The sequence below is a fragment of the Neofelis nebulosa genome, chromosome X (genome assembly GCF_028018385.1).
Source record: "Neofelis nebulosa isolate mNeoNeb1 chromosome X, mNeoNeb1.pri, whole genome shotgun sequence".
NCBI lineage: Eukaryota > Metazoa > Chordata > Mammalia > Carnivora > Felidae > Neofelis > Neofelis nebulosa.
The window spans coordinates 127,492,958-128,017,483 of NC_080800.1; the positions used below are offsets into that span (position 1 = coordinate 127,492,958).

A 524,526-nucleotide genomic window follows, 5' to 3' on the forward strand; every position below is an offset into this window, starting at 1 on the left:
CAGGTTGTCACTCGGCAAGGAGGAGCTGACGGCGTGGGTCGCGGGCAGGAAGCTGGCAGGGGCTGGCTGCAGGGAGGGGGGCATGCGCGAGAAGCTGTCCACAGAATCTGCTGGAGAAATCATTTCCTGGGTTAACGTTTGAGAACGGCTTTAGCACTCACTCACGACTCCTGCGACAGCCAAATAGAAGATGCGAATCACAGCTGGTGTTTGTACTGATGGAGGAGACCATTTCCCCGAGCTATAAACAATGTCTGGGGAAGAAGGCCAATGTTCCAAGAACGAAGTGTTGAATCAATTAAGAGTAAAAAAAGCCAAGCATTCTTGGCCTCAAAATCTGCGGTAACAGAGTCCACTCACAGCTTCTTTATAGCTCGCAGCCGTAGACCTGCGTTACTATTTATGCACTCCACAAATACGTATACGTGCACGTACGTTTATGCACAATAAATATGCATGTACTTACATATGCGCACGTGCATATATGTATGTGTGTGCATATAGATATACATGTCTATGTCCACAGAGAATATCTACTATTGCACCTACTATGTGCCCAGAACTGTTCTAACTCTGCCGAGACAAAGACCCTGCCCTCACTGGAATCTACAGTCCATTAGAGGAGACAGACAAATAAAACATAAATAATACCGTCAACGATGTGTAAGGAAGAGAAAAGAAAGAAATAGAGTGTGATGGCTGGTAAAGCCAGCATTTCTCAAGAAGCGCGACATTCAGGGGCGCCTGGGTGGCGCAGTCGGTTAAGCATCCGACTTCAGCCAGGTCACGATCTCGCGGTCCGTGAGTTCGAGCCCCGCGTCAGGCTCTGGGCCAATGGCTCGGAGCCTGGAGCCTGTTTCCGATTCTGTGTCTCCCTCTCTCTCTGCCCCTCCCCCGTTCATGCTCTGTCTCTCTCTGTCCCAAAAATAAATAGAAAAACGTTGAAAAAAAAATTAAAAAAAAAAAAAGAAGCGCGACATTCAGAAGCTTCCAGTGAAAAGGCTGCTTTTACTTCCCCTTTGAACCAAGTTGGCAGACGTCCTGGATTCCTGAGTCAGAGTGGCCCAGAACTGCCTGAGTTCAAGTCCAGGCTCCACTATCTGGCTGTTGAGACTTATGGTTAAGTTACCCGCTGGCTGCAAGTTTCCTTCTTTGCAAAGTGGAGATGCTAATAGTACACACGCCACAAAATCGGTCCGGGGATAAGAGGAGTTAAAACACAAAAGCATGTAACAGAGTTCCTGGCCAGAGTACTCACGATGTGTTGACTACCTATGATTGTCGCATGTGGAACCAAACACTTTATGCGAGAAGCCACGAGAAAGCCCTTCGGGCATGGTTCTCAGATGGAGAGGACTCTGCTCTTACGACCTTCTAAAAACTAAGGCGGGGGGCTACAGGGAATGATAAAGGCCATAGGGGGTGGTTTCTGGCTTCCTCCAACTTCATACCAGAACCTTCCATCTTCTGCCCAGTGCCTGACTCGTTCCTGTTTGTCTTTGGACACTAGGACACGTGTTATCTAGCTGTTTCCGGGTAACTCCTGAATGAGGAAAGACACGGAAGAGACGTGTAATGTGGCACATGAATACGGATCTGGCTTGGGCTGAAGGTAGGGACAAGGGTGGCGAAGAGTGAGTGGCGAGCCAGGCAGGGTTGGTCAGGGAGGCTCTGCTTGTGTGCTCACTGTTGGACGCCAGCCAGGAAGGATTCACTGCAGCTTTGCAAGTAAGCTTGCCGTCACTTCATTTCCTTTGGTTTGAGTGCTCTCGAGGCTCAGTAATGCAACCGAATGGCTAGCTGCACTTACTAAGCTTCCCAGGTTCCTGAAGAGAACAGGACTTTGTCCTCAGGAAGCACACCCTTCTGTGCCATCCAAGAGAGCCGGACGGGCTCTCCACCGCCACCTAGCGGTGTGAGGCATGTTTCAGCGGCAGGTGATAAACACACAGTAATGCTGTCAGCTGTGGAATCTAGGACTGAGGTTTTGTCTACCAGACTAACGTGCTAGAAGTCAGATTCAAGGTCGCACAGGTTGAGGATCAGGGCGTGGTGCAATGATGCCAGGGGCTCAACAGCAAAGTCCGTGAAGGTGAGTGGATTGTAACCCTAGATGCGGTACAGCCAGTATATTACATAGAAAGGACACTACGTGTGCGTGGATCCGTATGAGAGCGAGAGAGTAAGTGACAGAGAGAGCGAACAGGAGAAAGAACCCAGACGTAGCCCAGAGCAATGTCAGAGCTAACTTGCCCTGAGCTGACCTTGAGACAATTGGAGACAGGACAAATTCTTCCCTGCCTATGAGTTCTGTTCTAGCATCCAGTGCCGAACAACCCACTAGACAACAGAAAAGCTAGACTTCCACGAATGTTGGAAAAACAGTGGTATTTAATATTTCTGGGAAATCAGCAGCCGCAACAGCATGGGGAAACTCACAGCCCTACGGGACATCCTCACCCACATTCTACTTTTACTGCAAAAGCTACGGAGTGGCTTCAAGGCCACCAAAGTCACTTGTCATGCTCAGTGTGTGCACACTGGGGCCTGAAACCTAGAACCAGGTGAAAGGAAGCAGCTTCTAGAACCGTACTTTGTGGGAACAATTCTGATATCAAGGAGCCCGTGCGAATACCCTTGAGGAGGTGGGGTTGGCATGGTGATGTGTTTTCCCGCAGAAGTGCTCCAGGGTGCATCACATGCCCCAGGCCGCCCCCGGCTCACGGGAACCCCGGCCCTGCTCTCACCCGCACCATCCTCCAGTTGGCCGAAGTTGCAGACCTGACTGATGCTGTACACCCACACCAGCATTTCTACTTCGGTCTTAGCCACCAGATAGAATGTACGCAAAGCGGTCTTGACAATGAACACGAAGTTATTCTGAAATTCCTTCCGGACGAAGCCGGGGCCCACGTGCTTGCACACTGCACACTCGCTGAGGTCGATCACACGGATGGGCTTGCTCGAGTGCTTGGTCCTGTAGTACTCCAAGACGTCCGGGCTGCCGCTCATGCGGCCCCGCCGGAGGACGAACCAGCGCTTGCGCCAGGCCTGCAGGGAGGCAATTCGACAAGAAGTTACCGGACCCACGGCATGGGCTTCTCCAGCTCTGCCGAGAACCTGTTTCATGACAAGGACAGCAGAGAAGCAGATCAACCACCCTAACAGTGAAATGCAACGTCCACCCAGCTTTGCATTAAGTGGCTAGTACACCATGTACAAGCCCACTTTATTCAATGATTTTAAGGATGGCTCATCACTGGGGACTGCAGCAATGGCATTCGTGCCCACGGGTCAGAGGACCAGATCTATACAATCATCCCAACTGATGCAGCTGAGGAGTGTCACATCAATGCACATGTGTTCATGCTTACAAAAAAAAAAAAAAAAAAAAAACTTAGTAACGAATGAGAAGAAAGCCTTCTTAGCACTATCTATCTGAATCCCAAAGCCAAGATTGGACGCAAAAATCAGGTACAAATCGTGAGTGCCCACTGTTGTCGGTATTAGCTAACGTTATTTAACTTCTAGAGAATTGCTCAACAAGAAAAGAAAAATCATACACATTTGACAGGAGAGAGGATTACCATCATCTGAAGTTTCTGACCGTCTTTCTGTAACCCCCAACTGCTTTACCATAACTCATTGAAGCTCCAAAACTATCCTGTGGGAAAGGTAATTGCTTTCTCTGTGCGTACATTTTATGTCTGAGAACACTGAGGTTCAGAGTAACGAATGTGGAGTAAAACAGTCAAGAGGGGGAGTGTAGCCAGCATTCCGTCCTAAACCACAGTGTGTCCCAAACCAGGAATCGGGATGTCCTAGGGGGCATTGGAAAATAGGTGTGGTTTGCTTGTCGTCCAGGCAGGCGGGGGGAGGTGCAGGGCAGGAACCATGTGGCTTAAGCTTTCACAGCCTGCTGACAAGCACTGTGACAGCTGAAAGGAGAGAGCCAAGCATTGAGGTAAAATGATCACGCTTCACCTGATCCACACCCAAAAAAGAGAATGATGCTCCAGAGAAACCAGCACCGGGAGGTGGGAAGATGCTTTGCATGCCCCTGGAGCTCCTCAGTCCCCACTGTCCCCTGACCTGGAATGAGCTGCCTCCTTGGGTATGAGACCTAGGAAAAGACGTATTGGCAATTGACCATGGCCCTGCCATTCCAAGCAGTCTTCGCTGTTAACTTCCCCACCATCTCCTGAAGCCAGGGAGAAGGAAGTAAGGCCCTTCCTCAAAGTCGTCCATTTTCAGGGTGCCTGGGTGGCTCAGTCAGTTGAGCATCCGACTTCGGCTCAGGTCACGGTCTGATGGTTCGTGAGTTTGAGCCCCGCGTCGGGCTCTGTGCTGACAGCTCAGAGCCTGGAACCTGCTTCAGATTCTGTCTCCCTCTCTCTCTGCCCCTCCCTGCTCATGCTCTGTCTCAAAAATAAATAAAAACATTTAAAAAAATTTTTAAAAAGCCGTCCATTTTCTTACATTAGGGCACCCTGTGTTCTGCTGTGGAGAACCAGACACAGACCAGGGGAGCAGGCCGACAGGCCGACGGTGGGGCTGTTTTCCAGCGGAGACACTTGATGCTGCAGTTGGCAAGTGCAAGGGGCAGATTTATAGCTGTGGTTAGCTCCTCTGAGCGGTGGTGTGTGCGACAGCAGGAAGTGAGGGCTTCTGCCAGGAGGCATGGTGACCACTGGGACAGGAAGTCCTTTCTATCTCTAGCTTCTTGGGCCTGACACATTTATAAAGCCACCAGCTGAGACCAAGAGACCCCTGTAGAACGACAGGCCACCATCTGGGAGAGTTCTCAGCTCCCTCACTGCCTAGGGAACTGGAGACCCGAGGCAGCAGAGAACCCAATCAAGCGCCGATTGAAAGGGGAAAGGCCAGTCATCACAAGAGATCTACCGTTATGCCTCCGAAAACCCCTGTGAGGCTGCGGCAATGGGGCAGGCACTCCGCGCTGGGTTGGGACAAGGAGGGAACAGGCACTTGGCAGGTGCACCCGGCCTTGGTTTCGCCTCTCTGAGGCGAGGTTTGGCCACTCAGAAGAGGGACAGAGCAGTGCGATTAAGCCCTCATCGTCAAAGATTAGAAACATAACAGCACGTTTGTGTGCTCATGGGGATGATTCAGGAAAGACAGGAAAATGCATGATTCAATAAACTCCTGTCGCAGAAACATGGCATCAGATGAGGTAAAGCCACTGAACAGAAGTGCTCAAGTGTCACTGTGCAGTTCGGAACATGGGGGGATGGGAAATCGGGCAAACAGGGATGCAGGGCAGGCCCAGGGAAGGGTCCAGGGGACCAGGGAATGCCATGTGTACCCACTAAGGAAAGCTTTCACGGGGAGCCTGGGGCAGCCCGAACTTTCCAAAGGCTACTGTGGTAGGGAAATGTGAACAGGAACTTTGTTGTACTTCCCCAAACTGATTCTAAAAGAGGAAGTCAAACGGAGTGCAGAACCAAGTGTCAACTTAATTGTTCTTAGTTTTATGGGAACAGATTTCTCATCCTTTAAGAGCAGTTTGAGGGGGGGATAAAAGTAATAGCAAGAATCGCTGTGCATCCTGCCCGATGATGGAGACAGAGAATTGGGCGAGAGCCAGGGTGGGGAAGGGATCTCAAGCCGTGGCAGTGGCTGCACGGGCGGAGGGTCGGCTGGGAGCAGCATGAGCGCAAGAGGAGAATGACACGGTCATGTCTGAATGTCACTCATTTGTTCAACAGCCATCTCCCAGTGGCCCGCTCATATGCTGACACCGTGTGGGCACCGGGAAAACAGAGGGGACCGGGGCACAGGGCCGTGGGGGGCAGGGGAAGTGGGCAGAGGGATAAACAGACGATTGCAGTCTGGGAGGTCAGTCCTATGGTCACGGAAAGCCAAAATTCTCTGGGGATGCACAAAAGACACATGCGATTGCGGGGCCCAGGGAAGCTTCCAGGAGGAAGTGGTGGGGAAGCCAAGGCTGAAGAAGGGCCCAGGAAGCAGCTAGTGGAAAGGCTTCCGCTACAATTGCTTGCAAGTGTCTGGCCGCCGCTCGGGCTGCCGAGGTGTCCGCCGCAGAGACACCATCTCCAAGGGCATGTGGCCAGCCCGCCACTGCACCCGGAGCAGGTCCCCTGACCCCACCCAGGCGCCTTGAATGTACACATCTCGGCTGATTTGGATAGCTGACCGTTTGGGTCCCTTGTTTTTTCTCTCCACACGCTTGTGCGTCAAACTCCCCAGGAGCTGGCCCCTGAAACCCTACGCACCCCCCTTGACCCTAATAAAGGCAGACGCCAGGCCCCTGGGAGCACTGTCTCTACCGACGACGTCGAGCCATGGCCCCAGGTGTGTCGTGCACTTTCCAGGCGTGCACACGACAAAGGCCCTGAAAGCAGCCGGCCCACGCAAAAGTGAGGCTCTTTACAATAAAACAGCGTGGGGCGTTGGGCTGCCTCAGCCTGGATCATGAGTTCAAGCCCCATGTTGCATGTAGACATTTCTCAAAAATAAACTTAAAGACGGGTGCCTGGGTGGCTCAGCCAGTTGAGCATCCGAGTCTTGATTTGGCCTCAGGTCATGATCTCACGGTTTGTGATTTCCAGCCCCTCGTCGGGCTCCGTGCTGACAGTGCAGAGTTTGCTGGGGATTCTCTCTCTCTCTTTGCCCCTCCCCGTCTCCCCTTCTCTCTCTCTCTCCTCCTCAAAATAAATAAACTTTTTAAAAAAGATACAATGAAACAGTTCCAAGACATTAATCATGCAAACAGGTAAACAAAGGGAAAGAATCGATCACTATGCTGCCCTTCCTCGACAAGCCGTCCCACTGGGAAGATGAAGGCAAACACCTGTTTATAAATGCGTTCTGACCCAGAAAGGAAAATAAATGACAGAATTCGAATATCCCCATTTTGCCACCCCTGTGAATCAGCAGCTATAGGCATGAGGCACCAACACTTGCTGGCTCAGGAAGCGAAATGGCACGAGGGTGTGATCGACCACAAGCCGACCCGGGGGGGAGATCCGGCATCTCAAAGGCCCACGTTCCTCCACACATAAACAATAAGAAAAAGGGGGGCAGACTACCCAGGAGATGAAAACTTTATATCATAGAGCCTAGGGGACGCTCATCTGAGTGAATTGGTTTAAAATCCTTTTGGTTACAAGAGGGCTTCTACCGAGGGCTCAGCTAATAATAATAATAATTCACAAGCCACATACGTGTTTTATGTGGGTTGCTAGGTTTGTGCTTTCTTCTACGAGAGAGAGTGCACGGGGCAGGGGCAGGGGCAGGGGCAGGGGCAGAGAGAGAGGAGACAGAATCCCAAGCGGGCACCGCACTGTCAGCACAGAGCCCAACTTGGGGCTGGGACTCTAGAACCGGGAGATCATGAGCTGAGCTGAACCCAAGAGTCAGATGCCTAACCGGCTGAGTCCCCCAGCCACCCCCACTCAATAAACAGCTATTAAGTACCTACTGTGTGCCAGGCACTGTGCACAACAGGTGGAAGGATGCTGGAGGACTGGTGAACTCACAGAGGACGTGAGGGCTTGAGGGCTGCTGTCTCTTCTCACATAGGAGCTCTTTACCTTTTACAAGTGCAGGACCGCTAGCTTCCATGGCTGCCCTGAAGTCCGCCCCCTCCCCTTGGACCTCCTCCACTGCACACGTCCCAGAAGCAGCGCCATCATCAGTTTATAAGTTATTCATAATTCATGGGGTGGTTTCAATTGGCTAATTGTGTGCACAGTGATTTTGCTTTCCAGATCCTCTCGGTGCAGGACATGCTCATCTTCACAGAGAAATGGAGTACAAAAAAAGGGGTTCCTTTTGAATTCGGATGCTGCTTCTCACTTTCTGGGCGGCCTTGAGCACTTGACCGCTGCGAACCTCAGCATGTGTAAACGGAGCCAGTATGCCCTGGCCTGCCTCCCGTGTGCTGTGATTGCGGCGAAGCCATGACAAATGGACAGAGAAACGTTATCAATTTGAAAGTAACTTATAAAATGATGATGGGGCTGTGTGTTACCAGGGCACAAGGCACTGCTTGCCCTGGGGAAACTTTCTCCCCTGTGGAGTGCATACCCCACCCCCACCCCCACCCCCGCAACCCATGCACCAATGGTTCTGAGGGCTTTTCTAGCTCTGATAATCAAAAATCTGTTTCCCATGAGCCTTTCCTGCCACAGCCACCAAGCTGACTCATTACCACCCCATGCGTATCATCTCCAACAAGAAAAACCTGCAACATCCTGTAACCTTGTGGAAAAGTGTTTGTGCTCATTCCTCGAATCTGAGAAAGGTTAAAACTGAGCTCCTCCAGGAGGGTGTGTCTGGATCACAAGCCTGCTCATCTGTAGGGAAGTGTTAAAGGAATAATTGAATCTCATCTTTCTAAGACTAAAAGCTATGTGTTGTTCTCCTCTTAAACCAACCCAACTTCCTGACTTCATAATTTACAAACACCTCGTAGTTTGGTTCTTGGTAGACAGTGACCCGCCGGGTCAAAGAAAAGCCCAAGTGCCAGCGAGCCTGGGGTGGAATCTCAACTTCCCTAGGATGGGTTGAGTTAGATCCCCCCACCCCCCCATTCATATGCTGAAGTCCCAACCCCCAGGCCCTCAGAGTGTGACTGGATTTGGAGACAGAATCTTTAACAAGTTAAAATGACGCTATTAGTGTGGGAGCTAAGGGGAAAATGTGCACACATGCATAGAAGGAATATATCACAAAGAGGCAGAGAGGGAAGATGGCTATCAGCCAGCTAATCAGCCAGGAGAGAGGCCTCGGGATGGATCCTTCCTCCCGGCCCTGCCGACATCTTGATCCCAGACTTCTAGCTTCTTAAATCGTAAGACAATACATTTCTGTTGTTTAAGCCACCCAATCTGTGGCACTTTGTCACAGCAGCTCCAGCAAACAGATATGTTCCTCAACCATTGGTACACATTCAAATCACTCCACTTCCAGCCACACCAGTGTAGAACTGGCACTGAACTTACCCCCTACCCATAAAACCAACTAGACCAAGTAGATGCAACGAGTGCTTTTAGACACTGGACGACAGTCAGTGCAGGGCTGTGACCCGTATGAGAAAAGAAACGAAAGAGGTAAGCCCATGGACCATCCTGGCTTTCGGCTTCCAGGCCCATTTCTAGACCATGACAGTGAGGGGAGGGGGTCCTAAACAGAGCACAGCAGTCTTGCAGAGTTGAGAAGACAGAGATAAAAATTCTGGATGGTTGAGGTGGCTGAAATTTGCAGGGAACAGGGCCAGAGAGGAGGAAGCTAGGTAAGGAAAGAGTTCCAGAAGCCTACAGAGGAACCGCCCCACAAGACCCGTACTAATGACAGCACGTGTACAGCGAAACTCCATGAGGTGAACCGAAACACAAATCCAAAAACAACGACCAGGGACCCACGAACTGAACACCTACCAGGGCTGGGACATGTCTGACTTCTGACCAGTTAGAGTGGAAAAACCTGAAACACTCAGGAGAGACTCTGGAAAGGCCACAGCTTAGAGTTGGAATAGGCCAAACCAGCCCTGGAGTGGAGGCGCTCTAGACTTGCCCAAAGAAAGCTTAACAAGAAGCCTTTGAATGATCAAGACTAACAAACATGGCCTAATTATTCACAGAAGCTCAGGAAGAATGTGGTTGGCAGGGCACCTGGGTGGCTCAGTTGGTTAAGCATCCAATTTCAGCTCAGGTCATGATCTCGCGGTTCGTGGGTTCAAGCCCCGCGTCGGGCTCTGTGCTGACAGCTCAGAGCCTGGAGCCTGCTTCTAATTCTGTGTCTGCCTCTCTCTCTGCCCCTTCCCGGCTCACGCTCTGTCCCTCTCTCCCAAAAATTATAAATAAACGTTAAACAAATTTTTTTTTAAGATAAATAAAGTTTAAAAATATATACAATATTACTCTTGAGAGGGGCGCCTAGAGGGGCCTCAGTCAGTTAAGCGTCCAACTCTTGATTTCCACTCAGGTCATGATCTCATGGTTCATAGGACTGAGCCCCACGTGGGGCTCTGCACTGACAGCGGGAGCCTGCTTGGGATTATCTCTCTCCCTGTCTCTCCTCCACTTGCATGTTCTCTTTCTCTCTCCCTCAAAATAAATAATCAACTTAAAAATACTAGTCTTGAGAAAAATGACTATTTTTGTGGGTTCATAACAAACCTAATCACCAAGATTCACTCATGACACATTTATGCGGCAAGAGACTGGGATGTGATGGTGAACCAGGCAGATGTGATCTCTAAGCTGGATGAGAGGCAGTCACACAAGGCTTGGTACCAGACTTTTAAATCAAACACAGTAAATGCTCTATCCAGACACTGCAGCGGCCTGTTCAGGATTAAATTGGGGTGTGAAAGTGATCAGTTAAGCAAACCTAACATGAGCTTTTATCAGCTATTGAGACAGATTATCAAGGTTGGAGTTTACAAAGGAGACACCTTAGAAGTCTGAACATTTGATTTGTGCGCTTGGTTTTACTTGCAAAGTGAGATAAACCTGGCCAGGTTATAGCAATTTCACTTCTTGTGCTCCAGAATTCACTCCCATAAAATTGAAGTGGCCTGTCTGGATTATGTCCATTGTCAAAAAACACTGAAATGAACGGAGAAACATCCTGAAAGTCTCCAAGGCTGTAAAGAGACACCTCTGGTTTAAACTGCTTTTCTGGCCAGAGTGATTACTGTCCCTTTGTTTCGGCGGAATTGGCCCCCTGCCCCCTCTGCAGTGGTGAAATCCCAAAGCTATGAAATCATTTCCTCCACATACACACAGGATGGGTCCACAACCTGCCTTCGCAGCCAGGCTTCCCAAGTCAGGCTGAAGGAACAGGACCTCCATGTGGCTGCACTGGGAGCTAGGTTTCGACCCTTTGGTATTGCTGGTCCCTGAAGTACCTGCAGTGCATTGTTGATGTGGGCTTGTGGCGCAGCGGACAGACTAGCGCTGTGGCCGTGAAGGGGGAATGGGAAGGACCCCCATGTTGGAACAGATCTACATACTGACAGCGGTGGCGGTCACGCGAAACTACGGCTGATGAAAGTGCACTGACGCGCCCACAGGCGCGCGTGTGCATGTGCGACAGGGGAAGCCTGCAGCAGCTCTCGGATGTTCCCGATGTCATTTACTGGTTGTGTAAGATAGAGACACTAGGGGAACAACAGAAGGCCACCAGCCTCCTGGGGATCTAATGATGTTTCTAAATAAGCTTACAAAAACATCCTCAACCCAAAAGAAGTCAAGAGAGTACAGAAAGCTGGCAGAGGGGGTGTGCACAAAACATGCTTGCCTTGGGGCGCCTGGGTGGCGCAGTCGGTTAAGCGTCCGACTTCAGCCAGGTCACGATCTCGCGGTCCGTGAGTTTGAGCCCCGCGTCAGGCTCTGGGCTGATGGCTCGGAGCCTGGAGCCTGTTTCCGATTCTGTGTCTCCCTCTCTCTGCACCTCCCCTGTTCATGCTCTGTCTCTCTCTGTCCCAAAAATAAATTAAAAAAAAAAAACGTTGAAGAAAAAAAAAAAAAAAAACATGCTTGCCTTCACTCCACGTGTGTCCACACTTACAGTCACCGAACGGGAAGCGTGCTGGGGACAGAGAGAACTACGACGCAGGCTCTGCTTCTACAATGCTCACAGTGGTCTCGTGGGCCTAGTGCACTGATGGGATGTGCTGCGTGGATGAATTTGCAACCGCCGAGACGGTAGGAGCGACAGTCGGTGAAGCTGGAGCGGTGGCACCAGCCGGTGGAAGACGCGGAATTGCTAGTCCCGGCCCACCAAGGGCACGTGACCACAATGGAGGGAGGCCTCCACGTTGAATGGCAGGCTCTGGTTTACAAATGTGCAGACACCGTCACTGTGCAATGTGGTACCGACTGCTCAGAGTGCTCTGCGTGGGACAGCGGCACAGGAGCTGCCACCAGTGGCATTCCTTTCTCTTACCAGTTTATCCACTTTTACTCATAATCCTGTGAAGCGCTCAAAGCAGTGAATTTTTCCAGAACAGTGAATTTTTCCAAGTGTCTCGTTCATTAATGCAAGTTTCATCACTCCCCCTTCAGTGTCCAAGAACACTCTGTAACTTGGGAAGCCTGCGTGGCTCAGTCAGTGAAGCGTCCGACTTTGTCTCAGGTCATGATCTCTCAGTTCGTGAGTTCGAGTCCCATGTCTGGCTCTGTGCTGGCGGCGTGGAGCCTGGAGCCTGCTTTGGATTCTGTGTCCCCCTCTCTCCCTGCCCATCCCCTGCCGGCACTGTCTCTCTCTGCCTCTCAAAAATAAACAAACATTAAAAAAAAGTTTTAAACAACACTCTATAACTTAAGAAGTTGAACAAAAATTAGTTGAAATTCAAGAAAAGCAAAAACAGTAGGAGTTGGTCGGTGACCCGGGAAGCTATCTGAACATGTCACCGGGCAGGTTTTCCAGCTGGCTGATCCGGCCACTCCTGCAGCTTCCTGGGAGGCATCTGGAGGGAAACAGTGACACAGCAGTGCCCTGCAAGTCACGTGTCTGAGCCCTCTCAGCAAAGACTGTTTTATCCCACAAAACTATCAGAAGCATTTCCCCTGATTTAGCTGTCTTCCAAAGTGGAATATTTCTGTCCCTTTACATGCACTCTTCTCTAGAGATCAGAAGACGGGGAGGAAAAAAAAGCAAAGACAAATAAGACTGGCCCTTGTCTGATTTACGGACTGACTTTTCATTTCCTCTTACATCCTTCCTCATCACTGTTCCTCTACGAGCAGGTTCCCCCCACTGGCTTTTTCTTGTTGTTGTCTTGCCGTTGATGTGGGCTTCGTAAATGCTAGCTAACGAGTCAATCACCGCCGCCATTTGTACGGCCCCCAGGGATCTTGGATGCGGGGAGCAGTTGGTAACGACCTGAAGTTCCCCCATTCTCTTCCCAATGGCTTCGCCATGAAAATACTCAGGAAGTTTGGGGCGTGTTTATGGGTTGCAAAAGGTGAAAATCATCAAACAAACAGAATTCTGAATAATGTTCCACTTTCTCCCCGCCTTCTACTTCCTTGCCAAAGGGGACCGCAAAAGCCATGGGACCCAAGGGCAGCGGGTCGGGAATTTCCAGGAGCCCGTTACACTGCTCCTCTTTGTCCTGGCTCAGTGCCAGTAGCCCTGGGATTGCTGGTGACCCTTCAGCCTGATGGCCTGTAACCTTCTGTTCGCTGCCAGATACAGCTAAGACTTGTCCCAGGCATGGAACAACTTCCTGTGATTGTCCTGGAGATGGCCTGGCCCACAGGATCAGCTTCCATGGTTGTCAACAGACGCAGAAAAGTCCTGTGTCTCTGCAGCGTGGCGGGCCTTGGAAGGAGGAATCTTGAGGAGGGATGTTCGGCAGAGATAAGTGTGCCACATTACATGACATGCACTTGACCTTCCTCATGAATTGTCAACCTAAATGCCACTGAGTGTCCTGGCTAGTTTCTCATTATTTCTTACATGGTAGATTCTCAGAGGTCATTAAGACCAGCTAATCAAATCTGCAGGTGTTGTGAACCCAGGAAGGTCACCAATACATGAGGTATCAGGCTCAGGATCAACATGACGGCTTGGAACAATGGCTGAAAACCAACTCAGGAAGAAACAGCTGTTTGAAACTCTAGTAAGTTCTGTGATAGAGTAAGAGTCTGTGGTGGAATGGACAACTTGACAACTGACCTGGCTGATGAGGAAATATTTTAAGCAGGGTCCCTGCAACAGCATGAACACATAAGAATAAGATTTTATTTTCCTTTATTTTATTGTATTTATTTTTTGAGAGCGTGCGAGAGAGAGAGAGAATGTACATGCAAGAGCGGGGGAGGGGCAAAGGGAGACAGAGAGAATCCCAAGCAGGCTTGATGCTCAGCGCGGAGCCTGAAGTGGGGCTTGATCCCACGACTTGGGGATCGTGACCCGAGCCCAAACCAAGAGTCAGACACTCAACTGACTGAGCCACAAGGTGCCCAGAGAATAAGCTTTTAAAAATCACCATCATCCCCAAGCGTTGGGTAAAGATTAATGGTAATGGTTACACAACATCATGAATGTGTTTAATGCCACTGAACTTTACCCATGGTTAAAATAACCCATATTATAGATGTATATTTTACTCCAATAAAAAATGACAAAATATTATTCTCACAGTCATGGGTGTCTGTCCCCTAGGGACACTCCCACTGCTCAAGCTGAGTGCCGAGGCACGAGGGCTCCTGGGACTGTCTCCGAAGGAGTCCGCTAACAATGAGAAGATATTCCTAACAGAGCAACAGAAAGACCTCAAGACAGATTTTTCTCAAAATAGTAATAACAGTTTGCACCGATGTCAGCGGTTTGCATGGATTGGAGTGAATCACTTAATGTCCACATGGACCCTGTGGGGTACACACCCTCCATCCCTCTGAGGACACTGAGGTGCGTGAGCTACTCAGATCACCTACCTTGGGAGCCTGGGTCTCAAACGTGTGCTGCCGTGACATCAGAGGCTGCTGTGAACTGACCACAGCTATGTGGGTCACGTGTAGGTCACCGAGCTTAGAAGCCCCAAGAGCGAGCCGCAGAGAAAGGAATGAGGCAAGGGGAGTGCTCGCTTCAGACGAGCTCTACGAGCTCTACGTAGAGCAGATTAACTGGCAGAAGGATGTGTAAGGATGGCGCACCCGGATTCTGAAGCGCTCCAAAAAAATGAAAGGAATGAGGAGAATTCGGATTTGGATTGTGGGAGTACGTATTTGGATTACAAAGCCCAGGAGATGAGAAAATTCAGCACAGTTTTATAAAAATGAGCTCAGTCTAGGGGCGCCTGGGTGGCTCAATGGGGTAAGTGTCCAACTTTGGCCCAGGTCATGATCTCGCGGTTTGTCAGTTCGAGCCCTGAGTCGGGCTCTGTGCTGATAGCGCGGAGGCTAGAGCCTGCTTCGGGTTCTGTGTCTCCCTCTCTCTCTCTCTGATCCTCCCCCCGCTCATACCCTGTCTCTCAAAAAATGAATAAAAACATTAAAAAAATTTTTCTGACAGCGTGGAGCCAAGAGCCTGCTTCGGATTCTGTGTCTCCCTCTCTTTCTGCCCCTCCCCCACTCATGCTGTGTCCCTCTCAAAAATGAACAAGCATTAAATAACATTTTTTAAATGAGCTCAGTCTAGCAAGCCATCCTCCCGTTTCCTAAAATAGAGGAATTTGGGAAACCTGGTGTCTTGTGTTATTAGATATAAGATATCTGAGGTTCAGTGCAGAGAAAAATCTTCTTAAAATGCCACAACAGTGCCTGCAGCCTAGAGGCAGCTCAGCAAATCAGCGAATCTGTGTTTCATTGCACACATAGTTAAAAAAAAAAAAATTCTGCCTGGATTAAAGATTCATGTTTGAAAAGGAAACTATAACAGTATGGAAAACACAGAGGTGGACAGGGCGAGTGGGAGGGGAGGAGAGACGAGAGTGAACGGGAGGAGGGGGCTGTCGGGGCCCAGGCCGGCAGGGGTGGGGGCAGCAAGCAGTGAGCTGCAGCCCCACATAGACGCTGCAGGCTAGCTCCTCAGCTCTAAGCACCTGCTGGCTACAGGAAGCTGCCAAAACCACCTCCTGGGCTCTGGCCAGCACAGGCCGTGAATCTACTCCACCCAGGAGACCACAGGCCACCAGTGTTCACCGAAGCTCCTGTCTCAGCCAGGGACAAGCCAAGATGCCAGAGGGCACCAGCCTGGACGCTTAGCCCCAAGTGCCTGCAGAGAAAAAGAACCTTCTCAGTGCCAACTTGGTTTCGTGAGTTGTGTGGCTCAAGGCACATACATCTGCTACGTGGAAGAACCTGTTATTGCTTACAGTTAAGGCAACCCCCCTTGGGCCTCCCCGTCGCTGACCCAAATGTCCTTCCTTTCACCCAGGAACACATGTACAAGCCAGGGTTCAGAAATGTGTGTCGAGTGAATGATGGGGACCGGTCCAGACACCAACCGGTCTCACTTCCAATTCCACGTAGCGTGCACTGAGCTCAGGTGGGCCCTCGATGTAAGCAGTCCCTCTCCTCGCATGTCACTGTCCCGCTGCACTTGTGACTTCCAAGAGTCCAGAATGGACCAAGTTAAGGATTTTTCACTGCAATCCTTCAGAAATCATTTTTCTATTTTGTCAAAACTGTGCCCTCCAGAGGGGGTGGGGACATGTGTAATCGACCTAGGGTCCTTCCAGAAGGAGCTGGTTGGAGTTTCCTTTTCCAGTTTGGGTTCTTTTCATTTGTTTTGATGAGTTTCACAGCACGGAATTATGCAAACATGTACTCAGAAATATGTTTTCTTTCTGCCAGCTTTCTCTAAAGCTCTGGCAGTCACAGAGACCAAAGCAAAAGAGTATCTGGTTGTTGACATTTGTCTAATGAGGTTGGACGTTATTTCTTATGTGTCACATACCTTTGTAGACCTCCTTGTGTAAGCGGCTCTTCATTTTTCTTCTTTAATTTTTTTCAATATTTGGTTTTTTTGAGACAGAGAGCGCTAGACTGTGAGCAGAGGAGGGGCAGAGGGAGAGGGAGACACAGAATCCAAAGCAGGCTCCAGGCTCTGAGCTGTCAGCACACAGCTTGAGGCAGGGCTTGAAGTCATGGACCGTGAGATCATGACCCGAGGCAAAGTGGGACACTAAACCGACTGACCTACCCAGGTGCTCCTTCCTTTTTTATATTTTTTTAAGTTTTATTTTTTTTAATATTTCTTTATTTTTAAGGGAGACAGAGACACACAGAGCACGAGTCAGGGAAGGGCAGAGAGAGAGGGAGACACAGAATCCAAAACAGTCTCCAGGCTCTGAACTGTCAACACGGAGCCCAATGCGGGGCTTGAGCTCATCAACCTTGAGATCATGAACTAAGCCAACGCGGGATGCTTAACTGATTGAGCCACCCAAGCGCCCCAGTTTATATTGTTTTTGAAGTACCTACTGTGTAAAATAGTCCTTGACAACATTTAGGAAATGCTCGCTAAATATTTGTTGAAGGACTGAATGAATAAATGAAGTTTTATTTTCATATGATTGAAATTCTACAGCCTTCTCTTCCAGAAATTATGCCATTTTCTTCCATTTAAATACAATACAGCTGGAATTAGTTCCATATATCTATATTGTTTTTCATATAATTTATTGTCAAATTGGTTTACATACGACACCCAGAGCTCTCCTCAACAAGTGCCTTCCTCGATGCCCATCACCCATTTTCCCTCTCCCCGCCCCGCCCCACGCCCCCACCAACCCTGTTTGTTCTCTGTATTTAAGAGTGGTTTCCCTCCCTCCCTCCCTCTCTGTTTGTATCTATTTTTCCCCTTCCCTTTCCCCATGGACTTCTGTTAAGTTTCTCAAGATCCACATATGAGTGAAAACATAGAATATCTGTCTTTGACTGACTTATTTCACTTAGCATAACACTCTCCAGTTCCATCCATGTTGCTACAAAGGGCCATATTTCATTCTTTCTCATTGCCACGTAGTACTCCATTGTGTATAGAAACCACAATTTCTTTATCCATTCATCAGTTGATGGCTCTTTCCATAATTTGGCTGTTGTTGAAAGTGCTGCTGTAAACACTGGGGTACAGGTGCCCCTATGCATCAGCACTCCTGTACCCCCTTGGGTATCGTATGTCTATATTAAGTGGGATTGAGTTATAGTTTTCTTTCTTTGTACTGGAATCTCCTTACCTAACTTGGTAGCAGGGTTACTGAAGAACTATTTCTGTGCCTAAATAGTTTAAAAAGTATGCAAGTTACCTGTTCTCTAAAGTTCACAAGAACTCAAGTATCAAAATACTCTGAATCAAGCATATGTCTTAGAGGTAATTATCTGAACAGGATAACGTTTTAGGGTCTAAGACTTTGGCAAGGCAATGTTAGAATTCTCATTTGGGGTGAAAATTTGGGTGAGATTAAATGCCACTCAAATTTCAGTTTTAATTTCTAATTACACGGTTCTCATGGCCCAAGACCCCAAACCACTGAATTCTTGTCAGCACTGAGAGACAGCGGTGGGAACTGGCGGTGATGAACCAAAACAGCTACTGAAAAGGAGGCCTGGGAAGGGGTGACAAAGCAGCCCGCCTGTTGGGGGACCCAGACGGCGTGTTGCCTTTTCGTGAGCGACAGCGAGGTATTTCTCCCCATGGAAAGCAAGGCTTTGCTCGGCACTGTGGATACAGTACCCCAAAGAATGGCCCGGGAGCATGGCCCGTGGAAGAGCCACGAGGCCCGCGGAAGAGCCACGAGGCCCGCGGGCCAGACCGAAGACGCTCCGCTCGCCACGAAGACAGGGCATTCTCGGGCCCGCGGCACCAGCTAGCAAGGGAAGGGACCCTGACTTTGAGGTCCCTCACTGCGGGCGCTTGGGGAGAGGACCCCGAGCAAGTGTCCCTGGGCCCCCGTGCTCATGGGCTCACAGTGTGGGAAGGGAGACAGACAAGTCAACGGAGGCCTCAGCTCCCGAGACAGCAGACGTGGTGCCACCCTCGCCAGGGCCTCCCGACATGCTCTGGAGCCGGGGGACACAGGGTCTCTGGGCACATCCAGCCCAACACAAGCTGGGGGCCTTCTCCAAGCCACAATTAGAGACAAATATTTTTCTATACTTTCTGTTAATCTTTTATGTTTAATTATTACAGGACTATAATTATGACATGCCGAACGGGTCACAGAAACGACGTAGGTACAGAGTGACAGATTTACTTACAAAAAATCAAAAATGTCTACGTGGTGAAAAGGCCCCTTGAACAAAAGTCAAGGTAAGACAAGGCTTCGGCTCAGGTCATGATATCACGGTTCCTGAGATCAAGCCCCGTTATCGGGTTCCTCGCTGACAGCACAGAGCCTGCTTGGGATTCTCTCTCTTTCCCTCTCTCTCTGCCCCTACTCTGCTGTCTCTCTCTCTCTCTCTCTCTCTCTCTCTCAAAATAAATAAACATTTTTTTAAAAAGGAATATGGGGTGAGCTACAATAAACAAAACATATTCACAGAGGAAACAGATGGCCCGAAATCATATATCCAGACATTGCTAATTACAAATGTGCTACCTTTGCCCATCAGATTGCCAACAAATTTTCAAACGTGCACAACATGTGTATTTGTGGATGTCAGTGTCATTATTTATAATGGCCCCAAATCAGAAAGAAACTAAATAGCCATCAAAAGGTTGAATAAATTGTGGTATAATTATGCAAGTCCCACCCCCAACCCCCCTCCACTTCGTACTTTGGGAATCTCAGTGCTCTGCTTTGTTGTGATTCTTCGAGTTCCCATTTCATTAGTCCATTTACAAGTCGAAGTAAAATGAACGGTAAAGTTCATAATTGCAAAACAGAAGCAAATTTTCAAACAACTGAGCAGAGGCTGTTCACATCTTTCTATAACGTAGCCCTCAGGGCAGTTCGGGTCTCCCTGGACCTGCTTCTTCCACCGGCTTCCAAATCTCAGGCCAAAACGCCCTGCAATTCTGGACTCCTCTCTCTTTGTCACCAAGAACCAATATATCAGCATGCACCACCCCCTTGCAGAGCCCCTCCCTGTCACCTGGATCACTGCAGTCACCTCTCACCTCTTCTCCCTGCTTCTGCCCTTGTCCCTACAGTCTATCCTCAATACAGCCGCCAGGTCGATCCTGTCACAACGCGTGCGAAATCGTGTTGTTTCTGTGCTCATTGTCCTCCAGTGTCTTCCTCCCACACTCAGGGGACAAGCCAAAGGCCCTGCTTGAGTCCCCCACCCCTCCCATCACCTCTCTGACCTCATCTACTCTGTCTTCACTGCCCGGGCTCCAGCCCAGCTCACTGCACCTGGTAGGAGGAGTGCGCTATGCCAAGTCCTGGACAGTTCGAGTTTGGTCCCAGCACAGGCCGAGAGCTGTCCCTTAAGGCAAGAGCAATCCCCCAACAGGACTTGTAGATGATGGCTGTCAGAAGCTGAGGCCCACAGGGTCAAATAGTCATTGGCAATATGTATTTATGAAGTCTCCAAAGAAAATGAGAGAGAAAGAGAATATGTATTATGCTTTATATTCCTTAGTGAAGTCATCGCTTGAGGCATTAAGTATCAGCGACTGCTGCAATCACAAAAAGACAACTCGGTCGGAAAAGTGTGTGACTCTTGATCTCGAGCAATGTGAATTCAAGCCCCACATTGATGGTAGAGATTACTTAAGAGTAGGGGCGCCTGGGTGGCGCAGTCGGTTGAGTGTCTGACTTCAGCCAGGTCACGATCTCGCAGTTCGTGAGTTTGAGCCCCGCGTCAGGCTCTGGGCTGATGGACGGCTCGGAGCCTGGAGCCTGTTTCCGATTCTGTGTCTCCCTCTCTCTCTGCCCCTCCCCCGTTCATGCTATGTCTCTCTCTGTCCCAAAAAATAAATTAAAAAAACGTTGAAAAAAAATTAAAAAAAAAAAGTAAACAAACAGGTAAACTTAAAAAAAAGACACACACACTTGTTCTGAGATGGGGAACGGATTCATTACACTGGTCTCTCAGAAAATAACATGTCGGAGTGCTGACTATTACGACCTAGAGGCAGGTGCGTCTTACACATGGTGGTGGTGCAAACTGCCAGCTTCCAATTTGAAAAGAGCCAAATACCAGAATTGGGAGAATTTTCCCTTTGCTTCCCTGTCCTTTGCTTTCAACTCGACCTCATCCTCTTGTCCTTTACCACCACGCTTCTGCTGTCCACTTCTTCCTCAAGCACCTTAGGAATGTTCCGAGTCGGCGTCACCAGAGAGAGTAGGAAGCCCCAGTTTGGCGTTCTCCACTGCGGCTGGTTTCGGTGATGAAGCAGCTGTCCGTCTCCATCTGCCTTGTCCTGTGCCCCCGGTCCCTTCCTCATCTGTCCAGCGCTCCCCCTGCAACAGCCCAGCTCTCAGCTCCCCTGGCTTCACGGCACCTCCTCTCCTATCCCCCCAAAGTCCCGCCCCAAGCCCCTTTCCTTCTAACTCATCACGCTCTCTTTGAATGATCTCCTCCAACTCCCCGATTTCAACCACTTACTACCTGTGCCCCAGAGAGCATCCCTGAGCTCTGCACAGATCCACCCCATTTGTGCATGTCCCACAGTCACCTCCAACACCATGTGACCGACCCCGAGTGTGCCAGCCACGAGGACTCGCCCCCAAACTAGGATCTTCCCAGACTGACAGGAGGGACCAGTTGGAGAGAAACAAGATGAAATTTAACCATACTAAGTATCGGTCTGGTTCCTGGGCTTAAGGGAAACAGAACACTAGCTGTGGGGCTGTGACGTACCGCAATGGTGACTAGAGCCAATCATACTGTGTCACACGTTTAAAAGTCACTGAGAAAGTAAATCTTTTTTTTTTTTTTTTCAACGTTTTTTATTTATTTTTGGGACAGAGAGAGAGACAGAGCATGAACGGGGGAGGGGCAGAGAGAGAGGGAGACACAGAATCGGAAGCAGGCTCCAGGCTCCGAGCCATCAGCCCAGAGCCTGACGCGGGGCTCAAACTCACGGACCGCGAGATCGTGACCTGGCTGAAGTCGGACGCTTAACCGACTGCGCCACCCAGGCGCCCCTAGAAAGTAAATCTTAAAAACTTTCATCACAAGAAACAAATGCATGACCTCATCTGGTGACAGATGGGAACTAGACTCATTGTGGTGAGCATCTGGCCACAGGAAAACGTGGACCCGTGACGTGGTGCACCTGAAACAAATACAGTATGTGTGTGGACTGCACTTGGAGAAATAAGAACCGGGGAAAAGCAGAGCAGCAACGGCACAAGAACAGACCAGAGAGAAGACAGCCTCACAGAGCCACAGAGGAAGCTGGGGGTGAGTCAACAGCGTGGTGCGGCTGCCAGAACAAAGCTCGTGGCATCTCCAGCGGCCTTGTCCGGAGGCCGGCGTCCGGATGAGAAGTGATCATCCTGCCCCGACACCCTAGGTCTGCAGCCTCAGTCCTCCTGGCGCTTGGGAAGGGCTCCGTCGGAAGGTGTGCGAGCACAAAGGGCCGCGTAGACCGGCCACACGGAGAAGACACGTGTGCAGGGCTTCTGGGTGGTGGAGAATGACACGTGTTCTGTGAGCCGGATTCTCACAGTCACAGCTGTCACAGTTATTTGCAAAGCATGTTATGCAACCGGTTTCCTGTCATTGTATGTCTCCAGATAACACATGACTGGTGAAAGTGTGGCCAGCATTTAAGTGGGTGGCCATCAATATCCCCTCAGATCTAGTTCACAGTGACGGCTGTGTTGTCTCTGGGGTTGCCAATCACCCTTCTCAACATTATTCCCCCTCTCTCACGTACCTTTTTTCTGAAGTTTTCATGGATTTATTTTGAGGGGGGAGGGGAGGGACAGGGAGAGAGAGGGAGACAGAGAATCCGCAGCAGGCTCCAAACCGTCTCATATACCTTTTAGTTAAGCAGTCAACAAATTTCGTTGGTTATTTCTCTAAAATCGTTCTCATATTTTCCCCTTCGGCTGCATTCCTATTAGTACCCTTTCTTTTCCAGTCTCCCTTCCAGCTAGAGCACAGACTCTGATAAGTCTTTCCTGACAGTTTGGCGTCAACATTGACAGTTTTGGGCCACCTGAATAACCCTTGCATGACCTGAAATGAATTGCCTACTGAAGATCAGGGTTTTCTGGGGGTGGGGTGGGGAGAGGGAGCTCAGCGTTCAAAGCCACACAATCGCAATAAAGGGCACGACACACTCTAGGACTCCAAGACAGGCATTTACTTCCCAAGGCGCTGGACATCTTAAAGAAAAGGGATGCCAAACTCGATGACCTGAACTCTTGGCCCAAAACCTGGTTGAAAAACTAGGCTCTCTATGACAGGCCTAAAAGAATCTGTTCTGTCTTACACCCACGGGCTGAGACAACTCGAAACAAACCTCAGAGTTTACTACCACAAGATGCCAAATTATTCCACCAGGTCTTCTATGAGAAATCAAGAGCATGCTTAAGAAAGTCTGGGAAGGGGGGGCGCCTGGGTGGCTCGGTCGATTAAGCATCCGACTTTGGCTCAGGTCATGATCTCGCGGTCCGTGAGTTTGAGCCTTGCGTCAGGCTCTGTGCTGACCGCTCAGAGCCTGCAGCCTGTTTCAGATTTTGTGGCTCCCTCTCTCTCTCTGCCCCTCCCCTGTTCATGCTCTGTCTCTCTCTGTCTCAAAAATGAATAAACGTTAAAAAAAAAAAAAAAAAAAAAAAAAAAAAAAAGAAAGTCTGGGAAGGGGTTGGGGGTGGGGGGCGGGGGGTGGCGGGTGACTGGCTGGCTCGGTCGGTGAAGTGTGCGACTCTTGATCTCGGAGTTGTGTGTTCCAGCCCCACGTTGGGTGGAGACATTACTTACATATGTACATACACACATATACACACATACATACACACATATACACACATACATACATAGAAAGAGTGGGAACCTGACCATTGGAATAGAGACATCTGAGGGCATTTGGATGATTCTGAGTACCCTAATCTCCCAACCCCCAAAACACACTGGTGGTACCACCAAGGAGTCAGGATCCTCAGGAATGAAGGCTTAGGTCACCTCACCAGGTGGAGAAGCCCTGATCGGTTGAGCAAAAGGGGCACAGGAATCAAGGACTGTATTTACCATTCACATGCTCGGCTTTGCTATGACATTTCAGTAATTTTCTTCCTTCCTTTCCTCTTTCTTTTTCATACTATTTTATTTAGAATGTGTTGGTGACAATGCACTTCACAGTGTCATGCCTAGCTAACGGACACACAACAATACTAAAGGGAAGTGGCATCACCCACTCTCTGACATGACAGAGAAGTAACGGGCAGCTGGCAGCGGACTTCTCACCAGAACTAGTTCTGAGTTGTGGTTTGGGGTGTTTCTTCCTGGCTGTTTAACCTCAAAGCTGGTTCTCCAGCCCTTTCAACATTTCTGTGAGCTACCCAATATCGGCTTGATAAGATCCTTTTCTGCTTACATTAGTCAGCTCAGCTTCTGTTGCTTGCAAATTAAAACTCGCAGTGCTACAACATCTATATGGACAGTGTGGTCAGTCCGGCTTTCCCCATCTCTAACACACCAGAGTTGAAGGAAGGAATTAGTCGATAAAAAAAGGAGAAATTAAAGAGTCAGAAAAAGTAAAAAAAAGTAGAATAATCAAAACTAATAATCAAAAAAAGAACTAATAAAAATAAAAATCCATAAACTAGAAAAGCCGTGAGCTAACCTAACCAACAAGGAAAAAAGGGATAGAGCAGAAATTCACAATGACAAAGAAAAAATACCTCTGGAAAGGGTAAAAAAAAAAAAAACTTAAAAATTATAAGAACTATTTTGTAAAATTATATGAATTTGATAGCCAGACTGAAACAGATACTTTTCCAGGAAGATCAGAATTTACAAAACCGACTTGGGGAGATACAGACTAAACAGATCAATCCATAAAAGAAGTAGACAGTTGACAAAGATCTAAACACACCAAAAAAGCAGCAGATATAGTTTAGAGGGGAATTCTGCCAAAATTTTAAAGTGCTGTTAATTCCAACTCTACTTAAAATATTCTATGGAGCGCCTGGGTGGCGCAGTCGGTTAAGCGTCCGACTTCAGCCAGGTCACGATCTCGCGGTCTGTGAGTTTGAGCCCCGCGTCAGGCTCTGGGCTGATGGCTCGGAGCCTGGAGCCTGTTTCCAATTCTGTGTGTCTCCCTCTCTCTCTGCCCCTTCCCCGTTCATGCTCTGTCTCTCTCTGTCCCAAAAATAAATAAAAAACGTTGAAAAAAAAATTAAAAAAAAAAATATTCTAGAACATGGGGCGCCTGGTTGGCTCACTGTGTACGGCATGTGGCTCTTGATCCTGGAGTCGTGATTTCAAGCCCAACGATGGCTGTGGAGCCTACTTAAACAAATTCTAGGAGCGCCTGAGTGGCTCAGTGGGTTAAGCATCTAACTTCAGCTCAGGTCATGATCTCACGGTTCGGGAGTTTGAGCCTGGGCCGGGCTCTGTGCTGACAGCTCAGAGCCTGGAGCTTGCTTTGGATTCTAGGTCTCCCTCTCTCTCTGCCCCTCTCCCACTCATACTCTGTCTCTCTGTCTCTGTCTCTCTCCCAAAAATAAATACAGATAAAAAAATTTTTTTAATTCTAGAATATGACAAAATTCCAAATTTTTGTATGATCCAAGTATATAACATTTATGTCAAAAGCCAGTAAAGATTTTACAGAAATAAATAAAGCCAAATTTAAAGCCAAAGACCAATTTCACTTCTGAATATTTATACAAAAATTCAATAGAAAATAGAAAATAGATGCATAATCCAGCAACACAAAAAGAAAAACACCCTGTCCAGCTGGGGTTTATTCTAGAAATATAAGGATGGTTCAATATTACATAATCTATTAATAGAATTCATTGCTTTGGTAGATTTAATGAAAAAAATCATATAATCATCACTAGAAATGCTGGAAAACTTTTTAATAAAATTTAACAATGATTTTTTTTTAACAATGATTTTTGATGGGAAAAAAAACCCAGGAGTACAGGACTCAGTGGAAAGTGTGACTAGCATGAAAAAAACATTCTCCTAGCCTCAAAGCCATTACCTCAATAAAAAAAAAAACCCACAGCTTTATTGAAGCACAATTCACAAAGAACTGCACATAATCATTATGTACAGTTTGAGGAGTTTGAACTTATGCAAACATTCATGAAACCATCGCCTCCAAGTTTCTGTGTGTGTGTGTGTGTGTGTGTGTGTGTGTTAAAAACACTTGATATGGGGGCACCTGGGTGGCCCAGTAGATTGGGTGTCCGACTTCAGCTCAGATCATGGTCTCGCGATTCATGGGTTCGAGCCCCACATCGGGCTCTGTGCTGACAGCTCAGAGCCTGGGGGCCTGCTTCGGATTCTGGGTCTCCCTCTCTCTCTGCTCCTGCCCCACTCATGCTCAGTCTCACTCTCAATCCCTCCCTCTCAGGAGAACTGAAATCAGTGTCTCAAACATATATCTGCACTCCTGTGTTCATTACAGCATTGCTCACAATAACTAAGATATGAAAACAATCTAAGTATTCATTGCAGGATGAATAAATGAAGAAAATGTAGTAATATCTATGCAGTAAAATATCATTCAGCCTTAAAAAGTTCATTTTGAAATCGAACATAACCCCTTCCCCAAAAATAACTGGTTTTCTTTTGAAACTAAACAAGCTGATTCTAACACAGCCAGGAACACACTAAATAACAAACCTCTATAATGAAAACAGTATAATAATGGCGCACGGACAGACCAATGAAGAGAACAGAAAGGCCAGAAATAAACACAGGAGTTTCCTCCAGGATGAGGAAGGTCAGCGTCTCAAATCCGTGGGATACAGGTGACGTTTTTAATAAGTGATGTTGGGACAGCTGTATAGAAAATATCGACACATTTTACTAGATGGGATTTTTTTGCACACATATACACACAAATTACATAAGCAAAATCAAAATACAAATGACAAACCAGGGGAAATTATACATGGCTTTTCTCACAAAGGACTTGTCACCCCTGAAATTGGGACTAAAAGACCAACAGTGGAGGAAGAGCACACAGGTCTCAAGAAAATATTCAGCCTCCCTATGAACTAAAACCACACAGAAATGCAGGTTTTCACCGATCAGATGGCAAAAGTCCCACAGCTGGACAACACATTCTGTTGGCGAGGCACTATTTTACTTTGTCAGTAGGACTGCAAAATGGGACATTTGGTAATATTGACTAAATGTATAGTTTCACAGACCCAGCAATCCCAGCTCTGGGAATACTATCAACGTACCTGTACAAGTACAAAATGCCACATACACGTTTTCCTAGTCACGGCAATGGTTGCAATAAGAGTAAAAGCAAGCCAGGTGTGCAAAACAAGGAACTGGTTAAATAAATGTGCTATAGCCACATGACAGAATATTATACAGCGAACGCCAGGGCGCCTGGGCTGGCTCAGTCAGTGCAGCGTGTGACTCTTGATCTCAGGGTTATGAGTTTAAGCCCTACGTTGGGAGTAGACATTACTTAATAAATCAAACTTTTAAAAAATTGTTAAAAACAGTGAAGACTCCCGGTCACTGATGTGGAGAGAATTATAAAATAACATTTTTTGAGACCTGTTAAGATGTTAGCCGCTTTGAAACATACAATTTTGTTACTGACTAGCCACCATGTGTACATTTTATCTTCAGGACTTATTTATTGTATACCTGGAAATTTGTACCTTTTGACCAAGCTTTACCCATTTCACCCACCCCACCCCCAGCCTCTGTGTTTCTCTGTATCTCTGAGTTCAGGGGTTTTTGTTTTGTTTTTATATTCCACACATAAGTGAGCTCAAACAGTAGTTGTCTTTATTCTGACTTATTTCATTTAGCACAATGCCTTCAAGGTTGAGCCGTGTTGTTGCAAACAGCAGGATTTCCTTTTTTATGGCCGAATAATATTCCATTGCCTATATATACCACATTTTTTACCCATTCATCCACCAGTATCATTTAGGTTGCTTCCGTGTCTTGGCCATTGTAAATAATGTTGCAATGAACACGTGGGTGCAGATATGGTTTTGAGCTGGTGTTTTTGTTTCCTTTGGATATCTTCCCAGAGATAAAATTGCTGGATCGTAGGGTAGCTCTACTTTTAGTTTTTTAAGGAACCTCCATATGTTTTCCAAAGCGGCTGCACCAGTTTGCACTCCCACCAATAGTGCACGGGGGTTCCCCTTTCTCTGCATCCTCCCCAGCATTTGTTATCTCTTGTCTGTTTGGTACTAACCATCTTAAAATGTGTGAAGTGACTTCGCATTGTGGTTTTGATTTGAATTTCCTTGGTGATGAGTGATGTTGAGCATATTTTCATGTGGCCGTTGGCCATCTAGATGTCTTCTTAAGTCAACAGACTGAGATGCAGAATGGTATACAGAGTAAGCTACCCTTTGTGTAAAAAAAGGGGAAGAATGAAAAAACAAATAAATGATTTCCTTGTATTTATATAAAGAAATACTGGAAGGGGACGCCCAGGAGGCTCAATCGGTTAAGTGTCCAACTTTGGCTCAGGTCATGATCTTGCAATTCGTGGGTTCCAGCCCCGCGACATGCTCTCTGCTGTCAGCACAGAGCCTGCTTTGGATCCTCTGAACTCCTCTCTCTCTGCCCCACCCCCACTCTCTCTCAAAAATAGACATTAAAAAAAAATACTGGAAGGACGAAGGAGAAAAACTAATAAAAATGTTTACTTCAAGGTTAAGTGTGTTTTAAATATACTTTTCATTTTTGAAACACATAAACATATTATCTGTTCAATAACAGTTTAAAAGTGTAACGGAGACAGGAAGATCAACTGAACAAAACTGCCCCCAAACAGACCCAACTAAGTATCTAAGATTTACGTTGCATTTAAGATCACGTTATAGAAACAGAAGTATAAGTGGCTGTTACATATGTAAAATACACAACCTCACTGATCAAGAAATTCAATTAAGGGGCGTCTGGGTGGTTCAGTCGGTTAAGTGTCCCACTCTCAATTTCGGATCAGATCATGATCTCACGGTTCATGGGATTGAGCCCCACATTGGGCTCTGCACCGACAGTGTGGAGCCTGCTTGGGATTCTCTCTCCCTCTCTGCCCCTCCCCTGCTTGTGCTCCCTGTCTCTCTCTCTCAAAAAAACATTTTTTTTTAAAGAAATTCAATTTAAACAAAATGCCACTTATCAACTCTTGACTTTGCAAAGATGGAAACATTTCCTAACACGCTACATTTGAGGAGTCTCAAAGGGACTAGCACTTTCATGCCCGGTTGCTGGGTGTGACAAGTGGCATCGCCATTGAAGACAATAATCTGATATCTAGTGGCAGTTTATGTTTGCATACACTTTGACTCAGCAGCTCCACTTCTAAGAGTTTTTTTTTTTTCACAAGCATAATCGCACCTGACCACAAAGACTGATGTACACAGATATTTGCTGCAGCACTGTGAACAGTAGCAGGAGACTAAAACCCAGAAAAAGTCTACCACGGGTACGTCCCTGCAGTGAAATACGAAGCTGTTAAAAACAAGGAGAAATATCTACATGTGCTGAAAGGAAACAATCCCCAAAACATATTGTTAAGAAAGGGGGCTATAAACATGAATAAAATGCTACCATTTATGCAAAAAATATGCCTGAATACATATGGAATATACATCTGGAAGGAAGCAGCTGGAGGGAGAAACCAAGCGGCTGGGACAAAGCAGAAGGACGGAAACTGACTTTAATATGCTTTGATTTTCAATCATGTGCACATACTCCTTAAAACTGTACTCTCTGAGAACAAAGCATAAAGCTATGGATAGGGGCACCCAGCTGGCTCCGTCAGTGGGGCATGCCACTCTTGATCTCCGGGTTGTGAGTTCAAGCCCCACATTGGGTGGAGAGCTTACTTTAAAAAAGAAGCCAGAAGGTATTTACAGACGAAAGATGACACAACAAATGGTGTCGGGTCAGTTGATTAACTTTGTAAAATAAAATCATACCTTCAGCGTACATTAATATAGATATCAATTGAACTAGGGAAATTAAAAGTTAAATAAAAATGAAACCAGCCAAGGTAATGATGACCACGTAAATCTGAAACTTTCAACACATCTCCTAAATATAACACAGAGGCTGAGATCATCCAAACATCAAAAGCTAAGAACAGAAATGAATAAACACACCAAGAAGAAATACAGTAATAAAACAAGAGTTGATTAAATTCAGAAAAGAAATAGAAAGGGTTTCTGTTTCTACCTAGGATGTAGAAAGTCGCAAGGAAGGTCCCTTCCACCCTGACCAGAAAAACTGAATCAAACGGGAATCTTCATTTTGTTGAGGTCATCAGAGAGCGGAGGTCACCAAGCCCCAGGGTGGATGGGACTCCTGGCAGCGAGCCCCCTTGGTGATGACCCTAAATGCAGACACTTCCACTCGCTCTCAGAGCCTGCACCCTGGAAGACAGACCCAGGCACCCAGCCTTCCTCTTCAGTGTAACAACAAGAAACAGATTCCTACAATTCAAACAGATATTTGTCAACAGGATTCTCATCTCAGCTGAAGAAACTCACTGTTCAGTCTGCAACAGACTTTCTCACTCTTGGTGCTACTGACATTTGGGGCCAAATTCTTCGTGGTCATCATTGCCCTGTGCAGCCTCCCTGGCCTCTACCCTCTAGAAGCCAGTCACGCCCTCCCCACTAGTTCTAACAACAAAAATGTCTCCAGACACTGCCAAATGTCTCCTGGGGATAGGGTTGACATATTTATACTAAAATATAAATATACAAGTATATATGTATATATATATATATATATATGTGTGTGTGTATATACATATACATATATATATACACGTGTGTGTGTGTGTGTGTGTGTATATATATATATATATATATATATATATATATACTTGTTTTTATCATCTGAAATGCAAATTTAACTTTCTATTTTCTGCTAAAGATGGCATCCTTACCACAGGGGGAAAAAAGCTCGCCTCCGTTGAGAACTATTGATCTAGACCCTCAAATACTGACATGAGCAGACAACGAGGAATCACCAAGCATTTGAAGAATATGAAACTGAATTCAAAACGCTCTTCTTCAAATATGGCAAATATATCCTTCTGCCTCAGGGCCTTTGCACTTTCTGTTTCCTCTTTCTAGAAACCTGTTCCCCTAAATACCAGTATGGATGTGAGGGACAAAGCCAGGACGTAATACATATGCTAGACAAAATTCTCACAAGATATAAAGAAAAAATGCAAGAGCTAACGTGAAAACGAAACAGTCGCGGAAATTAAAAACATGACTACCGATCAATGGGCTGAACAGTAGAAAGTTTACAACTTGTCCATAAATCAACGAGGTACAAGCTTGAGCTGAGAGAGTCTCTCAGAAAGAACAGAAAGATAGGAAGTGTCAGAGCAAGGTTGGGACGTATCTGGAGAGTGCCTCTGAGGCATCAGCACTAACTGCGGCAGCACCCTCTTCATCAAGGCAGTTGGGGCGCCTGGGTGGCTCAGTCGGTTAAGCTTCTGACTTCAGCTCAGGTCATGCTCTGATGGCTCATGGGTTCAAGCCCCGTGTCGGGCTCTGTGCTGACAGCTCAGAGCCTGGCGCCTGCTTCGGATTCTGTGTGTGTCTCTCTCTCTCTGCCCTTCCCCTGCTCACATTCTGTCTCTGTCAAAAGTGACTAAACATTAAAGAAATAGTAATAAAAAAAAGAAGTCACAGCAATAGATGCATGGCTACAGGTACCCCTCCTTTAAGCCCCTAGGTTCTGGCCGTGCCAAACTTCACCTTTATGCCCGAGTTCTTTCAATAGCAACTACTTTCTGTAATTACTAATATCTGGATTACCTGTGACCTTGTAGCCTTCTATACCTGTGTAAACCATACCCTATATTGAATCATCTGTCAAATACCTAGCGTAGCTTCTGTTTTCCTGTCTGCAGCCTGACTGATGGTGTTCACTACCAGAAGTGGTCCGAGGAAATAAACCCTTACAATGACCTTGAACTACAAAGTAGAATTCAGAGCAAAGAATAGTACCGAGAATAAATAAGGTACTTTCATCATGATAGAGGGGTTAATTCGTCAGATAAAATAACAATCCTAAATGTGTATGCAAATCATAACAAAACTTCAAAATATGAGGCAAAACTGTTAAAACCTCAAAGAGAAATAGACAAAGCCACAATTATAGTGTGAGATTTCAACACCCCTTTCAATCATTGGTAAAACAAGAAGATAGAGAATTAACAAGGGTAGAGAGAGAACTCAGCAACACCATCAACCAACTTGACCTAATTGATGTTAATAGAATACTCCACCCAACAATAAAATGCACACTCTTTTCAAATGCACACAGAACATGTACCAAGATAAACCATATATTAAGTCTCAACAAATTTACAAGGACTGAAATCATATAAAGTATATTTTCTAACCACAATGAAATTATATATCAAAATGAGGAATATATTTACATATTAAACACACAGGTCACAGAAGAAAGAACAAGAGAAACTAGAAAATATCTTGAAGTGAATACAAATAAAAATGCAAAATAGCCTAATTTCTAGAATGCCACTAAAGTGGTGCCAAGGGGAAAATTCATAGCAGTGAATGTCTACTTTATTTTTTTAATATATTCTTGTTTTCTTTTCAATTTTAACATTTATTTATTCTTGAGAGAGAGAGAGAGAGAGAGAGACAGAGCATGAGTGGGGGAGGGACAGAGAGACAGGGAGACACAGAATTTGCAGCAGGCTCCAGGCTTTGAGTGGTCAGCACAGAGCCCAACACAGGGCTCGAACCCACAAACCGTGAGATCATGACCTGAGCCAAAGTCAGATGCTTAATCGACTGAGCCACCCAGGTGCCCCGTGAATGTCTACTTTAAAAAATGAGGTGCAGGCGCTGAGGAAAACAACATGGGTGTTTCCATGAAAAATTAGAAATAGAGCCCCCCTCCACACACACACACACACAAAACTACCACACAATCCAGCAACTCTACATGTGGGTATTTATCTGAAAAAAATGAAAACAGCAATTTGAAAAGATATATGAACCTGTGTGTTCATTGCAGCACTATGGAAACCTTAGAGTCCGTTGGTAAACAAATGGATGCAGCCCTAAAAAAAGATGACATCTTGCTATTTGCAACAACATGGAAGGACCAATTATGCTAAGTGAAACAGGTCAACAGAGAAAGACGAATACTCTATGATTCCACTTATACGTGGAATCTATAAACTAAAAGAAATAAGTAAACACACAAAAAAGCAGAGACTGAACCATAAATACAGAGCACAAACTGCTGGTTGCCAGAGAGGAGGGGATGGGCGGGAAGGGCCAAACGGGGGAAAGGGAGTGGGAGATCCAGGCTTCTAGTTCCGAAGCGAGGAAGTCAGGGACTAAAAGGCACAGCCTAGGGAAGACAGACAGTGGTACTGTGACAGCACTGTATGGCGACACATGGTAGCTGTGCTTGTGAGCACAGCGTAATGTATACACTTGTGGAGTCACTGTTGTACGCCTGAAATTAATGTAACATTTGCCAACTACAGTTCAACAACAACAACAGCAAAGAAAATAAGAAAGGTCTCAAATCCAACCTGAGGTTCTGCCTCAAGCGCGTTTCAGAAAGAGAGCTGGCTGTCGTGTGGCCACTGCTGAGGGAAAGAAGGCAAACACAAAAGAGCACACACTCCGTGGTTCCTTTTCTATGAAATGCTCACAAAGGCACATCTGTAGAGACAGATTGCAGATCTCTCACCGCCTGGGGCTGGAGATGGGAGTGAGGATTGACTGCAAACAGGTCCAGGAAATTCTCTGAGGGGATAGAAATTGTTCAGAGCTGGACTGGTTGCACAGTGGTTGCACAACGACACATTTACTAGAATTCATCCAGCCGCACACTTACAATGGGTGAATCCTATAGTGTGTGTGCGTGTGTGTGTGTGTGTGTGTGTACACCTCAATAAAGCTGCCTTTAAAAACCAGTGGAATGTGTGGCACTAAGGAAAGTGGGCCAGGCAAGACAGACTAGAATACTGCATCGAGCTAAACGCATTGACACGGGTGGGCTTACCAGAGCTTCTAGATCTAATGTGAGCGTTCTAATGGTCTGCCTGACTGAAACAGGGAGTAAATGGAGCCTACGATGGAATTGCCATGGTAGAGGTTCCTTTCTGTTATGTAAAAGGCACAGGGAGCAGGGAAGATGTAGTGGGGGCCCACACGTGGCGTCTTCTCTCAGCCATCTCCCATGTGTCTAGAAAGCATATTGTAGGAAAGTTGGGTGACCGATGGCGTCCTGACCCAGCTCAACCTCAGAGTGGGTGAGCTCACGGCTGTTTCTCCAGTTCCTCAATATGTAATCGGAACACACCTCCCTGACGGCTGATCAAACCCCCGCGGCAGCCTTCGGGTTGCGGAGCAAGGCCTCCCGTAGGAGGAAGGGCAAGGCCCACCGGCACCCGCCACACTCACACCACCACGGTCATTCAGGAGGAAGGCTGCGTGCTCAGAGGAACTGCAGACATGAGCCACCAACACACACTTCAAAGACACAGGGAGGTGACCCCTAGCACACCGCAGCTGACACGTGTCCCGCCTACCTCAGAATGAGCTATCGCACACCTACCCTACTGTCGGTGCCGATTCCAGCTGCCCTTGTACACACGTGCCCGCTGTACCCACCCTTGTACACACGTTCCCACTGCACCTGCCCCTGTACACGCATGCCTGCTGCAGCTGCCCTTGTACACATGTGCCCGCTGCTGCTGCCCCTGTACACACCTGCCCATTGCAGCTGTCCTTGTACACATGTTCCCACTGCAGCTGTCCTTGTACACGGTCTCCTCTCTCGGTCAAGTCGGCACGGCCCTGGTGTCTGGTATCCGGCTACTGCTCCGGCAAATGCTTTCGTCCCTACGCCAGCTCGCAGGGATCGGCACACACAGCTCATCTTTATCATGATGCCTCAAAGCTATGAGAAGTCTGCTACTCTCTGCCATAATCTGGTTCGTGGAGACTGTGACTTCCCTGAGGTCTCACAGATCATCACACTAGTGACATGTCCTAATATCTACCACATTAATGACATCACGCTGATCAGAGCTGCTGAGCGCACGGTAGAGACCACCTTTGCTTATGGATACCATGCATCCCAGATAATCTGAAGTTAATGCTGATGGTGTGGCACCTGCTTGGGATCCTCTCTCCCTCTCTCTCTCCCCTCCTCCACTCGCTCGCTTTCTCCCTCTCTCTCAAAATAAATAAAAAATGAACTTAAAAAAAGTTTAAAAGAGAGAAACTGAGAGGGAGGCAAACCATAAGACACTCTTAAATACAGAGAACAAACAGGGTTGCTGGAGGGGGAGGTGGGTGGGGGGGATGGGCTAACTGGGTGATGGACATTAGGAGGGCACCTGTTGGGATGAGCACTGGGTGTTGTATGTAAGTGATGAATCACTGGGTTCTACTCCTGAAACCAATACTACACTATGTGTTTACGAAGTTGAATTTAAATTAAAAAAATCAATCAATAAATAAATCACTGAATTAAATAGAAGAAACATCCTATAAAAAAGTGAGATGCATAACAACCATAGCACAAAGAATATAAAGTCAGAATGGGAAATATACTGTTATAAAGTCCTTACACTATTCATGAAATGGTATATTATTATTTAAATGAAGACTCCAATTAGTTAAGGATGTATATTTTACACCTTAGGACAACTAGTAAAAATTAAAAACTTATCACTGTCAAGTTAATCATTGAGATAAAAGTGAAAAATAAAAAGGGCTTAATTAACCCAAGAGAAGGTACAAACAAAAGACAAAAGAAACAAAGAATAGAACAAATGGAAAACAGCTAGTAAGATGGCAGATTTTATTCCTACAAGTTCTATGATCACATTTTATGTGAATAAACTAAATATACCGATTAAAATGAAGAGGGTACTATCGTATAAAGAAAGCAAGATCCAGCTATATGCTGTGTAAAAGGAACTCATGTTAAATATAAAGAGACAAGGGCACCCGGCTGGCTTAGTCAGTAGAGCATGCAATCTTGGTCTTGGGGTCATGAGTTCAAGCCCCACGTTGGATACAAAGATTACCTAAAAATAAGTAAGTGAATAAATAAGTAAAAGGAAGAAGATATAATATGCAAGCACATATCAAAATAAAGCAGGGGTACTTACATTTATATGAGAAAAAGTAGACTTCAAGAAAAGAAAGAAAAAGTATACTTTGGAAGAAGAAATGGCATCTAAGATAAAGAAAAACATTAAATAATGACAAACGGGTCTATTGTCCAAGAAAACATAATAATTCTAAATGTATTCAACTAACAACATAGCATCAAAATACATGAAGCTGGGGCGCCTGGGTGGCTCAGTCGGTTAAACGCCCGACTCTTGGTTTCAGCTCAGGTCATGATCTCCCAGTTCGTGGGGTCAAGCCCTGCGTCAGTTAACAGCATGGAGCCTGCTTGGGATTCTCTCTCCCTGTCTCTCTGCCTGTCTCCCACTCATTCTCTCTCTCTCTCTCTCTCTCTCTCTCGCTCTCGCTCTCGCTCTCTCTCTCAAAAATAAATAAAGTATTTTTTTTTGAGGGGAGGAGGCACAAGTGATCAAGGGGAGGGGTAGAGACAGAGAATCCCATGAAGGGCAGAGAAAGAGAGAGAGAGAGAGAAGCAGGGCTCACCCGAAGCGGGGCTCACCCAAAGCAGGGCTCGAGCTCACCTGAAGTGGGGCTCAGGTCACCCGCTGTGGGACTTGAACTCACAAACCATGATATCATGACTTGAGCCGAAGTCAGATGCTGAACAACTAAGCTACCCAGGCACCCCAAAGTTTTTTTTTTAATTTTTAAAAATGTTATTTTAGAGAGAGAATGGTTGAGCAGGGGAGAGAGAGACAGAGAGAGAGAGAGAATGAGAATCCCAAGCAGGCTCCACACTCAGCATGGAGCCCAACGCAGGGCTCTATCCCATGACCCTGGGATCATGACCTGAGCGGAAATTAAGAGTCAGAAGCTCAGCTGATTGAGTCACCCAGGCGTCCCGAATAAACACACTTGAAAAACCCAAAATACATGAAGCAAGAGCAAACAGAAGTGGAAGGAGAAATGGGCAAATCCATAATTACAGATAGAAACTTTCACACTCCTCTCTCAGTACTTGACAGTGAAAGTAAGTAGAAAAGCGGGAAGGGGGCGCCTGGGTGGCGCAGTCGGTTAAGCGTCCGACTTCAGCCAGGTCACGATCTCGCGGTCCGTGAGTTCGAGCCCCGCGTCGGGCTCTGGGCTGATGGCTCGGAGCCTGGAGCCTGTTTCCGATTCTGTGTCTCCCTCTCTCTCTGCCCCTCCCCCGTTCATGCTCTGTCTCTCTCTGTCCCAAAAATAAATAAAAAATAAAAAAAATAAAAAAAAAAGAAAAGCGGGAAGGATAGAGAAGAACTGAACAATATCCACCAACCTGACCTAATGAGCATTTAGAGAACACTCTGCCCAACAAGAGAACATGTGCTTTCTCCAAGTGCATGTGCAATACTCACCAAATAAAACTGTATTGTGGGCCATGATGTAAACAACAAATTTGAAAGACTAGAACTCATACGGAGTTTGTTCTTAGGTCATGATGGAATTTACTAGAAATTAATAACAGAAAGATACATAGAAAATCCTCCAATATTTGGAAATTAAACAAAGACTTCTAAACAACCCTTGGGTCAAGAGTTTTAAATAATATGTTTAAATAAATGAAAATGCAACATATCAAATTCTGTGAAATGCACCTGAAGCAGTGCTTAGAAGGAAATATATTAAACTCTTATATTAGAAAATAAGAAAGATCTCAAATTAGTAATTTAAGCTTCCACCTTAAGAAAATAGAAAAAAAGGGAGCGCTTGGGTGGCTCAGTCTATTGAGCATCTGACTTTTGATTTTGATCAGGTCATGATCCCAGGGTGGTGGGATTGGGCCCCATGTTGGCCTCAGTGCTGAGCATGAAGCCTACTTAAGATTCATTCTCTCTCTCTCTCTCCCCCCCTCTGTCCCTCTCCCCAGCTCAGCCTCTCTCTCTCTCTCATAAAAAATAAAAAAAAAATGAAACAAAGAAACAAAATTGAAAACAAAAATAAAACAAAGAAACAAAACATAAGCGTCCCACAAAGTAAAGTCCAAGCTCAGATGGTTTCACTGGTGAGTTTTACCAAAAAAATTAAGGAAAAAGGAATAGCAATACTATACAATATCTTTCAGAAAATTAGAAGTGTGGGGGTGGGGAACACTTCCCAAATCATTTTCTGAAGCCAGAATTGCTCTAATATCAAAGCCAGACAAAGACAACACAAAAAAGGAAACTTGCAGAACAATACCTCTCATGGACAAAGACACAAATCTCCTCAGCAAAATAGAAGCAAATTAAATCCAGCAATATATGAAGAGAATAATGTATTCCAACCAAGTGAAGTTTATCCCAGGAGTTCCAGGCTGGCTCAACATGCAAAAATCAATCATCAGAATAACTCACCCTAGTAACAGACAAAAAAAGAAAAGTATATTATTGTTTTTGTAGATGCAGAAAAGGGATTTAACAAAATCCAATTCGTAAAAAAAAAGTCTCAGCAAACTGGCAACACAAGGGAACTTCCCAACTTGGTCAGAGGCTTCTTGTAGTTGCCTACAGCTACCGTACTTGAAAGGTGAAGAAGACCAAGGGCTTTTCCCCCAGGATCAGGAAAAAGTCAAGGATGTCTGCTCTCATCATCTCTATGCAACACTGACAGTGCCACAGGTACTAACTGCAAACAAGACTACTGGAACTAAATAGGTGAGTTTAGCAAGGTCGATATGCAGAAATCAATTGACAAACTAATTCTGAAATGGATACGGAAAGGCAAAGGACCTAGAACAGCCAAATCAACTGTGACAAGAAAGAGTTGGAGAGCTAAAACTTCCTGATTTCAAAAATTATTATAAAACTACTGTCATCAAAATGGCATAGTATTCGCGCAAAGATGAAGAAACAAATCAATGTAACAGACTGGAGAACACAGAAATAGACCTACATAAACACAACTAATTGATTTTTCACAAAGTTGTGAAAAACTGTAGTTTATAAACTATAAAATTGTGTAACTTTCAGGAAAAAAAAAAAAACAGAACATTTTCAGGACCCAGGGCTAGCTGAAGAGTTGTTAGACACTAAAAGCACAATCCTTAACAGAAAAACCGATAAATGGAATGTGATCAAAAGTTTAAAATCCTTGTTCCACAAATATACTACAGAGAGAATGAGAAGACTAACTATAGATGGATAGAAAACATATGCAAATTATAGATCTCACAAAGACCTTGCATCCAGGGGTACTTGGGTTTTAGCACAGTTTACAAAACTAAATGTGATCACACAAGGGAAGTCCTCAGCTGAACGCATGCTACATACAAGCCATTCAATAAATGTGAATTATTATAATTCATTATCATTGTCATTACAACATTCTTTAAACTTGAGAATATACGGGGCACCTGGGTGGCTCAGTGGGTTAAGCATCCGAGTCTTGATTTGGGGTCAGGTCCTGATCTTATGGTTTGAGTTCCAGCCCCGCGTCCGGCTCTGTACTAACAGTGTGGAGCCTGCTTGGGATTCTCTCTCTCCCCCCTCCCTCTGTCCCTTACCTGCTTGTAGTGTCTCTCTCTCAAAATAAGTAAATAAACATTAAATTTAAAAAATAAAATAAAATTGAGAATATAAATTTCCATCAAAAGAAAAGCTGTTAAACTATGTTATATCTATTACGAGAAATATTATGGAGTGGTTTAAAGGATGAAGTAAATTTATATGTACTAATCTGGAAAGATGTCCAGAACTGTGAAAACAGTAAATTGCAGGTTAATTTGTATAGTATGATCTCATTTGTGCAAAAATAAAATGATACGTTCTGAAAAAAATGTTTATGGAATGATATTCACTGAACTGCTAACAATTGTTATCCCTACGGAGGGGAGCAGAATGAGGAGGGGTTCAGAGAGAGGTGGTCTTTCACTTTTTATTCTATTTATTCCTAGATTGTTTGAATTTTTACAAGAATATATTCCTATATTTTTGTAAGAAAAAAACATGAAAGAAGAGTCAATTATCTTTTAAAAGATCAGTGATAAAGGGGCGCCTGGGTGGCTCAGTCAGTTGGGCAGCCGACTTTGGCTCAGGTCATGATCTCGCAGTCTGTGAGTTCTATCCCCGTGTCGGGCTGTGTGCTGACAGCTCAGAGCCTGGAGCCTGCTTCAGATTCTGTGTCTCCCTCTCTCTGACCCTCCCCTGTTCATGCTCTGTCTCTCCCGGTCTCAAAAATAAATAAACGTTAAAAAAAATTAAAAAAAAAAGATCAGTGATAAAAATAGACTCAACTTGCATGTGTAATTTAACAAACATTAACGGAGTGTTACGCATTGGCCTTAGCGGGGCAAAGAACTGAGTCACTGCCCTGGCTGTGCCACTAAACCGTGTTACAAATGTTAGAGTGCGTACTTGTCAGAAACAGGGATCAGTCTTTTTTCTCTCTCTAGCCCTGCGACACGGGTCTTGATTCCAAGTTGGCGCTCGAGCGAGGTAAAGAATCACTATTCCTGACAAAATGGGAATTAAAGCTGGCCGGGAAGAATAGCTCCGTATGGCCCCGTGGAGTTGACACATGATCGCCATCTAGTGGCAACAAAGGATTCTTGCGGAAGCTAGGGATCAGCAGACATGGACTTTGAGGCGGCCTTTCAACAAAACAGCAGTCTATCTAAAAGAGAATGAGCCTCCGAAAAACTTCAGAAGCATCAGGTAAGGTTAGGGTTTATGTCGTGGAGTGTTGGGAAGATGACCTCTAGGTACTCTTGTGTCTTAGGTCTCCTGCTTCAGCGTCCCATCATCAGATGCCCCGCACACCTATAAACTGTGCAAAGTCCACGCTGGCCACACGTTGGTTACAGCCAAAAAGAATGAGCCAAGTTCGGTATGAGGTATATACACCCACGCTTTTCCGAAATTGATGAAACACTAATAACCTTTTGTAAGCCGGTCTGGTCAGGACACGCTGTAAAACAAGACTAGAAAAAAATCTTACACAAAGTTTGCCTTCGAGGTGTACTATCTTTGTGAATCATCACAAACCATCATGAGAGCGAGAGCTGCTCTGAAAATATCTAGTGAGCCTTTCAAATGTCACACGCCCGTGTGTCACACGCCAAAGGCTCTCAAGAAAAGGCACCTGTAGTTGGGTTTGTAAGTACGACTTTCTGACAAACCATCACCTGCCCATCCGCAGCTCAGGGAGTAGGTTTTCATGTCTCCTTCGAGTGCTAATGAGTTTTCAAAGTAGGTTCACTGTTAGGGAAACAGGTGAATGACTTGCAATCTGAGAAACAGTGGAGCCTGTGTTTATTGAATAGGGGACCGAAAAAGAATAATGAAAGGGCACCCTGGAAGTTAACCTGAAAATTCTGGGTATGTATAGATGCCTGATACCTATATGCTTAGTAACACCCCTTGTAAAATGTTGCTCCTTAGAAGGGCACCTAGGTGGCTCTGGTGGTAGGGCATGTGACTCTTGAACGTGGCATTGTAAGTTTGAGCCTAAGGTTGGGGGCACAGATTACTTTAGAAAAATCTTGACAAAATTACAAAGATATGAAACAAATGCGTAAATCTTAAAAACAATTTTTTAAACGTTGCTCTGCAGAACCAATAACAAATACTTTCACAAGACCGGTAAGAGTCCCCCTGTCTAGTTCAGTGTCAATGGGGAAAGTCGCCCGAAATAACTTTATGTTCAGATAAATGTCCTATCACCCACTGTGGAAGTATTCACGCATGATTAAATTATTTTATAATCCGTCGTCCTCCGGTGGCACACGGTAGGCGCCTCGTAAACGTGGGAAGAAAACCAAAGGTGACATGTGTGGCGGAGCCGGGGATGGCGGTGCGGGACCGCGTCATTTGGGGTGGGCCACCGCGTCCCTCCCACCGAGCTGGGCAGCGGCGGGGAAGCTGGGAGTGGCGGACGTGGTGCACCGGGAGGCCCCGATGGCTCGGGACGCGCAACCCCGCGGGCCGAGCCGCCGCTTCCTACCGGCCGAAGTAGGCGCGCCCGCCGTCAGGTCTCCGGGCCCAAAGTTTCCAGGACCTTGTCCCCGGGGCGCTGACGGAGCCCGTAACCTTTGGGCGGTGGGCGGCACGTGTCGCTGCCGACGCGACGGATAGGAAGGGGCGCCGTCCCTACCGCCCCGCGTTTTACACATCAGCCCAAGTCCGGGTTCCTGCCGCTCCTCGGAAAGCGCAGTGTCAGCGTAGAGAGCCGGGAGGTGACCCCGAGACACCCAGGAGCGCCACCGCGGAAGGCTCCAGAAGCGGGGCGTCCGCCGACGGCCCCGCGACAGCGCGCCCCGGAAGGCGCGCGGGGAGACCGCGGGGCCGCGTCCCGGCCTCCCCGCTCCCGGTCCCGCGGGTCCCCGGGCTCGACGTGCGAGCCGGCCCGGCCCGGGGGCCCCCCACTCACGTAGCGCTGCAGCTTCCTCTCGGGGGGCGACTTGACGAGCCAGCCCGTGCACACGGCGTCACCCGCGCTCATCGTGGCCGCCGCTGCCGCTTCCTCCAGCTGGGTCGCCGCGGCAGGAGGAAGTCGGGCCGGGGATGCCTGCAGGGCGGGCCCAGCGTCCCCGCCCGCCCCGGCGCCGCCCCGAGCCCCCGCCGCGACCCCCGCCCCCGGGGCGGGGGGAGGGGACGGCGCCACCGCCCGCGGCCCTGACGGCGCGACGGGCGGCCGACCGGGTCAGGGGTGGGGGGAGCCCCCTTGGAGCGAGCGCGCGGCCTCCCCCGGCCCCCACACCGGGGCGATGGCAGCCAGCGGCCCGGGCCCCGCACCTGCGGGGGTGGGGGGTGGGGAGCCGGCTCAGGGAGGAAGGAAAGCCGGGGCTCCCCACCCCTCCCCTCGACCTCCCCGCTGCCCTCGATCCGGCGCCGAGTCCAGGCTCTCGTGCGCCCCTCCCCCAAACATCATTGTATTCCGGCGAGGAGCTATTCACACGCCCTTCGGCAATAACGACAATGAACTAACATTGATTGAGAACCGCTGCACCGCCGGTAACTCTGCGGAGCTCTCGGCACGCACGACCTCAAGGCATGAGCACCAGCACCGGGACAAATGGGCCTGCCTCAGTGGTGCTTGCGACTAAAATGGGAAACAGGACAAAGCCCACGCAACTAAGGATCACCAGATAAGGTTCAGGACCGACGCACTTTGCCAACACAGACGCACCCACTCTTCGGCCTGCTACCTTACATGGGACACTTCCAGAGAGTAATGAGTCTCACATGGACGCGTTCATTTGTGCTTCTATTACCACTCAGGGATTCATGGAGGAAACAATGTGCTATGCGTGTTTCAAGCGAAACCTGGCTTAATTTAGGGGTGTACGTGCTTACAAACTCATTGGAAGTGTGGGAGCACGAGCGACCAGAGGCTACAAGGTCACCCACACACTATCACTTGTGCAAAACTGGACTCCAGCTACTGTTGGAACTCCCAGCTCTCAGAGCCCACTTAGCCCTCCCCTCCAGCGCAATCCCTGGAGTCCCTCCTGCTTTCCAAATTTCACACTCCTGTGTCATATTAAGCCAAACCCAACTGACATCCAGAAATCCAGATTCACAAAATAAACCTACTAAAACAACAAACTTGCTTCCACCAAAATAATGATGCTACCCTTCTACAAACTGAAAACCACTCCGTAAAACAGGACACCAAAAGTTCCACTGCTCGTTGTAGCCATCTCTAGGGTACAGCCATTCCTCTGCTAGCTCAGGCATTGCCCGACCTCGATGTCTTACAACCTGAAGAAAAACATTATAAGGCTAAGCTCTATCAGTCTTTCTTTCACATGCATAAAATATAGAAAGAAGATTCAAAAAGCTGCTATACACACACGCGCGCACACACAGTATAATCCTTATTTCTGTAACTGGTCTTGATGCCATAATTGATCTTTATACCTTACTTCTTCCACTATCCTCTCTGTCCTCCCTTTGTTCTCCAGGCAAGGACTCAGCTGCTCAGAATTCTTTACCTTGTGAGTGACCCAAACCTTTATCCCACTGAGTCTGAGTCCTCAGCCGTCCTCTCTAGAGAGGCTATAGTAGGACCCACCCCAGAGAACCCGTTGCATAGCCCACGCATAGTCCTTCCCGATCGCGTTAACAGCAACGCTTTCCACTTCATAACCAACAGTATCAACCCTCCAAGCTGGCTCAGTAGACCCACAGTTTGCCGATTGGCTCAGTAGCATAAAGAGCCCTAAATGGCCAGATGGTGACCTCAACTTGCAATTCAGTAGAACCAATCTGATGGCCCTAGTGCAAACATCCTTTCCTTGGGAACCAGTAGAGTTCAAAGCTGTGGGGATGTGAAGAAACCCCTGGAGAGATTAGGGGTGATAGTGAGAGAAGTCACCCCCACTTCCACCTCTTGATTCCTGAACCCAGACATTGTGGCTATGGAAACACAGCACCATAGACTGGACACCAGTTCAAAGTATATCCCTCATCCTGTAAGACACAACCTCCACCTGTCACCAGGTGGCCGGCTGATCTCCCCAGGGAATGCTACCTTATTGGGGGCTGTCCCGACTGTGGAAAGGTTGAGTACATGGCAGTGGCAGTGGCTGTGACCGTATCAAATGATGCCAGTCCCTGGGAGCCTCACCATCATTGCTGATTCCCTTAACCTTGCTCCCAACATGGGGCTTGAACTCATGACCCTGCGTTCTACCAACTGAGCCAGTCAGGAACCCTGGGTGTGGAACAATTAAGTGTATTATATGATTATATGTTGCCTACAGAATTCAAAGAGCCCCACCAAACGCTGTGTCTCCTTTTGAGGTAGCACGAGGTGTGGCAACTTGTTGAACACCCAGTGTGGTCCGGACCATCTCAAAATGTTACTGGGGGTCAGGCTTTTGAGTTTTCGTGGGGTTTATCTCCCGTCCTCGAGCATATGTGTGTCAACAACCTCTTGATCACTAGGTCCAGTAAGCATAATGTCTTCATTACAATGGACCAGCATGATGTTCACCATGATTGTTGCAATAACCAAATTCCATTCACTCTAGATGATGACAGAGAGCCAGAGGATACGTGTAGCCTTGAAGTAAGGCACTAAAGCTGTTCTTCTGTTCCTGCCAGATGAAGGCCAGCTGATTCTGATAGTCTCTGCTGACTGCAATAGAGATAAGAACGTTTGTGGGACAAATAGCCACTTACCAGGTACCAGGGACAGTGTTGATTTGCTCTAGAAAAACATCTTCTGGAATAGCAGCTTCAATTCAAGTCACAACCTGACTAACTTCACAATTACCCGCTACTCATCTCCAGGCTACCCCTGTAGATTCAATAAGGCTGTGATGTGGACAATCATTCCTGCACTGCTCTCCCTTCCAGATGGATCAAAAATTGTTTCTGCATGGCTACTCATCCTAAGTTTCTAGGGAGAAATGACCTGTTTGTACTACAACTTTTATTTTCCTTTCATTAAGTCCCTTCCTAGCTTCTTTGCCCTCCAGCCTGGGGAGAGGAAATCCATTTGAATAACAAGTGGTTTTTAACACCTGGATTCCCTATTTGGCTTCCCCATTTATTATCATTTTAAAATAGGTTTGGTTTGGCAGTTCATTAAAATCTGTAAATCTTATAACTAGAAGGATTTGTGAATATAAGTGTCCACTATCAGGAGTTTCTATTTCGATTATGTGACGATGAGCAGATACTCATGAATCTAACTCATTCTCTGTGAAAAGAGAAAATTTGAAAAGAAAATGCCTCTCCAATTTCTGGCTCAGGGACAGCCATGGGGGGATGACGGTACCTGCATGTGAAAGGCCAACAATGAGGGAAGAGGCTCTGGGCATTCCTATATCCCCACATCCCACCTACCCCTTGCTCAAATCATCTACGTAGCACAGGAACTAAAGGCTTGGAGTGCCATGGTACAATTTAAGGTGCAGAAGCTCCCCTTTTTCCTATATGGACATCTATGAAGTGCTTCTCTGAAAGTGAAGGCAATGTCATTTCCACCTGACATATGAAATTTGACTTTAATATTACCAATGAGAGTTTCTTTCATGTCTTATGGAAAAACTCCTGATGTCATATCCATTATTGTCATATTCAAAATAGTATGAAATTATTATCACAAGTCCAAATCAAACACTTCTCAACTCATTCTTTGAGGACAGTGTTACTCTGATACCAAAACCAGGAAAAAAAAGTAAAATGAAAAAGTAAAAGAAAACTACAGATGAATATGCCTTATGAATACAGACATCAAAATCCTTAGCACAGTACTAGCAAGTAGAATTCACAAATACATAAAAAGGATTATACACCATGACTAAGTGGGGTTTACCCTGGAGATGCAAGGCTCATTCAATATATGAATGTCAATCAGGGATGCCTGGCTGCCTCAGTCGGTGGACCATGTGACTCTTGATCTCAGCATCATGAGTTCCAGCTCCACATTGGGGGCAGAGTTTATTTTAAAAAAACAAAAAAGATGGGTCACCTCGGTGGCTCAGTCAGTTTAGCGTCTGACCCTTGGTTTTTGCTCAGGTAATGATCTCACGGTTTGTGAGTTCGAGCCCCACATCGGGCTCTGCGCTGACATTGCAGAGCCTGCTTGGGATTCTTTCTCTCCCTCTCTCTCTGCCCCTCCCCTGCTTATTCTCTCTGTATCTCTCAAAGTAAATAAATAAACTTAAAAAATTAAAAAGAAAAAAAAAGAAATCAATGCAGTCCACCATGTTAACAAGCCAAAGAAGAAAAGTCACATGCTTACAGCAACTGATGCAGAACAAGCATTTGACAAAACCCAACACCAATTCGTGACAAACACTGTCATCAAAATAGGAATAGGAGAAGGGCTTCTGCAACTTGTTGAAGGACGTCCATAGAAGATGTACGACTAACATGCTTAATGGTTAAAAACCAGACACTTTTGGGCCACCCAGGTGACTCAGTCGGTTAAGCATCTGACTTTGGCTCAGGTAATGATCTCACAGTTCGTGGGTTCGAGCCCCACGTTGTGCTCTGACAGCTTGGAGCCTGGAGTCTGCTTCAGATTCTGTGTCTCCCTCTCTCTCTGCCCCTCCCCTGCTCTCTCTCTCTCTCTCAAAAATAAATAAACATTAAAAAAATTAGAAACCAGACACTTTTCCCTGAAGATTGGGAACAAGGCAAGAATATCTGTTCTCATTATTCTTATTCAACATAGAATTAAAATTTCTAGAAACAAGGTGCACAGATTGAGAAGGAAGAAATAAAACTGTCTCAATTTGCAGATGATAGAATTATTTTCATAGAAAATCCCAAGGAATCTACAGAAAAAACTCCCATAACTACTAAGTGAGCTTTACAAGGTTTCAGGATATAAGATCAACACACAAATCTCTTTACACAATTTTGAGGCTTATTAGATAGTAGCTGCAGTAATCAAGGCTGTGTGGTATTGGTAGAGGAATAGACACATAGATCAGTGGAATGAGATAGTGAACCCAGAAACACACCCACAGAAATTCCCCCAGCTGGGTTTTCACAAAGGTGCAAAAGAAATTCAATGGAGGAAGGACGGTCTTTTCAACAAATGGCGCTGGAGAAGCTGGTCATCCAAAGGCAAAAAAAGAACTTCACCCAAAACCTCACACCTTATAAAAAAAATTAACTCAAAATGAATCACATATTTATATGTAACATGTAAGGCTATACAACTTCTAGAAGACAACATAGGAGAAACTATTCTTAGACACAATCCATAAAAGAAAAAAATGGTAAACTGGACTTCATCAAAATGAACACTTTTGCTCTCCAAAATACCTTGTGAAGAGTATAAAAAGACAAGCTACAGACTGGGAGAAAATGTTTGCAAAGCACATATCCGGCAAAGGACTCTTATCAAGAATACATAAAATGTTCAAAACTCAGTAATTAAAAAAAAAACCCAAACCACTACTAATCCAATTAGAAAATAGATGAAAGATACGAGGAGATATTTCACTGAGGGGGATATACAGACGGTGGCATACAAGCATATGGAAACATGTTCAATGTCATTAGCCATTAGGGCAATGCATATTCAACCCACGATGACATACGACCACATACGTACCTGAATGGCTAAAATTCTTAACAATCAGCAGAACCCCCACATTGATTCCTGACCCATGGGATGAAGCCATCATGAAAGAAAGGCCCAAGTGGAAACCTCTGGGGCTTTGCCTTTCTACCGAAGTGTAAGTCCAAAAAAATATCATATACTTAGGAGATAATGGCAGAAATTAGTTCAAAGACTTGAAACACGCAGGGAAGGAAATTCCTATCACATCCCCATTTAACTGTTTGGCTTGCACAGCAGTTGATGGTCTTGGTGAATGTGGCAGTCTTAAAGCAGGGGCTCCAAAACTCTTTGACACTCCTCTCATTGAGGGGTGGGGTTGATGCCACAAACAGTCACTGTGATAGTGTTATGCCTTACCTACTGCAACACCTGATTTTGGAGCCCTGAGCCACTAAGTGTGGGGTCTGACTACTGTGAGGCCACCAAGCTATAAGGAAGTCCAAGCTACTGGAGGCAACGTATAGCAGGTGCTCCTGTTCCAGCAGAGCCTGGCTTTCCAACTGAATTCCCACCATAACTGGAATAATAAAATGTTTGTTTAATGAGACTAAGTTTTGGGATGGTTTGTTATTCCGCTGACAGATTACGCTGAGGAATTCTGACAGGACACAGTGGAATGTCTTCTCTCCACTCCATAATGTCTGTGGCCTCTGCTGAGATGATTCAAGGGCTGGCAGTGACCAGATGGCTGGAGGCTATACTCTTCTGGAAGCTTCCTCACTCACATGCCTGTTACCTGTGTTAGGATGCCTATCCTGGCTATTTCATATGAGTGGCTATTTCATATTTCATTGTCTTTCTATGTCTGGCTTACTTCATTTAGCATGATTTGTTTTCTTTTTTTTTTAAGATTTTATGTTTAAGTAATCTCTACACTCAACGTGGGGCTCAAACTCACAACCCTGAGATCAAGAGTCACATGGTCTACCGATGGAACCAGCTAGGTGCCCCCAGCATGATGTTTTCAAGGTTCATCCGTGTTGTAGTATATATCAGTATTTCGTTCCTTTTTATGACTGACTAGTATTCCAATGTATGGATACACCACATTTTGTCTATCCATTCATCTGTAGATGGACGCTTGGGTTGTTTCCACCTTTAGGCTATTGTGGATTATGCCGCTGTGAATATACAAGCATCTGCTTAAACACCTGTTTTCAAGTTTCTTGGGCATATATACATAGGAATGGAATTGCTGAGTCACATGGCAGCTCAGTATTTAACTTTTTGAGGAGGTGCCAGACTGCTTTCCGGCAGCTGCGCCGCTAGATGGTGGAGCGCTGCTGCTCACACCGGACTCTGTGGCTTGGTAGGTCGAACAATGCCCGGTTCATGATATGCAGCTCAGGTCTCGAGATCACACGGTCCTTCAGTTTCAACCAAGAACTAAAGAAAGTCAGGAGCCTTTCCTCCCAGCAGATCAATACGTGTGAAGGTCCTGCCTTTATTTTTATTTTTATTTATTTATTTATTTTAATTCATATTTCATTTTTTATAATGGTTTTTTAAATGTTTATTTATTTTTGAGAGACAGAGCATGATCCAGGGAGGAGCAGAGAGAGAGAGAGAGGGAGACAGAGAATCTGAAGTGGGCTCTGTCCCGGTGCAAGGCTCAAACTCATGAACCGTGAGATCATGACCCGAGCTGAAGTCAGACGCTTAACCGACTGAGCCACCCAGGCGTCCCTAGTTGGTTTCTAATTAATCTTTATTAAACATGAGAACTAATGCCTCTTGGCCTACTGGGGATCAAATGACATTGGTGTTGCCAGGTCACATGCCACTCAACTGAGCTAACCAGCCACCTAGTCAGTCCTAGCTTTATTTTTGTCCCAAATTGCAGAGGCCTGAGCTGTGATTCTCTTATCAAGGCTTGGAAAAGGCTCTGGGTAGCACCCTAATGTGGTACGCCAGCTCCAGAAAGAGGCCCACTGAGCACCGTGCTTCTCTCTCAGTGGTGTGGGCTGGAGGTACAGCAACTTGTTTTTCTCTTTGGAGGGCCATCTCAATATGCCTCAGCCCACTGGATGCCCAGAAACTTCACGGAGGCGGTGGTCCCCTGCATTTTCGGGGGACTTATCTCTCACCCTGTGACAAAGTATTTGCTACTTCCTATGCATCAGGTCCAGTCAGCGTGGTATCATTCATGTAATGGACCAGCATGATGTCTTGGGGGACAGTGAGATGATCGAGTCAGTCCCTGGGGACTTAATTATAAGAATACACCAGAGAATTGAAGGGACAGCTCTAGAGGCTTCCTTTTGACTGTTCTTTCCATAATTGTCTTCCATCCTTGAGTCAAGAAGCCCCTGGCGGAATTTTTCCAGCTCCCGATTGTGTTTATTCCAATTACGTAGTCAGGAACTGGGAGAAAAGCCAAGGAGGACCCACAGGGAGAGGGACACAGACTGAGTCTCCATTTCTGACCAGTGGACTGCAATGGCATTCTATGTCCCCATGGAAAAGAAGGATGAAGGTGTGAAGTATACACTACGGGCCGCCTAGGTGGCTCAGTCGATTAAGTGTCCAACTCTTAACTTCGGCTCAGGTCATGCTCTCAGGGTTTGTGAGATCAAGCCTCACATCGGGTTCTGTGCTGACAGGGCAGATGGAGCCTCCTTGGGATTCACTCTTTCACTCTTTCTCTGTCCCTCCCCTGCTTGTATGCACACACACTCTCTCACAAAATAAATAAACTTTTTAAGAAGTATACACCAGTGTTAAGTGTACCTGGCCTCATCTTCACTTGAGGGCTCTGAGCTTGTGGACTGACTGGGTCTGGGGATCCGATGAGGGGCTATGAGTTTCCATAGGGGAAACTCCATAGGGGACAGAGCTGGACACAGGAAGAGAACGGGCAGTGGCTGTCACAGACACTTTAGCTCTTACTCTTAGTGAGATGCTGCATTGGTTTCCTGGGGCTGCCTAACAAAGGACCCCTAACTGGGCAGCTTTAACTAACATAAACTCATTCTTTTCCAGATCTCGAGGCTTGAAGTATGAAATCACTACAGTCTCTGCCTCCATCTTCACATGGTTTCTTCCCTTCTAAGGACACTTGCCACTGGATGTGGGGCCCACCTGGTAATCCAGGGTGATCTCATCTTGAGATCCTTAACTTAATTACATGTACAAAGACCCTTTTTCCAAATAAGGTCACATTCACAGGGTCCAGGGGTCAGAACATATCTTTTGGGGGGCCACTTCATCCACTACAGATGGGAAGTCATTGAGGGGTTTGAGCAGAGGAGAGACATGCCCTGACTTCCAGTTTAATGGCTCTTGCCAGCTGCCACATTGAGAAGACAGTATAGTTGGAGACAGTAGAAGCAGAGGGCCCTGCAGGAGGCCATTGGAAAAATACAGACCATACAGATGGCATGGACTACGGTGACAGCACTGAAGGTGGTAAAAAGCCATCAGACTCTGGATCTCTTTTGGAACCAAAGCTGAGAGGCTAACAGACTGGATGAAGAATGTTGGAGAAAGATGAAGCCTACATTTACTCGGCAAAATATTTGCCAATGAAGCATTATAGAATAGAGGGAGAAGTAATGAACTACTCATGGATTGATTGATACTGGGGACTTTGGTTATCTATAAAAAGTCAATTTAGATCATTATTATTATTATTATTACTGGGGCACACACCTAAATAAATTCCATGTAGTATAAAAAGTTAGGTGAGGAAAAACAAATCTATTTTTTAAGGCACAGTAAAATACAAGTGAAAAATTTCTGATTAAAAAAAATTTGGGGGGGCTCCTGGGTGGCTCAGTCAGTTAAGCGCCTGAATTCGGCTCAGGTCATGGTCTCACAGTTTGTGTGTTTGAGCCCTGTGTTGGGCTCTGTGCTGACGGCTCACAGCCTGGAGCCTGCTTCGGATTCTGGGTCTCCTCCTCTCTCTGCCCCTCCCATGCTCATGCTCATGCTGTCTCTCAATAATAAATAGGTGTTAAAAATTTTTTTTAAATTTAACATCTATTCATTTTTGAGAGACAGAGACAGAATGCAAGTAGGGCTGGGGCAGAGAGAGAGAGAGAGAGAAGAGAGAATCTGAAGCAGGCTCCAGGCTCTGAGCTGTCAGCACAGATCCCCGTGCAGGGCTCGAACTCAAGAGCAGTGAGATCATGACCTGAGCCGAAGTCAGCGCTTAACCAACTGAGCCTCCCAGACGCCCAAACATTTCTAATTTTTGTATGGCAGAGGAAAACTGGAAGCAAAGCAGCAAGTCGTTAGAAAAGGTAATGTCAAAGATTTCATTTACAATAGCAGTAAATAAATAAGTCAAAATCAGTCAAATCCACAGAGATTAGATTAAGAACCCCCTCTTGAGCACGCCTGGGTGGCTCAGTTGGTCCAACCTCAGACTCTTGATTTCGGCTCAGATTCTGATCTCACAGTTCGTGAGTTCTGCACTGTTAGTGCAGAGCCTGCTTGATTCTCTTTACCTCTGTCTCTGCCCATTCCCCGCTCTCTCTCTCTCTCTCTGAAAATAAGTAAACCTTTTATTTTTTTTACTTAAAAAATTTTTTTTATGTTTATTTTTATTTTTGAGAGAGACAGAGACAGAATGCGAGTGGGTTAGGGGCAGAGAGAGAGGGAGACCCAGAATCCGAAGCAGGCTCCAGGCTCTGAGCTGTCAGCACAGAGCCCAAGTGGGGCTTGAACTCACGAGCTGTGAGATCATGACCTGAGCCGAAGTCGGACACTCAACCGAGTGAGCCACCCAGGCACCCCAAGTAAACCTTTTAAAAATTCTTTAAAAAAGAACCCGTGCTTGACAGACAGAAGCGTGAGATGAACACCAAAGACAGACGGGAAGAGAGCTTGCACCAGGATTTGCTACTTCCTGGCTGCCAGATACTGCTGCCATTAAGGGATCTGTGACTACAGAGCCCTTGACATGGAGCCCCCTAGTGCACTTCCAATCGAGGTGTGCTGTAAGTGTAAAACACACACTGGAAAGACAGTACCAAAAAATGTAATATATTCCATTCATAATGTTGTGTATCGCTTATACGTTGAAATGAAAATATTTTGGATCATTGGGTTAAACAAAATTTGTTATTAAAATCAATTTCATCTTTTTCCTTTTCCTTTCTTTTTTCTTGCCATGTGGCTGTTGGAAAATTTAAAAGTCCACAAGCAGGTCGCACAGTATTCCTATTGGCCAGCGGCGCTCTAGCTGGATGGGAATTGCAAGCAGCAAAGAGCTTTCAACGTCTCTGTGCCTCAACGTCTTCGCTTTTTAATCGGGACTGATCCGATACCCAACCTTAAAGGGTCGGCGAAAGGAAGCAATTAGCTGTTGTTTAACAGAGTGCTCGCAGGACGCCCGAGTGCCTAGGCCCGTGTTAAACCCAACGAAAGTCAGCGATCCGGGCCCGGGACCGCGCCCACAGTTACGGACCACCGGGGCGGACTGCGCATGCGCCTCCAACCGGGGCAGCCCATGGCCGGGAGAGGCTCAAGGCGCACGCGCGGGCGCGCTACCGCGGCGGGGGCGGGAGGGCAACCCAACCAATGAAATTGTGCAGGCGGCCCGCGCGCGCCCCGGGCTGTGCTCCCAGAGCCCGCCCCCGCCCCCACCGCTCCGCGGCGCGGCGCGCACTGGGCGTCACAGAGGTGGGCGGGGCTTAGTGGCGCGGCCTGAGGGCGGCGGGAGTCTGTGCTTGCTTCCTCGGCGGTGTCCCACGCTGCTCGCACGCTGTGCGGGGCAACATGGCGGACACGGAAGGTAAAGGGTCATCTCCTCGTGGGTGGCCGGGCCGAGTACTGGCTCCGCCGAGCGGAGAGCCGGGGTGGGAGGGTGGCGGCGTCGGGGGCCGAGATCCCCGCCGGTTTGCCGCCGGTCCGGCCCCGTCGCCGCCGGGCCGGGCCTCCTGTTGGCCTTCCTCTTGGCCTTGGCTCTAAGGGTGACGGCCGGAGATGGAGAGGTGCTGGCAGTGACGTGGCTCTGCGAGGCCCGGGCCTCCCTTCGATGGCACGGCCGCCTGAGGGCCCGGGTCGTCGCCGAAAGACGTCGGCCTCTCCGGCGACCCCGCGGTGACGGGAGACCTGGCCGTACCTGCGCCGCCGCCAGCCCACACACCCGGGTCGGTCGGCGCCACGCGGAAGGGCGCTGGGAAGAGGCCCCGCAAAGAGAGGGGCCGAGGGGCTCGGACGTACGCGCAGCTCCAAGTGCAGAGAAAGTTGTACAGGCCGGGGGCCGGGGAGGGGGCGGTTGCGTGGTCACTCAGGGAACTTGGAGGCCCTTGGCCCGAGCGCTCCTGCGGCAGATCTAAGCCCCTCCACGGCCACGTGGTGAGCCGGAATGGAAGCCGGCATGTGCGACTGCCTGCGGTCGGTTACCCGGCCGTGCAGCCCACGCGTTTGGCTTTTACACACTAGGCTTTCCCCAGCAATTCTAGATCAAACATCCGATTTTTACTTGCTCTGATTTCACTATTTGAAGCTTTGTTGCCCTTATTTTGGGGAAAAACTCCCAAATCTCGTGTGTGTGTGTGTGTTTGTTTTAGTGTATATTGTGCCGAAGAAACATAAGAAGAAAAAGGAGCGGAAGTCGTTAGCAGAAGAAGATGTAGCAGTGAGTAGGAATATGTTTTCCTTTGCTTTGACAAAAAGGAAATGTTACGTAGGTAACACGTTACATAAAACAATTGTTTTTTGCAAGTTTCTAAGGAATGGGTTGGAATTGAGTGGTTGTTTTAGGAAATACACAACGCAGTCACCTGAATCTCCTGTCAAGTAGAGTTTGCTGACTGGTGTTGGTACACCAGCTGCTCTACCTGAAATGCTTTTTTATTCCACCCACAGACCCACTATTCCTCTTTCTCTCATAAGGACCTGACCCCATCTTGGTGGCACTTCACTTACTTTTCTGAGATCGTGGTTCATTTCCGAGATCCTGGTTTTTCTTTGGAGGTCCCAGTGAAGAGCAATAGAGACTACCTTGTTTTCTATTTAAAAGGCTTAAACTTATGTGATAGCAGTGGAATTCTTCCAAATCACTTGGGAAGTCTAATAGGGTGTGTTTCTGTCCCATGTAAGGAGATACAACACGCTGAGGAATTTCTTATCAAACCTGAATCCAAGGCAGCTCAGCTGGACACATCTCAATGGCCCCTGTTGCTCAAGGTATGTGGTTAAGATTATGCATCGGATCAATGCCTGGCTTTTACCTTATTAAAGTGTTAAAAGATTCGTTAAGAGTGATTAGCGCTAGCATCCTTGACCATGGCAATGGTAGATGACACAGTCTAAAGCAATGTTTTTCAGTGTGTCTGACATGAAGGCCAGGCTTTGTTTTGTTTTGTTTTTCATTTCCAGTGCACCCAACGCTTTACATGATACAGTTAAAATGTCACAATGTCAAACCACCATCGAAGTTTACAAATAATTAGTTCTTGTTTTCTGTATTTAACTCCACTTTACAGACTCATACTAGTTTGTGAGCCTCGCTTGGAGCAGGACTGCTTTAGTGCTTGAGAACATGAGCTTTGAAACCAGACCAATTTCAGTCAGACTTTGTGACCACACAAAGTCAGTGTGTGACTTTGAGCCAGTCATTTAACCTCTGAGGTGGTTTGCTCATGACATCTTTTATTGGGAAGGCAAGCTGAGGGCTGCAGGAGGTAATCCATGAAATGTGTTTTGCTGTAGTGCCTGGCACGTAACACGTTCTCTAGAAAATTGCTGACCATTGTGTTGGGTTTGAAATAGGCTGGCTCAGTGATGAGTTGAATTACAAGTTTCACAAACAACTTAGTGGGCACCATGTATGAGATTAGGAGAAAAAGCTAGGGTAGGGAAAGTTACTCAGATGCCTCTTGGCAAAGTGTTTTAATAAACCAATATATATTAGGTGAAAGAATGAGATTTGCTCATGTAATTCAACACTGTTCAGTTTCTGCTCGGCCAGATGGGTCTACCATTTATATCTGCTTTTCTGTTATAGGTTCTGCTATAGGGTATGCTAGTGAACTGGATAGGCCAAAGTCCCTAGTATCATGAAACTTAAAATCTAGGGGTGGGAGGTAGACGGTTAAAAAAAATAATTGCTATTTGTCGAAGCACCACGATGGAACTAAACTGGGTAACGTGAAAGGCGAGCTTCAGTTGAGGGGAGCTCTTTGAGACCTGCAGTTGAGCCCTGGAAAGGAGGAGAGTAAAAAGGAGCAGACCTGAGAACAGAGATGGGAGCATCTGGAGCAGGAATGAGCTGGTTGTGTTTGAGAAACGTGGTTGCCAGTCCTGGTAACGAAAAGTATTTCTAGAGGAGTGATTAACTTTGTCTAAATCCTCCTGCTGTGGGTAATTTTTCCAGTGTGTAAGGGGGCTTAACGCTGTGTCACACAATGAAAACCGAGGGGTAGAATCCAGGTTTCTGAACTTGCAAGTTAACCATATCATAGTTGATAGTGGTGCTGACTCTTGTCGTACACACGTTAATGGTTTAGTAAGTTTATTTTGTGTTGTATCCTTGCTTTCCAGAATTTCGATAAGCTAAATGTAAGGACAACACACTATACACCTCTTCCTTGTGGATCAAATCCTCTGAAGAGAGAGATTGGGGACTATATCAGGTAAGTGTGTTGGGAGCAAACACTGTTCAGACTTCTTTTCAAAAGGACCTTTTCAGGGGCGCCTGGCTGGCTCAGTTGATAGAGCATCCAACTCTTGGTCTTCAGGTCATGTGTTTGAACCCCACATGGCACATAGAGTTTATTTTTAAAAAGACCTTTTCACATCAGTTATTCAAGGAGATAGTGGCATTTTAGAATGGCCTAGAATTGCCTTAAATACATAACCTGTACTGATCGTGAACTTTTTTCCTCTTCAGATTTAGTTTTTATTAAAGGGCCAATGATGATGGTGCAGTGATTTCTTTTCCATTCTAGGACAGGTTTCATTAATCTTGATAAGCCCTCCAACCCCTCTTCCCATGAGGTGGTAGCGTGGATCCGACGAATACTTCGGGTGGAGAAGACAGGACACAGTGGTACTCTGGATCCCAAGGTGACTGGCTGTTTAATCGTGTGCATAGAACGAGCCACTCGCTTGGTGAAATCCCAACAGAGTGCAGGTATGTGCAAGAGGGAATAAAGAGGCAGCCTCTTTGATACTGGAAGGCTTTCTACATTTCCTTTCCTTCTATTTTTTGGCCCTTGGAAATTTTCATCAGGAGAATCTCTCATACTTGACCTTCCAAGGTTTCTTCTTCTTTTTTTTTTTTAAATGCTTATTTATTTTGAGAGGGAGAGAGAGCAAGCCTGTGTGAGCCAGGGAGGGGTAGAGAGAGAGAATCCCAAGCAGGCTCTGCACTTTCAGCACAGAGCCTGACAACGGGGCTTGATCTCACGAACTGTGAGATCATAACCTAAGCCAAAATCAAGAGTCGGACACTTAACCGACTTGGCTGCCCAGGTGCCTGAAAAAGGTTTTTTGCTAAGCAGGCTGTACACTGGATGCTCCAGCGGTCCCTGTCAGCGCACTGAAAGTTGAACTCCCAATGAGAGAGAGCATGTTCAGTCCTTTCCCAAGTCCAAACCATGAAATTTTGTCTTGATGCAAATTTTACAGAGTCAAATGGCCTGCTTTTCCTGTTATACAAAATGTGAATATGAGCATATTTTTAAAACTCCAGAAAACTCAGTGGCCACACCTGACTACTCTTTTGTCATTTTTCAGGCAAAGAGTATGTGGGAATTGTCCGGCTACACAATGCTATTGAAGGGGGGACTCAACTTTCTAGGGTAAGTCTGATTATAGGGAGGGCACATTTTGGCAACTTGGGTATCCAAGCCCGTAGACATCTGGAGACAGGTCGGTTTTCCTGACCGTCCTGTCTTGTGCCCTTCCCAGTGGGCTGCCCGAGCTGGCCTGGACAGGTAACTGCACATGGCAGGGTCACTTCTGGACTTGCCACTTCTGAGGAAAGGGCTCTGATTGGCACCAAGTCCTTTCTGTGTCTTTGAAGAAAGAAGCAAAAATGGAAAGGGCATCATAGGTCTTAAATGATTGAAAGATACTTTGTGTTTCAGTTGTGTCCTCAACCTGCCACAGTAGACCCTTGCTCTTATTCAAGAGTCTTTATTTTGATTTGTGCTTATTCTTAGGCCCTAGAAACTCTGACAGGTGCCTTATTCCAGCGACCCCCACTTATTGCTGCAGTAAAGAGGCAGCTCCGAGTGCGGACCATATACGAGAGCAAGATGATCGAGTATGATCCGGAAAGAAGATTAGGTGGGTCCTTAGGCCTTTGAGGAAGCCAACCATATGTGGACAGGACACCATATGTGGACAGGAATGCTTTTTTTTTTTTTTTTAAAGAGCGCGACTGGGGTAGAGGGACAGAGGGAGAGAGAATCTTAGGCTCTCTTAGGCTCCACGTTTGGCGTGGAGCCTGAGGGGCTTGATCCCACAACCCTGGGATCGAGACCTGAGCCTAAATCAAGAGTGGACACTCAACCAGCTGAGCCACACAGGCGCCCCAGGAATGTATTGTTGAGAATTAGATTCTCTCATTAAGAATAGATGCCCTTAGTATATGGTGTGGTCAAGGCCTGTTTCTATTGTTTTTAGTCTTGTTGGCTCAGATACAGAATAACTCTGGGTTTTTCAGTTAGCAATGTGTTTACTTTGGAAAATGTGCTACTTTTATGTGTGTGCATCTTAGGAATCTTCTGGGTGAGTTGTGAGGCCGGCACGTATATTCGGACACTGTGTGTGCACCTGGGTTTGTTGTTGGGAGTTGGCGGTCAGATGCAGGAACTTCGGCGGGTGCGTTCTGGAGTCATGAGTGAAAAGGTACAGCATTATGGGCTAGAAGTTTTGGAGCTGCTCCTTATCCTCCCGCCCCTGCTGCAATGCCACCTGCTTCACATCCTGGAAAAGGCAATTTCCAAAGTGTTGAGTTCAGTTCAGGGTGGCTTCCTTGTTCTGTTAATTAAACTTTGGAACACTGAAACCCGGGCTGTGGGAGATGATTGGATAGAAAGCATTACTCTATTCATTTTGATCCCACAGCCTACAAAACTGCCTAGATTTAAGTATGTCACCAGCTTACAGATGTGCGGAAGATACATGATTGGGAAGAGACTAAAGACTGAGTTTGGACTAAATTCATTCACATTTTGGAAGTTTGGGGTCTGTTGGACTATTTAAGATACGGTGACACTGAACAATTTTTGCGCATGGCTGCTTTTCAGGACCATATGGTGACGATGCACGACGTGCTTGATGCCCAGTGGCTGTATGACAACCACAAGGATGAGAGTTACCTGCGGCGGGTTGTTTACCCTTTAGAAAAGCTCTTGACATCTCACAAACGGCTGGTGATGAAAGACAGCGCGGTAAGTCCTGGGCTGCACCTCCGCAGTGTGATAAAACGACCCTGAAAGACAGCGCGGTAAGTCCTGGGCTGCACCTCCGCAGTGTGATAAAACGACCCTAGACAGGAGGTCTGGTCTGTGCTCTGTGGGAAGAGATGAAACATGATATGAGCTTACTGTTTTCCTTTAAGTAATTCCTACACCCAAGGTGGGGCTCGAACCTCACATCCCCAAGATCAAGAGTCACACGCTCCACCAGCTGAGCCGGCCAGGCACCCTGAGAGCACTTCTCTTAATGATATAATTAGTTATGTCAGGGACAAAGGATAGCAAAGTTAAGAGTATTTGATGCATTTAAAAAATGTTTATTGATTTTTGAGACCAAGCAAGAGAGAGCGTAAGCAGGGGCGGGGCAGAGAGAGAATCCCAAGCAGGCTCCATGCTATCAGCACAGAGCCCAACATGGGGCTCAAACTCACAAACCGTGAGATTGTGACTTGAGCCGAAATAAGAGTCAGATGCTTAACCAACTGAGCCACCCAGGAACCCGTCTGATGCATTTTTTGTATGTTATGGTTTGTAGGAGACAAAAATTACAGAGGTATACTAAGCCAGGCTATCATAGTTGGAAAAAGTTAATCACGTGAAATAGAACAGAAATGTGATAAATTCTCATTATGCTGGGATCAGATTGGTGCCGTCTGGGTGAATTTAGGGGGAGGAAGAATGCGGTCAGCAAGGTATCTAGGTAAGTGAAGGCAAGATGGCATAAGCCATTGATGCCCAGGAGAGGTGGCCTTTTTAACCTGCATGGGGTCGGGTCACAGGCCTTGGTAATCTTGCTTGCTGGTTACTTTGGGGGCCTGTTAATAGGCCAGATCTCCCAATAAAGCAAAAAGGTCTCCCATTTCTGTCAGGGTTTTCCTCAAGGATAAAAAATAGAGAAGAGTAATTAAGGAAAATGAAGGCTGGGTTTTGGTTTAAGATAAAGATACCTTTGAAGTCCTGTGGATGGATGAGGAGTAGGTATTTCAGTCCCCTTTAACGTCTGAGTCGGTGGGGATAAGGTGGCTAGCCCGTGGTGAGTGGTTGTTTCATACACCGGATTGCAGCCAGTGGCTGTCGATGCCATTAGCCCCATTTTGTAGGTGGGGGTACACTCGCAGGTCCACGCCGCGTGTTCTTTTCTGGTGTGGGTTCGGATGGAGGGCACTGGCTAGCGGAGCAGCTGGTGCTCTGACGTGCGATGCCATCCCTGCAGGTGAATGCAATCTGCTACGGGGCAAAGATCATGCTTCCGGGAGTTCTCCGATACGAGGACGGCATCGAAGTCAACCAGGAGATCGTGGTCATCACCACCAAAGGGGAAGCGATCTGCATGGGTAAGAGGAGAGCTTGCACTAGTTCCTGCCGCGCCATCACAGCCAGGCTTGCTAAGAGCGGACCCCACGTCCACCTCCTCAGGTTCACGTAATCACTGTGTTGTCTGGGGCCTGTAGAGGTAGTCCTAGCAGGGGATCGTCGTAGATGGGCCCAGATTTTGTCCAGCTGGCTGGTATTAGCAGCCACATCTCAGCAGCTTGGTTCCAGTGAGGATGGAGGAGATCGTCCAGGAAGAGAATGCATGTCTTTGGTAATTCATATGGAGAGTATAGTCCATTCGTTGTCTGTCTGTATCAGTTAACTTGTGAGTGTTTAGTTGGTGTTGTCGCTTAGAACTTCAAGTGTTCCATTCCGTGAAGGGTGTGTGCAAGCCGTTCCCTGTGTGTGGCCTGAGCCTGGAGCCTGAGGAGTGTATCTTTAGGGTGCCTTGTCGAGGTGTTCCCTTCCCCTCTTGGCTGCTCCCCGCAGAGCCCTGCTTACAACTGAGAAGGGAGTCTGATGACATGCTTTCCTCCTGGCACGAGTGAGGCGCGGTCAGTGAATACCTCAGATGTTTGGACTCCTGAGGATCTAGGAAGCATTGAGTTTTATGTGATTAGTGTGAATGTTTTTTAAACTGATAACATGCTTTCAGAGGCTTTCTTCCCATAATGGCAGATTGTCTCCATATGAACATCCTCAGCAAAGGAAGCCTCCATTAAGGCAGTAGAGCTTTGAGTTTTCAATGGGTTTATAAAACAGTGGAATTAGGGCTCATCGCCAACCACATTTTCCACTCCAGATCCCTCTTTCATCTCTTTCCCACACCTCCAGCTATTGCATTAATGACCACAGCAGTGATCTCTACCTGTGACCATGGTATAGTAGCCAAGATCAAGAGAGTGATCATGGAGAGAGATACTTATCCTCGGAAGTGGGGTTTAGGTCCAAAGGTAAGTGGGACTGCGTGTGTGTCCCACCGGGTTATGTTTTCATTTTTGTGTTGTTGAATATTCACCTGGATGGCTCTCGAGTGTGTCCCTACTACCACAACCTTGCCATGTGCTGGGCTCTGGCGAGTTGATGGTGAGTAGAAATGGGCCCATCTCAGACCTTCGAGATTTCCTAGTACAAAGGGGGAAGCAGATGGACGTCAGTCATACTGCACAATGAATGGTGAATTTCCGCCAAGTTGAAGTCTTATCAAGGGATGCAGAGGGGTGCCTGGCACTTTGGGAGTCCAAAATGAGGGGTTTGACCTGGTTGGGGGTCCTGGGTAAGAGATTTGCTGGAGCCGGGCCAGCTTAGAGGATGCAGTGTTAGGTGTCAGGTAGGGGAGAGTGGGGAAGCTGGAATAGCAGGTGCAAAGGCCTGGGGGTTGAGAATGAGGTGGGGGGGAGGTGCCACAAAACAACGCTTCAGAGGCTGTCAGTGATACAGTGGGCTTTGTGACTTGCGCCAAGTCCCACGTTTGCTTCCGTTGGAGAACGTGGGTTCTGAGTGTTGTGCGGAGGAGTGTGGAGCCCAAGTGAGACTGCGAGGGAGGAGCCTGATGTGAGCGGTCACAGTACCTGCTTCACAAGTTGACACTGTTCTGATGTTGAAACTCTGACGGTCTGCCAGGCAAGTCAGAAGAAGTTGATGATCAAGCAGGGCCTTCTGGATAAGCATGGCAAACCCACGGACAGCACACCTGTCACCTGGACGCAGGAGTACGTGGACTACAGGTGAGGGTGGGACGTCTCCGAGCCCCAGCTGGGCAGAGAGTGCAGGTGAGGAGGGCATAGGTGGTGAGGGTGGGAGGCCATGGAGCCTGGGGGGCAGGTGCAGTGAGGGGGCGGCCCAGACGGGTGCCTCGACTGCAGGTGAGCATGGGAAGGGAGGACAGGAGCTCCTGGAGTGCCTGGGTGCGGTGGGGGGGGGGGGGGGCAGATTCAGTTTGGGGGAAACTTGCTAAACGTGGGGTGGTGGCTCAGGAGGTCTGGGGGCCAGAGGTACTACCCTTGACTGCCCAGGCCGGTTAGGGGCCGGGGCCTCCGTGGCAGACGGTTAACCCCTTTGTAGTCTGGTTCGTGGGGCTCTAGAGGGAGTCATTCTGCAGCAGTGAGTGGGGATTTCTGGCCACTGTCAGTATTTGGATGGCGGCTTTCACTGCCTGAAAGCCGTTCAGTGCATTTGACCCATCGCTCCCTCTTTTTCAGTGACTCTGCCAAGAGAGAGGTGGCGGCCAAGGCAGCAAAAGCCCCGCAGGAAGTTGTTGAAGTGGTAAAAGCCCCAAAAGTAGTTGATGAAGTGGTGAAAGCTCCAAAGGTAAGTGACGTGCTGGGATCAGTTTGCAGTGTCCTTTGGAAGAGGGTTCTGTTCGGCCCGTGTCGAGGACTGCGGTCCCACCGTATGTTGCACCTCAGCGTGGCAGGCTTCCCACCCCTGGGGGTGCACGCAGCACACGATGCAGGTTGTGCGCCACACCTCGGGCTCCACAGGCTTGGAGGTCGGGCAGCGACACTGGAGCAGAGCACACGTATGTGTCCCTCCGGCCCCCACCCGGGGTCAAGCGCGGGCACAGCTCGTGTGGGAGCAGAGTCCGCTCTAGACGACAGCAGCTCGCCGTCGAAAATACGCGGCAGTGCCACAGCTCTCCAGTCTGAGGTTCCCGGGAAGGACTTCTGGCCCCACTGGGGGCCGTCAGCCTCACGCCCCTGGCTCACCCGCCTTCTCTGAGGGCACGCGGCCCACCAGTTCAGGCTCAGCTGCGCCCGTGGGTCCTGCTCTCTAGGGAGGAGACCGTGTTGGAGTCCTCGGTAAATGGGGGCTCTGTTTGTTGGATTTAGGCTCTTTTCTTAATGTTTGTTTATTTTTGAGAGAGAGACAAAGTGTGAGCAGGGGAGGAGCAGAGAGAGAGGGAGACACAGAATCCAAAGCAGGCTCCAGGCTCTGAGCTGTCAGCACAAAGCCTGACGTGGGGCTCGAACTCACGAACTGTGAGATGGTGACCTGAGCTGAAGTCGGACGCTCAACTGACTGAGCCACCCAGGCACCCCAAGATTTAGGCTCTTTTCTTACTGAACCTCTCTCAACTGTGTTTGCCCAAGACCTAACACGATTGTCCCCACCTTAGCGGAAGCGAGAGAGTGAAAGTGACGAGACGTCACCACAGCTGGTCAAGAAAGAAAAGAAGAAGAAGAAGGATAAGAAGGCCAAAGCTGGTGTAGACAGTGCGGACGATCCGGGAGATGGGGTGTGTAGAAACACGGCAGACACGAAAGGGGAGGGGGCGGCAGTCCCACGTTGCCCACAGTGCGCATGCCCTCCAGCAGCCCTGGGGGGCGCACAGAAACCGACCCCAGCGTTTACTTAGAAGTGTGCTGCTGGCCGGGCCGTCTGTGGAAGTCCGGCACTGGGGCGGCGCTGAAAGTTACGTGCAAAATGACCGTGGAATAGCCTCGCCGATCCCGAAAAGCCTTCTGGGGCTTTCGGGACTTCCCTAATTTGGTTCTGTTAACAGATGCTGTGAGGCTCTCTCTTTGTTCCAGGACAGTGACGCCAGCAAGAAGAAGAAGAAGAAGAAGAAAATCAAAGTGGAAGTGGTTTCTGAGTAGTGGAGACCACTTTAAGCCCGGTGTCCAGTTGGGAGGAGAAATTAAAAAGCCTTACTGAGAAAAGCTAATTCCTTTGGTTCTTGAGGGAATGGAACCCAGGTCCCAGAAAGGGTGGAGAGCCCCGGCACGTTTTCCTGCTACCTGAGAGCTCTGTGAGGTCACCTGGTGCGCCCATCCCATCCTGTCCTGTTTTAAGGATACGGGTGAAGGAGGCGGATTCTCTGCTGGGGAGAGTCGGAACCCTCTCCTTCAGACTCAGCGCAGCCCGGGCACCGTCTCAGCCGTTGCCCGGTGGCTGTGTTGACACCCTCGCTCTCTCCTGGTTTGCACCCCGTCCCCCGCCCTGGCTCATCGAAAGCGTCCGCACGTTGCTCAATGAAATGGTGTAGAGCAAGTAAAACCATAGAACCGAGCCACGCTGCTCACTGCAGAGATCAATTTTTCCTCCCGCGTCCTATGAGGACAGCGGTCTACTTGGCGTCACGGCCACCTGTGTCACCCCCATTTCCCCTGCCAGAGGCAGGCCAAACTTATCAGCTGTTTTCCAGTCCATCTCGGGCTTAGTGGTCTTCTGTGTACTTGTTCAGAGCCTGTGTGTACAGCCTCGTGCGCCTGGATCCATCTGCCTACGTGTTTTGTGACAGAAGCTAGAAACTGCTCTGTACTCTTAACCCTCCTTTACTTTCAAAGGATGCAATCACTCACTGCTGGGAGAAGGTTGGAATTTTTACTTATTAAACTTTACTTGTTTTTAAAAGTATTCTTGTTGGGTTTTCTGATTGTTGGGGATCTCAGATTCGGAGAAGAAAAAATATAAAATATTTTGATTAAAAATCCAGGGAACTATGTCCTGTTTGACATTTGCTGATCCCCTGGTTGCTTTTCTTGCCTTGCAATGTTCATCTCGGGGCCTATTATCTGGCATGGGACCAAATGCTCTGGAGTCTCCATTCGGGACATTGACTAGATAAAAAGAGGGACATCATCACAAATTTAGTGATCTCGCAAATGACAGGAGAAAGGTGTTAGTATCTACATAGTGGGTCTGGGAGGGGGGGGATCCTGAGCGTGGCCGGGGGCTGGGTTTCCCTCTGTGAGTGAGGTCGGAATGTGAGCCTGCCTCCAGCAAGTCGTGGTGGGAAAGCTCACTGTGCCCCCGCTTAGTGGGTTCTCTCGTGCAGGATGGGAGCGTCTCGTGTGCATTTCTACGTGGACGCACGTGTTTGTGACCCCAGCAGCTGCTGTGAGAACAAGGGAGTGGAGTTTTCCTTCTGGACACGGTAGTTTAATTTGGGAAGTAGTCGTGGGTGTTCTGAAAACCAGGTCTGGAGAGCGAAGCGGCTGAAAGGAGCGGCTGGTAGAACGGGCAACGTTCCCTCGGGAATCTTCACAGTACCTTAAACGTGAATGTGCGCATTCCCCCTGTGGAATACAAATGGGGCGATCACACCTTTGTTGCCAAACTTTTTTTAGATGCGCGCACGTGTGTATGCGCGCGTGCGTGTGCGTGGGTCCACGTGTAAGCACCGGGTCATGCCCTGCCCAGTGCACACACACACCGCTCCCGGGAAGTCATTTTGACCTCTAGGTTCCAGATTGTTCCATGCTGGAGGGGAGACTTAAGGACTCAGGAGAGGTAACTGGGACTGATGCTGCCCTCAGAAGCTTAAAGCAGGTGGTGCGGTTTCCCTCTCCAGAGACCCGTGTAGGCGGAAACGCAAGGAGACACAAGACATTGGCGTTTTAACACATTTTTATTGCTTTTGAGGGTTTACCTAGAGCAGGCATCCTCCTATTGCACAGCTGTTTCATTTTGGCATTTTAGAAAGTTGAGGCTGAGGTTACAGATGCTTCCAAGACCAATGAAGTGCCCGGGGTGATTCGAGGTGAAGGTGCACAGGCTTTAAGGGACAAGGTCCGTTGCTTTTCCTCTCTGTGTGCACCATCTTTGATTAGCAGTTGTGTTTTGACAGTATTTTCGGCCTCAGGTTTCCAGAGAGCCTTCTGAGGCCCTGATCACTGGGGATCCATCTAAGCGGGAGAGTCAGAGCCCAGCCAGGAGCCTGCACCAGTCTGACGCCCACTGGCGGAAGTAGGATAGGAGCAGAGTGCGGGAAGCTGACAAAACTAGGGGAGCGTCCCTGTTTGTCTGAAAGCAAGGAGAATGGACTTCACACCGCTAGAGAAGGGCGGACGGAAGCTCCCCCGTTCTGCAAGCTTAGTAAACCCAGGAGACGGGCACCCACTGTGGAGAACTGCACGCCCGCTCGAAGGCTTCTTGCAATTTCTTCAGGGTCTCATCGACGCCATTGTTGACCAGCGAGAGGTCAAAGTAGTGCGCGTACTGGCTGCGGATGGCCTCGGAGTCCTTCTGCAGCTGCTGCAGGGCTTCTGTCTGCAAAGGAAGAGAACCACGGATGAAGCGGTCCCAGAGGCCAGCGATGGCGTGTCGGCGTGCGTTGACTGCTGTGACCCCGCCTGGCTCAGAACCACCTGCTTAAACACTCAAACCCTGAAGGCCTTCCTTGGGAATGTTAACAGGATGTACAGAGGCGATCAATTAAGAACACAAGTCTCAGGGGATCTCAAAGCAACCGTGACTGGAGAATCACAGCTCTGAAGACCAGTAGCTCCATCGAGATGGCACGGACTTGAGCAGCACCCCCAGTCCACGCCTTTGAACACAGCCCTTCCCAGAACCACCACAGCTGCAATCCGGGCCTCGGTCTAGCGTCTGAAACCTGTGTCCACGAAAAGACAGCACTCCATACAAGTAAAAATGCGTAGCAATAAACACCAAAATACATGCCAAACTGGGAGAAAATATCTACAACCGACATCAGAGACGGCTAGTTGCCCTCACACAGAGTTCCTAGAAATCACGAAGGAAAAGGCCAATAAGCTCGGAAAAATGAGCCGTGGACACGAGCAGGCAGTTCACAGAGGAGTCGACACAAATAGCCCTCAGTAGTCTGGCGAGCTACTCAGCCACTGGCAGCAAAAGGTGGAAGTACAACGAGACTGCAGTTTTCCATTAGATGGGCCAGAAATGAACTTTGGATAATATGCGCCTGGCACATGGAAGCAAGCACTCTCGCGGGTAATCTGTCTCCAAATTCTCAATTCCCACTGCACGCATCCTCGGACCGGGCAGCCCTGCCGGGAATTTCTCCTATGCCTACATTTGCGCACATGTGGAATGCCACGTGTATGGGCCGCTGGCCGCGGTATAATTTGTAACGGTCCTTTTGAAAACAACCCAAGTGGCCTTCGAGAAGGAAATGGCGAGACTGAACAGTTGTGTCACATATGCTCAATGGGAGACCACACGCCTACTAAAAAGGCGGGAGAAGCTATCTACGCAGCGACACGGTGAGATCATCATGCCTGGCGAATAGGCCGGGGACAGTGAAGCGTATGGAGGATGATGCAGAGCGGGTAGGAGCCCCTCCTCTCTCCCCACAGCCGCACACACCCCAGGGTGGGTTCAGGGCCGCCTCTGGTACTCCTGCTTTGTCCCACTTGAGCTCCTGTCGCACCGGTGTGGGGGTCTGCCAGACTGTCCGTCTCTGCCCCTAGACCCTAAGCACTTCGGGAACAATGACTGGGTCTGATTCCTTTTGCCCCCTGACCTGGCCCGGCTGCCGGCCTAGCCGCTGGCCCGGTAAATCTAACGTGCCCGTGCCCTTTGGCTTCTTGGCCTTGCGGAAAGGATGGCAGTAGCCAGGAAGTACGTGGGGGATTTGTGATGAGCTGCGCTCTGGACCGATGTCCCAGTCTGGGCAGACCCAGACAGCGAACCTCCATCCCCCCTGCATAACCCCGTCCTTCCCACCTGGGCGCCCTGGTCGGTGGGTGCGATGAACACAATGAACGGTGACAGCTCTGCCGTGCGGACAATCTTCAGGGTCTGGAAAACGAGGAAGGAAGAAGAGAGGACCGGAGTCAGCCATCACGACGGGCAGCACCAAGCCCGTCATTCCTGGTACCGCTGCCCCGGCTCTAGATGAACACAACCCCATCCGTTCCTGCCGTGGCGTGCCTACCCACCTGGGGCTCGATGTCCAGGATGGCAATCTTGTCCTGCTTATGAATCTGATGCACGGTTTCAAATTTGGTGCCAAACATGTTGCCCTGGTAGCTGCCAAACTCCAGGAACTCGTTGGCAGAGATGTCTCTCGTCATCTCTTCGGTGGAGATGAAGTGGTATTCCTTCCCATCTTCCTCACTCTTCTTGGGCGGCCGTGTGGTATCTGCGCCAGAACACAAATCCCTCACCGTCCCCTAGGGGCGTGGGCCGGGGTGTCTGCCTCTGGTACGGAGGGCTTAGCAGAGGGGTGTGTCCCACAGGGTCCCACAGGGCTGACACTGGAGCAGGAGATGCCCCGTCTGCCCAGAATGCATGTGCCTTTCGAGAGGCGAAGCCCAATGTGGAAAATTTCTATCCCTTTCCCCATATGAAGGGTCATCTCTTCCACCGCCAACCCCAGGAGCATTAGAGCTCACAATTTGAGAAATGACAGCTGAAAATACTTTTTAAGCAGATCTGTGAGCCATGGGCAGCGTTCCATGTAAGGACATTTAAAGTTGCCTTTCTGGGGGCGCCTGGGCGGCTCAGTTATTTAAGCGTCCGACTTCGGCTCAGGTCATGATCTCGCGGTTCGTGGCTTCGAGATCTGCGTCGGGATCTGTGCTGACAGCTCAGAGCCTGGAGCCTGCCTCAGATTCTGTGTTTCCCTCTCTCTCTGCCCCTCCCCTGCTCACGCTGTCTCTGTCTCTCAAAAGTAAATAAAAGCCAAAAAAAATTTTAAGTTGCCTCTCTGTAGCTTGGAAAGAAGGGTACTTTCGTTTGGTTTAAACCGCTATCGTTAAATGTTGGCATGTTCTTAAGGCACGGCATTTACTACCACTCATATCAGTTGTCATCTAGGTACAATGTGCTCCAGATAGCACAGCTTGAAACTCCAGCATCACACACTTCCCGGCACACCTCTCCTGCAGCCCATCCGCATCCAGCCCCCTGCCCCTCCGTCTTGCGCGTCGCCCGCGCAGCTCTCTTCCTGGCTGCTCGATCCCAACCTGCACATGCCTCTCTTTCTTTCCATCTTACAAAACAGCAACTCTCCTTCACTGGTTATTTCTGCTTTCAGACACTCCCACTCAGTCCTGAACCCTGGGACACCTGCTGTCTTGTCTGCCCCTCGTGTGTCACTTATCTCTAAAGGCACAGTGTCGAAGCAAGGAGTGAAACAATACTAATACTAGATTCTGAATAGGGTTTTCTACCCTGATGAACAGTGCCTCCTCCTGGGAATACACATAATCAATCACACTATGCAGCTTCGCTTCTGGGAACAGAAGGTATCTGACTCCTGGCCTGATTCTCTTACTGAGGGCAGCTGCCGAGACCGGGCCTCTCCCGAGTGCTGCTGCTTTGATTCAGAAGACATTTCAGGAGAATGAGAGGCAGCCCAGATGTGAAGCAATAGTGGGCTAGCTAAGGAAATTACCGCGTAGCCACTCAACGGACTGCGGTTTAAGCTCATGAGAACATGTTTATAATATAAAGTAAAATGAAAAGAGTAATAGATGTGTTGTAAAGATTTTAAGTAAGCTCTACGCTTGACATGGGGCTCAAGCCCACAACCCCGAGGAGTATATGTTTTCAATAACATTACCTGCTTGATTCTTTTAAATACTCAGTGTGTAATAGTCAATATTTTCAATATTTAAAATGATTTTCTACCACTTCTGTGACGCAGGCAAACAGCACAGAAAAGAACAGGGGCATAGTTAGTTATCCAGAGCGATGACACATATATGCTTCTATCTTTCCAAATGGTGCTTTGTTTTTCTAATCAACATCTAAAATCACACGGGGGGCGCCTGGGTGGCGCAGTCGGTTAAGCGTCCGACTTCAGCCAGGTCACGATCTCGCGGTCCGTGAGTTCGAGCCCCGCGTCAGGCTCTGGGCTGATGGCTCGGAGCCTGGAGCCTGTTTCCGATTCTGTGTCTCCCTCTTTCTCTGCCCCTCCCCCGTTCATGCTCTGTCTCTCTCTGTCCCAAAAATAAATAAAAAACGTTGAAAAAAAAAAATTTTTTAAATCACACGGGACACAGAGAGTGGCACTCCTGCCCGGCCCGCAAGGCCCCCGGGGTACTCACATGGGGCGGGGTACGCAAACTTGTCCGGGTTCTGGCTGAGCAGGGCACTCTTAATGTGGCTGCGGCCAACCCCGCTGGCTCCTGCGGAGGGAGGACAGAAGCTTGGAGAAGACAGAATGTGGCCTGCTCTTTCCTCACGAAGCCTTCTGCTTCTTTCCCCCAAAACCAATGTGGGGCTAGGTTGAGGGATGAGACGTGGGTGAAGTGGGCTCAGGAGGGCTCGGGGCTCCAGGCCCTCGTGTCCCAGTCAGGGGAGGAGGCTCCGTTTCAGGGCTCGGGGTCAGGACTCAGAAGCTAACTGGTTGCCACAGAGGAGCCAACTAACACATGGGGTTTTCCATCCTTTTCGTAAAGACGTCGCTTTGCCGAGCTCTCCGAAATTAACGGAACCGCATTGAAGGCACTGTTTTCCCCGGCAGTTTCTCCAGAACCCTAATACAGATCGGCTAAGCAACTACTGTGTTAGCTCCAAAGACAGTGGGGCGAGCCACCCACGTAAAGCGAGCTGCTGAAAACCTTGTAAGGATTCGTTTCATTTGTAAAGCGAATCCACATGGGATATACCCGTAAGGCTTCAGAGAGCACAAGAGGCGGTGCTTTTCTCCCCCCTTTTCCTGCTCACTGCCTTTTTTTTTTTTGGAGTGGGGCTGCACTATGCAGTGCGGGTGGGACCACCAGGAGGGACATGCAGTGTCGCCAGCAGAGCATCGTGGGCGGGAGGACAGCGAGACGGTACCTATAAGCACCAGGGTCTTCCTCTTGAACGCGGGGAGCCGAACAACTTCCTCGTAGGAAACGACGTCCAACTGGTCAAAAACTAGAGACAGAGAAAAGCGGTGTTCACTTTCACAGCCGGGGAGAGCGGCGGGCCCGGCCGTGGGGCCAGTGACCCGGGACGCTGGCCTGGCTTCACCGACGTCGCACTCTGGTAGGTCACAGGCCGCAGGGGCCGTGATCGAAGTAGTGAGGCCCCGAGCTGCCCCAGTGCTCTTTGGGGCAAACCACACTTAGTGGCCCTGCAAGGGATGAGGGGGGCGCTAAGCCACTGTTCAAGCCAGGACACCGTCGGGAACAAGCACAGTGGCTGCTGGCAGAGAATGACGGCCAGGGTCACGGACGCCGTGCCTGTGGGTCTATTTGTTGGGTTTCCCAACTCGACATGACTCTGTCACTGAGTTCTCTGGACTCTAATATTCTTTCTTATTTTTTGGACCCCATTATTCTCCTATTTCCTCTCTCTTGTCCCTAGTTTGTTACCTCATGCCCCTGGGACATGCCACCTGGCTGCTCGAGATGGAAACCTGAGTCTCATCTTGACTCTCTGTCCCTCCCAGTTCTCCCATCCCCCATTCTTGAGTGCTGCCAGAGAGACCGGCTAATCCCATCCCCCACCCCGGGCTCAAAGCCCCGCACCAGCTCCACAGACACACCCCAGAGCGCGAACACAGTCCCTCCGTCTCCGTGCTTAGCCTGCGTTCCTGCCACCCACCCCCCCAACCCGTGCTCCGGCCACAGCTTCTACTCCTTCCATGTAGGCTCCTGACACATGAAGTGATTTCAGGCTGTGATTTGCTCACGTTCCTGTCTTTGTTTTGAACACTCCCAGCGGGAGTTGAATGGTAGATTATGATTCATTTGTTATCTACAATCTGCTTGAACCCATTGGTAATTTCAGTCTATTACCTACCACGGTAGGTAAAAAGCGAAGGCAAAATGAGTTCTCAGCAAAACGTGCTATTTTCTGGGGTTGCTCAGACCATGAGCGGGCCACGCTGATGGCACTGACTTGGTGAGAAAGGTCTGGATCATGAGCAGGTGTGAGCAGACCTCTAGCCTTCCTGTACATGTACCGGGAAGATGAGGGTTGTAATCAAGAAAGCCAGAAGACACGGCATGCTTTCTGTATAACATATGGTCTACTGTGCAGGACGCCAGCCCCCCTGTGCCGCCAGGAGCCCGCGGAGAGGATGCCGGGAAGCTTACTGGAGCTGTGCTTGGCCAGGTACTTGTCTTTGTACTTCTTCTTCTTCCCAAAGGGACTGCAGCTTGGGGCTTCACTCGGAGCCGACTGAGCCACGCTGGCCACTCGCCTGGCAGGAAAAAGTGATGAAGAAAGTCAATGGAACCTCAGTGTAAAAGGCCCAGGGCCATTCTCCCAGAGCAGGGCTTGGGGACCTCCTTCCCCTTCTTCATTAGACCTCCAGACCGAGGGCACCTGGCTGGCTCATTCGGTAGAGCACGCGACTCTTGATCCCGGGGTTGTGAATTCAAGCCCCACGTTGGGTGTGGAGATTCTTTAATAAAATCTTGAAAAACAAAGCAAACCTCCAGACCAATCTGCCAAAAACTTGGTGCTGGCCTTGACCTTTTCCTCTCTCACACCGCTCTGTGTGTCCCTCGTCCTCTCTGTCTCTCAGCCCTCACTTGTCTCTCCCTCCCAGCTTCCCCCATCTCTCTCTGTGTGTCATCTCTGTCTCCAATCTGTGTGTCTCTCACATCCACTCCCTGCCTCTTGTTCTCTGTCTCTGCCAGTTACCCCCTCAGCTGCCTCTCTGCTCCCTGCTCTCCCGCCCCACCCCCTCCTCCGTGGGCAGAAGGCTCTGGGTGTGTGCTGAGTAGGGTGTAGACCAGTAGGGAGGTAGTGAGGGAAAATGTGCATGAGCCAACCGGTACACTGCATTTTTAGTCTTGCACTTGAACCTGAGGGCCCCACGAGAAACAGGCGGAAGGTGCCTGGCTGGCCCGGCCAGGCTGCACTGAGGGGTGACGCGGCAGCAGAGGCGGGGGACCCTCCGTCCTGCACGCATTTGCAACACCAGGTATTTGGATGCCCACAAAAGAACTCTCCAGAGAGGCATGGGAGGCGAATGAGACCTGAGAAGCCATTCCCGTGTGAGTCTGCACGGCACCCAGCTCTGAGCCTCTGTTCTCTACGAACAGGGCCACTGTGCCCGCGGGACACAGCGTGTGCGGAGTGCCTAGCGTGCCGCGTGGGGCACCGTGAACTGGGTGCTGTCTTCAGAGAGGTGACCCGGAGCCTGGGGCCCGCGCCTGTCAGCAGACAGCACGCACCACCCAGCAACGGCTCACTTTCTCGGCTGCGGTGCTTTCTGAACACTGACGACCGCGCCGCAGTATGGAAACACACCGCACACTGTGCCCCCGTATCACGCAAGTGTAGGCGTAGAAATAAATACTCCAATACTTCCCTCCGATGTCACTTTTCAAAAGAAATACTTGTCGCACCCAGTAAACTGATGGCACGTGTCGTTACAGCACGGTCCCCCGTGTGAATACCACTGTGCCACTGAGTCCTCCTGAGGAGGACCTGCATGTTATCCCCACCGTGCTACCTCGGAGAATGGCCTAGAAGCCACAGCTGATGTATTTGGGCCTTTCGCCAATACCATGCAGGGTCAACACTGTATTTCATTTGCTGCTCTAATTGTGAAACGGCTAATAATTCGTGTGGCCAACTCCACCTGTATGAAAGCTCACCATTCCTGTAGCTCAGGGGAAGGGATCAATCCTGCTGACTCCTTGGAGGAACCTTCCACCCGCCCTTGCCACCAGTTACTGTCATCCTTGTTGATTATCTTGATGATGTCCCCGGTGACAAACTTCAGCCCCGCCTCCTTGCAAGGGATCAGGTGGTCCTTTTTGGGGTCATAGTCAAACTGCGCTCTCATGAACATCTGCAAAATGAGGCAAAGGGTCAGAACTGCAGGGACAACAGGGAGGCGACAACGGTGAGACACAGAAGCTGGTTATTGGTCTGAGTTGTCCATCCGTCTGTCTTAGAGTACAACGCAGCTACTATCTGAAATGCACATTTCCTCAGTCCATCAATTAACAATAGGAATGTGCCAAATGCTGATACCCCTTGTACCCACAATCCACTTCTATGCAGAGGTTGTCAGTTACGACGTGTGGAAAAGTCACCACAGCATTATTTACAAAAGTGAAATACTGGAAGCAAGCTAATTTTCCAAGAATGGGAAATTAGTTAAGTATGGCTACCTACTGTATATATTACCATGCAACTATAAAAATCAATTTGCAGGGACACCTGGGTGGCTCACTTGGATAAGCATCCGACTTCGGCTCAGGTCATGATCTCATGGTTCATGGGTTCAAGCCCTATGTTGTATTCTGTGCTGACAGCTCAGAGCCTGGAGCCTGCTTTGGATTCTGTGTCCCCCTCCCCTCTCTGCCCCTCCCCTGCTCACGCTCTGTCTCTCTCTCTCAAAAAGAAAATAAACATTAAAAAATTTTTAAAAAAAGAAAATCATGCCACAATAACATAAATGACCCGGGACAGAAACTTTACAAAACATCATATGCCAAGGCCCTATCTGAACACTTTCTCTCGACTACCGACGCTTTCCTTTGGCACCATTAACCACTGTGTTTAAAAACATTTGCCAATTTGCCTGTGAATAATCATACTGCATACAGTTTACTTTGTGTTTTTTTGATGACTGGTGACACTGGATATTTTCTCATGTGTTCAATAGCCATTTGTATTTTTCCTCGTCTGAATTACCTCTTCATCTGCTTTGCCCATTCTTCTCTTGGAATAAGGAGATGACCCTTTCCTTTCACATCGGTTACAACGAGCAACTCAGAAAGAAGGTCTGCTTGTTTGTAATGGATGTTAATTTAGTTCAGAGAGCAGCAGGCAGCTACAGTCGTGAAATCCTGAGAACTTAGAATCACATCACTTCAATCGAATCTCAAAGAACACAACAGAGAAAATGGTGTCACCTACCTGTAGTGCAGGAAGACGATTCTGCTGGTTGGGAATTACTTTTAATGAGATCATTCCTTTGGTTTCTTTCTATTAAAAAAAAAAAAGCAGGGAAATAAAACTGTAAGGAAACTAACTTGGATGATCTGCGATTTCAAAAACTCTCATTTCCCCTCTCAAAGTCCCAAAAAGTGTTTTTATTAACACACATTTTGACCACACACTTTGAAATTTTGTAGGACAATTCCTCCTTCAATACAGAAGTCTTGTGTGCCCCATAAACCAGTGTAACTTGGAGACGTACAGAGAATAATGAAGAAAAAACTAAGGATTTTCCCTCTTCCCTACACTCAACCCCAAAAGGTCCCCAGAAGAACCTAAAATGAACCTAAAATGAATCCTGGCACACATACACCCATGCCTTTCTCCACACGAAAGAAAACATTTCCAAATATTTACACACATATGTCCATATTCACATGCACGTATTTTTGTTTTTAACAACAACTGGGCATGTCAATTGCTGCCAATCTTTTTGTCACTGTAATCTGCTACAATAGACATCCTCGAACATATATCCTTCTAGATTTGCATTTTGATATTTAAAAAATTTTTTAATGCTTATTTATTTTTGCAAGAGAGTGGGGGAGGGGCAGAGAGAGAGAGGGAGACACAGAATTTGATGCGGGCTCCAGGCTCTGAGCTGACAGCACAGAGCCTGTTGTGGGGCCCAAACTCCCAAACCACGGGATCATGACCTGTGCCAAAGTCAGACGCTCAACCGAGCCATCCAAGTGCCCAAAGCATTTTGATTTTCATAGAATAAAATACCATGGTAGAAATACAGAATTAAGGGGTGAGAACATTTTAAAAGCTGTCCTCGTATTACTCTTCCAAAAGATTACAGCGACTTCACTCTCACCAGGAATATATGAGAGGCCCTTTCCCCCTATTCTTGCCAGAATTCTATGCTAACATTCTGCCAATCTGACAGGTGGAAAGGATTTCATGGTCACTTCATTCCGTAATTGTATTACCATAAATAAAGTTAAACCTCTTTTCAAAAGCTTTTTTTCTTATATCCTTTGTCTAGTTATCTGTTTGGTTGTGAGTCTTTTTATAGCGAAGTTTAGAAGCTGTGAGTCTTTTTATAACACAGAAGTTCTTACAGTGTTAGAATTAGTAACTTTCTACCTATCATAGGTGCAACAAATATTTTTCCAAGCCTACTGTTTCTGGGATCTTTCACCACATAGCACAAATTACCTTCTATGTAGTCAATTATATTTACACACATCAAAAGGAAGCACAAATTTTGAAGCTTTACGTGTCACCGCAGGCTCAGGAATCAGTGCACTCAGCCTTACTGAGAAGCACCATGAGGCCAAATCGCCGAGCAGCCTGCTTTGTGGAGGAGGTCCCGTGGGGAAACACATCAACCTTCTCATGCTGCCCATCGTGGGACACTCGGTTCTGCTTCCTCTGGGCGGGAAGGTGCCCCGGATGACATCGTATATGAGAGACAAGCGTGTGAATGGGCCCCACGGATCAGCGTTCCGGCAGGAAGCAGGTGGCCTGCCCCACAGGGTGCCGAAGACCGCTGAATGAAGGGGCTATTTACAGCCCCAGGATGGCAGTGGCATTCTTACCCCCCACGGGCCTGTGGGCACGTGCTTTCACCCTGTGTGTCTGCGTCAGGATCCAAATGAAGTCCACACCCTGCAAGTGGGTGATCCGTCTCTTTAGACTCTCTTCACCTACCTGTTCCTCCTCAGTCCGCTCATTTCTTAGCACTTGCCAAATGGTGCTGTTCTAACCATCACTTGGTGAACTAGCTGGAATACTGTCCCCTTATGGACTGTGAGTTACCCAGCGGTAGAGTTCATACAGGGAACAGAGGGACAAAGGCATCATTCTCTGTCCGTGTTTACCACGTTCCAGAGTAATGAACTGGTTCCCTCACATCCTCCAATTAGCTCATAATGTGTACATGTACACACACACACACACACACACACACACACACACACACAATTACAAGTAATCTAGTTACAGATACTTTTTATAACCCCCTTCGTCTTCCACATTCTTTTGTCAAGGTCCTGTCCAAGCTATTTCTGACTGTTTAATAATTTCTTTTTTTCTCCTAGCTTTGGACTGGTTTGCCTTTTTCCAGTTTCTTAAGGTGGAATCTGAGGCCACAGATTGTGAACTTTCTTGTTTTTTAAGAAAAGTGTTTTGTGATCCAAACTTCTACCCCAGTACAGCTCAATCAGCATTCTACAGAATCGGATATGCTGTGTTTTCATTTTTATTTGCTTCAAGGTACTTTCTAATTTCCCTTGTGATTTCTTCTGTGGCCTATGGGTTATTTAGAAGTGTCTTATTTAATGTCTAAGTATTTAGGGATTTCCAGATACCTGTTTTTGATTTCTAACTCAATTTCACTGTGGGCAGACACCGTATCTTCTATGTTTTATGGGTCGAGAGATCTCTTGTGAGTTCGAGCCCCGCGTCAGGCTCCGTGCCGACAGCTCGGAGCCCGGAGCCCGCTTCGGATTCTGTGTCTCCCTCTCTCTCTGCCCCTCCTCCACTCATGTGCGTACGATCTCAAAAATTAATAAAAACATTAAAAAATTAAAAAGAGAGAGACTGAGACCTGGGACAGATTCTGGATCAAGTATTGTGAAGTTCTGTCATTAGGATCTGGGTAAATTTGCTCCCTGTTACTTCATTCAGTCAGAAGCAGAAGTCCAAGGGAGGGCTTTTTAAAATTTTTGTTTTAATGTTTTTATTTATTTTCTTGAGACAGAGAGAGACAGAGCCTGAGCAGGGGACGGTCAGAGCGAGAGGGAGACACAGAATCGGAAGCAGGCTCCAGGCTCCGAGCTGTCAGCCCAGAGCCCGACGCGGGGCTCGAACTCACAAACCGTGAGATCGTGACCTGAGCTGAAGTCGGACGCTCAACCGACTGAGCCACCCAGGCGCCCCCCGATTTTTGTTTTTTTAAAGTAATGTGTGGGGCGCCTGGGTGGCTCAGTCAGTTAAGCGGCCGACTTCGGCTCAGGTCATGATCTCGCAGTCCGTGAGTTCGAGCCCTGCGTCGGGCTCTGTGCTGACAGCTCCGAGCCTGGAGCCTGCTTCGGATTCTGTGTCTCCCTCTCTCTGACCCTCCCCCGTTCATGCTTTGTCTCTCTCTCAAAAATAAATAAACGTTGGGGCGCCTGGGTGGCGCAGTCGGTTAAGCGTCCGACTTCAGCCAGGTCACGATCTCGCGGTCCGTGAGTTCGAGCCCCGCGTCAGGCTCTGGGCTGATGGCTCGGAGCCTGGAGCCTGTTTCCGATTCTGTGTCTCCCTCTCTCTCTGCCCCTCCCCCGTTCATGCTCTGTCTCTCTCTGTCCCAAAAAAAAAAAAAAAAAAAAAAAAAAGTTGAAAAAAAAAATAAATAAACGTTAAAAAAAAATTAAAAAAAAAAGTAATGTCTATGCCCAACGTGGGGCTCAAACTCACAACTCTAAAATCAAGAGTCACATGCTCTTCTCACTGGGCCAGCCAGATGCCCCTCAACTTTTCATTTATAATATCCCATCCACCGTTTATAACAAATCCATGATGGGGCGCCTGGGTGGCTGAGTCGGTTGGGCGTCCGACTTCAGCTCGGGTCGTGATCTCACGGTTTGTGGGTTTGAGCCCCGTGTCAGGCTCTGTACTGACAGCTCAGAGCCTGAAGTCTGCTGCGGATTCTGTGTCTCCCCTCTCTCTGCTCCTCTCCTTCTCATGCTCTCACTCTCTCTCTCAAAAATAAAAAACATTTAAAAGTTTTTTTTTTTTTTAAAGAAAACAAACCCATGAATAGGGATTCCTATCTTCATTTTACAGATGACTTAGGTTAATTTACCTGCTCAAAATCATGGCTAGAATAAAGTAGAGCAGGATTTCAGAGCTGCCATCAAAGACCAAAGCTTTCTGACACCCACTCCAGTGTTCTTTCTAGATAGACACTCGGGGTTATTTGCCTTGGTTTAGAAAGTTACTAAATGAAAGCAAAGAACTGTCATTTGTTGCACAGAATAAAGACTAGCGGTGGTACGAGTCCCCTCAAGGAGTACAAAGACTTGACAATAAACTCATGTACGCAGACACCAATGTGGTTCCACACTTCACAAAGACAACGGCAGAGACTATACCCACCATCGCCTTCTGCAGCTGATCTACTGAGTGATTAGTCACGTTTGTGCCATTGATTTCCAGGATCTCATCCCCGACGTGAAGGGAGCCTACAACGAAATGAAAAATCAGTCCACAAGGAATAAACATTAAAACAAGAGCTGTCAATATAACTCAAGATACCGCAGAAAAGAAACCATGACCTACAGCATTGTTCTACAACAGACTGTGTAAAACACTCAGGGTTGAGAATATTCAAGGATGCGGGAAGGGAATGGTTCTTTTGAGTCCCTTGAGGGACGTATCAAGGCGAGCACTCGACAGTTTAGTATGACCTCGTCCCCCCTGGTCAAGCCAAATAAAAGCACTTCATCCACAGCAAGTTTAATGTTTCTTTGTTGTTCTACCTAATGGTAAAGTTCATCAACAGTTAGATTCTATGTGAAGAGTAATTACCGATATTTGTGCCACCCTAGATACAAAACAAAAGTTCTAACTGAACAGAAAAAGGTAGGGTTCAAAGCGTGGGATGAATCAGGTGGCAAATACAGGTTATCATCCACTACTAAAAACAGGTCATATTTTAATGTTCTCTCACCAACCTCCCAAATAGCTTTGACTCAATGATGCATCTGAAAACTGACGGCACCTTCACATTAAGGAGACACAACGGTTACTTATGATTATTTGTCTAAATTCTATTTTCGCAGTGCAATGCAATGGGCTGCATGTAGTTAATCGGTCAAATATTGGGTGGAAAAGTACTGGCGTAAAGAGGTGTGCAAGAATGCTCAGAGGGAGAGACAGTGGCACTGGGCAATTCATACAAAGGTCTTATAACACAGTTAAAGAGCCAGTTATTAAGCCACAAAAAAATCTCCTGTCTCACACACACACGTACACACACACGCTCCCCACTGTAAAGGCTGTAAGCCTCCAGCCCCCCAGCACTGACTGGCATGTCGATGGTTCTCTGACTGAAGCACTGCCCAGGGCCCCCATGGTTACCTTGTCTGTGAATCATGCCACCGTGAAGAATCCTGGCCACTGTACAGGACTGCTTGTCATTCAGCTTCAGGGTGATTCCCTGCAAGGAGGACACAGGGGACAGCAAGCTTTATTTGCAGCTCTTTCTGAGCTTATCCGTAGGATGATTTAGGAGGATCTCTGCAGAGGAAGATCGTTCATCGTCCTCTTGTGGCCTGGGGGCTCAAGGGGTCGAGAGTAAGCAGTGGGCTAGAACAGGACAAGGGATTACCATGGGCTCTTCTGTGACCTTCTCGAACTGGATGAGTCGCACCTTCCTCACGTCCTGCCCCTTGGCCTGGGCAGGGCTGCCTGGGGCAGCGCAACCGTTGGTGTACATGTCCTCGGTCATGGCGCTCGCCTGATGCGATGCAGCCTGTCGGGTCAAAACAACAATGCGTCAAGTCAGCGGTGAAGGCCCACCATCACTCTGGAACTGCAACTCTACAATCCAAAGGGCTCCGCAAACCAATGGTTATTGCATAAGCTTGGTGTCCCTCACCTGGAGTGACTCGAGGCTATTTGTAAATGCTATCATCCGACTTAACAGACGTGCTCATCTGGTCGGCTGCAGACGCGTTAAGGTGTTTAATGTCCAGGGTGCTGCCCAGGACCCTGCTGGGGCTGTAATGAGGTGTAATACAATTCACAAAATTCTGATTTCTAAGGCACACCGCCACCGAGGCCGCGGGGAGGGCTGTGCACCTATGGTGTCTATAGCGAAGACCCGAGGTGGGATTCGTTCAAACAGCCTGATGCTTTGTGTCAGGCTGCAGTAAGGATGATTCGCGTTAGCATTAGCCTCTCACATATCATCTCTTTGGCCACAAACAGGAAGTTCTATCGGGACTAGGGAATTAGGCTTAGCCCTCGGCCTACGACGATACCGCTTAACCTGAGGGGTCCCTCTAAGTGAGGTTTGCCGCCACCCCTCCTGCCATCCCATGATGACACCTCCACTGTGCCCCCCGTCCCCCCATCTTGACAACAGCAAAGCCAGATGACTGGTGCCACCAGACAGTAAGGCACTCAGTGTGGCATCGGCAGGAGGACAGACAACGGACCAATGGAATGGAATAGAAAGTGCAGACATGTGGTCCGTGTCCGAACCTTTCAACACAGATGTGTGGCCACATGCCACGGGCACCAAAAGATGTGGACAGTGACGTCATCATAGCATTATTTTGTAAAAAAAAAAAAAATGCTGTACAATTTTTTGAACCATTTGACCATAATCTGAAGATATCATGCTCCTTAACCCATAAAGGTTTGTCTAAGAACAAAAACTTTCTGAAAAATGCAAATTTAGCATTGATACAATACTACACCTGGTCCTCAGTTTCTATTAAAATTTTATCAGCTGTCCCAATAATGTCTTTTATGGCTACATATATTCTTCCCCAGACCAGGAGCCAGAACCGTGCACCGCATTCAGTTTGCACAAGCTTTGGCGTCCCTTAACTTGGAAAAGCTCCTCAGTTTTTCTCGGTCTTTCGTGAACTTAACATTTTTTAAGAGGACAGGCCTATTGTCTTGTAGGCTCTCAGTTTTGGTTCTGCCCCGTGTTTTCTCATAATTGGGTTGAGGTCGTACATTTTTGGCAGGAATCCCACGGAAATGGTGGTGTTCCCTTCTCAGAGCGGCACTATTCTTAAAAGCCCGAATCTGGAAGGACCTCCCAAGTCCATTAACGGTAGGATGAATGGACGCACGTAGCCATTACTGATACCACACAGCAGCGAGTGTGCAACGTGGGTGAATCTCTCAGCCTCCTTTGCTGCTTCTGCCTCAGGTGTCTAATCTGCTAATGTTGAAGTGGCCCAGAACTTGCGGTAAGACATGTGGCAGTGGGGAAGGTCAAGTGGAAACCTCCGACGGTGCCCTCCACCCACCCCAGATGAAACAGTAAATCAAAAACAGCATGGCCAGCTAGAGGAGGAGGGACAGGCCTGAGCTTGGTTTACAAAAGGGCCAACTGACTATAGAGCAAAAACATGCCAGCTACACCTGGGGGACCCCTCAGAGATACTAAGGGAGATTTTCCCGAGATGGGGGTGGTGTGAGGGGCATGCCTCGTCATCCAGTTTGTGGGGTAGCAGAAGCGGAAATATCCCCCGGTGGGAGTGTCTCCATCGAGATGGAGACTCATTCACTCACTTCCTCTTGGGCCCAGGCCCCGGGGGGGAAAAGGGCTAGAAGATCAGAGGGGACAGGCTTGTGGATGGTATGTTAATTTAATCTTTATAATTTAATTTAAATTTATTTATTTTGAGAGAGAGAGAGAGACAGAGAGAGAGAGAGAGAGAGTGAGCGAGCACATGCAGGGTTAGGGCAGAGAGAGGGAGAGAGAGCATCCCAAGCAGGCTCTGCACTGTCAGCATGGGGCCCAACTTGGAGCTCGAACTCACGAACAGAACAGTGAGATCATGACCTGAGCCGAAGTCAAGAGTCAGACACTCAGCCCACTGAGCCACCCAGGTACCCCTGACATTTTAATTTTAATTTACCTCATCCTAAGAGGTCATCAGAAACTCCGATGAGATGGTGAGGCTTGAAGGAGTGTTATTTACTGGGGGGCCTCAAAAGACGGAAGTGCTGAGAAAGAGAAACTGCCTGTGTAGCAACTGAAACTTCAAAAAGCTCACACGACCTCTATGTCATATGACCCTTCAGCACCACTGCTGGGACGAGATCGGTGCATCCGGGGCGGCGTGGCCACAGACTCATCACCGCTATTCAAACAGAATTGGGGATGATAGGTTGGTATTTAGAAAACATATGGACTTATGACATGTGGGAGTGCAGAACTCTCCAGGCCATGGTTAACAACACAGTTAACAGTGCACATGGCACGTACGGTTAACAGTGCACACAGTACGTAGCAATGAAAAGGAGGTTCCAAGGTTAATCCTGAAGACATATTATTCACTAAAAAAACCAGAGAGATGAAAGGTATGCTATCATCAGCACAGTGAACACAATGAATATATTCATATGTGCTTATAAATGTACGAGCTGTGTTGGAGACAGACATAAACAACAGCAATTGCTGCAAATGTGACATACCTTTAACAGAATTACACACAAACTGGATTGGAGTCCCTGAGTCTTTTAACAAACAGCTGGGTAACTTGGGGCAAGTTTCTTGACCCCTTTGAGCTTTAGTTTCCTCACGTGCAAAATGAGGATTGTAACAGACTTGACACGCTGCTAAAGAAAATGGTCAGTGTTCAAAATTTTGTGCATCCCTCATTTCTGGTTTTTTTTTTTGAGAGAGAGAGAGAGAGAAAGAGAGAAAGAGAGAGACCACACGCAGGCAGGGGAAGGGCAAAGAGAGGGAGGAGAGAATCCCAAGCAGGTCCCACACCACCAGCATGAAGCCTGAGACAGGGCTCAATCCCACAGTCCATGAGATCGTGACCTGAGCCAAGATCCAGAGTCACATGCCACCCAGGCACCCCTGTGCTTCCCTTCATTTGTAATTAATTTCTACACAGGCAAATGAAAACCTACTGTTCCCAAAAGCTCTACAAAACATAGTGCTTTCTATTCTGGCAAGATCAAGTTTTCCTGAGTGACTGTGATTCAGGTTCATGTTGGCAGCCTGAGTATCTAGGACCCTGTGTAAATGAAAGCAAAGGGGGCAAGGGAGGAGGGAAGTCATCAGGGATGAGAGATTTCAGTAACTTTCTACAAGACAGGAAGCAGACAGGGAGATGTTCGCAGATTGAGCAGAGTCAGGACAGCAGGGCCCGGGGCATGCATGTCAGCAGGGCAGGCTTGGGAGGACTGCGCCTCCGGCAGGAGCACAGCAGGCCAGGCTCTAGGGTCCCCTGGGAGGATCGCGCCTCCAGCAGGAGCACAGCAGGCCGGGCTCTGGGTCCCCTACAGAGAATGACAGACGCGAGACTTCAAGTGACAAGAGCTCCCGAAGAGCAGCCAATGTGGCCTTCAGCGCCACTTCCGAAGCGGGAAGAAGGATGAAGGGCCAGGCCGGAGGACAGGTGTCCGTGTCTTGTCAGCCAGGGCCACGAGGTATGGCTGTCCCAGGCCACAGCAGAGCCGGCCCAGCGAGCCCAGCATCTGGCCTCCCAGATGAGGTCACGGACAAGTGGGACAGAGCTTCTGGGCCAGCGGTCAGCCATAAAGTCAACACTGTTTACGAACTTTCCCTCCTTAGAACCTGCTGAAAGGGAAGGCATGAGGCAGTCGTGGTGAAGGAGCACGTGGGGGGTGTGGACATCACAGCGGAAGGAGAGGGGGACGGAAATGAAGGGAAGGGGCCACTGACCTCATTGCCTCTGAAGCAAGGAGTCAAGAATGGTCTCCACTGTGAGTACGACAGTAAGTGAAGAAATGATGGTGGAATTTAAAGCAGAAATCACACCTGTACAGCTCTTTGTTTCTGACTACACGCTTCTGTTTAGTAAAAACCAAAGGACGCCAAGCTCTCTCCCCACACTCCGCCAGGCCTGGTGCCACTCAGCCTGCACCCACACCTGTGAGGCTGAGCCCGGCTGAGCGGCCGCACTTGGGCACACGTTCCCCGGGCCGCTCTCTGCTCGCAAGCCAGGGTCACCCGCCCACTCCCCTGCGCCTGAGGTGGTATGTGTGTTACACACAGCGGCTTCATGCACCTGATCCATTGAGGTTACAGTAAACCCAGTTCTGGGTGACTTTTTAAAAAAATATTTTAACTTTTTGATCCATTGAGGTTACAGTAAACCCAGTTCTGGGTGACTTTTTAAAAAAATATTTTAACTTTTTAAATTTATTTTGAGATTTGGCTCCGCAGAAGCACAGAGTTGGGTGTTTGCGAGGAGCGAGCAAGTTCCCTGGCAGGAACTGGTTCTCTTTGGGATTTTGGCTGGGGAATGGGCGGGGGATAAAGAAATTGTGGTTTATATACACAATGGAATACTACGTGGCAATGAGAAAACATGAAATATGGCCTTTTGTAGCAACGTGGATGGAACTGGAGAGTGTGATGCTAAGTGAAATAAGCCATACAGAGAAAGACAGATACCATATGGTTTCACTATTATGTGGATCCTGAGAAACGTAACAGAAACCCATGGGGGAGGGGAAGGAAAAAAAAAGAGGTTAGAGTGGGAGAGAGCCAAAGCATAAGAGACTGTTAAAAACTGAGAACAGGGGCGCCTGGGTGGCGCAGTCGGTTAAGCGTCCGACTTCAGCCAGGTCACGATCTCGCGGTCCGTGAGTTCGAGCCCCGCGTCGGGCTCTGGGCTGATGGCTCGGAGCCTGGAGCCTGTTTCCGATTCTGTGTCTCCCTCTCTCTCTGCCCCTCCCCCGTTCATGCTCTGTCTCTCTCTGTCCCAAAAATAAATAAAAAAACAAAAAACAAAACTGAGAACAAACTGAGGGTTGATGGGGGGTGGGAGGGAGGGCAGGGTGGGTGATGGGTATTGAGGAGGGCACCTTTTGGGATGAGCACTGGGTGTTGTATGGAAACCAATTTGACAGTAAATTTCATATATTAAAAAATAAAAAAAATTAAAAAAAAATAAAATAAAAATAAATTTATTTTGAGAGACAGAGACTGAGACAGAGAGGGAGTGCAAGTGGGGTAAGCACAGACGGAGAGGGAGAGAGAGAATCCCAAGCAGGCTCCACACTGTTAGCTCAGAGCCCGATGTGGGGCTCAAACTCATGAACCGTGAGATCATGAGCTGAGCCAAGATCAAGAGTTGGACGTTTAACTGAGCCACCCAGGTGTCCCAGGATGACTTTTTAAAAAATCACGTATGTGATACAAAGGCACAGGCCCTGGAACAGCTAAATCCAATTTTAAAAGTAAGAAAAAAGGAGTCCGTCTACACAGTTTCTTTCTTTTTTTTTAATGTTTGCTTATTTTTGAGAGAGAGACAGAGTACAAGCCGCAGAGGGGCAGAGAGAGAGAGAGAGAGAGAGAGAGAGAGAGAGAGAGAGAAAGAGAGAGAAAGAGAGATAGAGACAGAGACACAGAATCTGAAGTAGGTTCCGGGCTCTGAGCTGTCAGCACAGAGCCCGACTCGGGGCTCAAACTCATAAAATGTGAGATCATGACCTGAGTCGAAGTCAGATGCTTAACCAATGGAGCTACCCAGGTGCCCCTACACAGTTTCAAGATGTACATGGTTACAAGCAATGAAGACTGTGTGATATAGACACAGAGATCAACAGAACAGAACAGAGAACCCAGAAACAGACCCATGAAGATATGCCCAGGTGATTCTCACAAAGGCACAAAAACAACTCCATGGAGGAAAGGCAGTGTTTTCAACAAACGGTGTGGGAGCAATCAGACACACGGGGACAAAAACAGACACACCACACTGACCTTACACCTTACAGTGGCTCAGGGACTTGAATGTAAAGTAGAAAACTATAAAACTTTAAAGAAAACCATAGGAGACAATGGTCAGGATTTAGGACTAGCAGAGCTCTTACACCTGACACCAGGGTCAGGAACCATCCCCGGAAAAACTTCTGCTCCATGAGAACCTGTGTGAAGAGGATGAAAAGACAGCCTATGGAATAAGAGGCAACATTTACAAACCAAACATCTAAGAAAAGACTAGGATCTAGAGTATATAAAGAAGGCTCAATGCTCAAAACCACCTAATTGTATACCTGAAGCTAATATTACACTGTGCTAACTGGAATTCAAATAAAAAAGTTGAGGGGTGCCTGCATGGCTCAGTCAGTTGAGAGTCTGACTCTTGATGTCGGCTCAGGTCATGATTTCACGGTCATGGGTTTGAGCCCCACATTGGACTCTGGGCTGAGTGTGGAGCCTGCTTCTTTCTTTTTCTTTCTTTCTCTCTCTCTCTCTCTCTCTCTCCCCGCCTCGCTCCCTCCCTCCACCCCTCTCCCCTGCTTACGTTCTCTAAAAATAGAAAATAAAATTAATTAATTAAAAACTTGAAGGGGGCGCCTGGGTGGCGCAGTCGGTTAAGCGTCCGACTTCAGCCAGGTCACGATCTCGCGGTCCGTGAGTTCGAGCCCCGCGTCAGGCTCTGGGCTGATGGCTCGGAGCCTGGAGCCTGTTTCCGATTCTGTGTCTCCCTCTCTCTCTGCCCCTCCCCCGTTCATGCTCTGTCTCTCTCTGTCCCAAAAATAAATTAAAAACGTTGAAAAAAAAAAAAAATTAAAAACTTGAAGAAAAAAACCCTATAGAGAAGACTGATGGTTCCCAGAGGGGATGTGGGGGATGGGTGAGACAGGTGATGGGGATGAAGGAGGGCTTGTGAGGAGCACCGGCTGTCGTACGGAAGTGTAGGATCACTATATTGTATACCTGAAGCTAATATTGCACTGTATGGTAACTGGAATATTAAGAAAAACTAAAAAAACAATCTAATTAAAAAATGGTCAAAGCATCCCGTTCTGGAACATTCAAGATGTGGAAGAGAGGACACGGCGGGAGCCCCGGTGCGAAATTCCAGACTTCCCTGGGTCTTTCGGTAGCAGCCGTGATCAACTGTGCTGACCACACAGGAGCCAAAACTCCATGCATCATCTCTACGGAGGGGACCGAGGGACGCCCGACCAGACTCCCCGCCGCTGCCGCGGGGACACGGTGATGGCCACGGTGCAGAGAGGCAAACCCGAGCCGAGAAGAAGGTACATCCAGCAGTGCCAACGGGACCATGGAAGTCGTAGCGGAGAAATGACGGCGTGTTTCTGTCTTTCGGGGACGAGGCGGGCTCACGGCAAACCATGAAGGCAAGGGGAAAGCTTCCGCCACCACGGGCCTGGGGTGCGCACACCCGGGGCGCAGGACCGCACCCGATGCTGGCAGCACTGCACGAGGCCTGGGTGTAGTTGTTTAAAGCAATCACAAATTATTTGCTACCCTTTCCCCTAAAAGAGCCAAAGACAGGAAGAAATATTTCACTAAGGAAGATAAATAAGGAGGAACGGCAAGGGATGAACTAACATAAAACAGACGACACTAAATGCCTGTGAGGACGCAGAGAACGGAATCTCACATCCTTGCTGATGGGAGTGTAAAATCGCACGGCCATTTCACAAGAGAGTTAGGGACTTTCTTAAAAAACCCACAAGACATAATAAGATAAAATTTAAAAATTAAAAAAAAATGTTTTTAAATGAAACAACCACCTTACAATCCAGCCATGTCACCCCTAGAGAAATGTTCACACAAAACTTGTATGTGAAGCCTTATAACAACTTTATGCCTAATAGCCGAAACGTGGGAACAACCAGAATGGCCTATAATTGGGTAAGCCATTCAACAGATGACCGCGGCCCATCCGTACCACCAAACATGTCTCAGCAACAACAAGGAACAGAGGCACTCTGATGAGTGAAAAAAAAGCCAATCTCAAAAGGTTGCATATTCTATGAATCCATTTACATAACATTTTTTTGAGGGGGGGGTACAAGGGAATGAGGGGGAGAGAGGGGGAGAGAGAGAGAGGGGGAGAGAGAGAGAGAGAAGCGGGGCTCACCAGAAGCAGGGCACATGCTCACTGGAAGCAGGGCTTGAACTCATGAAGCATGAGATCACGACCTAAGCTAAAGTCAGATGCTTAATGACTGAGCCACCCAGGAGCTCTAAATAACATTTTTGAGATGGAAAATTATAGAGATGGAGAACAGATCAGTGGCTGCCAAGGTCAGGGCGACAGTAAGAATGAGGAGCAATGTGGTGACAGTAGCGGTCGGTTCTGCACCTTGATGGTGGAGGCGGTGGTTATACACATGCACACATGACAAAATGAGACAGAACTACACGCATACGTTGTACTGATGTCAACTGCGTGGTTTTCATACTGTACTACGATTGAACTCCCAGTAGATAGAACTGAACTTCTTTGGATAAAATAAGTAGCAAAGTGGCAGGCAAGCAGCGCCCATCTGCAACCAAAGAACTCTGAGAAAGCCTGGTACCGAAGAATGGGTACCGATGACAGGTCCTTGACAAGTATGCAGCGTACACGATCGGTCTTCGGATCCCCATTCGTGTTCTGGGACAGGAAAGTCAGAGGCCACGATACACGGTGATCAAACAGGTCCCCAAAGCACGGCCCATGGTGACCTGGGACGGTGTGGTTAAGCCTCTTCAAAGCTGAACAGCTGCTGCCACAGTCCACACAACAGGGTGAGACATTAAATATTTCAAGTAGGTGGATTCAGCAAATCAGAGGAGAAGCAGTGCCAAGTTGGAAGGAAGAATCCCTTTCACAAATTAATCGCCTGCGCTGTCTGTACATTTTCACCCTGCATGTTACAGGAGGGATGTGGGGGGTGAGGAACCGAAGGCCCTCTGACCACGGCCGCGGTGAAAACACGATGGGCTGCAATCTCACATGTCGGGCCTCCGAGTCCAAAATAGAATCCAGGACTTTCCTTGACCCTCATTTATTGATTTTTTACCACTATTACCCATGGGGCTGAAAACTAAACTCAGGCAATCATTCCACGGGTTTATCAGCAGCTACCGTTTATGCGCGTTGCTAAGCACAGTGGTTTACAGGTGGCCATAAAGTCAGGAAACACGGATCGTGTTCTTTTATTGTGTGCTGTAACGTAGGACCAATAAACTGCTTACGATGATTCACCTCAGTTTCCAGACTCCGCGGCCCCTGCAGAACGCTCTAAGCGATGACAGATTAGAAAGTCTTAGTCCAGAGAACACAAACTGACCTTTGAAAGGAGAAGAAGCCTACACGGTTGTGTACCTAGAACAGGCAGATAAACTGGCACTTACCTCATATTGTTCTTATTCAGCTATATTACAAAGATCGTTTTTGAACGCGTCAGCCTTTAAGTTAAGGACTCAGCAGAGCTTACCAGAGGCAGAACACATTCCAGTCAGAAAAGTCCAAGAGCTGCCATCCCAAAGGTTGGTCTTTCAAATGTGCTTATCCATCAAGATGTTCTTCGAGATGACTAAGAGTCACTCTCACACTCGCCCAGAAGTTGCAAACGATGACGAAGATAAGCGGAAATGTCGAACGTGCTAACTAAAGAACCAACTTGCAACAGTAAGGCTTCTAAAAGCAAAGCGCGATGTTCTCCACCACAGACTTGTCACTGAGCAGCCCTGTCCTTCTGAGATACACGCTACACTCCCCGGGGCCTGTCTTCCTTGGAACTTCCCTACACTACTCCTCAACCTCATGTCGCAAATTCCTCTGACCAGCCCTCATGTCTGTCTCCTCATGACAACTGTAGGAGCAACAACACACAGACAGACACTTATATTTGACGTCTGTACATGCACACACACACGCAGAGTGAAGGTGACTTCTTAATTCAATCTGCGAGGCTGAGACCCCATGAAGTACAGATCTCCACATGGTTAAGTCATGGTCTCTGCCCTTGGCAGCTCATGACTATAAGGACAAGTCGTTCGTTCATTCATTCATTCATTCATTCATGTATCCAACATAAATAATAAATGGAAAGATTTCCTCCATCAAGTTTAAGATGGTCTTAGACTGTATGTGCTCAAAAGACTCAAAACAAGGTTTCAACTTTCTTCAAAACTAGCTTCACCAAGTTTTGAAATGGAGCTTCACCCAGGCTTTCTGAATGGTGAGGAGGATGGCATCTATGGGGGATGAAGGGGAAGACGACAGGAAGTCCTAGGGGCAGACCAAGGAGCGGTCTGCTCTTCAGTGGGACGCAAAGACAGAGGAACCAGGACTCAGACACAAGTTCCGCCCAATGAGGCCGCGTTGCAGTCCTCCTGCTACACAACTGGCCAGACTGAACTCAGGAGAAAGGGAAGGAGGCTGCCTTTGCCTCAGGGTAATGGACGTGCCCAAGACTGACCGATGAAATTGCAGTCCTGTCCCACCGGGTCATCCACTCGTCTGCCATGGAGCAGGCTTGTGTCCTGGTCCCTGATTTGCTCCAACGTTTCTTGTTTCCACAGCTGGTAATACATTCCACTTTGAGACAGAGATTTGTCTGTCCCTTCTGTTTATTTTGTCTCCTCAAGCTGCAAGACAAGTACCACACAGGCAGGGGTCTTCATTTTACTCACTCTTGGGTCCCGGGCACCTAGAACTCTGCCTGGCTCTAATTTAGGGAGCTTGCTCAACACTCACTGATGACATGAATCACTCCCAAGGCAAGTCCTGCTTTTTTTTGGGCCACTACTACCCCCCTCCGTCACCACCACTGCCATGCGATTGCTAGGTGACGCGAGTCACGTTGAACAAATACTAAAGTCAAATGTGCTAGATTCCATTTTGCAGGGTTCACTTCAACCTTAAAAATCACCACCCTCCTCTCTGGTGCACATGGGAGGCCCCAGGGCTAGGGTGGGCATGGTGGGAGCGGCTCCGGTTAAAGACGACTGCTCGACCACTAGGATTCTGGAGAAATTGGGGCATAAACACCCACCCACGGCTCCACGTCTGGCCTTTGCTCTGCAGCCTTTTGGCCTTTCATTATCCAAACTGTGGGAGTGCTAACGCCCCGCTGCTCTGAAAGCCCCTTCGGAGGAAACATCTGCAGCGGGGTTCAAAGGGCACAGGCAGCTGGTCAAAGGAAGCTGGGATTTAAAAAGAGATGAAAAACAAACTTGGCACTTGGCGGGGGTGGAGGTCGGGGGGTGGCCAGTTGCGGGGGGGGAATAAAACTGGGACAACTAAAGCTGGTTTTTTCATCCAAACAATCGGATTAAGAGTGACAGTGAACGTAGGAGAGGACAAACATTTGTTCAGCCTACTGTTAGGCTCTTTGCCAACTGCTTTCACATGGAGACTTAGAAGGCCAGGCGAAGAAGGCAAGCCATCACCACAGGGCAGACTATGGTGGTGGAGGGGGGGGTGGTGCAAACACCTACTCCAGCCTGGGCAGGATCCGCTTCCAATTTGGGGCAGAAAAACAAACAGGATGGGCCTCTGGGTGGCTCAGTCAGTTAAGCGTCCACCTCTTGGTTTCAGTCCAGGTCATGAACTCACAGGTTCTTGAGTTCGAACCCTGCATCGGACTCTGCACTAACGGCGCAGAGACTGCTTGGGATTCCCTCTCTCTCTCTCTCTCTCTGCCCCTCCCCTACCCACAATTTCTCCATCTCTCAAAATAAATAAATAAACTTAAAAAGAGCCTGGAGACTGCTTCAGATCCTGTGTCTCCCTCTCTCTCTCTGCCCTTCACCTGCTCATGCTCTGTCTCTCACAAAAATAAACGTTTTGTAAAAATTAAAAAAAAAAAGAGAAACTGAGAAAATCAAGAGTGCTGTAAAGTATTAGACAGAAATCAGCACTTTTACCACAAATGACAAGAGCTGGAGAAGAACTGGGGAGAGAAAGGCCTAGAGCCAGGAGTTTCTGGCCAAGTACTATCTTAAAAATCATGCATTAACTAGGCACACTGTTTCTCAGGCACTAAATCATTTGAGAACACATACATCAATCAATCCAAAGGCCAAGTGTCTAAAGATCCTTTTCCAGTGTGCTTTATCTACCCAGTGTACTGTGTATAGAGGCAAAGGCTTCTTCCCTTGCAAGGAGGGTGACTTTTGAGCAAAGACCTACCTATGTTTTTGGTTCATGTATATTTCTTTATATAAAGGAAAAGGAAAAAGTGAACAATCAGAAGAGAAAATTCCATATTATGAAAGTTGTACCCTGGTTCCCTAATTCAGAGTTTTTCTTCCTGTTCCCTACCCTGGGGTGACTTCCCCTCCCCCCCCCCCCCAGCCACTGCTGGAGATGTGCTTACTCCTGCCTTCTTACACTCCACACCCAGGGCCCTCCTTTTCTTTTTTATTTAAAAAAATTTTCTTAACATTTATTTATTTTTTGAGAGACAGAGAATGAATGGGTAAGGGGCAGAGAGAGAGTGAGTCACAGAATCCAAACCAGGCTCCAGGCTCTGAGCTGTCAGCACACAGCCTGACACCGGGCTGGAACTCATGAATCGTGAGATCATGACCTGAGCCAAAGTCATACGCTTAATGGACAGCCACCCAGGCACCCCCAGGGTCCTCCTTTTTTAGGAGGTATGAGCAATTCACTACTTATGGGTAAAATGTCTGCATCCATGAAATGTCAACTGATTTTGTTTCCCTTTCCCCAGGGGACATTTTACAGTGTATCAAGACATTTTACAGTGTATCAAGGCATTTTTTGATTGTCACAACTAGGGGGGTGTATTACTTTTCACAACAGAGAATGATCAGACTCAAAGTGTTACTCAACAAGAACCTCAATGGCTTCACCCAAGCAGTTCCCCTCCGCCTGGAGCGCTGTTCACCAATTATATCCTAGATACCCCAAGACTCAAGGTCTGGCTGCTTCACAGTGCCCTACACCTGCCTGCCTCTGTGGCCTTCATCGTTGACTCCTCAGCCCCAGAACCAGGTCCACACACAGTAGGCGATCAACAAGACTACATCATAGCCAAGGACGACCAGTGTGGACTAATGCATCTGCTGCCTAAGAATCGACAGATTTTAGGGGCATCTGGCTTTGGCTCAGGACATGATCTCACGGCTCATGAGTTCAAGCCCTGTGTCGGGCTCTGTGCTATCAGCGCAGTGCCCACTTTGCATCCTCTGTCCCCCTCTATCTCTGCTCCCTCTCTGCTCGTGCGCTCTCTCTCAAAAATAAAGAAACATTAAAAAGAATAGATCTTAGTGGAAGCTCACCTGTAGCCTGACCTATTTTAGGTCATTTTTCATCACGGGAGACGCCCAAGCGAATGTTGAGGGATTTTCGACATACTACTTCATGGGAAAAGTGTTGTTTTTAGCAGGATGGAAGAGGAATTCTATGAGCAAATTTACATGCACTAATGAGCCCTGCTGTAAAGAATAAGGCCAGAGGTAGCTTATGAGTTTCTCCAAGGAAAGAAATGTACTTCAGTATGGGAGACAGGCCATTGTTCAAACCTATTGCAAAATTATTTTTTGGCAATACTTTTTCAATATTAAATGTGGCCTATGATCAGAAGTGCAACTTCAGGTTTTGAGTCTTGAGAACTTTTACAGAAAGCACTCTCCGTAAACGAGGCCTTCAGCAACATCATTTTGAGAATTCTGTTACAGCCCACAAGTCCTTCCCAGGTTTTCGTACTTCTTACCAGTATGGGGCCGTGCTGACTGCTACTGGACAGGCGGTTCTTAGGGACATGTAGGATGCCCCTGTGCAGTTCTAAGTGCTCGACATGCATCACGTCAGGTCACTGCCTCCACAACCCTCCACACAGGCGTGTCTGACAGAGGAGAAACCTAAGGCACAGAGAGCTTAGGCAGCTTGCCCAGGGATACACGGGCAATGTCCAATGTCCACACCTTGCCAGATATGGATGCTACTCCATTCAGCAAGCTAGCAAGTTTCTTCTGTCATCTTCTTCAAATCCTTTAATAACACCAAAACACAGTGGCTACCCAGTAGGCCCATACGCAGTACTTTGGGACCAACTGCCAGCTCCATAGAAACTGTTTACTCAAAGGGTGCGCCACAACATAACTCTTGTAGTGAAACTCTTTGTTTCAAAGAGCCACGCAATCTCTCAAGCCTGCTCGTAAGGAGCAGAGAGGTTTACACAAAGTCGGGTCACTTCGTTATATACGGGGCTCTTGTTGGGCTCAGTGACAGGAGCCTGATACAGTTGGATTCCATTTATAAGACTGTAAAGGATCACCAGGGAACTTTCTGGAGAAATGTAAGGGTTCTATATCAGGATTTTGGTGACGGTTACATGACCATAGGCATTTGTTAAATCTTACTGAACAGAGCAAATGCATTTATGAATTATATGTATGCTAATTATATACTTCAATACAGCTGCCAAGAGTAAATTTAATAAGGAGATTTTTATTAAAAAGTCAAGGCTCAGCCAAGTGAACCAATTATAGAGGAGAAGCAAAATCACACATCCAAGCCTACGGGGAGCCAGGTAGTTTTAGACCCCGATTCCCTCTTAGTGCATATTCTACTAGAGAACGGAAAGTCCAATTTTGTCTTGCCATTTGAAGAACAATAGTGTCTCACCCACTGGGTCATTCTAGCACTCACTGAAGCCTAGAATATTGCCATCATGACTGGAAACAACAGACAGGTGTGAACATGGCACTGATGCTTATCAACTGTTTCCTGGAGCTTCCAGTCCAGAGTCACGGCTCTCCTGTTTGCTTTACCTTGTGAACCTTCAGTATCATCATCTGTGGAAGTGGAAGGTTATGCGAAATCTCTAATGTCCACCTCTTCAGTCGTTTATTAATTCAGCAAACATTTCTGAGGACCTATTTATCAGGCATTTAAAATAAAAACCGTGAGCATGAAATAGCCCTGCCCTGAAAAATCTTGCTGTGGAGAACAGAGATTCACGCTGACTTCAGGCTGGGTCAGGGCAGAAACACAGCTGCTGCCTGGCTCTGGCTCACACTCTCGCTCTCGCTCTCTCTCTCTGCACATTCACTAGTGGTACCTGACCCCCAGTTCGTGCAGCAGGCCAGGCTAGGTGCGGGGTCACCGGGCCTATCTTCGGGGTGATGGCTCCAACTGCGAGCCAGCCGCAGCCTCCGGATGAGTGAGCGAGCATTCTGCTGGCTGCACCTCCGCCGGAGAGGACCTCCTTTTGGTGGGTGAAACCCACACTCGGAACTATATGACAGATAACACGGAAACCATCAACCTCTTCTGGGCATCTTTGAGGATAGAGGATAACGGCTCTTTACCACCCATCCTGGCTCTTTACCAGGAATCCGGAGGGCACAATGACGTCAGCCACTCCTGGATCCCCTGTCCACCCGAACATGCACACGGGCCACCCCGTCTGCACCGCAGCCCCAGGGGCCGTGCGCGAATGCGGAGGGACGGTGAGTGAGCGCTTTAGAGGCAGAGTTGGGTTTTACAACCTTCTCTGCGGACCCAGACACGCGAGCAGTTCAACACGCAGGCGGACCCACTCTTCTTGGATCTGTTCCCCAAAGTCTTTCTGTCACCCTGACTTCCGTCCACGGGGAAGTTTGCCTTGACCTTAACCAGCGCTGTGTACAGGCCGCGGCCTCTCCGAGTTTCCACCCAGAAAGGCTGCGGGGGTGGGGGGAAGACCCACCGCACCTGAAGCCCCCGAACGAACCCCGGTAGCCGCCGCGGGCTCGGCTCCGAGGCCGGCCGGCCGCCCGCGGCCGGAGCCGCGGACCGAGCAGGTCCCGCGGCGGGCGGCGCGGCCTGGAGCCGAGCCCCGTCCCCGCACCCCGCGCCCAGGACGCCGCGGGGCCCTCTCACCTCGGGCCGGCTGCGCTTCTGCAGCAAGTGCTCCAGGTAGAGGTCGGAGAGCGCGGTGCGCATGCCGCCCCCGCCCTCGCCCTCGCTCGCCTTGAGCGTCATCTTGCCGGAGACTCGACGCGAGGCCGCGAGCCGCGAGGCGGGCAGAGCCGGGAGTGCGAGCGCCAAGGCCTGCGGGGCGGCGGAGGCGGCGGAGGCGGCGCAGGCGGCGCGGCCCCGGCGGCGCGGCCCCGTCACCTCCCCGCGGGCGGCGCGCTGGAAGGGCGGGGACGGAGCACCGCCCCGCCCCTGCCCTGGCCCCGCCCCCGGCTAACCTCGAGGCTGAACCCAGAGGGGCTGTAAGGAACCCAGCAGACCGCGCCCTCCCGGCGGAGGGCCCACCGGCTCCGCCCACAGCCCTGGCCGAATCGGTGGGGACTGGAAGGAAGCCGTCGCTCCGACTCCGGGCTCTACCCAGAAATCTCTGCGGGCCCAGCGCGTTACGAAAATGCCTCTAAGGCTCCTGGGCTGCCGGTACCCTGTCATTTACATTGCTGGCTGCAGTTCGGTGATGGGAGGCCTGATTGCCCCGAACAGCAAACTGTTTTTACTTGTCTTACGCCACATCTTCTACTCTTAATGCCACAGAAATTTTGAGGGATCAGTGGAAGTAAAGGGAACCGACATTCCTTAGGAATCCTAGAACAGGATTCCTTAGCATCCTAATGCTTTGGTGGCGTTAAAGCAGCAGTCTAAATCATGGAAGGGTTTCTGAACAAAACATTGACTGGGCTTACCGGGCTCAGGGCTGTCTACATCCATAGATACCTTTACCTGACCCAAACCTGGTCCCCTTTTCCCGAGGCTAGTAACCTCACACTATTATAAGCAGTTCATTGCTCTATATAATCTTATGCGGACCTTCCAGTACCATATAGCCACGAGGAGAAAGTCCAACGGCTTTGATGGGGCTTTGAAAAGTCCAACGGCTTTGAAAGGGGCTTTGATGGCTCCCTTCTCCAAGATTACCCTAAAGGAAGTATAGAAAGCTGAGAGACACAGAGACAGAGACGGACAAGGAAAGAGGGTGCTATCGAAATTAAGAGTTTGATACTTGTGCAGGGATATACTAACTGAGCAACGCAATACATTACAGAACGCAGACACACCCTGCACGTGTACAACTGTGGTATACGATGCACTTGGCGTGTTAGGTAACTCAAGAAAGACTTTTATTAACTGAAGCTGGAAAATGGTTATTTATATTGAAAGAGATAAAATTAGAGCCTTCTTCCTGCAAAAACAATCTATTCCAGATGGATTAAGAACTTAAATGTCAAAAACACGCTTAAATGTCAAAAAGCTCTTGAAACAAAACATCAGCAAAGAACTCTTAGTTTGGGGGATAGGAAAAGATTTCTTAATGCGGACAAACGACTGACTATAAAACAGAATGCTGATAAGTTTGACTTTGTTAACAGTAAGAACTTTTACTTGTCAAAAAACAAACCAAAAAGCAAAAAAGACCACATGTGCATTGAGAGACCACATGTGCATTTTGAGTATAGGCAAATGACAAACAGTTCCTGTTATAAATACATAAAGGACTATAAATTAACAGTATTTAAAAAGGCAGTAGAGGGGCACCTGGCTGGCTCAGTCAGTAGAGCACATGACTCTTGATCTTGGGATTGTGAGATTCAGCCCCACGTTAGGGGTAGAGATTACTTAAAAATAAAGTCTTTAAAAGAGTAAAATAGGGGCGCCTGGGTGGCGCAGTCGGTTAAGCGTCCGACTTCAGCCAGGTCACGATCTCGCGGTCCGTGAGTTTGAGCCCCGCGTCAGGCTCTGGGCTGATGGCTCGGAGCCTGGAGCCTGTTTCCGATTCTGTGTCTCCCTCTCTCTGCACCTCCCCTGTTCATGCTCTGTCTCTCTCTGTCCCAAAAATAAATAAAAAACGTTGAAAAAAAATTAAAAAAAAAATAAATAAAAGAGTAAAATAATCCAGTAGACAAATGGGTAAAAAACAGGAAATAAACATCTCACATATGGAGAAATACATATGATCAATAAACATACAAACAGATGTTCAAGTTCGTTAGTGACCAGGGAGATAGAAGCAAGTCAAGACTTCACTGTATGCCCACTCAGTTATCAAAATTGGGAAAGTCTTACCATATCAAGTGTTAGAGCCGATATGAGTCCATATGAGTTCTTGAACATTGCTGCTGGGAGTCAAAACTGGTACCACTAGTGAGGAAAGCACTGTCTTACAATTGGACATGCGTCCGACCTCTTAGCCAGCAGTTGCACTCACCCTTCATCGATTCCCACTCTCCAGAGGGAGCAACCCTCCCCAGTTTGCTCTGGAACCGTCCAGACCTTCCTTTATGCACAGAGAATATATTCAGAACTAGAGTTGCCTCGTTCGTCTGGGTAGAGAAACCACAGTACACATGGCCTCACTTCTTCTGAGCCAAACCAAGCTTCCTTTTCCCCACCTCCCCATGAAGGAGGCCTCCTCTGAGGACTAGCCCAAGACGGAATAAAATTCACCCATTCAAAGTGAACAAGTCAGTGTTTTTTAGTAGAACCATCACCACTCTCTCATTCCAGAACATTTTCATCACGCTCAAAGGAAGCCTCAGCCCCATTAGCAGGCACTCCCCAGCCCCCTGGTCCTTGGCCCTTGGCGACCACTAATCTATTTTCTGCAGGACTACTAACTGTGCCTACCACAAGAGGCTAAACAAAAATTCTCCCTTGAGAATTTGTAAGTACAGTTTGCCCCTGCAGCTCACAGTAAAATACAAAAAATCACTACACACAAACAAGAAAAGGCCCCAGGGGGTGCGATCTGGCAGAAACTGCACATAACCAAATTGGTCCCAAACCTTCAGTATTTGAATTCAAGATTAGCTTAATGTTAGAAAATGTATTAATCAAGAAAAACAAAAGAAAATGTATTAATCCAAATTTACCATGTTAACATATTAATGGGAAAATCCTATTATCTATCTCAGCAGATGAAAAATATTCAATTGAAGTCAACATCTATTCTTGGTAGTAAAAAACAAACTTTTAACAAACTAGGCATAGATGGGAGCATCCTTAACCTGATCTTTAAAAGTTATTTGTAAGGCATGTGAGTGGCTCAGTCAGTTAAGTGTCTGACTCTTGATTTCAGCTCAGGTCATGATTTCATGGTTCCCCTAGCCTGCTTGGGGTTCTCTCTGCCCCTCCCGTACTTGAGCTCTCTCCCTCTCTCTGCCTCTCAAAATAAATAAAATAGCCATTTAAAAAATCTTCCATTGGGGCGCCTGGGTGGCTCAGTTGGTTGAGCGGCCGACTTCAGCTCAGGTCATGATCTCGCGGTCCGTGAGTTTGAGCCCCGCGTCGGGCTCTGTGCTGACAGCTCAGAGCCTGGAGCCTGTTTCAGATTCTGTGTCTCCCTCTCTCTGACCGTTCATGCTTTGTCTCTCTCTGTCTCAAAAATAAACGTTAAAAAAAAAAAAAAAACTTCCATTAAAAAAAGTTATTGGTAAAAAATCTACAAGAAATATACTTAGTGGTAAAAAGCTAAATGCATTTCCTTTAAGATTTTGTATTACAAGTCGTATCCAGCACAGTCAGGTAAAAATAAAAGTATAAAAGCTATAAAGATTGGAAAAGAAGAAACAAAATTGTCACCGTCTGCAGATATTTTATTGTCTTTGTAAAATATTTAAAAATCTATCAATAAATTATTAAAATTAATAAGTGGTATTAGTAAGGTTGCTGGCTACAGTCATTACACAGAAATCAATCACACTTCTATACACCAACAACACACAGAAAATATAATTTGCTCCGTGTCGGGCTCTGCGCTGACAGCGCAGAGCCTGCTTAGGATTCTCTCTCTCCCTCTCTCTACCCTTCTCCCACCTGCTCCCTATTTCTCCTCTCTCTCTAAATAAATACACATTCAAAAAAGAAAATATAGTTTTAAGAGATGCCGTTCAGTGTGACATGTAAAATGAAAAATACCTAGGAATAAATGTAACTCTGTGTATCGTGTAGCCAGAATGACAAGATTCTATTGGAATCCATTAAAGAAGAGCTACAAAATGGAGAGCTGAGTCATATTCACAGTTTGGAAGGTTCCGTCGGCCTATGGATCCAATGCAGTTCCAAGACCCTAACAGGTAGAGCCGTAGGGAAAGTGCAGACTAGCACTAGGTAGTACTGGCCATATCGGGATGCATATCATCAGAATGAAAACTGAGACTCGTTAGACGTGAAAACTAACACTTTATCCAAACTACCGCAGTCAGAAGAGCTTCAGAGAGGGTGACTCCTCCAGCAAAATTTAGTTAGAGTTTTGATGGAGGCTCAGGGTCGAAAAGTACCCCCGACCGAGTCAGCTGACTCAGAGAAAAGCCGGCCTCACAGGCTTTCCTGGGCGGCCGGTTCCGGTTCAGGGGTGCTCAGTGCTCAGAATCTGGGTCTGCTCCTTGGAATTTATTGCTTCTTGGAATTTATTGCAGGTATCTGCTTCTCTCAATTCCGAGAACTGCCTTTAGGCACCGAAATTCAGTTCAAGGTTCAAGAGTGGAAAAGTATAGCTTCTCACAATAGTAAAAAAATAAAATTGAACTCGGTCTCACACCCTACGAAAATTAATTGGAGTAGTTTAAGGACTTAAATGTGAAAGGCAAATGTGCAAAACTTTTGGAATGCAGGAGACTTCCTTTATGACATGGGGATAGAAAAGGATTTCTTAGAAGAAAGTGATGGGCGAATCCGTCTACCTTCAAGCAAATACATCCTCTTGAAAATACATCCTAGCAAGAGTGAAAATCGAATCTTCTAGCTGGGAGAAGGCATTTTCACTTCAATCACATTCAAAACAATGGTATACAGAATATATCAAGAATTCCTACAGATGGGTAAACAACACTACAAATGAGAAAAATGGGCAAAATTCACTAACAGGAATTTCATATGAAAGACGAATGATCCATAAAGACAGGGAAAGGGCTACAGCCTCATCGGTTATCAGGGAAATGCAGGCTAAGAGCACAAGAGGATCCAACCTCTCATCTACCCGGGTAGAAGACTCCTGATATTCCATGTGCTGAAGCATGTGGGATCATGGGAACATTATACTCCCACTAACGCTGGCAGGAAGTGTAAATCCGTGCAATCACTCTGGGAAGCTGGCATTGATGATGCAGCGTGCACTTACCCTTTGACCCAGCAAGTCAATCACAGGCTGTATTCCGTAGAGACACTCTTGTCCATGCGCACTATGAGACATGCTCTTCTAGAAGCTTTGTCGAGAAGAGAAAACGAACCCCAGAAACAGTAGAAATGTCCTTCTACAGTTGATGGGCTAAGTGAGTCCAGCTCTTCTCAGGCAATAGGCCATTCGACAGGACGGGTGCAAATCTTAGTCACGTCTATAAGCATCGACGTGGCAGAATCTCAGAACATAAAGCAAGTAAACAGAGAAACCCCCTGAAGAGTACATACAGTTTGAAAGCAGGTGAGACTGTGGGATTAGAAGACAGGACAGGGCTTGCCCTGGGGGCGAGGAGGGGCCAAGGGGGTGGGGAACGCCAAATCTGTTCACTTGGCCCTCTGGTCCCCTGTTAGCCTCTAGCACAGCCTTTTGGTTTGATCAGCAGCCTCTGTAACCGAGCTCACCTTGGCCTGCGGGGTGGCCTGTGGCTGACGGCTCCCTAGATCTCACCTCAGTATCAAGTCAAATACCACTTCAGTCTTTCTTTTCATGCGGGAAATTCCTAACTTGCAGCAGGTTTCCCTTCACTCGCTGGGGTCAGAAGCCTGGGAGGCCCCCTGGGAGCCTCCCTCTCTCCCGCACGTCATTTGACTTGGAATCAAATCCTGCCCGATTCTCCCCTCGCGACCTCTCCAGCATCTGACACTTTGCGCAACTCCGCTGCTCCCCACCCGGGTCCAAGTGAAGTCATCTCTCACCTGACTGGTCTCCCTGCTCCTGTCTTTGGCCCCCTATATTCTCAACGTGGCAGCTGACATGACGGTATAAGACGTCTATCAAATTATATCCCTTCTCTGCTCCAAACCTTCTGTTGGCCCCCCTATCACCCCAGGATCCTTCCAATGGCCCACAAGGACCTACTTTGCCCTCACTTGCTCTGGTTTCTTTGCTGCTTTCGAATGCAGAGGGGGTACTCTTGACCCAGCACGTGTACCCTCTTGCGCCTTGTGCCTGGAACACCTCTTGTTGGAGGTTCACCAATTTGCCGGAGTGATCTGGATCCTTCCACCAGCACAGGGCTCCACAAGAGCTGGGATTAGTGTCTGTTTTGTTACCTGCCCAGAACAGTGCCTGAGTCACAGTATGTGGTCAGTAAGTATCCACCGAATGAATGATTTCAAACTCAGAACAGCAAAGGGGAAAAGCAAATTAATAATTTGTAAAACTATTACCAGCATTACATTTATAATAGTATCATATTATAATATATATTATAATAGTAAACAAGTAGAAACACCCTAAATGGTTACATGACTTATGTCATATCCATGGCAAGGAGTACTATGCGACACTTAAAATTGTATAGACATATATTTACCGACACTATATGAAAAAAAACAGGTTGTGACTGTGTGCGCACACATCCATTTCTCAAAGAGTGCAGATCAATCCATAAAAACAAATCCCATGTTCAAATTTTTTTGGGAAATACCGCACATCATACCCTCTGGTGGAGAGTCATGTTAGCCTTTCAAAAGGCCTTTGGAAGTCCTGGAGCAAAGAAACACGCTTACGGGCACCTGGCTGGCTCAGTCGGTGGAGTGCGTCACTCTTGATCTCGGGGTTGTGAGTTCGAGCCTCATGTTGGCTGCATAGATTGCTTCAAAATAAAATCTTAAAAAAGCATACTTAAATATGTTTAATCTGGCACCTCTCAAACTTCGTTGGCCATTGATTGAGCCCTCCTATCTCATAACATTTATTAAAACAGAACTGTTGTGGGGCGCCTGGGTGGCTCAGTCGGTTAAGCATCCGACTTCAGCTCAGGTCACGATCTCGTGGTCCGCGAGTTCGAGCCCCGCGTAGGGCTCTGGGCTGACAGCTCAGAGCCTGGAGCCTGCTTCCGATTCTGTGTCTCCCTCTCTCTCGGCCCCTCCCCCGTTCATGCTGTGTCTCTCTCTGTCTCAAAAATAAATAAACGTTAAAAAAAAAAATAAAACAGAACTGTTGTTTCACAGGAAAGATTTTGGGAGGGGTGCCTGAGTGGCTCAGTCGGCTATACGTCTCTGGCTCTTGGTTTCAGCTCAGGTCATGATCTCACTGTATACATGGGTTACAGTCCCGTGTTGGGCTCTGTGCTGACAGTACAGAGCCTGCTTTGGATTCTCTCTCTCTCTCTTTCTGCCCCTCCTCTGCTTGCTTTCTCTCAAAAATAAATAAATAAACTTAAATTGTGTGACATGATGGATATCCTTCTTTAAAAAAAAAGGGCGGGGAGGGCTGGGTGGCTCAGTCGGTTAAGCGTCCGACTTCAGCTCAGGTCATGATCTCACAGTCTGTGGGTTCGAGCCCTGCATCGGGCTCTGTGCTGACAGCTCAGGGCCTGGAGCCTGCTTCGGATTCTGTGTCTCCCTCTCTCTCTCTGCCCCTCCCCTCTAGCAATCTGTCTCTCTGTCTCTCTCAAAAATAAATAATAAACATTAAGAAAATAATAAAATAAAAGATTTTGGAAAACTGGTAATACAAGCATAGAAAAAAGTTTGAAAGGGGATGTGGCAAGATGTTAACAATATTTATTTCTGGGTCACTGGCATTACGGGTACTTTTTCTTCTTATTTTAGGAAATTTTTTGTAATAAAATATGTATTCCTTTTATAATCAAAACAGCAATAAGGCTATTCCCATTTTTCAATTGCATGTTTTAAAGGAGAAAATAAAGGCAAAGATAAACATGGAAGACAATTTAGTTTTAACCAACAGGTACTTCCTTACTGTAAGCAAATAGCACACTCTGCACTCCCTCGGAATCCAGCAAGCCAAACACCACAGTTGTCCAACTGAATTTTCTAGTGCTTCATTGGACCGGTTCACCTACAAGAATACTGGGAAAAGAAGAGACACTGATGAACGAGGTTTGAATTCCTGGTCTGCACAGAGTTACTTTGTAATTACATTACCTTTTCCAAAATATGATTTTTAAAGTTTTTATTTATTTATTTTGAGAGAGAGAGAGAGACAGGGGGGAAAGGGTAGAGAGAGAAGGAGAGACAGAGAGAATCCCAAGTAGGCTTCACCCTGTCAGCGCAGAGCCCGATGTGGGGCTCAAACTTACAAACCTCGAGGTCATGACCTGAGCCCAAACCAAGAGTTGGAGGCTCAACCGACTAAGCTGCCGGACACCCCCCAGGATATGATTTTAGACAAAGCCTTCTTTTAATATGAACCACATGATTTAATTCAGACAAAATGCTTTGATGAATTGTTTAGTTGAGGTTGGAGGTAGATGTACAAGTATGGTCACGTGGCTTTTCTTCTTTTGGATGGATGTATGCACGAACTTCCACTGGGAAATCATTTTCACTCAAAAAGTAGAAACAGAACAGAGGTTCCACGTCTGGTTCTTTTTTTAAAAGATTGTGTTCTGAGGGAGTCTGGGGGCTCGGTTGGTTGAGTGTCCAACTCTTGATTTTGGCTTAGGTCATGATCCCAGGGTCATGGGATCGAGCCCCACATCAGGCTCTGGGCTGAGTGTGGAGCCTGCTTAAGACTCTCTCTCTCTCTCTCTCTCTCTCTCTGTCATGGGGTCCCAGGGTGGCTCAGTCAGTTAAGTGTCCAACTTCGGTTCTGGTCATGATCTCACGGTTTCTGAGTTTGAGCCCCATGTCGGGCTGTGGGCTGACAGCTCAGAGCCTAGAACCTGTTTGGGATTCTCTCTTTCTGATCCTTTGCTGCTCATGCGCGTACACACACTCTCTCTCTTTCAAAAAAAAAAAAATTAAAAAAAGGTTTTATTTGGGGCACCTGGGTGGCTCAGTTGGTTAAGCGTCTGACTGTGGCTCAGGTCATGATGTTACGGCTCGTGAGTTCGAGCCCCGCATGGGGCTCTGTGATGGCAGCTCAGAGCCTGGAGCCTGCTCCGATTCTGTGTCTCCGTCTCTCTGCCCTCCCCAACATGTGCTCTGTTTCTCTCTTTCTCAAAACTAAAAATAAAACATTAAAAAAAAAGATTATCTTTCTCCCTCTGCCCCTGTCCCCCTGCCCCCTGCTTGTTATGTCTCCCTTAAAAAAAAAAATAATGTTGGGGCGCCTGGGTGGCTCAGTCGGTTGAGCGGCCGACTTCGGCTCGGGTCACGATCTCGCGGTCCGTGAGTTCAAGCCCCGCGTCGGACTCTGTGCTGACAGCTCGGAGCCCGGAGCCTGCTTCGGATTCTGTGTCTCCCCCTCTCTGACCCTCCCCCGTTCATGCTCTGTCTCTCTCTGTCTCAAAAATAAATAAAACGTTTAAAAAAAATAATAATGTAATAACACAATAAAGATTTCCTTTTGGAGTCATCTCTATTGCCAAGGTGGGGCTGGAATTCACCAACCCAAGACGGAGACTTGCATGCTCTAATGACTGAGCCGGCCACGCACCCATCTTCTTTTGTTGTTAAAGTATCTTTTTTTTTTAATTTATTTTTTTATATATTTAAAAAAAATTTTTTTTAACACGTTTATTTATTTTTGAGACAGAGAGAGACAGAGCATGAATGGGGGAGGGTCAGAGAGAGAGGGAGACACAGAATCGGAAACAGGCTCCAGGCTCTGAGCTGTCAGCACAGAGCCCGACGCGGGTCTCGAACCCACGGACCGCGAGATCGTGACCTGAGCCGAAGTCGGACGCTCAGCCGACCTAGCCACCCAGGCACCCCTTAAAGTATCTTTTAAAAAACTTACTAATCAGGGGCGCCTGAGTGGCTCAGTCAGCTAAGCATCCGACTTTTGATTTCTGCTTCAGCCACGATCTCATGGTTCATGTGTTCGAGACCTGCACCGGGACTCTGTGATGTCACTGTGGAGCCTGCTTGAGATCCTCTCTCTCCCTGCCCTCTCCCCCTGCGCCAGTACTGTTGCTTTGTCTCTCTCTCAAAAATAAACATTTGAAAAAAGCTTACTAATCACAGGTGCCTGGATGGCTTCGTCGGTTGAGTGTCGGACTCTTGATTTCGGCTCCGGTCGTGATCTCACGGTTTTTGTGATTGAGCCCTGGGCCTCGGGCTGCGTGCTGACAACACGGAGCCTGCTTGAGATCCTCTCTCTCCCTCTCTCTCTGCCCCTCGCCCACTCACGCTGGCTTGCTCTCTCCCTCTCTCCCTCTCAAAGAAATAAGTATAAAAAAGTTTAAAAACCTTACTAATCAAGCAATACAATTTGTTGTGGAAAAGTCCGGGAAGTGCAGTTAGATGAAAAGAAACGTGAAAATCAGTAGCAGCTACAATAGGAAACTAATCACAGCCGCCCATTCGCCGGCACAAGGAGGTGACCCACGTCTAATACTTTGGTGACATCCCTGGAAGCTTTTTTCCCCCTGTACATGTAGTTTTTAATAACAAATTGGTTTCAGTTGTATATCCTCTGTCATAATCTGCTTTTTCCACTATAATATTTCCTGAATATGATTCCACGAGATTATCCTTAAGTTGTTTCTTTAACCAGGCAATGGACATTTAGTAAGGTTTTTAAACTTCTTTATGCTTATTTCCTTGAGACGGAGAGAGGGAGAGAGCAAGCCAGCGTGAGTGGGGGAGGGGCAGAGAGAGAGGGAGAGAGAGGATCTCAAGCAGGCTCCGTGTTGTCAGCACGCAGCCCGAGGCCCAGGGCTCAATCACAAAAACTTCCTTATACACGGTTCTCTGATTTCCTCAGGCAACAAAGCATCTAGTTTAAGCCTCTTTACAGCTGCAGCTAGTGGTGTATAGGTGAGTATAGAGGATAAAGAGGCAGAGAGAAACTCTTTCCAATCCTTACGGTGAAATATAGTTTTAAAAAATCAGTGTTGTTGAGATTCTACTATTCCTGGGGCTTCATGTGCCCTTTATGATCGTAGACTCAAATCTTCCTTTATTCCTGTAACATGAACACAAATTATACCTTGAGTGTCTTTTCCTGTTGTATTATTTTGCTTGTCTTCTACAAAGAAATTAATTATGTGTCCCCTGCATATATCGTTTTTTCCTTTAACCTTACTTTCTCTAAAGTATTTTATTTTTTATTAAAATTTTCTTAATCTTTATTTTTGAGAGAAAGAGAGAGACAGTGCAATCTTTATTTTTGAGAGAGTGAGAGAGAGAGAGAGAGTGTGAGTGGGGGAGGAACAGAGAGAGGGAGACACAGAATCTAAAGCAGGTTCCAGGCTCTCAGCTGTCAGCACAGAGCCCAAATACGGGGCTCGAACTCACGAACCATGAAATCATGACTTGAGCTGAAGCTAGACACTTAATGGAATGAGCCACTAAGGTGCCCTGTGACAGAGAGAGAGAGAGAGAGAGAAGAGAATCTTAAGCGGGCTCCACACTCAGCACACAGCCTGACGTGGGGCTCAAACTCACAAACCGCGAGTTCATGATCTGAGCCTAAGTTGGATGCTTGAGCGCCCAGGCACCCTTAAATAAGGTTTTTTAAATCAACTAAGTCTCTTTAATGGTGCTGGCTTTGTTTATCCTGTTTTCCCTCTCTCCTTTTATATTTTTTCATCAATGTCTTGTTTTGTTTTGCTATATCTTGCTTTCCCTCTTGTCCTCACTGTCCTCACTGGTGTCTTTCACTAGCCATTTGCTTGTTCCCAGCAAGGGCTTACTGGGTTTTCTCCTCAGGGTGAGCCATCTACTTCAAGAGATAGACAGAGTCCTGGCTTCCTTTACTTGGGAAATGCAGCCTTTCTCTGTGCTTGGGAAGAAGGAGCAGACCTGGTGAACACATTGCCGGCATCTTTTGCAGCCTGTGTTACCGGCCACCCGAAATCGATTTCATTTTCCCTTCCATACGTGCCATGCCCCCACCCTCTGGTGCGCACGGAAATACGCCACTCGGGTTCCTCCCCGAGAATGGCCTTGTTTCTCTGGCTGCTGAGACAGCTGTCAACACACAGCCTCTATAAAGTATCGACCACATCAGGCTAACGTGAGATGACTCTGTTGGGGTCACCTGAGGCTTCGTTGGGCTTGCGAGGCAGTTCGGCCTCTCCCTTCCGCCCCCTACCCTCCACAGGTGTTGATCCCTGCTAATGTCCTGCACGCCGAATTCCTGTCTCACTGCTTCCAGAACACCTGATTTGTGGCACCATGTTCCCCCAAGACCAAAATCTCATTCATCAGTGTGTCCAGCTCGAAGTGCAGAGTACCTGGGTGAAGCTTGGTTCTCTCAATTCTGGGTGCAGCTCTTTCTTCTTGGTTTAAGCGACTTATTAAGTTAAACAAGTTATCTGCTTCTGATCCGCACGACCCAAATACAATGAGGGAGCAGGAAGAGTCTAATCACCATGAACATGCCCGTTGGCAAAGGAATAATGGGCGCCACACAGGAGTCCTGGCTCAGCAGTAGCGCCGGAACCCTGCCGGGCAGACGCAGATGAGGCCCGGTCTGCTTTCCGGGAGAAGCTCCAGGGCCCACTGCCCACCTGCTGGGAGGCTCTCCCTACTAGTCATTGTGGCTGCATCTGAAGCAAGTGCCCGGGAGCCACCCTGGGAAACTCCCAAGCCTGTGTCCTTCTCATGCAAGGTCAGAAGCCCAAATACAATTTTAAGGCTCAAACAACAGACAGCTCATTTAGTTCTGGCTCATGGTTTCTTTGGCAATAAGCGCCTCTCGAAAACCTAGCTGACTTCTGTTTGGCTCCAGTTCTGTGTCCGTAACCATATCCAAGGTTGTTGTTTCCTAGATAGGGTTCTTGATCGTGAGATCTTTTCAGATTATCAGGAGCTTTAGGCGGGGATGCCACACCCTTAACCCGGTCTCTGCCCTCAGTCACTTTATTAGCTTGTGCACTTTGAACAGTCCTTTAGCAGGCAAAGCCTTTTTAATCCCATCTCATGTTTTCATAGGTTCCCCGCCTTGGACTCTGTCTCCCACCATAGCATTGACCCACCAGACAATTAATAAAATTTAGGTTTTCCTAGCTATGTTTATTTTGTTAACTATTTCACGAATCTCTCTGACTTCATATGATTTACATAGATAAATTTTGTGGCAGAGTTTCAGGCAATTGAACACATAGGTAATTAGATATTTTCCATGTATAATTCCTAAACCAAAGGGAAAGACATTTGGAGTTAATGAAGTTAGAAAAAAAAAAAAGATCAGCTATAAACACTGGTTATTCAATGTCACCTATAAGTCATTGGTAATGGATGGAGTGGGTTGGATGAAACAAGAATTACCTTCCTTAAAACTTTCCCTTAATTAGGGGCACCTGGGGTGGCTCAGTCGGCTGGGTGTCCGACTTCAGCTTAGGTCATGATCTCACGGCTGGTGAATTTGAGCCTGTGCTGACAGCTCAGAGCCTGGAGCCTGCTTCAGATTCTGTGTCTCCTTCTCTCTCTGCTCCTCCCCCACTCGTGCTCTCTCTCTCTCTCTCTCTCTCTCTCTCTCTCTCTCGAAAATAAATAAACATTAAAAAAAATTAAAAAAAACCTTTCCCTTAATTATAGTGGTACAGGCTGGTGGGGAACTTGATTGTTCCTGCCTCTCCCTCAAGCTCCCCTTCCCTCTCTTCATCCCAGAGCAGCTTACGTGAGGCAACAGAGGATCCCCATCATGGTTGCAGTGATCAGAAAAGCAAAAATGGCTGCTGAAGGTATGGAGTTCTTGATGTGATCCTGCAAGTAATTCCTGAAGTTGCTCAGCCAGGACCTGTGGTTTTCTGCAGAAAAAGCATAGACATTCACTGATGAGAGATCAAGTAAGGGATAACGCTGGGATTTGAACCCTGGTTCAAGTTCACATAGCTGTCCCAGATATCATGCTCTTATGGTTGCCCAGAGCCCATATAGTTAATGATTTTACTGTGGTGCCTCTCAGACATCCAAGGAATATACATTAAAAAAAAGGTATCCCATGGGGCGCCTGGGTGGCTCAGTTGGCAAAGCATTCCACTTTGGCTCAGGTCATGATCAAACTGGTTCGTGAGTTCGAGCCCCGCATCAGGCTCTTTGCTGCCAGCTCGGAACCTGGAGCCTGCTTCAGATTCTGTGTCTCCCTCTCTTTCTGCTCTTCCCCCACTCTCTCTCTCTCAAAAATAAGTAAAAATTTACAAAAAAATTAAAAAGGACCCTCAGAGGAACATCATCTTCGCCTCCTTGTACATGAGGGCACTTTGTGAAAAGATCTGAGCAGTATATGTGCTCATGTCTGAAGCTGGCCTTTGGAAGCAAGTCTTCCCTAGCCCCTCCCCGCCAAGCGACTTGAATGATCCCTTTGTCCTCAAGTAGCCTCTGACATATTTCACAGAAGGTTGACATCTCTGGCTTTGGCTGCCCAACTGTGAACTCCTAATCCGTGTCGTTCTGATGAGGGAACATAAGGCAAGCTGACAGGCCACGAACAGCACCCCCCACAACCAGGTGGGATATGTGTGATATTCCTCTGGCGCTCCTGGCTGCCCAAGAACGAAGGAAAGGGAAAAACAAACGGTTAACTGATAGAGATCATAGTCCTGCAGGCCCTAAGTCTCCATCACCCCTCCATAGTGATGGGGGAAACAAAGGCAGAAGGAAATGGCAGATAGAACCAAGTTTCCTTGTAACCTGCAGCCTGTTGGCAAATACTTGAGGCTGGCCGGTAAAACTTTTCTCCAGAACTCCCTACTGTGTTAATGCTGATGCTTTGCTGGAGGGAAAAACAACCTTCCCTTGGCAATAGCTAGGCCTCCACTATCCTGGGAGTCTTCTTTAGTGTGTGAAACTCTCACTGGAGACTTCCCCTGGACTTTACCTCACCCAACCCCATAGTATATAACTAGTCTCTCCTCATGGTCCCGGGGCAGCTCTTCCTGTCATGGGTTCTGTCCCTGTGCTTCAATAAAATCACCGTTTTGCACCAAAGACGTCTTCAAGAATTCTTTCTTGGCCGTCGGTTCAGGACCCCATGAACCCCACTGTTACCCCCCAAACCTCATCAATTCAGCAAAGGGTTTGGGGAACAATAGGTGGGTTAGTGCTTATTGATCTAAACTGAACCAAACCACAATAGTTTGCTTTCCTGTGCACATTATTTTTCAATACAAGATCAGCTTTTCCTAACCTGAGACATGAATCTTACGTCTTCCGGAGGTGATGGGAAGATTCATCCTCACGGCAAGCACACCCCTTGACCGTGGTTTCCATCCTGGTGCGTCTTGTGTTTCAGAGGCAGATAAAGGTGATGCGGGGGAAGCTACAGTCTCTAACAAGAGGCAGTTCACGGAACACAGCAGAAATCCTACATTCACCAGCTTCTGGGGTTCCATGGCTCTCCTGAGGCCCCTCGGCTGTACTCCTAGCTCATTTGGCCAGCAGGAGACGCCTTTTTCCTTGGCTCTTTCCAAGGCAGAAAGAGTCGTCTGAAAGGTTAGAAAATGGTGGTTTAGTTTGTATTACAAAAAGCTTCTCATCTGTCACGAACATAAGAATGTCCCGACTCACACTGTCGAATCCTGAACACGGTCAGTGTCCACGGCACAATGCGTCCTCCCTCCAAGAAAAACAAAACAACACAAAACGAAACTTTGCTCTGTCAGGTCAGGTACGTGGCGCTCCCTCCTGGTCTAGATCTCCCTTCAAGCTTCCCAGCTCCGTGAGTGCAAATGGTCTCAGCTGTTCGGGTCCAAACGTGTGGGTTGTCTTTGACTCTTCTTTTACACTTCCCCGCGCCCACTATCAGAAGAGCCTGGTCAGCTTTACCTGCTAAGTCTTTCCCTACTCCTGCCACTCTCATCACCTCCACTCCCACCCACGGTCATCTCTGTCTCCTTGCTTCCATCCATGCCTCCCCTCTGCTTCCTCACTTCTCCTTACTGGAGAAGCTAGGAGAGCTGAATCCTGCCTTCCCCAGCCATCCTTGCAGCTAGCAATGGTTAGGTGATACGGTTCTGGACAATGAAGCATAACAGAAATGGGTCAGGTGGCTTCTGGGAAGACTTTTTGCTGTCTCGAGAAAAGAGATGGCGTCACCATTTTCCCTTTGGAAATTTTGAGTCAGTTAAACCTGCACCTGTATCTGTTCACCTCTAGGCTGCTTCGTATGAGAAAAATAATCCCTATTTGAGCCATTCTAATTTGGGCTTTCTATTACTTAAGTCATTTATAACTAATACATTCATCTGTTGTTTGATAAGGTGTAGAGAGACCCACGTTTGGGGCACCTGGGTGGTTCGGTCGGTTAAGCGTCCAATTTCGGCTCAGGTCAAGATCTTACGGCTTGTGAGTTCCAGCCCCATGTCGGGCTCTGTGCTGACAACTTGGAGCTTGGAGCCTGCTTTGGATTCTGTGTCTCCCTCTCTCTCTGCCCCTCCCTCGTCTGTGCTCTGTCGCTCTATGTCTCTCAAAAAAGAAATAAACATTAAAAAGAAGAGAGGGAGAGAGACCCACGTCAGGTGGGAAGACACTTACCTGAAAATTGACTTAGTGCCAAGAAGTCAGTAAATTAGGTTCAGTGTTCAGAGTGCAGAAGAAGCTGGTCAGAGTTTTCTCCTAAGGTCTCTCTCTGAAGTTCCGAATGGAATTCTACTATCCTTTATGATATCATCTGTGCATTGGACCCTCCCCTAGTCTCTCTCTATTTGACAGCTAAACATAGGGCCATCTTTTTCTATGTACAAACATCTGTGTTGATACTAACACCCATCCTTACATAGCTGTTTCCTTTTAGTCTTGAAGAGTTCTAAGATATTTTGCCTGCCACATGGTATCTACTATACCTTACAATAGTATATATATATATATATATATATACACATGAGACCTTAATAAATGATAAAAGATGGTTTAACATGATGATTGCCTATTCATTTGGATGCACTGAAGGGAAAGCCCTACACAAAAATAAACAATTTCTGGATAGATCAAGGACTAAACAAAAGTAAAACCACATTCATATTAGAATAAAATATGGGTGGGTGTTTGTATAATCTTGGTGTGGAAAAAAACTACTCTAAGCATGTCATGAAACCCAAAGTCATGGGGCGCCTGGGTGGCTCAGTCGGTTGAGTATCTGACTCTTTTTTTTTTAGTGTTTATTTTTGAGAGAGAGGGAGAGCCAGAGTGTGAGTGGGGGAGGGGAAGAGAGAGAGGGAGACACAGAATCCGAAGTGGGCTCCAGGCTCTGAGCTGTCGGCAGACTCCCACACGGAGCTCGAACTCACAAACCACGTGCTCATGACCTGAGCCGAAGTCGGATGCTTAACCGACTGAGCCATCCAGGTGCCCCAAGTATCCAACTCTTGATTTCAGCTCAGGTGGTGATCCCATGGTCATAGGATCGAGCCCTATGTCAGGCTCCATGCCGAGTGTGGAGCCTGCTTAAGATTCACTCTCTCTCGGGCTGCCTGGTGGCTCAGTCGGTTGCGTGTTTGATCTCATGTTTTATGGATTTGAGCCCTGCAATGGGGACCGTGAGCAGAGCCTGCTTGTGATTCTGTCTCTCTCCCCCTCACTCTCTGCCCCTCCCCTACTTGTGTGCATGCTCTCTCTCTCAAAATAAATAAATAAGTTGAAAAAAAAGTCTCTCCCCCTCTGCCCCTCTCCCCCTGCTCGCATGTGCTCTCTCTCTCTCTCTCTCTCTCAAATAAAAAAACAAAACCAAAAAACCACCCTCCCAAACTAGAATTGGAAATACTGATGATAAATTTATTGCATAAAAGTGTAAAGCTTTCATTGAGCAAAATATTAAAAAGAAAGGTAAAGGATTAATGACAAATTAGGTAATACATTTCATAAAGTATATGGTAGATAATAGGTTAAGATCCTTAATATACAAAGTACTCTTACAAGTTAATTTTTTTTTTGAGAGAGAGGCAGAGTACAAGCGGGGGGAGGGACAGAGAGAGAGGGAGACAAAGAATCGGAAGCAGCCTCCAGGCTCCGAGCTGTGAGCACAGAGCCCGATGTGGGACTTTAAGTCACAAACTGAGAGATCATGACCTGAGCCGAAGTCAGACGCTCAACTGACTGAGCCACCCAGGCACCCCTCTTACAAGTTAATTTTTAAGAAAAGATGCTCACCTCTATAGATGAACCAGCATAAATGAGGTACTAGTCAGAGTTCTACCAGAAAAGCAATGGATAGATTGTGGTATATACTGTATAACAGGATAGGATACAGCAATTAAAACAAGAGACTGGGAAATATACACAATAAGGGTGGTTTTTCCAGTTTGGATAGTGCTCCCCTATCTCTTGGTTCACAAGGCAATTCTATCTACTCCTGGGTCATTACCCAAGAGAATTATCGTAGGGTAACTCCATGCTCAACCTGGGTAATGACAGATTGCTTTCCAGAAAAAGTATATCACAAAGAGCATAAGAGAGTTCCACCTGCTACACATCCATTTGTCAATTATACAAATATTTTCTCCCACTCTGTGAATGAACAGAAGATCTGAATCTAAGTGTATTCAAATTTATCAAACTTTCTTTCCTGGTCAGTGGCTTTGGGGTGCTGTTCCAGAAACATGACCCTGCTAGAAATTTTGTTTGCTGTTCACAGAGCTTTAGTTAATCTGAAACTGATTTTTTTGAGTATAGTGTGAGGAAGGGGTCAAATTTCATTTTTCAAAAAAAAAAAAAAGCTTTCACTTGTTTTTAAGTTTATTATTTATTTATTTATTTATTTTTAGTAATCGCTATACCCAACGTGGGGCTTGAACTCATGACCTTGAGATCGAGAGTCACATGCTCTCCTGACTGAGCCAGCCAGAGACCCCAAATTTCAGTTTTTCATATAGATTTCTGACTGACCCAGTACCACTGCTCTGCTGAGCTATTTTGTCGTAAGTCAATGCCCATCTATAATGTGTCTCTACTTCGGGATTCTAATATGTTCCACCACTCTATTGATCTGTCCTTGGGCTGACATCAAATTGTCTTAATTACTGTGGCGTTAAGATAATTGTTGTTGTGGCGCCTGGCTTGCTCACTGGCTGGAGCATGCAATTCTTTATTTAAAAAAAAAATTTTTTTTAACATTTATTTATTTTTGACAGAGAGAGAGAGAGACAGAGCATGAGCGGGAGAGGGGCAGAGAGAGAGGGAGACACAGAATCCGAAGCGGGCTCCAGGCTCCGAGCTGTCAGCACAGAGCCCGACGCGGAGCTCGAACTCACAGACTGTGAGATCATGACCTGAGCCGAAGTCAGACACTCAACCGACTGAGCCACCCAGGAACCCCTGAATTTAAAAATCTTAAAAAACAAAATAAATGTTGCTATTTGGTACCACGAATATTTTGGCCACTCTTGGACTTTTATATTTTCACATGCTTGATTCCACAGTGAGAAAATGTTGGAATTTAGATTGAGATTGTGTTGAATCTATAGATGCCTCTGTGAAGAATTGATGTCTTTATAACACTGAGTCTTCTAATCCCAATTACTTAGGTCTTTTAAGATGTCTCTTAATAAAATTTTTTAATAGTCCCAGTCTTCGTTCACACTCTGGATGGAAATCACACCCACAAGTTTCTAGGAGTGCTATGTCAATCATCAGCCTTTGATTAGACAGTCACGGAAGAAGGTTAGAAATAGTTCAAGTCAGTTTATAAACAATAAAGTTAAGTCTAAATCTGTATCTTGTCATCATAAAGCTGGTTTTCTATATAGCCTGTTTACTAAACGTTTCTCTAACGTTAAAAGATGGACTTGTTTTTTACATTTTTTTAAAGTTTTTATTATTTATTTATTTAAAAAAATTTTTTTTTAATGTTTATTTATTTTTGAGACAGAGAGAGAGACAGAGCATGAATGGGGGAGGATCAGAGAGAGGAGACACAGAATCTGAAGCAGGCTCCAGGCTCTGAGCTCTCAGCACAGAGCCCGACGCGGGGCTCGAACTCACGGAATGTGAGATCATGACCTGAGCCGAAGTCGGATGCTTAACCGACTGAGCCACCCAGGCGCCCCTTTATTTTTTATTTTTGAGAGGGCGTGTGCATGTGCACACACACACACACACACACACACACACACACACACACGAGTAGGGGAGGGGCAGAGAGAGAGAGGGACAGAAGATCCGAAGCAGGCTCTGAGCTGAAAGCAGAGAGCCCGATGCAGGCATCGAACTCACGAACAAACCTTGAGATCATGACCTGAGCGGAAGGCAGATGCTTAGCTGACTGAGCCACCCAAGTGCCCCAAAGATAGACTTGCTGTAATATGCATCTTCCAAAGATTGTCGACTTATAACCTTGAGATTATGTTTGACAAAATGTTTGTGACAGAAAGTTGTATTTGTTCACTTAAAGTTACAAGCTACATTTGTCCTAGGAGTGAATTGGCGTCCCGATATTCTGATAATTAACTTGCTATGATCTCTGTGATTTTTCAAATCACTCAAACAGCATTATCAAATAGTGTGGATTTTCTGGTGCTCCCGAGGGTGTCTGTTTTGCTGATCGACCTCATTGCCCCTACGATATAACATCGGCCCCAGGCTATGGTTTGTTTTTTCTTTCTGCTTGGCACTAAGAGACTGATCTGAAGATTTGCATTTGTTTGATGATGATGTTGATGATGATTTCATCCCAAAGAAATTTGTTCGTATTGTTTTATTTGACCACATCCAATCTGATCTTTCCTTCAGGAACTTTCCATTTTTATTGTGGTAAGAACACTTAACCGTAGCTTACCCTGTTAAATTGTTTTAATGTCTATTTATTTATTTTTGAGAGAGAAAGATAGAGAGGGCTAGTAGCGGAGGGGCAGAGAGTGAGAGAATCCCTAGCAGGCTCTGCCCTGTCAGCACAGAGCCCAGCGTGGGGCTCGATCCCACAAACCGTGAGATCATGACCTGAGCTGAAATCGAGAGTCAGATGCTTAACTGACTGAGCCACCCAGGTGCCCCTCCCCTGTTAAATTTTGAAGTGCACAGTCCAGTATTGCTACCCGTAGGCACGATATCGTCCAGGGGAGCTCTAGAACTTACTTGTCTTGTATGACTGAAACTCTATAGCCATTGAATAGCAACTCCCATTTCTCTTTTGTCTCTATATAAAGTCTTCTTCTGGATCAAGGTTCCATTTCTCATTTTTAAAATTTTAGTTTACCTCTCATAAACGATATCACTTTCTACTCTGAGTTCAACTTAATCTAGTTTTCTAACTTACTAATTAGGTTTTCTAAAGTGTCCTTCCTGTTCTTCGGTGCCTCCGTCTGTTTTTTAATATCTTGTTCACATTTTTATTTGCAGTGTAAGAACACAACTCTCAGAGGCGCTTGTTTGTATGTGTCACGGTTTTATTTAAGTGGTTATTGAGGAAACAGGAAGACCAGAGGGCTCCAGGAGCAGTTGTGGAACAGAGACGCATTCGGTCAATAGGAAAAGACTGTCAAAACAAGGTCATTAAGTTAGACAGGAGAGTGGTTAACCTTTTACAGCAAATACAGCCATATCACCTTTAGGGTTAACTTTTCTACCAGGCTATAAAGAAAAACAATTTATTGATTTCTGTAGATTGACCTCTAACCCTACAGTCTTACAGAATTAGAACCACTGGTGCCTTCGGCTGTTGCAGTTTGTGATTATGCTGGGACAGCTATGCTACATTCCCCAAAAGGTCAGGTCGGGGTCAAGCAGGACTCTTAGACAATGCTCTAGCTTAAACAAAAAGCATCAGTTTTCTTGCTTTTTCTGAGATTGTAATACATTTTCCCCTAATACTCCTGTTTTTAAATGCTCTGGATTGCAAACTTTGGAGGCTTCCTCCGACTGCTCTGTGGCTTATCCTCGCCTCTAGCGCCCTCTGCCGTGTGGGAAATGTTTGCGTGGTCGCAGGGAAGGGCGTAAGCAGGTGGAAGGAAGGCGTAGTAAGGAGCCCTTCATGGCCTTATCTATGAGGCATAGGCCAAGGTGGGGCTTCCTGTGGTGCGGTGGGGTGATCGAGCATTTTGTCCCTGCTTTCCCCAGCTCGGTGTCATCCGGCTCCTTGAACTTTCAACTATGTAAGTGGGATTCTAGTTTTCCGTCATGGTATAGAATTTTCCGTTACATTTTTGTTGTGCTTCCGCAGGAAATGAGCTGAGGGAGGGAGTCCAATGAGTGTGTGATTAGAATATAACGTTGTATCTGTTATCCCAGATGGGCACATATTTTCCTTGTTTCTTTGTGGGAATATTAAAATATGCCCTTTAGAAACCTGTTATGATTATTACCTTTCTTGGTCACCACAAATTTCAAGGGAACATTGTCATTGTACTTCAAAGTTCCCGATACCTCTGTGATCCTAACGTATTATCTTTTTCTTGTTGTTGATTAGAATTAAGACCAAATAGCTTTATTTGTACATCCTTCTGAGATGAAATTGAACTCTTGAAAGCCATTCGCCCCTTTAAACTTCTGATCACATCTTTGGACGATCTTGTCAGAAAACCGCACATATGCATTCATACATAATGTTGTCTATGATGTCATGGAATCTGGGGGTTCCTGAATCCCACCTGTGAGTCCCAGTTTAAAAACACTAGTTTTCGAGGTAAGAGTGTGCCACTTAGCAATGCCCCAAGATGACCAACTAGGAGAATTCCATCTATAAGTATATCAGACATTCATGTAGTAGTTCTTACATAATCTACATTTTGCGGGTTGTCAGAATGGCTTGCCTTTTGGCTTCAAGGCTGTGGTGACACGGATTTGCTCCATGCTTGACCAGGATCATAAACAAGTGAGAGTTTTATTTTAAATGTATGAAGCCCAATCCGAAATGCTTACGTCATGACTATGTTCTGCAAACTTTAAACACACTGTTCTTTGACAAAGGAGGAAGAGGAGGGTTTGTGAGAGATCTGACCTGGCGGGAGGAGAGCGCTTTCCAGATGAGTTTCCTCATTTCCTCCTGGCATCGGAAGGAAAAAGCAATCTGGGAGCAGTTGCAGCAAATGGAGGAGAGTTAAACTGAATGCAATCCTCCCAGGAAATGCGGGATGCACGACAATTAATTTGGGAGGCTTCGGAGCAGTGTCCCCTAGGGCTGTATGGTTTAAACACATAGAAAAGTCTCGGCCCACAGGCAGGGCAGGGCAGGGAATGACCCGGAGACCAGGCTGGGAGGCAGAAGGCAATTTGGAGAGGGTGTGGGCCTGGAGGCAGGGCCTGGAGGTGTACCCTCAGTACACCTGCTGGGCCTCACAGCCCAGAACCTCCAGCCTCAGGGCGATCTGGTGTGCCCAGCTCTGGGGGTGAATTCTAAGGTAGCGAGTCAGTAGTGGGGGGTCTAGAGAGTTCACCACGGGTGTGAAGGAGTCTTGATTTCCCTGAAAAACCTGAAAGAAGAAAGATGGCATTTGTTAGTTGTCTGACGGGAAAAACACTACCTGCTAACCCCCCTTCCGCTTCTTCTCTTCTTCTCGCCTGCGCCATCGAGTCCACTGGCCTCCTACTGTGTCAGTCGGAATCCCTCCCTCATCCCCAGAGTGGCCTGCACCTCTGGCAATGCCCAGCACAACACGCACGCTCCATGCGGCTCTTTGCGCTCGATTGAGTAGCCCTTCTTCTGGCAGTCCTGGATTGAACCCCGGGAAGCGAATGGATGACTGCATCCCACGCATCTGGGCCTGGGAAAGTGGGTCGGACTTCTAGAATTAAGAGCACCTGGCATGCCTGCCGTGGCAGCCTTTGCTCCGGCTATGCCTTATATCTGGAATGTTCTCACCCACTCGCCAAAACCTCAGTGAAATGGAAAGTTCTGTCTGAGGTGACACACAGCGTCTGCATGTTGAACCCTGTGGGGGCGGGAGTCAGGCTGCTGCCAGGTGAGGGCACAGGAAACACCCCATACAGGTAGCCACTGCCGGAGCCCTGAGTCTCAGCTGGTTGACTTCGTCCAGAGCCCTCAGTGTCCCCGTGTGTCTGGCTACGGGCTTACCCACCGTTTTCCTCGGTTTTCGCCACCAAACGCCAGCCAGCCCCACGAGAGTCAGAGACCCTGCTCATTCGTGTATCTTCCACACACAGGACATGTAGCATAACGTACACACGTGGCAGATATCCTACAAACATCTGTTAGAGCTGGTGTGTTTGATGAGACTTTTCAGAAACATTAAAGTCCCTCTTCTGGGATTCTTCAACAGATGTTTATGTTCTATTTGGAGGCTTGTACATCTTCCGTTACACTTACTCCTTGTTATCTCCCCTCAAGTTTTTATTGTGAAATGGTAGCAACCCCAAGAAATTGAAAGAATAATGTGATGGACACTTAAGTCCTCCACCTAGATTCACCGGTTGTTAACATCATGCGATTTTACTGTATCTATTTCTCTACACACACACACACACACACACACACCACCACCACCACCACCACCACACACAATTTTCTGAACTACTTGAAAGGAAGTCGTAAACATCATGGCATTTTACTCCCAAATATTTCAGCATGTCAAACTTAAAACTAAGGTTGTTTACAACCACAGAATAATATTATCCTATCCACCGAATGTAATACTGATATAATATAGCCTAATATTTTAAAATGTCCAGTTATCATATGATATCCTTTATATAATTTTTCCAACCCAGAATCTAATAAAAATCACACTTTGCATTTATTTATTCTATCTCTTCAAATCTCCTTTAATCGAGAACAGACTCCTAGTCTCTGATCTTTTTTGTCCTTCATAACATCGACACTTAAATTTTTTTTTTAACGTTTATTCATTTTTGAGACAGAGACAGACAGAGCATGAACGGGGGAGGGGCAGAGAGAGAGGGAGACACAGAATTGGAAGCAGGCTCCAGGCTCCGAGCCATCAGCCCAGAGCCCGATGCGGGGCGTGAACTCACAGACTGTGAGATCATGACCTGAGCTGAAGTCGGACGCTTAACCGACTGAGCCACCCAGGCGCCCCAACATCGACATTTTAAAAAAAAGTTTATTTATTTTTGAGACAGAGAGCAAGAGAGAGAGAGAGAGAGAGAGAATTCCAAGCAGGCTCCACACCTTTAATGCAGAGCCCAGTGAGGGGCTCGATCCCACAACTGTGAGATGGAGACCTGAGCCGAAATCAACAGTTGGATGCTTCACCAACTGAGCTACCCAAGTGTCCTGACACTGACATTTTGAAAAGCGTAAGACCATTGTATTGTGGATTGTTCCACATTCTAAATTATGTGACTGTTTTCTCATTATGACATGTTGGTTAAACACTTTTAGTGAGAAAACTGAGTGCATGATGTGTCCTTTCCACTACATCCATCAGGGGACACATAATGCTAATTTGTCCCATCAATTGATGATGAAAAGTTTGATCACTTGGTCAAGGTGATATCCACCAGATCTCTCTGTTACCAAGGTGATCGTTTCCCTTTCCTAACAAACAATCTGTGGGATGATACTTTGAAACCATGTAGATACTCTATTTCCCATCAAGCTTTCAGCCAATGGTTTCAGCATTCATTAAAGTTCCTTATCAATATTAAATAGTATATTGTCGGGGCTCCTGGGTGGCTCAGTTGGTTAAGTGTCTGACTTCAGTTCAGGTCATGATCTCACGGTTCATGAGTTCAAGCCCCACATCGGGTTCTGTGCTGATGGTGCAGAGCCTGCTTGGGATTCTGTCTTTCCTTCTCTACCCCTCCCCACTTGTGTGCTCTCTCTCTCAAAATAAATAAACTTAAAAAAAAGAAGTGATTTTCTTTGTTTTCTACCACTGACCTTTTCTGGTTCTTGCACAGTCTCCCCTAGACTCTCCAGCGTGAGCCCTGATGCTAGCTCAACTATAGCTTTGCATGTTTACTGTCTACTTACTTGTGAATAGAAACAGAATTCTTTGTTTTCTAGCTACTGAATATATATATATATATATATATATATATATATATATATATATATTCAGATCATTGGTGAAGAGAGATTTAGTTCTTCCTTTCCAGTTTAGATGCCGTTTATTTCTTTTTGTTGCCTAATTCCTCTGGCTATACCTTCCAGTAAAACGTTGAACAGAAGTGGCAAAAGTGGTTGTCCTTGTTTGTGTTGTGAAAATTATAAAAGGAAGGCTCTTTTAGAATGGAGTCAGGGGCAAGGGCAGCAGGGGAGGCTCACAGCCTACCACGTGTCCTCAATTCCAGATCCGACAGGAAGACGGCGGGCCTCTCACGAGGATGCCGCTTTCTTTACTACTTTCCTACCAGAGCAAGAGGAAGGAAGGTCCACCCCTCTTCGGCCCCATCCCCACTGCAGCCCAGCCCCGAAGTCACAGCTCAGCCAATGAGAAACCACTGCACTTTCCACTTCCAGTTTATTCCAATGGACTGTTTGTTTCTGGCAGCCGCTCCCAGCTCCTCCCTTTCCTGCAGGACTCCGTGTGCTTTGCTTTTGTTCTGCAGAACAACAGCTTTCTGCTGTTCCCAAATAAAGACGTTTTGCAGGTAAAATAACTGGCAGTTTTCCTTTTAAAGTTAACATTTTGCTATTTGTCCACTATATTTTCCCTTTCGTCCTGGGATCCTGATCATATGTATGTTAGGCTTTTGATGGGTACCCTCTGTCTCTTAATTTCCTTTCCGCATGCTTTGCCTTCTGTGCGCCATCCTGGGTAATTTCTTCAGCTGTATCTTTCAATTGAATAAAGTCTCTCTGGCTGTGTCTAATGTCCTACTCTTTCTTTGATTTCCAAACTTCGATAATTCTGTTTTTCATTTCTTTTTTTTTTTTTATTTTATTTTTTATTTTTTTTTTTCAACGTTTTTGATTTATTTTTGGGACAGAGAGAGACAGAGCATGAACGGGGGAGGGGCAGAGAGAGAAGGAGACACAGAATCGGAAACAGGCTCCAGGCTCCGAGCCATCAGCCCAGAGCCCGACGCGGGGCTCGAACTCACGGACCGCGAGATCGTGACCTGGCTGAAGTCGGACGCTTAACCGACTGCGCCACCCAGGCGCCCCTGTTTTTCATTTCTAAAAGTAGTGTTGTTTCCCCAGAACTGCCTAGTAATTTGGGGTAGTTTGTCATTTATTTTTTTTTTTTTTTTTTTTTTTTTTTTTTATTTTTGGGACAGAGAGAGACAGAGCATGAACGGGGGAGGGGCAGAGAGAGAGGGAGACACAGAATCGGAAACAGGCTCCAGGCTCCGAGCCATCAGCCCAGAGCCTGACGCGGGGCTCGAACTCACGGACCGCGAGATCGTGACCTGGCTGAAGTCGGACGCTTAACCGACTGCGCCACCCAGGCGCCCCTGTCATTTATTTTTAAAGTAGGCTCCACACCCAAGCAGGGCTTGAACTCATGACCCTGAGATCAAGAGTCACATGCTCTATGGTCCGGCTCCCCTCTGCTCACGTGTTGTCAAGTTGGTTTGTTCTCTTGCATGTTTGCTAATGTTTATGATCTTATCACTGCGATTTGTGGGGATCTTGGGGACCTAAACTGGGAGTGCTGTCTTCTAGAGTGGGCTCAAGAAAGGTTCTCCCAGATGTCAGGATGTGCCTGAATGCATTTGGTTCTCCTTGCATTACGCTCAAAGCTTAGTCTCCTAATAACACTCATATAAGCATTTTCCTGTAGGAAAGGTCCTCCATTGTATATTTTCTCGTATTTTACCTCTCTGTTCTGATTTAAGCTCATTATTGTCAAGTAAAAGCTCATGGGTTTTTTGTTTTGTTTTGTTTTGCTCCTGTTGGCGAGGAGGCTGGAGAGTCTCCTAACTTCTCTGAGTGTAACAATGCGGTACGAAGTATGGACTATACACGATACAGCCTTTTTATCGTGGCGATATGTACATAACACACCATTTACCATTTTGACCGTTTTTAAGTGTACAATTCAGCAGCGTTACATGCATTCACAATATTGTCCAAGTATCACCACCGCCCATATCCAGAATTCTTTATCTTGCAGAACTGAAACTCTGTACCCACTAACCAGTAATGTGCCATTCTCCTCTCTATGAACTTGCTATTCTAGGTACCTCATTATAATTGTTAATTTTATGTGCCAACTTGGCTGGTTCATGAGGTGCCCGGATTGTTGGTCCAACACTATTCTGGGAGTGTCTGTGAGGATGTTTTGGGATGAGATTAACATTCAAATGATAGAATGGGTAAAGCAGATTGCCTTCCAATCAGTTACAAGCCTGAATAGAACAAAAAGGCTGACCTTCTTCAGAATAAGAGAGAATTCTTCCTGCCTGACTGCCTTTGAACTGGGACATTCGCTTTTCCAGCTTTGGGCCTCAAACTGAAATATCAGTCCTTCTTTTTTTTTTAAAACTTTTTTTTTCAACGTTTTTTATTTATTTTTGGGACAGAGAGAGACAGAGCATGAACGGGGGAGGGGCAGAGAGAGAGGGAGACACAGAATCGGAAACAGGCTCCAGGCTCCGAGCCATCAGCCCAGAGCCTGACGCGGGGCTCGAACTCACGGACCGCGAGATCGTGACCTGGCTGAAGTCGGACGCTTAACCGACTGCGCCACCCAGGCGCCCCAAAATATCAGTCCTTCTTAAGTCTTGAGCCTGTTGGCCTCCAGCCTGGGATTTACACCATCAGCTCTCCTGGGTCCCCAGCTCACTGCTCACCCTGCAGATCTTGGGACTTGTCAGCCTTCACAACCGTAAGCCAATTCTTTACCATAATCTCCTTATACACACGCACATTCTACTGGCTCTGTTTCTCTGCAGAACGCTGACTGACTAATACACTCATATACATGGAATCATACATTTTCCTTCTGTCTAGTCTGTTTCATTTAACCTAATGCGTTCAAGGTTCATCCATATGGTAGCAGCTATCAGAGATATTCCCTTTTAAAATGTCCTGAGATATATATTATCTATACTCTGGTCTACTAAACTGCCAGCAGCAGAAGTGTAATCCAGCACTGGGGGATCAGGGAGTTCTCCCTGGAGGAGGAGATGATGTTTGTCTGAGACTTAAAGACCGAGCCAAGTAAAAAGGACAATGGGAAGTGCCTAGGAAAAGTGTTCTAGGTAGAATAGACAGTATGTATAAAGTCCTAGTATGAGAAAGAACATGCTGTTTTAAGAGACCTGAGAGTTTCTTAGTATGGATGGAGCTTAGAGAGCAAAGGAGCAAGCGGCAAAAGGCTATATGAGAGAGACTAGTAAGGGCCGCACCACGATTAATTCTTGATGAAAAAGAAAAGAGACGATACAGATGAACTAGTCATTCTCTCATTAGTCATGGGACAGCAAGACTTTTGTCATGTCCTCTAATTAGCAAAATTTGTTGACTTATGCAGCAAACCCATATCAAGAAGGAAGATTGGGGGCACCTGGGTGGCTCAGTCAGTTAAACGTCTGACTCTTGATTCTGGCTCAGGGTATGATCTCAGGGTTTGTGAGATCGAGCCCCACATCAGGCTCTGTGCTGACAGTGCGGAGCCTGCTTGGGATTCTCTCTCTCCCTCTCTGCACCTTCCTGTTCATTCCCTTGCTCTCTCTCTCTCTCAATCCCAAAATATAAATAAACTTAAATAAATAAATAAACTTAAAAAAGAAGGAAGATTGTCTGGGTCATGTACGTTAAAGGTCAATGAGGCTTGGGAACTGACGTTTATGTTATGGGTGAGGATACAGACATCATTAAACATTTGGCAAATAACTCGCATTCTTCTTCACCCCTCTGATTCCTGCCATCCTCCTGAATGACATCAACATCCAGGAGGGTAATCAACTTTTGGCTCTACTCTGCCCTTTCCTGGGATTGTACATCCTTCCTTGGAGTCACTGTGTCCTCCCGAAATGTCTTCCATCGTGTCCTATTACCACAGATACTCAGTAAAGTCTATCTTGAAAGTCTGATCATGTATCCACCTTGTTATCTTTATAAATGTCAAGCTCTAGGAAGAGTTTTGTGCCTTTCCCAGGAGACCAGCATACCTTGACTTTGCCATTGTGAAGAAACAGAGCCCAGTTATGGCCATCTTGACTACTGGAAACGAGGAACTCCTTCACATACATGCTGGTAAGGAGTGATTTCACCCCCTGGGTGGCTATTCCTGTGACTTTCATTGTCTTCTGGAAGTCCACTTGCAGCCACTCTTTTGGATTATTTGCCTGAGGAAGGTAGGTAGAGTAGTATCGTTTTGGGTACCATTTGTTCCCAGAAATCCCCACAGCCCTCCCTCTTCACCATGTCATAGCAGATATCGCTCTGCATTTAAATGGTCTCTCCATCAGTCTCCCTTATTAGGCTCGAAGCAACTTGAGGGCCGAAAGTTTTCGTGATTCCGCTTTGTATCCTCAGGGTCTCCCACTTGATAGGTGCCCGGTAAATGTTTGCTAAATGAATACGTGAGCCATATATAGATGGACTAGAGTATTACCAGTTTGGCAATGTGCTATACAACCTGTTTTGTTTAAAGTAAGCCCCTGGGAGGAGCAGAGACCATTAACTGCATTCATCCCCCTAAAACTAGTCAGTGACTGAAGATCCCAAATTCAGTGGTTCTGCAGAGAAGGCCAATTGTTGATACTTCTCCATAAAACTGTACTTCAGCTTACTACAGTTCTTTCACAGACACCAGCCCAGTAATGCTCATGGAGATTCTGCTTCTAGGAGGTTCGATTAGGGATCATTTCCCCCAATGAACGCTGTGTGAAATCACACGGCACATCTGCCAAGTAACTGGGGGAGTTTTCCCCAGAGGCAACCATCCTTGACTTTCCTTCCCTTTTGGGAACAACCAGGTGACAGAAATGCCTTAAAGAAACAGTCAAGGACTTTCCCTACTCTTTCCCCACCAGTACCCCCTCCTGCGCTTTGGTTACATGGCAGACCTGCCTCTTACCTGAGGCCTCCAGGCATTCGTCCTCCCCTGGAGGTGCAGCCGGGCTTGTGAAGGGGACCAAGTGCCAAACATGCTGTTTAAGTAGGACGAGGCGGTGACCTGTGCGTCTGATATTGCTTTACTCTCCATTCCCAGTGGCATGCTGCAGCCTCGAAGAAATTACAGGGGAATGTAATCACAAGGAGAAGATGTAGCTTCGGTTCTACCTGCGCCCAGTGATCCTCTAGGGCTATTGTCACCATGATGTCATTTCCCAGGCATAAACTTTTGCACAGATTCTGTTGCTGTTAACATGCCCCTAGTTTTCTGGTCAGCTCTTCTCAGTTCTGTTTGACTTTGATTTGCCTTGTTAAGCACACCTTGGGGGGTGGCTGCCCCTGGGGAGTCGCTTCCCCCCCTCCCTTAGCATGCCCAAGCCCTGGGTTTGCTCAGGACTCGGCTGGTTTAGCGTTGATAGTTTCTGATCTGGGAAACGCCCCTGCTCTCGAGAACACTATGACGGTTAGTCATCCTACCCATGGTTGGGAGAGGGAGGGATACAGGATAACTTGGCACTCACTGTTTAAATCACAGCCCAACAACTCCATGCGGAGAGTGCTGCGGATGCTGTAATGCGTTGGGTGCAAACGGATGTACCGAGCAATAATCGGAGGGTTAAAAATATTGTGTTTTATCCCAGATGAATCCACATTGCCAAAGAACACCTGTAGGGAGGGAGTAGCGTAGGTACATGGAAAGTGGAGTCAGAGTAAAAAGCAATTCCTCCCAATCACATCTTCCTTCTAATTTTGCTTTGTGCATTTCTCAACAGCATCCAACACTCAAAGCTATTCTGGCTAGACACATGTTAAAATGGAATTCATGAAAGCAGAAAACACCAGGAGGAAGAATGGAACAAGGGACATTAACTCTGGGCAGGTGAAGTAGTCTTCTATTTTCGGGGTCCTATGAAAGGCTCATTAAAGTTGAGGACAGAGGCAGCAGTGAGAGAGTGCTGGGAGTCAGGACTTGGCCACGTGGGCCTCAGAAGAATCTTCCAGGAATGTGTGCTGCGTGTGTGTGTGTGTGTGTGTGTGTGTGCGTGTGTGTGCGCACGTGTGTGTGTCTGTGTGTGTGTGCGCGTGAGCTGTGAGGCCTTAATTAATTATTTCTTGTGTCTGAATTCATGAGATACATATTAACATCCAACATGTGGTGTTTAGGACCTTGACATGTGTAGCTTCCAGAAGACAGTACCGGGCATATTTAAAGTAAAAGGAACACAGTTTGAGAAATATGATAGGAATGCCTATTCAAAATGCCTAGATTTAAACCATGGCATACAGTGTAAAGAGAGTTAAAAATTATCTCTTGCAAAACACCTGGGATTTGTTTCTGCTTGAATACACTAAAACAGGAATCAATGTAAGTCTGTTATATAATCACACATCATAGTTATACTATTATGGGGCATGTAAGAAAATTATTTTGCCTTGTGACAGTTTTTCCTTCCTGTGGGATAAAAATAAAATATTAATAAATTTATAACATTGTCCCCAGAATCATAGAATTATTTTTGATAAATATATCTGCATTTTTTACTCAATCCTTGTGTCTTGATTGTAAACCTTAGGGACACAAGGTATTAAATCAACAAATGGCTAATGACTACACAAGTCCTAGATTCCATTTATTATGTGCCAGGAACTGTGCTACGTGGCTTTACTGGTGAATTCTACTAAATGTTTAAAGAAGGATTAATGCCAATCTTTTTCAAGCTCTTTTAAAACATCCTAACTAATACTACAAGTTACGCATTACCTTGATACCAAAGCCAGACATATACACCACAAGAAAAAAATCACACACCAGTATACATTAACAATTTATATGCAGAAATCCTCAAATAATTTTAGCAAACTGAATCCAGCAGCACATTATAAATATTACATTTCTTTTTTTAATTTTTATTTTTGAGAGAGAGAGAGAAAGAGAGAGAGAGAGAGTGCGTGCACATGAGCGAGGGAGGGGCAGAGAGAGATGGAGACACAAAATCTGAAGCAGGCTCCAGGCTGTCAGCACAGAGCCCAACGTGGGGCTCGAACTCCTGAACTGTGAGATCGTGACCTGAGCCGAAGTCAGGCACTTAACCAACTGAGCCACCCAGGCGCCCCTCCAACATTTTCTGACAAAAAACACTCAGCAAACTAGGAATAGAAGGGAAATGACCAAACATAATAAAGGGTATTTATGAAATACCCATAACTAATATCAGACTCAATGGTGGAAGACTGAAAGCTTTCCACCTAACATCAGGAACAAGACCAGAATGCTTGCTTTCACTGCTTCTATTCAAGATCGTAACAGAATTCATAGCCAGAGCAGTGATGCAAGAAGAAGAAATAAAAGGCATCTAAATTGGAAAGGAAGAAATAAAACTATCTCTATTCTCAGATGACATAATCTTACATATAAAAAAAATCCAAAAGAACACACAAAACACTAACAGAGTTAATAAGTGAATTCAATAAAGTAGCTGGGTCTGAGATCAACGCACAAAAATCAGCTGTATGTCTGCATAGTATCAATGAAAAATATAAAATGAAATTGACAACGATTCTATTTCAAACAGCATCAAATGGAATTAAATACATAGGAATACATTTAACCAAGGACGTGCATGACCCATGCAGTGAACATTCCAAATCATTGCTGAAAGAAATTAAAGAGGACCTAAGTCATTGGAAACGCATCCAATTTTAGTGAACTGAACATTTAAAATTGTTAAGATGGCCATAATATAGATTCAATATAATCCCTATCAAAATCTCAATGATCTTTTGCAGACATGTAACAGCCAATCCTAAATTTATATGGAAACGCAAGGGATACAGACAGCCAAAACAATCCGGAAAAGAAGAACAAAGCTGTGCGATCCACACGTGCCACTTTCAAAACTTACTTCAAAACTACAGCAATCGTAAACTGTGGTACTGGCATAGGGGTAGACATGTAGGTCAATGTTTTTGAATTTACAGTGAGAAATAAACCCATAGATTTATGAATAGTTGATATTCAACAAGGGGGCCCAGACCATTCAATGGAGGAATGAGCAATCTCTTCAACAAACGGTGCTGGGAAAACTGAATGTTGACAGAAAAAAGAATGAACGTGGGCTCCAGTTTCACACCACGTATGAAAATGAATTCCAAAACGGATCACAAACCCAAACGTAAGCGATGAAACTATGAAACTCTTGGAATAAAACATAGATATAAATCCCCCTGGCTTTAACTACACAACAGTTCCTTACATATGGCAGCAAAAGCGCGGCCACAAAAGAAGGGGGGTGGTGGAGAGAGGATAAGTTGTACACCATCCAAACCAAAAACTTTTGTGCATGAAAGGACTCTGTCTAGAAGGTGAAAGGACAAAACGCACAGGATGGGAGAAGCATTTGCAAATCACACATGGGATAAGGGTGTATTTTCCAGAATGCATAAAGAACACCTACAAGTCAGCAATGAAAGCACGAACGAACAACCCAGTTAAAAAATGGGAAAGGACTTGAACAGACGTTCCTCCAAAGTGGATGTGCAAATGGCCAAGAGGCACATGCAAAGACGCTCAACATCATGCGCCAACAGGGGGATGCGAATCACAACCGCCATGAGGCACCACTTCGCAGCCAGTAGGATGGCTCTTCTAGGCACAAGAAAGCGAAACAAAGGCAAAAAGACGAGTTCGGGCGACGGTGCGCAAGGACCGGGACTCGCACACTGCTGCTGGGAATGCAAAGCTGCTGTGGGAATCCGCTGGGCGGCTCCTCAGTAAGTTACCGGCAGAATTAGCACCCGACCCCTCAATCGCAGCCCCAGTGCAATTTCCTACCCTAGGGAATCAGAAACAGGTGCTCAAACAGAACCCTGTGCAGGAAATGCTCGGCGCAGCGCTGTTCACATCTGCCGCAAGGTGGGAATGGCGGAGCTGCCTGTCAACCCGTGAACTGGGATAGGCCGCCACACACGGTGTGTCCCTGCGGTGGAATATTACTCGGCCGTGAAAAGGCTTGAAGTGCTGACTCACGCTCCCACACGGACGAACGAACCCTAGTGACAACGCTGCGCTACGGGAAAGCAACCAGGCACAGAAAGCCGCCTATTCGCCCAGCGATCCCGCGTGCAGAAAGAAGTAAGTGTCCGGGACAGGCGAACCCCTATGGGCAGCAAGCCGACTGGCGGTTGCCTGCGGGCTCCCGAGGACGGGGGTGGGGGGGAGGGGGGTGCGGTGAGGACTGGCTGCCTGACACGTACAGGGGTTTCTTTGAGGGGTGGTGCCACGGTTTGGAACTAGACGGTCGTGGTGGTCGCCCGACCCCTCTAGTGTATACTCGGGGCCGCTGGCTCCTACACGCGTGTTGTGTGTGCACAATGCGCCCGCCCAGCCAAAAGCCAGCGTTCCTTCAAACAGGGGTTCCAGGGAGCAGGCTCCCGCCCAGCACTGTTTCTCTGCAGCGGGGGCCCATGGGAAAGCAGTGACTTCACCGGATGTACGTGTCCCAAAACGCGCACCCGACCAATGATGGGGTCGGTCTGTGATCTCTAGGATATAGAGTAGCGGCTTTGGAACCCTGCCGGTCGGAAACTTCGGGCCAACTGGCTTTTTACACCGCTTCCCGCCACATCGCACCATATCCAGCCCTATCCGACCGCATCCAGCCACACCCGACCGCATCCAGCCACACCCGACCGCATCCAGCCCTATCCGACCGCATCCAGCCGCACCCGACCGCTTCCCGCAGCGCACGCCAGACCGAGGCCCGTCCGAGAAAGTGCAGCCGAGGCCCAGCATGCCTGTGAGGAGGAGCCGTCGAGGGTCGTCCGGTGGCCAGAGCCGGGTCCGCTCCCCCACTGCCCGAGCCGAGTTGACGTTCTCCGTGAGCCACGTGGAGCGCCTCCTGCGGGAGGGCCGCTACTCGCAGCGCCTGGGCGCGTCCGCCCCGATCTTCCTAGCGGCCGTCATCCAGTCCCTGACGGCCAAGGTCCTGGAGCTGGCCGGCATCGAGGCCCAGAACAGAGGCAGGAGGCTCATCACCCCGGATGTCGTGGACATGGTGGTCCACAACCACCCGCTGCTCAGCGCCTTCTTCCAGTCCACCATCATCTCCCAGGCGGTCCCGGGCTGGAACTAGCTGTCCCACGCGACGTGGGGTCCGGCAGGCGCCAGGCCTACTCATGGCCGGGGTGGGCCCCGGCCGGCCTGGTGCCTCAGGCAGTCACTGAAAGCCAATAAAGTGTTTGGAGAAACCCGCGTGAGTGCTTCTGTCGCTGGTGTGTGGGGCGTGGTCGTGGGACGTCCCTCGTCGGGGGTGGGGGGGTGGGGCGGGGGTCGTGGTCGGGGAAGACCCAGCACAGCAGCTTGTCTCGGGGACCATGCAGGCGGTGGCCCTGGGCGGGAGAGGCTGGCTCGGGTGGAGGCTTTGACGGGAGGGGTGACGAGTGACCGGGGCGGGGGGACCTGGCGAGCGAGAACCCTGCCAGGTTGGAATTGGGGTCACGCGGGACGGCGAGCTGGGTTTCGGGCCGGTTCGGTCACAGATTCTGGGAGACGCCTTCGGCAACGCGGGTAAACAGGCTGTCACCCAGCCACAGGGGGCACCTGGCCAGGCCCCGCCCCAGGGTCCACGATTTGCGCACACGACCCGCGCGGGGCGAGGCCTCTCCTCCGGGCCCCGTCGCTTTGCGTATCACCGGGGCAACCGGGCGCCTGGCTGCCCGAGCGCGGACGCAGGGCACGTCGCCGCCGGGCGCCCGCACGTCCGACCGTCCGCGTCCGCGTCTGCGTCTGCGTGTGGGCGGCGAACATGGCGGCGTCCGCGCCCGGCCTGGGCGGCGCTGCGGGCCCCGGCCCCGAGGCCGGGGACTTCTTGGCGCGGTACCGCCAGGTGTCGAGCAAGCTGAAGAAGCGGTTCCTGCGGAAGCCCAACGTGGCGGAGGCGGGCGAGCAGTTCGGGCAGCTGGGCCGGGAGCTGCGCGCCCAGGAGTGCCTGCCCTACGCGGCCTGGTGCCAGCTGGCGGTGGCGCGCTGCCAGCAGGCGCTCTTCCACGGGCCTGGGGAGGCGCTGGCGCTCACCGAGGCCGCCCGCCTCTTCCTGCGGCAGGAGCGCGACGCGCGCCAGCGACTCGCCTGCCCGGCGGCCTACGGGGAGCCGCTGCAGGCCGCCGCCAACGCCCTGGGCGCCGCCGTGCGCCTGCACCTCGAGCTGGGCCAGCCGGCCGCCGCCGCCGCCCTCTGCCTGGAGCTGGCCGCCGCCCTGCGCGACCTGGGCCAGCCGGCCGCCGCCGCCGGCCACTTCCAGCGCGCCGCCCACCTGCAGCTCCCGCAGCTGCCCCTGGCCGCGCTGCAGGCGCTTGGCGACGCCGCCTCCTGCCAGCTGCTGGCGCGCGACTACAACGGCGCCCTGGCGGTCTTCACGCGCATGCAGCGCCTGGCGCGGGAGCACGGCAGCCACCCGGTGCCGCCGCCGCCGCCGCCGCCCCCGCCGCCGCCGCCTCCGGGGCCACAGGTCGGGCCCGGCGCGGCCCCGGCCCTGCCCGCCGCGCTGCTCCCTGCGAACGGCGGCCCTGCGCCCGCGCCCTCTCCCGCCACACTGGGCGCCTTCTCCGACGTGCTGGTCCGCTGCGAGGTGTCCCGCGTGCTGCTGCTGCTGCTGCTGCAACCGCCGCCCGCCAAGCTCCTGCCGGAGCACGCCCACACTCTGGAGAAGTACTCCTGGGAGGCTTTCGACGGCCACGGGCAGGAGAGCGGCGGCCAGCTTCCTGACGAGCTGTTCCTGCTGCTGCAGTCCTTGGTCATGGCCACCCACGAAAAGGACACGGAAGCCGTCAAGTCGCTGCAAGTGGAGATGTGGCCACTGTTGAGTGCCGAGCAGAACCACCTCCTTCACCTGGTTCTGCAAGAAACCGTCTCCCCCTCGGGACAGGGCATCTGAGGACTCACGTGAACGAAGGCACTCGTTGCTTGCTACCAAACGTCGTGCGTCTCCCTTGGCGTTTCGGGGGGAAATACAAGTCGTGGATGCCGGCAGAGTTGTACCTTGGTTTCTCTTACTCCTCTGGCCACTGTAGCAATATAGTTCCCTGGGAGGTACCTGTGTCCCAAAGACTGACTTCCATAACGGAGGGAGGGAAAAACCACCAGGACAACGTGATAGAATCAGAGTGGAAGACAGGGCTCTCTTCCCCGAGGCTGCAACATAAGAATGAGAACCCTCTTGCGGCGCCTGGGGTGGCTCAGTCCGGAGTCTGATTTCAGCTCAGGTCATGATCTCGCTGTTAGTGAGTCCGAGACCTCCCCCCACCACCTTGGGGCCCTGCGCTGACAGCTGGGAGCCTGCTTGGGATTCTCTGTCTCCCTCTCTGCCCCTCCCCTGCTGCACCCATGCTCTCTGTCTCAATAGAAATAAAAAGAACTCCGTTTATCCCTTACTTCTTCCACCCAACTCCCCCTACATCTTTGTGGCAGAGGATTTCATTTTTCACAGTTCTGCCTAAATACTTAAGCTCTAGGATTTTTTTTTTTGTATCGTGGTCTCATTTCTTAGCGTATATTGACGTCTATCTGTGGGATCACCCAAGTAGTTTCATCTGCCCCATGCATATTTGTGGGAATCGTTTGATTAGTACATTGTTGTTGCTCCAGCCCTAAATCCACAATAAAGCCATCCTGATGCCCCTAACCTGTGGTTTAGCTTTACTTCATCTATAACATGGGAATAGCTTCTCTGCCCATCAAGAAGCAGGAAGTAGAAAAACAGTTCTCCTTCAGGTCCATGATGCATTCATTCATTTGAAATGGACAGTGTGCCTAGGATTCAGGCTGTGCCCCGCAGTGAATCTACAGAGATCATTTGCGATGTGGTGCTTAAGTGGTCCTTACTTAAGAGAGCTACCGTGCAAATGTGTCTGGTGCAAGGTTGGGGGTGGGGCAGGAATGTTCTAACAAATGTGTTTAGCAAATGTGTCGGTGTGCATTGGAATTCACAGTTCTGGTTCCAGGTTCTATTCTGAGAGGTATGCCTAATCCATGTGACAATCCTGTATTTGTAGTAGGGACCTTTCTGTACCTCTTATTTAACTCCAATGTGTAAAATCAGCACGGTTCTTTGGTATTGTGTGGTCATGTATGTGAAAGACAGTGTCTTTGTTCCGCAAGAGCAGGGTGGTATCCCATTTCAAAATACTACATTTCCAAAGCTTTTTGGTCCAAATGTTACATGCAGTCATTACAGTGTGGGAGCTTTTTCAATTCCATTTTATTTTCTTTACAGTGTTGGGAGTGATAACGAGAACTCTTCAGAATATAATCTTCTCAATCATTCAGGTTTGGGAAAATGCATCCTTTACGCTGAAGTTGTGTACGGTACTAATATTTTGGAGTGAGATTTAAGGGCACAGCTTGGCGGTAGAGTTGCCTTATTTTGTGTGCATTGCAGGGGATATGTACAGGTTGCCACCATGAGTTAAGTGCCGCAAAAGGGGCGGGACTTGTAGCGTATTCTTTCCTACTTCTGTTTCAACAATGTGGGAGCAATACGTAAGGAAATATGGGACAGGCCCATCTGAGACAGACTCAGCCAGCATTCCTGTCCTCTCACTTGTCTGCCAGGAAGGGTCTTTTAGAGCCCTAAAAACCTCATCCAATTTTTTGCAAAAGTGGCTAGGGTATCAGACACATGGAAAGATGCTCAACATCGCTCATCATCAGGGAAATGCAAGTCAAAACCACAGTGAGATAGCCCCTCACACCTGTCAGAATGGCTAAAATCAAGAGCACAAGAAACAACGTGTTGGCGAGGATGTAGAGAAAAGGGAACCCTCTTGCACTGTTGGTGGGAATAAAAACTGGTGCAGCCACTCTGGAAAACAGTGTGGAGTGTCCTCAAAAAGTTAAAAATAGAACTGCTAAAAATAGAACTGCCCTACAACCTAGCAGTTGTGCTAGTAAGTATTTACACAAGGAAAATGAAAAGACTAATTCGAAAAGATATATGCACCCCTATGTTTATTGCGGCATTATTCACAATAGTCAAAATATGGAAGCAATCCAAGTGTCCATCCATAGATGAATGGGAAAAAAAGATCTATATATAGAAACACACATATGCACGCACACACACACTGGAATATTACTCAGCCATAAAAAGGAATGAAATCTTGCCATTTCCAACAACATGGATGCATCTAGAAGGTATAATGCTCTGTGAAATAAGCCAGTCTTAAACTGGAATTTACAAAGAAAGTGGTTAGGTTGCATGCTCTTTCCTGCTTTTGCTTTTCCTGGTGTATTCCTCTCCATCTGTGCTACGGGCCTGGCTGGCTGCCTTACTGTTTTATGACAAAAATGTTTAGGAGTTACGGAATGTGGCTGGTGATAGTATTTGGGTTTGGGTTTCAGGAAAAGCCTCCTTAGGCCTCTGGTCTAACTCCTTGCCTTGAGGAAGTGGCGGGAAGGGATTACCAGAGAGCCTGTGTCGGGTATATGAGTAGAATTTTAGGAAACTTGAAGGTTGTTTTTATTTGCCATTGGCTCATTTATATATCTCCCTCAGAAACTTCATAGCACAGATATTTGGGCCAAAGCCAGATTTCAGCAATTTTGACAGACTTTGACAAATCACTTGGTAATTATAAATAAAATTAACACTGTTTTCTAACATGACCAAAGATAAATATTTTTAAAAGACATGAGTAGTCTTCTTTTTAACTTGAAAAGCAGAGGGAAAGAGCCACATCAGTGAAATGCTCATTTGATAATTCAAAATTAACATTTAAATTATTATAAACTATTGACAATATAGGTGCCTAGGTGGCTCAGTTTGTTTAGTGTTAACTTTGGCTCAGGTCATGGTCTCATGGTTTGTGAGTTCGAGTTCTGCTGTAAGCACAGAGACCACTTTAGATCTTTGTCTCTCTGCTCCTCCCCCACCCCTCTCTTGCGAAAATAAATAAACATTTAAAAATTTAATAAAACTACTGAAGATAGTGGCAGTGAAGCAGCGATCCTTAAAGGGCATTGCAATTCCCTTTGCCCCATTTATGTGGGACTTCTAGGATGAGAATATCGCTGCTGCAACAATATTTAGTATGTGAATGATACGAAGATGTAAAAACCTTTGAGGACCTCTACACTGAAGGTCAATGACTAAGACTGCAATCTGTTGATTAGAGAAGGTCTGGGATGGAAGGGTTCTGGTTGATGTTAACACTCTAGGCATCTCTGCTGCCATTAGAGTAGTTCCTCATTCTGCAAACTCTTTCTGTAAAGGAGCAGATGGAGACATACTAGTCTTTTCAGGCCCCAAATGGTCTCTGTCCCATAACCTTTGTGTTTGCGACTTTAAACATGTAAAAACCATTCTTAACTCACAGTCCATACAAAAGCAGGTGGTAGTCCAAATCCATGGATGGGCTCCAGCTTACTCATCCCTTTACTAGAACCTAGAACAGTAGTTCCTGAGTAACTGTTAAATGAATGACCTTCATGAGAGTAGTTAATATTGTATCATTATCACTGAATGAGAAAGACTAAAAACAAAAGAACTAGTCATTTAACTTGAGATTCTAGGAAACAAAAAATAAACCAAAAGAGAATTAAAGAGAATTTTAAAAGTTTTGAGCAGAAATTAATTGTAAAACAAACTTCAAGTCTATGTTTTACTTTTTAAATTTTTATTTATTTATTGACAGCATAGGCTTGGGAGGGGTAGAGAGAGGAGAGAGAATCCAAAGCAGGCTCTACGCTGACAGCACGGAGCCCAACGCGGGGCTCAATCCCCTGAACCATGAGACCATGACCTGAGCGGAAATCAAGAGTTGGATGCTTAAGCGACTGAGCCACCCAGGTGCCCAAAGTCTATGTTTGATTTTAAGACCAAGAGTTGATTCTCTGAAAATCAAATAGGATAGACAAACATTTGCCTACTCTGATAAAGGGGAAAAAGAGAGAGATGTGTGCATGTAGATATGGCTCTATGACATAGGCAGGGAGACAGAAGTCTAATGTATACAGTCACAGCAATGAACTACAGGGAATAGAAAATGAGAATATCAATATTCAGATAAGGATTGGAAAAGATAGCCAGGCCACTAAATAAGGCACAAAGCTCTAGTGGCATTTCCACCTAACTTTCATTAAAGACATGATTACTATATTAATTAAACCATTCTACTTTATTTTCAAGTTCCATATAACTCTCATGCCAAAACCTGATAAACAGAGCCCTTGAAAAAGGTAAACCAGTTTTACTGATTAGTATAGAAAAAAAAATTCTAAATGAAGTGTAATCAAATTGCATCCAGCTAAGTTTTAAATGATTATTACACTATGAATGAGAGTGGTTTTCCCAGGGATTTCACAGTGCTGTGCTGGAGCTGTCTAGTCCTGGATTGTGACAGCCACTTGTGCACGTCTGTTCCCAACTCTGCATTCAGTGCCATTAAATCATCGGCTTGAAATCAGGTCTGATTGGACTGTTACAAATCAGGTATGATAATGAGTATTTATAGCATGGAAATGAGCAAACGCTACAAATCAACACCTTTCCCCCCTAACCGTCCCCCATTTTGCTTCTGAGCCAAGTGTTAAACATTTGCCAGCACACCACTGGATGTTAACTGTATTTTGACAATAGGAAAGAGAAGAAATGTGATCATACCAAAGATGCTGAAAAAGCATTTGATGAAATTGTGCAGCCATTACAAATAAAAAGGAGTGGAAGGAAATTTTTAAATGTGGTAGAAAGTATTTGTTTGAGGGGTGGCTGGGTGGCTCAGTCGGTTGAAGTGACTGTCTCTTGATATTGGCTCTGGTTGTGATCTTGCAGAGCATGGAGCCTGCTTGGGGTCCTCTCTCTCCCTCACTCTCTGCCCCTACTCTGCTTGTGCGCTCCTCTCTCTCTCAAAATAAATAAATAAACATTAAAAAAAGTATTTGTTTGAAACAGTGAACATTATGTTAAAGAGTGAAATATGGGATCCATTCACAGTAAAGTCAAGAAAAGATGGGCTTATTTGTTTTACATATATGTCTATATATGTGTCTCTCTGTGTGTGTTTATGTATATTAATAACAAAAGCATTTAGGGTAATTGCTACTTCTGTTTACCAGGTCCTGCCAGCATAACGTCATCAATGTAATGGGCCAGTGTGGTGTTCTGTGGGATGTCAACACGTTTGGAGTCCCTTGGGTGTATATTATAACAAAGAACAGGAGCCGGCATTGTCCTGAGACATGAACAGTAAAGTTAATACTCCCGATCCTACGTTGTAAGTGCAAATCTATCCTGATTTTGCTTATCAATGGGAATGAAGGAAAAAGTATGCTCCAGGTCAGTGTCAGGTGCCTGGGGCTGTATTAATTTGCTCTGGAGAAGATGCCACATCTGGGATTGCAAACTTTTTGTCATCACCACCTGACTAAATTTGTGATGATGTTTCATTTCCTCATGACTCATCTGACTTCTGTAGTGGCCAAACAGGGGCCCTAAGGACACGAGACACTGGCTTGTGAGGCAACAGTTGCAGGTGTAGTCACCAGAAGACTTTTATGCAGAGAAAAGAAAACTGCCTTGGAGGTTGTGGAAAGGTCGCTCCCCAGGCAAGGGGATTCAGGGGCATTTGGAGGCTGGTGGTTCTCAGCCTTATCCATGTGTGTGTAAATCTGCCCACCCAGGTCTCAGAGCTCCCCTTCTTTCCACCAGTGCCCTTACCTTAGCATAAGAGACCCGGTGGGGTTGACCATTCCATGGCAAGTCTGTAATTCATATGCTCAGCCCTTAGACTTGGTCTTAAGTCCGCGTATCTGTCTACAACCACAGGATGTGGCAATGTCCTCCAGAGCTCCATGGATGTGGCCCAATTCTATATGTACATCCACGCGTGTTCTTCTTTGTGTATATTCATAATGTTTAACATTTAATTTATTTCCCCTACGTATGCCATAAAAATAAGGGCTATGAAAGGTAGCAGGTCATTCTACAACCAGGCGATGCTATAGTTATCACCATACTGACTAAATGCCCCTGTCAATTTAATCTCCCAGGGTTTTTGTCACCATCTGTATCTCATCCCATAGCATCACTGGTGATACTTGGATGACAGTGGTTTACAGAAAAGACCACAAGTGCCTTGCATTCCTCCCACTGAGAAGTGGCGTCTGTCTCTTCCTCTTGAATCTGGATAGATGTGTGACCATCATGCTGTGAGAATCCCAGGCCTCATGGAAAGGCCATACCGAGTTACTTCCCTCAGCAGCCGCAGCTGCAGCCCTAGCTGCATATATACATATATATATCATATATATATGTATCAATATATCAATATATATATATCAGTATATATAGATATACTGATATATACTGATATATACAATATATCTATATATCTATCTATCTATATCTATATCTATATCTATATCTATATCTATATCTATATCTATATCTATCAAGTAAACTGTGCACCCAACATGGGGCTCAAACTCACAACCCCAATATCAAGAGCCTGTTGAATGAAGGGTCTTGTGATCACTTCCCAAGGTTTCCCCTGGCCCTTTATGTGGAAGACACAGATCTTTACCTCCATTAGGGTGTTGCCCCCATGAACTCAAGTCTTCAAGCTACCGCCTGCTGGATATTCCACCTGACGGCCCTACTGTCATCTCACACTTAGAATATCCATAAGCAAACTCATAATGTTATCAATCCACTCAGTCCCGAGTCACAGATTTCTGTCAACAGAGCATACCTCTTCATTTGTATTATCTAGGAGATCTTTGATGCTACTATGTTTTTATCCAGACATCCATAATCACTCCTATTGCCCCAAAGTGGAAAAATCTTTTTTGGAGTTAAGTTTGTAGAAGGTAGGAGTGTTTGTCCCATATCTGAAATCTGTCAGAAGCTCTTTAAAACACTCATGCATTCTCTTAAAAGAACTCATGACATACCATTAAGGTCCCAGTGGAATTCCCTCGATAACTCTGCCACTTCTTTCCATCAAGACTATACATGATGATAAACTGAGAGATGTACAGGCTGGACAACTTCTGACGGGCGCCCTGGGTCATGATGCTGTGAATGATCATTGGTGCCAACAGATCCACCTGCCAATTAAAACAACACTTTATCTTAAATGTATGTACCACCTTCTGAAATTCATTATTGGCTTAAGAAGAATCTACATCAACACAGATATGCTCAGTATCACCTTGGACGTGCAGTGAAATAGACGGCAACGTTGGAATGTGGATGTGTGTGGAGCGGGGAGATAAATGATGGGAACAAGAAGGAAAGGGCTTATTGGGTTCTCAGCCTACTTCCTGACACACCAGACCGCTTCCAAATCAATGGGCCTTACTTCCTGTACCCGCATCCCGTGTGCTGCACTTAGGGACCCACATAACCTAGTGCTTTGCCTCAGCCTCAGTGTCAGCCTCGGCAAAGCCGATTTCCTCCCCTCTCCCCAGACCAGTCTCCATCCCAACATCACTATCAGTGATAGACCGCTGTCTCTCCTTCAAGTGTTACTTCAGAAACGATTTCTCCTGGTTAGCCTTCCCTGACTTGCCCAGATATATTTAGTGCTCCTTTCTCTATACTTCTATTTCACTTTGTGTATAAAACTTCATGAGAGCTATTATTGCATTATATTATAAAGCTTTCTTTGCTTATATTCCTTCATCGTTAGACTGTGATCCTTAAGGCAGTGAACCTGTTTGAGTCACCTAACCTCTGTGTGTCTCAATTTCTTTATATGTAGAGTAGAAATAATAATGGTGTTTATCGCAAAGGTTTACCAGAGGATTAAGGGGTTAATACATGTGATGTGCTGAGTTCAGTGCCTGGAACATACTAAACACTTAATAAATGGTAGCTTTTATTTTATTTTTATGTTTTTATTTATTTATTTTGAGGGTGGGCTGTGGCAGAGAGACAGGGAGAGGGAGAGAGAATCCCAAGCAGGCTCCATGCTGACAGACCTGGGGCTTGATCTCATGAACCATGAGATCGGGACCTGAGCCAAAATCAACAATCAGAAGCTCAGGGGCACCTGGGTGGCTCAGTCAGGTGAGCGTCTGACTTCGGCTCAGGTCATGATCTCACGGTTTGTGAGTTTGAGCCCCACATCAGGCTCACTGCTGTTGGTGCAGATTCCGCTTCAGATCCTTTGTACCCTCTCTCTCTGCCCCTCCACCTGCTCATGCTCTGTCTCTTAAAAATAAATAAACATTTTAAAAAAAAAGAAGAATTGGGGCAGGGGGACACCAGGGTGCCTCAGTCGTTTGAGTGACCAACTCTTGGTTTTGGCTCAGGTCATGATCTTGCACTTCATGAGTTTGAGACCCATGTCAGGCTCCACGCTGACAGTGCAGAGTCTGTTGGGGGTTTTCTCTCTCCCTCTCTCTCTCTGCCCCTTCCTGGCTGGTGCTCTCTTTGTCTCTCTCTGAAAATAAATAAATAAATAAATAAATAAATAAATAAATAAATAAACAAACAAACAAACAAATAAATGGAAGCTTCACCGACTGAGCCACCCAGGCACCCCTAAATGGTAGCTTTTATATTCTCTCTAGCTCTAGAACCTAACCTGGCATCTGGTATAATACTGATGCACAGGAAATGTTTTGGAATGAATGAGTGAATGATGACAGAGTGGTAAGGAATAATTGGTTCTTTTTGTTTTTAAAGAAATTTGTTTGAAGTGAATAGATGTTTGAATGATAATGTTTATTATTTTTTTAATATATATTTTGAAATTTTATTTAAATCTGAGGCAGTTAATATATCGTGTAGTATTGGTTTCAGGACTGAATTTAGTGACTCATCCCTTACATATGACACCCAGTGATCATCCCAACAAGTGCCCTCCTTAGTACCCACCTCCCATTTAGTCCATCCCCCCACCCACAACTCCTCCAGCAGCCCTCAGTTTGTTCTCTGTGTTTAAGAGTCCCTTCTGGTTTGTCTCCCTCTCTGTTTTTATCTTAATTTTTCTTCCCTTCCCCTATGTTCATCTGTTTTGTTTCTTACATAGGAATGACTGGTTCTTAAAGAAGAGAGCACGGGCCATGCAAGCATTAGAAGGAATTGTGGCATCAGCACCCTGATAAGCAAGTCCAACTTAACTTCTTACAGATGCCTGGCACACTCAGATTGGACTAGTAATGACACTTGAGCTTTAAAACTGTCTCCTTCAGTAAGTGCCATCCATCTATCCATCCATTCATTCAAAGAAGATGTTTTTAGCACTTGTTATGTGCTAAGCAGTGTTCTAGGAACTGGAATTGAGCAGGGAACAATAAAACAAAAGCCCTGCCCTAATGTAACTTACATTTGAGTTAGAGAAACAGACTACATGTTATATAGATGTTTTTGTTTACAGCATCACGTAGCAGTAAGTACAGGAGAAGAAGAAGGAGGGCTGCAGGACAGAGAGTGGCACAGTCTTCAGAAGCTATAGCACTATCTGCACCCCGATTAGAAGATACTTTCAACTGAAGACACTTTAGTTTTACTCTTGGTGTCGGGGCATAAACAACTGTAAGTACGAGGGGCAAAACTCATGACTTTTGTTGAATTGAGTTCTACTGTTTTCTATGTTGTGTATGCGAGGTCTCTTTTGGACCACTGACTATTGCACTTTCTAGCAGTTGTAAGAAAGCCTTGCCAGCCACCCTTTCCACCTGCATTCTGCAACTGATGAATTCTTGGCAAACCGCCAGTCTCATCTACTTCACTTTCTTGTGCTTCTTCTCTATTATAATTGGAATCTCAGAGCGACTTGGCATTTACAGAGTCAACATCTTCACCTATGACAACAGGACACACCTCTGTATGAGGGAGTAAGCAAAGCAGTAATGAGTCACCGGGTGCACAAATACAAACATGGCAGCTAGACATCTCTGACTGCCAGCCTGGCTCCCTAGAACCATTTCTTTCTCTTTCTTTCTTTCTTTCTTTCTTTCTTTCTTTCTTTCTTTCTTTCTTTCTTTCTTTCTTTCTTTCTTTCTTTCTTTTTTTTGTAAGTGAACATAACTTTTTATTTCCCTTGGATATTTATTGTATAAAGTCACCAGATCATGAAAATGTGTATCTGGGCTTCAGTAGAATATGACGGCAAAAACAAAACAAAACAAAACAAAAAACAAAACCTTCAGGATGAGGTGATTTAATACAGATTGGATGGTAATACAATTAAGTGAGGATTTGTGGTTCAATTACCATAAGCAAACCATGGCAGTTAACAGATGCCTATCAACCTGAATGGAGCATTCTAGAAACAGTATAGTATAATGATTACAAATTAGGCCTCTGGAGCCCAACTATCAGGGTTTGAATTTTGGCTCAACCACTTATTGGCTGTGACTGGGCAAGTTATTTAACTTTGTTTGAGCTTTCTTAGCTGAAATGACAATGATAATGACAGGTGTGGTAGAGATTTACTAGCTTGATTTGTTTAAAGCACCCAGTAAGGAAGCCCTGTGTATATCAATATTTTGATCATGAATTTGCTAAAGTATAAAAAAGCATATTGATCAAGCCAGTAAATTATGTGAAACTGGAAAGACTAAGACAGTCTTTGGGAGACAGAAGCTTGGCAAGCTGGAACAATGGGCCAAATCTAAGTGGAAACGTAATGCTGTGTATTACTCAAGTTCTTGGCTGGGCACAGAAAAGGCACTCCAGTTACTAGTCCTGGGAGGTCATGTGCAGTTAGGGAGATAGAATTCCCCAAATGGAAATGAGAATGCTGTTCCAATAAATAGATAAGTCAATGGAACACCAGATGCAGGGCACCCCAATGGATGATGGTATCCACGACCCAGGGATACATGTCGGGTTGAAAGTGATAACCGCGGAAATACAGGGTGAAAACATGTGGTTTGGCCGCCTCACAAAGAAACAGACATACTTAGGAATCAGTGAGCGCCAGTTCAGGCTGAGCCACAACTGGCCGTGCTGACGACCAATGAGCCACTGTGACACTGAGAGATGTGCTCTTTCCAGGTCTCACTGGTGCGCCACTTTATCTCTCCCCAATCCCTATTTAGTATCTTAATCTCAAGAAAACAGGAGCAGATGCCGTCTTGCAGCAAAGGAGGGAAATGTGTAGGTAATGGCGTCGGTCAGCTCAGAAGTCAGCAGCACGAGGACCCGACGTGGGGAGACAAGGTGGCGGGGCGTGTGTGCATTCCCCGCTTCGGGCTGTAAGTACCGGACATGGAGGCGCGTTAGAGGGTTGAAAACAAAGCTGGAAGCAGTCACGTTTTCTCCCTTTCCCTGGGTGGGCTCTAGAAGGAAGCTACACTTGTGGTTAGGCAGAGGGCGGAGTTGGCATGAGTTCCTATATGTGTGCCCTTGAAGGGTCACAGTCCCGACTTAGCACATGCTCATTTGGTAGCATTTTTAGCTATGTTGGATCACATATATCATTAAAATGAATTTCAGATGTTTCTTTTTAAATGTGGCCACTGGGAAATGTTGACTGACACCCATGGTTGCATTTGCGGTTCGAAGTGTGTTTCTACTGGGCAGTGTGGCTCTAGAGGAAATGGGGAGTGAGCAGATCTGAAAGACTTTGTCATTTGAAAAGAAACTGAATGACCCTAAAGACACTGTTTCAGTCACCGGTTCCCAGTTTGTTTCCCATATTGGACTAACATATCAGCATACTCGATCCCAAATCATTATTCTTCATTGTCTTTGTACAAATCCTAAGCCACTGTGTTCTTTCCTGGTCTGTTACTTGGAGTTTGACGACAATGACTACGGCTTAAAGCAGATGTATAACGTTTGAGCTTGCAAGAGAACACACGACATGACTGAACACGAGGCACTTTCTAACCTTGATCCAGGAAATGGGGTCCTTGGTGCTCCAGGCATTGATTGATCCAGAATAGTGAAGTCTGGCCAGCTTTGGGGCCCACTGTCCTTTGCCCAAGAAAGGGGAGAGAGATTAGATTCAGCTGGGTCGGTCCTAGACACTTAGGAAATAAACTTTCTCTCTTGAGAAAGTGTACACCTAGCTGTGGAGAAGATAAAGGCATAAAACATAGTAGTATTTTATTTTCTAAACTTAATAATTTTGTTAATTAGTACCTCTAATTAGCTGACACTGGAATGTGTTACCAGTACTATAGAATAATATCATTATTTCTTTATCACAAAATGTATGTTCCTGGTAGCAAAGTTAGAAAATGAAAAATAAAAATAAGACACAGGGGCTCCTGGGGGGCTCAGTCGGTTAACTGTCCGACTTCAGCTCACGTCATGATGTCACCACTGGTGAGTTCGAGCTCCACATCGGGCTCTGTGCTGACAGCTTGGAGCCTGCTTTGGATTCTGTGTCTCCCTCTCTCTCTGCCCCTCCCCTGCTGGAGCTCTGTCTCTCTGTCTCTCAAATATAAATAAATGTTAAAAAAATTAAAAAAAAAAGACATAAATAAAAATAAAAGTGAAAAAAGTATCCGTTTATGCAGAGAAAAATAATACTATTTTGGTATATCACTCTCAAGCTTCATTTTCAAAGGGCATTTTGCTCCCTCTAAAACAGGGATTGACAAACTTTTTTCTGTAAATGGCCAGATAGTAAATAATTTAGGCTTTGCAGATCATCTGGTCTCTGTTTCAGCTATGTAACTGCTGTTGTAGACAATTATAAGTGAGTGGGTGTGGCTGTATGTACCCATAGAAGATTTTATTTACAGACACTGAAATTTGAGTTTCATATAACTTTCACATGTGATGATACATTCTTCTTTTGTTCTTTCCCAATCATTTAAAAATAGAAAAATAATTCTTAGGAACACTTGGGTGGCGCAGTCATTACACATCCAACTTCAGCTCATGTCATAATCTCACAGTTTGTGAGTTTGAACCCCGCATCGGGCTCTGTGCTGACAGCTGACAGCCTGGAGCCTGCTTCAAATTCTGTGTCTTCCTCTCTCTCTGCCCCTCCCCTTCTCACACACTGTCTCTCTTTCTCTCTCTCTCTTTCAAAAATAAATATTTAAAAATAAAATCGAGTTCACACTTAAAAAAAAAAAAGAAAGAGAGGCATTTATGGAGCAGAATTAACAGAAGTAAAAAAGATCTAATCAGTGCAGTTCTTGGAGACAAAAAATGGTATTTACCATACTGTCCTGAAGCTGTGATCTGGAAATCTCTAATGCGTCCAGAAGCCATTCCCAGTGGAATCTGACACTCTGAAATCAAAGTGGAGGAATACAACAGCTAGACATACAGAAAATGTAGCTTCACAGATGCAAGTCAATGAAAACGGGAGAACACCAACAAATGGTCATATTTTTACTGTTCACGATGTGCCAAGAACTATATTAAATGTTTTATTGTACTCTCTGTCTCATTTAATTCACTCCAATAGCTAGGTGCCACAAGTATCCGTGTCCAGCTGAGGAATGCAATGGCTCTCTTACTTGCTTAGGGTTAAATATCAAACTCTTCCAGGTGATATTTGTAAGTTATCTTTGATAACTGAACCAAAATTAAGTTTCCCAATTTGTTCTTGGAGCTTCACTGAGTTGTGAAAATGAAGATATTTTTAGCATTGGTTTGTTATATATTTACAGCTTCGGGTTCAAAATGTTCGAAGCTTCAACCATATCTGCCCTTCTCTGGGGACTCTGATCATTTGTACCAGCAATATTCACTTTAGATTTGGAAATGACCATAAGCTTGCATTGATTTCTTGACAAAGGCAAGCATTGGAAGAAGGAGGAAAGCTGTATGGAAGTAGGCTGAGGCGGGGCGCCCAGGGTGGGGCGACGCTCAGCCGGTTGACACTCTGACTCCTGATTTTGGCTCAGGTCACGATCCCCGGGTCTTGACACTGACCCCTGCGTTGGGCTCCACACTCAGTGTGGAGCCTACCTGAGATTCTCTCTGTCTCTCTGCCTCTGTCTCTGTCTGTGTCTCTCCCCCTCTCCCCCATTTGTATGCTCTATTTCTCCCTAAAAAAAACGAGAAGCGGGCTGACTAGGAAGGGGGCGTCTGCGCACAGCGCTACTCACTCGGGCTGTATACCAGAAAGAGAGTGCTCATCCCAGCTTGCAGGTGTTCGCCAATTAGGCATTCTATCCGCCAAATTCCAACTTTGGATGGTAGCATTTCCACTGTCTCAAAAACACCTTATCAAAAACAAAAGGAACAAAAATGATTTCTTTTTGCTAAAAAAAAAAAAAATGACTGGCAGATGCATTGGTTTATGCAGAATATCAAAGGAGATCTACCTAAGTCAGTTCTACCACCCTCGGACCCTCAAACCCAAAGTGCTCGCTATGTGAGCCCTACAGTTTGGAGGCACCGGGGATTGAGTCATGGCAGCCCCCACCCCTGGGAAATAGGAGACAGGGTGGTGGCAGCCTTTGCTGGTGCAGACAGGAGAAAGCCACTGCACTCTCAGGGTTTTCCAGAGACAAAGGTTTATTTCCCATTGGGCACATGTGAGCCTCCCTGGGAGGCCTGGGCAAGGTCCTCGTGGATCTGGTCCACTAGGGCCACCTTGAGGCTAAAGTAACCTGGCAGCAAGAAGCTAGAGGTGAAGGCTGAGGGGCTGAGGAATGAGTCACAAGCGGCCAACTAGGATAAAGGTGCCCTTTAAGGTGCCAACTAGGATAAGGGTGCTGTAAGTTTACCCCTTCCATGCTGGAGTTGAAAGCAGCAGCCAGGGTTGGGAGCAGGGGGACACACAATAAACACAAGGTAGAGGAAGAAAGGACTCAACTGTGCCTCCCTTTCCCAATGTAGGTATCTCGGAGTGGACACTGCTGCTTTGTACTTGAACTGTATTTGTGATGTAAAGTGACTGCAGGAATGTTTATTACGCAAGAGTGAGCAGAGAGGCGCCTGGGTGGCTCAGTCAGTTAAGCGTCCAACTCTTGATTTCAGCTCAGGTCATGACCTCACAGTTCATGAGATCGAGCGCCACATGGGGCTCTGTGCTTGGGATTCTCTGTCCCTCTCTCTCTGCCCTTCCTCTGCTTGCGCTCTCTCTTTCTCTCAAAAATAAATTAAAAACAAAACAGTGAGCAGAAAAGTCATTGAACTTATTGGAAGTTTTACACAAGAACGGGAGAAGTTCATTCCCATGATGAAAGCTGATCAACATTATGAGTACTGCTTTATCGATATACTGGTTATATACATAAACAAATCACTCTATGGATAACTGCTAGTGCTGTGTGGGATCTCAGATGGGGAAAATAATCTCCTTTTCCTAGTAAAGTGCTGCAACATGAATTATTCCTGCTTTCTGTTCTGTTTCTTTTAGAGCACATTATCTGTATCTGAAATCATCATGCTCATTTGCTAAATTATTTAGTATGTCTGTATAGAGTAAAGTGAGTTGAAGAAGTAAGTTACCTGAGATCAGGGAGTGTGTATGCTCTGTCCTTGGATTGCTCTCCCAGTGCCTGGACCATTTGAGTGGAACAATAGGTACAGTAGTCAGAAAGAGCACAAACTAACTCATACCTGGATACAGGTTGTAGACTGCCATCTTATATTCCTCTTTTTTCCGTACAGTGAACACCTGCCCGCTGAAATGAATAGAATGAATGTTTTCATTGCTCCCCATGCTGAGCAGATACCATCGGATCTTTTGATCCTGAGCCACTACCAAGCCGGGTAGTGTGTCCATCACATAGCCGTTGATTGCTGGAGGAGAACACGAAGAAGGCTGTTAAAACCTATTCTCGCGGCACCTGTGTGGCTCGCTCAGTTGAGCGTCGGACTTCGGCTCAGGTCATGATCTCATGGTTCGTGGGTTCGAGCTCCATGTCGGGCTCTGTGCTGACAGCTCAGAGCCTGGAGCCTGCTTCGGATTCTGTGTCTCCCTCTCTCTCTGCCCCTCCCCTGCTCATGCTCTCTTTCTCAAAAATAAATAAACATTAAAGTAAGTTAAAAAGATCTATTCTAGAAGTTTCTTTCCCTCTACTCCAGTAAAAAGTATTGATTCCTGTGAGGATTCCACTCCCATACATACACTCCCAATTCATATACTGTGGAAACATCAGGCTCACGTCTCATCTGTTGTAGTGCTTTTCACACGGAGTAATATTTGGGTGTGGGATGCATTACCGTGGAAGCGGTACTTTTCTTTAAAAGTGGGATCCTCCTTCTGGATACTGCAGGGGGCTCTACAGCTCCTTTCCATGTTTTCCGTGAAGTACCAGCTCTTAGTCTCATCAAAAATGGTGAAAAACAGAGCAAACTCCTGCACTGTCACTTGTCTCCCGTGAGCGGGGCTCAGTGTGTTACTGCGGCAGATCAGAAGGGGTCCGATCAAGCCAGAGTGCACATCTTTTTCCTGAGAGAGAAGACATCAATCCTCCTTAGTAGATCCCAGAGTGATATCTCTCAAACACAAATATGATGGCACCTCCCCTATTTAAAGCTTTCCATTAAACTTAGGGTAAATACCAAAATTCTTGGCAGATAACACAAAGCCCATTCCTTTTAAACCAGTAAACAGCAGGCACAGTACACACTTACTTACCAAATCAACATCAGAAAAATAAGCCCAGGCCTTGCAGTCAAACTCATCTTCAGTGGGTGCCATCTGATGTTGTACTTTCCAGAAGTAAACTCTGGTTTCATTAGGGTTGACAAACTTTTTTCTAGGTTCTGCTCCTTGCCTCTGATCTTCCTCATAAGAAATCAGGCTAGAATAGAAGGAGTAGGGACGAGAAGCCTGGTTTTTGAAAGTTACCTGCAGAGAAAAGAAGTGAATACAAATTTTAAAAAAGAATTCAAGTGTCATGTTTTAGGATCTTATAAAGTTCTTCGCTTAGGGTTTACGTCCCTAATGGTAATGCCTATTTTTGGCTTTTCCCAAGTTTTAATACCCAAAGGAAGTGGTACAGAGGATGGATGTTATTAGAACCCAAAAGGAAGGATCTATAAAGGAAAGTGGGGAAGTTTTGAATTCTAAAATCTTTAAAGCATGAACTGAAAGTTGCAAAAGAGAAAATTCCTAAATACTTAAAAGCAATCTGAAGTAAAAGGGAAAATATCACACCAGGGGTTTTAAGAGACCATAAGCCCAGGAATTGAATCATATGGTTCTTATGACAAATTCTAGGGTGAATGCATATGATCCTTAAAAAAGACTTCAGTTGTTTAAAAGTTAGACATGTTTCATATGACATATGGAAGCTAAAATCAGAATCAAGACAGAAAAAAAAATTCACTTGCAATCTCATAATCTTAGGTCTTTCTACATCCTTAATGTAAACACTCAGTTGGACCAATGGATGACTATTTTTTGAAAAGAATAAAACTACTTTAATTTTTGGCTCACACAATGCATCAAAATAACTTCTAGTGTACAGGAATTACTGATGGAGTAAAAGGTTAAATGTTAAGAAATTAAACTGTAAAATAAAGTTGAAGAAAGTGTTATTTTAAGAAAAACAATCTTTTGTATAGGGAAGGATTTTTATTTATTTATTTTAATGTTTGTTTTTTGGGGGGAGAGAGAGACACAGAGAGAGAGAAACAGAGTGCGAGTGGGGGAGGGGCAGAGAGAGGAGGAGACACAGAATCTGAAGCAGGTTCCAGGCTCTGAGCTGCCAGCACAGAACCCGACGTGGGGCTCGAACCCACGAACCATGAGATCATGACCTGAGCCAAAGTCTGATGCTCAACCGACTGAGCCATGCAGGTACCTCAAGGGAAGGATTTTTATAAACATAAAAGCTATGTAAGTGTCATAAAGGAAAGATTTATGGGTTACTGCCTAAAAATTCAAACCTGTTTTATTTAAAAAACCACTATATATAAAATTAAAAGACAAGAAACTTGCAAAAATATATAACATATATGGTAATATAAATTGATAAGAAAAGCACTCCCTCCAAAAAATGTCAAATGGGCAAAGGACATTAACAGATAATGAATGTTTCTCTACATTGCTCTTCCAGAATTTTGTCCTGGTAAATGGTTGTGATTACAGCATTACTGAACTGTTGAAAAAATATCAAACTATTTAAAAGGTTGTTCAAAGTATATGGCCAAGTAAACCATATATTCACATAATAGACTACTATGCCATCATTAAACAAAAGTATTTAGAAAGTCTTTTTAATGACATGAGAAATACCACATGATATTTAGTCAAAAGAAGTAGAATTATACATTGTATAATTCTGAACCCATAAAGAGAAGGATACATAAGACAAAGATAACATACACCAAAATGGTAGTTGTGGGATTATTTTTCAACTTCTTTATTTTCTATACTTTGAAATTTTTCAAAAGTGAGAATGCATTATTTTTTAAATTTTTTTAATTTATTTTTGAGAGAGAGCATGAGCAGGGGAGGGACAGAGAGGGTGACAGAGGATCTGAAGCAGGCTCTGTGCTGTCAGCAGCAAGCCTGGGGCTCAAACTCATGAACCATGAGATCATGACCTGAGCTGAAGTCAGCCGCTCAACTGACTGAGCCACCCAGGTGCCGAGAATACATTAGTTTTTAATTTTTAATTTTTTTAGTTTATTTATTTATTTTGAGAGAGACACAGACAGTTCGAGTGGGGGAGGGGCAGAGAGAGAGAGAGAGAGAGAGAGAGAGAGAGAGAGAGAGAATCCATAACAGTCTCTGTGCTATCAGTGCAGAGCCCAATGTGGGGCTCAAACTCACAAAACTGTGAGATCATGACCTGAGCCAAAACCAAGAGTGGGATGCTCAATCGGCTGAGCCCCCAGGCGCCCCAAGAATACATTATTCTTATAATTAGAAACAATGTGTATGTGTATATATATATATATATATATATATGATTAATTTTTTAAAATTCCATTGTCCTTAACTCACCATGATATTGTCTTCAACTTCTGCTCTTATATATGGCCCCAAGAGTCCCAAGTGTTCATTCAGCTCTCCACGGTATAAGGGCTGAGTGAAGGATCCATCAGTAAATTCCTGGAAAACCACCTTCTTGAACTGAGGGACATCTCCACCTGGAGCCCTGGGAGGAAAAGCAATGTCTTCATGGACCAGGTGGGCAGAAAAAGCTCACATTCTTGCCCTCCCTGTAGTTGAGACACATTTAGTAGAACTGATGATGAACTGGAAGTGTAATGGAGTGGAGAGAGGAGAACAAAGGATTAAAGAGAAACTCCAGGCTTCTGATTTGGGCAAATGGATGGATGGTGATGCAATTCACTGAGATGCGGAACCCCGGAGGACGAGGTGGTTGGAGTATACAGTTTTGAACACACGGATATCTGTGTAAATTCAATTGGCAAATACCTAGAGGCTGAGAGCTCACAAGAGATCTAGATGAACACTATCCATTTTCAGACGATATCCAAATCAGGGGAGCAGCTTATCAAAGCTGATAGTCAATTTTGTTATGTCCTCATCTTATTGGATGACTAAGCAACATTTTGCATAGTTAACCCCTCCATCTTCCTGACATACTCTCCCTCTAGGCTTCACTAGTACATAAGTTCTATGAAAGCAGCGCATTTGTCTGTTTTGTCCACTGCTGTATTCCCTGCAGCTGGAACAAGTCCCCGGCCCATAGTAGGTGGTCAAAAAATATTTGTTGGATGTTAAATGTGTGTAGGGCTTATAACTTATTCTAAATTTTTTTAAATGTTTATTCATTTTTGAGAGAGACAGAGAGACAGACACAGAATGTGAGCAGGGGAGGGGCAGAGAGAGAGGGAGACACAGAATCCGAAGCGGGCTCCAGGCTCTGAGCTGTTAGTACAGAGCCCGATGTGGGGCTCAAACCCGTGAACTGCAAGATCATGACCTGAGCCGAAGTGGGACGCTTAACCGACTGAGCCACCCAGGCGCCTCTGCCCCACCCCTCCGCCCTGTCCCAGACTTTTGATTGAGGAATTATAAAGTCTTCCTTCACTCAGCCTGTAAGACACTTCAGCAAACCCACCAAGAAAGAAAACAACTGCTGATCATCACTGCAACTAGGTGGTCCTCTTGCACTTAAATTTCAGTTCATCCAATTCTTATTGTTCTACAGCTCTCCAAAGATTTTTAAAATATGGATTTTTAGCATTTATCTAGTTTTTATAGTTGCAGCAGGAGCATTGGCCTGCCATGACCTACTCTCTATCCAGAAGCTTTGGATTTGCATGGCGTGCCATTTTCCATCCTTTTCCTTTCACCTTTCATATTCCTATGCTTCAGCTCTGTAGCTTGGAAACAGCATCTAGTTGTATTTTGTTTTGTTAAGAAAAAGCCCAAATTGGAGTCATTTGTCACCAAGGAGAGCAAAACAAGATTCACAGTCTCAACCAATCCCAGGAATGTGACCTTTTGACACTCAATCTGAAATTTCCAGATCAGCATTAGTGATGTCATCTGCATGATCAAAATCTTGTTCTTCCCTTCTTCCCAAAAAGCTATCCTGGGCTGAAGCACCCTTTTCTTGTGCTAATAACCAACCTCCTTGCCCCATCTTCCATTTGTATTGCTCCTCAGAGCATCTCTCTGCTTGCTAGATGGAATGCTGCCTAATTCATGATAATCTCATAAAGCACTTCATAAACTGATTTACTTGCTTGAATTTTGTTTTTTAACAGACTTGGTGGCAGCAACAGGCTCCAAAGTGAACCTCTGATGGCATTCCAAAACAGGAAAGTATGGCACCCTGTGAGCCCTTTGAGTTCATTTTCTTCCTGCTTCCCCGGGGTCGCGGTGAGTTCCTTAGTTGAGTTCTGCGCTTTTTGCTTTCAAGCTCCAAGTGCAACTGGCTTTCCAGTGCAGGGTTAATAGGTCAGTCCTGAGTGACAGGAGGCTCTAACAAAGAGCCAGGCCTTGGTTCAGTCCCCAGTTCCATGTTGGAGTCCCTTCCCCGTTTCTAGTCTGCAGTCGTTATTGACTGGGCTCTGCTGGTTTAGTGCTTTCCTCAGTTCTATTCTACTGTCTCTATCAGTGGAGTCGGCCGGTTTAGTCCACGCTAGGACTTGCTGGATGTGCATGCAGGGACCACTATGGGCCAGTCTGCAGTAACATCTAAACCACAGTCTTTGGTTTTGTCCCTGGATGCCACGTTGGGAACTCGTGATGGTTTAATTTGCAATTCCCCCCGTGTTTGGAATTATTCTCCAGATTCCATGCTGGGAACTGCTGGTGGCAGCTGCAATTGTCTATTGGTTTGGAATCAGTTTGTGGTCTCCATTCTTTTAGGCCTGTTTGTTTAATCCTGTCCCAGTCCCTAGTTTGTTGGTTACTGCTGGTGTCCACAGTTCTGTTCTTCCAGTTACTATTGCTTTCTATTAATGTGCATGTGAAGTAAAGGCTGTGGCAAAAACAGTATCTCAGAAGTCAGAGCTTAGGCATTAGCTTGGCTCTGAGAAATTCAAAGAGCTGGCTAAACACATGGGATCCTTTGTATCCAGAGACCTGAGTGTGCGGTCTTCTGGCACACACACTCGTTTCACATATAAGAACTATAGTGCCAGAAGCTGCAGATGTCTAGCAAGGAGGCAAAATTTTACTAAAAACAACCTGGAATTATAATGGGTGTTATGGGGAATGTTCCAAAGACCCCAAATGTCCATCGACTGACAAATGGCTAAAGAAGATGTGGTATATATATACAATGGAATACTACTGGGTGACAAAAAAGAATGCCATCTGCAGCAACATGGATGGAACTAGAATGTATTATGCTAAGTGAAATAAAGTCAGTCAGAGAAAGACAGATATCATATGACTTCACTCATATGTGGAATTTCAGAAACACAACAGATGAACATAGGGGAAGGGAAGGATAAATAAGATAAAAACAGAGAGGGAGGCAAACCATAAGAGACTCTTAAATACAGACAACAAACTGAGGGTTGCTGGACAGAGGTGGGTGGGGGGATGGGCTAAGTGGGTGATGGGTACTAAGGAGAGCACCTGTTGGGATGAACACTGGGTGTTATATGTAAGTGATGAATCACTGGGTTCTACTCCTGAACCCAAGACTATACTGTATGTTAACTAACTTGAAATTAAATTAAAACAAAAACAAAAACAAACAGATAAGATCACTTAAAAAGTGCATTTAAGGGGTACCTGGGTGGCTCAGTTGGTTAAGTATCTGACTCTTGATTTTGGCTCAGGTCATGATCTCATGGTTTGTGAGACTGAGCCCCGTGTCCAGCACTGCATGGGGCCCCGCATCAGGCTCTGCCCTGAGCTTGGAGCCTGCTTAAGATATTCTCTCTCTCTCTCTCTCTCTCTCTCTCTCTTTCTCTCTCTCTCTTTCAAATAAAAAAAAGTGCACTTAAAAGCAAGAGCTCACAAATCAAAGAAACAAATTGGGTCTTGTATGTTAATTGTATGCAAAAACTTCCAAAAGGTTTCAAAATTCCAAAATAGCTTCATTGAATGAATCACTACAGAAGGTTAATGAAAAATTAAAAAGATTAAAAGTACCTAAAACAAAAGCTACAACCCAATTCTTTGGGGGAATTGGAGACAGCTGCCTTTGTCTTGCAAATATCTGCCAGGTAAAAGTTTGGTTCTATAAGTTGAAAGTTCACCTGCCCTTTCGCCAATCCTCCAAACCTTTGCTGGTTCCTCTCAAAATGCTTGAAAAGATCTGGACCCTGGAAACCGAATTCTCCTGTACTCAATCTGTGCCTTTGGGATGTAAATTTTCTATCTCCACTTTCTCTAGGACCTGAGGGCCATCCTTTCACATGCCAACATTAGGGAGAAATATCATCAGAAGGGAAGAAAAGGAGAGAGGGAGGTATTTGGAAATTAAGCCTAAATGTCCTCTCCATTAATATTAGTAAAAAGAAAAGCTGTAAGATCTTTGTGTTTGTGTGTCCATCTATCTATATATCTGTTGTAAATGTGTCATGCTTTTCGACATCTGGGTGGTATTGCTAAAATTAATTTGTAAAAGAGCTCTATTTAGTTGGTTTGAAGGCAAACACTTATAAAGATTGGGCAGTCTAAAACTCTCGAAAAGATAGACACTAGCCCAAATGTTTTTCAAGTTCATATGCTCTGGGATAATCTCCAGTCAAGTTGTTTCCATTAAAAAGTATTGTTTTTTTAAATTAATAACTTAAAACTGCAAAATACACACACAAACCAATGGTGCACAAAACATTCTCCTCTTCTTCTGAGGATTTAGGATGCATTGTTATCATTAACCAGTCTTTTACCGTTAAACTTAAATGGCCAATTGGAATACTTCTGAGATTGTTCTACCAGTGATTAAAACTGAGGTGGCAGGTATTAGGTAGGGATTATATTCATTTTACTTCTTTGGCAGACTTGGTGACCTCATTAGCCACAGAAGTCTTTGAGACACCCACAGCAACTGTCTGTGTCACGCTGGGAAGAGCAAAACGGCCCAAAGGAGGACAGCCCAAGAAGCACTCTACACATATGGGCTTGGCAGGAACTATATCAACAATGGAAGCATTACCAAGTTTCAAGAGTTTGGGGCCATCTTCCAGCTTCTTTCCAGAACAGTGATCAATCTTTTTCAGGTCAGCAAACTTGCAAGCAATGTAAGCTGTGTGACAATCCAGCTTGGATGGTTCAGAATAATCATCTGAGCTGTGAAGCCAGCTACTTCTACTGGTGGGTCATTTTTGCTGTCACTAGCCATATTGTTACAACAAACATCTTTGACAGATACATTCTTTTTTTTAAGATTTTATTATTAAGTAATCTCTAAACGCAACGTGGGGCTCAAACCCCACAACCCTGAGATCAAGAGTCGCACGCTCCATCAACTGAGCCAGCCAGGCACCCCTGGCAGCTATGTTCTCAACATCAAAGCCCACACTGTCTCCAGGAAGAGCTTAACTCAAAGCTTCATGGTGCATTTCAACAGACTTGACTTCAGTTGTAACACTGACTGGAGCAAAGGTGACTACCGTGCCAGGTTTGAGAACAATCTCCACTCAGCTCACAAGGACAGTACCAATATCACCAATTTAGTAGACATACCAGAGGGGTAGACAAAAGGGCTTGTCAGTTGGATGATCTACTGAGAGGAGACAATCTGGAGTTTCAAGCAGCATGGCTCCCTTGGCATAGCCATCTCTGTGGGTGACGTTTCATCCCTTCAATCAAGGCATGTTAGCACTTGGCTCCAGCATTTTGTTATCATTCCAACCGGTAATTGGCACAAATACTACTGTGTTGGGGTTGTCACCAAATTTCTTAATATGTGTGCTGACTTCCTTAACATTTTCCTTGCATCTCTTCTGGCTGATACCTTCCTTGTATCAGTGGAATCTACTTCATAAACAACAACAATTAGTTGTTTCACACCTAGTGTGTAAAGCCAGAAGGGCATGCTCAAGGATCTGCCCATTCTTCGAGATACCTGCTGCAGTTTCACCAACAGCAGCAGCAACAATCAGGAAGCACAATCAGCCTGAGATGTGCCTGTAATCATGTTTTTGATGAAGTATCTTTGTTCTGGGGCATCAGCGATAGTCACATAATACTTGCTGGTCTCTGATTTCCAAGGAGAGACATCAGTAATGATACCACACTCACTTTCAGCCTTCTGTCTGTCCGAGATCCAGACATACCTGAAGGGGCTCTTTCCCATCTCAGCAGCCTCCTTCTCAAGTTTTCAATGGTTCTTTTGTTGATCTCACCACATTTGTAGATCAGATGGCTAGGAGTGGTAGATTTGCCCAAATTTATGCATCCAATGATGACAGTGTTGATATGAGTTTTTTCCTTTCCAATTTTGGCTTAGATTTAGGGATGGTTTTCATGACACCTGTGTTTTGGTGCCAAACCCATTGTGAAAAAAGCAATTATATCTTAGACCTCATAAGATGTTTTCGCCATTCTTTATACAAACAATATTTATACTTATCCATAATTTATCCTTTCTTTACTTTTTTAGTCTTTTTTGCCTCTTACTTCTTTCATTATCACTTTCCTATTGTCTCAACTACATCATTAGAATATTTTTATTGGGTTTTTGCTGGTGGTGAGATTTAGGTTTCTGTTTGTCTGAAAATGTCCCATTTCACCTTGAATTCTGAATCATATTTTTGATGGATATAGAATTCTAGGTTGGCAGTTATTGTATTTCAATGCATTATAGACATCATTTCCCTGTCTTCTATGTTTAATTAGCACTATTGAAAAGTCACCTTTCTGTATCTCGTTTGAATGTATGCTGTCTTTTTCCTTTGGCTGCTTTTAAAAGAATGTTTATTTATTTATTTTGAGAGACAGTGTGTGTGCATGCACATAAGTGGGGGGGGGGCAGAGAGAGAGGGAGACAGAGAGTCCCAAGCAGGGTCTGCACTATGAGCACAGAACCCAACATAGGGCTCGAACCCACAAACTGAAAGATGATGACCTGAGTCGAAATCCAGAGTCGGATGCTCAACCGACTGAGCCACCCAGGTGCCCCTCTTTGGCTGCTTTTAAGACTTTTGGATTTTCTGAAGTTTCACTCTGATGAAACATTCCTAGGTGTTGATATTTTTATTCACTCTGGGGTTTGTTGAACTCCCTGAATCTGTGCATTCATGAATTTTTTCAATTTTGGAAAATATTAAGCCATTACCTCTTCAATTATTGCTTCTCCTCTAATCACTCTTTCCTTTCCTTCTGCAATTTCAATTAAAAATAGGTAAATCTTGGGGCCTGGGTGGTTCAGTCAGTTAAGCATCCAACTTGGGCTTAGGTCATGATCTCGTGATTTGTGAGTTCAAACCCCGCATCAGGCTCTGTGCTGACAGCTCAGAGCCTGGAGCCTGCTTTGGATTCTGTGTCTCCCTCTCTGTCTGTCCTTCCACGCTCATGCTGTCTCTCTCTCAAAAAATGAATAAACATTAAAAATTTAAAAAAATAGGTAAATCCTTCACACTATCCTTTACATCTCCTCTATCTGTTGCTGTATCACAAATTACATCAAAACTTTAGTGGCTTAAAACAGCAACCATTTTGTTGTACTTTTCAATTCTGTTAAGTCAGAATTGCTCCTCATGGTATCATATGTAGTCACTCAGTGCTCAGTTCTCCTGGTATGCTCTCTCTGGAAGAAGCCAGCCACTATGTATGAAATCTGATTACCCTGGTACTCTCATGCTAGAAAGGTTACATGTAGGCCTTCTGGTCAAGAGTCCCAGCAAGTCTAGATTTCCATTATTTTCCGCCAAGGCATCAGATGTGTGAATGAAGCCGTTTTGGACCTTCAAGATAAACCCAGAGATTTCATGGACAACACAGATGGCAGAAAACTGGGCTGCAAGTCAGTGAAGTGAATTAACTGGCTTACTGTTACCTTGAGGATGTAGACCTCTGAGGACCCAGCTTAAAGTGGACATGGTTTACATCTACTTTTACTCTCTTGATGGACCCACTGAGTCTTATTTGAATGCTATCAAGATGCTTATGGCTCCCAAGCTTATTTGTCTTTAGCACAGAGCTCTCCCTTGGATTCCAGACTCATATATCCAACTGACTACTCAACATCTCAGTTTGGGCATCTAGTGGGCATCTCAAAGTAAACATGTTAAAAACAGACCCTTGAGTATTTCCTCAAATAAATCTGTTCTACCTCAAGCCTTCCACATCTTATTAAATGTCATCATTGTCCACCTAGTTGCTTAGGAAAAAAATAACTAAAATAAAAAAACCTAAAATTTTATCTGAGTCCTTCTCTCCATTGCCCCCATACTCAACCTAACAGCAAGTCCTGTCTGCTTATTTTCAAATTACACTCAACACCTTTCCATTTCTTTTGATTTTCCCCACCACAATTTTGGTCTAAATAATCTGTCTTCTCCAGATGACTGTAATGGCCCCTTTGCTGGTTTCCCTGCCTCTATTTTGGCTCACGGAAGTTGTGCTACCATTCAGTTGGCATTCTCTGGAGTTCAGACATACATGAGAGACCTGCTCTTGCCTCCCTACATCCATCATTTACTAATTCATTCAATAGATATTTAAGCATTTATCACATGCCAGGAACTGATTAAGGTTTTGGGGATATACCATTGAACAACACCTTCAAAATTTGTGCTTTCAAGAACTTAGTTTCTAGTTGGGGAAAATAGACTATAAACAAGTAAATGTATAATATTTCAGGTGCTAGTAAGTGCAGTGAAAAAGTGTGGTAGGAGCTGTATGCATACACAGTGTTCAGGGAAAGCCTCACTGATAAAATGAAATTTGAGCAGCAATGTGAAAGAAGTGAGAGGATGAACATTAGGATATCAAAAGAAGAGAATTCTAAGAAGAGAACACAAAGTGCAAAGGCCTAGAGAAAGGTATATATTTGTTCTATCTGAGGAAGTACAATAAGGGCAATGTGGTTAGAACAGAGTGAGCAGGAAACAATGGTAGGATATGAGAGCAGAGACGTTTCAGTGGGTCAAATCTCAGAAACTTGAAGGCCATGGTGAAGGTTTTGGAATTTACCAAGGGTAGAAAGTAAATCCACTAGGAGATTTGGAGCAGAGAACAATAATCAGAATTACACTTTGAAAATTTACTTTAGCTTCTGTGTAGGGAAAAGACTGTATAAGGGCCCGGCTGGAAGCTGAAAGTACAGTTAAGAGGCTATTACAATAACTTGGTTGAGAGTTGAGGATGGTTTAGACCAGAGTGGTAGCCACTGATTTGGATACCAGTAGCTGGATTCTTTTCCACCTATTCTTCCTTTGAGCCACTTCAAAAAGTCTTTTTTATCTCCATTATTCCATTAAAAATACATTTTCAAAATCACGGATGATCTTTACTAATTCTCAGCCCTTGTCTTAGTTGAACTCTCAGTGCTATTTCCTTTTTTTAAAGTTTTATTTATTTTGAGAGAGACAGAGGGTGAGAGGAGGGACAGGGGCGGGCAGAGAGAGAGAATTCCAAGCAGGCTCTGTGCTGTCAGTGCAAAACCTGATGTGGGGCTCAAACACCCAAACTGTGAGATCATGATCTGAGCTGAAGTTGGACGCTTAACTGACAGCCACCCAGGAACTCTGATTACTCCATCCTGTGTGCTCTCATCCGGTCTGACACCAATTTTCTATCTTTTTTTTTTTTTTCACTAACCTCACTGTCAATCTTTCTCTGTAAACTTAAGTGTTAGTTCTTTAAACTCTCCTCTTCTGTCTAAACTTATTCTCATGATGGTCTACTCTTATGCAGATAATATCAAGTTGTATTATCTCCATCTAAGATATCTTCCTTGAACTTGAAATTCATATATAAACTACCTTACCATGTACAAAATTAATCTCTTAATTTCTGCTCCTTCCACAAATCTTTTGTTTGTCCAGTGTTTTCCATGGCAGTCAATGACCATTCCTTCTTTTTAGTTACAAGACTCTGAACACCGAAGTTATTCCTAACTCATCTTTTTTTCTCACAACCACATCTAATCCATCAAAGAATACTGCTGGTTACAATTTCAAAAAATAACAAGAATTTGATTATGAACTGAGAATTGGATAAGATGAAAATGCACTATAATGGAAAGTTGGAGATGGTTGGCTAGGAAACTGGAGAGGTTGGACTTAGGAGCAATGATTATTTATTGCCATAAGCATGAAGACGGTATATGGTTACGGATGTCAATAAATGTGTTGGAGGTTGGGACGTTCATTGCATAGGCATTGGCTATGAATGAGAAGGGCTATTGGAGAATGGGTAAAGGGGGTTGGAGATTTAAGGAAAAAGAAAATGCAGGGGAAGGGTCCAGGACAGTGGGAAAGTCAGTAGATTAGGGAAATATTCTATAGTTGCTATGCAGCAAGAAGGGCCCACTTGAGGTAGACAGAGAGGTCAGAATGTGACAATGAGTAATGAAGAAGGCACCTAACCTTTCTCTAGGACCTATATTATCTTACCACTGCTCATCTTTACTACTTCGTCTCCCATAACCACCCCCCTCACCCCAGTTCTTCACTCTACTCCAGTCAGACTGGTCCTTTCTTGTTCCTTAAACTTGTTTCATTCTCAGAGCCTTTGCATTCCTTGTTCCCTCTGCCTGGAAGCATCTCTCAGAGCTCCATCAAGTGTCTTCTTCTCAGCATTTAGGTCTCAATTTCACAGAGGATTTCTCTGACCAACACAGGTAAAGTAACACCCCAAGGCACTCTCTATCATATTAGATTCTACCTCCTGAAGAGCACCATCAAGATTCCTCTATTTACTTTTCCGCTAATTTATTACCTCTTGCTCCCCCCAATAGAATGTAAGCTCCTATTCTGCTGCACCCCAGTGTATACAAGAGTGTCTGGTATAGAGTAGGTGCTCAATAAATACTTGTTGACTGATCGGCTCTCCATAAGACTCTCCTTATCTTCCAATTTTCTCTGTGCTTTCTCTTCCCTGCCCAATCTCTCTCTGCTTCCCTAACAATCAAATCCTCCCACTTTGCTCCCTGGATCCCCAGTACCATGGAAAACAACATTCTCTGTATCCTCAACATCTTTACCACACACTTTACTTCTTCCTCCTGCTTCTCTCAGAACCTTTTCACAAGATTAAGATTACTCCTGCAGCTCACAAGGTTGATAGGTGAGGCTGACTTTCTTCCTGTTCCCCATTGATGCTTCTTGACCTTGACCCATTTACCCTTTTGTAACTCTCATTATTGGTGTCATCATCTAACCTCCTATTTACTCCTCAGCTCCATCTAGACTTTGCTTCCTGGATTTCAGGGTTCTTCTATAAAGCAACCTTTGGAGACTTATTCCTGCAGATGAGCTGTGTTTTTCATATTGTTTCAGCATCTGGTAAAGTCAAATGTGGCAATAGCAGGACAAAGGAATAATCAATGTACTCATACCTGTTTCTTAGTGCATGGGGAGATCTACTCATCCCATAATCCCAGAGACGCTCCACTGCAGCAATGAAATAGTGTCGTGTTCTCTTTTGAAAGCTGCGGAGGCCCTGATTTTCATCTTCACCATAGATGTCAAAATCTTCTCTCTTCATTTCAATTGAGGACGTATCATCATACTCAATTTTGTCTTCCTCTGACTGAAGAGTAGGAAGGGTTATTTCTCTTTGATGGCGTTTTGAGACCGGTGGGTTCTGAGAGCACAATCTTCCAGTCTCTCCTTGCTTTGACCTGGTGGCTTCTCTTTGGAGTTTACCTTGTCCTTCATTTATTGCTGCTACTGAAGGACTGTTTTCACAAGGGCCCAAGGGCAAAATGGTGTCCTTGCTCTTAAAAGCTATGTTTTTCTGTGACTTCTTTTGGGATTTCCACTCTTCTCTTGGTATCTGGGTGGCATTGTTGTTATCCCAAGCAAGGGGACCCAGCAGCTCAGAGGGAATCTTTTCAGAGCTCTCTCTTGTCCATTTCAGAAAGGGCACTTTTCTAGGTCCATTTATTTTCTTCAACTTAACAGGTCCCTGTGTTTTCTGAAGGAAGATCTTCTCCATAAGATCCAGGTGGCCAGAAGAATCATTGCTAGTTTTTGTAGGGAAAGAGTCTTCTTGATGAACATGAGCTTTAGGGAGTAATTCAACTTTGCCAGATGCTTCAGACAAGCCTTGTTGCAAAAGAGTGTTTTCACGTTTCTTGGACATGTGTTGGTTCATGGCACTTTTCCCTAGGGAGCTGAACTTTCCTTGACCTACAATCATTTCTGAGGTTAGGAAGGCTACAGAAAGTTTATTTCTCTTGGCTCCTTGTGAGAAATGAGTGCTTTTTTGGACCCCAGAACTCTCCCTGAAGGTATAAGTGCAGGCTGACACTGGAAGATGAGAAGAGTTGTCCTGGGATGGGATCTTGGTCAGATCTGTATGTCTGATTGATGGAAATGCTGATTCCTTTGCAATGGGTAATGCAGAGTCATTCATTTGAATGGTGCCCTGATTCCCCATAGAACAATCTGATTGGAGGGACCGAGTAGCAGCCCCTTTTTCTTTCTCATTGTCCTCCTCTATCTCTGTGAGGGTTCCATGCATCAAAAAGTTCATGTTTTTGGATGACTGGGTTGAGGTGTCATTCAAAATTACCCCCCTTGCAAACTTAGTTTCTTCTAGTGAGAGTCTGGATTGTTTCAAGGCCCGCTTACCACGCTGAGTGAGAATATTATGCTGACTTGGATTAGGAGATATCCTTGGAGTGCTTGAAAACCTCTCTGCCATCTCCTTTGTGTGATTTCCCAAACCTTCCAAGTTTTCTTCCTCCCTTATTTTTGAGAAATGGACTATGTGAATCCCTGCTCTATGTGCTGAATCATTTAATGACCTGGTGTCTTGAAGTATTGGAGTATATGGCCCCTCATCTAAACCTTCCACATTTTGCTTAGTGCTTAGTAAGAAAAGGTTCTTCAGGGAATTCTTAGTGTCAGCTACTGTATATTCCTGAGGCAAAACCACATTTTCTTGGGTTAATTTCTCCTTTCTTTCTATCTCTTCCTGAGATTTTTCTTCTTGATCGTAAGTACCATTATCTTGGACATTGGGCAAGTTAGTAAAAAACATGCTCTTGCTATTTGGAAAACTCATCTCTTTGAGTTCTGTGTGCTTTGTAAATTCATCTTCTCCTACTACCACCTTCTTTTCTGACAAAAACTTCTGATCTTTCACAGATTTTTCTGATCCTAAAGATGTGAATTGTGTTGGAATGGGCCTTTGCCCAGAGCTTAGGGAGTTCTCGCCATGGGTCCATTTTATCCACTTTGCTGAATCTGGTGAGAACAGTGTCTTGAAGAATGAGAGACCTGGATTTTCTGCACCTAGTGGCACCGGGCCCTCTTTGTTTTGGTAGACCACTTCCACATTTTTTGATGAAGTAGTTTTATTTGACACATGCTTTAGCTCCAAAGCTGTAATATTTCTGTCCATAAATGTTTCATTATGAAGCAAAGAAGCCATTTCTTGAAACTCAGCATTACTTTCTAATATAGTATCTTGCCAGACTGATGTACTGTTCTCAGTTAATAATGTTGGGACATCAACATGATTTTTGCTATTAGTTGTTGAGTTAATTGTTGCGTTGTTTGTCTTTATCAAAGAGATATTAACTTTGAATAAAGCATTATCTTTAATTAATGAAGCAGGTCCATGAACTCTGTCTTCTTTAAATAACCCATTTCTCTCCACTGATAATACATTTTCTCCCAGTGAACTTTCTTGACTGTTCATTAAAGCTGCTTCTAACAACTTGGAATCATTGTCTCCTTCACTCGAGCCCAAAGGTACACCAGAGTCAATAGAGCGAGATGAATTTTTGACAAATACAATGGTACCTAAATGACTATTTAAGTGAATTGACATATTTGGGGGTCCTAAGGAACCTGTCTTTTCAGTACCTGCTGCCAACTTGTCTGATGGAAATGTTGGTGAAGCTGTTAGGTTGTCTGATGAACTAGAAATTTTTAAATCAAGGTTCTTCAACTCTGCTGTTACAGTTGTCCCCAAATTCTCATTTAATCTTAATTTTAGTTCTGGCTCAGGGGTAAATACTCTGTCCCCACCGTGATGGAGCTCTGGTCTGAGATCTGCCACTGCAGATGGGCCCTTGTGTCTTTCTATAGCTCCAAGTAAATGATCATCTGCTTCATGTGTGGCTTCCTGGAAATCAGATAAGAGTAATCCACGTGGAGTAGGATTCTGTCCCAGAAGCATCAGCAAATCACTAGAGGAGACACTTTGTACGTTAAACAGCTGTGTTCTTTCTCCAGGCTGAGGGTCAATCTTCTCTATGTCATTTTCTGGAGTTGTGGTGGCTTTGAATTGCTTTTGCCTAGGGCTATGGTGTCTTGAATTCTGGGAGAAGCTTCTGGGTTCAATGACATTGTTTTCATTCAGGAGGGAGGCTGGAATATCTTCATATCTATCCTCATCATAATCATCAATGTTCCCATTACAACTAGAAACCTTCAGTAAAGCTGTCATGCCTCTGTTCCGAAAGTCTGAGTTGTGGCACCCTAGCACCCATAGACCTGGAAGAAGAAAAAGACTCTGGTTACTCACAACCCACATCCCAAGCAAGTTATGTATTAGTCGTTCTCTTCTATTCCCAGATAATGAAAAAATAGTAGTCGGTACCATTGTATTACAAGTCATTAGGTTAAATCCCTGGCACATAAAACAGTCCAACAATGGTAGTGAAAGTGCTTTTTTGCATTGACGCTGTTGTGGTATATCTGTCTGTGATCACAAGAAAGGGTTGTGATTACAAATGAACAGATATGGGAATAAAAATGGAGAAATATAATTAACATATACAACAGTGGGGAGTCCTAATAGTCACACAGAACTCTTTGATGATGATAGTGACTTAATCCCTGAAACTGTATGTAGGCTAGGTATTATTGCTATATTACATAATGGCACAGGTTCTTACAGTCAGATTGCCTGGGTTCAAATCCTAGCTCTACCATTTACCAGCTGTGTGACTTTGAGCAAATCAACTGATCTCTCTGAGCTCCACTTTTCTAATTTGGAAATGAAGCTAATAGTATCTCCCTTATCAAATAATGTATCCAAATCATATATCAATGACTAGCTTCCATTGTCATCAATTTGCAGGATAAGTAAGCACAAGGGAATAGGACTTTAGGATACATATGATAGAAAATCCCTCTACTGTGCTAGCAATGTTAATTTCTGCTGTAAACAAGATTATTCAAGTGAAGGAATTTTACAGTGACAAAGGAAAAACTTTCCTCAAAGTATATTTCCATAGAGACCTAAGAGATAATGGGATACCCATGGAAAAGGTCTTTATGGTCAAATGCATTTTGGAATTAATGCACATTGCACTCTATGTGCAAATAATCAATCCGATGGTAAATGAGAATAAATACATTTTATATCATACAAGGATTTAGAAAATCTACCTTTAAAGCAGCCATGCTGAGGAGGTGGTGGGAGAATGTTTTCTACCAAAATAAAGGAGTATACTGTAAATTTAAAAATAAGATGACACGGGATACAGGAAATCAGCGCTGAAGAAAAGTCCCGAATTAATAACTGATTTTCAGATCTAGAAAAAAAACAGCCCAGACTGGGGGGTGGGGGGGGAGGATGCATGGGTCCACGTGGTCAGTTTCTAAGTGAAAAAGAGTATGTTGTATGACAACACTCTTGAATAAAAAAGAGAATAACTAAAGGGAAAACATTACAACAAGAACAGTAAAACAATTAGAAGTTTCAGCTAAACAAGTTATAAAAAGAAGAAATGTAATTCTATTTGCTTCCATAGTGAACATTTACATAGTCATAATAATGTGGTTTCACTAAAAATATGGACATAACTATATCATAAGTTTGTGGATTGGGAGCCCAATTTCATGACATTTAAAGCATAATTTTGATGGTGTGAAACGATGTTGGGTCAGAGTAGATCAAGACTGGAGCTGAAATGAGTAATTCAAATAAGGTTTTTGACTCTTAAAATTCTACTGTTATAACTTAGACACAACCACTTCCTTCTTCTTCCTAAGGAGGATAGTAGTTGAGTGAGAAAAGGGAAAACGAAACTCCATAAACAGGTTTGGAATGATGTACACCAAACTGTGAGAAGGGCCTGGGATTGGGAACAGTGATCAAGAAGGACTGTAGTTTTATCTGTATTGGTGCAAAGTTTTTAATGAGAACATCTTTTTGTATTACATGCACGAGTAAAGATTAATGTAAAGCATAATTAATTAAATCTCAATCGAACAGCTTAAAGAAGAGCTGATTCTTTGATGAAAAACTCAATAAAATAACCAAATAAAAATAAGAAATTCTACGTGTATAAAATTTGGAATAAAAAAGGAGATATAGTTACAGTTGCAGAGAAAATTAAAAGAAGGGGGAATAGGGAGTGACTTCTTAATGGTAAAGGGTCTCTTTTTGGGGTGATAAAAATATTCTGGAATTAGATAATAGTAATGGTTGCACAACGTTGAATTATAATTCCCTTGGGGACACCGGCTGGCAATCCCCTCCTTCACCTTCTGCCACAGGCAAATCATGTCCAGTCGAGTTTGAGACTGGGTCAGTGGGTATAGACCAGTCTCCTGCCACAGAATTGTACGCTTTTAAATGGTTAAAATCGTGAATTTTACCTCAAAAAAAACAGACAAAAGGAATCAGACTTTACCATTCTGAACACAAGAAATCTTTAGGGGCTTTATTTAGCTTGAGATTTGTAAATAATGATATTACATTAGGATTTTTTTCCCTCAAGACACATAAAGCCATTTTAATTTGTCTGTAGAATTTAAGTAATCACCAAAATAGTTTAAAAGCTTCATAAAATATTGTTATTTGTAATATTTTTCTCTGCCTATACACATACATACACACAATTTCTCTCTTTGGTTTAGACACTTATAACCATATTATACATAATGTTTTATCATCTTTTTGGTACATATTCATTTGTTAATTGAAAGAAATATTTATTAAGCACTTACTACAGGCCAGGAAGTATATACATTAGGGATATAGTGATGAATAAGATAAACAAGGTCTCTGTCCTCAGCGAGTTTGAAAATTAGTTGGAAAACAGATAACAAAGACATAAATGTACAAGACACTTCCAGAGATACTGCTGGAGTTCTGCCAGGTTCTTCTTTACTCATTTTCCACAAAAATCCATCACTTGTAAGTACAATAAGTTTCTGGGTATAAAGGTGAATATATGTTTATATAGGATGAGACTGGTTTTTTTTTTTTAAATTTTTTTTTCAACGTTTTTTATTTATTTTTGGGACAGAGAGAGACAGAGCATGAACGGGGGAGGGGCAGAGAGAGAGGGAGACACAGAATCGGAAACAGGCTCCAGGCTCCGAGCCATCAGCCCAGAGCCTGACGCGGGGCTCGAACTCACGGACCGCGAGATCGTGACCTGGCTGAAGTCGGACGCTTAACCGACTGCGCCACCCAGGCGCCCCGAGACTGGTTTTTATTCCCCAGAAATTTCCCTTTGAGAGTTTATGTCCAGAGAGGCCTTCAGTGTAAGAGAAGAACTACAATCTGATATGCTCTTCCCCGCAGACAACAGAGGTGTGAAGGACGAGAGCATGGAGTGGCCTAGCACTCGTTACTAAGCTGTATGAATGTAGCAACAATCTGTGTTGGATTTAGGCCATGTTAGTGTTTTTGCTGACAGCTGATGCTGTCAAAAGCCTTGCAGTGGTTACCGATGGAGAAGGAAGATGAGAAAGTGACAGCCACAACCATCCCAAAGGCTCCCCAGTGGTTTGAGGGTATGTATACCAAGAGAGATTACTCGGTGGTATTCAGATGACAGTACAAGTGTTCACAAAGCACACAGAAACATGTTCAGCTCACACATGGTAACTGCATCTATAAATATATATTCACCACTACAGCTTAGTAAGCACACTTAAAATTTTGGGCAATGGTAAGTAAAGGCACTTTTTAGAGGAAAGACTTTAAGTTAAATACTTGATGCGCTGCTGTCATTAAAATGCCTTGCAATTACTAACATCGCTTGGACCATTCAGTATCTGCTCCCACGCGAACACATGAACAGCGAGCAAAGGATCACAGCTGTTAGTAAGAGAATAATATAAATAGCTAACCTGGATTTTCCATTGACATGAAGACAGTTTCTCCTGAGAATGGGAATAGGGTAAGTGTGTCTTCATAGACCATTTTGTGTTTGAAGGTGTACCCAGAGAAGAAGACAGACAGGAAGTCAGTTTGTGCTCCAACGCTTAGAATGTACCAGTATGCCACCTCATGCAAACAAACTGACAGCTGCAAGTTGTCAAAAACATAGCCGTTGATGCCTGCAAACCAAACGGTAACAAGACATTTGATTTATTATTTTGGGTTGTCGTGATATGATGAGAAATAATGACGGGTTAAGCCCATTACCTTATTCCCAAGGAGAGGTAGCGCTATACTTTCCATAACAGTACATGGCTAGTACTTGGTCACCTAGCTCCCAGTCGCAAAGCGAGAAGAGTCATAGACTTCAACCCTCCGTGAACTGGAGAGGGAAATGCTACAAAAGACGGCCTTGATTTATACAATTGGAATACTGGCTGCCAATTAGATAATTGTATTGTAGCAATGTTAAAGTTTTTCAAAAAATATCTGTACTCATAGTGAATGCAAAATGAAGTATTATGAGATAAAACAGCATGATGTCTGCAACCTGTTCTGAATTGGAAAATAAGCAATAAAAGTATATGGAGAAAAAAGAGAATGATACAGTAAATAAGGAAAAATATTAAAAATTAGTGAATCGGGGAGCCTGGGTGGCTCAGTTGGTTAAGCGTCCAACTTTGGCTCAGGTCATGATCTCGTGGTTTGTGAGTTCAAGCCCCGATTTGGGCTCTGTGCTGACAGCTCAGAGCCTGGAGCCTGCTTCGTATTCTGGGTCTCCTCCTCTCTCTGCCCCTCCCATGCTCATGCTCTGCCTCTCTCTGTCTCTTAATAATAAATAAATGTTTAAAAAAAATTAATGAATCTGGGTAAAAGGTATATGGGAGTTCTCTATAATATTCTTGTAGAAGTTCTGTAAGTTTGAAATTATTTCTAAATAAAAAGCTAAACAAAAGTAACAGTGACTTTCTTCTATAAAGGGAATTATTTCTGAAAGCCTCTTCCATACATCTATCTATCTATCTATTCAATAAGTGCCTGTCTATTCTGCAGAGTGGTTCACAAATCTACTAAGCAATGCTCAGACTCTAGCTGAGGGCAACTAAGCGAGAATCAAATTTCTTGCCCTACAAAGCATTAAAAGATATTATAAGTCTATTGTAATTGAAGGTGTGGTCATCCACAGGTATACATGAATATGTCAATCAGAATATAGAGTCCAGAAAGAGATACAGATATACATGGGAATTTAATGCGTGATAAAGGCAGCATTTCAAACTGGTAGCAAAAGAGAATGAGCTATTTGCTAAATGCTGATGGAAAATACGACTATTCATTTCTTTTTTATTTTTAAAGGTTATTTATTTATTTATTTTGAGAGAGAGAGAGAGAGCATGTGAACAGGGGAGGGGCCAAGAGAGAGGAGAGAGACAGAATCTCAAGTAGGCTCTGTACTGTCAGTGTGGGCCTGACGCAAGGCTTGAACCCACGAACTGCGAGATCATGACCTGAGCCGAAACCAAGAGTCAGATGCTTAACTGACTGAGCCACCCAGGCACCCTGAAAATATGACTATTCATATGGAACAACAAAAGACTCTGAATAGCCAAAACAATCTTGAGAAAGAACAAAACTGGGGGCATCACAATGGCTGATTTCAGGCTACACTACAAAGCTGTAGTAATTAAAGCAGTATGGTACTGGCACAAAAATAGTTATAGACCAATGGAAGAGAAACAAAAGCCCAGAAATATATCCTTAAGTATATGGCCAACTAATATTTGACAAAGCAATCAAAAATATTCAATGAGGGGGCTCCTGGGTGGCTCAGTCGGTTAAGTATCCGACTCTTGGTTTCAGCTCAGGTCATGATCTCACAGTTTGTGAGATGGAGCCCCACATCGGGCTCTGTGCTGACTGCAGGGAGCCTGCTTGGGATTCTCTCTCTCCCTCTCTCTCTCTGCCCCTCCCCTGCTCACACGCTTGCTTGTGCTCTCTCTCCCTCTTTCAAAATAAATAAATTTTAAAAAAGAATATTCAATGAGGAAAGGGTAATGCCTTCAATAAGTGGTGCTGGGAAAACTGAATAGGCATCTGGAGAAGAAAGAAACTGAACCCTTACACCCTACACAAAAATTAACCTGAAATGCATTAAAGACTTAAACATAAGACCTGAAAGTGTAAAACTCCTAAAAACATAGGGAAAAGGCTCCTTGACATTGGTTTTGGTGATGATTTTTCTCGATATGACACCAAAAGCACAAGCAACAAAGGAAAAATTAACAAGTGGGATGACATGAAACTAAGAAGCTTCTGCACAGCAAAAGAAACAATCAACAAAATGAAAAGGCAGCCTAAGGAATAGGAGAAAATATCTGCAAATCATTTATCTGGTAAGGGCTTAATATCCAAAATATATAATGAACTCATAAAACTCAATAACAAAAAAAAAAACACTCTGATTTTTAAAAAGGGCAGAGGAAGGTGTCCCTGGGTGGTTCAGTTGGTTAAGTGTCCAACTGTTGATTGGTCAATGGGTACATGAAAAGATGCTCATCATCATTAATCATTAGGGAAATGTGATCATTAGTAAAATAGATCAGACAGAGACAGAAAGACAGTGTATGATTCCACTTATATGTGGAATCTAAGAAAGCTGAATTCATAGAAACAGAGAGTATAATGGTGGTTACCAGGAGGGTGGTGGGGGAAATGGGGAGATGTTGGTCAAAGGGTACAAAATATCAGTTATAAGACAAATAAGTTCTGGGGATCTAATTTACAGCATGGTGATTATAGTTAATAGTACTGTATTATGTACTTGAAAGTTGCTAAGAGAGTAGATCTGAAATGTTCTCACTAGAAAAAAGAAATGATAATTATGTGACATGATGGAGGTGTCAGCTGACAGTATGGTGGTGATCATTTTGCAATATATAAGTATATCAAATAAACATGTTGTACACCTTAAACTTACACAATGTTATATGTCAATTATATTTCTGGAATATCTGGAAATGAAACAAGGCAAAGAACAACCTCAGACCTTGTACGAAGGGCAGTATTTTAAGAGTAATCCTGCCCAGGGGCACCTGGGTGGCTCAATTGTTTGAGTGTCTGACTCTTGGTTTTGGCTCAGGTCATGATCTCATGGTTCATGGGTTTGAGCCATGCATCTAACAGCTGAGAGCGTGGAGCCTGCTTGGGATTTTCTGTCCCTCTCTCTCTGCCCCTCCCCCCTCTATCAAATAAATAAAACTTAAAGAGCAATTGTCCCCAAAAGTAAATAGAAGTGTGCGTAACTTCCAAAATAGTAAAGGAAAAAGATGGAGTTTAAAAATAGCTTAATCAAGAAAGCAACAAAGGAGAAAAAAATGAAAAATTCAGAAAAAATAGGAAACACAAAATCCGATAGTACCAATAAATCCCATGCAATGGGCTACATGCCCCCCATAGGAGAGAGATGGTCAGATTGGACTTGAAAAAGTAGAACATGTATTCCTTCTCTAGACTTGTATTGCCACATTTTCTTGACATAACTTACATAGTTTTGTTTTTGAAACAAAGTGGGAATAAAGTGATAGAGATATGATTAGAAATACTGAGGAAAGAGCCCTAGCCCAGAATGATTAGAACATATCACATTGCCTTGAAAACATATCACTCTCTACATACACATATATACATGTCTATGCTTTCTCTCTTGTGGTCATTATTTACTTTACAAAAATGAGGTCATATTACATATACTTTTTCTGCATCTGCATTAGGTTATTCAACAATACTTAACAGAAATTGCTTTAAGTAGGTGGGTACAGCTCCGATCCATTCTTTTTAATGGCTTCATGATATTTCATATTATGGGTGTGCCACAATATATTGAAACATCCCTCTAATGATAGGCATTACCTTTGACTTTAGTTTATTTGTTTTAGGCACTATAAACACTACTACAATACATCCCTGCACATCTGTCCTTATGTACTGGTGTTTTACTCCCATGAGATATATCCCAGCAGTAGGAATGTTGGATCAAAAGGTATATATATTTAATTCTAAAAATTTACATAGTAAAATTGGTTCTTATTTGGAGCACAGTTCTGTGAGTTTCAGCACATACACCAATGTGTGTAGCCACGAGGACAATCAGGATACAGAACATCTCATTCAACACAGAAAACTCCATTGTACTGGAGCCCTTCATTGCAAAGAGTCAAGCTCCGGCTCCACCCAAGCTCTGACAACCACTATTCTATTTTCCATCCTTCCCCAGAATGCCCTTGTAAATGAAATAACACAGTATGTCACCTTTTGTGACTGGATATTATCACTCAGCTTAATGCCTTTGGGGTTCATTCATGTTTTGTGTATCAATGTTGATTCTGTTTTATTGCTGAGTATTCAAGTGTGTGGATGTACCACAGTTTGTTTAACCATTTGCCTACTGTGGGACATTTTGATTGTTTCTAAGTTTTTAAAAATAAAACCTGGCAGATTTGTTCCCCAGGGGTCCATTTTCAAGAAGCTAAAGGCGAAGGTGGGAAAGGAGAGGTTTCCTCCCCGTTTACTTTCTCCCTCATTGTGTTTTCCCCAGGGGATAGAAATGGTGTGGACCCCCAAACCTACCCAAATAAAATCCCAAAAAACTGAGTTTCCAAAAAGTTACAGCATCTTAATTCCTCGTATTAAGGGGAAAGGAGCCAGAGGGAAGGAGGTCCCTGGTTTGGGGGGAGACTCCCCTAGTTTGGTGGGATATTCCTCCCCACTTTGAGTTGCTGGCCCAAATGGAACAAGCAAGGGCTACAGCATTCAAGTTTCATCAAAGCCACACATTTTCCTCCCCTGCCTGACCCAAAGATATCCTACATTAAATCTGCATTCATTTCTTCACTTGTAATATGCATGCTTTGAAATCTTTCTAGCTTCCTTCCCCAATTATCTGCTGTTAAGGAGTTTCAGTCATCCAGTGGGACAGACAGGGTGAAATGTGCTCATTCCATCTTAACCAGAACCAGAATGGCAAATGCATACATTTTTAATTTTAATGGTTTCAATCAGATCTGTTTCAAAATACTGTACTACTTGTGTACTACCATTGCATGAGCATACCCTTGTGCTCACAAGCCCACGAGTAATAATTGTGTTACTGTCTTATCATTTTGCCAGTCTGATAGGTAGCAAGTGTCACAGCATTGGTATTCTATTTTGCATTTTCCTGTAGTGAGATTGAAATTTTTAAATTATATTGTTGACCATTCTGATTTGTGTGTGTATGTATAAAATACACACATGTATGTGTATATGTAATAGGCTGAATTGCGCTCCTCCCCAAATTCATATGTTGAAGTTCTAACCTCTAGTGTCTCCGAATGTGACTGTGTTCAGAGATCAGGTGTTTAAACAGGTAATTCATCAAATGAGGTCTGAGGGTGGCCCTAAGAACAGAAGTTTGTACCCAGACATGTGCATGCACAAAGACCGTGTGAGGATACAGAAAGTGGCCATCAACAAGTCAACAGGCCCCTTCTGCTGACACCCAGATGTTAGATCTCCAGCCTCCAAAACTGTGACGAAGTAACTCTCTGCCATGAAGTCACTCAGTCTGTGGTCCTTTAAAGGTTAGGGTAGGCCTTGCAGACTAACACAATATATATATATGTGTTCATATATGGTTGTATAATCATGGAGGAAATATGTTTTAACATGGGCTATTAGGATGTGGAATCCTTAGTGGGAAGGTATAGTTTGGGAGGAAATGGAGAGATAAAAGGGAGGAGGCAGCCAAATAAACATAAAAAAATCATGTTGTGTACCTTAAATATATATAATTTTTATTCATCAGTTCTACCTCAATAAAGCTAGAAAAAAATATTTCTTTTTAATGTACAGAGTCTTGATTAATTTGACTGTAGCTAGCAATGGGTTTACATGTCTAAAATTGCATTCCCTTTGTAGTTCATGTGTAACTTACCAATTGAATGCATTAAAATAATTTTTAAAATTTTAGTTTTAGGAGCACCTGGGTGGCTCAGTTGCTTGAGCGTCTGACTCTTGATTTTGGCTGAGGTCATGACCCTGGGGTCCTGGGATTAAGCCCTATGTCAGGCTCTGCACTGAGCATGGAGCCTGCTTAAGATTCTTTTTGTCTCTCTCCCTCACTTGTGCTTTCTCTCTCTCTCACTAAAAAGAAAAATAATAAATAAATAAATAAATACATACATACATACATAAATACATACATAAATAAATACAATTTTAGTTTTAAGTAATCTCTACACCGAACGAGGGGCTCAAACTTACAACCTTGAGATCAGAGGTTGTATGCTCTACCAGTGCCCCACATGCATTTTATATTAAGGATGGATTATGCATATTTGGATAAATGAAAGTTGTGTCTTATTTGATTTATTCCTTCAGAATAAAGTTCTCTGAATGTTTGATATCTTCTAAAAGACAAAGGCGTATGCATTATATGATCACATTTATGTACTTACAGAAAACTTTGTATGTTCATATGTAACAATTTTTAAGGAAATAAGACTCTTGCCTGGCATATCAATTAATCTGGACATCCAATTGGTGGCTTCAGTTTTCCTTTATCCATCACCCACTGGACTCAAGTGCTGCTTTACTTACTGTGCATGATGTTAGAGACCTGGAGCTCCGGGTCGTGGGGCGGCACTGCATCTGCATTTGGGAGGAAGCGCTTCATATTCTCTGTGAGGTACCAGCTTTGGTTCTCATCAAATACAGAAAACAGGATGACGTTTCTCTTGTCTGACATCATCTGTTAATTGTACATATTGAAAGAAAGAAATGCTATGAGTCTTGTTAGGTAGGAATTAGCAGTCTGCACGAAGTGATGGCATACATGTGCTATATCTATACTGAATCCTTTGGTTCAATTCCATTTCTCCCTAAGGTCACTATTATGGCACATACCAGGGCTTGGGGGGAGGAGCGGGTGCTGCAAACAGTGAGTATATGTTTAGAGCAGATGTGCCCTCAAGGCAAGAGGGTGACTGGACCCACCAACTTAGTTTCTTCTGGACCCAAAGTCAAATGCTGAGTGATTTTTTGGTACAGTCTGCAGCCTCATTTCCTCCAAGTTCAGATTAGAGGATTTTCATTCTTTAAACACTCAAGTGATTATTCAGTGTTTTTCTTAAACAAGTTAGTCAAATCAAGTAAGATTAATGCCTCTCCTAAAATTCCAACAGGCAAGTGTCCTTCCACAAAGCTACCAATCTATAAAAAAATAAAAACAGAAAACAGAAATCAAATAACAAAGTTAAAATGGACCATAAAATGTTAACTAACACAAATATCTTAACGTTTCTGTTTATTTTTTTTTAATTTTTTAACGTTTATTTTATTTATTTTTGAGACAGAGAGAGACAGACCATGAACAGGGGAGGATCAGAGAGAGAGGGAGACACAGAATCTGAAACAGGCTCCAGGCTCTGAGCTGTTGGCACAGAGCCTGACGCGGGGCTCGAACTCACGGACCGCGAGATCATGACCTGAACTGAAGTCGGACGCTTAACCGACTGAGCCACCCAGGTGCCCCTCTGTTTATTTTTTTTTTTTAACGTTTATTCATTTTTGGGAGACAGAGACAGAGCACGAATGGGGGAGGGGCAGAGAGAGGAGACACAGAATCTGAAGCAGGCTCCAGGCTCCGAGCTGTCAGCACATAGCCCAACACGGGGCTTGAATTCACAAACTGTGAGATCATGACCTGAGCCGAAGTTGGATGCTTAACTGACAGAGCCACCCAGGTGCCCCTTAAGTTTTCTGTTTAAAAGTTTTAAAGTTCTTTTCAGAAAAGCAGTTTTTATATGAACCAAAATTATGAGTTAGTACTTGTTAACTGAATCTGTTAAGACTTAATGTGTGAACTTCACTAGTAGGTGTAAATTTCAATTTGCATAACCTAGCACTACAGAAACCAAAATGCTGAGGGGAGAATGCTGGAAAATATACAGGTACATTTCAGTCCTTTTCCAAAAACTAGTAGAAAAACTATAATTATGAAAACAAAATTAAGGGCTGGTACTTGACCAAATTTTTGCCTCTTCGATTTGTGTGCCACATGTTTTAAAATTCACATGCTTTATTCCCTAAATAAATGAAATGTTCTCAGACTAGTACAAATCCTATGTTTCATACATAACCACATGGACATGTAGTCAAGCCTCAGCAATATGGCATTGAGTTATTCTGGATCCAGGCAATGAGTTTTTGACAAGCACTAGGCTTTTCTTATTCAGACAACTCAACCTTATTTTTTTTAAAGCAGCGTAAGTGGTCTAAATTTTCAACATTTCTGAAAGATCTTATATCTTTTCCTGTATTTTGCTCGACAAATATTTATGGAATCCCTACTACATGCCATGCGCTATGCTAGACGCTGCACATATGTTAATTTTGAGTCACCTGTGATGAGACATCCAGGGGAGAAGGCTACACTATGATATACGTTTGTGGGGCATCTAAATATGGGTGGTAGCTCAGCATGTAAAAATGAGCAAGACCACCTATAGAAAGTGGAATTAAATTTTTTAAAGTTTTATTTATCTAAGTAATCTCTACACCCAATGACAGGCTCAAACTCATGACCCCGAAAGTCACGTGCCCTTCTGACTGAGCCGGCCAAGAACCCCCAGAATGTGGAATTCTAGGCTGGGAATGAGTATTATAGAAATGTTCTAGAGCCCAGGCTCTCCTATCCCTCCAGCAGGCAAGTTTATTACACCAAACTAAATTCAATAACAGCTGTGAAAAACCCAGCTCATTTCTTTTATTGGCCAATATTGCAAACTACTGTTTTTTCTGGAGGCTATTAGGGGACATACACTGAGAGAGTATAACAAATATCTAGAAGTTCATATTCATCATCAGTCCATCAGACCCAGGGCTTGGAAAGAGAAGAACTCACCTGGTTTCCTCTTTGATCTACAGATCCTTTGTAGCATATGAGGAGAGGGCCAATGAGTCCTGAAGCTAGATCTCTCTCTGGATTAATGAAGCTCGAGTAATATCGAGTCAGGCACCGAGGATCTGATTTAGTCGGCCCATCTTCTACAGTCACTGTCCATTTATACTTGAATATCTCTCCTGGCATAATTGGCATATCTTTCAAATGTTTCATACCTATCCATACCCAAACCACAAAATCTCTTGATTAGATTATAACAAACCACATTTTAGTAAATCATGTTGTTATTTCAAGGGCCCTACAAATTTTATGTACATATCACGTTTCTCAATAAATTGGGACTAAATTTTCACCTATTATAAGTTTAAGATTCATGCAATTGTTTTACAGTAAAAGTGGATCCAGGACTTCAAGTTATGTTACAAAGCTGTAGTGATTAAAACAGTATGGTACTGGCACAAAAACAGACATATAGATCATTGGAACAGAATACAACACCCAGAAATGAACCCACAACTATATGGTCAATTAATCTTTGACAAAGCAGGAAAGAATATCCAATGGAAAAAAGACTGTCTCTTCAACAAATGGTGTTGGGAAACCTGAACAGCAACATGCAAAGCAATGAAACTGTACCACCTTCTTACACCAGACACAAAAAATAAATTCAAAATAGATTAAAGAGCTAAATGTGAGACCTGAAGCCTATAAAAATCCTAGAAGAGAGGACAGGCAGTAACCTCTTTGACATTGGCCATAGCAACTTTCTTCTAGGTAAGTTCCCTGAGGCAAAGAGATGAAATAAAAAATGGACTGTTGGGACCTCATCAAGATTGAAAAGCTTCTGTACAGCAAAGGAAACACTCAACAAAACTAAAAGACAATTGATGCAATGGGAGAAGATATTTGCAAATGATTTAACAGATAAGGGGTTAGTATACAAAATCTATAAAGAACTTATCAAACTCAACACCCAAAAAGTGAATCATCCAACTAAAAAATGGACAGAAGACATGAATAGACACTTCTCCAAAGAAAACATCCAGATGGCCAACAGACACATGAAAAGATGCTCAACATCACTCATTATCAGGGAAATACAAATCAAAACCACATTCAGATACCACCTCACACCTGTCAGAATGGCTAGTATCAAAAAGAAAAGAAATAATGGGTGTTGGAGAGGAGGTAGAGAAAGAGGAGCCCTCTTGCACTGTTGGTGCAAATGCAAACTGGTACAGCCACCCTGGAAAACAGTATGGAGGTTCTTCAAAAAATAAAAATAGAACTACCCTATGATCCAACAGTTGCACTACCGGGCATTTACCCAAAGGATACAAAACACTAATTCAAAGGAATACATGCACCCCTATGTTTATAGCAGCATTATTGACAATTGCCAAGATATGAAAGTAGCCCAAGTGTCCATTGATAGATGAATGGATAAAGAAGATGTGATGTGTGCATGTGTGTGTGTGTGTGTGTGTGTGTGTGTGTGTGTGTGTAAAATGTAATATTATTCAGGTATAAAAAAATGAAGTCTTGCCACTTGCAAAGAGATGGATGGAGCTAGAGAGTATTATGCTAAGTGAAATAAGTCAGAAAAAGACAAATACCATATGGTTTTACTCAAATGTGGAATTTAAGAAAACAAAAAAAAATAGGGGAAGAGAGAGAGAGAGAGACAGAGACAGAGAGAGAGAGAGAGAGAGAGAGAGAAACAGACTCTTAACTACAGAGAACAAACTGATGGTTACCAGAGGGGAGGTGAGGGGATGGATGAAATAGGTGATGAAATAGGATGAAATAGGGATTATGAAGTGCACCTGTCGTATGAGCGCCGGGTGATGTATGGAAGTGTTGAATCACTAAATTGTACACCTGAAACTAATATAACAGTGTATGTTAACTAACTAGAATTAAAATAAAAACTTTAAAAAGTGAAAAAAGAACTTAACAGGTCTGGGGCATCTGGGTGGGTGGCTCAGTCGGTTGAGCGTCCGACTTCGGCTCAGGTCATGATCTCGTGGTTCATGGGTTCAAGCCCCACATTGGGCTCTGTGCTGACAGCTCAGAGCCTGGACCCTGTTTCAGATTGTGTGTCTCCCTCTCTCTCTGCCCCACCCCCAATCATGCTCTGTCTCTCTAAAATAAATAAGTGTTAAAAAAAATTTTAAAAAGAAATGAACAGGTCTGTCCACCATTACATAGGATAGATATTATTAAATGTTTATAATAAATAACTGAAAATCTTGAAGAAGAAAAAATACCAAGTGCTTAAAGAAATAGAGACATCAAAACCACAGTGGTAAGCTACAGTTGGTAATCCAGTTGACTCTGAGAATTTCAGGCCTGAATATATTCCAAAGGACTGCTCACTGAAGTTTTTTTTATGTTTATTTATTTTTGAGACAGAGAGACAGAGCATCAGTGGGGGAGGAGCAGAAAGAGAGGGAGACACAGAATCCAAAGCAGGCTCCAGGCTCTGAGCTGTCGGCACAGAGCCTGACGTGGGGCTTGAATTCAGGAATGGAGAGATCGTGACCTGAGCCAAAGTGGGACTCTTAACTGACTGAGCCACCCAGGCGCCCCTGCTCACTGAAGTTTTAACTCACATATTGTATAAAGAGATGTGGTATCCAAATAATGTGCAACAAACATAGGAGTACATATATCTTTTCAAATTAGTGTTTTCATTTCCTTTGGGTAGATACTCAATAGTGGAATTATTAGATTATATGGTGTTTCAATTTTAAATTTTTTGAGGAACCTCCACACTGTTTTCCACAGTGGCTGTACCAATTTACATTCCTAACTAATAGTATATGTGGGTTCCTTTTCCTCTACATCCTCTCCAACACTTGTTATTTTTCATCTTTTTTATTTTAGCCCTTCTAAGATATAAGGTGATATCTCATTTTGGTTTTGATTTGCATTTTCCTGATGATTAGTGATGTTGAGCATCTTTTCATGTGTCTATTGGCCATCTGTATGTCCATTCTTTGAAAAAATGTCTACTCAGGTTCTCTGCCCATTTTTTTTAAATTTTTTTTTCAACGTTTTTTATTTATTTTTGGGACAGAGAGAGACAGAGCATGAACGGGGGAGGGGCAGAGAGAGAGGGAGACACAGAATCAGAAACAGGCTCCAGGCTCCGAGCTGTCAGCACAGAGCCCGACGCGGGGCTCGAACTCACGGACCGCGAGATCGTGACCTGGCTGAAGTCGGCCGCTTAACCGACTGCGCCACCCAGGCGCCCCATCTGCCCATTTTTTTTAATTGTATTATTTATATTTTTGGTGTTGAGTTGTAGAAGTTCTTTATATGTTTTGGATATTAACCCCTTATTGGGTATATCATTTGCAAATATCTTGTCCCATTCAGTAGGTTGTCTGTTTTGTTGATGGTTTCCTTTGATGTGCAGAAACTTTTTATTTTGATGTAGTTCCAACAGTTGTTGTTTCGCTTTTGTTTCCCTTGCCTGAGGCTCAATAAAAAAACACAGGAAACAGTAAGTATTGGTGAGGATACAGAGAGAAAGGAACTCTCATGTACTGTTGGTGGGAATATAAAGTGGCATAGCTACTGTAGAAAACAGTATGAAAATTCCTCAAAAAGTTAAAAATGGAATTACCATATGATCCAGTCATTCCACTACTGTGTATTTACCCAAAGAAAATGAAAACACTATTTGGAAGATATATGCACCCCTATGTTTATTGCAGCATTATTTACAATAGTTAAGATATGGATGCAACCCAAGTGCCCATCAATAAATGAATGAATAAAGAAGATGTGGTACACACACACACACACACACACACACACACAATGAATTATCACTCAGCCATAAAAAGGAATGAAATCTTGCCATTTTCAATGACATGGATGGAGCTAGAGAGTATATACTGTTAAATGAAAAAAGTCATTCAGAGACAAATACCATATGATTTCACTCATATGTGGAATCTAAGAAACAAAACAAAAGAGCAAAGCAAAAAAGAGAGGGAGAGAAACCAAGAAACAGACTCAACCATAGAGAACAGACTGATGGTTACCAGAGGGGAGCTGGATAGAGGGATAGGTGAAGTAGGTGATGGGGATTAAGGAGTGCACTTGTCGTGATGAGCACCAGGTGTTGTATAGAAGTGTTGAATCACTATATAGTAAACCTGAAACTAAGATTACACTCTTAACTATCCTGGAATTAAAATTTAAAAATAAAATTTAAAAAACATTGAGACACCTCTTTTTACCCACAAGATTGGCAGGATTTTTAAAAACTGTCCATGTCTAGATATCAATAATGTGGGAAATTACACTTTCATATATGACTGGTAGGACTGTGAATTATAACTTTATTTGGGGGCAAAAGTCTGGCTATCTATTAAAAATAAAAATATGTAGGGGCGCCTGGGTGGCGCAGTCGGTTAAGCGTCCGACTTCAGCCAGGTCACGATCTCGCGGTCCGTGAGTTCGAGCCCCGCGTCAGGCTCTGGGCTGATGGCTCGGAGCCTGGAGCCTGTTTCCGATTCTGTGTCTCCCTCTCTCTCTGCTCCTCCCCCGTTCATGCTCTGTCTCTGTCTGTCCCAAAAATAAATTAAAAAAAAAAAATAAAAATATGTATACTGTGACTTAGAAATTCCAGTTTGAGGTCAGTGAACTTCAAGATAGGTCAATAGAAACTATCCAACCTACAGATGAGAGGGAGAAAGAAAAAAATATGATGAAAACATTAAGGTATGTGGGACAATACCAAGAGGTCAAACATTCTTGTAATTAGAGACCTGGGAAAGGGGATAGAGAATAGGGTAAAAAATTTATTTAAAGAAATAATGACCACAATCTTTCCAAATTTGTAAAAACAAATGTACAGATCCTGGAAGATCAGTAAACCCCAAACAGGATAAATATGAAAAAAATCACAGCCAGAGAAAAATAACCTCCAGGGGAAGAATAATTCAATGGAATCGAAACTCAGCTATTACGAATGCCAGATGATTGTCAAATAATATTTGGAAAGTACCAAAAGGAAAAAAAAAAACACCTCTGAACCCAGAATTCTATGTCCGGCAAAATTAGCCTTCAAAAGTGAAGACAAAATAAAGACATTTTCAAATAAGATAAAATGAAGAGAATCTATTTCCAGCATACTTGCACCATAAGGAATGCTAAAGGAAATTCTTCAGATTGAAGAGAAGTGATCTGAATGGAAGTGCTGCATTGGTAATAGTAAATAACTAGGTAAATATGAAGGAATATTTTTTCCTCATAATTTTCTAAAACTACATATGACCATTTAAAGCAAAAAATTATAGCATTTTCTTATGTGTATTGGTAAGTATATAGATGTAATCCATATGGAAATTATAGCATACAGGATAGGGGGGTGATAGATGTGTCTACATCATACATAGCAGCTAGGGCAAAGGCCAGTATAATGTTAGTGCTGTTGAGGCTATGACCTCATCCATATCTACAGGTAAGCAAACTTAGATGACTGAGGTGACACTCACCTTTAGGCAATCTCCCTGAGTACAAAGGACTGACGTCAGTGATTCCATGAGGGTAGATGTTATATGGTCGGCTTGCTTGATTTTTAAATATAATCTGCAAGTAAAAGTGAAATAGAAGACCAAGTCTTAAAAGGGCCAGGATCCACCAGTGTGGCCCATCTCCAGAAGACAAAAGCTGCCTTATGTCCATACTGTAGGGGTTTGAGCCCACATAAAGCTCAAAATATTTGTTCTTTCTGTATAACTGCTCAAATAGTCACTTAGGTTTTTCACTAAAGGCTCCTTTCCATTTCTTTACAGTTATTTCACTTGTTCAGGAAGTATTCTTTGCACCTTCTCAAACTAATTGAAATTGAATGTCTGCTGAGCACACTGCTTCTTCTTAGCCTTTTCCCACCATTTGGGCCCTAGTTCCCCAACAGCTGAGAGGAAAACAGTGACTCAGGTGATAAAATTCTTCACTGAATGAGCAGGGACGACTAGGAGGATAGCTGATGACAGCACTCTCAACTGCCCCAGGATATATGCTGGCAATCATTCCCCTAGCTTAGGGCCCCCTGATATACATATGAAGGGTCTCATGACTACTAAATGATAATAAATGGAGTTTCCCTAGCAACAGCTAGCCCCTTAAGGTCCTGGAAACCTTGTTTCCAAAATTTCTTAGAGACTTACTCTATCCCTGACCCCCACCGAACCTGAGGGTATATAATCAGTTACCCATTACAACCCCAGTGCAGCTCTTCCTGCCCACAGGTCCTGTCCACATGCTTTAATAAAGTCGCATTTTTGCACCAAAGGCGCCTTCAAGAATTTTCTTGGCCATCAGCTCTGGACCACCCCACCATCACCCTAAAACTTCATTACTGTTAGGTTTTCCTAGAAATTCACCTTCCCACTTACTTAGTTGACTAATATCTGCTTCCAGATTCTCACTGTCAAGTGCTTCTGTTTTCACTGAGAAAAGAGATTACTCACCCTCCCGCCATCAAATCTATCCACCTATGTGCATATATGGCCACATTCCCTCCTGCGAAAATCACCTCCTATCTAATGACAACATCTCTTCTGTTGTACTACTACACAATAAGGTTGCAGCATCTTCCATTATGAAAACTTCCTTTTGGAACAGAATAGAGAGTCACTTAACTGACTAAGCCACCCAGGCGCCCCAATATACTCATATTTTTATTTTTATTTTTTTTAATTTTTTTATTTTTTTTTATTTTTTTTATTTTTTTATTTTTTTTATTTTTTTTATTTTTTTATTTTTTTATTTTTTTTTATTTTTTTTATTTTATTTTTTTATTTATTTTTGGGACAGAGAGAGACAGAGCATGAACGGGGGAGGGGCAGAGAGAGAGGGAGACACAGAATCGGAAACAGGCTCCAGGCTCCGAGCCATCAGCCCAGAGCCTGACGCGGGGCTCGAACTCACGGACCGCGAGATCGTGACCTGGCTGAAGTCGGACGCTTAACCGACTGCGCCACCCAGGTGCCCCTATACTCATATTTTTAAAACAAATTTATAGTCCACATTTATCTGTGTAACATTTATGATTTTTAGACGATCATATCCATTGGAGACAAGGCTAAATTATGAAGCTTTTAGATACTCAAAATTCTCCAGACTTTGTCTCCTGACCCAACCTTGTATCTCCTCCTCAACTTACCAACAGTGTGTCTCCAACTTCTCCATAAAGTAAAGGTCCTAGGATTCCTGATTCATACTGAATAGCTTCACGAGTCTTAAATGTTTCATCTGTGTATGCCATAAATCGAACTTTTTTGTACTTCCTACCAATCCGCTGAGGACCACTGTTCAAATATAGATGTTTATAACTTCTGCATGAGACACAAATAGATGACATGTTGGGATGGAGAGTTCTAGGTAGGGACAGGTGGCTAAAATCCAGCTCTAAAACAGCTGATGAGATTTAATCAAGGGAAGGAGGGAGAAAAATACAAGTATCCCTGATGCTTAGCTATGTTAATAGGGCTATATTATTTGATTCCATATCTGTACTTAATCCCAACCATGGCTTGAGGATTTGTTGTTTTGAATAATTGGGAAGAACTTTTTGAAAATGAGGAAGAGTTCATACCAAGAGTCAAAGGTGCTTACCTGTCACTGGGAGTGGGGGACGAGGGAGCATAGTCCCAGTCCTCCTCTTCGGCCGCAATATAGTGGATCCAAGTTTTAGGATGCTTCTTGGCAACTGAGCGGATTTGAATAAAGGGAGAAGGGCTGTCGCCATCAAACCTAACCATGTCCATGTCAGAATCATAAAGATCATCATCATAATCTTCCTCTTTTTCATTAATTTTCATCCGTAGCTGGGGTTCCTCTGGGCAGCTATCTACTTTGACATAAGCTTCCATGCCATCTGGAGTCAGACAAATCAAACAATGTCAGATTCCTACAAGACTCTGGCCCTCAAGACCCTCTCCTAAGTGTTTTCTTCTCCACGCCAGTACTCTTCTTTGCCACTCTCCTACAGGGATTACCTCCCCCATAGCTGTCCCTTGCTGCTTTCTTCCTATATGGTCTTTGCACTCACTGTTTCCCTTCAGCCAGAATCTCCTCCAATTTATGTTTTATCCCTTTTTCAACACTCACTCATTTGCTCTTACAATATATATGAATATTTCCCTTGTGGTATTGGCTCTGAGCCTATCACTCCCCAACTCCCAAATTATAAATGAGCAGACTTGACACACTGCGTATTTTCAGCACGTGGTTGTCTAGGTCAGACCAACTCCCCACTCCTCCAGTTACCTATGATTTCTATATGTACTCCATTGAATCATGATACAAACCACCGATTTAATAAGTTTATCAGGAAAAATGTCAGTATAGATATAAATTTCAAGAAACATTCCAAGTTCATAAAAACATGGAAAGGTACAACTTAGAGCGAAGGAAATATGTCATATATTTTAAGAGCATGTCTGCCTGTGACTAGTTGCGAGCCCTAAAGCAATCTCATCTCTGGCTTTAAAAATGTGGATGGCATCAGTACTCCTGTATCCCTTGGGTAAATTCCTAGCAGTGCTATTGCTGGGTCATAGGGTAGGTCTATTTTTAATTTTCTGAGGAACCTCCACACTGTTTTCCAGAGTGGCTGCACCAATTTGCATTCCCACCAACAGTGCAAGAGGGTTCCCGTTCAACTGATGAATGGATAAAGAAATTGTGGTTTATATACACAATGGAGTACTACATGGCAATGAGAAAGAATGAAATATGGCCCTTTGTAGCAACATGGATGGAACTGGAGAGTGTGATGCTAAGTGAAATAAGCCATACAGAGAAAGACAGATACCATATGTTTTCACTCTTATGTGGATCCTGAGAAACTTAACAGAAACCCATGGGGGAGGGGAAGGAAAAAAAAAAAAGAGGTTAGAGTGGGAGAGAGCCAAAGCATAAGAGACTCTTAAAAACTGAGAACAAACTGAGGGTTGATGGGGGGTGGGAGGGAGGGGAGGGTGGGTGATGGGTATTGAGGAGGGCACCTTTTGGGATGAGCACTGGGTGTTGTATGGAAACCAATTTGACAATAAATTTCATATATTGAAAAAAAAATAATAAAAAATAAAAAATAAGAAAAAAAATGTGGATGGCAATACCTCCTGCCCAGTGTATGCCACAGGCTGTTCTGAAGCTCAATCCAAAGAAGGGGGGCCTGTTTACTGGGTGATGGGGAACAGGGTAGCTCTCAGGAGCGGCAGACAGCTAGTCTTTAAACTAGTTCATGTGGCTTCAAACGTTATTTATTCTAGGTCTACAAATGAAAAGTTTTATCTGAGGTCCAACAAGACAAAGCATTTTTCTGCAAAATGTGGATTAAAATCAGTGGAAACAAGTCAAAATAATAAAACAAAACATAAACCCTTCAAACTAGATAGTGACCAACCTGCATACAAATAAATAACCTATTCCTGTTGTGTGCCCAGTAGGATATCCTTTGCCCCCTAATGTCTTATCAAAAGTCCCCCAAACATGATGTAACAGATGGGTAAAAGAGGTCCCTATTCTTCATCATTATAGAGGACTATAGACAAGGCCACTCACTGAACATAAGGGGGAAATAGTGGAAGTGTGGCAAGATCCAATCTCTTCTCCAAGGCAAACAAGGAATCTGAAGAGAGCATTAATACAAGGGTGGTAGGAACAAACAAGTGCTGAGTGCTGTTAGACATGAAACATTAGGCCTCCTCAACATGTTTCTCCAACAGCCCTCAATAGCCACAAGAGGGGACTAGGCAAGGAGTGATGTTACGTTGATGCAAGTTTAGGAGTTAGTGGAGTAAACACACAAGACGGCAAATGGGGGTGGGATGATCATGTTATATGAATTTTCACAGGCTGTAGCTCCCAATGAGGTCACATTAACAATAATTTGAAAGTGTAAGCACTGTTGCCCCAACTCGCTTAGACGGGACCTTTGGCCCTTCGCAAAGTCCTCATCAAGACGTCTTCGAAAACCTCATGTGGTATGTCACCTATGCTTGGCAACTTCCACCCGCAGCGTGTCACCTCCTACCAGGTGCTGACAGAGCACCTCTGTGTACACCAGGAGTGTGGGCTTTCATGCTGAGAACTGCAGTATCGTCTTGTCTTTGCTATTTACTGCTCTCGGCATCACTACTGCTGTCCTACAACCTAGGTGACTTATTTCTTTACATTTCTCATAAAACATCCCTTTGGCTATGACCTGCAATGTCTCTCTCCATGGTATTGAGGCCTAGTTAATGGGCTCAGGCTGGGAAACCAATAGTGTACTGTCTTCCTCCCTTTCACCACAGCATTCATTCCTAAAATATCTCCCCTCCCTCTATCATAGTCATTTAGACTAAAAATTCACCAGTACTACTAACACTCAAGCCCTCTTACGTTCAAGGTGAAATCTTTACTCTGAAAACTGACAACTAGGGCACCTCAGTTGAGTTCTAACATAATCTTATACTGGACAGTGGACACTAAAAGAAGAGCTGAAAATGTATAGTACTCATTTTTAAGATCGACAGATATTACCATGCTGGTGGGAAGAGATGTGACAAAACAGTAGAAACTGGCCAAGGTCCATCAGGAATGTCTGAGCAGTGAGGAAAGTTATTGGTGAGATCTCCAAGGAGGCCTGGCGGTGGTTTCTGATGAGAAATGTGTGGCCTTCAAGAAAAATTGAGTGCACTTCGGGGGTGGTGCCCATTCCAATCACATGCCAATAGACTGATTTCTTGTGGCATCCAGTCAGACCTATAAAGTAGAAATAAGATAGTTATGGTCAGCAAGTAGAGAATTTGAAAGGGAAAATGCTGTCTAGGATAGGATGGACAAACTGACCTTCAAATTTTATTACTGACTTGGAATAAAACTTTCCAAGGAGGCTAGGGTACTGCCAAACCTACAGCTCTCGCCAAGGTTACCCACCAGTGAGTGCCATGCTGCTAAATCCAATGGACCATTTTCAGCCACCTGCACCTGTTGACCATTCATTCCTTCTTGAAATTCTCTTCCTCCCTCGATCTCTGTGCCAACACCTCTCTGGGCTTTGTTCCCCTGTTGTTTAGACAGCTCCTTCTGTCTCCTTTCCTGACTCCTCAGTAAATTACAGATCACCTAGGATTCACCCCTAGCCCTTATTCTCTTATTGACCAATATTTTCTCCTTGAAAAATATCAAAATTATTCTTTTTACTACGCTCACTTCTCACATCCAACCTGATACCAGTTACGGCAATATAATTAATAACACTAATATTTACTGTGCACTTATTTTATATCAAACACTATCCAAACTATTTTACAAGTAACTCATTCACTCCCTCCAGTAACCATATGAATGTAGAAACTATTGTTATCAGGAGAGGAAACCAATGCCCAGAGAGGTTAATTAACTTGCTCAGATTGGAACCCAAGCAGCCGTATGCTTAGACTCACACTGTTAACTACTAGGGCACAGTTTTCTCGTATTTTGGCTCCCGAATCTTTCAAATATATCTATTTTTCACCATCATCACTATCCCCACCATCTTAATCCAAGCGAGCTACCATTATCTCTTGTCTCCGTGTCAAGTCCCAACTCTCCAGTAAGTCCTAGAAAGCCCTGAATGGTATTGCCAATTTAAGTTTCCTGCTTTTGTTTGTGACCTGTTTGTCCCAGGGGAAGCTTAAACATCTTCTCTTTGTTCTCTGAAATTCCACAATCATAATTTTTTGTGGGGGTCTTTTTAAAATTTATGCTACTGGGAAATTTTTATATGAGGACTCAAATACTTTCATCTATCATTTCTTTGATTTCTGAAATCTGTTTTAAACTGTATTCTCAATCTCTTTTCATTTTCATTTCTGGGAGATTTTCTCTATTCTTTTTTTTTTTAATTTTTTTTTAATGTTTATTTATTTTTGAGACAGAGAGAGACAGAGCATGAACGGGGGAGGGTCACAGAGAGAAGGAGACACAGAATCTGAAACAGGCTCCAGGCTCTGAGCTGTCAGCACAGAGCCCGACGCGGGGCTCGAACCCACGAACCGTGAGATCATGACCTGAGCTGAAGTCGGACGCTTAACCGACTGAGCCACCCAGGCGCCCCGAGATTTTCTCTATTCTAACTGCCTTCTATTGAGTTTGTATTTTGAAAACCATATTCCTCATTTTTGTGAGCATACTCTTACTTGGTTATTTCTTTTTCATAAAATCCCATTATTACTTTATTGATGCAATATCTTCTTGAATCTTTATGAAAATACTAAGTAGACCTTTTGACAAGTTTTGTTCAGTTCTAAGGATTATCTCTTTGTCTTCTGGGATTATTATTTTATTTATCTCTGCATATCCCTTTCATATTTCAGGCTTTCCTTAAATATTTGTTCATCCTTGGCCCCATCTATTTTAAGCAAAAGGAAAGAGAAATCTGTGAGCTCTGTGTACATGGGCAGGCCTTCATTTTTAGGTGACTGGAAAAAGAATCAGCCACTTCAGTTTAAGACCCCACCAGACGCCAGAATTCAGTGGGCTTTCCTCTGGGCATACGGAGCTGTCTGAAGACAACCAGAGGAGAGAGCTGTGGTGGTGAGTGAGGAAGATCCTGAGGATTCTTGAGCACAAATCGACATACCTGGCAGAGACCTGTTGACATAGCCATTGACCGTGTGCATTTCATGCTGGGCCTGAGCAGATGAGTGCCAGCTTTTTCCTGAGGAGAGAGGAGGCAAATACAAGGCTAGCTCAGTGTCTGTCTCACGAATGACGCTCCATTTCTCCTTCCCTCCATCCCATGGTGTGAGCAGTCTTTGCCCCCAAATCAGTAAGAAAAAGGGAGAAGACAATTACTAAAAGGCAGACATTTCTTGCTCAAATTGATGGTCTCTCCTTATATTTGTCTGACAGTAGATGGGAAGGGATGATGACAAGTGATAACGAGAAGGGAGAATATTGGTTAGTTTGTGCCATGAGGATTTCACTCTATTCATTCACTGACTTATTTGAAAGGGAGCAGACAGGGGTGCCTGGGTGGCTCCCTCGGTTACAGTTAAGCATCTGACTTTGCCTCAGGTCATGATCTCGTGGTTCGTGGGTTCCAGCCCCACGTCAGGCTCTGTGCTGACAGCTCAGAGCCTAGAGCCTGCTTCGGATGCTGTGTCTCCCCTTCTCTCTCCCTCTCCCCTGCTTGTGCTCTGTCTCTCCAAAATAAATAAACGTTAAAAAAAATTTTTAAAGGAGCAGATGAAAATCATCGTAGAAAAGGACTCTCAGTCCCTGTCCCTGTCCTAATTGCTTCATTCAGATTGTAGTAATGAAAACCCAAGAACCTGAAAGCTTGTCCACCTCCCCTCTGAAATTAGAGTGAAAGCACTGTAAATATTATCATGGCACAGCCATCTCCCTGAAGTTGCCCCTTCGTATAAAGGAGTAGCAGCTAATACTGAAACTTTCTGAAGCACCCAGCCTTTGTGGGTAATTCTCCTAAGTTCATTTATCTGTTCATCTACTAATTTCTTCATTCATCCAAACGCATTTACTGAGCACTTCTGAGTGCCAGGCACTGAGGACAGAGAAGACACTCTCTGCCTTCAAAGTGCTTACAATTTAGCTTAAATAGGGAAGCCAGCAATTATGAGTGAAGAGTAACGTCATAGAGATGAGAACAGGCTTTTACAAAACCAGAGAGAAGAAACTTCACTTCACCTGAAAGGGAAGGGATATAATATCAAAGTATCAGGCAATGATGATTTAGTGTGATAAGGAGGAAACTCCTTTGTTTGACTTTCTAGTGGTGTTTTGAAGATGATTATTTTATTGTTTTTTTTTTCAAAAAAGATTGTGAAATATTATTTGAAGTAGCTAATATAAATACATAGTTGCATTTGCTCTGTTTATTGTAATGTATACTAAATTAATGCAGAACCATAAAGACAATTTCACTAAAATCTACTCACAAATTTGCTTTCTGTATCCTTCATTTCATCTATGTAATATTGTGCTTTAAAAAAATTTTTTAGCATACATGACATTTTATTTTCTTGATGAAGGGATCTCTATTTTCTTCACCAGAATTGTCATTAATACAAAATCATCAGGGTTTGTATACCAAAAGTTTTCTCCAGGACCTAGTAAGCCTCCTGTTCAACTGCATTTGTAAATAAACTTGCTGATGCATTAAAAAAAACTGTGGAGGGTCCCATGGGTGGCTCAGTTGGTTAAGCATCCAACTTTGGCTCAGTCCATGATCCCACGGTCCGTGGGTTCAAGCCCTGCATCAGGCTCTGTGCTGACAGCTCAGAGTCTGGAGCCTGCTTCAGGTTCTGTGTCTTCCTCTCTCTCTGACCATCCCCTGCTCGTTCTCTCTCTCTCTCTTTCTCTCTCTCTCAAAAATAAATAAACATTTAAAAAACTGTGAAAATATATAAAGAGGCATCTAACCCAGACTGGAAGGAAAAGGAAAATCTTCACTTGGTGTGAAGGTGCAGACAGGCTTTCTAGGCAGAGGACACAGCGTCAACAAGGATCTGGATGCAAGAAAACACAGGGCATGTTGCAGGGCAATATAAAATGTGTTCAGCGTGGCCAGCACCTGCACAGTGAGGCAGGAAGAGGGGCCCAGTGAGGCTAGACACATCATCAGTAACAATGGAACGTCAGGGGACAGGAGAAGACAGGGAGACTAGTCAGGAGAGAGATGATGGGGTCCTCAGTTCAGAAGAGGCTGTGTAGGAGGATAATGGCTCTATTAGCAGGAGGAGGTAGCAAAAGTTCTGATACTACTGAGGACCTACTCTGTGCCACATAATGTTCTAAGTTACTTAATTGAAATCGCTTACATAATCCTCACAACTATCCTATGAAAAAAGTACTATTATTTCAATTTTAAACTTAAGAAAATTGAGACACAGAGAGGTTAAGTAATTTGCAAAGGTATTTAAAAGTAAGAAAGAAAGATAAGAGAAGGTATACTCCTAGAAGCAGACAGTCAATGCTGCTTGCCAAGAGCAGAGAGGTGGGGGAAATGGGGAAATGTTGGCTAAAGGCTACAAAATTTCAGTTTTAGGATGAATAAGTTCCAGAGATCTAATGTACAGGCATGATAACTATACTTAATAATACTGTATTGGACACTGAAAATATGCTAAGAGAGTAGATCACAGGTGCACTCATCACACACACAAAATAGTAACTATGTGAGGAGATGGATGTGTTGATCACCTTGACTATAGTAATCACTTTATTATCTTCTGTATATCAAATCATCATGTTGTACCCCTTAAATATGCACTTTTATGAACATTTCCTTTAAAAGACACATGATGGCACAAAAACAGACACATAGACCAATGGAATAGAATAGAAACTCCAGAACTAGACCCACAAACGTATGGCCAACTCATCTTTGACAAAGCAGGAAAGAACATCCAATGGAAAAAAGACAGTCTCTTTAACAAATGGTGCTGGGAGAACTGGATAGCAACATGCAGAAGGTTGAAACTAGACCACTTTCTCACACCATTCACAAAAATAAACTCAAAATGGATAAAGGACCTGAATGTGAGACAGGAAACCATCAAAACCTTAGAGGAGAAAGCAGGAAAAGACCTCTCTGACCTCAGCCGTAGCAATCTCTCACTCAACACATCGCCAAAGGCAAGGGAATTAAAAGCAAAAGTGAATTACTGGGACCTTATGAAGATAAAAAGCTTCTGCACAGCAAAGGAAACAACCAACAAAACTAAAAGGCAACCAACGGAATGGGAAAAGATATTTGCAAATGACATATCGGACAAAGGGCTAGTATCCAAAATCTATAAAGAGCTCACCAAACTCCACACCCAAAAAACAAATAACCCAGTGGAGAAATGGGCAGAAAACATGAATAGACACTTCTCTAAAGAAGACATCCGGATGGCCAACAGGCACATGAAAAGATGCTCAACGTCACTCCTTATCAGGGAAATACAAATCAAAACCACACTCAGATATCACCTCACGCCAGTCAGAGTGGCCAAAATGAACAAAACAGGAGACTATAGATGCTGGAGAGGATGTGGAGAAACGGGAACCCTCTTGCACTGTTGGTGGGAATGCAAATTGGTGCAGCCGCTCTGGAAAGCAGTGTGGAGGTTCCTCAGAAAATTAAAAATAGACCTACCCTATGACCCAGCGGTAGCACTGCTAGGAATTTACCCAAGGGATATGGGAATACTGATGCATAGGGGCCGTTGTACCCCAATGTTTATAGCAGCACTCTCAACAATAGCCAAATTATGGAAAGAGCCTAAATGTCCATCAACTGATGAATGGATAAAGAAATTGTGGTTTATATACACAATGGAATACTACGTGGCAATGAGAAAGAATGAAATATGTCCCTTTGTAGCAACGTGGATGGAACTGGAGAGTGTGATGCTAAGTGAAATAAGCCATACAGAGAAAGACAGATACCATATGCTTTCACTCTTATGTGGATCCTGAGAAACGTAACAGAAACCCATGGGGGAGGGGAAGGAAAAAAAAAGAGGTTAGAGTGGGAGAGAGCCAAAGCATAAGAGACTGTTAAAAACTGAGAACAAACTGAGGGTTGATGGGGGGTGGGAGGGAGGGGAGGGTGGGTGATGGGTATTGAGGAGGGCACCTTTTGGGATGAGCACTGGGTGTTGTATGGAAACCAATTTGACAATAAATTTTATGAAAAAATAAAAAAAAAATAAAAGACACATGAAGAGATGCTTAAAATTACTAATCATCAAAGGGGCGCCTGGGTGGCTCAGATGGTTGGGTGTCTGGCTTCGGCTCAGGCCATGATCTCACAGTTTGAGTTTGAGCCCCGCGTCAGGCTTTGTGCTGACAGCTCAGAGCCTCGAGCCTGCTTCGGATTCTGTGTCCCCCCTCTTTCTCTGACCTTCCCCTGCTCGCACTCTGTCTCTCTCTCTCTCCCTCTCTCTCTCAAAAATAAACATTAAAAAATTAAAAAAATTACTAATCATCAGGGAAATACAAATGAAAAGTGCAATCACATCAAAAAGACAAGAAATAACAAGTGCTGGTGATGATTGGAGACAAAGGAACCCTGTTACACTGCTGGTGGGAATGCAAACTGGTGCGGCCACTCTGGAAAACAGCATAAAGGTTCCTCAACAAGTGAAACATCGAACTGCCCTATGATCCAGTAATTCCACTTCTGGGTATTACCCAAAGAATTCAAAAACACTAACTTGATGGGATACATGCACCCCTATGTTCCCAAGTATAGATTCATACATGACTGGATAAAGATGTGGTATGTATGTATGTATGTATGCATGCATATATATATATATATACACGTATGTGTATATATATGTGTGTATACCCACACACACATATATGCACATGTATATACACACACACACACGATATATAAAACTTGGCCACAAAAAAGACGGAGATCTTGCCTTTTTGCAGCAACATGGATGGACCTAGAGAGCATTTCAGTTATGTTAAGCAAATAAGTTAGACAGAGAAAGAGAAATACTATACTATATGGGTTCACTTTTATGTAGAATCTAAAAAACAAAACAAACAAAGCAGAAACAGACCCACAGACACAGAGAACAAACTCGTGGTTGACAGAAGAGGGTACAGGGATGGGTAAATGGGTGAAGGAGGTTAAGAGATACAAACTTCCAGTTATAAAATAAATAGGTCACAGGGATGAAAAGTACAGCACAGGGAATATAGTCAATACTCCTGCAATGCACTCATCATGGTGAGCATTTCATAATGTATATAGGTGAATCACTGTGCTGTATACCTGAAACTAATTTATGTCAACTATACTTCAATTAAAAATGTTTTTAAATTTTAAATAAAAAATACATAAAATTTTCTAAAAAAGGAAGAGGTATTTAAAGTTAGAACTAAAAGTCTCTGTTGATGGATTTAATGAAACTCAGGTTGTATTTTTTCTTGAAATTCAGTTTTCTCCCCATCTCTTTCATTCCTGAACAGTAGTTTATGATCTTTCTATAATCTGGACAATAGCAGCCCTCATTCTCGAGTACCAGATTAAATTAATATATGTGATTTGTTTCAGGAGCCCAGGATTCAGACTGCGGCTCACTCACCTTCATCAAATACAGCAAACAGGAGTACAAATTCATGCAAGGTCTGTGTCCTTTCTTCAGCCAGACTTCCTGAAAAAGAAGTGAGAATATTTGTCTTCTATTACAAATCTTATCACAGGAAATCAGCACTAATAGCTGCTTTGTCTCTTGGTCTCCTGTTAACTTTACATAGTGTTGCTTCTTGGTGTCAGGCCTTCTGTACCAGTTTTTGTAAAACTGTTTGGGGTAAAGCACTTTTTTTTTCATTTCAAATTTGTTCCAGACCAGTACTTTTGTAAAACAGAGGAAAAACAAATTACTGAGAAAATGAAATTAAAGAGACATACAAAATACAAGTCCATATAATCATATTTCATAAATATGTATGTGTTTAGAACAGAAAAGAGAAAAAGAAAAATTATAAAAACTGTAAATACTGTTCATAGAAATTGTGCATAGAGGCAATTAATATAGTTTCTATTATACTTTTAGCTTTTTTAACTTATGCAATTGTAAATACACAAAGCATTATGACCAAAATAATAATTATCAATAATAAACACCTATAATCACAATTTAAATCAACACCATGTATATCGATATTTAAAGTTGTTAATGTTACAAATGAACTTGCTTCATGCTTTAATTATTGAACTTGTCAGTTGTCTTTAGTTAGCATTATATTTATATTAGTTAGCATTATATTTCTTCATTTGATTGGGAAGTTTTTTTAGCAGGCTTCTTTAAGCAGGAAGATATTTGTTTATGACATTTTCATTTTTCCTTGTACCTTTGACACTTGACAGTAAATCTTAGATTGGGCAAAGAAAGTAACTCACCCATACAAAATTAAGATATAGGTAAAGCTGTCTAAAAACATCTTAATTCTTTTTATTTATTTTTAAAACAATCAAATAGTGAAATTGACTTTTACTTTTCATGTTTAAGTCATGAATCTTAACACAGGTATGGATTCATGAAACCACCAACCATCAGGACACAGAACAGTTCCAACATGCCTCAAAACTCCCTCCTCCTATCCCATTATAGACATATATATATAGTCATGTATACAGAGACAGTCATATATATGGTCATATCCTTGGCAACCACTGATCTGTTCTCCATTGCAGTATATTTGTATTTTTGAGGTTGTCCTATAAATGGAATCATACAATATATAACCTTTTGAGATTATCTTTATTACTCGAGATAATGCCTTTGAGATTTATCCATTTTGTTGAATATATCAGTACTTCATTGTGTTTTATTGCTGAAGAGCATTTCATGATGTGGATGTACCACAGTGTGTTTAACCAGTCATTTGTTAAAGGACGTTTAGGTTGTTTCCAGTTCTTGGCCATTGCAAATAAAGGTGCTGTGAGCATTAACGTACACGTGTTTATGTGATTGTTAAGTTTTTATTTCTCTAGGGTAAATACTCAGGAATGGAAATTAGGTGTATATTTAATTTTATAAGAAACTGGTTATAACTGTGACATCAACTCCAGGGTGTATGGGTTTTTTTCCCTACCACCAAGCAATTCTGTAACACCAGCTGGGTGTCCAACAATTTAACTTAATTCTGGTGCTATCTCTCTGGAGATGGTGTAGATTCCCACAAGTTAAGGGCTCAGTTCTATGGGACTCCCCTGCACCCACACGTCAGATGTCAATCGGAAGTCCAAATCATCACCTGTGCTTCTGACCCACCTCTATAGCTCAGAGGTTCCAACAACACCTTTCTTGGGTTCCATTAATTTGCTAGAGGAGCTCACAGAAGTCAGAGAAATAATTTACTTACTAGATTACCAGTTTATTCAAAAAGGATACAACTAAGAAACAACCAGGTAGAGGAGAGGTGTAGGGAAAGGCATGGGGAAAGGATGCAGAGCTCCCATGCCTTCTCCAGGTATGCCACTCCCCTCAAATCTCCTGGTGTTCACCAACCTGGGTCTCTGAACTCCGTCCTTTGTGGTTTTTTATGTAGGCTTCATTACACAGGCACGATTGACTGAATCATCAGACATTGGTGACTGAGCTCAATACTCAGCCCCTCTCCCCTCTCTTGGGGGTGGGGGTGGGGTCAGGGGGGTGAGACTGAAAATTCCAGCCTTCTAGTCTCTTGGTTGACTCTGTTGGCAATCTGCTCCCATCCTTAGGTGTGTGGTCTAAAAATCACCACACTAACGTAGCAAAAAGACATTTTTATTGCTCTCATCACAGAAAATCTCAAGGGTTTTAGAAGCTCTACCAGAAGGAGATGAAAACCAAATATAGATTTTATTTAAATCACAGTATTACACTGCCAAACTGTTTTCCAGAGTGGCTATGCTATTGTGAATCCCCACCAACAACGTATGAGACTTCCTGTTGCTCTGCATTCTTGACAGCATACTTAATTTTAAAATTATTACATTAGGTATTCTAATAGGTATGTAGCAGTATTTTGTTATGGTTTTAATATACATTTCCCTAATGACCAATGATATCGAGCATCTTTTCAGGTATTTATTTACCACTTCTTTGCTGAATTATCTATTCAAATCTTTTGCCCATTTGAAGAATTGCTTTTTTTCCTTATTGTTGACATTTGAGAACATGTTTTAGAAAATAAAATAAAATGTTTTATACACTATGTATATATACATATATAATACATATATAAAACGTATAAAAATATCTTGGCTATTGTGAATATATATATATATATATATATATATATATATATATATATATTCCATTAGTAATATATATATTACATCAGTCCTTTGCCAGATATATGATTGGTAAATATTTTCTTCCAGTCTGTAGCTTGTCTCTTCATTCTCTTAACAGTATTTTTTTTTAATTTTTTTTTTTAACGTTTATTTATTTTTGAGACAGAGAGAGACAGAGTATGAACGGGGGAGGGTGAGAGAGAGGGAGACACAGAATCTGAAACAGGTTCCAGGCTCTGAGCTGTCAGCACAGAGCCCGACGCGGGGCTCGAACTCACGGACCGCGAGATCATGACCTGAGCCGAAGTCGGACGCTTAACCGACTGAGCCACCCAGGCGCCCCAACAGTATTTTTTTTTATTACAAAAGCAAAAGTTACTAGTGTTGATGAAGTCACATTCATCAATTTTTTCTTGTATGGACTGTTTTTGGTGTTTTCTCACCGAAAACCCTAGGTCAGAAAGATATTTTGCTATGTTTCCTAACAGTGTTATGGTTTTACATATTACATTTAGAACTATAATTCATTTTGAGTTAATCTTTGTATAATGTTAGGTCTAGGATCATTGGATACAGATATCTAATTGTCCAACACCTTTTGATGAAAAGACTATCCTTCCTCCTTTGAATTGTTTTTGCACCAAATCAATTGGCTTACTTGTGTGGATCTATTTCTGCACTTTTATTCTCTATCATTAATCTACAGGTCTATTCCATTTACTAATATATGTTATGATTACTGCAGTTTGTAGTAAGTTGGAAAATCAAGTAGGATTATTACTCCAAATTCATTCTTTTTTGCAAAATCATTTTAGCTAATCTAGTCCTTTTGCCTTTTCGTATAAATTTCAGAATCAGCATATCTGTGTCCACAAAAAAATCTTGCTGAAAATCTACAGACGTGGGAGGACTAAGAGCTCCACTGTTCGCAAACACAGTATGTCTCTCTGATTTCTTTCACTTTGTAGTTTTCATCATATAGACAATTCACATGTTTTGTTAGATTTATATCTAAGCTTTCAATTTTTGGAGCTACTGTAAACATTCTTTCTTTTTTTTTCTTTTTTTTAAATATGAAATTTATTGTCAAGTTGGTTTCCATACAACACCCAGTGCTCATCCCAACAGATGCCCTCCTCAATACCCATCACCCACCCTCCCCTCCCTCCCACCCCCCATCAGCCCTCAGTTTGTTTTCAGTTTAAACATTCTTTCTTAAATTTTGGTTTCCATTTATTCACTGATAGTATATAGAATACAAAATTTTTAAAGTTTTTATTTAAATTCCAGTTAGGTAACATACAGAGTAATACTCGTTTCAGGTGTACAATATAGTGATTGAACACTTCCATACATCACCCAGTGCTCATCACATGTGACCTCCTTAATTCCCATCACCTATTTCACCCATTCCCTGCAGCTACCTCCCCTCTGGTAACTATCAGTCTGTTCTCTATAGTTAAGAGTCTGTTTCTTGGTTTCTTTCTCTGTTTTCCCCTTTGATCCTCTGTTTTGTTTCCTAAATTCCACATATGAGTGAAACCATATGGTATTTGTCTTTCTCTGACTGACTTATTTCGCTTAGCATAGCTCTATCCATGTCATTGCAAATGGCAAGGTTTCATTTTTTTTATGGCTGAGTAATATTCCATTGTGTATATTTCTTTATCCATTCATTAGTCAATGGACATTTGGGGTCTTTCCATAATTTGGTTATTGTTGATAATGCTGCTATAAACATTGAGGTGCATGTATCCCTTCAAAGTAGTATTTTTGTGTTCTTTGGGTAAATACCTAGTAGTGTAAATGCTGGATCACAGGGCAGTTCTATTTTTATTTTTTGAGGAACCTCCACACTGTTTTCCCAGCTGTATGTGCCAGTTTGCATTCCCACCAACAGTGCAAGAGGGTTCCAGTTTCTCCATGTCCTTGCCAACACTTGTTTTTTGTTTTTTGTGTTGTTGATTTTAGCCATTTTGACAGGTGTGAGGTGGTATCTCATTGTAGTTTTGATTTGTATTTCCCTGATGATAAGTAATGTTGAGCATCTTTTCATGTGTCTGTTGGCTATATGTATATCTTCTTTGGAAAAGTTTCTATTCATGTCTTCTACCCATTTTTTAATTGGATGATTTGCTTTTTGGGTGTTGTGTTTCGTAAGTTGTTTATATATTTTGGATACTAGCCCTTTATCAGATATGTCATTTGCAAATATCTTCTTCCATTCCATAGGTTACCTTTTAGGTTTGTTGATTGTTTCCTTCCCTGTGCAGAAGTTTTTTATTTTGATGAGGTCCCAAAGTTTATTTTTGCTTTTATTTCCCTTGCCTCAGGGGACATATCTAGTAAGAAGTTGTTACAGCCAATGTCAAAGAGGTTGCTGCCTGTATTCTCCTCTAGGACCCACATAGATGGGTCTTGTTTTTTTTTTTTTAAATCCATTCTGACAACACCCCATGTCTTTTGATTAGAGCATTTAGTCCATTTACATTCAGAGTGATTACTGATAGATATTAATTTAGTGCAATTGTATTACTTGTTAAGTCATTGTTTCTGGAGATTTTCTCTGCTCGTTTCTAGTCTTTTTTTGCTTTTGGTGTTTCTTTGCCTACTTAAAGAGTCCCCTTTAATATTTCTTGTAGGGCTGGGTTAGTGGTCACAAAGTCCCTTATTTTTTGTCTGGGAAACTATCTCTTCTTCTATTCTGAATGATTGCCTTGCTGGATACAGTATTCTTGGCTGCAGATTTTTCCCATTCTGCATTTTGAGTGTATCATGTCACTCTCTTCTGGCTTGCTAAGTTTCTTTTGGGAAATCTGCAGCTAGCGTTATGGGTTTTCCCTTGTTAAGGTAAGGACTTCTTTTGTCTTGCTGCTTTTAAAATTTTTTCTTTATCACTATATTTCGCAAATTTAATTATAACGTGTCTTTGTGTTGGCCTGCTTTTGCTGATTTTGGTGGGAGTTCTCTGTGCCTCCTGGATTTAAATCTCTGTTTCCTTCCCCAGAATAGAGAAGTTTTCAGTTATTATTTCCTCAAATAAAATTTCTGCTCCCTTTTTTCTATATAGAATACAATTTATTTTTAACAGTTCTATTGAGATATAACTGCTATACAAAGAACTGCATATATTTAATATGTATAATTGGATGAGTTAGGCATATGAAAACACCCATGATACCATTACCAAATCAAGGTAATAGACATATGTAACACCTCTCAGAGTTTCTGTGTCTTTTAGGGTGTGTGTGTGTGTGTGTGTGTGTGTGTGTGATAAAAACACTTAATATGAGATTACCCTTATAACAAATTTTGAAGTGTACAATACCATATAGTCAACTATAGGCACTTATGTTATATAACAGATCTCTAGAATTATTCATGTAGCATAATTGAAGCTTTATACCTTTTGAATAACAACTCCCAATTTCCTTTCCTCCAGCTCCTTACAACCACTATTATACTCTCCACTTCTACAGAATTTTAGACTACTTTATGACTATTTTATATGCCTCATATAAGTGGACTCTTATATTTGCCTTTCTGTGACTGACTTATTTCACTGAACAAAATACCCTCCAGATTCATACATGTTTTTGAAAATAACAGGATTTCCTTTTTTCAAATGCTGACTAACAGTCCATTATTATATACATCCATGTGATTGTGATACATACATGATATATGTATATATCACATTTTCTTTATCCATTTATTTGTCAATGGACACTTGGGTTGTTTCCACATCTTTGCTATTGTGAATAATGTTGCAGTAAATACAGGAGTGCAGATGTCTCTTTGAGATCTTTTTAAAAAAATTTTTTTTAATGCTTATTTATTTTTGAGACAGAGAGAGACACAGCATGAGCAGGGAAGGGGCAGAGAGAGAGGGAGACACAGAATGTGAAGCAGGCTCCAGGCTCTGAGCTGTCAGCACAGAGCCCGACGCGGGGCTCAAACTCACAAACTGTGAGATCATGACCTGAGCCGAAGTTGAATGCTTAACCGACCGAGCCACCCAGGCACCCCGAGATCTTGATTTCAATACTTTTTGATATATACCAGAAGTGGAATTGCTAGATTATACGGCAATTGTTTTAGTTGTTTTCCATAACCACTGCACTGATTTACCTTCCTACCGATAGCGTACAGGGTTCCCTTTTTTCCACATCCTTGCCAACACAGTTATCTTGATTATAGCCACTCTAACGGGTATGAGATGATATATCATTATGGTTTTGGTTTGTCTTTCCCTGATGGTTAGTGATGTTTAGCACCTTTTCACACACTTGTTAACCATCTGTATATCTTTTTCCCCCCAGAAATATATTTTCACATCCTTTGCCAGTTTGGGGAATATAGAAGGGGAATAAAAAAGTGAAATTCTCCACCAGTTTGGTGGTACTTTAAATTCTGATGCCTTTTCCTGATCTGCTTGCTCTATTTGATTTTTAGAATTCTCAAATGACTGGGCTAGGTGTTTTGTCAAGGTTCTATAGTCGGGTTCAATGGGAGATAAAGGGTGGCATATGTTTCCTCCATATTACCCAGAACCAGAACCTCTGCTGACTTTTTTAAAAAAATGATTTTATTTTTAAGTAATTTCAACACCCAATGTGGGGCTCAAATTTATAGCTCTGAGATCAAGAGCCCCATGCATCACTGACTGAGTCAGCCAGCCACCCCTCCATTGACTTTTTAAGTCAGTTTTCTGTCAAAGAATTCTTTTGATTTTAAAGTTATTTATACTTTATATATAAACATGTATTGATGATTTTATTGTTTTGTTAAGCTTTATATCTCACAGATAACACACTGTAGTTTTAGCACTTTGTCATAAATTCGGATTATGAAACTGAACTTAGTGTATGAGAGATCATGCTTCTACTCCCTCCCCTCTTGTTTTTTTTTTTCATAGTCATCATAATCATCCAGAAATGGTGGTTCATGTTCACAAATTCTTTGCCTATCCTCTCATGCAAATGTGGAGCCTAATTCTCCTCCCCTTTTATGGGCTGGCCGTAGTGACTCATTCCAACAAACAGAATGAGGTGGACGGGATGCTGTGTGATTTCAGAGGGCAGGTTAAAAAAGGGACCATATAAAAAGACAGCATGAGCCACCATACAAAAGATCTGGCTACTTAAGAGAAAGAGAAGACAAGCCAAAGACTGAGAAAAATATTTGCAGAAGACATATTTGATAAAGGACCATTATCCAAAATGTACAAAGAACTCTTAAAACTCAACAATAAAAAAAAACAATCTGATTTAAAAAATGAGAAAAGGACCTGAACAGACACCTCAGCAAAGATATGCAAATAAGCCTATGAAAATGTGCTTCATGTCATATGTTATCAGGGAAATGCAAATTAAAGCAATGTGATACCACCACATACCTATAAGAATGGCCACATTCCAAAACACTGGCAACACCGCAAGCTGGTGACGATGAGGAGCAACGGGTACAGCCACCTTGGAAAACAGATTGGTGGTTCCGTGCAAAAGAAAGCCTACCCTTACTGTATGATCCAGTAGTTGTACTCCTTGGCATTTGCCCAAAGGGGTTGAAGACTATGTATGCACAGAAACCTGCACACGGCTGTATTCATAACTTAAAAATTGGAAGCAACCAAGGTGTCCTTTATTGGTGAGTGAATAAACTAACTGTGATACATCCAGACAATAGAATGTTATTCGGTGCTGAAAAGAAAAAAAGCTATCAAGCCATGCAAAGACATGAATGAAACTGAAATGCCTATTACTAAATAGAAGAAGCCAATATGAAAAGAGTATATAATGTATGATTTCAACTATTTGACATTCTGGAAAAGGCAAAACTATGGAGACTATTTAAAATAACAGAGGTTGGCGGAACACCTGGGTGGCTCAGTCGGTTGAGCGTCCGATTTCAGCTCAGGTCATGAGCTCACAGTCCGTGAGTTTGAGCCTCGTGTCTGGCTCTGTGCTGACAGCTCAGAGCCAGGATCCTGCTTCGGATTCTATGTCTTCCTCTCTCTCTGCCCCTCCCACACTCATGCTCTGTCTCCATGTCACTCAAAAAATGAATAAACATTAAAAAAAATTTTAATGAAAAAATGAAATGTCATGGTTGTTGAAGGGTAGTAGAGGAAAGGATGGGTAGATGGGACATGTATGATACTATAATGATGGATACATGTCATTACACATTTGTCCAAACTGTAGAATGTAGACCAACAAGAATGAACTGTCATGTAAAGTATGGACTTAGGTTGATAATGGTATGTCAATGTAGGTACATCGATTATAACAAGCATACCACTCTGGGGTAGGATGTTGACAGTAGGGGAGGCTGTGTGTGGGTTGCAGGCAGGTGGTATTTGGGAATTCCCTGCAGTTTCTGCTCAATTTTGCTGTAAAACCAAAACTACCCTAAAACATGGAGTCCATTTAAAAGGAAAAAAAAGGAAAAACTTCTGTCTACCCTGTAGCTCCCACACTGAAAAGATCTTGTGGAAAGCTCTAGCTATTTGAGTTTTCTAAGTGTAGGTGCCACACATGTGAATAAAGTTTTACTCAGGATGACCTTGGCTGCAGCCACTATCTGACTACAACTTCATTAGAAACCCTGGGACAGACCATCAGGTAAACATAGTCCCAAATTCTGTGAGAGACCCACAAAAACCATGAGAAATTAGAAATGATTATTGTCATTTTAAGCCACTAAATTGTAATAGTTAAAGGAATAAAAAAAAGTCCGTTGAAGCTGAATTCACTATTAAAAACTCAGAATTAAAGTAAATTCTGCAATGTTTACTTCCCTAATTTAGTGCATGCCATTAAACTATACATTAAAAACAGGTTTGATTAGTATAAGATGATTTGTAGAATAACAAGTTATAAATGTTTGCTTTTCTCCAATTTTTACATGCTTTTGGGATACAGATGATACACTTGGATGTGTTCATCTCCAGGAAGCTCTCAGGGAACGTAATACAAAATTTAAGAAAAGACTACAGAGAGCCCATAGAATATAATATTTTCTTTCCATGGGCATAATGCTAGGGAAAAGAAACATCCTTAGATGAAAGAACACAAATGCTATGTTTTATGAATCGACCTAGATGTTTGTACTTCTCTGTTATTTCATCTGAGTCCTACCCTCTCTGCCACTTACCTTCTTTGCAAACCAGCAGGGCTCCAATGAGGCCTGAATTTAGGTCTTTCACCAGGTCCACATGAGAAAAATATGAGTAGGTGAGACACGGAGGATCCGAGGCCATCGGTCCATTCTCTTTCAGGACCTGCCAGACGTAGGTATGACTCTCACCAGGAAAGACTTTATCATCTTCCTTCTCCTTCTGGCTGGTCTGGTCCTCATATTCAGCACCTAGAGCAAGAAGGGATACAATTGTCCTTTCCATACCCATTATTTACTCAAGGAAATGTATCAAGCTTGTTATTATCAACAGATTCTACACAGGAAATAGACTTTCTGCAACTGAATTTGGAAGACTACTAAGCAGCCTTACATAGCCCAGAGAAGTTGTAGACCACTCATGCAAACGTGAGGGGTTCGGGGGGTCTCACTGCAACCTCCAGATACTAACAAATACTACTACTTTCATCATTGCATCTTTTTACCTAGTTTGCGTTCATTCAACTCGGCAGACACATGTTGCTTATGTACTTTGTCCCAGATTCTTTAATGAGCACTGGTGAGGATAGTGGAAAGGTGAGATACATGGAGTTTTAAAAATGTTTTTAACTTGGCTCTTCTCTGGAGGAACAGATCACATCAGGGGCAGATATTTTCTGGCTGCCCCATCTTAGTGGTGTTAAAATGGACTCCTGGATTAGTGTGATGCCTTGATTCTCAACTGAGTACTATATGTGTTCATTGTTAATGAAGCGTCATTGCTTCCAGGTCATTTCAGTGGACAGGGGTAGAGAATATTTAAAGGCACTGACCTCTTGTACTTCTATTGAAACATCTTTTCTAGCAACTCACCATAACTTCCCGGATTTATAATAGTCTCTGGAGTTCCAGAGCGGTTCAAGGCATTCAGGGGGCTCTTCATTTATACCCTATCTTGTCCCCTAATATGTACACATCTGAGAGAGGGACCGCCCCAACACAGCAGTGCAACACACCCCTGAACTGCCCCTACTCCGCCTGTACTTTCACTAGAAGCTTTCAGCAACCAAGGCCACCTCCAAAGGACAGATGAGTAGTCCCCACCCTAAAGTCAGTTTCTCTGGGGTATAGGGACACCCTCTTCAGTGTGCACTAGGTACTACTGGCTTCATGTGGAAGCAACATCAGACCAACACCTGCACATGGCAGAGACAGGTAGACATTTTTAAAAACCTGAGTCGGCATCTGGGGATGGAATGTGCATCTCAGGTGCCTGTGTGATCATGGGTTGATATTAAATTCTAGATAGTAGATACATTTGGATAGGGAGGGAGGGAATCAGAGGAGATACACAAGGGGCTTCAACTGTATCTATAATGTTTAATTTCTTAAACCAGAGATGGCAAAATGTTAAGATTTGGCAAAGTGAGGTGACAATTGTTTGTTTGCTATATTACTTTCTGTGCCTTTGTTTGAAGTATTTCATTAAGAAATGAATATCCTTTAAAAAAACGAAATGAATATTCTCTTTCCTGACAGTAGGGTTGGGAAAGAGGTGTGGAACATTTGATGAGAGGCCACGAATGTGTGAAGCACTGTAGCTGTCCTGGGGATAGGGACGGTGAACCACCGGGAGAACTGTCGCAGTAGGATGGCCAGGAGGTGCCGAGCTGACGAATGAGGAACTTAGTGACACGATTCCAGGTGAATGTATACTTTTACTTCCACTATGGCCATTCATTCACTTGGCTGCTAGTTGAATAGGCAGAGAACAGCTGTAACCAGGGTAGTGTTTTAGCCAAGTGAAGAGAATGGAGATCAGGGAGGCCAGGAGACTGGGACTGCATGCAAGGGCACCATGTCTGTGATGAGCCAGGGCATATGAGCTGGGCAAGGAGGGAAGCGATAGCAGTGGATGGCAGATTCCAATGAGAATGAAGCGCTCTTGGAATGGGCAGTGAGAAACATTCAAGGTGGTGCTCAAACATTGAACACTTGAACTTGAGATTTCGGGGGCTGCTCAAGTTGCTAATAACAAAACCTATTCTTCAATGAACACAAAGGTGATTTGTGAAGACCAAGAAAAGTAGGTGGCACCTGGAAAAAAGCATTGTGCACATCCCTTAAAGTCTATTATCTACTAATGTGTATTATTTTTGGAAGATCCCTGCCTCCATCAGACTCTTATCTGAGCTTGTACGTCAGCCACCTGCAAATATTCTAAACAGAAGGTAAGGTGTTCTGTGTAATTTTCACTTTCTATTATATGCGGAACAACACTGTTGTGACATTTGAGAGTTCAGGGAGTCCATCTGTCTGATATCAGTGTGCGTTTCACATGGAAGATGTCCTAAGGAGTGTACTGAATCAACAAAAATCCACTTCCGAAAGGACGTCATTTTGTAATTAGCCCTTGAGCCAGTCAAAGCTTTCTCCAGTAGTTTTGGGCTTGAGATACACAAGGAAGAGAGAAAGGTTGAGGAGTACATCACAGAGCTTCCTGTTGAGAAGACTGTTAAATAACCGTCCCAAATATAGCAATGTGAAACAACCACCACGTTACTACCCTCACTGACTCTGTGGGTCAGGAGCTCAGAGCACAGGCTCTTCTGCTCCAAGGTATCTAGGGCGTCAGCTGGCATGCCACAAACAGCTGAGGGCTAGAACCATCTGGAGGGTTTTTCATTCACGTATCTAGTAGCTGGATGGGACTGACCTGAAAACTGCATTCAGTTGGGACTGTCGACCAGCGCACTTACACCTGGGACTTTCTACTTGGCTTTGGCTTCCTCATGGGGACCTTGAGGAGTCAGGGGGCCAAATGGCATTTCAGGATGCCAAGAGTGAATGTTCCCACAAACAAGACAGAAGCAGCCTATTATTTCAGCACTCAGTGCCAAAAGTCACATGGCATGGGCTGTACCACACGCTATTGGTTGAAGCAGTTACAGGCCTCCACAGATTAAAGGGAAAGAACTATAGATACCAGGGGCGCCTGGGGGGCTCAGTCAGTTGAGCGTCCGACTTCAGCTCAGGTTATGATCTTATGGTCTGAGAGTTTGAGCCCCGTGTCGGGCTCTGTGCTGACAGCTCGGAGCCTGGAGCCCGCTTCGGATTCTGTGTTTCCCTCTCTCTCTGCCCCTCCTCCATGTACTCTTTCTCTCTCTCCCAAAAGTAAAATAAAACATTTTAAAAAATTTAAAAAAATATATAGATTCCAGCTCTTGATGGGAGGAGTGTCAAGGCACCTTCTACCATGTTTCTGTAAACCACCACACTAGGGCATTCTAAAAGTGAGTCACCGGTGCTCTGAAGTTGGAAGCTATCTCAACAATGTGCACTCAGTAACCAAGGTAGCTGGTAATCTACACAGAGATCTCACAGTGGCAATCTCTTTGGTCTCCGCCTTCCACCTCCAGCCCCAATCCTGTTCCATCCCCTGATGTTTATGTCCTTGTATCTGCATCCTCCCTCTGCCTGGCCTCCATTGCACTGGGTGTCCTGGAGAACTCTCTACCCAACCCTCTGCAGTTAGCTGGTCAGCCTGATTCCAGGCTTAGCCTAGGGCCCCAGAAGTTAGTCAAATGCTGTGCCTCAGGGGGTATTCCACCCCGCTTCCTGGAACCACCAGTTATTATTCCTTTACCTGATCTCTGCTCAGCAGCTTTGGGTTGACACTTCTTGACTTGTATGTCTCCATGCTGTCTTTCAGGTTTCACTCAAATTTTTGCAGCTCATGGCCAACCTCACCTAATCCTTATTGAGAACCTCACTTCATGGACACATCTATAGCTTGGGTTGGTGCCTCCCCACTGGTCCAGAAAAGAAAGTAAAAATGTACCTCTAGCACTGAACTTTCATTTTCAGCTCCAGACCAAATCTGAAATTTGCTTGGACCTGCTTTTCACTCGTTTTGTGGCTACTTTCACAGACACTTTACGTGAACAAGCTGTCTTGGTTTATATCTTGTGCCTTTAGATTCTAGCAGCCATGGCAAGTCATATGGCTAAGCTGCACATCAATATGGCAGGGAAAAATAGCCCTCCCACTCTGGAGAGGGGATGATTACTTGCTAAACAATAACATGATTTACCAGAGTTGCCTTGGGAGAGAAAAATGACAGGTTTGCAAAGTTATGCAAACATAAAACAGATCAGCATTTGCCTGCAACTAGAAATGGGAATGGGTCTGCAAAGAGAGAATTTCTTGAAGTGACAGAAGTGTTCTAAAGACGAATTGTGTTGATGGCTGCACACGTGTAAAAGTCTACGAAAATTCATCAAACTGCTTTTTATTGAAATGTAGTTGACATACGATATTGTATTAGTTTCAGGTGTACCACATGGTGATTTGGCAATTCCATACATTGCTCAATGGTAATCACAGTAAGTCTGGTTACATTTGTCACCATACAAAGTTGTTACAATAGTATTGACTTCATTCATTATGCTATACATTACATCCCTGTGACTTATTTATTTTATAATGGGAAGTTTATACTTTTTAATCCCCTCCACCTATTTTTCCCATCCCCCAACTTCCCTAGTCTCTGGAAACCACCAGATTGTTCTTTGTGTCTATGAATCTGTTTCTGTTTTGTTTTGTTTTTAAAATTTTTTTTTCAACGTTTTTTATTTATTTTTGGGACAGAGAGAGACAGAGCATGAACGGGGAGGGGCAGAGACAGAGGGAGACACAGAATCGGAAACAGGCTCCAGGCTCCGAGCCATCAGCCCAGGGCCTGACACGGGGCTCGAACTCACGGACCATGAGATCGTGACCTGGCTGAAGTCGGACGCTTAACCGACTGTGCCACCCAGGCGCCCCTTGTTTTGTTTTTAGATTTCACATATAAATAAAACCATATAGTATTTGTCTTTCTCTTTCTGACTTATTTCAGTTAGCATAATACACTCTAGTTCCATTCACATAATTGGAAATGCAAGATTTCATTCTTTTTGTTGGCTGAGTAATATTCCTGTGTGTGTGTGTGTGTGTGTGTGTGTGTGTGTGTGTGAGAGAGAGAGAGAGAGAGAGAGAGAGAGAGAGAGAGACAAAGAGAGGGAGAGAGAGAGAGAGAGTATCCCACACCTTCTATATCCATTCATCTATGGATGGACACTTGTGTTGCTTCCATATTTGGGCTATTGTAAATAATGCTGCAATGAACATAGGGGAGCATATATCTTTTCGAATTGTGTTGTTTTCAGTTTCTTTGGGCAAATACCCAGAAGCAGAATTGCTGGATCATACGGTAGCTCTATTTTTAATTTTTGGAGTCACCTCCATGCTGTTTTCTACAGTGGCAGCACCAGCAGTGCATGAGGCTTCCCTTTGTGTCGCACCCTCAGCAGCACTTGTTATTTCTTGTCTTTTTGATACTAGCCACTCTGACAGGCGTGAGGTGGTACCTCAGTGTGGTTTTGACTTGTATTTCCCTGATGATGAGTGATGTGGAGCATCTTTTCATGTGTCTGTTAGCCATCTGGATGTCTTCTTTGGAAAAATGTCTAGTCAGGTCCTCTGCCATTCTTTGTTTGTTTGTTTTAATTGGGTGGTTTGTTTTCTTTGATATTTAGTTTTGATATTTAGTTTTGTGAATTCTTTATATATTTTGCATATTAACCCATTATGGGACATTTCATTTGCAAATACCTTTTCCCATATAGTAGGTTGCTGTTTCATTTTATCAATGGTTTCCTTCACGTATGCCAAAACTTTTTAGTTTGATACAGTTCCATTTGTTTATACCTGCCTTTGTTGCTGTTGCTGTCAAACTACTTTAAATGGGTGAATTTTATGATATGTAAGTTATACCTCAATAAAACTGTACAAAAGTGTTATGGGGAGAGGGGCACCTGGGTGGCTCAGTTAGTTAAGCATCTGACTGCTTCAGATCATGATCTGGTTCAGGTCATGATCTCATGGTTCATGGGTTTGAGCCCTGCATCGGGCTCTGTGCTGACAGCTCAGAGCCTGGAGCCTGCTTCAGATTCTATGTCTCCCTTTCTCTCTGCCCCTCCTCATCCCCTCCCTCTCAAAAAATGAATAAACATTAAAAAAATTTTTTTAAACTAAAAAATGCTATGGAGAGGGGCACCTGGTTGGCTCAGTTGGTAGAGCATGCAACTCTTGATCTCAACTTAAAAAAAAATGTTATGGGGAAAACATACACAAAGCTCAATTTTAGATGGATCATGAACCTATATACAAAAGGTAAAATAATAAAACTTCTGGAGAAAAGCATGGAAGAAACTCTTCAAGACTTTGGGGTAGGCGAATAAATATCTTTTTTTTTAATCTTTATTTTTGAGAGAGAGAGAGAGAGACAGAGTGGGAGCAGGAGAGGGGCAGAGAGAGAGGGAGGCACAGAATGTGAAGCAGGCTCCAGGCTCTGAGCTTCCAGCACAGGGCCCGACGTGGGGCTCAAACCCATGAATCATGAGATCATGACCTGAGCCAAAGTCAGATGCTCAACCGACTGAGCCACCCAGGCGACCCAGGGTAGGCAAATATCTTAAACAGGACATGAAGCTCTAACATGGAAAGAAAAAAGTGATAATTTTTTGGGTTGAACTTCTGTGCTTCATTAGTAACTTTTGTTTGCCAAAAACTTATTGAGAGTGAAAATTCAAGGCACAGACTGGAAGAAAATATGCAAATATTTACATCTGTCAAATGGTGTGCATTAAGAATATATAAAGTACCTGTACAAATCAATAAGAAAAAGATAACTCCTTTTTTCAATAGGAAAATCAGTTAAACACTTGATATGATATTTTACAGTAGGGTATCAGAAAGGTCAACACATCACAGATTTAACTGACATCCTGGGGCTCCCAGGCTAGTCTAAGAAGGCCAGGAGCTTGTGGATCACAGCATGTGAGTATACAGGCTTCTGACAGGGCCATAAGTCACATGGATTTGAGGCCATTGCCTCACTGTGTTGCTCCTGGGCAGAACCACTGTGGACGCACATGTGAGAGATTAAATAGTTTTCCCAGACTTCATCAGGCATAGGGTGCAAAACAGTCATCTCTATGCTCACCCCGAGCTGCAGGACTGTGAGGACCCTGGCCTCTCTAAAAAGCTCCTAGATATGTTCTGGAAGCTCCCAGTGGATAATCCTCATGGGAATAGCCTGCCTGGCTCCAGCCAGAATTGGGATGACATTTCCTCTATAACACCTGCCCCCACCTGTCATCTTCCCCCAACCCAGGTCTGCCTTGGCCTTATGGGTACAGCTCAAAAAATTAAGACTTTCCAATTTCAGAAGCAATTAGTCAACATGTAAGCACAGTTAGGCTGTGCAACATAGGGCATGTGCTCAAATACTTTATTAATGATTTTCTTGAATCTTCTTGATCTATATATGCCCTAGTCTATCTGGACAATGTGGCACCCCCTTCACTCCCTTCATGCATTGTGAAGGTTAAGGAGAAGCTAGGTAAAGTGGGGACTGAGGCCATACAGGTTGTTTATTTTAATGAGGTCAGCTTGTGCTTATCACGTAGTGGCATTGATATTTAGAAACTGGGGGGAGGGGAGGGAGACGAAATATCTAGAAAGTGAGAATCTAAGGAAGGAAGAATTCTATTTCATTTCCATATCATGAGCCTTCATCCTCCCAAGGAAATTTCCGGGCATAGGAAGGCAGATAAATGGAATTGTTAGGATCTGTGGCCTGGCTCCTCAAGGGAGAACAGGAACCAAATTAACTTCAGGGCTTAAACTAAGATGACAATGTTTCTGACTTCATGAAACAGGCCTTGGTTTGAATCCTGACTCCCCCATTCACCAGCGGTATGACCCTGTGTTCAATACTCCTTTATCCCTGGGATGAGAGGACACTAGCAAGGCATCTCACTCACCTTCAGAAGCTTTCCAATAGGATACGCCAACAGCATGAAGACTGACAGGGTGAGAAGCCATGTTCTTGAGTGTAATGACCACTGTGTCAAAAACCTCGGCCCGGATGGTAGGACCCAGCAGACCTGCAAGAACAGGATGTCCCTCAAAGGTCACTTGGAGAGCAGCACTCCGGAAAAGCTGGTATTATGAAAGTGATGGCCAAAGTCATGTCCCTGTGATTATTGATAGAAAGTAGTAATTGAATGAATAAATGCATAAACTGCCATCACCAGCTCAGTGTCATGATTCTTCTGAGGATAGATTTCTGGCAATTCATTCAGTTGAGTTCCTACTATATTCTAGGAACTGTCTTAGGCACCGGAGACGCAGGAGTGAATAAGACACATCATGAAAATTATATTCTACAGAATGAAATCAGGAACATAAAGAAATAAGAACTATTCTGTTTGTGGTCAATGCTGTAAAAGATGGTAGTGAGCTAGAAAATGCTGAAGCAGGAGATACAAGATCCTTTAAGTATAGGGGTCAGGAAGGGCATGTTTGAGGAGGTGGAATTTGAGCAGAGATCTGACTAATTAAAAAGCAAGATTTGCAAAGATCTCATAGAATAACATTCAAAGCACATGAAACAAATGGAAAAGTCCTGAGACAGGAATAATATTGGCATGGTCGAATGAGATGTGAACAAGCAGGGGAATAATAGAAAATAGGGTTATAAAGGCAGGGCGCGAATGTAACATGTAGGACTTTGTAAGGCCCAGGGGTTTGGATGAATTTGGAATTCATAAGAAGTGAGCAGATTTGGGACTTATTTTGGATGAAGAGTCAACAAGACTTGCTGATGGACTGGATATTAGAGATAGGAAAAGAAAAAAGAGAGCAGCTAAGGATGATTCCTGTGCTTTGGGCTTGTGTAACTGGGTGGCAGTCAGGCCAGGACACAGAAAATTAAGAGGGAAACCAAATCAAGACTTGACTTACACACATATTAAGTATAAGATACCTACAAAATGATTTGAGTGAACTAGATTCAATGGGACAAAAACATAAAATAGACTTATTTTGCATAGTTTTTAACTGTGTTCTGTGCAGTTTCCCTTCTAGCACTTTGAATAGTCTCCAAATTTCTCCAGTAACCTTCACATATCAGCAGTATCATATTAGTCCAGTGATACCAGTCTAGACCAATTAGTCCAGTCTAGTAAAATATCAAATGTTTGATGTCTCCTGCAATTTAAGGGTCCTTCCCTCCTTCAGCTAAGTCCTGACAATTTCAGAAACCTATGTTCTCATCTTCCTCTCCTAACCCTCCTCCCCGACTCACCTTACTGCCTCTGGGCCCTCTAAGGTTGGAGCTAGGGAGAAAAGGACAGGGGCGGAAAAAGAGGCATGATTGTTCCGGAAGGAACAGTGATAATGTGGCTTTGGCACCCCTGGTTGTGGGACATGCCAAAATTCTGTGTCTTTCATCCTTAGGGAATTTATACGAGTTCTTTGGAGACTCTCTGTCTCCCAATCATGCTCTCTCCAGCTGTCACTTGTATCTATCTTCTCAGTTTTTGCTTCTGACAATACAATCACAGAGACCTTTTCTGGAGTCACCCAGCCCTGGTAGGAAGACATCCTGGGCAGGATCTTCTCAAGACAAATCTTGTCCTATGACCTTGCTCATCTCACACCTAACAGCAACAGTGCACTTAGCTTCAGCTATAACCCACAATCCTTATTATGACATCAGGGGAAGTTCCCCAAAGACTCTGGCCTTGACAAATTTTCCAGATAAAAACCAGGCACTAGTCAGAGTCTTACAAGCTCCACAGGTGTTATGTCAAGCCTTCTAAGTGGTTCTCCTAAGACCTCCTTCACTACACCTTGACATGAAGATGAGGCCTCCCTCCCCTGTGGGGTGGAGGATATACGAATCACCAAAACTGGTTTCCAAAGAAATCCTCAAGTCTACATTATTTCATAAGTTTCTAGTCATCTTTTATATAGGCTGGAGGTGCATGATGGGCTAAGGGTTGTAGAACCAATTTGGGGGCACCAGCTAAACAAGTCCTAAATATGAGGACTGATATTTCTCTTTAGAATTGGGGGGGGGTGCTTGTCACCTAGAGCTCTCAGAAATAATTCTAAGGTAGGAGATGTCTCATCTTAATATCCTGTTACGTTCTTACTTGATATCTAAGTGGGCATATCAAGTAGGCAGTGTGAACTGAAGATATAAACCTGGGAGTAACTGGTATAGAGATGGTGTCTTACAATTGTGATACTGGATAACATCAGCTAGGGATAGAAGCTAAAGAGAAGATAAAGGAAGCCCCGGTCCAAGACCCAGAGGACTCTAACATCTAGAGTACAGCAGAGAAGGAGGGCCTGGCACAAAGATGGAGACTACTCAGTGTATTTCCCTGACAGGTGGTAGTAAGGGAAGCCTAGCCCTCTTCAACTGTAGCTGGGAGACTGGGGGATCCTTGTCAGGACACCAGACACAGATACTCAGTTTCATAATACACAGTCAGTGTTGTTTCCATTACCCATCCATGGTGGCCTGGGCTTGGCAATGTTGAAAAGGCGATCTGTAAACTCTACAAACACAGTCTTTCTGTACATGACTGATGTGTTGAATGGCAAAGATCTTGGCACCCCAGGGGATAACCTGTGTGAAGAAAGGAAAAAGTCATTCATTTTGGTGACCTTCTTTGAACCCATTTTGAAAAGCAGCTGAAAGTAAAGCTTCTATCCCACTCTCCTCTACTGTTAACAAGGCAAATTGGAAATTGTGTATAAGCCCCTGCTATAGCTGAATATTTATGTGTGCACAAAACGGGATTACTGACCTTAGAAAAGAGACTTCAGAGAGATCTCTCACCTCTTCCACCACACAAAGGTACAGTGAAAATATGGCCATCCATGAACAAGGAACAGGGCCCTCACCAAACACCAAATCTACTGGCACCTTGATCTTGGACTTTCAGCCTCCAGAACTACGAGAAATAAATGTCTGTTGTCTGTAAGCCACCCAGTGTGTGGGGTTTTGTTATAGCAGCCTGAGCTGAGAAAATCCCTAATATCTATAAAACCAAAACACTGTTTTCAAAAGTCATCCAGGGGCACCTGGGTGGCTCAGTCGGTTAAGTGTCCAACTTTGGCTCAGGTCATGATCTCGTGGTTCATGAGTTTGAGCCCTGCATCCAGACTCTCCTGTCAGTGCAGAGCCTGCTTAGGATCCTATGACCCTCTCTCTCTCTGCCCCTCCCCTGCTCATGCTCTCTTTCTAAAAAATAAACATTTAAAAAAAAGTCATCTGAGGGGCACCTGGGTGGCTCAGTCAGTTGAGCTCCGACTTCAGCTCAGGTCATGCTCTTCCAGTTCCAAGGGTTCAAGCCCCGTGTTAGGCTCTGTGCTGACAGCTCAGAGCCTGGAGCCTGCTTCAGATTCTGTGTCTCCCTCTCTCTCTCTGCCCCTCTTCCGCTTGCACCCTGTCTTGCTCTAACTCTCTCTAAAATAAATAAGCGTTAAAAAATTTTTTGAAGAGTCATATGATACATTAGGTGCCGTTTGATAAAATAAATCATAAATTGGTACATATACGCTACATCAGCAAAAATTCCTTTGCCAAAGCAGGCACTACATGGTCCTTCAATTTCATCTCTAAAAGAGGGTGACTTTAAATAACTTGTATTCAAATTTTGTCAGTATGTACCTCAAATTATACTTCCCTTCTTAGGGATACCAGGAATATCACAGAGAAAATTACTGGTTCCTGACTGTTTCCTCTCTGTACCTGACAAGTTAGGTTGTCGTGCTCTGGGGCCCAGTCTAGGTTAAATGATCAAAATGACCAATGTGAATCCTAGTGAGAAAGGTTCCAGGTGAATGGTTGAAAATATGCACTGGTTGAAGGTGACTAGTGCCACTCATTTTCACACTCAGAGTCATTGGGCAGAAACCATACGCTCCGTGCCACTGTGCCATCACAAAACACATATGAGAAATGAACATGGAAAAGGAGATACACACTTAGATATGCAGAGGTGTTATTTCTTTTTCACATTTGACATCAGATTTCAATCTCATATATTTGAGGAATAATTAAAAATGACCTCTTATGGTTAACTGTTCACAACTGCACACTAGGTCATTCGATGCCCCTTTCTCCACTTAAAACCCGACTCTTGTTTTCTTGTAACACTGGAAAGGAAACAGCTGCGGGTCCCTTACAGCCAAGTGGGGGTGTATACACACAAAACAGTGGGTGGCATCTCCGTACACCATGGTTTGGATGGCAACATCTGGCTTGGTACACAGGATAGAAAAGGGTAAGAAGAGAGAAGGAGGTCTCATTATAAAAGAAACTCAAATGCACTCCAGCGTCCCCCCCCACCCCTGTGGTTGAAACTGCTGAGTCAGCAGCCCTGTGTGCTCTCTGCCAGGTGTCAGCAGCTGGAATCCGACTGTGGGAAAGAAGGTCAGGCACTACCCATCCATCCCCTTCCACTTCCTGGCTAAGGAGAAGATTCAGGGAATTGGAGTGAATAGCTGGACAGGGACAGGAACGTAGGCTTTCAGACCAAGGCCCTTGGTACTCAATGTTCACTTAACCCATATGTTGTCAAACTCATTTCTTGGTCATCTGCATAAACCTGCAATCCGTGAAGCAATACTTCTTCAGTCCGAATAATGTTGGACACAATTCAGTTGCCATGCATAAGTTTCCTCTGCACAACATTTTCTGACTTGGTTGTGATTACAATGCGAGTTTTCATCTATCACTCCACCAGAGCATAGCACACTCCCTGAGGAGCTGAGCTTGGGGTGAATGTGTCAGCGGGGCTTATGAACTGTCATTTATCGTTCATGCTGCTTCTCTTCACCTGGTGATTACATAACTGACTCTTTTCAAATGTAATAATTAGGTCAATGCTTCTTGATTTATTTTTAAAAGATAATACAAACACAGCAATAAGACCAGGGTGAAATAGTGCAGTTCTAACATCCCAATCTGAAAGGAATTTTCTTCTATATTATACAGAGGAATCTAGCATTAATAGACACTCAGAAGTAGCGTTTGGTGTAAGCATTTAAGGATGGGCAGAAGGTTTGTGTGTTGGACGCCAAGGACCTTCAACAGAGAATATTTTCAGCTTCAAAATTAAAAACAATTGTGACCTCGTGGCGCAATGGTAGTGCGTCTGACTCCAAAATTGAAAACAATTTTCTTTTTTTAAAAAAAAATTTTTTTTAACGTTTATTTATTTTTGAGACAGAGAGAGACAGAGCATGAACGGGGGAGGGTCAGAGAGAGGGAGACACAGAATCTGAAACAGGCTCCAGGCTCTGAGCTGTCAGCACAGAGCCCGACGTGGGGCTCGAACTCACGGACCACGAGATCATGACCTGAGCCGAAGTCGGCCGCTTAACCGACTGAGCCACCCAGGCACCCCCACATATGGCTTTTTATGTTGACTTCGTTTCCTTCTATTAATAGTTGTTGGATGTTTTTTATTATGAAATGGTGTGGAATTTTGTTAAATGCTTTAGATGCATCAGTTGAGATGATAGTGTATTATCCCCTTTATTCTCTTAATGCTGTGTCTTATATTGATTGATTTTTGTATGTTGAACTATCCTTGGATTCCCAGAATAAATCCCACTTGGTCACCGTGTATAAATCTTTTCATGTGTTGCTGAATTTGGTTTGCTAGTATTTTGTTGAAGATTTTTGTATCAATGTTCATAAAGGTATCAGTCGGCAGATTTCTTGTAGTGTCTTTGTCTGGCTTTGGTATCAGGGTAATTCTGACCTTAGAATGAGTTAGGGAGTGATCTCTCCAATTTTTGGAAAGGTTTGAGGATTGGTGTTAGGAATTTAAAATTTTTTAAAAGGCAACATAACTTAAAAATCAGACTTCTGTTTTCCAGTCTAGCATGTAAGGAGTTTATAAGTCACCATTCCATGCTATCAATAAGTAAAAAGGTGAACAAATTGAAAAATCAACAACTCTTCTTAGGTCCATCAGAGAAGTGAAGTCACAGGGCAAACTGCTGCCTCCAAAATTAGAGATACTGGCTGCCAAACACAGAGTCGCAACTTACCAGAGCAGAACCCTGAGGCACAAATGTCTGTGGGAACCAGTGCGGAGGTAGGAAAACCTGAAGGTAAATTACGAACTACTGGAGACTCAGTGCAGGGTGTATGAGAGTTAAAAAATCTCAGGGTGGCCTGAGGCCCCCACATTTTTGTGCTTTTTACCTCTAGGAGTTCTACTAGGTCCTCATAGTGAATATCAGAAAAAAAACTCTCCTCATGCTTTTAGCAGGGGAGGGGGAAATTATTTTGCCAGAGCCTAACACATTGCAATTTTAATCACAGCCTAATCCACCTGGGGGAAGGGAAAACCCAACATCAGTCTGCTTTAGCCTTCTACATGGAAGAGATACTCTCGCCTCCTCTAACCATCCTGTTCCACCTAAAGAAGAAAACTTAGAGGCAACGGTGAAGTTCACAGTCCAGGGACACAGGCTCACCAAAAGACTGAAACCTAATCATATAACTATAGAATGCATCCTCTCCCCCCCACACCTCACCACTACATTACTAAAGATCTCATTTTTCACAGTTCCTTTTACCCAGGACAGCATGTCCACTTTTGAACAAAATATTGTAAGCCACACTAAAGGGCAAAAAAACCCCAACACAGGTTGAAGAGACTGAACAAGAAGCAGAACTACAACTAGAGTCAGTATGGCAGGAATGCTGGAAGTGTTAGACCAAGGACTTTTTAAAGACTGGGATCAACATGCTGAAGACTTTAATGGACAAAGTAAACAACATGCAAGAACAGATGGATAAGATAAGCATAAAAAAGGAAATTCTAAGAAAGAACCAAAAGCAAATGCTAGAGATCAAAAACACTGCAATGCAAATGGAGAATGCCTTTGATACATGCACAAGTAGCCTGGATATGGCTGAGGAAAGAATCTCTGAGCTTGAAAATATGACAGTAGAAGCTTCCAAAAATTAGAAGCAAAGAGAAAAAAGAAACTGACAAAAACCAGAATAGGATATCCAAGGACTGTGGGACAACTACCAAAGTTATAACATACACACAATGGGAATAGCAGAATAAAAAGAGAGAAAGGAACAGAAATAATATTTGAAGCAATAAGGAGAATTTCCCCCAAATTAATGTCATGTACCAAAACATATGTCTAGGAAGCTCAGAGAACACCAAGCAGGACAAATGCCCTGAAAAAACTATCTCTAGGCATATCTTTTCAAACTTTAGGTAATTAAGGATAAATAAAACATCTTGAAAGGAACCACAGGGAAAACACCTTACCTAAAGAGGAACAAAGAAAAGAATTACATCCAACTTCTCCTCAGAAACCAGGCAAGCAAGAAGAGAGTGGAGTATTGCATATCTAAATTGTTGAGAGAAAAAAAAAAAAAAAACAAACAACCGACCTAGAATTCTGTACCCTGCAAAATTATCCTTTAACAGTGAAGGAGAAATAACGACTCTCAGACAAACAAAAATTGACGGAATTTGTTGCCAGTAGAGCTGTCTTACAAGAAATATTACAACCAACTATTCAGAGAGAAGGAAATTAATGTAGGTCAGAAATTCAGAGCTACATAAAGAAAGGAAGAGCACTGAAGAATGAAAAAGTGAAGAGAGTATCCACCACAGAAGAGGCACCAAACTACCAAGTAGACTAACTTAGCCAATTGGTATTAGCCAGCCTCTGTCATTGCAACTCCAATCCTGCCAAAATGGACATATGAATGGAGGAGCCATACGGGAAGCTATGCATGGGTGTGACAGCACAGACTCACCAAAGCTCAAATGTCCAACTTTCCAGCAACAGAGACCAACACTAAGCCCCTGATATGTCACAATTCCTCAAAGAAACTCTTCAGATAATTAGTGAGCCTCAATAAGCACCGATAAGCTCCCCCAATAAACTTCCTGTGTGTGTGCACACACACGCACACACAGACACACACACAGACACACACACAGAAAAAAGCGGACACTTTTTTTTCATTTGTGTGCTTATAAAGCTATAAAATCACCCAAGGAAGCACAGATGTTATCATTATTTGAACAATGTTTGTTGGAAAGACTCGTTTTCATCTGAGTTGTTTTCAGACAATTCACTGTGAGCTGTAAATCTGTGGAAATGCCGCGGCCCAAGGTTACAGATATAAGTAGCAGAACATTGCTCAGAACTACTGAAAACTTAACAGGCACCAAGGTGCTTTACAGTGAAAGGGCAGGTATGAATCTGTAAGACGTCTTTTGTGAGGCACGCAGTTACCCCCCACCCCCCAACGGCACAGAAACACTGTGGCGAAGGCAGGAGGAGAGAACATCCAGGTACACGTGAGAGTGGAACCAGCCGGTCGGTCTTCGAGTTTGTGTCCCTGGAGCTCTGATGAGGGATGTGGCCCAGAGATGTATGTTTGAACGAGGCTGGTGTGAACTAAAAACGCAGACAGCGCAGACCTCGCACGTAAGTTTCCGGGAGTCACCCCGAGCAGCAACGGCGCAGAATGGGTGAAAGATGAGGGCCACACACAGACACAGCAGCCGGCCGCTCACAGGAGGAGGCTCTGTGAGCCCCAGACGATGTCAAAATCAAGACAGAAAGGATTCGCTGAGCAAACGAGCGAGATCTCCTTTTCAGAAGACACAAGGGTTTCAGTGAGCCTGCACCTAATAGGTTGGCATCCGTTCACATGAAGTAAAGACTGATGGAGGCACGAGGAGAAGCTGGCCAACCTACAGTCACAAAGGAAGACCTGAGGACCTCCGAGAGATCCAGTGGCACACTGGCTAAAAACGCCCCTTGAAACCGTGCGTTGTTTGGAGTAGACCTGTCCCAAGGAGACCGACTGCGGTGGGGCCGAGGTGAGACTGACTTAATGCTCACCTCCCTAGCCTCCCTCCCCTCCCTCCCCTCCCAAGGAGCGCTGCATTTCACTCCACTCCAGGGTTTCCAGGACACCCAAGACAGCACGACGTCATTGGGAGCAGCTCTGCCAACTCAGGGCCATGACAAATGACTTTCTGTACTGGCTGAGGGCCAGGGGCCAGGGTACTGATAACGAAGCTCTCCCAGAAAAAGGAGCTGATTTAAGGAGGAAGGAATGAAGATCTGCATGGACCAGTGGGCACAAGCAGGCTGCATGAGCAGCTTGTCAGAGACCCATATCATTCACTCCTGTTCTACTGATACCTCTACTTCAAGTCACACCCATCGCCATGTGAGGGATTCCTGATGACCAGTTGCTAGCAGAGGAAGAACCCTCAGCTTTATTTACAGATGGCTCAGCTTGATATGCACATACTAGCCAATGTTATCGAAAGGTAACATTTTGTGTAGAAAGAGAATTGGCCTGAGGTGCAAACATATACAGACTAATGGACAGCAGCAAATGGTTTGGCTGTCTAGCCAGGCACCTAGAAGTAACAGGACTGGAATATCAGGGAGGAGGATATCTGGGGTAAAGACATATCAATGAGTGGGCACAAAACAGAAAGATCTTCGTGTCATACATTAATGCCACCATAGAGCTTCTACCCTGGAAGAAACACAAAACAATAATGTAGACAAAATGACTGGCAATTAACATCAGCCAGCCTCTGTATGGGCCACCACAGTGCTGGCAAAATGTGAGGTAAGTGGCGATGGGGGTAGGGGAGAGAATTTATGCATGGATCCAAAACCATAGGTTCCCACTAAGGCCAATCTACCTAGTGCTACCCCTGAAAGTCCAACTTGCCAGCAGCAGAAACCAATGCTGGGTGCCCAATACTGCACTGTCCATCATGGAGACCAGCCAGCTCGTCAGTGGCAAGTTGACTGCACTGGACCCCTTCCATCCTAGAAGGGACAGCACTTCATTGTGATAGAGACATGTAAGTGTTTAGTCTTTCCTGCCTGCAAGTCCTCAGCCAGCCCTGCTATCTGAGCTGTTACAGAGGGTTCCATTCACTGATGTGGGATCCCTTATAACATCATGTCTGACCAGGTGACCCACTGTACAATAAAGTAGGTGCTGGAGTGGGCCCCTGACCATGACATCCATTGGGTTTATCACATGTTGCCACATCCAGGAGCTGCCAGACAGAGAGAGCAGTGAAGTAATTTCTTAAATCACAGCTAAAACTCCAACTTGGGGCCAGGGCCCTGTGAAGATGGAGGGCCAATTTCCAAGGTGCTGTACATGCTGTACATGCGCTGATGGTTCTGTATCCCTGGGCTAGGAACGGAAGAAGGGCAGCAAAAGCAGCTCAGCTTACTATCACCCCACTGTGACCCTCCTGGGGAATCTGTGCCACCCCTCTCTACAGCTCTGAGCTCAGCAGTATAGAAGGTCCCCACAGCAGAAACGCTAAAGTTTCAATGAGTGAAAAATTGGGGGGCCACCTGGGGCTACTCATACCAAAGGGGCAACAGGCCAGAAGAGGAGTCGTGGGGGCATGATTACAAGGCGGGAAGCAGGGGTAGGGTACTGTCACACGCCAGGCAGAAATGTGCCCCTTCCCAAGGGCGGCCACCCTGCCTGAGAGGCAAGGTGCAGGCCCCTGGGACCTGGAGAAGCTGCCGCACAATACCAGTGAGGACGCGGCAGGTGAGCGGGTGGGGGCGGTGACGAAGACAGACAGGAACTGGTTCCAGGTTCCAGGAGCCACCGCCGGGCCTATGGTCGCGCCCCGCACAAGCTGAACCAGAAATGCTCTTTCCCAAAGCAGCCCGAAGGCCCTTCCCAGGGCAGGCCACGCCCCCTTCCCAAATCAGCCCCCAGGCCCTTCCCAAGGCAGGCCACGCCCCCTCCCAAAGCTGCCCGCAGGCCCTTCCCGGAACAGGCCACGCCCCCTTCCTGGGAGCCTCCCGGCTACTCCCAGGATAGCCAGTGCTTCCTGATGGATCAGGAGGAGGCAGAAAAGTCTGGCCCTGTTGGCCCAAATGGGGCAACTCAGAACGGTGGCTCCGGCTCCAGAGCTCCCGGTAGGGTCGGCCTGCACTGCTGTCCAGCTTCTCCCCGTGCCCACCCCTGCTTCTTCCCTGTCCTTCCCTTCCCTTCCCCAGGACTGGTCCTGTGTAGGCGCACTCTAAATGAACTTCCTGCACGTTAATCTCTGTGGCACAGCGAGCTTCCAGGGAACCCAACCCCATGGTATTAACTCATATTTAAATGTGCTCTAATTTCATCCATCTCTAAAAATTTTCATGGCACTAGCTTCGGTATAGACCTAGATGGTTTTTAGTCGTGTAATAACATTATCTGGTACCCATGTCATCAAGTACACTCCTCTCTTCAGTCCATTTGTGCCATCTCCTGGCCACTTTGACACTTATGTCCTTCCACAGTCATCAATCAACTCGTCTCTAATTTGTTCCCTTTTCGCTTTTTCCAAATTGTCTCCTTGGTTCTGTAGGGTCTATTCCACCCAGTTTCTCCATTTCAAGAGATAGGTATTTTTACATCCTTAGCATAGTGCTTCCACTTTAATATTTCTGACTAAAATGAAAATTTAAGACACAGAAAATGTTTACTAGATGAACAACTTGGAAGAACAAAGAGGGAACAGGATCAAGAGCACACAGAAAACACTTTTTTCTCCCTCTAAGGAAAGAGGCAAAAATCAGAGGCTAAAGAGATAAGTTTGTGGGACAGAGAAACAGAAGGCCTAGACCCTATTCCAAAGGAACATGGTCCACAGTAGGGACACTATTCAAAGGGACACACCAGACATTCCTAAGAGCACTCGCACCATCCATGTATGTGATTCAGTTCTGAGATGAGCGTATACGGGACCATGTATAGCTCTCCAGGCTAAGACCTTTTCTATCAGAGTGAATAGTTTCCACTGAAGCAGAAACACGTGATGTATGTGCCTGTCTCAATTTCGGGGTAATCTGCACAATAAGTGACAAAATGTTCCAGGGTTCATGGGTTTTACTCCTTCCTAACTTCTGTGGGATTTTGTTTGTGCATTTCCCTTGGGATTTCATATATAAATCTTGCCAAATATATTTGGCAACAATGTCCTTCACATGAACTGTTCTTTCACATTTTATCTAAAACTAATCGGAAAACCTATTATATTCCCTGACCTTTGCTTAGAAGTTGAGCAGCTGCAGGAACAGATAATATAAAACTGAATTTCCCCAGATGTTTATTTCAAAATTTGGCAGAGCTTGTCAGGATGTGTCCAGAGTCAGTTTATCCTGTTAATCGGTATCAAAATAATCTAGACTATAAAATAGTATCATCAAAATAAAAATTCTATTCACTTTTTCCTGGTAAAAATACATGTGACTGCCTACACAACAAAAGAAGGCTAGATAACAAGTACACCATTTTCTCCATTCAATTAAAGTTTATACTATTATTCACTATGCCTCAGACTGCATGCTAGATGGAAGATACAATACAAAGTACAATGTATTGGGGCACCTGGGTGGCTCAGTCAGTTAAACATCTAGCTCTAGATTTCAGCTCAGATCATGATCTCGTGGTTCGGGGGTTCAAGTCCCGTGTTGGGCTCTGTGCTGACAACAGTCAGCCTGCTTGGGATTCTCTCTCTCTGCCCCTCCCTGCACTTGCACTCCCTCAAAGTACAAATTTCTTAATAATTTTTAACAATGCCAACATTAATGGATAAGTGGCTAATTGTTCAGTTACATATCAGGCCTCTACTTTAGGGTCATTAACACTTCACAACTGCAAGCCATATAAACTATAGAAAGTACTTGAATCCATTCCTCACATCACACACAAAAATTAACTCAGTGTATTAAAGGCCTAAATGTAAGAGCTAATATTATAAAACTCTTGGGAGCAAATATGGGTATAATTCTGTGTGACCTCACATTTGGCAACAGTTTCTTAGATATGACATCAAAAGCACAAACAACCAAAGGGAAAAAAAAATAGACGAATTGGACTTCATCAAAATGAAAAACTTTGTGCTGGGAGAAAATATTCAAAACAGGTACATCTGAAAATGTATCCAGAATATATACAAAATCCTTAAAACTACAAAATAACAAGACATACAATGCAATTTTAAAATATGCCAGCGGCACCAGGATGACTCAGTCGGTTAAGCGTCCAACTCCTGATTTCAGCTCAGGTCACGATCTCATGGTCGTGACATCAAGCCCTGCATTAGGCTGTGTGCTAAGCATGCAGCCTGCCTGGGATTCCCTCAATCTCTCTCTCTCTCTCTTTCTGCCCTTCTCCCCAGCTCACATGGTCTCTCTCTTTCTCTAAAATAAAAAATAAAATGAAACAGGCCAAAGATCTGAACAGACATTTCATCAAAGAAAATATAGGAACAGCCAATCACACATGCAAAGATGCTCAGAATCTTTAGTTGTCAGAGAAATGCAACATCAAGTGTTATCCAGGATGTGTTGCAACTGGCACTCTCATGTGTTGTTGGGTGGGAGCAGAAAATTGTACAACCTTTCTAGAAAATCTGTTGGCAGTGTCTTACACTTAAACATGCATTTACCATATGATCCAGCAATTTCATTCCTGGATATTTAACCAAGATAAATGAGAACACATGTCCACACAAAAGCTTGTACAGGAATGCTCATAGCTGGTTTATTTATTAGCCCCCAAATTGGAAATAATCCAAAGGTCCATGTGGCAGTGAATGGATATAAAAATCGTGATATATTCCCATAACAATGGAGCAGTAAGCAGCAATACAAAGACTAAAACTACTTTGTGCAGTAATCTGGATGAACATCCAAATCATGATGGTAAAGATAAAAGGCCAGACACTGAAGAGTGCATACTATATAATTCTAATGACGTAAAAAAATTAAAAAGTAAAAAATGAATCCAGAAAGCAGCTTGCGGGCAAGGGCCAGATCAGGGTGGGGAGACCCACTGAAAAGTTGCAGAACGATTGACATAAATGTTCTATCTGTTGATTAAGGTGGTAATTACATAACTTGTATGCACTTGTCAAAACTTATCAAACTGTACATTTAAAATCTGTATGTTTTATCGTATGTAAATTATACCTGGGGTAGGCAAAATTTTGTTTCCCTTAACCTTTGCTCTTTGGTGTTATGCCCATGAATATGTTACATGGCAAAAGAAATATTGCAGGTGGAATTGAGGTTGCTAATCAGCTGATCCTGTGAGGGGGACATTATCTTGAAATATCTGGATGGATCCAATATAATCATGAAAATTCTTAAATGTGGAAGAGGAAGGCAGAAAATGTCAGAGAGATATGGTGGAAGTCAGACAGATTTAAAGCATGAGAGAGACTTGGAACTTCAGAGAAGGGACTAAATTACAAATGAGTCTGGAAGTGGATTCTCCTCCAGTAACAAGGGCAGCCTTGTCCACAACTTAATTTTGGTCTTGCAAAAGATGTGGTATACACATACACACACACACACACACACACACACACACACACACACACACACACTATAGTATTACTCGGCAATCAAAAAGAATGAAATCTTGCCATTTACAACTACGTGGATGGAACTATAGGGTATTATGCTAAGTGAAATTAGTCAGAGAAAGACAAATATCATATGACTTCACTCATATGAGAAATTTAAGAGACAAAACAGATGAACATAAGGGAAGGGAAGCAAAAATCATATAAAAACAGTGAGGGGGACAAAACATAAGAAACTCTTAAATACAGAGAATAAACAGAGGGTTGCTGGAGGGGTTATGGGCTAAATGGGTAAGGGGCATTAAGGAAACTACTCCCGAGATCATTGTTGCACTATATGCTAACTAACCTGGATGTAAATTAAAAATTAATTAATTAATTTAAAGAGTTTTGGTCTTGTGTGACCCTGAGCAGAGTGGCTAGTAGAGTCCACCTGGCTTCTGACCAACTAAAACTATGAGATAATAAATGGGTGTTGTTGCAAGCTGTGAACTTTGAGTAATTTGTTATACAGCAATAACAAACTATTATGATACTCAAAGTTGATCCAAATACTAAAAAATAACTTCACAAGCAGATAAAAAATGTAATTAAAAATGATGCTCCTAAATGAAGTTGGTTATTTCAAAAAACTAATAAACTTGATAAGTCTCTAGCCAGACTTATCAAAAAGAAAAAAAGGACCCAAATAAATAAAATCACAAATGAGAGAGGAGAAATGACAACCAACACCACAGAGATACAATTACAAGAGAATCTTTTGGAAAATGGTATGTCAACAAATTGGATAACTTGAAAGAAATGGACAAATTCCTAGAAACCTATAAACTACCAAAATAAAAACAGGAAGAAATAAAAAACTTGAACAGACAATAACCAGCAAAGAAATTGAATCAGTAATCAAAAATCTCCCAACAAACAAAAGTCCAGGGCCAGATGGCTTCACAGGTGAATTCTACCAAATATTTAAAGAAGAGTTAATACCTATTCTCTAACTATTCCAAAAAATAGAAAAGGAAAGAAAACATCTAAATTCATTCTATGAGGCCAGCATTGCTCTGATCCCCAAACCAGATAAATCCCCCACTAAAAAAGAGAATGACAAGCCAGTATCCCCAGTATCCTTGATGAACATGGATGCAAAAAATCTCAATAAAATACTAGCAAACCAAATCCAACAATATATTAAAAGAATCATTTACAACACTCAAGTGGGATTTATTTCTGGGTGGCAAGGGTGGTTCAATATTTGCAAATCAATCAATGTGATACATCACATTAATAAAAGAAAGGATAAGAACCATGTATATGATCTTCTCAACAGACACAGAAAAAGCACTTGACAAAGTACAACATCCATTCATGATGAAAATCTTCAGTGAAGGAGGTTTAGAGGGAACATACCTCAACATTTTAAAGGCCATATATGAAAAACCCACAGCTAATGTTATCCTAAATGGGGAAAACCTGAGAGCCTTTCCTCTGTGGTCAGGAACACGACAGGGATGTCCACCCTCATCACTGTTATTCAACATAGTACTAGAAGTCCTGGCCTCAGCAATCAGACAACAAGAAATAAAAGGCATCCAAATCAGCAAGGAAGAAGTCAACCTTTCACTATTTGCAAATGACATGATACTCTATATAGAAAACCCCGAAAGACTCCTCCAAATAACTGCTAGACCTGACATACAAGTTCAGTAAAATCGCAGGGTACAAAATCAACATACAGAAACGTGGTGCATTTCTATAGACCAATAATAAAGCAGCAGAAAGAGAAATTAAGGAATAAATCCCTTTTACCACTGCACCAAGAATAAGAAGATAACTGGGAATAAACCTAACCAAAGAACTGAAAGGCTTGTACTCTGAAAACAATAAAACACTGATGAACAAAATTGAAGGCATCACAAAGAAATGGAAAGACATTCCTTGATCATGGACTGGAAGAACAAATATTGTTAAAATGTCTGTACTACCCAAAGCAATCTACACATTTAATGCCATCTCTATTAAAATACCAATAGCAGAGGCACCTGGGTGGCTCAATTGGCTGAGCATCCGACTTCTGCTCTGGTCATGATCTTGTAGTTTGTGAGTTTGAGCCCCACATCAAGCTCTTTGCTTGACATCGCGGAGCCTGCTTGTATTCTCTGTCCCCCTTCTCTCTGCTCCTCCCCAACTTGTTCTCTTTCTTCTCAAAAAAAAAAAAACACTAAAAAATGCCAATAGCATTTTTCACAGAGCTAGTACTAACCTAAAATTTGCATGGAATCACAAAAGACCCCAAATAGACAAAGCGACCTTGAAAAAGAAGATCAAAGCTGCAGACATCACAATTCTGGACTTCAAGTTATATCACAAAGCTGTAGTGATCAAAACAGTATGGTACTCACACAAAAACAAACACATAGATAAATGGAACAGAACAGAGAACCCAGAAATGAACCCACAACTATATAGTCAATTAATCTTTGACAAAGCAGGAAAGAGTATCGAATGGGAAAAAAGACAGTCTCTTTAACAAATGGTTCCGGGAAAACTGGACAGCGACATGCAGAAGAATGAACCTGGACCACTTTCTTACACCGGACACAAAAATAAATTCAACGTTTTTTTTGTTTTTTGTTTTTTGTTTTTTTTGGGACAGAGAGAGACAGAGCATGAACGGGGGGGAGGGGCAGAGAGAGAGGGAGACACAGAATCGGAAACAGGCTCCAGGCTCCGAGCCATCAGCCCAGAGCCTGACGTGGGGCTTGAACTCACGGACCGCGAGATCGTGACCTGGCTGAAGTCGGACGCTTAACCGACTGCACCACCCAGGCGCCCCAACACAAAAATAAATTCAAAATGGATGGAAGATCTCATTGTGAGACAGGAAACCATCACAATCCTAGAGAACTCAGGTAGTAACCTCTTTGACATTGGCCATAGCAACTTCTTACTAGATACCTCTCTGGAGGCAAGGGAAGTAAAAGCAAAAATAAACTGCTGGGACTATGTGAAAATAAAACGCTTCTGTATACTGAAGGGAATAATCAATAAAACTAAAAGGCAATCTATGGAATGGAAGAAGATATTTGCAAATGACATATCTGATAAAGGGTTAGTATCCAAAATATATAAAGAATTCATCAAACTCAACACCCAAAAATGAATCATCTATTTAAAAAATGGGCAGAGGACATGAATAGACATTTCTTCAAAGAAGACATCCAGATGGTGAACAGACGCATGAAAAGATGCTCAACATCACTCATCATCAGGGAAATACAAATCAAAACTACAATGGGATATCCCCTCTATCAGAATGGGTAAAATCAACAACACAAGAAACAACAAGTATTGGTGAGGATGTGGAGAAAGGGGAACCCTCTTGCTTTGTTGGTGGGAATGCAAACTTGTGCCTCCACTGTGGAAAGCAGTACAGAAGTTCCTCAAAAAGTTAAAAATGGAACTACCTTATGATCCATGAATCACCCTACCAGGTGTTCACTTAAAGGATACAAACGTACTAATTCAAAGGGATACATGCACCTCGATGTTTATAGCAGCATTATGTATAATAGCCAAATTATGGAAAGAGCCCAAGTGTCCATTGACTGAGGACAGGATAAAGAAAATGTGGCATATATAAACAGTGGAATATTACTAGGCCGTAAAAAGAATGAAATCTTGCCATGTGCAATGACATGGATGGAGCTAGACAGAGTATAATGCAAAGCAAATCAGTCAATTAGAGAAAGACAAATACCATACGATTTCACTCATATGTGGAATTTAAGAAACAAAACAGATTGGCAAACAGAAAAAGACAAACCAAGAAACAAACTCTTAACTATAGAGAACAGATGGGTGGTTAGCAGAGGAGAGGTGGAAGGGGGGTGAAACTGGTGATGGGTACTAAGGAGGGTACTTGTGATGAGCACTGGGTGTTGTAAGGAAGTGTTGAATCACTCTATGGTACACACAAAACCAATATTACACTGTATGTTAACTAACTGGAATTTAAATAGAAACTTTAAAAAAAAAAGAAAAAGAAAAAAAATCATGCTCCTAAATGAAACCAAAGAGGATATTGCAAGCTATTAAAACAATGAAAACTTTGTAACATAACCTGTGGGATATGGAAAACTCGTTCTCAGAGAAAAATATATAGTTTTAAATGCCTTCACTATTAAAAACAAAAGACAAAAAATATGTTACTTTTCCTAAGATATTAGAAAAAGTACAGCACAATAAGCCAAAAGAAACAAAGAGATCGGTCATAAAGACAAAATCTAAAAACCAATCAAACACTAAAAAATAACTGGGAAGAACAAAGAAACATAGAGGCTCATCTTCGAAAAGACCATCACCAACAACAAAATAGACAAATCCCTTGCAAACCTGTTTATGGAAAAAAGATAAACAGCAGAGATATAGGAATTTAAGAAAAATAAAGGGCCCATAACTATAGATAAGGTGGCATAAAAGAATCCTGAGAGAACGCTCTATGCAATACAGTGGCAACAGAACTGAAAAAATAAAGGAAGTGATTACTTGGGGAGATATAAAATTATTAAATCTGACTACAAAAAAAGTTGAAACTTGATTTGACTAATTATTACAGAAGAGCCTCAAGAGATGATTAAAGATATTGCAAATGTCACTTGGACCAAAGAAAAAGATGGAGCACTTACCAGTTCATCTGATAAAGCCAATACAATTTTAATCACAAAACCTAAGAATAGTAAACAATAAAGCTATAATCAGAGTCACAGGATAAAGGCAGACAGTGTTTACCTCTGCTGCCCTCTGCTCTGTCGGCTGCCCTATAGAAGGGTGCTATAAAGGCACACAGTATTTAAAGAAATATTAGCTCATAGAACGATAATTCATCAGCGATAATCAAGTTATATGAACATTAGATTGTAGTCCAAGAATGTAAGGGTATTCAGTGTCAGAAAATCTATGAACATAATCCATTTATCAATCAACATATTAAGAAATAAAATTTAGATGATGCTAGATGCTGAAGTCACTTCTAATAAAAGTTTTATGGCAAATTGGAATAGAAGTAACGACCATTTATCCAAAACAAACAGCAAATGTTATTCCAAACAGCAAAACATTAAGACTATTTCAAGTAAAATCATGGAGTGGTGCTTTCATTACTAATATTTAACATTTTCTTATATTTTCTAATAAATTCAAGAAGAAGATAAAAAAAGAATTGGCTATAAACATTGGAATAGAGCTATAATCTGTCTCATTTTGCTCATTTCACATAAGATTCAGTATTGTAGTGTAAAATTACTAGCATTAATAAGAGAATTCTCTAAGGTACCTAGATTCAGTGTGAATATAAACAGATAGAAAGGTGACTTTTTATATGCCCTTCTGGTCCCAGGATTATGGCCAAAGGGATATCAGTGTCACCAGGAATAATTTGGAGGTTGCCAAGGACTTATTTTAAAGTGTTTTCAAGTCTGACCGAGAACGCTGACATTTGGGGAAAGGAAAAAAACAAAAAACAAAAAACAGATAGCTTTTCTCTATTCTGATTCTAAACAACAAGAAATAGAAATAGGAGAAAAAATTTTTATTAACAATAGCAAAATGTATATAAAATGCATAGAGATAACTGTAATGATAAATTGCTTCTGTTTATTATATTCATAAAATTAATGTAGAAGTTTAATAAAATTCCAATTAAAATCACAACAGGACTTTTCACAACAGGACTTCTTTTTAATTGGAAAAATTTTTAACATTTTTACATAGAGGAATAAAATACATAATAAAATGCTAAGAAAGGTAAAAAAAAAAAAACAGCAGCAAGGACTGAGTCCACTTGCCAGGTATTAAAGATTAGGCATTTTATTCTTCCACTGTAATCAAATCAGTATGGTATTGGCATAGCAAGATCAAAGTTAGTTCAATGCATCCAGAAATAGATACTAGTATATTTGAGAATTTTTAAAAAATGTTTTAATGTTTATATCTGAAGGAGAGAGATACAGAGCATGAGTGGGAAGGGACAGAGAGAGAGGGAGACACAGAATCCAAAGCAGGCTCCAGGCCCTGCGCTGTCTCCACAGAGCCCAACATGGGGCTAGAACTCACAAACCATGAGATCATGACCTGAGCCAATGTTGGGCACCCAACTGACTGAGTCACCCAGGTGCCCTGTATATATGAGAAATTTATATGATGAATGTGTTTATTCGAATCAGCAGTAAAAGATGTATTATTTGATAAATGGTGCCACTGCAATAGGGCTACTGATCTGGATGGAAATAAAACTAGACAGATCCCACTTCTATACCATATGCAAATATAAATATCAGATGAATTGACACCAGAAATGTAGAAAGCAAAACAATAAAAATCTTGCAAGAAGATCTGGGAGAATACACATACAACCTTGATGAGCAGAAAACGGTTTTAGCCAACACCGGCCACTCTGAAGATATGAAAGAAAAGGTAGATACACTTGAGCATAAATTTTTAAAAATTTTATTAAAAGTTATAGGGGCGCCTGGGTGGCGCAGTCGGTTAAGCGTCCGACTTCAGCCAGGTCACGATCTCGCGCTCCGTGAGTTCGAGCCCCGCGTCAGGCTCTGGGCCGATGGCTCGGAGCCTGGAGCCTGTTTCCGATTCTGTGTCTCCATCTCTCTCTGCCCCTCCCCCGTTCATGCTCTGTCTCTCTCTGTCCCAAAAATAAATAAAAAACGTTGAAAAAAAAAATTAAAAAAAAAAAAAAAGTTATAAACAAACTCAGTAGACAATAGGTCTTGGGGGAAATTGCTCTGTGCACTAGTATATTAATGCAATATAATAAAGGGTTAATACTTGTGATAATAAAAGAGCTTTTGTAATTAAAAAAAAAAATAAAAGAGCCCAAAGAAAAATGGGCAAAACATAGAATAGTCAAATCTCAAAATATAAATGCAAGAGCCAACAGGCACTTGAAAAGATGTTCAACCTAAGAAATAAAAGGAATGCAATTAAAGTAATGACACAGTATCATTATACCCCGATTGACAAAAAATTTAAAAAAATAACACTTAATGATGTGAAAGCTGGGAGATGGTCACTTGCATACATTGATAGTAGAAATGTTTGAAGAGTTCTGGCCTTTCTGGAAGTTAAAAACAAATAGAAAATATTCCCTTCATTCCAGTAATATATTCCTCTTGAGAATGAGTCCCAGAGGAATAAAACCACCGTATGTAATGATATAGGAGATAATGACCAAAAAATGGAAATAATATGGAACCTTATGTGGTCATTAAAAAGAATGAACTGAAGCTATGCCAATTGACTTAGACAGAATTATACTAGGTGTTAATGAGAGAGTGAAGTGTGTGTAATATCCCATTTTTGTAAAACAAACAATGACCAACAAAGCCTTTATTTGCATATATATGTGTATATGTGTGTGCACGAGTCTATATTATCATCCTAGGGTTATCTGGTTGGGGACAGGCAAGAAGGGGGCTAATGTAGAAGGAGGGTCGGGAGCCAAACAGTAAGGACAAAAAAGACTATAAAGTACGTATGACATCACAGTTAATATTTACATTGCCATTATAGATGTATTGGGGTTAAATCTGTATGATACACCTTTAAAGAAAACAAAACAAAATGTAAAATAAATGATTTCAGCACTCAACTCAATAAGCAATAAATCAGCGAAATGAACCAAAGGAAATTAGGAAGAAGGAATGAATTCGTGAAAGTAAAAGTAGAAATTGATAGAACCAAAAGATTGTTCCTGACAAGATCAATACAATTGAGAAACTTTCTGGAAATATTATTTTTAAGAGAAGGAAAGAGGAAATACACAATATAAGAATGAGAAAGGAAATAGAACTACAGACACAGAACAGTTGAACAACATCACAAGACTATTATGTGACTTGATACCAATACATTATCAAATCTAGGGATGACAGATTCCTTTCTAGGAAAATATCTACAACCAAATTCGACTGAAGAAGATGCAGAGAAATCTGAATAAATCAATGATCACAGATAACATCGAAAAAATTATTTAATACTAGTCTCCCCAAATGCACTGCAACCCAAAAAGATGAAAAGCTTCTGAACTCATGGCTAATCCTTAAACCAAAACCGGGCAAAGATATCAAAACCACACCACACCCACACAGAAGTACAGACTAAAGTTGTGGGTAATATTGATGGGATCTCATGGCTCTGCTTCTCTGGATGGAAACTTGGGGGTAGGCTGCGGGAAGTTTTGTTCTCTCTCAGGCTCCTTGCCTCCTTGTTCTCCCTCTACTCTGCGGTCTGGTTTCCAGAGTGGCGGCATGTGACAAAGAGAAGCAATGGACAAAACTGAGCAACATGTCAACAAATAGTCCAGATCTGTGACAACGATTGGCAATTAGCATTTGTGATATCACATATAACCAGCATCACAGCTACCCTAACCTGATGTCTGCACCTTCTTCCAACCAATCACATTCTCACAGTCCTGACTGGACCCTGTAAAACATGCCATTACCTTGTGTCCATGTGCAGCTCACTGAGCAGTTCACTTTGCATATAGTCCCAGGACAGTTCCACTGCGCCCAGGTAGTATTTTCTTGTGGCACTGAAGCTGAATGGCAAAAGGCACAGAAAGAAGCAGGTGGAGAGTTCTATTTGCATGGCTCGTATCGCTAGAAAATGTTCACTGAAGAAGCGAAAGAATACTTTTCCTCTAAAATATCTTCAGCTCCCGGGAGGAAAAAGGTAAATTTTCTATGATTTAGAGAAAAGTTCCAAAATTTTTGCTGTGAATTTGAGGGAACTTTACCTGCTGGATATTACAGCAGCATTAGCAGTAAGCAGTAACAGATAAGATTGCTTCCTTTGTGGCAGTGGGAAGCAGCCACAGGAAGAACCGAATAGGAAAAGGGAGGCTGAGCTAAATCTTAACCCATTCACTTCTGAGAGTGGTAGGGACACAAGAATGCTGCTTTAGCAGAACCTTTAAGGAAAGGAAGAGAGGGACGGAGAGGTCAAGGTGAAGAGGAGCTTTAATGTGTATTCATATTCCTAGCCTAGTCCAGCCTTCTTCCTTAGCAGCAGCAGCAGCAGCAGCAGCAGCAGCAGCAGCAGCAGCAGCAAGAGGTCTGGATGTTGTTGGAGATTCTGGAATCCACTTGCACAAACAAGAGTAACCAGTATTCTAATAGTCTCCCTGTTTCTGCCCTTACCCCTCGAATAGCCACCACCAAGTGACTTTTTAAAACTATAAAGTAGGGGTGCCTGGGTGGCTCAGTCAGTTAAGCTTCTGACCCTTGATTTCGGCTCAGGTCATGATCTCAGGGTTCATGAGTTCAAACCCCACGTGGGGCTCTGTGCTGACAATGTGGAGCCTGCTTGGGATTCTCTTTCTCTCACTCTCTCTCTCTCTCAAAAATAAAGAAATAAACATCAAAAAAACACAAAAAAAGAAAACTATAAACCAGATCATGTCACTCCTTTGCTCAGAACCCTCCACTGGCTTCTGACTTCACTCAGAGTAAAATCCCACATCTTTACCATGGTCTAGAGTATCTCCCATGATCTGCATGGCCCTTTCCTCCAGACCTCTTGTGGCCTCATGTCACTATGGCTACTGGCCTTCTTGCTCTTCCTTAAAATATGAAGCACTCTCTTGCACCTAGACCTTAGCACTTGCTATTTTCTCTACCTAAAACACCTTTCCCCCAGACCTCTACACATTTCCACTTCCATACCTCCTTCAAGTCTTGGCTCACATCTCGCCTTCTCAATGAGCTTAAACATGGCCCACCACATTTATGTTGTAAGTTGTCTACCCCCACCGGCACTACTGATAACGCTCCTGGCTTCAGTTCTGTAGATAGCACTCATAACCACCCAGCATTCATGTATTTTTTTTAATCCTGCATTGTAGTTACCTGATGCTTAAGTTGGTTTGCATTGAGGTATGGGATATATCTCCTTACATGAAAAGGTAGCGGTGCTGAGCTTAAGCAGAGGCCCTACTCAGGTTAATGTTTATCTGGGGGGACGGGGGAGGGCCTCAAAGTATAGGAGATAACAGGAAGAAACTTCACCAGCGTGGCTACAAGAAATGTTATCACTGAGAGCCCAGTTCTGCACAGGTACGAATGTACCTGGGAGCAACTGGTAGGGTACTGTCCAACTTGGAAAGAAGTAGGAAGAAGCCCCTTTGGTAAACATTTGCTGAGACCTTCTACTAGGCACCAGGATGCAGACATAATAGCTGGCATGTACTATATGCCAGGAACTGATCTAAGTTACTTTACTTTAATGCGGTCTGCTATTCTTGTCTTCATTTTACAGGTGATGAAACTGAAGCACAGAGAGGTTAGGCAAATTGGCCAAGGTCACAGAGGTTGCAAGTGGTAGCATTCCAACCCATGTAATCCAGTTCCAGAAGTCATGCTCCAAACTCCTATGCTACACTTCCATGCACTGGGTACACAGCTTTGAAAAATATAAACAACTGATAGAAGCAATACGTATGATACATGAGTACCTCACACCGTACGTTAGAAGGTGAACTAAGAGCCGTGCACAAAAGGAAAGTAAGCAGGGGAAGGGAAAAGAGGGGTGTACCAGGTTGCAAATTTTAAATGGGCACGGTCATGGAAAGTGTCACCGAGATTACATTTCGGCAAAGGGAGTTTGGCTTCTGCACTGAGAGCAATAGGGAGCCGGGCTAGGGTTCTGAATGGAGGAAGGCTGTGATCAGAATTACCTTTTAGACTGATCTTTCCGTCCGCGGTGGAGAGGACAGACTTCAGGGGGATAAAGAGTAGGAGCAGGTCGACCTGTCAACTGCGGGCAAGAAATGATTGTGACTTGGGCTAAGACGGTAGCAGTGGAGTGTGAGAAATGGCCGGATTCACTGTGAAGGGCTATTGATGGGGGCTGCCGCTGAAGTGGATTTGTGGCGCTGAGAGAGGAGTTCAGAATTAACACCGGTCTTCGGTACGTGGAAGCGGCCACTAACTAGGACGGAGTGAGAGCGACAGGAGTAGCTACGGGGCGAGGAGACTCGCCCTGGCACAAGCTCCAAGGGCTCCACGGGCCCTGCAGGCAGGGAAGCTCTTCTTTCCAAGCGCTTCTCACTCAGTAAAATCGCAACGTTTTTTTTTAAATGTCTTTCTGCGCTGGAACGGAGTCGGGCAGAGAGCAAGCGCCGATAAATATCTGCTCGACATTTCCATGAACTAACACCACGAGCCAGTGTTATTTTTAATAATGTAATGGGTAAAACAGTCCTTACTAAGGAAGGGCCGGGTCGCGGGCGCTTCTCGGGAATCTGCTAGGTGGGCACGTCTGTCCGGGAAGGCTTTCCGCGCACGCGCGGCTCGGCGCTCCTGCCGGGCGGGGCCGCGGAGCCTTGTGACGCAGCCTGGCGTGCGGGCGGGGCGCCACCTCCGGGCGCGCCGCTCAGCCTCTTCCGCTGCCGCCGTGGGAATGGAAACATCTGGCCCACGTGCCGGAAGCCCGCTCGCGGCGGCGACGGCGGCGCGCCACTCCGTGTCCTATCGCGCCAAACCCCTGCGGCTGTCATCGCGAGACGAGCTCGTCGAAATGGCCGCTTCCAGTCAAGGTAAAGGCGGGCGCGCGCACCGCCGACGCCGCGCGGAGCCGCCTCTCTGGGTCCCGGAAGGGGGAGGCCCGCGCGCCGGCGGGTCTCGGCAGAGCTCCCCCGGGAGTCCGGGCCGCTCGCGGCCGGGGAGGGCGCCCGGGGCTCGTCGCTGGCCCGGCCGCTCCCAGGGTCCGGCCAAGGTCAGGCGCCGGGCTGGGACCGAACCGCCCCGAGGCGTTGTCTCCGGTTGGGCTCGCTCAGCCTTCCGGCGCCGCCCCGAACAGCCTAAGCCGGGAGACATTCTGTCCTTGTTCTCGGAAGCACTCTGGCGCTTTCAGACGGAGGCGGCTTCTTTGTCTCTTTGCACGTTCGTCCCCAACACCTGGGAAGCTTCTTTCTGTGCGCAGGGAGCCTCCTCTTGCGCTTTTAATGTCTTCCAAAGAGTAGTACACATCGGATTGTACTTTGAAATCGTTTATTTAGTCCGCGTAGTCAGGAAGATTCCCTGTAATAAAATACACACGGGAGCATGACTTTTAAGTCATGCTTCTTCCCCGACTAATTATCCTGCTTCAGGTTATATTTAGTTCATTACTGGCTCTCAATATCCTATTGCTAAACAGAGCTATCATCGAAAACCCAATTATGTAAACCCCCCAATTACGTAAATTATGTTAAAAACAAAGGCAGTGAGGATATTCAGAATTCATCACTTCTTAATTATTTGCTGTGTTTCGCTGTTGTGTGTGCTCTCGAGGTTATTCACATGTATTGTGTCTATGTGGTGGAAACAACAGCATGGTGTGCTGCTGTGCGTCTCTTTCCAGCCCTTAGGGTCGTGATGTCACACCTACCGGGGGTGACTACATAGTGGAAATGGATGTACGCAGCAGATCACTCCCAGCCGGTTGGTAAACATTGACCAGCATCCCACCAAATCTAAGTGACTAAGGGGTTCGAATGCACAATTTAATTATTTTCCTGCGGAGTAGACTGCTCTCATTCACTTAAAAAATACAGGTTCAGGGACCCCTTTTGACTGGAGCCCCCTGTAGAGCTGATGGGCTTTGGTAAAGTTACATTAAAACAAAACTCAAAACCTATTCTTGTTTTCACTGATATTCTTTAACCCAGGGAGAGAATTTCTTCATCAACACAGCAGTAATGTCTTACTGTTGTGTTGTGCTGGTGCTTAATGTTACATTAGAAAAATAATTTTTCATGGCGCCCGGTGGCTCAGTCGGTTGAGCGTCCGACCGGTATCCGACTTCAGCTCAGGTCATGATCTCATTGTTCATGGGTTCCAGCCCTGCATCAGAGTCTGTGCTGACAGCTGGGAGCCTGGAGCCTGCTTCTGATTCTGTGTCTCCCTCTATCTCTGCCCCTCTCCTGCTCATGCTCCATCTCTCTCTCTCTCTCAAAAATAAATATTAAAAAAAAGAAAAATTGGGGCGCCTGGGTGGCGCAGTCGGTTGAGCGTCCGACTTCAGCCAGGTCACGATCTCGCGGTCCGTGAGTTCGAGCCCCGCGTCAGGCTCTGGGCCGATGGCTCGGAGCCTGGAGCCTGTTTCCGATTCTGTGTCTCCCTCTCTCTCTGCCCCTCCCCCGTTCATGCTCTGTCTCTCTCTGTCCCAAAAATGAATAAAAAAATAAATAAATAAATAAAAATAAAAATAAAAAAAAAAAAAAGAAAAATAATTTTCATGTAACTACTTGTGAAGCCATTAGAAGACCCAGTTCCTCACGTGTCCATATTTTGGTTCTGTTAAATTGGGGTCTGTGATCCATCTTGAAGTATATTTCGTGTCTGATGTAAGGTAGGGATTGCATTTTTTTCCAGTACAGATAACTAGTAGTTCCAACACAATTTGTTAAGAAGACTTTTTCTCCATTAAATTACCTTGGTGCCACGTTACTGAAAATCAGATGACCGTGTGTGTAGATCTACTTGTGGACTCTGTATTCTCTTCCATTGATAATATTTGTGTATCCTTCGGTTGGTGGTACACCGTCAAATATGGTAGCTGTGTAAGTCTTGACATTAGGCAGCTGTAGTATTCTGTAGCTTTATGAGAAGTCTTGAAATTCCTTTAACTTTGTTCTCCCCCCCCCCAAAATTGTTTTGACCACTTGCGGCACATTAGATTTTCCTAAACAACTGCAACGATATCTCCCATTCCAGCTGCTCTTTTCTCGGTGTGACTTTGATACTCCTCCCACTCAGTGATGGGATCTATGTATTCCCTCTTGAACCTGCATAAGGGTTTGTGACCACTTCTACAGAATGTGGTAGAAGTAACGCTGCATGGCTTCTGAGGCTAGGCTTCTGGGGCTAGGTCTTAAATGGTTTTCATAGCTTCTGCTTGGCCCTCAAGCTCCTTCACTCCATTGGTCTCTCACTACTTGCCTTGGGCCATCCACCCTTGAGCCTAGGCACCATGCTGTAAGGAAGCCCAAATTAACCTACATAGAGAAGTAGCCTGTATATGTCAGTGTGGGAGATGATTCCAGACCTTCTGCCTGTAAGCCTTCCAGCGGAATCCTCACACATTGTGTAACAGGGGTAAACTGTAACGCTATATCCTATCAGAATCCTGATCCACAGAGTTTAAGAGCATAATAAATGATTCTTTAGCTCCATGAAGGTTTGGCATAATTTGCCATAGTAGCTGGAACACTACTCAAGGGAGTCTTTTGCACCTCCAAATACATTTTGGAACCAGCCTGTCAATTTCTAGATAAAAACCTACCTTTTGACTGGGATGGTGTTGAGTCTATACATCAATATGGAGAGAATGAACATTTTAATAATATTGCCTTGCAAATCATAGTACATATCTCCATTAATTTCAGTCATTTTCACTGTTTCCCTGCAGTGCTTTGTTCTTTATAGTGCAGAGGTCTTGTGCGTATTTCATTAAATTTATCCCTGCATTATCTTCTCACAGAGAAAGGGATTAGACATTTTGTTAACTCTTTTTCCTTTCTTGGGCGAATCACTTAACCTCTGAGCCTCCATTTCTTTTTTTTTAATGTTTATTTATGTATTTTCAGAGAGTGCACAAGCAGGGGAGGGGCAGAGAGAGGGAGAGAGAGAATCCCAAGCAGTCTCCGCACTGTCAGCACAGAGCCCGATGCGGGGCTCTAGCTCAGAAACGGTGAGATCATGACCTGAGCCGAAACCAAGAGTCGGATGCTTAACCGACTGAGCCCCCCAGGCGCCCCTGAGCTTCCATTTCTTGATTAGAAAGTGGAGTTAATAAATAGTACCTTTTTTTTGTACCGACTATGTTCTGTGAATTTAATTAGAAATACGTATTTGTTGCTTAGCACATTTCCTGGTAAGCATTGTCTAGTAAGAGTTCAATAAAACATTACCGTTTATCCTTATTATCAATGGAGATTCATATAGTAGTAAGAATTTGTGAATTTGTGGGCTACTGAATAGTACTGAGTGACTCTTCAAAAAGGAGAGGCAAGGGCGCCTGGGCGGCTCAGTCAGTTAAGTGTCTGACTTCGGCTCAGGTTATGATCTCACGGCTCATGAGTTCGAGCGCTGCATTAGGCTCTGTGCTGACAGCTCAGAGCCTGGAGCTTTCTTTGGATTCTGTGTCTCCTTCTCTGTCTGCCCCTCCCCCAATTGCACTCTTTCTCTGTCTCAAAAATAAACAAACATTAAAAGGAGAGGCAAATGAAAAATTTAAGTGAAAAATTCATTTAAGATACTAATTATTACTAGCAGGCTTTTGTAGGTCCTTTGCTTGTTTTTAAATTCGAGAGGAAAAAAAAATCGAGAGGACAAATTAGAGCACTAATTCTAAATTGTCTAGTTATTTTTTTCTCTAAGGCAGCTATTATTTGTTGATTTTATTCTGATTTTTAAAAATTGCTATCCACGATTTCAGAGTTAATTTACTATTTAAAATATAATAATATTTAGAGGTTCTTATTACAATACCTGTTTCTTAAAAATCTCAATTGAGTTAAGAATTGTGATTTATTGTAAAAGTAAGTATTTTCTTATTCCGTATCTTAATTCTTGTAGGAAACTTTGAGAGAAATTTTGAGTCACTGGACCTTGCAGAATTTGCTAAAAAGCAGCCATGGTGGCGCAAGCTGTTTGGGCAGGAATCTGGGCCCTCAGCTGAAAAATACAGCGTGGCGACCCAGCTGGTAATTGGAGGTGTCACTGGATGGTAAGTGATATGAAAGATGTCCAGTATCTTTTTTTGCATGATTTAGTATTGCACTCGTGGGAACCACCTCCTTAACCAGTGAAAACACATGGACTTTTGTGAAATTGATCACTTAATGTGTAGCATTCATCTAAACATCTTGTTAAAGTGCTACTTAATGGTTGTGGTTATACACGTGAGTATTTATCACATTCCAGGCAGTATTTTGAGTATTTATATATTTCATTTCCTTTTCACAACTCTTGAAATTGGTGCTAGTATTATCTATCCTCATTTTTTTCCAGTTTTATCGAGAAATAAATATGCATCACTGGGTAAGTTTAAGGTATATAGCATGATGGTTTCATTTACATATATTGTGAAACGGTTACCACAGTAGGTTCAATGAACATTCATCATCTCATATACATACAGTAAAAAGAGAAGAAAATACTTTCTCCTTGTGATGAGAACTCTCAGGATCTACTCTCATAACCATTTTCTTATACAACAGTGTTAGCTGCAGACATTACATTGTACGTTACGTCCCTAATACGTATTTATAACTCCAAGTTTGTACCTTTTGACCACCTTCATCTAGTTCCCCCTCCCCCAGCCCCCTGTAACCACAAATCTGATGTCTTTTTCTATGAGTTTTATGTTTATTTTAGACTGTACACATAAGAGATTGCACATGGGGTGCCTGGGTGGCTCAGTTGGTTAAGCATCCGACTTCGGCGCAGGTCATGATCTTGCGGTTCATGACTTTGAGCCCCGCATTGGGTTCTGTGCTGACAGCTTGGAGCCTAGAGCCTGCTTCGGATTCTGTGTCTCCCTCTCTCTCTGCCCCTCCCCTGCTTGAGCTCTGTCTCTCCCTCTTAAAAATAAACATTAAATTTGAAAAAGTTTTTTAAATAAGGGATTGCACATATAAGATCTCACATATAAGTGAGATCTTGCAGTATTTGTCTTTATTTGTCTGACTTACCTCACTCAGCATCATGTCCTCAAGGTGAATCCATGTTGTCACAATTGATAGGATTCCCCTCCCCTTATGGCTGAATAATAGTCCATTGTGTGTGTGTGTGTGTGTGTGTGTGTGTGTGTGTGTGTGTAAATATCTCTCTATAGATAGATAGATCATATCTCATGTTTTTTCACCCATTGATCAACACATAGGTTGTTTCCATGTCTTGGCTATTGTGAACAGTGATGCAGTGAACATGGGGGTGCAAATATCTTTTTGAGTTCATGTTTTAATTTCCTTTAGATGTATTCCCAGAAGTGGAATTGCTGGATCATATGGCAGTTCTATTTTTAGTTTTTTGAGGCACGTCCATATTGTTTTCCACAATGGCTGTACCAATTTACAGTCCCAGCAAGAGTACACAAGGGTTCCCTTTTCTCCACACTGAGAAGTAGAGAATGCAAAAATACACAAATATGTAAAGTATGTATATAGATAGCTCATTTCCTTCTCACAACATCTCTGAAATTGGTACTGTAATCATTCTCATTTTATAGGAACTAAGGCTTAGAAGGTCCAGGGTCTCAGAGCCAGAAAGTGGTATACTAGGGAGCTAGCTGCTTGTTTCTTAGCTGTGTCAGATGATAACGTTCTTAATGTGACACAGCCTATGGATTTATTTGTAGTAAACTCAACAGGTTTAATAGATTTAGTCAGAAAGACATAATGCATCAATTTCATCTCTCCATTCTACATTTAGAACTCCCATTGTACAACATAATCTATAGAACAGTGCATATGATATTAATGAATACGTATGGAGTGAGCACCTGTTTAACACTCAGGTTGAAAACATGTGGCTGGCACCCCAAGAACTCTAGAGATGAATGCTGTCCTGAGCTCCTTGCTTTTCTTTTTACTTTTAACAGCAGTTCAATCAGGAAATATTATACTGTCGTTGATCTGCTTTTGAACTTTAAATAGACGCACTCGTGTATTCTTTTGAGTCTTCCCTTTTTTCTCAACTTCTTTCGTATACACGACCATGCGTGCAGTTGTAGTTCCTTTGTTTTCATTGGTGTTTAGAATTCCATCAGATGAGTATACCACAGTGTTCTTATCCAGGTGATGACTGACACTTGGGTTGGTTCAATTTTTGGCTAATTTAAACACTGCTGATATGAACACTCCATATAAATTTCCTGGTCCATACATATGCACTTTTTTGTAGGGTCTAGACCCAGGAGTTGAATTGCTGGGTCGTGAGGTTTAAGTGTCTTCAGCTTTGCTGGGTAATGTCAAACTGATACTTGATTTGAAAAACCACTTTCCAAAAGTGATTCTAACTGTTTGCCTCTACACAGCAAGGGTTGGTGTTCCTGATGCTGTACATTCTTGTAAGCACTTGGTACTGCCAGACTGAAAGTTTTGGTGGTCTGATCGTGGCATCTCACATGGGTTTCGTTGCATTTCCCTGAGTACTGGTGGAATTGAACAACTTTTACATGTGTTCCATGACCCTTCTGGACCTCGTCTTTGATGAAGTCTCATTTTTAATCTTTTGTAATTTTTCTCTTAAGTTGTCATTCTTTTTCTTATTGAGAGTTGTAAGCATTCTTTATTCTGAATATGAGTTCTTTATTGGTTGTACATTTTGCAGGTATTTTTGCACATTCTGCAGTCGATTGTCTTTTCATTTGCCTTTTGGTGTCTTTTGATGAATGTGTAGTATTTTCAATGTCAATTTTATCGATCTTTACCTTAACAGTTAGTAATTTTTATGTTCTGTTGAAGTAATTTTTTTTGCCTACCCCACACGCTAGAACTTTATTGTTTTACCTTTCACATTTACATTTATAAATCCACCCGGAATCGTTTTTAGTGTTTAGTGTTGGTCGACATTTCTTTCTTTTTTTCCATGTACGATACCCACTTGTCCCAACTCACTTTATTGGATATGCTGTCCTCCCCCCAGTGCTCTGCCATGTGTCAGACCTGCGTGTGTGTGTGTGTGTGTGTGTGTGTGTGTGGAACCGCAACTGCCATCTTGGTTTTTAGGACTTTCTTGGCTGTTCTTTATTGTTTTTTTAACAGTTTAATAAATTGGCATATCATAAGATACGGTTGTTTAGAGTATACAATTTGATAAATTTTGACATATACACACCTATAAATCATCACCACAATCAAGGTAATGAGCACATCTATCAGTCTAAAAGTTTCTTCATACCTCTTCATAATCCCTTTTATGCCTCTACCAACCACTGATCTGCTTTTTATCACTACAGATTACTTTGCATCTTCTAGAATTCTAGATAAATGGAATTATACAGTATGTGTTCTTGTTTGGCTGCTTTCTTGTGCTTAGCATGTTAACCTGGAGGTTCATCTGTGCTGTTTTTTTTTTAATCAGTTGTTCATTCCTTTTTATTGCTGAGTAGTAATCCGCTATGTGGATGAACCATTTTGTTTATCCATTTACCTTTGATAGATACAGGTTTGTTTCCACTTTGGGGGTAAAACTGCTATGAACATTTGTGTACAAGTCTCTGTGAATGTATGCTTTCATTTCTTTTGGGTCAATACCTGTGAATAATATGGCTGGGGATTATAGGTGGAATGCTTTAATTTCTTAAGAACTTGCCATATGCTTTTCTAAAGTGCCTGTACTATCGTATACCTCTACCAGCCCTAACACTTTGGCAGTATGTCGTTTTGATCACAGCCATCCTAGTGGGTGGAAAGTGGTGTCTCATTGTGGCTTTAATTTGCATTTCCCTAACGATTAATGATGTCAGCATCTGTTCATGGGTTTATTTTTGCCATCCATATATCTTTGATGAGGTATCTGTTTTCTTTTCTCCATATTTTTATTGGGATGTTGATTTTCTCATAATAGAGTTATGAGAGTTCTTCACTCCAGGTACAAGTTTTATATCAGATATGTGGTTTGCAAATAAATTCTTCTACTCTATAGCGGTTTATTATCTTAACAGTAAAGAACAGAAGTTCTGAACCTTGAAATGTAAGTTATTGGCTCTTTCTTTTATGCCTGTAGCTTTTGGTGTCATGTGTGAGAATATTTTCCTGACCCAGGATCACCATGATTTTCTTCCGTGTTCTCTTCTAGATGATATATAGGTTTAGATTTTTCGGTTAGGACCATGATCCATTGATCCATTTTGATTTGCTTTTTGTTTATGTTGCAAGGTAAGAATCTAAGTTATTTATTTGCATATGATATGTAATTGCGTCCACATGGTTTGATGAATAGACTATACTCCTCTACACTGAATTGCTTTTGCACTCGTGTCAAAAATCAATTAACTATATGTCTGTTTCTGAACTTTATTTTTTAGATTTTATTTTTACGTAATCTCTACCCCCACCGTGGGGCTTGAACTCATGACCCTGAGATCAAGAGTCACATGCTCTTCCCACTGACCCAGCCAGGCACCCCTGTTTCTAAACTCTTTGTTAAGTTGATTTGTCTATCTTTGTGCTAGCATCACACTGTTTTGATCACAATAACTTTATAATAAGTCATGAAATCAGGTAGCATAAATCTTACGTTGTTTTTCTAAGTTGATTTGACTGTTCTGGGTACACAGCATTTTCTTTTTTTTTTTTTTTAATATATGAAATTTATTGTCAAATTGGTTTCCATATAACACCCAGTGCAGCATTTTCATATGAAGTTTAGAATAAGCTTGCTGCCAATTTCTACAAAAAGCCTGATATGATTTTGACTGGCATTGCATTGATCCATAAACATGGTTTATAGATTGGTTTGGGTTTCTTTTAATTTCTCCCAGCAATGCTTTGTAGGTCTTGCACATCTTCTTTTTGATGCTATTGTAAATGGTATTTTAAAATATCAATTTTGGATTGTTCGTTGCTTATATATAGAAACACAATTGGAACTCACGAACTGCAAGATCATGACCTGAGCCGAAGTCGGACACTCAACCGACTGAGCCACCCAGGCACCCCTAAAAGTTTTTTTTAATTTTTTTTTAAGTTTATTTTTGAGAGAGAGAGAGAGAGAGAGAGAGAGAGACAGATCATGAGCGGGGGAGGGGCAGAGAGCGAGGGAGACACAGAATCCGAAGAAGGCTCCAGGTTCCGAGCTGTCAGCACAGAGCCCGACTCGGGGCTCAAACCCATGAACTGTGAGATCATGACCTGAGCTGAAGTCAGTTGCCCAACCGACTGAGCCACTCAGGCACCCTGCAACCTAAAAGCTTTAAGGGATTTGCTCAAAATTAGTAAGTGGTAGAGGTAAAATTTGAATCAGGGTCTTTCTGAGTGCAGAGCCTTTTTTCCTTTCTTATGTTGTATAAGAGTGGGAAGGAGCTGGATCATCCCAAGGTAATTACGATCTGAACATTGTTAGAAGTACATGTTTCTGTGTATTTGACAGCTTGTCGACTTGTCTGATGTTGGTTTGGTTTTTGTAGGTGCACGGGTTTCATATTCCAGAAGGTTGGAAAGTTGGCTGCAACAGCTGTGGGAGGTGGATTTTTTCTCCTTCAGGTCTGTATGTGATGTGTTCTGGGGTGTTTGGAAGTCCTCCTTGCCCATGGGGAATGTGATGTGAGGAGCCGTACTTGAGTCCTGGCTGTATTACACTAGAACAGCCTTTGCCCTTGTTTTCAGCGTACTATCTGAAATTCTAGTGAGCATTTGAGTCCACTTTCATCAACTACTAGTCACATTTTATTTCATAATTTATAACACGGGGAATATTCCTTATCATAGTTCCCTCATAGGGTTTTCAAGACCAGTTGAAATATGAAACATGATTTCAAAAATACGAAGTGTGATGCAAGTACCTTGTGATACTATTATTTTGCCCAGGGCACATTGATCCCAGAGCAGCCAAGGAGACGAGGGCTAAATGATATTCAGTCTTGTGTGTTTGGCCCAGAGTTGATTTCAGAACTACTGGGTATTGATTCTCTGAGGCAGCATTTGGCATTGCTTTGCACACCTGACTCCACATTGGAATCACCTGAGGACGTTTAAAGACCGCTGGTGCTTGAGACCTCGTTCCCCCGCCACCGCCCCTCGATTCCATAGGAGGTAGATGCAGTTGCCCATCTGAGTACTTGTACACTCGTGGAGAAGCACTGCTCTGTAGGAGACAGAACTTGTTGGATTGTGCCACAGTCTCCAAATTCCTAGCCCTTTGCCTCCTTCCATGGTTGACAGCCCTCACTTCAGCAAGGTCAGTGCTGCCTTCAAACCGCAGGTGCAGTGAGTCTCCCAGATGGGTCAGGGGAAGAAGGACCGTGCAGGAGGAGGGGGCTGGTGCCTGGCGGGCCAGAGTAGAGGCCGGGGCCCGGCTCAGTTGGGTGTAGTATTTCTCTCTCACAGTTTCCATGGGTCAGAAGTTCGGGGAGGGGAGGGTGTGTGCTTGTGGCCGGAGGTCCCACGTAGTTACACAAGGGAGGTGGCTGCAGCAGGGCCGGGCCTCGCTTCCTCTCTCAAGGAGGTCAGGCTTGCTGCAAGTCGTGGGCCCCCTCATATCTCCCCCTCTCTCCTTCCTCCTGCCCCGTGGGGCAGAAGTGCAGTGACAGCTCTCTCCCTGGGCTCCCCCAACCCTGCCCCAGACTCTGTAAATACCTTAATGTTGCTTTCAAATATCTTTTTTCTTTCACCTAAAGCTTTCTTCACTTGAAGTATAATTGACATACAATGTGAGTTTCAGGCGTACAACAGAACGGTTCAGTATTGATATACGTGACAGAATGTCTCAATCTGAGCGTACCCTCTGTTTTTTGGAGGGGCAGTGACTGACAGAAGCAATTGCTACTAGAAACGCTTCCTTGTTGAGGGAGGTGAGACCTGGAGAGTCCATGCTGTGCACTCACGCTACCGGTCACCGGAGGGATGTGGGTGGCGCTAGGCCTGACGTTTCACACAGGGATCCAGGTTCCTTTCCTTCGTACTCGTCATTGTGCTAGCGGCATGTAGTGAGTCTTCCCTCAGTATTTGTAGTGTGGCATCTGTCATATGTTAATCCAGACGTGTGGATCTGATTCGAGTTGTCCGGTCAACTTTCTACTTGATAGTTGGTAATACAGGCTCCTCCCCATATCATTCAGGAGCATCGTGGCTGCTTTCATAATTTTTGCTTGTCCATCTAAATTTTAGAACAGGCTTGTCAATTATTTTCAAAAATTCTGTTGAAATTTTTACTGGAATTGCATGAGAACGATATAGATAAATTTGGGAAAAATTAAGATCTTTTATGATAATGAGTCATGTGTGAATATGTACTTTCCATTTATTTAGGTCTTTAATGTCTTTGCATAGAATTTAAAATTTTTCATCCATACATCCCGTATACCTCTGCCTTGATTTCCTTCCTAGACACCTTAGGGCTTTAGTTGCACTTGTGGCTTTCCTTGGCCGCTCACCCTCAGCCCCCAAGCTTTCCAGTTGGACTTAGAATGGCACAACTAATAACGTGGGACATCTTTTCCTGTGCTTATTTGCTGTCCACGTCTCCTTTTTGACAAAGTGTCTATTCATGTCTTTTGCCCATTTTTAAATTGTGTTGTCCATTTCTGTACTTTTTATTTTGTCCCATTAAAGGGATATTAAAGGGTTGTAAATCCTAAAATCAGGTAGTGAGATTCCTCCAATTCTCTTCTTTTTCAGAATCATTTTAGCTGTTCTAATCCCTTTGCCTTTCCGTAGACCTTTTATTTTTATTTTTTTTTATTTTAGACAGCATGTGAGCAGGGGAGGGGGTAGAGGGAGAGAGAGATAGAGAATCCACATCCATGCTGAGTGTAGAACCTGACACGGGACTTGATCCTACTACCCTGAGATCATGACCTGAGCCGAGATCAAGAGTCATACATGCAACCGACTGAGCCACCCAGGTGCCTTCCATGTACATTTTAGAAGCAGCTTGTTTGTGTATCTGTAAAACCCCTGCTGGGGTTGGGATCGCAATAACTCTGTAGCTCAACTTGGAAAGAATCGGATATCATTTCTTCATCAAGTTTTCAATTCCATGTGCATGGCCTGTCTCACCATTTATTTGTTCATCTTTAAATTCTTCAGCATTTTGTGGTTTTCAGCATGCAGATCCTATTTGATTTTTGTTTCAATTTCTATCTAGTATTTATTTTACAGCTATTATAAATCATGAATTTTATTCCCATTTCCAGCTGTTTCACTTGCTAGCAAAAAGAATACGATTGATTTTGTGTGTTGCTCTTGTATTCTGCAGCCTTGCTTAAACTCCCCTTTTTCCCCAAATGAGGCAGTTTATTAACACAGCGTATGTTTTAATGCTTCTTGTTGGCAGCTGCCACCTGTCTCGCATTCTGTCCACATCTCTCTGTCCCTGAGGTGTCAGTTTGCAGCCCCCATCTTGGTCCCTTTCCACCATTTTATGCCCCTCTAGGGCTTGGAGGACCCTGCAGGCCACACTCTTTGAGCCTCTGTTGAAGTGGCTGGGCATGACCCCACTTCTCTGATGTCCCCTGTAGATCTTGGTCATGGAGCTGATGCCAGCGTCAGCCTGGAGGTACAGCTGTCATGCTGTGGAAGCAGCTCGTGTGTAGAACCAGTTCTCATCATAGGGAGCAAGCTCTTTTTCTTAAGTTTATTTATTTATTTTGAGAGGTGGGGGCAGACAGAGGAGAGAGAGGATCACAGGCAGGCCCCACACTGCCGGTGTGGGGCCTGACGCAGGGCCTGAACCCACGAACTGTGAGATCATGACGAGCTGGAGTTAGATGCTTAACTGACTGAGCCACCCAGGTGCCCCTGAATTTCTTTTAATGTTTATTTATTTTTGAGAGAGAGAGAGGCAGACAGAGTGCCAGTAGGGGAGGGGCAGAGAGAGAGGGAGACACAGAGTCTGAAGCAGGCTCCAGGCTCTGAGCTGTCAGCACGGAGCCCGATGTGGGGCTTGAACCCACAGACCAGGAGATCATGACCTGAGCCAAAGTTGGACACTTAACTGACTGAGCCACCCAGCACTCCAGTTTATTTTTTGTGTTGGATTCTTTGAGATTATGTAGACAGAGATGTCTACAAATAGCAACAATTTGCCTCCTTTCTGATCTGGAGAAGAATTTCAGTTTTTATGAATACTAATGTTTTGTATATTATATGGACTGCAAATACTTTTTCCAGCCTGGTTTGGGTGGGTGACTGGTTGGTGGTGCTGTGAAATAAAACAGAGACTAGAGGAAGAGCCACAATGCTCTGTAGGAGACTACAGAGAGGAGAGTTTCAATTTGAGATACTTTGAGAAATCCAAACTTCGGTGGAGAGAAGCGGTATCAGTGGAAGATTCATTGGTGGGGTATAATCAGTCTCTTCATTCCTGGGACAACATTAATCCATCAGAAAACAACATACTTGAATCATTTTTTTTAACTTTATTTATTTTCAGAGAGAGCACAAGTGGGAGAGGGGCAGAGAGAGAGAATCCCAAGCAGGCTCTGCACTGTCAGTGAGGAGCCCTGTGTGGGGCTCGATCTCATGAAGTGTGAGATCATGACCTGAGCTGAAATCAAGAGTAGGACCCTCAACTGACTGAGCCCCCCAGATGCTCCTACTTGAATCATTTTTATCCTATTCACACATTCTCATTGAAATTGGTTTTTTTGAGTTTTAGTGTTTGTGTCTGCCGTCTTTATAAAGTGAAGTAGGCTTATTCTATATGTATATTTGGTCGTATTTTTCTCAGTGCCCAGTATATGAAGTTGCTCGTAAGAAATCTCTGTGCAGCCATGTCCTGGAGGATTTCTTTCTGAGCAACAGCGATGACTACATTGTCAGAAAACTCGTGCTTATGTTGGCTCGAAGGTCAGTAAGGTGTCTTCACCTGAAATCTTGAGTTTGGGTTTCAATTCTGATTTTCATCTTACCATTTTAAACTAACTTAAAAGTTCTTAGTGAGGGATAAGAGTACAAATAAAGTACAACAGTTGCCAGCGGTCACCGAAAGCCAGTCTGTTGATCTGGCATCAGGCATGGGGTCTTGCACATAGGGTGGACACTGAGATGTGGAGTGAATGTCATTGTCATGCAATGAACGGGATGGCAGATGTCTCCAGAAATGGAAAATCAGATAGGTTTTTGATAATGTGCTTCAGTGATTAACCCGAATGAACAGAAATAACAAGCCTGTCTTTCTTATTTCTTGCTGTCATTATTGAAACTCTAGCTTGCAAACCATACTGGGTACATCAAGATTGACTGGCAGCGAGTAGAGAAGGACATGAAGAAAGCCAAGGAACAACTGAAGATCCGTAAGAGCAGCCAGATACCCAGCGAGGTCAAAAGCAAAGCAGAGGAGGTGAGACTGTTTTGTTTGCCTGCAGTGTGAAAAGTGTCAGCCTTAGATGGAGTACCTTCACCTCAGAGGCCTTGTTTCACAGCCAGGTAATGTGTTGGTGGCCTTTATCAGTGACTGAGAACACAAAGTGATATGTGTACATACGTGGCTGGGTCATGCCTTGAATTAGTTCTTGTAGGAATTGGGGCAGTGCGGCAAACGGCATATAGATGGCTTTAAGTCATACTTTGTCTCCATGCACACCCTTCTCTGAAATGTCTATGTTTTACACATACAGAGAGTAGCAGGAGTATCCAGCCCAGAGGTGGGCAAACTTTTTTCATAAAGGGCCAGACGATAAATATTTCCAGCCTTGTAGGCCCTGTGGCCTCTGTCACAACTACTGAGCTCCATCACGTTGCATGAAAATACCCACAGATGATATGCAGACAAGTGGGTGTGGCTGTGTCACGAGGAAACTGTATTTCAAACAGGCAGCCGGCTGGTTTTGGGTTACAGGCTGTATTGTGCCAAGCCTGCTCTACCACATAGAACCAGGTCTGGTTATACTGGCTGGCGCTTGGACAGGAGAAGTCCTTCCTTTTCAAAAGACTGTATTGCGCTTCTTCTTTATTACCTCTAGAAGTATGTTAAGGGTGTAAGGAAATAAGTGCACTGAAGTGGGGAGCAAGAAATAAATAGGATCAAGGAGTCAAGAAGGTGCCTTCTACCTTGCACGGCCTGGAGCCATTCTCTTCTGGATTCACAGAGAAAGGGGTTGGAATGAGTGCAGAGGGAGGATTTAGAGGTAAATTGCAACAGGCCTTGGCCTTGAAATACTGCCAAATGATGGTAACAAAATAAAACAGGTTAAACCCAGAAGGACTGAGATAACAGGAAAAGAATGCCAGAAGACAAGAAACGTCAGCAAATTTTTAGAAGTTGGAAAGCAGATAGATGAATGGTAAATGAGTTAGCAGACTAGAAAGTACTGAACGGACAAGTCCCCTCGCCAGCCGCATAATGGCAGTCTCTCTGTGGTGGTGGGTGGCAGGCCGAAACTGGTCCTTTGTCCAGAATGGAAAGGAGCATCTGTGAGGGCCCAGGAGTGCAGGTGGTCCCTCCCACTCCTATCCCCCCGCCTCAAGCTCAGGGTTATGAAACTGACACTGTTTTCATTTTCCCAAAAGTTTATTGTTCAGGTGTTTACAAAAGTAATACATGATTGTTGAAAACTTCTTCAAAGACGTGGGAAGTGTATATAGTCAAAGGTATTAGCCTAATGTTTGATTAGAACTAACTGTTGACTCACAGAGGGAATTTGTTACAAACTAACCAAAAGGTTTGTAATTGATTCCACAAATTTTTGTATTCCTGTTCATGGTCTGGAACTGTCACAGGCCCCGGGGTTAGTGGCTGGTTCCCCCCTCAGAGCCCATGCTCTTACCTGGGAAGCCAGGGAATGAGGATGAGAAATTCAGTGTTTAGCAGTAAAATCATCGGTGACTTTGGCAACAGCAGTTTTGGTGGGGTGGTGGGTGGAGTTGAAGGCCAAATGGTAGCGAGTTGAGGAATGAGTAGGAAGTAAGAAAAAGATAATGAATGAAAACAATTACTTCAGGAATTCGTATGATTTTTTTCACTCCCCCTGATGGTAGATGGCAAAAGACAAGGCCTCAAGTCCAGGGGACAAGTGGAACTGACATAGGGAGACGTAGACATCGTGGGAGGAAGAGTGCTAGAGAGCCCCAGAGGAGAAAGCTGGGGTGTGAGTGGCTTAAATGGTTGGGAGATGAACTCACCACTTTGCTTGAGTTCATGAAATGATTAGGCTGGGATATTGGATGTGTTGTCGCAATGAGTGCTTTTCAGTTTTAATTTCTTTTTAATGTTTATTTATATTTGAGAGAGAGATAGAGACAGAGCACAAGTCGGGTAGGGGCAGAGAGAGAAGGAGACACAGAATCTGAAGCAGGCTCCAGGCTCCGAGCTGTCAGCAGAAAGCTTGACGAGGGGCTCGAACTCACGAACCATGAGATCATGATCTGAGCCAAAGTCAGATGCTTAACCAACTGAGGCACCAAGGCGCCCCATCAGTGAATGCTTTCTAAGGTGATAGCTGTACTTGGGGAAAAGAGGCAGTCTGAATGACTTACCAAAGGTCTCTCAAATGGAAATTGGTCATCGGAGCCAAAGGGTGCTGAGTGCATGTTCTGAGCTGCAGATGAGTAGACAGCAGGTAGAGGCTTTGTGAACTTAAGATATCCTTATTTTAATCATCTTCTGATGCGTTGAGGTGTGAGAATGCAAATCCGTGGCATCTAATTGAGAAGAGGCCTCAGAGGGGAGTGGGTGGGTAGATGGACAGATGGACTGATGGATGGACAGGATGAGTGGGTAGAGAGATTTGGAGAAGAGACTTCAGAATGAGCAGCCTCTATTGAAAAGTAGGTGTCAGAGAGAATGGAAGAAGTGAATTTGGAAACTGTAGGGGCACCTGAGTGTCTTAGTCAGTTAAGCATGCGACTCTTGATTTTGGCTCAGGTCATGATCTCACAGTTTGTGGGTTCGAGCCCCATGTTGGGCTCTGTGCTGACAGTGTGGAGCCTGCTTGGGATCCTCTCTCTTCCTCTCTGTCTACCCCTCCCCTGCTCTCTCTCAAAAAAAAATTGTGTATATGTGTGTATATATATATGTGTGTGTGTATATATGTATATGTGTATATATGTATATATGTATATGTATATATATATATGCATACACACACACACATATATATAAAATTAAATCGTAAACTGTCACCAGTTTATTGAATACAGCTTTATTCTTTTCCCATAACTTCCCCTGTGAACTCTGTCCTTCCCTGTTCCTGAATGAATTCTCAGGCAGATTTCTTAGCTCTGTAACAGACATTACTGAAGACCGAATCCAAGGAGTTGCCTTTGGCTTCTCCTTCTAATCCCTCATATGGCTAGTCATCCATTCGAAGTCCCATCTTGAAACCATCTCTTGAATTTCATCACTTCACACCCCTGCTACCGCCTTGATCAGAGAGCCCATGGTGTGGGGATTGCATAGGGTAAAAGACACGTGATTCCTAATAATAAGGTCCTTAGCAAAACAACCCATTTGTGCTCTGTTCTGTTTCTAGGTAGTGTCATTTGTGAAGAAGAACATTCTAGTGACTGGTGGATTTTTCGGAGGCTTTCTACTTGGCATGGCATCCTAAAGAGGTCAACTTCACTTCCATTATTCCTGTGTTTTCCAGCCAGCAGCCTCTACACTCCGTCATAGACATCAAGTATCTCCTGCTTCTCTTCTTCTGTGCCTTCCTCCCTGCTGCGGCATATCTGAATGGCTTCTATAGGCATCTGTCGGTACAAGTTGATATGGCCCTACTGTGAGCTCGATGGCAACGGAAGAGACCATAGACGTTAGCTCTTCTCCCAGCACACTCCCCACTTGACTAATCTGTAGGTCAGCAAAAATGTTCCTTTCCCTCCTCCGATATAAGATACTTAACAGAGCATGGTATAAGATGGCCCAGCTTGGAGGATGAGTGGATCCTCAGAGGTTGTCCCAGACTTTCTTTGGAAAGAAATAATAAGCATATAGATACCTTATGTGTTGCATGGAAAGGAACTGAATATATTTGCCTTTAAGCATGAAAGACTTGGTATCTTGGTGTCTACTTTCTTTTTTTTTAGTTGCTTTTAGATTACAGAAAGAGAGCTATTTATATGCTTGCTGTAATTATCCTGACCAAAATGGCAGAATAAGCACTATAATTGAAAAATCTGAATATGGAATGAACTTGTGCTGAGCTGAAGGTATTGTGTTTGGAGGGAATGTCTTTAGGGAAACCAACCAATAGATACATCGTTGAATGGTCAAACTTAGTGAATCACTTTAGGGTGTTAAGATACTATCCAGGGATGTATTCCACCATAAAGCAACTCATGGCTATTTCCACAGGGTTTTTTCATGGTGAAATAAGTGACTTTAGGTGGGAGACGGAAGAAGCTCTTGGATTTTTATCTCATAGGAACGGTTTTAAGCTTTGAAACGTTAAGTATTATTTACCTCTTGTCAAAACTTTAGGGGTAGCCATAGTTCCTGTGTGAAATTCTACTACTTCTCTACCTAGTTGGTATGAAATATCTCACATTTGAGCCATAGTTTTAAAGAGCTGGTGTTCCAGGCATTCAGAGTGGAGAACAATAGCAGCGACATGTGTGAAGTAAATTATTGCCATCCTCCAACATAATGTGCTGTGTCAGTGACCCCACCTCTTCGAATTATTCTTCAAAATAAAAGTTTACGGACACATACACATGCTTAGAATCTTAGCACATTTTGTTATAATGACCCGTTACCATGTCTGCAGCCTCATCTAGAATATCCACTTCTGGAGGGTAAGGCTTGTGTCTTCACCGTTACCGATGGAACTGAGCACTTAGTAGGTGTTCAGTGTTTGTTGAATATATGAATGATGACCTCATATAAATGTATCCAGAAAAGGGACTGATCTAAAGAATTCTTGGAGACTTTTTGAGTTCTGAGAATGCAGAAAACTTAGAATTCCTAAACTTGCAGCTGATTGTTTGCAAAATGTATGTTTTTAAGGCCTTCTTTTAAAACATTTGCCTTTTTACTAATCTTGGGAATGATGTATTGAATTTGTAAATTGTAGCTACCAATGGATGTGTGGAACTTTTTAGAATTCATCCACCTGGATTTTTCCCCTTACTTTAAGGCAACATGAAAGTTTTGCTTATAATTTGTATGAAGCATCCTCAAATCATAATGGTATGAGGCTCTGTGTTGCATATTTTGTATAAGAACTTAAAAACTTGTTATTACTTTTTATTATGAAAACGTATATGAAAACTTTATTATGAAAACAAATATATCTAAAAGTAGAGAAAGTACAATGAGCCTCATATATCTTATCACCTACCTGCAGTGATCATCAGATTATAGCTGGTTTTATCAAGTGTTTTGAAACAAATACAGATGTATCATTTCATTATATTTAAGTACGTGTCTCTAAAAGGTAACAACTGTTTTTAAAAATCATGAATACAGTACCCTACTGTCATACCAAAAACTTAACAGTAATCCCTTAATATCATGAGTTATCCGGCCAGTTTTCAAAATTTCCCATCTCCAAGGTTTTACATTTTGGTTTGTTTGAATCAGTATCCATATGACATATACCCACATTGCATTCAGATGGTCTGTTTAAGTCTCTTTTAATCCTGTATGTTCTTTTTTGTTTGTTTGTTTGTTTTTGGCCTGCAATATATTTATTGAAGACACTGAGTTATTTGTCCCTTAATTTTCCCCATTCTGCTTCTGAGGCCTGGGTCCCTGGATTATGCCATGTCATTCACCCAGCCCAATAGAATGGTGACTGATTTACTTAAGTAAATCCTAACTGAAGTGCCCTGTGCCCCTGTGGGTTGCGTGACAGGGAGAGTGGCCACTGGCTGCCTCTCTAGTGGGGTGGGAGTTGCCTTATATCCATCCGTTTTTCCGTGATTATTGGCCATGACAACAGAGATGGGCAGGTCATTCTAAGCTTTGAGCAGGTTGTCGTAGATAATAGGTTGAAATAAGATCCATAGGCCTCTCCTGAAGTTTATTCCCAGCTGGCTGCTTCTGGGGCCCTAAGGTGCGCGGTGAAGGTCAGTGTTGCAGGTTGGCCTCCCGCTGCCGCCGTGAGAATGAGCCTGAGCTCTGCCCGCCGCTTGTGGCTGTGCTCTGGGGCCTGTGGGGGAGGACTGGGTGCGCGCATTTATGGAGTCGCTACTTTGAGGCCCTGTTGCCAGCGGCATTGCTTGAAGATGGTGAAGTGGGAGGTAAGATTTCCCCCCAAAGAACAGCTGCCAGCCCTTCATGCAAAACCGAGCTATGAGGAGCCAGCAACTATTTTTTTCATTTGATTACCGAGGCCTGTTTAGCGAGGCACGCTTTTCTCCAGTACCCCGGGTGCAATAACGTGTTGGGCTTCCTTTTTAGTGGTGGAGGAAGAGACCGGTTTTTCCTTGACCGACAGAGGTATGCGGCGTGGCCGGGGTTTTGGCGCCCCCTGCTGGCAGGCGTGTGGTAACAGCACATTTGGGCCTGCCCTACCCGGTGGTCGGAACACTCGTGAGGTTTTTCTCCCCTTTGCCTCTCGGCCCCGTGCATCCCACCGCGCCCTGTCTGTCCCCTCCCGAGTCACCTTGGCTCCTCCCGGCGTCCTCGCACTCCGGGCCACCCTCTGACCCACAGTCGCTCCCGCGATGGGACTAGGTAGGATGGGGACGTGGGCCTGATAAGAGCAGAGCTCTAATGCCTGAGTTCCTTCTCCCTGAAATTCGCCCTGGTGTCAGAGGAGAGAGGAGAGGGGAAAGGGGTCCGGGATCGCTTTCAGTTTAGGGCTGCTGCCGCTCAGCCTCAAAAACAACTCCAGTGTTTTCAGTCCCGCTGAGGTGCCGCGTCATTGCTGAGCAGCCCGGTTATCATTAGTGTCATCATCTTAAGGTACGTTTTCTTCCCGCGGCCTTTGTGGACTTCACGTTTGCTCCCAGTCTCTCACCACTGAGTTTCAGGACATTCATCAAACCCCGGGAGTCTTGGCTCCCCTCCCCTCCCCTCCCTCGGTCAGAGTGCCCCTTACTGGACCTGGTCAGTCCCTGTCTCATGGATGCTGGCAGAAGACAGGACATTAATGAAGTTGCAGAACAGTATCCTAGAAGGAACAAACCTTTCGGAACTCTAGGAACTCTGGCTAACATACTCGTGGGTTGGGTGCTTCAGGTTTCAAAATGTGGCTACTGTATAGTTAACTACTGTAAGAATGTTCTATCATCCTTTGACACTCGGCAGCAAGATGGGCACGGCCAGTGGCTGGGCTCTTATTTGAAAACTCTACTTTTCTATAGTTTTAGAAAATACGATAAATCTCGACTTGACAAAAATGATATAGAGATGGATTTGAAATTTCTGGAAATCACTAATGCTTCATGATGCTCTCAGTTTCTTCCCTGAGGGAAACTCCACGAAGGCAAAGTTAGGCTGCTGCCCTCTCTGCTCCTTCCACCAACATATCTGCATGGTTGCTTTGTCATGAAGTCCAGGGATGGGGCCTTCTTAATCAATCACTTATACAAGGTTAGTGTGATCTCTTGGGGAATTGGGCAGAAAATATATATCCTATCCTGAAACTGATTTCCCAGAAATCATATGTTCTGTGATGTTTACTTCTTAAGGAATCATGAACTTTAAGAGCACTATTTTTCTAAACACACTTGATAGTGTTCCATTCTTTTCACGTTAAAAACAGTCGACTCACCTTATTGACTCACCTCAACTGTCTACCTTTCTGAATTTAAAATGGTAAGAACTACTATTAGGATTATTGAGAGCAGTGGAATGTTACAAAGTACTGATTTCACCGGTCGGGTTCCTCGGGGCAGCCTGACTTTTGGACACACCTCATGGGTTTCTCAAGAGCAGCCGAGGTTGACAAGCACTGAAGCACAGAGTTGGAACCTGGTGCTAAAAAAGTTAGAGCTCTGCTGTTAAGTGACTACTTAACAGACCTTTAAAGCCTTTTAAATTAAGTGCCATATAACCGGAGGCCTTCTGGATACCGAACACAAGTGTGATATTACAGTTTATTAAATGGTTAGAAGTTGTGGGGAGTGGATGCAGGGAGGGGAGTTGTCACATAATGGTAGATCAGGAGCTTCTGTTGTCAATGGGTGCTGAAGTTCTTGGGTGAAAAGTAGTGGGGTATGGCCCAACATATCACCCCACAAATGACATACCCATTATAAGGGGGAAGACTGACTTTCCAGTGGAAAGTTAACCAAGTGATTCACCTTGGCACCGCCAGCCCACTTAGAGGCTACAAGGGAGGAGACCATGGTTCTCACCGTCCCAGTTCCTCCCTGGAGACTGACATTCAGCACTAACCATGGTCCCTAACACATAAAAACACTGGATGAATGTTCAACTTCTCTATTTTATTAGTGGCTATTTTATTTTTCTGTGTGCCATGATAGCTGAGAAGAATCAGATTTAAATTAATGTCTGCCAATAGATGTTAACTTCAACTGAGACAGGACTGATTTTACAGATAGGAAGGAACAATGGATTTGAGGCTTTAAAAGGCCTAAATAAAGTAGTATACCCTAGAAGAAAAAAATTCAAAACAGTGTGAAACTTGAGTAGTTAACTCAATTAAAATAGTGTTTTTAATAAAGCACAGTCATGTAGTGGTTCCTAATGTAAATCCTAGTACCACTATCAACTCATAATTTTAAATGTAATTTATATTTTTATATGATGTAAACATAGTTGTAAATGTTTTATTAAATTGTTTCAGTCTTAACACAAGAGTTCACGTAAATGATTTCACGAGAACGTAGCACTGTCACCTTGGTCTGTGGATCAAACATCTCTAAGGCAGCATTGCTCCACGTCTCTCTGGAGAACGTTCACCCTCAGAGGTGCTGTCTGCAAAATGGGTTTGCTGGGCACACTGTGGCAAGTACTGCATACAGTAGTCCTTTCCAAAGGATCATAATTTACGGTAGCATTTTAAAAGCTTTGAAGTCTTACAGGAAAGACACCTGTTCCCTTATGTCCAACCTGGCATTCTCCAAACTTATCTGCCATGGAAACCTTTTCCCCCCTTGTCTTATAGCAATTCCTAGAAACACTTTAGGGAATGCTGCTTTAAAAGAACAGTTGGTCTCAAATGATAATGGTATTTGAGTATCGGGGTCTGCCTTATCTTAGTCCATTCACAGCAAGATGGCCGTCTGTGAACCAGGAAGGAGGTTCTCACCAGACACTGAATCTGCCGGGGCCTTGATCCTGGACTTGCAGCCTCCAGAGCTGTGAGGAATACATGTCTGTTGTTCACAAGCCACCTCATCTGTGGCATTTCGTTGCAGTGTGAAGGGCCTGAGACAGGCACACAGCAGGATCTGTTTCTGCTCCCGCTTAGACAGTCATCTTTTTCTTTCTTTGGTTAGCGGGGAGGCAGGGTGGAATGATGGTGGTTCTAGCATCTGTTTGAGGAAAGGCAATGGCCTGTTTGCTACTGTCACTCCAGTACTACTACATGAAGCCGCTGACAACTGTCAACAGGCTTCCTTCAGCAGCCTTGTATTACCATCATCAGGAGCTGCTGTAATGTTTTGATTATAAAGATATAAAGAGTAGATAAACCATCTGAGAATTCTGTTGCTACCTGACTTCCAATGAAGCATTTTTTCCCCCAGTTTTCTCATGATAAATTAGGGGTCATTAACCATTATAAGAGTCATTTCTAGGCCTTTCCTACCACTCACTGAACAAATATTAAGTGTCTTCTTGCTAGGCCCTGTGGTGGCGATGTAAAAGTGGAAGGAAATGCTCTTACTGGCATCCGAAAGGGTACTTTGCTCGGAATTACTGGAAATGCAGCAGGTACGGAGTTGGGTTAGAGACATCTTTGAATTTCGCCTGCATTGTGTGGAAGGTATCACAATTGTGGCACGGCAGGGGCGTCTTCCCACCTAGCACAGGACTAATTTTAGGAACGGAACCAGTAGTCTGAAAAATGCTAAAGAGAATGCATTAACACCTATGTTTATAGCCTTAATACATTTAGTACTCTTATGTGTTTCTTCCAACACCACCAAACAATTCTCCAATTCTCAGCAGACACTGACTAGATAGCCTACAGATTCAGTTATGACCCTATCTACCTGGAATCAGTGTCAGATCCCACAGGTTAAGGGCTCAGTCCAACAAGAGTGCCCCCAATTCAGACACCTGTCAAGTGCAGATTGTCACCTGTGCTTCTCACTCACTGGCTATAAATGTCAGCTTCCCAATGACATTCGCCTTGGGTTTGATTCATTTGCTAGAGTAGCTCACAGAACTCAGAAAAAACATTTACTTAAACATTTACCAGCTTATTATAAAGGATACAGATGAACAGCCAGATGGCGAGGTACATAGGGTAGGGTCCCATGCAGAGGAGCTCCTGTCCAAACCCAGTCCCTTGGGGTTTTTAAAGAGGCTTCATGGGGCGCCTGGGTGGCGCAGTCGGTTAAGCGTCCAACTTCAGCCAGGTCACGATCTCGCGGTCCGTGAGTTCGAGCCCCGCGTCAGGCTCTGGGCTGACGGCTTGGAGCCTGGAGCCTGTTTCCGATTCTGTGTCTCCCTCTCTCTCTGCCCCTCCCCCGTTCATGCTCTGTCTCTCTCTGTCCCAAAAATAAATTAAAAAAACGTTAAAGAGGCTTCATTACATAGACCATTGGCGATTGATTCAACCTGCAGCCCCTCTCCCCTCCCGAAAGGTGGGGGGACTGGGGGGTTGAGAGTTCCAACCCTTGAATCACACAGTTGGTTCCCCTGGCCACCAGACCCCATCCATAGGTTACTCAGGGCCTTTCCAAAAGTGACCTCATTAATGTGACAAGACACCTTTATCACTCTTATCACTTAGGAAATTCCAAGGGTTTTAGGAGCTCTGTGCCAGGAAAGGAGACAAAGACCAAATGTATATTTCTTATAAGTCACAATATCACAAGTACTAAATCACACTTTTTCACTTCACAGGTTTATTTTAGCAGCTCGGTTTTATTACATTCTACGTATTTAATATATTTATATTTCTATCCATTCTGCATAGATGGCATATTCATTAACTTTTATAGTTGACTTTTTCATTTGGTATTTGCTGCTACCTGGCCTGAAGAATCAGGAAGACAAATACAACTCGCTTGGTGGAAACATGGTGCAGCATTTCACTTGTCAGCAGAACTCTACTTTGCTGTAGGCTTCAGTGTCAGCTTTTCTTCCTCCTCATTTTCAAATCCCGAACAGACGAGAGATCTTCCCTTAGGATATCGAGCACAACACTTCCGCAGTTCTTGGATGACAGCCTGACACTTAGATTCCATGTAGTTGTTGGCTGCAAAACAGACACGCAGACCCTAGTCATGATCTCACAGAGCTAAGGCCCGGGGAGGTTCAGATCAGTGCCTCCCACTCCTTTTAACTTTCTTGTATCTCCAGACGTGGAAGAAAGAGGATGTACCCAGGTCCACTTAATTCTTTCTGATGTAGAGACCAATCAACAGGCTAATTACAAATAAAAGCACGATTTACAAAGTGGTTGAAGGAACTTTATATATCATTTCCTTTTCTTTAAAATTCATTTAATAGCTTATGTGCCCTCTTCTAGAACACCGGCGGCTGCAGAATCTCCGCAAGCTCAGAATGGTTCTTAAACTTTTCAAGGGTTGTAAACCCACCCCACGTACCCACCCACACCCTATACAACAAAGACCTTCTGGCCTGCAAAGCCTAAAATATTTACTGTTTGGCCCTTTACAGAAAATATGTGAAGACCCCTACTATACATAGACCCTATGTCAAGGAGAACTTGACCTAAAGGTTCTAGGTCAGCTGCACTTGATCTGAATCCTCTGCTGCTAAAATGGGGTGCATGGGAGTTAGTCCAGGATTAAAAAAAGAAAACAATTCATGCTGAGTGGTTGAGTCCAGACTTGGAGCCAGACCAAAGAGGTTCAAATCCTCACTGTGCCCCTTATAGTAGTGTGACCCTGGACAAGTTATATAACTTCTGTGTCAATTTCCCCATCTATAAAATGGGGGTCAATAATAGCATCTACCTCATGGATGAAAGGATTCAATGACTTAATATGTTTAAAATCCTTATGGCTGTGCTTAATGCTAACTCTTAGCCCTCCCACCCTCACTCCTCCCACACTATAGCAAGGGAGTGTCTCTACCTTGATTCTTGTTCTTCCTTAGCCATAGGTTGCTAATTCAAATAAGGTAAGAATTTATTTGGGAGAAGGAATTGTGAAAAACAGTTTTTACTTTTTCTTAAGTTTGGAGGAAGTGAAGAGGATGAATAAAGTAGCATTATCATTATACATTAATATTTTAGATTAAAAGATATTTACGGGGGCGCCTGGGTGGCTCCGTCATTTGAGCACCCTGCTTCGGCTCAGGTCATGATCTCGCAGTTCATGGATTTGAGCCCTGCATCGGGCTCTGTGCTGACAGCTCAGAGTCTGCAGCCTGCTTCGGATTCTGTGTCCCTCTCTCTCTCTGACCCTCTCTCAAAAGTAAATAAACATTAAAAAGATTTATGAAATATTGCTTACATCATAAAACGAAGAGTCCAAGAATGAAAGGTAAGAGTCAAAGGAAATAAACAAGAGTTTTCTTTAGTGGTGAATCTCTGGGTAAATTTGTAACATGTTTCCTTCTGACCCTTCTACATTTTCATAGGCATCCATCTCCATTAGTTAAATAATGGGAAAAATTATCAAAAGTGTCAGTTTTGAAATTCAAAAAGCCTTGTAGCTTTTTCTATCTGTTCTTCTGCCAATAATCATTTGCTGATTAAAAAAAAAAAATCTTCTAGCATTTGGCCAAACTTTTTGGCCAATTTAAAACCAGGTTGGGGGAGAAAACCAAGTGGACAAATCACATCAAATATGCTTTACTTGAAATTTGCTTTTACCTTTAAGACTTAGTTGCTAACTTCAGCAGCCTAAATTCCAGTTGTTTTTTTCAACCCCCACTTCTAACCTGATTGCTTTTAAAAAGTGAGTTGTCAGCCACAATGAAGTATAACCAACACATTTAAAACTAGTCTTTTTAAAAAAGGACTTTGCTTGAGGAACCTGGGTCACTCAGTTGGTTAAGCGTCTGATTCTTGATTTTGGCTCAGGTCATGATCTCGTGGTTCATGAGTTCAAGCCCCTGTGTCGGGCTCTGCACTGACAGCACGGAGCCTGCTTGGGATTCTCTCTGACCCTCCTCCAGCTTATGCTCACTCTTTCTCTCAAAATAAACAAACAAACATAAAAAAAGGACTTTGCTCAGCTTAGTAACTCTCAACTCTGGCTGTACATTAAAATAACCTGGTTAGCTTTTTAGACTGATTCCTGCCCAGAACCCATCCTCAGGAAGTTCGATTTAATTGTTCTAGGCAAGTGTTTAAAGCTCTTCAGGTGATTCTAATGTACAACCAGGATTGCAAACAGCAAGCTTATATCACATCACTTTTTATTTTCTGCATCTTTGATGATACAATGAGGAAAATCTTCAGGATAATTACAGAAATATTACATTTGAGAGGAGTTAATATTGTCTGCTAATAAAAAGAAAAATTGGTCTCTTGTAGTTAATTCACAGGTAAAGTGGAAAAATATAAAAAAGCATTTCACATACTACCTTGTAAACATTTCTGTATTTCACAGGCTTGTTTCTGGCACGGATCCTTCTGCGGCATATCCAGAAAACTAAAATAAGAAAAATGATTTTTATTTTGTCTTTTATCCATAAAGACTTTAAAGCCCTTATAGATGGAATTTTCTTCTGAGACAACTAGGTATGCTAGAAAACATTTGCACTAAAAAATACTCTTCCCATTCATAGGATGAATCAAGTGTATTTTTATAATATCCATTTCATTCAATTTGGAAGCTATGAGTAGCTTTACATGAAAAAAGAACCCTTGAATTCAATCAACTCATCTTGAATACTGTAAACCAATGTTGGGCTAGAGGAGCCCACTGCTCAGATCTATCATTCACAGAACCACTCTTGGTAAGTCATTAAACTCCTTGCAATTTTTCCGTATAATTCATGTGTAAATTGGGGACCATTCCTACCCAACTCCAAGCATTAATGGAAGGACTAAGTGTGATAAAATATATAAAGTACACACAATAGTGCCTGGAAGGAAGGCAGTAAGGACTCAATACATGGTAGCCGTGATTCCCAAGATGTAAAAAGTAAAAACCTTACTTTTAATGTACATAAACAGTTATGACTACTTTAGCTCAGGAAATTATCAGGTAGTAAATGCTTTCCTAGGAATCAGCAATATTTGGTGCTATTATTACTTCCTGAGAAAGGTGCTAGGTAAGCAGCTAAAATATTTTTTGGAGCTCTTACAGAAACCAACTTATTTAAAATATCTATAACCAGAGAACGAATTTAAGTGCCCATGATTTTGATCGGCAACTTCTAATAATTTGAAGGCACAACTGCAGAAAGGAAAAAGGCCCAGGAGCCTTGGTAGCTAATTTCATTAATTGAAACGACCTCCTTTTGTTTCAGAGCCCCCTAAATTCTCAGTAGATCCAAGTTAGGTCAGTACTGGGATGGGAAACACCGGAGCAAAACCTCGGATATTTACAGGACGGGAGAAGGAAAGGCAGGTGAATTGCTGCAGGGCAAATAAGCGACAAATAGATGTTGATGCTGCTAGCAGCTGCTCTCTTCTCTCTAAATCAGTACCAAGTCCTTGGCGGTCAGGTGCTGACTTTTGTGGGACTCATCAGATCCCAGTTCCAGCTGATGATGTCCATGAAAGGTTCCATGGCAATTTCCAAAGGAGTCGACTTCAAGTTACGTGTCCTGACTAAGTGCTTTTGTTGACTTGCTTTCTGCCTGTGTAACCCCCTCTCTGCAGTTCCACTTGTGCTGTTGGTCATGACCCTTCCTACGCTTCTGCGTTCTTGAGCAGTTGTTCAACCCACTCCCTCCCCCCAGGCCCACAGGTGGGTGCACTGCAGTGGTGGATGAAGTGATTGCCATGTACTGAACAGAACAGAGGAGCATATCTTCCTAGAATCCCAGCACCTGGAAAAAAAATAGATCATTAAAATCACCACAGCCAAAGAGAGTGAAAAAGAAGGGACAACGGGGGATAAATAGAAATACATACCAGGTTAATCATCAGGCAAAAGCTTAAGCAACAGCTCCTGTACTCCCCTGACCTGTCAGAAAAAGAAAAGTTTATAGAGTACTCCGTTGTAAGAGCCCCAGTACAATGGAAAATGATTAAGCAACATGGGTACCATTAAATGATGCTGGATCTGCCACAAGCGAGAGTTGTTATCCATGTAGCGCTCCTCAGGGTAGAGTTGCCACATGAGAGGTAGCTGGGAGGTAAGAAGGTGACTCGGCCTAGCTGCGTCACCTAAGGGAACCTGAACTTGCTGGACTCGTGCCCTTAGGAAACTCGTCTCCTAATGGAAAAAAAATGATCAAAAATAAAAGCAAACGTTTCAGGATACTGAGACTGGCTAGAAACCAAGTTGCTTCAAAGCAAAATCGATAAAAAATAAGCAAAATACAAACACTTACCTCTTCCACGACGGCCACCCACGTGCGCTGGTATTCGTCGCGGTAGATACCCTCTTGGTGAACCCAGAGGTGATCGGGTGGAGCCCCTGCATCCTCTCCTGCCATTCTGGGCTTTGGGTTCCAATTCTAGCCCTGCTTTTCTCCACCTAAGCCTGCAGCACCCGCGCACAGGACACAGGTGTGACTTTTTGGGTTTGAATGAACTCGCCAGTGAGCAAGGTGACCCGGTACTAGCAACACCAACCAGAACCAAAACTCATACACGTCTACTTGCACAGCCTAAATAGAGCCGAGGCCATCTGAAGCTGCCTGCAGGACACTGAAGTGACGCTCAGCAGTGTCTTGGGTAATGCTAACTGTTGACTGCGAAGCACGCAGCTCCTCAGGAAGCCAGGCAGTGGTCTCCCAATCTTTGCATTTACAAAGCAGCATCTGACCAAGTGTGGTTAGCAACGGAGTGTGCACAGCAGGGTGCTAAGGGCACTCAATTGGGCAAGAAAGCAGTATAACAACGGACCTGGGTGTGCCGTATCTCCCAGGTAAAAGTCCCTTCCAAACAGCTCCATTTTTAAAAGATTGTGAAGGCTGAATTATGTACGTTGCTAAATTGAAATTAAAAGTTTGTTTTAAGACAAACGACCTATTTGTCAGCTTACTTAGAAAGGTTACTTATGTCAGTTGGGCATTTCCAGAAGGGGGTTTTCATGTTAGGAAAAATATTTAAGATAGCTTCATGGAATTCTAAAGCTGCAAAACACCTTGGCGATCATGGTGATTTGAGGCTGAGAGCAAATGATAGTTATCCATCTAGGTCCTTGTTTCATTTTAATAATGCTTCAGGATGTCACAGGAGCCCATTTCTCCATAGAGGTGTGCATTTAAATTCTGATTTCCCAAGTCAGAGGGCCAGAAAAACCCCTCTGCTTTTTGGTGTAAAGGAAGCAAAGGTACTGGGCAAAATCCTTCCATCACACAGATTAGGCTCTAACCCCATAAGGATCTCTTTGTACCTGGCTTCTACTGTCACGGCACAATTTCACTGTATTTCTACCTCTGACAGCACAGATACAGCATTGGGGGATCTGCCCCCACAAAACAAAGGCCTCCTGTTCCCCTTGGGTGGCCTTTAGGTAGAAGAGGAGCTGCCACACACCTTTGGAGGTTGTTAAGCCATTAAACTGAGATTGTCCACAGCAAATGAGATGCCAGAACAGAGGATGATGCAGCCCAGGAAAAAGCTAGAAAGAACTAACTGAGCTAAACCAAATCCTCTTTTCAAGGACAACAATCTGAGTCTGATTTTTCCCCCCTTAACAACTGTTAGTTCACCATCCCTAAAAGTAGAAAATATCTTTTATAGAGTTAGGAAATGGTCTTATCTCAGTGGTTAATTTCAGAGCATTATGGTTGCTTCAGCCATTGTATCCTGAATGGAGGTGACTCTGAGCCCATCCTAAGCTTCTAGGCCTCTCTCCTTCCAAACTCACCTAAAGTGGAACCCCTTCCCCTTTGCCAAATCCCAGTTTCTCTCAGTTATCTTGGACTTCTTCATCTTGTTCAGTTGCTACATCCTATCTGTCACCAATTCTAGGAAGCACCACTACCACTGTATTTGAGACTAATTTCCCCCTAAATACTAGGCTCATTACTAGCTCCAAAGGTTTGCTCTTGCTTTCTCCTTGCCTAAAATGCTTCCACAGGCCATTTTCTGTATGCCTTTTAGGACCACTGCAGCATTTATGTCTAAGCTCTTACTCATATTTTGGCCTCTAATTTAAATTGCCTTGCACATTTGCTTTGCTTATTTCACAAGTCCTGTCTCCCTTCAAAGACCATATTATAAGCTCTTTGATTCACAGGAATGATACACTACTGAGCACCCCAAGTCTCAAATACTAGTCAGTGTCCTTGTGAGTAGGTGGACATATATGCTGACAAGGGAAATGGATAAATATCACATATACAAGAGTAGAGACTGATTCTCTAGGTGTACTATATGACTACATATTTTTTGAAAGCTATTTTTTTTTCCATTTAGTAGACACAATCATTCTGCCTCTCCTCTTCCCAAGGGCTTTTGGAAAAGAGAGATAGTAAATACGAATGTTAAAATAAAGTATATTAATGTCTGGATTTTGAGTACAAAAGAAGTGTGGCCATTTAATAAAAAATAGAAACCAAGTGTTAAGGGTTTCAGTATCGTTTCAAGTTCACAGATAGATTCACTCACAGACAACCATCAATATCCTGACATTTAAACTTGTCTTGGATGAAAAGTAAAATCTTAGTGGTTATGCTGACATTAAAAGGGAATGATTCCAGTGGTATAGAGGGCAAACAAATTGGAGATGATAGTGTGAGTTACTATGAATCACTACAAAGAGGCCCATGAGTCACTACAAAATATTCTCAGAAGAAAGGCAGTGTGATGTGCTGCTGTGACCTAAAGACCAACATGCTGGGCATCAGCAGCATGAGCCTGGGAACAAACCCCAGCACATGACCCTGGACTTGTGTGTGCTACCACTTAGACACAGCATGAAGGCCCAGTGAAAGGCAAGGGCAGTGGCCAAGGGACTGAGAAACTGCCATGTGAGCTCAAAGCACAACATCCTTACCGAAGCAGAAAGTGACTGGGAAAGCGTGAGATCAAAGACCACAAAATACCAGGTTGTAGGAATTGAGCACCATCTCTCTAAAATATCCTTCCTGGAACACTCTTCCCTACCTGTCTCTTTGGTCAAATAAGTTTGGGAATCTATAGTCATAAAAGCTGTGGCAAGTTACACAGTAAGGCGACTTTATTTTGTTTACCATTTCCCGAATTTATTTGACTAGAGAACATTTTTCTGCACATGAACCTTGTTCACAAACTTCAGAACTCCTTAAACTACTATGAATCTCCTAAATACTCAAGATAAACTGAGGTACACGGTGCAATGTAATACACAGAACATAAACTTGTGCAAATTGAAATGGATTCAAACAGTGCTTATATTAGGTTTATCATCTGTTAAGGTACTAATACAGATTGTCCCCATGGGGGTGACCTTGTGTTATGGTCAGAGACCAGAGTGGCCTACATGGACTATTTACTAGTATGGCATTTCGTAAGTTATGTTTTGAATGGATGATATATAACATAGGAGGGCTTTCGTAAGGAGTATAATTCCATTTACAGGTGTTTGGACAATTTTTAAGTATTAATTACTTGAAGAAACTTTACTTGAAGTGAATTAATCACCGGATTTAATTACAATGGGTGAAGTTACTCAGAACGTGTTCACTAGAGTTAGTCTGGCCTGGGTATGAATCCTGATTTTATCAGTGACTAGCTTTGTGACTAGACAAATTAACCTGTCTAGAGTTCAGTTTTTTGAGGTGTAAAATGAGAAACAAAGAACGTATTGATCATAATCGTCAGCAGTTATTTACCACTTCTTGTATGTTTTATATGTGTATATATACATATTATATATATTATATATATATATATATATAATATATATATAGGAAGTTGTGGACTGATTCTAATTGGAGCAGTTTCCATACAAAGGTATATCAAGGCTTAGTAGAGTGTCTAGGACATAAGTTTGCTGTAAATGTTAAGTTTTTTTTCTACTGCAATTAAAGATTTAGAAATGTGCAATGCAGCGGCGAGTATTATGAAAGTCAGAGAATATCATTCTCGAATTTGAGAGTAACTGAGAGCAACGACAAAGGAAGGGGTGTTTTTTGTCTTGAAGGTATCTAAAGGTACTTTATAAAGTCAGAATATTCCATTGCTGAACATAATAATGAGAAGAATGGCCATCCTTGTCCTATTACAGCAGGGCATATTCGCCATGAACAGTATCTGGAAATAATATATGGTGTAAACTTGACACTTTAGAGACAAAATGTAGATGGGTCCAATGTAATCGCACACTTGAAGTTTTGTCCCATATTCATGAGTATCAGAATGAATCATGGACACAGGTGCCATGTGAACCTTAAGCATTAGGTCAAAATGGAGGTTGGTGGCATATATGTGACAGATAATCCCAGTGGATGTGGGCCCTATCTGTGGTGGGGAGAGCTGGGTTGGAACTGACTTCGGAGAAAAGAGCAAAGCATCAACACCTCTTCAAGTGGAACGTTGGGAATGTTCCCTTTCCAGTACTGCCATGTCTGCCTGCCTTCAACACTACACAGGGAATCGAGAAGCAGATCAAAGAAACATAAACACTGATGGGCTGTGGAGGCGGCAAGGCATAGATTTTCCTTTGCTTTAGAATGGTTCCTCACATCCACGTGTCATTCCTAAGCTTGGGAGTGGAAAGAGCTGTACTTTTACCCGTGGCACGTTTGCCATTCCTGAAAAGAAAAGGACTTTTACGTACAGTTTCACCATATCTGATATCATCAGGACAAGGAGAGAGCTGAGGACACTTGTAGTGTGGATATGGACTGCGATACATCCGACCTTCGGTGAAAGCTCACGTCCCCCATTCCCGTCCCTGTATCAAACAAGCAGGTACCTAAAAGCCAAGCTTCAGAGTGATACTTTTTCCGATACAGTATAGCACTGTTTCTGGAAGAGGTTACTCACATGAATATAATGTTTCTTGGGCTACTTAATCCGCCTCAGGAGCCGCGAGGCTAAAACTTCCAGGTCCCCCGCCCTGGGCCACTCAAGGCAGGATCGGGACGTGAGCCTGGGGCGGGCCGAGGTCACCCGAACCGAAGTTAGGAGGCGAGGGCCGGCAACCGGAAGTGCTCCGGGGAGAGTTGTACGAGATTCGGGGCCGTAACTTGGAAGCAAACCGAAATAAAATAAAACCTGAACTGTCTTAGGACCCAATTTCAACCGAGCGTCCCCCGGACTCAGGAGGCCGGCGCGCGCGGCGAGGCCGCCTTAAAGGGCTGTCCCCGGAGCGTGTAGGCCGCGTACGGCTCTCTTCGGCGGGCGGGCAAAATGGGCGCGGGCGCTCGACAGGCGCCGGCCCGGCCGCCCGGGCGCCGCTCACAGACCACGTCCGCCCGCGGCCCTCGAGCGCCGCCTCCCTGCCGACCCCGCCACCCGGCCTGACGCCCCGACCGCGGCCGGCTACCGCCCCCCGCCCGACGGCCACGCCCGCCCCGACCGGCGCGGGCGTCTCCCAGGTGCCGCCGGGCCGGCCCCGCCCGGCCCCCGCGCCCCGAGCCCCGCCTCCGCGCGCCCGCCTCGCGCCCCGCCCCCACCACCCCGCCCCGCCCCGCCCCGCCCGCGCTCCTCAAGCCCCGCCCCCGCGGAACCCGCGCTCCGGAGCACCCGGTTGGCCAGGCCCGAGTGGGCCCGAGGCGGACGTGAGCGCGGCCGGACCAAGATGGCGGTGCAGGTGGTACAGGCGGTGCAGGCGGTTCATCTGGAGTCGGATGCTTTCCTGGTTTGTCTCAACCATGCTCTGAGCACAGAGAAGGAGGAGGTGATGGGGCTGTGCATAGGGGAGGTGAGTAGCGCAGTTAGCCTGGCCGGAACCCTGCTGAGCAGTCCCAGTGCGGCCCCGGGGTGGGTGCCGGCAGCGCCCGGGACTGCGGGGGCCACAGGCACCCCGGACTAAGATCCTTGGACTGATCCTCCGGATGGTCCCGGAGTGAGGACTCCGTTTCCTTTGTGTCTTCACGCTTCTTTGGCTTCCCGCAACCCCCCAGCGACCTGCATAAGCCTCCGGGTGGGCCTTGTAGTTTCCCTTCTAGTCTGTGCTTTTTTTACATCTGGATTTACCACCCCATTGACCAAAACCGCAAGTCAGGCCATAAAGACATTAGAGCATAACGAGGACAGCACCGTATTACAAAGCAACCAACCACGATCAGTACCCCTTCTCTCGCATCCAGTCTTCTTTCTGGAAAGCCTTCTAACTGTATTTAGACAACCACAGAGAGAAGACGGTTGCAAAGACGCAAAGGTTTCCGCTGGCTTAAGTGTTGCACAGGGACTAAAGAGGATGAGGAAATACAGCTTAGTTGTTTACAATCCAAAAATAAGAATTCTCCAGTTGTTCATGCCTCCCTACAGAAACACGTGACCCAATTTTCATATAATCTGCATCCATGTACATCAAACTAGTGATCAATAATGTTTTCTGCTTTCTCCCCACTCTAGTTGAATGATGACACAAGGTAAGATTATATTTCTTTACTGATACCTTTTGACCTATGTTATTCTTAACTGAAACATTACAAGTTTTGCAATATTGTATACGATTTGTATTTTAACTTACCATTATGAGTCTGGAGCCCCCCTACTGATACACTTTGAATTTCACTCCAACCCTGAATGTTGGTTTCCACCTTACTTCCTAGTACGAGTGCTGTCGGTTTATATACATATGACCTTATGTGAAAAATGTGGGTGGGAATACCAACACGATAACTGAACCTGTGAAAACTCTTACAATTGTTCACTGATACGGTGCTCCTACCTTCTTTTTCCTTGATTGATATATTTTACATTCTCTGCCCCCTGAAACAACAATGAAATACAGGTAATTTTCTTTCTGGCATGTGATATGCAGTATTGAAAGACATTTCCCCTTATTAACCCATTCCTTCCTTTTTAAATGGTCAATGGCTTTCTGCTTCCCCTTACAGCACCCTTCAGTGATCTCAGAAATACCCAGTAGCTTGAATGCGTCACTTGGCAAAAGCTTTGGGTTACCTTTATTTCAGTTTCAAACAGTAGCAAGCCCACCTCCTCAATACCCAGGATTCTATGCATTTGGCTTTGCCAGTGAACACACTATACACTTAGCCACTCTTCCTTTGTCTCTGATCAAGTTTTCATTGCAAAAACTGCTAAACCTGTTACTTTGCTTTAATACCTTTTTATATTACAAACCTCAGTTCCCCCTTTTTTTTTTCTAATTTATTCCCAAAAGGAGTGACTTCAAATTTACATATACCGGAACTGAATTGCGCACAGTTCCTGAAAAGGTATGTGTGCTAGAATTTTGCATGATGGAAACTTGCCATTGGGAAGGGATTTCTGTCCTCACATGGATGATCTCAGCCAGGGATTAATCTGGTTTGTGCAGGCCCACATTTTTGGCTGGGTACACTGTTCTCTCTAGTAAAATCAGCTGAAGAGTCTACTCACTAAGAATGGACCTAATTTTCTACTCCTTGTAGCAAATTCAGATCAGTACTCACTCTCAGCTCTCCTCCTTGCTGTCATCTGTCTGCCTGTTTTCTGGCCCCTCTCCCACCCTCCTTGAGACATCTCACTGGTACACTGCCTTGAGATCTGGTTCACATCACTGTTGTCATCTCCTTATCCCAAATCCCAGTACCTACTCGGGCAGCCCCTCTCTTACAAGCTAATTATTCATAGTTCATAATTGATAGTCTACCTTGACTCTTCTCCTGTCTACAATTCTGCCTCACCTTTTCTGACACGTTCTAGCTTTCACAATCTGGTATAATGCTTCTCAAGCTAATTCTGATATAGGGCCATTTCATTCATTTTCCAGTATGTTGCAAACCAATGCCTTTGAAAAATACAATAAAAGTCAATTATGCCTTCCTACCAAGCACATGACAGACATGATAAAAACCATCAGGCAACAACTCCATCTACTTATTACCCCTATATCCAAACTTTTCCATGTTGACCACTCTGCCTCCTTTCTTACAGATTCTTCACAGACCTTGCTTATCAAATATCCTCTCTTCTGAGTCTTCAACCTTTTCCTGTCATCTGGCTTTTTACCCTTTTGGATACGAATGTGCTTAAATTACTCTCATTTTCAGAAACAACAGAAAAATAACTTTTTAATCCCACATATTCCTGTAGTCACTACTCTTTTTTTTTTTTTTCAACGTTTTTTATTTAGTTTTTGGGACAGAGAGAGACAGAGCATGAACGGGGGAGGGGCAGAGAGAGAGGGAGACACAGAATCGGAAACAGGCTCCAGGCTCCGAGCCATCAGCCCAGAGCCTGACGCGGGGCTCGAACTCACGGACCGCGAGATCGTGACCTGGCTGAAGTCGGACGCTTAACCGACTGCGCCACCCAGGCGCCCCAAATGTTTATTTATTTTTGAGACAGAGAGAGACAGAGCATGAGTAGGGGAGGGGCAGAGAGAATGGGAGACACAGAATCCGAAGCAGGCTCCAGGCTCCCAGCTGTCAGCACAGAGCCCAATGCGGGGCTCAAACTTGTCAACTGCGAGATCATGACCTGAGCCGAAGTCAGACACTCAACCGACTGCGCCACCCAGGCGCCCCTGTAGTCACTACTCTTATATCCTTCTCTGAATAGTCAGACTTCTTAAAAGGGTAGACTATAATCATGATTATTTCTTTACCTTCTCCAGTCACACACACCAAGGTCTGGTTTCCAATTCTGTCTCGCCAGCCACCTCACCATTGCTACTATATCAGGTGATGACATCTTGGGGCTTATCTTCATCTTTCTCCTTGAAACTCTCATAGGGTTTTTTGTTTGTTTTTGTTGTGTCTCTCTTTGTAAATGGCAAGATTTCTTTCCTTCTGATGACTAATATTTCATTGTATACATATACACACCACATGTTCTTTATCTACTTGTCAGTCAGTGGACATTTGGGCTCTTTCCATAATTTGGCTATTGTTGATAATGCTGCTATAAACATCAGGGTGCATGTATCACTGGGAGAATTATTAAGTTAATAAATGGAAAGCATTTTTCCAAGTGCCGGACACATGGAAATATTGTGCCATTCTGATTGCTGTTGTTAATATCCAGTCCTAGCTTTCCATTTATTAACTTAATAATTCCCCCAGTGATACATGCACCCTACTGCTTATTTCAAGTTTAGGTCAACACAGGCATGTTAAATTAACATGTTCAAAACTGAACCTTCGTCTTCTTCAATCCCACTCCTCCAACATTTGTCATGCCACAGTAGTTCCCAAGCCTGGGGGCACCTTGGAATTACCCTGTAACCTTTACAAAATTCTGATGCCAACTTCCTTGGTCTGGGGGTGAGACCTAGGCAGCAGGAGTTTGAAAAACTCCCCAGGTGATTCTAATGTGCAGCCCTGTTTGGAAACCTTGTTGCCATTCAGAACCGTAAATTGCCCTCATGTTGTTTCCAATGCTTCATCCCAGCTGTTTCTACCTTACTGGAGGTCCTTATTGCTTCTTTTCTTGAATATTTGCTAGCCTCTCCACAGTCTCCTTGCCAGATTTTCCCCAAGGAAGGCTGGGAAAGCCATATTTTGCTGGCCTTTGTTCTATATGAAGATAGAGGAGCAAAAGGAACTTTTGAGACTGAAAAGGTATAGAGGCCAGTCTAGCTAAGCTAGAATATCTTATTTCTTATGTGACTGTCACTGTAACAGGCTTCCTCAAGCCCTTCAGCTACCTGTGGCTTTCAGGGACATCTATCAGACCTTAGTTGCCTTTATTTATGCTTATTTTGTTTTTCATCTGTTCCTGGGCTGGTCTTGCCATCCTGAACTTCATTTGCTCATTCCTCTAGGCACTGAAACCCTCTCAGCCTATAGAGACAGAAAAAAGTCACCCTGTGCCTCAACTCCTATTAAAATACATTCCTAATCTTAATGGTGTAATTTTATTTTTCAAGAGTCCATGTCCTCATCTGGAATTCTGTGTCAATTTGTACTGGCCAAATAGATGTTAAGCTTCATGAGTTCAGTGACCTTATCTTTTTAGTAGATGTTGGCATGGCATATCTTTTTCCATCCCTTTATTTTTGGTCTTTTTGTGTACTGACATGTAAAGTGTGTTTCTTGGAGCTCTTGGGTGGCTCACTTGGTTAAGGGTCCAACTTCAGCTCAGGTTATCATCTCACAGTTTGTGGGTTCGAGCCCCATGTCAAGCTCTGTACTGACAGCTCGGAGCCTGGAGCCTGCTTCAGATTCTGCATCTCCCTCTCTCTCTGCCCCTCCCCTGCTCATGCTCTGTCTCTCTCTCTCAAAGAATAAATAAACATTAAAATAAAGAACCTCCTTTCCGATTTCACTCTTATCCCTGCAACATCTGCAAGTGTCACACCCATCTTTTCCCATGAAACTCTTGAACCATTTCATTCTTCTGCTTTTCACTCCTCTGCTCCCTCTGCCCACACTGTTCCTTGCCTTTATTTACGTCCTCCCCTGCTACATCGGCTTATCTTCCTTCCTTCCTTCATGATCCTTTCTAAGCTTAGATCTGCTTTCTGTGTTCCACTGAGTTTCAACCTTGAAATTTTAGAGTTAAACTTGACAACTTCCTTTCCTCTATCATCCATGGGCCACTAAGCTAACAAATCTTGTGGATTCTTCCTTCTTAATGAATCTCAAATCTGTTTCTTCCATGTCTGCTATGTACTTAGTCCAGTATTTTATCATTATCCCACATTCAGACTCTTTGAAACAATATTCTTCTGGCTCATCTTGCAGATCATGGTATTTGAGGCCCTGTATAGTTTTACTCTAACTTTTCTTAGCCTTACTATCATTCCACCTCAAGTTCTGTTTAAACCAGTTGGCCAACTTGTCTCCCAAACATTTCACTCATATCCATTTGGCATCTAGAGAAGTTCTGTACACACCCACGCACACATATATGCATGCATGCACATACACACACACATACACACACACGCACACTACACTCAGAGCAGTTGGGAAATTGTACACTTGTCAGCCTATGAAGACTTTTCTAATCTAAGTGACTCCATTCCTCTGCTCTTGTATTGATTTACTACATTACTTCATTATAGTTTCTGGTATGATACTTGCTGCTTAACCAAATTGTTAGCATTTTGAACACTTGGATTGTCTGCACTCTGACTGTATCCTTTTCTGTGAGAGTAACTCACACATCATTGTAAATCAAATGATTATTACTGGATCATTCAAAAAGCTCTTCCTTCATTCAAATATTAGCCTTTATATTTTGTTTTGAAATGCATATATCAAGGTTGGATGTCTTTTATTTGACATATTCTCTTATTTATGATAAAAAATTGCAGTTTTCTAAATAGAATTTTTAACCTAATCATGTAATTCAATGCAATTGTATAATTGCAGGGAAACATGTTACTGCAGAGACAGAAGTAAATATTTCTATGGATTTTCCTCCAGGTTGACACCGTCAGAATTGTTCACATTCATTCTGTCATCATCTTGCGACGTTCTGATAAGAGGAAGGATCGAGTGGAAATTTCTCCAGAGCAGCTGTCTGCAGCCTCAACAGAGGCAGAGATATCCTTACTGGTCATTAAGACGCTTTCATGCTTTTACAGGTCCTGGGACTTCCAGGCCAGGCTCCTCTGTCTCCTACCTAAGGAGATTTCACAGGTTTTCTTCCTGGTGACTCTCTCCCAGTTTGCATATTTACCTGTGAGAGCAAATTGCTTGCTTCATCAGAATTTCTTTCCATTTTTCCTTTTGAGTGGCTTTTATTGGAAAAATTAGAAATTTCTGACGTTCCTGCTCTTAAATGCCAGACAATCCCAGGGTCAAGTATTGTGACAGTGATCTCTGTGGGGCAGTTCCCTCCTCCTTCCTTTCATTCCCCCATTGCTCCTCTCCAGTCTGCTCTGCCCACCTCCCCTCACTCCAAGTTTTCCATGATTTAATTTCCAGGCCCTTGACTATCTTAGTCTCTATTCATTGGAGTTGAGGCTGCCTCTCAAAAAAAATGCATTGCTGAAAACTGAATGCAATATTCCATGCTAAATATAACCAAAAGTAATCAAATGGGAAATTTTCTTCCTATGGTCAGGACTTCATATGTCAGCTATAGCAACTTAAATTTGCATCAATGGCTTTTAGTAATTCATTGGGTTTTTTTTTTTATTAAATTTATGTTGTCAATTAAAAAGTAACTTTTAAAACTAGGTGGTTCATATGCATAGTATAAACTTTCAAAGGTACAAAAACGTGTGAAAAGTAAATATTTCTCTCCAATGTCTATGTCCCAGTACCCTCATGGTCTGTCCCTGGACATAACCAGGGTTATCATGTTTTCATGTATCCTTACAGGTAAATTCTGAGCATACAGAAACATACATGAATATTTTCTTTTTTTAAAAAAACTATTTAACACACACACACATATATATATATATATATAATTATATATAATAAATGTTATATATTATATATATATTATATACTATCTATAAATGGTAACATAATGATATATGTATATTATATATATATATATATATATATATATATATATGATAGCTCATGACATTGCCTAACAGCGTATCTAGACAATCGTTTACATCACTATATAGAGATACTTCATTCCGTTGTGTGCAAATTGTAGCCCCGGGTGACTTTTCTGGCCTCACACACATGTTTAGGCTCTCTGTAACCTGCTGGACAGCACTGTAACCTTGCACACACTGCATTTCACAGACATGTACATGTATGATGGAGTCCTAGAGGGTTTCCCCTCCAGCAGTGTGCGAGAGTGCCTGTTTCCCTGAACCTTCACAAACACTGTGGGTTATCAGAGCTTTTTGTTTTTGTGCTGCCAGGGCACAGTACTTGTTTTAAGGAAATTAGCTCTTTGTGATAAGGATACTGATTTTTCTCAGCTTATTCATGATGTATGTATATTTCTCCAATCAAATTGTTTTTGCCTTTTTATATAATCAGATGTATCAATCTCTTACATACGTTTTGCAATCTTTTTTTAAACTCTATTTTGAAATAATTATAGATTCGTGGTAAGTTGCAAAAATAGTATAGAAAGGTCTTTGTACCCTTCACCCAGTTTCCTCCAAATGCTACATCTTAAATCATTGACAATACAACATGGAAACCAGAAAACTGACATTGATACAATGGGTGTCATTCTATGCCATTTTGTCACGTGTGTAAATATATGTGACCACCACAGTAGTCAAAATGCCGACTTGTTTCATCACCATATAGATTTGTCTCATGCTCCCTGTGTATAAGTCATGCTCACCCCGTCAAGCTCTGGCTCCAACTCTTGTTCTCCATCTCCCAGAACACAAGTGTATAAAAGTGTTTATAATTGTGCTTATATATTATAAGTTTGAGATATACTCCCAAGATGGGGGGTGACTGGATACACTGTTGCATGTTACTGCATGCATTGACATTACAATGTAATTGACATTACAATGACTCTCTGTTAAGAATTTACTAAACATCTTGTGTGCTCTTCACTGCTGTTGGAGGCGGAATTCCCTCAATGTGCAGTTGAAAAAAATGGGTTTAGAGAAGTTAAGTAACCTCTTTTTGCATCTAAAAATAAAAAAATATATATTTAAAAATATTCTTTCTCAGATTTTGTTGTATAGAAAGGATTATTTTGTTTTAACATAGTGATTTGCAGGAAAACAAATCAGCATTTTGTAAGATAGCAAAGCAGCAGCAGAAAGGGACAGTGTCTTATTTCTAAGTTGATTTCTTGTATCAAATTAGAGCATCAGATAGAGTTATGGGAAATTTTTGTCTCTAGGACAAAGGAGGAAAATATTCTCTTGCAGTATATTTCTTGACACATGAGGAGACCAAAGTAGGGGTCTTTGTTCATTTGGTCTCTGAAACCACCCTAATTGCTATTGTTGATACTGGCAGGCTGCCAGAGAGAAATCAAATGAGTTTTTAAAATCTTGTATTTCTTTTTCAAAAATGTGAGTATGATGGAGCTAGAGAGAGGATTGAAGATTTACTCACCTTGATAATATGAGTTCCAAAGATTTAGACAAGCTACTTTTCAGATAGCGCAGTGATAAGTATTTGAGTGATCAAACATTAGTAAATTGGATTAAGAGGATGTAACTATTTACAGTAATGGAAGCCAAATGGAGTCTAGTTTTACTTTTTATTTATTTATATTTTTAAAGTTTATTTATTTTTGGGAGAGAGAGTGCATGCACGCAAATTTGGGAAGGGCACAGGGAGGGAGAAAGAGTTTCTCAAGCAGGTTCCACGCTGTCAGCAAGGTCATGACCTGAGCCAAAATCAAGAGTCGGAACTTAACCAACTGAGCCACCCAGGTGCTCCTTATTTATTTACTTTATTTATTTATTAAAAAATTTTTAATGTTTATCCATTTTTTGGGAGACAGAGAGAGCACAAGCAGGGGAGGGGCAGAGACAGAGGGGGACACAGAATCCGAAGCAGGTTCCAGGTTCTGAGCTGTCAGCACAGAGCCCAATGCAGGGCTTGAACTCAGACTGCAAGATCATGACCTGAGCTGAAGTCGGATGCTCAACCGACTGAGCCACCCAGGCGCCCCTTTATGTACTTATTTTTTTTAACAATTTTTTAAAATGTTTATTTTTTTGAGAGAGAGTGAGAGACAGAGCTTGAGACAGGAATGGCAGAGAGAGAGGGAGACACAGAATCTGAAGCAGGCTCCAGGCTCTGAGCTGTCAGCACAGAGCCCGATGCGAGGCTCGAACTCACAAGCTATGAGATCATGACCTGAGCCGAAGTCAGATGCTCAACTGAGTGAGCCACCCAGGTGCCCTTTATGTACTTATTTTTAAAGTAATCTGTACACTTGACTTGGGGCTTGAACTCACAACCCTGGGATCAAGAGTTGTGTGCTCTAGGGACTGAGCCAGCCAGGTGCCCCAAATTGATTCTATTTTTAAAGTTTATTTATTTATTTTTGAGAGAGGGAGAGTGAGGGTGCAGGGGAGGGGCAAAGACAGGGAGAGAGAGAATCCCAAGCAGGCTCCATCCACGCTGTCAGTCCAGAGCCCAATGCAGGGCTTGAACTCACAAACTGTGAGACCATGATCTGAGCCAAAATCAAGAGTTGGACGCTTAACTGACTGAACTACCTAGGTGCCCCAATTCTATTTTTTTTAAGTTTATTTATTTATTTTGAGTGAGAGCGCAGGAGGGGCCAAGAGAGAGGGATAGAGAGAATCCCAAGTAGGCTCCCCGCTGTCAATGTAGAGCCCAACGCAGGGCTCAAACTCCCAAACCATGAGGTGATGACCTGAGCCAAAATCAAGAGTCAGACAGTCAACCAATGGAGCCAGCCAGGTGCCCCCTGATTCTATTTTTAAAAAAATACTTTTGGCTTTAAACGGGAGGTCTGAGAAATTCTGGGCATTGACCTTATTTCATTCTTTTATTGATATTAAATTGGACTAGGTTTATTTTAAACCTCAGAATGCTTTCTGAGCCCATAAGCATCACAAATTTTGTTCCCACAAGTTGAAAATACCTTGACAGACACACAGGTTGGCTGAACTAACAGGTCGCCCCATGAGAGTTGTGGGCTGGTATCATTCCCATCCCCATATAACTGTTTGGCCTTCACATGTTGGTAAGTATTATGGGCTTGCAGTGTTTATTGTCTTTAGCAATCAGTATCACCTTTCCTTCTCCATTACATGAACTACAGTTATTTTAAACCATACTTTATCCTTAAACAGCTGCCCTTGTCCATGACCCTGGGATCATGACGTGAGCCCAAATCAAGAGTCAGATGCTCAACTGACTGAGCCACCCAGGCACCCTGTCGTATTGTTTTTGGCAGAGCTAAAATTTCAGTACTCCATTTTGACTGTATTCATGAAACCACAACTAACTAAAACCTGACAATTGGCTGATACCTCAAAAAATTTTAAATTGTAACTGAAAATTGCTGATTGCTGAATACCACTGTCCAGTACCCTCCCATTTGGAATACTCAAAGGTGTCAGGTGTGAAAGTTACAAAATTGAGGTTTAACACATATTCCATCCTAGCTGTTGGGGCTCTCAACCTGCTTCCTCATCCCTCTAATCAGTGTAATGTAACAAAATTCTTATCTCTTTTTTTCACTGCTTTTCCTGAGTCATGGTGATTTTTGGTGTCTACCTGACTCTTTTTTTTAAGGTTTTATTTATTTATTTTGAGGTGGGGGGAAGGAGAGACAGAGAGAGAGAGAGAGAGAGAGAGAGAGAGAATGAATATGAATCCCAAGCAGGCTCCATGCTGTCAGATCAGAGCCTGACATGGGGCTCGAGCCCACAAACCATGAGATCATGACCTGAGCCAAAATCAAGAGCTGGACAGTGAACCGACTAAGTAACCCAGGTGCCCCAAAGGTTGTTTTCATGGCTATAAATGTAGTCCTGTAAAACCGTAATATCACTGAATAAATTCAGTGTTTGATTTTATCTAACTTCTACTCAAAAATAATTGCTATTTTCCTGCCACCCATTAACACTAAAATCAGATTTGCTTCTAATTTCTCCCATGGTAGTACCATCAGCCAGAAAGGAAGAAGTACCAACCATTAATGAAGGAAAGGTTAGAGAGTATATATTCCTGAACAATATTGTCACTATGGTAATAAGTTAGAATGGAAAAATTTTCTGGTAAAAAAAAGAAACTCTAAGAGCTTAGGGAAAAAACTATCAGTCTCTGAACTGGAACACCCAAAAGGTGTTCAGAATTCAGAGAATGATTGAGTTTTCCCCTCAGGGGCAACAGATCCAAGCTGTTAAACAAGAACCTAGGGAGGCATTTGCAATGTAGCAGTAAGAGCAGTAGGGCATGTGACATCTTTACAAAAGGCAGTTAGGAAAATAAGGGTATTGCGGAATGTAACTGAACAAAAAAATCAGCTAAATAGTGAAAATGATTAAGGAACCAAATGAAAAGAATTTAACACAAAGTAAATTTGGAGACTAGAGCATTGAGATCTTATCTTGAAAATAATAATATCTAACTGGGTAAGAAAAAGGAATAAATAATAAAACGGAATAAAGTCTATGCTCAAAGATGCTTTTAAGAGTGTTAATTTCCTTTCTAAACTGCAGATGGGAAGGTCAGAGAGTTATCACACCAGGAGAGTTGGGAACAGCAGCTTTGGATTCTGTTAGGGGGCAAGTCTGTTAGACTCTCCTTTCAGTCACTAGTTGAGAGACTACTTAAGAGATCTTCCCTGTGCCACAGTTTTGTCACTGCAGAAAAGGGGAACATGTTATCAGAGTAGTATATGAAATCATGTATAAGTCATTCTGTCCCATGCTCAGCACAATAACAAAGATACCAAAGCATTTATCCATAGAACTCAACATGGAGAGAGCATGAGTAAATATTTAAAGTTGAATGGCAGACAGCATTGGAAGGATTAACAAGAACATTGAGGTCACAAAACTATAGGTAAAACTAAAGAAAAAAATCATCTCCCAACTAAACTGGTGTTCACGATGACTAGATTGTTGTGTAATTCCAGAGCCTAAGGAATTGTGTAGATACAAAGATGTATAGGTCATCTCCAAATGGTTGTTCAAGAATTAAGTCAAGCAGGTGTCCTGTGTTAGCAAGTCCTGGAAAAAAATGAGTGATGATTTAAAGTATATAGTAAGTATGATCAGTGGGAAAAATATTTCAAGCTACATTCAAGAATGACAAGTGAGAAGGAGTGAAATGAAAATGTTTTTTTGTTAAGAGGTAGAGAGAGGGAGGTGACAATGGTGTGTGTGTGTATGAAGAATTTTAATGTGTTTTATGATAAGGTAGTTAGTATAATTAAAGTTCCAGTAGGTTAGAATGGTTATTACATAAATGATTATTCAACAAATTTATAGGATACCTGAATGGAACAATATAGTGACAGTTTCTGCTGGTTTGGGCCTTATGATTTTGTGGGGAAAAAACAGTTAAAGTGCTAAAGGGGAAACAAAGAGTAACAACAATAAAGAAGAAATATAGAACATTTGTACCAGCAAAGTTTTAAAAATGTTTATTTATTTTGAGAGAGAGAGAGCAGGAAAGGGGCAGAGAGAGAGTCCTAAGCAGGCTCTGAGCTATCAGCGCACAGCCCAACGTGGGGCTCAATCTCACAAACCATGAGATTATGACCTGAGGCGAAGTTGGACAATTAACCGACTGAGCCACCCAGGTGCCCCAATACCTAATGTTTTGTATCCTTCATAAGAATTATGCCTGTAAGAATTTCCTCCATAATAGTTCTACACTTCCATTCTTTATTGTCAAGTTTAATACATTCACTTCCCTAGAAGATGTCCATCAAAAGGATTATTCCAGGAGACTTTGCCTTTTTCCGGGGCTTTTCTTTCTCTCTGAGTCCCCTGGAAGAGATTATCAACTTTTGGGGGGCTAATTGAAGAGTCATTAATCTAATTTCTCTTATTTAATTGCAAACTTCCTAGAGTACTCTTCACTCACCTAGTAAAGTGTTCTGAATCTTGAGAGGACTGTGTGCTACCATTATCTTTAAATCTTCATATTTGTGAGATACAGCTTATTGACAGCAGATTTTTATCTTTATTCGCAGATGTTCGCACACAAGCTATGTACCAGATGATGGATCAAGGCTTTGTAGGACTTATTTTTTCCTGCTTCATAGAAGATAAAAACACAAAGGTATTTGTGTGTGTGTGTGTGTGTGTGTGTGTGTGTGCAAGTGTGTGTGTAAAAACACACACACACACAGAATAGAGAAAAACCTTTTTGCAATTTTAATAGGGTGGCCAGGGAAGGTTTCAATGAGAAGGGTCATTGAGTCAGGACCTGAAGAAAGTGAGGGAGCAAGTCTTGTGGATTTCTTGGGGGAAGAGCGTTCCAGGCAGAGGAAATAGCCAGTGCAAAGACCCTGAGGTGAGTGCGGCATGTTCAGGGGACATCAAGGAAGTCAGTGTGGCTGCAGCAGAGTGAGGAAGACCATGACCATATGTTCCAGTTTGCCTCTGTCAGTCCCAGTTTGACCCCACGATCCCAGTCTCCTATTTAGTTCACACCTTTCCTTCTTGGAAGTGTCCTGGTTTGGATAGTGACTCATTCGGTCATTCTGCAGTGAAGTCTGAAAGATAATGGGGCCAGATCTTAAGAGGCCTTTGATTTCACTCTGAGTTGGGAAGCCACTAGGGGGTGACTTTATGTTGTAATGGGATCTCTCTGGCTACTGTGTTGATAGTCGACTGGACGGTGGGTGTGGGCGGTGCAGGGGGAGGGAGGGAGTGTGGAATCCATGTCGTCTGTGAGACCAGGTAGGAAGATGCTGTGGTAGTCTAGGCAAGAGGTGACGGAGGTTTGCCCATGGGGGTAGGAGTGGAGGTAATGAAAAGTGGCCAGATTCTGCAAACATTTCCATGGCTAATAATAGTAACAAATGCTGCCATTTATCACCTATTGTATGGTGCCTGCTTGTTAGGTGTTTTACATAAACATGCTCTAACTTTGACAATAGGTCTATGAGGACTATTATTATGTGTATGGATGAGCCAAACTCAGAGAAGCTCAGTCAGTGGCTAGTCTTGCTAGTCTGTCTAGAGTGTTTCTTTTTGAATTTTAGATTCGTAGGCTTGACCATGTGTCAGTTCAAACAAAAAGAAAATTACTATTTAATATTGTAGGAATGAATTTTGCCAAGACTATCAAATGTGTTGTGTCCTTTAGTATATTAATTACATTGTCAGAATCTGTATTAATAATGAATATTCTTCATAAAATCACTGTTTTCCAGAAACATTAAAGTAACTTGAACTTTATACTTCATATGAAATGACTTTGGCTTTGTCATCATAAATTTATTTGTTGTCATTATAAATAGTTGAATAAGTTTGTCAGCTTCCAACAAAGCAGTTTGAGTGCTCTAGTTTTCCGTTTCTTGGTTCTCATGTTTATAAGTAGTTCTCTGCTGTCACATGAATGCATGTTCATGTTCATGTTGACTGAGTACACGATCCTGTATAGAAATTGATCAATGGCGTATTCCATCTTCGGAAAGCCGTTTAACGCTCCTCTTCTGAGGGTCTGTGGATACCGCTCATGTAAGGATAGGAGTTTTAGGTTTGAATCTACTAAATTGCTATACCTGTTTCAATATTAATCCTTTTTCTGTGTGATCTTTCTGTTTCTTTCTCTTCCTTTTTCTTTTGTTTTTAGACTGGCCGGGTACTCTACACTTGCTTTCAATCCATACAGGCCCAAAAGAGCTCAGAGTAAGTATCACAAACATGTATGTATGTATTGGTGGGTTAATTTTCATTCCGGGGAATTGATTGTTTAGTTTAATTTTATTTCTCTCACTAATAAGACACTAATAATTCTATAAATCTACTTATACCCATTAACATCTCTGTGAGGTGTTAGAATCTCTTTAGCATCTTGGGTTTTAGGGATCTAGAATGCTAGGATCATATAAAAAGTCTGTTCATTGCAATTACATCATGAGAGCCCTGTCCCACTTTTCCTTTCCTGAAGTTATTCGAAAATGAGTTACTACTTTTCCTTCCTCTTGTAAATTGTAAAACAAAGACTGAGTATGCAAACTATTATAGATTTCTTGTCTTTGCTGTGCCATAAACTTGCTTTCAGAATTACAGTATTTTATTTAAATGCTTGCATAGGTTAGTTCCTCATTTTAATTCAATTCAGCCTGAATTAGCAAATCTTAATACAATATGTACTATATGCCAAGCACCATGGTACACACTGAGGATGCAGAGATGAAAGCCAAGTTCATCATGTAATTGGGAGACAGAAGTAGACAGTCTTACATTTTTTTTCTTATATTTGTCAACGTGTTGTTATAGCATTGTTTGAAAGAGCAAAGAATTGGACAAAGTAGATGTAAGTATGGAACCAAGGAAGTAAATTATGATGCATCTAAATAATGGAATAATAAGCCATTAACAAATATGAGGAAGGTCAGGAGTAATACAGAAATATCTGCAATATACATTATTAAATAAAAAAGATAAGGTACAAGAATAGCATGGAGAGCCTGCCACTATTTGTGTAAGGGTATGGGAGAGGAGTATATATACATCAGCTCGCTTGTAAATATATCAGATATCTGGAAGGAAACATGTCACTCACCTCAGCAAAGAGGAAGTGGGAATGAAGGAGACTTCATTGGACCCTTCACTTAGCATACAGAAGTGTTACTTAGTCAAGAAAATTTAATTACAATTTTTTAATCAAAGTAATAGATGCATATGCATAAAAATATCAAATGGTACAGAAGAACTTATAATAGTCTCCCTCCTGAGAAGGAGCCACTTTCTCCTAATTTTGTTTTTAGTCTTGATGTTTGTTTTGATATATCTAAATAATATGCTTTTCATACTCTTTCTTGATTTATTACTATTAGATGTTATCTGTTCTTATTAAGTTATCTTGCAGTCACAAGTGAGGATTTAGCCCCATTTCCATTTTCCCCAATGTAGTCATATTACTACTTTTTGTTCTTCTGTTACTTTTCTAATCATGAAGTTTGTCCCTTTATTTATTCTGTCAACAATAGACAATATCTTTTGGCTCCCTATTGTTACTTGTAGTTTTACCATAAACCTTTGTATTTTCACAGTTGCAAACATCTATGTTCTGTGTTGTAACCATAATTGCATTTTCTGTGCTTTCTCTACTGTTGACTCTAAGAGTATAAAATAAAGTGTCTATATTATTATGATTATGTAAATATTCTTCCATGTACAACCAAGCAATGCAAAGTAGTATGATTCCATTTCCTTTCTTGTATAGTTTTTTGCTTTTTCATGGATTTTTGAATGGCTTCCCTCCTAATTTTTCTGCCTTTAACACCTCACTGAGTTCCAGTTTGTTAGGACTAATATAAAAATCTTTGGAATCCCTGCTTTTGCTAGGATTATTCCCTGAAGCCCTCCATCTTCCTACCTTAGCCAAGGCTTATCCTGGGACTTTTGTTCATTATTCTCCTTGGTGAGATCCATTGTTGTCTGGATTTCATGTCATCTTTCTTGGCTCACTCTTTCTAAGAAAGGTATGCATTTGAGTCTTTTGCCAGTGTAATGCTTGTTCTTTTACAGGGGACTTTTTTTTTTCTCTGACAGCTTTTAGGAGCTTCTGTATTCTTGATGTTGTGGAATTTTCTGTGATATATCCAGAGTGTGGATATTCTATGATTCAAACTGTTGGACACTGTCAGTCAGGCAGTACTTGTCCTGCAAGTAGGGGAAGTTCTCTCCTATTGTTTTCTTTTGTATCCCCAGATATAACCATGTATACCCAGTTCCTGGGAGGAGAAAATATTATTTACAATTCAGTGCCATCCCATAATTTAAAATTTCTCCAAGTGTAAATCAGTCTTTGGGGGATAATTTCTCATTCTTTCAGTTACTTCTCTTTCTCTCCATTTTGACTCTAGATGGCATTTGAAGTATTGGGAAAGAGAAGTAAATGCACTTATGCTATAGGGAAAGGAGACTTCCTGGTCTCATACTGGTTTTGGGAATCAGGGCATGAATCCTTCTATTCATGATTAATGTTCACCTTCATTTATGCAATGTATTCCTCCTCTCTCATGGACTTGAAGCCCCAACATAAGGAGATACCTTAACAGCTTCCTCTCCTATGACTTCCTTTCTCTATTCTTTGATAATTCCTTCCCCTATTAGTCAGATATTAAAGCTCCTAGATTGTCAAAAGAACTCTTTTAACTCCTATTTTCTCTTTTTTTGTTGTTCTGATTTCTCAGGTATATTTGCGATTTTATCTTCCAACCCTTGCATTTTAGCAATTTAATATTTTTAACTTCTGAGAGATTTTTCTTTATTTAGTGGTTATTCCTATTTCACAGTATCCTATTCTTGCTTTATTGATATATTGAAGTGTTAAATTTTCTTCTGTTTTTTTTTGTTTTTTCAGTTTCTGTTTATTTTTTATTATATTTGATATATTCTATAAACATTTTATGATTTATATTTTTAAATCTTGCTTTTCATCCTCTTTTAATAACAAGGCAACATAACACGAGTGATAGCTCATTATTTGTGGCCTTAGCTTGTCAATAGGAAGCTTCATTTTAGGGTGAGTGGGTTCAGAGCCAGCCATTTTTCTGGTGGATCACTTTTAGGTATCTTGCTCTGGGATATCAATTTTAACAATTACCACAATCCCAGACAGTTTCTTCTATTAGGAGAATTCTTGCTGCTGCTACTGCTGCTGCTGCTGCTATTGCTGCTAATGATGATGATGATGATGATGATGATGATGATGATGATTTTGGCTTAAGAATGGAAGCCTACTTACTAGGTATTTTGTGTATACTGAGTGCCAATTGTGGAAGAGCACAAAAGGGGAGTAACTAGAGTCCCAAATTTCTGGCAGGAAGACCAAAAGGGTAGCTTCCAGGAAATTACACAAAGGTAGGAGTATGTTAAAGCCAACTTCATAAAGTTGTTTATAAATTTCTGGGCCCACTCGTGAGCCATGTGTGCATGGACCTGATCTTAATTAGCATAAATGAAAACTGGATTAACTGGTAGACCACCACATTGGTCCCATGCTAACCACTGGGTGGCAAACATGCAGGAAAGACCTGAAGAGCACTAGAAAGGCTCTGAAAATTGAACTGACATTGGAACCACAGCCCACTGTGGAAATTTCAATCCGAACTTAACTAGGCAGGTGCCCTGCTAAAACAAAAACAACATTCTCTGTAGACTATAAACAAGACCCAGTGTATCATTTAAAAAATATTCAAAATACACAGGATGCGATTCAGAATTATTTGGCATGTGAAGAACCACAAAAGCCTCAACTTGCATAGAAAATGATAATCAACAAATGTCAACACTGAGATGACAGTGATGTAGGATTGATCTGGTAAACACTTTAAAGCAACTAGTATAAAAATGTTTTTGAAAATCACAACTTCTGCAACAAAGGTTTAAGTAGAAAGTCTCAGCAAACAAATGCAAGACCTAAAGAAGCAAGCAGTCGCTGAAATATAAGACTCACTGGATGCACTTGATAGCACAATGGAGATGATAGAGGAAAGAGTAAACATTGATGATAGATCAGTAGAAACTATCCAGTCTGAATAAGAGAAGAAAAAGATATTGACTAAAGTGAATAGAGAGAATGATATCAACAAAAATGGCAGAGTAGGAAACTTCAAATGTTCTCCACGAAAGCAGCAAATAATCTGGCAAAAGCTGTCAGAATCAACTTTATTGGAACTGTAGAAACTAATCAAAGCTTTATAGGAACCAGGCAAATGCTTAAGGAAAAACATCACAGTCTCACATTTAAGGAAATCTCTGTTGAGTCACTCGATGTCCACTAAGCTAACAGGACAGAAGTCTCGGTGGCTACACATAACAAAGATCGTGTAAAATTACTTCAAGAAAGTTATTAAACACACAAAATAAGATAAAATAAGCAGCAACAATAAACCCTGGGGAGGGTGTAGAATCTGATTTCCACAGTTACCACATTATAATATTCAAAACGTCCAGTTTTAAAAACAAAAAAGGCATTCAAAGAAACAAATTTTGGGCCATAAACAGGAAAAAAAGGAATTAATAAAAACATTCCTGAAGGAAACCCAGACATTAGATTTACTAGACAAAAAGATTTTTAATCAACTGTTTAAAATATCGTCAAAAAGCTAAAAGGAAACCATGTACAAAGAACTAAAGGAAACCATGAGAATGTCAGAGGATAGCAAACAGAATATTGATGATGAGATAAATTATAAAGAGGAACCAAATAGGAGTTCTGGAATGAGAAGTACAATAACTGAAATGAAAAATTCAATAGGTTCCATAGCAGATTTGAGAAGACAGAATCAATTGAGATTACTGTCTGAGGAGCAGAAAGTAAAAAGAATGAAGAAAATTGAACAGAGCCTAAGAGACCCACGGGACACCTTAAAACATTATAAATATACTCAAATAGGAGTCTCAGAACAAGATGAGAGAAAGGAGCAGAAAATATACATGAAGGAATAATGGTCAAAAACTTCCCAAATTTAATAAAAAGCATGAATCTACACACTTAAGAGTCTCAAAGGATTCCAAACAGGAAAAACTCAAGGAGATTGACATTGAGACATATTATAATCAAAGTGTTGGAAGCCAAAGGCAAAGAGAGAATCTGGAAAGCAAGAGAGAAGTGACTCTTACATACAAGGGGTTCTTTTTAAAAAAAAATGTTAACGTTTATTTTTTGAGAGAGAGAGAGAGAGAGAGAGAGACAGAGCATGAGCAAGGGAGGGGCAGAGAGAGAGAGAGGGAGACACAGAATCTGAAGCAGGCTCTAGGTTCCGAGCCGTCAGCACAGAGCCCCACGTGGGGCTCAAACCCATAAACCCTGAGATCATGACCTGAGCTGAAGTTGGATACATAACTGACTGAGCCACCCAGGTGCCCCATACAAGGGATTCTTAATAAGATTGAGAGGCAATTTATCATCAGAAACCAGGGAGGCCAGAAGGTAGTGGGATGACATAGTCTAATATGCTGATAGAAAAAAAAAAAGAACAACAAAACTACCAAGTAAGAATTCTGTATCTGGCAAAATTATCCTCTTAAAGTGAAAGAGAAATTGACATTCCCAGGTAAACAAAAACAGAGTATTTTTACTAGTAGGTCTGCCTTATAGGAATTGCTCAAGTGAGGCCTTCAGGCTAAAATAAAAGAACACTTAAAGGTTAACTAACTTGGATTTAAATTAAACAGTAAAATAAAGTAAAATGAAAGGACACTTGACAGTAACTTGAATCCACACAAAGAAATAAAGAATAGCCGAAAGATAACTACATAGTTTGATATAAACATCAGTATTAATGTATTAATTTTCACTTTGAAACCTCTGTTTTTATCCCTATAGGATTTAAAAGGTAATTACATAAAGCAACATTTACTAATCAGTTGATAGACAATATGTATAAAGAATTTTTAATAATTTTTAATGACAACATAAAAGGATGAGAATGGAGCTAGATAAGAGCAATGTGTATATGATTGAAACTTAAGTTGGTATTGATTTCAATTAGGTTGTCAGAAAATAGGTTAATTGTAATTTCCAGGGCAACCATTGAGGAAATGTCTTTCTAATACAAAAGAAGGCAGTAATGGAGGTATTGAGCAAAAAAATACATGACATATAGAAAACAAATAGCAAAATGGCAGAACTCTTAATAATTATGCTAAGTATAAATATAAATAAACTCTCCAATTGAAAGACAACAGTTGTCAGAATGGATAAAAGAAAAATAACTATCTACAGATGACTCACTTTAGATCCAAAGGCAAAAGTAGTTTGAAAGTAAAAGAATGGGAAACTATATATGCAAATAGTAGTAATCAAAGAGAGCTGGAGTACCTTTGCTAATATCAGACAAAGTAGACTTTAAGATAAAAATTGTTATGAGACAAAAGAGGACATTACATAACAATAAAAGTGTCCGTCCAACAAGATGATAAAACAATTATAAATGTATATACACCTGACAAAAGGGTCCCAAAATATATCATGTAAACATTGACAGAACTAAAGGGAGAAGTAGATGGCTCAGCAATAGAACAACCAGAAAAAAAAATAATGAAACAGAACACTTGAACAACACTATAAACCAACTACACCTGACAGACCTATGTAGAATACTCCACCAAATAGTAGCTGAAAACACATTCTTTTCAAGTACACATGGGATGCTCTCCACAGTTAAACTGCATGTTAGTCCACAAAGCAAGTCTCAATGCATTGTAAAAGATTGAAATCATACAAAGCATCTTCTACAAAAATAGAATGAAATCTGAAATCAGCTACATAAGGAAATGTGGAAATTTCACATATATTTGGAAATTAAATATTCTTAAGCAACCAATGGGATAAAGAAAACATTGCAAAGAAATTAGAAAATACTTTGAAAAGAAAATCACAGCATACCAAAATGTATGGGATGCACAAAAAGCAGTACTGAGAAGGAAATTTATAGCTGTATAATAAAAAAGAAATCAGCCAGGAATTCCTGGCTGACTCAGTCAGTAGAGCATGTGACTCTTGATCTTGGGGTTGTGAGTTTGAGCTCCATTTTAGGTGTAGAGATTACTTAAAAAATTAAATTAAATTAAAATTAAAACAATAATAAGAAATACCTCAAGTCATTAACCTCACTTTACACTTTAAGGACAAAGTGTAACCTAAATACAAAGCAATTAGAAGGAAGGAAATCATAAATGTTAAAGTTGAAGACAAGATAAGGAATAGAAAAACAGTAGATAAAATCAAATAAACCAAAAGTTCTTTGAAAACATCAACAAAATTGACATATCTTTAGCTAGATTGAAAAAGAAAAATGAGAGAAAACACAAATAACTAAAATCTGAAATAAAAGCAGGCTACCACTACTGACCTTCCAGAAATAAAAAGGATTATAAGGTAAAACTGAACAATTGCATGCCAACAAATTAGATAGCCTAAATAAAACGGACACATTCCTAGAAATACACAAATTGCCAAAACTGGCTCAAAAAGAAAGAAAACTAGAGCAGACTTATAAAAAATAGATTGAATCAGTAGTCAAAAACCTCCTGAGAAAGAAAACTCCCAAGACCAGATGACTACACTGGTTAATTCTGCCACACACTGAAAAAGAATGAACACTAATCCTTCTCAAAGTCTTCCAAAAAATAGGAGAGAGTACTTCTCACTCATTCTTTGAGTCCAGCATTACCCTGATACCAAAGCGAGACAAAGATATCACAATAAAAAAGAAAGAAAAAAATTACAAAGCAATATTCCTTCTGAATACAGATACAAAAATTTTCAGGGAAGTATTAGCAAACTGAATCTAACAGCAGATTAGAAGGATTATATACCATGACCAAGTGGGATTTATCCCAGACATACAAGCAAGTTTTTTTAATGTTTATTTTTGAGAGAGAAGAGAAAGGATGTGCACAAGCAGGGGAGGGGCAGAGGGAGGGAGACAGAGGATCTGAAGTGGGCTCTGCACTGTCAGTAGAGAGCCCAATGTGGGGCTCGAACCCACCAACCGTGAGGTCATGACCTGAGCCAATGGTAGTTGCTTAACTGACGGAGCCACCCAGGTATCCTACAAGCAAATTTTAACATAAAGTCAATTAATATATATGAAGGAAAAAAACCCACATGATTATCTCAGTTGGTGCAGAAAAGGTATTTGACAGATTCCAACACAGTTTCATAATAAAAACACTCAAAAAACTAGGAATTTAGAGGATACTCCTCAATATTTACGGACATTTAAGAATACTCACAGCTAGGGGTGATTGGGTGGCTCATTCAGTTGAATGTCTGACTCTTGATTTCAGCTCAGGTCATGATCTCATGGTGGTGAGCTCAACCCTGCCTTGGGCTCCGTACTGGGCATGGAACCTGCTTAAGATTCTCTCTCTCTCTCTCTCTCTCTCTCTCTCTCTCTCTCTCTCTCTCTCTCTCTCTGTCTCTCTCTGTCTCTCTCAGAAAACAAAAAGCCTACAGCTAACATTTTACTCAGTAGTGAAAGAGCGAAACTTTCTAAGATCAGGAACAAGAAAAGTTGCCCACTTTCACCACTGCTATTCACCACTGTACTGGTAGTTCTAGCCAAGACAATTAAACAAAAGAAATAAAAGGCATCCAAGTTGAAATAAGAAGTAAAACTATCTGTATTTGAAGATGACTTGATCATATATATATATAAATATATATATATATATATATATGTAATCAATCCCATACAAGTCCCCCAAAGGTATTAGAGATAATAAAAAAATTCAGGAAAGCTGTAGTGTTCAAAATCAATATATAAAAATCAGTTGTATTTCTGTACACCAGCAAGCAACAATCCAAAAAGGAAATTAAGGAAAAAATTCTGTTTACAGTAGCATCCAAAATAATAAAATACTCAGGACAAAATTTATCCAAGGAAGAGGGAGACTTGTAAAGTTAAAAATAGAATACACTGCTGAAAGAAATTAAAGAACACCTGAATAAATCAAAAAGCATCCCATGTTCATAGACTGGAAGATTGAATATCATTAAGGTGACAATACTTCCCAAAGAGACCAACATATTCAATACAATACCTATTAAAATTCTAATGGCCCTTTTTACATAAATTGGAAGAGATGATCCTAAAATTTATATAATATTGAAAAAGAACAGAGTTGGAGGAATCACACTTCAGATTTCAAAACTTGCTACAAAGCTTCAGTAACCAAAACACTGTAGATCTGGCATAAGTATAGACCTATAAATCAGTGGAATAGAGTAGAGTCCAGAAGTAAGCCTGTATACCTATGGCCAATTGATTTTCAATAAGGGTGCCAATGTCATTTGATGAGGAAAGAATAGTCTGTTCAACAAGTGGTGCTGGGGCAACTGGATATCCATATCTAGTATAAACAAAAAATAACTTAAAATAGATCAATGACCTAAATAGAAGAGCTGAAACCATAAAACACTTATAGAAAACATAGGGGTAAATCAATACATTAGATTTTATATGAAATCTTAGATATGACACGAAAGGCATGAGTAACAAAAGAAAACATCAAGTGGATTGAAAAAAATTAAAAACTCTTGTGCCTCAAAAAACATTATCAAGAAAGTGAAAAGACAAGCTACAGAATAGGAGAAAATATTTGCAAGTCATATCTATTATGGCTCTACCATTCAGAGTATGTAAGGAAGTCTTACAACTCAACATCAAAATGACAAACAACCAAACTTAAAAATGGGCAAAATATTTGAAAAGACCTTTCTGAAGAGGATGTACAAATGGCTAGCAAGTACATGATAAAATGTTCAACATCATTAGTCATTTGGAAAATGCAAATCAAGACTAAAATGGGATAGCATCTCACATTTGGCTAAGTTGAGCATAATTTTTTAAATGGAAAATAAGTTGGCAAAGGTGTGGAGAAATTGGAACCTTCAGATGTTGCTGGTCAGAATATAAACTATGGCCACTGTGGAAAAGTTTGGTGGTTTTTCAAAAAGTTAAAAATAGAATTATCTTATGACCGACTAATTGTATTCCTAGGTACATACCTAAAGGAATTAAAAGCGCACACTCAAATATATGCATCGACATGAATATTCATAGCAGCAGTATTCACAATAGCTACGAGATGGAAACAACCCAAATGTTCATCAACTGATGAATGAATAAGCTAAATACGGTACAGTTTTCCCTTGAACAGCATGTGGATTAAGGGTGCCAACTCCCCGTGCAGTAAAAAATTCATGTATAACTTTTGATTCCCCAAAACTTAACTCCTAATAGCCTACTATTGACAAGAAATCTTACTGATAACATAAAGTCAATTAACACATGTATATATATATTATATACTGTATTCTTACATTAAAGTAAGCTATGGAAAAGAAATTGTTAATAAAATCATAAGAAAGAGAAAATACATTTATAATACTGTAGTGTTTTTATAAGAAAAAAATCCTTATATAAGTGTATCAACACAGTTCAAACCCATGTTGTTTAAGGGTCAACTGTATATCCATTCAAAGGAATGGATAGATTCAATGGAATGTTACTCATCCATAGAAAAGGAATGAAGTGCTGAAACATGTTACAGCATGGAAGAATCTTGAAAACATTATGCTAAGTGAAAGAAGTGAAACACAAAAGGTTACCTATTATTTATTTATATGAAGTATTCAGAATAGCTAAATCCATAGAGACAGAAAATTGATGGTTGGCATGTGCTGAAGGGAGGGAAGACTGGGGAGCAGGTATTTAATGAATATGGTGTTTTATTTTGGGGGCGATGACATGTTTTGGAGCTAGTTAGGGGTTGTGGTCATACAAAATTGTGAATGTACTAAGTCCTGAATTGTTCACTTTAAAATGGTTAATTTTATGTTCTATGAATTTCATGTCAATTTTTTAAAATGGGCAAAGGACTTGAGTAGACATTTTTCCAAGGAAGATATATGAACGGCCAGTAAACACATAAAAAGCTGCCCAATGTCATTAGTCTTTAGGGAAATACAAATAAAAACCATAATGATTACATACTATTTCCTACCCAGTAGGTCAGCTATAACTTTTTAAATGGAAAATAACATGTCACCAGGACTGTGGAGAAAGTGGAACCCTGATGCATTGTTGTGGAAAAGTTTGGTGATTCCTCAACAATTTACAAGTAGAATTAACATATGACCTAGCAATCTACTCTTAGGTTTATACCAAAGAATTGAAAACAAGTGTTCAAAGAAAAAACTTGTACTTGAATACTGAATAGCAGCAGTTTTCATAATAAAAATTAGAAACAGCCCACACATCCATCAACTGATAAATGGATAGAGAAAGTGTAGTGTATCCACACAATGGGAATTTTCGGTTATAAAAAGGAATGAAGTACTGATAAGTGCTGTAATATGGATGAACCTGAATACATGCTAAATGAAAGAAGCCTGACACAAAAAGCCACATAGTACGAAATATCTAGAATAGGCAAATCTGTAGAGACAAAAAGTAGATTAGAGAAGAGAGACAAACAGAATATATTCATTATCCCTGCCGTAAAAAAATCACAGGCTGGGTGCATTAAACAACAGAGATGTATTTTCTTACAGTTCTGGAGGCTAGAAGTCCAAGAGATGTTGGCAGGTTTGATTTTCTCCTTGGCTTGCAGATGGCTGGCTGCCTTCTCACTGTGTCCTCACCTGACCTTTCCTCTATGTGTACACACTCTTGGTGTCATTTTGTGTGCCCAAATTTCCCCTTCTTATCAGGGCACTGGTCAGACAGGATTAGGGCCTGACTTAATGGCCATGGTTACTTTAATCACCATTTAAAGGTCTCTCTCCTAATATAGCCACATTCTGTGGTCCTGGTCATTAGGGCTTCAACATATGAGGGGGAGGGCGGGGGCACAATTTAGACCATAACAGGAAGTGACTGCTTGATAGGTATGGGCTTTCTTTTTGGGGTGATGAAAATACGGAATTAGTGGTATGGTTGCAACAACATTGTGAATGTACAAAAAGTCACTGAGTCACACATTTAAAAATGGTTAAAGTGATGAATTTTATGTTTTCTGAATTTTACCTCAATTAAAACAAAGAACAGAGCCATGTCATTGTAGTCACAGAAGTAGAGGAGAAATAATATGGTGCTGAGAAAAGTCCACTCTCTGTACTGGAAGTCTTAACCAGTGCAATAATGCAACAAATACAAGGCATAGACTGGAAAGGAATAAATAAATTAATCCCTATTTGCATAAGTCATGGTTGTTTACATAGAAAGCCCCAAGGAATCAAAGAACTTCCTAGAACTAATAAGTGAATGATGTCACAGAATACAGTGTGAATGGATAAAATCAATCATGTTTGTATATGCTAGTAATATAAAATTAGAAATAAAATTGTAATGGTACCATTTATAATATTTCCAAAAATGAAATAGTTATGTATAAATTTATCAAAACATGTATCAAATGCTTATGCTGAAAACCATAAAACATCGACGATGGAAATGAAAGAAAACCTAATTAAATGTAAATACATACCATCTTTATGGATTGGAAGACTCAACATAATAAAAACTTCATTTCTCAAATTAACCTATAGATTAAGAACAATAGTAATCAAAATTTCAGCAAGATTGTTTTTTCTTTAAAGACAAATTGACTCTAAAATTTATATGGAAAAGCAAAGGAACTTACGTAACTTAAACAATTTTGAAATGGAAGAATAAAGTTGGAGTAATTGCACTCCCCAATTTTAAGCTACAATAACTGGTACTGGTTAAGGCATAAATACCTAGATCAGTGGCACAGAATGCAGTTCAGAAATAGACCCACAGAAGGATGGCCAATTGATGTTACACAAAACCAAAAAAGCTATCCAGTGGAGAAAGGATAGCATTTTCCACAAATGGCGTTAGACAATTAGACTACTGTCTACAAAATAATGTCAATCTAAACCTTATATCCAACTTGATATAAAAAGGGATCATGGGTCCAAATAGAAAACATAGAAGTATGAAAGTTTTATAGGAAAAGAGAAAATCTCATGTTCGGTTTGCCAACAACTTATACATGGACCCAAAAGTATTTTCCATAAAGGAAAAATTTGATAAATGAGACTTCATCAAAGTTAAAAACCTTGCTGAGTGAAAGAAACTTTCAAGAGAATAAAAAGAGTAACTACAGAATGAGTGAAAATATTTGCAAATCACATATCTGACAATAGACTTGTGTCTAGACTGTATAAACAACTCTCAAAATTCAAGAAAAAATGCAAGGGCTTATGGATGGGGGCAGGATACGAGTATAAAGGGATACCATGAGGGAGTTTTTTAGGGTGGTTGATGAAAAATGTATGCTCATTAAAGTGGTTCCTGGAATCTATGTGTTAAAATTCTTTGTACTCCCTACACTTTTGACTATACGACAAAAGGAAAAAAAAAGTTGTAAGTCATTAGTACATTTGTGACAAATAATTTGAAAATCCCAAGGAAATGGGTGATTTCTTAGGAAAATATACCAAAGTTGATTTCAAAATAGGAAACATGTTTCCTGGGATTATCAGACCTGAGACCAAAAATGGTGATTAAGGATCTATGATTTTAAAAGGCATCAGGTTTATGTGGATTTACAGCTGAATTCTGAGTAACCTTTGAAGGATTGATGGTTCTAATTCAATTTACACATCTTTCCAGACCATGCAGAAAGGTTAAATGCTCCCTAATTTTTTAAATAACTAGAATAGTTTTAACACCAAAACCTGATTAGAGGTAGCATAGAAAAAGGAAACTACTGGGTGCCTGGCTCAGTCAGTTAAGCGTCCGACTTCAGCTCAGGTCATGATCTCACAGTTTGTGGGTTCAAGCCCCACGTCGGGCTCTGTGCTGACAGCTCGGAGCCTGGAGCCTGCTTCAGATTCTGTGTCTCCCTCTCTCTCTGCCCCTCCCCCACTCATTATCTCTCTCTGTCTCTCTCTCTTACTGTCTCTCAAAAATAAACATTTAAAAACAAAAGGAAGAAAAAGGAAACTACTGACCACTATCACTTATAGCTGTGAAAATTCAGAATAAAATATTAACAAATCAAATATAACAGTGTTAATAGGGAATAATACAGAATGAGCAAGTTCAGTTTAATCCGGAAATACATGGTTCCTTCAGCTTCAGGAAATCTAAATGTAATGTACTTCATTATATCAACAGATTAGGGGAGAAAAACCATAGATACTGGGAAGACATTGACAAAAGTCAGGTTCTTCATGTGCCTCCTCTCATCTAATTTTCCCAACAACCATGTGCCCCCTTTTACTGATGAGGAAATGAGTTCAGAGACTGAGACTTGCTCAAACCTGGCATACAGGGCCATTCTAAATGTCACACATTAATTTTTTGCCAATCTGACAGCTTAACAGTAAATAGAGTGCGCATCTGAGTTGCCCATTCATATCCCTGGCTTCATTTTCTATAGAGTTGTTGCATTTTTTTCATGCTGATTTGCATGATTTCTTTATATGTTTTGGAAATTTCATCCTCTGTCAGGTGTGTTGCAAATATTTACCTCCACACCTACTTTGTTATTTTATTTATGCCTTTTGTCTCTCTTCTTTAAAAGAGAGACATTATTATGGTTCCCCAAGACAATAAATATAGGGTTAAGTTTTTTGTTTTATCATTTTGGTTTCATCTGCAACTTAACTTAGTTAACCTCTTGTAGTAAGATCTCTAGTTGTCCTCACATGACACTGATTTGTGACCACAAAGTAACCTGGGGAACAGGCAGTGGCTGAGGGCATGTGGCCTTAAGCCAGCCAGCCTTGTTTGAGTCCTGAAGCCACCTTTAACTAGGTGTGTGACTTTGGGAAAATAATGTGAAGCTATGAGAGCTTATGGAGTGGGGATGGGAGTGTGGGAGCCACTGTGGCTTAGAAGTCCCATGTGCACAATTAGGGACCCCTCCATTCTGTCCCCGTGCCAGGGACAGGGTCCAGGAACGAACAAGAAGCGTGTGCACTTGAGCTTCGGCCATGGCTCTGACTTGTACCCTCCTAATCCAGGTGTAGGAAACCACCCCGGGCATTTTATCAGAAGCCAGGCCCACTTAGTCACACACCTGATGGTCAAGCTTTCTCAGGTTTCAAGGGGAACTGAACTAGAAACCTAATCTAAGGCCATTTCCTCACATTGAAGGAGAAAGGATTTGGGAATCCTGTTTTCACAGTACAATTTCCAGAACAAGGAGGAGACAATACATGGCTGCAAAACCAGCAAATCTATACTATAGTAGTTCTCGTTAAATCCATAATTTTTGTTGCTTTTCTCATTGGTATGGACATATGTGTGAAAGTTGAATGGCAGACTCGAGTGGCAAACATCCCTGTTTTTTCGAACTCTAGCACGAATACTTCTGATGTTCTGTCAACTGTGGATGTTATGAATTTGTGGTAGACATCCTCTATTCCTTCATTAACTTAAGGAAATTTCTAGTTTGCTGAGAATTTTTAATCATGAATGTCTCTAGTTTAATCAAATGCCTGCTTGTCAGTTCCTCAATTGATAATGAGGCTGTTTTCCCCTTTAGTTAGTAAAGGTAATGATTCACATGGAAAGCTTTTTTTTTTCCTCAAAAGAGCAATTATGCAAAAAAGGCAAAATTACATTGAAAGCTTTTTAAACAGCAAACTGTTTTCACATTCCTGCTATAAGCCCCGCTTTACCATGATGTGTTGTTCTTTTGATACAAAGTAAATCCTGTTTGTTAATATTTGGCTTAAAATGTTACATCTATGTCCATAAATGAGAGTAGCCTAAAGTATTCTTGTCTTGGATTTCTCTTGTCTGGTTTTGGTTTCAGGATTATTTTATTAATTTATAAAATGAGTTGATTTTTTTCCCTTTTCTGGAAAGACAATATAGCATAATAAATAAGAACATGGCTCTGTGGCCACACGCTTTTGTTGGAATCCTGAGTTTCTACCATCTTGACTTCTAACACGGTAGGTTATTTTCTCCTGTTTTTGAATCGTTTGTAAATGGAATAATACAATGTGTACTCTTTTGTGCCTAGCTTTTTAATTATTATTTTAGAGAGAGAGAGTGTGCAAGCAGGGGACAGAGACAGAGGGAGAGAGAGAATCTTAAGCAGGCTCCACGTTCAATATGGAATCCAATGTAGGGCTCAATCCCATGACCCTAGGATCATGACCTGAGCTGAAATCAAGAGTTGGATGCTCAATCGACTGGGCCACCCAGGCATCCCTGTCTAGTTTCTTTCAACCGGTGTTGCTTATGAGATTCATCCATGTTGTTACATGAAGCAATGCTGTGTAAGTATTCCATTGTATAAGTATATCACAGTGTATTCATTCTGTTATTGGGAGAGAGTTGCAGTTTTTAAAAGGCTCTTACCATTTGTACTGCTATGTATTGGTATTTCTGTCGGGTGCATACTAAGGAGTGTAACATATACGTATATGTTCAGCTTTAACAAATAACACCAACAGTTCCCCAAAGTCTCACTCCCAACAACAATATTGGAGAGTTGCTTTTTCCACATCCCTGCCAATAGTTGGTACTGTGTGTCTTATTTATTTTTGCCATTCTGGTGAGTGCACAGTAGTGTTGCTTTAGTAATGGCTTTAGTTTGCATTTTGTTGATCACTAATAAAGTTGAAAACCTTTCCACACATTTTATAGCATTTATACATGGATACAGTCCTTCAGTTATATGTGGATAGATTCCTTGGGTTAAGCCCTATGTTCATAGCCACAAAATTAAAGTCAAACAATCAGAATGTTTTTATTTAGGTTCATAATGGGTATATAAAAATTTATTAGGTTGTATCAGTCAAAATTACATTTGGTTGGCAACTAAGCACAAACTGCAAAAATAGTACCTTAAGTAAAGTTAAATTCTCCATCACAGAAGTAAACAGGTAGACACTAAATGGTTGTTACTATGGGAAACAAGCATCTTCTGTCTTGTTGCTCCATTTTACAGGGTCTCCAAATAGCCCAAGAAGGATGATGAGCTTTCAGGCTTACCATGATACTCTAAACATCAAATGGAAGGAAGTTTTTTTTAAAAAAGATCCCCTTCTTTTTAAGGAATCTTCTAGGTAGTACATATAACTTTTTTGTAAATGAGGCCTTTTGTGCACTAAGAAAGAGGATATTTAGAGCAGTTGCTTTTATACAGGATGTGTTGGAGGCAAATCAAGAAGTAAAAGCTGCAGTCCCTGCTGCTACATAGATTCTCACACACACTGAGTAGTAAAGACTGCTGCAGAATTCAACCAGAAACTGTAAGGAATAAACATTGTGATAGGAAATATCAGGGATGTAGGAATTCATGAAAGGAAAAAGACAACCTAGACAGAAATGGAGAAAATATAACCCAGGAGCAGAATAAACATTCAATGAATGAATGACTACATAATTGAAAGAATAAATGAACATTCTATTCATCCCTTTTTTCAGTTGAGAACAGCTTAAAGTTACACAATACTGTGAGGGAGTTACTTTAACGTTTAATTGCTTATAATGATGGGTTTCACTTTGGGGGCTTAGTTCAAACACACACACACACACACACACACACACACACACACACACGTAATCAGTTGTATACTTTGCATTAATAAACATCCTTTTTGAGTGGCACCAGGGTGGCTCAGTCAGTTAAGCATCCAACTTCAGCTCAGGTCATGATCTCACAGTTCGTGAGTTCTAGCCCCATGTTGGGCTCTGTGCTGATAGCTCAGAGCCTGGTGCCTGCTTCGGATTCTGTCTGTCCCCCCCCCCCCACCTCCAAAACTAAATATTAAAAAAAGAATTCCTCTTTAAAAGAGACAAAACACATCCTCTTTGAAATCTGTACTCCTATCTTTCTCAAAAGGAATAAAAGTGGGATGTCCCCAGTTATCTTAAGGATGTTATAAGCCATTAATTAATGGCTTATAAATGTCCCAGTTACACCAGATCCTCCCTCCCCTAAATGCAACATGCCTGAGGCCTATAGGTATTGCATATCTAGAGATAAAGCCAACCTCCCACCATACAGAAACATGATAATGAAAAAATAACCTTAAAAACAATACCCATTCATCTTTGTAATATATCCATGAGGGAAGCTACTGCAAGAAAAGAATACTACAGGTGAATATCCCTAATGAACAGGGATACAAAAATATTTTTTAAAGCTTATTTTTATCTATTTTGAGAAAGGGATAGCAAGTGGGGGAGGGACAGAGACAGAGGGAGAGAGAATCCCAAGCAGGTTCCACACTGCCAGTGCAGACCCTGATGCAAGGTTCAAGCTCACGAACTGTAAGATCATGACCTGAGCCGAAACCACAAGTCAGACACTTAATGGACTGAGCTATCTAGGTGCCCTGGGATGCAAAATTCTTTAATAAAATACCATCAAACTGAATTCAACAGCACATTAAAAGGGTTATACACCATTAACAAGTGTACAAGTGTGATTTATCCCTGGGATATAAGGATGTTTCAACATATGAAAATAAATCAATTTGATACACCATATTAACAGAATGAAAGATTAAAACCACATGACCACCTCAATTGATGGTGAAAAAGCATTAAAAATCACCAAAATAGGTAGAGAAGGAACTTAATACAATAAAGGCCACGCATGAAAAGCCCACAGCTGATATTATAATCAATGGGGGGAAAATTGAAAGCTTTCCCTCTAAGATTCAGTGCAAAGGCAAAGATGTCCACTCTTGCCACTTCTATTCAACATAGTACTGGATGTGTTGGAGCAATCATATAAGACAAAGAAAAGGCATCCAAGTCAGGAGTAAAATTTATCTTGGATTACCGATGACATGATCACATATGTCAAAAATGCTAAAGACTCAACAACAACAACAAAAACTGATTAGGAATAATAAATTCCATAAAGTTGCAGAATACAAAACCAATATATAAAAATCAGTTGAATTTCTAAACACAAACCACCAACTATCCAAAAATGGAATTAAGAATACAATCCCCCCCCCAAAAAAAAGAATACAATCCCATTCATGATACCAACAAAAAGAATAAAATACTTGGGGATGAGCTTAACCAAAGTCAATTTCAGTACACTGAAAATTATAAAAACATTAATGAAGGAAATTAAAGACACAGGTAAATGGAAAGACATGCCATGTTCATGGATTGGAGGAACTAATATTGTTAAATGTCCATACTACTGAAAGTGATCTAAAGAGTCAGTGCATTCTCTATTAAAATCCTAATGGGATTTTTTACAGAAATAGAAAAAACAGTCCTAAAATCATATGGAATCACAAAAGACCCCAAATAGCTAAAGCAATCCTGAACAAGAATGAAGGTGGAGGCATCACACTTAGTGATCTGTAAATACATTACAAAGTTACTGTAATCAAAAAGTATGATACTGATATAAAAATTGACTTCTAGACCAATGGAACAGAATAGAAGGCCCAGAAATAAATCCACACATCTATGGTTGGCTGATCTTCAACAAGCATGCCAAGAATACACAATAAAATGAATAAATGATTTTGAAAAACTGGATATCCACATGTAGAAAAATGAAATTGGACCTTTTATTCATACCATATAGAAAAATTAGCTCAAAATGGATTAAAGACTTAAACATAAGACCTAGAAACATAAAACTAACTACTAGGATAAAATTTAGGAAAAAAAATTTTTGAGTTAGAACTTGGTAATGATTTTTTTGGATATGGCAACAAAAGCAAAAATAGACAACTGGGATTTCATCAAACTGGAAGTTTCTGCCCAGTAAAGGAAACAGTCGACAGAGTGAAATGGCAGCCTGAAATGGGAGATTAGGGGTTAATATCTAAAACATATAAGGAACTTGATAACAACAACTCAACCCAATTAAACATGCAAAGGACTTGACATTTCTCAAAAGAAGGCCTACAAATGGCCAACAGGAATTTGAAAAGGTGCTCAATGTCACTATTATCAAGGATATATATATACATATATATATACATATGTATATATATATACTAATTATCAAGAATGTATGCACACACACACACAGACACACACACACATATACATTGACTATGATTGAGGATTAATGTAGAAGGAAAATCTTAACATTTTCAACAACATGAATGAACCTGGAGGACATTATGCTAAGGGAAATAAGCCAGACACAGGAAGATAGATACTGAATTATCTCACTTATATATGGAACTAAAATAGTCAAAGTCCTAGCAGCAGAGAGTGCAGAGTAGAATGGTGGTGGCCAGAGCTAAGAGGTGGGGGAAATGGGGAGATGTTGGTAAAAGGGTACAAAGTTTCAGTTATGCAAGATAAATTCTGGAGAGCTAATGTACAGCAATGTGACTATAGTTAACAATATTATATACGTGAAATTTGGTAAGAGAGTAACTCTTGTGTTCTCATCTCACAATTGAACCTCTTTTTAAAATTATTTATTTAATGTATTTAATATATTTCTTTCACAATGATACCTCAATAAAACTGTTCATTGAAGTACAAAGCACTGCTTTCCTCTGAACTTCTGAATGACTTAATTTGAAACATTTTAAGTATTAAGAACAAACTTATTTTTGTAGGATGGTGAAAATTAGTGGTCTAAAAAAATTGTCGGAGGGAAAACTTTTTAGCTGGAAATTATCCTCCATGTTAGTTCCAGCAGTTTCAGAATGTGTTTGCCATTGTGTTCTCAGTAAATGGTGCTTCTCCTGTAAAGGAGAAGTGCTACTATAACGGGAAAAAAGAGAAGAATTGAATTCTCAGTCACTGGAGCCTAAAGTGCTTTGAAAGATCACTGAGTGTCTTTCTTAAATTTGAGTCTGTGGAAGTAAAGTGACTTATCCAAGACCATGCAGCTGGGCAAGTGCAGGGCCAAAGCTTACCCTTGTATCTCCTGAGAATGTCAAGGCCCAAATCTATCTAAATTAAGAAGGCACTGATGAGGTCATCAAAATCATCAATAGAAGCACTGCTTCTGCACTAATAGAAACAGGTTTTTTAATGTTTATTTACTTATTTTGAGAGAGAGAAAGTGAGAGCGAGAGTAGGGGAGAAGCAGACACAGAGGGAGAGAGAGAATCCCGAGCAGGCTCCATGCTGTCAGCAGATGAGGGGCTTAGTCTCACAAACTGAGAGATCATGACCTGAGCAGAAATCAAGAGTCAGGCGCTTAACCAACTGAGCCCCCCAGGCGCCCCTAGAAATAAAGTTTGATTGGGCTAGAAGCAGATGATCCTTCTCTTCCTTTGTTTGAATTCCTGAGCCTTATCCTTGTCTTATCTTACTTTCCTTTAAAATTTTTGCTTCTGACTTTATTGGGTTACAAATGATCTAGAACATACATATAAATCAAGTTTAGGGCTAGAATGTCATCACACATAAAATAACGGAGACACCAATGAACAATGAAAATTATGGCGCCCATTGAGTGTTCTGGGGGTTTTTAACCACCTTAATATTTAAGACCTTATTTTAGCTGCACAGTGCTATTTTTTTTCTTGCTTGTTTGTTCATTGTTCATTTTTCAAACAGCTTTTTCAAGGCATAATTGATATATACACAACTGTACATATTTAATGAATACAATTTGATGAGTTTGGACATATGTAAATAGATGTCATACCATCACTCTAATCAAGGTAATGGACACATCCAGTACCTCCAAAGTTTCCTTGTGTCCTTTGTGGGGTTTTTTTTTTTTTTGGATTCATTTTAATTTTGTTTTTGTGGTAAGAAGAGAACATGAGATCTACCCTCTTAACAGAGTTTGAAGCGCACTGTACCTTATTGTTAACTACAGGCAAATCTTTACAACTTATTCATGTAGCATAACTGAAGCTTTATGCCCCTTGAATGACAACCCCCCCCCCCCCTTATCCCTACCCCCGCCCCCTGGCAACCACTATTGTATTCTCTGCTTCTAGGAGTTTGACTGTTTTTAAAAATATGTTTAATTTTCTTTGTAGCATTTATCCCTAACACAAATTAATCATTCATTTATTTACAGTCTCTTCCCTCCATTACACTGTTATCTCCATAATTGTGGGGATCTAGTCCATGTTGTTCACTAGTGCCTAGAGCAGGGCCTGCCACATCATAGCCATTCAGTAACTCTCTCTTGAGTGGTTTGATTGTGTGATTTGTTTCTTTAAGTATGTCCCCTTTTCCATCGCTGATGCTGTTTACTTGTGTTTTCTCTTTTTTCTTGCTTGTGTTGCCAGAGGCTTATCTATTTTGTTGGTTTTTTCAAAGGTCCAGCTTTATGTTCTCTAGATCAATTCAGTTTCTTAGCTTTTTAAAAAACTTCCACTTTTCTCTTCATTAATTTCTTCCTTCTATTTCATGTACATTTTATTGTTGCTGTGTTGTTCTTATTATTTTTATCCTAAATTCATGAGGTGAAAAGTAGGCTCATTTTCTATCTCCCTTGTTTTCTCATAAATACTTCTAAGGCTATACGTATTCCTCCTCACTGTGGCCTCATTCCAGAGGTTTTGATGTGTGGTAGTTACAATGGCTTTTGTTTGTTTGTTTTTTTACTTCTGATTTGTGTTTCCAGTCATTATTTTCTCTTCAACCTAAGAGTTATTTAGAAGTGCATTTAAAAATTTCCAGATTTGTCAGTTTAGGAGGTTTTTTTTTGTTTTGTTTTGTTTTTTTTGCTATTACTTTAATTTTTAACACATTATTGTAACTGTGGCCTGTGTGATATTGGCTTTATGGAAATTTTTTGATATTTCCTTTGTTACCTAGAAAAGAGGTTCGCAGATGACAACCTGTAGGCCACATGGGCCTGGTGCCTATTTTGTAAATTAAGTTTTATCGGAACACAGCTGCACTCATTTGTTTACTGGTTACAACTGCACTGCTGAGTGGTTGGGATAGAGACTCTGTGGCCTATGCAGCTTAAACCATTTACTATCTGGACTTGTCATAAAAAGTTTGCTGGACTGGGGCGCCTGGGTGGCGCAGTCGGTTAAGCGTCCGACTTCAGCCAGGTCACGATCTCGCGGTCTGTGAGTTCGAGCCCCGCGTCAGGCTCTGGGCTGATGGCTCGGAGCCTGGAGCCTGTTTCCGATTCTGTGTCTCCCTCTCTCTCTGCCCCTCCCCCATTCATGCTCTGTCTCTCTCTGTCCCAAAAATAAATAAAAAACGTTGAAAAAAAATTTAAAAAAAAAAAAAGTTTGCTGGACTGATAACTTAAAACATGGCCAATTTTTGTGACTTTTTCATAGGGATCAAAAAATACGTATATTGTCTCTTGGGTCTCCGTCCCTTATATCCTTGTTAGAATAAGCTGGTTAAGTTATGTTGTAGTGATCCTTACATCCTTTTCTCATAGTCTGTGCTTTTGATTATACATATCTGAGACAGATGTATATAAATTTCCCATCCACTTGTATATTTTAGTCAGGGTTAGCTTTAGGTATTTTGAGGCTGTATTGTTATTGCATAAAGAGCATACAAAGGTTCATAACTATTATATGATCCTGTTGTGTTTTCCTTCATAAAATATGTAATAGCCTTCTTTGCCCATTTGTGCATTTATTAATGCATGCTTTCTAGAGAATATTATTGTTCCTGTCAGGTTTAGGTTGAACTAAATATATTAAGGAAATAATAAATAACAGTTTAAACAAGAAAGATTATTTCTTTCTTGAGTAGAAGTCTGGACATAAGTATTCCAGGGCTCTACGATGTCATCAGGGACCCAGGCTCCTACCTTCTGCTTCACCATCTTGGTATATGGTTTCCATCCTAAGGTCCCCTCATGGTCCACGAGACTTCTGGAGTTCCAGCCAGCACATCTCCATTGAGGGCCAGAAGGAAGAGGAAAGGTAGGAGGGCAAAAAGGGGCCCATCCTAGCTCAGCAAATTTCTAATAAGTGACCTCAGAAGTCCCAGAAAACAATTCCATCTCCTTCTCATTGGCAGAACTTAGTGAAGCAGTCACACCTAAGCTACCAGGGAGGCCCGTCAGGTAACTTTGCCTTGGCTAAAAATGGGCATTCTGTTACCAAGGAGGAAGGTGACACTGGACATTTTGGATTAGTCAGTCAGCAGTCTCTGCCACTGCCTGTTGCATGTTGTAGTTGTTGTTACTAGCATTTTCCTTTTATAACTTTTATTGTCAACCTTCCTCAGTTATTTTGTTTCAGGTATGTTCCTTATAAATAGAATATAGCAAGATCTTGAGTTACTTGGTTTTAAACAATGAGAGCATCTGTCTATTAATAGGTGAGTGTAACGCATTCACTTTATTATCGTGGCTGATACATGTGGCAGTGTTCCTGCAATTACATTTTTGCCTTCTGTTTGCCATGCTTTCTGTTTAATTCTTTTTATGTTTCCTACCATTTGTTACACTGAGTGAGTTTTCTGTTTTTTCTGTTTTAGAAGTTGTATTTACTGCTTTGATTCTTTTCGTTATTACTCTTAATGTTTTTTAACATTCGTTTTTTAAAATAATTTCAAATTTACGGAAAAGCTGCAAGAATAGTACAAAGGATTCCTGTGTACCCTTTACACAGATTCCTCAAATATCAAAATTTTATCATATTTCATTATTATTTTTTTTCTTTATACCTATGGATGGTTTTTCCTGAACCATGTGAGAGCTAAGTTACACACATGATGGACATTTCCTAAAGAACTGGTACATTTTCTTACATAAAAAAAATAAAATAGTTTCAGGACATTAAACTTCATACAATACTATTACCTAATCCACAGATAGTATTCAGATTTTACCAGTTTTCCTAATAACATTCCTTATAGCAGGAAAAGACCACTTTATTTTGGTCCACATGCAGCTTCACATACTGCACGTAACTATCATGACCTGGAGTCTCCTTTGATCGGAAACAATTCTTTTGCCCTCTGTGAACATAGTATTTTTGAAGATTGTAGGCCAGTTATTTTGGAAAATGTCCCTCATTTTGGGTTTGTTTACATTTTATCATAATAAGCTTCAGATTAAGCACTTTTGGCAATAACACCACAGAAGGGATGTTGTATTCTTCTCAGTGATTTGTAGCAAGAGGCACATGGTGTCAATTTGTGCCATTATTGGTGGTTTCAACTTTGACCAGATGCTTAAGGTAGTGTCTATGAGGCTTTTCCACTATAAGCTTACTATTCTTCCCTTTGAAATGAATAAGTATATTGTGGGGACTTTTACCATCCATCAATGATTCTTTCCTAAATTATTTATTACTAAGGTGGTTCTCAAAAGCAATGTTCTAATTCCATCATTCCTTTTACATTTACCAGATGGCATTCTACTCTCAGGAAGGGCTTTCCCTGCCCATCTGTTTATTTAATCATTTATTTATTAAAAAATTTTTAAGCCTTATTTATTTTAGAGAGGGAGAGTATGTGCATGTGCGTGCAAGCAGGGGAGAGGCAGACAGAGGTGGACAGAAAAGTGGGCTCTGCGCTGACAGCAGAGAGCCCGATGCAGAGCTCAAACTCACAAACCATGAGATCATGACCTAAGCTGAAGTCAGGCGCTTAGCCGGCTGAGCCACCCAGGCGTCCCTCATTTATTTATTTATATTCATGTGTGTGTCTGTATTCTTTATTTTGTTCAATGGGTTCTAATCCATTATTATCATTAGCTATTTTGAGGCACACATTGTTTCAGAATCAACCAGTGGAAGCTCCTCCCGTGTTCTTTTGCCATATTCTCCTTATTCTTTGAGCACTACTTGATTTTCTGGCACAAGAAGATGTTCCACCTTCCTCTTGTCCTTTCCCGGATTCAGCTCTCGATTCAGCATTCCTCCAAGGAGCCCTGGTTCCTTTTATTTTTTAACAGCTTTATTGAGGTATAATTGACATACAATAAACTACACACATTTAAAGTATATAATTTGCCAATTTGCCAATAAATTATATTTAAAAAATAAAATGATGTAAAGATCAAAAAAGCAAAAAAGTATATAATTTAATAAGTTTTCACATGTGCACACTTGTTTATACCATCACCACAATCAAGATAATGAAAATATCCATCACCCTCAAAATGTTCTTCGGATCCCTTTGTAATTCCTCCCTCTCATCACTCCCTGTCTCTCCTCCAACCCCAGGAAACCCTGATCTGTGGTCACTATAGAGTAGTCTGCATTTTCTATGGGAAAATATACATACGTATAGAATCATAGAATATGTACTCTTTTTTGTCTGTCTCATTTCATACACCAGAATTATTTTAGGATTCATCCATGTTATAGCATGTATCAATAGCTTACACCTTTTATTACAGAAAAGTATTAAATTATATAAATAGTAGCACAATTTGTTTATCCCTTTGCTTGCTGATAGACATTTGAGTTCATTGCAGTCTCGGTTTATTACAAATAAAGCTACTTTGAACTTCTGTGTACAAGTCTTTGTGTGGATATGTGCTTTCTCTTCCCTTAGGGAGATACTTAGGAGCACACTGGCTGAATTATATGGTACATGTATATTTAACTTTCTAAGAAATTGCCAGACTATTTTCCAAAACAACCTGCTTATATTTTTGACTGGGATTATATTGAATATTGATCATTTTGGGGAGAATTGACATCTTAATAATATTGAGTGTTCCAATCTATGAACATGGCATATGTCTCCGTTTATTTTAGGTCTTTAATTTTCTCAACAATGCTTTGTAGGTTTCAGCATACAAGTTTGCATATCTTTTGTCAGATTTATCCATACACATTTCATATCTTTATCCTATTGTAAATACTATTGTTTTAATTCCAATTTCCTATTCTTCATTGCTACTATATAAAAATACAATTGATTTTGTATATTGAGTTTATATCCTACCTTGCTAAACTTATTTGTTAATTTTAGTACCCTATTTGAACAGTCCATTGGATTACCCACATAGATTTTCATCTGTGAATAAAGGCAGTTTTTACTTCTTCCTTTCTAATCTAGATGCATTCTGTTTATTTTTCTTACCTTACTGTACTCATTGGAACCTCTAATAAGCTGCTGAATACAACTGGTGAGAGCAGTCATGGTAGCTCTGTTCCTGATCTTTGGGGAAATCATTCAGTTTTCTACTATTAAGTATGATGTTACCTGAAGGTTTTTTTTTCCCTTACTGATTTGAGGAAGTTTCCTTCTATTCCTAGTTTATTGAGAGTTCTCTTTTTCTTCAGTAATAAATGTTGCATTTTATCCAATGCTTATTTGTATCTATAGTGCTTTTCTTTTTTAGTCTGTTAATATTGATGAATTACATTGACTGATTGTTTTGATTGCTAAACCAACTCACATTCCTGGGAAAAACTCCATCATTCGTGATGAATGATCCATTTTATGTACTGCTAGATTTGATTTGCTAAAATTTTGTTCACAATTTTACATACATGAGAGATATTAGTTTGTAGTTTTCTTGTAAAGTCCTTCTCTGGCTTTGGCATCAGAGAAATCCTGACTTCAGAAGGAGAGTTCAGCAGTATTGCCTCCTTTTCAATTTAATGGAAGAGTTTTTGTAGAATTGATATTCTTTCTTCCTTTTTAGTAGAGTTCACCAGTCAAACCTTCTGGGCCTGGAGTATTCATTGTGGGAAGATTTTTAACTACCAATTTGATTTATTTAATAGATATAGGGCTATTCAGATTATATAGTTCTTCTTGAATAAGCTTTGGTAATTTGTGTCTTTCAAAGGACTTATTTCATCTAAGTGGTTGAATTTATTGGTATAAAGTTGTTATGATAATATCTTTTATTGGTTATTATCTGTAAAATCATAGTAATGTCTCTCTCATTACTATATTGGTAATTTGTTTCTTTTTTCTGATAGATCTGGCTAGAAGTGCAATAATTTTACTGGATATGTCAAAGAATAACCTTTGGTTTCATTGGTTTTCTCTGTTTTTCTGTGTACTGTTCCATTTATGTCAACTCTGATATGTTATTTCCTTCTTTTTGCTTACTTTTTTTTTTAAATTGAGAGAGAAAGTGCAAGTAAGCGAGGGTGGAGTAAGAGAGGGAGAGGGAGAGAATCACATGAGGGTCAGATAGAGAGAGAGAAAGAAAAGTGAAGCTCATGTTCACCCAAAGCAGGGCTCAAACTCACCTGATGCAGGACTCGGACACACATACTGCAAGATCATGACCTGAGCTAAAGTTAGATGCTTAACCAGCTGAGTCACAGGCACCCTCTTTTCACTTACTTTGAGCTTCACTTGTTCTTTTTTCTATTTTTTTAAGGTGGATGGAAGCTGAGTTTATTTGAGATCTATTTTCTTTTTTTCTATATAAATTTGTGTAAATTTCCAAGTATTCCTTTAGTTGTATCCCACAAATCTTACTGTGTTTTCATTTTTATTCAGTTCAAAACATTTTGTATTTTTCCTTTTTGACTTCCTGATTAATCCACAGGTTATTTATTTAGTTAGTTTTCTGTTTTACTGAGATATAAACAGCAGAACATTGTATAAGTTTCAGGTATAGAGCATAATGATTTGATATATGTAAATATTGTGAAATAATTGGCACAAGTTTAGTTAACATTGGCCACCTTGCATAGTTACAAATTGTTTCTTTTGTGTGTGTGATGAGAACTTTTAAGATGTACTCTCTTAGTAACTTTCAAACATATAATACAGTATCGTTTTTGTTTGTTTTAGAGAACGAGAGAGAGAGAGAGAGAGAGAGAGAGAGAGAGAGCGCAAGTGGGGAAGAGGGGTGGAGGGAGAGAGGAGAGAGGGAAAATCCCAAGCAGACTCTAGCTGTCAGTGCAGAGCCTGATGTGGGGCTTGACCCAATGAACTGTAGGATCATGACCTGAGCCAAAATCAAGAGTCCGACACTCAACTGACTGAGCCACCCAGGTGCCACTATGATACAGTATTGTTAACTGTAGTCATCATGTTCCACATTACATCCCCAGGACTTATTTATCTCATAATTAGATGAACTTGTCTATTAAAGAAAATGGTTTTAAAATTAGATACTAAAGTCAAAACCAACTCTATGCGCCATAAGAGTCAAACAAAATACAAAGATTCAGGAAGGCTAAAACTAAAGGTATGTGGGAACAGTAATACGGCGGGGCTGCAGTCATAGCCAGAGCAGGACCAAGGCAAGGAAGTCCACTATTGCACGATTTCTTCTCTTTTTTTCTTTTTTTGGCGTATTTTCAGTGAGATTTTTTTCCTTATTTTATTTTTTCAAGTTTTTATTTAAATTCCAGTTATTTAACATGCAGTATAATATTAGTTTCAGGTGTGCAATACAGTGATGCAACACTTCTGTACAACACCTGGTGCTCATCACCACAAGTGCACCCCGTGATCCCTGTCTCCTATTTAACCATTCCCCACCCATCTCCTCTGGTGACCATCAGTTCCTTTTCTATACTTAAGAATCTGTTTCTTGGTTTCTCTCTTTTTTTCCCTTTGCTTGTTTGTTTCTTAAATTCCACATATGAGTGAAATCATATGGTATTTGTATTTCTCTGACTGACTTATTTAGCTTAGCGTATACTCTCTAGCTCCATCCATGTCATTGCACATGGCAAGATTTCATTCTTTTTTATGGTCAAGTAATATTCCATTGTTTGTATATGTGTGTGTGTGTGTATGTGTGTATATACATATATATACACACATATACACATACAACACACACACACACACACACACACACCATTTCTTCTTCATTCATCAGTCAGTGGACACTTGGGCTGTTTCTATATTTTGTCTATTGTAGATAATGCTCCTGTAAACATTGGAGTCATGACGCCCTTTGTATTTGTATGTTTGTATTCCTTGGGTAAACACTTAGTAGTGCAATTGGTAGATAATAAAGTAGTTCTAATCTGTAACTTTTTGAGGAACCTCCATACTGCTTTCCACAGTGGAGGCACCAGTTTGCATTCCCACCAACAGTACAAGAGGGTTCCTCTTTCTCCACATCCTCGCCAACACCTGTTGTTTCTTGTGTTGTTGATTTTAGCCCCTCTGACAGATGTGAGGTGATATCTCATTGTAGTTGTGATTTGTATTTTCCTGATGATCAGTGATGTTGAGCATCTTTTTTTTAATTTTTTTATTTTTTTTATTTTTTAATATATGAAATTTACTGTCAAATTGGTTTCCATACAACACCCAGTTGATGTTGAGCATCTTTTCACGTGTCTGTTGGCCATCTGGATGTCTTCTTTGGAAAATGTGTATTCATGTCTTCTGCCCTTTTTTAATTGGATTATTCATTTATTGGGTGTTGAGTTTTATAAGTTCTTTATATTTTAGTTACTAATCCTTTATCACATATGTCATTTGCAAATATCTTCTCCCATTCCATAGGTCGCCTTTTAGTTTTGTTAATTGTTTCCTTTGCTGTGCAGAAGTATTTTAGTTTCATGAAGTCCTAATAGTTTATTTTTGCTTTAGTCTCCCTTGCCTCAGGGGACATATCTAGTAAGAAGTTGCTATGGCTGATGTCAAAGAAGTTACTGCCTGTGTTCTTCTCTAGGATTTTGATGGTTTCCTGTCTCACATTTAGGTCTTTCATCCATTTTGAATTTATTTTTGTGTATGGTGTAAGAAAGTGGTCCAGGTTCATTCTTCTGCATGTTGCTGTCCAGTTTTCCCAACACCAGTTGTTGAAGTGACTGTCTTTTTTCCATTGGATATTCTTTCTTGCTTTGTCAAAGATTAATTGACCATATAGTTGTCTGTTCATATCTGGGTTTTATGTTCTGTTATATTGATCTATGTGTCTATTTTGTGCCAGTACCTTATTGTCTTCATCACTACAGCTTTGTGATATAACTTGAAGTCTGGAATTGTGATGCATCCAGCTTTGCTTTTCTTTTTCAAGGTTGCTTTGGTTATTTGTGGTCTTTTGTGGTTCCATACAAATTTTAGGATGGTTTGTTCTAGCTCTGTGAAAAATGCTATTGGTATTTTGGGAGAGATTGCATGAAATGTGTAGATTGCTTTGGGCATTATAGACATTTTAACAGTATTCTTCTTATCTATAAGTGTGGAGTGTCTTTTCAGGTCTTTGTGATATCTTCAGTTTCTTCACCAGTGTTTTATAGTTTTCAGAGTACAGGTCTTTCACCTCTTTGATTAGGCTAGGCTTATTCCTAGGTATCTTATTATTATTGGTGTAATTGTAAATGGGATTGATTCTGGGGTGCCTGGGTGGCTCAGTCGGTTGAGCATTCAACTCTTGATTTTGGCTCAGATCATGATCCCAGGGTTGTGGGATCAAGTCCCGCATTGGGCTTCATGCTCAGCGTGGAACCTACTTGGAATTCTCTTTCACTCTCCCTCTGCTCCTTTTTACCACTTGTGTGCTCCCCTCTCTCTAAGAAATAGATAGATAGATAGATAGATAGATAGATAGATAGATAGATAGGATCGATTCCTTAATTACTCTTTCTGCTACTTCATTATTGGTGCATAGAAATGTAACAGATTTTTCTATGTTGATTTTGTATCCTGTGATTTCACTGAATTCGTATATCAGTTCTAGCAGTTTTCTGGTGGAGTCTTTTGGGTTTTCTATATAGAATGTCACGTTGTCTGCAAATAGTGAAAGTTTTATTTCTTCCTTGCCAAATTGGATGCCTTTTATTTCTTTGTGTTTTAGTGCAATGGCTAGGAATTCTGGTACTATGTTAAATAGCAGTGGTGAGGGTGGACATCCCTGTCTTGTTCCTGACCATAGAAGAAAGCTCTCAGGTTTTCCCATTGAGGATGATATTATATGTGGGTTTTTTCTTATATGACCTTTATTATGTTGAGGTATGTTTCCTCTAAACCTAATTTTTTGAGGGTTTTCATCATCAATGGATGTTGTACTTTGTCAAATGCTTTTTGTGCATCTATTGAAATGATCACGTGGTTGTTATCCTTTCTGTTACTAATGTGGTGTATCATGTTGATAGATTTGTGAATATTGAACCACCCTTGCAGCCCAGGAATATATCCCACTTGATCGTGGTGAATGATTTTTTAATGTAGTGTTGGATTTGGTTTGCCAATATTTTATTGAGAAGTTTTGCATCTATCTTCATTGTCATTCTTTTTTTAAAATATAATTTATTGTCAAATTAGCTAACATACAGTGTGTACAGTGTGCTCTTGGCTTTGGGAGTAGATTCCCATGATTCATTGCTTACATACAACACCCCGTGCTTATCCCAACAAGTGCCCTCCCCAGTGCCCAACCCCTTTTTCCTCTCCCCTTGCTCCCCCCACATCAACACTCAGTTTGTTCTGTGTATTTAATAGTCTCTTATGGTTTGCCTCACTCTCTGTACTTTTTCCCCCCTCTTCTTCCCCCGTGGTCTTCTGTTAAGTTTCTCAGATTCCACGTATGAGTGAAAACATGATATCTGTCTTTCTCTGACTGACATTTCACTTAGCATAATACCCTCCAGTTCCATCCACATTGTTGCAGATGGCAGGATTTCATTCTTTCTCATGGCTGAGTAGTATTCCATTAATGGGATCTTTGTCTGGTTTTGGTATTAGGGTAATACTGGCCTCACAGAATGAATTTGGAAGCTTTTCTTCCATTTCTATTTTTTGGAATAGTTTGAGAAGAATAGGTATTAACTCTTTTTTAAATCTTTGGTAGAAATCGCCTGTCTAGGTATCTGATCCTGGACTTTTGTGTGTTGGGAGATTTGTTATTACTGATTCAATTTCTTTGCTGGTTATGGGTCTGTTAAAGTTTTCTATTTCCTCCTGTTTCAGTTTTGATAGTTTATAGGTTTCTAGGAATTTATCCATTTCTTTCAGGTTGTCCAATTTGTTGGCATATAGTTTTCCATAGTATTCTCTTATAATTGTTAATATTTGTATGGTGTGGGTTGTTATTTCTCTTCTTTTATTTGTGATCTTATTTATTTGGGTCCTTTCTCCTTTCTTTTTGATAAGTCTGGCTAGAGGTTTATCAATTTTATTAATTTTTTCAAAGAAACAGTTCCTGGTTTCATTGATCTTTTCTATTGTTTTTTTTTTCTTTTTCAGTTTCTGTCTCATTTATTTCTGTTCTATTCTTTATCATTTTCTTCCTTCTGCTGGCTTTAGGCTTCGTTTGTTGTTCTTTTTCTAGCTCCTTTAGGTGTAAGGTTAGCTTGTTTGAGATTTTCCTTCTTGAGGTAGCCCTGTATTGACTGATTTTCTGGTTGAGCCATTCATTGTTTAATAGCAGGTTATTTAGCCTCCATGTATCTGTGGTCTTTTCCAAAGGTTTTCTTGATATGTATCTAGGTGCCATTTTCTTACTTGTTTTGTGGTGGTTTTTGTAGTTTTCCCCCGATCCTTTCTTCTCTTGCTCCCTTTCATGTTTTGTTAGCTTTCTTTAGTGATATCTTAGATTCCTTTCTCTTTATTCTTTGCATAGCTATTACTGATTTTTGACTTGTGGTTACCAATAGGTTTGTATATAACATCTTCTGAATGTTACAGTCTATGTTAAGTTGATGGTTGCTTAAGTTACTCCTGTACCCCCCATGTTTTAGGTTTATGGTGTCATATTTTAATCCTTTCATTTTATGACTCCCTTGACTGATTTTTGGAGAAATACTTATTGTTACAGCTTTTCTATTTTTTACTTTTAATACTCTCACTTTTGGTCTTTCATTTCAACTCAAAGAATCCCCTTTAGTATTTCTTATAGGGTTGGTTTAGTTGTCATGAACTCCTTTAGTTTTTGTTTGTCTGGGAAGCTATCTCTCCTGTTCTGAATGACCACCTTGCTGGATAGAGTATTTTTGGCTGCAGGTTTTTCCCATTCAGTACTTTGAGTGTATCATGCCACTCTCTTCTGGCTTGCCCAGTTTCTGTTGAGAAATCTGCAGCTACCATTATGGGTTTTCCCTTAAGCTAAGGACTTCTTTTGTCTTGTTGCTTTTAAGGGTTTTTTTCATTATCATTATATTTTACAAATTTAATTACAATATGTCTTGGTATTGGCCTGCTTTTGTTGATTTTGATGGGAGTTCTCTGTGCCTCTGGATCTGGATGTTTGTTTCCTTCCTCAGATTAGGGAAGTTTTCTGTTGTTATTTCTTGAAATAAATGTTCTGCCCCCTTTTCTATCTCTTCTTCTGGGATTTCTATAATATGAATTTATTATGAATGTTATTACATTCAATGGAGTCACTGAGGTCCCTAAGTTTATTCTCATGTTCCATAATTCTTTCTCTCTTTTGTTCAGCTTCATTATCTTCCATTATTTTCTCTTCCATCTCACTAATCTGTTACTCTGCTTCTTCCAGACTGCTGCACAATGCATCAGGCCTGTTTCAAATCTCATTTATTGCATTCTTCATTTTTGATCCTTTTTCTTAAGTGTTTTATCTCTGGATCCGGAGGTTATTTAGAAGTATGTTATGTAGCTTCTAAATACTTTGATATTTCCATATCTTTCTGTTGTTGATTTCCAATTTAATTCCACTGTGTTCAGAATAAAATACTTTATGTGACTTGAATCCTTTAAAAATTATGGAGAATGTGTTATGGCCCAGTATATGGTCTATAGGTAAACTTTCTGTGTGTATTTGAAAAGTTGTTCTACTGTTGGGTGAAGTGTGCCTATAAATATCAATTAGATCAAGTTGTTTTATAGTGCTTTTCAAGTCTTTATCCTTACTGATATTTGTGTCTACTGTTCTATCAATTTTTGAGAGAAGGTTTTTGAACCCTCCAGCTATAATTGTGGATCAGTCTGTTATAGTTCTATCAGTTTTTTATTAATATCTTCTTAAGCTCTGTCATTAGGTGTATACATGTTTAGGACTGTTATGTATTTTTTATGAATTCACCTTCTTGTCATTATGAAATTACCTTCTCCATCCCTGTTAATATTCTTTGCTCCAAAATCAACTTTGTCTGATATTAATATAGCTATACCTACTCTCTTTTGAGTATTGTTACCACGTTTTGTCTTTTTACTTTTAGCTTATTTTTGTCTTTAAATTTGAAGTGTAATTCTTGTAGTTAGCATATAGTTGGGTCTTCCTTACCATCTTGCTGTTTGTTTTTTATTTGTCTTACCTGATTTATGTTCACCTTTTCCTCTTTTGCCTTCTTTTGGATTGAGTAATTTTTATGATTTAATTTTATCCCCTTTTTAGGTCTATTAGCTATAATTTTTTGTTATGTTACTTCAGTGCTTGCTTTAGGGAATATAGCACATCATCACCATTGACATATTGGGTGGGATAACTGTAGTGGTGGTGGGACTCCTGTATATTTTGGGGTGTTGGGCAGTAGCATCCCAGGCCTTTACCTGCTAGATGCCAGGAGCACCTCCTCAGTTGTAGCAATAAGAAATGTTTCCAGACATTGCCAGATGTTTCCTGAAGGGGAAAACCATCTCTGGTGAAAAACCGCTGGTTTACATATTTTTACTTATCGCAGTCTGCCTTCAAGTGGTATTATAGTAGTTCACATGAAGTATTAAGAACCTTGGAACACTATACATCCACTTCTCTCCTGGTTTTTGTGCTAATGTACACAACACGTAGATTTTACTTGTTTGTATGTTATAAAAACATGTTGTTATTTCGTTTTACTTTAAACAATTGACTATCTTTTCAAGAAATTTAAATAAAAAAGTGTCATGTAGACAGACATATAGATATGTATATATACATAGTTATACAGACATATATACATGTATACAGTTATACATATATATAGTTATACATTATGTATGTATATAGTTATAATAGTTATTTTAAGATGCTTGTCCGCTAATTCTTTCATCTTTGATATTTCTGTTTCTGTTGACTTATTTTTTCTTGTTTATGGGTCACATTTTTCTGCTTTTTCCTATGCCTAGTAATCTTATATGAATGCCAGGCATCGTTAATTTCACTAATTGTCCCTTTGAGGTTTCGTATCTAGCCAGAAAGCACTTTGCTTACCAGCTTTTCTCTTTTAGCTTTTTTATTGTTAGGAAAAAAACTCATGTACCTCACCTTATTTCTTTTTCCTTTCTAAGGAAAAGTTAATAGGCTTCTGCAACTCTAAGGAATACTTTGTCACCAAAAATTAAGGAACATTTGGACTGAGTAGATTGGAAGGCATGGAGAAAGAAAAAGGAGTTAAACCACTCATTCCCAAACTTGGCTGAGCACTGGAATCACCCAAGTAGTTTAAAAAATACACTGAGCCTATCCAAAAAGGCTACATACTACACAATTCCAACTATATAGGACATGCTACAAGAGGAAAAGCTATAGAAACAGTAAAAAGATTGCCAGGGGTTAGGGAGAAAAGAGGACTTTTAGGGCAGCGAAATTATTCTGTATGATATTATAATGGGGTACATGCCATTATACATTTGTGAAAACCCACAGAATGTACACCAAGAGTGAGTCCTAATGTAAACTATGGACTTCGTGTGATATTGATAAGTCACTGTAGGCTTACCAGTTATTACAAAGGTACTACTCCGGTGCAGGATGTTGCTAATGCTATGCATGTGTGGGGACATCTCTGTACCTTCCTCTCCATTTTGCCATGAACCTAAAACTGCTATAAAAAATTTTGTGTGTGCGCACGCGCGCGCGCACACACACACACACACACACACACACACACACTTGCTCTGGATGTCTGGGTTCCTCCCCCAGAGACTGTGATTTGTATCATAGGTAAAGAATGATGCCTGGGCATCAGGACTTGTAAAAGAGCTTAAACGTTCTCACCACAAAAAGAGGAATGGTAATTATGTGATGTAATGGAGGTGTTAGCTAACTCTATGTTGATAATTATTTTGCAGTGTATAAGTGTATCAAATCAACGCCTCGTATACCTTAAACTTACACAATATTATATATCAATTATATCTCAATAAAGTTGGAAAAATAAGGAAAGAGAAAAAAGACAATTACATATTTAATTTGTTGCTGAACAGTCAAGGAAGTTTTTGCTGAAGAAAGCATTCTTTTTATTCTTTACTAAGATATAATTGACATATAACATTATGTTAGTTTCAGGTATGCAACACAATGATTCAATATTTGTATACACTGTGATATGGTCACCACAATAAGTCTAGTTACCAACCCTCACCACACAGTTACAAAAATTATTTTTCTTGTCATGAGAACTTTCAAGATCAACTCTCTTAGCAACTTCCAAATATGCAATTCAGTATTATTGACTATAGTCACCATGCTGTACATTGCACCCCGGGACTTGTTTATTTTATAACTTGAGGTCTGTACCTCTTGATCCCCTTCATTCATTTTGCCCATCCCCCTATCCCTTCCTCTTTGGCAATTACCACTGTGTTTTCTGCATCTATTAGTTTTGTTCACTTATTTTGTTTTTTAGGTTCTACATGTAAGTAAAATGGTGTGGTATTTGAAGAAAGCATTCTTAAGCTGTTTTCTGGTGGATGAGTAAAAGTTAGCCAAGTAAAAATGGCGGGGGAGGCGGGGGAAACTCCAGGTAGAGGAAACAGCATGTTGGAGGGTCAGAGATGGGAAGGAAGTTGGGTATACATGAGATTCTTTTTTTGCATTTGTTTTTTCCATTGCCACTCTTTTTATTGTTTGTATATTTGACGACTATTATTTCTGTATGTAAATTTTACCTTCCTGAATTCCTTTATTCTTTGAGTTAATTTTACCTTTGGTTTTTTGGAGACTTCTAGATAAATATCATATTTCACCTGTAAGTAAAAATAGCTTCACTTCTTCAATTTCTGTACTTGTAATTGATTTCTTATGTATAACTGTATTGGCTAACATCTATTTTACAACATTTAAATAGTAGTGGAAGTAGTAAGAACTTGTGCTTTGTTTCTGATCCTTGTGGAAATCCCTGTGGCATCTCACTCTTAAGTAAGATAGTATTCAGGACTAAGGTTAACATACTTTTTCATAGTAAGTAAGTATGCCTGAGTGGCTCAGTCAGTTGAGCACCTGACTCTTGATTTCACCTCAGGTCATGATCCGAGGATCATGGGATCAAGCCCCACATTGGGCTCTCTCTACCTCTGCCCCTATCACCTGCTCACACACACACTCTCTCTCTCTAATAAAAAAAAAGATACATTCCTACTTTTGTCTTTTATTCTGTGTTGTAATCAGGATTGAATGTTGAATTTTGTTAATTTTTTCAGTATCTATGGAGGCAATTAATACTTTCTTCAGATCTCTTAATATGATGTATTAATAGATTTCCTACCATTGAACCAAGCTTGGCCTCTGAAAAAAATATCCTGTTGAATTGCCTTAATGTGATATCAGGCTTTGCTCACTGATATTTTGTTTATTATGTTTGCATAAGTAATCATAAGTTTAGCTTTTTTGAATTTTTGGTACTGCTTGAGTCAGGTTTAGTCATCCATATTGTACTTGCTCCCCAAGAATTGTTTGGACTTTTCTTTCATTTTTTTAGGCTCTTGTGCAATGTATGTAGCATTGAGGACAATGTATTGTTTGAATATTCCCCAAAGGAAGCAGCAGGGTCTTTTATTTGGGGGGTGGTAGGTATTCCCTTGGTATATTTCTCTGTTTGCTATGGAAATTGGTCTGTTTATGTTTTCTTTCCTAATGAGGTCAATTTTGGTAAATTGTATTTTCCCATGAAACTATCCATTTTGTCTTGTTTTCCAATTTATTTGCAGAGAGATTGATCTGCCGGATAGTCTCCTATGGTATTTTACATCTCTCCTTTTTAATAGTTACCTCCTCCTTGTCATTTCATATTTTGTGTATTTGTGTTTTTTTCCTTTTCCCTCTTTGATTATGTTAGCTAGTAGTGTGTCTATTTTGTTAATTTTCTCAAAACAATCATTCTTTATATTAACTTGATTGTTTTTTTCCTCCCAATCGCATTAGTTTTTCTTGTAGCTTTCATTTTTCCCTTCCTTTATATTTTACTTCAGTTATTTTATTGTGTTTTATCTTAGTAATTGGAGTTTAGGGGTTAATTAATATATTTTTGGTCCTTCATTGATATATAAGTGCTTAAGGCTATGATTTTCCACTGATCTCTGCTTTAAATATATCCCACAGATGCTGGGATAGTAGTATTTTCATTTTCATTATTTTTTTAAAAACTCCTTTTAGTTTCCATTTCACCCACCCATTGTGCTCCAGTCTTCCTTCCCTCCAATCTGGTATCTACGATGTAGCCTATTTGAAATGGTCCTGCTCCCTAATGCCCTCAGAAAAAAAGCCCCAAACTGGAAGCTGTTCATGGTTTGCCTGTTTCCCTAGCTAGAGTCTCTCCTGGTCATATCTATGCCCACGCTGCCTGCAGTATCTGTTCCCCTTTACTACTTAGTGAATGCCTACTCATTTTTGAAGACTAAGCTCAAATTTCGGAATGCTTCTCTGAAACTCCTTAATACCTAGTACCACCCAAGCTAAGTATTCCTTCTCAGAACTAAGTAGGACACTTTATTTCCTTTATCATAATACTTAAACATTTTATTTTAGTATTTAATCTCTCTAATAGCATTGTAAGATCTTTGAAACAAAGGCTTGCCTTTTGTCACTGTACGCCTGGTGCTCAGAAAATAATTGTTGAACAATCCCTTTGGCAGTAGACTTCCACACTAGTATCTTAATATGTTCTGACCTGTCAGAAACTTAATTTGCTTGGTTGATTTTAGCTTTTCAGTTGAAGTGAAATGCATATAGAAAAGTGCCCTAATTTTAATGTTCAGCTCAATAAGTTTTCACAAAGTGAAGACACCCATGCATCCGCGACACAGATCAGTTCCAAGAATTTTCACAAAGTAAATGTTCCTATGAAGTTGCAACACATAGCGATAGGTGCCATTTTATTTGGCCCAGTTCTTGTAGCTGCTCTCAACAGGAATACTGGGAATAACTATTCCAGCTATTACAGTTGACCCGTAAACAGCAGAAGGATTAGGGGTGCCGACTCCCTGTGTGGTAAGAAACCCACGTAGAACTGTTGGATTGTCCACAAACTTCACTACTAATAACTCACTATTGACCAGAAGCCTTAATACAGTAACATAAACTAATTAACACATGTTTTGTATGGTATATGTGTTATACACTGTGTTCTTACAAAAAAGTAAGCTACAGAAGAGAGAATGTTATTGAGAAAATCATAAGGAAGAGAAAATACAGTCACAGTCCTGCACTGTACAAAATCTCCTTCCTGTGGAGCTTAGACCCCTGCTGTCCCACGGCCAACTACAGTTCATTAGCAGAAGCAGGATCTCTGCCCTAAGCTTTGCATCTCTGCCTCCATAGGTTGCGGGGTTGTAGTTTTGAGTGAACTGACAGAGGCTCTAGCCATTTCCAATAGGAGTTTATGGAAATGTGTGTCCAGTCCCATTTCTGCTCTTAGTCCTGACAAACTTCGGTAGGAAACCCTACTAAATAGCCTTATGGCAGCAGGAGGCTGACTTCTTCCAGGTGTTTGGAATCATCAGTAATAACAGTCACCGTGGGGCGCCAGGGTGGCTCAGTCAGTTAAGTGTCTGACTCTTGATTTTGGCTCAGGTCATGATCTCACGGTTCGTGAGTTGAAGCCTTGTGTCGGGTCCTGTCCTGACAGTGAGGAGCTTGTTTGGGATTCTCCCAATCTGTCTCCCTCTGCCCCTCCCCTGCTTGCACTCTCTCTCCCTGTCTCTCTCAAAATAAATAAATAAATAAATAAAGGGGCACCTGGTGGCTCAGTGGTTAAGCCTCTGACTTCAGCTCAGGTCATGGTCTTGCGGTCTGTGGGTCTGAGCTCCATGTCGTGCTCTGTGCGGAGAGCTCAGAGCCTGGGCCCTGCTTCGGATTCTGTGTCTCCCTCCCTCTCTCTCTCTCTGCCTCTCCCCAGCTTGCACTCTGTTTCTCTCTTTCAAGAAGTAAACATTAAAATACATACATACAGGGGCGCCTGGGTGGCGCAGTCGGTTAAGCGTCCGACTTCAGCCAGGTCACGAACTCGCGGACCGCGAGTTCGAGCCCCGTGTCGGGCTCTGGGCTGATGGCTCGGAGCCTGGAGCCTGTTTCCGATTCTGTGTCTCCCTCTCTCTCTGCCCCTCCCCCGCTCATGCTCTGTCTCTCTCTGTCCCAAAAATAAATAAAAAACGTTGAAAAAAAAAATTTTTTTTAAAAAAAAAGAAAAAAAAATACATACATACATACTTATAAAAAAAATAACAGTCATGTATATTACTGCAAAGGGCCTTCTGCACACCAAAAGCAGCTACTTGGATGTGAGGAGGGGTGCTTGTAATTCTCCATTATTTGGGTCCTACCTATTATTAGGGTATAGAGCCCAGACACATTCTGCTGGATGCGAAAGAGAGAGAGGAGGGCTAGAGCTTATGCTGCTGTTCTGCCATGTGCCAGTGAGGCCTCACAGTGCCAGCGGCCCTCAACCCGGATGCTCCACTGAACCCACCATTAGGTGGAGTTTAGGCGTATTTGGGGTGAGAAGTAGGTTAGAGGTAGATTAGTTGACCTCAGTAACAAGCATGTTTGTTTCTCCTGTTCTAGCATGAAAATACAAGTATTTATGAATTTCTTACCTATTTCCCTCCCAGGGGAGAGAATGGGAAGTAAGGGCCACTGGTGAACACTGATTTAGAACAAATGAGCATTTATATGAGTAATCCCATTTACATAATGAATCTGATGGAATCATTGAAGAGTCTGCAGTCACTTTTCCCCAGGCTTTGTGATCAATGTGTTCAACCCCACTGGCAACTTCTCAACAAAAAACAGCATTAATTAGATATTCCCCTTTTCCCCTTGTGCTCCCAAGTCCTCCATTAAGTTTATGAAAGGGCTCCAGGTTTTCTAGGAGAATAGAGAATATTGACTCTGCAAATGTGCTTCTAATTTGCTCCCCAGATGAGCTCAGTTAGAACTCAGTCCCCTTTAATGTTGCGCTACTAAATTAATGACAAGAATGTCTAATCTTTGAGTACAGCATATCCCAAAATTTCTATTAGGACTATAGAAAACTTCTGATTATGACAACTCGGCATTAAAAACTAACCCCCTTCTTGGTATATATCCAAAGAAAATAAAATATGGGTCTCAAAATGATATCTGCACTCCAATATTCATTGCAGTATTATTCACAGTAGACCAGATACATAAGCAACCTTAAGTTCTGTCAATGGATGAATTGAAATAAATAAAAATAGCCAAACTCATTGAGTTGAGAGTACAATGGTAGTTGCTATGGCAGGAGTGGTGCAGGGGAAAACGAGGAAGTGTTGTTCAAAGGGTACAAAGTTTCAGTATGAATGAGTTCTGGAGATCGAATGCACAACATGCTGAGTACAGTTAACAATACTGTGTTGTATACTTGATATTTTCTAAGAAGGTAGATCTTAAGTATTCTTACCACATACACACAAAAAGAATGGTAACTATGTGAGGTGTTGGATATGTTAATTAGCTTAAGTGTCGTGATCATTTTACTCAAAATATCAATGTCAAAATATCAATTTCTATACCTTCAATGTATGTAATTCCTTTTTGTCAGTTACACCAAAATAAAGCTGGAAACATAAAACTGACCTGAACTGATTGTCTTGCAGGTATGAGAGGATTGAAATCCCAATCCATATTGTGCCTCATGTAACCATTGGGAAAGTATGCCTTGAATCAGCAGTCGAGCTGCCCAAGATCCTGTGCCAAGAGGAGCAGGACGCATATAGGAGGATCCATAGGTAGAGTCTTCCCTCCTCTGTCGTCTGTGAGAGAGTGTGTTAACAATCTGTTTAACATTCATTGCTTTCCTGCTGCACTTTGAACCCTTCAAGGGCAAAGGCACTTTTTGGTTGTTAAAAAAAATAAACTGCAACATCTTAGTAGCTCTGTTGCCAAGCAGTGGGTCTGGTCTTTCCCAATAAATGTGTACTATATGAAGTGAGAGACAATAATTTAATATTATCTCTTTGAATTATCTTGAAGTTCTGAAGAAAATCAGATCCCCAAATAATGCAAAATTTAACTGTAATGTGATTTAAATTATACATATTCATCTAATTCAACTGGCAAAGGTCTGGTGCAGTTTATCACTTGTTATATTGTCCATGACCACTTTGTTTTCCTTTCAGTGCTGCTTTGTTACTGACCTAAACTATTTTATCCCTTTAGCCTTACGCATCTGGACTCAGTAACCAAGATCCATAACGGCTCAGGTAAGGTTTGTTTGTTTGTTTGTTTTTTTAGAACATAGGCAGTGATCCCTAAATACTCAGCTGACAGGAACAAATTTCGTGTTAAGTGCCTGAAGTGATAGGTACAAGTTCTCCTTGAATTTCCTTTTTCAAGAGTTTTGCTGTTCCTTAATCCTACTCCCAATTTTTCTTTAGGACCTTGTGGACCGTTTACTATATATACAACTAGAATAAGGCTGGAAGAAAGACTGGAACAAGCTTTATGATAATTTTCCTAGGTGGTGTGCTGGTGTATGTTTAACCCCAGCTCTCAGGGAGGGGGAAGGGCCCTGAGTTTTTGTGTTTGCCAGTTTCCATGGTGTAATACCCCTACCGTGGCTGATTTCAAATAACTAATGTGGCTTCAACCAGCTTGCAGACTTCCTGAAATTTCAACGGATGGCTCTCATGAGCTGATCTAAACTGGTTCCAGCACACCACTACTAGCCTATTATGGTGGGAGTTGAAAGAGATGGAGAGACAGATAGAAGGGAGGGTATGAAAGAGGAAATCGTTTTATGTCCGTGAACACAGAAGGAATTCCTACACAAGGCCAAGGAACAGAAACTCAGTACAATATACGTACTAAATCACTTTTCTCCAGCATACGCTCCTACCCTTCCATTCCTCGTCTTTGAGGCCATTCTGTGTAGTCTTCCCCAGCGACTGTCAAAGTCATCAGTGGGGAAGAAGGTGAGGCTGTTACTTTTAGAGGAAAAGAAGAGATGACTCGGCATATCTGTCCCATCATTTCTATCTGGAGGTAAAACATGACAAAGAGCTAAAAGTTGGCAATATATGATATGTAGCCATACTCTAAAGCTGCAGTAATTTAAAAATTATAAAAAATGAACAACTAAATCAGTAGAACTGAATAGAGCCCAGAATTGGGCCCATGTGTATATAAAAATTTATATTTAATAAATCTATCACTTCGAATCAGTAAGAAAGGATGGATTATTTACTAAATAGTGTTGGGAAAGTTCACTTGTTTGTTAGTTCATTCAAGAAACATATGAGCACCTGCTCTCAGCTAGGCACTATTCTAGGCACTGGGGCTCAGTGACAAACAGAAGAGACATTCTTTTTTTGTAATCTTTTAATGTTTATTTATTTTTGAGAGAGAGAGAGACAGAGTATGAGCAGGGATGGAGCAGAGAGAGAGGGAGACACAGATCATGACCTGAGCCGAAGTGGATGCTTAACCGACTGAGCCACCCGGGTGCCCTTGTACATTTTTTATTATTATTTATACACACACACACACACACACACACACACGCACACACACACACATGTATGTGTGTGTGTGTGTGTATATAAATATATATATATATATATATATATATATATATATATATATATATATATATCTCCAAGAGACATTCTTAATCTTCATGGGCTTCTATTTTTCTATTAACATTTGGAGGAAAATAGAGTCCTACCTAAAATCCTACACAAAAGTAAATTCCAGATATATTTAAGCTTTTTAAAAAATTGTTTTGAGTTTGTTTATTTATGTATTATTAAGTAATCTCTGCACCCATCACGGGGCTCAAACTCATGACCCTGAGATCAAGAGCCGCAGGGTCTTCTGGCTGAGCCGGCCAGGCACCCCTAAAGGGGTTGGCAGTTACGATGACGACATATCCCACCAGTTCTACATAGACCCCAAAGAGTTGAAAACAGGTGTTCAAAGAAAAACCTGTACAGAAGTATTCATAGTAACATTATTCACAATGGCCAAAAGGTGGAGACACCCGAGTGTCTGTCAGTGGGTAGACAAAGTGTGATCCATCCAGACAGTGGAGTACTGCTCAACAACAAAGAGAACTGCTGAGACATATACCACCTGGATGAATCTCAAGGGAATTATGCCAAGTGAAGGAAGCATTGCACAAAATACTGCATACTTTATAGTTCCATTTATATGGAACTATATACATATATCTGGGAAGATGCACCCCCACAGTCTTACACTGGTCATTTTCAAGAAGTCATATGTTATAAGGGAGAAAAAGATATTTCCATTAGGCAGAATTTGTTTCAAAAAGAGGACTATAGAATCTTTGTCTCCCCATCAAGCTGAACATGAATGACAGGAGCTCCCTGACTCTTCATCTCTCTGTTGTCCTCATTTTAAAAGAGTGGCTCTACACTGTATACACTGCATGTTAGCTAACTTGACGATAAATTATATTAAAGAAATAAAAAAAAATTAAAGAGTAGTTCTGAGGTGAGTTGAATTAATGTATTTATTTCTTAAATAGATGAAACATTGGAGCCATTTTCCTACTGGGCTTGTGGAAAAATAAATGGCAGAAGGCAGAGTTGTTGCTCTCTGGGAGTTGGGGTCACTGGTCATTTGCACCATGCCAATGCCCGGGGCTGGGGAAAGAGACCTGTAGTTCTTAGCCCTTCTGCAGGAGGGAGGAAAGAACCAGTTTCTGCTCTCTGCATGGCCAGGCTTCCCTCCACCTTATGGATCCAGGCATACTCAGGAAGGTGTCCAAGATCGTCTGCTAGTCCCACTTCCTTCTCCAGCTCCTTCTTTATGTGCTCATGGTTGGGGGGCTCCTAGTGGCAGAGTGTTCCCTCATCTGTGTGTTTCTTGCATTGAAGTGTTCACCAAGAACCTGTGCAGCCAGATGTCAGCAGTCAGTGGGCCTCTCCTGCAGTGGCTGGAGGACAGACTGGAGCAAAACCAACAGCATTTGCAGGAGTTGCAACAAGAAAAGGAAGAGCTTTTGCAAGAACTGTCTTCTCTAGAATAAACCAGGAGACCAATGGGGTAAATTTTGTTTTTTCAATTTGTATATTAAGCATGGTCTGAAAATTAACCCCCCTCATGTGTAGACAGACAGCAGCGCAGCCCCTATTGTAGCCCAGTGGAAGGGTGTTAATAATGCACTGAGCACAAGATGTCTTCCTGAAAGTTTCACTGTAACTGGCCTACAAAGTGCATACGAAGATGATTTCAGTAGTAAAGTTTTTTTTTAAAGGCTATGGAAGGTACATTGGCATGGACATCTTGGAAGGAAATATCCAAGTATATTTCAAATGTTTACTTTTCCCTTGCTTAGCTTTGAAGTCTTTATTTTCATTTTTAGACACAATCCCTAGAATAAGTTAAAGGCAGAAGAGCGTTTCGTGTTTCAATCTTGTAGTTATGAGAGTTATGCTCATGTTGGACAAGTAAATGAGTATACTACAGTTTTTTTTAAATCTTTTTTTTAATGTTTATTTATTTTTGACAGAGAGAGAGAGAGAGAGAGAGAGAGAGAGAGAGAGACAGAGACAGAGCATGAGTGGGGGAGGGACAGAGAGAGGGGGAGACACAGAATCCGAAGCAGGCTCCAGGCTCCAAGCTCCAAGCTGTCAGCATAGAGCCCGATGCGGGGCTCGAACTCACAGACTGCAAGACCATGACCTGAGCCCAAGTGGGACGCTCAACCGACTGAGCCACCCAGGCGCCCCTGAATATACTATAGTTAATGGAGGGAAGTGAAGGTGGCTCATTAGCGCCCTACCTGTACTCTTAGCCCTCATTGAGAGCCATATGGCTTATGTCTTCCTTCTTGATCTCTAGAATATTAGGCATTCTGAGATACCTATCGAAGGTTGAATCTATGTGGGTGCCGTTCTAACCAAATAGATGAGTTCTAGCATATTTGACTCTGAAGCAAATTCCTACTGAAGAGTTCCTATTTACCTAGGAACTGCCATTATGATATAAATAGGTTTTTCCAGAAACACTCAGGACTTATGATGTAACAAAAATCATGTTTTAACAAGTTCTGTTGCATTATTCTTTCTATGTATAACTACAAATGATAAGCGTGTCTTCAGAAAAGAGTCAAGCCTATTGTATACTTGAAATTAAAGTGAGAGTTGGAGGAAGTGGGAAGAAAGAAAACAATCTCAACAATAGTGGCAAAGGGTTGGTTTTTGTTTTTTGATTTTTCTTCTTGCTTCTCCCTAGCCTATTGTGTTTCAGATTTCAAGGTTTAGTCCACCTGCACGTGAATCACTTGGAGGTCAGCCTTCATCTCTCGGGGTGGAACCTAGAAATCTCTGTGAATGCCCCAGCTGATTCTAAGGCATACTAAAGTTTAAAAACCACTACTGTAGGGCACAGGGAGTGTAAATGCCGTATTTTCTGTAATTTCTCACAGCCACAGTTCTCTATTTTTTTCTTTCCTTGTAGGAAAAATGAAATTATCCAGGTATAAAATTAATTAAGCTAAATCAGTTTTGAAGAAGTTGGAAGACTCACATTACCTGACTTGCAGACTTACTATAAAGCTACAGTAATCAAGACAGTATGGTATATGTGCAACTGATTTCGACAAACGTGTAAAAGCAATTCAATGGAGTGAGGATAAATAGTCTTTTCAACAAGCTATGCTGGAGCGATTTACACCCATAGGCAAAAAAATGAACTTTGGCCTAAGCTGCACACCTTAGACAGAAATTAATTCAAAAAATATCATGGATTTAGATAGAAGATGTAGAACTAGAAATCTTTTAGGGAAAAAACAATCAGAGAAAAATCATGAGTTCTTGGCCTCCACCACAAAAGCACAGTCCTAAAAGGAAAGGACTGCTACATTGGACTTCATCAAAATGAAACACTTTTGCTCTGTAAAAAATTTAAGAGGCGGAAATTATTGAGGGAAATTATTTGCAAACAATATATCTGATCAATCTAGACTATATAAAATCAACAATAAAAACCATCCATTTAGAAAGTGAGCAAAAGACACGCATAGACATTTCGCTAAAGAGGACATGTGGATGGCAGGTAAGCACACGAAGATATTAGTCAGGAGGGAACGCAAATTAAAACCACAATGAATTACAATTACACATTTATCAGAATGGCTGAAGAAGAAATAGTAAAAATACCAGATGCTGTTGAGCATACAAACCAGATATCTCATACAGTACTTGTAGGAATGTTAAATGGTACAGCTTCCCTAGAAAAGAGTTTGGAAATTTCTAACAAAGTTAAACACACATGTGTCATACAGCCCAGCAGTTGCACTCCTGGACATTCATCCCCCAGAAGTGAGACCCTATGTTGGCACAAAAACTCGTACACCAATGTTCTTAGCAGCTTTATTTAACAGCTAAAAACTGGAGACAACCCAGCTGTCTTGCAACTGAGTGAGTGATTAAAGCAAGCACCTGTACCATGGAATACTGCCCTGCAATTGAAGAAAAACAGACGACTATTGATCTACACAACTTGGGTGGACCTCAAGGGTATTACGATGAATGAAGAAGCCAGTTTGAAAATGTCACATACTCTGTGACTGCATTCTTGTAATGGCAAAACTATAGAAATGAGGAACAGATTCACGTTTGCCAGGGTAGGGACTGGAGGAGGTATGAGATACGTGCGACTGTAAAGGGATCGACCTAGGGAGTTCCTTTGTGCCAATGAAATAATTCTGTATCTTAATTATGGTGTTGATTACATTATTCGTGCTAAAACTACATAGACCCACAAATGAATGCATGTAAACTCTGATGAAACCAAATAAGGTCTATAGTTTCGTTAGCAGTATTGTACCATCATCAATAATGCTCGTTTTGAAGTTGTACTAATCATGTAAGATCTTAACCACTGGAGGAAACTGGGTGAAGGGTACATGGGACGCACTGTACTATTTTTACAATTTCCTGTAAATCTATAGTTATTACAAAATAAAAAGTTAGAAGTATTAAATAAGGAACTAGGATGAATGGTACTTAATTTATGAAATAAGATAAGAGTGATAAAAAGAAAACCCAAGAGGAATAAAATGATTTGAATGTTTTCACAGGCCAAGGTTGAGCACACGTCCCTTTCCTTTACTGGGTTTCAGTTTTTTTTGTTTTTTTTTTTAAATTTTTTTTTTTCAACGTTTTTTATTTATTTTTGGGACAGAGAGAGACAGAGCATGAATGGGGGAGGGGCAGAGAGAGGGAGACACAGAATCGGAAACAGGCTCCAGGCTCCGAGCCATCAGCCCAGAGCCTGACGCGGGGCTCGAACTCACGGACCGCGAGATCGTGACCTGGCTGAAGTCGGTCGCTTAACCGACTGCGCCACCCAGGCGCCCCATACTGGGTTTCAGTTTTTTCATTTTATAAAGTTGGAGTAGATGACCACCAACGTTCCTTGAGGTCAGTGCTCAGTCTTTAAAAGTGTTCAGCAGCACAGGGAACAGTGATATAAAGATGATGTATCATTACTTTCTCGCTAATTGGGCTTACTTTCCACCAAATATTGCATTCACTTTGCAACTCTGTATCCCCTTCTGGTTAGTAGATCATCTATTTTCAATCACAGCCAAAATTCTGATGGGAACAATATGGACACTTCCTCTGTTTTCTCATCTTCATTCATCAGCTCATTGCGTTATGACCTCTGCCCATATCATTCCGTTCAAACCACTCTTGCCGAAGTTATCCAATGACCTCCACATAGTGACAGCAGATGCTTTCCATACCCTTAATGAACCTGCCAGTCTCGACACAGCTACTTTTCTTTGAAATCTACCTCTCCTGGCTTCTGCTATTTTCTGGTTTTTCTCTCCTCTAGCTGTTCCTTCTCAAGTTCATTCATAGGCTTGTCTATTGTTGCTTACCTATATGGAGTTGACAGACAAATCCGTGTGTCCATCCAGACCTCTGTGTGAACTCTAAATCTCCATTTCCACCTGCCTTCAACCCATTTCCACTGTATCTCTTAATATATCTAAATCTGGACTTCTGGTTTTCAATCTCAACCATATTCCTTTGTTTCTTACCTCAGTGAACAGAACAACGTTTTGCATAAAGCAGAAACTGAATAGACATCTTTTTTTTAAATGTTTATTCATTTTTGAGAGAGAGAGAGAGAGAGAGAGAGAGAGCGAGAGAGAGCATTAGTGGGGAGGGCCAGAGAGAGAGGGAGACACAGAATCCAAAGCAGGCTCCAGGCTCTGAGCTGTCAGCACAGAGCCTGATGCAGGGCTCGAACTCAGGAACTACAAGATCATGACCTGAGCCGAAGTCAGATGCTCAACCGACTGAGCCACCCACGGCCCTGGAATAGACATCTTTAACATCTCTCCATCGCCTTCTAAACTATTTAGATTGCTAGAAATATGGCACTTTGAAGTTCTTTTTCTAACCTGATAGTCTGAGTTGTAATCTGTAAAACAGACATGTGGGGGGAAAGGTAGGTACGCGGAGGTGTCAAAGTGCCTGGTGGCTAAGGAGGCAGAGCTGGAATTACTTCACAAAGGCCTTGGTAGGGGAAAATCTAGTGAAAGTCATGGTGTGCTGGTGCCCTCAGGGTCAGGATGCAGCCAGTCATCGGTCACATTAAATAAGTAACTTGATTGTGCAAATCATGAGGAAAGTGGGAGCTAGGTTTCTCAGTGTCAGAAAAATAACTTATAAACATGAAAAGAGGGAACAGCAAAATGAACCTCATGAGATTGGATTGAAATTGGAAGTACTGGAGCACCCAGGTGGCCCAGCCAGTTGAGCATCTGACTCTTGATTTCGGCTCAGGTCATGAGCCCAGGGTTGTGGGATCGAGGCCAGCGTCGGGTTCTGCACTGAACATGGAGCCTGCTTGAGGTTCTCTCCCTCTGCCCCTCCCCTCTGTAAAATAGTAAAAAAAACATTGTAAGTGTTAATATGAAATTTTTTCAAAGGCAAAAATTTATATACACAGAGATAGAGGTATACATGTGTGTATACATATATACATACGTTTCTTCACTCTGTCCACTAACAGAGATTAGAAGTGATATCCAGTAGCTATGAGCACATCTATCACCTAGATGTTGGTTCTCAAATACTGTCCTTCACTAAAGGTAAACAGGGACCCTTGGAAGAAATGGTTGATTCCAGGGCTAGGGCAGAGAAAGTACAAGATGTGCCCAGACCATCTTTTTGAACCATTTAAGTAAGCAAATTGGTCCAGCCTGAAGGGGTTCCATTTGCCAAATGTGGAACAATTTGTGTAGCGAAATAGAGTAAAGGATTATAATCCTTTGAATAACATAATAATATGAGTCCACACCGATAAAAATGAATAGATGGGGAGGAAAGCAGGCTATTCCTTTAAGTAGAAGTTCAACTAATAAATTTAGAAGGAATGATGAAATTAGAAAATCACCCTTGGGTCATCATCACAGTAGTGGTTGATGGAGGTGGGAGTCATCAACGGATGCTAAGGCGGGTTGATGGGTGGTTTAACTGTCAAGGACATGAAAAATAGGGATAGGCCAAGGAGTTTCCCTGGACGGAAAGACATTTAAGGCATGATAACTAAGTACAATATGTGTTCCTATATTGGATTCTGGACCAGAAAGGAGAAAGAAATTGTCAGGACAGTTGCAATATTTGAATGGGGTCTTTGGATTGGATTGTAGTGTTGTGTTCCCTGCTCTGGGGTGGGGGGGCATATGTATATGGGGTAACAGCTCTATCATGGTGTCCTCGTACCTATATGGTATCCACATATGCCACATAGGCAAGGCTTGAACTAACAGCTAATCTGGGTCTTGGCAGAACATCTTGAGATCCTCCCATTACATGAAAGGATAGAGGCCTGTACAGAACTTCTGGGAGGCTGTCCTGAAAGTTACTTTTTGCCTCCTGGCAAAAGTGGGGTGGCTCACAGCTCACACTGCAGCCATCCAGCCCCTTTCAACTTGCTTCCATCCATTTGGGCGCGTGGGACAAAGATTGCAAAGAACTGCCAGTACCTTTGATGTCTCTTCCTTCTGCTGACGATGTAAGTAATAAACTATCTGAATCTCAAAAGGGCCTGTGTGGCTTAACCCACCAAATCTGTTAGCCTCGGTCTTGGGGCCCAACATGAGGCTGGTAAAGTTAAAATGCCCTCTTTAAAGACAAGCAGGGCCAGGTTATGGGATAAGGTAGACTCTCCAGGATTTGGTAGCACAACTCTCACATAACTGTTCAGTGAAAGCAGAGAGAGTAAGAGCCCTCCCGCTGTCCTACACGTTCAGGGGCTGTGTGGTCTGGGTTAGAGGACCTAACAGGGCTCCCTAGGGTGCAGTGGCATATGCGGCCTGTTGATCTACATCTGGAAGTTAAGCAGCAGAAAGTAGGACTGAAATAAGCCACCTGATCGGTGCCTTAGCTGTCGTTAAAAGTTCATTGGTTGCAGCTAATAAAAGGCCGCTTAAAACCAAAAGTAAATTCAAAGTGGTATTGGTAGTTTTGCAACCTCCCCAAATCCCTCCTTCCTTTACCCTACTTGAAGCTGCTTTGAAACCTCCATAAACTTCCACCATGACAGTGTGAGGAGGTCTACAGATTCACTCCCCAGTGAAACCGGTGAAAATTATTTTATTTTTATTTTTTTAATGTTTATTTTTGAAAGAGACAGAATGTGAGCAGGGGAGGAGTAGAGAGAGGGGGAGACACAGAATCTGAAGCAGGCTTCAGGCTCTGAGCTGTCAGCAGGGAGGCCGAGGTGGGGCTCGAACTCAAAAACTGCAAGATCATGACCTGAGCCAAAGTCGGACGCTTAACTGGCTGAGCCACCCAGGCGCCCCTTTGAAAAAATTAAAGTGTCTGGAAATGGTCCTAAGGGTAAACAAGTCAAGAAATGTCTATTCAAGAAAATCTACAAAAATGTGTTAAGAATCTCTAATCTTTGAACTGAGATCAGCTGCCTCCTTCGCCTCTCCCAGCTCAGCAAGAAGACTCCACTTCAGACTGGTGCAGCCAAGAACACAGGGTTCCCTTCCTCCCAACTCCCAGTTGGAGGGCTTTCCTCCCAGGAGGACCAGGACTTCAGTGTTTCTCATCCTGCTCCCCACTTTCTGTTGCTGAGAGTAAGCCCCAGGTAAGTGTAGTTGAGAGGCGAGGGCTCCTTTCTCCCATTCAGCCCCCACTCATTGGATGGAGGCTCTAATTTGGGCATGGTGTGCTGAGAGTACTGGGTCCCTGATCACCCTTGCCCTAGCTCATGAGGTCGTGGTTCCATGCCTGGAAAGGCAAGCTGAAAGGATCTCAGGCTACTGCAACCCCCACCCCCAAATGACCTTTTAACTCCTAGAGCAGAGGTGTCATTCAGAGAGAAGCTTGCCCTTGCCCCTATCCTCAGCTGCAGAGCCCTGGCTCAGAGATTTTGCCTAGGGGGGAGAGGCAGTCCGTAAAACAGACACTCCTAATCTCTTCCCAGAGGAACCGACTCTATTTGTAACAGAATGTGGAAAAGTTGAAGCCTAAGGGCACTTGTACGAATGGTAGAGATTGTGGTGAAAGCCAATTTGTAGACTCAGCGAATAGCCAGAACAATCTTGAAAAAGAGGAACAAAGAAGGAGCACACTAATTCATAGGAAGCAATGACAATCAAGACAGCTTGGTAGTGTCGCAAGGATAGATGTACAGATCACTGGAGTAGAACTGGTGTCCAGAAGTAAGCCTACACATCTGTGGTCAACTTATTGTCAAGAAGGATACCAAGACTATTGAATGGGGGGAAAGAATAATCTTTTTAACAGCTGTTACACACATGCAATAGAATGAAGGTGGACACCTACCCCACACCATATTCAAATACCGAGTGTAAATGTATCAGAGACCTAAATATGAGGTCTAAATATGAGTGAAAAAACCCAGAGAGTGGGAGAAAAAATATTTGCAAATGATATAAATAAGAAAGCATCCAGAATATGTAAAGAACTTTGCATAGGATGCTAAATAAAAGAAGGCATGCACAAAAGGATACATATTTTATGATTCTGTTCCTCTGGAATGTCCACAATCGGGAAATCTGTAGAGACAGCAGATTAGCAGCTGCCAGAAACTGGAGGGAGGGAGAACAGAGGGGTGATAGCTAAAGGTATTGGCTTTCTTTTTGAGGTAACAAAAATACTCTAAAGTTAATTATGGCAGTGGCACAACCCTGTGACTATATTAAAAACCATTGAATTGATCACTTTCAGTGGTTTGTATGGTCCGTAAACTATGTCTCAATAAAGCTGTTTACAAAAAATGAAAAAAAGAGAAGACACTTCCCTGCAGCTCCAGACAACCCTGCAGGCTGGCCTCTTCCTCTCCACCCTGCACTGGAAGCTCCCAGCTGGGGAGATACCATGTAGTATCTCTTTTTGTTACAACACCAACAAAAAAGAAAAACATTGTTCTTAGAGTTTGGGTAAAACTTGCAGTGAAGAGAAAAAAAAACTTTAAAGTAACTTTGTGATGGGAACCAGGCTTGGGTGAGTTAATTTTACATATTGTAAAAATGTGTAATTGGTGTTGAAATATGTCTAAACTATATATGTCTAAACTACACACATCTATAAAGCGGTAGAAATAATGTCTTGGCTGTGGCAAGTTGGAAGTCTCAATCTCAATGACTGTGGCCCCAACAAACTCCAGATGCCTGCCTGTTAGGGAGCATTTCTTGAAACAGTGGGGTGAATTCGCAGTCTTTAGTCTTTCTGTCAGTCCAAGAAAAACAGCTGTGTTTCACAAGGTAAAGAACTTTATGATCCTGATTTAAAAGAAAAAAAAAAAACAACAAACCAACCCTGGAACTCCTGCCAAAAACCGGCCCATTTGTTCTATGGTAAAGCATCAGACTTTTGATCCCTTCTTGGGCTACTGGGAAGACCTTTATGGGTTACAGTGTTGTTATTTCAGTGCAGTCAGCTGACTGTGGTCACACCACTGAGGTCCTTGAAGCTAATTCCTATTCTGTTTTAGTTGATGGACCTTCTTGATACTCTGTGTTTATGGCTGGTACTGCTGAATGTGCCATGGGACTAGGTGTTTTGAGAATGTTTCACACCTCTTCAGGTTGTGAGGGAGGTTCCACAATCAGAACAGCGGTGGTGGGGTGAGTGCCCACAGTGGTGTGGAAAAACGGAAGCAGTGTAGGACGCCAGGGCAAGAGAAATGGGAGATCACTGTCTTGATGGAGGAGCTGATAGAAACAGGAGCCATTAAGGAAGCTACTCAGCATGAAATCTACAGCCTGAAGCACTCCTGTTTCTACAAGCTCTTTTTCATTAGTACTGCTTCCCTTTCCTTGAGGCCTTTGGTACACTGAGGTTCCTGAAGATGCCTGGGCCTAGTCCAAAGATGGATTAGCTCACTTAAGGCCAGGCTGGGTCTCTCACCCCCTCCCAAACTCAAAATTAAACATTTTCTTTCAATGGGAAGTACCTTTCCAGGGAATCAACACATTTACAAACCAAATTCCCTGCCTTATGTCTGTACGGCACTGGGACCGAGCCTCAGTCATCTAATGATAGTTTCCAGTACTGGGCTGCTACAGTTGTGCACCCCACCCCCCACCCAAATGGCTTAAAACTGTGCATGGGTGAATTCTACAAAACATTTAATGAAGAATTTGTACCAGTCCTTCTCAAACTTTTCCAAAAATTTGAAGACGAGGGACCACATCCAAATTCATTTAATAAGGCCAGGATTACCTTCATACCAAAGCCAGATAAGAACACACAATAAAAGGAAATTATAGGCCAATATCCCTGATGAAAAAGATGTAAAAATTCTCAACAAAATACCAGCAAATCAAATTCAACAGCACCATAAAAGGATCATATACCATGATCAAACGGGATATATCCCAGGGATGCAAGGATGGTTTAACATCCACAAACCAACCACTGTGATATTCCACATTAACCAAATGAAGGACACAAATCATATGATCACCTCAATAAGTGCATTAAAAGCATTTTGCAAAATCCAACATATTTTCATGATAAAAACTCAACAAATTAGCATGGAAGAAATGTAACTCAACATAATAAAAGCCATATTCTACAAGCCCATATCTAACATCATCCTCAATGGTGAAAAGCTTAAAGCTTTTTCTCAAAGATCAGAAATAAAAGAAGGGTGCCCACTCTCACCACTTTTATTTAAGATAACACTGGTAGTCCTAGAGAGAGCAATTAGTCAAGAAAAAGAAAGGCATCCAAATTGTAAAAAAAGAAGTCAAATTAACTCTGTTTGCAGATGACATGGTCTTATATGTAGAAAAACCTAAAGACTTCACCAAAAAAATTTTTCAATAAACAAATTCTGTAAAGTTGCAGGATACAAAACCAACATACAAAATAAGTTGTGTTTCTATATATTAGCAATGAACTATCCGAAAGAAAATTAAAAATGTTCCCATATATAATAGCATCAAAAAATATTTAGGAACAAATTTAACCAAGGAAGTGAAAGATCTGTACACTGAAAATGGCAAGACACTGATCAAAGAATTTGAAGAAGATACAAATAAATGGAAACATATCCTGTGTTCACAGACTGGAAGAATTAATATCATTAAAATGTCCGTACGACCTAAAGTGATCTACAGATTCAATGCAAGCCCTATCAAAATTCTTATAGCATTTTTCACACAAAAAAAGAAAAAAAAATCCTAAAACTCCTAAGGAACCACAAAAGATTCCCTATTTGGGATTGCCAAAGCAGTCCTGAGCAAGAAGAACAAAGCTGGAGGCTTTGCTCAAATGATATTACAAAACTGTAGCAATCAAAACACTATGGTACTGGCATAAAAACAGACACATAGACCAATAGAATAGAATAAAGAACACAGGAGTAAACCTGTACATACATGGTCAACTAATCTTTGACAAGGGCACCAAAAATACACAATTGGGAAATGATAGGCTTTTAAATAAATAGTGTTGGGAAAACTGGATATACATAAGCTAAAGAGTGAAAATAGACCCTTATATTGCACAATACACAGAAACTAACTTGAAATGGAGGAGCGCCTGGAGAGCTCACTCTGTTGAGTGTCCGACTCCTGATTACGGCTCAGGTCATGATCTCACAATTGTGAGGTGGAGCCCCACATCGGACTTTTCGCTGAGTGTGAAGTCTTCAGATTCTCTTTCTCCCTCTCTGCCCCTCCCCCACTCATGCACATGCACATGCACGTGCTCTCTCTCTCTCAAAAAGTAATCATTAAAAAAAGAAATTAAGTTGAAATGGAGTAAAGACTTAAAAATAAGACCTGAAACTCCTAAAATAAAACACAGGGAAAAAGTTCCTTTACATTGGTCTTGGTAATGATTTGTTGGATATGATACCAAAAGCACAGAAAAAAAAGCAAAAATAAACAAGTGGGACTATATCAAGCTAAAAAGCTTCTGTACAGCAGTGGCAACCATCAAAATGAAAATTCAACCAATAGAATGTAAGAAAATATTTGCAAATCATATATCTGATAAGAAGTTAGTATCCAAAATATATAAGGAACTAATAAAACAGTAGCAAACAAAACAAAAACAAATAATCTGTTAAAAAATGGGCAAAGGACAAATGTCCATCAATGGATGAATGGATAAAGAAGATGTGGTATGTATATACATTGGAGTATTACCTGGCAGTCAAAAAGAATGAAATCTTGCCATTTGGAATTACACGGATGGACCTAGAGGGTATTATGCTAAGGGAAATTAAGCCAGTCAAAGACAAATATCATCCGACTGCACTCATATGAGGAATTTAAGATACAAAACAGATGAACATAAGGGAAGGGAAGCCAAAATAATATAAAAACAGGGAGGGGGGGCAAACCATAAGAGACTCTTAAATACAGAGAACAAACTGAGGGTTGCTGGAGGAGGTTTGGTGGGGGGATGGGCTAAATGGGCAAGGAGCATTAAGGAAGACACTTGTTGGGATGAGCACTGGGTGTTATACATACGGGATGAATCATTGGCATCTACTCCTAAAATCATTATAGCACTATATGCTAACTTGGATGTAAATTAAAAAACAAATAAGTAAATTTAAAAAAATAAATAAAATAAAAGCATTAAAAAATGGGCAAAGGACTTGAATGAATATTTTTCCAGAGAAGACATACAATTGTCAACATGTGTATGAAAAGCCAGGCAATGCAAACCAAAACCACAAAATATCACCTCACACTTGTGAGGTAAAAAGACAAGAGATGGGGCACCTGGCTGGCTCAGTTGGTGGAGCATGTGACTCTTGGTCTTGGGGTCATGAATTTGAGCCCCACGTTGGGTGCTGGGTGTAGCATTTAAACTTAAAAAAATCTTAAAAAGACAAGACATAACAAGTATTGGTGAGGGTGTGGATAAAAGAGAACACCTGCACACTGTTAATGGGAATATAAATTGGTATAGCCATTATGGAAAACAGTATGGAGATTCTTCAAAAAATTAAGAATAGACTACTGAATGATTCAGCAGCAATCCCACTTTTGGGTATATATCGATAGAAAATGCAATCAGGATCTCAAAGAGATGTATGCATTCCCATGTTTATTGCAGCATTATTACTAATAGCCAAGATGTGGAAACAATCTAAGTGTCTATTGATGGATGAATCGATCAAGAAAATGTGGTGTATATACAATGGAATATTAGTTAGCCATAAGAAAGAAGGAAATGATGCCATTTGTGACAAAATGGATGAAACTGGAGAACATTACGCTAAGTGAAATAAGCCATACACAGAAATCCAACTAATGCATGATCTCATTTATATGTGGAACCTGAAAACGCTGAACTCATATAACCAGAGAGTAGAATGATGGCAGTTGCTAGGGGCTGAGGAGGGGGGAAAATGGGAAGAAGTTGGTTAAAGGGTACAAACTTTCAGTTATAAGAGAGATTAGTTAACGTACATCATGGTGACCATAGTTGATAAAATTTTATAGTCTACTTGAAATTTGCCGAAAGAGTAGATCTTAAGTGTTCTTACCATACACACAGAAAAGCTGTAAGTATGTGAGGTGATGGATGTGTAACTTGATTGTGGTAATCATTTCACAGTGTATACATATATTAAATCCTCATGTGGAACTCAAGAGCCCAGCGCCAGGATGGAAAGTAGCTTTTGCCAGATCCCATTTTATCCATGGCCACACTTGCAGGAGCAGTGGTGTGACCCGGGCTGTGCTGAGGGAATTGAGCCGGAATTGGAGCTATCACAACCGCGGCACACCGACTACAGGGTGAGGTACATCCCGCAAGATGGCCATATCTTCATTAGCACGTTCAAGACTTCAAGGCTTTCGGCCAGCTTATGAAATTGATCTTCTGTGACTGTGAAGAATTCAGGAAGATCTAGCCAAAGAACTCAAAACAAGCAGAAAGAGAAGCGAAGTGAGTCCTCGGTCTGGTGCTACTTTGGGGAGAGAAGCTAGTGTCAATGACAGTAGACGGGTCTACTCCCAAAGATACTGGCATTGCACGACTATCACTTGCTGGAGCTGCCAGGGACCCAGGGATAGGGAGAGCTCTGGGCAGAGGAATCCCCACTGGTGTTCTGATGCCGTACACTCCTGTAGGACTTGCTGGGCCAGTCTGAGGGCCATCCCAACAAGTGATGACCCGGCAAGGAAGAGGCACTGTGGCAGCCACTGCAGCTACTGCCACAGTCAGAACTGGAGGGGCCCTAACCCAATATCTACCTGGCTGTGGGGGTCCTTCACACCTATGGGCTGAGGGCACCCCCTGCAGGCACGATGGGCCCACCACCTGTCATGAGGCCTCCCATGGGTTCCCCAATGGGGATCCCTTTCTGGACGAGGAACTCCAATTGGCATGCTCCCACCAGGGATGCAGCCCCCTTCTTCCAGGGGTTTGAGGCCTTCTTTGACCCTTGGCCACAGAGTTATGGAAGTTGCTCCACAGAGGCATGGGCCCAGTGCTCCAGGGCCACATTGCCACAGATCTGTTTGTTATGCCATTGTTCTCTGAGTCTCACGGGATTGTCTGGTTTCCCTTTCCGGGCCCTCTCCCCCCAGAATGCACCCACCAAGGCCCTAGACCCATACTGGCCCTCCTCAACCCCCTGCCTGTTTCCTGTAAGGCTGTACTAGTCCTTTTACTTCTTTGTGGCCTGTGAAACTAGTTTATAATAAACTCTTAAGAATAATATAAATGTAATAAATAAATCCTCATGTTATACACCTTAAAAGAAAACATGACATTGTATAACCTAAATATATACATAATTTTTATTTGTTAATCAGACCTCAATAAAACTTAAAAAAGATAAATAACTCAATTTAAAAATGGGAAAAGGATCTGAATAGACATTTCCCCAAAGGAGATACACAAATTCCCGGTAAAGTACATGAAAGAAATCCTCTAAATCATTAGTCATCAGGGAAATGCAAATGAAACCTGAAAGAGTTACCACTTCCCACACAGTAGGATGGCTGAAATCAAACAAATGTGGAGAAATTAGAGCCCTCATATATTGCTCATGGGGTTGTGAAATGGTTCAGCCACTGTGGAAAACAGTTTGGCAATTTCTCACAAAAAGTTCAACACAGAATTAACATATGACCGATTGATCGTTAAAGTCATATGACTGTATGACTTCTAGGTATATACCCCAAACAACTGAAAACAGGTATTGAAACAAAAACTTGTAAAGGAAGCAGTATTCACAATAGTTCAATAGGGAAACAGCCCAAATATCCATCAATGAATGAATACATAAATTGTAGTATATCCATGCAGTGGAATATTATTTGGCCATAAAAAGAATGAAGTACTGATACATGCTACAAGATGAATGAACCTGGAATATATTAAGTGAAAGAAAGCACTGCCGAAGGCCCACATACTGAATGGTTTCACTTATATGAAATGTCCAGAAAATCTTTAGAGTCATAAAGTAGAAGAGTAGTTGCCTAGGGATGTGAAGTTTAGGGGGAAATGGGGAATGACAGCTAATGAGTCTGGGGTTTCTTTTGAAGGTGGTAAAGATGTAACTTGATCTTGGTGATGGTTGTACAACTCTGAATATACTAGAAGCTACGGAATTGCAGATTAAATCGGTGAATTGTACAATGTGTGAATTAAGTATCAATAAAGCTGTTTAAGAAAACATGACCTGAAAGTATGTGATATCAAAGTATCGTACATGCCTATCTAAACAAACCTCAACATTCTTTAATGGAATACATCAAAATAGAGGACTCAACAAAGTAAAAGTAACAGGGTCTAGCATTCATGCAAAATTGCTAGGCATAGGGAGAAGCAGAAAAATGTGACTCATGCACAAGAAAAAAAAGTCAACAGAAACAGCTAGAATTATGAAAGATGAAAGAATTAGCAGACAAGCATCTTAAAATAACCAATATAACTCTTATGAATATCCTCAAGGGTTTAAAGGACAATGTGATCCTAATGAGGAGAGCAATGGATGATACAAAAAGAACCAAATGGAATTTCCAGGGATGAAAAATACAATATTCGAAATGCAGCCTGTCCTGGATGAGATTAGCAGAAGATTAGAATGCAGAAGAAAGAAGAAAAGGTTATTGAACTTGAAGAGACATGAAGAGAAAGTCTCCCATTCGAAGCATGGTCAGGGAAGGAGATGGCTCCAATCACTTGTGATACAATATCAGGAACTATGTTACACATTTGATTGGAACATTGCACCCAATAGTAGAAAAATATGCATCTTTCCGAGAGTATAGAGAACACTGATCTTGGGAGAGCATATTCTGTTTCATAAATCAAATCTCAACAAAGTTTAAAAGATTGAAATAAGAAATATGTTCTTTGAGAAGAAAGGCAGTACTTAAGCCTAAATGCTAATATTATAAAGAGGAATCTCAAATAAGTTATCTACCCTACCACAAGTTGGGTCTTCAAGATCATGAAAGTTGATAGCTCTCTGCCCAGAACCATGAAGAAAAAGAACAGAGAAGACTTACCAATATAAGGCACGACAGTGGCCTTATATTTAAATGTACGGATTCCGTACATTTAAAAAGTGTAATGAAGGGACAGTACGAACAACCCTACAGACTTATATGTCTGATGCTGGGCGAAGGGGCGGAGGACATGTCCTCAGGTGGGAAGCAGCCTCCATAATATGTGACTGGAGCCTCCCTAAGAATGCCACATCAAGGGTTTCCAAAGTATTGTCATGTGACCGGTGCCTCGCAGCTTCAAACCCCACCTCATGATGCTGCAGGTGTGCGTCAGGCTGCAAAGAGAAAAGGTTGCCAAGTGAAGGCTAGCCGCACAGCCGGGCCTTTCTTCCGTCACCTCAGGTGCTCCGCCCTTTGCTTGCAGTGCCGGTCCTGGCTCAGTCCGCTGGCCCGGAAGAGGAGGGACCGGACACCGCACCCATCACCCTCGTGGCCGGCGGTCCGTGACGCACCATGGGGTCTTTTGCGTCCAAGGCTGCCCTCAGGGCTACCACCGACGAGCCCACAGAACCCGAGCCGAAACACCTGGCAGGTGAGTTGCAGTCCTGGCGCAGACGGCCCGGAGGCCCAGGTGCCTCCTACGTCATGGGCACCCCACTCCCCTCCTACCAGCCCCCTTTTCCTGCGGGAGGTTTGGGAGGAGATGGAATTCTCACCCCTAGTCATCTTGGAGTGAGCCTAGAAGGGAGCCACTGGCCTTTTTAACTCCAAACTCTGAACTATTTACAAGCTACCCCAATAACTTAGGACACTCGAAGCGGTGGCATAATAAAAGCCAGGCTTAGGAAAAGGGTCTCACTTCCAAAGTCCGCCCAGGCCCCCTTATAAATCATTACTTTCAGCAAAGGCTTCTGAAATGAAGGAGGGAAAGTTTGCAGAGCAGATCATCCCGTGAGCAGTCCTGACCCAAGGTCAATGGATAGGCTTTACAATGTCCACTGCAACATTTTTTGTGCTCCCATGAATGTTTCCAGGTGACAGAATCTGTTGCTTAGAGACAGAATAGACTCCCAGGCTAGCCCTACCCGCTACTGTTTGAGTTCACATTGAGCACTGACTTCATAAACAATGCATGCTATTGTGAGTATACGTAAATCCCGCTGCTTTTGAGAACGTCATAGCCAGCTCACTCTTTTGATCACCTCTTTATTTTGCTGTTTTGCTTAAAAACTCTCCATTGATTTAGTATGTATTTGCTTTCTGAATTTTTAACTTACCATCATGATAATCTGCATGTATTACAGCAACTGACACTTCACTAAGTGAAACGGATTATTTATATGTACACACACACACACACACGCGCGCTTAATAGTGTTCTGGGCAGGCCCCAGAGGAGATGCTGGAGCAAAATATATAATACATCCCTGGATGTTGATGCATATGTGCCAAAATTTGCTTCTCAAGACCTAAAGGATGAATAATGGTTATCTATGTGAAAGATGCATGGAACCAAAGGGGGCACTTGAGTCAGTACCATGATATCCCGAAGGTTCAGTCCAAAGGCTGAAATCATGGGGAAGAAGAAACAAAAACCTTGCAGAGGAAACTTCACAGAAAGAGGAATGGAGCAGACTTAGAAAACAATGTGAGAGAAGCTCATTCTTCATAACCTTAAACATGGCATAGCCACTGGAATGTAGTGTATATTCTTGAATAAATGAATCTGGCTGGGTCTGCAATTAAGGTCAGCCTGTTGCTCGCCTAGCATATTTGTTAAGCACCCTCCTCAGTATGGATCCTGGTGCTATGCCTGTTAACGTGCTGCTTAATGATTAAGTGCTAGAGATGAAATTGTTTTATAATGATAGTTTATAGACAGTTTTGAAATGAAAGAGGATTTTTTTTTAAGTTTATTTATTTTGAGAGAGGGAAACAGAGAGAGACACAGAGATAACCAGCAGGGGAAGGGCAGAGAGGCAGAATCCGAAGCAGGATCCATGCTTTCAGCACAGAACCCAATGCGGGGCCGGATCCCACAAACCATGAGATCATGACCTGATCTGAGATTAAGAGTCAGACTCCTAACCGACTGAATTACTCAGGCGCCCCCAAAGACGATTTTGAACTGACAGGAAGTAGGGAATCGTTGCCTGTTGCTGAGTGGAAAAATGAAGTGATGAAAATTAGCTTTTGAGGGGTTGTATGAATGCTTACAACCCAGAGCAGGAAATTGGGAGGCTGTTTTAGTAAAGTAGGGATAAAGCTATGTGGAAGTGGACTCAAGAACAAGAAATAAGGGCACCCGGCTTGCTCACTCGGTGGAGCATGTGACTCTTGATCTCGGGGTCATGGGTTTGAGGCCCATGTTGGAGGTAGAGTTTACTTTAAAAATTTCTTTAAAGAGAACGAGCAATAAAAGGTTATGGCATGCAAACAAGAGGGTTAACACGGGGTGACACTACAAGGAGAGCTCCTGACTGAACCTTCACATAATGTCGCTTTTCTCAAAAAAGGCAGTATGATGTAATAGCATCTTGGTCAAACAAATGTGATTTCAAATACCAGCCCTGCCACTTGACTGCCTGTATGACATCAGGTATGTTACCTTCTTGAGTCCTATTCATTCACTTAATGAGTATTTACCATAACCCATTGTATGCCAACTACTGTGCTGGGTCTTGGGAAGATCTGGTGACCAAAATGGACACAGTCCCTACCCTCATCAAGTATACAGAACAAGAGAGTAGACAGGCATTAACTATCACGTAACACGTATCAGTACAAAGTGTAATACCTGTAATGAAGAAAATGTTTTGGATTATTCCCGTTGTGATTTCTGACATTTGATTGCATCTGTATTTAAGTTAAAGTTACCAATTTTGGTTTCAAAAGTTATTTCTCAGTCCGTGTTTTAATGCTTGTCACTGTCTCTTAATTCAGATCTAATACAATACGTAAACGAAACAAATATGAGTGTTGAACATCTGGCTGATGTTCTTTCTGAGAAGGCCAGGAGCAGCAGCTGGGTGGTAGTGTTTAAAGCCCTGGTCACTGTGCATCACCTCATGGTTCATGGAAATGAGGTGAGTGTGCTGTATATTCAGTGGGTAATCCTTTCCTTCCTGTTAGCTCAAAGGACTGTCAGTACCCAATGGCAAAATATTCTTGGTTTGTCAAGGCTTGCTGTCTTTTACTTTGCAACACCGGTCCACCTCTCCCCACATACAAACACTCTTTGTATTTTACAGAACTGACATGTTCTTTAACGTGGAATTACTTATTCTACTTTAACATTTTGTCTCAGTAAGCTTTGCGTTAAAAAGTTAGGATTTACAGATTGACTGGATCTTGAAACACTATAAAGTGACTAATTATACAGTGTGGTATTGATGAAAAAGGAACATATCTACATGGAACATAATAAAGAGCTTGGAAGTAGAACCATATACTTCTATCAGAGCTTGGTGGCACTAAAAATGTGGGGGAAAGTATAGAATTTAAAATAAAGCCTTTTGGTAGAAATGACAACCTATGGAAAAAATAGAACGAGATCTCCATCTTACCCTAATATACGAAAATACATTCCACATGAATGAAATGTCTATGCATGCAAAAAACTAACATTTAAAATTAAAGAAAATGTGGGAGAATATGTTTATGACATTTGAGCAGGGAAGATGCCATAAAGTTGGAATCAGGTACTTCCAACATATACATGACAGACAAAAGATTAATATTCAGAATACATTATCAGTAAGAAAAAGGCACTACAGTGGAATAGTTCCCAAGACAAATGAACAGAGGGTTCATAGAAAAGGAAACCAGAATGGCTGATGACCATCTGAGAACATGCTCAGATAAGCAACATTTTAAAAGTGTGACGGTATCAGTGGATGATATATAAATATTAGTTGCTAGAGTTTGTGACTGTGGGGAGGAGAGCATTGAGACGTGTTTAGTAAAATTGAAAATGCCAAGTCCAGTGACCCAGCAAATCCACTTTTCGTAGCATATTTATAATAATTGAAAAGTAGAAATTAGGTAAATTTCTATCAGTACGGCACAGATAACTAAAATGAGGTGTTTATAAAATTAAGTGGATGTATACCAACAAGGCTAGATCTGAAAAACCATGCTCAGAGAGGAAGTAGGTTGCAGAATGATATTTAAATATAATATTATTTATGCAAATTTCAAAATACTTAATATTTACCCTTGGGACAAATATATCTGAAATTATAAAGAAAATAGACTATAAAGATTAAAACTATGATAGTCGTTACTTCCAGGGAGGAAAAGGAAATGGAACTTGGGGATGGGCAAAGGGCACTTTTTACTTTATAATATACTTTCTTCTTCTTATTTTTGAAATAGACTTGAGGCAGTTCTGTGAAAAAGTTAGCAGTTATCATCTCTGGGTAGTGAGGTACACAGATGTATCAGATTATATTTTTCTGAAAATTAAGTTATTAAAAAGTTTAATATTCACTATTAAAATAATTCTGGAATTAAGTAAAACTTCTCAAAATCAGAAAGGAGGGAATGGCTAGATAGAAAGTCCTGGTGGAAAAGAGTGTGTATTCACATGAGCTGCAACGTCTAAGCCCTTGTTTCGTTGGGAGAGTTGGCAACACTGCATATTCTTATGCTGCGCAGCCCAGGATGTGATCACGTTCACCTTAATCAGCGCTCCTGAAATAGATAGAAGCTATATGATAGAATTGTGTTAAAGATGCATTCACAATGATAAACTCGTTAAAGAGCTCTACTTGTGGACAGAAGCTAATTTTACAATTTGGTACATTTGACAGCGTTTTATCCAGCATCTTGCATCTAGAAGCTCTTTGTTCACTTTACACAACTTCCTGGATAAAAGCGCGCTAGAAGGTAAGATGATTTTTTGATGGAAATATTTCCATGTGGCAAGATGGGGGGAGCTCTGTTTTGAAAACTATGCCTGGTTAAAACATGGGCAGGGCTGGGGACAGATGGTGACAATGGGATGGGGAGTTTCAGGAAAATGCTAAGAATTTCCAATAGTTGTGTAGAAATGTGAAAAAAAAAAAACCTGATAAAGTTCAATTACTTCCTCGATTCAGGAATGTCACTATCAACACTACATCCTGAGGTGATTTCAAGGCTTTGAGGAAATAAGAAATAGCCTTTAGCAGAAAGTGTGAGGAATATTGGACTAGATCATTAATAAGGTCCATTCTAGCTTTTGTGCTTCAAAGACATCATAGAGGTATATGGATGAATGTGGAATGAGAAGTCTCGGCATTTATTGACGTACATTGTAAATGGTTAATGTTGATTACACTGGAAATAATAAAATATTTCATTGTTAGGCTATGCTATGTCAACCTTCATCAGGCGATATAGCAGGTACTTGAATGAGAAGTCACTCGCATGTAGACTGATCACATCTGACATCACCAAAGCCAGGAGAGGGTCAGTAAATATCATTCGTTTGTAAGCAAGAAATACTGAAATACGTAAGTGTTCTGATATGTAGTTGGCTAAAAACACAGCTTTATTTTGAGATGCTGATGTCACTGTGCTTCTCAAACTCTTAATTATTGATATTATGAATCTCTCTTCTCTTTTACAGGATGGATGGTATGATGAGAACTATGGATACAAAACAGCTGCTAAACACTCTTCCAGTTATTCAAATTCAGTTTGATGCTCTTCTTAATTTTAATGTAAGAGCTTTATAAATCCTTTTTGAACATATTGGTAAATGGCATTGTTTACCAGTAGGTGGGAGAAGGAATTATTTTAAACTGTGGTGGTAACTGATTAGTCTTTGGTTTAATTTCCAGGCAAATCCTGACGAGTTAACGAATGGTATAATCCATGCTGCTTTCATGCTTCTCTTTAAGGATTCTCTTCGCCTCTTTGCAGCCTATAATGAGGGGATCCTTAATCTGCTAGGTAGGCTAAGGAATAAACATTGCTTAAAAATATATAAACTGTTAAAAACCTTTTATGTCTACATTTAGACTCATATTTGTTTTAGATTCAAAATAGAAGATCCTTTCAAGGTCATATATAGTTTTAAATAATGAGACATTATATTGCTTTTTTTGGATAAAAATTACTTGACTGATTAGCCACAGAACTTTATAGTTGTTATATAAGTGCTAATTGATATTTCTGGGAAATTTACCAGGGAATCAACATGGATTGCCATATTTATACATTACACATTAAGGCCCACTCCACCAAGGTCATATCACATCATTTTGACTTTACTAGGAAGATATAGCCTATAACAATTGTTATTATTATATACAAGCATATACTTCTTATGCTTTCCAAGAAGTTTCTGCCCTAATTTAGTCCTAATGAATGATCTATTTCATACGAAGTGTTCTCCAAGTTTCATTGATGAGAATTTGAGATTTTTCTTACAGTGAAAAAGTATCTAGTACATTTGTACAGCTATAAAAGAATAGGAAACACAGCCCCTTCCCTCAGAAAGCTTCCGATTGTGATGTTAGTAAATAAGATTACAGACTGAAAGTTAGAGAAATTAAACTAAACTCTCTGTATCTTCCCAGCATTAGTGTTTGGCATGTGGTACTTACTTCATAAAAAATCTGTTGCTTATACGGATCGACCAGTGTTGCTGCTGGCCAAGACAGAAAATAACTGGGTTAAAACTAGAATTGTTTTTGAACAAGTTAAAATCATATACAGATTCAGCTTAAGAAAGAATGATCAGAGTGGAGTGTAACTGGAAATTGGCTGTGATATCGGCTCTTTCGTGATAAATTTGTTTTTCGTTTTTAGACAAGTATTTTGATATGAGGAAAAGCCAGTGCGAGGAAAGCTTGGATATTTGCACCAAGTTCCTTGCAAGAACAACCAGGTTGGCAGAGTTCCTGAAAGTAGCAGAGGTACAGAAATCTGTTTCTATCCACGGCTTTTCTGCTGGTTTCTGTATCAGTTTAGTATCTGGTATAATGGGACCCCCCCCCTCCCCACTACACACGCACATGCACACGCACACGCACACACACAGAAGTTGGTAGAATTTTAACTATTTTGTAAACAGTAAAACTATACACTAAAATTAGGTAGTTCAAGGATTTTTGTTTGTAGCCATGAGGATAAGTGTTACCAAGCTTATCCTCCCACCAGAAACAACTCCAACACTGGCCCAAATTCACGTGATAGACATCTTTTCAGGCAGTGGACAGTAGGTAGCACAGGTCAGTGATGAGCTGAAGAAGGAAACATAGGAGGTGACCCCCACGTTTGCCCTGACATTCAGAACCCACGCGGGATAACTAGTTGAACTTCTGAAAACCAAAGCAGGAAAAAAAAAAAAAAACAACCCAAAGCCAAAACCACAACAATATGCATAGCAGCTGATCTCTGAGTACTTGACAAATGAGAACACATGTGTATAATACCCAAAATGCAATCTGGCTCTTTCCAGAAGAGCAAAAATTCACTATCTGGCAAGTCTTTTCTTTTATAGGTTTATCCTTAGGATGAATATAAGGCATACTTTAGCTTGACATGGTTTGCTTGATCAACTAGGCACTAGCCCAGCAAGGCATTCATGCTCTAGCGGTATTTTCTCTTTTGTTAAATTTTTTTTTTCAACGTTTTTTATTTATTTTTGGGACAGAGAGAGACAGAGCATGAACGGGGGAGGGGCAGAGAGAGAGGGAGACACAGAATCGGAAACAGGCTCCAGGCTCCGAGCCATCAGCCCAGAGCCGGACGCGGGGCTCGAACTCACGGACCGTGAGATCGTGACCTGGCTGAAGTCGGACGCTTAACCGACTGCGCCACCCAGGCGCCCCGGTATTTTCTCTTTTGTGTGCACATTGGTCTGATACTTACTTTTCTTTGTTGCCTCTCCTGGTTTTAATGTTTACGTTTGTGAATTCAGGAAGTCGGAGTTGACCAGAAAGACATTCCATATCTTACACAGGTCAGTGTATCTTTTCTGTGGGTTTAAATGACCTTTTTTGTCCTTATGTTTGTGTGTTTATTGTATCAATCATCATCTGAGACTCCATCCTTTGCCATAAACTTAACGTGTGTATTTTCACTCCTGCATGACTTCCATGCACACATACATGCATACATACATAGACATGTGTTTTCTGAACAGGCCATTCCCTGCTGAGTGCTAAATTGTGACTCATAACAACTAGACCATGGTTTTTTTTTAATTAAAAAAAAATTTTAAGTGTATTTATTTTGAGAGAGAATGCATGAAAGCTTGAGTGTGGGAGTGGCAGAGGGAGAGAGAGAGAAGGAGAGAGAGAGAGAATCCCAAGCAGGCCCCGCGTTGTCAGCACAGGCCCAATGTAGGGCTCAAACTCATGAACTGTGAGATCGTGATCTGAGCCAAAATCAGGAGTTGGGACACTTAACCGACTTTGCTTTTTAAATGGGCAGTGGAAACAGCAGAATATTTGGAATATTTGGAATCTTAAGCAACTCATTTCCATTCTCCATGCCTCATTTATGCAACTGCAAAATGGGTATAATCCTACTGTCTTTCTTGTAGCAGTATCATGAGAATCAAATGGACTCAGGCTTTTTCCTTTCCTAGACACTGATCATCAGGAATCTGTCACACGGCAACAGGCGGGATGTGAGGCAGAGGTGGCAATGCAGCAAGTGTGGGTGAAACAAGGGTCTGGCCACCTGCTCGAGCAGCCTGCGTGTGCCTTTTGCGTGTGCTCTGTCCCGCATGTACCATAGGACTCGAGCAGTAGGGCTGCTGGCCTAGCCTGGACCTGCAACGGAACTTTTTCCTGCTCTGGACCCCAAACTAATGTGGCCAGGTCACCTGGGATCTGGGCCAGAGCATTCTTCCCTGGTGTTGGAACACGCTGTCTCCAGAACTCAAAATTTACCGAAGTAGAAGGCCCGTGAATCTTTGCAAGCTTTATCTCCTACCCTCTGCAGGGCATGTAGTGTTTGGGGTTATCCACTGTACTGGCCTCTTCCTGCTCATCTGATCCAGTTAGCATGACATCATGGATATAAGTGGATCAGTATGATTTTCTGAGGGGCAACCAGATGATCTAGAATTCTTCTGACCGTATTATGACAGACTGTTGAGGGCTAACACAGCCTGGGTCAAAACTGCAAAAGTATACCGTTGTCCGTTCCATGCCTACAAACTCTTTCTGATCAACGCTTTTGATGGCAATAGGTAGGAGAACATTCACCAGATTTATAGTGTCACACCATGTATCTGAGACTACATTAACCCACCTCTACCCGAAGAACTGTTGTGGCTGGAACTGTGGCTACAATTGGATTACTACTTGATTGATTATGCTGTAGTTTGTCATTCTCCAGGGCCCGACTGGTTTTGGGGGCCATAATGGTGAACTACATGGAGTAGTCATGGAGTACTCATCACCCCTGCATCCTTTTTAAGACTGGCACTACTTTCTGCCACCCTGGGAGGTGATTGTGTTTTTTATTTACTATTTTGCCTGGAAGGCAGGTGGAGGCCATTTCTGACACAAAGACCTCCCCTCCACAAGTTACATGCCCCATCGCGATCTTCCCCCACCCCATTCCTGGCCTCTAGGCCTTTAACTACTTTCATGGCCATCCGCCCAGCTCTCCCTATCCCATAAGTCAGGGCTGTTACTTTTTCCCAACCGGGTCCCTGACCTTGCTGTGGTAGACCTGCCTTGGTGGAGACTAAAGGAAGGTGAAGTACTCAGACAGTGCCCGGCACAGGTAGTAGGCATATGAAGAGAGAGAGGGTGAAGATGTAGGGGGCGAGAGGGGTAGTAGATTGAAGTCCTCAAGGGGATGAGAGGACACTGGATCCAGAACACTGTGGACAAACCTGTGGCCTCCAGTAAGAGGATGGAAGAGGCGAGGACAGGATGGTTGCAGATACAAATAAATGTTAGGTTTGGTGGCAGAGGAGGGAGTTTCTGTCTTCTGTCTTCTCATAAACCTTTAAAGGAAAGAAAAGCGTCTTCTAATGTATACACAGCATAAGCACTCCTTCCTGTACAGATAAGTACAAAGGGGATTGGTGCACAGACATTGAACCCCACTGTGGGATGAAATAACTCACAGCTTCCTGAATGAGAAGTCAGATAGCCAGAACAGATAAAAAGTGACAATGTCTGGGTGAGTAGGGGAGAAGATGGGATATCATTGCCCAAAGTCACCATCACTGGTGGATATCAATCAACATTCACTCAAAAACACATGCTTGACCCCTGTAAGGAAGAAGGAGCCATAATGAGTGAGACACAGTGCCAACTCCTGAGTTCCTGGAGAAGACTACAGAAGCATGACTAGATATCTCCCAAAATGCAGTCCTCTGATTTTTGTCTACGTTAACCTCAGTTCCTTCAGGGAGGTGGTGGAGGTGAGAAGGGATCTTTGCTGAGAGCTGCAGCTTGGCCATCATGAGGGCACAGAGAAGTATTAACTGGCCTGGACTTGGCCTCTTGGCCTTGGACTCCTTCACTGCTCACCACCTGTGGTCAGAGCTCCAAGGGGAATATCAGACAGAAGGAGCCCTAGGATAGAGGTCCACATTTCCCATTGGACTGACCAGTCTCTCCTCCTTACCTCACTTCTGGTTCTCAGGACCCCCAAATCAAAAACAAAGTACATGGCTATGGGAGTGGCTGCAGAAGGCAGGTGAAGGTCTTTGTTAGTAAACTTTTTTGCAGATCTTCATTCCTTCCTCCTTAAATCAGCTCCTTTTTCTGGGAGAGCTTCGTTATCAGTACCCTGGCCCCTGGCCCTCAGCCAGTACAGAAAGTCATTTGTCATGGCCCTGAGTTGGCAGAGCTGCTCCCAATGACGTCGTGCTGTCTTGGGTGTCCTGGAAACCCTGGAGTGGAGTGAAATGCAGCGCTCCTTGGGAGGGGAGGGAGGGGAGGGAGGCTAGGGAGGTGAGCATTAAGTCAGTCTCACCTCGGCCCCACCGCAGTCGGTCTCCTTGGGACAGGTCTACTCCAAACAACGCACGGTTTCAAGGGGCGTTTTTAGCCAGTGTGCCACTGGATCTCTCGGAGGTCCTCAGGTCTTCCTTTGTGACTGTAGGTTGGCCAGCTTCTCCTCGTGCCTCCATCAGTCTTTACTTCATGTGAACGGATGCCAACCTATTAGGTGCAGGCTCACTGAAACCCTTGTGTCTTCTGAAAAGGAGATCTCGCTCGTTTGCTCAGCGAATCCTTTCTGTCTTGATTTTGACATCGTCTGGGGCTCACAGAGCCTCCTCCTGTGAGCGGCCGGCTGCTGTGTCTGTGTGTGGCCCTCATCTTTCACCCATTCTGCGCCGTTGCTGCTCGGGGTGACTCCCGGAAACTTACGTGCGAGGTCTGCGCTGTCTGCGTTTTTAGTTCACACCAGCCTCGTTCAAACATACATCTCTGGGCCACATCCCTCATCAGAGCTCCAGGGACACAAACTCGAAGACCGACCGGCTGGTTCCACTCTCACGTGTACCTGGATGCTCTCTCCTCCTGCCTTCGCCACAGTGTTTCTGTGCCGTTGGGGGGTGGGGGGTAACTGCGTGCCTCACAAAAGACGTCTTACAGATTCATACCTGCCCTTTCACTGTAAAGCACCTTGGTGCCTGTTAAGTTTTCAGTAGTTCTGAGCAATGTTCTGCTACTTATATCTGTAACCTTGGGCCGCGGCATTTCCACAGATTTACAGCTCACAGTGAATTGTCTGAAAACAACTCAGATGAAAACGAGTCCTTCCAAAAAAATATTGTTCAAATGTAGTGATAACTGTTGTTATTTTGTTATTTTATGTATTCTTTGTTAGTTATTTTGTTATATATTCAGTGGATGACTGACTGAATGAACCAGAAACACTGTCTCATTGGCCACTGTGTGTTTGCCGTAATGAAACTGGCAGCGCTCTGTTCATTTTTGGGTGTCCCATTGTCCCTTCTTGCCCATCTCGTATATTCGAACCTTTGAGGTTCACCCTAAGCCCCAGACTTCCTGGTTTTCCCACTGCTGAAGTGCCTGTAGGCTCCATCAAGGGACAGATTCTCTTATTCTTCTGTACTCAGGAGAAGACCTGGTCCCAACCTTTGGCCCAATGGGAGAATCCCTCTGAGCAGATTTCTGCTTGGCGGCCTCATTCGGTCAGCTCCTCTATTTTCAGGCCCATGTGTTTGTTGCCCTTCTTTATATCTGTTGTACCATTATAATCAATGATAGCACTCCCCTTTTTTTGCAGAATTGTTCCTTCCCCTGCCTACATCTGTGCAAACATTTCCTTCATTAAACCCTCCTCCAACTGCCATTTCAGTGCCATCTACACCCACCTCTGCCACCACACCATCATCCATCATCCTAGCTTAAACTTCCATCATCACTCACTTCCAACCCCTCTGCCACCATAGACTCTGCCCCATGCTGTTTGTTTGGCACAATGCAACCAGAATGCTGATCTGGTAACTTGCAAAATACAAACGTGATCACTTCACCCCTTGCTTAAAAGTCCTCCAGTGGAGTAGCCATACTTATATCAGACAAACTAGACTTTAAATTAAAGGCTGTAACAAGAGATGAAGATGGGCATTATATAATAATCACAGGGTCTATCCATCAGGAAGAGCTAACAATTATAAATGTCTATGCGCCGAATACAGGAGCCCCCAAATATATAAAACAACTACTCACAAACATAAGCAACCTTATGGATAAGAATGTGGTAATTGCAGGGGACTTTAACACTCCACTTACAGAAACGGATAGATCATCTAGACACATGGTCAATAAAGAAACAAGGGCCCTGAATGATACATTGGATCAGGTGGACTTGACAGATATATTTAGAACTCTGCATCCCAAAGCAACAGTCAGATATATTTAGAACTCTGCATCCCAAAGCAACAGAATATACTTTCTTCTCGAGTGCACACGGAACATTCTCCAAGACAGATCACATACTGGGTCACAAAACAGCCCTTCATAAGTATACAAGAATTGAGATCATACCATGCATACTTTCAGACCACAATGCTATGAAGCTTGAAATCAGCCACAGAAAAAAGTCTGGAAAACCTCCAAAAGCATGGAAGTTAAAGAACACCCTACTAACGAATGAGTGGGTCAACCAGGCAATTAGAGAAGAAATTAAAAAATATATGGAAACAAACGAAAATGAAAATACAACAACCCAAACGCTTTGGGACGCAGCGAAGGCAGTCCTGAGAGGAAAATACATTGCAGTCCAGGCCTGTCTCAAGAAACAAGAAAAATCCCAAATACAAAATCTAACAGCACACCTAAATGAAATAGAAGCAGAACAGCAAAGACAGCCTAAATCCAGCAGCAGAAGAGAAATAATAAGGATCAGAGCAGAAATAAACAATATAGAATCTAAAAAAATTGTAGAGCAGATCAATGAAACCAAGAGTTGGTTTTTTGAAAAAATAAACAAAATTGATAAACCTCTAGCCAGGCTTCTCAAAAACAAAAGGGAGATGACCCAAACAGATAAAATCATGAATTAAAATGGAATTATTACAACCAATCCCTCAGAAATACAAGCAATTATCCGGGAATACTATGAAAAATTATATGCCAACAAACTGGACAACCTGGAAGAAATGGACAAATTCCTAAACACCCACACACTTACAAAACTCAATCAGGAGGAAATAGAAAGCTTGAACAGACCCATAACCAAGGAAGAAATTGAATCAGTCATCAAAGATCTCCCAACAAATAAGCGTCCAGGACCAGATGGCTTCCCAGGGGAGTTCTACCAGACGTTTAAAGCAGAGATAATACCTATCCTTCTCAAGCTATTCCAAGAAATAGAAAGGGAAGGAAAACTTCCAGACTCATTCTATGAAGCCAGTATTACTCTGATTCCTAAACCAGACAGAGACCCAGTAAAAAAAGAGAACCACAGGCCAATATCCCTGATGAATATGGATGCAAAAATTCTCAATAAGATACTAGCAAATCGAATTCAACAGCATATAAAAAGAATTATTCACCATGATCAAGTGGGATTCATTCCTGGGATGCAGGGCTGGTTCAACATTCGCAAATCAATCAACGTGATACATCACATTAATAAAAGAAAAGAGAAGAACCATATGATCCTGTCAATCGATGCAGAAAAGGCCTTTGACAAAATTCAGCACCCTTTCTTAATAAAAACCCTTGAGAAAGTCGGGATAGAAGGAACATACTTCAAGATCATAAAAGCCATTTATGAAAAGCCCACAGCTAACATCATCCTCAATGGGGAACAACTGAGAGCTTTTTCCCTGAGACCAGGAACACGACAGGGATGTCCACTCTCACCGCTGTTGTTTAACATAGTGTTAGAAGTTCTAGCATCAGCAATGAGACAACCAAAGGAAATCAAAGGCATCCAAATTGGCAAAGATGAAGTCAAGCTTTTGCTTTTTGCAGATGACATGATATTATACATGGAAAATCCGATAGATTCCACCAAAAGTCTGCTAGAACGGATACATAAATTCAGCAAAGTTGCAGGATACAAAATCAATGTACAGAAATCAGTTGCATTCTTATACACTAACAATGAAGCAACAGAAAGACAAATAAAGAAACTGATCCCATTCACAATTGCACCAAGAAGCATACAATACCTAGGAATAAACCTAACCGAAGATGTAAAAGATCTGTATGCTGAAAACTATAGAAAGCTTATGAAGGTAATTGAAGAAGATATAAAGAAATGGAAAGACATTCCCTGCTCATGGATTGGAATAATAAATATTGTCAAAATGTCAATACTACCCAAAGCTATCTACACATTCAATGCAATCCCAATCAAAATTGCACCAGCATTCTTCTCGAAGCTAGAACAAGCAATTCTAAAATTCATATGGAAACACAAAAGGCCCCGAATAGCCAAAGTAATTTTGGAGAAGAAGACCAAAGCAGGAGGCATCACAATCCCAGACTTTAGCCTCTACTACAAAGCTGTAATCATCAAGACAACATGGTATTGGCACAAAAACAGACACATAGACCAATGGAATAGAATAGAAACCCACAAACGTATGGCCGACTAATCTTTGACAAAGCAGGAAAGAACATCCAATGGAAAAAAGACAGTCTCTTTAACAAATGGTGCTGGGAGAACTGGACAGCAACATGCAGAAGGTTGAAACTAGACCACTTTCTGACACCATTCACAAAAATAAACTCAAAATGGATAAAGGACCTGAATGTGAGACAGGAAACCATCAAAACCCTAGAGGAGAAAGCAGGAAAAGACCTCTCTGACCTCAGCCGTAGCAATCTCTTACTCAACACATCCCCAAAGGCAAGGGAATTAAAAGCAAAAATGAATTACTGGGACCTTATGAAGATAAAAAGCTTCTGCACAGCAAAGGAAACAACCAACAAAACTAAAAGGCAACCAACGGAATGGGAAAAGATATTTGCAAATGACATATCGGACAAAGGGCTAGTATCCAAACTCTATAAAGAGCTCACCAAACTCCACACCCGAAAAACAAATAACCCAGTGAAGAAATGGGCAGAAAAGATGAATAGACACTTCTCTAAAGAAGACATCTGGATGGCCAACAGGCACATGAAAAGATGCTCAACGTCGCTCCTCATCAGGGAAATACAAATCAGAACCACACTCAGATATCACCTCACGCCAGTCAGAGTGGCCAAAATGAACAAATCAGGAGACTATAGATGCTGGAGAGGATGTGGAGAAACGGGAACCCTCTTGCACTGTTGGTGGGAATGCAAATTGGTGCAGCCGCTCTGGAAAGCAGTGTGGAGGTTCCTCAGAAAATTAAAAATAGACCTACCCTATGACCCAGCAATAGCACTGCTAGGAATTTATCCAAGGGATACAGGAGTACTGATGCATAGGGGCATTTGTACCCCAATGTTTATAGCAGCACTCTCAACAATAGCCAAATTATGGAAAGAGCCTAAATGTCCATCAACTGATGAATGGATAAAGAAATTGTGGTTTATATACACAATGGAATACTACGTGGCAATGAGAAAAAATGAAATATGGCCTTTTGTAGCAACGTGGATGGAACTGGAGAGTGTGATGCTAAGTGAAATAAGCCATACAGAGAAAGACAGATACCATATGGTTTCACTCTTATGTGGATCCTGAGAAACGTAACAGAAACCCATGGGGAAGGGGAAGGGAAAAAAAAAAAAAAAAAAAAAAGAGGTTAGAGTGGGAGAGAGCCAAAGCATAAGAGACTGTTAAAAACTGAGAACAAACTGAGGGTTGATGGGGGGTGGGAGGGAGGGCAGGGTGGGTGATGGGTATTGAGGAGGGCACCTTTTGGGATGAGCACTGGGTGTTGTATGGAAACCAATTTGACAGTAAATTTCATATATTAAAAAATAAAAAAAAATAATAAAATAGGAAAAGATAAAAAAAAATAAAAAAATAAAATCTTTACATTTCAAAAAAAATTAATTTCAAAATTAAAAAAAAAAAAAGAAATTGTGGTTTATATACACAATGGAGTACTACATGGCAATGAGAAAGAATGAAATATGGCCCTTTGTAGCAACGTGGATGGAACTGGAGAGTGTGATGCTAAGTGAAATAAGCTATACAGAGAAAGACAGATACCATATGTTTTCACTCTTATGTGGATCCTGAGAAACTTAACAGAAACCCATGGGGGAGGGGAAGGAAAAAAAAAAAGAGGTTAGAGTGGGAGAGAGCCAACGCATAAGGGACTGTTAAAAACTGAGAACAAACTGAGGGTTGATGGGGGGTGGGAGGGAGGGGAGGGTGGGTGATGGGTATTGAGGAGGGCACCTTTCGGGATGAGTACTGGGTGTTGTATGGAAACCAATTTGACCATAGACTTCATATATTGAAAAAAAAATAAAATAAACATTAAGAGAATAATAAGAAGAAACAGAACAAACATTGGTATATAGTTAGGTAAATTGAGTAATTTCTTTCTTTTTTCTTAATTTATTTAAATGTTAAAAATTTCCCATTTCTCTGACCCTCACTCCAGTGCCACGTCTGGGGACCACTAATTTTTTGTCTGCATGTATGAGCTTGCAGAATATATATATATTTTTTTTTTCAAGGATTCTATTCTGTCCCATTCTTCCATGTGTCTGAACTTAATACCACACTGTTTTAATTATATCTTTGTAATATATTTTGGAATCAGGCAGCATGTAAATAAACAAAGAGCAGAAAAGACCTGTAAATACACAGAACAAACTGATTATGGCCAGAGGAGAGGGTGGTAGGAGTAGGGGCAAAATGGGTGAAGGAGAGTGGGAGTAACAGGCTTCCAATTATGAAGTGAATAAGTGACAAGAATAAAATCTACAACACAGGAATATAGTCAGTTGTATTGTGCTAGCATTTCATGGTGGTAGATACTAGCTACAACTGTGAGCATAGCAGAACATGTGCACTTGTGAATCACTATGCTGTATGTCTGAAACTAATGTAACATTCTGCGTCAACTATACTCAAATTAAAAAACAAAAGAAATTAAAAAAAAAAAAGTCCTCCAGTGGTCACCATTGTTGAATCCTTACCTACTCTCCAGGTTCATCTCCCCCACATTTCCCTTTGCTCTCTGCTCTAGCAACATGGTGCATGGTTATTCTCGGTCTGTGCCATATGACTTTCCCAGGGTCTTTGCACATGTTCTACCTGCGATTCTCATTCTTCTCCTACTACCCTACTTATCTTCTGGAGATCCTTCAGATCTCAACTCACCTGTTGCTTTCTTCAGGAGTACTTGCTTCTCTGACCTCCCTGACATGATCAGATTCCGCAACTTAAACGCTAGCTGAATATCATGTACCCTTCTTTCATAGTACTTTTCACAACTTTGATTTTACATTTATTCATGTGATTCTTTGATAGTTCTCCTCCCCTAGATCTGTAGACTGGAGCTTCCCAGGTCATGAAGCCTGGGAGCAGATTCTTGGCTGTATCCCTAGGGTCTAATGTATTGTAGTAGTTTATCAGTAAACTTGCTTCAGAGTGAGTGATTGGATCAGGAGAGAAATGGTGGGATATGTAAAACTCCTTTGGGGAACAGATCTTATATAAGAAGCACACTTTTTCCATTTTTAATGGGGATTGGGAATGAAAAGATGTATCCACATTCATTTAGCAAATATTAATTAAGCACTTACTATGTGCCAAACCCTCATATCCTATTGCAAGAGAGCAGACAATAAACATACATAGAAAGAAACGTAGGGGCGCCCGGGCGGCTCCGTCGGATAAGCGTCTGACTTCGGCTCAGGTCATGATCTCACAGTCTGTGAGTTTGAGCCCCGTGTCGGGCTCTGTGCTGACAGCTCAGAGCCTGGAGCCTGCTTTGGATTCTGTGTCTCCCTCTCTCTCTCTTTCTGCTCCTCACCCACTTGTGCTCTGTCTCTCTTGGTCTCAAAAATAAATAAAATGTAAAAAAGAGAAAGAAACCTATAGTTTCAGTGAAGGTAAGTGATGTGAAGAAAAGTAAAACATAGTGAGGGTAAAGAGACTATTGGTAGCTACTATTTTATATCGGTGAGGAGGTGACATTTCAGCAGACCAAAAACCATGATTGAATGTGCTAATATGAGTGAGATTCTCCCTTTCTTTTCTTTCTCTGTTTCCTTCTCTCCCTTTCTCCCTCTTCTCCATTAGGCTTAATGTTTTACTTAAATTTATGTAGTGACTTGGTGACTCATGAAGGAACCAAAAATAATGAATGATTGCAAGTCTGATGTCTTCCCCAAAAGAGAGAGATGTTTTACCCGTCCTTTTGTCGTTTTTTTTTTAAATGTACATAAAAGCATAGTTTGAAAATCTTATTTGCCATCAAGATGCTGCTTTTCATAATGAATTTACTTGTAGCAATTGAACATGGGTTTGAACTATGCAGGTCCACTTATATGTGGAGTTTTTTCAATAAATAGATTGGAAAATTTTTTGGAGATTTGCAGCAATTTGAAAAAACTTATGGATGAACTTCATCACCTAGAAATACTGAAAAAATTAAGGAAAGTTAGGTATTATTGTAAGAATAGAACATATAATATGTATAACACACAAAATCTGCATTAACCAACTGTTTATATTGTTGGTGAGGCTTCCAATCAATAGTAGGCTATCAGTGGCTAACTTTTTGGAGAGTCAAACGTTATACATGGATTTTCAACTGCACAAGGGTCTGTGTACCTAACCCCCACATTGTTCAAAGGTCATCTGTATTTACCTTTAATACCTTTGCTATATAGGTGTCTTAGTTTTTGTTCAGAACCTTTTTATGATGTAGGAGAGTATGGATTTGCTAAGAACTATCAGAAAATAAGTCTTCCACAAAAACTTGATCTTCAGGCACCCTACAGTTTACTTGAAGCCCTAAAACAGCATTTAGCTTCTTTGGAAGAGAAAAATGACGGTTTTCCTCCTTACAGGTAAGTTAATAAATGCCTTAATATAAATTAATTTTGTTTCTATGTAAATAATTTCCTTCCTTTTAACAACATGGAAGTGACTAAGTAAATCATGGGCTTTGAACCTGCTGGAACACTATGTAGCAGTTTTAAATGGAATAGAGGTTTTCAGTCTTTTATGGGATTCCATACTCTCCACAAGGCTGACATGCTTCCCAATGGAACAGCTTTTATTATGTTGAGTGAGTCTCAAACTCAGAAGTTGGGACTGGAACAAACCCTCTTTTGCAGAATTTGTTTTCCTCCCTTAGAGGCTTCCCTAGTGAGAATAACTGTTGTAGACAATGATTTAATGCTTATCCACAAAACAGCGTGCATAGTAACATTCAAGACGTGTGTGTGGATACACACATATATGCACATACACACAGACCTGCACTCTTCTGTATATGTGTGTATATACACAAATTAAATAATACACATTTTGAGGTATAATGCTTCAAAATGTTTGTTAGCTATTTCTGATTGGAAAAATTATGGTTGATTTCAATTTTTTCTTTTTCTTTTTACTTTTCAGTATTTTTCAGAATTTCTATAAAGATCATGTATTATTCATTCATTCCACTTATTAGGTTATGTTGATTATAATTGACTTATATTATCACATTGTATTAGACAACAAGTCTGTTGACTATTTCTTCTCTTTATCACAGATGTATAATTAGTATATAGTTGGATGGATGGGTTAATGGATTAATAGATGGTTAAATTAAGGAAATGTATGCTCAGCTGGGTGGGATATATGTGATTCTATTTATTTTCCGGTATGCCTCATTTTTCTTGTAATCTTTTAAGTCTTCAGCGCGCATTGATTCCCCCCATCCCAAATAATCCAGTTGTGAAAACTTCAACAAGCAGAGCTTGGTTCTCAGGTAACCTAACTCGATTATATGATTATGTCAGTAATCACTGAGAACAGGATTAGAGTCTTTAATAATTCTGCTGCTTAACCACCTACTATGTGTGCTGCCTCCTCCTGAAGCAGTCTCTGACCAAGTGGTTTCATTTGTAGGAATTTATTCAATGCATATATTCAGGATTGCGAAATGATATATGAGCAGGGATATCCAATACAATAAGAGGCTTGTTTTTATGTATTGAAATGGAAATATTTCCAAGATATATTGTTAAATAAAAAATGAGCAAGGTGTGACACAAAGTATAGTATACTCCCATCTTTGCTTTTAAAACAGAAAAAAGGATATATATGTTTGTAAATTTCTTAAAGAATACTTCTGGAAAGACATACAAGAAATGAATAAAATGCACTGCCTCCAAGAACTTGGTGGTTCATGGAAAGGATGGGTGGAGAGTCCTCATTGTACACAATTTTGTAACTTGAATTTTGTACATGTAAACAATTACTAATTAAAAGATAAATTTAACAAAAAAACACATACATACAGTGTGATACCTTGTTACGCTTAACATGGAAGTCCTTTGTAACCTCTTAAGGTTAGTTTGCCTCATACTTCGGTAGTTTGCTGAATTTTCAGGAATTTTGCAAGCTGGTTGATGTCACATTGGTAACTTGAAATTGGCCATGATGGAAGTATTTACACGACAGAAATGGACAAACACTACAAAATAGGCCTTTTTGTTTTTCTTGGAGAGCTGGTTGTTACACATTTACTGGCACATGACAGTTCATAATCAGCCATATTCTGTTTTTTTAATGGGTGATTGTGTTTCGATGATGTTACTTAATCCTCTAGTCACAAATCCAGTAATAATGAGCTATATTATCACAGGGTTTATATGTGTTCGAATTAAAGTTCTTAATTTAACTTGAAGACTTAAACTGTATCTATTTTAAATGTTTTTCCTTTTCTTTTGTATATATATTCTCAATGGACAAACCTTCTGCACTTTGAATGGGTAAGTTTGACCAAAACTATGAGGAACATAATAAGTTCTTTGAATGAAACCATATTATAGCAAAAGTGGCACATTTTTGTATAGTATACTCCAAAAGAGTATACATTTTTGTATAGTATACCCCAAAAGAATGACTACTTTGCTGAGTCCCTACAGGAATCATGAGCACTTATGACAAATGTTACAAGACAGTTAAATATAGTATTTGACAAGCTGTGGATTCAGTCTGATGTGAATGTGAATTCCAAGTCAAGGGTAGGGAGAATGGGGAACTACTACTACGCTATTACAAAGGCCTATGGGTTGCCTGACCCTCATTGCTTGAACCGATTCTACTGACAACCCTATGAACAGCTGAAACCACTTTTTCTCTCAAATCAATGGTTTAAAGGTACCTGCCATGAAACCAGAGTGCTTGGGTTCAAATTTCACTCTAGCATTCATAGACTGTGTGACTTAGGGCAGACTACTTAACCTCTCTGTACCTCAGCTTCCTGATCCTCATAAGGTTGCTCTCAGGATAAATGAATCAATACCTGTAGAATGCTTAGAACAGGGCTTGACCCATGTGTTACTTAGAAGTGCATTTCAAAATTTCATGTATATGGGGGATGGGGATCTTTTTTATTCAGTTTTTCATTTTAATTTCAGTATAGTTAACATGCAGTGTTATATTAGTTCCAAGTGTACAATATAGTGATTCTACGCTTCCATACAACACCCGGTGCCCATCACAAGTGCCCTCCTTAATCCCCATCACCTATTTTACCCATTCGTCCTTCCCACCTCCCCTCTGGTGACCATCAATCAGTCTGTTCTCTAGAGTTAAGAGTCTATTTCTTGGTTTGTCTCTCCTTGTCCTTTGTTTATTCTGTTTCTCAAATTCCACATATGATGAAATCATAAGGTATTTGTCTTTTTCTGACTGACTTATTTCACTTAGCATAATACTCACTACCCCCATCTGTGTCATTGCAAATGGCAAGACTTTATTTTATTCTTATGGTCAAATAACATTCCATTGTATAGATAAACCACACCTTCCTTATCCATTCATCTATCACTGGACACTTGGGCTGCTTCCATAGCTTGGCTATTGTAGATAGTGCTTCTGTAAGCATACGGGTACATGTATCCCTTTGCATTAGTGTTTTTGTATTCTTTGTGAAAATATCCAATGGTGTGATTACTGGATCATAGGGTAGTACTATTTTTAATGTTTTCAGGAACATTGGTACTGTTTTCCAGAGTGACTGCACCAGTTTGCAATCCCATGAGCAGTGCAAGAGGGTTCCCCTTTGTCCACATCCTTACCAACACCTGTTGTTTCCTGAGTTGTTAATTTTAGCCATTCTGACAGGTGTGAGGTGGTATCTCATAGTGGTTTTGATTTGTATTTCCCTGATGATGAGTGGTGTTTAGCATTTTTCCATGTATCTTCTGGACATATGGGGATCTTCTAATGATCTTTTTTTGCTACCGAATTGTAGCCTGGTTGCATTATGTCAGAGAACCTTCGCTGTAATTTCAGTCCTTTGGAATTTGTTGATACTTCCTTCATGGCCCAGCATATAATCATTTTTCTTTTTGGTAGAAGTTTTATGTGCACTGCAAAACTGCATCCTCTTGTTGGTAGATACAGTATTCTGTGTATGTCCGTTAGGCTGAAGTTGTTAATTGCGTTTTTTCAGATCCTCTATCTTCATTGATTATTTTGTCCACTTGTTCATACAGTTCCTAAGAATCATGTGTGAACATTTCCCTTATTTCCTCATAAACCACATTAAGCACTACTTTTAGCTCATACACCACTAAATGAGTCTTATTAAAGTCATCAGTCACCTCCACATTGCAAGATCTGATGGTGATTACTCAGGCTTCATCTTGTTGGGTCCCCTCAGTTCATCACTCCCACCTCTTTGATGCACTTTCTTAAGTTTACCTGTTGGTTTTCTTCTTATGTAACTCTTGGCTCCTTTTTAGACTTTTTTTTACTGATTTATCCTCATTTCTCTTCTTTACATATACTTACTCATTCCTAGATGACCTCATCCAGGCTCAAGGCCTTAAACACTGTTTACATGATAAGGACCCCCAAATTAGTATCTCTAGCTACAGCCATTTCTCTTGGACTTCAGAATTGGTATCCAAGTGTCTATTCAGTGATTTCACTTGAATTGTCTAGTAGGGTTCTAAAACTCAATATGTCTAAAACTAAGCTTCTGATACTCTACCGCAAACCTGTTGGTTTTACCTTCAAAATATATCTAAATGTTGACCACTTCTCACTATCTCCAGTGCTACCACCCTAGTTAACGTTACCATCATCTCTGACCTGGACCACTACAAGGGCTTTCAGACCACCTCCCTGCTTCTTCCCTTGCCCTGCAGTCCTTCTTTACATAACAAGGTGATCTCATTAAAATACCAATCAGATAAGGGTGCCTGGGTGGCTCAGTCGGTTAGGGATCCAACTCTTGATTTTGGCTCAGGTCATGATCTCATGGTTCATGGGATTGAGCCCCTCATTGGGCTCTGTGCTGACAGTGCAGAACTGGCTTTGGATTCTCTCTCTCCCTCTCTCTCTCCCTCTCTCTCTGCTCCTTCCCTACTCACCCTCTCTCTCTCAAAATAAATAAAATAAATAAATAAATAAATAAATAAACAAACATTACAAAAAATCAGATCATGTCTCTCCTCTGTTCAAATCTCTCCAGTGGCTTCCCCATCTCAGGGAAGTTGGCCTAAGATGGTGGCCTCAGAGTAAAATGCAAAGTCCTTACAATTCTTTACAAGGACCTCAGTTGCCTTTCTGACCCCTTTGATTACTCTAACTTCAGACACATTTGCCTCATTATTCTTCCTGAGGGCCTTTGTTCATGCTGTTCTTTCTGCTGGATGCACATGGTTTACTTTCATATACTTTAGGTCTTTACTTAAAAGTCCCCTTCTCAGTGAACTTTTCCTATCTAAAATTTAAATACCCCTCCCCTACCGACATATCATACCTCTCTCTCTGATATTTTTCCCTTAGCACTTACCACAAGCTAACATATGCTTTATTTATCTTGGTTATTTTGTCTCCAATGGAATATATGCTGCATGAAGGCAGGGAGTTTTCTCTTATTTCTTCACTGTATCTTCAGCACTGAGTATGGTATCTAAGAAGTGCTCAATTAAAATGTATTTAATGAGTAATTTAACATGACTTTATTTATAGTCATTAGCCTAATAATTTTATGTGCTATTATTTTGTAATGGGAGGTACATATATATCATTACTGTGTTGATATAAATTTGCTTTAGGTTTTCATCTAATTCTGTTTCTTATTTTCAGATTATCTTCCCTATATGATATATTATAACAAACATTATATTCACAAGTCCGCAAACGTGTTGGAGCCAAACAGCAAGGTGGAAAAACCATTGCAAACAATCTGGATGGCTTGCCTGCTAGCCTTGCAGGAAGTAAGCATCTATTTTTAAATTAATATTTTATATATATATGTATATATATTCATATTTAAATTTATTTTAAGAAAAAGTATACAAAAATAATGTGAAATTTGTTTGTTTTATGAAACAGATCTTAACTTCGGAGAAAGTCCAGTCAACAAGTAAGATTTTAGTATTTAAAAAGTACAGCGAATAATAACATACATGTTAGAGGAAGAGACTCATGAGAATAACAACCAAAAAAGTAATTATTTTAGATTCGATATAGAAATCATTTGTTAAAAAACTCTATAATATGAGAATTTTTTCCTTCAATAATTAATATAGAGAATTTGTTATATACTATCCCAATTTTCGTAGGTGATGTTCTTGGTTAAAGTGTACCATATTATATATTACACAGTTCTCCTCCTACCCCTCTGACAATCCCTTCAATGGTTCATCTGGAGGATCTGTTTTTCTAAGCATGTCTTAAACATTGGCATTCCTCGTGGTTTTGTACTCTTGGTTCTTTTCTTTATTATATAGACTCAAGTGACTAATACTTATTTTTTATTTTATTAAACAAAGGCTGTAAAACCACCAGTTGGAACTTCTCGGCATCTTAAGATAATCAGTGTTACTTCAGTGAGTGAATCCCTACATTTTCAGCCAAAAAACTTCCAAAAGCAGGCAAATGGAAACCAAAGGAAGGCAGAAGTGATAATATTAACAACAAATACTGTGGGATGTAAGTTTAAAAACACTACACAGATTAGGAGGGATACCATTACAATGATAAAAGACACTATGGAGGCACTATTTTGTGTATACACAAAGTTAAATACATGAAACAAAAATTATTAGAAATACATGGAGAATATAAGAAAAATACAATTATAAGCAGTGATTTTAAACCACCTCTTTCATTATTGGATAGATCTAGTAAGCAAAACGTGAGTAAGGACATAGAGGAATTTGAATAATGCATAATAAATAATAAACCTGAGTGCACGTGCGCGCACACACACACGGAATGTTCATTTTCTTCAAAGCAATCACACCTTGGCAAAAAAACTACAGAATTTTACAGGCTATATTCTGTCATAATCTAATGAAATCAGAACTCATTAATAAAAAGTTGACCATGGATCTTAACTATTTATAAGTTTAAAAACATAGTCCAAATGTCCACTGACTGATGAATGGATAAAGAAGGTGTGGTACATATATCCAATGGAGTAGTACTTGGCGATCAAAAAGAATGAAATCTTGCCATCTGCAACAACATGGAAGGAATTAGAGTGTATTATATTAAATGAAATAACTCAGAGAAAGACAAGTATCATAACTTCACTCATGTGGAATTTAAGAAACACAATGGATGAACATAGGGGAAGGGAAGGAAAAAGAAGATAAAAACAGGCAGGGAGGCAAACCATAAGAGACTCTGAAGTATAGAAAACAAACTGAGGGTTGCTGGAGGGGAGGTGGGTGGAGGGTTGGGCTAAAGGGGTGATGGGCACTCAGGAGGGCAGTTGTTGGGATGAGCAGTTGGTGTCATAGGTAAGTGATGAATCACTGGGCTCTACTCCTGAAGCCAATACTATGCTGTGTGTTAACTAACTTTAATTTAAATAAATAAACAAATAAATAGCCCATAACTTTGCCAAAGAGGAAAGCCAAAGGAAAGTTATCAAACTGTTGAAAGCTAAACTCAGAGGAAAATTTCATCATTGCCAAAAAAGAGAAATTAATAAACATTTAGTTTTTGTCTTAAGAAAATCTATATAAAATTATAAAAAATATATTAGATAAACTTTATAAAGATAAAAGCTCAAATTAGTAAAATTGCAAACAAAAATAAATGCAAAAATTATTTCTTTTTAAAGTCTAATAAAATAAGCTCCCGTGACTAAACAGAAAAGAAAATGTAAAAGTGTAACAACATGAAATTGAGAGGGCTGACATGACCACAGATGTAGGCGAGATTAAAATAAGTAAAAGCAAATATTTTATGCAGCGCTGTGGCAACAGCATATTTGAAATTTGGAGTAAATTGATTTCCAAGCAAAATATAAACAACAAATTCATCCAAGAAGCAGAAACATGCATGGAGCAAACACCACATAAATTTTTAAAAAAGGAATTACAGATCTGCCGATGCATCATGGGTTCCTGGTTGGATTCACAAATAAAATCTAGGAATATATTTAAAAATTACGCTACCTACATAGACTCCTCCTTTTTTTCTTGCAGTGTGCTGTCTGAAACACCTACTGTGGGATGGTAGTGGTAGAGGCGATGTAATGAAAAGTGGATGCATCTGAGACATGTTTCGAAGGTAGAGTTGACAGAATAAGAAGGATTAGGGATGCTGCTTAAGTTTTTGGTTTGAGCTGCTGCATGGATAGTAGCGTCATGTATTGTGATGGGAGAGATTGAAGGAGAAACAGTTGGAGTAGGCAAGATGAATCAAGCGTTCTCTTTTGACATGTTTTGTTTCAAATATGTATGAGACCTCTAAGAGGTAGACATAGAAGTCTGGATATTAGAGCTAGAGCTAAAAACTGTGGTAGTATTTTTTTTAAGATTTTTAAAAAGTATTTTTAAGTAATCTCTACACCCAGTGTGAGGCTCGAACTGACAACTCTGAGATCAAGAGGCACATGCTCTTCCCACTGAGCCAGCCAGGCACCCCTAAACACTGTGGTGGTTAAAGTCATAAGGCTTGATTTCTTCATCTTGGTAGAGAGTAAAGAGGATAATGGTAGGTCCAGAAGTGAACTTTGAAACATCATAATATTATAGGGATTTAACTGAAAGGTTAAAGTGTCAAGAATTGAGGAAAATGAAGCACAAACAACGGATCAGAAATAAGTGTAACATTGGACCTTAAAATAATAACACTGGAAGCTAGAAGAAAATACTTCACCCTGTTAAAAATTTTAGTGAAATTTATTTCTAGTCTAGAAGTTTGTACTCAGACAAGCTCCCAACCAAATGCAACAGTTAAATAGACATTTTTAAAACTCAAAAAATGCAAAAAAAAAAAAAAAAAAAAAAAAGGACTTACCATGCACCTTTGCTCAGGAAGCTCCTACAAGGTGTGCTCCAAGAAAACAGAAAACTAAGAAAGAGGAACACATGGGATTCAGGGAAACAGAGTCCTACTGAAGTGAGAGGTGGAAGGAATTCCCAATATAGCAACAATGGAAATCCCAGGGTGATATTTGTACAATTGGCCTAGAGAGCAGGTTAGATTGGAACAGAAGGATATAGAGCTCCAAAGAGAGATGTCTTCAGGAAAAATATCTTTCAACTTGAGATAGTTATTATTTCCACTAGATCATAAGCTCTATGAAGGCAGATGTTTTCATCTGTTTTATGTATCCTAAGCACTGAGAATACTGTCTGGCACCTAGTAGATATTTAATGGATATTTGTTGAATGAATGCAATGAATCCACACTTCACATATGAGCAAATTGAGATACAGAAATTCTGTAACTTGCCCAACCTTACACAGCTAGAAAGTGGCTGAAGTGGGATTTGAACCCAGGCAGTCTTGCTCTAGCATCAGGGCTATTAACCTCTGTAGTGTTTTTATATTTACATATATAAGGTGTACACACACACACACACACACACATCTCTCTCTCTATCTCTCTCTCTCTCTCTCTCTCTCTATATATATATATATATATATATATATATACTAGGTTTCAAAGATGTAGATGTGGAAAGGTGGGAGGGGAAGTAGGGTATGGTGTGAATGACAAATCTTCCAAAGGAAATCAATAATGTCTAACTTCTAAATTAAACTTATCAATTAAGATATAGTAGTATAGACATTCTTTTTTAGAATTATGGATTTAAATACCATGAAGAAAAGAGTGGCTACCTTTGGGAAGGGGAAGTGGTGACTGATGTTTCTGGTTTTAGATCTTTTTGTATTATTTGACTTTTTAAACTCCGTATCACTTAGATAAAAATTAAACTTATATAAGTCAAATGACAAATATGGAATAAACAGGAGCTTTTAGGACAAGAACATAAGCATTTGTTTCCTTTTCTATTTATTATCATATTTATATAAAATATTCTCTAGTATTATTTATTCTCCTAATAACTTTAATTGCATAAAGAAGATAGGTAAATCCCATTTTACAAGTAAGAAAAGAAGTTCCTTAATGAAGGTTACACAGCTAGTGAATAGCCTCGTGGGGCTCAGAACTCAACACTTCTGCCTCTTACCTTAGTGCCCCTTCGACCTACCACCCTGGGAGAATACTAGTTTTTTCTCTAGATAAACTATTAAAATAGCTTAGAATAAAATGTATTCACTCAAGTCACTTTTTTATGCATAACTGCTACCATTGAATTCTTTTCGTGAACTCAAAACCCAGCAGAAACTTTTAGTTTTGTAATGATAACTTAATTTCGTCTACAAAACAGCCAATGGGCTTCTTTTGGCTTTGTTTTGTGACTTCGTGTTTAAATGGTAGATTTGTCATTCTTCAGAGTGGGCTGATCTATAAATCCCATCTTAGATCTGACATGAAGTGGCCTCAGACTTCAGACAAGGAAATTACTGGTGGAATGAAGTGGCAGCTGAATACCTACACGTGCACATCAACCATCTGGAACCATGTTTCCATTCCTCTGGTACGTCACATGGTAACGTTTCTTACGTATTATTACCTAGAATGCTAGAATGGTGGCAGTAGATCCAAAGATTTGAGAGAGAGAGATTTGAGAGAAGGTCGCGAATAGATTCAAAGTTGAAATATGGGTCCCCAATAAATTATCTGCAATTCTAAAATTCAAAAAGCTCCAGAAAGCAAGTTTTTAGTTGTTGTTGTTAAGTTCGCAACAAACTCTTTTGGCTGCAAAACTTTACCTGAACTACAAAGAGGCTGTCATCATTATTTATGGAAGTATAGATATTCACACCTAAATTTTGCATTTGGATTTTGCTGCAGAAATATTAATGTGTTAGATTACAGGGTACTATTCCAGTCCCCCAACCCCCAGGGTGTTACTAGTATGGTCTTTGTGTAATTTCTAAATTATTTTTCCAAAAATTAGAAAACATTTGGAATTCCAAAGCACATTTGGCCCCAAGGGCTTAAGGATGTGGACCTATGCTATTTTTATATGATCTTGCTTTAATATTGGTCCAATGATATAACAAACTGTATGTTAACTCTTGAGCACCTAGTGACTTCGGTTTTCCTAATATGCAGCTGAGGTGTGTTCTAGGAGTGAGAATTTTGAGAGGTTTTGGGAAACAGGAAGAAGTAATTTCAAAATGTGCTGAGGAAGGGCGTGGCTGCACTGCTTCCTGGAGGACACAGATGGCTAAGGACCTAGAAAGGTCACAGCAAGGAGGTTTTGGGCTCGGAATAATAAGGAAGAAATGAAAAAACATTAACAGTTTGGGTCAACTTTAGGTTCATAAAGCTATTAATAGTATTCCCTTATTTTCCTTTAAATGGCTACGAAGTCTGGTGATTTCCATTCATTCTTGATATTGGTGAGTTGTATCTTCTGTTTCATCAAGCTTGTTACAGTTATATCAAACAACCAACTTTCAGTTTCATTGCATTTTCTCTACTGGTTTTCTCTTTTTAATTGTATTGATTTCTGCTTTCTAAATTTATTTTTTATTTTTTAGAGAGAGCGTGCATGCATGCGTGTGCTACTGGGGGGGAGGGGCAGACAGGGAGAGAGGGAGAGAATCCCAAGTAGGCTTCACGCTCAGCACAGAACCCGATGCAAGGCTCGAACTCATGAATCGTGAGATCGTGCATGACCTGAGCCAAAATTGAGTTGGATGCTTAACCGACTGAGCCACCCAGATGCCTCCTGATTTCTGCTTTTATCTTTGTTATTTCCTTTTTTCTGTTTGATTTGAGCTTATTTTGCTCTTCTCCTCTGAGTTTCTTAAGATAGAAGTTTAGAGTATTGATTAATACCTTTCTTCTTTGTAATATATTGTTTAATGGTATAAAACTCCTGCTAGGCCCCGATTTAGATGTTTTACTTTCATTTTTGTCCAGTTCAATATATTTTTAATTTCTCTTTGACTCATAGATTACTTACAGGTATGTTGTTTAATTTCTAAGTGTTGGAAGATTCTCTTGTTATGCTTTTAGTATTGAGTTCTAGTTTAATTCCTTTATGGTCAGAGAAAGTATGTTGTATGCTTTAAATTCTTTTTAAATTTATTAACTTTTGATTTATAACACAGGATATGGTCTATCTTAGTGACACTCTATGAACACTTGATGATGTGTATTCTACTGTTGTTAGGTGGAATGTTCTATAAATGTCAATTAGATCCTGATGTGTTTATATTTAGGTTTGACATTTTATTATTTTCTGTTTGTTCCCTCTATTCATTGTCAGTGTTGTTGTTCCACTGTTTCTTCTTTCTTGCCTTCTTTTGGGTTCTTTGAATATATTTTAGAATAGTATTTCATTTTAATTTATATGTTGTGATTTGGACTATATCTCTCTGTATGGTTTTTTAGTGTTTGCTCTAGCAGGTACAAAACACATACTTTTCACAGTCCATTAGATTCAAAATTTTACCATTTCAATTGGAATGTAGAAACATTAGCACCATATAGGTCCCTTATCTTCCTCTTTTTTATGTTAGAGTTGTCTGTACATACGTTACACTCAGAAGACCGATCAATCTTACACCTTTTGTAGAACTCAAGAATGGGAGGATAGCCTATATAATATCTACTCATATATTTGCCATTTCCGTTGCTCTTCCCTCATTCCTGATATTCCAAGTTTCCTGCTAGTATAATTTCCCTTTTATATGAAGAACATCGATTAGTAATTCTGGCAATTCTGGCTATGAATTCTCTTATTTTTCCTTCATTTGAGAATGGCTTCATTTCACCTTTATTACTAAAACAGCTTTTACTGGATATATAATTCTGGAGTGACAGTTCTTTTCTTTCAGCATTTGAAAAAATGGGCCACTTCCTTCTGGCCCCATGGTTTCTGATGAAAACTCCACAGTCATCTGAATCATTTGTTCCCCCTATAGATATTGTAAAATTTTTCTCTCAATATATTTTGTCTTTCATTTTCAGAAGTTTTAATGTGATGGCATGGATTTGGGGGATTTGTTCTGTTCTAGTTTGTACAGCTTCTTAAATATGCATTTGTATATCTTTTCAGCACTCCAGTCGTTCTCTTCCCCTTCTGAGACTCTAAGAACACAAATATTAGACCTTTAGATGGTTGTTCCACTAGTCCCTGAGGCTCTTTTTGGCTCTTTTGAGTCTTTTTTTTCCCGTTCTCCAGAATGAATAATTCTATTGGTCTGTCTTCAAGTTCAGTGAATCTTTCCTCTGTCATCTGCATTCTGATATTGAGTCCATTGATTGGGCATTTTTATTTCAATTATTGCATTTTTCAGTTCTGAAGTTTCCATTTGGCTTTTTCCTGTTTCTTCTGTCTCTTTGCTGATGCTTTGTATTTTAACTTTTATTTCAGGGGTGTTCATGATTACTCATTCAAGCATTTTTATAATAGCCACTTTAAAGTCTTTGTCAGATATTTTTATAATAGCCACTTTATTTATTTTTTAATATATGAAATTTATTGTCAAATTGGTTTCCATACAACACCCAGTGCTCATCCCAAAAGATGCCCTCCTCAACGCCCATCACCCACCCTCCCCTCCCTCCCACCCCCCATCAACCCTCAGTTTGTTCTCAGTTTTTAAGAGTCTCTTATGCTTTGGCTCCCTCCCACCCTAACCTCTTTTTTTTTTCCTTCCCCTCCCCCATGGGTTTCTGTTAAGTTTCTCAGGATCCACATAAGAGTGACACCATATGGTATCTGTCTTTCTCTGTATGGCTTATTTCAATTAGCATCACACACTCCAGTTCCATCCACGTTGCTACAAAGGGCCATATTTCATTCTTTCTCATATAATAGCCACTTTAAAGTCTTTGTCAGATAATTTCGCCATCTGTGTCATCTTATCATTAGTGTATGTTGATTACCTTTTTGTCATGCAAATTGATATATTCATGGTTTTCTTCACGTACCAAGTAATTTTGCATTGCATCCTGGACATTTTGCCTATGACTTTGACTCCAGGTCTTGTTAAGTTTTACGAAGAATGTTAATACTTGTGTTGTAGCAGGCATATGACCTGGTCAGGCATAAGCTGCACATTCTACCTCCTTCTCTGGCCTGTGCTTCTAGGGTCAGCCCACTTTCCACAGCCTTTGTGCTACTGTTCTGGCCCTTTCTGCATGTGCACCGCCCAACAGTCAGCCTGGGATCTGGGTGTTGGTCTCTCCCCTGTGATCATTCTTCGGTATGCTCATTGAAATCAGATCTACCAGTGTGTTTTAACTTTCATTTGTTTGCATGTAATTTTTTTTATATTCTTAACTAAAACTTTATTTTAAAAAATTTTTAAATATAATTTATTGTCAAGTTAGCTAACATACAGTGTATATAGTGTGCTCTTGTTTTCAGGGGTAGATTCCCATGATTCATTGCTTACATACAACACCCAGTGTTCATCCCAAGAACTGTCCTCCTCAATGCCCATCATCCACTTTCCCCTCTCCCCCACTCGTCATCAACCCTCAGTTTGTTCTCTGTATTCAAGATTCTCTTATGGGTTTGCCTCCCTCTTTTGAAACTATTTTTCCCCTTCCCTTCCCCCATGGTCTTTTGTTAAGTTTCTCAGGTTCCACATAGGAGTGAAAACACATGATATCTGTCTTTCTCTGACTGACTTATATAACTCAGCATAACACCTCCAGTTCCATCCACGTTGTTGCAAATGGCAAGATTTTATTCTTTCTCATTGCCAAGTAGTATTCCATTGTATATATAAACCACATCTTCTTTATCCATTCATCAGTTGATGGACATTCAGGCTCTTTCCATGATTTGGCTATTGTTGAAAGCGCTGCTATAAATATTGGAGTATAGGTGCCCCTATGAATTAGCACTCCTATATCATTTGGATAAATTCCTAGCAGTGCTATTGCTGGGTCATAGGGTAGTTCTATTTTTAATTTTTTGAGGAACCTCCACACTGTTTTCCAGAGTGGCCACACCAGTTTTCATTCCCACCAACAGTGCAAGAGAGTTCCCATTTCTCCACATCCTGGCCAACATCTGTTGTTTCCTGAGTTGTTAATTTTAGCCATTCTGATCAGTGTGAAGTGGTATCTCACTGTGGTTTTGATTTGTATTTCCCTGATGATGAGTGATGTTGAGCATCTCTTCATGTGTCTGTTGGCCATCTGGATGTCTTCTTTGGAAAAAGTATCTATTCATGTCTTCTGCCCATTTCTTAACTTGATTATTCGTTTCTTGGGTGTTGAGTTTGGTAAGTTCTTTATAGATTTTGGATACTAACCCTTTATCTGATATATCATTTGCAAATGTCTTCTTCCATTCCATAGGTTACATTTTAGTTTTGTTGATTGTTTCCTTTGTAGTGCAGAAGCTTTTTATCTTGATGAGTCCCAGTAGTTCAATTGTACTTTTATTTCCTTTGTCTTCAGAGACGTGTCGAGTAAGATGTAGTAAGTTTTTATTTCTTCTTTGATTTCTTCTTTGACCTATTCCATTGTTTAGTAACATGTTATTTAACCTCTATGTATTTGTGGGCTTTCCAGACTTTTTCTTGTGGTTGACTTCTACTTTCATAGTGTTGTGGTCAGAAGAGTTGCATTTTATGACTTCAATCTTTTTTAATTTGTTGAGACTTGTTTTGAGAACTAATATCTATTCTGGAGAATGTTCCCATGTGCCCTTGAAAAGAATGTTTCTTTTGGGGTGGAATGTTCTGAATATATCTGTTAAATCCATCTGTTCCAGGGTTCCTGGGTGGCTCAGTTGATTGAGCGTCTGACTCTTGATTTCAGCTCGAGTCATGATCCCAGGGTCATGGTATTGGGCACCACATTGGCTCCACACTGAGCGTGGAGCCTACTTGGGATTCTCTCTCTCTCTCTCTCTCTCTCTCTCTCTCTCTCTCCCTCCCTCCCTCCCTCCGTCTCTCTGTCTCTCTGTCTCTCTCTCTCTCTCTCTCCCTCCCTCTGCCACTCTCCCCTGCTTACACACACTCTTCCTCTAAAAAAAACCAAAAATCTGTTCCAGAGTGTCATTCAAAGCCACTGTTTCCTTGTTGATCTTCTGTTTGGATGATCTTTCCATTGATGTAAGTGAGATGTTAAAGTTCTCTACTATTATTTGTATTACTATCAATCAGTTTCTTTATGTTTGTTATTAACCATTTTATGTATTTGGGTGCTCCCATGTTGTATGCATAAATATTTACAATTGTTATATCTTCTTGGATCATCCCCTTTATGATTATATAATTTCCTTCTTTGTTTCTTATTACAGTCTTTGTTTTAAAGTCAATTTTGTATGATATAAGTATAGCTACCCTGACTTCCTTTTGACATTACTTTCTTGAGGCAAGGGAAATAAAAGCAAAAATAAACTATTGGGACTACATCAAAATAAAAAGCTTCTGCACAGTAAAGGAAACAATCAACAAAGTAATCAGCAACCTAAAGAATGGGAAAAGATATTTGCAAATGACAGATCCAATAAAGGGTTAGTATCCAAAATCTATAAAGAAGTTATAAAAATCAACACCAAAAACTGAATAATTCAGTTAAAAAATGGCCAGAAGACATGAACACACACTTCTCTAAGAAGACATACAACTGGCCAACGGATGAAAAGATGTTCATCATCACTCACAATCAGGGAAATGCATAATCAAAACTACAATGAGATATCACCTCACACCTGTCAGAATGGCTAAAATTAGCAACACAGGAAATAACAGATGTTGGCTAGGATGTAGAGAAAGGGGAACCCTCTTACACTGTTGATGGGAATGCAAAGTGGTACAGCCAGTCTGGAAAACAGTGTGGAGCATTCTCAAAAAGTTAAAATAGAGCTTCCCTATGATCCAGCAATCGCACTACTAGTTATTTACCCCCAAAATACAAAAACACTAATGCAAAGGGATACATGCACTACTAGGTATATTACAGCATTATTTACAATATGCAAATTATGGAAGCAGCCCAAGTGTCCCTCTATACGAATGGATAAAGAAGATGTGGTATATATCTACCATGGAATATTATTCAGCCATGAAAAGAATGAAGTCTTCCTGCTTGCAGTGACATGGATGGAGCTAGAGAGTATTCTAATTGAAAACCTAATCCTAAATCAGACCCTTACTCTAATCCCTAACTGCTAACCAATAACCCTTAACCCTAAGCCCTCACCTTGACCATAACCCTCTACCTAAACTCATCCTTCTATAGAGGTCTTTGAACTGCAGGACAATAGGCCCATACCACCACCATGGCCCTATCCCTGACTCTTATTCCAGGCATAAACTAAACCCATGATCTGAAAAAATAAAACATTTGATGTGTATATACAACGGGATATTATTCAGCCATAAAGAAGAAGGAAATCTTGTCATGTCATCTTAACCCAAACCCTAACCCCTAACCCCTAACCACTAACCACTAACCCTAAGCCCTCACCCTGACTGTGACTCTCGTCTTACTTATCCCTCTGGAGAGGTTTCTGAACTGAGGAACAATAGGCCCATACCCTCACTCCAGCCCTTACCCTAGCCCTATCCCTTATTCCAGCCCTCTTCTGAACCCTACTCCAAAATATGAGGAAAGAAAAGATCCATATTACTCAGCTATAAAAAAGAATGAAATCTTGCCCTTGCACCAACATGGATGGAGCTAGAGAGTATTATTCTAATCAAAATAAGTAAGAGAAAAACAAATACCATATGATCTCACTCATATGTTGAGTTTAAGAAAGAAAATAAACAAGCAAAGGGGAAAAAAGAAAGGCAAACCAAGAAACAGACTCTTACTGATAGAAAACAAACTGATGGTCATTAGAGGGGAAGTGGGTGGGACATGGGCTGGAGGGGTGATGGGTATTAAGAAGGGCACATGTCGTGATGAGCACTGGGTGTTGTATGTAAGTGATGAATCTTTGAATTCTACTCCTGAAACTAGTATTACATTGTATGTTAACTATACTGGAATTAAGATTTAAAAAAAACTTAATAAATAAAGATCAGATCTACCCCTGCAGGGGTGAGGAGAAGCGGACCATGACCCCAGTAGTTCATAAACAGCTTCCCTGTGCTTTTGTATCTCTGCTCTCTCTCCAGTATTTTCCAGTTTCCTGGGACTCTCATTCTTTTTCCTCTGGCCCCAAAACCCCTCACTTCTGTGACTGAGACAAGTCAGGGTTCCAAGTGGTGGTGGTAGGACAGAATTAAAAAAAAAAAAAAAAGTTTTTATCCCTCCCCTCACAGAGCCACAGCTCCCCCTAATGGAGAAGAACATTTCTCTCCCTCAGATATTTGGCTCTTCCAGTTTTCCCTGCAAGCCACTTTTGCTGCCAAGATAGCAAGTAGGATTGCCTGGGATCTGGGGTGTGAGAGAATACAGTATGGGGGACTTTCTGACTTTCTCTGAGCTTTAGAAGTTCTCACGCAGACCGGAGCTAGACTTCTGGAGTTTTCTCTCATCTGTACAACAGTGATATCTTCCAGGTTTTAGGCTGCTTTGAGTCCAGTGTGGGGATAGTGGAAGGGAAAAATGATGAATCCACTGCCAGTTCAGTGGTACTTCTGATTTGGGATTTTTTTTCCTGATCCACCTGCTGATACTTACTTTCCAGTGTTCTAATAGCTGCTCAGGCATGCGACCCAGCTTTTATACTTAGGTGCTCAGTAGGAAAGGCAGGTTGCCTGCGCTGACTAGATTTTAACTGCAACTAGAACCCAATCCTTGGCTTTTACCTTGAGTTTAGTAAGTATATTTTATGTAACTATGGGTATATTTGGATATTCCTATTATAGGATATCTTCCCTCTTATTTTTGTTCCCCCCCCCCTCAGTTTTGGCCTTCTTTTGCAATAATTACATTCTTTTTTTCCTCCTTTCACTTTTCCCCCTGTTAACTTCTGAAGTTATACACTATTCTGCTATCCTTCTGTTTCCCTAGAGACTACAGCATGCGTAGTTAAACTATGGAAGTCTAAAGTTAGTAATTTCTTCTGAAACGACATAAGGACTTAGGAAACTTGAATTTTGATCATACTCCCTGCTGACTTAATATGTTATTTTTGTAAGGTATTTTACTATTATCTTCTTAAAACTTTTTTATTGTGGTAAGATACATATAACATAAAATTTACCATCCTAACAATTTTAACTGTACAATTCAGTGGCATTAAATGCATTCAGAATGTTGAGTGGTGACTACTTTTCTGTTTTCTGTGCCTATCAAGTTGACTATTCTAGGTACTTCATTCTAAGTGGAGTCATACATTATTTGTCCTTTTGTGTGTGTCTTATTTCACTTAGTGTAATGTCTTCAAGGTTCACCCATACTGAAAAAAAAGATTCATCCATATTGTAGCATGTCTCAGAATTTCATTCTCTTTTAAGGCTAACAAATTTTCCATTGTATATATTTACATTTTCTTTGTTCATTCACCCATTGATGGACACATTGGTTGTTTCCATCTTTTGGTTATTATGAATAATGCTGCAGTGAACATTGGTGTGTAAGTATCTATTTGAGTTTCTGCTTTCAGTTCTTTGGGTATATACCCAGACGTAGGATTGCTGGATCATATGATAATTCTATGCTTAATTTTTTGAGGAATTGTCATACCATTTACCTCAGTGGCTAAACCACTTTCTATTCCCCCAGCAGTGCATGAGTGTTCAACTTCCCAACAAACTCACCAACACTTGTTTTCTGGATTAAAAAAATATATATTATAGCCATCCTAATGGGTGTGAACTAATATCTCATTGTAATTTTGATTTTCATTTCCCGAATGATTAGCGATGTTGAGCATCTTTTCATGTGCTTTTTTGCCTTCTGTATATTTTCTTTGGAGAAACGTCTGTTCAAAACTTTTTGCCATTTTTTTAAAAGTTTATTTATTTATTTTGAGAGAAAGAGAGAGCACAAGTGAGGGAGGGGCAGGGAGAGAGGAAGAGAGAGAATCCCAAGCAGGCTCCACACTGCCAGTGCAGAGCCTGATACAAGGACCGAACCCACCAAACCCCCGAACTGTGAGATCATGACCTGAGCCTAAATCAAGAGTCCTATGCTTAACAGACTGAGCCACCCAGGTGCCCCAACCTTTCGCCATTTTTGAATTTGGTTATTTGCTTTGTTGTTGTTAAGTTGTAGGTGTTCTTATATAGATATATGAGATATATGAATAGCAAATATTTTCTCCCATTCTTTTCATTCCCTTGATAGTGTCCTTAAATGTACAAAATTTTTAGAGTTTTCATGAAGTCCAATTTATCTATTTTTTCCTTTTGTTGCCTGGATTTTTGGTGTCATGTTGAAGATTTCATTGCCAAATCTGATGGTATGAAAGTTACTCCCTATGCTTTCTTCAAAGATTTTTATAGTTTTACCTCATAAGTTTAGGTGTTTGATCAATTCGGAGTTAGTTTTTGTATATACTGTGAGGTCAAGGTCCAAACTTACTGTTTTTCATGTGACTATCCAGTTGTCTCTGCAGTATCTGTCGAAGACTGTCCTTTCCTCATTGAATGGTCTTGGAACCCTTGTCAAAAATCAATTGACCAGATATGTGAGGGTTTTTTCTGTACTGTCTCCTATTTCATTGGTTTATATGCCTGTCTAGTCCTAAATTTTTCATGTTCAAAGAAAGATCATTGCCCTGGGTATAAATGGTTTACTATATTTGTTCTCAATATTAAATATGTAGCAGAATTTCTTCTGTATAATATTTCTTATTAAATATTAGTAGAAAACATACTATGTAGTAACTGACACTTTTCTTCAAAGTACTACCTCCAGGGGCCTATCCAGTGACTTCACAGCAAGTGCCTATATAGAATGGTAAGAAAAAACCCTTTTAGGGTATCAAGAGTGGGAGATATATTTAAACAACTTTTTAAAATGTTTATTCTTGAGAAAGAGAGAGACAGAGACAGAGACAGAGACAGAGACAGAATGTGAGCGGGAGAGGGGCAGAGAGAGAGGGTGACACAGAATCTGAAGCAGGCTCCAGGCTCTGAGCTGTCAGCACAGAGGCCGACGCGGGGCTCGAACTCACAGACCGCAAGATCATGACCTGAGCTGAAGTCAGATGCTCAACCGACTGAGCCACCCAGGCACCCAAGAGTGGGAAATATATTTAAAATTCTCCATGGCTTGCACTAACAGAAAAAAAGCATGATACAGATAATTAAAAATGGAACGTAATCGATCCACACCCTTTCCTTGCATTGGAAAAAGAAATGGCAGCCCTTTGAGATATGATATCGCAAAGGCTTTATGAGAAAGGAACCCTAGAAATGGGGAAGAGATGGGATTTGTGGCAGTGCAATAATTTAGAGAAAGTTGTTCCAGAATTAATAGATAATCCAAAATAGGAATAATCAATATGCACATAATGGAGATATAAGTATAACTTACTTTACATTCTTGGTTTGAGTTATGAGCTACTGTTTGCTGCTGGTTTTTCTCCTTTACTGCAGGGATTTTTGTTGTTATTTCATTTTGTTTTGTTTTATTTGCCATTTTGCTCTCTGGGATCATTTCCACTCTTCATTAAGCAGGTAAAAGAAAAGTGAAATGTAATAAGGCTGAATTTGTTGTTGTTGTTCAAGACTTGCAATGGGAGAAATTGTTAAGATGAGCAGAATGTCTGGAGATTTTCTGATTTCAGGTTTTTCATCCAACCTGTTTCTAACTCATTTTAGTCCATTATTTCTGTTCTGCCTATTTGGCAATGTTTTCATGATGTAAATTTTTTCTTTACTTGGTTAAAAATTGTTTGCAATCAGCAGTTCCCCTTTTTATAGCTTCAGTGCACTCCATAAATGTCATGTGATATAACACAGTTAACTGAAACTGTGAAGTCATTCAGTCTACATAGCCTCACCACCAATTAACTCATGTTTTTTTGTTGGTGGTGTTAATTTGGAAAAACGTTAAAAATACAGGAAAGTACATAAGATAATAGCCATCCATACCTCAAAGTCCTGAATTACTAAATGTTAGTATTTTGTCATAATTTTTTCAGATAATTTTTAATGATAATGATGTTATTTTACAAATAACAGCAAAATAATCTTGGCACACCTCCAGTGCTAGTCACCCTCCACCCCTCCAGAGACAATGACTGTGATGAATTTTATGTGTGGCCTTCCAGAACATTTCCATTCTTTTGCTATGGAAAAATATATACTATTATTTTATATGATTTTTAAAAATTGATTATGATCAGTGTCATTTTGTACTTATTACCGAAATTTTTTTTTCTTTTTGTTTTTACAAAAAATTTTTTAATTGAATTTTTTAAAATTTATATCCAAATTAGTTAGCATATAGTGCAACAATGATTTCAGGAGTAGATTCCTTAGTGCCCCTTACCCATTTGTCCCATCCCCCCTCCCCCAACCCCTCCAGCAACCCTCCATTTGTTCTCCATATTTATGAGTCTCTTCTGTGTTGTCCCCCTCCCTGTTTTTGTATTATTTTTGCTTCCCTTCCCTTATGTTCATGTGTTTTGTCTCTTAAAGACCTCATATGAGTGAAGTCATATGATATCTGTCTTTCTCTGACTGACTAATTTCACTTAGCATGATACCCTCCAGTTCCATCCACGTAGTTGCAAATGGCAAGATTTCATTCTTTTTGATTGCCAAGTAATACTCCCTTGTCTATATATACCACATCTTCTTTATCCATTCATCCATCGATGGACATTTGGGCTCTTTCCATACTTTGGCTATTGCTGATAGTGCTGCTATAAACATGGGGGTGCATGTGTCCCTTCGAAACAGCACACCTGTATCCCGTGGATAAATGCCTGGTAGTGCAACTGCTGGGTCGTAGGCTAGTTCTATTTTTAATTTTTTGAGGAAACTCCATCCTGTTTTCCAGAGTAGCTGCACCAGCTTGAATTCCCATAAATTTTGTTTTTAATCTTTATTTTTGAGAGAGAGAAAGCAAGGGAGCAACAGAGAGAGAAGGAGACGCAGGATCCAAAGCAGGCTCCAGGCTCTGAGCTGTCAGCACAGAGCCTGACGTGGGGCTTGAACTCACGACATGTGAGTTCATGACCTGAGCCGAAGTCAGCTGCTTAACCGACTGAGCCACCCAGGTGCCCCACCGAAAATTTTCTCAAAAGAATTCTGTATATGCTATGTTACTACTTCTTTTCCTCTCATTCTCTCTTGAACTTATTACAGTAAGGACTCTGCCTGCCCCCATCGTTCTTCTTTCAGTCATGTGTGACCTCAGTATTACCATAACCATGGCTATGTCTCAGTCCACATCATGTCTTACCAGTGGTATTTGATACAGCTGACCACTCCCCACTCCTCGAACTTCTCTTTTCACTTGACTTCTAGGCCATCATACTCTCAACCCATTGTTCCTTTTCAGTTTTGTCTTTCCCATCACTGAATACTCGAGTGCCCCAGAGTCAATCTCTGAGCACCTTGTCTATCAACATTCATTCCCTCGGTGACCCCATCTACATCATGGCTTTAGACGTACATTTATACGCTGATGATTCCCAAACTTGTATCACCAGTCTAGAGCTCTTCCCTGTTACCAATGTATATATCCAACTGCTTAATTGACACCTTCACCTGGATGTGCAATTGGCATCTCAAACTGTACAGATGCAACACTGAACTCCTGATCTCCCCAAAGCTGTTCTACTCACAGCCACCCCAATCATAGCTGATGGCAACTTTGTCTTTCTAGGTGCTCAGGCCAAACACGTTGGAGTCCTCCTTGATGCCTTTCTTTCTTTTGCTCCATAAATGATTGGCTTACAGAAGAAGTTAGATCAAGCCACTCAGGTGCAACTGCCCCTGCTCCCGTTTCTCTCGGAGTAAAAGCCACGGTTCCCCATGGTCTCTCTGTCTTCATATCCTGGCACTTTTGCCGTGCTTAGTTCATTCTAGGCACAGGACTTCCCTGCTATTCTTTGAGCATACCAGGCACCCTCCCAGCTCAGGGTACTTGCAACTTTTTATGCCCTGTGCTCGCAGCACTATTTTCCCAGATACTCATTTTGCTCACTACCTTACTTCCTTCAGGGATCTGACCAAATGAGTCCATTCTTGACTACCCTATATAAATAGCACCCCACTATTACCCAATGAGTTACTTTTCTGTCCTTATCTTACTCAACACTTCTATCACTCAGCCAGCATGTACTCATTAAGCATCTACTATGTTCTAGGTACTGTTTTAGGAAAGGAGATATAGCAATAATCAAAAGGAACAAAAATCCATGTCCTTGTGGTACGTACATTCTAATGGGAGGGAGTACACACAATAAATAAATAAGGTGAATTTCTTCACATTCTATGAAGAAATTTAAAGCAGGGAAGAGTAAGAGTATTGGGGTAGGTTTCCATTTTAAATAGGCTGGTCAGTGAACACTTTATTGAGAGTATGACTCAGTCTTGAGTAGAAAACTGAAAGAGGAGAGGGAATAGGCCACATGGAAGATCAATTCCAGGGAGAGGGAATCGTCGGTGCGAAAGCCCTGAAGAGTGTCATGAGAGAGTAGATAAGATCACCTAGGAGTCAGTGTAGATCTTTAGTAACACAGATCCAAACAGTGAGCCCTGGGATGACCTGTCATTCACGGAGCAGGGAGATGCAGAGGAACTTGCAAAGGAGGTAGAAAAGGAGTGGCCGTGGGCGCCTGGGTGGCTCAGTTGGTGAAGCATCTGACTTCAGCTCAGGTCATGATCTCACGGTTCGTGAGTTTGAGCCCCACGTTGGGCTCTGTGGTGACAGCTCAGAGCCTGGAAACTGCTTCAGATTCTGTGTCTCCCTCTCTCTCTCTGCCCCTCCCACACTCACACTCTGTCTCTCTCTCTCTCTGTCTCTGTTAAAAATAAAATAAACATTAAAAACATTTTCAAAAAAAAAAAGGAGTGGCCAGTGAGGGAAGAGGAATGCTTCTTGAAACACTCTTAGATTTGGAAACACCATACTCTCTTAGTTTTCCTCCTACCTCATACCTGTTTTCTTTTCTTTTAATTCTAGGGTTCTTAAAATATTGTTTTTATTTGAGTACAGTTGACACACAATGTTACTTTAGTTTCAGGTGTACAACTTAGTGATCTGACAAGTGTATACATTATGCTGCCATCTGTCATCACACAACACTATTACAATATCATTGACTATATTCTCTGTGCACTTTTGTGTAGACCTTTTATTCCCATGACTTATTCATTCCATTGCTAGAAGCCTCTATCTCCCATTCCCCTTCACCCATTCTGTCCCTCCCTCCCCCTCTCCCCTATGGCAACTGTCAGTTTGTTTTCTGTATTTGCAGATCTGATTCTGCTTTTTATTTGTTGTTTTGTTTTGTTTTAGATTCCACATATAAGTGAAATCACATGGTATTCGTCTTTCTCTATCTGACCTATTTCACTTAGCATAATGCCCTCTAGGTCCATTCATGTCGTTGCAAATGGCACAGTCTCATCTTTTTTTTTATGATTGCATAATATTCAATCTTCCTTCTCTGCTTGTCTATCGATGGACACATGGGCTGCTTTCACATCCTGGCTATTGTCAATAATGCTGCAGTAGACACAGGGGTGCATCTATCTGTTTGAATTAGTGTTTTCATTTTATCTGGGTAAATACCCAGTAGTGGAATTACTGAATCATATTCTGGTTCTATATTTAACTTTTTGAGGAATCTCCACACTGTTTTCCACAGTGGCTGCACCAGTTTGCATTTCCACCAACAGTGTACGAGCGTTCCTTTTCCTCTGCATCCTTGCCAACACTTGTTGTTTCTTGTGTTTTTTATTTTAGCCATTCTGACAGCTGTGAGGTGATATCGCATTGTGGTTTTGATTTGCATTTCCCTGATGGTGAGTGGTGTTGAGCATCTTTTCACGTGTCTGTTGGCCACCTGGATGTCTCCCTTGGAAAAATGTCTTTTGCAGGTCTTCTCATTTTTTAATTGGATTGTTTGGGGTTTTTTGGTGTTGACATTTATAAGTTCTTTGTATATTTTGAATATTAACCCCTTATCAGATATGTCATTTACAAATATCTTCTCCCATTCAGTTGGTTGTCATTTTGTTTTGTTAATGCTTTCCTTTGCTGACTTCACAGCTCTTTTAAGTCTTCATTTGGACTTCTCTGTGCAACTTCTATAATTCACTATATTTGCCAGTTAAGCTTCAAAAGAGGATTCGAGGAGTATCATATGATGCTAGGTATGTCTATATATGCTAGAAGTAAGTATGGGCCCAAGCCTGGAGAAGGTAGACTTAATAGGAATATAAGGGAATGGGGGTAGAGCTGGGATACTCCACAGGAAAGGATAGGCAGCTAGGGTCCAACCACTAAAAGGTAGACTCCAGGTTAGGAATCAGTAACCAGATGGCATGTGTTGTTAGTATATAACAGAGACTGAAGCAAAATGTGTGGATCGCAAAGTAAAAACTAAAAGGCTACAAAAAGAGCCAGGTTATATCACAAAATTTTTCCCCCCAAAAGTGAACAGAATAGGGCCCGTTTCCTAGGGAGTTTGCATGAATGAGTACAAAGCTGTCCCTAGCACTGGCTGGACTGTGGAATGGGGATCTCACCCCTCAGGCATGAGTAACTACAGATCCAGGTGAACTGAAGGAGGCAAACACACCTAGGTTCCCTAGAAGGATTAGGTGCCCCATCTGGTCACTGCATGGGGCTATTCCAGGGTGCAATATCTGATAGAATCATGGAAGTGGACCAAGGTCTCAGTCCTTGAGCAAGAGCAATCTTGATGATTTCTAAGCAGCACTGTTTGTAAGACGGGAAGTCATAGCAAGCCCTCTGTTTGGTCCTGCAGAGGCGACAGCCCTGTACCCTGCAGAGAGGTGGGGGCTGCTTCGCAATTGCTGCCATGGGGTTAAGACAACAAGAAAGACAGGAAAACTTAACCTTAACCTTAAAACTTAACCTTATTATCAACTAAAATTCTATTAGTCATTTTTACTTCTCCCCTATTCACTTCTCCCAATATCCCCCTGGGGATTTTTTAAGATCCAAGAGCAAAACTTCACAATTTTCTCTGTTAAACTTCAGCTTATTCATTTGGGATCCTATCTCTAGCTTGGAAAGTACACTAATGTTTCTGAGTCTATTTAATATGTTTATTATCCCTTCCAGTATATATGTTATCCACATGTTCAATGAGCATGGCATCTACATTTTCATTGATACCTTAGATACAGATAATCTGGAAGACCAAGGACACAGTCCTGTGCATATCACCAGAAACCTCTCAGCAGGTCAACACATTAATCATTAGTCTTTAGATATTAGTCATTTCAAGTCTCTAATTTACCCAGTTGTCCTTAACTACAGCCCACATTGCCTCAACTTGTGAGGAAAAAGTGCAATAGATAAAGATAGAGAAGCAGTAGGCTTGGAAAGACTTGCTGAGGAGTTTCACACTATCTGTAGTTAGTGAGGATGCATTTAAGAGGTTTAAACAGGGAAGGAAAATGGCCAGAGTCTTATCTTAATGGGCCTGTGAAACCTCCTCATATTTGTCTTTCATTAAATGTCCTTCTTTCATCTTTTGAATATATTTTAAAATCTGTATACAAATGCCAAATCGTAATGTTGTACATTTTAAATATATACAACTTTATTTGTCAGTTATACCTTAACAAAGCTGGGGGAAAAAATCTGAGCTTATCAGGCCACCAGAAAGGTAACACAAACTAGAGAGATGTCAAAACAACAACTGACGCGCTATCAATTCTTAGCCCCGAATGCCTACCTAGCTCCACTCACCGCCATTACCTGGTGTGCCTGCCTGTTCTTCCCTCATTCCTTTCACCAGGAAAAGTTCTACATATCCTTCACGTTTGACCTGGAAATCATCAAATCAAATCGCATGCCTGTACTAAAGTATTTCATCAAAGATCCATACATATTGTTGTATATCTAACATGTTCCATGTCCACCTTACAGATTTCCCTTCTCTTTCCCATGAGGATTATTGGCCCTGCAATGTAGGAGATCTTATTCTCATAAAGAGTCCTCTGTAGGCCTTATCGGTAGTTCATTCATGCCTCCTTTTCTAGAACTATTCTTGAGTTCTTATTCCTTCACACCGTCTCACCAGCAGTTCCTTCACATCTACTTTTCTCTCTGGCAGTTAGCATTCCTTTCAGTTGATGTTCATTAAGTGTCGTATTTACTCTGGAGGGGCTACTTGTGCTCCTGGTACTATCGTATTGGGACAGCAATTAAATGGTAATTAAGTTTTCACTTTTTGTTTTCTTTTCCATTTAAATTCATAGGTTCAAACTCCAGTGGGAGCTCCTTACCGAATGGTACCTCAACCCACTAGTTATACGCAACCAGGCTCAGAGACCAGCAAGTAACCCTTCTACTCCATCCACAAGAAATAATGTATGTTTGAACTGTTGTTGCTTAGGGCCTTGGCAGAGATGTACAATCACTGGAGGCTTGGCCAGTGTCAGAAGAGAGTTTTACAATCTACACATCTTTTGTGTACTGTTTGTGTCATAGAAGAAAAATGAATTCTAACATTTTCAGCATTATAAAAAGACACCAAACTGTGCAGACCTCGTCCTCTACAAACTTGTGTTGTTAAACCTCAGCTGGGTTCTGATACTTACCCAGCAGTCCTTTTATTCTTTCATTCAATAAACCCAACTGGATCAGTCCTGGACAGGTGGATAAATAACTCAGCCTGGAGATTTCAGGAACAACTTCCCAGAGAAGTGTTCTCTAAGTTGATCGCTAAGATTTAAAAATAGAGAGCCTGTCAAGGGAGTGGGGAAAGGATATTCCAGATAAACAGATAAACAGATAGGAAAGCACAAAGCGCCATGGGAAATCAAAGGAGGGGATGATTAAGTCAGGGATCAAATGTTCCAGGGTAATGAGTATCAAATGACAGGGAGGATTTCAACTAGTAGATGTATAGATAATAGAAGTTTTGTATCACAGCTAGAGAAAACAGCTTCAGCATAGAAGTGCATGCAAGTATGGAAATGTGGATGCATGTAGCTGAAGCATATGGGAGAGTGTCATTGCTTCAGAGTATTATTTTCTAGAATTTTCTTCCTTCAGTCTTTAGGTGATGTATTGGGTCCCCTAGTTCCTGAATATTTGTCTTAGGAGGCCTGACAAAGCTTCAAGTATTAGATACTAAGATGGACCAGAGGTTGGTGTAAAAAAATTGTAATTTATTTTATAACCACAGGGAAAAATATGTAGAAATGATAAAAGACTTACATATCTATCTTTCTTTCATGCAGACACAATCCATGTAGAAGTATCAAAGCACAAAGATTCATATTCAGAGGTGAAAAAAAAGGCGATGATCTCTCTAAAGCCTGAACTGAACCATCCACATCTGCCAAGTAAAGTAAACATTCATTTGAACCATCAGTACTTTTGAGACTCTTCAATTCAATGTTTTAGAGCTGACGCACTCTACTTCTCTTGTTTTAATAGTTATTCTTGAAATTGTATCCTGCAAAATTATCAAAAACTAAAGTTAATATCTTAATTTTTCCTCCCAAATAACACAAGGACCATAGAACACTTTTAAACTGTAAGGCCATTCCCTCCCAACTTACATACTATGGTGGTCCAATATTTTAGACCTGTCCTGTTTTGTTAGCCCCCCAGATAAAAAGTATTCGTATTTATATGAGGCATCTGGCTGGCTCAGTTGGTAGTACATGCAACTCCATCTTGGGGTCATGAATTTGAGCCCCATGTTGAGAATAACTTAAAAAAAAGGGATTAGTATTTACAGAAACAGTTTTTGCTTAGATTTAGCCATGCGTTTACAAATTCTTTGTTCGCTATTCTTTCTTGTAATTATTGTAATTATTTTCGTTTTTTTGAAGTACATCTTTTAGAAGTTCATTTAGTTTAGTTATGCTTGTGATAAACTCAGTTTTGTTTATCTGAAAATCTTTCTTCTTACTCATTATTTTTAAACTAAATTTTATTATTTTTAAGTATATTTATTTATTTTGAGAGAGACAGAAAAAGAGAGAGAGAGTGCAAGCAAGGGAGGGGCAGAGGGAGAGTGAGAGGGAGAGGGAGAGGGAGAATCCCAAGCAGGCTCTGCACAGGTGGGGCTCAATCCCACGAACCGTGAGATCATGACCTGAGGCCAAGCCAAGTGTCGGATGCTTAACCAACTGAGGTACCCAGGTGCCCCTAAACAAAATTTTATTTTAAAAAATATCTTTAAATGTTTATTTATTTATTTTGAGAGAGAGAGAAAGCATGGGGGAGGGGCAGAAAGAGAGAGAGAGAGAGAGAGAGAGAGAGAGAGACTTTCAAGCAGGCCCCGTGCTATCAGCGCAGATTCTGATGCAGGGCTTGATCTTATGAACTGTGAGGTCATGACCTGAGCCAAAACCAAGTGTAAGACTCTTAACCGATGGAGCCACGCAGGTGCTCCCCTAAGCCAAATTTTAAACTAATGTACACATACAAGTTCTACAAGCATGCTTGTATGAATCTTTTTGCAGACAAACATGGATATATCTCCAGGGTAAATATATAGGAGTGGAATGGGTGAGTCAGAATAGGTGTTTGTCTAAAATTAAAACTGCCAAAAGGTTTTTTTTTTTAATTTTTAATGTTTATTTTATTTTTGAGAGAGACAGAGTGCAAGTGGGGAGGGGCAGAGAAAGAGAGAGAGAGACATACACAAAATCCGAAGCAGGCTCCAGGCTCTGAGCTGTCAGCACAGAGCCCGATGCGAGGCTCAAACTCACGAGCCATGAGATCATGATCTGAGCCGAAGTTGGATGCTCAACTGACTGAGCCACCCAGGTGCCCCAAAACTGCCAAAAGTTTTCCAAAAACAACTGTTCCACTTCTTCCTGCTGCCAATGTATGGAGAAATCCAGGGACTTCAAATTGTAGCCAGAAATTACTGCTGTCAACATTAAAAAAATATTTTTTTAATGTTTATTTGTTTTTGAGAGAGAGAGACACACACACAGAACCCAAAGCAGGCTCCAGGCTCTGACGTGTCAGCACAGAGCCCCACTTGGGCTCTAACCCATGAACACGAGATCGTTACCTGAGCCGAAGTTGGATGGTTAACCAACTGAGCCATCCAGGCACCCCACAAATGATCCATCCACAAATGAGCCATCCCTCACCCCATGATGAGGGAGAGTGGGGCAAGCTGAGGGCAAAGTACAGGCTAACAGCACCCCACCCCCAGGTGGGGTATGTGTGACATTCCTTAGACACTCCTGGCTACCCAAAAACAAAGGACAGGGGTTTAAGTGCATGCCATGGTGATGTGGGAAACTAAGGCAAATGAAAAATTAAGTTCCCTTACTGCCTACAGCCGCTTATTGACAAGTCCTTGAAACGGGCAGAGTGACGTCCCTCTAGGAGCTCAGCTGCCTCTATGATGACACTTTGCTGGGGGCAAAAGAGAATCTTGGCTTAACATTATCCTGACCCACCCCCCAGGAACCTGTAAGTCTACTTTAATGTATAAAACTTCTTTGGAAACTTCCTTATCTCAACTGCCCCAGGATATATGCTGGCAATCATACTTCAAGCTTATGGCTCCCTAATATACATCTGAAGGGTCTCATGACTGAGGTTTTACTAAATGGTAATAAATGGCATTTTCCTAGCAACAGATAGTTCCCCAAGGTCCTGGAAACCTTGCTTCCAAGATTCCTTAGAGACTTAGGCTGTCCCTAAGCCCACCCCTCCCACCCCCCCCCCCAACCTGTGGGTATATAAACAGTTGCCCATCACGACCCCAGTGCACCTCTTCCTGCCCACAGGCCCTGTCCCCATGCTTTAATAAAATCACCTTTTTGCACCAAAGACATCTTCAAGAATTCTTTCTTGGCTGTCAGCTCCGGACCACCCCACAATCACCCCAAAGCTTTATCAGTTCATTTTCAAGGTTCTTTAGTTTGTCTATAAACCGTGGGTGAAAATATTCCCTGTCACACTGGGCTTGCTGTGATTAAATCACATACTCAGTGACTGGCACATAATTAGCCTTTGATAAATGTTAATCAGTATTATCATTACATATGTATCCCCACTGGGTAAGAGAAACTAACATCCTTTATTCGTCAACGAGCTGGCTCATGGTAGGGTTTGTGTGAATGGATGAAGCAGTGCTTCACTGGAAAGCACTCCAATGTAAGCAAAGGCAGGAAGGAGCAGGGTGGTTAGTTGTTAGAAAGGAGACCAAAGAATAATTACTTAGGTCTGTATAGCGCACTTGCTTTCAAAGGGTTGTGGTGGCGGATGACATTGGGGAAGGCCTTAGGACTGGAAGCCTCGGAAGAGTTTAGGATTTTGTATGTAGAACATGAAGTTTTGAAAACGTTTGAGTTGGGGTGGCAAGATTGTGATCAAAGGTGGCTTTTGGGAAAGGTTGGTGCAATGGGCTGGGTATTTATTAAAAGCGGGCCAACGGCTCCATACCGAAGCAGGCACAAAACCAGTCCCCTCTGAGGGCCAGGAAGCTCGCTGGGATGGTGGGACCAGAAAGGCACCGAGACCAAGGCTCCCCGATGGCGTCTAGTCCCTGGTTCACCTTGAAGCTGAGAGGGGGATCGAGTCGCTTCAAAGACCATTCTGGAGGGTGCTGCCCGTTTTGGCGCGATACTGGCGTTCCAGTTGGACCTCTGATTCCAAGGGCCCTCGAGTCCTCCCACCCACAAAATCCCCTGTACCCCTCTTTCCCGGAGTCCGCATTGGTTCTTCCCGCAAAGCCGGCATCTCCCTCGCGACACTTCGTCACTTGTCACTCACCTGCTCGCAGCCAATCGGTACCCATAGGTTGGGCACCTCCTCCTCCGAGAGAAGGAGGGGCTACTTCCTGCGCGCCTATGAACGCGCAGATTCACAAGAGTGGGGCGGGCCTGCAGCTGTGAGCGAGCCAATCAGGGGCCACCGGCGGTTGGCGGCTCGAGAGGCGGCTAGTCGCGCGCTCGCTTTCCCAAGATGGCGGCCGCTAAGGACGGTTGTGGATTAGGAGAAGTGGCCGCAGGGAACGGCCGGCGGCTCCACCTGGGGATTCCTGAGGCCGTCTTTGTGGTAAGAGGCACGCCGGTTCTCAGGATCTTGGCGTAGGCCCCGCGGGCAACCCCTTCCTTTCTCGCCTCCAGCCCGGCTTTGACTACGGGGGGAGGAGTGGAGGTGATGGACCTGGGGGAGCCCTTCGTCCGCTCTCCCCTCGGCGCCTAGACGCGCTGAACTGTGCCGGGACCCGCCCGGGGAAACGGGGTCGGTGAAGGGAAGGGGGCGCCGGGCGTGAGGCCTGTGGGGCGGGGCGGGGCGGTCTGAGGGGCCGCCCCCCCGGGCGCCGGTGTTCACCCTCTGCTGCTGGGAAAGGGAAAGGGGGAGGCGGCGAGAAGCCGGAGAGAGACTCAGCCTGCAGGCTGGAGCGACCGGCGGTTTTGGTGACTTAGGGTACAATGAGTAGGCAGAACAGCTGGTGCCCAGGTGTGACAGTAGGAAATTTACCGGTGCGTTGAAGGGGCGCAGTGGCCTGCCGCCTGGCCGGAGTGGAAGGAGACACCGATGGGAAAGTAGCGTGGAGGCCGAGTGCGAAGGCCTCGTGTGTCCTAAGGAATCGAGGCTGTGTGCAGTAGGCATCGGGCTGTCGTTAGAAAGTGTCTACGGAAAGGCACGATGTGGTCATATTTGGTTTTAGGTACGTCATTCTAACGCTGGAAGAGAATTAACGGTGTGGAGTTGAGAGAGGAGGCAGGGAATGCAATTTGGAGGCTTCACAGAACAGGGAGTTCAACGGAAGTCCAACCAGAGAGAAGCAACTAGATGCTTTCAACACTGTTCTTCCATCAGGCTGCTCTAGAAACGGTTTTTGAAAACTGAGTGAGAGAGAACCCGACTGGCCTTCAGCCCAGTATCCTCCGTCTTTCCTCACTCACTTCTGACTGAGCTGCTGTAAAGTCTTAATGAAGTGTTCTCGACCTTTTGGGTTGTACCTATATTGCCGCATCTCCACCTCTTTGTTAATGATATCGTACATCGTTCGATGGACCCAATTTATTCTTTATTTAGACCACTTTTATATACACTCTATTGCATAGTTGCATTTGGTGATTCAGTTTTGTAGTTGTTTTCTTTTGTTATTATTTTGTACCATTTATTTCTTTCCATTCATTTCCCAACTAATGGTAACAAGAGACAAAATTTGTTGACTGCCAGGCACTTTCCTGATGCTTTTACAGAACTCTGGGGGGGCGAGTATGATTATCATTTCCATTTTGTAGATGATGAAACTGGGGTACTTAAGTAACTTGCCCCAAGTCATAGTGCATAAGCAGGTGACTGAGGATTTGAACTTGGGTAGTCTGTGGAGCACCAGAGCCACTATTTATACATTCTGCTCTGCCAGTGGGAGGAAAGTGAGGTGGTCATCTTGGCTCAGTGTCATTTCTCCTAGTGCTAGCACAGCGCCTGACACATAGTATAATAAGCTGATAACTAGACGTTGAATTCAATTTCCACAGTGCCTTGAACACTGCATTCTTGGTCCTCAGCGAGAGGTGACTTCAAAAATCTAATTCCAGAGAATACACTTTATCTGACACTTTATAAAGTCTTATCTTAAAATGCCATTTCCCCCTAAAACTGCTATGGGTTATTTTTTCTAGACCTTTAACTTTCTACCAGTATGACATAACATATATGCAATCTAATATAATATATAAGCAGTCTAATTTTTATGTATTATTTGAATAACATGTACTGTAGAAAGAACATTGGCTTCTAAACAGACCAGGGTTTGAATCCTGCCTCGACTTCCCAATTACTGCCTCATGTTGAGCATATTATTTTACCGCTTTGAGCCCCAGTGGCTTTAAGTGTGATAGGAATAACAATGCTTAGTTGCTGTGGGAAGCAATATGTACTTTCAGTATTCCAAGTAGATGCTGAATATGTATTAGTTTCTTTGATGATAGGAGGTAGTATACTGTATTGGTTAAAAGACCTCATCCTTTTCTCCATTCCCACTGGTGCAGTAGTTTGTTTTCTTTGCTGGAATTGTCTCTTTCCCCTTTGCCTAGTGGCTGACCACTTAATCTCTCAACATCTAGTTCAGATAGGACCTCTCTGTAGTTTTGCTTGAGCACTACCACTACCCCAAGACAGAATGCTTTGCACTTTCATCAGTTCCCTCAGCTGATTGTATTATACACATAGCTAATGTTTGTTGAGCACTTATTACCTGTCATGTATTCTTCTAAGCATTTGACATATGCTAACTCATTTAATCCCCTGTGAGGAAAAGGTATTCTCATTTTACAGATGAGAAAGTTGAGGCAGAGAGAGAGGTTCAGTAGCTTCCCTGAAGTGAACACATCTAGTATGTGGTGAAGCCAGGATTCAAACCAGGCAGGCCCTGTGTTGTAGCCACAATGCTGTGCTGCTACAGTTAATTCTCCTTGCTAGACTCTAAGCTCCTAGTAACGTTTACCATGTGCTAGAAACTTTAATTTAGATCTCTTTCCTGCAGTGACCCTTCTAGGAAGATGTGTCTCCATTTTACATGCAGAGTTCAGCCATTGCCCCCAGCCTCACCTGTTCAGTTTCTCTTGCTGTGTTAGACCGATAATTTTGATGGCCTCATGGTTCACTCCCTTGCTGTGTTTCTCTTTCATTTGCTTCTTGTCTTGCTTTAGCTGAAATATTCCCTTATAGCTAGTAAGCATGGATAAGAGTAATGATCTAGAGATTGCAGAAACCATAAGGTAGTTGAATTTAACGTACAGTGAAGGAAAAACGTTCTTTTAAGTGCTGGAAAGCTCCAGTAGGATTGGCTTAAAGCTTCCATATGTTTTCATCCAGTTCTTGATCCTTATTTAATTAACTAGCTTTTCTTTAAGGACCAGGATGTAGTATACGTTTTAAAAAATGCTATTCAGTTTGACTTTTTTTGTGTGTAATTATTCCTGTTACAAAAGATTGTTCCGTTTGCCTTTCAGGTTTACTTTATTTTGACCAGTTGATACTTAAGGAGGTATTTGTGGCTTGCCTTGGGAACCAAATGACCATATTTAACATGATTTCAGTGGCAGAACTTGTTGAATTAAAAATTTTAGTCGAGGGGCACCTGGCTGGCTCAGTTGGTAGAGCATGTGAGTCTTGGTCTCAGGGTCATGAGTTCAAGCCCCATGTTGGACATGGAGCCTACATTAAAAAAAAACTTAGTCGATAATTTTGGCATACAATCTGAGTTGTTTTGTGGCTGGGGCATGTGACTAGGCAATGTGTTTGTTGGTAATTTTCATTGCCATTTTCATTTCATTACTAGGGCCACCTGGGGGTGCATAAAGCAGGTAAGGTCATCTTTCTTTCCCTATATATAAATAAAAAGAGGAAGGTGGAGGAAGAATAAATTGGATACATAATGTATGTGCGATGTCTGAAATCCTTTTTATAACTACTTTTTTAGTTAAAAACGAGCCTTTGGAGAAAGGAAATACAAGCTTCTTTTTTTTCTTTAATGTCTTAAAGATAAAGTTGAAGCACTCAAACATCAGCTTACAGGTATAAATTCTAAAATTTGTCATGTGTTATTTTTGATAATAAAGGAAGATGTGGATTCCTTCATGAAACAGCCTGGGAATGAGACTGCAGATATAGTACTGAAGAAGCTGGATGAACAGTACCAGAAGTATAAGTTTATGGAGCTCAATCTTGCTCAAAAGAAAAGGAGGTAAGTGTAAACATTTACATGAGGTTTTTTTTTCTTTTTGGTTAATCTTGTATGGCTTAAACTTTTTAAGAATTAAGGCATAATTTACATATAATGAAATATCCAGGGGTGCCTAGATGGCTCAGTCAGTTAAGCATCTGACTCTTGATTTCAGCTCAGGTCATGATCTTAGGTTGTGAGATTGAGCCCCACTCGGGCTCCGCACTGGGTGTGGAGCCTGCTCAAGATTTTCTCTTTCTCCCTCTACTGCTCACATGCGCGCGCGCTCTCTCTCTCTCTCTCTCAAAAAAAAGGTCAGATCTTGAATTTTAGTTTGATGAATTTTCACAGATGGATCCACTTCTGTAACCATTGCCCAGATCAATATGTAGAACATTCCTATAACTGTAGGAAGTTCCCTCCTTCCCCTTTCTGGCCAGTCCTGCCCACTCCCAGAGCTGACCACTGTTCTGATTGTTTTCACCATAAATTTGTTTTGTCTGTTTGTGAACTTCATATAAACGAAAGCATGTAGTAACTACTATTTTATGTCAGGATTTTTACACTTCTATAATGCTTTTGAGAGTCATCCATGGTTTTGTGTGTGTCAGTGGGTTAATTTCTTTTTACTGCTGAATCTTGTTCCATTGTATGTATGTACCACAATTTTTATCTATTTTTTTTTCTACGTGATGTGCTATTTATTTTTTAATTTATATCCAAGTTAGTATATAGTGCAACAGTGATTTCAGGAGTAGATTCCTTAATGCCCCTTACCCATTTAGCCCATCCCCCCGCAGCCCCTCAGGCAACCCTCTGTTTATTCTCCATATTTAAGAGTCTCTTATGTTTTGCCCTCCTCCCTGTTTTTATATTAAATTTGCTTCTCTTCCCTTATGTTCATCTGTTTTGTATCTTAAAGTCCTCATATGAGTGAAGTCATATGATATTTGTCTTTCTCTGACTAATTTCACTTAGCATCATACCCTCCAGTTCCATCCACATAGTTGCAAATGGCAAGATTCATTCTTTTTGATGGCCAAGTAATACTCCATTGTATCTGTATACCACATCTTCTTTATCCATTCATCCATCAATGGACATTTGGGCTCTTTCCATACTTTGGCTATTGTTGATAGTGCTGCTATAAACATGGGGGTGCATGTGTCCCTTCAAAACAGCATACTTGGATCCCTTGGATAAATACCTAGTAGTACAATTGCTGGGTCATAGGGTAGTTCTATTTTTAATTGTTTGAGGAACCTCCATACTGTTTCCAGAGGGGCTGCACCAGTTTGCATTCCCACCAGAATTGCAAAAGAGATTCTCTTTCTCTGAATCCTCACCAACATCTGTTGTTGCCTGAGTTGTATCATCTATCTATCTATCTATCTATCTATCTATCTATCTATCTTTTAAGTTTACATCCAAGTTAGTTAGCATATAGTGCAATAATGATTTCAGAAGTACATTCCAGTAATTCATCCCCTATGTATAACACCCAGTGCTCATCCCAAGGGTCTTCCTTAATGCCCCTTGCCCATTTAGCCCACCCCCAACCCACAACCCCTCCAGCAACCCTCAGTTTGTTCTCCATATTTAAGAGTCCCTTATGTTAATGTGTTTTGTATCTTAAAGTCCTCATATGAGTGAAGTCATATGATATTTGTCTTTCTCTGACTAATTTAGCTTAGCATGATACCCTCTAGTTCCATCCAGTTTTTATCTATTTTTATCTATTTGCCTGCCAATGGACATTTAGGTTGTTTCCCCATTGCGTTTGAAGTCTTTGTGCATGTGTATGTTGTCTTCTTCTGAGTAATTACCTAAGGTTAGAATTGCTGACCTGTAAGTATAATGTTCAATTTTATGAGGAAACTGCCAAAAGTTCTCCAAGGTGGCTATACCACATTTCACTCCCACCAGCAATGTATGGGAGTTCCAATTGTTCCACATCCTTGCCAGTACTTGGTGTTATTAGTCTAAAGATGGTTTTGAAAACATAATAGAATGAATATTGAAGACCTTATTCCAAAGCACCTAGGGTCATAACATCTTAAATCTCTAGTTCATCCTTATTTTTCTGATGAGATGAGAGATGCATAGAGGTTATGATTTTCCTGAAATTTCATAACTAATAGGCATTGGACAAATGGATCCTTGCTTTTACTTGTTTATTTCCCTGTATTTTTATAGTAGCTTATAAAGTCAGTTCACTGTAGTAAATATTTGCGGATATCTGCTGTGCACAAATGCAGCATTCTTCTGTCAGTTAAATATTTATGGAATTCCGACTAGGTGCCAGATCCTGTTTGGGTGAAATCAGGTCCAGTATCTGCTCTCAACAGGGACACGGTCTAGTGGCATGATAGATATGTAAATAAGATAAGTACATAAAGTATAACAGTCAAGATACTTCGGTGCAAAGGAATGAGTTAGCAAGGGAAAGGTGTGATCTGGAGGGGGGCAAGGAGGTTCAGGGGAAGCTTCCAAGAAGAGCATATGGCTCTGTAGAATTCTGAAGGCTGGGTATGAGTTTTGGAGGCAGACTAAAGGAAGGAGGGTCACCTGGGCATAACGTGCCATTTATGTTAAAGTGCAAAAGTTTCTTTAGACATATTTTCTCATTTGATTTTGGTGACAGGGTAATTTGAATATGGGCTGGGTATTAAGTGAGATGAGAAGTTATTGACATGAACAGATAGAGAATGTTAGCAGAAAAAGGCAGGATAGAAAACACTATGGTATGCTCTCATTTTGGAAAAAAAATGTATATGTACACAAATATTTGGAAGTACACTAATGGTGTATTAACAGTGATAATCTTTGGGTGGTGGGAATATGGCATTTTTAGAAAGTTGGTCATCTGTATTGTTAAATTTCTACAGTATTCATATATTGCTTTTTTAAAGTTTATTTTTGAGAGAGAGAGAGAGAGAGAGAGAGAGGTAGCGTGAGTGAGGGAAGGGTAGAGAGCGAGGGAGTGAGAGAGAATCCCAAGTAGACTGCGCTGTCAGCATGGAGCCCAATGCAGGGCTCAATCCCACAACTCTGGGATCATGACCTGAGCTGAAACCAAGAGTCGGACGCTTAATGGACTGAGCCACCCAGGTGCCTCTCACATACCAATTTTGTAATAAAGTTTATTTTCATTTCATTTTTTTTATTTATTTATTTATTTATTTATTTATTTATTTATTTATTTTTAATTTTTTTGGGACAGAGAGAGACAGAGCACGAACGGGGGAGGGGCAGAGAGAGAGGGAGACACAGAATCGGAAACAGGCTCCAGGCTCCGAGCCATCAGCCCAGAGCCTGACGCGGGGCTCGAACTCACGGACCGCGAGATCGTGACCTGGCTGAAGTCAGACGCTTAACCGACTGCGCCACCCAGGCGCCCCTTATTTTCATTTTAAAAAGAAGAATAAAGCCATTGGATTTCAGGTCACCCACAGGGAGGTTATAGATAGAGAAGAAAATGGGCCTCAGGATCAAGCCCTGGGAGGGAGGAGGAAATCTGTGTATCAAAGTTATCTTGCTAACTCTAGTACTGTGTGGTATAGTAGGGTACTCACTCCAGGTTTATATATGCTCTAGGCCTGAATGTGAGAGATAAAAATTGCAGTGTGCACCTGCAGTCTTCCTAATTAGGTACATTTGGGGTATATCAGTTAAAACAGAGAGTCCCTGCCCTTGGAGATGTTGCAGTCTAGTGGAATGTAGGTAGTAAACACACAGTTCAATAGAATTAATATTTATTGTGCACCTAATATGTGGCATCATCCTAAATACTTAGTATATATCAGTGAACAAAACAGATAAGAATTTGTGCCCTCATGGAGCTGGCATTCCAACCAGAAAACAGAACTAGAGTATACAGTAGGTTAGAAGGCAATAAATGCAAAGGAAATAGAAAATGGAGTAAAAGGGTGTGTGTGTGTGTGTTTATGTGTATGATATATGTGTGTATATATATATATATGTGTATGTGTGTATATATATATATATACACACATACATATATAAAAATTTTTTGAGGATGTGTGACCTTTTGACAAAACTCACAGATGAACCACATAGCCTTGAAATACTGGAAAAAAATAAGAAAACGTCAGGTATTACTGTAAGAATACAGTCTATAATACATATCACATATTATACAAAATACATGTTTATTGACTTTTAATGTTATCAGTGAGGCTTCCAGTCAACAGGCTATTAGTAGTTAAGTTTTTGAGGGAGTCAAAAGTTATATGTGGATTTTTAAAAATATGTGTGTTCTTGTTTTTTTTAAGTTTATTTATTTATTTTGAGAGAGACAGAGAAGGAGCATAAGCAGGGGAGGGGCAGAGAGAAGGAGAGACTGAATCCCAAGCAGGCTCTGTGCTATCAGCACAGAAGACTGACTCCGGGCTCAATCCCACGAACCATGAGATCATGACCTGAGCCAAAATCAATAGTCAGATGCTTAACCAACTGAGCCACCCAGGCACCCCCTATACATGGATTTTTGACCGCATGGGGGAATTTTGTCAACCCTGCATTGTCAAAGGTCAACTGTATATTGGATACTAATCCTTTTAAGTTATAGGGGTGAGAAATTTTTCTTCCTTTTGTGATTTGTCTTTTTTCTTACGGTTTCTTCTGATGAGTAGTTCTTAATTTAAATGTTTTCGATTAAAATTTCCCTTAATATTTTTTTGTGTCTTGTTTAAGAAATCCTATCCTTATTTGTGTTTAAAAAGACAAACTTCTATGTTTTCTTATAAAAGTTTTAAAATTTTGCTTTTCACATTTAACGTCTTAATCTAGAAATTTATTTTTATGTATGGTGTGTGGTAGGCTTTCAATTTCTTTTTTTAGTGGATATACTGTGGACATAGTATTTGACTCAGCACTATTTAATTTTAATGTTGTGCAGTTTAACAATCTTTTTCCTTACTAGTCAGTGCTTTTTTGTATCCTATTTAAGCAATACTTTCCTATCCCAGGTTCATGAAGATATCCTCTTCATGTTTTATTCTTTAAGTTTTATTGTTTTATCTTTTCACTTTTAGATCTTTATAATCCATGGGTTATTCAGAAGTATGTTGCTAAATTTTGAAGCAGTTGTGAAACTTTCTAGCATGTTTCTCTGTCCTCTCTCTTTGTCCTCTCAATACTATAAATTGGTAGTTGGATCTACGGTCTTAATTGTATTCAGGGGTTTTGCGGTTTTGTGTAACGTTTTTCCATTAAGAGGTAGATAGTACCTAGTTGTCTCTTTTTATGATGCTCCATGCTGGATCCATTCGTTGTGAGTTGCAAAATGATGTTCTAGTTCAGTTATTTTTAAATTTATTAATAAGCTGGTATACTTCTATAAAGAGAAGCATCCCCTACCTATTATGTGGTAAAGTAGCTGCAGGAGATCAGCTCACTTCCAAGTTGCTTCCCTCGCAGGGGTCACCCCTGTGGTCCCTGCCACCCTCAGCGGCTCTCCGCTGCCTTCCAGCTAACAGGGTGTGTGTTTTCTCTGGCTGTTGGGACGGTTACAGGTGGGAGGGCCGGTCTCCCCTCTGAACCTGGGACAATTTGTATCCCTTTTTAAAACCTTTTTAGTCTACATTATCAGGCACATGCAGTTTGAGAATTACTATGTTTTGGTGAACTTAACCCTATATAAAATAATGCTTATTGTTTCAGGTCTGTTTTGTTGAATGCTTACAGCTGTTCCAGCTTTTTTCGGGTAACATTTTCTTGATGCATCTCTTCTGTCTCTTTATTGTCTACCTGTTTATTATTTCTATTTAAGGGTGTTCCATGGAAACAACATAAGGTTATTGTTTTAAACCTAGCCTTTCTTTTTAGATAAACTAATTTTTCTTTTTGGGTACTTTTGATATCATCATCTCTTTTGTTTTTAATTCACTGGAATTTGTGTGTGGCTATCTTTTGTCTTTCTTACCGAGCTGTATGTCTGCTTCCTTTTAGTATGGATATAGCTGTGTGGTTTGCCTTTATCCATAGAGGATTTTGCTTTTGCCAGGAGTGCTTATTCTATACAAGCCTGTTCCTGTTCTGGCACTTAATATGCGAGCTCCCCCACTGAGCTGCTGGGTGGGGGTGGAGGGCAGGCTTAGGTCTGCAGCCCACAGTGGCACCTGACTCATGATGCTTACTTTTCTGTAGGTCTCACTGCTCAACCCAAAGCCTTTTCCAGTTTTTTACCCTTTAATTTTTTTCTGGAACTTCCCTCACCTCTGATATCAGCTATGCAACAAAAACGATTTTTTTGTGCACGATTGAGTTGTTTTGCAGCAGATGGCTCTATGTAGTAGTTTGCATACTAACCTCTGTCTTTACATATGCTGTAAATGGTTCCTTGCAGCCTGTCATTTGTCTTTAACTTCACCTTCAGCTGTATAAAAGTTCTTTAGTATTTCATAATTCTCTTGTGGTAATCTCTCTAACACCTGAATTGTATGCCTTTTATTGTTCTTTAACCGGAAATTTTGTGATTATCATTTTTTGCATTTTTTTCTGTTAATTTTTTTCTCCTTTTGGGATTCCTGTCAATATAGATGTTGATGATTCTAATTCTGCCTTCCATTTCTCTATTATTTCCTCTCTTCTGACTTTGGTAATTGGACTTTTGGCGATTAGATGGATGTCCATGAGTTCCTTATTTGAGCCATTACGTTTTTATACCTAGTCATTCTGGTTGGTTCTTCTTCATATTATCGATAATCCTTTTTTTTTTGCTCTCTGAGGTATTTTTAAATACTTATTGATTATCTAATCTTTTAGTATTTCATTTTGTTTCATCTGATGGACATTGTTGAATTTAATTGTCTTTTTTTATTGTAGTTGTGTTTATCAGATTATCATTTCTTTTCCCCATCAGCTCACATTCCCTCAGGGATACCAGTTACTTTGGCCAGTCAAGGAGTAATGTGGAGGTGGGAGTAATTTAAGCCCCTCCTGGTGAGTAGGGGTAGGAAGAATGCTGTTAGTGTTATAGTCTAGGGCACCACCATTGGACAAATGTCCCTTCTCCCCAACCAGGTGACTTGGTCTCTGAGGATTCTTTTAGTTCCTCCGCCCTTGGCTGTCTTTGGTGTCATCACTCCTGGGAGTAGGAGTGAGGGGAAGGGGATGACTGGGGACCAGTATTTGTCTTCTCAGCTCCTCAGCCTGACCTCTCTGCTTCTGGTCAGTTCTACTCTTTTTCCACCCCGTAGCAATGACAGAGTAGGTAAGGTGATTCACCCAGAGCAATTTAGATGGAGGAGAAAACACCTAGAAAGTTCTCCTTTAGCTGTACTCCCCTTTTGAAGATTTGGTTTGCTTCCCTTCTAAGCCTCCATCTCCCTTCTCACTCCCCTACCCATTCCTAGAACTTAGAGATTTCTGTTGTTCATATAATAATAATGGCGTAGAACTGACCCAACTGTCCACTGGCAAGAGAGTAGATAAAGAAGATGTGCTATATTCAGAATTTAATGTTACACAGCTGAAAATGAATGAACAAGTCTTAGGAACCTAACTGAGTTAAAAAAGCAAACCCAAGAAAACCACATATAACACGAGATTGTATTAAGCCAAGAAACCTGCAAAGAATATATTATTTGGGGATGTACGTAAATGTGATGAAACTCTTGAAAAAGAGAAAAAGGGGCTGTAAGCATATGGTTCAGGAGAGCTGCTATCTCTTGGGATGGAGCAGACTGGGGAGGGGTGATGAGGTTCCTAAGTTGCCTGGGGCTACAGCTGATTGATTTATATATGCTCCGTAATTTATGTATAACATGTAATATTTTTACATACAAAAATATATGCTAGAAATCATTGGCATGACCAAAAAATCTTTATCTGAACATTCTTCTTATGTTGTATGTGTATCAGATATTTTACAAATATAGCTCCTTAGCATTTACCTATATCAACACAGAATACAAAGGTAAGCAAAATTGGAAGATCTACAACATCCATATTGAATTTGTAAAGAGTTCACAAAGCATTATCCTTCAAACTAAGTAAAAAACATAAATGCTAAGTATGTGTTTCTAGATTATTCACTGGACTTTATTTCCAAAAAGCAATCTACACATTCAGTGCAATCCCTATCAAAATGACACCAGCATTCTTCACAGAGCTAACAATCCTAAAATTTGTATGGAACCAGAAAAGACCCCAAATAGCCAAAGTAATGTGGGCAAAGAAAAGCAAAGCTGGGGGCATCACAATCCCAGACTTTAAGCTGTATTACAAAGCTGTAGTCATCAAGACAGTATGGTTTTAGGTGTCTGGGTGGCTCATTTGGTTAAGTGTCCAACTTCAGCTCTGGTCATGATCTCGCAGTCTGTGAGTTCGAGCCCCGTGTCAGGCTCTGTGCTGACAGCTCAGAGCCTGGAGCCTACTTCGTATTCTGTGTCTCCCTCTCTCTCTGCCCCTCCCCCGCTCACGCTCTGTCTCTGTCAAAAATGAATAAACGTTTAAAAAAAGACATTATGGTATCGATACTGTTTTTTTTAAGTAGCAAGCTCTTCTACCACACTTCTTGCCAGGTCAGTAGCACAGGGTAGAATAAAGTTTTCCCTGCTGCTCTTCTTCATGCATGCTGTGACTTCCTTTATATAATAAGTATATTTTCTTTGTTTATCAAATTTTCATTTAAATTCCAGTGTAGTTAACATACAGTGTTATATTGGCTTCAGGTGTACAATATAGTGATTCAACACTTCTATAATAAGTACATTTTCATCATCACATTTAAATTTTGTTTACACACCAATCTCCAGTCATGTTTAGTTAAATGCATTCTGAAAGAACCACAGCTTTGTTTCTGTATCCTTAGTTTGTTTTGTTGCAGATTCCATTGTGATTTGACAGGGACCCCAGAACTAGCTCGCACGTTTTTCCATGCAAAACATTTTATGACCTTGGGCAGCCTCTGATCATCACAGAAAAGAGCTACTTCAGTGCCAACAAAATAAAAAATGTTTCATTCTTTCTTCTAAGTAACTTTGAGTGTTTTCAGCATATTTTTATCTCTTATTTTCTTGTCAGTGATGTTGATGTCACTTGGGACAGTTGCTAGTAGTTTTGTTTTTTAAGATTAATTTTTAATAGATGTTCATTTTTAGAGCACTTATGGAGCACATCTCCATAGCACAGTTGAACAGAAGGTACAGAGGTTTCCCATACACTCTGTGCCTCCCCAAACATGCAGAGCATCCCCCATTCTCAACAGCTCAACAGCCTCCACCAGAGTGGGACATTGACTACAATTGATGAGTCAAGGGGCTCCTGGCTGGCTCAATCTGTAGAGCATGTGGTTCTTGCTCTAGGGGTCGTGAGTTCGAGCCCCACTTTTGGCATAGAGCCTAACTTAAAAAATAAATGAATGATGAACCAATACATAGTATATTTTTATTAACTAAACTCCCTAGTTTACCTTAGGGTTCACTGTTGTGTTGTATATTCTGTGGGTTTTGACAAATGGATGATTTTAGCAGTCCTCAAAAAGATATCGATAGAAAATGCAAAGCTAGTAAGACTGTGTCCTAGGGTTTTTCTTGCCTGCAGAACACTAAGTCAACCTTTTTCTTATTCACAGGCTGAAAGGTCAGATTCCTGAAATTAAGCAGACATTAGAAATTCTAAAATACATGCAGAAGAAAAAAGTAAGTGCATTTTTGTTTATAAATGTGAATGAACCAGAATACTTCAGCAGAAATTCATCTTCCTTGACTCCTTGGTTACTGGTATTTGAATGTGCTGGTAGATCCAGTCTGCCGCCTTGATTCTTATGTACATGTGCAGTGTGCTTCTGTGATAAATGTGGCTTTGTGGCTTTTTTTTTTTCCAAGTCAGCTTTAATCTTAGGGTCTACACATCTTGGATTATTTTACTTATATGGAGTATTTATAAAACTTAAATGCAATTTGAAATTATTTTCTTTTTTAAATTTTTTTTAATGTTTATTTTTGAGAGAGACAGAGAGAACACGAATGGGAGGGAGGGCAGAGAGATAGGGAGATGCAGAATCTGAAGCAGGCTCCAGGCTCTGAGCTGCCAGCACAGAACCCAATGCAGGGCTTGAACCCACAAACTGTGAGATTGCGACCTTAGCCAAAGTCGGACACTTAACCAACTGAGCCACCCAGGCACCCCAAAATTATTTTCGATACGAAAAGAAAATACCTTATTTTGAGGTAACAGCATCTAAGGGTTTTTGTTGTTGTTGTTCTCCCTAAGAATAAGGAGTGAGTCCAAGATTTACGGATCTGCAAAGAATCTTAGAAATTATGTTTTGGGTTCTCATTTCACAGTTGAGGGGACCATTACAGAGAGGTTACACTTGACCAGTGTCACATAGCTGGTTATTGGCAGAACTGGATTTGAAAATGTGCTAAGTCTTAATCCCATACTCATTAGAGGCTGTAAAGATTAAATTTTATAAGCATATTATATTTAATATATTATATGTGTATTAATATATATATGTGTATATATATGTGTATAATATATGTGTATATGTATATGATTTATCACTTGACAGGATAACTGTATTTCTAATACATTATTTTATGTAGTGAAGTTTTTTTTAATATCATTTATTGTCAAGTTAGCTGACCTACAGTATAGATAGTGTGCTTTTGGCTTCGGGAGTAGATTCCCATGATTCATCACTTACATACAACACCCAGTGCTCATCCCAACAAGTGCCCTCCTCAGTGCCCATCACCCATTTACCCCTCTTCCTCACCCCTACCCCCATCAACCCTCAGTTTTTCCTCTGTATTCACGAGTCTCTTATGGTTTGCCTCCCTCTCTGTTTGAAACTATTTTTCCTCTTCCCTTCCCCCATGGTCTTCTGTTAAGTTTCTCAAATTACACATATGAGTGAAAACATGATATCTGTCTTTCTCTGACTGACTTGTTTCACTCAGCATAATATCTTCCAGTTCCATCCACATTTTTGCAGATGGCAGGACTTCATTCTTTCCCATTGCCAAGTAGTATTCCACTGTATCTATAAACTCATGTGGTGAAATTTGTAAGAAACTTCAGAAAACTTGTTGGTTGGGCATGAAGCACTGATGAAGTAATAATTGCTGACTCTTGCATAGCACTTAACTTTGTGCCAGGCACTGTTGTGTGTGTGTGTCTGTGTTTGTGTAAAGTCTGCTTGCTACAGCCTTCAGAGATGTAGGGACAATTTTCCTAATTTTACAGACCAGGAACCTGAGACACAGAGAGGTCAAGTGAAATGCTCAATTTACACAGGTAGTAAGTAGCTGATCCAGAATCCATCCCCCCCACACCCAGGTGTCTGGCTCCAGCGTTCATTTCTGTTGCCACTACACTTAGTTGGCGTGATGGGACAGTTTTCAGTGACTTAGGTTCAGATCTGTGATCTCTCCTTTATAACCTTTTTAATTAAACTGACCTATTTACAGTACTGTCATTTTTTTCCAAGGAGTCCACCAGTTCACTGGAGACTAGATTCTTACTGGCGGATAACCTGTATTGCAAGGCTTCAGTTCCTCCTACTGATAAAGTGTGTCTGTGGTTGGGGGTAAGTAACCGAAATGGCCACAGCTTTCTTGGCTTACATTTGTAAACCAGCATGGTTTTCCCGGCATAGCAGTACTGTTTGAGCTGGGTAAAGTGCCCATCTCTCTTTGACCCTGGAAGGAACAGAGGTGGAGTTCAAGGGGTCTGTACTGGAGACGGACTGAGGTGAGGAGTGTGGTGAGCTGCACAATATGCTCGGGTCTCTCCTGGTCAAGACAGAACTACCTGAAACCCTCATCCCCTTCCTCTCGTGCTGTATCGTTTAAATGTAACAGAAGGAAGAGCAAGAGAAGTAAAATGGAAAGGACTGTTGAACCTCCGATAAATGTATCTTCCCCATAAGAGTTTATTAGTTCTCTCTAAAGTTAAGGGGAAAAGATTATTAAAAAAAAACCTTGAAAATGGAGTCCATTTTTTTTTTTTAATTTTTTTTTTTCAACGTTTTTTTATTTATTTTTGGGACAGAGAGAGACAGAGCATGAACGGGGGAGGGGCAGAGAGAGAGGGAGACACAGAACCGGAAGCAGGCTCCAGGCTCCGAGCATCAGCCCAGAGCCTGACGCGGGGCTCGAACTCACGGACCGCGAGATCGTGACCTGGCTGAAGTCGGACGCTTAACCGACTGCGCCACCCAGGCGCCCCAATGGAGTCCATTTTTTAAACCATATATTTCAATTTTAGACGATTTCATAGGCCTTGTCTGTGATTTTTCCTGCCTTACTCCTCTCAGTCGCCTGACCAGACATCCAGGCCATTCTTGATGGGCCAGGTAACTGTCCACAGGTCTCATTACCCCAGGCAGGTTCTCATACAAAGTAACAAGCTACGTGTACAGCTCCAAAGTGTAGAGATTTTCTGAAAACTAAACAGTAATAAGAGACAGTGTCAGTTGACTCGGGAATGAGATTGGGGTCTGGGATTTAAGAGACATGTGCTTCCATTGAATGTTTTTTTGTCCTATTCGAATTTGTATACAGTTTTCTAACTGTCACGGATTGGGTTATTCAGTCAGTAAGTATTTACTTATGTAGCACCTACTTTGTGCCAGACACTTTCATATTGTCTGTCTGATTTAATCCTTACAACCATCTTTTGAGTAATTTTTAAATTCCATTTGTCAGATGAGAGAAGTGGTTCAGGAAATGCCCAGTGTAAGTCAGGTGATGGGAAGAGTTCAGTGCTGGAGGAGGTTTGGTTCCCCACCTCTAGAATGCCCGCATCTCTAAGTGTAGGCAGTAACACCAGAGCTTCAGAATTCAACACAGTCACTTTGTCTTTGCTCCTAACATCTGTTGGAGGTAGGAAGGGGACAATAGGGGCTGCTGGGTGGTTCAGTCAGTTAAGTGTCCGACTTCAGCTCAGGTCATGATCTTGCTGTTCATGAGTCCAAGCCCAGCGTCAGGCTCTGTGCTGACAGCTTAGAACCTGGAGCCTGCTTCGGATTCTGTGTCTTCCTCTCTGCCCGCCCCCCTCTCAAATATAAATAAAATCATTAAAAAATATTTGAAGAAAAGGAAGGGGACAGTAAAAGCTTGCCATTACTGGATCAAATTACATAATATATATGTATTTGAAAACTTTTAAATTACTTAAGCTTAAGCTCAGAAACAACTTTCTTTTTTTAAATTAAATTAAAATTTAATGTTTATTTATTTTAGAGAGAGAGAGCACAAGAAGGGGAGAGGCAGAGAGAGGGAGGGAGACACAGAATCTGAAACAGATTCCAGGCTCTGAGCTGTCATCAGAGACCCCGACGCAGGGTTCGAACTCACAAAATGTGAGATCATGACCTGGGCCAAAGTCAGACACTTAACTGACTGAGCCACTCAGTCGCCCCAGAAACAGCTATTTACATTGATTCAAATGTGGGGCACCTGAGTGGCTCAGTCGGTTAAGTGTCCAACTCTTGGTTTCAGGTCAGGTCGTGATCTCACAATTTATGATGAGATGGAGCCCTGAGTCAGGCTTTGCACTGATAGTGTGGTGCCTGCTTGGAATCCCCTCTCTCCCTCTGTCTCCCTCTCTCAAACTAAATAAACTGTAAGAAAATAAATTGATTCAAATGTAATACAATTTACTGTCATCATGGAGGTTGTAGAAAGATGGAATTTGATGTCTGATCATTGGTTTTTCTCTTAATTCTCCTGTTTACTTACTATCTATATTAGTGTAGGCAACCTGACCTCTTTGAGCCCACATTTTCTTAGCTGTAAAGAAGGTGGTAACTTGACTGACCAGGGTTGTTTATGAGGAATGGATGATGTAGTGTATGTAAATATATTCTCTAACCCAGGGATCAATAAACTTTGTGTAAAAGGTCAGAGAGTAAATATTAAAAAAATGTTTTTAACGTTTATTTATTTTTGAAATAGAAACAGAGTGTGAGCAGAGAAGGGGCAGGGAGAGAGGGAGACACAGAATCTGAAGCAGGCTCCAGGTTCCAAGCTGTCAGTGCAGAGCCTGATGTGGGGCTCGAACTTACAAACTGTGAGATCATGACCTGAACCAAAGTTGGATGCCCAACTGCCTGGGCCGCCCAGGTGCCCCATGGTCAGAGAGTAAATATTTTGGTTCTGCAGACCACACGGTCTCTGTCACGAGTACCCAGCTCTGCCACTGTGGTGTGAACGCATAAGTGAATGGAGAATATCTGGAGTCCAAGAAAACTTCTAAGAAAGGGCAGCTAGATTTGGCCTAACCCCTGCTGACCCTGTGAGACACTGTGTGAATGTTCAGTAATTGTTGTGACTTTCTCTCTCCAGGCTAATGTGATGCTTGAATATGATATTGATGAAGCCCAGGCATTGTTGGAAAAGAATTTATCGACTGCTACAAAGAATCTTGATTCCCTTGAGGAAGACCTTGACTTTCTTCGAGATCAGTTTACTACCACAGAAGTCAGTATCCTTTCTTTAACTAAAAGCAAAGGGAGGAAAAGAGAAAGATGATTTTCAACACTCTTATTTGCATTACTTTGATGAGAAGAATATCCTTATTCCTGGGCTAATTTGAAGTTGCAGATTTTATGAGAGTGATAAATAACATATTTGGAACTAATACTGAAATAAGTTTGTAGATAGGTTAATCTGACCTGAGTTGTGAAGGTTTGGAAACTGCAAAATGCATAAGCGTTTTTCTTTCAAATATTTTTTTCAAGATGCCTTCATAGCCAGTTGAATAGTTTAATCCGCAAGCATTTATTAAGGGTCTCCCATGTTGCTGCAACTGTGCTAAGCTGTATGGGGCACAGGATGGTGAGGGAATCAGTGCAAAAAAAGAGCGGCAGAGTCTTGCTGTGTTAGAACTAAACATGTAAAAAGCTACATCATAATTTCATAGCAAAATATAAGTTCATTCCGTGTATGCCATGCCAAGGCAATATAAAGTTAGGGAAAGAGATATGAGCTGGAATTAGTGCAAAGAAGACTTGGGGAAGTTAGAACTTGGTTTGTTTTGAAAGGCAGTAGAGGGTTCAGATGAGCAGAGAAGAGAGGTGGAGGCAGGTGTTCTGCTTAGGGAGGGGGCAGCTATATTGAAACCCAGCTCTGTGCCTCTCCTTTCTGACTTCTGTCTCCTGGTTCCTATTGCGGACACTGGTCCCACACACTCCCCAGGACAGAAGCTGGGGAGTTGCTCTCCACTCCTCTTTCATCACCAAGAGCCAACCAATCACCAGATTCTTGTCAAATTTCCCTTGTAAACCTCTCTGTCCATTTTCTCCTTTTGGCCTTCCAGAACCTAGACTAAGTAGTTTTATAGTCTCTTTTTCTCCCATCTCTCCTTCACACTATCTCCAGTGTGAATTTACTGAGTCACGCATCCTATTTTTGCTCCTCTGGTTGCGATAGAGAACTTCAGTGGCTCCCTGTTGCAGGTAAGGTATGCACAGAGGCCCTGAGTGAAGTGTCCCATACCGTCTTACCTCGTGCCCCTGACCTCTTCCTGCCCCAGCCTCCCCCACCCCACCCCGTGCACCTGGGTTCCAAGTAGCCCCAATCGGTTCTCCTCACTGCCCCCTGCCAATGTGCCACACCCTTTACATTTCCACTTTGTTCCTCCCACCTGGAACGATTTCCCCCTATTTATGTTTCTGTGGGTTACTCCTTCGTTTCCTTCCTAGTACAGCTCAAGTATCAGATCATTTCTATACCTGTTCAGATCCTCAGGGTGTTTTATTGTTTCTCTGTGCTTACTTAGCACTTTGCACTCAGTACTTGGTTTTCTGTGCCAGGTCGGGAGCACTGCAAGCGTGGGAGCTGTACCTGTTCTTTCCTCCACAGCACGTGGCATGTGGCACACAGCGGCCACTGAGTACTTGGGTGACGGAAGGCAGGCCTGGTGGAGGCCTAGAGCAGGGGCTGGGATGGGACTCGTGATGTGGAGATTTTGATCCACAGAAGTCCAGGGAAATAGCTATCAAACTCGTAGAGGATAACATTGGAGAAAATCGAGATGGCCTGAGTTACACTGGTAACTTTAGGATACAACACCAAAGGTACAGTCCATGAAAGAAATCACTGATATGCGAGGGCCTACACAGGGTGGTGCTTGTGGAAAGGAAAATAAATTGAGTGAATGTCCTATGAAACCAAAGGGGGGGTAAGAGATGAAATTATTGATAATTGAATTGTACTAATTTAAATATTGCCTGTAAGGATATGGTGTCAACAGTCTTTGAACTTTCATGGACGAGGAGCTGTCTTTAAAACTGTTGACAGTGTCAAGGGCATGTTTTGTCAAGTATAAGGCTTCAGTTGGCTACATATGCTAAACGGTTGTTGACTTGAGGCCTTGACTTTGTATTGGTGGAATTTAGTTCCAGTATTTTCTTAGCAAATGGTATTCTAGCAAGATAGCTCACAATCCTAGCTGTTACCGGTATTTTGTGTGCACGATTTCTGATTCAACATGTGAGTGAATACTTACTTAGTCATTGCGTATGTTATCTTTAGAATTGCATTTGCATTTTCTTTGACAATTCTTGCAGATATGGCCAGGGTTTATAATTGGGATGTAAAAAGAAGAAACAAAGATGATTCTACCAAGACCAAAGCATAATGCTGGCAATTAAAAATGTGGTTCAGTTTTCAAAACATGTTATCTTAAGTACCCCAAAGTTTATCCCTAAAGGTTGACATTACTTTGACTGATTTTTTTGAACAGTAAGAGCGGTAGTTAAAACTTTAAAAAACAAGATAAACATTTTATTATAAAAACAAAGTTAGTTTCAAATATTTTGTGAAATTAGCAGTATTTTAATTTTTTTATTTCCAACAAAGTAAATGCTACTTTCATCTTTTTTGTTGTTGTTGTCGGTCATAAACAAAGTCTTAGCTGGAATGGCTGAAAACTGTGAGGTATACTCTTGAACCTAATTCTGGACACTAGCACAGTTTACTTTTTCTTTATTGGCTGATATTACTCTTACTTGATGTAGTTAAACCAGTTTAGAGGTAGGAAAAGCACTTAGTTTAAATATTTCCAAAGTTGTTTTCTTTAGTACATGTGGGGCTTTATGGCTCTCTGTTGCTGTTATTTGTCTTATATAATGGATTTTCATGAAGTGCTGCTTGGCCAATAGCTATCTATTATAATATTCTGTACTTTTAAGGAACTGGTAATTGGCCTTCCTAAGTAGTAAGAGGGCTATTGAGACGCTTTTTCTTACCCCATAGAAGTACACAGTGTCTTTGCAATGTCAACATAAGGGAGATCTTGGCCAACGTGAAACAACAAAATTCTTTAGCCTCTCAAAACTCTTGGCCAAGGCAATTTTGTATTTCTTAACAGTTCTCCAAAGCAGCTGAACAAAAATGTTAAGCTAAATATAAATCTGCAGTGGTTGAAAAGATTTGTGAGCTTTTTTTATTCATGATAAGACCTCATGGGAAGACTAGAAAATCCCTGTGGAAAGCCGTTGGTACAGTGGCTAACGCTGGATGTAGAGATTCTGGTAAAAACACAAATGTATTATTCCATCTCCATGTAGAGAACAAAATATACTCGTACAATGTTTTGTAGTTGTATTTCATGATATTAAAACATTGAAGTTAAAACTGTGGCCTGGCACCTTTTTTTCACATTATTCTTTCTAAAGTTAACATGTATCTTTTCACATATTTGTAAAGCACGTTTACTTCACCGTAAAACCAGCATGTCCCAAGAACTTATGTTTGTAGAAATAACACAGAATCCCTTTGGAAGGAGTACAGATCAGCAAACAATTGAGGAGTTAAATCTGAAAGATACCAAAGTTCCTTGAGTCAGTTTTTTCATAATTTTAAATTTCCATATTTAATTTTTCAACTTTGTAAACATCTTGAGATATTTTAAGTGCTACTTTTCCCCAAACCTTGTTATGGTAAGTATATTGTCACAAAATGTCCTTGTTAATATTAGGACAGGAATGATTTGGTCGGTTGAAGTCCATGAAAATTGAACTGAATATGAAGAAATGCAGCTGTTTAGAGATCTGAGTTAAAACAAAACTTAATTCAACAAATATATATAAGCATCTCTGCCAGATCATTTCTCTTATACGGGTTTACAGTTTCAGAATAACATAACCATCCTGATTTGACATGATATTTTCAAGCTTAATATTAGTACAGTATACCCAGAAAGGATATGGGCAAAAGAGTCCCTTCAAAACTTGGCCTGAATAATAAGTGTTTTGGAAATGAAACTGATATTGAACAATCTTCCCATTCACATGCTCTTTTGAGAAAATTTAGAAAATGGGAAAAAGAAATTCCATTTGTAGTCCCCTTAACAATGCTGTCTTCCATTTCTTTTTTATGCATAAGTTTTTTAAAATATAACTTAAATAATTTTGTCTTTATAATTTTTATTCTACCTTTTTTGCTTAGCATGTAATTTGCTTATTTGTAGTGGTGTTATATTAACATCACTTTACTAGTTCCACAGTAGTATACTAATGGGTGAACTCTAGTAAACTGTGGTACACATTTACACATCTGGGTGTTTTTAAAATTTTTTCTCCGTTATGGGTAACAAATAATTCAGTAGTTAACATTTTTACGTAAGGCTTTTTCTTGTATTTAGGATTTTTCCCGAGACTTGCCAAAAACGGAAGGAGCAAGATTCTAGTGTTTTTATTTTCAGGGTTAACTGAGAGTAGTTTTGTCAGTAGAGATAGCAGGGGATGATGGAACCTGCCTCCATGCCCCTGCCCTTCTCTGCCATATAGATATTGATGGACCTTATCCAGAGCCACATAGCCAGAATGAGACCCAGATCCAGTTCCTAGGTGAATTTCCTTCCCTCTGTACCATGATGCCTCACTCCTTTATTTCACAATAACTAGTAGCTAAGTTTGGTAGAAATGTTAACTGAAATTCAATACCTTCATGAGTAATGCTTTCGTTTCTCTCCTGTTCTCTGCCCTAAACTCAGTGACACCTGTAAGTCTTGAACCATTTCTTAAAGATTTGTCTTGGTGGTTCTAATTCTGTACCCTTTTGCTAGCCTTGTCTGTGCCTATTCAGTGCTAATGTGGGATTGTGTTGTGTCTGAAGACACTGGCTGAGTGCATGTGTGATACCTGTCATAGCTGGTGTTGGGTTCAAATATACATTTAAACTCCAAAGCCCTGGATAGGCTATGTCTCACACCAATGTAGTCTGAAGCACATGGGACATTAAGACTACACACAGAGGTTGCAGGAGCCACCGTGGCTTAGAAGCCGCAAGGGGACCACTACATCTTAGATCAGTCCCCTGTGCATAGCATCCACAGGTCTGGCCAGGGGCAGGGCCCAGTAACAGGAGGTACACTGTACTCAGGGAGCCCGAGCTGTAACTCCTCACGGACACTCACGTTCACTCAGCCCTCAGCCTGGACACAAGGTGCCAGCCAGGGCATTTTACCAGAAGCAGGCTCACCTGGTCACACAGCTGCTGGTGCACTTTTGTCAGCTTTCCAGGGGAGCTGAGCTAGAAAGCTAATCCAGGGTCAGTTCCCTACCTCGAAGGAGAAAGGGGGTTTGCATACCTCTTGCTCACAGCTCATTGGATCTTGCCTAATTATGGCCCAGTGTTTGATAGTGGTTTACTTCCTTTTATAAGGCCCCTGGCTAATAACCGCGTCTGCCAAAAAGGTAGTAAAGGTTCGGATACTTTAAAGGGCCAGATGGAAGCATCTCTGTCTGGATTAGGTGAAAGGAAGACTTCAAGTAGCCTCCAAAGTTTTGCAATTATATGATGGATTGGAGAGGTTTTTTTTCTCCTTAACCCAAAACCAAGTGATGCCATAAATTTAGCAAAACTATTGAGGAAGGCTTTGCAGAGTAACTTCTTAGGCTTGTGGCCAAAACTACTCGATAACATTTTTCATTTTTACACTTTTTAGTTTGAAATTTTGTAACCACAACCAGCATCATAGATTTGATGTGCCTGCTAATTAACCATGTTTTCTATATATTAATACTGTTCTGTATTCAGGGAGAGTACTGCTTACACGACCAATGTGAGAGGGAAGTTTGAGACTTGAAGTGTTTGAACTTGGTAAATGTGCGCAGAGCTGCTGTTCTTGTTGAGTTAGTGGAAGGTGGCCCAGGGTTCTGTGTACACATGAAAACAGGTGTGGGTTGTGCCTCAGTTCATTTGAAGAATTTACTTTTGTCTGGTCCTTCTCTCTTGTCTGGTATCAGATTTAGTTACAGTCAGATTAAACATAAAGGATGGACCTGGTGTGCACAGTATATCTGAGCAATTTGTTTATAAAGGACCATACATCTTGGTCATGGTTTTCAAATAATTTTATGTTTAGTTGATTGTATGACAGCTATTTGCCTTTCGGGGATACTTTATTTGGAGGTAGGCCATGACCAAACAGGAAATTTCTTCTAGATCTTTTAGCTGCTTCAGTTAATCCATCTTAGTCTGAATGGGCTTATGTTCCCCAGATCAAACCTGTGGATTCTAGAAGGTGAAAAATACAAAAATTAAAAAGCAAAAGGTTAGCAGGTAAGTCTCTTCTTTTCATCAGTACACCCCAGGTGACAACAACTACACCATTGGCTACTTCAGCCCATGTCTGGACCGGATTGGGCCACAATTTCGTCTCAGTCCAGAGTTAAAGTTTTAATTCACCCTAGATCGTTAATTTTCAACTCCACTATAGATATTGGTTGCAATACCAGAGCAAAGTAACAATTCGAGCTTTTCGGTATCTATTTGGTGTCACACTGAAATACTGGTATCAGTGTTTGTTTAAAAAGTGGACTGATGATGGGGAAGGAATGTAGGGGGGATAATACATTTTATCATAGGGAGGGAGTGGTCAAGTTCCAAGACAGTAAGAATGATCCTGGAAGTCAAAAGGCGGGAGGCCTGTCAGTGACAGGTGGAGGCAGACAAGCTGGGAACTAAGCATGGAACCCCTTGCTTTCTTACCTGCTAGGGAGCAGGTATCATACTCCCCTTCTTTACCCTCTACTTATCCTATAGGTAAAAGTTGGCTGTACCAGGAACTCCTGAAAGTAGATGGAGTCCAAACTGGGTTCTAGGAGAAATCCAGATATAGTTAACTGTAGGGAAAACCACTCAACCATAGTAATAACCAAGGAAAGAGGCATTTGAAAAGTATGTAATAAGAATACAACTTGTGGGGCGCTTGGGTGGTTCAGTCAGTTGAGCGTCTGACTTCGGCTCAGGTCATGAGCTCACAGTTCATGACTGAATTGGAGCCCCACATTGGGCTCTCTGGGCTCACTGTTGTCAGCACAGAGTCCACTTTAGAACCTCCGTCTCCCTCTCTCTGCCCCTCCCCCTGCTCACAGACTCTCAGAAATAAACATTAAAGAAAATACAGCTTGGAAGAGTTTTTAAAAGGTCAGTGGCTTTATACAGCTCCAATTTTTTATGTGTGACTGCATATGCCATGGTACAAAATAAAGATGATTACTGAATAATGGCAAATAAATACCAATATTTAAAGCACTCAAAAGTGGAGGAATACACTGAAATACTGAACACTGGTTATGGTAGTCACTAACCATATCCATATTACTCTGCCCTCTTATTTCTACCCCAGGAAATATTTCTATGAAATTGTAATTAATATAAGTAAAGTATTTCAGAGTAACATACTTTTAGAAAAATGTTTTTGAACACTAAATGACATGTCAAGGGATGTTTTAGAGAATCAAATTTTGGGCTTTCTACTAGAGTAAAAACTCTGCCTTGTTAACATCTTTCATTCTGGTGTTTGATGTTTCTGTGTTTTCAGTTCCAAAGAATCCGGTCACCAGGGGGTTTGTAGTAGGAATTCAACTTCCTGTTTCCTTAAATTAATTTTTCTTTCTACTTTCATATATTTAAAACAGGATCCTGTTGCAGTGGTAGAGGGTACCATTTATGATAAAGATGAAACCTTTGTGAACATGTATCTGGTAAATAACATTGTGTCAAAATATATGAAATGTTAGGAATTCAAGAAAAAAATGGATCAAAACATTAGTGGAAGTCTTAGTACACCAGTAGTCACTTGCAGGCAAATCATCTGGGTCACATTTGGTGATCATAACTCATATAAATTAGTAATTAATAATACTTTAAAATAAATCCACAACATTTCAAAATTAAATACTATGAAATAATGTTGAGGTAAAAAGAAATCAAAGCTAGAATTACAGGTTATTTAGGATTTAATGCAATGAGAACACTAGTAAGCTTGAAAATGGAATTCAGATTAAAATATGACCCCTTGATGCCAAACTCAAAAAAACCCAAATGTCCAACCACTGATTTTTGCTGCCTCCATCAATAAAGGTCAAGGATGATCTGTCTCTTAGGGGAATAGTCTTTCTCTCCTGCTTCATCTCCCCTCCAGTGATCTTGTCTGTCTCCGAGAGCATTCCTTAGCCACTTATTCCCACAGTCACACCTGAGACCTTGTCATTACCAATCACTGCCACCCCTTCCTAATCTCAATCTCAAGCCATTCTGTCCCAGCTTGGTTGGGATTTCTAGCTGAAGCACAGGAAAGGGGAAGCCCCTGGGAACTGGAAAGAGGGAGGAACTTGGGAAAGTGACCCCCGTGAGCTCAACCAAACTCCTGGGTTCTTATGTGTTTCTAATTAGCATACCAAAGAGCTGAACAAAAGGATAGACAACTGCCCAGTTTCTGGACTGGCTACTGTGTTGTGCACGAGCACAGGAACCATCCAAGTGGTTCAGCCAAAGCTTTGAAAACTGAACTAGTATTGGAACAACAGCCCACAGAGGACAGGTTGGAATGTGTGACCTGAACTTTTCCAGAGAAATCATCAGCTAAAACAAAAATATCAACATTCTCCATAGAATTTAAACAAAACCCAGAGTTGCATAATATTAGAAAATGTTTGGAGTACAATTAAAAATTACTTGGCATATGAAGAACCAGAGAAATATTCACATGAGAAAAGACAAAGTATGTTTATGTAGATAACGTGAAAAGTTAATAAATTAGAATGCAGAATAAGCAAAATTGATAAAACCAAGAACTGGTTCTTTGAAGTACTGATGAAAATAGATAAGCCTCTAACAACTCTGAATTATAAAGACAAAAACATAAACAAAGCATTACAAACGAGAGGTTTCTGTGCACCAATCCAGAGATTTTAAAGCTATACTAAATGTGACAACTGTATGCCAATGCATTTGAAAATTTAAATGGAATGGATACCTTTCAAGGAAAATGTGTCAATTACCAAAATTCATTCACCAGGATGTAGGCTGTGTGCTGCTAAGGTAGTCCCTCCCAATCCCTGTGCCATGTGGCCGCCACAGGTCCAGGTGGGTCTGGAATCCAGTCGGATAGGTAAGCTTCCCGCTAGGGCGCTGACAGTCACATGGCCAAGCCCACATCATAGGAGGGAAGTGTAATCCTATTCCAGAGAAGGACAAGGAGTACATGTGAACAACAAAATAGTGTATCTAATGGTTTACAGCTGAATCTAACCATAACTCTGAAATAAAATGAAAGGGTTGCTAAAGATCTATACCCTCTTCTTCCAAAAACAAAAACACAAACAAAAAACCCCACAAGAAGAATAAAGAAGAAGAAATAAAAAAAACGGGGGAGGGAAGGAAGAAGAAAGAAAGATAAATGCTGGACCGAAAAGCTTTTATGGGTGAATTCTATCAGAGTTTCCAGCAGCAGACCACTCTGTTAAGTATTCTAGGATATAGAAAAAGAAGACATACATTTTCAACCATTTTATGATTTCACGAGGCCAGAATAACCATAGTGCCACAACCTGAAAGAAAACACAAAAGAACAACATTTACAATGAACTCTTAGTCAACTTATTTTGTCATATAAGTTGAGGAGATGCTGTATAAAATTGCCTCCCATTGGAAAGCCCCAATATATACTAGCGTACTCCTACAGGAGTACAGGAGTACAATCATCATTGTAATCCAGGTTCTAGTCAGTGTGAAAAGAAGAAGAAATGAAGTATAAATTTTAGAAAGGAAGAGAGAAAATTATTTCTTTTTTAAAAATATTTTTAATGAGGGCGCCTGGGTGGCTCAGTCAGTTGGGTGTCCGACTTCAGCTCGGGTCAAGATTTCAGTCTGTGGGTTCGGCCCCGCGTCTGGCTCTGTGCTAACAGCTCAGAGACTGCTTCGGATTCTGTGTCTCCCTCTCTCTCTGCCCTTCCCCCCACTCTCTGTTTCTCTTTCAAAATAAAAGACACACACACAAAATTTTTAAAAATATTTTTAATGTTTATTTATTTTTGAGAGAGCGTGAGCAGGGGAGGGGCACAGAGAGAGGGAGACACAGAATCCGAAGCAGGCTCCAGGCTCTGAGCTGTCAGCACAGAGCCCGACGCGGGGCTCAAACCCACAGACCATGAGATCATGACGTGAGCCAAAGTCAGACACTTAACCGACTGAACCACCCAGGTGCCCCAGAAAATTATTATTTCTGGATTACAGTGTCCACCTAGAAAACAGAAGAGATCAATTGAAAACTGAAGTAATAAGAGAATTTAGTATAGTGTCTGAATACAAGATGTAAACATACACGTATCCACAGTTCTCTACACACTAGCAATTGACCAATTAGAGCATGTAATGAGAAAAAGAACCCATTCAAATAAAATACAAATATTTATGATATGTAAATATTATAAAATATCTAGGAATTAACAGACAATAGCTAAATCCTATAAGTGAACTATAAGAATTAACTGATGGACATAAACAAGGATTAAATTAACGGAATGACATTCTATCAGTGTCAGTAAATTAAAGCAATCAAAATCCTAACCCTGCCTGAGGGAAAACGTGACACATTTATTATTTTTTATGTTTATAACAAAAATTGTATACATTGAAGGTGTACAACATGGCGATATATCTATATCTATCTGTCTATACTTAAATGATTACTACAGTCAAGCTCATTAACATATCCATCCCTTCCCATAGTTACCATTGTGTGTGGTGAGTACCTGAAATCTAGTCTTTTAGCAAATTTCCAGTATCCGATACACTATTGATAACTATAGTCTACATGCTGTCCAGTAGATCTCCAAAACCTATTCATTCTGCATAACTGCATCTTTGTAACCTTTGGCCAGCATTCCCCCATTTCCCCTCCTTCCCCACCCCCTAGTAACTACCATTCTATTCTCTGCTTCTATGTATTTAAATTTTTTATATTCCACATATAAACGAGATCATGCAGTTGTTTCCTTTCTGTGTCTGGCTTTTTTAACAGATGAGTGGATAAATAAATTGACACATTTATTCTTAACTTTTAATGTACTGCATGAGAATATCAAAGAAAGTTTTGAAGCGAAAAAAGGTAATAAAAAATACAATGTAGTATTAGGGCAGGAATAGACAAACAGATTAATGAACTATAAAATGGGAGTCCAAAAACCCATATGTATGTCAATATTTGAAAAGAGTAGAATTTCCGATCATTGAAGAAAGAATGAAGTATTTTATGGATAGTGTAGGGTAAGTAGCCATTTGGGAAGAATAGTTCTTATTCCTACCTCCACATATTAAACAGAAGTCAATTCCTGAAGGAACCCTAAATGCATTTTAGGAAATCATGGTTTTCTAGTATTTGGGTGGAGAAGGCTTATCTAAAACTAACAGTATTGCCATAAAACATCAAGAGAACAGGCTATATATATATGAGGTACATGGTATAAATATCAAAAGTTATAAAATATTATCTGATACATATTAAGTTTTCTTTGCACCTAGTCTGCCAGCCACCCAGTTCCCCAACTTGGAGACAACCGTTTCCAGATTCTCATAGACAATGTGTGAAATTATGATTAATAAACAAAATATTATTTATTGTTAAATTATTTAATAATGATATTATTTATGAAATATTAAAGACTTCTTTTTATATTACCAAAGACCATAAATAAAGTTAAAAGTCTGAAAAACATGAAAAAATATAGAATAACATATGTGGTAGATAAAGAATTTATTTCCATATGTAAGGAAATCTTATTTATTAATTAATAAGAAAAAAGTCAGCACCTTGTTATTAGTCCCGTTTTCAGTTGCAAGTGACAGAAAACCAATTAGCCAAATATATGCAAATTACAAAATATATATTATTCACCTCTCAGTTTTGCAGAGTTAAAAGATTGACAATAATACTCATTATAGACATTATCACACACTGTTCGTGGGTATTCAGTAAAAGCTTTCTACAAAGCAATCTGAATAATTGTATCAAAATTTGAAAGGTGTATATTCTTTGATTCATAAATTCCACTTTTATGATTTTGACTTGACATAATTGGTGAAATACTCAAAGGTATGTATACATCGCAGAATTACTTTAAAGCAGCAATGGGAATTAAATAACTTCCTGTATAATGCTATTGTATCAGTTAGGAGACCTTCAGCTACAAGTTGAACAAAATGGCATAAACTAAAAAGGGATGTATTATTTCATGTAATAGTCTTAAGATAGAGTGGCTCCAAGGGTAGTCAAATCTGTAGCTCAATGGCATCATCAAAAACCCAGATTTCTTCTGTGTCTGTCATCTTCAGTATGTCAGCTACCTTTTTTTCCTGATCACATTCAACAAATATGTATCAGGCACTGATTGACTGTAGAGATACAATAATAAACAGAAAACTGACAACTCCTACTCTCACATATTTACGAAATATATACTGTATGTGTGCAAAAGGTAATAGCACAGTGTGTTACATAATACAATTTATGAAAAAGATTAGGTGCAAACATAAAACACCCATTTTCTGAGTATGTTTACGATGTGACATTTACCAAGTGCTAGGTACTTTATATGGATTATGTCATTTCATTCTCACAACAATTCTATGAATTAAATATTATCATTGTCCAGTTTAGTGTATGTGGTACCCTGAGAGTCTGAGAAATTCAATCACACATATATTAACGGGTAGACTCAGAATTTGAACCCATGATGGTCTTACTCCAAAATCCATACTCTTACCCACCATGTAAATAACATTTTGAAAAAGAAAGAAAGAAAGAAAGAAAGAAATCATGTAGACGGAAATAGACCAAACTGTTACCAATCATATTCTTTAGGAACTGATGACCTGAATCCAGCTGACAGACATCACAACAGCCAGGAGAAAGAGCGAGCGAAACAAAGTCAAAGGGTGCATCGATAGACTGGCAATGGATGGTGGTTGATTGCCTGAAGGTCCTCGAGAAGTTTAAAATAGGGTTCATGGGATAGAGTAGACAAACAGAACCTGTAATCAGGTTTCAGAGGCTACATAAAGTTTCATCATAGGATGCTTGGGTGGCTCAGTCGGTTAAACGTCTGAGTCTTGATTTCGGCTCAGGTCATGATCTCAGTCGTGAGATCGAGCCCTGTGTCCTGCTCTGTGCTGACAGCCTGGAGCCTGCTTGGGATTCTCTCTCTCCCTCTCTCGGCCCCTCCCCCACTCATGCTTGCTCTTGTGCTCTTTTTGTCTCTCAAAATAAAAGAAAAAATTTGGCCATACTTTAGGATAGGGCCATGTGTGTATTTTACTGAAGTGAAGTAATAGTGAAGGGCATTGGATTAGAGTAGGGGAATAAAACAACCATTCATTCAAATATTTCTTGGTTATTGAAAAATAGGTGTGTGTCACAGGTTGCAGAAACAATGGTGAACAAGACAAATAAGATTCTGACATTTGTGGAACTTACAACTGGAGAAGTAGGCAGAGAGGCCCGATCTTGCAAGGCCTTGTCATGTTAAGAAACGTAAGGTTTATTTGGATTTTGTTCTAAATGTGATGAGAAACCATTGGTGGGTAGTAAGCAGAAGAATGACTTGATCTGTTTTCTGTTTTGAAAAGACCATTCATTCTGGCTGTTATGTCGAGAATGTATTTTGGGAATAGGAACAGAAAGTAAGGTGGCCACTTAGGAAGATAACAGAGTAGTTCAGGAAAGAGTTGGCAGCAGCCTGGACATAGGTGATAGCAATGGCGCTGCAGTGGAGATGGATTTGGTACAGGAGGTGGGGAGAAGTGAGGGATTAAGGATGACTGCTAGGTTTCTGTGTTGAACAAAGGGTTGAATGGTGGTTTCGTTTATAGAGATGAGAAAGACTGGGGTGGAAGGAACACATTCTGATAGATGCTGGTTTCATACTGGACATGTTGAGTCTGAGGAATTTGTGCGTGTGTTCAGTGGGCGAGTTGGCCGTATTGGTATAGCGCTCAAAAGAATGGGCTGGAGTCCTCCATCGGGGAGTCCTCAATGCCAAAACAATAACTGAAGTCACGAGCAAAGGTAAGATTGTCTAGGGAGAGGAGAACACGGAGAGCAAGGAAAAGAACTGGAAAAAAAAAAAAGAAGGAAAGAGTTGGACTTCCAACAGAACTGAGAACAACACCCTAAGGGGCATGATATAGGCAGAAATCATTCCACCAACGCTGTGCTGACAAAGGTCGCTCGTGACTTCCGGCTCCCTTGAATCTTATGGATATATTTTAGTCATTAGCTTTCTGAATCCACTGCTGCATGGTGATACTACTGTCCACTCCTTCCTGTGAAGCTACACTCTCCAGGTTTTCCATTCTCTCCTCCCAAGTTTCTCTGCCCTTTATTGTATACCGAAACTCTGCTGTTCTCCAGGGAAGACTAAGGAGTTACATGCTACGTTGAGCTGTCGGGGACAACTTCTGGAGCTACATCTTCTCGAGAATCAGGAAGCTGCTTGCAGATTTTGGAGGCTGTTGGTTTCAGAACTTGATGGGGGTGAGGGAGAAATCCAGGCAGTCATCTCAGGAAAGAGAATTCCAGATACAGTAAAGAGCAAGTACAAAGGTCCTGAGGTGTGAATGTGCTTGGTGCATTTGAAGAACGTTTCAACATCTTCACCTGAGTCTGATTCTGGTTACTTTTAAGGTAGAGCCAGCCTAGCCAGATAGATCCCATGTGGACTATGAAAGAGAGGAGTCAAGGAAGACTCCAAGGTTTTTGGCAAAAGTACACAGAAAGACAAAGTCGCCATTTACTGAGGAAGGAAAGGCTATGGGAAGAATACATTTGGGGAGGAAGATTAGGAGCTTGGTCTGGGACATGTTAAATTTCTGATGCCTGATAGACATTCAAGTGGACATGCTGGGTAGGCAGCTATTTATAAAGGTCTGGAGTCCATGGGAAAGAGACAAGCTGGAGATATACATTCAGGACTCATTGGCTTATAACGTGCTATTTACAGACACAGGACAGAATAAGGTCACCAAAGGAATTAACCAAAGAAAAGATGATCAGACCCTGGCATTATAAGGAGTGTTTTAAGGAGAATGGGATGTTAACTATATGAAATGCTGTTGCATTGTTGGTTTTTCCTTTCTACCTTCCTTCCTCCTTCCTTCACTCATGACTATAAAAATGATAAAGCTGTGCATAATTCAGCCTTCCTATGCTCAGACTCAGAATCGAACATCTTTCCCTTTTTTTTTTCCCCTCCCCTAAATATGCACTATCAACCACAGGCAGTGTTCTGAACTTTTGTGTTCCAATCTGGGCCCCACACTCCAAGTGATCCTGACACAAAACGGATATCATAGAGTAGGACTCAAAACAGCTGAGACAATTTAGCTTGTGGAAAAGAAGACTTTCCAGGGATGACAATAGTTGTAAACAGCTACCTGGTGTCATGGGATTCTCAGGCTGTAGTGAGGTCTCTGTGACTTTCAACATGATGATTACGTAACTTTCAAAACTCATATTCTTGTTCTGGCTTTGAGATACCAGTGAAGACTCTTTTGCATAGTGTATGTCGTACATAACAGATAACCTACAATGGTTACTACTGTGGTGACAGACTCTGGAAACAGCTACAACACACACTTGGAATCTCACAGTCACATAATCAACCATTTTACTAAATACAAGCAAATTCTCATTCACATACAGCTAAAGAAAACATTTTTCCACATTTCATTACAATGCACAACAAAGTGAGGAAAAGTACACAGTACATTTTATTCTGGAATATGAGACAATCCAATCCAACATGCAGTTGTGGTCTTTGTTACAAGTTAGTTGATCTTTTCTTTACCTATGTAGTAAAATAGCTTCTAAAGCTTTATCCTTAGTATTGTATTAACACCTGATTTTTTCACACTCAGTTTCTAAAACCCACTTATTGCAGTGACAACAGCACTGAATTCTACTAAAATGATTTTTAAAGTTTCTAGAACTCGTTTAAGCAATTAAGCTCAGCCACCTTTGCTGGATCCTATGCTGAGTATTTTTAAACCTGCCTTTAAAAAATGCAAGGAATGGAAAAAGTATACATATAGTGTCTTAGACAAGAAAACCATAAAGAAGTTTTGTTTCTATCTTTTTTTTGAACTGACAGAAGCCACTGAAAAAACTCATTTATCTACTGGATAATCTTGCTTTCAGAATCTTCTTGATACAATTGAACATAGTAGTTGATGAAATTGTGTGTTAATCCTGTTCACCATCTTTTATTTGCCTTCTAAAACCACAAAGCTGGCCACTTAATCACTCCGCCCAGGCCAGGTCATGTGAAATGAATGTAGACAGGATGAGAGCTTCACTTGTAGTCGATGCCGCAGGTTGGTCCAAGGTGGTTTGTTTCCGTAATTCTCGTTATTTGGCTTCTTCTTTGTGGCTGAAGCAAATTCCCGACCTTTCAGATTCAGTCACGTTCATACCGAAGTTCAGTATTATATCTCAAAGCAATTTACCATTGTCAGGCTTTCCTGTCAGAATGGATATGAGAAACCTGACTACTCAGAATTGTTTTCTTACTGTGAAAAGTATGGCTTTTGCCTAGCTCAGCTGGCTACAATCTGAAAAATAATTTAAAGCATGACCTCTCTTCAAGAAGGTAATGGAACCTTAAGCCAACCATTTCAGTTTTCTGATGCAGTTAGACGTCTGCTCACCTGAGAATTAGGAGCTGACTCTAGGGTAGACAAGAACCCCGTGTAGTATATGGCAAACAGGTAGCCAAGGTCCTTGTGAGCTGAGTGTTTACCCCCCATCCCACTCCCCCTTGCTGCATTTGGTTCTTTTCGCTAACATGTCCACCGTGTTTCAGTGATAAGAACGCTTGTGGCGCACACAGTTTTAATGTGTTTTTAGTTGTGCAATTACTCACTCGTTTAAAGCCTGCTTGTCAGTAATACCTGAAATGGCTTTACCTTCGTTTCATCCCCAGGTTCCCTCAGGATGACAGCTGAGTCGTAAGCAATAAGGAAACACCCTAACATGTCGAGAACATTTATTTACAGTCATAGCTCTTCCAAAGTAAACAAATTAATAACGGTTCATTCACCCGACAGCAGGAACAAGAACTAGGAGTCAGGAGACCTTCACTCCAATCCACCACTCTTTTGTAAAATGGGGAAGAAAACCTCAGAGGCCTGCTGTGAATTCAAGTGACGGTGAAGTGTTTGTGAGGGTGCCGGTGGTGCCTCTTGCTGAGCGAATGTCTGCCTCAGGGCTCTTTGCAGAGGCAGTCCCTGTACTGTTGTCGCCAGGAACCTGAAGGGACAGGCAGGTTGTGCACTTTTTAGGCAGCCGCTGCCCCTGCAGAGAAACCCCGGGCATGATCTGGGCTGGGGGGCTGAGGGAAGAGGGCATGGCATGGGTTACAGGGTTCCTTTCTTCTACTTATATGGTAATTTGCATGGCACAATTTCTTTCACACGGTTGGTTATTCCATCATAAGGGTGTACATTTTCTGGAATGTGATAAAAGCAATACATATAATGGCTTCCCTCTTCATACACACGGCATTTTTACTAGAACAACAGGCCTCGAAACGGTCTTAGTAAATAGCTGGTCCGTGCCCCTCATCTTACAGACAAGCTGTTTGGAAGCTAATTGGTACCTGTGCACCCAACCCAGCACACACACTTGGTGTAGGGTATTCTCACTGATTAAGTTGATGTCGTAGTCTTTTTTAGTTTGGCTTATTGTTTCCAATGTGATACTTTTTTCCCCTTTACAGATTTATGTTTGTGACCTATGAATGAGCTGAAATACCAAGAAATAGCTGTCCTGTCTGTGGTTGTATTTTTCTGGGCCCAGCTCCCCAAGCCTCAGCCCCTTGACATGTGGTCCACTCACAATGGGCCACAAACAGTCGCCGAAATGAGTCCCTCACTCCCAGCACCCAGGCTCCCACATCTACTCCTCCACGGCCTGTCCAAGACCCCTGGAGAAGGAGGCTCCCTTGTATGCAAAATGGAGGTTGAGTTCTCTTCAGTCACGCAAGGATTCTCTTCATTTTCATCACTTTTAAGTTCAGGTGGGAGAGCACGTTTTGGAAATAAAAGGGCTGACTAGCACAAACATCTCCTCTCTGACTTGACAACCTCTTCTGAAGAGTGAACCACATTTGGTACAAATCCACTCTTCACCCCTTCCCATCCCTCCTGGATGGTAATATCCCCCCTTTTAACCAGCTCATAGATGTCTCTTGTCAGGTCTGTGAAGGCTTTCTCCACGTTAATGGCATCTCGGGCTGACGTTTCAATGTACTTCATGCCGTACGCAGCAGCCAGTTTCTCTGCCTCGTGGCGAGTCACTTGCCTCTGTGTATCCAGGTCACACTTGTGACCCACCAGAACAAATACAATTTGGTAGGGCTGAACGTGTACTTTGGTCTCTTCTAACCACTCATGGACATTCTGGAAGGACCTGCGGTTGGTAATGTCAAATAAGAGAAGGCCACCTACTGAGTTCCTGTAGTAGGCGCGAGTGATGGATCTAAAACACAAGAAAGAAGTAAAGAATAAAGGCCGTGCCCAAACTCCTGTCCTTCAATGAACTCAGATGGTGTATTCTAGCGTGTCTCGTTACGGACACAGTCCTTTAGTAAGGATGATTTTCTTTTTTCTTAAACAATGGAATGCAGATGTCATTGTGTAATAATACTACATAGATTTTCATCTGGCCAAAACTTTGAGATGGCATCTTCTAGAAATGAATGCTCATGGCCTTACAGGCATTTCCCCTCAGTTCAGGTAGAACCACAGCCCACTCTCCCACCGTGGCAAAATGGGATACCTAAGCCACAGGTTATTATGTAGCAAAATGAAATAACAAATGCCAAAGTGTTCTCTGACCTGGAGAGCTCATTACAAACTGTCGTAGTTGAAACAGGATTTGAAAAGATTAAACATGAACTTATGAGAGTCAACAGAACATGTTTATAAGTATATAGAGGTATATTACAATAGGCCCCATTTTTCCCACTTCTTACTGCTATGTGCATCTCTGAGGAGAAATGCATTTTGTTTTTTATTTCTTAGGCTATGTGGGAATGGGAAAAAGAAGAATGGTCTGCAGAGGTCCTGACACATTTCAGAGAGGCTGACTCAGGAGCTACCACTGTGAAAAACTGCTTAAAGAGCCAAAACTTCCCCTTAAAGTGACAATTTATTTAAAGCGATGTAATTAGAATATCTCTAAAACCTATTATACATGTGCTGTGCTTCTTAAACAGGAGAAGCTGCCTATATTTTAACTTGTTGACTTGCATACGTTACGGTACTTTGCCTAGAGCATATTAGAGCTTATTAGAGGGTGTCAAACTATTTTTGTCTCTACAGTTACTTGCTTGAAAGTACTGTGCTTTTTGATCTACGTCTAGTTTTAGGTTTTCTGTCTCCTTGGATAAAAAAAAAAAAAGATAAACAATGAGTGACTCAGTAGCTTAAGGCTTAGTACAAATGGCCCAGTGATAAGAGAACAGACATCATCCAGGGAATTAAAGTCCAAGCTAGATGATGATAAGGACAAATGCTACGAATGAGTTCAACCAAGCAAATAAGCCTTGGAGATGGAAAGCATTTCTGATTCCCTTATGTTTAAAGGAGAATGGTAGGTGTAATCAGAAAATTCAACATGAACAAAGGTTTTCATTTGTGAACAACTTGGTTCAGGAAATCAATGAGGAAGCTGTAACAAAGCCCTTTCCAAACACAACATGAGGCTACATAAAAATTAAGACCTTCCATACATCAAAAATTTTTCTTAAAGTTAAAAGACAAATGACAAGCTAGGAAAATATTTCACAACGTACATGACAGAGGAGGATTAATAATCTGTAAAGGACTCTTACAAATCAAGATCACCCAATAAATAATAGGCAGTGGATATGAAAAGGCTGTTCATACAGAGATTGCAATAAATATAAAAAATACACCTTTCTTCACTTATAGTTTGTGGAATTGTGGGGTTGGGGGTGGGGACACCTCAAGTTTGTAGTGAACTCTTGCATCTCCTCTTCTTCAACTACCTAACCAGTATTTTCTGTGTGGAATTAGTGTTCAACAAGTAAACAAATAATCATAAACATATTTGAAAATGCATAAACGCTATTGAGTCCTTTGTGGGTCCAGTTCCTGCTGCTTTATGTGACTTTAGCTCAAATTGTTCTCTCCAAGTTTTCTGTGTACACTGTTTTCTCTCCCTGGGCTTTTCCTGTCTCTGCTGGGCTACTCCTACTCATCACGGCCTCATCTTCTCCAGGTAGCCTTCTCTGTGTTCACACATATAATTACACATGATACATATTCCAAAGGGAAAACAAAGGGTTGTGACAGAAAATTACACCTGTTCATTGATTACTCATTATATGTGAAGCATTATAGTAAGCAGTGAGCATACAAATATGAACAGGACACTCTTTTGTATCATTGCTAATTATGTATTTCCTCCCACTATGCCAGCACGGAAGTTCTAAGAGGGAAGGGCCTGTGTCTGTTTTGTTTACAAGGCATCCTCTTGTGTGTTTCCTTGGGCTGTTTCCCCAGAAACAAGCCCAGCGCCTGGCATGCAGTGGATAATCACTGAATGTGTGCTGGTGGCGAGCAGGAATCAATGATCAGTATCTATTTCATGTAATTCTGTGTGTGTTTCTCTATAAATCTATATCTATGTCTAGGTCTATATGTAGCTGTCGCTATATACCACCTATCTATGTCTGTCAGTTATGTTAGGTGGACCTGGGAACATGTTTGAAAGTATGTAGTATAAGGACTGAGATTGATAAATTTCAGTGATCAATTCCAGCTAGTTTGTTAGCCAGCAAGGGGCACATCGGTGGAATTGTGGTGGAAGCAATACGTATCATTGCCCGGCCTTCCCGGCCAGGGCGCTTCTTTCCCCGCACTGAACTCCCAGGTAGCTGAAGGTGGGCTTGAGCAGAAATCCCCAGATGCTCGGTATCGTCCCTAAGGGGCCGCGACCAGGACCAGGAAGTCCTCTTTTCCCAGGGGTTGTGCGAGCCCCGAAGACCCTCCCACTGCTCGCGGCCCCGGCTGCGCTCCCACCTGAACCTCTCTTGACCCGCGGTATCCCAGATCTGGAGCTTGATGCGTTTTCCTGGCTCGATCTCCACCAGACGGGAGAAAAAATCCACCCCCACGGTGGGGTCCGAAACCTGGGCAAAGCGGCCCTCGGTGAAGCGGCGGATCAGACAGGATTTGCCCACCGTGGAATCCCCGATGACAATGAGCCGGAACTGGTATAGCCAGATGGCCTCCATAGCCGGGGATCAGCAGGTCTCCTTGGCCCGGGCCGGCCTTGGGCGGCGAGAGGGGCGCCCAGCCGAGGCCTCGGAGAGCGTGGCTTGATCCGGATCTAGATCGGCCACGAGCACATCGCTGGCCTGGGAGCCCGAGGCGAGGTAGGCCCAGGCGCAAGGAGAGCGAAGGAATGGATGCTGCGCTCGCAGAGGTGATGAAATGGCAGCAGCATCAGCACCACGCACTCTGACTCATCACTGACAACCAAGTTACTGTAATCCCGCGCGTAGACGCGACGCCCGGCCCTGCCGCACTATCTGTAAAAGGAGCGCACACAGAAACAGCCGCAAAAATAGCTCCTTCCTTTCCTTTCTAATTCCTCCACCCACCTCCTCTTCTTAATTTTTTTTCTTCATCGTCAAAACCCAAAAGTAATGCCTTTTTCATTAAAACTAACAAAACAATGCAAGGATGTACACAAAAGGCAGGTCCATCATTATCTGACACGCCCCCCCCCCCCCAAGATATTAACAGCTTGGGATATATTCTTCCATGCAAATATACATGCACATAATTTTTTTTTTTTGCTGTTTGATTTTACAAAAATTGGATCAAACTGGGCCATTACCCTGGCATTTGCTTTTTGCATGACAATGCTGCAATAGTGATTCTAAGTATAGTCACATGCGTTATTTCTAGGACATAGAGTCTTTCAAAAGGGAACACGAAGTGAAAGAGTAGGAGTACTTTAAATGTAATGGATATGGACATTATACCTTGCAAAAACGTTTATTAATTTAAATTCTACTTAGCAATGTGTGAAAAAACCATTTCTTCGCCTTTTTTCAAGCATCATGTTGTATTCTTTCCAAATTCTTGCCAGTCTGATGTAGTTAAATAAAAAGGTGATCTTTGTTTTATTTTACATTTCCCTGGTACTAATGAGGTCAATACCATTTCATGTGCATCGACCATTTGCATTTCCTCTTCTGGGAATTGCCTCTTCAAATCTTTTGCTCTTTTTTTTTTTTTTAAATGTAATTCCTTATCATTGCCTTAATTAAAAAACAGCTTTATTGGTATATAATTCACACACCATACAATTCGCTCATTTGAAGTGCACAGTCCAATGCTTTTTAGCCTAGCCACAAACTTATGCAACCATCACCACAGTCAATTTGAAAATATTTTCAGGGCCACCTGGGTGGCTCAGTCAGTTATGTGTCCAACTTTGGCTCAAGTCATGATCTCACGGTTTGTGGGTTCAAGCCCCTCGTCAGGCTGTGTGCTGACAGCTTGGAGCCTGGAGCCTGGTTCAGATTCTGTGTCTCTTTCTCTGCACCTCTCTTGCTCGTTCTCTCTCTCTCTGTCAAAAATAAATAAACATAAAAAAATATTTTCATCCCGGGGCACCTGAGTGGCTCCGTTGGTTAAGCGACCTACTCTTGATTTCAACTGAGGTCATGATCTCATGATGGCAGGATCCGGCTTTGCATGGAAGCTTCTTGAGATCCTTTCTCTCTCCCTCTCTCTCTGACGCTCCCCCACATGTGCGTGCTCTCTCTCTCTCTAAATAAGTAAACATTAATAAAACAAAATATTTTCATCACCTCAAAAACAAATCACCCCTCTATCATCCTTCCCCCCCGGCACTCGGCAAACACTAATCTACTTTCTCACTAAATAGATTTCCTTATTCTGGGCACTTCATATAAATGAAATTACAGAATATGTAGACTTTTATAACTGGCTTCTTTCACTTAACATGTTTTAGAGGTTTATCCACATTCATTTTTATGACTAATATTCCACCACGTGGATATGCCACATAAACATTTGGGATGTTTCCACATTTTAGCTATTATAAATCATGCTGCTATGGACATTTCTGTACAAATGTTTGAACACATGCTTTGAACTCTTTTGGGTTTAAACCTAGGAGTGAAATTCCTGAGTTCAATGGTGACTGAATGTTGAATGCTTTAAAGTAATGCCAGGCTGTTTTCCGTAGTGCCGCAATGCATGAGTGTTCTCATTTCTCCCTATCTTTCTAACACATTATTTTCGAAGTCTTTGATTCTAGAACTGATGACAATGTGCATATTTTTTGCATTCCTATTAGCCACTTGAAGAAACGTATACTCAAATCCTTTCCCCATTTTTATTTTAATTTTTAAATTTTTTAAAGTTTATTTTGAGAGACAGAGGGAGAGAGAGAGAGAGAGAGAGAGAGCAGGGAAGGGGCACAGACAGAGGAAGAGACAGAATCCCAAGCGCAGGGCTGAATCTCACAAACTGTGACATCATGACCTGAGCCGAAATCTGGAGTTGGACGCTTAACCGACTGAGCCACCCAGATGCCCCATCTTTTCCCGTTTTTAAACTGGGTTATTTGTCTTTTTATTATTGAGCTTTAAGAGTTATTTATATATGCTAGGTACAAGTGTACATGTCCTTTATCAGGTATATGATTTGTAAATATTTCTCCCATTCTGTGTACACTTTTTGCACTTTGCAGTTTCTTGAAGGTGTCCCTTTGAAGCACAAAGTTTTCAATTTTGATGAAATAGAAAAAATTTTTTCCTCTTTTGTTGCTTATGCTTCTGGGGCCATATCTAAGACTACTTTGCCAAATCCAAGGTTATGAAGATTCACTCCTATGCTTTCTTCTAAAATTTTTGTATTTTTAACGCCTACATTTATTTAGATGAATGCTCTAATTTGATTTTTTATATATGCTGTGACATAGGGATCCAGCTTCATTCTTTTGCATCTGAATAGCTAGTTCACCAAGCACCTTTTGTTGGGAGAGATTATTCTTTCCCCATTGAATGGTTTTGGCACCCTTGTGGAAAACCAATTGACCATAGACCATGGTTTATTCCCGGACTCTCAATTTTATTTCATTGGTTTGTAATGTATCTAGTCTTAAGCCAGTAACACATTATCTTGATTGTTGTAGCTTTGTAGTAAGTTTTGAAATCAGGAAATGTGAGTCCTCCTCCTGTGTTCTTTTCCAAGATTGTTTTGGTTATTTGGGGCCTCTTTCAATTCCTTATGAATTTTAAGAGCAGCTTGTCAATTTCTGCAACTAAGGCAGCTGGGATATTGATTGGGATTTTATTAAATTTATAGATCAATTTGAGCAGTGTATTCATCTTAACAAAATTAAGTTAAATTAAATCTTCTAATGCTTGAACATAGAATATCTTTCCATATATTTAGGTCTTTGAAAATTTATTTTAGGGGCGCCTAGGTGGCTCAGTCTGTTAAGCGTTCGACTTCAACTCAGGTCACGATCTCCTGATTTGTAGGTTCGAGCCCCGCATCGGGCTCTGTGCTGACGGTTCAGAGCCTGGAGCCTGCTTTGGATTCTGTGTCTCCCTCTCTCTGTGACCCTCCCCTTCTCCCTCTGTCTCTGTCTCTGTCTCTCTCTCAAGAATAAATAAACATTTTTTAAAAAAAGAAAATTTATTTTAACAGTTTTTTTTTTGTTTTGTTTTTTTTTAGTTTTCAGTTTACGAGTCTTAACACTTCTTTGGTTAAGTTATTCCTAAGTATTTTTTATTCTTTTTGATGCTACTGTGAATGAAGCTGTTCTCTTAATTTCATTTCCAGATTGTTTCATTACAAGTGTATAAAAATACAACAGAAGTTGTCTGTAGTGGGCGTGATGACCTCAAGATTACTTCGTGGAGTTGGAACACTGGCTGCACGGTCCCAGTCAAGTCACCCTGGTGCGCTGCATGGCATCTGGAGGCAGTGTTCCTGCTGAGGTGAGCAGGTGACAGGGCTGGAGAGGGAGGTCATGATGGCTGCACAGAAGGGACCAGACCCATACAAAATGCTAGCCCCCAGGCAGCTTCAGTTACCAAAGAAGACCCTACTTTTGTCCCATCTATCACCAACAAGCGAATAGTGCTGCAACTGTTAAGAGGACAATATTGCCATCATCTGGTTCTGGCTGCACAGAGGTGAAGCCCAGTGATGCCTTAGTTGGGGAACTCATCACAAGCTGGTGCCTCACCAGTTGGTCCACTGAACTTTTGCACTAACTTACTCAAAATATGCTTTAGGGGCACCTGGGTGGCTCAGTCGGTTAAGCGTTGGACTCCAGCGCAGGTCATGATCTCACGGTTCTGTTCATGAGTTCAAGCCTGGCATTGGGCTCTGTGCTGACAGCTCAGAGCCTGGAGCCTGGTTCAGATTCCGTGTCTCCCTCTCTCTCTCTGCCCCTCTCCCGCTCCTGCTCTCTCACTCTCTCTCAAAAATAAAATTAATGCCTATTTATTTTTGAGAGAGGGAGAGAGAGAGAGAGAGAGAGACTAAGCATGATCACGGGAGGGGCAGAGAGAGAGGGAGTATGAAGCAGGCTCCAGGCTCTGAGCTGTCAGCACAGAGCTCTACGTGGGACTTAAACTCATGACCCACGAGATCATGACCTGAGCTAAAGTAAGCTACTTAGCCGACTGAGCCATCCAGGCACCCCTTTTCTTTTTTTCCTTTCCTTTTTCTATTTATTTTTGAGAGAGAGACAGGGAGGCAGAGAGACAGAGAGAGAGAGAGAGAGAGAGAAAACATAAAAAAAATTTTTTTTTAATGTGCTGTAAAGTTTCTTCTTTCCAGTAAAGACTAGCCATTGCATTGGCCTCTTCTCTCCTCCCCCCCACCAAATACAATAGATTTTTAATTTATTTTATAATTTCCAGTCTTGCCAACCTCATTCATTAGTCCTAATAGTTTTCTTTAGGGTATTCTGTATAATGTGATCAAATGATTTTTCTGCAGCTACTGAGATGATCGTGTGACTTTTGCTTTTTATTCTATTGATATGATGTATTACGTTAATTGATTTTTGGGGCACCTGGGTGACTCAGTCAGTTAAGCCTCTGACTTCGGCTCAGTTCATGATCTCACAGTTCATGGGTTCAAACCCCTCATGGGGCTCTGTGCTGACAGCTCAGAGCCTGGAGCCTGCTTCAGATTCTGTGTCTCCCTCTCTCTCTGCCCCTCCTCTGTTTGTGTGCTGTCCCTCTCTTTCTCCCCCAAATATATAAATGTTATTTTCCTCTCAGGACTGCCTTTGCTGCATCCCAAAGCATTTGGATTGTTGTACTTTCATTTGTTTCCATATATCTTTTAATTTCTTCTCTAATTGCCTGGTTGACCCATTCATTCTTTACTAGGATGCTTTTTAACCTCCATGCTTTTGGAGGTTTTCCAGACTTTTTCCTGTGGTTGATTTCAAGCTTCATAGCATTGTGATCTGAAAGTGTGCATGGTATGATCTCAATTCTTTTATACTTATTAAGGGCTGTTTTGTGATCCAGTATTGATCTATCTTGGAGAATGTTCCATGTGCACTTGAGAAGAAAGTATATTCCATTGCTTTGGGATGCAGAGTTCTAAATAATCTGTCAAGTCCATCTGATCCAATGTATCATTCAGGGCTCTTGTTTGTTTATTGATTCTCTGTCTAGATGATCTATCCATTGTTGTAAGTGGAGTATTAAAACCCCTGCAATTACCACAATCTTATCAATAAGGTTGCTTATGTTTGTGATTAATTGTTTTATATATTTGGGGCCTTCAAATTTGGTGCATGGACATTTATAACTGTTAGCTCTTCCTGATGGATAGACCCTGTAATTATTATATAATGCCTTTCTTCATCTCTTGTTACAGCCTTTAATTTAAAGTCTAGTTTGTCTGATATAAGTGTGGCTACTCCAGCTTTCTTTTGACTTCCAGTAGCATGATAGATAGTTCTCCATACCCTCACTTACAATCTGAAGGTGTCCTCAGGTCTAAAATGAGTCTCTTGTAGACAGCAAATAGATGGGTCTTGTTTTTTTTTTTTTTTAATCCATTCTGATACCCTATGTCTTTTGGTTGGAGCATTTAGTCCATTTAAATTCAGTGTAATTATTGAAAGATATGGGTTTAAACTCATTATGTTATCTGTAGGTTTCATGCTTGTAGTGGTCCAGGCCTATCTCAAGAAACATGAAAAATCTCAAATAGAAAATCGAAAAGCACACCTAAAGGAAATAGAAGCAGAACAGCAAAGACACCCCAAACCCAGCAGAAGAAAAGAAATAATAAAGATCAGAGCAGAAATAAGCAATATAGAATTTAAAAAAAAAACAGTAGAGCAGATCAATGAAACCAAGAGTTGGTTTTTTGAAAAAATAAACAAAATTGATAAACCTCTAGCCAGGCTTCTCAAAAACAAAAGGGGGAGGACCCAAATAGATAAAATCATGAATGAAAATGGGCTTATTACAACCAATCCCTTAGAAATACAAGCAATTATCAGGGAAAACTATGAAAAATTATATGCCAACAAACTGGACAACCTGAAAGAAATGGACAAATTCTTAAACACCCACACACTTCCAAAACTCAAACGGGAAGAAATAGAAAATTTGAACAAACCCATAACCAGTGAAGAAATTGAATCAGTTATCAAAAATCTCCCAACAAATAAGAGTCCAGGACCAGATGGCTTCCCTGGGGAATTCTACCAGACATTTAAAGCAGAGATAATACCTATCTTTATCAAGCTGTTCCAGAAAATAGATACGGAAGGAAAATCTACAGACCCATTCTATGATGCCAGCATTACTTTTATTTCTAAACAAGACAGGGGCCCAGCAAAAAAAGAGAACTACAGGCCAATATCCCCGATGAATATGGATGCAAACATTCTCAACAAGATATTAGCAAATAGAATTCAACAGCATATGAAAATAATTATTTACCATGATCAAGTGGGATTCATTCCTGGGCTGCAGGGCTGGTTCAATATTTGCAAATCAGTCAGTGTGATACATCACATGAATAAAATAAAAGAAAAGAACCATATGATCCTGTCAATTGATGCAGAAAAAGTATTTGACAAAATACAGCATCCTTTCTTAATAAAAGCCCTCAAGAAAGTTGGGATAGAAGGAACATAATTGAACATCATAAAAGCCATTAATGAAAAGCCCACAGCCAATATCATCCTCAATGGGGAAAAACTGAGAGTTTTCCCCCTGAGATCAGGAACACGACAGGGATGTCCTCTCTCACTGCTGTTGTTTAACATAGTGTTGGAAGTCCTAGCATCAGCAATCAAACAACAAAATGAAATCAAAGGCATCAAAATTGGCAAAGATGAAGTCAAGCTTTCACTTTTTGCAGATGACATGATATTATACATGGAAAATCCGATAGACTCCACCAAAAGTCTGCTAGAACGGATACATGAATTCAACAAAGTTACAGGATACAAAATTAATGTACAGAAATCAGTTGCATTCTTATACACTAATAATGAAGCAACAGAAAGACAAATAAAGAAACTGATCCCATTCACAATTGCACCAGGAAGCATAAAATACCTAGGAATAAACCTAACCAGAGATGTAAGAGATCTGTATGCTGAAAACTATAGAAAGCTGATGAAGGAAATTGAAGAAGATACAAAGAAATGGAAAAACATTTCGTGCTCATGGATTGGAAGAATAAATATTGTCAAAATGTCAATACTACCCAAAGCTATCTACACATTCAATGCAATCCCAATCAAAATTGCACCAGCATTCTTCTCGAAGCTAGAAGAAGCAATGCTAAAATTTGCCTGGAACCACAAAAGGCCCCGAATAGCCAAAGTAATCTTGAAGAAGAAGACCAAAGCGGGAGGCATCACAATCCCAGACTTTAGCCTCTACTACAAAGCTGTAATCATCAAAAGAGCATGGTATTGGTACAAAACCAGACACATAGACCAATGGAATAGAATAGAGACCCCAGAATTGGACCCACAAAAGTATGGCCAACTCATCTTTGACAAAGCAGTAAAGAATATCCAGTGGAGAAAAGAGTCTCTTTAACAAATGGTGCTGAGAGAACTGGACAGCAACATGCAGAAGAATGAAACTAGACCACTTTCTGACACCATTCACAAAAATAAACTCAAAATGGATAAAGGACCTGAATGTGAGACAGGAAACCATCAAAACCCTAGAGGAGAAAGCAGGAAAAAACCTCTCTGACCTCAGCCACAGCAATTTCTCACTCGACACATCCTCAAAGGCAAGGGAATTAAAAACAAAAATGAACTATTGGGACGTCATGAAGATAAAAATCTTCTGCACTGCAAAGGAAACAAACAACAAAACTAAAAGGCAACCGAATGAATGGGAAAAGATATTTGCAAACGACATATCAGACAAAGGGCTAGTATCCAAAATCTATAAAGAACTCACAAACTCCACACCTGAAAAACAAATAATCCAGTGAAGAAATGGGCAGAAGACATGAATAGACACTTTTCTAAAGAAGACATCCAGAAGGCCAACAGGCACATGAAAAGATGCTCAACGTCACTCCTCATCAGGGAAATACAAATCAAAACCACACTCAGATTCCACCTCATGCTGGTCAGAGTGGCTAAAATGAACAAATCAGGAGACTATAGATGCTGGAGAAGATGTGGAGAAACGGGAACCCTCTTGCACTGTTGGTGGGAGTGCAAACTGGTGCAGCCGCTCTGGAAGACAGTGTGGAGGTTCCTCAAAAAATTAAAAATAGATCCACCCTATGACCCAGCAATAGCATTGCTAAGAATTTACCCAAGGGATACAGGAGTGCTGATGCATAGGGGCACCTGTACCCCAATGTTTATGGCAGCACTTTCAACAATAGCCAAATTATGGAAATAGCTTAAATGTTTATCAACTGATGAATGGACAAAGAAGATGTGCTTATACAATGAAATACTACTTGGCAATGAGAAAGAATGAAATCTGGCCATTTGTAGCAACGTAGATGGAACTGGAGAATATTGTGCTACATGAAATAAGTCAGGCAGAGAAAGACAGATACCATATGTTTTCACTCATATGTGGATCCTGAGAAACTTAACAGAAGACCATGGGGGAGGGGAAGGGGGAAAAAAACTTACAGAGAGGGAAGGAGGCAAGCCATAAGAAACTCTTAAATACTGAGAAGAAACTGAGGGTTGATTGGGGGTGGGGGAGAGGGGAAAGTGGGTGATGGGCATTGAGGGGGGCACCTGTTGGGATGAGCACTGGATGTTGTATGGAAAACAATTAGACAATAAATTATATTTAATATAATATATATATTTATACACACACACACATATATATATATATATATATATATATATATAAACGTTAAAAATTTTTTTAACTATAAAAAATTTTGGATGTTGAGTTAAACTTGCATTCCTTGTGTAAATCCTACTTGATCATGGTGTATAATTTTTTAAAATATGTTTTTAGATTTGATTTGATAGTATTTTGTTGAGAATTTCTGCATCCAAGTTCATAGTATTTATTGGTCTGTATTTTTCTTTTATTGTGATGTCCTCCTCTGGTTTTAGCATCAGGGCAATATTGGCCTCATAACATGAGTTTGGAAGTGTTCCTTCCTCTTCTGTCATTTGGAATAGTTTGTGAAGAATTGGTTTTAATTCTTCTTGAAACGTTTGCTAAATTCAAGCCATCTGGGCCTGTGCTTTCCTTTGTGGGTAGTATGTTGATTACTAATTCAGTCTCTTGTTATAAGTCTACTCAGATGGTCTATTTCTCCCTCTTTTAAAAATTTTAAATACATTTTGTTTGACCAAATATACCCAAATCTATAATCAATTTTATAATCAATTACTCAATTTATAATCAATATAAAATTATGAATGAAATGTTTTATATATATTTTTTGTACTAAGGCTTGGAACTCTGGTGTGTATTCTGCACCTACAGTACATGGCATCCTCCCCCTACAACTCCTTCTCAAAACCAGCTGGCTAGTGCCCTAGGCCCCACCACACCCCGCTCAGGTTACATCACAGAGTCCACTGGCAGGGAAGGGGGTGGCGCAGATACACCCGCCCTGCCCAGTGGGCTCAGATGCTCACACTCTCCCCACCTACCTACCCAAGTTCTAAAAGGAAGTGAGAATCCCTGCAGAGCCATGGGGTCGTTGGTCTGCCAGCCCGCCACTGGTGTTAAAAGGCTGAGGCAGTACTCCTGTATCCCTTGGGTAAATTCCTAGCAGTGCTATTGCTGGGTCATAGGGTAGGTCTATTTTTAATTTTCTGAGGAACCTCCACACTGCTTTCCAGAGCGGCTGCACCAATTTGCATTCCCACCAACAGTGCAAGAGGGTTCCCGTTTCTCCACATCCTCGCCAGCATCTATAGTCTCCTGATTTGTTCATTTTGGCCACTCTGACTGGCGTGAGGTGATATCTGAGTGTGGTTTTGATTTGTATTTCCCTGATAAGGAGCGACGTTGAACATCTTTTCATGTGCCTGTTGGCCATCCGGATGTCTTCTTTAGAGAAGTGTCTATTCATGTTTTCTGCCCATTTCTTCACTGGGTTATTTGTTTTTCAGGTGTGGAGTCTGATGCATAGGGGCACTTGTACCCCAATGTTTATAGCAGCACTCTCAACAATAGCCAAATTATGGAAAGAGCCTAAATATCCATCAACTGATGAATGGATAAAGAAATTGTGGTCTATATACACAATGGAGTACTACGTGGCAATGAGAAAGAATGAAATATGGCCTTTTGTAGCAACGTGGATGGAACTGGAGAGTGTGATGCTAAGTGAAATAAGCCATACAGAGAAAGACAGATACCATATGTTTTCACTCTTATGTGGATCCTGAGAAACTTAACAGAAACCCATGGGGGAGGGGAAGGAAAAAAAAAAAAAGAGGTTAGAGTGGGCGAGAGCCAAAGCATAAGAGACTCTTAAAAACTGAGAACAAACTGAGGGTTGATGGGGGGTGGGAGGGAGGGGAGGGTGGGTGATGGGTATTGAGGAGGGCACCTTCTGGGATGAGCACTGGGTGTTGTATGGAAACCAATTTGACAGTAAATTTCATATATTGAAAAACAAATAAAAAACTAAAAGGCTGAGGCAGGAGTCTGAAGCCCCTGTGTGTACCTCATCCCCAGTGGCTCTCCACTCCAGCCACTGTTTCCTCTTGAGTCAGCTTCACTAGTTTGTATCTTGGTAGGATTTTTCCATTTCATCTAAGTTATTCAATTTGTTGGCATACGTTTGTTCATCGTATTCCTTTACAATCCTTTAAAATTTTGTAAAGTCAGTAGTAATGTCCCCTGTTTCATTTCTGATTCTAGTAATTTGAGTCTTCTCTCTTTCCTTTTTCCTTGCTCAATTTAGCTAAAGGTTTGTCAATTTTGCTCATCTTTTCAAAGAACCAACTTTGCCTTTTGTCAAATCTATTTTTAACGTAAATTTACTTTTCACTTCATTTATCTCTGCTATAATCTTTACTATTTTCTTCATTCTCCTTGATTTACTTGTAGTTTGCTTCTCTTTTTTCCAGTTTCTTAAGGTATACGGTTAGGTTATTGATTTGAGATTTTCCTTTTTTCTTAACATAAGCATTTACAGCTTTAACTTTCCTTCTGGGAACTGCTTTATCTGCATCTCATAAATTTTGGTATCCTGTGTCTTTGTTCTCATTTATCCAGAAGTATATTCTTATTGGGGCACCTGGGTGGCTCAGTTGGTTAAGCGTCTGACTTCAGCTCAGGTCATGATTTCACGGTTCTGTTCGTGAGTTCCAGCCCTGGGTTGGGCTCTGTGCTGACAGCTCGGAGCCTGGAGCCTGTTTCAGATTCTGTGTCTCCCTTTCTCTGCCCCTTCCCCGCTCGTTCTCTTTCTCTCTCAGAAATAAACATTAAAAAAATTTAAAAAAAAGAAACATAATAAAAATATATTCTGATTTCTATTTTGATTTCTTTTTTTTTTTTTGAGCCCTTTGTTATTTAGGAGTGTTTTGTTTAAAACTATTTTTTTAAAGTTTTTTTACTATGAGAGAGAGAGAGAGACAGAGAGAGAATCCCAAGCAGGCTCCACACTGTAAACCCACAGTCCAACATGGGGTTGAACTCACAAACTGTGATAATGACCTGAGCTGAAATCAAGAGTCTGATGCTTAGGGATGCCTGAGTGGCTCAGTTGGTTGAGCGTCCGACTTCAGCTCAGGTCATGATCTCACGGTTCGTGAGTTCGAGCCCCGTGTCAGGCTCTGTGCTGACAGCTCAGGGCCTGAAGCCTGCTTTGGATTCTGTGTCTCCCTCTCTCTCTGCTCCTCCCCTGCTCACACTCTGTCTCGCTCTCAAAAATAAAGACTAAAAAAAAGAGCCTGACACTTAACCAACTGAGCCACCCAGGCACCCCATAGGAGTGTTTTGTTTAATTTCTATATATTTGTGAGTTTCCCACATTTTTTCTTGCTATGATATTTAATTGTATTCCATGTGGTCATAGAACATACTTTGTATTGTTTGTATCCTTTCAAATTTCTTGAGGTCATTTTATGGCATAACATATGAGTTTATTCTGGAGAATGCTCCACGTGCACTTAAGAAAATTGTATATCCTGTTTCTGGGTGTAGTGTTCTACATATGCATCTTAGGTCTAGTTGGTTTTTAGTGTTGTCCAAGACTTTTATTTTCTTCTTGATCTTCTGTACAGTTGTCCTATCCATTATTGGAAGTGGGGTGTAAAGTGTTCACTATTATTGTAGAAATATTTCTCACTTTTGAGAAATCAGTTTTGCCTCATGTATTTTGGAGCTCGGTTGTTGGATGCTTATATGTTCGTAATTGCTAAACTTCATGATGGATTGACCCTTTTATCATTATGAAATGCTCCTGTTTACCTCCAGTAACACTTTTTGTTTGTTTGTTTGTTTGTTTGTTTGTAAGTCTCTTTTGTGTGATACTAGTATAAACAGTTAAGCTTTTTTTGTAGCTGATGTTTCATGATATATCTTTTGCCATATATATATATATATATATATACATATATATATATGTGTGTGTATATATACTTGCCATATATATATATATATGTATATGTATATATACTTTCAATCAGTTTGTAACTGTGGACTATTAATCACTTTTTAAATTTAAACTTTAGTTAGTTAACAACAGTGCAGTATTGGTTTCAGGAGTAGAATTCAGTGATTCATCACTTACATTCAACACCCAGTGCCATCACAGCAAGTGCCCTCTTAAGCATTTCTACTGTATATATATAGTTGTTTCACTTTTAAAAATCCAATCTCACAATCTTTGCTTTTTTATTAGGTTTTGTTATTGTAATCATTGATATACTTGGATTTACACATGCCATTTTATTTTTTGTTTTCTATATATCTTATGGATTTTTTATTCTTCTATTCCTCATGTATTACTTTTTTGCTTTAAATTAATGTTAAAAATTGAAGTATAATTAACACACAGTGTTATATTAGTTTCAGGTGTACAATATAATGGTTTAACAATTCTATACATTACTCAGTACTCATCAAGATAAGCATATTTTTAATTCCCTTTCACCTATTTCACCCATCCCCTGACCCACTTCCCCTCTGGCAACCACCAGTTTGTTCTCTGTAGCTAAGAGTCTGGTTTTTTCTTTGTTTCTCTTTTCTTTCTTTTTCCCTTTTATTTCTTAAATTCCACATATGAGTTAAATCATATGGTATTTGTACTTGGCATTGTACCCTCTAGGTCTATCCGTGTTGTTCCAAATGGCAAGATTTGATTCTTTTTTTAAGTTTTTTTTTTTTAAACTTCAGTTAATTAACATACAGAGTAATATTAGTTTCAGGTGTACAATTTAGTGATTCAACACTTCCTTACAACACCTGGTGCTCATTACAAGTGCACTCCTTAATCCCCATCACCTATTTATTTATTTATTTATTTTTAAATTTACATCCAAGTTAGTTAGCATATACTGCAATAATAATTTCAGGAGTAGATTCCAGTGATTCATCCCGTATGTATAATACCCAGTGCTCATCCTTACAAGTGTCCTCCCTAATGCTCTTACCCATTTAGCCCATCCACCCACCCACAACTCCTCCAGCAACCTTCAGTTTGTTCTCTGTATTTAAGAGTTTCTTTTGTTTTGTCTCCCTGCTTGTTATTATATTATTTTTGCTTCCATTCCCTTATGTTCATCTGTTTTGTATCTTAAATTCCTCATATGAGTGAAGTCATGTGATATTTGTCTTTCTCTGACTGCCTAATTTCACTTAGCATAAAACCCTCTAGTTCCATCCACGTAGTTGCAAATGGCAAGATTTCATTCTTTTTGACTTCCAAGTAATACTCCATTGTGTGTGTGTGTGTGTGTGTGTGTGTGTGTGTGTGTATGCCACATTTTCTTTATCCAATAATCTGTCGATGGACATTTGGGCTCTTCCATACTTTGGCTATTGTTGATAGCACTGCTATAAATATTGTGATGCATATGCCCCTTCGAAACAGAGCACCCTTGGATAAATACCTAGTAGTGCAATTGCTGGGTCATAGGGTAGTCCTATTTTTAATTTTTTGAGGAACCTCCATATTGTTTTCCAGAGTGGCTGCACCAGTTTGCATTCCCACCAGCAGTGCAAAAGAGATCCTCTTTCTCCACATCCTCGCCAAAATCTGTTTTTGCCTGAGTTGTTAATTTTAGCCATTCTGTCTGGTGTGAGGTGGTATCTAATCATGGTTTTAATTTGTATTTCCCTGATGATGAGTGACATTGAACATTTTTTCATGTATCTGTTAGCTATCTGAATGTCTTTTTGGAGAAGTGTCTATTCATGTCTTTTGCCCATTTCTTCACTGGATTGTTTGTTTGTTTGTTTGTTTTGGGTGTGGAGTTTGATAAGTTCCTTATAGATTTTGGATACTAACCCCTTATCTGATATGTCATTTGCAAATATCTTCTCCCATCCCGTCAGTTGCTTTTTGCTGATTGTTTCCTTCGCTGTGCTGAAGCTTTTTATTTTGCTGAGGTCCCAATAGGTCATTTTTGCTTTTGACTCCCTTGCCTCTGGAGACATGTTGAGTAAGAAGTTGCTGTGGCCATGGCCAAAGAGGTTTTTGTCTGCTTTTTCCTCGAGAATTTTGATGACTTCCTGTCTTATGTTTAGGTCTTTCATCCATTTTGAGTTTATTTTTGTGTATGGTGTAAGAAAGTGGTCCAGGTTCATTCTTCTGCATGTGACTGTCCAGTTTTCCCAGCACCATTTGCTGAAGAGACTGTCTTTATTTCATTGGATATTCTTTCCTGCTTTGTCAAAGATTAGTTGGCCATACGTTTGTGGGTCTATTTCTGGGTTCCTTATTCTGTTCATTGATCTGAGTGTCTGTTTTTGTGCCAGTACCACACTGTCTTGATGATTACAGCTTTGTAATACATCTTGAAGTCCGGGATTGTGATGCCTCCAGCTTTGGTTTTCTTTTTCTGGATTGCTTTGGTTATTCAGGGTCTTTTCTGGTTCCATACAAATTTTAGGATTGTTTGTTCTAGCTCTGTGAAGAATGTTGATGTTATTTGATAAGAATTGCATTGAATATGTAGATTGTTTTGGGTAGTATCGACATTTTACCAATATTTCTTCCTCCAATCCATGAACATGGAATATTTTCCCATTTTTTTTGTGTCTTCTTCAATTTCTTTCATAATCTTTCTATAGTTTTCAGTGTATAGATTTTTCACCTCTTTGGTTAGATTTATTCCTACGTATTTTATGGTTTTTGTTGCTATTGTAAATGGGATCGATTCCTTGATTTCTCTTTTTGTGGCTTCATTATTGGTGTATAGAAATGCAACCGATTTCTGTACATTGATTTTATATGCTGCGATTTTGCTGAATTCATGGATCAGTTCTAGCAGTTTTTTGGTGGAATCTTTTGGGTTTTCCATATAAAGTATCATGTCGTCTGTGAAGAGTGAAAGTTTGATTACCTCCTTGCTGCTTTGGATGCCTTTAATTCCTTTGTGTTGTCTGCTGAGGCTGGGGCTTCCAATACTATGTTGAACAACAGTGGTGAGAGTGGACAACCCTGTCGTGTTCCTGACCTTAGGGGGAAAGCTCTCAGGTTTTCCCCATTGAGGAAGGTATTAGCGGTGGGTCTTTCATATATGGCTTTTATGATCTTGAGGTATGATACTTCTATCCCTACATTCTTGAGGGTTTTTATCAAGAAAGGATTCTGTATTTTGTCAAATGTTTTCTCTGCATCTATTAAGGGGATCATGTGGTTCTTGTCCTTTCTTTTATTGATGTGATGGATCACATTGATTGTTTTGCAGATATCGAACCAGCCCTGCATCCCATGTATAAATCCCACTTGGCTGTGATGAATAATTCTTTTAATGTATTTTTGGATCTGGTTGGCTAGTATCTTGTTGAAAATTTTTGCATCCGTGTTCATTAGGGAAATTAGTCTGCAGTTTTGTTTTTAGTGGGGGTCTTTGTCTGGTTTTGGAATCAAGGTAAAGCTGGCTTCATAGAATGAGTTTAGAAGTTTTCCTTCCATTTCTATTTTTTGAAACAGCTTCAAAAGAATAGGTATTAACTCTTCTTTAAATGTTTGGTAGAATTCCCCTGGAAAGCCATCTGTCCCTGGACACTTGTTTTTTAGGAGATTTTTGATTACTAATTCAATTCCTTTACTTGTTATGGGTCTGTTCACAATTTTCTATTTATTCTTGTTTCAGTTTTGGTAGTTTATATGTTTCTAGGAATTTGTCCATTTCTTCCCAATTGCCCACTTTATGGGCGTATAATTGTTCATAATATTATCTTATTATTGTTTGTATTGTATTGGTTGTGTATTGTTTGTATTATTGTTTGTATTATCTTATTATTGTTTGTATTGTATTGTTTGTGATTTCTCCTCTGTAATTCTTGATTTTATTTATTTGGGTCCTTTTCTTTTTCTTTTTGATCAAACTGGCTAGGGGTTTATCAATTTTGTTAATTATTTCAAAGAACCAGTTTCTGGTTTCATTGATCTGTTCTCCTGGTTTTTTTTTTTTTTCGATAGCATTGATTTCTGCTCTAATCTTTATTATTTCCCATCTTCTGCTGGCTTTTGACTTTATTTGCTGCTCTTTTTCAGCTCTTTAATGTGTAAGGCTAGGTTGTGTATCTGAAACCTTTATTCCTTCATTAGGAAGGCCTGGATTGCTATATACTTCCCTCTCATGACCACCTTTTCTGTGTCCCAGAGCTTTGGGGATGTGGTGTTAACATTTTCATCGGCTTCCATGTACTTTTTAATTTCCTCTTTAACTTCTTGGTTAGCCCATTCATTCTTTAGTAGGATGTTCTTTAGTCTCCAGTATTTGTTATCTTTCCAAATTTTTTCTTTTGTTTGATTTCGAGTTTCATAGTATTGTGGTCTGAAAATATGCATGATATGATCTCAATCTTTTTGTACTTGTTGAGGGCTGATTTGTGTCCCAGTATGTGATATATTCTGGAGAATGTTCCATGTGCACTGGAGAAGAATGTGTATTCTGCTGCTTTAGGATGAAATGAATATATCTGTTAAGTACATCTGGTCCAGTGTGTCATTCAAAGCCTTTGTTTCTTGGTTGGTTTTCTGTTTAGATGATCTGTTCATTGTTGTAAGTGGGGTGTTGAAGTCCTTTACTATTATGGTATTGTCATCAATGAGTTACTGTATGTTTATGATTAATTGATTTATATGTTTGGGTTCTTCCACATTTGGAGCATAAATGTTTATAATTATTAGATCTTCTTGGTGAATAGACCCCTTAATTATGATATAATGCCCTTCTTTATCTGTTACAGTCTTTATTTTAAAATCTAGATTGTCTGATATAAGTATGGCTACTCTGGCTTTCTTCTGGTGACTATTAGCGTGATAGATGGTTATCCATCCCCTTACTGTCTTTTTTTTTTTAAGTTTATTTTTGAAGGAGAGACAGAATGTGAGCGGGGGAGGGGCAGAGAGAGAGGGAGACCCAGAATCCAAAGCAGGCTCCAGGCTCTGAGCCATCAGTACAAAGCCGGATGTGGGGCTCAAACCCATAATCTGTGAGATCATGACCTGGGACAAAGTTGGATGCTTAACCAACTGAGCCATCCAGGCACTCCTCCATCCCCTTACTTTCAATCTGAAGGTGTCTTTAGTTCTAAAATGGGTCTCTTGTAAACAGCATATAGATGGATCTTGTTTTATTATCCATTCTGTTACCCTATGTCTTTTGATTGGAGCATTTAGTACATTGACATTTAGAGTGAGTACTGAAAAGTAGGAATTTATTGCCATTATGTTGCCTGTAGAGTTGGAGTTTCTGGTGGTGTTCTCTGGTCCTTTCTAGTCTTTGTTGCTTTTGGTATTTTTATTTTCTTTTTGTCTTTTCTCCCTTCATAGAGTCTCCCTTAAAATTTTTTGCAGGGCTTGTTTAGTGGTCACAAACTCCTTTAGTTTTTATTTGTCTGGGAAACTTTTTATTTCTCCTTCTATTTTGAATGACAGCCTTGTTGGATAAAGAATTCTTGGCTGCAATTTTTCTGATTCAGCACATTGAATACATATTGCCACTCCCTTCTGGACTGCCAAGTTTCTGTGGATACGTCTGCTGCAAACCTGATCTGTCTTCCCTTGTAGGTTAAGGACTTTTTTCCCCTTCCTGCTTTCATGATTCTCTCTTTGCCTCAGTATTTTGTGAATTTGACTATGATATGCCTTGTTGATGGTTGGTTTTTGTTGAATCTAATGGGAATCCTCTGTGTTTCCTTGATTTTGATGTCTACGTCTTTCCCCAGGTTAGGAAAGTTTTCCACTATGATTTGCTCACATAAACCTTTTACCACTTTTCCTCTCTCTTCATTTTCTGGTACCTCTATGATTCAGATGTTATTCCTTTTTAATGAGTCACTGAGTTCTGTAATTCTTATGTCATGCTCTTTTGCCTTGGTTTCCCTCTTTTTTCCTGCTTTGTTATTCTCCATAAGTTTGTCCTCTATATTGCTGGTTTGCTGCTCTGCTTCATCCATCCTTACTGCTGTCACATCCATTTGAGATTGCAGCTCAGTTATAGCATTTTTAATTTCGTCCTGACTAGATTTTACTTTTATCTACACAGAAAGAGATTCTCCAGCTAGTTATTTTTATTATTGTGATTCTAAATTCTGGTTCAGGCATCTTGTTTGTATCTGTGTTGATTAAGTCCCTGGCTGTCATTTCTTCCTGCTCTTTCTTTTGGGGTGAATTCTTTCATTTCATCATTTTGAAGGAAGAAAAAGAATTAATAAAATGAAATATTAAAAAAATTAAAATTAAAAATTAAAAACAACATAAAAAATCAAATAAAGGATGCTAGCTCCTATGTGTTTTGGTTTGGTTGTTGAAAGAAGCTTGATAGGATAGAGAAAAAAGGGAAAGAAGAGAAAAGAAAGAATAAGGAAAAGAAAAGGAAAACTTTTGAAAATTTACAAAGATCAATACAATAAAGTAGAATGAAATGAAATGGTGAAAGTAAAATAGAATTTAAAAAATTTACCAAAAGTAAAAAAAATAGTAGAAAAAAATTAAAGAGAAATCTTTTTTTATAAATAGGGAAAAGAAAAAATAAATTTTTTCTCTTTCTGTATTCAAGAATAAGAAAAGAAAAAGAAAAAAAAAGTTGAGTAGATGGACCAGTGAACAGAATGAAATATGATTGAAATTACATCAGTTTCCCCTAGAAGTCAAACTATGAAGCACTTTATAGTCTGTAAACTAAGCAGGTGGAAAGACTTGTGGTGTTCCTCTAGAGCCTGGTGGCCCAGTTGGGTGGGGCTTGGTGTAGCCGCTCCATTCTCCACTAGGTGGTGCTGCTTAGCTTACTGGGGTGGATCATTGTGGCTCATGTAGCCATGTATGCGCATGTGTGGGAGGGGTGAAAATGGCATCAGCCAGCTACCTAGTTTCTGGCTGGTATCAGAACTCTGTGCTCTCCCTGACTGGCAATCATGCAGTTCTCCTTTGTCTCCAGCTTCCGTCCACTCCCTGCTTTTACACTGTCTGTGACCAAGCTGTCAGGCTGCCAGGTGGCACCTCCCTCCTGAGTTTTATCTCAGATGGTTCTGCTTCCCTACCCCTTATTCTGAGGGACTATGGCTTTGATCTGCTCAGACCCTCTGGAAGAGTGTCTCATCAAGCAATGGCCTGGTGCCGCCTGACCCCAGGAGCATTCTTGATACCATGCTGCTGCCAATGCCCAGAGACTGCAGATGGGTGCCAGCTTGCTCCCAGGAATTTTCTCAAAGCCGTGCTGCTGCCAATGCCTAGAGACTGCAGCCAGGCATCAGCCCACCCCAGAGAAATTTGTGGGATCATGTAGCAGCAGCGTTTCAGGGATTATGGAAAATCACAACACACATCTGGCATCAGGCTTCACCCTTAACGTCCTTGTTCCAGCACCAGTGAATGTGGCTGTTCTCTGGGGTCTGCTGGGACCTTTGCCTGTGGGGTGGCTGCACCGCCTCCATCAAATGTCCTCCCAGCAGGGGGACCACCTCTCCCCGTGTGGCCCATGGACCCCTCAGACCCTGCTGTCTGCTCCCAGGGATTTGCCCTTGCCACCAGAGCACCAACAGGTATCGAGCTGCCAAGTTTCAGACTGTGTGATCCCCTGTTTATAGCTTCTTAATGGAATTTAAACCCTCTCCTTTCTCCTTTCTCCCTTTTTTTGTTCAGTGCACTCTTTCTCTTTCTCTCCAGTTGCTTTCGGGGGGGGGGAGTACTTTTACCATACTCTCCCCCCTGTCTCAGTCCTCTCTCCACAAGCAAAAACAGCTTCCACGACTGCTCTCTCCCCCAGTTCACCTCTCTGTGCTGCATACCTGCCAAGTTCTGTGATTCAAGTTGTGCAGATTGTTGTGTTAATCCTCAGGTCAGTTTTCTAGGTGTGCAAGATAGCTTGGTGTTGATCTAGTTGCATTTCAGGGACAAGAGAGGCAAAAAAAAAAGTTCCATGATGCTCTGCCATCTTGTCCCCTCCTCTCTCCCCATCACCTATTTAACCCATCCTGCCTCTCACCTCCTCTCTGGTAACCATCAGTTTCGTCTCTATAGTTAAGAGTCTTTTTCTTGGTTTGCCTTTCTCTTTCTCTTTTTTCCCTTTGCTCATTTGTTTTGTTTCTTAAATTCTACATACGAGTGAGATCATATGGTATTAGTGTTTCTCTGACTGACTTATTTTACTTCATATAATACTCTCTAGCTCCATTTATGTCATTGCAAATGGCATGATTTCATTCTTTTTTATGGCTGAGTAATATTCCATTATATATCATCTGGTTTGTGTGGTATATATACCACACCTTCTTTATCCATTCATCAGTTGAGGGAACTTGGGCTGTTTTCATAGTTTGGCTAGGGTAGATAATGCTGCTATAAATACCAGCGAGCATGTATCCCTTCAAATTAGTATTTAGTATTCTTTGGGTAAATACCTAGTAGTACTTGGGGCGCCTGGGTGGCTCAGTCAGTTGTGTCCAACTTCGGCTCAGGTCATAATCTCATGGTTTGGTTCATGAGTTTGAGCCCACATTGGGCTCTGTGCTGACAGCTCAAAGCCTGGAGCCTGTTTCGGATTCTGTGTCTCCCTCCCCCTCTCTCTGCCCCTTCCTTGCTAGTGCTCTGTCTCTCTGTCTCTCAAAAATAAACATTAAAAAAAATTTAAATACCTAATAGTGCAATTGCTGGATCATAGGATAGTTCTATTTTTAACTTTTTTGGGAACCTCCATACTGTTTTCCAGAGTGGCTGAAACACCTATCAATAAAATCTATAAAAATATAAGAAAGGCAAGAGTCTGTAGTATTTGAACCAAGACTACTCCCTCCCTTTCCCTTTCCTACCAGTAAGGTGGAGGCTCCAATCCAGACTGCTGCATATCCCTCCCCCTTCAATTCCCAGTCAGAAATCTTTCAGTGTGTCCACATTTAACACTGCGGGGGGGGGGGGGTAGGGGGAGGGTAGGACTTCATTAATATAAATTGGCTAGTCACTAAAAACAATTATGAAACATGCAAAGAAACAAAAAATGTATGATTCACACAAATAAAAATATCAGGCAACACAAAATGCCTACAAGCAGATGTCAAATTTAACAGAAACAGACTTCAAAGTAATCATTATAAATATGTTCACAGAACTAAAAGAAATCATGGTTAAAGAAGTAAAAGTAGTCCTTTTTTTCTTGTTTCATTTAAGAGTTTTCTATTTGTCTCTGTTTTTCTGACATTATCTTATTTCTTTGAACATTTTTTTACCTTTTTCTCTATTTTCTTTCTTGCCAGTTGAATTCTTTCTTCCACTGTTGAGCCTCTCTAATGAATTATTTATTTCAATTATTGTAGTTCAACTCCAGAATTTCCCTTTGGTCCTTAAAAAAATAATTTGTATTTCTTTATTGTTTGTTGGAAACTAGATGTTTTAGAGAATGTATTGCTGTGACTCTGGGTATTGTTCTCCACCCTACCCTGGAGTTCATTATTGTTAGTTTTTGTGGTTTTTTTTAGTGACTAACTGGATTATATTAGTGAAGTCCTAGCCACAGCAATCAAACAAGAAAAAAAAAAGAAAAGCCATCCAAATTGGTAAGGAAGAAGTAAAACTGTCACTATTTGCAGATGACATGACACTATATGTAGAAAACCTTAAATCCTCCACCAAAATACTACTAGAACTTATAAATGAATTTTGTAAAGTCACATATAAAATATCAATATACAGAAATCAGTTGCATTTCTATACACCAATAATGAAGTAGCCACAATAGAAACTAAGAAAACAATCCTATTTACAATTGCACCAAAATAATAAAATACTTAGAAATAAACTTAACCAAGGAGGTGAATGATATCTGTACTCTGAAAACTATAAAACATTAATGAAAGAAATTTAAGATGACATAAACAAATGGAAAGAAATCCTGTGCACATAAATTGGAAGAAACAATACTGTTAAAATTTCCTTGCTACCCAAAGTAATCTACAGATTTAATGCATTTCCTGTCAAAATGCCAGCAGCATTTTTCACAGAAGTAGAACAAACAATCTTAAAATTTGTACAGAACCACAAAAGACTCTGAATAGCCAAAGCAATCTTGAAAACAAAGAACAAATCTGGAGGTATTATAATCCCATATTTCAAGTTATATTACAAAGCTGTAGTAATCAAAATAGTATGGTACTGGCACAAATATAGATACATAGATCAATAGAACAGAATAGAGAGTCCAGAAATAAATCCACACTAATATGGTCAATTAATCTATAACAAAGGAGACAGGAATATACAATGGGAGAAACACAGTGGTATCTTCAATAAGTGGTGCTGTGGAAACTAGACAGTGACATACAAAAGAATGAACCTGAACCATTTTCTTACACTATGCACAAAAGTAAACTCAAAATGAATCAAAGATCTAAATGTACGACCTGAAACCATAAAACTCCTAGAAGAGAACACATTTGTGATTTGTTTGATATATTTCTCATGCTTAGACTAGTTAGGATTAAACACCTATAATGTGAATGTTTGTTCCCTTTATGTTGTCTAAGAAAACCCTTAACTTATTAAAACAATTATTTTTTCCTTTTTCTGTTCAGCTTGGGTGCTATTACCCTGTCTTCCAGATTGCTGAACTATTCTTCTGCATCTTGTAAACTACTGTTGATTACTTCTAGTGTATTTTCCATTTCAGTTACAGTATTCTTCAGCTATGATTGGTTCTTTCTTATATTTTCTGGCTCTTTGTTGATATCCTCACTGAGGTCATCCAGTCTGGTGAGTATCTTTATGACCATTACTTTGAATTCTTTATCAGGTAGATTTATTACTGCCATTTCATTTAGTTCTTTTGCTGAGGTTTTGTCTTGTTCTTTCACTTGGAGCATATTCCTCTGCCTCCTCATTTTGCCTGATTTCTGTGTTTGTCTTTATGAATTAGGCAGAACAACTACATCTCCTAAGTTTGAAGGATTGGTCTTATGAATGATCATCTCCTGTGTAGACTGTGTGTGCCTGGTGACTTTGGATAGTTGGCTGGAGCTGTAGCTGGCATGGGATGGGGATACTAGGGATGTCACGGTGGGGTGGCCAGGATTGAAGTGCGTGTACAAGCTAGGGTGTACCAGTGTGCTCAGCACAGGGGGCACCCTGGTGGGCATGAATTGGGTGTTCCTTGGGTGTTCTGTTCCTGGGGTACAAGAAGGGTGTTCAAAGTAGAAGTGGGAGTGAGCTGGGAGGTCCCAGAGTGCTGTGCACCAGGAGTGCCCTTAGCAAGTCATCTGGAGCCAAAGTGGTGTGGGCCTGGAGTGTTCCATGGTGCTTTGTGCCTGTGTTGCCTTGGTGACATGGCTGGAGCTCAGTGAGTACTGACCCAGGGTGTTTTGGTATGTGCCATGCTAGAGATTGCCTTTGTGGGATGGCTGGGGCTGGTGTGGACTAGGGACTAGGGACTCACTCAGGCAGTAGGCCAGTTAGGGTGTCCAGACTGTGCACTGGTCTGAGCTTTTAAGTTGGAGGGGAATGTAAACTGTGGAGCTCACCTACCCCTATAACCAAGATAAAGTTTCACCAGCTCCCTTGCCATTTGGTGGAGTTCTAGGGCTGGTTCCTTTATATTCTAGTTGCCCTTTTAAACCTTGGCTTTTCTTTTTCTGTTTCCCAGGGAAGAAATATCTGCTCCTTGTCCCTCAGTGCTATCCCTCCCCACTGCAGTTCACAGCATCAGAGGTGGTGGTTCCCTTCACTGCCACATCTCCATCTCTCTTGCCATTGTCTGTGTGGTCTCTGTGTCTTTTGTTCAGTAGGCTCTCAGTTCTTCAGGAAGAGCTTCTCTACAAACACGAGTCATTTGGTGTGAATTCAGGGCATTCCTGTGTCACCTTCTGAGACCAGAAACTGTACTTCTACTTTTTTTTGAAACTTCCTATTTTTATATAATTATACTTCTACCCATAACCTGGCTTCTCCCAACAGTAATGTTTGCATAGCTACTGTATGTCTACCTTTTCAAAGTTGTTTGTGGACACACTGGTATAGACTCTTTCAAGTTCTGTTTGTTTAAAGTTTTTTCTTTTTCTATAACTGTGATATTTGGAACTAGCTTCTCTGGATATGGAATCCTTGGTTCACACTTTTTTTTTCCATTGAATTTCTTGAAAATGCTTCCTCATTGTTGCCTTGCCTTGTATGTTGTTTTTGGAAAGCCTGATGTCAGATTAATTAATTTGCCTTCATGAGTTATTTCATCTTTTTGCCTAGAGGCTTTGATGACATAGTTTATCTTCCATATTTAATATTTTACTAGGATATGTCTCAGAGTTGATCATTTTGGTTTATTTTCCCAGGAACCTAGTGGGAACTTTGGATGTATAGACTGAAGTCTTTCACTTTGGAAATTTTTCTTGGATTATAGGTTTAAATCTTTTAAATATTAACTTTGTTCCATTGTTCCATTGTTTCTTCTTCCCCAGTAATTCCAGTGACACAATTGCTATTCCTTCTTTGCTTCTCCTTCAATTCACTGATTTCTTTCTGAGCCTTTTTACTTTCTTCTTTGTTTTATTTTAATTCTCTCAGTTATTTTTCTGTCTTTTTCAATGCACCTTATAAAATTTTCTTGAGTCTGTTTTTCCTTTGGAATCTTTAAATTTATCTTCACATCTGAGATTATTTTGTCTTTCTTCCATTTATTTTCTAGTTTGATCAATTTTCTCTTTTATTTTTTTGTCTTGATTTTTTGAAAGTCTGAATCCAGATGGGTTTTTTTTTTTTCATATCCCCAAATGTATTTAATTCAGTTTGGAATGTTGTCTTGCAGGGTTTGTTTGGTTTTGTTTTGTTTTTTTTTTTTTTTTTTTTTTTTTTTTTTTTGCTTCATAGTTGTTTTCTGTAATGAGATGTTTATCAGTTGTGTGTTGAATCTTGTTTTCTGATTTTTTTAATAACAACTCTATAGATTTACCAAAAGTTACTGCTCACTTCTTTTTATGTCTTGTATTTCTTTCTTAGAAGCCATGCCTTTTGAAAATTGCTACCTAAAATTATGCACACTTGAAAGCTGCTTCCTTGTTCTGGCCTACTAGGACATTAAAAAAATATTTTTATACTTGAGGGAGACTTAATCTTTCTTTCAGTGACTTCAGATTAATCCTAAGCCCATGACAAACTCCCTTATTTCCTACAGTTTTCATCAGCCTGTCCTTGCTCACTATAACAGTTTGTGGTGCAGCATGGATGTGAGAGAGTACTTCTTGAGATTTGGTATTTTTTTCTTCTTTTAAACTTAGTTATATTGAGGTTTGGGAATTTTTCTGCTTTAAGTTATGCTTCCCATGTGGTTTTAGTGCCATTTAAAATTTATTTTTGTTATTCTGTATTGACTTTGGAGGAAACATTGGGAGACACAAACCAAGGCAGCCACTGTTGTCTTCATCAACCTGGAAGTCTAATTAGTCTTTTAAAAAAGTTTTCTAATTTATGAAAACCAGATCAATCATCACCTACTTTGCTGAGATGTCAAGGTATCATTTTCCTCAGCTGAATAGCTTAAGACCCTCTCGCCCTTGCTGATCACAAAGCAGATCTTGGAGGTGGTCTTAGGTTGTAACTTATATATTTAAAAAACCTATCCCCAGACACTGGGTATAATACATTTATCTCCTTCTTTCTCACATTTATCTCCTTCTTTCTCATAAATAGCAGTATTGTTTTTTAGATTTTAATTTTAATTCTGGTTAGTTAACATGGAATGTTATATGAGTTTCAGGTGTCCAATATAGTGATTCAACACTTCCATGCATCACCTAGGGCTCATAACAACAAGTGCACTCTTTAATCCCCATCACCTATTTCACCCATCTCCCCAACCACCTACCCTCTGGCAACCATCAATTTGTTCTATATAGTAAGAGTGTTTCTTGGTTTCTCTCTCTCTCTCTCTCTCTCTCTCTCTCTCTCTCTATTTTCCCCTTTATTTTGTTTCTTAAATTCCACATTGTGAGTGAAATCATATGGTATTTGTCTTTCTCTGACTTATTTCACTTAGCATAATACTCTAGCTCCACCCATGTGGTTGCAATTGGCAAGATTTCATTCTTTTTTATGGATAATATTCCATTACACACACACACACACACACACACACCATCTTTATCCATTCATTAGTTGATGGACATTTGGGCTCTTTCCATACTTTGGCTATTGTTGATAATGCTGCTATAAACATAAGGGTGCACGAATCCCTTTGAATTAGTATTTTTGTAAATTAGGTATTTTGTGAATTAGGTATTTTGGGTAAAACACCTAGTAGTGTAATTGCTGTATCCTAGGGTAGTTCTCTTTTTAACTTTTTTGAGGAATCTCCATACTGTTTTACAGAGCAGCTGCACCAGTTTGCATTCCCACTAACAGTGTAAGAGGGTTCCCCTTTCTCCACATCCTCGCCAACATCTGTTGTTTCCTAAGTTGTTAATTTTAGCCATTCTGACAGGTGTGAGGTGGTATCCCATTCTGGTTTTGATTTGTAGTTCCCTGATGATGAGTGATGTTGAGCCTCTTTTTATGTGCCTGTTGGCCATCTGGATGTCTTCTTTGGAAAAATGTCATGTCATCTGCCCATTTATTAACAGGATTATTTGTTTTTTGGATGTTCAGTTTTGTAAGTTCTTTATGTATTTTGGATACTAACCCTTTATTGGATCTGTCATTTGCAAATATCTTCTCCCATTACATCAGTTGGCTCTTAGATTTGTTGATTGTTTCCTTCACTGTGCAGAAGTTTCTTATTTTGATGAAGTCCCAATAGTTTATTTTTGTTTTTGTTTCCCTTGCCTCAGGAGAGATATCTAGAAAAGAGTTGCTATGGCCTGTGTTTTCTCTTTAGGATGTTTATGGTTTCAGGTTTCATATTTAGGTATGTATTCCATTTTGAATTTATTTTTTGTATAGTGAAGAAAGTGGTCAAGTTTCCATTTTTGCATGTTTCTGTGCAGTTTTTCTAACATCATTTGTTAAAGAGACTGCTTCTTTCCAATTGGATATTCTTTGCTGCTTTGTTGAAGATTAATTGACCATATAGTTGTAGGTTTATTTCTGGATTTTCTGTTCTGTTGATCTATGGTCTTCCTTTTTTGAGGTTGAACTTAGTTTCTTCTTTGAAGGACTGAGTTAAGTTCAGGTTTTGTTTTCAGATTTGAGTGATTTTATTTTAACATGTAAATTTGAGTACATATAGTAATAGAGCATTTTAAATTCTGTACAAATATTTGTGACTATCCTTTAAGCATAGCCTTCCTTCTCCTTTTATGGACAGCAACAAGACCTTTTGGTCAAATTTCCTAGTTTTTTTCTCATTTCTATTGAATAAAAGATCTGATTTACTTTGTAACTTTACCATATATTTGTTGTTAATCTTTTAAAAATTATTATTATGTTGTATCTAATGAATGCTTGCTCATTTAACAATATAATCTGGTCATAAAGGTCATATTCCCATCTGACTATGACACAGTCATATTTCTAGATGTTTAATGCCATTCTAATACCAGTTGGTCTTGATCTGTATTTAGAGCTGATTTTTAAAAGAATTCTTTTAGGATTTGCCTTTCTGATATACTCACTCTCTGATTTTATTATTCATATCAGAAATAAACTCAGGAGTTTAAGATTGTGGCTCTACTTATGTCATTTGTAAGTTCAGCCGTCTGTTGAGCTTACACATAATGCATTCTAGGAATTCAATTAAATAACAAAAGATCTTGATGCTTTCCGTGTCATTTAATATTGCAGTGCTTATGCCATAGAAATAAAGAAAAGTAGGTGAAAATATAAAGAACCTTAAAATACATAGTGGGAAGATAGTTTGGACTGGCCAGATACAGAAAATACAGCATTCTTTTCATGAGAGTTGGATAGAGGAAACAGTATTTTCCATATTCTTATTTCCAGAAACCTTTATAATATGACAAGTGAAAAGAGGGCTTTTTCTACTGAAAGAGTTGCCTTAACTCTTCTGTTTAGCCACACTTGCGTAGGTATTTTCAATTTCTTTGTCTTCAGGACATGTGTGGATAAATTCTTCACGGGCATAGGCATTGTGAAGATAGCGCCAGACTCCTGAGAATTCTGCTGGAATGTCAAAGTCACGGTATTTCTTGGCAGCAACCTAGGGTTTTGGGAAAAAACGGTAATAAAAGGCATCAATGACATGCTTAGTGTGGAGAAACGTATTTCAAGAGTCAAGATCATTAAGGACATGTTATCTGCACAAAAATAATCTTGCACTTACTACTTTAAAGTTTTTTTTACAAATGTAGACAAAGCTATATTTGTGTAATCATATTTATATTTATGCTGTGATTATCAGAAAAATTTCTCCACTAGACTAAGTTTGCTTAGGGTCCCAACTATGTCTTATTTCTTTATGTATTCTGTGTGTTTGGCATAGGACCTGAGACAGAATAAGTTCTGTTCAATAAGAATTTATTAAATCAATGATTAAGTCATCATGATATTTTTAGTAGCTCACATTATTTATCATTTGTTATGACACTGTTCTAAGCATTCTACATGCTTTAATTTAATCAACAGTTCTATAAAATGGGTAATATTACCATTGTTTTTTTTAAGTTTATTTATTTATTTTGAGAGAGCATGCATGCAAGCATGGGAGGCAGAGAGAGAGAGAGAGAGAGAGAGAGAGAGAGAATCCCAAGCAGGCTTTGCACTGTCAGCACAGAGCCCCATGCGGGACTTGAACTCAGGAACCATGAGATCTTGACCTGAGCCAAAATCAAGAGTTAGATGCTCAGCTGACTGAGCCACCCAGGTACTCCTTACTCTTGTTTTATAGATAAGCCAGTGGAAAGCACCTTCTGATTTGGGAAGAAAGAAACAAATTTTTATGGTTCCCAGAGGAGATCACTGTGGATTTTTTTTTCCTAAGGAGAAAAAGGAGATATATACTATGTATAATGATGACAAAGCCATCATATAACAATCTCACACTAAATAGTCACTGTGTTTCATGCTGGCAACTCCCAACCCCCTCCCAAACCATTCAGTATGCCCTACAAAGGCTTACTTTAATAATGTTCAGTTTGGGTAACAAGCTGCAGTCAGCCAGTGTCAGCTGGTCCCCATCCAAGAACAATCTTCTGGAAACTGTGAGTTCCTCAGCACTGTCTGGATCAATTTCATCCAGAAGCGGGGTGTTTAAGTAGTCATCCAGACGTTTAAATTCTCTGAGCAGAGATTTTTCAAAATCTGAGGCAAAGAAGTCAGAAGGTTACTAATAAACGTTTTGTCTTCATGACTACATTTTACATAAGCTTTTCACACATTTAGACATCTCTATCTATACACATTGCTTACACTGGCCCTTCAAAATCTAAATAGTTAACTAGAACTCAACTACCCACTGATAAGACAGAATCAGGTGTTTAATCAAATGCTCTTTGACTCTTCTTGAGGAGCATTGGAAGGAGAGTCAAAGAAAGAAAAAGTCACATATATTATTACTAAACACAGAAAAGTCAGAAAGTGGAATCAGAAACTAATAGCTCTTATGACTCAGAATACAGTAAACCCATTCAAGAATGGTCATGGGAGATAGTAGATGCTATAGTTTAAGAAACCTTAAAGGCACACAGGAAAAGTTGGGGGGGGGTGCTAAAAAATACAGTCCTGCAGTTAGTTAACTCCTAGCATGTCAATGCTCTAATTGAGCCAAGTTAGTAATTGCTATATTGAATCTTGGGTTCTAAATTTAATAAAATTTCATGGAAAGGAATTTCAAAAGAGAAAAGAAAAAAATCAGAGGAAGAGTGCATTCCCCAACATATATTACATATTCAGGAAAATCCCATGTTAGCTGAGTGAGACTGTGGGAGTCAGCAAATGTGTGAGGGAAATAGAAATTTAAATAAAGGTATCTTACTCTTATTTGCTTCTTTTTGTGTATTCTTAATGTATGCAGAAAACTTGGCAAAGAGGTTACAGCCCACATCAAAGGACTCCTTGTTCTTGGGACTCAGGTGAGGATACCTTAAAAAGAAACATCACTGCATGATTATTCACACATAAGTCAGAGACCAAGTGTCCTAGCTTGTACTCTACTGAAAATGGAGGTTTTAGAAAATTGTGCTGGAAACCGAGTGTTCTGAGAATCTCTATTTGTAAATATATATTTTTCCCAATATCAGAATACTTTAGTTTCTAAAGTTCACTAGGAAACAAGCTGTGGAAAATTCAAAGGCCATTTACCTGTAGGAACAAGGTTTTAAATGGTAGTTAAGTCCCCCATACTTGTTCCTGAAAGCCTATTTGGCAGAAGATATGTTGTTGGTAATAGATTTTTAAAGCTAAGTAGGAAAAAATATGGCTTTAAATTATTGTAAATTCCATAAAAATGAAGGAATAAAGAGGATAGAGAGCATGGAAAAAGGTAGCCAAGATGTCCTCTCCTTAGTAATACAAAGTTCACTTAGCATAATAAAAATTAAATAATGTAATAATGTAATCCACCACATTAAGAAATTAAATAATATCATATTATCATGAGTAGATGCAGAAAAATTATTCAATGCAAAGCAATTCCTAGTCATAAAAAAACCCCACTAGCAACTAGAAATGATCAGGTCACTTAGTCATCTTCCTTAATACCTCACTTTCTCTCCCTCCCCACATTTGCTCCATTAGCAATTCCATCCAGTTTATCTTTCAAAATATACCCAGAACGTATCCACTTCTCACCACCTCCACTGCCCCCTGCCTTGTCCATTTCTTATACTACTGCAATAGCTCTTTGACTATTCTCCCCACTCCCATGCTTGTCCCCCACACTCTTAGACTATTTTCCACTTGCTGCCAGAGCAATCATGTTAAAAGGTAAATTGTATCATGTATCTCCCCTACTTATTACCTTGCAATGCCCCCATCTCATTCAGACTCAGACCCCAAGTCCTCATAATAGTCTACAGGGACTGATGTGATCTGACCCTATCTTACCACTCTGCTCTCATTTCCTCCTACTCTTTTCTCCACTCACTACACTTGAAACTTACCTCTTTGCTGTTCTTCAAATAGACCTGACAAGCTCCAGCCCCAACGCTTTTTCACTTAGTCTTCCCTTAAATGGAGTGATTTCCTTTATGTATGCACATGACCTACTCCCTCTCTTCTTTCGGATCTTGTTTTTATATTTCTGAGACCTTCCTCTGCCCACTCTAACATTGCAACCTTACCCTGCCCTTACCCCATACTTTACTCCCTAGTTTTATTTTTTCTTAGTATTTAACATCATCTAAAATAGTTTATATTTTGCTTTTTAATCTTGCCTATGTATTGTCTTCCCCAACTAGAATGTAAGGTCTACTAAGACAGTGTTTTTACCTGGTTTAATCACTGATGTGTTTCAAGTGTCTAGAATATTGTTTGATAGTAAGTACTCAGTAAATATTTATTCAATGATTAAACTAATTCATTAATTTCCTTAACTTGATAAAATATATCCATCAAAAACTTTCAGCAAGCACCATATTACATGGTGAAATGTTAGAACTGTTTCCCTTAAAATGAGTAAATGAAGAGAATAATCATTATCACTACTTGTCTTCAACATTGTGCTGAGTGCACTAACAAATAAGACAAACAACATTCTAAATGGTAACTTTAAAACCATTTACATTAAATTTAGGAACAAGACAGAATTAATGAGATATTTTGGTAAGGTGGTTAGTACAAGTCAAACATTAAAAAAAATGTTTTCTATGCTACCAATAACCAGATGGAAATAGATATTAGTAGCATATTCCATTTACAATTGTGATAAAGTATAAAATATTGAGAAATAACTTAATACAAAGGTATAGAACCAATATGAAACAAAACAAAACAAAACAAAACCTCATCAAAGAACATAGGACTGGCACTTAGGTTGATAACCTAATGTAAATCAGTGGATGAATGGATAAAGGACATGTGGTGTATATACAATGGAATATTATTCAACCATAAAAAAGAAGGAAATCCTACTATTTCTAACAACATGAATGGACCTGGAGGACATTATGCTAGGTGAGATAAGTCAAAGAAAGACAAATACTGTATGATCTAACTTATATGTAGAACCTAAAAAGCAAAAATCATAAAAAAGAGAGTAAAATTATAGTTACTGGAAGCACCTTGGTGGGGGGATTGGGGAGATGTTTAAATGTTAAAAGCTTGCAATTAGTAGATAAATAAGCACAGCATAGTGATTATAGTCAACAAAACTATATTATAAACTTCAAAGTTCCCATTAGCAGTTACTCCCCATTCACACCTCCTCTCAGTCCCTGGAACCACTAATCTTTCTGTCTCTATGGACTTGCTTATTCTGGACATTTCATATAAATGGAATCATACAATATGTGGCCTATTGTGTTTGGCTTATTTCACTTAGTATGATGGTCAAGGCTCATATCCTGGTATGTATCAGTACTTCATTCTTTTTTATGGTTGAATAATATTTCATTGTATGGATAGACCACATTTTCTTTATCCAGTAATCACTTGATGGATATTTATGTTGTTTTCACCATTTGGCTAGTGTAAATAGTGCTGCTATGATTGTGTACACGTTTTTGTTTGAATACCTGTTTTCAGTTCTTTTGAGTATATATCTAGGAATAGAATTGCTGGGCTATGTGGTAACTCTATGTTGAAATTTTTGAGTAACTGTCAATCTTTTTTTCCACAATGGCAGAATTTCTACCAGCAACGTATGAGAATTCCAATTTTTCCACATTTTTGTAAGCATTTGCTATTTCCTGTTTTTTTTCTTTTTCGTGATAGTCATCTTAGTGGCTTTTAAGTGTTATCTCACTATGGTTTTGATCTGCATTTCCCCAATAGCTAATGATGTTAAGCATCTTTACATGTGCTCATTAGGCATTTGCATATATTCTCTTGAGAAATGTCTACTTTCTTGACACTTTTAAAATTAGGTTGTTTGCTTTTCCGTTGTTGAATTGTAAGAGTTCTTTATATATTGTGGAAGCTAGACCTTCATCAGATACATGATTTGGAAACACTGTCTCCCATTTTTTTTGGATTAATTTTTCTTTTTTTTTGATAGTATTCTTTGATGCACAAATGGTTTTAGTTTGATGAACTCTAATTTATCTACATTTTATTTCATTGCTGTGCATTTGGTGTCATATCTAAGATTCTATTGCCAAATACAAGGTCCTGAAGATTTACCCATATGTTTTCTTCTAAGAGTTTTATAGTTTCAGCCCATATGTCTAGGTCTTTGAATGTGCTTTGAGTTAATTTTTGTTTATGGTATGAGGTAAGGGTCTAACTTTTTTTCTCTTGCATGTGAATATCTAGTTTTCCCAGAATGATGTGTGGGGGAGACTACTCTTTCACCATTGAATGGTTTTGGCACTCTTGAAAATCAATTGACCTTTGATGTATGGGCTTATTTCTGGACTTTCATTTCTCCATTATTGACTTATAAGTCTATTCTTATGCAAGCATTGCACCATTGTGATTATGGTAGGTTTGTAGTAAGTTTTGAAATCAGGAAGTGTGAGTCCTCCAACTTTGTCTTTATCAAGACTATTTTGGCTATTTGTGGTCTCTTGCAATTCCATATGAATTTGAGCATTGGCTTTTTTATTTCTGCAAAAACACCATTAGAATATTTATTGTGGTTGCATTGAATTAGTAGATCTTTTTGGGGAATATTTCTATCAATAAAATTAAGTCTTCTAGTCCACAAACATTGGATGTTTGTATGGGTTGAATTGTGTCCCCCCAAAAAGATATATTGGAGTCATAAACTCCAGTACTTTCTTTTTTAATTTTAATTTCTATGTTTATTTATTTATTTTTTTCAACTTTTTTTTTTTTTTTTTAATTTACTTTTGGGACAGAGAGAGACAGAGCATGAACGGGGGAGGGGCAGAGAGAGAGGGAGACACAGAATCGGAAACAGGCTCCAGGCTCCGAGCCATCAGCCCAGAGCCTGACGCGGGGCTCGAACTCACAGACCGCGAGATCGTGACCTGGCTGAAGTCGGACGCTTAACCGACTGCGCCACCCAGGCGCCCCATATGTTTATTTATTTTTGAGAGAGAGAGAGAGACAGAGTGTGAGCAGGGGAGGGGCAGAGAGGGAGACACAGAATCTGAATTCGAAGCAGGTTCCAGGCTCCGAGCTGTCAGCACAGAGCCCAACATGGGGCTTGAACTCACGAACCGCGAGATCATGACCTTAGCTGAAGTTGGACGCTTAACCAATTGAGTGACCCAGGCGCCCTAAACTCCAGTACTTACTAATGTAACCTTATTTTGAAATATGATTGTTACATATGTAATTAGTTAAGACAAGGCCACACTGGAGTAAGGTGGGCCCATTAATCCAAATTACCAATGTTCTTAAAAAGAATATCTTTTCAAAAGACAGAGGAATGGGGAAAATGCCATGTGAAGATGGAGGAGTGGAATTATGGATCCACAAGTCAAGGAACACCAGTGATTGCTGGAAAGCCACTGGAAACTAAGAAGAGGCAAGGAAGGATCTTTCTCTTAAAGGTTTCAGAGGGAGCATGGCCCTGCTGATTCTTTGACTTCATACTTCTGGCCTTCAGCACTATAAGACAAATTTCTGTTGTTTTAAACCACTCAATTTATGGCACTTAGTTGTGGCAGCCCTAAGAAACTAATATATATGTCTTTCCATTTTTTAGGTCTTCTTTCAGCAATGGTTTGTGATTTTCAGCAGAGAAGTCTTTATTAAGTTTATTCCGAAGTATTTTGTTATTTCTTATACTGTTGAAAATGGAATTGTTTTTTAAATTTACTTTTTGGATTATTCATTGGTAGTGTAAATAAATAAAGTTGATTTTTGTATATTGATCTGTATATTTCAATTGTATTTAAATCATGTATGAGTTCTAGTAGTTTTTCAGTGGATTTTAAAGGATTTTCTGTGTGAACGATTATGCCATCTGCAAATAGAGATAGTTTTACTTCTTCCTTTCCACTTTGAATACTTTTTATTTATTTTTTTTCATAACCACTCTGGTTAAAACTTCCAATACAGTGTTAAACAGAAGTATCAGATATGGTATCCCTGTGTTGTTCCTAATCCTAAGGGGAAAGTTTTCAATCCCTTACCATTAAGTACGATGTTATGTGTGGGTATTAGATGCTTTTTGTCAGGTTGAGGAACTTCCCTTCTGTTCCTAGTTTGTTGAGTATTATCATGAAATGGTGTCAGATTTTGTCCATTTTTTTTTTTTTTTGCATTGAGATGAGTATGGCTTCCCTCTTTTACTGGTGCTCTTTATTCTTCACATGACCTTAATTTACTGTCTAGTGGCCTCTCATTTATGCCTGAAGGACTCCCTGTAGCATTTTTTGTAGACTAGGTCTACTAGCAACAAAATTCCTCAGTTTTTGTTCATGTGGAATGTCTTAACTTCTTTTTCATTTTTGAAGGATAGTTTTGCCAGATATGGAATTCTTGGTTGATTTTTTTTCTTTCAGCACTTAATATGTCATCTCTCTGCCTTCTGGTCTCCATGGTTTCTGATGGAGAATCATCTGTTAATCTTACTGAATATCTCTTCTACATGATGAGTCATTTTTCTCTTGCTGCTTTCAAGATTCTATCTTTGGCTTTGCCTTTAGATAATTTGATTATAATGTATCCTGGTGTTGATATCTTTGTCTCTATTCCACTTGGAATTCATTGACCTCCTTGGATGTATAAATGTATTTAATTAAATTTGGGAAACTTTCAGCCATTATTACTTCAAACATTCTTCTGCATCTTTATCTCTGTTGTCTCATTCTGGGACTCCCATTATGTGTATCTTGGTACATTTGATGGTATTCCACTGGTCTGTTAGATTCTGTTCATTTTCTTCCTTTTACTCAGACTGGATAATCTCAATCAATTTATGCTCACTTTTGCTTATTACCTCTTTTATCTTTTCAAATCTGCTGTTGAAACCCTCTAGTGAATTGTTCATTTTAGTAATTGTACTTTTCAACTCCAGATTTTCTATTTGGTTCCTTTTTACAGTTTCTTTTTATTGCTGTTCTCTCTATGCTGAGGATGCTCTCTGTGGTTCCCTTTAGTTCTTTGTTTGTGGCTTTCTTTAGCATTCTAAACATATTTAAGACAGTTGATGTAAAGTCTTTGTCTATTGAATCACATATCTGGATTTTCTCAGGAACAGATTCTATTAATTTCTTTCTTATCCTGTGAATGGGCCATACTTTCTTGTTTCTTGACATGAATTATATTTTTTTCTTGAAAACTGGATGCTCAAATATTATAAGGTAGAAACTCTGAAAATCAGATCCTTCCATTCCTTGGGGTTTGTGTTCCTGCTTATTATGAGTATTGTTTATTTGTTTAGTAAATTTTCTGAAGTAATTTTTTAAACTCTGTGTTCTTTGTTGTTTGGGGCTACTGAAATATTTGTCTCATTATCTTTGGTTGGTTATTGACTTAATGGATATTTTGTTATTCTCCTGGAACCAAACCAACCAAGCAAGCAAACAAACCAAGAAAGAAAACGTATCCCAGTGTTTGCAGTCTTTCTCTGAGTTGAGGCTCTCCTTCAATGCTTATGTATGCAGTTTACAGCTTAATCTTCAATTTCTTTTTTTTTCAATGTGTATTTACTTTTGAGAGACAGAGAGAGAAAGAGCGAGCACAAGCAGGGGAGAGGCAGAGAGAGGGAGACACAGAATCGGAAGCAGGCTCCAGGCTCTGAGCTATCAGCACAGAGCCCAATGTGGGACTTTAAGTCACAAACTGCGAGATCATGACCTGAGCTGAAGTTGGATGTTTAACCGACTGAGCCACCCAGGTGCCCCTAGCCTTCAATTTCTGCTTGCATGGTGCCTGAAGTCAGAAGTAAGAGCTTAGGGTCTTCTCAGGTCTTTTCTGAGCATAGGCCTAAACCTGGACATGTGCATGGGCTTCTAGAGTCCTTAGAATACATGAAAGCTTTTTTAAAGCTCATATTCCCCTAAGTATCCCCCAAACATCCAGCCTATTTCTTCCCAGGTTTTTCAGTTTGTCTATTGCTTTCCTCAAGTGCTATTCCTTTCCCCATGTGGCAATGGCTAATACATGTGCCTTTAAATGCCTTCCATGAATGCCACCAAAGAGCCTGCCTCAACCCTGGGAAAGCTCCAGGGTAGGTGAAAAAACACAAACCCTCAAGCCAATCCTTCAGGGTGCCACTAGGCCAAACCACATAACCACAATTTTTGAGAATAAAGCCCATATCATGTCTTCTGATACCAGTATCCTGTACCCACAATGTGGACTACTATCTTTAAGGCTGCTCAAGACTGGGGAGTGGAATATGGTAACAAGATAATCTAAAATGCCACAAGTCTCTTTTACTAAAATTCAGCTTTTTTTCTTTGTTAATATTTCCTTCAGTGTTGTAAATTTTTGGTTAGATTCCAGAATTCTGGAAAAGTTGATTCTGACGGTTTTTCCCCCCAAGCTATTCATTGCTTTCATGAAGGGATAGATTTTTGGAGTTCCATACTCCCTCATTTTCATTGACGTGGGTATCTAACAGGTTGTAAATTTTTATATGAAGTTTATATGGAAGGACTTCCATATCTAGCAAAATAATCACTCTGGAGGGCTTTGTAAAAAGAAAGTACATTTTAGCATTGTTTGTAATGCCAAAACCTAGAACGTCTTTCAGCTGTTTCTCTAACAATGGTAACTGTTATGAACCGGTGATTGCTGTGTGTTATCCTATCCTTTTTATCATTATCCTTTTAAAAATGGAAGTTTTTATTCCAGCTATCCAGTTCCTGCTCTACCATGATATATCGAGTGCATCAAGGAGTTGGTGGAGAAAACTTGTCTTTTAATTTATTTAATTGCCCTACAATTAGTATCTAATGGAGATGTTGCACATCACCCAAAGATCTTGAACTTTGAGCAGGATGCAGTAACTATATGGAACTTGGAAGTTGTATCTCTTGGGAGTAAGTGTGTTGCATGTAAGAAGCAGACTATGGCTGATAACACAGTTCTGTACCTCTCTCTCTGTCTTTCTTTCTCTTCCTTCTTTCCTTCCTTTCATTAACTAAAACTTGTTTTTGTTTTATTAGGGGTGGTGATATACTTGGATAAAAACTACATTTCCTAGGTCCCCTTTATATTTATATGTGACCATGTGAATTATTTTTGGATGATGAAATGTAAATAATGCAAATTGTTGATGTGGCTTCTGCAAAAACTTCTTAAATCTAGCTTGTAGCTTTTGGGGCGCCTGGGTGGCTCAGTCGGTTAAGCATCCGACTTCAGCTCAGGTCATGATCTCATGGTTGTGAGTTCGAGCCCTGCATCAGGCTCTGTGCTGACAGCTCAGAGCCTGGAGCCTGCTTCGGATTCTCTGTCTCCCTCTATCACTGCCCCTCCCCTCCTTGCATTCTGTCTGTCTATCTCTCTCAAAAATAAATAAACATTTAAAAAAATCTAGCTTGCATCTTTTGTTCGTTGTCCTTTTCCTTCTTCTTGTGTGGGAATTAGATCTGTTGCCTGGAATTCCAGTGGACATATTGTCACCACGAATTAACTTTGAGACTGGAAGCCTCACCTGAAGGATAGCACAGAAGAGAGATTAGAAAGAGCTTGGGTCCCCAGTGAAGTCATGGAACCATCATTCCATCCCTACAATGACTCATTCTTGGCTCATTATGTGAGAAAAATAAAACCCGTATTTATTTAAGCCACTTTTTTCAACTCTAGTTATCAGAATTGAATGCAAACCCTAACTGATACATAAGCCAACAGAAAATCAGAAGGATTTGACAAGATGATTCACAGAACAAAACCAAATGATCAATCAACATATGTAAAGATGCTCAAATTCACCTATTATTCAGGGAAATGCAATTTAAAGTATCAGTGTGATATCACTATACCCATCATATTGGCACAGATTTAAAGAGTGATAACACCTAAATCTTCATCACCTCTTTTACCCATCCCCCACCCACCTCCCTTTTGGTAACCATCACCTTGTTCTCTATAGTTAGGAGTTTGTTTCTTGGTATGCCTCTCTCTCTCTCTCTCTGTCTTTCTCTTTTTCTCCTCTGCTCATTTGTTTTGTTTCTTAAATTCCACCTATGAGTGAAATCATATGGTGTTTGTCTTTCTATGACTGACTTATTTTGCTTAGCATAATACTCTCTAGCTCCATACACATCGTTGCAAATAGCAAGATTTCATTCTTTTTTATGGCTGAGTAATATTCCATCTGGTCCAGTGTATCATTCAAAGCCATTGTTTCCTTGTTGATCTTCTGCTTAGGTGATATGTCCATTGATATAAGTGGGGTGTTAAAGTCCTGTATTATTGTATTATCATCAGTGAGTTTCTTTAGGTTTGTTATTAATTGATTTATATATTTGGCTGTTCCAAGTTGGAGGCATAAAATTTACAGTTGTTAGATCTTGTTGTATAGACTCCTTTATTATGATATAGTGCCTTTCTTCATCTCTTATAACAGTTTTTGGTTTAAATCTAGTTTTTCTGATGTAAGTATGGCTACTCCAGCTTTCTTTTGATGTCTATTAATATGATACATTATTCTTCAATTTATCTTCAATTGTTTTTTCAATCTGGAAGTGAGTTTGGGGCTAAAATGAGTCGCTTGTAAGCAGCATATCAATGGGTCTTTTTTATTTTATCCATTCTGACCCTATGTCTTTTGATTAGAGCACTTAGTCCATTTACACTTACAGTAATTATTGATAGATATGAATTTAGTGTCATTGTATTACCTGAAAGTCGCTACTCATGTAGATTGTCTCTGTTCTTTTCTAGTCTTTGTTGCTTTTGGTCTCTCTTTCCTGCTTGAAGTGTTCCTTTTAATAATTCTTGCAGAGCTTGTTTAGTGTTCATGAACTCCTTTAGTTTTTGCTTGTCTTGGAAACTCTGTACCTCTCCTTCTATTCTGAATGGCAGACTTGCTGGATAAGGTATTCTTGCCTGCATATTTTTCCTGTTTAGTACATTGAATATATCTTGCCACTCCCTTCTGGCCTGCCAGAAGGCCTGTGGACACATCTGCTTCTAACCTTATATGTCTACTTTTGTAGGTTAATGACATTTTGTCTCTAGCTGCTTTCAGAATTATCTCTTTGTTTTTGTATTTTGAAGGTTTCACTATGATATGTCTTGGTGTTGACCTGTTTTTGTTGATTTTGAGGGGAGTTCTCTGTGCTTCTTGGACTTGAATGCCTGTTTCCCTCCCCCCAGATTAGGGGTTCTCAGATATAAAATATTGTGTCCCCTTTCCCCCTTCTTCTTCTTCTGGAACTCCTATGATATGGATAGTATTGCACTGTATACAATCGCTGAATTCCCTAAGTCTATATTTGTGATCCAATAGTTTTCTTTCTCTCTCCTTTTCAGCCTCATCATTTTCCATAATTTTATATTCTGTATAACCTATTCATTCATTTACTTCTTCCATCCTTGTTGTGATTACATCCGCTCAGTTTTACATCTCATAGCATTTTTTTTTTTATTTTGGCCTAATTTTTAGGTCTTTTTTTCTCTGCATCAAGGGTTTCTCTGGTATATTCTATGATTTTTTTCAAGCCCATCTACTATTCTTATGACTGTTTTTCTAAATTCTTGTTCAGATATATTATTTATATCTATTTTGAGTAAATCCTTGACTGTGGTTGCTTCTTGATCTTTTTTGGGGGGAGAATTAATCTATCTTGTAATTTTATCTAGGTTTCTGTCTTTTGTGTGTATGAAAGCTTGTTATGTTTCATGTTCTTGAGAGTAATGCTATAGTAAGAAGGGTTTATACAATGTCCAGGGCCTGGCACTTCAGGAAGTGTTTCTGGTATATGCTATGTGGCCTCTGCTGCTGTAAATTGTCTGTCAGTCCTCTGCAGAGTTCCTCCTTGCTTTAAATGGGGAGTGTTTGGACCTTTAACTAGGTATGCTTTGATTTGTTTGTTAAAAGAAACCTGCCACGTTCTCTCCCTCAAATTATGCAGATTGTTCTCTTAATCCTCAGATTGATTTCTTAGGTGTGCAAAATGATTTGCCATTGATCTAGCTGTGTTCAAGGGACAAGACAAGCCCAGGGTCCCTTTACTACTCTGCCATCTTAAATCCTCTTTCTTGGCTGAGTAATATTCCATACACCATATATATACCACATCTTCTTTTTTATTTTAGAGAGAGAGGGAGAGAGAGCGAGCAGGGGAGAGGGGCAGAGGGAGACAGAGAGAGAGAGAGAGAGAGAGAGAGAGAGAGAGAGAGAGAATCTTAAGCAGGCTCCATGCTCAACATGGAGCCCAACATGGGTCTCCATTCCATAACCTTGGGATCATGATCTGAGCCGAAATCAAGAGTTGGATGCTCAACTGACTGAGCCACCCAGGCGCCTCACACATCTTCTTAATCCATTCATAAATCCATGGAAACTTGGGCTATTTCCATAATGTTGGTATTGTAGATAATGCTGCTATAAACATTGGGGTGCATGTATCCCTTTGAATTAGTACTTTTGTATTCTTTTTAAAAATGTTTATTTATTTCTTTTGAGACAGAGAGAAACCGTGTGTGAGCTGGAGAAGGGCACACACACACACACAGGAAGAGAGAGAGAGAGAGAGAGAGAGAGAGAGAATATCAAGCAGGCTCTGTGTCATCAGCACAGAGCCCAACTAGGGGCTTGATTTCATGAACTGTGAGATCATGACCTGAGCCAAAATCAAGAGCTGAATGCTTAACCTACTGAGCTGCCCAGGCACACCAGTATTTTTGTGTTCTTTGCATAAATACCCAGTAGTACAGTTACTGGGTCATAGGGTAGTTCTATTTTTAGTTTTTTTGAGGAACCTCCATACTGTTTTCCACAAACTGCACTAGTTTACATTCCCACAAACAGTACAAGAGAGCTCCTTTTTCTGCATATCCTCAACAACACTTGTTGTTTCTTGTGTTGTTGATTTTAGCCACTCTGACAGGTGTGAGGTGATATCTCATTGTAGTCTTGATTTGCATTTCCCTGATGATGAGTGATGTTGAGCATCTTTTCATGTGTCTGTTGGCCATGTGGATGTCTTCTTTGGAAAAATATTAATTCACATATTCTGCCCATTAAAAAAGTTTATTTATTTATTTTGAGAGAGACAGAGACAGTGCAAGTGGGGGAAGGACAGAGAAAGAGGGAAAGAGAGAGAATCCCAAACAGGCTCTGCACTGCCAGTACAGAGCCTAATGCGAGGCTTGAACCCATGAAGCTCCAAGATCATGACCTGAGGCAAAACTAAGAGATGCCTAACCGACTGAGCCATCCAGGTGCCCTTCTTCTGCCCTTTTTAAACTGGATTATTTTGTTTTTGGGTGTTCAGTTTTATAAGTTCTTTATATATTTAGGATACTAATCCTTTATCAGATATGTCATTTGCAAATATCTTCTCCCATCCCACAGGTTGCCTTTTAGTTTTGTTGATTGCTTCCTTCACTGTGCAGAAGTTTTATATTTTGATTAACTCCCAACAGCTTATTTTTGCTTTGTTTTCCTTGTCTCAGGAGACATATCAAGTAAGAAGTTGCTATGGCCAATATCAGAGAAGTTGCTGCCTGTGTTCTCCTCTAGGATTTTGATAGTTTCCTGTCTCACATTTAGGTCTTCAACGCATTTTTTAAAAAAAAATTTTATTGTGGAAAAAATATATAAAATCTGCCATTTTAAGCATTTTTTATGTTTACAATTCAGTGACATTAATTACATTCACTGTGTTGTGCAACCATCACTACTGTCTATTTCTTTTTTATTTCAAGTTTTTATTTAAATTCTAGTTAGTTAAAATATATAGTAAAATTGATTTCAGGTGTAGAAATTTAGTGATTCATCACTTACTTATAATACCCAGTGCTCATCACAAGTGCCTTCCTTAATCCACTTTGAATTTACTTTTGTGTACAGTGTAAGAAAAGGGTCCAATTTCATTCTTTTGCTTGTTGCTGTCCAGTTTTCCTAACACCATTTGTTGAAGACACTATCTTTTTCCCATTGGATATTCTTTTCTGCTTTGAGAAAGATTAATTGACCATACGGTTGTGGGTTCATTTCTGGGTTTTCTATTCTGTTCTATTGATCTATGTGTCTGTTTTTGTGCCACTACCATACTGTCTTGATCACTACAGCTTTGTAATATAACTTGAAGTCTATAATTGTGATGCCTCCAGAAACAGACCCATAAATACATAGCATAAACCACTGGTTGCCAGAGGTTAAAGGGGTGGAGGATGTGTGAAAATGGGTGAAGAGAAATGGAAGATATAGACTTCCAGTTATGGAATGAATAAGTCATGCGAATAAAAGGCACAGATAGCATAAGGAATATAAAAGTACGTTGAAATGTTAAATCTAATATCTTTGTGTATTTAAAGTTGAAGGGGGGAAGTTTATGCTTAGTAGACATAATATTCTCAACCTGCAGAGCTTAGAGATCAGACCGAATCAAAAGCTGTTTCAAAACTGAAGATCTTCACCCACCCTGCCCTCCCTCCCAAATTTCATATATTAAAAAATAAAATTAAAAAAAAAATAAATAAAACTGAAGATCTTGTGAGGGCTCTACAATAAAACAAGTCGAATTTCTATCAGTATAAATTCCCCCAAACTTCATTATGGCTGAAATTCCCTGCCTTCCCAAGGTTTCTAAATCTATCTTTTGCCCTTTCCTTATAGACTGATTACAACTTAGAAAGTTTTAATACCTTTACATATATTAAATATGTAATTCTGTAGTAAAGTTGTGTAGTCATATATAGAGTAATCAAGGGGATCTTTGAAAACTTTGCTAGAAAAATAGCAAAAGAGAGGCCAACAGTGAAAAAAAGATGTCTAGAAGAATTCTCAATCTGCAATAAATAGGGCAATACAATAGATTTTCTCAACAACAATAATATCCTGTAGAATGCTGTACCTTGGAGGAGCCAGTGTCTGCTCTAGAAACTCCTCAATTTTAATGAAGTCTGTTTTCAACTCCTTGTTATACACCAGGAAGGGAGGATTGGTGCCTGGGGCTAAGTCTTTCAGCTCTTCAGGCTTTCTATAATTATTGAAAATAGGTAGAGTTAAGCCTTTAGATATAGTACACATTATACAAACACAAACATTATATTGGTGTCTACCAATTTCACTCTCCAGAATGAAACATGTCCTGATTTCTCTTACCTGGTCATGTCAACAGTAGTTACATTGAATTTAACTCCTTTAAGCCAGAGGATCATAAAAAGGCGTTGGCAAAAGGGACAGTTTCCAATACTCTCCCCATCACTTCCAGCCTGTTAAGATAAAGGAAGGCCTCATTCATTCATTTGCTCAGTATGTATTGAGTGCCTACTGGGAAATGAACCAGTTGCTAGAGATAACCTTAATCTCATGGATTCTATTATCTGCGGGCAGATGGAGATAATGAATCAAATAAGTGTATTGTATTTAAAATGACAAGTCTGATTAGTACATAATAATAATAGTTTGTTTTATATATTACCAGAATATATATAATATAACCATTTCCTGTTGATGGGCATTTCAGATATTCCAAAATTTTTGCTATCCTAAATATTTCAGCAGCAAATATTTTGGGGCATATAATTTGTTCCACTGCTGAGATTATATCTTTAGAATTAATATTTAAAATGAGAATGTTGAAAAAAGACTAAGTGCTTTTTCCGTTTTAATAGATCCTGCCAAATTTCCTTCCTGAGAGGCATTTTCCATATGTTTATTGCCCATTTGATTGCCTTATTTTGTGAAGTGTTTGTTTGTTCACGACAATCTTACATTTTTTTTCTATTAAAGTGATGACATTTTCCTTATTGATTTGAAAAATTTATTTACATACTGAAGATATTAACACTTTTTGATACATATTACATGTATTTTAAAACATGGCCTATGTGAAATTTAGATTTTACATAAAATCTATTACTTTTTTCCTCTATGCAGTCTAGTTTTTCTGATCTGCTTACATGACTATTATATACATAAAGATTACAAAGAATATCCCACCTTTCTTATTTTGTTTTATTATAAAGATGTTTTCTTATGTTTTCTTTTAGTACCTTCATGGTTTCATTTTTGGCATTTGTTTCATCGATTTGGAATTTATTTTGGCAGAGTTATATTGGGACTTTAGCCTATGTATTCAATTTGTTTTTTTACAAATAGATAATAGTTAAAAAAAATTTTTTTTAACATTTATTTATTATTGAGAGACACAGAGCATGAGCAGGGGAGGGGTAGAGAGAGGGGAAGACACAGAATCTGAAGCAGGCTCCAGGATCCGAGCTGTCAGCACAGAGCCCGACGTGGGGCTCAAATTCACAAACTGAGATCATGACCTGAGCCAAAGACGGTCGCTTAACCGAGTCACCCAGGCGCCCCAGTTAATAGTTGTTTTAACACCATCCATTTAAAGATCCATCTTTTGCCCAGCATTACCCTGATGCCAAAACCACACAAAGACACTATAGAAACAGAAAACTACAGGTCAATATCCCTGATAAACATAGATGCAAAAATCCTCAACAAAATGTTAGCAAATAGCATTTAACAATACATTAAAATTATACTTCACCAAGATCATGTTGAATTTATTCCAAAGATGCTAGGATGGTTTAAAATTCAAAAATCAATCAATGTGATACAGGATATTAACCAAAAAAGAAAAAAAAAGGATTAAAACCATATGACTATCTCAATAGATGCAGAAAAACCGTTTGACAAAATACAACATCCATCCATGATAAAAACTCTCAATAAAATTGATTTGGAGGGAACATATCTCAACATAATAATGAAATATATGAACACTCCACAGCTAACATCATATTCAGTGGTGAAAAATTGAAAGCTTTTCCTCTAAGATCAGGAATAAGACAAGGATGTCCAGTCTCACCACTTTTATTCAACATAATACTGGAAGTCCTAGCTGCAGTAATCAGACAACAAAAAGAAATAAAAGGCATCCAAATTGATAAAGAAGTAAAAATGTCACTATTTGCAGATGACATAATACTCTATGTAGAAAACTCTAAAGACTACACACACACACACACACACACACTATTAGAACTAATAAATGAATTCAGTAAAGACCCAGGATACAAAATTAATATACAGAAATCTGTTGCATTTCTAAACACCAATAATGTAGTAGCAGAAAGAGAAATTAAGAAAACAATCCCATTTACAATTACATTAACAAGAATAAAATACCTAGGAATAAATTTTACTAAGGAGGTGAATGACCTATACTCTGAAATCTATAAGACACTGATGAAAGAAATTAAAGACACAAATAGAAAGATATATTGTGCTCATAGATTGGTAGAATTAATATAGTTAAATTTTGTTAAAATGTCCATAGTACACAAAGCCATCTACAGATTCAATGCAATCTCTATCAAATGCTGATGGCATTTTTTGCAGAACTGGAACAAATAGTTGTAAAAATTCATATAGAATCACAAAAGACCCTGAATAGCCAAAGTAATCTTGAGAAAGAACAAAGCCACAGGTATCATGCTCACTGATTTCAAACTATACTACAAAGCTATAATAACCAAAACAGTATGGTACTGGCACAAGAATAGACACATAGATCAATGGAACAAGATAGCCCAGAAATAAATCCATGATTATATGGTTAATTAACCTATGACAAAGGAGGCAATAATAATCAATGGGGATAAGACAGTCTTTTCAATAAATGGTACTGGGAAAACTCGACAGCTACATGTATAAGAATGAAATTGGACCACTGGCTTTTTTTTTACACCACACACAAAAATGAATTCAAAATGGATTAAAGTCCCAAATGTAGGATCTGAAACCATAAAATTCCTAAAGGAAAACATAGGCAGCAATCTCTTGGACATCAGCTTTAGCAACATATTTATGGCTATGTCTCCTGAGGCAAGGTAAACAAGCAAAAATAAGCTATTGGGACTACACCAAAATGAAAAGCTTTTGCACGGCAAAAGAAACTTTTAACAAAACAAAAAGGCAACCTCCTGAATGAGAGAATATATTTTCAAATAATACATCTGATTGGGGGGGGTAATATCCCAAATATGTTAAGAACTGCTGGGGCGCCTGGGTGGCCCCTTCGGTTAAGCATCTGACTTCAGCTCAGGTCTTGATCTCATGGTTCATGAATTTGAGTCCCCACGTTGGGCTCTGTGTTGACAGCTCCGATCCTGGAGCTTACTTTGGATTCTGCCTCCATCTCTCTCTGTCCCTCCCCCACTTGCACTCTGTCTCTCTCTCTCTCAAAAATAAATAAACACTAAAAAAAAGAACTTATACACCAAAAAATAAAAAATAATCTAATTAAAAATGAAGACCTGAATAAACATTTCTCCAAAGAAGACATACAGATAGCCAACAGAGAAATGAAAAGATGCTCAATATCACCAATCATTAGGGAAATGTAAATCAAACCCACAATGAGATATCACCTCATAGAAATCAGAATGGCTAGTGTCAAAAAGATAAGAAATAGCAAGTGTTGGAGAAAAGGGAACACTTGTGTACCTTTGGTGGGAATGTAAATTGGTCCAAGCACTGTGGAAAACAGCATGGAGGTTCCTCAAAAAATTAGAAATAGAAATACCATATGATCCAGTAATTCCAGTATTGGGTACTTACCCAAAGAAAAAGAAAATATATATGCACCCTGTGTTTATTGCAGCACTATTTATAATAGCTAAAATACGGAAGCAACCCAAGTGTTTAGTAATAGATGAAAGGACTATTACTTGGGCATTAAAAAGAATGAGATCTTGCCATTTGTGATAACATATATGGACCCAGAGGGCATTATGCTAAGTGTAATAAGTCAGGCAGAGTAAGACAAGAACCATATGATTTCACTTATATGTAGAATCTAAAACACAAAACAAGCAAGCAAGCAGACAAACAACCCCCCCAAACAAGCCCGATCTCTAGATATAAAGAACAAACTGCTGGTTGCCAAAGGGGAGGTGAGTGGAAGTGGGCAAAGTAGACAAAGGAAATTAAGAGGTATAAACTTCCAGTTATAAAATAAATAAGCCATGGAGATGTAAAGCCCACCATAGGAAATATAGTCAATCATATTGTAATAATGTTGTTTGATGACAGATGTTGACTACACCTACCACGATGAACACTGAGTATAGAATTGTCGAATCAACATGTTATTTACCTGAAACTAATATAACATTTTATGTCAACTATACTTCAATAGTAAGAAAAATAATGGTGAAAAAAATGAAAAGCCATCTTTTGTTCACTGAAAACAACACATTTTTCTGCTTTGAAATTTTATGTAAACTTGAGTTTATCTGTGGCCCCTCCATTCTTCACTTATCCATTCAGTCTCCCAGTAAATATTTAACATAGTCCATATATATATAACAGCCCATATCTATATATCTATATATTTATATATCTATATATCTATAGCCCTGGGGTGCCTGGGTGGCCAGTCGGTTGAGCGTCCGACTTCAGCTCAGGTCATGATCTCACGGTTTGTGGGTTTGAGCCCCACGTCGGGCTCTGTGCTGACAGCTAGGAGCCTAGAACCTGCTTCGGATTCTGTGTCTCCTTCTCTCTCTGCCCCTCCCTCACTTGTGCTCTGTCTCTCAAAAGTAAATAAATGTAAAAAAATAAAAATAATAAAAATAACCCCCAAATTAACTCTTAGTTTTTAAATTTTTTTTTAACGTTTATTCATTTTTGAGAGACACAGACAGAGTGTGAGCGTTGGAGGGGGAGAGACAGGGAGACACAGAATCCTAAGCAGGTTCCAGGCTCTGAGCTGTAAGCACAGAGCCTGATGTTGGAACCAAACTCACGAACTCTTGATTATGACCTGAGCCGAATTCACACACTTAACCGACTAAGCTACCCAGGTACCCCAATTAACTCTTAGTTTTAAACTGATATAAATTATTTGAAGGAAGGATGTGCATGTTATGAGAGTGTGTAACAGAGAAATAATCTATATGGGGTCTGGCAGGGAAAGTCTTTCTGAGGAACTGGCATTTGAACTGAGTTCAAAGAATAATTAAGAGTTAAGTGTGAGAATAGGCATGTAGGAGCCATTCTAAACAGCAAATAGTATATCCAAAGGCCTTGCAATATGCTTGAGCATGGCATTATAAGGAACCAAAAGAGGGTCAATATAGCTGGGATTCAGAGAGTGAGGGAGAGAAAAGACAAATTCAATAAATTGAGCTACATGAAAACAAAATCTGTTTTTCAAAAGAACTGTTAAGAAAATGAAAAATGTTAATAAAATATATGAATAAAAAACTCTTACAACTCAATAACTGTCCATCTTAAAAATGGGCAAGCGATTTAAACACTCTATGAAAGAGATACATATGGTAAATAAAGACATGAAAAGATGCTCAACATCACTCGTTAACAGGGAAATGAAAATGAAAACCACAACAAGATGCCACTGCACACACACGGGAATAGCTGAAATTTGAAAGGCATAGGAATGTGGAACAACTGGAATGGATACACTCTTGTTAGGAGTGTAAAATGGTGCAAGTGGTTTATAAAGAGCTTGTCAAAGTTAAAAATGTACGTACCATATGATCCATTAATTCTAATCATAGGTATTTACACAAAAGAAGTGAAAGCATATGTCCATAGAAAGACTTGTACATGAATGTTTATAGCAACTTTATTAATCACAGCTAAAAAAACTGGAAACAGCCCAAATATCTTTCAGTAGGTAGACAGATAAATATGCTACATCTATACAATGGAATAGTTCAGCAATAAAAAGGGATGAGATATTGAAGCACATGACAATATGGGGAAATCCCAAAACAATTATGCTGAGTGAAAGAAGCCAGACAATAAAAGAGTACATAGTGTACAATTCAATCTATAGAAAATCCTAGGAAATACAAACCAATCTATCTAGACAGAAGGCAGATTGGTGATTTCTTGGCAGTGTGGTAGTGGGATACAGTGGGGAAGATTGACTGACACAGAGGAATTTTCTGAAGTGATAGAAATATTCTATATTTTGATTGGAGTAGTAGTTGCATGTGTGTATACTTTTGTCAAAACTCATTGGATCGTGTACTTAAAGTGGGTGCATCTTATTTTATGTAAATTATAACTCAAAGTGTGTTAAAATAGAAAATTTCAAAAAGTAGGAAAAAATACCCTCAAATAAATGACATTATGCAGTCATTGCAGAAGTTGCAGTGACAAAAGTTAGAATATGGCTATGGAAAGGGAAGAACAAGATTGCTGGAGGAGAAGTCAAGGATCAGAGAGGCCAGAGTATTGGAAGGGTCATCTGCGTAGATATTCAAATCACCAAGAATTATGATAGGAATAGTGTTGGAGAGAATGGCAGTGGTCCAGAAGCTAAAAATCCTCAAGAAATAAGGGAGAGTGACCTGGTGTTTGGAAGACTACTATCACAAGAAGGGGTGGTTTAGTCTGATTTTATGACTGGTATTTCTCTGGATGGGGGAGGCAGAATGGTCTGGAAACAGGAATGAGAAGCAATGATACTTAAAAGATACCTACCTGATTTCCAGGCTCAGTGGCAAGACAAATGAGGAAGAAAAGGTAGCCACTTTTGGGGGCGCCTAGGTGGCTCAGTCGGTTAAGCGTACGACTTCGGCTCAGGTCATGATCTCATGGCTCATGGGTTCAAGCCCCACATTGGGCTCTGTGCTGGCAGCTCAGAGCCTGGAGCCTGCTTCGGATTCTGTGTCTCCCTCTCTCTGCTCCCCGCCCTGCTCACACTCTGTCTGTCTCTTTCTGTCTCAAAAATAAAGAAACATTCTGGGGTGCCTGGGTGGCTCAGTCGGTTTGGTGTTTGACTCTGGCTCAGGTCATGATCTCGCAGTTCACGGGTTCAAGCCCCACGTTGGGCTCTGCACCGACAGCTCAGAGCCTGGAGCCTGGTTTGGATTCTGTGTCTCCCTCTCTCTCTGCCCCTTGCCCACTCACACTCTGTCTCTCTCTCAGAAATAAATAAACATTAAAATAAAAAAATAAGGAAACATTAAAAAAAAATAAAAAAAACCTAGCCACTTCTTGAGAGAGCTATAGCTGATGCAGTGTCATCATGGGAAATCCAGGTTTTAGATACCTCAATCTCAACATGTCCCAACCTGAATTCCTCCCTTTGTCTTTACTCCACTCCCTGACCTGCTCTTTCTTTAGGGCTCCCAATCCTGTAAATGACATTGCCATCTGCTATGGGCTGAATTGTATCCATTCCCGAATCATATTTTGAAACTCTAACCCTAGTATTTGGTAGAAAGGCTTTTGGGAGGTAATTAGGATTATATGAGGTCATGAGGATGGGGTCCTCATGGGATTAAGGCCCTTATAAGAAGAGACCAGAAAGCTTTCTCTCTCTCCTGTCTTCCTATTTTTCTCTGCCCACCATGCAAGGACACTGAGAAAGCAATCATCTATAAGCCAGGGAGAGTTCTCACCAGAACATGACCATGCTGGCACTTTGATCTTGAGTATCCAGCCTGTATAAGTGTGAGAAGATAAACATCTGTTGTTTAAGCCACCCAATGTATGATATTTTATTATGGCAGCCATAGCAGATAAGACATTATCTACTCAGTTGCCCAAATTAGAAAATTGAAAATCATCCTTCTACTTCACTTCCAAATTGAATTCAACACCAATTCTTGTTAGTTTCACCTACAAATATCTCCAAATAAGTTTAGTTCTTTCATTTGCCATGGCTATTACATCATTCATTTATTCAATATTTATTTGATGCTTACTATCCGCTTTTGCCTCAGTCTGTAGAAGAAAATAAAGGGTCCCTCATTTTACAGCTGCTCTGATCTGTCATTTCTAACAATATTAAGGTCCCAGAAACCCTGGGCATAATCCTAATTTTTTGGCAAATTTTCCTTTCCTGAGAAATGGGTGCAACAGAGGAAATGATGCTTATTGTTATTCTTTTGTGATGTCTGGGAGTGAAGAGCTATGGGAAGAGGCAACCAATGTTGGCAGCTGTGTTTCTTTTGTAATGGAAGTCAAACTAAGGATCCAATCAGAACTGGGACTAGTGAGTACAAGCATGATTATGGGTGGGAGGCAGGAAGAAGAATGGAGTCTGATAATAGATACAGCAGGAAGGGTGGATCACCTTTGGCAAAAGGAAAGGCAAAACACTGAGATGTGGGGGAAATGCAGTCAAGTTTTACAGGAAAACTGAAGTTTTTTCCCCATGTTTATAATATGCAGATTTAAAGTACCATCACAGAAAATTTTAGGATGTAAATTCCTTAGCCTGAATGATGAGTTACCACCTCTTAAGTATATTTAGCTGGCAAGGACAGGATATGGTCATCCACAAAAACAACTTTTTCTTCTTGTGTTTATGATCTAAGTTTCTAAACATGAAAAAGAATAATAGCTACAATATCTGACATTTGTTGAATGTTTACTATGTCAACAACTACTGTCTTTTACAGATTTGTTTTATTTAATACTCACCACGAAGATGATCCCATGATATAGGTTCTGTTATTACTCTTGTTTTACAGATGAGTAAATTGAGGCTCAGAGAAGCTAATTTGCTCAAGTACACTCAGCCAGACAAGAGCTGATGTGTATATACTCTTCTCATGTAGCAAGTCCAGGGCTGTCTACTCCAGAACCCAAATTCTTAAACACTGTTTTCTCCCATCTAATGGTTTTGTTGGATTTTAAAAATTAATCAGTTTTTATGATAGTCTTTATGATAGTTCTAAGAGTTTGAAAATGGTTCGATAATTCAGAGAAAAGTATAGTCTTTTTTATCTCTTTCACATAGATAAAACATTTTTTCTTCCTGTTAGGGTTAGGGTATGTGCCTGGCATCCTGCAGTTCAGAGACCTCTCCTGAGAATAAAACCTCAGACTTCTGCTGGGGTGAGAATAAACATGACAACCATCTATGAGCTGAGGCAAGGAAGGGATTTGGGGCTCTAAAAACTCTTTAAATAGATATTCAATAGATTTTTCTGTTTTCATCTCTTTCATCTCTCACCCATATTCAGAAACACTACCAATTTTTAAATGTTTGGGGGTCATTTCCAGGATAACTCCACTGTTTCTCAGTTTTCTTATTGTGTGTTCAGGAGTCTGCTTTCTCAGATCAAGGGTTAGGATTAGAGTTAAGGTCAGGGTTTGTGCCTGGAATTTTGCAGTTCAAGAACTCACCAGAGAACCAAACCCCAGTCTTCTCTTGGGGTAGGTTTCGTGTTATGGTTAGGGTATGTGCCTTGTGTTTTGCGGTTCACAGACCTCTCCAGAGGGTTAGGACTTGTGGTTAGGGGTTAGGGTTAGGGTTAGTGTTGGGTCAGCATTAGTGTTAGGATTAGGGTTAAAGTCAGGGTTTAGTGCTTAGGGTTTAGAATATGTGCATGTTATTTTGCAGTTCAGAGTCCTCTCCTGAGAATAAAACCACAGACTTCTGCTGGTAAGAGACTAAACATGACAACCATCTATGGAGCTGTGGCAAGGCAGGGATTTGAGACTCTAAATACTCTTTAAATAGATATTCAATTGATTTTTCTGTTTTTATCCTACCTTCCCACCCATTTTCAGAAATACTACCAATTCTTAATTGTTTGGAGTCATTTCCAGGATAACTAGGCTCCTTCTTGGTTTTTCCTATCATGTGTTCTGGAGTCCTCTTTCTAGGGTTAGGGTAGGGTTGCGGTATGTGCCTGGTATACTGCTGCTCAGAGACCTCTCCAGAGAGTTTTTAAGGGTTTTTAAGCCACAATCAGAGGTAGCTGGGGAAATGACAGATTCCTTTGATCTTTAGAAAGAAACCACATGAGCTCTAAATGAGATATTGTTGATAAAGAGTGCTTTTTAAACTTATTAATATTTTTCATGCCTCTAAATCATTATGCCCCATCTCCATATCTTTTATGAAACTTCTAGAGATCCGTGGAACACATCTTACAGCAAAGCAAAACAAAAACCCGGACCAGATGATACTCAAGTTTCTTTCAGAAAATCTATAATTTGTAGCAATGTAATTAAGTAAGCTTACATCTAAAGGATTCCATCTGATGAAATTACGGAAAATTTACTAAAAAGTTTGCCGAGTTGAAAACAATTGAATAAGATTACACATAGCTATTTTAAATAATTAGAATCCTAACCTTGCCATTCATTAGCTATGTGACCTTGGACAAAGTCACTTAGATACTCTTTGCTTTACTTTCTTTACCCATAAGGTAGGGTTAATAATAAACTACTTAACACAGTGCCTGCCATATAGTAAGTACTTAAAAATGATTAGTTATTTTAACTCGAAAGTTATTACTTAATTCAACCTTTGTTCATCCAATGTGTGATTCACTAACTTCTCCTGTCCAGATTACTAGCCAAATATGAGGAAGTCTATGAAGATGAACACATCAATGCTAACAACTAGTTAGAGGGGTTCGATTGGATTGAATGAATAGTTTAGACTAAGGGAACATTTTAGTTACCCTATGAAGAGACATTACCTCTGGTTTGAAACTGGTAGATGTGAAAAGCCAGTTAGGAAATTAAGGCTTATTTATATCATGTCTGAGCAGTCACATGTTTTGCTAAAATCCAGAGATAAGAGAAGTGGCTCTTTGTTACATAGTACAGCACTTATTTGGATTACTTTGCTATGCAGGAATTCAAGGGTCGGTCTCGTATAATTTTGAAAAAGCAGGTTGATTATGTCCTTTGTGCATATATGTGACGAGGTAAATATTTTTTAAATAATTGTTAAAGTATTACTTTGGCTAACATGTTTAAACTAACATTTGGTAAACTTACTTTATTTTATGTCTTTGTAAGCCATCAGTAGAGATACGGTTTTAGAGGCAAGTTACTTAAACTTTATTGCCTGGGTCGCCTGCGTGGCTCAGTCGGTTAAGCATCTGACTTCGGCTCAGGTCATGATCTCACGGCTTCTGGGTTCGAGCCCCGCGTCGGGCTCTGTGCGGACAGCTCACAGCCTGCAGCCTGCTTCGGATTCTGTCTCTGTCTCTCTGCCCCTCCCCTACTTGCTCTCTGTCTCTCTGTCTCTCTCTCAAACATAAAACAAAAAAATTTTAAAAACTTTATTGCTTTAGCTTACTTACCTAGAAATGAAGACAACTGGTGCTACTATTGCAAGTAGTACTACTAATGTAAGTTGTTAGGACTAAATGAGGAAATATATGTAAATATGTATAATATATGTAAAGTGCTTAGAAAAGGACCAGGCATGATATGAGAGTTTGTTATTATTATCATCTTGGATACTTCTAAAAGTCAATGAAAATATAGAGAAAAAATAGTTAATATAAGCAAAGTTTTTGGAAACTGTAATTGCTACAATAACGTCTACAAAATTATTTATTTTTCTTGATGAGTTAATTTCAAAACACGTGTTCCCTTCTCCTGCCTTAGGGGTTTTCCAAAGTACTTTTCTGAAAAGTTGAAGCATGAAAAAAAAAAAAACCCAAAGCATCCCATAAAGAGGAAACAGCGTTCTAAAATGTCTTCTCCTCATGTAACAGGCACACAGACTCCTGGCTGTTTCCTCCCATTGCGTCCATGTGACTCCACTGTGATCTTCATCTATTGTGGGAGAGTTTTAGAAAACTCTATCTGGGCTATGTGTGGGATTGGGGCTCTCAGTCCAGTCTTGGTTCTCTCCTTCCCCCATTCAAGGTTCCAAAACCTATCTCATAAAACACAGATTGCAAGAGCTAGAAAGCCCTTAAGGATCACTTTGTCAGGCTTCCTCATTGTGCATATGTAGAAATAAAGGTCCAGAGGGAGTGAGAGGTTTGTCCAAAGTTATGTAGGGTGCCACCAAGAATATGATTTAGTTGTTCTGACTACCAACTAGTCTAGTGCTCTTTCTGCAACGTCTCCTTGTCTTTTTCAGATAACATATTTTCCTATTGTCATCTAAGAGCAACCAGGCATACATCTAGGACTCAGAGGAGGAATATAATTCAAAAAATATTTATGTCTAGCCCAAATATCGACCCCTTTTTAGAATGTGAGGCCCAGTGTCAAGAAATAATACATTCCATATGCCATTATTATAGCTAGAAAACTTACCTTCACGAAAAGCTCGATTTCAGGGTCTGCCATCTTTCTGTTTTTACTGCCAGTTGTCAGCCCCCTGCTTCCTGCAGAGTCCAAAGTACTTGTGGACTCTTTTCTTCCAGTTTTGTCCAAAGGCTGAGATAAAGTTGGTGCTTTAAGAGGAGAGTCCAGTTTGTAGTAGACTGAGTCAGAGCTGGGGCCAGTCTCTCTTCTGAAGAGGTGGGGTGCAGAGAATTCTAGATGCTTGAGAGCAGCTCTTGAATTTATTTTCCTTCTTCCTCTTGACTTAACATTTGAAACAAGGAGGAGCTGAAGGGGTGTGTATAAACTGGCTGGCTACAAAAGTGGGGGTGTTTCCAGAAAGGCTTCAATGCCATGAGTCAGCATAGGAAAAACACATACACACAAATACACACATGCAGTGCTGGCTTCTATATATCAAGTGGACCAGATGTTCTCTAGAGCCTCCCTTTGAGTCCTGGGCTTCATGCCCAGAAAATGGACTCTTATTGCTGTTCCTGTAAACTGACAGCAGCAAAAAGCTTTTCCAGGAAAAGGGCCAGAAATGGCTTGGGTTGTATCATTGAAAAGGATGTTTATCTAATGATATCGTCTAAAAGGGGGTTAAAAAAAGTGTACTTCATCAAATGTCTCCACCCCAAATTCTTCTCACACAGCCAGATTTCCCTTCTGGATTATCGCTTTCACTTCTCTTCTGTAACTAGGGAACATTCACTGGGTTGGTTGAGTCTGAGGCGCATCGTCCACATACCCCATCTCATTCTTATTTCTGGGAAATCTGCACTGGGACAGATCACTTCCTGGTTTTGGTCTCTGTACCAGGAACCACAAGTAGTTCTGTATCTCTGCTTGTCAGCCCTGGCTGGGAGAAGCAATAAAATATCCAAGCTGATCACTTGATGTCTGTGGTGTTTCTGGCAGTTGTATTTTTTGCCTGCCAGCCCGAGGGTCTGGGGGGAGAGGCTGGATTAAGAAACCCGTTTGGTGGGAAGAGTCTCTGATCCAAGCCAAGGTGAACACAGATCCACCAGTTGGGTGCCATTGTGACCCTGTTTCTACAACACCAAACGTCCCCTGTGCTCCTAAGGGTTGTACGCTGTGCCATTGGCCTCTTTCTGTAAAGAAATTACAGAAGAGGCTCCTGGCAAAACCCGGTCTGTGCCACACCTACAGGTTCTAGGCAAGGAGTGTCTGATGTGAAGGTGGGTGTTCTTCTGGACCTGAGATATGGCGATTTTCCAAACGGTTGATAAAGTGAGAGGGAAACTGTGATAGACCTCTGCTGAGCCGACCTTGAGGGTGAGTTTAGGACTGGCTGTTTGGCAGGCACTGGTGAATGAACTTTGTTTGGCCGTATTTCTACTCTATTCATTTATTCTTTCACTCCAAAGACAATCAATGAATGCTTAGTCTGTGCCAGCATGCTGATCCACTCACTGAGATTAGCAGTGAAGGAAGACAGTAAGTTCGGAGGCGAACAGCAATTCCACTTTAAGCATGCTAAGTCGGAGGCATCCTCTCTCTTCCCGATTCCCAATATAGAATCAATACAAAATCTCACTTCTGCTTCCTGAATATTTTTAAACCTATCCACTTCTCTTTGCCCCCACTGCTACTCCAAATTTCAAGCCAGCAACATAGTTTTGTAAATTCATTTATTAAAAAATTATTATCATTGAAATAGAACTGATATACAGTGTTATGTTAGTTTCAAATGTACAACATATTGATTCTGCAATCCTATACATTACTTGGTACTTACCAAGATAAATGCAGGCACCATCTGTCAACACACAATGTTATTGTAATATTATTGGTGATATTCTCTATGCTGGGCTTTTCATCTCCGTGACTTACTTACTTATCCATTTAAAACACTTTTTATTTTAGGGGCACCTGGGTGGCTCAGTCAGTTGAGCGTCCAGCTTTGGCTCAGGTCATGATCTTGTGGTTCATGGGTTTGAGCCCCACGTTGGGCTTCTGTGCTGACAGCTCAGAGCCTGGAGCCTGCTTCAGATTCTCTATCTCCCTCTGTATCTGCCCCTAACCTGCTTGCACTCTATCTCTCTCTCAAAAATAAATAAACATTAAAAAATTAAAAACTTTTTATCTTAAAAGATTCAAATCATTCCTTGACCGTCAGCCCTCATGGGAAAACCACCACTCTTATCATCACCACAGCAACAACATACGACAGTCCAATGAACTCTGTACAATCCTTAATAAGTTGTGAAAAAGATGAACTTTCTTTTTTTTTTGCTGCTGCCCAGAGTGTCTTTAAAATTTTTTGTCCTGGGGCACCTGGGTGGCTCAGTCGGTTGAGTGTCCGACTTCAGCTCAGGTGAAGATCTCACGGTTTGTGAGTTTCAGCCCCACATTGGGACCTCTGCTGTCAGTACAGAGTCTGCTTCAGATCCTCTGTCCCCCTCTCTCTCTGCCCTTTCCCCGCTTGCATTCTCTCTCTCTCTCTCTCAAAAATAAATAAAACGTTAAAAAAAATTTTTTGTACTGTCACAACATGGATGGATCTAAAGGGTATGGGGTTAAGTGAAATAAGCCAGATAGAGAAAAACAAGGACCATATAATTTCACTTGTATGTGGAATATTCAAGACAAAACAAAACAAACACAAAAAGAGACTCTTTTTTTTTTAAAGTTTTTATTTAAATTCCAGTTAGATAACATACAGTGTAACACTAGATTCTGGTGTACAATATAGTGATTCAACACTTCCATATGACACCCAGTGCTCATCAAAACAAGTGCACTCGACCCCCATCCCCCATCCACCCCATCCCCCTGACCACCTCCCCTCTGTCAACCATCAGTTTGTTCTATATAGGTAAGAGTCTGTTTCTTGGTTTTCCTCTGTCTTCCCTTACCCTGTGATCATTTGTTACTTAAATTCCACATATGAATGAAATTATATGGCATTTGTCCTTCCCTCACTGAATTACTTCGCCTAGTATAATACTCTTTAGCTCCATCCATATCATTGCAAACAACAAGATTTCGTTCTTTTTTATAGCTGAGTAATATTCCGTTGTATATATATATCCCACATCTTTATCCATTCATTAGTCAGTGAACAATTGGGCTGTATCCAGAGTTTGGTTACTGTTGATAATAGTGTTATAAACATCGGGGTGCATGTATGCCTTCAAATTCGTATTTTTGTATCCTCTGGGTAAATACTTAGTAGTGTAATTGCTGGGTCGTAGGGCAGTTCTGATTTAAATTTTTGAGGAAACTCCACACTGTTTTCCAGAGTGGCTGCACCAGTTTGCATTCCCACCAACAGTGTAAGAGGGTTCCCCTTTCTCCACATCGTCAGCAACATCCATTTTTTATGAGTTGTTAATTTTAGCCATATGACAGGTGTGAAGTGGTATATCAGTGTGGTTTTGATTTGTATTTCCCTGATGATGAGTGATGTGGAGCATCTTTTCATGTGTCTGTTGGATCTGGATGTCTTCTTTGGAAAAGTGTCTGTTTATCTCTTCTGCCTATTTCTTCACTGGATTATTTATTTTTTGGGTGTTGAGTTGTATAAGTTCTGTATATATTTTAGATACTAACCCTTTATCAGATATGTCATTTGCAAATACATTCTCCCATTCCATCAGTTGCCTTTTAGGTTTGTTGATTGTTTCCTTCACTGTGCAGAAGTTTCTTATTTTGATGAAGTCCCAATAGTTTATTTTTGCTAAAAATATTTTCTTAATTTCACTTTTGGAATGGTCATACTAGTATGTAGAAATACAATTGTTTTTTTTAAAGACTCAAGATCGGTCTTTACTGATGACGGATTAGGCTGTAACCACTCTGGTCTGGATAAATGGAAGTCCATGTTGCTGAGTCCATGCATGATCTCCATCCCCGCCACAATGGCTACTTTATTAATGAGCCCATGGTGCACTGGCGGGTGTGGCTGGGGAAAGAGGCAGGCTGGTGTTCACAGAACAGTTCATCTTATCCACTTGAATATGAAAATCCTTCTCTGCTGTGGTCACCCTTTGGTGAGCATTCACATGGGACACAGATATCATCACATTATTTTCCATTTAGAGAGGTCTATCCATATACCAATTAATCAGAGCTTCTTGTTACCAACTTTCTAATTGTTCCCCTTAGAGGTTCCCTGACCATCCAGCCAAACCATTCATTGGGTACTGCCCATGAGTCAATATGTAAACACATATCTGGCCATTTCTCCTTCCAAGGAAAGTGAACAACCAGGTGCACTGCTTTAAGTTATGCCCACTGGGAGGATTTCCCTCCACCACTGTACTTCAGGGGTGTCCCAAAGAGGGGCTGTTGTGCCACGCCTGCCCATCTGTGGGTGGCACCTGCATGTCATGAAGTACCATCTGTAAACCAGGCTCAAGTCTTCTCTTCCTCTGTTCACTGATCATAGGGAGCTTCTCATGAGGTCATAGGTGCAGGCTGGGAGAGAGGAGCAATGTAGCAGGTGTGGAGACCATGGGTGTTTGAGCCACTTCTTCACATAATGTATTTGTGCCTTTAGCCAGCTTAGGCTCAATCTCATACATATCACTTCCATTTGAGGATGGAGTGCCATTGTGTGCACCCAACTTTATTAAAAAGAAAAGCTTGGTGTGTCAAAGAACACCCAGTTCGTGATGGGCAGTTCAAATACATGGCAATTTGGTGGCCCACGGTTAGGCATTCAGTCTCTACCAAGGCTCAGTAACAAACCAAAAAATCATTTCTCAAAAGGAAAGTAGTCATCTGCAAAGGATGGCAGGGCTTTGGTCTGAAGTCCTAAGGGCCTGTGCTGTGATTCATCTATAGGGGCCTGTCAAAGGCTCCAAACAAGCATCCTTATCTGACACTGATATTTCAAGCACCATTGGATCTAGTGGATCATAAGGCTTGAGTGGTAGAGAAGCTTGCCTAAGAGTCTGAACCTGTTGTAGATCTACTCTTGTTCTGGGCCCCAGTCAAAATTAGCACCTTTTCAGATCACTTGGAAATGGTCCATAATAACCACCTAAATGAGGAATATGTTGCCTCCAAAATGCAAAATCCAAAGAGGCCCACTAGGTGTTGGGCTTCTTTTGGGGGCATAGGAGGGTCCATATGCAATAACTTATTTTTCACCTTAGAAATGATATCCTGACATGCCACACACCACTAGGCCCCTAAAAATTTCACTAAGGAAGGAGGCCCCTGAATTTTAGTTGGACTCATTTCCCACCCCCCGACATATAGATGTCTTACCAATAAGTGTGGAGTGGTTGCTACTTCTTGCTCATTGGGTCCAATGAGCATAATGTCATTAACATAATGGAGTAGTGTGACATCTCATGGAAGGAAAAGATAATCAAGATCCCCGAAAGCTCAATGATGACACAGTGGTGGAGAGTTGATATATCCCTGAAGTAGGATGGTGAAGGTGTGTTGTTGCTCTTGACAGCTGAAAGCAAACTGCCTTATGGACAGGGGTGGAGAAAAAGGCATTTGCCTTTCAGCAGCTGTAAGCCAGGTAGTGGTAGAGATGTAAATTTGCTCAAGCACTGAGACCACATCTGGCACAGCAGCTGCAATTGAAGTCACCACCTCGTTAAGCTTATGCTAATTCACAGTCATTCTCCAAGATTCATCCGTCTTCTTCATAGGCCAGATAGGCAAATTCAATAGGGATATAGAGAGAATCACCACTTCTGCATCTTTCTAGTCTTGATGGTGCCACTATTCTCTGAAATACTCCTAGGCATGTAGTATTGCTTTTGGTTTACTATTTTTCTAGGTAGAGGCAGTTCAAGTGGCTTCCACTTGGCCTTGCCTGACAAAATAGCCCTGAACAGAATAGTCCACAGGTCAGGGAATGAATGTGGGGTCTGCCAGTTGCTGAGTATGTTTATTCTAACTGTGTCTTCCAGAACTGTGGGGAGATAACCACAGAATGGGTTCAGGGACCCAGTGGACCCACTGAGAGATGGGCTGGAGCTAACACTCCATTGATCACCTGACTTCCAAAAGCCCCTACTCTGATTTGTGGACCATAATGATAATTTGGGTATCTTGGAATTAATGAGTTCAGAGCCAGGGTCCAGTAGTCCCCCCAAAGGTCTGATTATTTCTTTTTTTCCAGTTCAAAATCATACTGATAAAAATCTGTAGGTCCCTTTGGGGAAGGTTTAGGGAAAGATTAAGAGTAGACATTTTGGGCAGTGTATCAAGGTCCTTCCTCAAGGGAATGCTGCTTCCCCTCCATCCAAGGATTTCTGGGTCTGTAAACTTGCTCAAGTTTGGGATTTGGCTGGGGTCACTGACTTTCAGGTTTTGTGATTCAAGTTAGATTTTTGTTCACTACATCTAAAACTCTTCTGTTTATACAGATCAAGTAAGAATTTAGTGGGCTGCTATTATGGACTGAAGTGTGTTTCCTCAAAATTCATGTGTTGAAGCCCTAACCCCCAAAGTGACTATTTCAAGACAGGGCCTTTAGTGAAGTAATTAAGGTCAAATGAAATCATAGGGTGAAGCCCTAATCCAATTTTATCAGTGACCCTATAAGAAGAGCCAGAGACACTAAAGATGAACAGACAGAAAAAAGTCCATCTGTGAATACAGTGAGATGGCAGCCATCTTCAAGCCAAGGAGAGAGCAACTCTGCTGATATCTTGATACTGACCTTCTAGGCTCCAGAATTGTGAGAAAAAAAACATTGTTGTTTAAGTCCTTCAGTCCATGGCATTTCATTATGGTAATACTAGCTAAATATTACATCTTCCTATCTACTTCACTCCTAGGAACATTGTGACCAACTAGCCAACATCACAGGTGTCCATGAATCACACTATTGTGATTGCTGCTCTGACTCTGCTGTCCATTATGGTAACCATATCTGCCTTGCCTTGGGCTATTGAGTGCCTGCTGCTTGGCCCCTGCCACCCCCTAATCACTCCTACTGCATTTAGATTTCTCAATTCAGTGGCAGCAATTTCCACTGTTATGTTCTGGCTACAGACAAGAGTCATCAGATAGCTCTTCAAAGAGCTGGGGCTCTGGGGGGTCTCCTCACAAATTTATTTCCCACAGTTGTGATGAAAGATGTGTCATCTAAACCTTCCCAGGGTGGATGAAAAGATATTAAATGACGAATCCACTGTCATATTCCAATCTCATTAAGCTTTTGAATCCCTCCCTCTACAGTACACCAAGGCAGGTTGAACAGGTCAGGTTAATTTACTGTGGGCCACCTTTTGGTTCATGTTGCAGCCAAATAATCAAACACATAGCTAGAGTCCTTTCTAGCCCCCCAAGTTGCAATATTAAAAACACAGTCACTGCTTCGTGGGCCCATATCAATATATTCAGCTTGATTCAACTTTATGTTGTTCCACCATCACCCACACCCTTAATATCCATTCCCATATGTATTCCCTGGATTTCTCTGTATAAATTAGAAAAATCAAGTGATTCTTTGGAGTGTAGTATACCTCCTCATGGATCACTTTGTGTCTCACCTGTAGGGGCCCTCTAGGACTTGACTCTACTTATAGGTCTAGAAACAGAAAGGGGTGGTGGAGGTCCTGAGGAGAAATGGTAGTGTTTTGTAAGACAAATACTTCATAGGAGGCTATTACAGTTTCCCCAGAGCCATGCAGGTTTAATCTCCTTGGACAGGGGTAGAGAGGTTGTTTCTATTGGCAAAGAAGACTTATCAGAATCTAGGGATTCAAAATCCCCAGCTTCATCAAAGTTTTCCTATTTACCTCCATTCCAATTTTCACCCACACATTAACAATGAACATTCTGCAAGGCTGGGAATTCAATTTTCATTGCAATTCAGCCACTCGCAGAATGAGTTTCTGGGTTTGGTTTTCAGAAAACTCAGCTCTGTGGCTACAGGAAATATCTGCTTCAGAGAAGATAGAGAAGTTTTCAGGTCATTTGTGTGACACTTGAGCTGAGAATTTGAATCCCAGCGCTCATTCATTTATTCCCTGTCATAAACTCTGGGTCTGGAGTTCTCTCTTGGCCAGCAAGAGGGTGGCCACACAATTAAAATGCGAGAGAGGCTAATGTCCAGGAGGAGACAAGAACCCCGAGTAAGGGTCCTTGCTCTGTTTTTATTAGGACCAGAAGGCTTACAAATGTGATGGATGTGCACAAAGAGACAATGAAACAGTGAACATTAACTCGTGTGTGAGAGAAAGGGGGTTTCGAAGATAGGCAATGTTAGGGGTTTGGGTAAATATAAAACAAAAATCGTGGCACTGGGACTAGGGGATAAGAGAGATAGAGCATGCTACCACAGGGTCAACAAAGCACCATTCTTTTGCTAATTAGCTCCGCCTGGCAACTTCATCCTGCTGTGGTCTATAGCCCTGTTTACCTGTTTACCTATTGTCGTCCTTCTTCCTGTGCAAGCAGCTTTCTGTTTTGGTACTATGCTGGGGGCACTTTTGCCCGATTACCTAAACTTGGATGCTTTCATCCTGTGGCTTCCTATTCCTATGCCTCTGTTCTATACTGGGGGCACTTCTGCCCTGTTTACATAATCTTGGATGCTTTCATCCTAAACCTTGTTAACCCATTGGTGTAAGGTCAATGAATTCCTAAGCTTATTCCCCACAATTCCCCACTTTGTCCAGAGACATTCACAACCAACTCATTATGTTTATGAGTTTGACAAAAATGTTCTAAAGTTTTATATATATGGTCACCAAGAACCTTGCCTCTTATTAGTGTATGATTAGTAATATACAGTGGTGATATTTTCTGTATCTCTATTACCATATTAGGTCACGGACTATCAGTGTTTTCTTTACCATTGGCAATAGACTCATTAGTAACTTTAAAACTAATGAGACCAGAGAACAAATTCCAGAAACTCCAGAACCAAATTTAGAAAATTCATTCTTAAGATTCTGTTGCTTTAGGACTTTTCTTAGTATCAAAATCTGCATTAGTCAAAATTCACCAAAGAAACAGAAACAAGGGTGTGTGTGTGTGTGTGTGTGTGTGTGTGTGGAGAGGGGGGGGGGAGAGACGATTCAGGATTGGTTCACAGTATTGTGGAGGATGGCAAGACCAAAATTTCCAGGCTGGTGTACAATGCTGGAGACTTAAGGAAGAGTTGATGTTGCAGTTCAAGTCCCAAGAAACTCCACTGACAAAATTCTCTCTTCCTTGGCAGACATCAGTTTTTTTCCAGTTTTTTTTTCTTCAACTGATTAGATGAGAAGCACCCACATTATGGGGAATTATCTGTTTCACTGCAATTCTATTAATATACATATTAATCTCACGTAAAAGTACCTAACACCTAGAAAAGTGTTTGATAAAATAACTGGGTACCATGGGATAGTCAAGTTGACACATAAAGTTAACCACCAGAGTTCCTTAGATAGGGCAGCAAAAGCGCGGCCACAAAAGAAGGGGGGTGGTGGAGAGAGGATAAGTTGTACACCATCCAAACCAAAAACTTTTGTGCATGAAAGGACTCTGTCTAGAAGGTGAAAGGACAAAACGCACAGGATGGGAGAAGCATTTGCAAATCACACATGGGATAAGGGTGTATTTTCCAGAATGCATAAAGAACACCTACAAGTCAGCAATGAAAGCACGAACGAACAACCCAGTTAAAAAATGGGAAAGGACTTGAACAGACGTTCCTCCAAAGTGGATGTGCAAATGGCCAAGAGGCACATGCAAAGACGCTCAACATCATGCGCCAACAGGGGGATGCGAATCACAACCGCCATGAGGCACCACTTCGCAGCCAGTAGGATGGCTCTTCTAGGCACAAGAAAGCGAAACAAAGGCAAAAAGACGAGTTCGGGCGACGGTGCGCAAGGACCGGGACTCGCACACTGCTGCTGGGAATGCAAAGCTGCTGTGGGAATCCGCTGGGCGGCTCCTCAGTAAGTTACCGGCAGAATTAGCACCCGACCCCTCAATCGCAGCCCCAGTGCAATTTCCTACCCTAGGGAATCAGAAACAGGTGCTCAAACAGAACCCTGTGCAGGAAATGCTCGGCGCAGCGCTGTTCACATCTGCCGCAAGGTGGGAATGGCGGAGCTGCCTGTCAACCCGTGAACTGGGATAGGCCGCCACACACGGTGTGTCCCTGCGGTGGAATATTACTCGGCCGTGAAAAGGCTTGAAGTGCTGACTCACGCTCCCACACGGACGAACGAACCCTAGTGACAACGCTGCGCTACGGGAAAGCAACCAGGCACAGAAAGCCGCCTATTCGCCCAGCGATCCCGCGTGCAGAAAGAAGTAAGTGTCCGGGACAGGCGAACCCCTATGGGCAGCAAGCCGACTGGCGGTTGCCTGCGGGCTCCCGAGGACGGGGGTGGGGGGGAGGGGGGTGCGGTGAGGACTGGCTGCCTGACACGTACAGGGGTTTCTTTGAGGGGTGGTGCCACGGTTTGGAACTAGACGGTCGTGGTGGTCGCCCGACCCCTCTAGTGTATACTCGGGGCCGCTGGCTCCTACACGCGTGTTGTGTGTGCACAATGCGCCCGCCCAGCCAAAAGCCAGCGTTCCTTCAAACAGGGGTTCCAGGGAGCAGGCTCCCGCCCAGCACTGTTTCTCTGCAGCGGGGGCCCATGGGAAAGCAGTGACTTCACCGGATGTACGTGTCCCAAAACGCGCACCCGACCAATGATGGGGTCGGTCTGTGATCTCTAGGATATAGAGTAGCGGCTTTGGAACCCTGCCGGTCGGAAACTTCGGGCCAACTGGCTTTTTACACCGCTTCCCGCCACATCGCACCATATCCAGCCCTATCCGACCGCATCCAGCCACACCCGACCGCATCCAGCCACACCCAACCGCATCCAGCCCTATCCGACCGCATCCAGCCGCACCCGACCGCATCCAGCCGCACCCGACCGCTTCCCGCAGCGCACGCCAGACCGAGGCCCGTCCGAGAAAGTGCAGCCGAGGCCCAGCATGCCTGTGAGGAGGAGCCGTCGAGGGTCGTCCGGTGGCCAGAGCCGGGTCCGCTCCCCCACTGCCCGAGCCGAGTTGACGTTCTCCGTGAGCCACGTGGAGCGCCTCCTGCGGGAGGGCCGCTACTCGCAGCGCCTGGGCGCGTCCGCCCCGATCTTCCTAGCGGCCGTCATCCAGTCCCTGACGGCCAAGGTCCTGGAGCTGGCCGGCATCGAGGCCCAGAACAGAGGCAGGAGGCTCATCACCCCGGATGTCGTGGACATGGTGGTCCACAACCACCCGCTGCTCAGCGCCTTCTTCCAGTCCACCATCATCTCCCAGGCGGTCCCGGGCTGGAACTAGCTGTCCCACGCGACGTGGGGTCCGGCAGGCGCCAGGCCTACTCATGGCCGGGGTGGGCCCCGGCCGGCCTGGTGCCTCAGGCAGTCACTGAAAGCCAATAAAGTGTTTGGAGAAACCCGCGTGAGTGCTTCTGTCGCTGGTGTGTGGGGCGTGGTCGTGGGACGTCCCTCGTCGGGGGTGGGGGGGTGGGGCGGGGGTCGTGGTCGGGGAAGACCCAGCACAGCAGCTTGTCTCGGGGACCATGCAGGCGGTGGCCCTGGGCGGGAGAGGCTGGCTCGGGTGGAGGCTTTGACGGGAGGGGTGACGAGTGACCGGGGCGGGGGGACCTGGCGAGCGAGAACCCTGCCAGGTTGGAATTGGGGTCACGCGGGACGGCGAGCTGGGTTTCGGGCCGGTTCGGTCACAGATTCTGGGAGACGCCTTCGGCAACGCGGGTAAACAGGCTGTCACCCAGCCACAGGGGGCACCTGGCCAGGCCCAGCCCCAGGATCCATGATTTGCATACAAGACTGGCACCAGGCAAGGCCTCACTCCTTGGCTTTGTTATGTATCAACTTTGCCCCTGGAAGAGTTCTTCCCCCAGAACCCTTAATTTGCATAAGTATCTTGCACTAGACCATAGGGTCTCAAAGCCAGAATAATGGCTAAGTGTGAATCCTACACTTTTTTGTATTATTTCTTTATGCTTTATGTAGTTTGAATTTGATCAGTAAGACATTTTATGCCTACTGCTTTCCTGCTATGGTACTGGTGTTCCGCTGAAACTTCAATTTCTTCATTTTTATAATGAGAGCATAATACTTGCCCTCCCTCCATTTTAGAACAGTGATTAGAAGAGTTAAAGGAAATTAAATGTATAAAATTTTATATGCATACCTAGGTATATATATATAATAAAATTAAATGTGTAAAATTTTATATGCATATATATATAAAATTATGCTAAAGTAAGAATTTACTAAATCTTAGGGATGATACTGTATGCAATCCATGATGCTGTTATTTCTTTTCTGTTTTTTATTTTATGTTTTACATTATACAAAAAATCAACCTCTTTTGGAGCCCAGTTCTATGAATTCAACATTTGTATACATATGTGTATCCACCACCACAGTCAGGCTATGGAACAGCTTCATCAACACAGAATAGTTTCTGATTTGGTACTACTGTCCCTTTTTAGTTGTGATTTTTGTTAAATTAACACTTTTAAGGAGAGCCCCGGGGTGCCTGGGTGGCTCAGTTGGTTGAGCGTGGAAGTTTGATTTTGGCTAAGGTCATGATCTCACGGTACATGAGATCGAGCCCCACATGGGTCTCTGAGCTCCCAGTGCGAGCGTCTCTCTCTCTCTCTCCCTCTCTCCGCTTCTTTCTGCTCCTGCCCTGCCTTCTCCCCGCCCACCCACCCCCGTCAAAATAAATACACTTAAAAAATTTAAGGAGAATCCAGGGTAAGTGTGTGCGATGGTGAGCCAAGTTTCAACAGAGACTGAAAGGGAAAATGAAACGGAGAGGTGTATTACTCGTAGCTCCTGAAGAGGTACACAGCATGCCTGGCGGGCCACATGGGGAGGTCAAGGCAGGGCATAAGCAGAGAGGGGGCAACAGGACCTGGGCATATGCCTTTACTAAGGTTCATAGGTGAAATCTTTCTGGGTTTCCAGGCTCAGGCTGGATTGACCAATTCAAAACAAACAAAAAAGAATGGTTTGTTAAGCTCTGTGGAAGTCTTATCTAAGGGACCCACAAAGGGAGGACCATGGAGGCAGGAGAGACTAACACTAGGGTGATTGGGGAAGTCTTGTCAGGTTCTTACACTCTTTGTGACTCAGCTGGTTGCCATCTAGGGCATGCACTTGAGGGTAGGCTCATGTTTTCTCAAGACCCCTGCATGTCACTTATCCACATAAAATGAATGCTGAAGCAGTTGTACTTTGGAGGAGTTTAAATTCAACATTAGCGAAACCCTTTCCTCAGACCTAATCTTGAGAATAACCACTGCTCTGTTCTCCATCTCTGTAGAACTTCCTTTCCCAGAACATCTTGTAAATATATTCATACAGTATGTCACCTTTAAAACTGGCTGCTATCATTCAACATATTGCTTTCCAGGTTTATCTAGATTGCTCAACTAGAATATATCAATAGTTATGTTTTATGTTCAAGTATTATTCCATTATATGGGTATATCACAGTTTGTTTAATCATTTGCTTATTATAGGACATTCTGGTTTCCAGGTTTGGGAAATTTTGAATAAACTGCTATAAACATTTATGGACATGTTTTTGTATAAATATAAATTTTCATTTCTCTAGGCTAAATACTAAAGAGTTGGACTGATAAATCACATGAAAAGTTTTCTTGGGCCCCTTCCCAATTAGTCTCATCCTCATTTCCTATAGGCAACCACTGATCTTATTTTTTCCTACCCCATATTAGTCTTGAAGTTCTAGAACTTCAGATAAATGGCGTCAAAAGTGTAACTACTTTCAGTGAAGCTTGTGATTCAACCATATTTTACATGTATTAATGATCCATTCCTTTTCATCAGTGTTATTCAGCTGTATTAATAAACCACACTATGTTTATACATTCAACTTTTTAAAATTTTTTTAAATGTTTATTCATATTTGACAGAGAGAGAGAGAGAGAGAGAGTGCAAGCAGCAGAGGGACAGAAAGAAGGGGAGACAGAAACTGAAGCAGGCTCCAGGCTCCAAGCTGCCAGCACAGAGCCCAACGCGGTGCTCTAACCCATGAGCCGCAAGATCATGAGCCGAGTGGAAGTCGGATGCCCAACCGACCGAACAACCCAGGCGCCCCTATACATTCAACTTTTGATGGACATCTGGCCTGTTTTTAGTTTTTTATTATTACGAAAAGACCTACTATAAATATGTGTGTTAAAGTTTTTGTGTGCTAATATGCTTTCATTTCCCTTGGATAATTCCTAAAAGTGGAAGTGTTAGGTAATAGGTTAGGTGTATATCTAGCTTTATAAGAAACTGCTTAACTGTTTTCCAAAGAGTTTGTACCCTTTTATACTCCCACTATGTGTGAGGGTCCCAGTTGTTCCATATCCTTGCCAACATTTGATGTTGCCAGCTGGTTAGTTTTGGCCATTCTACATCAGGTAGATAAATAGTGATATCTCATCGTGGCTTTATTTTGCAATTAACTAATGATAAAAGATCATTGAGCACATTTCAATTTGCCACAAGAGTGATGCTAAAATCTCTAACATGATTGGAATTTTTCTAATATCTAAATAACCATTCTAGCTTTCTATGCCTCCTGTTTTTATAATATATATTTATATATTCTACTTTTTAAAATATTGTTCTACTTTTAATCTTTGTGTCTTTATATTTAAGAGTATCTCTTTATAAAATTTTATTCTACTTAGGATAGACCTAAAAGATCTACCCCCTTGATAAATTTCTTTAGTGTATAATACATTACTATGGATTATAGGTACAATGTTATATGGCAGATCTCTAGAACTTATTAATCTTGCTGATTTGAAGCTTTATGCCCATTGATTAGTAACTCTCCATTTCCCCCTCCCTTCAGGCCCTGGTAACTACCATTGATCAATTTGACTATTTTAGATTATTCATGTCAGTGTAATTGTGCATTATGAATACCAGCTATGATTATGTGATCAGTTACAGAAACAGGGATTGTAATTGACATGAATATTTTCCCTTCTTTTGTTATCAATGTTTGTAAGTTTGTATGCCTAAAATGTGCTTTCTTCCCTCACTTATCCTCCTATAATATGGAGTGCATTGAATTTATATCATAGTATTTAAGTATTAACTTTACATCATAGTACTGAAGTTCCGGGATGTCAAGGAGAAGAGCAAATATTACTGAAGGACTGTGCATCCTCTACTGGGGAAAGGGGTATTGTAGTTTTGGTTGTACACAGGATCGTTGTACCACATTAGGTCTAAGTAGAATCTTGTAATTATCTTTATTAAGAGTTTAAGAACGTTTTAAGGAGATGGGTCTTGGTGCCAAGTTGATAAAGGGTGTACCTGTGATGGTTAATTTTATGTGTCAACTTGACTAGGCCACTATACCCAGACATTTGGTCAAACATTACTTTTGATGTTTCTGTGAGGGTATTTTGTAGTTGACATTGACATTTAATAAGTGGACCTTGGGGTGCCTGGGTGGCTCAGTCGGTTATGCACCCAACTTTGGCTCAGGTCATGATCTCATGGTCTGTGAGTTGGAGCCCCGCGTCAGGCTCTGTGCCGACAGCTCAGAGCCTGGAGCCTGCTTTGGGTTCTGTTTCCCTCGCTCTATGCCCCTCCCCCCCCCCTCAAAAATAAATAAACATTAAAAAAATTTAAACAAAATAAGTGGACCTTGAGTAAAGCAGATTACCCCCCCATATGTCAATGGGCCTCATCCAATCAATTAAAAGCCTTAACAGAGGGGCACCTGGGCAGCTCAGTTGTTGGGCATCCAACTTTGGCTCAGGTCATGATCCAGAGGTTCATGAGTTCAAGCCCCACATCAGGCTCTGTGCTGACAGAGCAGAGCCTGGGGTCTGCTTTTGATTCTGTGTCTCCCTCTCTCTCCGCCCCTCCCCTGCTTGTGCTCTCTCTCTCTCATAAATAAACATTTTTTTAAAAAAAGCGTTAACAGAAAAAGACTGACTTCCTTGGAAGAGAGGAATTCAGCCATTAAGCCTGTAAACTGCCTTGGGACTCCAAATTCACCTCTTTTCTGGGTCTCCAGGCTACTGGCCTATCCTGAAGATTTGGGGCTTTTCGAGCCTCCACACTCTTGTGAACCAATACCTTAAAATCAATCTTTCTGTTTGTACATACAAACATATATATATGTGTATATGTATGTGTATATAAACATATGTAAGTATCCACACACATATACATAGAGAGATTCTATTCATTTTATTTCTCTGGAGAACTCTAATGTTGTTCATACACCCGACACTAAGCTTTCTAGTAATCCTTCCCTGCCACTTCCTCAAGGCAAGGAGTTAGACCAGAGGCCTAAGGAGGCTTTTCCTGGAGCCCAAATCCAAATACTATCACCAGCCACATTCCATAACTCCTAAACATTTTTGTCATAAAACAGTAAGGCAGCCAGCCAGGCCCGTAGCACAGATGGAGAGGAATATACCAGGAAAAGCAAAAGCAGGAAAGAGCATGCAACCTAACCACTTTCTTTGTAAATTCCAGTTTAAGACTGGCTTATTTCACAGAGCATTATACTTTCTAGATCCATCCATGTTGTTGGAAATGGCAAGATTTCATTCTTTTTATGGCTAATATTCCAGTGTGTGTGTGTGTGTGTGTGTGTGCTTCTGTATATAGATCTTTTTTTTTCCATTCATCTATGGATGGACACTTGGATTGCTTCCATATTTTAACTATTGTAAATAATGCCACAATAAACATAGGGGTGCATATATCTATTCAAATTAGTATTTTCATTTTCTTTGTGTAAATACCTACTAGCACAATTGCTGGGTTGAAGGGCAGCTCTATTTTTAACTTTTTGAGGACACTCCACACTGTTTTCCAGAGTGGCTGCACCAGTTTTTATTCCCACCAACAGTGCAAGAGGGTTCCCTTTTCTCTACATCCTCGCCAACACGTTGTTTCTTGTGCTCTTGATTTTAGCCATTCTGACAGGTGTGAGGGGCTATCTCACTGTGGTTTTGACTTGCATTTCCCTGATGATGAGCGATGTTGAGCATCTTTCCATGTGTCTGATACCCTAGCCACTTTTGCAAAAAATTGGATGAGGTTTTTAGGGCTCTAAAAGACCCTTCCTGGCAGACAAGTGAGAGGACAGGAATGCTGGCTGAGTCTGTCTCAGATGGGCCTGTCCCATATTTCCTTACGTATTGCTCCCACATTGTTGAAACAGAAGTAGGAAAGAATACGCTACAAGTCCCGCCCCTTTTGCGGCACTTAACTCATGGTGGCAACCTGTACATATCCCCTGCAATGCACACAAAATAAGGCAACTCTACCGCCAAGCTGTGCCCTTAAATCTCACTCCAAAATATTAGTACCGTACACAACTTCAGCGTAAAGGATGCATTTTCCCAAACCTGAATGATTGAGATTATATTCTGAAGAGTTCTCGTTATCACTCCCAACACTGTAAAGAAAATAAAATGGAATTGAAAAAGCTCCCACACTGTAATGACTGCATGTAACATTTGGACCAAAAAGCTTTGGAAATGTAGTATTTTGAAATGGGATACCACCCTGCTCTTGCGGAACAAAGACACTGTCTTTCACATACATGACCACACAATACCAAAGAACCGTGCTGATTTTACACATTGGAGTTAAATAAGAGGTACAGAAAGGTCCCTACTACAAATACAGGATTGTCACATGGATTAGGCATACCTCTCAGAATAGAACCTGGAACCAGAACTGTGAATTCCAATGCACACCGACACATTTGCTAAACACATTTGTTAGAACATTCCTGCCCCACCCCCAACCTTGCACCAGACACATTTGCACGGTAGCTCTCTTAAGTAAGGACCACTTAAGCACCACATCGCAAATGATCTCTGTAGATTCACTGCGGGGCACAGCCTGAATCCTAGGCACACTGTCCATTTCAAATGAATGAATGCATCATGGACCTGAAGGAGAACTGTTTTTCTACTTCCTGCTTCTTGATGGGCAGAGAAGCTATTCCCATGTTATAGATGAAGTAAAGCTAAACCACAGGTTAGGGGCATCAGGATGGCTTTATTGTGGATTTAGGGCTGGAGCAACAACAATGTACTAATCAAACGATTCCCACAAATATGCATGGGGCAGATGAAACTACTTGGGTGATCCCACAGATAGACGTCAATATACGCTAAGAAATGAGACCACAATACAAAAAAAAAAATCCTAGAGCTTAAGTATTTAGGCAGAACTGTGAAAAATGAAATCCTCTGCCACAAAGATGTAGGGGGAGTTGGGTGGAAGAAGTAAGGGATAAACGGAGTTCTTTTTATTTCTATTGAGACAGAGAGCATGGGTGCAGCAGGGGAGGGGCAGAGAGGGAGACAGAGAATCCCAAGCAGGCTCCCAGCTGTCAGCGCAGGGCCCCAAGGTGGTGGGGGGAGGTCTCGGACTCACTAACAGCGAGATCATGACCTGAGCTGAAATCAGACTCCGGACTGAGCCACCCCAGGCGCCGCAAGAGGGTTCTCATTCTTATGTTGCAGCCTCGGGGAAGAGAGCCCTGTCTTCCACTCTGATTCTATCACGTTGTCCTGGTGGTTTTTCCCTCCCTCCGTTATGGAAGTCAGTCTTTGGGACACAGGTATCTCCCAGGGAACTATATTGCTACAGTGGCCAGAGGAGTAAGAGAAACCAAGGTACAACTCTGCCGGCATCCACGACTTGTATTTCCCCCCGAAACGCCAAGGGAGACGCACGACGTTTGGTAGCAAGCAACGAGTGCCTTCGTTCACGTGAGTCCTCAGATGCCCTGTCCCGAGGGGGAGACGGTTTCTTGCAGAACCAGGTGAAGGAGGTGGTTCTGCTCGGCACTCAACAGTGGCCACATCTCCACTTGCAGCGACTTGACGGCTTCCGTGTCCTTTTCGTGGGTGGCCATGACCAAGGACTGCAGCAGCAGGAACAGCTCGTCAGGAAGCTGGCCGCCGCTCTCCTGCCCGTGGCCGTCGAAAGCCTCCCAGGAGTACTTCTCCAGAGTGTGGGCGTGCTCCGGCAGGAGCTTGGCGGGCGGCGGTTGCAGCAGCAGCAGCAGCAGCACGCGGGACACCTCGCAGCGGACCAGCACGTCGGAGAAGGCGCCCAGTGTGGCGGGAGAGGGCGCGGGCGCAGGGCCGCCGTTCGCAGGGAGCAGCGCGGCGGGCAGGGCCGGGGCCGCGCCGGGCCCGACCTGTGGCCCCGGAGGCGGCGGCGGCGGGGGCGGCGGCGGCGGCGGCGGCACCGGGTGGCTGCCGTGCTCCCGCGCCAGGCGCTGCATGCGCGTGAAGACCGCCAGGGCGCCGTTGTAGTCGCGCGCCAGCAGCTGGCAGGAGGCGGCGTCGCCAAGCGCCTGCAGCGCGGCCAGGGGCAGCTGCGGGAGCTGCAGGTGGGCGGCACGCTGGAAGTGGCCGGCGGCGGCGGCCGGCTGGCCCAGGTCGCGCAGGGCGGCGGCCAGCTCCAGGCAGAGGGCGGCGGCGGCGGCCGGCTGGCCCAGCTCGAGGTGCAGGCGCACGGCGGCGCCCAGGGCGTTGGCGGCGGCCTGCAGCGGCTCCCCGTAGGCCGCCGGGCAGGCGAGTCGCTGGCGCGCGTCGCGCTCCTGCCGCAGGAAGAGGCGGGCGGCCTCGGTGAGCGCCAGCGCCTCCCCAGGCCCGTGGAAGAGCGCCTGCTGGCAGCGCGCCACCGCCAGCTGGCACCAGGCCGCGTAGGGCAGGCACTCCTGGGCGCGCAGCTCCCGGCCCAGCTGCCCGAACTGCTCGCCCGCCTCCGCCACGTTGGGCTTCCGCAGGAACCGCTTCTTCAGCTTGCTCGACACCTGGCGGTACCGCGCCAAGAAGTCCCCGGCCTCGGGGCCGGGGCCCGCAGCGCCGCCCAGGCCGGGCGCGGACGCCGCCATGTTCGCCGCCCACACGCAGACGCAGACGCGGACGCGGACGGTCGGACGTGCGGGCGCCCGGCGGCGACGTGCCCTGCGTCCGCGCTCGGGCAGCCAGGCGCCCGGTTGCCCCGGTGATACGCAAAGCGACGGGGCCCGGAGGAGAGGCCTCGCCCCGCGCGGGTCGTGTGCGCAAATCGTGGACCCTGGGGCGGGGCCTGGCCAGGTGCCCCCTGTGGCTGGGTGACAGCCTGTTTACCCGCGTTGCCGAAGGCGTCTCCCAGAATCTGTGACCGAACCGGCCCGAAACCCAGCTCGCCGTCCCGCGTGACCCCAATTCCAACCTGGCAGGGTTCTCGCTCGCCAGGTCCCCCCGCCCCGGTCACTCGTCACCCCTCCCGTCAAAGCCTCCACCCGAGCCAGCCTCTCCCGCCCAGGGCCACCGCCTGCATGGTCCCCGAGACAAGCTGCTGTGCTGGGTCTTCCCCGACCACGACCCCCGCCCCACCCCCCCACCCCCGACGAGGGACGTCCCACGACCACGCCCCACACACCAGCGACAGAAGCACTCACGCGGGTTTCTCCAAACACTTTATTGGCTTTCAGTGACTGCCTGAGGCACCAGGCCGGCCGGGGCCCACCCCGGCCATGAGTAGGCCTGGCGCCTGCCGGACCCCACGTCGCGTGGGACAGCTAGTTCCAGCCCGGGACCGCCTGGGAGATGATGGTGGACTGGAAGAAGGCGCTGAGCAGCGGGTGGTTGTGGACCACCATGTCCACGACATCCGGGGTGATGAGCCTCCTGCCTCTGTTCTGGGCCTCGATGCCGGCCAGCTCCAGGACCTTGGCCGTCAGGGACTGGATGACGGCCGCTAGGAAGATCGGGGCGGACGCGCCCAGGCGCTGCGAGTAGCGGCCCTCCCGCAGGAGGCGCTCCACGTGGCTCACGGAGAACGTCAACTCGGCTCGGGCAGTGGGGGAGCGGACCCGGCTCTGGCCACCGGACGACCCTCGACGGCTCCTCCTCACAGGCATGCTGGGCCTCGGCTGCACTTTCTCGGACGGGCCTCGGTCTGGCGTGCGCTGCGGGAAGCGGTCGGGTGCGGCTGGATGCGGTCGGGTGCGGCTGGATGCGGTCGGATAGGGCTGGATGCGGTCGGGTGTGGCTGGATGCGGTCGGATAGGGCTGGATATGGTGCGATGTGGCGGGAAGCGGTGTAAAAAGCCAGTTGGCCCGAAGTTTCCGACCGGCAGGGTTCCAAAGCCGCTACTCTATATCCTAGAGATCACAGACCGACCCCATCATTGGTCGGGTGCGCGTTTTGGGACACGTACATCCGGTGAAGTCACTGCTTTCCCATGGGCCCCCGCTGCAGAGAAACAGTGCTGGGCGGGAGCCTGCTCCCTGGAACCCCTGTTTGAAGGAACGCTGGCTTTTGGCTGGGCGGGCGCATTGTGCACACACAACACGCGTGTAGGAGCCAGCGGCCCCGAGTATACACTAGAGGGGTCGGGCGACCACCACGACCGTCTAGTTCCAAACCGTGGCACCACCCCTCAAAGAAACCCCTGTACGTGTCAGGCAGCCAGTCCTCACCGCACCCCCCTCCCCCCCACCCCCGTCCTCGGGAGCCCGCAGGCAACCGCCAGTCGGCTTGCTGCCCATAGGGGTTCGCCTGTCCCGGACACTTACTTCTTTCTGCACGCGGGATCGCTGGGCGAATAGGCGGCTTTCTGTGCCTGGTTGCTTTCCCGTAGCGCAGCGTTGTCACTAGGGTTCGTTCGTCCGTGTGGGAGCGTGAGTCAGCACTTCAAGCCTTTTCACGGCCGAGTAATATTCCACCGCAGGGACACACCGTGTGTGGCGGCCTATCCCAGTTCACGGGTTGACAGGCAGCTCCGCCATTCCCACCTTGCGGCAGATGTGAACAGCGCTGCGCCGAGCATTTCCTGCACAGGGTTCTGTTTGAGCACCTGTTTCTGATTCCCTAGGGTAGGAAATTGCACTGGGGCTGCGATTGAGGGGTCGGGTGCTAATTCTGCCGGTAACTTACTGAGGAGCCGCCCAGCGGATTCCCACAGCAGCTTTGCATTCCCAGCAGCAGTGTGCGAGTCCCGGTCCTTGCGCACCGTCGCCCGAACTCGTCTTTTTGCCTTTGTTTCGCTTTCTTGTGCCTAGAAGAGCCATCCTACTGGCTGCGAAGTGGTGCCTCATGGCGGTTGTGATTCGCATCCCCCTGTTGGCGCATGATGTTGAGCGTCTTTGCATGTGCCTCTTGGCCATTTGCACATCCACTTTGGAGGAACGTCTGTTCAAGTCCTTTCCCATTTTTTAACTGGGTTGTTCGTTCGTGCTTTCATTGCTGACTTGTAGGTGTTCTTTATGCATTCTGGAAAATACACCCTTATCCCATGTGTGATTTGCAAATGCTTCTCCCATCCTGTGCGTTTTGTCCTTTCACCTTCTAGACAGAGTCCTTTCATGCACAAAAGTTTTTGGTTTGGATGGTGTACAACTTATCCTCTCTCCACCACCCCCCTTCTTTTGTGGCCGCGCTTTTGCTGCCATATGTAAGGAACTGTTGTGTAGTTAAAGCCAGGGGGATTTATATCTATGTTTTATTCCAAGAGTTTCATAGTTTCATCGCTTACGTTTGGGTTTGTGATCCGTTTTGGAATTCATTTTCATACGTGGTGTGAAACTGGAGCCCACGTTCATTCTTTTTTCTGTCAACATTCAGTTTTCCCAGCACCGTTTGTTGAAGAGATTGCTCATTCCTCCATTGAATGGTCTGGGCCCCCTTGTTGAATATCAACTATTCATAAATCTATGGGTTTATTTCTCACTGTAAATTCAAAAACATTGACCTACATGTCTACCCCTATGCCAGTACCACAGTTTACGATTGCTGTAGTTTTGAAGTAAGTTTTGAAAGTGGCACGTGTGGATCGCACAGCTTTGTTCTTCTTTTCCGGATTGTTTTGGCTGTCTCTGTCCCTTGCATTTCTATATAAATTTAGGATTGGCTTTTACGTCTGCAAAAGATCACTGAAAAGGTTTTTAAAACGTTTTAAATGTTTATTTACTTTTGAGAGTGATAGAGTTCAAGTGGGGTAGCAGCCGAGAGAGAGGGAGACACAGACTCTGAAGCAGGGTCCAGGGTCCGAACTGTCAGCACAGAGCCTGATGCAGGGCTCAAACCCACAAACTGCGAGATCCTGACCTGAGCTGAGGTTTGCCACCTAACCAACTAAACCACCCAGGCTCCCCGATCATTGAAATTTTGATAGAGACTGTATTGAATCTATATATTGCCTTCGAGATTATGGCCATCTTAACAATATTAAGTATTCATATCACTAAAACAGAATGGCTTTTCATTGATTTAGGCCCTCTTTAATTTCTTTCAGCAATGTTTTCCTTT

At 42.0% G+C, this 524,526-nt stretch overlaps 18 protein-coding genes, 1 non-coding gene and 2 pseudogenes across 35 annotated transcripts in view; 11 read left to right on the forward strand and 10 right to left on the reverse strand.

Annotated features, from left to right (window-relative positions):
- GAB3 (GRB2 associated binding protein 3) overlaps positions 1 to 42,526 on the reverse strand; it is an 80,693-nt gene extending 38,167 nt beyond the window's left edge. Inside the window, exons 1-3 of one of the 3 annotated variants that reach the window (XM_058714483.1) lie at positions 42,071 to 42,526; positions 2,748 to 3,051; positions 1 to 107 (exon numbers count right to left, since the gene is read on the reverse strand). The exon at positions 1 to 107 is cut by the window's left edge and continues 110 nt beyond it. In XM_058714483.1, coding sequence (XP_058570466.1) covers positions 1 to 107; positions 2,748 to 3,051; positions 42,071 to 42,142 — 483 coding nt within the window. In that variant the 5' untranslated portion in view covers positions 42,143 to 42,526. Of the gene's footprint in view, positions 108 to 2,747; positions 3,052 to 4,479; positions 7,644 to 42,070 lie in introns of those variants that run through there. The other 2 variants (XM_058714484.1, XM_058714485.1) reach the window with 2 other exon arrangements.
- A 10,818-nt stretch (positions 42,527 to 53,344) lies between these two features.
- DKC1 (dyskerin pseudouridine synthase 1) lies at positions 53,345 to 64,791 on the forward strand. The gene is made up of 15 exons (XM_058714864.1): positions 53,345 to 53,474; positions 54,256 to 54,323; positions 54,788 to 54,874; positions 56,231 to 56,322; positions 56,638 to 56,822; positions 57,428 to 57,492; positions 57,856 to 57,982; positions 58,416 to 58,546; positions 58,948 to 59,091; positions 60,332 to 60,452; positions 61,267 to 61,385; positions 62,056 to 62,159; positions 62,634 to 62,742; positions 63,551 to 63,670; positions 63,966 to 64,791. Exons 1-15 carry the CDS (start codon positions 53,459 to 53,461, stop codon positions 64,029 to 64,031), a joined length of 1,554 nt encoding a protein of 517 aa, XP_058570847.1. The 5' UTR covers positions 53,345 to 53,458; the 3' UTR covers positions 64,032 to 64,791.
- LOC131503330 (small nucleolar RNA SNORA36 family) lies at positions 58,639 to 58,774 on the forward strand. The gene has a single exon (XR_009257420.1). It is a non-coding gene; the product is annotated as a small nucleolar RNA SNORA36 family (small nucleolar RNA).
- Positions 64,792 to 65,766: 975 nt separating the features above from the next.
- MPP1 (MAGUK p55 scaffold protein 1) lies at positions 65,767 to 96,577 on the reverse strand. Its single transcript, XM_058714865.1, has 12 exons — positions 96,366 to 96,577; positions 80,372 to 80,515; positions 80,122 to 80,200; positions 79,138 to 79,223; positions 74,968 to 75,036; positions 73,695 to 73,891; positions 72,180 to 72,286; positions 70,933 to 71,013; positions 70,197 to 70,277; positions 68,082 to 68,284; positions 67,867 to 67,941; positions 65,767 to 66,426 (listed from the first exon to the last, which is right to left on the reverse strand). Exons 1-12 carry the CDS (start codon positions 96,465 to 96,467, stop codon positions 66,250 to 66,252), a joined length of 1,401 nt encoding a protein of 466 aa, XP_058570848.1. The 5' UTR covers positions 96,468 to 96,577; the 3' UTR covers positions 65,767 to 66,249.
- Positions 96,578 to 109,355: 12,778 nt separating this feature from the next.
- SMIM9 (small integral membrane protein 9) lies at positions 109,356 to 113,067 on the reverse strand. Its single transcript, XM_058713161.1, has 4 exons — positions 112,971 to 113,067; positions 111,625 to 111,922; positions 110,116 to 110,245; positions 109,356 to 109,628 (listed from the first exon to the last, which is right to left on the reverse strand). The coding sequence occupies exons 2-4, from the start codon at positions 111,827 to 111,829 to the stop codon at positions 109,553 to 109,555; spliced, it is 411 nt and encodes a 136-aa protein (XP_058569144.1). The 5' UTR covers positions 111,830 to 111,922; positions 112,971 to 113,067; the 3' UTR covers positions 109,356 to 109,552.
- A 4,723-nt stretch (positions 113,068 to 117,790) lies between these two features.
- F8 (coagulation factor VIII) lies at positions 117,791 to 241,080 on the reverse strand. 3 transcript variants are annotated; one of them, XM_058713286.1, is made up of 27 exons: positions 240,840 to 241,080; positions 238,608 to 238,703; positions 218,168 to 218,289; positions 215,630 to 215,752; positions 207,798 to 208,010; positions 197,941 to 198,009; positions 192,462 to 192,539; positions 190,379 to 190,600; positions 187,463 to 187,724; positions 187,011 to 187,182; positions 185,338 to 185,431; positions 179,822 to 180,036; positions 177,517 to 177,667; positions 170,850 to 171,059; positions 164,135 to 167,249; positions 153,190 to 153,343; positions 150,871 to 151,083; positions 150,453 to 150,681; positions 149,847 to 150,029; positions 148,385 to 148,501; positions 147,488 to 147,559; positions 146,200 to 146,285; positions 141,302 to 141,457; positions 127,878 to 128,022; positions 127,319 to 127,467; positions 126,408 to 126,584; positions 117,791 to 119,833 (listed from the first exon to the last, which is right to left on the reverse strand). In XM_058713286.1, exons 2-27 carry the CDS (start codon positions 238,646 to 238,648, stop codon positions 119,678 to 119,680), a joined length of 6,924 nt encoding a protein of 2,307 aa, XP_058569269.1. In that variant the 5' UTR covers positions 238,649 to 238,703; positions 240,840 to 241,080; the 3' UTR covers positions 117,791 to 119,677. The 3 variants fall into 3 exon arrangements, with proteins under 3 accessions (XP_058569269.1, XP_058569268.1, XP_058569270.1); XM_058713285.1 differs by lacking the exon at positions 240,840 to 241,080 and having other exon boundaries at positions 238,608 to 238,959; XM_058713287.1 differs by lacking the exons at positions 117,791 to 119,833; positions 126,408 to 126,584; positions 127,319 to 127,467; positions 127,878 to 128,022; positions 240,840 to 241,080 and adding an exon at positions 138,586 to 138,828 and having other exon boundaries at positions 238,608 to 238,961.
- On the forward strand, positions 130,040 to 132,603 carry LOC131502518 (histone H2A-Bbd type 2/3). Of its 2 annotated transcripts, none has more exons than XM_058713296.1 (2): positions 130,040 to 131,488; positions 131,768 to 132,603. In XM_058713296.1, exon 2 carries the CDS (start codon positions 132,147 to 132,149, stop codon positions 132,486 to 132,488), a length of 342 nt encoding a protein of 113 aa, XP_058569279.1. In that variant the 5' UTR covers positions 130,040 to 131,488; positions 131,768 to 132,146; the 3' UTR covers positions 132,489 to 132,603. The 2 variants fall into 2 exon arrangements, with proteins under 2 accessions (XP_058569279.1, XP_058569277.1); XM_058713294.1 differs by having other exon boundaries at positions 130,042 to 131,488; positions 131,903 to 132,603.
- F8A1 (coagulation factor VIII associated 1) lies at positions 133,086 to 134,388 on the forward strand. The gene has a single exon (XM_058713288.1). The coding sequence runs from the start codon at positions 133,161 to 133,163 to the stop codon at positions 134,286 to 134,288; it is 1,128 nt and encodes a 375-aa protein (XP_058569271.1). The 5' UTR covers positions 133,086 to 133,160; the 3' UTR covers positions 134,289 to 134,388.
- Positions 241,081 to 241,536: 456 nt separating the features above from the next.
- FUNDC2 (FUN14 domain containing 2) lies at positions 241,537 to 260,467 on the forward strand. Its single transcript, XM_058713293.1, has 5 exons — positions 241,537 to 241,700; positions 245,725 to 245,875; positions 251,282 to 251,357; positions 256,024 to 256,155; positions 259,286 to 260,467. Exons 1-5 carry the CDS (start codon positions 241,565 to 241,567, stop codon positions 259,361 to 259,363), a joined length of 573 nt encoding a protein of 190 aa, XP_058569276.1. The 5' UTR covers positions 241,537 to 241,564; the 3' UTR covers positions 259,364 to 260,467.
- Positions 260,468 to 266,727: 6,260 nt separating this feature from the next.
- Positions 266,728 to 276,051, reverse strand: CMC4 (C-X9-C motif containing 4). Of its 4 annotated transcripts, XM_058713297.1 has the most exons (4): positions 275,918 to 276,027; positions 275,709 to 275,825; positions 269,404 to 269,471; positions 266,728 to 267,100 (listed from the first exon to the last, which is right to left on the reverse strand). In XM_058713297.1, coding segments are annotated over exons 1-4 (336 nt in total). In that variant the 5' UTR covers positions 275,920 to 276,027; the 3' UTR covers positions 266,728 to 266,951. The 4 variants fall into 4 exon arrangements, with proteins under 4 accessions (XP_058569280.1, XP_058569281.1, XP_058569283.1 ...); XM_058713298.1 differs by lacking the exon at positions 275,709 to 275,825 and having other exon boundaries at positions 275,918 to 276,051; XM_058713300.1 differs by lacking the exons at positions 275,709 to 275,825; positions 275,918 to 276,027 and adding an exon at positions 270,475 to 270,585.
- Positions 270,681 to 276,030, reverse strand: MTCP1 (mature T cell proliferation 1). The gene is made up of 5 exons (XM_058713301.1): positions 275,918 to 276,030; positions 271,327 to 271,478; positions 271,038 to 271,208; positions 270,905 to 270,956; positions 270,681 to 270,819 (listed from the first exon to the last, which is right to left on the reverse strand). The coding sequence occupies exons 2-4, from the start codon at positions 271,429 to 271,431 to the stop codon at positions 270,909 to 270,911; spliced, it is 324 nt and encodes a 107-aa protein (XP_058569284.1). The 5' UTR covers positions 271,432 to 271,478; positions 275,918 to 276,030; the 3' UTR covers positions 270,681 to 270,819; positions 270,905 to 270,908.
- A 551-nt stretch (positions 276,052 to 276,602) lies between the features above and the next one.
- BRCC3 (BRCA1/BRCA2-containing complex subunit 3) lies at positions 276,603 to 339,966 on the forward strand. Of its 4 annotated transcripts, XM_058713289.1 has the most exons (12): positions 276,605 to 276,797; positions 277,454 to 277,470; positions 278,229 to 278,283; positions 282,424 to 282,543; positions 286,531 to 286,618; positions 289,586 to 289,674; positions 291,196 to 291,251; positions 314,833 to 314,907; positions 333,602 to 333,733; positions 334,164 to 334,207; positions 336,848 to 337,016; positions 338,433 to 339,966. In XM_058713289.1, exons 1-11 carry the CDS (start codon positions 276,675 to 276,677, stop codon positions 336,997 to 336,999), a joined length of 951 nt encoding a protein of 316 aa, XP_058569272.1. In that variant the 5' UTR covers positions 276,605 to 276,674; the 3' UTR covers positions 337,000 to 337,016; positions 338,433 to 339,966. The 4 variants fall into 4 exon arrangements, with proteins under 4 accessions (XP_058569273.1, XP_058569274.1, XP_058569272.1 ...); XM_058713290.1 differs by lacking the exon at positions 278,229 to 278,283 and having other exon boundaries at positions 276,603 to 276,797; positions 282,424 to 282,541; XM_058713292.1 differs by lacking the exon at positions 314,833 to 314,907 and having other exon boundaries at positions 276,606 to 276,797.
- Positions 339,967 to 342,481: 2,515 nt separating this feature from the next.
- Positions 342,482 to 352,217, forward strand: LOC131502438 (small nuclear ribonucleoprotein-associated protein B-like; annotated as a pseudogene).
- A 1,051-nt stretch (positions 352,218 to 353,268) lies between these two features.
- Positions 353,269 to 401,253, forward strand: LOC131502619 (phosphatidylinositol-binding clathrin assembly protein-like). Of its 3 annotated transcripts, XM_058713483.1 has the most exons (15): positions 353,270 to 353,500; positions 355,852 to 355,994; positions 357,723 to 357,798; positions 358,260 to 358,362; positions 358,523 to 358,616; positions 358,737 to 358,848; positions 359,710 to 359,816; positions 360,824 to 360,865; positions 372,262 to 372,341; positions 373,176 to 373,252; positions 377,643 to 377,726; positions 377,845 to 377,875; positions 382,246 to 382,360; positions 400,134 to 400,245; positions 401,121 to 401,253. In XM_058713483.1, exons 1-14 carry the CDS (start codon positions 353,422 to 353,424, stop codon positions 400,215 to 400,217), a joined length of 1,227 nt encoding a protein of 408 aa, XP_058569466.1. In that variant the 5' UTR covers positions 353,270 to 353,421; the 3' UTR covers positions 400,218 to 400,245; positions 401,121 to 401,253. The 3 variants fall into 3 exon arrangements, 2 of the variants coding, with proteins under 2 accessions (XP_058569466.1, XP_058569468.1); XR_009257095.1 differs by lacking the exons at positions 400,134 to 400,245; positions 401,121 to 401,253 and adding an exon at positions 378,285 to 378,444 and having other exon boundaries at positions 353,269 to 353,500; XM_058713485.1 differs by lacking the exons at positions 377,845 to 377,875; positions 400,134 to 400,245; positions 401,121 to 401,253 and having other exon boundaries at positions 382,246 to 382,333.
- Positions 401,254 to 404,781: 3,528 nt separating this feature from the next.
- On the forward strand, positions 404,782 to 426,171 carry VBP1 (VHL binding protein 1). Its single transcript, XM_058713487.1, has 6 exons — positions 404,782 to 404,919; positions 408,447 to 408,571; positions 418,152 to 418,218; positions 420,018 to 420,116; positions 422,878 to 423,016; positions 425,103 to 426,171. The coding sequence occupies exons 1-6, from the start codon at positions 404,827 to 404,829 to the stop codon at positions 425,171 to 425,173; spliced, it is 594 nt and encodes a 197-aa protein (XP_058569470.1). The 5' UTR covers positions 404,782 to 404,826; the 3' UTR covers positions 425,174 to 426,171.
- Positions 426,172 to 440,848: 14,677 nt separating this feature from the next.
- Positions 440,849 to 444,376, reverse strand: RAB39B (RAB39B, member RAS oncogene family). The gene is made up of 2 exons (XM_058713491.1): positions 443,932 to 444,376; positions 440,849 to 441,361 (listed from the first exon to the last, which is right to left on the reverse strand). Exons 1-2 carry the CDS (start codon positions 444,144 to 444,146, stop codon positions 440,935 to 440,937), a joined length of 642 nt encoding a protein of 213 aa, XP_058569474.1. The 5' UTR covers positions 444,147 to 444,376; the 3' UTR covers positions 440,849 to 440,934.
- A 3,374-nt stretch (positions 444,377 to 447,750) lies between these two features.
- LOC131502624 (cytochrome c oxidase subunit 5B, mitochondrial-like) lies at positions 447,751 to 448,168 on the forward strand (annotated as a pseudogene).
- A 24,610-nt stretch (positions 448,169 to 472,778) lies between these two features.
- Positions 472,779 to 501,714, reverse strand: CLIC2 (chloride intracellular channel 2). 4 transcript variants are annotated; one of them, XM_058713488.1, is made up of 7 exons: positions 501,218 to 501,700; positions 489,287 to 489,396; positions 489,036 to 489,161; positions 474,959 to 475,065; positions 474,103 to 474,285; positions 473,892 to 473,958; positions 472,779 to 473,185 (listed from the first exon to the last, which is right to left on the reverse strand). In XM_058713488.1, exons 1-7 carry the CDS (start codon positions 501,248 to 501,250, stop codon positions 472,975 to 472,977), a joined length of 837 nt encoding a protein of 278 aa, XP_058569471.1. In that variant the 5' UTR covers positions 501,251 to 501,700; the 3' UTR covers positions 472,779 to 472,974. The 4 variants fall into 4 exon arrangements, 3 of the variants coding, with proteins under 3 accessions (XP_058569471.1, XP_058569473.1, XP_058569472.1); XR_009257096.1 differs by having other exon boundaries at positions 473,084 to 473,185; positions 473,802 to 473,958; positions 501,218 to 501,698; XM_058713490.1 differs by lacking the exon at positions 489,036 to 489,161 and having other exon boundaries at positions 501,218 to 501,714.
- A 10,450-nt stretch (positions 501,715 to 512,164) lies between these two features.
- LOC131502626 (histone H2A-Bbd type 2/3-like) lies at positions 512,165 to 512,621 on the forward strand. The gene has a single exon (XM_058713494.1). The coding sequence runs from the start codon at positions 512,165 to 512,167 to the stop codon at positions 512,504 to 512,506; it is 342 nt and encodes a 113-aa protein (XP_058569477.1). The 3' UTR covers positions 512,507 to 512,621.
- A 6,626-nt stretch (positions 512,622 to 519,247) lies between these two features.
- On the reverse strand, positions 519,248 to 521,199 carry LOC131502620 (40-kDa huntingtin-associated protein). Its single transcript, XM_058713486.1, has one exon. It carries the CDS (start codon positions 521,120 to 521,122, stop codon positions 519,995 to 519,997), a length of 1,128 nt encoding a protein of 375 aa, XP_058569469.1. The 5' UTR covers positions 521,123 to 521,199; the 3' UTR covers positions 519,248 to 519,994.
- A 480-nt stretch (positions 521,200 to 521,679) lies between these two features.
- LOC131502625 (histone H2A-Bbd type 2/3-like) lies at positions 521,680 to 522,136 on the reverse strand. Its single transcript, XM_058713493.1, has one exon. The coding sequence runs from the start codon at positions 522,134 to 522,136 to the stop codon at positions 521,795 to 521,797; it is 342 nt and encodes a 113-aa protein (XP_058569476.1). The 3' UTR covers positions 521,680 to 521,794.
- Positions 522,137 to 524,526: the final 2,390 nt, after the last annotated feature.

Coding starts and splice junctions, on each gene's coding strand:
- CMC4 (XM_058713297.1), bottom strand. Junction 269,472..275,708: donor ATATCAGATATGGTGAAACT/GTACGTAAAAGT, acceptor TTCTTATTTTAG/TTTTCTGGATATGCCGCAGA. Junction 267,101..269,403: donor AATACAGAAATGTTTACAAG/GTAGTATGTGAA, acceptor TCTGTTTTGCAG/CCAACAACTACATGGAATCT.
- LOC131502619 (XM_058713483.1), top strand. CDS start 353,422: ATGGGGTCTTTTGCGTCCAAGGCTGCCCTCAGGGCTACCACCGACGAG. Junction 358,849..359,709: donor GGGGATCCTTAATCTGCTAG/GTAGGCTAAGGA, acceptor TTTCGTTTTTAG/ACAAGTATTTTGATATGAGG. Junction 372,342..373,175: donor GACGGTTTTCCTCCTTACAG/GTAAGTTAATAA, acceptor TAATCTTTTAAG/TCTTCAGCGCGCATTGATTC.
- F8A1 (XM_058713288.1), top strand. CDS start 133,161: ATGGCGGCGTCCGCGCCCGGCCTGGGCGGCGCTGCGGGCCCCGGCCCC.
- BRCC3 (XM_058713289.1), top strand. CDS start 276,675: ATGGCGGTGCAGGTGGTACAGGCGGTGCAGGCGGTTCATCTGGAGTCG. Junction 333,734..334,163: donor GCATATAGGAGGATCCATAG/GTAGAGTCTTCC, acceptor TTATCCCTTTAG/CCTTACGCATCTGGACTCAG. Junction 334,208..336,847: donor CAAGATCCATAACGGCTCAG/GTAAGGTTTGTT, acceptor CTTGCATTGAAG/TGTTCACCAAGAACCTGTGC.
- DKC1 (XM_058714864.1), top strand. Junction 54,324..54,787: donor TAGCAGAAGAAGATGTAGCA/GTGAGTAGGAAT, acceptor GTCCCATGTAAG/GAGATACAACACGCTGAGGA. Junction 60,453..61,266: donor AGGGGAAGCGATCTGCATGG/GTAAGAGGAGAG, acceptor CCACACCTCCAG/CTATTGCATTAATGACCACA.
- LOC131502626 (XM_058713494.1), top strand. CDS start 512,165: ATGCCTGTGAGGAGGAGCCGTCGAGGGTCGTCCGGTGGCCAGAGCCGG.
- F8 (XM_058713285.1), bottom strand. CDS start 238,753: ATGCAAATAGAACTCTCCACCTGCTTCTTTCTGTGCCTTTTGCCATTC. Junction 151,084..153,189: donor AAGTTGAAGACAATATCATG/GTGAGTTAAGGA, acceptor TTTTCTCTGCAG/GTAACTTTCAAAAACCAGGC. Junction 150,030..150,452: donor AGAAAAGTACCGCTTCCACG/GTAATGCATCCC, acceptor GTTCTCCTCCAG/CAATCAACGGCTATGTGATG.
- LOC131502620 (XM_058713486.1), bottom strand. CDS start 521,122: ATGGCGGCGTCCGCGCCCGGCCTGGGCGGCGCTGCGGGCCCCGGCCCC.
- SMIM9 (XM_058713161.1), bottom strand. CDS start 111,829: ATGGAACCCCAGAAGCTGGTGAATGTAGGATTTCTGCTGTGTTCCGTG. Junction 110,246..111,624: donor ACGTAAGATTCATGTCTCAG/GTTAGGAAAAGC, acceptor CTTTTTCTGCAG/AAAACCACAGGTCCTGGCTG. Junction 109,629..110,115: donor GGGATCCTCTGTTGCCTCAC/GTAAGCTGCTCT, acceptor CCTTTGGTTTAG/GAATTATACATGGAAAATAT.
- VBP1 (XM_058713487.1), top strand. CDS start 404,827: ATGGCGGCCGCTAAGGACGGTTGTGGATTAGGAGAAGTGGCCGCAGGG. Junction 404,920..408,446: donor TTCCTGAGGCCGTCTTTGTG/GTAAGAGGCACG, acceptor TTGATAATAAAG/GAAGATGTGGATTCCTTCAT. Junction 423,017..425,102: donor GTTTACTACCACAGAAGTCA/GTATCCTTTCTT, acceptor CAATTCTTGCAG/ATATGGCCAGGGTTTATAAT.
- MPP1 (XM_058714865.1), bottom strand. CDS start 96,467: ATGACGCTCAAGGCGAGCGAGGGCGAGGGCGGGGGCGGCATGCGCACC. Junction 70,278..70,932: donor GAAGACCCTGGTGCTTATAG/GTACCGTCTCGC, acceptor CTCCCTCCGCAG/GAGCCAGCGGGGTTGGCCGC. Junction 68,285..70,196: donor GTTTGCGTACCCCGCCCCAT/GTGAGTACCCCG, acceptor GTTCTGGCGCAG/ATACCACACGGCCGCCCAAG.
- LOC131502625 (XM_058713493.1), bottom strand. CDS start 522,136: ATGCCTGTGAGGAGGAGCCGTCGAGGGTCGTCCGGTGGCCAGAGCCGG.
- MTCP1 (XM_058713301.1), bottom strand. CDS start 271,431: ATGGCAGGAGAGGATGCAGGGGCTCCACCCGATCACCTCTGGGTTCAC. Junction 271,209..271,326: donor GGGTGGCCGTCGTGGAAGAG/GTAAGTGTTTGT, acceptor TTTTTCCATTAG/GAGACGAGTTTCCTAAGGGC. Junction 270,957..271,037: donor AGATCCAGCATCATTTAATG/GTACCCATGTTG, acceptor TTTTTCTGACAG/GTCAGGGGAGTACAGGAGCT.
- RAB39B (XM_058713491.1), bottom strand. CDS start 444,146: ATGGAGGCCATCTGGCTATACCAGTTCCGGCTCATTGTCATCGGGGAT. Junction 441,362..443,931: donor GCGGGTCAAGAGAGGTTCAG/GTGGGAGCGCAG, acceptor CTTGTGTTTTAG/ATCCATCACTCGCGCCTACT.
- FUNDC2 (XM_058713293.1), top strand. CDS start 241,565: ATGGAAACATCTGGCCCACGTGCCGGAAGCCCGCTCGCGGCGGCGACG. Junction 241,701..245,724: donor AATGGCCGCTTCCAGTCAAG/GTAAAGGCGGGC, acceptor TAATTCTTGTAG/GAAACTTTGAGAGAAATTTT. Junction 256,156..259,285: donor TCAAAAGCAAAGCAGAGGAG/GTGAGACTGTTT, acceptor TTCTGTTTCTAG/GTAGTGTCATTTGTGAAGAA.
- CLIC2 (XM_058713488.1), bottom strand. CDS start 501,250: ATGGCAGACCCTGAAATCGAGCTTTTCGTGAAG. Junction 489,162..489,286: donor ACTACTGTTGACATGACCAG/GTAAGAGAAATC, acceptor CAATAATTATAG/AAAGCCTGAAGAGCTGAAAG. Junction 474,286..474,958: donor ACAAAAAGAAGCAAATAAGA/GTAAGATACCTT, acceptor TCTTTGCCTCAG/ATTTTGAAAAATCTCTGCTC.
- LOC131502518 (XM_058713296.1), top strand. CDS start 132,147: ATGCCTGTGAGGAGGAGCCGTCGAGGGTCGTCCGGTGGCCAGAGCCGG.